The sequence below is a fragment of the Balaenoptera physalus genome, assembly GCF_965194825.1.
Source record: "Balaenoptera physalus genome assembly, chromosome: 5".
Lineage (NCBI taxonomy): Eukaryota > Metazoa > Chordata > Mammalia > Artiodactyla > Balaenopteridae > Balaenoptera > Balaenoptera physalus.
This window is the reverse complement of record NC_138884.1, coordinates 91,608,389-92,185,104: the sequence shown is the minus strand read 5'-3', so window position 1 is coordinate 92,185,104 and position 576,716 is coordinate 91,608,389. Positions and strand designations below refer to the sequence as shown.

At 35.3% G+C, this 576,716-nt stretch overlaps 3 long non-coding RNA genes across 3 annotated transcripts; 2 read left to right on the top strand and 1 right to left on the bottom strand.

Moving 5' to 3' along the window:
• Nucleotides 1-94,252: 94,252 nt before the first annotated feature.
• LOC309662160 lies at nt 94,253-115,681 on the top strand. The gene is made up of 2 exons (XR_014264550.1): nt 94,253-94,602; nt 94,765-115,681. It is a non-coding gene; the product is annotated as an uncharacterized lncRNA (long non-coding RNA).
• Nucleotides 115,682-119,533: 3,852 nt separating this feature from the next.
• LOC309662153 lies at nt 119,534-422,576 on the bottom strand. The gene is made up of 2 exons (XR_014264543.1): nt 421,613-422,576; nt 119,534-125,918 (listed from the first exon to the last, which is right to left on the bottom strand). It is a non-coding gene; the product is annotated as an uncharacterized lncRNA (long non-coding RNA).
• On the top strand, nt 165,446-263,161 carry LOC309662145. Its single transcript, XR_014264535.1, has 2 exons — nt 165,446-176,365; nt 263,075-263,161. It is a non-coding gene; the product is annotated as an uncharacterized lncRNA (long non-coding RNA).
• Nucleotides 422,577-576,716: the final 154,140 nt, after the last annotated feature.

The following is a 576,716-nucleotide window of genomic DNA, read 5'->3' as shown; positions in this document are numbered from 1 at the left end:
CAAAGTGACATGTCAGATTAAGTCAATGAGCTCTACAATTTAGCCCAGAATCACTTTCACCTGAAGTAATAAGATACTTTAGGAAAGGGAATTGGTTGTTAAACTGTTTAAATGATCACATCAGGGAGCTTCCCTGGTGGTGCAGTGGTTAAGAATCTGCCTGCCAATGCAGGGCACACGGGTTTGAGCCCTGGTCTGGGAAGATCCCACATGCCGCAGAGCGGCTAGGCCCGTGAGCCACGACTACTGAGCCTCCGCGTCTGGAGCCTGTGCTCCGCAATGGGAGAGGCCACGACAGTGAGAGGCCCGCGCACCGCGATGAAGAGTGGCCCCTGCTCGCCGGAACTGGAGAAAGCCCTCGCACAGAAATGAAGACCCAACACACCCAAAAATAAAAAAAAATTAAAAAAAAAAAAAATTATCACATCAGTGTGGTACATTACTATGTGGTCGGATATATCCCAAATGTGTATTCCCAGTAAGTTCACATTCCCCATTTTGCAGGGTTAGGAGTCATTATCCTATGCTCCTCTTGTTGTTGGGATTGTCCTTCTTATTAGGAGAGGACTCTATGTGGAATACCTTTCTATACCAATTTCTTTGAGAGAAGGGGCCTAAAACAGTAACATGAATGCATGTCCAGGCCTTTATGATTATATTGTTAGTTAAGAATATGTAATAAAAAGAAGTTCCTGTATTCCTTATATACAAGGTATTTCTTGTGTAACTTGCACCCTGTTAGCTAGTAAAGCGTTTCTAACAAAGAGAAATATTTTCTTGTATTCATATCCCCTGCAGCCTGTTTAGACTCCAATTGACTAGGAGCATGCAGTTCAACTCAGAAAAGAAAAAGGAGTGGGGAAAAATTCTAAATGTGATGCTGATGGAGACAAGGTCCATTACCCCATAGGCATTTATTTTGACTATAATTATATTTAAGATGCCACAATCACAATGCTGTTACACTAAGCCTGGAAGTTGCAGCGATTCCAATGGTGTGTCAATGACAGCAGTAATCAGAATGAAAGGAGTCACTTCTTTCTTCTCAGCCACAGTGAAATGACTTGTGCTGTTCACAGTCTTCATTGCGAAGGTAAGTGATTGAATTGTGAAACATGGACATTTTCCTGACTTCATTTTACCAGCGATGAATTCTATTTCCTGCATGTTGAAGTAACTTCTGTTCATATACTGCTTTTGATATATGAAATGAGAGTAATGGACACACTTTATAAAAATGAATGTACATTCCCACTTGGCTTCAGAATTCCGTTCCTCCTACCTGCTGCAATTGATTAAAATATCAGCATTCATCAGGGAATTCTAAGCACTGTATATTTCTCTGGCTCCCATGGTGTGTTAAAGATCTTTCTCCCCATAATTTAATTCTGTTTCCTAACTATTTGCATATAGCTGGTGCATCATGGAGGCTGAAAAATTGGAAATCTGCAGCCAGAAAATAATACAACAACAAACATTTACATTCCTTACGTTAAATATTTATAAAAATTTAAAGACTGCTAGGAGCTTCTTCCATTTTTAATTATAATCATGAAAGTGAAAACTGTTCAGTTTTCCTCTGAAGAGACACTTTATTATACACTGAGATAGTGTTTTTTTTAATAATGCTAGTCAATTGTTATTATTTCTTAATACCACTCCTATTACTCTGTGCAATTTTATAGCTCAACTATAATGTTCATTGTGAAATAATTCACATTATAATAACAATGAAGTTTTGCAAAATGGTCCATATAAACCTGGTAAATAATAAAACAGCAAGTTGACTATGTTCTAATGGACTTTTAAATATGAGTTAATAGTGTTCTTTTCCAAGAATTTTTTCTTTATGGTTGAAATTCCTGAGCCCTGTGAAATAGAAGAATGCTCTCTTTTCTCCCACATTCTAGTGCACTACGCTTACACACAGTCATTCTTACAGTAGCCATGTTCACACATGTAGCCACCCTCCCATCCACCCACTTCTTAAAAGTTGGGGCAAACTTCATGTCTTAAAATGAAGCTGACGTTGCACAATAACAATAACCCATTCATTTTAAGCTGTATGCTCATGGCCATTTTATAAGAGCAATAGGATAAACTTGGCTTTGACTATAAATAAAACATAAGTAAATCTGACATATGAAATGAGTTGTGCACATCTAATCTTGTTGCATAGCAATCAGGCAAACCTGGTAAAAAAACTTAAAAATTATCATAACTGAAATTGCATTTACAAATAAAACTATTTATATATATTGTTTCCTACAATATTATAATTAGTAATGAAATATGCAAAATTAAATTTAAATACCACGAAACCTTGAGCCAATTCATTGTCGTGGCTGTTTTCTAGGTCTCTTCTTTCCAGACCCCTAATGCACCTTCCCCCCAAATTGTTGATCCAGTGTCTGCTTTCTGTCTTCACTTATCCCACTTCTTCTAACTTACTAAAATCTAGTGTATGTGAGTTCTGGGGGGCTAAATCCAATAGGAATTCTGTACCCCAAGCCTGCCCAGTACTGATGAGGCAATCTTGCGAGTACAGCAACAGGGTGTGGTATATCTGGTAAACCTTGCATGAGCATTTAAGGAAGGCAGGCCACCAGGCCATTTTGTACCAGCAGGGGATGATAATGTTGGAGTTCAGAGGCCTTATACTTTATTAAGCAAGGTAGGAGGACGAGCTGTGGTTTCTGGAAAGATTTAAAAACTCAGATAAGTCCCATAAAATGGCAAAAGAACAGGAGTATATTTTAAAGGCTGGTATATGAAAAAGCAGACAAAAAAGTGAGTAAGACGAAGGAGAAAATTTCGGTTCAAAGTTCTCAGGAAAATGTGATAAAATGGGCTTGATGCAAAGGTGGCAAAGGTGGGATTTAAATACACTGGAGGAAGGGTAGTCTTTTCATGGACATATCTCTTTGCTAGATACTTTATAAAGTATACCAAAGTTTCCAGCTTTTATGTGTCAATGGTTAATGACTACACATATTTGTAAAATATCTAGAGGTAACCATGTAACGAACAGTACTCTTAGTAGTGAGGACTGAAAAGCAAACACCTTTGATCCCTTAAGAAAATTGAAATCATTTTTTTAAAGAAACATACGTGAATTAAAAGACTCAAATTTCCATTAGGGATACATTTCCTCTAGGGAATCCCTAAGCTACTTACTAAAACAAATGGGGACTTTAGAGCACAGAAATGCTACACATGTGCTTTAGAAATTCAGATTCCTATCCAATAACAATTTGCTTCTCTGAGAAAAAAGTCAGATGAATTAACCAGTCCTACTTATCTGGTGTTGCTTCTGCTGCTGCTTTCAACTGAATATAGTTCATAACTGCTTCAAAAGAAACCGAGGGAAATTGAATGTCCTTTCTTTTTCAACATATGGACCCTACTCTTGAGTACTGGAATTGCATTTCATATCTGGTTTGGAACTCAGTTCTTGAGAGCTGAACATAATCATCCTTAATCCTTTTGGCTGCTTACCTATTACTTTGAAGAGTAGGCAGAAATGTGCCTCTATTGAGTTTGCTCTCCAATCTCTGCTTCTTTAAAGAGTGCAGCTGAATAATCTATATTTCAAAGAAAGATGACCTTTACTTGATTTAATGGAATCTCTCTTTCAATATCTGAAATGAGAAAGTGATTAAAACTTTGGTTGATAGGCAAGATGTATTTTAGGAATAGATAAGCATAAAGGTCAGACACTGTCAGAAAGGATTTTGACTTTTTTAAATATTTAAGTACTTCATATGAATCATGGTTTATGCATTAATAGTATATTTTTAAGTTTGATTAAAAGTCCTGCATTTTTTTATAATTCAAAATTGGTTTCTGACATAAAGATATTGGGCATGGCAGGTATATTTTTGTTGAGATTTTCATGGATACTGGATCTGTTCTCATAAGATCATATGAAAAGATAATGGTCATTTAACACACAGCTTTGGAGATTTTTAAATTCTGTTTGACATACTCTGCAATTATAATTAATTTGAATTTCAATAGCCATGTTTTAGTGCCATCTACAATTTAAGGAATTTCTCTCAACAAATTAATAGGAAAAGAAATATCACATTTATTGAGGTCTTACGAGGTACTAGGTATCTAGGTGCTTTACAAGGATCAATTAATTTAATACGCACCTACACCTTTTGACCCATAGTAGAGGTTTGTTGACAAAATGAATGAGGAACTTTATGAAGCAGGTTGTGTTTTTATTAGCCCCATTTTATAGATGGGAACTCTGTGACACAGAGAAGTTAAACTGTTTGCCCAAGATCATGAGACGAGTAAGTGATGGAGATGGGTTTCGATACAGGTCTTGAGCTACAGCCTAAATTCCTAAACATGATGCCCTGCCATGTGTTCTTACTATTAATAATAGCATATAACTTATATTTGTTTAGCATCTTATGTTGTACAAAACACTTTTGCTCACCTTTCCTTTATTCCTAATTACACTGCAGAATATGTATATTTCCTTCTTTTAAAGATTTCCAACCACACTAGTTATCAGTATCTACACTTTATAGGTAAGTTCTTGGGTGATTACCTAAATGGCTATAGCATAAGATGGAATATATATAAAGTGACAGAATAAATGTGTAAAGACAAATCCTAGGAGATTTGAAAGAGAGGTTACAGTCTATTCCTGGATCAAGAAATATTTTATTGAGGAAGAGGAATTGTGACGACCATTCAAGCAAGATTTTGACTGCTGAAATATCTCACACAGAGAGAATGCCAACAGTAAGACAAGAAGGCAGGTAATTTACAGTAAAGTTGTAAAACTCTTCCTGGAAGTCAACTTGCACTTACGTTCAAAATACCGCCTAGGTTTTCCCTACATAAGAAACACTGTGAACTGCCCTGACATATTTCCAAGGTTGTTGATGGTGCCCAAAATCTGTGATATCATTGGCTTCCTTTATCAAGCCTTTACACTGCCCCTCATAAAATGCAGGATATTAAGATAATTCATAGTTAACCAGAAAAGGAGACCTGGTCTAATCCTTGGTCTAATGTGTTTTAGTGGTTTGATGTTGGGTAAACTAATTAGCTCCTTTTAATCCATTTTCTCATTTTAAAAATGGAGATAAAAGTTGTTAATATTACCTTCTTAAGAGAGTTTTCTGAGACTCAAATAAGAATCTCGTAAATTATAATGGATGTGCATTATAAATTATAAAATATATCTATTTCATATAAAATATTACCACAGTACAAAACATTTCCTCTATTTGACTTTTTTCCTACTCTTTTAAGTGTGTTTTTGTTACTAGAAATAAAATAAGAGCTTATTTCTATGTTACATTTTTGATAATATATAATATATGAAGATGATATAAGCTAGTAATCAAGAACAAGACTCTTAGAAATGAGAGTAAGAAAGGCAACAAATATATTAGATATTTAGGGGAACATTTGAAATTATAGAAAGGTAAATAATTAAAAACAAACAGAATCCCTCCTCCCCCCCAAAAAAACCTAACAGTATCTGCTGGAAAGTGAACTCAAATTCAAATCAATCACTCTTTCAGGCAGCACAGTTCAGAAGTGTTATGTGCTCCAACTCCTGGCCAAGCCTCCCCATCCCATCACCAGGAGGGATCCCTCTTTCATCTCCCCATAACCCACAGTGCTCCAAGTTTCCCCATCACTCACTGCCTAGACACCCTCAAGGCTGACTCAGTGATGTCCTGGTCAAATCAGTCACCATGAGAAGCCTTGGATTGCAAGTTTTTTCCTCAGTTCCTAGATTTTAATCCCTTAGATGGCTATGTACAAATTCTTTTTTGGTGTGTTTCTCTACCCCTCAATAACTCCTAAAGCTTTTCCACCGTATCATCTGGAACACACAGTTATCAGCCAAGTCCCTTGATGCTTAACCATTTACCTAAAATGGTTACCGTTTTCCTCTGCCTTCTTGCTCTAATTTGGCTCTCCCTTTAGGACTTAGCTTCCTATGCAGTCCTCAAACTGTTCACTGGCTGTTTCTTTTCCCATGATTCTCCTAACAGTAAGCTTGATGGTAGGGTAGGTGTTTTCTTGCATCTCATTCCCACTTTCACACCATTTAGCCCCTTCCCTCCCTAAAAATAACCAGTATTGAATCAAGGCGTCAAGAGTATATCACCTTGAAACTGCTTGCTTCAGTCATTTGCCAACGTCAAGGTCAGTCCCAATCATTCCTCGAAGAGTTTAGCTAGTTTGCTGTCATGCTCTCTCATTTACTCTTACCATATTCTTGGCAATGCCAGTGCTCTCATGGATCATTCTTCCAGCACCCTGGTTTCTCAGTTCCTTCTCTTCCCTTGTCTCGTCCCCTATCCTGCCTCTCACTTTGTGAGCCAAACTCTAGAACATCTATCATTACCAATAACTGAAGCCCCTCCACAATCTCAAGTTCAAGTACCCAATTACAACTCCACTGCTTTCATCCAGATAACTCCAAAAAGTACCCAGACACCAACAATTTTTGACTCCCTCTGAGAATTATATTTTAATAATTATTATTCCTCTTCATGGTCTCTCACCCACCGTACACCCTCACATTACTTTTTATCAAAATTAAATTCCTTGCTCTAGCAATGTAAACAACTCCTTATTTTATAACCTCATTAATTTTACTTCTTTTTCATTCCTCAGATACTTGTGTAAAACAATACCCAACCTTGCTAAATATCTGCTGGTTTGGCATCTGTACATGTAACCATGCTAACTAGTCTCACTTTGAATTATTGCCACTTTCTCAATTGAGCCCTTAATGCTGCCTGAAACCTACACTACATTTCCCTTATCCATCCACTTACCCATGTTCCTAGACAATTACTGTCTCCCATTTTCTCTGCTGAAATCTTCAAAATTCTGTCTTTTCTTCTTACACACAGACTATGAACTTGTTTCTGACTTTAACAAGAAAATAAAAGCAGTCATAAGAAAAATAATATCCATAAGCAAGCTATAATCACCCTTTCTATTTGTTTCCATGATTCATTTTATTAATATGGATTTACTTTTTGCTTTCGTCTAAGGCCAACTCATCAACTGATGCATTATATCTCATATTCTCTCACTTAAATCCAGGCCATTGTTCCAGCAATACCAGCTCTCCCTCTATTGAATCTTTCCTATTTGTATACAATCATACTAATATTATCCTACGGTAAAAGTTTAATAAACAAATCCCTCTTTTGAGTTCATATCAAATGTTACCACTCAAAGGTCGATGTTTTCATTTACAGCAGTAATTCTCCAAAAAACAGCAGAGGTCTTCACTTCCTCTGCTGCCTGAAACTCATTCCAATAAGTTTTGTCTCTAGCACACCACAAACTCTGGTCACGATCAACAACAACCATGACCTTGATAAATCATATTGTCAATCTCAGCTCTCATCTCACTTGACATAGCCATACAATTAACACAGATGATCTGGACACCCCTTTGTCATACTATTTCACTTAGCTTCCAGAAAAGAAACATCCCCCCTTTTCTTCCTACCTCTTAATTGCTTCTAATTCTTCCCAGTATCTTTGCAGATTCTGAATAATCTCTCTGACTTTTTAACATTGGAGGACTCAGAGCTCTCAGTTCTGGACTTCTTCTGAGGTGGCTAACTTCTTGCCTTGGGGAACTGAGAAACTTTGTCATAGGAGCATAAATATTAATGTAACCTCATCTTTGTTGTCACATGCAATTATTTTTATCTATAAAGATGATAAAGTGTTGTATGTTATACGTGTGTGGGAGTCAGAGAGGGGATAGTTGAAAAAATTAATTTCTGCTGTTGCAATAGCTCAACATAAATCCTGGGGAGGAAAAAACTAAATTTTTCCCAGGTCAAGTCTTCTTAAAATAGCCAACATGTAGTAAAAAGAGCATGGGGGAAAATCTGGCATACCAAGATTTGATTCCTGTGTTTGCCAATTATTAGTATGACTTTCCGATTTTATTTTGAGATTTCTCATCAATAAAACTTGGCTAGGAAACAATACTCTATATTTTTACAAGTGATAAAACCAGAATTTGGCTTCTACCTCTTGTCCTAAGAATTATTTTTTTTTCTTCTGATATTCAAAGACAGTCATTCCACTTGGACTCCTGACCTCACCTTTCTTTGTCATCTTTAGACCTTACACCAACATTTAGTTACTCTCTCTTCTCTCTGACTTCCTAAAATGCTTCATTTCATTACTTGACAGGCTTGCTCAAGTCTCTAGAATCCTAAAATAAAGTCATACTGGGCATTCTAGCAGACTGTATATACTAGTGGCTCGATTTCAATAAGCTCTAAAATAATTTATATATTTTCCATTAAACATAGATCTCTATTAATTTCCATGCCAATGTTCAGCATCGTTATTCAGCCAGTTACCTAGCATAGAAATTTAGAATTGCCTCCTTGACTTAACATCTTCCATATCCACCACTTCTAATTAATTACCAAGTCTTATTTATTGTATCTCCTAATTTTTTCTTAAATCTATACCCTTCCTTTTCATCTTTATTGTCACTACCATAATTCAATACTTCATCATCCATTTCTTAGAATATGGTAATGTTCCTTCTAGTTTGATTGGCATACCTCCCTTATTATACCCCATCAGTTCAAGTTCACATAGATACCTCAAGCTGACAATCTCAGCTCCCTGCTTAAAGCAAGTCATTCCTCATTTTGTTGCATTTCTTAAACTTTTTCAACAATATACTCCTAATGGGCAAAGAAGAGTGGCTTGCCATGTACTTTAAAATTTGTGTGCTCTATTTCATGATATCTCTGTTTGTTATAATATAATACAAAAAATATTTTTTCACATCTTATAATGTGTTTAAGGAAATCTTTCTTTTTTGCAATACATTCTACTTTTCTGCTTGTGTATTTGGATCCTCTACTAGATTAAAAGCTACTTGATGGAAAGAAATTTTTCTGATTCTCTTTGTTTCATCAGTGTGGTGCATATTGTCCAATTCATAGAGAGAATTCAATACATATTAGTCAAATGAATGAGAAAAAGGTAAAAGGATAATGTTGACCATTATCTCAAGTTAGAAGTCACATATTCAGATACTCAGATTGAATCCATATTTATTTCTGCTCTGTCTATTTCTGCCTAATAGGAGGGTGGCAATCACTGTGAAATGAATCTCTTCTATTCTGCTTCTTTATTATCTATATTCTTGATTTCTTTGCTTGTGTTCTACACTATTGCTCCTTCTCTTTCAGGTTTTCTCTTTTATCATAACATGTATGCTCTCTTCCTTTCTATGCTACTTTTAGAAATGGCAATTAAAATGATTTGCTGGGGCAAGCGTATCTAGTAGTCCCCTGATATATGTTTCAACTACTACTTTAATAATTGAATTCCTAACTTTTGGCTGGGCACATGGCCACTGGAAATACAGATGTAGTCCCCAGCTTTCATTAAAAGCTATTTGTGGTAAAATAACTAACTTTTTGGCAGAAATGCTCTGTGGGAATTCCAGGAAGTGGCCCTAAATAGAAGAACCACCATACAGCCATGGGCTCTCTTCAAATTCCATTTACATAAGACAACAATTAAGTTATATCTTGTATTAGTGGACTGTTCTCCTGCAGTTTCTATCTGTTGTAGCTGAACACAATCCTAACTAATGCATCTAAAGGAAATTTATTATATTAACAGATGCCACTAGAATTCCTCTCAGAACAGGGACTGCAGTGCTTGGGTTTTGAAAGCAAGTGCCCCTAAAGTCTTGGATTTGGGAAGAACTAATCATAAGAAGAAAGAAAAGGATAGAGGAGAGAGAGAGAGAAAAGAACATGGAAGAGAAGAAACATAGTGGAAACATAATGTGGAAACAACCACAGTGTGGTGGTCTATCCTAATATCACAAAACTCTTGATGTGATTAGAATGGAAGGAGGTTTGATTGGGACAGAGCTGAGGCAGTTTGCCTGTAAGCAGGGCAAAGAAGCTTAAGGAAAACAGAAAGTATTGGGAACTTTCTGAAATCAAGGTGATATTTTGGGGATTTTATAAGCCATGAAATTGAGGTTCAGTCAGATATAGCTATACGTGATAGAAGTATTTGGAGCTCATAATCAGTAGTGAACACTCATATTTAATTTTCATGATATAAAAAATACAGAGGCATTTAAAGTCACAAAACAAAACAAAACAAAGACAGTATCAAAATTATTAGTTGGGAAATTCTGAATAGGCCTTAGGGCCACCTGAATCTGAAAGTATCAAGCCTATAGAAAAGTCCTCCCATATAAGAAAGGAGTATTAGGTAGCTGCACAAAAAGAAAGATCTCTATTCACTGGTATGGAATTAATTCCAGGATGTATTTGTAAGCTAAAAAAAAAAACAAGGTGCAAAAGATTATATACGTACGTATGTATGTAAATGTATATGTACATTTCAAATCTTTTGGGTAAAAAAGGGGCAATAAGAAACTATACACATATCTACTTCTTTTTGCAAAGGAAACACAGGTTATGCAATTTAACTGGCATCCTTCTTAAGTGATGCTATATCACTTAATGTGGATGCCTGGGCATCAAAATGAATGCCTATGAGGTTCCTTTGCAAATTATTGTTGATGTTAATTTTGTTCTTCATCAAATGACCCACTCCTGCTGATTAAGCCTTTATTAATGATTCTTGATTGAATTAAATTTTATATGTCTGCTGTAAAAGATTATTATATAACTTTATTATTTCTTCTCTATTTATTGATGTTCTACTGAATTTCCTTATTATTTATTTATTATTACTTCATTTTGCAAATGTGTATGCCTATATGCAAGTATTTATTTTAATGTGAACTTATAGATTCTTACTTTATTCAATGAGATAAAATCAATACATGTCTTTTATATTTTGATGCTCAAATTGTGCCTATTTGGCTAGCTGGAACACCTTTCATCTGGATGCTCTATCCTTTTGATACACCCCCATCAATAATTATTTTTAATCATTTTCATATTACCTGGCACAGCAAGTTATTTCTGGGTCATTCTGTAGCTTTTCCATCCCAGACCTGGAATCAGTCATTTCTCTTGGTTTCTGATAAATTTCTTCCTAACAAGTTACTCTAAAACTTAGTGGCTTAAAGCAATACTCAACATGTCTTCTCTCTCACACTTTCTATGGGTCAGAAATTCAGGAGTGCTTGTCTATGTGTTTCTGGCTTGGGTTTCTTGTGAGGTTTCTTAGGTGTCCACTAGGCCTGCAGTAATCTGATAGGTGAAGGGTGACACTTCTCTAAGTGTACCTTTTTGTATAATTTTGGCTATCTGAATCAACTTTTAATATTGTACATAGTCTTAAAATTTAAATTAAATTAACAAGATGGAAAAGAAGTAGTAAATGCAAAAAAAGGAACAAATGAATCCAACTGGATTTCAAATAAATAAAATAACCACATTGAAAATGGAGATTTTTAAAAGGAAAGAACGGGTTCTATTAACTTTTTTTTTTAGCTTTATTCTTTTTTAAATTGGGGTATAGTTGCTTTACTATGTTGTGTTAGTTTCTACTGTACAACAAATTGAATCAGCTATATGTATACATATATCCCCTCCCTCTTGGACCTCCCTCCCACCCCCCCACCCCCACCCAGCCATCTAGGTCACCACAGAGCACCGGGCTGAGCTCCCTGAGCTATACAGCAGGTTCCCACTAGCTATTTGTTTTACACATGGCAGTGCACATACATCAGTCCCAATCTCCCAATTCATCCCACCCCTCCCCACCCCTCACGTCCATTCCTGATGTCTGCATCTCTATTCCTGCCCTGCATATGGGTTCATCTGTACCATTTTTCTAGATTCCACATAACTGCGTTAATATATGATATTTGTTTTCCTCTTTCTGACTTACTTCACTCTGTATGACAGACTCTAGGTCCACCCACATCTCTACAAATGACCCAACTTTCTTCCTTTTTATGGCTGAGTAATATTCCATTGTATATATGTACCACATCTTAATTTTTAAATAAATTACCTTGACTAACATTCTTAGTCTAAAGAATATTTCAACAACTTTAAAAATCCTTGAACTTTTCTCAGTAAGCATGTAAATATAAACTCTAAAACAATTTTACGTTTATTGAAGGACTTTTAAGTGAGTAAATTTATATTGAAATTCATTATTTCATCATTTCAAATATTTGTATATACACACATACTCACAAACACGCACACATACACCCTATATGTTCTGGCTCTGTTCACTGAAAAGCCCAGGAGCAATGATGTATCAATACAAATGAGTACATCTAATGTCATTGATTCTTGATTCCTGTTGTAATCAGCTTCTAAGATTTAACCCAATGACACTTACCTCCTCCTACCGTTACCCTACATGGTTCACTCTCACAGTGAATCAGGGCTTGAATGACCAAGAGATACCAGATGTGATAGTGTGTGACTTCCAAGGCTAGGTCATAAAAGATATTAATACTTTTATCTCATTTGTTTGCATCTATCACTCTGGGGGAAGCCAGCCACATTATTATGAGAATACTCCAGCCAGCCTAGGGAGACGCCCACACTGGAGAGCACGCTAAGGTCTCTGTCAAACAACCAGTACCAACATGCCAACCACATGAGCGGTCCATGTGGCTCCTTCAGCCCCCAGTCAAAACTTCAGGCCACTGCAGGCCCAGTGGACAGCCAACTGAGAAAACTCATAAGAAGCCCTAGCCAGAAACACCCAGCCTGAATCCCTTACCCACAGAAGCTGTGCAAGATAAGAAATGTTTAATATTGTTTTAAGCCATTGAATGTTGAGGAGACTAGTTAGGCAACAATTGAGCCCTAATAACGGTTTCTAAATACCATTACTTACTAAAAGAAATGGCAAACCCTTGGTAAAATGACTGATTCTAGGTCTGAGACAGGGAAGTTTGATGATGAGACTGAAACATCTTACTTTGCCAGAAAATAAGGAAGTGCCTAAAGATGATGACGGGATTGTGGAAAAAAGCTAGAGGAGTCAGCTGGCATTGTTCCAAATAAGCCCAACGGGTGCAATTTACCATCCAAGGGCAGAAATTTACTAACGGTCTTACTGAATAAGGTGAGAGTCTGTGAGCCTACAATGAAAATAATCACATGCATGTCTGTATCTCTGTGTGCATAAATATATAACTAAAGAATAAATAACTTGTGAAGAAGGGACATTCTTCATTTCAGTATAGTATCAACTAATAAATAGAGAACAGATTGTATAGTTAAATAATTACCTTTACAGCTAACACTGTACAAATTGACTCTGGAAAGAATCAGCAATACATGCTTAATCAGTAGGAGGAGGGCATTTGATGGGGAACAAGGTATTTACATATTCTTATAGGATAGGACCTCTTCTCAAATTAGTTATTAGTTACAAAAGTAAAAGTAGTAATTATGAAGTGGATAAAATAGACAATATTTTATCCAAGTGAGCGAAATTAACATCACCAATAAATTGCCAAGGAACATCCTAGGCCTCCATCGTGATGTCCTGAGAAGGACACAGAATTACGTTAAGAATTGTGCCAGCCAAAAATGCATAACCTGAATCTAATCATGAGGAAACAGCAGACAAATCCAAACTGAGAGATAGTCTATAAAATAACTGGCTTGCATTCTTCAAGGAATCTCAATGTCAAGAAAGTCAAAGAAAGGCTGAAGAACTGTCTCAGATGAAAGAAAACTAAAGAGACAAGGAAACTTTATTCATTACACGACCTGGATGAGACCCTGCACTGAAAACAATCCTGCACGGGACATTATTGGCACGATTGAATAAATTGGAGTGGGGATTGTAGGTTAGAATAAAGTATTGTATTACTGTTAAATTTCACAAATGTATTAATTTTAAGGAGGTTGTTTAAGATAATAGCCATATTCTTAGTTAATGCAAATTGAAACGTTAAAAGGATTAAAGGTAATGATTCCTGAAACCTACTCTTATACGTTAAAAAATGCATACAACAAACACAGACACAGACACACACCCACACAGATACGGAATAACTGAGAGAGACAGAGACAGAAACAGAGAGACAGAGACAGAGAAATCGCAGAGGAAATGAGCTAATAATTGGTAAAATTGCACAAGGGAGATTTTACTCTTGTAACCTATCCAAAGCTTGAAATTATAATTCTTAGGGAAATTTTCATTCCTTTAACATTTTATTTCAAATTAGTGCCTTTTTTGAGAGCAGAGAAAATGGTGAAAATTTAAGATTTGAAGGGTAATTCAATTTTTGGTGGTCAGAAGGAAGCAAGAGGAGTCGACTTCTGTATAAGGACAACAAATGACAATTTCTATTAAGCAAAGACAAAATCATGGGCATGCTTGGGGCAGGAAGAAGGAGAGGACAAGCTATAATAAAGAAATTCAAAGTACAAAGTACAAAGCTATAATAAAGAAATTCGGAGTACAAAGAATTAGAAGAGGGATTCAGGATTTATCTAGGCAATGATAAGCTAGTTATAACTTTGTCCTTGTTTGTATCAATTTTGATTTTCTGCTACACTTGGAAATTTTTGTAGTGCTATGAATTCTGCCTCATCATATATGGAAAAGTAATATTGTATTTTTCTAATTGGATCTAATTATGTAAGTTTCAATTTCAATTTTTAAATCCAATTCAGAATTTCTCAGTACATTGAAGTTTCTCCCTTTTCCCCTGTTCTTTTTTCCCCTAGATGTGATCTAAATAAACAGGAGTGAGGTGTGGGGTGACCTAAATAAGGGTGAGGGTATGAGAGGAATGACATAGGCAAAATTAAGAAGGTAAGTCAGATTTTCTTTCTTTATAAATCTTTGGTTTAGAGCAGCATCTTTTCTCATCTCTTCAGGCTTTATTCCCACATCCTCCACTGCTGATTTGCCACTGTCTTCCTCACTCTGCCAAACATTCATGACATTGACATTTCGTTATGAACACAAGCCAGTTATTCTGTAGGCTACTAGGCCACTGAAGTGACTCTTTCTCTTCATCAGATACAAGGCCTCTCCAGTTCCACTGGCCCACTCTTAGCTTTAATTTTTTTAAAGATATGGGACATTTTATAATAATTTGTTGTACCCCACAGAGTCATCAGAGGTTGGGGAAATGGGTATATCCGACACTTTTTGAACAAACATTTTTCCTCTATTGTAACTCTTCTTTGTTGATGCCCTAGGGGAAAGTGGAAGCCTTTATCTATGACACCATTGTCCACTTTATTCCCTCTTTTATGTGATCTTTGCAGGGATCTGCCTAGATTATTTCTTTTTCTTGGAAAACAGGCTCTTATATAATCAACATATACCTCTCACACCCCCAGCACCAAGACACGCACACATGCTCACATGTGCAAAGTTTTTTTTTTTAAAGCATAAATTATGCTCTGAATCCACCAAACTCTTAACCTGTGGATTAAACAAACAAATCAGTTTCATTCTAAAAATCTTACCTCTTGAAAATCTCAAATCACCTGACTTATTAGATATTTGTTGCTGCTTAAGATACTCAGTGACTTCTTTTGTGTGTGTGTGCTTTCTTTACTAGAGAAAATAAAACCTTTTAGGCATGGCAGCCATTGATCCAGTGAAGAATAGGAAAGAAAGTATTAGAAATAGCAACAGCAGAATGACTTTAATGTTACCAGAGTTTTATCCCATTTTTCAATTTATAATGTAGTTAATGTTTAATCCATCAATGTATTTATACACCACTACTTTGTGCCAGGCAATATATAAGGCACATTTGGATGACTAAACCATAGTTTCTGTCCTCTTGGTATCCATGATAAATACAAAGGGAAAGTATGTTCATAGGAGTTCAAAGGATGGACCTTATACTCGTCTCAGTTGGGGTGCAGCTTAGGAGTGACTTCTAGAGGAATTCTGATACTCTGGACTTGAGACAAGACTGTGCCAGAGCAGCCACTGCCCCCTAAGCAGGGCTTGTGCATTCTGGAAGTTTCTTATAATCTGTAAGATATATGGCTTCAGAGTTTGTTTCATCAACCTACCTCTGAGCACTACTGAACAGCAGTGATAGAAACACAGACACTAGAAATACAATCCTTTACTATAACTGGTCTGGCAACATTGAAACAATAGTCATCATAGCACAACTCTACTAAGCTGCACATGTGCAGAAAATAGGAGACAGCAGGACACCCAACTGCTGCTGTAAAGTGAGCTGAAATGGGGGTAATCACAAGCAGAGAGGGCAGCAGAAACATGCTAAGGATTCATAGAAGCACAGCCTCAAGCAATGTAGCATAACTGAAATATGAGAAGGAGCATGCTGCTGAAGGAATGAAAGAAGAAACTTGCTCTTAAAAACCGATCTCTGATGAAACAAGACAGTGTCATGCACCTATATGCAGCTCTGTTAATTTTTGGTTTTAAATAACAAAGATTAGTATGCAGGTCAAACACTGTTAGAAAGTGTGCGTTTATCTAGTGTATTTGAGTTGTATTATAGTAATTTTTACTTATTATTTTCCTAGTTAAATTAACAATTTTTTGCATGATAGATCAAGAACAATTCTATTAATTTCTTAAAAGACGTAGACAGTTAATTTGGAGGGGCAGATGGCATATTTTTTCCTCTCTGTCTCTTGATCTTGAAGTATTATATATTCATATCGCAAAAATCAGGAAAAGAAACTAAAAAGGGAAAGAATGGAGGTGAGAGATTACTTTTGCTTATACACTGTCTCAGCATAACACAAAGGAATAAACCTGCTTTATGAAGGTAGCTTATGGAAATAATTCTCATTATTTCAAGCATGTATACTTATTCATTCAATGCATTCAAGTATTTACCCAGTATTGTATGCATACACCATGATACTCACACCTGGAGACAAGGGATGCAGACAGAGACTATTGGCATGCATGATAGGAGCTTTTACTTTTCCTTCCAGATTTTAGCTATAGGTAGGTAAAGGGAGTAAACTTATTTCCATGCAGGGAGTGTTACTCACTCCATATAACAAGAAGTACTTAGCTCTCACAGACTGAAATTCTGGCAAACATCCATTGAACCTTAGAACAACTTCCAGAATTACAATGACTTTAGATACAGAATCAACAGTACATCATTATGATGAAAGTATCTTTTTTCCCTCTTGCCTGTAGAAAATTTTGTGGCAAAGGTGGGCTAAAAGGTTGGAAATTAAAGAAAATGTAAGGGAATTAAATGGCTAGTAAATAATTAGAAGGGATAATTTAATTTAAAAGGATTATGAAAGCACACAGAGGTTTTTCAAGGTCAATTTTTTAGATAGTTCAATTTCAGTGTATTTTTTGAGCTGATTCGATTGAGGTCATTTAAAATTTTGCAAGATGGCTTTCCTTATTCTCGAAGGCATTAATGAGGTACAGTTTAATTGAACTACCTGGAAAGCGAGTGAATTTGATTATAAAGGTACATAGACAATTACTCAGTTTATGCTAGTTGAATGCCATTCACTTCAGTGATGATTTTATGCACATTCCACTTTCCTTATTAGCTGTGCAGTTACTGCCTCAGTGGAAACATTTACCAATTTCTATCGAAGACTGGAATTACTGAAGAAGAGAAGGCAAAAATGAAGGGGTGGTTTCCTCCTATCTGACTGTAACACTAGGAGCTTTATTTACAGCAGCTTTGAATTAGCTGCAAAGCATACACTTCCACATTCTTTTTAATAAAAGGGATTATTTTCATTTCCTAATAAAAGTTCCCTCCATCTCAGTACAGGGCAAACTTCTCAGATTCTGCAAAGATCAAAGGTTGAGACTATAAATCCTTTTTTTCAAAGTCAATTTCCATAGCCTGTGAGTTTTATTATTCAGCCTACAGTGGACAGGTTTCAGTGTTTAATGGATCTAAAAGGAATAGAATTTCTAAAACCCTAAAATGCTAATGGGGGAAAAATCACTATTTAGACTGTATTGAGTTATAATTTCCTTGCATGCCTTTCTTATTAATTACTTATTTATTTATGCATGAAAAACTAATGCTGTTTCTGATTTCATTCTACAAACTCATATCAAAAACTCTGTTTTGGAATGTAATACTTAGAATAAAAACCATCATTCAGCTAAGCAGTTATTCTTGGGTTTCATGTTTATGTCACTTGAATGAGATTGCCATCCCTGGGAGGAAAAGATAATAAGTCAGAACCTGTCAGCCTTATTAAAGTTGGCTAGTCTCTTTGCCCCATTGCTGAATGCTTCCTGGTTGAAATCAACCCCGTGAGAATAAGGATTATTCTTAAGGTGATTGAAGTAATACTCTTTTGTGCTAGCAAACTGCTACCCTATGCTGGTTTATTCCTTTAGTGAAAACCAAATTCAAAATTACAATTTTGTAGAAACTATTTGAGTATAAGAAGATTATGTTTATAATTTTAATTGCTATGTCTCTATCAGTAAGCAAGGAATAAATCTTTTAACATTTTGAAAGTGCAAAAATTTATTTGTGCTGTGAAAATTCCATTTAATTATTCTTCTTAGAGTAGTAGATATACTAACAAGAGAGTGAATTATTATCATCTTTTCTCATTAGCACAACTTGCACGTATATACTTTGACCTTCAAAATTCCCCCCAAAATTAAACCATAACCAAGATGTTCAATTTTATCAATAAAGTCATGGTGAATGTTGGGTCCCATCAGATTCCTCATTGTTTTTGATATTCACATGATCTATTAATATTTATTACATATTCAAATGAAATCATCTTGTTCTCAAAAATATGTGGTAAATAGCTTTTCACTTCTATCAGACCTTAATAAATAATATCATTTCCTTTATCTCAAGGAGTTCATTTTCAGCCATATAATCATTTATTTTGAGCCCTTCATAACTTTTCCCACACTCTTTCTAAGTCAGTCGTCTTACATGTAACCAATAAGGGAACACAGTTCTCATAATTCTAAACAAAATGAGAGGCTTTCTCAGAAAGCTCACCCCATCTTCCTTTCGGTATGCACTCCTGGCAAGACGTTAATCTTTAATTTAAATGTGTTTAATCTACTTCCTCTTATTATCCTAGGCCAGATCTTCATTATCCATCACCTTAGACTATGGAAATGATTCCCTGAAGTGCCACCTGTCCCTCACCTACATTGCTCACAACTGTGCCTTCTCATACCATTTTCTCCATGATTAACTGCCAAAATCAGAGTAGGATTTTAGCCAGGCACTCAGGGTTGACCTCAGCCTGTGCCAAGTCTCCTTTTCTGATCTTACCATTCTATTCTCTTCTGCAGAGCCTAATGCTAAAGAACAACTCATACAACATGCCACTTTGCAATAAACTTAAGCCTTCTCCAAAGGCACTTTTCTCTACCTGGAAATTGCTATAATTCATTTCAAACTACAAGAATTATTACATTTCCACCAAGCCTTGCTCAAAAATGACCCATATGCTAATATTTTCCCTGAACATAAGTTCTCTCTCACTTTTGAACTGCAATATTTTGTTTGCACATGATACATGAAATTCAGTCCATTCCATTTTTATATTTTTAAATATATGTTATAGTTCTCTTTATCAATTAAAAACTTTCTGGGCTTCCCTGGTGGCGCAGTGGTTGAGAGTCTGCCTGCTAATGCAGGGGACACGGGTTTGAGCCCTGGTCTGGGAAGATCCCGCGTGCCGCGGAGCGGCTGGGCCCGTGAGCCACAGTTACTGAGCCTGCGCGTCTGGAGCCTGTGCTCCGCAACAAGAGAGGCCACGATAGTGAGAGGCCCGCGCACCGCGATGAAGGGTGGCCCCCGCTTGCCGCAACTAGAGGAAGCCCTCGCACAGAAACGAAGACCCAACACAGCCAAAATAAATAAATAAATAAATAAATAATAATTAAAGGTGCTAATAATTTAAAAAACAAAACAAAACAAAAAAAACTCTCTGAAGATAGAGGCAATGTTAATCTATATTTTAGTAGTTTTCAATTTACACTTTATGAATAGTACTTTTGAAACAGTATTTTTGAAATAATTATTAGCCTTCATTAATTTATTCAAGTATTACTGAAGTACCTGTTGATATAAAAACAATAATGTAAAACTTATTCATAGGTAATACTTTTGAACGATTCTGTCAAGAAATATTTTTAGTGTTTTATGTTTATCAACTTAGGCTTATTCTCAAAAAAAAACAAAATTGGGACGGTTATAACTACCTTATTTTACAAATAATGACTCTGAGTGTTAACTAAATGACTTTTTAAGGGGCACAGACATAATTAGGAGAGCAGATGTTTGATCTCTTATCTCTTTGAAGCCATAAGTAATGCTCTTAACTATTATCCAGGAAATAGTTTAACATTATACATTGTCTTTAAAAAGTATTTAATAGAAAGGATATATTAAATAACAGTTTAAAAACTGATAAACAGTTGCTCAACTAAATCCTCAGAAGTCCCAGAGGGTGAAAAATCAATGTAAATTGATACGATCAAAAGTTTTCATGCAGCATATGGGTATTTGGATGGGCTTGGAAAAATGGGATGGACAGGAATGTGATATGTGTCATGATGATGAAGGTACTTCCAGTTTCAACCACTAAATAAATAGAGACACAGATAACTAAAGATTAGGTGTGTTCATGAACAATGACATATTTCACTGGAGATGATTTTTGATTATTACAGCATGAATATGGAAAAGTTACTTAATACAAAGTAATACATATTTCACCTACATCCATTGTAATTATGATACAAAAATATTTGTTTCAAATACCTCCACTTTTAAGTTTTGGTTTTGAGCATAAGAAGCTTTGATAAAGGTTATTCTAAAGTCAACTGGATAAGTCCTGTATTAGTCTGCTTGGGCTTCCTTATACCGCAGGGCGGTATAAACAACATAAATGTATTTTCTCACAATTCTGGGTGCTCGAAGCCCAAGATCAAGGTTCCAGCAAGGATGGCTTTGGTATGACCTCTCTTCTTGGGCTTGTCGATGGTGGTCTTCTCACTCTATCCTTGCATGACCTTTTCTCTGTTTGTGAGTTTGGAGAGAGAGGTTTCTCTTCCTCTTCTTATAAGAATACAAATCCTATCAGATTAGTCGCCTCACCGTTATGATCACATTTTGGCCTTAATTACTTTCTTGTTGGACTTATCTCCAAATACAGTCACACTGGGCTTTAAGGCTTCAACATATGAATTTGAGGGGGAGGGTACACAATTCAGTCCAAAACAATTTCAGTCTTCAGATACTTACTCTGTAGAGAGATTACAGAGAATAACCATCTCTGATGACATATATATATATTTTCCCAGGAAGTATGATTAGAAAAATTACATACTAAAAGACTAATAGGTATTCTATAATATGAGTCTACAGTTGTTCAATAATGATTCATAAGTCTCAAGGAAAATATTAAGAATATGAAAGTCCCAAATTCAACAGTGATTGCTGTTTAGTGTCAAAATATTTAAAAAATCATTCCATCTCTTTTGTATTCAGAAATAAGAGTTTAAGCCTGGCATATATCAATAAATGTCAACAAGATAATATGTATATTTGAAAAGTCTATATTTGCACAAGAGTTTTTAGATTTTTCCTTTTTTTCCTTTTGTAAATTTCAGAATTATACTAGACAGTCTGATTGCTCTTGGTGCTTGTGTAATTAAGACTCACAGACACCTAAAAACTTCAAAAAAAAAAACCATCAAATAATCTCTTGACAATATGGAAACATCTGTCACCTTGTCATTTGGGGCACAATACTGCCAACTTATTTTTTCTTTTCCTCTCCATATAGTGTCAGTTATTACTAAATTTAAAATAAAATTCAGATAAAAATTAATATCTTGTATTAATCTTTCTCTAATTCCATCCATTTAACCATTTAAAAAAGTAACTAATTTAACCCAGAATAAAATTTATTTTGCTTATCCATGTATTGCAACATTAATGTATACTAACTCAAATGTTCCTTTCTTTTTCAAGAAACATAGCTTAATGATATTTCCAATGTGAATGGAATTAAGGAATCAAGTGTTCAAATTAAGCTGCTTAGTTTTGTCTCTGAGTCCAATGTCTGATTTAATCTTATTTTACTCTATTGAAGCAAAAGATAAAAAACGTATAACACTGTGAAGTCCTTAATTTGATGCTGATTTGTAGTGACATTTTATCAATACATTTTTTTTCCTTTTTTTCCTATTAATCCATTACTTCTAGTTGTGTTCTTTGTTTCACATTTAATTATAGTCATCATTTTTAGGAATGTTTCTATACAAACAAAAAATAAAATAAGAGTAAAAATATACAAATTTAAATCTTACCAACTTTGCATTTGACATAAATTCGGCTGATTCTAAAGGATATTTCACTTTAGCTTAACAAATTCTCTCTCTATAAAAATACATAATAGTAGTATACACACAATAAAAAATGTATACTGGGTGAGCCAAAAAGTGCCTTTTTTTTTAAGTAAAAATAAAAGACACATTTTTCATCTTCACCAAGAACTTTATTGAACAGCATATTCACCCTTTTGTTCCACTACCTTCTGCCATTTTTCAGGCAACTTCATAATTCCATCTTCCCAAAACTTTTTATCTTTTTGAGCAAAGAACAGTTCCAGGTGCCTTTTATAGTCTTCCAGGAAATTGAAATGTTTTCCATTAAAAGAATTTTGTAAAGACCAAAGTAAATGGGAATCCGAAAGTGCAATGTCTGGTGAATACAGTCGATGAATCAGAACTTCCCAGCCAAGCTGTAACAGTTTTTGCTTGGTCATCAAAGAAACATGCGGTCTTGCGTTATCCTGATGGAAGATTATGCGTTTTCTGTTGACTAATTCTGAACGCTTTTCATCGAGTGCTGCTTTCAGTTGGTCTAACTGGGAGCAGTACTTGTTGGAATTAATCATTTGGTTTTCCAGAAGGAGCTCATAAGGGAGGACTCCCTTCCAATTCCACCATATACACAACATCACCTTGTTTGGATGAAGACCGGCCTTTCGTGTGGTTGGTGGTGGTTCATTTCGCTTGCCCCACATTCTCTTCTGTTCCACATTGTTGTACAGTATCCAATTTTCATCGCCGTCACAATTTGAGAGGGTATGGAGAAAAGGGAACCCTCTTGCACTGTTGGTGGGAATGTAAATTGATACAGCCACTATGGAGAACACTATGGAGGTTCCTTAGAAAACTAAAATTAGAACTACCATACGACCCAGCAATCCAACTACTGGGCATATACCCTGAGAAAACCATAATTCAAAAAGTGTCATGTACCACAATGTTCATTGCAGCTCTATTTACAATAGCCAGGACATGGAAGCAACCTAAGTGTCCATCAACAGATGAATGGATAAAGAAGATGTGGCACATATATACAATGGAATATTACTCAGCCATAAAAAGAAACGAAATTATTTGTAGTGAGGTGGATGGACCTAGAGACTGTCATACAGAGTGAAGTAAGTCAGAAAGAGAAAAACCAATACCATATGCTAACACATATATGTGGAATCTAAAAGAAAAAAAAAATGGTTCTGAAGAACCTAGGGGCAGGACAGGAATAAAGACGCAGACATAGAGAATGGTCTTGAGGACACGGGGAGGGCGAAGGGTAAGCTGGGACAAAGTGAGAGAGTGGCATGGACATATATACACTACCAAATGTAAAATAGATAGCTAGTGGGAAGCAGCTGCATAGCACAGGGAGATCAGCTCAGTACTTTGTGTCCACCTAGAGGGGTGGGATAGGGAATGTGGGAGGGAGACACAAGAGGGAGGAGATATGGGGATATATGTATATGTATGGCTGATTCACTTTGTTATACAGCAGAAACTAACACACCATTGTAAAGCAATTATACTCCAATACAGATGTTAAAAAAAAACTTTAAAAAAAAAGAACATTTTTGTCATGTTTAAGTAGAGAATTACATGCAGAAATATGGTCAAGAAGGTTTATTCTGCTTAACTTATGTGGAACTGAAACATCAAAGCGATTCACATAACCAAGCTGGTGCAAATGATTTTCACCACTTGGTTTGGATATTTTGACTATGTCGGCTGTCTCCCATGTGGTATAACGTTGATTGTTCTCAATTATTGTTTTTATTTGATTGCCATCAACTTCAACTGTTCTACCTGACTGTGGAGCATTGTCCAGCAAGAAATCTCCAGCATGAAACTTTGCAAACCACTTTTGACATGTTCGATCAGTCACAGCACCTTCTCCATACACTACATAAATCTTTTGGTGCATTTCAGTTGTGTTTTTACCTTTCTTGAAATAATAAAGCATAATATGCTGAAAATGTTGCTTTTTTTCTCCATCTTCAATATTAAAATGGCTACACAAAAATTCAGCAATTTTGATAAGTCTTTTTTTAAATGCATGCTAATATGACAGCTGTCACATACAATCTAACAAAATTGTTTCAAATGAAGTGAAAGACAACTAAGTGCTACTAGAGCCATGTTATGGGAAAAAACGAGGGAACATTTTGGCCCACCCATAAAACAAACTACTTTTAAGCATATTCAAATTCTAGCTTGCTCTCTCTTCCTTTCCCACACAATTTATACAGTAAATAGATAGTATTTCATTTTTTTGTATGTGTATGTGTAAAATATATATATACACATTCTCATATAGGTATGTAGATCATCTTCATATATAAATATAATACATAAGTATGACATGGTAAGTAGAAATTATTCTATTTGTTCATTAACTTTAAAAGCCTAAGTTCAAAAAAAAGTATTAATCATATAAGAAGAGATAGATCAATTGAGCTTTATTTAATTAATGACTAATTCATTAAAAAAATTCCATTAAGGAAGTGAAATATGAAAGTCATAATGAGTGAAATTTGCCACAGATAAAGCCTACAAAGGATATGAATCTAAATTACAAAAATAATCTTCAAAACATTAAAAAGGTTGATAAGCAAGGTTTAATACAACTAAGTTTTGAATAGGCACTGCTCTGATGAGCTATCCATGTCTAAAATATATAAAGTGTGCTCAGCATTATTTATCATCAAATAAATGTAAATTTAAACCATAGTTAGGTGGTATTAAACACTCAACAGAATGGCTAAAATTAAAATACTGATATTACCAAGTTTTGGCAAAGATGTTGAGCAACTAGATCTTTTATATTATTTGTGTCAGTGCAAATTAATACAATTATTTTGGGAATTATTTGGCATTATTAAATAAAATTAATCATACATGTATGATAAAGCCTGGCAATTTCACTCCTGATATATGCCCAAGAGAAATGAGCGCCTAGAAGTTCCAAAAACATGGACAAAAAAATTCATAATTGCCTCAAATTAAGAGCAACTTAAATGACATCAATGGATAAAATGAAATAAACTAGTTTGTTCATACAATGAGTAATAAAAATTAAGAACATGCAACAAAATGGATGGATGATGTAGGGAGAATGAAGTCAAGACACAAGAGAGTAGAACCTGCTCTTTAAAATGTTATTTATATTAAATTTTAAAATAGACAAAAATATTTTATGCAGATGGAGATCAAGATAGGTGTTACCATTGGGGAGGAATGTTAACTGGGAAGGAGCGTGAGGATGCATTCTGGAGTGCTGGAAATATTCTATAGCTTGATCTTGGCAGAATTTTCATGCTGTATGCTCACCTCATCTTGACTTACATTGAGTTAAACACTTAAGATATCTATATGTGGCTTCATATAAGATAAACCTTAATTTTAAGAATATCGAAGAATAAGTCCTAAAACCTAAAATCTTAGTTAGACTATGGGGCACATTAAATGTTGAATATTGAGATGAAAACATACACACACGCAAATTTTTTTCTTACCCTTTTCTCCATTTATAATTAGTTTTCATCATTTTTTAGCCATATGGTCATGAACATTTAACTCAACCTTTCTACATTTGTTTTCTTATTTATTAAAAAAGGATTATAATATTTTTTCCTGTCTCCTACTCAGAGTTGTGAGAATTAAATAAAATAATGGTAGAATATTAATATTTGTTGAGCTTCAAATACACACCAGATACTGTGCTATCTATCTAATAGATAGAAAGATAGATAGATATAGATATATTTGATATGATATCTATGTATAGGATGACATTTATTAAAATATTGTCAACATTTTTTCCCTCCTACTTTATTACAGGAATTTGCTCAGTATCTCCCCCTCAACATTCTCCCTCAAGAGGCAACTGTCCACCTTTAGAGGAATCTTTTGTGCTTTTCTGACCCAGGAGAGGGGGTAAAGAGGAGATTAGATGGGAATACCATTGGGGAAAAGGAATAGGAACATTGAGGAGGGTTTACAAAAGATTTTGAAAAGAGACCTTCAAAGAATGAGTGCATTTTTCAGGAAAGAAAAGGAAGAATTCAAGTAGTCTTTGCTGTGACGTTTGCATGTCATTAATATTGTTTGAGAAATGCAAAGAAAGGACCCGATTATGTGGAAATTTTCATAATGGGAGCTGGATTGTCTGCCTTTGTTCATAATACTTGTTTAATATTAAAACTATCAGATAATATTATACTCATAACAAGATTGCAAAGAGTTTATTAATATTTCTGTTTTTTTGATAAGGCAATTGAGCCTCTGAATATTTTAATAATAATTCTAAAGTTATTTGGCCACTAAAAGGCATTTCAACCCAAGCTTATATTAATATATTTTAAATACCATTTTCATTGACTACATAATGGCTTTTGTTTAAATGATTTCACAAATTGTAAACTGTATATGACACTATTTTCCTCAAAAAAAAAACAATTTTAAGAACAAAATCAAATAGGATTTCTTTAACAAGTTAAAATTGTTTAAAGTTACACTCTATGATTCCTTTAACATTTAAAATAGTAGATGTGATGTTGCTATTGGAAATAAACTGTGTGGGGAGTGACCCTTTCATCACACTCTTCTTGCCTGATAGGGAAGCTGAGGATTGTTGCAGCAATTGAGAAGCCTCTGCCATTGAGGTAGAAAAAGGAAAAATAACTTTAATTATTTTTTAAATAACTTTAATTCTTAAAAAGTTAATACACATTGTGTACAACATTTTAGTTAGGAATAGTTTTAGCTATTTAGTTAGGAATAGTGAGTAGCAGAAAATCCAAAATGAAAAGAGCTTAAAGAAGATAGAATGATACGAAAATAAACTATTGTCTTGATAATGCTGTGAAACAAACTATCCAGAAACTAAGTGGCTTAAAATAAGCACCATTTAATCTCCAGCACACATCCATAAATCAGTGGAGGTCAGCCTCTCTTCTGTAGGCTTTGCTCCTTATGGAAGATGGGGTCCAGTTCGGCCCTACACCCCTTTCATTCTCCTTGGAACAGTGAATAAGATAGTCATGGTGATGACAAATGCATGATACCAAGTCCACCTAACCAAGCACATTTCCACCTTCTGCTTGAATTAGGTCCAACCATACTGCATTGGTCAGAACATAGTCTCATGACTACTCTTAGAAAGAAGGCTGAACAATGCAGTCTGGGTAAGGTACTCTAGCTAGTCAGGTACCTGGTTAAATATTGCTGGTCCTTTTAGTGAGAAAGAATAGTACAAATGGGTATTAGGAACAATAATCAGTCAATACCACAATGGCTGATACAGGTCATTATCATAGAATCTCCAACAAACACAAATCAACAACTGTAAATAATGGTAAAATCATGTCATGTCAGAAAAACAGAAAATAATCTACTGATGTTGAGATACAAATTATATATTTGTGTATATTTTTTCCTTAAAGGATGAAGAATATTTTGATATTTATAGTGAAGACTGGGGAAATGCAAGTCCTTGCTGTCTGTGGTTGTTATAAGAAAACTCACAGGAGGATTATATCTTAAAGAGGTTAGTGGTTAGTGGGGTATGGTTTTACCCTTCTAGAAAGTGTGTGTGTGTGTGTGTGTGTGTGTGTGTTTATCCAGGCTGTAATATTTTCCTGACTTCTCTGTACATCTTAGATATCTTCCTTTTCAGCTAATTTTAAAAGTATGTGAACCTGCTCTTAATAGGCAACAAAGATTATTTCCTCAGTAGTTCTGAGAGTTCAAGTTGTCTTCATTGTGCAGCCCCAGATTGTACCATCCACTCAGTTCTGTTTCTGGAGTTGCTAGTCACATATCATAAAAAGTGAATGGAACTCTTTGGACTTGCACAACACTGTGATCCTAAAATTACAAAAGCAATTTCTTATTAAAAACAGTATTGTAGGGGCTTCCCTGGTGGCGCAGTGGTTGAGAATCTGCCTGCCAATGCAGGGGACATGGGTTCGAGCCCTGGTCTGGGAAGATCCCATGTGCCGCGGAGCAGCTGGGCCCGTGAGCCACAATTACTGAGCCTGCGCGTCTGGAGCCTGTGCTCCGCAACAAGAGAGGCCGCGATAGTGAGAGGCCCACGCACCGCGATGAAGAGTGGCCCCCGCTTGCCACAACTAGAGAAAGCCCTCGCACAGAAACGAAGACCCAACACAGCCATAAATAAATAAATAAATACTTAAAAAAAAAAAAAGTACAGCTTCTATATATTAAAATAAAAAACAAAACACTATTGTAGAAATGATGCTTATTCAAGATTGTAAGATGAATCTGTAGTCAATCCATTCTAAATTTTAGTCTTGGGTTATGCCAGACTATCAAGTCAATATTGTTTTTCCTCAAAATATAATTTTTAAAAACTTTTGGTTATAATATCAATATGTTTTGAGGAAAATTGATTCTCTATAAAGTGTATGATAGAGGTATCTGATTATCCCTTTATGAGATCCATCTTTTCATCAACTGGTAGTAAATAAGCAGGACTCAACAACTTCTTCCATTCCCAGAAAAGATCTCTCTCTCGTTCTCTCTCTCTCACACACACACACACACACACACACACAAACCATATCACCATATAGTGCAAAATTTCTTTAGGAGTTCCTTGCCTTTGACCTCCCCTCCTCATGAGGTGAGAATGTTTGCTTTTATATGTTTTTCTCTACCTCTTTATTCTGTATTCTCTTCTGAAGGAATCAGGAGAGGGCCTGGTGGGCACTGCACTTGTTATTCAACTCTTCCTAATACAAATCTGTGATGTTCAAAAAGGAAAAGGTATGAAGATTTGCATTTTGGAGAAGGTGGAGGTGTATTACAGATGTTAAATTATGGGTTTGTTTTCACTACCACACTTGTATTCACCTTGCAGTGCTGCTGAAGCTTTGTTCGCTATATTGGAGACAGTCCCATTTGATGAGAATCTTCTCCAAAACATTTTCTCCAGTCTCATTACTGGAATACATCCTTTGAACCACTGGTTAGTTTTAATCCAATTACATATTAATCTTGTAAATTCCTATGTTTTGTCTTTTCATGGAATTCTAGAAAATACAGAGGCAAAAATATAGTCCATCTTTAAGAAAACATTTCATTTCTTCTGGCAGGATAACATTAGAAGCCAAAAATGCATCTTATAAAGCATTTCAAATACTTTTTTTCTTATGTGTTTCCTTCCTCCCTCCCTCCCTCTGTCCCTCCTCCCTCCCTCCCTTCCTTCCTTCCTTCCTTCTTTCCAACGGTATGTTCTGAAACTTACTGGTATTTTCTTAGGGAAAAAATAAAATGATTAATGGTAATAACTAATACGTTAAACACATAGCTAAATGCTTTATTGGATGGCCTTATTTAATTACCCCTAAACCTAGTGAGGAATGTTTTACATTTTTTTCCACTTTGCCAATGAAGAAATGAGACTCTGAGATGTTAGGTAACCTTCTGGAAGTTTGAATTTGCATAAACTGGAGCTTATGCTGCTATCCTGAACCACATACATCTAAGTTCAAGTTCTTAACCATTATACTCTCTTGTCTGTCAGCACTTTGATTAGCAAAGTTTGTGTATTTAAAAAGAAACTCCAAATTATTTGTATATTATTTTGTGAAGAAAAGAGATGAAAAAATACTACAATAGTACAATAGGAGTGCTGATAGTGAACATGATCCTTTTCCCCCTTGAAAGGGGAAAAAAAGATATCACTCTCTTTCATCACACACATTCTATACTGTTGAATCAATACATGTGGTGATGCCTCGACTACATGTATTACATAAAGTTCATGATATATATAAAACATTTTATCCTGGAATAAGGTTCTTCATTACTGAGGACAGGACACAGTTATCATGGAAGACTTATAAAAAGGTGATTTTTCCAGTCTTTTATTAATAACCTTTAGGCATATTCTAGAACTTAGTTCAGAAGAAAGATGATAAGTTGTACGTAAAGGGGACTACTTCATACCTCTCAGGAAAACATGTCAATCCACATGCACACTCAAACTTTGCATATTATCTGCCAAACAAACAAACAAATAGTAGTTACCACAGCCATGTAACTCCTACACATTTTCAGAAAGCATTATATCAGTCCTAAATATTATATTCAAAAGATAAGTACAGCTGAGAAAAGAATGTTTATAGTTGGAAGAAAGGAACTACTAGAATGCTTCCCAAATAAGAAGTCCAGAGCTGGCTGAGAATGAAGTTCTCACCAGTATGTAGTGCTATGAGAAGAATAAAGACAACAACTTGGGTTCTTATGACAGACATTTCTAAATACGCACCCAATGCCCATTTCCCCTCCCTCCTTGCTAAAGAAAAATTTTCATTTTGTTTTAGTCAGAAATGTGGCCTATTAACTTTTACATTTCCATAATCATTTGCAAATCAATTTGATGGTGTGACCCAGTTCCTATAAGGCATTAGCAAAAATGGATGGACTGGGACTGGGGCTTCTAAGATTCATAAACAGAATATATCCTACATCTTTCTCTTTTATTCATATTTAGAATGTGGAGGGCAATGCCTGGTGGTGGACCAAACTATACATAATGAGAACTAAATTTTAGGAGAGAAGGAATCTAAAAGGATCTCGGTTTTTCGAAGAGTTCTTTGATCAACTGAACCCTACCTCAACTAGATCCTCTAATATCATGTTTATGAGTAAAAATAAACTTCTAATTAACATCCACATTAGATTTCTTTACATGCTTCCAAAGGCACTCTTAATACAGTTCTTCATTAAGTCAAATGTAGCCCATGTGAAGTACTGCTTTAATTTCCTTTTTGAATTTTCTTTTTTTATACAGTAGGTTCTTATTAGTCATCAATTTTATACACATCAGTGTATACATGTCAATCAATCCCAATCTCCCAATTCATCACACCACCCCCCTCCAACCCCCGCTGCTTTCCCCCCTTGGTGTCCGTAAGTTTGTTCTCTACATCTGTGTCTCTATTTCTGCCCTGCAAACCAGTTCATCTGTAACATTTTTCTAGGTTCCACATATATGTGTTAATATATGATATTTGTTTTTCTCTTTCTGACTTACTTCACTCTGTATGACAGTCTCTAGATTCATCCACGTCTGTATAAAAGACCCAATTTCGTTCCTTTTTATGGCTGAGTAATATTCCATTGCATACATTTACCACATGTTCATTATCCATTCGTCTGTCGATGGGCATTTAAGTTATTCCATGACCTGGCTATCGTAAATAGCGCAGCAACGAATACTGGGGTGAGTGTGTCTTTTTGAATTACGGTTTTCTCTGGGTATATGCCCAGTAGTGGGATTGCTGGGTCATATAGTAATTCTATTTTTAGTTTTTTAAGGAACCTCCATACTGTTCTCCATAGTGGCTGTATCAGTTTACATTTTCACCAACAGTGTAGGATTCCCTTTTCTCCACACGCTGTCCAGCATTTGTTGTTTGTAGATTTTCTGATGATGCCCATTCTAACTGGTGTGAGGTGATACTTCACTGTAGTTTTGATTTGCATCTCTCTAATAATTAGTGATGTGGAACAGCATTTCATGTGCTTCTTGGCCATCTGTATGTCCTCTTTGGAGAAATGTCTATTCAGGTCTTCTGCCCATTTTTGGACTGGGTTGTCTGTTTTTTTAATATTGAGCTGCATATGCTGTTTATATATTTTGGAGATTAATCCTTTATCCGTTGATTCGTTTGCAAATATTTTCTCCCATTCTGAGGGTTGTCTTTTTGTCTTGTTGGTAGTTTCCTTTGCTTTGCAAAAGTTTTTAAGTTTTATTAGGTCCCATTTGTTTATTTTTGTTTTTATTTCCATTACTCTAGGAGGTGGATCAAAAAAGATCTTGCTGTGATTTATGTCAAAGAGTGTTCTTCCTATGTTTTCCTCTAAGAGTTTTATAGTGTCCAGTCTTACATTTAGGTCTCTAATCAATTTTGAGTTTATTTTTGTGTATGATGTTAGGGTGTGTTCTAGTTTCATTCTTTTACATGTAGCTGTCCAGTTTTCACAGCACGACTTATTGAAGAGACTGTCTTTTCTCCATTGTATATCCTTGCCTCCTTTGTCATAGATTAGTTGATCATAGCTGTGTGGGTTTATCTCTGGGTTTCTATCCTGTTCCATTGATCTATATTTCTGTTTTTGTGACAGTACCATATTGTCGTGATTACTGTAGCTTTGTAATATAGTCTGAAGTCAGGGAGTCTAATTCCTCCAGCTCGGTTTTTTTCCCTCAAGACTGCTTTGGCTATTCGGGGTCTTTTGTGTCTCTATACAAATTTTAAGATTTTTTGTTCTAGTTCTGTAAAAAATGCCATTGGTAATTTAATAGGGATTGCGTTGAATCTGTAGATTGCTTTGGGTAGTATAGTCATTTTCACAATATTGATTCTTCCAATCCAAGAACATGGAATATCTCTCCATCTGTTGGTATCATCTTTAATTTCTTTCAACAGTATCTTATAGTTTTCTGCATACAGGTCTTTTTTCTCCCTAGGTAGGTTTATTCCTAGGTATTTTATTCCTTGTGTTGCAATGGTAAATGGGAGTGTTTCCTTAATTTCTCTTTCAGATTTTTCATCATTAGTGTATAGGAATGCAATATTTCTGTGCATTAATTTTGTATCCTGCAACTTTTCCAAATTCATTAATTAGCTCTAGTACTTTCCTGGTCGTGTCTTTAGGATTCTCTATGTATGCTATCATGTCATCTGCAAACAGTGACAGTTTTACTTCTTCTTTTCCAATTTGGATTCTTTTATTTCTTTTTATTCTCTGATTGCTGTGGCTAAGACTTCCAAAACTATGTTGAATAATAGTGGCAGGAGTGGACATCCTTGTCTTGTTCCTGATATTACAGGAAATGCTTTCAGTTTTTCATCATTAAGAATAATGTTTGCTGTGGGTTTGTCATATATGGCCTCTATTATGTTGAGGTAGGTTCCTTCTATGCCCACCTTCTGGAAAGTTTTTATCATAAATGGGTGTTGAATTTTGTCAAAAGCTTTTTCTGCATCTATTGAGATGATCATATGGCTTTTCTTCTTCAATTTGTTAATATGGTGTATCACATTGATTGATTTGCATATATTGAAGAATCCTTGCATCCCTGGGATAAATCCCACTTGATCATGGTGTATGATCCTTTTAATGTGTTGTTGGATTCTGTTTGCTAGTATTTTGTTGAGGATTTTTGCATCTATATTCATCAGTGATATTGGTCTCTAATTTTCTTTTTTTCTAGTATCTTTGTCTGGTTTTGGTATCAGGGTGATGGTGGCCTCATAGAATGAGTTTGGGAGTGTTCCTTCCTCTGCAAATTTTTAGAAGAGTTTGAGAAGGAGGGGTGTTAGCTCTTCTCTAAGTGTTTGATAGAATTCACCTGTGAAGCCATCTGGTCCTAGACTTTTGTTTGTTGGAAGATTTTTAATCACAGTTTCAATTTCATTACTTGTGATTGGTATGTTCATATTTTCCATTTCTTCCTGGTTCAGTTTTGGAAGCTTATACCTTTCTAAGAATTTGTCCATTTCTTCCAGGTTGTCCATTTTATTAGCATAGAGTTGTTTGTAGTAATCTCTTATAATCCTTTGTATTTCTGCAGTGTCAGTTGTGATTTCTCCTTTTTCATTTGTAATTTTATTGATTTGAGTCCTCTCCCTCTTTTTCTTGATGAGTCGGGCTAATGGCTTATCAATTTTGTTTATCTTCTCAAAGAACCAGCTTTTAGTTTTATTGATCTTTGTTCTTGTTTTGTTTGTTTCTATATCATTTATTTCTGCTCTGATCTTTATGATTTCTTTCCTTCTGCTAACTTTGGGTTTTGTTTGTTCTTCTTTCTCTAGTTACGTTACTTGTAAGGTTAGATTGTTTACTTGAGATTTTTCTTGTTTCTTGAGGTAGGCTTGTACAGCTATAAACTTTCCTCTTAGAACTGCTTTTGCTGCATCCCATAGGTTTTGGATCATCGTGTTTTCATTGTCATTTGTCTCTAGGTATCTTTTGATTTCCTCTTTGATTTCTTCAGTGATCTCTTGGTTATTTAGTAACATATTGTTTAGCCTCCATGTGTTGGTGCTTTTTACGTTTCCTTCCCTGTAACTGATTTCTAATCTCATAGCGTTGTGGTCAGAAAAGATGCTTGATATGATTTCAATTTTCTTAAATTTACTGAGGCTTGATTTGTGACCCAAGATGTGATCTGTCCTGGAGAATCTTCCGTGCACACTTGAGAAGAAAGTGTAATCTGCGGTTTTTGGATGGAATGTCCGGTAAATATCAGTTAAATCTATCTGGTCTATTGTTTCATTTAAAGCTTGTTTCCTTATTAATTTTCTGTTTGGATGATCTGTCCATTGGTGTAAGTGAGGTGTTAAAGTCCCCCACTATTATTGTGTTACTGTCGATTTCCTCTTTTAGAGCTTTTAGCAGTTGCCTTATGCTCCTATGTTGGGTGCATATATATTTATAATTGTTATATCTTCTCCTTGGATTGATCCCTTGTTCATTATGTGGTGTCCTTCCTTGTCTCTTGTAACATTCTTTATTTTATTGTAACATTCTTTATTTTAAAGTCTATACTATCTGATATGAGTATTGCTACTCCAGCTTTCTTTTGATTTTCATTTGCATGGAATATCTTTTTCCATTCCCTCACTTTCAGTCTGAATGTGTCCCTAGGTCTGAAGTGGGTCTCTTGTAGACAGCATATAGATGGGTTGTTTTTGTATCCATTCAGCAAGCCTGTGTCTTTTGGTTAGAGCATTTAATCCATTCACGTTTAAGGTAATTATCGATATGTATGTTTCTATGACCATTTTCTTAATTGTTTTGTTTTTGTTTTTGTAGGTCCTTTTCTTGTCTTGTGATTCCCACTTAGAGCAGTTCCTTTAGCATTTGTTGTAGAGCTGGTTTGGTGGTGCTGAATTCTCTTAGCTTTTGCTTGTCTGTAAAGCTTTTGATTTCTCCATCAAATCTGAATGAGATCCTTGTTGGGTAGAGTAATCTTGGTTGTAGGTTCTTCCCTTTCATCACTTTAAGTACATCATGCTGCTCCCTTCTGGCTTGTAGAGTTTCTGCTGAGAAATCAGCTGTTAACCTTATGGGAGTTCCCTTGTATGTTATTTGTCATTTTTCCCTTGCTGCTTTCAATAATTTTTCTTTGTCTTTAAGTTTTGCCAATTTGATTACTATGTTGCTCGGCATGTTTCTCCTTGGGTTTTTCCTGTATGGGACTCTCTGCGCTTCCTGGACTTGGGTGGCTATTTCCTTTCCCATGTTAGGGAAGTTTTCGACTATAATCTCTTCAAATATTTTCTCGGGCCCTTTCTGTCTCTTCTTCTGGGACCCCTATAATGTGAATGTTGTTGCGTTTAATGTTTTCACAGAGGTCTCTTAGGCTGTCTTCTTTTCTTTTCATTCTTTTTTCTTTAGTCTGTTCCGCAGCAGTGAATTCCACCATTCTGTCTTCTAGGTCCCTTATCCATTCTTCTGCCTCAGTTATTCTGCTCTTGATTCCTTCTAGTGTAGTTTTCATTTCAGTTATTGTATTGGTCATCTCTGTTTGTTTGTTCTTTCATTCTTATAGATCTTTGTTAAACATTTCTTGCATCTTCTCGATCTTTGCCTCCAGTCTTTTTCCGAGGTCCTGGATCATCTTCACTTTCGTTATTCTGAATTCTTTTTCTGGAAGGTTGCCTTTCTCCACTTCATTTAGTTGTTTTTCTGGGTTTTTATCTTGTTCCTTCATCTGGTACATAGCTCTCTGCCTTTTCATCTTGTCTATCTTTCTGTAAATGTGTTTTTTGTTCCACAGGCTGCAGGATTGTAGTTTTTCTTGCTTCTGCTGTCTGCCCTCTGGTGGATGAGGCTATCTAAGAGACTTGCGCACATTTCCTGATGGGAGTGACTGGTGGTGGGTAGAGCTGGCTGTTGCTTTGGTGGGCAGAGCTCTGTAAAACATTAATCCACTTGTCTGCTGATGGGTGGGGCTGGGTTCCCTCCCTGTTGGTTTTTGGCCTGAGGCCACCCAACACTGGAGCCTACCCTGGCTCTTTGGTGGGGCTAATTGGTGACTATGGTAGGGCTCACACCAAGGAGTACTTCCCTGAACTTCTGCTGCCAGTGTCCCTGTCCTCACGGTGACACACAGCCACCCCCAGCCTCTGCAGGAGACCCTCCAACACTAGCAGGTAGGTCTCGTTCAGTCTCCTATGGGGTCACTGCTTCTTCCCCTGGGCCCCAATGATCACACTACTTTGTGTGTGCCCTCCAAGAGTGGAGTCTCTGTTTCCCCCGGTCCTGTCGAAGTCCTGCAATCAAATCCCACTAGCCTTCAAAGTCTGATTCTCTAGGAATTCCTCCTCCCGTTGCCAAACCCACAGATTGGGAAGCCTGATGTGGGGCTCAGAACCTTCACTCCAGTGGGTGGACTTCTGTGGTATAAGTGTTCTCCAGTTTGTGAGTCACCCACCCAGCAGTTATGGGATTTGATTTTATTGTGATTGTGCCCCTCCTACCGTCTCATTGTGGCTTCTCCTTTGTCTTTGGATGTGGGGTATCATTTTTGGTGAGTTCCAGTGTCTTCCTGTTGATGATTGTTGAGAAGTTAATTGTTTTTCTGGTGTTCTTGTAAGTGGGAGTCACTGCTTTCATTTTGAAAGTCCAACTTCTTTTTGTTGCAGACAATATTTATTTTTAAGAAACAGAGTAAGAATAGATGATAGTTTTTTGATCATTTATTTGTCCTTTGCTGCTCTAAAATAGAAACTGTTATATTGAAAAGACAGTTATTCTAAAATTTTTAATATATTTCATTAAAATAGACAATTCTGGAACTACTAGGCTTAGTTTCCAGGTTTTCCACTTCTCAACTCAATCATCTTTGGCAAATCAACTGACTCCAATTCCCATGTGTAAAAGGCATATAATATTTACTCAGCTCACAGAATTACTTGAGGATCAAGTGAGGTAAAGCATTTTATAATTCAGAAAGCACTATGGAACTTTTAATGGTTATTACTAATAAAATATATGTCAAGGCAATCGCATTTCATTCTAAATCTGTTCCTGAATGAAATAAATGCCAGCAAAATGAAATTTCAGTGTATCTCATAACTACACTCTAATTATGTTTCCTAATTTATGATTCTATATTAGAAATTGTCAGCACGAATGTAACTAGCTCAATGTTTCCCTTTGCATTTTCAGAACGGTCATCATCGTGATGAATATAAAAAGGACATCTATGCACATAAATTCCATAATGTACAGGCAAGTGACTTATGCCAAAATATATTAGAAACAATGCAGTTTCTTCTTGTAATAACACTCCTAGATAGAAGTCCTATGTGGGGTAATCTGTGTTTGCATATCTCAGAAGACTCTTAACACATCTGGCCACCTAGTTTGCAAATTCTCATGTGAAAAATGCTCATTATTAGAAACTTTTTCATGACTAACTAATATGAAGAAATTTCACATAATTCATTAAAGATTTGGGAAAATAATGGTACCTACCTCCTAGGACAGTGGTTCTTAAATTTTAATGTAGCAAAGCCTTACCTGAGGATCTCCTTAAACATTGCCAAACTCCACCTGTGGACAGAAAATTACCACAGGTGATTCACAGGTGATTCAATTCAAGGGGCTCATACCTGATACTTTATGAATATATAATCCAATTACAGTCACAAGTTATTTAAAGACTATAAATAAAAATACAGCAACTGATTAACATTTATACATTCACTACCCTTCAAATTAGTCACCTTGGCAACCTATATACTTAACTAACTATGTGACCATCATTCTAAACATCCAAGAATTTCTTCTTCAGAAGCTCCCTTACAATTTTGGTAAAAGAATTGTCCTTTTGCATATATTTCATTTTTTGCAGTGGTCTAAATTATTTAGTGAAGGTATGTATAATTATTTGAGAGATGCTAAGTAAAACCCTTTTTACATGAGCAGAGGATTATTTGTGTGAAATAAGAGAAAAAACTTTAAGTATCCAAATAGATTTTATATCATCTTCCAACAAACTTTGATTATTGATTCACATGATATCTTGTTTCATTTTTTTTATATTACAGAGCTGTACTTATAATCAAATACACACTGTTAAAAGATTCAGCACAAAGAAGTAGATACCAACCAAACAAAAAGTGAAAATGCTAAGCAACCACCCAACTGCTTAAATCAGCAGATCTTTCTGGATTCTTTGGTGGTTAAGTTTAGACTCTGTAGTTGGACTTATTAGTTCAAATCCCTGCTCTGCCATTTATTAGCCTTGTGACCTTGAGCACAAGGTCACTTTTTTGCCTCATTTTTCTTAGAGGATTAATGTGAATATTAAATGCGTTAATTATAGTTTGAACTTACTGAATTAGTTGTCATTACTACTGCTATAGTCATTATTATTTTTTTAATTGGTCTGAATTTCTTTAAAAATTTTTAAGACTCCATAGACTACCTCCTTAATTGCCTCTGTTTGCAACTGTTGAAAGAATCAGTGGGAAAGTATTCTCAAAGTAAAACATGAAGACATTGTCATATTCTAAACACTCAATTTATAAGGTCCCATAATGCAGTCACCTTGGAAAATGACGGCAGGTTGCTATTGCTTTTCTCTCCAGTTTCACTAAAAAAAAAGTTGAAATGCAACTGTTCTGCTTATTAGTATTTGCTTAATTAATCAGTTTTTGGTGTTGCTGATGTACAGACATAACCTGAGCAGCTGAAATCACATCAGAATCACATTTGGTGCAGCTGTGAAATAGAGAGAAGCTATTCAAGGCCCCAAGTTCGTGTGCTCATGAAAGAGTGTTTGGACATACTGTCTTACTTCCTAAAGTAATTGTCTCACATGATATGTAATCTTCTGTGAGTATTCCCTCTTTTGAAAAACGATGAACCTATAATTAATCATGAACTTGAAGACTGATATATGCTTTTCCTTCCCTTGCCAAAAATAATAATAATAATTAATAATAATAATAATAATAATAATATCTGTTCAGGAATATAAGATAAAATATTCTCAGAAAAACTGAAAAGTTAAACTTGGAATTGACTATATCAAGACACCACGATAAAAATGAGTCAGAGTCTTAATTCAAAGAGTGTATTTATTTAACTCATTTGTTTAAGAATATATTCTAAATTCACCTTTTTTTTTCTAGTCCCATGCTGTTTAGTTCATAGTTTTATTAAATGCATATTCAAATTGTTATTTGATAATGTAATTTGTGTCACAGAAGGTTTATTATTGAATTCTCATTTATATTAACAACAGATTCCAACTCTAAAGTTTTAATTATCATTCAATATCAGGCAAAAATCTCTCTTTTCCATTATCCTTTTTATTAGCATAATAAATTGTTCTGATGGTGCTGAACAATCAGCAAAACAAAAAGGCAATGTGTTCTCAATACACGAACTAGGATATATTTCTTCTGTGAAATATATAGCCAGAATTAATTATTTATTGAAATATTATTGTACTTCAAGGTTATTATCATGCTGCTTCTACAGTACCACTGTGCAAATCTGGATATCACAATCTGTCAGATTTAGAATACTGGATTGAATGTCTATTGATGACAAAACATTTATTAGAAATTCATTTCAGAACTATTACCTGGTAACAAATGGATTTAAAAAAAACTGATCTCTTTATTAAAACACAAGTATTGAGAGAAAAAAGTAGTCAAATTTAAGCCTAGTAAAGATCCAAAATATATACACATATTACATATTAATAACCATAATTACAAATCTTTTACATTTTACTAGTCACTCTATTATTAATATTAATATTTCTACTAGCTTTATGCAATATACAAAGTCGTAGTAAATCTGAAACAGTAGTGACAGCTTCTTTTCGATTAATAACTTTCTTTAGCTCAGCATCAACACTGTGAATACATTTGAATGTACAATAATATGTCCTGCCTTAGAATGTGTGATAGATCTAACATCTTCCTACATATTCTTCCTACAGTATGTGATTGACACTTCTCCTGGAGGGGTGGGGTTTAGGTACCTTCACTTGAATCTGGATGGAGCTGTGAACACTGTGGATATAACACTGTGTGACTTCTGAGGTTAAGTCATGAAAGTTGATAAAGCTTCTGCTTGGTCATCTTGAGGTGCTCACTCATGGAACCCAGCCATGCTGTTAGGAAGCCCAGCCACATGGAAGGACTATGGTCTAGGTTTTTAGGATGACTGTCCCAGCTCAGTTCCCAGACTGCAGTGAGCATCAGTCAACCTGTAGACGTGAGAGCAAAGAAGCCTTCAAGCAGACCCAGTCTCATCTACTGTTGACTGCAACTGGATGAATGACTTTGAGCAAGGATCACATAACCAATCCTCAGAACTTAGAAAGATGTTAATAAAATGATTAAGCCACCAAGTTTTAGGACGATTTACTGCACAACAATAGATAATTACAATAAGATATAATGGCTTTTATTCCTAAATGTAGTCATTGCAGCTTGACATCTAATTGTGCTTGGTTTAACCTCCTTAAACATATGACTTTTCTTATTTAAAATTTAGGGAAAATATGATCTACCATTTATAATGTTACTTATAGAGCAGTCCCAGATACAACCTCTCAAAATTCCACAATAAAATACAATATTTCAAAAGAAATTTGAAAACAGAACATCAGAGATACTAAATATATATAGGTCCTCCTAATGTCATAATCTAATACGAAATTCTCCTCACTGTAACACCAGTGGAGATCATTTGAAATATCAATCAATATCTGGTGTGAACTATGCTAAAAAGGCAAAATAAACCAACCAAACTGGAAAAAGTAAAGAGATGTTTATGACCTCTTCTACTAGTTTATCCTGCCTCAGAAAATGTTTTACTTTGTACTTTTAGCTTGCATTCAAATAAACCCAATGTGTCAATATCATGGTACGTCTATGTACTTGTATGGTCAGGACACCCTAGATGGCTCTCTGTACATCCCCTCCTTTACCAGTCCCTGCTTCACCTACTCTCTACTCACATGACTGACCTTCTCTCTTAATCATAGAGCCTAATCAGTAAATACCTATGCACTTGTCCCCGCTAGTGATTGTTCTAATCTTTAGATCAGAATATCTCCACCTTGATAGCTTATCAAAGGGGTGGTGAGGGGCCTGCTCCTCTGCTGGATTCCCTGGTAACCAAGGAGCCAACCTGACATCAATTTCCCCTAAAACTGGTAATTATCCTATCCCTGCCCCCCCCACCCCCGCCTGGAGCGAAGACTATTTCCATGTCCTGCTCGCTGTCTGCCATACACCACAGGGTGTTACTCCAGGACCTTGCTTCAGACATGTAAGCTCCCCCTATTCATTAAACCATTGATGTCTCTTGCTGACTCCGGGCTCTTTCTTTGATCTTGAGGCTGGGCAAGCACAGGGTTTGCAGGCCTGCAGGGTGCAACCCAACAGTAGTTTATTCCTGTGAAGTTTAGGGAAAAAATATTTCAAAAAAGCAAGTGACTGACATGTAGAATGATCCTAAAAGATGGCTTAAGAAAAGGAGAAGGAAATACTTGTTGAGTTGGTAAAAAGAAGGTAGTAACAGACTCTCAGAAGAGATGTTTTAGTTGATTGGTGGGAATAGAAGGCAGATTAAGGAAAGTGAAGGCTGGATAGGACTGGAGAATAATTAAAACAATTTATAAAAAATTGCTTTTCTTACTTTTTTTTGAGAAGTAGTTTAGAGTAATGAATATTATCTGAAAGTAATGTGGCTAAAAATTGCTTTTTTAATGAAGGCAAAAATGATTAAATTCATTTGTATGTATATACATACATAGGTAAGGACAAGTTGAGGCTGTGAGAATTATCGAGTTGAGTGGGAGCAATTAATGATGGTAAATAAAGCAGAACTGAAGCAGAGTCCTTGAGAAAGAAAAAGCTCTGGCATCCAAACCACAAAATAAAGTATTGGCCTTTCAGAACAGAGGCTCTTCTTTCATTGTAGCAGGAGGGACAATGGATAATTTAGTTATTGATTCAAGTTTCTGTGCAGATTCATGGACAGGAAGATGAGGTATTTCCTATCTACTTTTTTTTCCCCCCCTCAGTGAAGACTAATATAAGGCCATTGCCTTAGAGTTAGAAAAAGAGTGTTAGAGTTTTAAGGAAGAGAGAAGACAGTCATCACCTTGAAGAGTGGAAAGTAATTTTACTGGGCAAACAGTAAGATATTTGGGTAGTGTTGAAAGATTAGTTGAGGTCTATGTTTTAAAGTAAATTTAAACTTAAATTTAAAATGAAACTAATCAGCCCAGTTTTGTGATGTTTGCTATAATGTCCAATTGCTTGGGTTTATGCACAGAGAAGGTGAGTAGGTAAAATGGTTAGTGCCACAGGTTTTCAGATTTGCCAGATCAAAATAGGACAATGAGTAGCTCATGGGGAATGAGAGTGGCTTGCAAAGACTGGCTGCCATAACGGGCCATGAATATAGACTGACAGGAAGATAGAGCAAAACATGGTAGAGTCAGTTAAATGGGGTCTTAATGAGGTAGCAATACAAAATTACACTTTTGTTATGATATATAAGATTAAGAGAAGCCTTGTATCTAAAATTTCATTTGCTTTTTCATACATCCACTTCATAAGTCTTCATACTTTAGATTTTTTTACAACGTACATATATGATTATTTCAGGAAAAAAATTGTTTAAAATGATTCCAGTAATACTAATCAATAAAATATAGAATATTCATACAAGAGAATATGATGCAGCAATTAAAATTATGACATGATATCTACTAAATAAATTATACTTATATTATTATATAAAATTTCCACGTATAAAATTGTAAAAGGTATGTCCCAATGTAAAGATAACTAAGCAATATACAAAATACTCATTTAAGTATTTTTATATGTATTACTTTATAAAAGTACATGAGGTAATATAATTATGATTCCCATTGCACTGCTTAGGAAATTGAGCCTCTGAGAGGCTATGCCATACGCCCAAAGTCACATAGCTATAAGTGGTAGAGTGGAGATTAGAATGGAAGCTTTCTGGATTGAGGATTGTGGTCCATTATCACTATATAATATGTAAGCAAAGGGAGAAGTTTGGAAGGATTCACTGTTAAAAATGATAACAACAATGCTTGCTTCTTTCTGTTCAATGACATTTTAAAAATTTGTAGCTATTTATCCACATTTTCTAATTTTTTACACTATAAAAGCATTATATTATTGCACATAAAAAAGAATATAATTTTTAAGAGAATTGGGAATTTTATAAGACCCAAATTAGTGCTTTTTTGAAAGCAAATAGGAGGCATGCGGACACAAAATGTTTTGAAGGGTACAGCATGGTTCAAGGGTTCAGACTGAGAAAGCGAATAACCTCTATCTTGTACTGATAACTACAGGACTTTCTTTCTGCCTTCAAAGGACTGAGGTTCATGTGTAGCATCTTCTGTCAATATTTAAAATTACACAGCACAAAATAAAAATCTAACATATGAATTGATCGAATACATGCTACCCAATTCCTTGAAAGATTAATCCTAGTAAATACATTCAGACACAAAAGAATTTGTCCTTTATTTAATATGTATTTGTAATTATAAATAAATTATAATATACCTGTAACCATCTAGATTATAGATTCAAAAAATTAAGTGATATTTTAAACATACTTATTGAAATAAAATCTCATACTTGAACCATTATCAAAGGACCCACAGGGATAACAGTCCCTGAATATGGATAACTTCCTTACTCATTTATGATATAATTTTAGTCAAATAGATATTCAAATAATTTACTTAAAAATTAGGAATAATTTGGCAGAGTAGAAAAAAATCACAAGGCTTCACTCAGATATCTGGGTTATAACTAGTTGACCATATAGTTTATTATGTAATACAGGACAATATTGAGAGTAAAAGCGGTGCTATAAAAATTATTCCAGGATAACATCATAAACCCAAACTCTCCTGAGTAATCTGGGATGTATTCAATCTAATTATAATCCTCATTTCCCTTTAGCCTCATAATTTTGCACATTTACTTGTCTTCTTGGCCTCAATCTTTACATCTGAAAAATGAGCAGAGTAGAGCAGCTAAATATCCTAAGTGTTTAATATCCATTTAGTATTCACTCAATGAATGATTTTTACATACATATTATACGTGTGGCACGGTTATATAAATGTTGGGATAAGACTGCAATAATAATACACAAAACATCTCTCAAGGGGACTACACTTTGTGAAAGAAGGTAAGCTACGCACACAATTGGCCCCATACATGGTAAAGGGTGGAGAGTGCCATAAGTGGGACAACCAGAGTGACTTCCAAGTTACTTCTTTTTTATTGACCATTCTAGAATTTGGATCGTATTTTTTCTCTTATCAATAGCTGCTATCAAAATCAAGGGTGATTTCAACAACCTGATCTTACAGGTCCATGATCTCTACTACTTCAGCAACATTTACTCAATGATCACATTTCAAACCTTGTTAGCACCTGAATCTTAACCTCTAAAACCTTAAATTCCAAAATGCCAATAATCTGGTCAACAATAATCTCACAGCATTGTGTAAGAGTGATTGAAGCAAAGAGAGGTTAAAATAGTGGAATTCCCTTTTCAAATTAATGTAAAATCTGATAAAAAATGTAAATAATCATCATGAGAGAAAGTGGATTCTAGACCATGTGAATCAAAAAATTTACCAATCATATCAACTATATAGTGAAGATGATGAGCTTGGTTACCTGAATATCAACATCGCTCTTAAAAGAAATGTCAGATGGAAACTCAGGTTTGGAAAATAAAATCATGGTATCAATTACTAAAAAAGAGAGACACCTGATGTTCTAATCATTAAAGAATAAATCAATGGATAATAAAACAAGAAATTCATATATTTCATTTTAAAAAATAATATTGACTGAGTACTTGGTTACTTCTAATGGTAGCAGTAAAGTTTTTACTTAAACTAGATCTTAGTAACTGTTAATAGAAAAATACCAATTTTCCTGTCCTGGCACGATTCCTCATTTATTTTTCCAAAATTACTTATTATAGTTGTTGATTTACATGGAATTGTCACTGCTGATACTGTTTGTCTAAACTAGTAGCTGAGTGGTAGCAGCAGGGAAGCTGAGAGGAATATAAAGCATGGCTTCATTTAAACCAGTTGGACTAGGTGTATGCATCTATGGATACAAAGTAGACAAGAAAGAAATATTTTTCATGAGTTAAGTAACAGTATTTTAGTCTTAAGGAGAGCTGTTTCAATGTACACATGGTAAAATACGTCTTTGAGATGGGAAATAGCCATTCTCTAGCTTCTGCACTGAATGAAGCAATATCAGCGCACCCTGAGAACTGGAAGCTGTGTATACATCTGTAGTCACCACCCTTGGCATGGCGTACCAATGGCAGGCAAAGACAGTAAGGAGGTTTTGCCAAATGACTTCATGTAGCCTTACCTATAACAAGTGGGTAGTGGAGCAAAGAAGGAAGAAGGGGAAATGTTCCACAAGAAAACTGTAAATGAGAGTATGTATAAGACAGTACTATGGGGACACTTAGCTATAACTGATAGGTATTTTGAAGAGAGCTAATTTCTAGAAATAAAATAGGTGGGGCCTTTTGCCATAATTTCTCAATTTTTCAAAAGAGAAATGTTCTAATTGAAGACTTTATCCTGATGAAGTTTTAAATATATGGGTCATATAAAAATAGCAATGTATTTTTAAGAAATAATCTTTACTAACTTCCAGTTTATTAAATTAAAATGAAGAAGTGGTGTAATACTGTCTACCTAAAGAATAAATCAAAGCCAAACCAAAATAAGAATATTGTTTGCACTACAGAAAGTCTTTTAACCATCCAACCTTATGATTTCCTCAATCACTGTGTTTTTGTGAGTCTGTGATTAGTGTGATTAGTGTGTATTTGTAAGTAATTTTACAGTTCTATCTGTGGAGTCTAGAACCCATTCACAGGCAATTTCTAAAATAAAGATTTTTATTCTTGACAGCCTAAGTCATACTGCCTTGACTTTGAAACCTTAATAGTAACTTTATAACCCAGGTGAGAAAATAAGATACATCAACTGAATGTTTCCACTCCAGTTTACCACTTACAATCTCATATCTTCCCTAACATTTCTGCAATCATACAGTTTCAAAGCCTGTGGTAGAAATAAATATAGGTTTTATTTACATTTTAGTTTTTGATCATCAATCCTCTTCCAGCATTTTAAAATGTCCTACACTTATGTCTCTTTAGGGGAAAATGATTATTTCTAATCATAGCATTACAAATGTGGAAACAGATATAAAGAGATAAGAATTGCTCAAGGTCATTGGCAGAGGTATGATTAAGTGACAGCAAGCAACCGCAGAATATAGAACATTATACAGATGTTCAAATTGTAAAGAATATGAATAGTTGCAAAATTTAAACAAAAAGTGACTTCAAAAATCATTGTATGCTAATGAGAAAACAAAGGAAGCACATTGTAAAGTTACATAAATATAAATAAGCAGGGGGTTTCTATGTATCCTCTGATTTTTATTATGATACTTCTCCTAAAGCTGAGTTAGTAATAAAACATCATGGTCTGAAGCAGGCTGACTCTTCTCAGACAGTGTGAGGATCTTAAGCTGTATTCCTACAGGTTTGGAATCAAATAAATAAGACAAAAAGAAAAGTAAAAGAACCAACATATGAAAATGGTAAATTTATATTATCAAGTAAATTATGGTCTTGGTAATATGAAGAAATGTAGGTCAATGTCTGTTACTGATACACACACATGTATACACACACAATTGCAAGTGCATGTAACAAATATTTGAACTGTGAGGCCTGGTAATGTTAGTGATATTTTCCATGGCTCTTTTCTATGTCAAGGAAAAAAGAAGTGAGCTTATTCTTTACCAAACCTGTGCTGAACAAGTCATATATGTTGTTTCAATTGGGTCTAAGAAAAATCCTAGAAAATAATTCTTATTCTCCATTCAAAGAGAAGGAAACAGTCAAAAGTAGAGTATTACTGAAATCACAGCATTTACAGGAGATGTATCTAAAATTGAACTCTGTATTTGTCATATTCGTTCCACCTACTCACCCCTGCAAAGAGACCTCTGAAATGTAACTGTGTATTATGAATGAAGGATGGGGTTTGGGAATGAAGTGGGGAGAGAGAGAGTGGGGGGGGAGGGAGAGAGGAGAGATTGAATTTGAGATCTTTATGGAACAAACTGGAACTTCCAATAATAACATGCCCTACACATATATTCTCCAGTAGCCAGAAAGAGTTAGCATGCTCCCGCCCCCGCCCCCCCTGCCACCCCCCGCCCCCCCAGTTTGAATCACCACCAGGAAAATTATTTGGCACTGGGGCAATCATTTTAGAAAACCCGCATCCCCAATACAACTGTTAATAGTCCCATTGGGGTGGGGGGGAAAAGAAAGAAAAGTTTCAGAATGAGGACTGCTTTCAGCTTGTGCCAAATTCTAACCCATAATCCACTTCAAACAGAGTAGTGTTATTTCCTTTTCATTTCATTTCTCCTCCAATACTGCTTTGAATATTGGATTTCCTTGTGATAACGCTTCGAAGTTAATGATCAAAGTGCACTTCATGAACCAAAATGATTTTAACTCAGCTTTTCAGAGTTACTCTTCCTAAAATATTCCCCTGGAGAGTCAAGTTTTCCGGAATCAAGATATTTCTATTCAAGGTCTAAACCACTTTTGAGGGTAATAGGTAAGTAAACACTGTTATATTTTGGTTGACTGAATCTGCATGAATTATTTTTCATTAAATGGCAAAATCTAATTCCAGTGGGAAAAATTCTTGTTAGTTGTTTTCATAAAGATGTGTCCCAGGGCAGCATTTAGTTTTTCACTGACCATGGGTCTCCAAAAGCTTTTAAAATCATTGCTTGCTTATTATTCATTGAAAATGAAAAAAAAAAAAAGTAAAAAATGACCTTTTCTGATAAGCATTTGTTAAATATATTTTTCCTTCTAGCTAAAAACTTCTTCCTAGTATGAATATTTACTTGTATTCTGTAAATGAAAAAGACACGAAAAGCCAGTAGACTCACATGGATGGAACATTTACCAATTACCGGTCGACAATTTCAAATCCTCTCTCTCTAGAAAAAGCTGGCCATCCTGGACTCCCTGTTCAGTTTTCCTAACACTGGAGAGAAAAAGTTTTGTCTGAAAAAAATACAGTGCTCTGTGAGACCAAATACTCTGCCCACCACAGATAACTTCAGACTCACACACATATAATCAGTATTTTTAAAAATTGTTGCAAGAGAGAAGGAATGAACCATTGTTCATGAAAACTAAGCATGATTCTTATTCATGGCTAAAGATCTAGGGAAAGGATACAAAGCAAACTGATTACTCCACTTCTGTAATCTCAAGGAAATTCTTTTGTGCACACATGCACACACACTCACATACTCACAGTAGAGAATCAGGTGAAATATTGTTTTAGTGATATTTTAAGTTCAGTCTTTTCTCTTGACCAAAGCTTAGATTTTGTAGTGTTACATCATTTTTATAAACTGCTTTTATTTTTACTATGGTCTAGAAGTTTCCTGTTGCAGAATGGATCAATCTTACTCCAGCTTACAAAATTACTGCAAAATGGACTTGATTCCTTCAACCTTTCTACGTAAAATGTCACTAAAGCTTGCATGACCAGGGCAGAATGTTCTTTTGCTGCAGTACATATTACCTGCATACCTTATTGTGTTTCCTAATTGAGAAGAATTGTCAGTGGCTGACCTGAGCCCTTCTACTAATAAAAACTAAAGTCAGGGATTCAAGTGATCTTAGCTTTCTTGTAAATGTCCTTCAAATATTAAAGTGGAAAAATCTCCTGGAGTTTCAATAGTGTTGCAGTCAAGTGTTTATTTCTACATTCTAGAGTCAACCACAGAGACTAAAAGATAAATTACACACTTCATAAAATAAATAGCACATTCAGATACCATGTTAGTAATATTATCATATTCAACAAATACTCTTAATTGCAAAGACATTTTAACTAAATGTCAAAATATAAAATTTCAAAATGAACTTATCATTCACTCTATGAGAAAATTTTTCTAATTTATTTCTTATTTTTTTGATAAGTTTAGTTGAATTCCCCTTTCAAGGAATCTACCTTATTTTTGAGTGAAAAGCACAGCATTTATGGGCTGCATATACAGAGCAAATATAAGGGTATTTTCCCTGTTTCTTTATCTGAATTTCAAATTCCTTAATGAATGGAACCCATGTATCTATTTTAGAGTAACTAACTCCAGACATTGAACAAAAAGTCATGTTACCTCCCAGTAAAATATTAGCAGGACTTAGTGGAAGTCCTTGATTGAAAGGAATTCACTGTTCAGGCCTGGATCTTACATTAACACAGTGTTATCAGACTTTTTGACACAATTTTTTGAACCGCAGTTTTCGGATCAGTAAAATGAGGTGCAGCTTAGGGACTAATAACAATTCATTGGTAGGCTTTATATTGATTTGCAAATGAATACCATGTGTTTGTAAGAAGCAGAACCTGCATTATTACTTTGTGAGAAATGACATTACTACTAGAAATAATGACAGCTGTCAATTATTCAGAAATTTCCAAATACTGAGTGTTGAGTGTTAAGCAAATTACACAGACTATTTTCCATATACAAGCAACTTTGTAAAATTGATAAAATTCTCATTTTTTAAAATGTGTATCAGAAAAGCTAAGGATCTTACACAATTAGTAAACAGAAATATTAAACCGAAACTCTGTTTTGTGTACTCCAAAACACATGTGTTTTCCTGTACATTCTAATAATAAAAACAGAATCCTTCAATCTATTGAAATAATCTATTTTTGTGGGGGAAAAAGTGAAATTTATGTCAGGGAAACTGAGTTCAGCTATTAGACATTGAACAACAATTGAAATATCAGAAGAATAAGTCAAATATTAATGTGATTGGTTACCTATAAGGAATGAATGGGGAGGGAAGGGGGTGGGGAAATAGCACATCTCTAAATTTACCTTTTTTATACAATCTTGATTTTGAAAACCTGCTATTGTTTCACATAATCAAAAAGAAAAGAATTAAAATCAAAAAGTTTGGGAGAAAATCCTAAAGTTGAATAAAAGCAGAAACAAATTAACCAAAGTGTGCTTTGGTTAATACACCAAAATACAAATTATAAATGAATAATATAACCACACTGAAGAATGGGTGGGAATAAAGAAGTAGCCCATGTACATTTTGAACACAGTATTTGGAATATATGACCTTAGCTAAAGACAAACAAACAAAAATATTGAACTCTAGTTAGTAGATTTCTTTTTCACAAAGACATAGATTACCAATTCTGAAACTAATTTTTCTATAAATTTTAAGACTAATCAAATACATAGATGTATTGTGGATAATGAGAGCCAGCTTTGTCAAAGAAGGAATGTACAACGTGGAAAAGGAAAAGGATGGAATAAACCATGTGGTGCTGAGTTGGAACTGGGTTTATTCGAGGTTTTAAAGTATGTAAATACTTAGATATAAGAGTAGAAATAGATGTGTGTGTGTGTGTGTGTGTGTGCATGCGAATGCACACGTGTGTGTGGTATGTGTGTCTGGTATATGTTTCCTAGCTCTATCAGCTAAGAAGACTAAGAAGCAAGAGAAACCCAGAAGCAATGAGCAAATAGTACCCAGATCTAGGTTTCTAAATACCATTCTCCACAAAAAGGAAACTATGAAGAAATGCCTGAATCCAGAGATATGACTGAAAAATAACAAGATAATCCTGGGATATCCTGATGTGTCAGAAAACAAGGAAGTATTAAAATAAAATAAATTATGGGGACAGGTTAAAGAAACAGGAGTCAGCTTGAAGGGGTTTAAACTAGTGAAATCTGGAACAATTTGAAGCTCAAAATAAATAATGACAGTAAAGGATTATAATCTATTCAGTAAAATGATTCAAGGATTCACACTGATATAAAAAGTAAGTGAATGATTGCTAGATGGTGATGATAGATAAGCAGATAGATAGATAAAAGATAGATAAAGAAAGGAAAGCTCCTTTTTATGAAAGAAAACCAACTAATAAATGTAGACAGAGTGATAGAATTGGAAAATAAATCCCAATTTGTCAACCATGGTAATAAAAACTGATTCATGCACAAGCCGTCATAGATCATAGATACTAAAACTTGTGGGAGAAAGTTTGAGGAATATTAAGATGTTTAAATAAGTTCAGGGAGCTGAGGCTCGGCTTCGGTCGGATCGCAGGGAGAGGACTGAGGCTGGCAGCGTGAACACAGCCTGAAGGGATTAGCGCACAACAGCTGGCTGGGAGGGAGTCCGGGAAAAAGTCTGCAGCTGCCGAAGAGGCAAGAGACTTTTTCTTCCCTCTTTGTTTCCTGGTGCGCGAGGAGAGGGGATTCAGAGCGCCGCCTAAACAAACTCCAGAGACGGGCGCGAGCCGCGGCGAACAGCGCGGACCCCACAGCAACAGGGGCGCAGAGGGAAAAACGGAGAGATTCCCGCACAGAGGATCGGCGCCCGCCGAGCAGCACTCTCCAGCCCGAGAGGCTTGTCTGCTCCCCCGCCGGGGCGGGCGGGGCTGGGAGCTGAGGCTCGGCTTCGGTCGGATCGCAGGGAGAGGACTGAGGCTGGCAGCGTGAACACAGCCTGAAGGGATTAGCGCACAACAGCTGGCTGGGAGGGAGACCGGGAAAAAGTCTGCAGCTGCCGAAGAGGCAAGAGACTTTTTCTTGCCTCTTTGTTTCGCGGCGCGCAAGGAGAGGGGATTCAGAGCGCCGCCTAAACGAACTCCAGAGAAGGGCGCGAGCCGCGGCGATCACCGCAGACCCCACAGCAACAGGGGCGCAGAGGGAAAAAACGGAGAGACTCCCGCACAGAGGCTCGGCGCCGAGCAGCACTCACCAGCCCGAGAGGCTTGTCTGCTCGGCGGGCAGGGCTGGGAGCTGAGGCTCGGGCTTCGGTTGGATCGCAGGGAGAGGACTGGGGCTGGCGGCGTGAACACAGCCTGAAGGGGTTAGCGCACCACAGCTGGCTGGGAGGGAGACCGGGAAAAGGTCTGCAGCTGCCGAAGAGGCAAGAGACTTTTTCTTGCCTCTTTGTTTCGCTGAGCGCAAGGAGAGGGGATTCAGAGTGCCGCCTAAACGAACTCCAGAGAAAGGCGCGAGCCGCGGCGATCAGCACGGACCCCAGAGACGGGCGTGAGACGCTGGGGCTGCTGCTGCCGCCTCCAAAAAGCCTGTGTGTGAGCACAGGTCACTCTCCACATCGCCCCTCCCGGGAGCCTGTGCAGCCCGCCACTGCCAGGGTCCCGTGATCCGGGGACAAGTTCCCCGGGAGAACCCACTGCCCGCCTCAGGCTGGTGCAACGTCACGCCGGCCTCGGCCGCCGCAGGCTCACCCCGCCTCCTCTGTACACCTCCCTCCCCGCGGCCTGAGTGAGCCAGAGCCCCCGAAGCAGCTGCTCCTTTAACCCTGTCCTGTCTGGGCGGGGAATAGACGCCCTCAGGCGACCTGCACGCAGAGGCGGGTCCAAATCCAAAGCTGAACCCCAGGAGCTGTGCGAACAGGGAAAATAAGGGGAAATCTCTCCCAGCAGCCTTAGAAGCAGCGGATTAAAACTCCACAAACAACTTGATGTGCCTGCATCTGTTGAATACCTGAATAGACAACGAATCATCCCAAATTCAGGAGGTGGACTTTGGGAGCAGGATATATTAATTTTTCCCCTTTTCCTGTTATTTGTGAGTGTATATGTATATGCTTCTGGGTGCGATTTTGTCTGTATAGCTTTGCTTTACAATAGCTTTATTTTACTTCACTATATTATAGCCTCTTTCTTTCTTTCTTTCTTTCTATTTTTTCTCCCTTTTACTCTGAGCCGTGTGGACGAAAGGCTCTTGGTGCTCCAGCCAGGCATCAGGGCCGTGCCTCTGAGGTGGGAGAGCCAACTTCAGGACACTGGTCCACAAGAGACCTCCCAGCTCCACGTAATACCAAACAGCAAAAATCTCTCAGAGATCTCCATCTCAACATCAAGACCCAGCTTCACTCAACGACCAGCAAGCTACAGTGCTGGACACCCTATGCCAAACAACTAGCAAGACAGGAACACAGCCCCATCCATTAGCAGAGAGGCTGCCTAAAATCATAATAAGGCCACAGACACCCCAAAATACACCACCAGACGTGGACGTGCCCACCAGAAAGACAAGATCCAACCTCATCCACCAGAGCTCAGGCACTAGTTCCCTCCACCAGGAAGCCTACACAACCCACTGAACCAACCTTAGCCACTGGGGACAGATACCAAAAACAACAGGAACTACGAACCTGCAGCCTGTGAAAAGGAGACCCCAAACACAGTAAGATAAGCAAAATGAGACGACAGAAAAACACACAGCAGATGAAGGAGCAGGGTCAGAACATACCAGACTTAACAAATGAAGAGGAAATAGGTAGTCTACCTGAAAAAGAATTCAGAATAATGATAGTAAGGATGATCCAAAATCTTGGAAACAGAATAGACAAAATGCAAGAAACATTTAACAAGGACGTAGAAGAACTAAAGAGGAACCAAGCAACGATGAAAAACACAATAAATGAAATTAAAAATACTCTAGATGGGATCAATAGCAGAATAACTGAGGCAGAAGAAAGGATAAGTGACCTGGAAGATAAAATGGTGGAAATAACTACTGCAGAGCAGGATAAAGAAAAAAGAATGAAAAGAACTGAGGACAGTCTCAGAGACCTCTGGGACAACATTAAACGCGCCAACATTCGAATTATAGGGGTCCCAGAAGAAGAAGAGAAAAAGAAAGGGACTGAGAAGATATTTGAAGAGATTATAGTTGAAAACTTCCCTAATATGGGAAAGGAAATAGTTAATCAAGTCCTGGAAGCACAGAGAGTCCCATACAGGATAAACCCAAGGAGAAACACACCAAGACACATATTAATCAAACTGTCAAAAATTAAATATAAGGAAAACATATTAAAGGCAGCAAGGGAAAAAAAACAAATAACACACAAGGGAATCCCCATAAGGTTAACATCTGATCTTTCAGCAGAAACTCTGCAAGCCAGAAGGGAGTGGCAGGATATACTTAAAGTGATGAAGGAGAAAAACCTACAACCAAGATTACACTACCCAGCAAGGATCTCATTCAGATTCGATGGAGAAATTAAAACCTTTACAAACAAGCAAAAGCTGAGAGAGTTCAGCACCACCAAACCAGCTTTACAACAAATGCTAAAGGAACTTTTCTAGGCAAGAAACACAAGAGAAGGAAAACACCTACAATAACAAACCCAAAACATTTAAGAAAATGGGAATAGGAACATACATATCGATAATTACCTTGAATGTAAATGGATTAAATGCTCCCACCAAAAGACACAGGCTGGCTGAATGGATACAAAAACAAGACCCATATATATGCTGTCTACAAGAGACCCACTTCAGACCTAGAGACACATATAGACTGAAAGTGAGGGGATGGAAAAAGATATTCCATGCAAATGGAAATCAAAAGAAAGCTGGAGTAGCAATTCTCATATCAGACAAAATAGACTTGAAAATAAAGACTATTACAAGAGACAAATAAGGACACTACATAATGATCAAGAGATCAATCCAAGAAGAAGATATAACAATTGTGAATATTTATGCACCCAACATAGGAGCACCTCAATACATAAGGCAAATACTAACAGCCATAAAAGGGGAAATCGACAGCAACACAATCATAGTAGGGGACTTTAACACCCCACTCTCACCAATGGACAGATCATCCAAAATGAAAATAAATAAGGAAACACAAGCTTTAAATGATACATTAAACAAGATGGACTTAATTGATATTTATAGGACATTCCATCCAAAAACAACAGAATACACATTTTTCTCAAGTGCTCATGGAACATTCTCCAGGATAGATCATATCTTGGGTCACAAATCAAGCCTTGGTAAATTTAAGAAAATTGAAATCGTATCAAGTATCTTTTCCGACCACAACGCTATGAGACTAGATATCAATTACAGGAAAAGAACTGTAAAAAATACAAACACATGGAGGCTACACAATACATTACTTAATAACGAAGTGATCACTGAAGAAATCAAAGGGGAAATCAAAAAATACCTAGAAACAAATGACAATGGAGATACGACGACCCAAAACCTATGGGACGCAGCAAAAGGAGTGCTAAGAGGGAAGTTTATAGCAATACAAGCCTACCTCAAGAAACAGGAAACATCTCGAATAAACAACCTAACCTTGCACCTAAAGCAATTAGAGAAAGAAGAACAAAAAAACCCCAAAGCCAGCAGAAGGAAAGAAATTATAAAGATCAGGTCAGAAATAAATGAAAAAGAAATGAAGGAAACAATAGCAAAAATCAATGAAACTAAAAGCTGGTTCTTTGAGAAGATAAACAAAATTGATAAACCATTGGCCAGACTCATCAAGAGAAAAAGGGAGAAGACTCAGATCAATAGAATTAGAAATGAAAAAGGAGAAGTAACCACTGACACTGCAGAAATACAAAAGATCATGAGAGATTACTACAAGCAACTCTATGCCAATAAAATGGACAACCTGGAAGAAATGGACAGATTCTTAGAAATGCACAAACTGCCGAGACTGAACCAGGAAGAAATAGAAAATATGAACAGACCAATCACAAGCACTGAAATTGAAACTGTGATTAAAAACCTTCCAACAAACAAAAGCCCAGGACCAGATGGCTTCACAGGTGAATTCTATCAAACATTTAGAGAAGAGCTAACACCTATCCTTCTCAAACTCTTCCAAAATATTGCAGAGGGAGGAACACTCCCAAACTCATTCTACGAGGCCACCATCACCCTGATACCAAAACCAGACAAAGATGTCACAAAGAAAGAAAACTACAGGCCAATATCACTGCTGAACATAGATGCAAAAATCCTCAACAAAATACTAGCAAACAGAATCCAACAGCACATTAAAAGGATCATACACCATGATCAAGTGGGGTTTATCCCAGGAATGCAAGGATTCTTCAATATACGCAAATCAATCAATGTGATACATCATATTAACAAACTGAAGGAGAAAAACCATATGATCATCTCAATAGATGCAGAGAAAGCTTTCGACAAAATTCAACACCCATTTATCATAAAAGCCCTGCAGAAAGTAGGCATAGAGGGAACTTTCCTCAACATAATAAAGGCCATATATGACAAACCCACAGCCAACATTGTCCTCAATGGTGAAAAACTGAAACCATTTCCACTAAGATCAGGAACAAGACAAGGTTGCCCACTCTCACCACTATTATTCAACATAGTTTTGGAAGTGTTAGCCACAGCAATCAGAGAAGACAAAGAAATAAAAGGAATCCAAATCGGAAAAGAAGAAGTAAAGCTGTCACTATTTGCAGATGACATGATTCTATACATAGAGAATCCTAAAGATGCTACCAGAAAACTCCTAGAGCTAATCAATGAATTTGGTAAAGTAGCAGGATACAAAATTAATGCACAGAAATCTCTTGCATTTCTATACACTAATGATGAAAAATCTGAAAGTGAAATTAAGAAAACACTCCCATTTACCATTGCAACAAAAAGAATAAAATATCTAGGAATAAACCTACCTAAGGAGACAAAAGACCTGTATGCAGAAAATTATAAGACACTGATGAAAGAAATTAAAGATGATACAAATAGATGGAGAGATATACCATGTTCCTGGATTGGAAGAATCAACATTGTGAAAATGACTCTACTACCCAAAGCAATCTACAGATTCAATGCAATCCCTATCAAACTACCACTGGCATTTTTCACAGAACTAGAACAAAAAATTTCACAATTTGTATGGAAACACAAAAGACCCCGAATAGCCAAAGCAATCTTGAGAACGAAAAATGGAGCTGGGGGAATCAGGCTCCCTGACTTCAGACTATATTACAAAGCTTCAGTAATCAAGACAGTGTGGTACTGGCACAAAAACAGAAATATAGATCAATGGAACAGGATAGAAAGCCCAGAGATAAACCCACACACATATGGGCACCTTATTTTTGATAAAGGAGGCAAGCATATACAGTGGAGAAAAGACAGCCTCTTCAATAAGTGGTGCTGGGAAAATTGGACAGGTACATGTAAAAGTATGAAAATAGAACACTCCCTGACACCATGCACAAAAATAAACTCAAAATGGATTAAAGACCTAAGTGTAAGGGCAGACACTATCAAACTCTTAGAGGAAAACATAGGCAGAACACTCTATGACATACATCACAGCAAGATTCTTTTTGACCCAGCTCCCAGAGAAATGGAAATAAGAACACAAATAAACAAATGGGACCTAATGAAACTTAAAAGCTTTTGCACAGCAAAGGAAACCATAAACAAGACCAAAAGACAACCATCAGAATGGGAGAAAATATTTGCAAATGAAGCAACTGACAAAGGATTAATCTCCAAGATTTACAAGCAGCTCATGCAGCTCAATAACAAAAAAACAAACAACCCAATCCAAAAATGGGCAGAAGACCTAAATAGACATTTCTCCAAAGAAGATATACAGATGGCCTACAGACACATGAAAGAATGCTCAACATCATTAATCATTAGAGAAATGCAAATCAAAACTACAATGAGATATCATCTCACACCGGTCAGAATGGCCATCATCAAAAAATCTAGAAACAATAAATGCTGGAGAGGGTGTGGAGGAAAGGGAACACTCTTGCACTGTTGGTGGGAATGTAAATTGATACAGCCACTATGGAGAACAGTATGGAGGTTCCTTAAAAAACTACAAATAGAACTACCATACGACCCAGCAATCCCACTACTGGGCATATACCCTGAGAAAACCATAGGTCAAAAAGAGTCATGTACCAAAATGTTCATTGCAGCTCTATTTACAATAGCCAGGACATGGAAGCAATCTAAATGTCCATCGACAGATGAATGGATAAAGAAGATGTGGCACATATATACAATGGAATATTACTCAGCCATAAAAAGAAATGAAATGGAGGTATTTGTAATGAGGTGGATGGAGTTAGAGTCTGTCATACAGAGTGAAGTAAGTCAGAAAGAGAAAAACAAATACAGTATGCTAACACATATATACGGAATCTAAGGGAAAAATAAATAAATAAATAAAAAGGCCATGAAGAACCTAGTGGCAAGACGGGAATAAAGACACAGACCTACTAGAGAATGGACTTGAAGATATGGGGAGGGGGTGGGGTGAGATGTGACAGGGTAAGAGAGTGTCATGGACATATATACACTACCAAATGTAAAATAGATAACTAGTGGGAAGCAGCCGCATAGCACAGGGAGCTCAGCTCGGTGCTTTGTGACCACCTAGAGGGATGGGATGGGGAGGGTGGGAGGGAGGGAGATGCAAGAGGGAAGAGAAATGGGAACATATTGTATATGTATTACTGATTCACTTTGTTATAAAGCAGAAGCTAACACACCATTGTAAGGCAATTATACTTCAATAAAGATGTTAAAAAAAAAAAAAAAAAAAAAAAAGTTCAAAATATCTCTCCAAAGGATATTTATTAATTAAAAAGGATAAAATAGTAACTTTACAGTAAAGCAACCTGGCAAGTAGCAATTTAACCAAGTATTAAAGTTAATATCTCCAATATTTTAACACATTAATATTTCATGCCTTTTGATATGAGGCACCAAGAAAGATACATCACTTCTGTTGTATTCCTGTCTCTAAAGTGCATAACCTGAATCTAGTCATGAGGAAAACCCTATCATCAGATAAAACAAAATTGAAAGACATTCTGCAAAATAACTAGCCTAAACTCCTTGAAAATGTCACTGTCCAAAATACAAAGAAAGATTCAGGAACTGTGTCAGATTAAAGGAAACTAAAGACATGTGAATGTGATTCATAATCCTAGTTTACTTTTTCTATAAAGGATACTATCTGAACAATTGGCAAAATCTGAATATGGACTTTGGCTTAAATAACAACACAGTATCAATATTAAATTTCCTGATTTTGATGATTATGCTGTAATTATATAATAGAATGTCTGTGTTTTTAGGAAATAAACACTGAAGTGTGTTGGGGTAAAGAGTAATCATATCTACAACTTACTGCCCAGTGATTCAGGAAAGTAATTGTATACACACACAGAGACATAAATGGATACATTCAAAGAAAGCATACAAAAGATAATGCATATGTAAGCAATATCTGAACACTTGGGAAAACTGTATGAAGAACACAGGAATTTTTTCAGCACCATTCTTGCAAGTTTTCTGTAAGTCTGAACTTACATTAGTACATAATATTTTTTTGAAATTAGCAACAACGGGCTTCAAATTTCTTATCTTGAAAATCTGTGATGATCTCAAAGAATCCTTGCAAATGTAACATTCTCTAATTCAATAAAACACTTAATCAAGATAAGTCTTCATGGTAGCATACTTCACATCAAGCATGATTCTTAAAGCTGAATTTCAAAATTAACTTTACACCAAACCAGCTGTAATCTAGCAGCATCTTTGGATTTAGGAAACTCATTTTTCATCATAATTATATACATGCTGGGCCTTAATGTCATTAGACAAAACATGTTTATGTGCTGCCTTGTTAAGTGTTTAATATTGCTTTAAAATTAATGAAATTCACCACAACTCACTCTCTTTTATTTTCCCAATTCTTACAGTATTGCAAAAGCTCATGTAATGATTGTTATTAGTAAAAAAAATTAAATGTAGGTGATACAATATGTATTTTTTTTTTTAAAGTTTTATCTGCCCATAGCAAGACTATTTTCACTCTCAACTTATCTTCAGAGCTTTTAGGTGTGTTTGTGAACAAGGCGACTTTTTTATTTCCTTTTTTGGGTGCTTTCAGATTTGCTTCATGAATTCAGGGTTTTGAAATAGAAGACAAATTTCATTATTTTCTCAGCACTGCTGCTCAAGGTGAGTTGACTTTGTGTGAAACTACAGTTGTTGAAATTAACTGGTAATTTTAAAAGAAAAAATATCTAGGCATCTTTTATCCTTGGAGGAGGAAATTAGATAAATGAAAACATCAACTACAGAATAACTCAAGTAAGTAGATTTTACAGATCTTATTGGCTTTATTCAGTGATTCCTGAGTCAGGCAGCATCCAATATAGCAGAAAGAAAGGAGCTCCAAGGGGCTGTACAAAGCGAAAGATTTTGCAGGCATTAGGGAGCAGGAACAGGGAAGTTATACTAGACAAAACAGCTGCTTGGTTATTACAAGGCCACTTTCCTTTAGGGTATGGCAGTTGTCTATAATGTGGCAGCGCTAGTTAGGTAATCTGCCTGATAGAGACCCTGCCATCCCCTAATGGAAGGTAACCTTGCAATAACCAGTATAACTTCCTTGTTCTTGCTCACTTTTGCCTGTAAGTCTTTCATTTTGCACAGCTCCACAGAGCTCCTTTCTATCTCCTAGATTGGATGCTGCCTGATTCAAACCAATTTTTACTCAAATAAACTCAAAATTTTTAATATGCCTCAGTTTATCTTTTAATACCATAGAAATAGAATCAATAGAATACATATATTCAGAGAGAGACAGAGACAGAGAAGAGACAGAAAGACAGAGAATGAATGAGACAGAGAGACAGAGAATGGATGAATGAAAGATTCATTTTAAGGAATTGGCTCCTGTGATTATGGAAGCTGGCAACTCCAGTATTTGTAGTGCAGGCTGGCAGGTTGGAAACTCAGGAATTATTCCAATTACAGAATTCCTTCTTCCTCAAGAAACACCAGTCTTTGCTCTAAAGGCCACAACTGACTGTATGAGGCCCACCCACAGTATCATAGGTAATCTATTTAAACTGGCTGTAAATGTAAATCTTATCTGTAAAATACCTTCACAGCAACACCTAGACCAGTGTTTGATCAAACAACTGGACACCACAACCTTGCCAAGTTAACAAATAAAATTTACCATCGCATTGGTAGTTGGGCAATATTCTTAATGAAGTCCTGCCAAGGATATTTTATGAACCCACTGACAAAGATTCTTTCCTTGACCAAATTCTAGCAAGGATCCTCTGAGACCCTTTTTGACTAGGTTCAACCTTGACCTATAAAGATTTGGACAAAAAACTAACATAGTTTCTAACAACTCAACGCTATATTCTTAAGATGATCCTAACCTCCCTTTAAGTGCTTGGCTGAGAAAACTCAAGACTGCCCCCCAAATTTGCTGCTTTTTCTAGTCATTACAGAGGATACGACCCTGTATCTCAGTCTCTATGGGAGGGTAGGAACCTAACTTGACAAGCTCCAGTTAGCAAATCCACATGAATGTCACAAAGACCAACCCCCTTTCCCACTTTTTGTAGTTTTCCACTTCCCTAACTCTATTGAACCCCAGTTCATCCCACTCCCTATTCCCTCGTTCTCCCTTTAAAACTCCCAGTCACCTCTGTACAAATCAGAGTTGAGTTCAGTTCATCTTAGATTTATTTTGCTATTGCAAAAGCATATTATTGACTAAAAATTGTCCTTACCACTTTAGCTAGTGTCTGGCTTTGTGTATCTTTGACTGCATTCTCCTTTCCAAAAAACAAAGAAACATTAAACATTAAACATTAAACATTAAACATTAAACATTAAACATTAATGGATTAGAGACCTAAATATAAGACTGGACACTATAAAACTCTTAGAGGAAAACATAGGAAGAACACTCTTTGACATAAATCACAGCAAGATCTTTTTTGATCCACCTCCTAGAGTAATGGAAATAAAAACAAAAATAAACAAGTGGGACCTAATGAAACTTCAAAGCTTTTGCACAGCAAAGGAAACCATAAACAAGACGAAAAGACAACCCTCAGAATGGGAGAAAATATTTGCAAATGAATCAATGGACAAAGGATTAATCTCCAAAATATATAAACAGCTCATTCAGCTCAATATCAAAGAAACAAACACCCCAATCCAAAAATGGGCAGAAGACCTAAATAGACATTTCTCCAAAGAAGACATACAGACGGCCACGAAGCACATGAAAAGATGCTCAACATCACTAATTATTAGAGAAATGCAAATCAAAACTACAATGAGGTATCACCTCACTCCTGTTAGAATGGGCATCATCAGAAAATCTACAAACAACAAATGCTGGAGAGGGTGTGGAGAAAAGGGAACCCTCTTGCACTGTTGGTGGGAATGTAAATTGATACAGCCACTATGGAGAACAATATGGAGGTTCCTTAAAAAACTAAAAATAGAATTACCATATGACCCAGCAATCCCACTACTGGGCATATACCCAGAGAAAACCGTAATTCAAAAAGACACATGCACCCGAATGTTCATTGCAGCACTATTTACAATAGCCAGGTCATGGAAGCAACCTAAATGCCCATCAACAGATGAATGGATAAAGAAGTTGTGGTACATATATACAATGGAATATTACTCAGCCATAAGAAGGAACGAAATTGAGTCATTTGTTGAGACGTGGATGGATCTAGAGACTGTCATACAGAGTGAAGTAAGTCAGAAAGAGAAAAACAAATATCATATATTAATGCATGTATGTGGAACCTAGAAAAATGGTACAGATGAGCCAGTTTGCAGGGCAGAAGTTGAGACACAGATGTAGAGAATGGACATATGGACACCAAGGGGGGAAAACTGCGGTGGGGTGGGGATGGTGGTGTGCTGAATTGGGCGATCGGGATTGACATGTATACACTGATGTGTATAAAATTGATGCCTAATAAGAACCTGCAGTATAAAAAAACAAACAAAACAACTAATACTAAACTTTCATTGGGTTATTTGTATGGAAATATGTTAATATAAATGTTTCAGACATTACATGAAATTTCTAAAAATCTTATATTTGTATTTGTATGGAAATATGTTAATATAAATGTTTCAGACATTACATGAAATTTCTAAAAATCTTATATTTGTATTTGTATGGAAATATGTATGGAAATATGTTAATATAAATGTTTCAGACATTACATGAAATTTCTAAAAATCTTATATGTTCTGGTATAATGTTATAAGTAATAATCCTAGTTATTACTTTAAAATGTATATCTCAGAAATAAAAGAAATAAAAAAAAAGAAAGAAAGAAAACAACAGCAGGAACATATCAATTAATTAAATATAATAGAATTATATTATAAAATTAATTAACACTAATAATTAATTGATTATTTGATTAATATAATATGGAGACCACTGATGTTATGATGAAACCAGAGAAATTAAACTTTACAGGACAGTATTAATTAAGTGAGGAGACCATTAGCCTGAGGTGGCTCTAATGCCTTAGTGGCTTATGTAAGCAAACCAAAATCCAAATCTGTAAATGCAAAGCTATGAAATCAAAACCTAAGGAAAACTAATCACAAACAGCCAATTAGACTTTAAACTACATCCAATCAATAATGTTCTTGTTACTGAACTCAGGTTCAGCTGCTCACCACTCAAAAGCCAATAATTCAAGAGACAAGTGTCAGTAGAAAGGAAAGTTGCTTTAATTAGAAAAACCGGCAATCTGGGGAGAAGGTGGACTAAAATCCTGAGAGCAACTCCAAAGATTCTGCTCAGCCATGACAGTTTTTAAAGGGGAAAAGGGGGGAAGGGAATCATCGAGGCAAGAGGCCGGATTCTGTATCATTCTCCATTGCATGTAGAATGGCTGACTCTTTCTTCAGATGTTATCTTGCCTGCATGATCTGCCTACAGGATTGCTAATGGGGCTGTTGGGGGTAGAGAGCTAGTCATTTTTTAACTGCTTAATTCTTCATTCTTATTTCTTTTTATATAGGAAAAGAATCAACCGGTTAGGCAAGGCATGGTGTGTGTTCAGGAGAGCATAAGTCAGGAGTTAGGTTAAATTGCCTAGTGATCTCATGCCTATAATTAGGTTCTTTTAAGGTGAGAGGGGCCCAGAAATGGGCAAACAGGAAAGGGGCGAAAGAGTTACTTTCAGTTTCCATTTCTATGGGATTAGGGGCGAAGATCCATCTTCTGTAAATTCTTCATGCTGACAAATGGTGCTGTATTCTCAGAGTGGAAAATGTCAACCTGGGTCTGTAGCATCTCTTTGCTGACAATTCTATTTGCCCACTTACATATACAGGCAGAGCAAGCTACAATTATTTTGATTCCCACAAAGATATAGATTATTATGAGCAATAATGTTAATCTCATTCTCTTGCCAGATCTTAGAATTGTGCTAGCCATAGATTCAGTACTGCTCAAGATGGAGAAGCTTATGTCATGGCTACAGTCTGGTCATCTCACAGTTTTTTTTTTCCATTTGGTGGAAGTTACAGTATCCTTAAAACAACTCAGGAATGCATCAGACACTGAGTCTGTGACTCTGTCCTAATCATTAACTGCTCAGTTTTATACTGGGGCCCTGCAGGGTTCTGCTCCGTTCCATTCTTTCTTTGCTTTCACACTTTTTCTATATAAGTCTTTCCCCTGGCTCCTGTCTGTGGAGCACTCCCAACCACTTCTTGTTTGGCACTGTCCAATTCCTATCAATTCTTGGTCAAATAAACTCTTAAAATTTTAATATGTCTCAGTTTGGTTTTTAACAACAGAAAACTAAAAGTGACAAGGTTGCTAAGTGATTCCTGAAAAGAAAAAAACAGAGAAGGAAAAGGAATATTTTAGAAAAAAAATATATGTAATTCTCAACAGAAAAATGAGAAATGGCTAAGAACTTACTTCCCAGAAGTCACCATCTGTCACCTTGATCATATGGTTGAAATAAACAATATCCTCTTGCAAATATACCAAGTCCTTCACAATTAAACCAAAGATGCCTTCTTTCTCCAAAGCTTATCCTTCTACTCATAAACAGTTCTACCTGGACTTTATTTATTTCAGTGAATAATACTATACATCCACTTTATTTATTTCAGTGAATAATACTATACATCCACTTTTAATTCTTTTTATAGAGTACCTACCATCTTGTTTTTCTTCTCTATTCTAGTCTTATATATCTCGAGGCATAGGAAACAATGCACATCCTCTAAAACAATAAGGTGCAGTTTCTTCTAATAGGAATCACTGCTTAACCTAATTCAATCAATAATCATACGTACAATATAGAATTCTACTTTTCATTTACATCTGCTCCTAGACCCAAAACACAGAGCACCAACTGCCTCTATCTGTTATTACTTTGGATGCCAGTTTAGACCAAATATCCTTTAGAGCCCTGTTTATTGAAAAAAACTTTTGAAATCTTTTATCTTTACCTTTACCCTGATTATGGGGTAGAAATGTAGCATAATTGCTATTGTGTCTCATGCAACAATAGCCATATCAAAGCAAGTTTTATGGAAAAATTTAGATTGAGAAACCAGGATTTTAGTTTGTAAACCAAACACTGGTAATTATATCTCTTAGCTTTTACAAGGCCCACATTTCCATCTCTGTGACAGAAAAGGCTTAAACTATCAAATCCATAGAGTTTTCAATAACTTGAAAATTCTGTGCTTTTCAAACTCTCTCAAACAAAAGATTCAGGCTTGAAATATTTTAATGGTTCTAAAAATTAGAAAAAAGTTATTAAAATGTAAAAAAAAAGAGTTCATCTGAAATGACTACCTTTTCTTGTTCATTATCTAGCTGATGACTTTAGGCACTTTAGAATGTTGCCAACCAGACTCTAAGGCAACTCTAATAAGATTAAAAACAATAATAATCACCATGTCAACAACAACCAAAAATAGCAATAGTGAACATAAAGAGAATTTCTAAACTCCCAGGGGAGCTGAAAGAGGTATCAGGATATTAGAAACAAACAAACAAACAAAAATATTGTATGAAACAAACAAAAGTATGGGGAGGAAACAACCAAATATGCAATAAAGAAAACTAGGATATGAAGAATAATATTGTTTCAAACTGGACAGTGCTTTGTTTGTTTGTTTTATAGGTTTAGAAGTTTGACCAGAAGAAAATAATGAAAATACCTAATTTGTCTTTTAGGCACTTAAATAAAACAAGCAGATTTATTTCATGTCTTTGTTAGAACTCATATGTGTTACCAGAGGGATCAAAAAAAAAATAGCTTTTATTTCCTGCTTTTCTATATTCTCTCAGCAATCTAATATACTGTAGTAATTTTCTGATAAAAAGATGTCGTATTTAAATCAACTTATAAACAACTGTCAACACGGATTCAGATGTGAAAGATTAGGTTCAGCATTCATGACCATGGTTTTAGATAAGATTTTTGGAACACAGACATAGTTTGGGGGCAAATCAGACCCTAGGATCATGTTTAGTAGGGCTCCTGGATCTTTTCTTCAATCTTCAAATTGGAGAAGCATTACAGTCAACTGGTAGAACACTTTCTAATTCATTTGATTGAGCTGAACAGATAACTGGAAAAAGCAAGATCCATTCCTTCCCACTTTATAGCATTATATTTATTTAAAGAGTAAATTTATTTTCCTCATGACTTTGAACAAACTCAACCTATTAAATCTGAGCAATGTAATAAAAAGTTCTCCATATTATCAAGTATATTTTAAAAAAGAAACTGTGATCATTTGCTGAATCTTAATTGCAAAAATATAATCCTTACATATGAACCAAGTATGAAGAATGATGTTTAGTTTTAGCATCTTTGATGATCATTAGATGTGAACTTTTACAGTCTTGAGTGGCCAAACCTCTAAAAGTTTCTGAGAGTTAATGGTCATTATCAGAAAGCTAATTTTGATAAGTTCACATTCCTAAAATATTTTAATTCAGATTGTAGATAGGGGAGCTAGGTTCTCAGTTTATAAGTGAATGTAATGAAGTATGTACATTACCTTCTGTTCAAGAAAGCTGCATTTGGATAATCTGTGTCTTCTATAGTAATCATAATAATTCCATAAACTTAAAAAAATAATTTAGGTTCTTCTGCTTTTAGGTCGTTAAGTAGTGAAAAAATTATAGGTGTTAAAATTGTAATTTGCTTACAAGCAGGGAACTCTAAGAGAGTTATGTTTTCCCTCGGTTCCCAAGCAAATGGTTTCCAGTCTCTTCTATGCATATGGATATTCCCATTCTGCTAGTGCCAAGCACCCTGATTTCCTAGCACACTTTACTTAATTCCATGGGCCAAATCAAGCAGTAGGTCATAAAACACAGATAGACTTTTTGCTAGAGATGGGGCCAAGGCATAATTCTCAAACATTTTTCTCCTCCTTAATGTGAAGAAGTGTGTAAAACTGTAAAGATTAGTAAACTAAGCCTCTCAGAAATGACACTGATGAAATGCTGATAAATAGGATGATCGACATCTTCATGTTGTGATACTGGTGATGAATTCAGAGCTGAATAAAGTAGACAAAATCTCAGACATTACAAAACTTACATAGTTACTAGATGCAAGAATTTTATAAAAAAGGAGAACAAAGCACTTTTCTTGTTCTTGAGAAGCTTAAATGATTAAAATAGGAGCTAAGAACTTGCTGATACAAAGCCTTTGGAGAAAATAACTAAGCAATAGGTCATTAAGAAATAAGACATGTAATTATAAAGAGTATAGTTACAAACAGCATCAGTACATGGAAAAACAGATCAGTTTGAGTTCAAGGAGTTGGGTAAGATATTCTAGAAAAGTAGAAACTGAGAAACAGTACAATACATGTTTGTACTGATTTTAAACAAAAACAACAAAATGAATAGGCATGTATTTATCAGCATAAGGAAGAATCTAAGCAAAATAATGTACAGGGAAACCAATTTGGCACAAATAAGGGTCGAATAAAGTGTCTCATTAGACTATAACTATTTTACACGTTTAATTAAATGTATGAATATGGGAGAGGGACTAGGACCAGATAATTAGTTTCTTCAGAGTTAAAAGCACATTTAATAAATAGCAGCTAATAAATAACAATTAATGTGCTATTCATTTCTATAGAAGTAATTTTTGTCTTGATTTTTTCATGATGGCTCATCCTATTTGAGAAATACAATAGTATTTCTTACAGTAAAGTGATTTGCTAAATTTATTTACATCTATAAATTGAGTTTTTCCATATTCTGGTATGTTGTTTGGGACTGTCAACATAAAAATGGACCAACTCTCTTATCCTTCAAAATGCTCACAGCTGAGGTTAGGGGGAGTGAGGACAGTGCGGTGGTACAATGAAAGAAGCATATAAATGTGGAAGCTAATTTTGTGAGTTAATAAATTATCTTTGAAAAAAATTTCATAGAAATAAATTTTCCATTTGAAAAAAAAAAATCAGATGATAAATCTCAATTTCTGACTCAGAAAATGTGATTATCATGGAAAGAAGCTAGAATCAGGCTCCAAGCACTGTTTTGTGAATTATAGGAGTGGCTACAATTAGTATGCGTGCCATATGTTAATCTCCAGATGGTCAAGAGCTTTGGAACACATTGTCTATATGTACTATATATATAAACCTGTTTAACTTTGTCTAATATTCTTCTATCATTGCAACATAAGTTGAAAATATTTAAAAGAAACAAGGGTCTTGTCTCTTTAAGATGCCATGGAATGACCATGAGTAAATTAAGATCACTGAAGGCAGGAAAATAAATTGCTATCATTAATGAAGGTCAGAATGACTCGAGGAAAAAATAAGAAGTCCAGAAGATAAAAAGTCAGAAGGAAGGTTTAAGACAAACTAATCATTGTTTCAATTTTGTACCCTAGTCAGAACCTTGATTAATAAAGAACAAACAGATTTTGATGCTCATAGTTATTCTAAATAGCAAACGAGAAAAGCATAGGAATAATACCAGTCTCTGTTAAATGAAGGGAAAATATAGAAATAGTATATGATAAAGTTGGAATTCAATAAATGGTAGCTTAAAATTAACTACATGACTTGGTGGCACAACAGGTATTTATTAAAGATATGCATGTAAAACACAAAATTTATTTTACATATTTTTTGATCGTTGAATGATTTGATGAATGAGTTTAGTACTCGGGGTGAATATTATATTGCCAATTACAAATGAGAAAAATACTAGTAATACTGAAATAATATGAGGTGTAGAAATAATACATGCAAAGCACCATCCAGAGTATCTGTGCTTTCATAAACAGTAGGAAATAAATTAACAAATTAAGTGTTATTGATTCCTAAACAGATATTTTTGTAGGAATATCTTACTATGCAATATAAAGCAATTATTAATAATATAATATCCATTTATGAAACAGTTCCTCTATGGTATATATTGCAATAGTCTGTGTCAGTTTCCTATTGGCACTAAAAAATATAATCACAGACTCACTTTCTTACAATTCTAGAGGTCAGAATTCCAAAAGGAGTTTTACCAGGATGAAATCAAGGTATTGGTAGGGTCGTGTTCTTTCTGGAGGCTCTTGAGAAGAATCTGTTTCTTTGTTTTTTTCCGGCTTTTGGGTACCATCTGTATTCTTTGGTTCATAGCCCCTTCCTTTATCTTCAAAATACAGCCAGCCTTTCTTTTTTTGTCATATCTTCTTTTTCTCTTCTTTGACCTGCTTAGCTCCCTTTTATAATGACTCTTGTGATTACATGGGTGTACCTGCATAGTCCAAAATAATCTCCCCAACTCAAGGTTCTTAATCCCATTTGCAAATTCTCTGTGCCACGTTAAGTAATATATTTGCAGATTCGAGGGACTAGGATGTGGACGTAAGTGGGAAAGCATTACTCTTTCTACCACACCATTTTTAAAAATACATATTCTAATTATATACTCAAAACAACACTGTGAAGTAGCAGTTACTCTTCCTATTTTACACACGGACACAAATCTAACAAATGACAGGCTTCATCTCTCTTCTGTCTGTCTACAATTCTATCTTGCCACTTAGAAATCCTGCTTCAGTCTTTCTGATTGGGAGGTCATTCCTTTGTAAGGAATATAATGAAAGATACCACAGTTCAACCTTCCCATTGGTTTTAAGGGTAATAATATTAGGACGATGAAAACTAATGGACAGTCCAATCTCTGAACGACCACAATTTAACAGATGCTCCTTGAAGCACATGGAAGCAGCCACCATAAACACAGGGACTTCTAGAAGGTGACAGTTGCTGTCTTTGCTAGTAACTTCCTAGTAAGTGCTCCTGGTGGCATCTTTTTAATCCTCCTATTTCTCTCATGTTCCACCCAGACAATTCTGTGGCAAAAGACAACCCTCAGAATGGGAGAAAATATTTGCAAATGAAGCAGTTGACAAAGGATTAATCTCCAAAATGTACAAGCAACTCAAGCAACTCAATATCAAAAAAACAAACAACCCAATCTAAAAATAGGTGGAAAACCTTAATAGACATTTCTCCAAAGAAGACATACAGATGGCCAACAAACACATGAAAAGCTGTTCAACATCACTAATTATTAGAGAAATGCAAATCAAAACTACAATGAGGTATCACCTCACACCAGTTAGAATGGGCATCATCAGAAAATCTACAAACAATAAAGGCTGGAGAGGGTGCGGAGAAAAGGAAACCCTCTTACACTGTTGGTGGGAATGTAAATTGATACAGCCTCTATGGAGAGCAGTATGGAGGTTCTTTAAAAAACTAAAAATAGAACTACCATGTGACCCAGCAGTCCCACTCCTGGGCATATAGCCTGAGAAAACCATAACTCAAAAAGAGTCATGTACCACAATGTTCACTGCAGCTCTATTTACAATAGCCAGGACATGAAAGCAACCTAAATGTCCATCAACAGAGGAATGGATAAAGAAGATGTGGTACATATATACAATGGAATATTACTCAGCCATAAAAAGGAACAAAATTGGATCATTTGTACAGACATGGATGGACCTAGAGACTGTCAAAGAGAGTGAAGTAAGTCAGAAAGAGAAAAACAAATATCGTATATTAATGTATATATGTGGAATCTGAAAAAATTGGTATAGACAATCTTATTTACAAAGCAGAAATAGAGACACAGACGTAGAGCACAAATGTATGGATACCAAGGGGGAAGGGGGGCTTGGGATGAATTGGGAGGTTGGGATTGACATATAAACACTATTGATACTATGTATAAAATAGAGAACAAATGAGAACCTACTATATAGCACAGGGAACACTACTCAGTGCTCTGTGGTGACCTAAATGGGTAGGAAATCCAAAAAAGAGGGGATATATATACGTATAGCTGATTCACTTTGCTGTACAGTAGAAACACAACATAGTAAAGCAACTATACTCCAATAAAAATTAAAAAACACAAACATTTTAAAGATACTGTTTCAGTAACTCCTCTGAGTGTTGTTCAAAGAACAATTCCTGCTGAGCCCTCTGGTGGTGGCCAGACACAGCCATTTCCAAAAACTTGTTCAATGCTACCTAGATTATATACCACCTGATAGCACATCTCAAGTGAGTCCTTGGTGCCATCTGACTAACATTAAGTGGAATATAACCATTAAAAGACTTTGAAGGCTTGGGGTAAACCTTACAATTATTCCCCCATGACATCTCCCTGCCACAACAGTGCATGAACAAGACCCAGGTTAGACTGTTCCAATATTCCCTAAAATCAGTATTCTTATTAAACTCTTAGAGTAGCCTGAGTTGTGTGTGTCTATGTGTGTGTAAGTATATACATAATTTATTACAAATACACACATATAAATGCATACACATACATGTATATTTGGCACACATAAATATATTGGTATACAACTCAGTATAGTCCATGTATGTTATATGTATATGCACAAGTATACATTCAGGGATAGATTCTCACTTGATACCATTAACCTCAATTGAAGTCAATCTAGCTTGACATCCCTGGAATTTATCTCAGTTTAGGTAGTGCTCTCCCCAGGAACATTTGCCTGAGCCCTTCCCTCAAGGCTACAGGAGTGCCTTGTACATAGCTCTCCCACTGCATTTGCTTAAAATTGTCTGCTTTAGTCGGTCTGCCTGACTTAAATTACACTATAAGCAACTTGAGGAGACAGACCATACATTATTCATTTGCATAATTCCTGAGAGATGATAGAAGTTCAAAAATAATTGGCTGATTTAAACAGGGATTCAGTCATACAGTAATTACCCAAGGCAAAGACAGACTGTGATGTGCACTGGAGAACTCAGTAAGGCATTCAGGCTTACCCCATGGCTTCACACCTTTACTGGTGACAGACCCATCATGTAAGTGTTCAGATTTCTGCATTTTCACTCACTGGTATCCACCTCTAGCCTTTGTTTTCCATTATTATTTTGAATTACCTTTATATGACTTATGGCAGTCTAGGGCTGTTCATGTTTGGAGCTAGAAATCGAAGAAGCTATTAGAAAAAAATCAGAGGAATAATAGGAAGCAGTCCAGAAAATATGTTAAGCAGACAATTTTTTTCTAGCCCCTGTAGAAAGATTTTAAAAAGGAATAGAAAGACAAAAACAACAGACAAAAAAGCAAAATGAATGCAAACAGCTATGGAAGCAAGCAAGCAAACCAAGCAAACCAACCAACCTGATTCTGCATTCTTCCAGTTTGGAGAAATTGCAACATAAGGACCATGCTGGCCAAATTAGGCCTCACACAGATTCCATTATGTAAGTTCAGTAAATGCTTGGTTCAACCCACTTGAGGCACTAGAATCTTGGCCACAGTGTTAGTTCGGTTGATTAGTCAGGTAGCTTTCTTTAATAACACCTCAAGGGGTTGTGGCTTTTGGCAAGAATAGAGCTAATTTCAGCTTAATTGCCACATAAAGTTTTCCCTAAAGCACAGAAGCCACTGACCTTATGTTGCTTCCTATGACACACTTATCAACATCCTTCCTGAGTGTAATGACATATCCTGGATTTGCTGTTTAACAGCTTGAGCCTACAGTAGATGATCTTGTCATCACTGTCATTTTACCTTTTCTGCAAAGAGGAAAAATGTCAGGAGTTTATACCTCAGACCTCCGAACACCCATTTTGTTCTGTCTGAAACAACTTCCAGTAGCTGTCCTTTGTCCTTCACAGAATGGAGATTCTTAGCACCGAGCAATGCAAACACTAACTCTTCTTCTCCAAAGTCCTCTCATCCGTGTGTAGTCTCTCCTCCCTCCAAAGTAAAAAGAATTCCATGTGTATGCTTTCTTAATTATAGCGTTCATTTTTCCCTCTCCACCACCTCCTTAAGGATAAAAACTATGTTTTACACACATCTGTGCTTGCTATAGCATGATTAAACTTCTATATTCTATTGATTCTTTATTTATACATCATGACTGTGGTTCCCTCATTTATTCTACGAATTCCTTGGTGTAAAAAGTCTTCGTAGTACAGTATATGATACTTGCGTGCTCCTACAATGTTTGGCAAGTTCTATGGGACCATACTTTATTTTTGGTATTAATTTCAAAGTTTCAAAGAACCTGGGAAGAAAGGTTAAAATTTTTCCAAAAAAATTTTTCCTTTCTACTAGAGAAAAGCATATAAAATTTCCAAAGATCTAGCCTTCCTTTCTCCAAACTCTAACAAAACCCAGAATGGACTGGACACCTCTGGTTGTGACTGGTTTTCCAGAACAGGGTTTTATCTGAAGGATCTTTCTGATCAGGCATGGCTAAGGTAGCCAAGTGGTCTGTCAGAGTGAAAGCATTCTTTTCTGTTCAAAGGTAATTCCTTTACAAGATGTGCCATAAATGTATTACTCATGATTCCTGAGTTCAGATATGTTGGGTTTTTTATCCTAAAACAACTCATTAGGATAGGAGAGAACTGAAATCAACAGAAGAGAACTATATTTTAAAGAAATGTTGGGTGGGGTTTCAAGCACTGAAGAGTTTACAATACCTTCCCATCCCTCATATACAAATTTAAATAAAAACAAAATATCAAGACTGGAACAAGTGCAAAAAGTGTAACAATGTTCTACCTCCTTGCTTCCTTATTGTTACTATGTCAAGACTTTCAAAATATGAATTAGGAAATTATTTAAAATAACTACTCTTTCTTATTGGAGTAGTGCCCTTTGCGTCTACCAAATGGGCTCTCTGGCATTACTAAAATGGATGTGAAAAAATGATAAAAGACATCCTTTTTCTCACAGTCTTATAAAGTCTGCCTCTGAATTAAATTCGAACTTGTGTTTGGCCATCCTCTAAATATAAAATATAAATCTAATTTCATCTCTCATTTTACGCAGTTCTCTGCTTTAAGATTGCCCCACAAGCCTTCTTAGCTTACACCTCTTACTCCCTTCTATCATTTGTAGCACTGACTTCTAGGACTTGGAATAATTTTAGAAAAATATACTGCGTGTCATACACTGTATCATGGAGATTTTATATACGATGGAATTCTTAGAACAAATGAGGAAACCATAGCCTTGATATGTCTAAGTGTTGACTTTCATTCAAGATCTGTATGGCATATTGTGACTCAGATTTTCATAACTGAAAAAAAAATAGCCCATTATAATGGTTAAATAAGATAATGGCTTGTAGTGCAGTCCGTGGTATATAATAGCCAGATTTTGAACTCAAGCTCATCTGTCATATCATGCTGCACATAACATTCAATCTGCTTCAGAAATAGGCCTTTCAGGTTTTAGTCATGATCCCAGTCAAGAAAGTGGCAGCAAAATTCTAAATAGCCCCCATTCCCAACCATACATTCCTATAAAAGACATATTTCTCCCACTGCTAAGATAGCTTTCTCATATAGCTTGCATTTCCTGGGTTGGGGAGGGAACAAAAGGTAGGGGGGTCAGAATAAATATAATTATCCAAAAGTTGGGGAGTTGTGCTTTACCTGGAGAGAGTACATTTGAGGATTATATTCCATGAATAATACATTTAAGGCTTATACACAGCACTCCATAAAGATTTGCTCTAGTAATATTTAAACAGCATGAAGTTATGTAGGCAAGATGATAATAAGAACATGCATATATGAGAATTGTGTGTAGGTAAGCCACCCAATACCAATTACAGAAATTAATTCTATTACTTACTAAGCCACTAACTTCTTCTTGAATTATGAAGCTTTTGGGTGTTTGAATGTATGACACATTTATATGAAATGTTGTTTCTGTGAGATTCCCAATTTCATTCCACAAATACCCTCTAAAAGCTATTATATTACATTATTTATTAAGCAATTGAACTCAATCATTTTATGCCACATCATCTTACATTCTAAGGACATGTTATATTGTCTTAAGCATCTTATATTTGATCCATTTTGTATGCACAGCTTATTACATTTATAGATTGACATTTGCATGTACGATCAATTACAAACCACCAGCATAGAGTGCAGTATAATACCTTAGTTTAATTCAATTTCATTTTCAATTGGTTCCATCTTTAAATATTAATTTAGGTAAATGTGATTGCACCATAGTGTAATTACTTCAAGCAAGGACAGATTTAATCTATTTTTAAAACTATAGAAGTAAGATTTATGTGTCTACTCTCCAACTGTAAAAATGTATTGAAAATTGTCATACATATGACACTTTATTTTTTGTGTACCTCCAAGTAGCTTCATCAAAAAACAGATTATGATGGTTTTAAATAAAGTTTCATAGAAGCATGTGGTCACTTTCCAATGAAAAAAAGCACAATCAAGCCTCTCTCTGAGATTATTTATGGCAGAGGTTGAAAGCTGCCTGCCTGCAAAAGTGCTCTGGAGCTGGTCTCTGGATAGATTTGGTTTATCCCTCCACACACACACAAAAAGCCAACATTTTAATATTAGACAATTTTGCATAAAAGTCAAAATCAGAGATCCTGTACCACTTGGCCCACACTTCTGCATGGTAACAACTGACTGGTTAAGTGGCAGGTATGTGTAACCCCTTTAAATGGACGAGGCAGAGTTATTGCTGTGTGCTACAGCCCCACTGCATTTCTAATACTATGTGTGCATAATAAATACATAATATAGTTACACCCTGACAGATACGGGAGGCATTTGTGTTTTCTATTCTTCATTTATGGTATTTACATCGTGGAAAAACAGAAATGCAGGATATTTGGCGGGGGTGAAGGTGGGTATCAGCATCGGTGCTAGTTGGAATGCTGTCTTGGAAACACCCATAATGGAGAAACTCTTCCAGAAACTTGTGCCCCTCACTCTAATTTCTATGTTTACAAAATGAAAATCCCTATTTGTTCTTCAACATGTTTCACTATTTCTAATTCCTGCCCCAAGCCTCCTCCTACTGCTCCTCCTTCTTCTTTCTTCAGCTCAGGTTAACCTGGAACACTGTATTTAAAAACAATATCATTCAGCAGATACTAGGAAATACAGCTAAGGAATTTTTTTTTTCCAGAAGTTGTTTATTTTCCACCTATAGAAAACTGTAATAATAAGTGAATAGAAACCAAGAGATACTTTACATTAGGAAACTGTTTGATCTTCCTGAATTATTTTGCTATGTTTTTCCCCAATTTATTATATGTTAAAGTGATTTGGGAGAATGTTGCTCATGTTGGGTTTTCTGTGAAATAGCTTTAAGACTCCGAGTAAGTCACACTGCCTCTCTGGGCTTCGATATCATTTTCTGTTAAAGGGGTGTCTAATACAGTGATTAAGAGCATGGACTGAGGAGTCTGAATGCTGGCTGTGCCATTAGTTTCAAAACCTGGTGCAATGCACCCAGTCTCTTGATATCTGCACCTACCCAATGGAGAGGATAACAAAAGCGTTTTGCTCATAAGGTTATTCTGCAAACTAAATGAACTAATAATGTAAAGCACTCAGAACTGTGGTTGGCATATATTAAGTAAGATACAAGAGTTAGTTGAAAATAAATAAAACTTGATAAATTGTTTGTATCTAAATAAGCCACCAGCTTTAAAATTCTACTTTCATATTCTGTGACTTGATAATATCAATAGATTAATTAAAAGACCTCTTTAAATGTGTGATATTAAAGAGATTACCCCTATTATTTATGTTGATTTTAGTTTTATAAAAATATCTTGGCCAAATCTTTTTAAAATGAGTCTATATACAATTCTTAATAGTAAAAAGATAAAAGAAGGAGAGAAGCTTACATATGGAAATTCACTGTTCAATGTCACCTCAGTTCCTTAGATTGGAGTGAAGTTTCAGTTTTACTTCAGAAAAATAAACAACTTGGTATATGATTTCCTACACCTCATACATAGGGTAAGAAGTTAGAAATATTATGACACACTTACACTGAGAATGTATGTTGGTAATCAAAAAGCGAAATTTCACATGGGGTAACTGTCTTGACTTTCTTCCAACCTAATTCTATTAACAAATTTTCTTTATCTGTACTTAAAAATGTTATTAATTTTGTTGTGTTCTATGTGGGGATCCCAACTTTAAAGAGTCTTATTTCTTTAAAACTATTCTTATGCTCTTTATACATAATATAGTTTTAATATACTTAAATATTAAAATTATTCTTTCTAGAAATTTTTAATTTGCTGCTTAATTCCAGGGTAATGAAATGTCCAAAAATGTTGAAATGCCTTACTAAAACTAGTGACCTAATTCCATATGGAAATGCAATTTTAAACTGTATAGTTTTCTGATAGAATATTTTAATTTTTTCCTGTTTCCAATGAAAATCTATTTTAAACTACACTTCATAAGTCATTGAGAATTACTACCAAATGGGACTTAATTCAAAAAGAAAAAAATTATGTAGATATATACAATGATGGAGCAGGAAGGAAATATAGAGTACATCTGGTTCATTGTCCTTATTTAAAGGAGAAGAAATTTAAAACCAGACAGGTTGTCAAAAGTTTATTCAATAAGGCAGAATCACAGCCAAAACTGGATACAAGATATCCTACTTGCTGACAATTTATCATGAGCAGTGTTTAATGTGGGCTGGAATGTTAATTTCCCAGTCCAGAAACTTAAATGATGTTAGACACTAAGTTTATCAATATGTTTTATCACTGTTTCTTTAAAACGCTGAAACTTATTAACACTGATGACTTCTTACTAAAAGAAGACCAATACAATGATTTTATCACGTTTAAGAATTGTATTGATCAGTAGATTCAAACTGTTGGCTGCAGATATTTTTTAGCCCTACATATTTTATATTCAGATATCTAAAGAAATAACTCTCAAATAAGTTTAGAATTGTGAGCAGAATTTACTCTTTCATAATAGTCCCAAAATAATGTACTCTCTCATTCAATACAGAAATCATTCTTATATATCCTATCTCAAGATGTTCTGAAGTGACTACACACACACACACACACACAGAGGCACACGCACTTATAAGCAAACCCACTGTTTAAATCATATCTATTTGTCCTACAGAAATTAAGTGCAACATGAAGGAGACCCAGGCATTTAGATATTTTCACCATTAATAATTGTTGATCTGTAATAATACAAAATTGTAAAATGTAGAAAGCTGTAAAGACTTTTAAGTGAATCTATACTTGAACCACCTGCTCATGGCCACTATAAATATTCTGATATGTTTTTTTCCCCAGACTCATTACTATCCTTGTGTGTTTCTAGGTGTGTCTCTGTGTGTTGTGTGCTAAGCAAGGAAAATTTAGAAAAATTTGAATTCATAATAATTGACTTCCTTAGTTCAAAGATGGTGTATGTACTTTAAGACTTGAACTCAGTTTATGGAGACCAAATACATGTCTTTACAACTTAAAATGTTGATTTATAATTATTTATGTCTCAATTTCGGTTACATTTTTGTAATGCTCTACTTTAAAAATAGTGGAATTTATTTCTATGACTTTTCCTCTAACTAGAGCTGTCCAAATTCTATGAGTTTTGAGGCAGAAAACTTTTGTTTTTAATTTTTAAGTCCTTCTCATTGTAATCATTTACCAGTTAGACACTGGGAGACTGATTCCCATTCCTTAATTCAATAAATATTTTTGTGTTGATAGTATGTGAGAATCATTCTCTTAGATGGCAAGGTAAAAAGCAGTGAAAAAACACCACCAAAGCAATAATACAGCCCTGCCCTAACAGAACTTACATTCTGATAGGTAGATATGATAAAAATTAGACAAATTAAGGTACAATATGACGGCAGGAAGCGATAGAACTATGAACAAAAATAAAGCAAAATAAAGGAATAAGAACTAATAGGAAGCATTGTTGAGATGGAGTAGTTTCAGAAAGCTTCTCTAGTGAGGTAAACATTTGAGCAAAAACCCAAATGAAGTGAGGGAATTAGAACTCCCGGAATCTGACAGGCGCGTGAAATGAATATTGTCAGCAACCACCTGAGCAAGAAAGCCGATCCTCTCTAAGTCAAGCATCCAGAAGAAAACCCAGCCAGGGGCGGTCCTTGATTGCCTCTTCGTCAGATCCTAATCAAAGGACCAAAGTAAGGCATGCTCAGACTCCTGATTCATGGAGAGTATGAACTAAGAAATGTGTGTCCTTTTACCCCACTACATTTGTGGTAATGCGTTACACAGCAATTGAAAACTAACACACATTTTAATACCTGGAAGTGGGTTGTACTGTAACAAATACCTCAGAATGTGAGAGTGGATTAAAACTGGGCAATGGGCAGAGGCTGGAAGAATTTTGAGGATCGTTAAAAAGAAACTCTTAATTTCTTTGAACAAACTGTTACTAAAAGTATAGACTTTAAGGACGCTGCTGCTGAGGGCTCAAAAACGAAGTGAGGAATGTGTCATTGGAAACTGGAGGAAGGAGTATCCTTGTTATACCGTGGCAGAAAGCTTAGCAAAATTGCCTCCTGCAGTTACATGGAGAGCAAAACTTGTAAGGGATGAACTTGTTTATTTAGCTAAGGAGATTTCCAAGCAAAATGTTGAAAGTACCACCTGTTTTTTGTTTTGTTTTGTTTCTTTGCTCTATTTAGTAAAACATGAAGGAGAGAGATAAATTGAAGGAATACTTAAAAAAAAAAAAAAGGAAAAGGAAACATATCTTGATGGGTTTGACATACTCAAACTTTCCAAATAGCAAAGAATGCTAAAATTGAGAAATACCTTCTAAAAGCATGGCATAGGGAAAAGCTGGGGGTGCAAATATACAACCTTTTGCTATACTCTCAGAAAGATCAAAAGATCAGAGTATTCAGTTACACAAAGTGTCCTTAAAGAATTAATAATGTGCCTGGCAGATCCTCTCAATCTTCTCAGTCAGCCTAGGAAGACTGACAGCCTTGTCCTTCTGAACAGGAGGTAGAGAGGGATTATTTCAAAAATATCTGTGAATGTGACTTTTGTCTAATGGGCTGAACCCCACTGTAATCCACAGGAGATCCATACAGTTCTTGAGAAAATCATATCAGCACAAATATTGCCAGCTTGGACTGAAAGAGACAGAAAAAGTATCAAAGGAAAAGTTGAAACCCCAAAAGTCTACTGGAAGTGTCTTAGCTTGTTCAGGCCACTATAATAAAATACCATGACCTGGGTGGCTTATAAATGACAAACATTTATTTTTAATAGTTCTAGAGGCTGGGAAGTCCAAGATCAAAGTGCCAGCTCATTAGGTATGTAATAAGAGCACACTTCCTGGTTCATGGATGGCCATCTTTTTGCTGTGTCCTCACATGGCAGGATAGGCAACAAAGTTCTCTGGGATCTCTTTTATAAAGGCACAAATCCCATTCATGAGGCTCCACCCTCATGACCTAAGCAATACACAAAGGTCCCATTTCCTAATACAATCACATTGGGGGTTAGGATTTCAACATATCAATACTGGAGTACACAGATATCTAGTCCACAGTAGGCAGGAAGCAGACAGATAAACTATGCACTACAAACACATGCTACTTTTGATGAAAAGTGAAGATGACACAGAGATGGAACCAAGAAAACAGAGAATACAGTAAAGAGCCACAAATAATTATTCTTTAGTCTTGAAATCTAATCAAGAAATTCTTAACATTTTCCAGATCGGAACTACTATTAAACAAGCACTTACTTTTACCTCCTATTTCCCTCTTCTTAAACATAAGGTTTATAGCTCAGGATATAGGATATTCTGCCTACCCTATCATCATATGGTATGGAGGCAGGTAACTTGTCTTTTGTTTCATAGGTCCACAAATGAAAGGAATTTTGTCCCAGGAGCAGTATTTAAGAGATTATATTCAGGAATCTCATCTACTCCAGGACCTGATCTGGATGACAAGATTTTGTACTTTGTTTTCTTTCTTTTTTTTTTATAAACATCTTTATTGGAGTTTAATTGCTTTACAATGTTGTGTTAGTTTCTGCTGTATAACAAAGTGAATCAGCTATATGTATACATATATTCCCATCCTCCCTCTTGTGTCTCCCTCCCACCCTCCCTATCCCACACCTCTAGGTGGTCACAAAGCACCGAGATAATCTCCCTCTTCTATGCAGCTGCTTCCTACTAGCTATCTACTTTACACTTGGTAGTGTGTATATATGTCAATGCCACCCTCTCACTTCGTCGCAGCTTACCCTTCCCCCCTCCCCGTGTCCTCAAGTGCATTCTCTACATCTGTGTCTTTACTCCTGTCCTGCCCCTAGGTTTGTCAGAACCATTTTTACTTTCCTTTAGATTCCATATATATGTGTTAGCATATGGTATTTGTTTTTCTCTTTCTGACTTACTTCACTCTGTATGACAGACTCTAGGTCCATCCACCTCACTACAAATAACTCAATTTCATTTCCTTTTATGGTTGAGTAATATTCCATTATATATATATGCCACATCTTCTTTATCCATTCATCTGTCGATGGACACTTAGGTTGCTTCCATGGCCTGGCTACTGTAAATAGAGCTGCAATGAACATTGTGGTACATGACTCTTTTTGAATTATGGTTTTCTCAGGGTATATGCCCGGTAGTGGGACTGCTGGGTCATATGGTAGTTCTATTTTTCATTTTTTAAGGAACCTCCATACTATTCTCCATAGTGGCTGTATCAATTTACATTCCCACTATCAGTGCAAGAGGGTTCACTTTTCTCAACACCCTCTCCAGAATTTATTGCTTGTAGAATTTTTGATGATGGCCATTCTGACTGGTGTGAGGTGATACCTCATTGTAGTTTTGATTTGCATTTCTCTAATGATTAGTGACGTTGAATATCCTTTCATGTATTTGTTGGCAATCTGGATATCTTCTTTGGAGAAATGTCTATTTAGGTCTTCTGCCCATTTTTGGATTGAGTTGTTTCTTTTTTTGATACTGAACTGCATGAGATGCTTGTAAATTTTTGAGATTAATCCTTTGTCAGTTGCCTCATTTGCAAATATTTTCTCCCATTCTGAGGGTTGTCTTTTCATCTTGCTTATGGTTTCCTTTGCTGCGCAAAAGCTTTTAAGTTTCATTAGGTCTCATTTGTTTATTTTTGTTTTTATTTCCATTTCTCTAGGAGGTGGGTCGAAAAGAATCTTGCTGTGATTTATGTCATAGAGTGTTCTGCCTATATTTTCGTCTAAGAGTTTTATAGTGTCTGGCCTTACATTAAGGTCTTTAATCCATTTTGAGTTTATTTTTGTGTATGGTGTTAGGAAGTGCTCTAATTTCATTCTTTTACATGTTGCTGTCCAGTTTTCCCAGCACCACTTATTGAAGAGACTGTCTTTTCTCCATTGTATAGTCTTGCCTCCTTTATCAAAGATAAGGTGACCATATGTGTGTGGGTTTACCTCTGGGCTTTCTATCCTGTTCCACAGATCGATATCTCTGTTTTTGTGCCAGTACCATAATGTCTTTATTACTGTAGCTTTGTAGTATAGTCTGAAGTCAGGGAGCCTGATTCCTCCAGCTCCATTTTCCTTTCTCAAGATAGGTTTGCTATTCAGGGTGTTCTGTGTTTCCATACAAATTGTGAAATTTTTTGTTCTAGTTCTGTGAAAAAGGCCATTGGTGGTTAGATAGGGATTGCATTGAATCTGTAGATTGCTTTGAGTAGTATAGTCATTTTCACAATGTTGATTCTTCCAATCCAAGAACATGGTATATCTATCCATCTGTTTGTATTGTCTTTAATTTCTTTCATCACTGTCCTATAGTTTTCTGCATACAGGTCTTTTGTCTCCTTAGGTAGGTTTATTCCTAGGTATTTTACTCTTTTTGTTGCAATGGTAAATGGGAGTGTTTCTTTAATTTCTCTTTCAGATTTTTCATCATTAGTGTATAGGAATGCAAGAGATTTCTGTGCACTAATTTAGTATCCTGCTATTTTACAAAATTCATTGGTTAGCTCTAGTAGTCTTCTGGTGGCATCTTTAGGATTCTCTATGTATAGCATAATGTCATCTGCAAACAGTGACACCTTTACTTCCTTTCCGATTTGATTCCTTTTCTTTCTTTTTCTTCTCTGATTGCTGTGGCTAAAACTTTCAAAACTATGTTGAATAATAGCAGTGAGAGTGGGCAACCTTGTCTTGTTCCTGATCTTAGAGGAAATGGTTTCAGTTTTTCACCATTGAGAATGATGTTGGCTGTGGGTTTGTCATATATGGCCTTTACTATGTTGAGGTAGGTTCCCTCAATGGCTACTTTCCAGAGAGGTTTTATTATAAATCGGTGTTGAATTTTGTCAAAAGCTTTTCCTGCATCTATTGAGATGATCATGTGTTTTCTAGCCTTCAATTTGTTAATACTGTGTATCACATTGATTGATTTGCATATATTGAAGAATCCTTGCATTCCTGGGATAAACCCCACTTGATTATGGTGTATGATGCTTTTAATGTGCTGCTGGATTCTGTTTGCTAGTATTTATTTATTTTTTTTGCTAGTATTTTGTTGAGGATTTTTCATCTATGTTCATCAGTGATATTGGCCTGTTGTTTTCTTTTTTTGTGACATCTCTGTCTGGTTTTAGTACCAGGGTGAAGGTGGCTTTGTAGAATGAGTTTGGGAGTGTTCCTCCCTCTGCTATACTTTGGAAGAGTTTGAGAAGGATAGGTGTTAGCTCTTCTCTAAATGCTTGATAAAATTCACCTGTGAAGCCATTTGGTCCTGGGCTTTTGTTTGTTGGAAGATTTTTAATCACAGTTTCAATTTCAGTGCTTGTGATTGGTCTGTTTATATTTTCTATTTCTTCCTGGTTCAGTCTTGGAAGGTTGTGCTTCAGTAAGAATTTGTCCAATTCTTCCAGGTTTTCCATTTTATTGGCATATAATTGCTTGTAGTAATCTCTCATGATCCTTTGTATTTCTGCAGTGTCAGTTGCTACTTCTTCTTCTTCATTTCTAATTCTGTTGATTTGAGTCTTCTTTTTTTTCTTGATTAGTCTGGATAAGGGTTTATCAATTTTGTTTATCTTCTCAAAGAACCAGCTTTTAGTTTTATTCACCTTTGCTATTGTTTCCTTCATTTCTTTTTCATTTATTTCTGATCTGATCTTTATGATTTCTTTCTGTCTGCTAACTTTGGGTTGTTTTTGTTCTTCTTTTTCTAATTACTTTAGGTATTAGTTTAGGTTGTTTATTTGAGATTTTTCTTGTTTCTTGAGGTAGGATTGTATTGCTATAAACTTCCCTCTTAGAACTGCTTTTGCTGCATCCCATAGGTTTTGGGTGATAGTGTTTTCATTGTCATTTGTTTCTAAGTATTTTTTCATTTCCTCTTTGATTTCTTCAGTGATCTCTTGCTTATTTAGTATTATATTGTTTAGCCTCCATGTGTTTGTGTTTTTTACATTTTTTTCCCTGTAATTTATATCTCGTCTCATAGCATTGTGGTCAGTAAAGATACTTGGTACGATTTCAATTATCTTAAATTTACCAAGGCTTGATTTGTGACCCAAGATATTATCTATCCTGGAGAATGTTCCATGAGCAGTTGAGAAGAAAGTGTATTCTGTTGTTTTTAGATGGAATGTCCTATAAATATCAATTAAGTCCATCTTGTCTAATGCGTCATTTAAAGCTTGTGTTTCCTTATTTATTTTCATTTTGGATGATCTGTCCATTGGTGAAAGTGGGGTGTTAACATCCCCTACTATTATTGTGTTACTGTCGACTTCCCCTTTTACGGCTGTTAGGCTTTGCCTTATGTATTTAGGTGCTCCTATATTGGGTGCATAAATATCTACAATTGTTATATCTTCTTGTTGGATTGATCCCTTTATCATTATGTAGTGTCCTTATTTGTCTCTTGCAACAGTATTTATTTTAAAGTCTATTTTGTCTGATATGAGAATTGCTACTCCAGCTTTCTTTTGATTTCCATTTGCATGGAATATCTTTTTCCATCCCCTCACTTTCAGTCTATGTGTCCCTAGGTCTGAAGTGGGTCTCTTGTAGACAGCATATGCATGGGTCTTGTTTTTGTATCCATTCAGCCAGTGTATATCTTTTGGTTGGAGCATTTAATCCATTTACATTTAAGGTTATTATCAATATGTATGTTCCTATTACCATTTTCTTAATTGTTTTGGGGTTCTTTTTGTAGGTCTTTTCCTTCTCTTGTGTTTCCTGCCTAGAGAAGTTCCTTTAGCATTTGTTGTAAAGCTGGTTTGGTGGTGCTGAATTCTCTTAGCTTTTGATTGTCTGTAATAGTTTTAATTTCTCCTTTGAATCTGAATGAGATCCTTGCTGGGTAGAGTAATCTTGGTTGTAGGTTTTTTCCTTTCATCACTCTAAATATGTCCTGCCACTCCCTTCTGGCTTCTAGAGTTTCTGCCTAAATATCAGCTGTTAACCTTATGGGGATTCTCTTGTATGTTATTTGTTGCTTTTCCCTGTTGCTTTTAATATTGTTTCTTTGTATTTAATTTTTGATAGTTTGAATAATATGTGTCTTGGCGTGTTTCTCTTTGGATTTATCCTGTATGGACTCTCTGCGCTTCTTGGACTTGACTATTTACTTTCCCATGTTAGGGAAGTTTTTGACTATAATCTCTTGACATATTTTCTGAGACCCTTTCTTTTTCTCTTCTTCTTCTGGGACACCTATAATTTGATACTGGTGCATTTAATGTTGTCCCAGAAGTCTGTGAGACTGTCCTCAATTCTTTTCATTCTTTTTTCTTTATTCTGCTCTTCAGTAGTTATTTCCAGTATTTTATCTTCCAGGTTACTTATCCGTTCTTCTGCCTCAGTTATTCTGGTATTGGTTCCTTCTAGGGTATTTTAAATTTCATTTATTGTGTTGTTCATTATTGTTTGTTTGCTCTTTAGTTCTTCTAGGTCTTCGTTAAATGTTTCTTGTACTTTATCCGTTCTATTTCGAAGATTTTGGATCATCTTTACTATCATTACTCTGAATTCTTTTTCAGGTAGACTGCCTATTTCCTCTTCATTTGTTTGGTCTGGTGGGTTTTTACCTTGCTCCTTCATCTGCTGCATATTTCTCTGTCTCCTCATTTTGTTTAACTTACTTTGTTTGGGGCCTCCTTTTTGCAGGCTGGTTCCTAGTTCCTGTTGTTTTTGGCATCTTTCCCCAGTTGGTGAGGTTAGTTCAATGGGTTGTGCAGGCTTCCTGGTGGAGGGAACTGGTGTCTGTGTTCTGATGGGTGGGGCTGGATCTTGTCTTTCTGGTGGTCAGGGCTGCGTCCAGCAGTGTGTTTTGGGGGTGTCTGTGAGCTTATTATGATTTTAGGCAGCCTCTGTGCTAATGGGTGGGGTTATGTTCCTTTCATCCTAGTTGTTTGGCATGGGGCGTCCAGCACTGGAGCCTCTGGCCATTGGATGGGGCTGGGTCTTAGCACTGAGATGGAGATCTCTGGGAGAGCTCTTGCTGATTGATATTACGTGGAGCCGGGAGGTCTCTGGTGGTCCAATGTCCTGAACTCAGCTGTCCCACCTCGGACACTCAGGCCTGACACCAGGCCAGAACACCAAGACCCTGTCAGCCACATGGCCAGGTACATGGGGATTTTCTTGCTTTTGGGGAAGTCTGAGGTCGTCTGCCAGCATTCAGTATGTGTTCTATAGGAGGTGTTCCACATGTAGATGTATTTTTGATGTATTTTGGGGGAGGTAGGTGATCTCTACGTCTCACACCTCTGCCATCTTGAAGGTCTCCCTTTTTTTTTCTTTTCCTCTGTGCTTTGTCTAGTTTCACTGGTTCACAGGGTGCTTCATGCAGAGGCCTAGCACCTGGCACTTCAGATCAGAGTGCCTAGTGAGACATGGCTGTGCTGACACCTCAGCTCAGCCTGCCGGGCCATATGCAGAAGTGCTGCCCATGACGCTGTAACTGAAGATCAAATTTTGTACTTTGATATGATGCATAATGGGATGAGATTTGGGGGAAACTTGGGAGAGGGTGAATCTCTTTTGCATTTGGGAGGGATATGATTAAATATACTTCAATGAAACATAGCTCTGAGTCTTGCACCTTGTACATTCAGCTTTTTTCTCCTACCTCCTGAAGTAGATAGAAGACCACTGGGCTAGATTATTTGCAACTCCTCTCATCTCTAAAGTTTACAGTTTATTTTTCAGAGAGACACGGGTATTCAAATTTAAAAAAAAACAAAACCTTTATCAAAGAACATGGCTCATGTTCTGATCAGAATTACTGGGTTTGTTTCCTAACTATAAAATCAACATTGTTAAAGTATTTAACTCATAACACTCCAGTGTTGTTAGTGTGGTTTAAACATTTAAAGCCAAAATTCATGTAGAGTGCTTAACTCAAAGAAGGGCTAGTATAGAGTAAATAAGTGCTATATTTTAGACAGTATAATCATCATTATTATTAAGTGATAATTTCTATGCATTGCTTACTCTGGAAGTGGAAGAGAAGTATCTTAGTGTGAAAAATAAACATAAGATATGATGAATATAGGGATTTCCCTGGTGGCGCAGTGGTTAAGAATCCACCTGCCAATGCAGAGGACACGGGTTCGAGCCCTGGTCCAGGAATATCCCACATGCCATGGAGCAACTAAGTCTGTGTGACACAATTACTGAGCCTGTGCTCTAGAGCCCGCGAGCCACAACTACTGAGCCCATGCGCCTAGAGCCCGTGCTCCGCAACGAGAAGCCACTGAAGTAAGAAGCCCACTCACCACAACAAAGAGTAGCCCCCGCTCGCTGCAACTAGAGAAAGCCTGCACACAGCAATGAAGACCCAACGCAGCCAAAAATAAATAATAAATAAATTTATTTAAAAAAAAGATATGATGAACATCAAGCCATGCTAATTCAGATATCACCAACTATAATTTCTGTAATGATTCATATCATTAAAAAGTCTCTTTCCTTAAGTGACTCACCTTACCCCTGAAGAATCTGAGGCTTTATTAAGTAAAATGAAGATAGTGGTCAAGAAGTAAACTTATTTGTGGATGTGTTCACACTTTTATATTCCTTTGTTTATGAGAGTATTTTTCCAACCTGCATGGCACTATACCAAATCCTCTTCCTCCCTTGAGACCTTTCCTGGCCATTGCAGAAACAACTGTTCCCAATTATCCCTGAACTTACTGCACTTCTCTCCTCTCTCAAGGCATTTATCACTTGCTATAATGTAACAGAGTCATCAGTGCAGATTTCTTCTCCCCTAATGCCCATGAACTCACTGACAAAAGGTTTTATTTTGATTCACCTTAGGCACACAGATATTTATCAACTCGTCCTACTGTAACCAAAGGTGGGGTCTGGCTGCTCATCGCTCAAAAGCCAATAAAGAGGCAAAGTTGGTGGATAGGAAAGTTTGCTTTACTCTGGATGCTGGCAACTGAGGGAGGGGGGCGGTGGACGCCTGTCCAAAGGCTGACTGCTCCCCCCCAACCCCCCGCCACAACTAGTGAGCAAGAGCTTTTATAGACTGAGGGAGGGGCCTACATGCAGAAACAGCACAGTCAGCTCGGACCGTAATCTTTTTTTTTTTTTTAATCAGTCATCAATTTTATACACATCACTGTATACATGTCAATCCCAATCGCCCAATTCAGCACACCACCATCCCCACCCCACCACAGTTTTCCCCCCTTGGTGTCCATATGTTTTTTCTCTACATCTGTGTCTCAACTTCTGCCCTGCAACCTGGTTCATCTGTACCGTTTTTCTAGGTTTCACATAAAAGCGTTAATATACGATATTTGTTTTTCTCTTTCTGACTTACTTCACTCTGTATGAAAGTCTCTAGATCCATCCATGTCTCAACAAATGACTCAATTTCGTTCCTTTTTATGGCTGAGTAATATTCCTTTGTATATATGTACCACATCTTCTTTATCCATTCGTCTGTTGATGGGCATTTAGGTTGTTTCTATGACCTGGCTATTGTAAATAGTGCTGCAGTGAACATTGGGGTGCATGTGTCTTTTTGAATTATGGTTTTCTCTGGGTATATGCCCAGTAGTGGGATTGCTGGGTCATATGGTAATTCTATTTTTAGTTTTTTAGGGAACCTCCATACTGTTCTCCATAGTGGCTGTATCAATTTACATTCCCACCAAGAGTGCAAGAGGGTTCCCTTTTCTCCACACCCTCTCTAGCATTTGTTGTTTGTAGATTTTCTGATGATGCCCATTCTAACTGGTGTGAGGTGATACCTCATTGTAGTTTTGATTTGCATTTCTCTAATAATTAGTGATGTTGAGCATCTTTTCATGTGCTTCATGGCCGTCTGTATGTCTTCTTTGGAGAAATGTCTATTTAGGTCTTCTGCCCATTTTTGGATTGGGTTGTTTGTTTCTTTAATATTGAGCTGAATGAGCTGTTTATATATTTTGGAGATTAATCCTTTGTCCGTTGATTCATTTGCAAATATTTTCTCCCATTCTGAGGATTCTCTTTTCATCTTGTTTATGGTTTCCTTTGCTGTGCAAAAGCTTTGAAGTTTCATTAGGTCCCATTTGTTTAATTTTGTTTTTATTTCCATTACTCTAGGAGGTGGATCAAAAAAGATCTTGCTGTGATTTATGTCAAAGAGTGTTCTTCCTATGTTTTCCTCTAAGAGTTTTATAGTGTCCAGTCTTACATTTAGGTCTCTAATCCATTTTGAGTTTATTTTTGTGTATGGTGTTAGGGAGTATTCTAATTTCATTCTTTTACATGTAGCTGTCCAGTTTTCGCAGCACCACTTATTGAAGAGACTGTCTTTTCTCCATTGTATATCTTTGCCTCCTTTGTCATAGATTAGTTGACCACAGGTGCGTGGGTTTATCGCTGGGCTTTCTATCTTGTTCCATTGATCTATGTTTCTGTTTTTGTGCCAGTACCATATTGTCTTGATTACTGTAGCTTTGTAGTATAGTCTGAAGTCAGGGAGTCTGATTCCTTCAGTTCCGTTTTTTTCCCTCAAGACTGCTTTGGCTATTCAGGGTCTTTTGGGTCTCCATACAAATTTTAAGATGATTTGTTCTAGTTCCGTAAAAAATGCCATTGGTAGTTTGATAGGGATTGCATTGAATCTGTAGATTGTTTAGGGTAGTATAGTCATTTTCACAATATTGATTCTTCCAATCCAAGAACATGGTATATCTCTCCATTTGTTGGTATCATCTTTAATTTCTTTCATCAGTGTCTAATAGTTTTCTGCATACAGGTCTTTTGTCTCCTTAGGTAGGTTTATTCCTAGGTATTTTATTCTTTTTGTTGCAATGGTAAATGGGAGTGTTTCCATAATTTCTCTTTCAGATTTTTCATCATTAGTGCATAGGAATGCAAGAGATTTCTGTGCATTAATTTTGTATCCTGCTGCTTTACCAAGTTCATTGATTAGCTCTAGTAGTTTTCTGGTGGCAGTTTTAGGATTCTCTATGTATAGTATCATGTCATCTGCAAACAGTGAGTTTTACTTCTTCTTTTCCAATTTGTATTCCTTTTATTTCTTTTTCTTCTCTGATTGCCGTGGCTAGGACTTCCAAAACTATGTTGAATAATAGTGCTATTGAATAGTGCCGTGGCTAGGACTTCCAAAACTATGTTGAATAATAATAGAAACTATGTTGAATAATCCTTGTCTCGTTCCTGATCTTAGAGGAAATGCTTTCAGTTTTTCACCATTGAGAATGATGTTTGCTGTGGGTTTGTCATATATGGCCTTTATTATGTTGAGGTAGGTTCCCTCTATGCCCACTTTCTGGAGAGTTTTTATCAGAAATGGGTGTTGAATTTTGTCAAAAGCTTTTTCTGCATCTATTGAGATGATCATATGGTTCTTATTCTTCAATTTGTTAATATGGTGTATCACATTGATTGATTTGCATATATTGAAGAATCCTTGCATCCCTGGGATAAATCTCACTTGATCGTGGTGTATGATCCTTTTAATGTGTTGTTGGATTCTGTTTGCTAGTATTTTGTTGAGGATTTTTGCATCTATATTCATCAGTGATATTGGTCTCTAATTTTCTTTTTTTCTAGTATCTTTGTCTGGTTTTGGTATCAGGGTGATGGTGGCCTCATAGAATGAGTTTGGGAGTGTTCCTTCCTCTGCAAATTTTTAGAAGAGTTTGAGAAGGAGGGGTGTTAGCTCTTCTCTAAGTGTTTGATAGAATTCACCTGTGAAGCCATCTGGTCTTGGACATTTGTTTGTTGGAAGATATTTAATCACAGTTTCAATTTCATTACTTGTGATTGGTCTGTTCATATTTTCTGTTTCTTCCTGGTTCAGTCTTAGAAGGTTATACCTTTCTAAGAATTTGTCCATTTCTTCCAGGGTGTCCATTTTATTGGCATAGAGTTGCTTGTAGTAGTCTCTTAGGATGCTTTGTATTTCTGCGGTGTCTGTTGTAAGTTCTCCTTTTTCATTTCTGATTTTATTGATTTGAGTCCTCTCCCTCTTTTTCTTGATGAGTCTGGCTAATGGCTTATCAATTTTGTTTATCTTCTCAAAGAACCACTTTTTAGTTTTATTGATCTTTGCTATTGTGTTCTTTGTTTCTATTTCATTTATTTCCACTCTGATCTTTATGATTTCTTTCCTTCTGCTAACTTTGGGTTTTGTTTGTTCTTCTTTCTCTAGTTTCTTTAGGTGTAAGGTTAGATTGTTTACATGAGATTTTTCTTGTTTCTTTAGGTAGGCTTGTATAGCTATAAACTTCCTTCTTAGAACTGCTTTTGCTACGTCCCATAGGTTTTGGATCATTGTGTTTTCTTTGTCATTTGTCTCTAGGTATTTTTTGATTTCCTCTTTGATTTCTTCAGTGATCTCTTGGTTATTTAGTAACGTATTGTTTAGCCTCCATGTGTTTGTGTTTTTTACGTTTTTTTCCCTGTAACTGATATCTAATCTCATAGCGTTGTGGTCAGAAAAGATGCTTGATATGATTTCAATTTTCTTAAATTTACTGAGGCTTGATTTGTGACCTAAGATGTGATCTATCCTGGAGAATGTTCTGTGCGCACTTGAGAAGAACGTGTAATCTGCCGTTTTTGGATGGAATGTCCTATAAATATCAATTAAATCTACCTGGTCTATTGTGTCATTTAAAGCTTCTGTTTCCTTATTTATTTTCCTTTTGGATGATCTGTCCATTGGTGTAAGTGAGGTGTTAAAGTCTCCCACTATGATCGTGTTACTGTCGATTTCCTCTTTTATAGCTGTTAGCATTTGCCTTATGTATTGAGGTGCTCCTATGTTGGGTGCATATATATTTATAATTGTTATATCTTCTTCTTGGATTGATCCATTGATCATTATGTAGTGTCCTTCCTTGTCTCTTGTAACATTCTTTATTTTAAAGTCTATATTATCTGGTATGAGTATAGCTACTCCAGCTTTCTTTTGATTTCCATTTGCATGGAGTATCTTTGTCCATCCCCTCACTTTCAGTCTGTATGTGTCCCTAGGTCTAAAGTGGGTCTCTTGTAGACAGCATATATATGGGTCTTGTTTTTGTATCCATTCAGCAAGCCTGTGTCTTTTGGTTGGAGCATTTAATCCATTCAATTTTAAGGTAACTATCGATATGTATGTTCCTATGACCATTTTCTTAATTGTTTTGTTTTTGTTTTTGTAGGTCCTTTTCTTCTCTTGTGTTTCCCACTTAGAGAAGTTCCTTTAGCATTTGTTGTAGAGCTGGTTTGGTGGTGCTGAATTCTCTTAGCTTTTGCTTGTCCTTAAAGCTTTTGATTTCTCCATCAAATCTCAATGAGATCCTTGCCGGGTAGAGTAATCTTGGTTGTAGGTTCTTCCCTTTCATCACTTTAAGTATATCATGCCACTCCCTTCTGGCTTGTAGAGTTTCTGCTGAGAAATCAGCTGTTAACCTTATGGGAGTTCCCTTGTATGTTATTTGTTGTTTTTCCCTTGCTGCTTTCAATAATTTTTCTTTGTGTTTAATTTTTGCCACTTTGATTACTATGTGTCTCGGCGTGTTTCTCCTTGGGTTTATCCTGTATGGGACTGTCTGTGCTTCCTGGACTTGGGTGGCTATTTCCTTTCCCATGTTAGGGAAGTTTTCGACTATAATGTCTTCAAATATTTTCTCTGGTCCTTTCTCTCTCTCTTCTCCTTCTGGGACCCCTACAATGCGAATGTTGTTGCGTTTAATGTTGTCCCAGAGGTCTCTTAGGCTGTCTTCATTTCTTTTCATTCTTTTTTCTTTATTCTGTTCTGCAGCAGTGAATTCCACCATTCTGTCTTTCAGGTCACTTATCCGTTCTTCTGCCTCAGTTATTCTGCTATTGATTCCTTCTAGTGTAGTTTTCATTTCACTTATTGTATTGGTCATCTCTGTTTGTTTGTTCTTTAATTCTTCTAGGTCTTTGTTAATCATTTCTTGCATCTTCTCAATCTTTGCCTCCATTCTTATTCCGAGGTCCTGGATCATCTTCACTATCATTATTCTGAATTCTTTTTCTCGAAGGTTGCCTATCTCCACTTCATTTAGTTGTTTTTCTGGGTTTTTTTTTGTTCCTTCATCTGGTATATAGCCCTCTGCCTTTTCATCTTGTCTATCTTTCTGTAAATGTGGTTTTTGTTCCACACCTGCAGGATTGTAGTTTTTCTTGCTTCTGCTGTCTGCCCTCTGGTGGTTGAGGCTATCTAAGAGACTTGATGGGAGGCTCTGGTGGTGGGTAGAGCTGACTGTTGTTGTGTCAGAGCTCAGTAAAACTTTAATCCACTTGACTGTTGATGGGTTGGGCTGGGTTCCCTCCTTGTTGGTTGTTTGGCCTGAGGCAACCCAACACTGGAGCCTATCTGGGCTCTTTGGTGGGGCTAATGACAGACTCTGGGAGGGGTCACACCAAGGAGTACTTCCCAGGACTTCTGCTGCCAGTGTCCTTGTCCCCACAGTGAAACAGAGCCACCCCCCGCCTCTGCAGGAGACCTTCCAACACTAGCAGGTAGGTCTTGTTCAGTCTCCCCCAGGGTCACTGCTCCTTCCCCTGGGTCCCAATGCGCACACTATTTTGTGTGCGCTCTCCAAGAGTGGGGTCTCTGTTTCCCCCAGTCCTGTCGAAGTCCTGCAATCAATTCCCATTAGGCTTCAAAGTCTGATTCTCTAGGAATTCCTCCTCCCGTTGCCGGACCCCCAGGTTGGGAAGCCTGACGTGGGGCTCAGAACCTTCACTCCAGTGGGTGGACTTCTGTGGTATAAGTGTTCACCAGTCTGTGAGTCACCCATCCAGCAGTTATGGGATTTGATTTTACTTTGACTGCGCCCCTCATACCGTCTCATTGTGGCTTTTTCTTTGTCTTTGGATGTCCGGTATCTTTTCTGGTGAGTTCCAGTGTCTTCCTGTTGATGATTGTCCAGCAGCTAGTTGTGATTCTGGTGTTCTCGCAAGAGGGAGTGAGAGCACATCCTCCTACTCCGCCATCTTGGTTCCTCTCTCCTCTGATGGTAATCTTTAAATTGGTCATCGGTGGTCTGCCCAGCATCATCTTGATTGTTTTAAGTACAGTTAATCTTCAGTTCCAGGGTTGGTTTGTTCCCATTTCCTTGGGCCAATTCTCAGAATTGTGGCAGCTTATGTCATGGCTACAGTCTGGTCATCATGCAGTTAACTTCTTCCACCCGGTGGGGGTTTCAGTATCTATAAGACAGCTCACAGGATATGGCTCAGAATATTATCTATAACCCTGAGAAGGAAATAAAGGTCCTTGACTATGCTTATTGAATATATTATTTGGTCTCTTTTGATGGTTTTCCTTTGTTTCTGCATTTTCTCACTTCTCTGATTAAACTTATTCTTCGGCTAAAGTCTTTCCACAGACAAAAGGCAAGCTGAGGACGTGGGGGGCAAGGATCATAGGGTCCTGCTCTATTTCACTACTTACTGTCATGACTCAACTTTAGGGATTTTCTCTGTGTTGTTTTAATGCAAATAATAATTTTTTAATAGACATAAGATGTAACTTCTTTACTCTTTATACTCCCCAAATCACACAATATAGTAGCTATGAAAGGTATGATTTAACCTTTGCAATTACCTTGCATCCTTGGTGAAACTGTATTATAATGTGTTATCTTTTAGAATAAGAAAACTGAACCAAACCATCTGTTTTCCTGCCCGTTGAACGCTTTAGACCCTTGGTAAGTGAGGCCTTTCTGAATTTCACATAGAAGATACGTCTCCTGATATAGAAAGTAATTCCTTTGCATTATTCACAAGAGAATTATAAAGATTTATGGAAAATACAAGTGACTTCCTTTTAATTCTTACCAGGATTTCCAGATGACTCTGTTGTAGAGGACTTTTTTTTTTCCAAAAAAAAACAAAGAAAGGAAAAAAGAAAAAAAAAGTCTGCTTAAAATAACAAAGTAAAGTTACAGGATTGGACATGAAAGAGAAACCCAACACTCTCTGAATTTAATTTGAAAGTGAAAATAAGGGTCTGAAATAAAAAGATGGGGGTACAGAGAGGGAAAAGGGCAGTTGTCATGCATATAATCAAGCTACATCAAGGTTAAATCCCAATTGGGAAGAATACTTGAAAATCAATAAATCTCTCTAAGGGTAGATGACAAAAGAATTCTTAGGGAGGTGTATAACATACTAGACTCCACACTGCTTTTCACTAGCTCTTTTTTTTTTTAATACATAATAGTCTTTGATTTGGTTAGATGAATGGGACTTAGGAATCTTTTAGCTGGTGAAGAATTTTGCAGTGTTTCAGTGAAGAGGAATATGAGTAAGAGGAATTTAGAGGAACTCATTATTTATCAGTGTATTAGTATTAGTCTTCTGTCTTTACTTTCCCCTTCTGTCATCAGCCAGAAGACATTCTCTGCTTTTAAAGGACTTATGCAACTATCTTAGTCCTGCCTAGATAGTTTCCCTATCTTCAGGTCAATTCAATATAATATAACATTATCACAGTAGTGAAATCTCATCATATTTACCAGTTCCAGTTACATCCCAAGGGTAGGAGATTATTCAAGGCTAAGGTCACTGAGGATCATTTTTAGAATTCTGTTCAACAAAATAGGGAAAAGAGTTCAACTTTAGCCCAGATTTATAAGCTTTCATTCAATGCAAAAAGGAGGCCACCAGTTATTTTTAGTATATATTGACTGTTACATTTAATAGAGAACATAATAAGAATAATAAGACTTTACACAGCATTTTTCCACAAACACTTTCACATTTGCCCCTACAGAATACCTAGACAACTCTTATTATACCTATTTTCCAGAGGTAGAAATGGAGCACAGAGATTTTAAGTAAACTATTCTCAAGTTCCACTAGTGGAAAATTCTGTATTCAAAGAAAAGTCTGCTTCCAAACACATTATGTTTTACTTTACACAGAATTATTTATTATAGATAATTTGCTGTTACCAGAATCATCAAACATGATTGCTTTCACTATTGACAGAAGAGAGTGAGTGTCTTCTACAGTGTGGTTTGTACTATAACAACATGAGTTACAAATAATGTGAATATTAAAGTAAGGATAGAGTCCAAGATGAGGTGAGTCATGTTTCTCTGCATCTCTGAGGCAATGATAGTGTTGAATATTAGAGATGAGAATCCAGGAAGAGGACTCCTAATTCAGGGCTCTGCATCATCAGGTGACTTGCCTCTCTTTAGGAGGCTCTCCAACTGCTTGAGTTGTGGAAATCAGGCTTTCCCCCCATGCTAAATGTCTGAAAGCCTATTCTGACCTACTTAGGTTTCTAAATAGCCTTCCCTGGTGCTATATAGCAGGAGTTACATTGAGGAGAGGAAAACACCACTCCTTACACTCTCTTAACCTGTCGACTGCCAGATCTGTTTCATTTTCCAAGAATTGTGCCAGTGTCTTTTCTTCTGTTTAAGTTAGTTGACTTTTAAAATGTAGCTTCATTACCAGAGAGCCTAGTAGATGAGGTATCATTATACGCAAATCCATAGGGACACTGAAATTATTTAAGACAATATAACCCCTTCTTCAGGATGTCATTTTTAACAGAAATTTTACCTCTGGCATTTTTCTGCCAAGTTAAAGAAATATACAACTTTAGTAACTAGTTGGTCTTAATACATTGCTTGCAAAACTTGTACAGGGAATCTCAATGATGGTCTCTGGGAGAATTCGGCTTGAATAGGATTTAGACTTAGTTCATGCAATGTTGACTTTTGAGTGTTGGTCCTCTGAGAAAGACAGAATACTTTATAAACTATGTACTTTAGCATCGATGGCCTGGAAATTTCTCACAGAGGATATCTTTCTTTCATATTCTGAGTGTGATTACACAGCACCCTTTTCTAAGAGTTCAAGCGTCAAAGCAAAGAGTTCTACAGGAATTACTCATTAAAGTATTTTCAAATGAAAAACTAACCACATCTAATAACAGTATAGGCCAATTAAAAAAATAAATAAAAGTAAAATATATGTATACTTATATGATAGAGAGAAAGAAAGGTAAGTAGATAACAGATGACAGATAACAGATTTGTTAACTTTTTGGTATTTCAGCTTACTGAAATTCTTAAATTTGGCATGATAAAATGATTTAAAGATATTTTCCTTCAATTTTGACATTTGGATAAGAAAAGTAAAAGTAGATACTTAGAGCGATGAACTGATTTAGTAAAGTATTTCTTCCAACTGTGACTCAGAGTACACATGCTTTGCTTATATAAGTACCATATTTGAACCCAAGTTTCTAGACTTATCTTCTCAAATAAAACTGAATATGCTGATAAAAGAAGTTGCCACCTGTTTATAATACATTGAATTTAAAAACAATAAGGATTATAATTTGTATATTAGAACAAATAGGTACACAGAATTTTTATTACTCAAGGAATACTTAGAGGATTTCTGACCTTTATGTTTTCCAAAGAAGCATCAGATGGGTATGTATTTATTGGAAAATAATGGGTTAAAAGTTGTCATAAGAGTGCTTGCTTTTTTCACTTCCATTTATATCTATATAACATTTTAGGTATATCATTCTGCATTATTACTGACTTATTCTATTATTAGCAAGAAGATGTATGTCCAGGTTTATTAGAAAATGGTAGTAATATCTCAGCAGATATTACTCTAAAGTTTGCAATTGTGATCATTCCAGTTTAGTTTCTAAACCAGTTAAAGTGCTGGTATATTAAGCCAAGTTTCCTTAAAGTAAAAAAAAAAAAAAAAAAAAAATTAAAGTTATGGTAATAATATTGGATTTTATTTAAAATGAAGATATTTTTACTGACTTTAGTATACATGAAAATATTATTTCTGGAACTCTATTAAAGACATTATTATTTACTTTTGTAGATGTACATACGCAATTTTTTTCAGAGCTTATTACAGTCAACTATATTAAGTTTCCTCCAGCTTTGATACTGAATCCTAATTACTTTACTAGATACCTGTCAAATAATATACCACACTCAATTTTTTGTTTGTTTTAATTTTGGTTATGTGAATGAGACCAATGGCAGGAGTTTGATACTCATTTGGCCTTTTAGAAATACAAGAGAAATGTCCTCCCTGGAAAATTGTTGCTTGGAAAACTGAGGTTGAATGACTTCTATTATTTTTTAAAACATATTCAATAGTATATAATTTTCTGTCTTTTAAAACGTGTTATCCATACCTTCTAACAACAACAAAAATTTTTTCATCTTAAACCATGAAAGATCTGTGTTAAAGAAGTTATAACTTCTTTAATAATGAAAAGCCAGTAGATCAGCAGATAGTGTTTCTGGTTACAGATTTACTCCTAGGTAGATATGTGATTTTACACAAGTTATTTAAACTTTCTAGAAATCAATTCCTCACTTAGAAAATTATATAAACTAAATAGGATCTCAAAGGGTCTTGATATCTCTAGGATAAGCAAGGCTACGCTGGTACAATAGGGAAAAAATCAAAATCTCATTGTCACTTTTCCTTTTTATGCTCACACTAATTCTTCTGAAGATCCAGGAAACTCTCTAAGGCCACTGTCCTTCATGCAGCTACTTGGTGACTAGGAGTAAGGCTGCTGTTGCTATATAATCTGGAACATGCAGCTTTCTTGGATGATGCAAGAAAATGCAGGAGGGCTGTTCATAAGCAAGTATATGCTTTGGAATTGACAAAGACTCTCTACTTGACCAAACTCTAGACAGACTCCTCTGAGCCCCTTTTCAACTAGGCTCTGTCCTTAGGCCTTGTCTTCAAGAGCCCAGTTGTAGCAAGAATCTTGCTATGTCAGTTAAGCAAGAATCTCCCACCCTCAATATCTGATTATCCTTGCTATATGATCATATTCCTCATCCCCCACTACTATAGACTGAATATTTGTGTCCCCTTAAAATTCCTGTGTTGAAACCTAATCCCAAATGGGATAGTATTAGGAGGTGGAACCTTTGGGAGGTGACTAGGTCATGAGGGTGAAGCCCTCAGGAATGGGGTCAGTGCCATTACAAAGGAGATTTCAGAGAGATCTCTGCTCCTCTCAGTGAGAGGGGGTCTTCTATGAACCAGAAAGCAGAACCTACCAGATGCTGAATCTGCTGGCTCCAAGATTTAGGAGTTAACAAGCCTTCTGAACTGTGAGAAATAAATGTCTGTTGTTTATAAGCTACTCAATCTATGATATTTTGTTATAGTAGACCAAACAGACTAATTCCCCTAGGAAATATCTGATCACCTTGGTCTGCCTTCAGCAAAACTTCTTTCAGGTCAATTTGGCAAGAATTTCTCTATTTTCTTAGTAATTTTCTACCCACTAAACCACCATCACCACCACCGACCCTGCTCCATAACTATAAATCCCCACTTTTTCTTGTTGAATTTGAAATTGAGCCTAGTTATATATTGAGGTCGTTTTTCCTCTGTTGTAATAGTGCTCAAATAAAATCTGTTTTTACCACTTCAACAATTGTCCAGCTCTGGGCTTCTTTAAAAGATGAAAGTGATATGTGACTCTTTCCCACACATTCCTTTGGTCACAGCTAGTCACACAGCCATACTTATTCAAAGAGATGTGGAAGGAAGATGAGAAGCACTGGAAATCTTTGTGAGAACTGATTATGTCTATTGTACTTCTTTGTGCTGTAACTTCCTAAAATTCCATTATGCCTTGAAATTTCCCAGGGAAAAGGTATTGGATAATGACAATTTTACCAATAATAAAAGCATTTTAAACATATATAAATACCTTTTCTCAACGTATATTCACAAAAACATCCATGTTATAGTTATGTCTGAAAGACATCATTCTTATATTACAAATGAACAAACTGAGGCACAGAGTAATGAAATACAGTGATTAAATAATATCTAAAATACACTCCTCTGCTTGGATGCAGAACAAAGTCTAGAATCTCATCTCCTGTATTCTAATCCAAAATTCTTTTCCACTGGACTATGTCAAATGTAAATGTAACTAACTAGAAAATACTACCAGATATCACTGTCAAGAAAAACCAGCTTGAAAGAACATTCTAGTATTTGACTGAAAACAAGTAGTTTCATTTATTTTTATTAAGAATATGAATTTCTCAAAGCAGGAGTTATGTTCTTTATTCTCTATTTTCTTCCTTCATGAGGTTCAAGACAGGGCAAGAAAATGTTAGCTTCATCCACCTTACCCCACTCACATCCCCCTGACAAAATCTGTTTTTCCTGGATACTACTCAAAATGTCACAAAGGAACCTGGGAGCCAATTTGTGACAATGTGCTAAGCACCCCTAGTTAATGGTACCTTATAAAATATTAGAACATTAAGGCCCTTAGGGAACATCTTGACTAAAATTCTCATTTGTAGATAAGATACCTGAGTCTCAAGAAAATCAGTCTGTTTTTCCATTGCTACTAAGCTATATTATTTGCTGTATTAAGTATAATTGAAGAAGGTATATGTGACCTATTTGGGGCATTTATTTTAGAATACTTCCAATAATAAAATTCATATAGTTTGCTTTTAAAAAGTAACCTCTTTGCCATGAATCTTCCCCACCCCTACGTATGTTCCATATTTCCCCCAGTTATCAGAGAAGAATAAATACTATCACATAACTCCCCTGCTGGAAGGCCTAGGTAAGCTTCCCTTGCTTATGAGAGAAAGCACACATTCTGCAGTATTTAATTTTGCAGTCTGGTTTCCACATTCCACATTTCAACATTCTCCATATTCACTGACAGTCCTGCAGCCCATACCACAATCAGAGTGATGTCATTCTTCTCTGCACATATGATGGTATTTCATAACTCCACACATTTGCTATTGTCTACCTTTATCCAATTTCCCTTTCTTCCAGTCCTTCCGAGTCCTATCATTTTCCACCCTTCATTTCAAATGATGTCCCTTCAGGAAAGACTCTCTCATCTCCCTAGGAGTGGTCTGTATGCTCCTACAAAATATTGTTCATATCACTATCAAAGTATTTACCAAACTCACATGAAGTTTTCTCTGTTTCAGCTTCCCTGGTGGCGCAGTGGTTGAGAATCTGCCTGCCAGTGCAGGGGACATGGGTTCGAGCCCTGGTCTGGGAAGATACCACATGCCGCGGAGCAGCTGGGCCCGTGAGCCACAGTTACTGAGCCTGCGCGTCTGGAGCCTGTGCTCCGCAACAAGAGAGGCGGTGATAGCGAGAGGCCCACGCACCGCGATGAAGAGTGGCCCCCGCTTGCCACAACTAGAGAAAGCCCTCGCACAGAAACGAAGACCCAACACAGTCATAAATAAATAAATAAAAATTAAAAAAAAAAATTTAAAATCCCTGCCCTTAAAAAAAAAAAAAAATTTTTTTTTTTTCTGTTTCACCCAATAGATCTTCTGAAAGCAGGCACCGCATTTCATGCATTTTCTTTTTTCAGGGATACCAGAGTATCTGACCTAATAGTTGCCTAATGAATTTTGTAGAAGAGTGAAAATATTAATGAATAAAAATTAATTGCACTCACACAACACTTTACAAATCACAAGTACTTTTCCTATTGTGTTATAGCAACCCTTCACCACAGAGTATCCATCTATTTATAATTCTTATACACAGGGTTCACCAGATGTGGGAGAGGGATTCTTTTGAAAGTCCCATAAATGAAGAAAACCACCAGTAACTGGACAATGGGTAATATTGAACAAACTCTCTTGACACATCTGTGCCTCCTAGTAACTCATCCAGTTGTGTACTTCCCTACTTCCAAATGGCATGACCACAGCTACACAGCAGTAATTTAAACAAGCAGCTAGTCACATTTTCTCAAACTGTAGAAAGTGAAGATTTCAAAGCTACACACCAATTTCGCTTTATAAGGTGTTTCACTAATTATGTTCACTGACCTTACTTCCACTGTGTTAGTTTATATTGCTCTCTGCTTGAGAAGTTTAATGAGTGTGTGAATTCCACTGGGTATTCTGATTACAATATCCCTGCATATGTGCACCATTTTATGAGAAAACAGATTACCATGAGTCTAAAAAAAAGGTGTTTTTTGGGTCTTCCATCTGAATTTTACACTTTTCTTCAATTATGTGTTTCTCAACCCAAATTATAATATTTGTGACAAATAAGCTGGTATGTCAAGAATAAATTTATGTGTTCTATTTCAGCTCAGCAAGAAGTGGAAAGAATATGAGATTTTGAGTGAAATGACTAGTTCCACCTCCACTACTTACATTTTGCTTGACATTGGGAAAGTCTCTAACCACACTTAGCCTCAAGTTCTTCTGCTAAATGTGGATACTAATTAGATACAGATTCTGTCAGAATCGAGAGGGGATAGATGTAAATGTGCCTTTTAAAATTCAAGGATGTATATGAGTTTCACAGTACAACATTATATATGCATATTGTCATAAGTTTTTGCTAAATCCTATTCAGGTATTGACCTGCTGCCTCTTAATGCAATCAAGGAATATAATTAAGCAGATCTGACATCTAGTTCTGGCTCTTTAGTCAGGAGCATTAATGGGTGACATTGGGCAGCTCACAGTAACCCTAACCAAATCTGGCTCCTACCTTTAGTATTAACAGATTCTGAGAACCACCCCTTCTTTGGAGTTACTGGATATGAGTACATCACCACCTGTCAAGATAATTCTTTCTCTTTTGTGTCTTTTTTTCCTTCTGTGACTCAAATGCCAATGCAATTTTTGCCTGTATCTGGAACCTACTCTTTGTCATTCATTCTGAAGATTCTGTCAATAACCTTATTATATGGCAGTCAATGAGAAAAAATTGCAAATAAAGTGCTGACCCAATTATAAACTGGAAGTCAAGAAATCTGCAATCTAATATGAGGATTAGCAATTACATGCTGGACACTCCCAAATTTATATCATTTATCAGAAATCCTCTGTTGGCATTCAAGAGCCAAAATATTCAATTGCCTATACAACATTACAATTGTAAAATACATATACAGACTTCAGGGTTTTAGTCCAGCATGTAAGAAGCTTAGAAATCACCATTCTATCCCAACAAAAAGTAAAGAGCTGAACAAACTGAAAAAATCAACAATTCTTTTTAGATCTGTCAGAGAAGTAAGGTCACAAGGTAAACCACTGCACAAAAAAATTAGAGAGACAGACAAGCAGTTACAGAGAATCACAAATTTCAAGAGCGGAAACCCATGAGCAGAAACCTCCCCAGGAACCAGTGCTGATGTAGAAAAACTTGAACTATAATTGGCAAATTGCAGAGTTGTGTGGACAACTCTAAGTATTAAAAACTCCAGGGGAACATTGTCAAGGGGACACCTATGTTTTTGTGAGTTTTACTCCAGGAGATTTATCAGGTCCTCATGGTGAATAACGGAGAAAAATTCCCTCATGCTTATGACAGGGGTAGGGGAAAATGTAACCATTTTTTAAATACTCCAGAATATTCTGCTCTAAAAAAGGCCTGTCTTCAGGAGGAACAATTTTATCAGTATTAAACTTGCTGGGGTTTTAATCAGAGCCTAACCTACCTGGTGGAAGAAAAATACCTAACTCCATAAAGGAATTTTGTGAAAAACCATACACACAATTTTTTTTTTTTTAGTTTGTCTTTCAGTACCTGGTTTATGTTACTTATCATAATGTTCTCCAGCTTTATTTATGTTGTCACAAATGGCAAGATTTTCTTTTTCTTTATGGATGAACTACATATGTTCTTTATTCATTCATCTATTGAGAGACACTTAGGTTGTATCCATATCTTAGCTATTGTGAATATTGTTGAATGTGATGAAGCTATCTCTTCAAGATATGGATTTCATTTCCTCTGGATATATAACCAGAAAAGGGATTGCTAGATTGTATGATAGTTCTATTTTCAATTTTTTGAGGAACCTCCATATTATTTTCCATAGTGGCTGTACCAGTTTACATTCTCACCAACAGGGTTCTTTTTTCTCCACATCCTTCCCATCACTTATCTCTTGCCTTTTTTTTTTTTTTTTTTTTTTGCCTCGCCCTGTGGCTTGCAGGATCTTAGTTCCCCCACCAGGGATCAAACCTGGCTCCCCTGCAATGGAAGCGCAGACTCCTAACCACAGGACCACCAGGGAATTCACTTGTCTTTTTTTTTTTTAATTTTTAATTTATTTATTTTTGGCTGCGTTGGGTCTCCGTCACTGCATGCAGGTTTTCTCTAGTTGCGGTGAGCAGGGGTTATTCTTGGTTGTGGTGCGGGGGCTTCTCATTGTGGTGGCTTCTTTGTTGCGGAGCACGGGCTATAGGCACCTGGGCTTCAGTAGTTGTGGCTCGTGGGCTCTACAGCGCAGGCTCAGTAGTTGTGGCATGCACACAATATTAATAACCCAGATGAAAATGGAGGATTCCTTGAAAGACACAATCTGCCAAAACTCACACAAGAAAAAGCAGACAATCTGAATAGGACTGTATCTATTAAAGACGTTGAATCAATAATTCGAACCTTCCAAATCAGAAAACACCAAGCCCAGATAGGTGACTTCTATCAGATAGGTGAATGTTACCAAATATTTAAATAAAATAGTATTTTCTACAATCTCTTCCAAAATACAGAAACAGAGGGAATATTTCCTAACTTATTCTATGAGGCCAAGATTACCGTAATACCAGACAAACACTTTACAAGAAATGAAAACTGCAAACCAATATCTTTCATGAACATAGATACAAACATCCTCAACAAAATAGCACACTGAATCCAACAGCATATAAAAATAATTATAAACCACAACCAAGTGAGATTTGCACTTGTAAATACAAGGCTGTTTGAAAATTTGAAAATCAAATAATGCAATCCATCACATCAACAGACCAAAAAAGAAAAATCTATAGTCATAACAATAGATGCAGAAAAAGTGTTTCACAAAATCCAATACCAATACATGGTAAAAACTCTCAGTAAATTAGGAATAGAGGGAAACTTCCTCAACTTGATAAGGAATATCTACAAAAACCCTATGGTTAATACTGTATTTAATGATGAGAGTATCAAAGCTCCCCCAGTAAGATCACAAAAAAGGCAAGGATATTCCCTCTCCTTATTGCTTTTCAACATCACACTGAAAGTCCTAGTAATGCAGTTAGAAAACAAAAGGAAATAAAAGTTATACAGATTAGAAAAAAAATAAAATTGTCTTTGTTTGCAGATGACATGATGGTCTATGTAGAAAATCTAAAAGAACTGATTTTAAAAAGCTCCTGAAACTAATAAGCAATTATAGCAAGGTTAAAAGACACAAAGTTAAAATATAAAGTCTATTATTTTCCTATATAGTAGCAATAAACAAGTGGAATTTGAAGTTAAAAACATAATACCATTCATATTAGAATGCCCAAATATGAAATACTTTGGTGTAACTTTAATATGTACAAGATCTACATGAGGAACACTATAATACTCTGATCAAAGATATCAAAAACTAAGTAAATGAAGACATATCTCATGTTCATGGATAGAAAAACTCAATAATGCCAAGATGTCAGTTCTTTCTAACTTGATCTATAGAGTCAACGTAATCCCAATCAAAACTGCAGTAAGTTATTTTGAGGATATCAGCAAAATGATTCTAAAGTTTATATGGAGAGGCAAAAGACCCAGAATAGCCACTCAGTATTGAAGGAGAAGAATAGAGTCAGAGAACTGACATACTGTACTTCAAGATCTACTATAAAGCTACAGTAATTAAGACAGTATAGTTTTAGAAAAAAAAAAAAATTCAGTGGAACAGAATAGAGATCCCAGAAATAGACCCACAAAAGTATAGTCAACTGATCTTTCAGTTGCCTATAAGCAAAGGCAATATAGTGAAGCAGAGATAGTCTTTCCAGTAAATAGTGATGGAACAATTGGACACCCACACATAAAAAAATGAATCTAGAACAGAACTTACACCCTTCACAAAAATTAACACAAATGGATCATAGACATAAATGTAAACTACAAAACTGTAAAACACCTCGATAACAGAGGAGAAAACCTAGATAACATTGAGTATACAATGACTTTTAAGATACATTACAAGCATGAGCCATGAAGGAAATAATTGATAAGCTGAACTGCATTAAATTTTAAAACTTCTGCTTTGTGAAAGACAATTTCAGTAGAATAAGATACAAATCACAGACTAGGTAAAAATGTTTGTGGAAGACTCAGCAGATAAAGAACTGTTATTCAAAATATACAAGGAGCTCTTAAAACTCAGCAATAAGAACACAAATAACCCAATTAAATGATGGACTAAAGCCCTTAACAGAGCACTCATCAAAGAAGATTTACAAATGGCAAATAATTATATGAAAAGATGCTCCACATCAGTATGTCATTAAGGTTAATACAAATTGAATCAACATTGAGATATCACTACACATCTATTAGAATGTCCACACTCCAAAGTACTGACAACACCAAATGCTGGGGAGGATGTGGGATAACAGGAACTCTTATTCATTGCTAGTTAAAATACAAAATGGTACAGCCACTTTGGAAGACAGTTTGACAGTTTCTTAGAAAACTATATGTATTCTTACCATACAATCCAGCAATTCTCTTCCTTGATATTTACCCAAAGGAATTGCAAACTTATGTCCACACAAAAACCTACACATGAATGTTTATAACAGCTTTATTCATAATTGCCCAAATTTGGAAGCAACCAAGTTGTCCTTTGGTAGATGAATGGATAAATTGTTGTACATCTAGAAGTGGGACATTATTCAGCACTAAAAATTATGAGCTATCAAGCCATGAAAAGACATGGAGGAAACTTAACTGTATATTACTAAGATAAATAATCCAATCTGAAAATGTTACATACATACTGTATGATTCCAACTATATGACATTCCAAAGGCAAAACTATGGAAAGAGTAAAAAAAAAATCTCTGATTGTGTTAGGGGAGAGGGTGGCAAAGTACAGAGAATTTTTAGGACAGTGAAACTATTCTGTGTGATACTGCTATAGTGGATACAAGCCATTATACATTTGTCAAAATTCATAGAATGTACAATACCATGAGTGAACCCTTATGTAAACTATGGAATTTGTGTGATAAGGAGATGTCAGTGTAGATTCACTGACTGTAAGAAATGTACCACTGTGGTGCAAAACATCAATAGTGGGTATGCATGTGTGGCAACTGGGTGTATATGGCAACTCTTCTGTACTTTTCACTCAATTTTGCTATGAACCTAAAATTGCTCTTAAAAAATAAAGTTTATTTATTAAAAACAAACATAATACACACACATCTCAGAGTCCTCTTTTCCAAAACAAAACCTATTTTTCTCAAAACATTGATGTTGACTTTTTCAACACTCAATAACTACTTTTATTGAGCCTGGAGTTGGGTAATTGATCAAGTGGTTGAACCTGGTACACAATCTGATAGCACTTATAGTTCTCAGGCTGCAAGAAAAAAAAGTTGTTACTGATACAAATACTTAAAGGCTTCTACATATCTTTCTGAATTTATTTTTTTACCACTATAATCCTAATTCTCCCATGCAGTCACACTGGCCTCTGCTTTTCCTCAAAAAATCCCAATAGTGCTCCTGCTTCAGGACATGAGGTTTTGATGCACTTGTTTATAATATTCTTCTCTTAGGAAGACTGTCATCACCCTAGAGAGGTCCTTCTGGATCTCAACCCTGTGACCCAGGAATTTTCTCTTTTTCCCCTGCTCCATTTTAATTCATGGCCTTTGTATCTGACGTTGAATTACTTATTCTATATTTATTGTTTATTATTTATCTAATTCATTAGAATATAAGCTCCACAAGGGCAAGGGTTTGTCTCTTTGTTTACAGCTGTATTTCCTGTGCCTAGAACAATGCCTGACATTAACTTTTTAAAATATATTTTAAAATTTTATTGAAGTATAGTTGATTTACAATGTTGATTTAATTTCTGCTATATGGCAAAGTGACTCATATATACATATATATATTCTTTTTCATATTCTTTTCCATTATGGTTTATCACAGGATATTGAATATAGTTCCCTGTGTTATACAGTAAGACCTTGTTGTTTATCCATCCTATATATAATAGTTTGCATCTGCTAATCCCAAACTTCCAATCCTTCCTTACCCAGCCTCCCCTTGGCCACTGCAAGTCTGTTCTCTATATTTGTTAGTCTGTTTTTGTACTGACATTAACTTTTTATGATATATTTGTTAAATGCATTAATAGTTCAAAAATAATGTAGATGCATATGCTCTAAATTGTGGAATGTGGAACTATGGAAGATAAGCATGGATGGGAAGGGTGGTTTAGTATAGAAATCTTCTGTAAGTAGGGATAATTCCAAGGTGTGAAAAATGAGTAGAGTTTCAGAAGATATAGCAATGGGAATTGAGTGCTCTTAGACAAAAGAGTCATTCTGAAATCAAGGAAGTGAGAAACAGTTTGATGGAGAGGAAGTTAATAGAAAAGTGGTGGAGATAATGCAGGAAGTAGCAAAAGCCAGATCACAAAGGACTCTGGATGCTAACCTAAAGCTACAGAGAAAAACTGAAGATTTTTAAATAGGTAAGTGACATTATCAGATTTATATATTTGAAAAAATGATTCCTGTAGCTAGAAAGAGGAGCGATTGGAGAAGAGCCAGACTAGAGTCAGAAAGAATGCAATGTAGCAGTACACAATACAAGTGAGAGAGCCTGGACTAAGGCAGTGGCATTGGGGGTGAAAAGATCCAAAATAATTGCTGAGATAGTAAGATGATATAATCCGTTAAGACTTCATCACATAATGAATGTGATGGAACTGGGAAAAGAATCAAGGATGACTCTGGGTTTATGGCTTGCAAGAAACTTAATGACAATGCTACTCACTGAGATAGGCAGTATGGTAGAATGAAAGATTTTTAAAAATAAAATAATTCAGAAAACCTACATGTCCTCCAAATTTTGGAGGACAAAGGGAATTGTACTTGGTTTGTATCTGATAATTTTCAAAGAAGAAAAGCTGTTCCTCCTCTGATGATAGTGGAAATGTGGGCATTTGCCATGGAGCCAGTTATGGACTCTTTGACAGCAGTCTTTCAGTTATATTGAAAAGTTACCTGCCTAAGAATACATCTTGCCAGGAGTAAGGAAAACTCATTAGAAAAAGTTGAAGGTAAAATAGGCATAGGTCATCATGTGTAAAATAGGCATAGGTCAGTGATGGTTTGGAGAAAGCATTGCTCATGCCAGGGAATTGAAAGCAGAGGTTCCTAGTAGTAAGTAGTAAGGGTAAGAGAACCTCTGAGGAATCCCATAAAAATTATTTTCCATGGGACAAAGAAAGAACACTATAATTCCAGATTAGTAGTGCTCCAGTGCAAACATACAACTCCCAAGTTGAGAGTAAAATACAATCCTATTTATTTATGAGTTGATTTAGCCTCCCATGGTCACTTTAAAATTTATTCATGAGGGTCATCTCCATGCCACTGGATGAAAACTTTGGAAACTTTCCCGAACTCTTAGGTAATAGACAATTCAATTCCCTCTTTGATGCAAACAGGGTCTCCATTCTGAAATTAGGTTATTATTAGATTATTGAAGATGGTAATCAATAATTAGTGAATTAATTAGTTATAAGAATTCTCCCAGTAATCACACACTCATCCCATACCCTGAAATTAGTAGCTCTTGGCATTTGAGGAAGGAGTATAGTCTTCTGCTCTCTCCCCCTGGTCATGTCTTCTCTTGTAGTAGGTGGGAAAGGATAAGGTGTAGACTGCATGACTGGTAGTGGCTAAACCAGCTTCTTTCTCAGGGTTGTTCAGAAAGTCCCAGCTCTGGATATGTCTTACTCTTACTGAGGGCAGATGCATTTCTCTTTTGGGTGTTTTTTCAGCCCCCAATAATTCAGCATCCACTACCAATTTCTTGATGCTGGAGTCTCTCCACTTCTCTCACCGACTTTTGTACAGGACAGTAGACAATCCCATTCCAGTTTTCTCTCATGTAGGCTCACCTCTGATCTATAGAAAATACTTACACATTTCTTGACTCAACAAATTCTGGGAGAACTTGCCCATCTCAATTAGCTTACATTTTGCTTTCATGTGTTCCCAGTGGCTGTCAGTCCCCAGTCCACAGTGACCCCGAGTTTAGGAAAACAAATCAAGTTCTCTGAAACAAGTTAAAGAGGTGACTTAGAGAAGAGAACTTTAAACTTTGGGAAACTTGACTAAAAATATAATAATAAACATTGGTATCTGCTGAATCAGCATCTCAAATAATGGGTGCAGCGTCTAAAATTTTGAATACACTTCCCTAAGATTATTGTAACTCACATCAGAGTTTGAGTGAGATTAGCTTATCCATAGCTTTTTCCTTTTTAAAAAATTTCATTTATCCTTTCGTCATCAGTTTTAAGACACATAACAACAATGATTATTATATATTTTAGTGAAAGTCGGAAATGCATTTTGCTATAAATTTTCCCTAAAATTATGTATTCTTCTCCCTGTGTTGTTTTGCCTTACAAGAGTTAATACATGTATTCAGATGTAAAAATGGTGATTTTGTTAAAGAGGAAAAGCCATGATTCCTGGAGAATACAATGCCATAGCTATCATCTACTGCCTTCAATAAATTGCCCCTCAAATCTCTTGATTTTAATAACTGCAATCCTGTGGAAAATCACCCTTGTGAGCATGCACAGTGCTCCCCGAACAGATGGACATGAGTGAAGATATCCAAGACACCACTGATAATCATGGAATGTATTTGTGGATTTCAGTAAATAATCTAAAAGAATCCAGATGGAATATTATCCTGCTGGAAATGATACATAATTAGGAACATGGTCACTATTAAAATACTTCCCAATGCATATTATGCCATATATTATACAATATATGTGGGCATAAAAATTAAAAGGAGGAAATGTAAAGATTACATTAAGATTTACACTAAAATATTACTTAAACTTCTCACTACAAAAAAAATGATGTAAACAATGTGGTCCCTTTGGACATCCTGTCTCCTTTTACGGAGCAGTTTCTGTAGCTGGTCACATAGGCAAATAATTAAACCAAGGAAACAGCAGCATGGCTACCATAAAATTACTTGCTCCCGGTGTGTAGGGGACTGGTTTGTTGCAACTTGCTACAATGTTCGCTGTTTTTTCAAAAAGTGCTAGGCCTTTGGACATGGGTTCCTCATTTGTGACGCAAGCTCACTGCATGAATAGTGTCCATCTGGGCCCAGTGGGACTTATAGGCAAGGGAAAACAATACAAATATGCTGATAACTGTGTTGCCTGCTATGCTGTGAGTAACAAATTCCTTTTGTCTCTGATCCAGAGGTCTTGTATTGTCTCTCAGAAAATTTTTAGCTTAGAAGTAGGGTAAAAACCTCAGACACCTTATAGTTCTTGATATAGTCCTTAAGCAGTTTGAATAAAAGGCTATTTTCAGATTGAAATTAAAAGTTTTGAGTTCACTTCTCAGATAAATCCATGAAAACACAAAACTGTTACATAAAGTTTAAGCAATGTGTTGGCTTCCTAACACTGCTATGACTAATTACCACAAACTTATAGGGGCTAAAAGAAAAGAAATTACAGTTCAGTAAGTCAGATGTCCAAAATTAGTCTTTCTAGGCTAAGGTCAAGACACTGGCAATTTGGAGACTCTTGAAGAGAGTTCATTTCTTTGCCCTTTCTAGTTTCTGGTGGCAATCCTGATCCCTGGGCCATGGCCCTTTCTTCAGCACTGAATCACTCTAAGCACTGTTTCTGTAGCTGTATTTCCTGCTTCTCACTCTGACCCTGTGCTTTTCCCTTATAAGGACCCATTGGACCTACCCTGGATAATCCAGGATAACCTTCCCATCTCAACATCCATATCTTAATCACATTTGCCAAGTCCCTCTGCCATGTATGACAACATCTTCACGGGTTCTGGAGATTAGGACTTAGACATAGATACCTTTGAGGGGCCATTATTTAATCTACCACAAGGGATTCAAGTATGCTAAGAAGTCCAACAATGGCCCAAAGTTGATCACATGGAGAAAATTTCAAGGAAAATCTTTAGGAGATTCACAGACATTTCCAGGGGGCCTGAGGATCCACGAATAAGAAATAAAGGTTTTTTTTTTTTTTTTTTGAAATAAAGGTTTATACACAGGGACTCTTAGAGCATAATTAGGATTCAACGGCATCATATATAATGCAGCATCATGAAGGCAACTGTGATATTCTACCTAGAGCAGTACAGATGGGATAGACTTGTGACCAAAAGTAAAGGATTTGAATTCTATCCACATTGTTACTTGTGTGTCCCTGATAATACTATGTAACCACCTTTTGTAATCTAATTGGTTTATCGATTTAAAGGAATCAACACCTCTATCTGGTTGAATTTTTATGAGAATTAACTGGGTAAAACATTATTAGTTATACTGTTATACAAATATATAATTTGCATCATGACATTTCAATATTATAGTTTATGAAAATTTATTTCTATTACACATTACATTGTTGTAGAAAGAAACAATTTGTAAATTACTAGTCAATATCTAAAAAAATTATAACATATTTTTTAATTTACAAATTATTAAGGTATCTCTTTGGCTCATATTTGTAGTGTGGTAACAATTGTTTTTTAAAAAACTTCTGTATTGAGTTTTAATAAAATCATTTTCCAGGATATTCAGAATATATTTAGAAGACAGTAAAATAAAGTAGTATATATAAATACTATTTGCAGACTCCCCCATGCTATAGACTGAATATTTATGTCCCCCCTCCATATTTCAGATGTTGAAATCCCAACTCACAGTGTGACGGTATTAGGAGATGGAGTCTTTGGGTAGTGATTAGGTCATGAGAGCAGAGCCCTCATGATGGCAATTAGCGCCCTTATAAAAGAGACCCCAGAGAGCTCTCTTGCCCCTTCCATCATGTGAGGACATAACAGAAAGATAGCTATCTATGAACCAGAAAGTAGGTTTCACGAGTCGCTGAATCTGCCAATGCCTTGATGTTAGACTTCCCAGCTCTGGAACTGTGAGAAATAAATTTCTATTGTTTGTAAGCCACCCAGTCTATGGTATTTTGTTATAGCAGCCTGAATGAACTACTAAAACACCATATTTTTGAATAAAAACATACATACTTTTGTCCCCAATGAGCACTAATGAGAGAATAATCACATATGCATAGAAATTTGTAAGAAACTTTGAATTTACATATTACTTTAGAAAATTCAGGAATGCCTTCCTCTTTAGTCTCATAATTTACAGTTTTCTAATGTCTATCTGGATAATTCTAATACATGGGAACTCACCACTAAAGGAAATACATTTTTTAAAATTTTAGGTAGATCTAATCCAACAATGCCAGGCTGATATGATACTATTAATCATAATTGTTATTATTCTCTTTAAATACATATCACACATGAAGATTTAATGAAAAATGTTACATACATTATGCTTTTTTAAATTCAGAACAATCCTCCCTAATATTTTTAAAGCTAAAGAACCTTCAACTCATATAAGTTGCCATTTTCTCTATATCACCAAACCTAGATAAAATAGAAAAAAATTTTTTTAAACTTTTCAGAAAAAATGTAAAGAGAAATGTATGGAGAAAGCTTCCTGAGGAGGCAGCTGCATTTGAACTAGGTCCTCAGAGATATAAAGGATTCGATCAGTAGAAAACTGATAGATTTTTGGCAAAGGAACTGAAATATATCATAATGTATCCTACAGTTTCTAAGAAAAAAAGTGAAGGATATATGTGAAGGAAAGATTTTTTAAATAGAAAGTAATTTGAAAAGAGATTTGGTTACACAATTAATTGGGGAAAAGGTATTCTAGTTACATGCAGTCACTGAATCTCCAGTCTTTAATGGGATATGCAAAATAAGTATATATTATGTTGTCTTCCTAAAAGACATACAAAAAACAAAAGTGCCAGAGAGCTTTCAATGTATCATCCACTTAAAGACACTAACAAGGATAACTAACTCATTGAATGAGCTGGACAAAATGGAGTATGAGCAAAAAATTATTTTCATTTCCACCACCACAATTTACACTTATTCTATTGAATGCAAGAAATAATCTGAATGAATACATTAAGATATTATAAAATAATTGTCCTCAGAAATCAGATATTGGCATAGTTATCAAACAAAGTGGTGAATTGGCAAAAGTGGCCTAATGTTTAAATGGAGAATAAATTGAATGAGATGAAGGTGAGATATTAAAAAAATCTTTCTCTGGATGAGACTCACAGTGATAGGAAACCAGATCAAGGTGGCAGAATTGGATGTAAATAATCATCCAAGAGATATTGTGGAAGAAGAATGGATTGTCCTGAATGACTAAGTGAATAGAGGAAATGAAGAAAATAATTCAGTGTGAGATCCTGCTCCTAAGGATGTTGCTGAAGAAGAAAGTTATAGTATTACTGACATATATGTGGGAATTAAGAAGCATATTGACTTAGTAATAAAAAATCAAACATTGGTATTTGGATTTTGAGACAGCACTCAGACATTCAAGTGTAAATTTGTTTTTCTAAATTCAGAAATATAGAAGTAGAGGATGAATTAAGATACAAAAATCAACATGTGGAGTTATTACTGAAGAAGTGACAGCTGCATTGTGAGCCTAGATTAATTGGGGGGAATTATGTATAGTACATTTTCAAAAGCAGAGGAATCAACATTGAGCTCTGACTTAGAGACTGGATATGCCATCATTTATTGAGTGTGTAGTGTATGCCACCTAAAGAGAGGAACTGGGCTTTAGAGAGGATAAGGAAGTTGCCTAAGATCACACAACCAGTAAATGTTATCAAATGGAAGATCCAGGATTCATCCTCACTCTATTTCGAAATCTCCTTTTCCCCACCAATTATAACAAAGGTAACATAAATGGAATAGACTGAAAAAGAAAGGTAAATCCAGGTTTTAACACAGATGAATGTTTTAAGAGTGGATTATTAAACACATAGGTTGACATGTGGAGAAAAGTTGAAGATGATGAAAATACATTGCAATAAAATGACCAAGCTGCTCAAAATGTCCTTGAATGGCCATGCTTGTAAAACCGTGCCACTCTGTTTTCTGGCCATTGTTAAATAACACTTACATTACCCATGAATTTTCTAATGATTAAAGTTCTTAGGTTTTATAAAGTCTTCCCCAGCAGTGTTTCTAGCAAATTTGTCTTGAAAGATTTCCATAGCCCTGCATACTCAAGGTCTCATGTAACTGACAAGATAATGACAGCGGCAATTTTAAACTGTTAAAAGACTGCTGTATTTGATCTTTTCCAGTGCTGATTTCAGCAAAAGAGGGGGAAATGTTCATTATGTCAAGAAGAATGACAAACACACACATCAAACACAAAATATGATGCCCGTTTCTGAGACTTTTCCATCCAAATCTTCTCCTACCAAATGACAGGAATATGTCAAAGTTATAGTCAGGGAAAACGAAGTAAATGTTGGTTGATCTCAAGCTATAAAAGTAATTACTGTTAACAAGCTTTGCAATTTACAAATCCCCATTTATATATAACAGTACATGATTTTATATTAGCCAGAAAAGATGACAGGAAAGGGGTAATATTCACTGACATAAACATGATCTTTGCTTATATGAGGCAGGTTTTATTCTTTGATTTCCAATTTGATTCAATGCTCAACCTAATGAAAATGCTACAGCAAATAAAATGTATTTCCACTGCACAATCATTTGTGATTTTGTTTAGCTGTGAATAACTTAAGGTTTTCATAAATGAGGTTATTTAGTTGCCCAATATTAAACTGCTTGCTATATTGTAAACAGAAGAGAAAAGGTTAATTTAGAGCAGCATTAAGAAAAAAAAAGTTCTGCAAGGGAAAATGCAAGGTTTAATCAAAATAGACCATTGGGAACAAATGGCAAGGAGCAAAATACACTAATTGAAAGCCAGGCAGGACATTTTCCATTTCTTTCTTTTTTAGTGCACTGATTAAAAAAAATAGTTAATGAGCACCCATCACCAGATCTACTCCACGCTGGGAGTTTACCCTTGTAATTTTGTCATTTTTCAGAGAAGCAGGGCGTTTAATGAAAGCACCATTAAGTTATAAATGCACAATGATGTATATTGTCGATAAACTGGAGACTACTCAAAACATTCCTTTGTAAATGCTGCATGTTTCCAGCATTTATTTACCATTTCATGTTTACCAAGGGCTTTATTCTGGTTCAAAATCTGTTTTTCAAAATCATGTGGAAATATTTCTGTTTGGAAATATTCTTGTTCGAACGCTATTAGAATACACAATGGTGACACTTCTCCTTGGTTTATTTTTCTTAACAGTTTATATCATTTACATTATTTAACCACAATTACTTTTAATTACATAGGAAAGTACTGCAATTTTGCAGCCTGCTAGACCTCCCTGACTCAACAATTATTTATCTATTGTCTACTATGTGAAGTACAAATGTACCTGCTGGGTCCTTATCTTTTCAAGAACTTTTATAATCTATTGAAGGAACCAGATTTCTCATCATGTGTGTTACAGTAGAATAAGGCAGTTGAATCTTGGGCAGTTCCTTAGGCCCATGTTGATGTAGGATTTCTTGAGGCATGCCCTCTGGCATTCACTGCCACATTCAAAATATCCCCAACTTAACCATCCAGGGAATAAATAACTGCATGCAGATGACTCACAATAATAAAAGGCAGCATTAGTTGAGTATGTATTCTGCATCAGGCATCGTGTTAAGTGTGTTTATTAAGCATTCACCCTTTGGAGGCTCATCATAACTCCTTGAGACAGCTGTTATAATTACTTCCCATTTTAGATGAGAAAACTGAGTTTGAGAGAGTCTAAATTGCCCAACGTTATATAACTAGATGAGTTGGAGCTGGTATTCACATTCATATAGCCTGAATACAGACTCTTTACTTTTATCTAGTAAGATATACTTCCTTTCTGTCACACTGGGGACTTGGAATGCCTCACCTAGTGACTATTTAGACAAGCACTATTTTAGTTTAGCTATCTTTCTACTACCCTAATTACAGTAAAGAGGACAAGCAGAGCCAGGATTATTTCATTAGATGATGGAAAAAAATAATTCCCACCTACTTCTGTCTATTGGGATTTGTCTCATGACTTAGCTCATGAGGCACCTGAACCAACAAAAATAAATAAACAAATAAATAAATAAGTAAAATAAAATAAAATAATCTAAGCAGAGCTGTTTAAGCTTTGCCCAGCTCCTGTATATAGTCAGAAGGGCAGCTGTTCCTGTGATGGCCACATTCTCTGGGGATGCCTTGGCTGTGACTACCCAGATGATTATGATTGCAGATTTTAGTTTGGCAAAGAGAAAGCATATTCTGATCAGAGCAAGTGAAGGAGAGAGGGTCATGCATTCAGAGTATTGGGGAATTATACAATTTCAGAGTTGGAAATGCTCTTAAAGTTCACGATGCCTTCATATCAGTAGTGTCTGACCCAATTCAAAATGATCATTATGCATCCCATCACAGCTGAAAGAGGAGAAAGTCTTTGTTAAGTGATCTGGTCAGAATAATCTAATTATTTTAACTGTAATATCTGGTTGCCTTTTGTGGCCTAATTATTATATATTACAAAGGAGGGGAGTAAAGTTACTATATATTGCATAGAAAGGGACAGAAAAATATTCTGGTTCAAAAATCTATTTTTCAAAATCATGTGGAAATATTTTTGTTCGAAGGCTATTAGAATACACAATGATGACACTTCTCATTGGTTTATTTTTCTTAACAGTTTATATCATTTACATTATTTAACCACAATTACTTTCAATTATATAGGAAAGTGCTGTCTTCAATCTCAGGGCATTTGACTAGGACACCCACAGGATGACTCTTTCTAGAAGATGAACTTTTATTTTCTGACTCCCAAGACATTATGTTATTAATAATCTGATTTTAACTTAGATGGGCCTGTTACATCACGGCTCTCTCACCTCACAATAATTATGGCTTCAACAATATCCTACTTGCATTACTGAAGAACTGAGTGACACAAGATCACACTGCGCAACAGTTTCCCCTATGACCTGGTCTAAAATACGCACACTTTTGAGGGCTTTCATAATGGCAGATTGTCCTCCTAGACCCAGTCCTACATTTTTTTCCCCACTGGTCATCCATCATTTAGGTTTCAATGTGCTTTTCAGTTGTTCTTTTTCAAAGCTGACAGTAGGGCATTTCTTATTATTCTCCCTTACTCTAAAAAGCTTGTTTCTAATATCCTTCTGGACATAAAAGGAGGACTGAGCCTTAGGAAAAATCCAATAAAACATGTTATACCAAGGTGCAATCCCCACAAAAATTATGACAGCAATAACTTTCTTATTTTGAAATGTATTTGTAATTTTTTGGAATAATCTTCTTGTCTTAAGGAAAATCCTTAATCTTATCAGCTAAGAGGTTTTAATAGCTGGCTTTTAAGTCCCTGGTATTATCCAGAAAATAATCTATTTAGAAATAAAAGTGACATTAGGAAAGTGGTTGAAGAGGCTTTGCCTGAACTTTCTGTAGTGCATCAGTCTCTGTACACTTAAAGAAATGAACTGTCTTTAAATAGTCTAATGGCTTTTGGAGGCACTCTAATAAAACACCATTTCCTTTCAGTTATTTGATGCACTAAATGTATTTCTGCTCCAGTAGTTTCATGTTAAGTGTTCCTTTCTCCTAAATTGTTTTTGTACTTGCATATATATCTCTATAGCTACAGATATATAGTGCATTTTGCACAATTAAAGAAAAAGTATTTTAAATCTAGAAAGCTCAAATGTAAGAAGTGTAGTTCCCAGCAACCCTTTAATATGTCTTCTCAAACTGTTTTTTCTAATTTAGGGCTTCCATTTATTTCAAATGGTGTTTGTTTTTATTACTTGAATCTATGTTCATAGGGATTAATCTCAAATGTCCATTCATATACCTGTTATTAACAGTTAAAATTTAATGACTACTTTATTAGTGGCTGATATTGTTCTAAGTGTTTACATGTATTAATTTATTTAATACTCTCAAGAACCCTTTAGAATAGGTGCTATTATTATTCTCATTTGATAGATGAGAAAAGGAAAGAGAAGCTAAATAATGTGTACATAGTTGCACTGGTAAAGGAAGAAACTGCACCCCAGAGGATGCAGAGGTGACAGAGTCAGGCATTAAACGTGGGTCTCAAGTCAGACCTTATAGCATTAGCCTCTACTCTATTCTGTCTTAGTTGGAGATCAGAGAATCTTAGTAACTCACCTAAGCCCAACTAAGTACTGTCTGATACAATGAGAATTTCAATCCAAGTTTTCCAACTCCAATTCTAACACTGTGTTTATTTTACTTGTGAAACTTGTCATAGTAAACTTATCATATTGTGCCATTAAGAAACTAAGCACTCCCTGATGTTTATAGAACTGGGCATTTAAAAATACTTTTATCAAGAAGGATATCAAGAAACCTTTTCTAACATTTCCCCCATCACCACCACTGTTGATGTCCTCAATTGGAGAAACTCATTGGGAAACATTTTGTTAATCTAGAACCTTTGCAGAAGGATAAATATGTCTGGATTGGGGCAGGGAAAGTTCTTTTTCTCTTTAGCTGGTGTGTTCTGGATTGGTCTCTCCTTGCTCATAGATAATGTGGGCATGTGAGGCAAATGGCAGATATCCTAGGCTTCATATTTAGTTAAAAGCTGAAGATGAATGTGAGAGCTAGTGAAGGTATTTCTTATTTATTTCAAAAAGTAAAGCATGGTTCTTAGCATTCAGAGCAAAATTCAACATCAGAGGTCTATGCTATCACAGTTGAGATACTTGCTATAAGATACTCTTTTACATATTTACATGTCTAGTGTAAATTAGGTACTGTATCAAGCACTAGGGTTAAAAAAAGAGAGAGAGAAATAGCACATGGATTTTATCCTGCATTCACTGGTAAGGTATCAAAGGGGAAAATGCTACAAGTTTAGAGTAAGGTTGTGCTGCCTCCTGGCAGAGAACAAGAAGAAACTCCTAACACTGACAGTTAGTCCTCTCTACAGGCCATACTAAGGTGGTCTTTGGCTGGTTCCTTCTCTTCAACTTCCTGTTGCAGGATTTAGTCCTTGGATGATTCATGACTTTAAACCTCCGAATTTTTTCTCTAGCATAAAACTTTTCTCCTCTGTATTCCAGACACACACCTCCGTTCTAAAACTTAATACAGACAAATCTTCATTCCTGACTGCACTCCCTGTTCCCCAAATTTGCTCCACTCACAGTCTTCTCCATTCATATGATAGAATCTCCATTTTTTCCAATTTCTCAGTTAAAAACAAACAAACAGAAAAATCCGTAACTCATCCATGAATTCTCTCAAAATCCACTTTTAATGGGTCTGGAAATTCTGTTCATTCAACTTTTAAAATAAACCCAGAATCTGAAAGCTTCCCATCTTGTTCACCTCAAATACGGGTCCTGATCCCAGCTGCCCTCTTTTATGGCCTGGATGACTCACTATCTTTCTAATCAGCTGTGCTGCTTCCACACCTGCCCCCACTCACACTCTGCTCTCAACACAGAAGCTACAGCTATCTTATTCAATCCTAAGTTAGACAAGGTCCACTGCTCTCCTCAAATCTTTCCACTGGCTTCCCATTTCTTCCTGAGTAGAAGCTAAGTTTTCTAAAAAGGCCTGCAAAGTCCAATATGATCTAAGCAACATTACCCTTTTATCTTCACCTGCTACTACTTCTCTACTCATTCATTTTGGCCAGACTGGCCTTCTTGCTACTTTCAGAGCATGTCAGGGAAGCTTTTACCTGATGAATTTTCTGCCTAAAATGTTCTTTTCCAGATAACAGCATGGCTTATTCCTTAGTTCCTTAGGTTTTTACTCAAAGTCATCTTTCAATTGAGCCTACCTTAACTACCTGACATTAAGTTGTGATCACTCCCTTCCTCTCCCTAGTGGCTCTTCATACTTTTGCACTCCCTTATTTCTCTCTACTGTACTTATTACACTCTAACATGTTACATGTTTATTACTGTCTTAAGCATGATACTTAATTTAATCCATACAATAACTCGACTAGGTAGAAGCATAATATCCACCTAAAAAATGGGAACATTGTGACACAAAAAGATTAAGCATCCTATCCAATTTGCATTGCTAGGAAGTGGCTGATCTGGAATTTAAAACAGTCTGACTTGAGATCCAATTCTCTTAATTACCATGCTGTGCCACTTCTAGGAGGCCACATGAAGATTACTACACTATAATCAGTGGTATACAGAAAGTCACCATGGGGACGCATAGGAAAGACACCTAAGGAAGGAAAGGTTCAGCCTGAAGTTTTGGAATTGGCAAAGATGTTTTCCAAAGGATGAAGGGTTCACTCTTTTTTTTAAAAAATAGATCTTCATTGGAGTATAATTGCCTCACAATATTGTGTTATTTTCTGTTGTACAACAAACCGAATCAGCCATATGCATACACATGTCCCCATATCCCCTCTCTCTTGAGCCTCCCTTCCATCCTCCCTATCCCATCCCTCTAGGTCATCACAAAGCACCGAGCTGATCTCCCTGTGCTATGCTGCTGCTTCCCGCAAGCAAACTATTTTACATTCTGTAGTGTCTAGATGTCGATGCTACTCTCACTTTGCACCAGCTTCGCCCTCCCACCCCATGTCATCAAGTCCATTCTCTATGTCTACCTCTTTTATTTTTTCCTTTTTTAAAAAACATCTTTATTAGAGTATAATTGCTTAACATTGTTGTGTTAGTTTCTGCTGTATAAAAAAGTGAATCAGCTATACGTATACATATATCTCCATATATCCTCCCTCTTGTTTTCCCTCCGACCCTCCCTATCCCACGCCCTCTAGGTGGTCACAAAGCACCGAGCTGATCTCCCTGTGCTATGCGGCTGCTTCCCACTAGTTATCTAATTTACATTTGGTAGTGTATATATGTCCATGCCACTCTCTCACTTTGTCTCAGCTTACCCTTCCCCCTCCCCGTGTCCTCAAGTGCAAGAACTTGTCCTGACCCTAGGTTCTTCAGAACAATTTTTTTTTTTTACATTCCATACATATGTGACAGCATACAGTATTTGTTTTTCCCTTTCTGACTTACATCACTCTGTATGACAGATTCTAGGTCCATCCACCTCACTACAAATAATTTAATTTCGTTTCTTTTTATGGCTGAGTAATATTCCATTGGATATATGTGCCACATCTTCTTTAAACATTCATCTATCAATGGACACGTAGGTTGCTTCCATGTGCTGGCTATTCTAAATAGAGCTGCAATGAACATTGTGGTACATGACTCTTTTGAATTATGGTTTTCTCAGGGTATATGCCCAGTAGTGGGACTGCTGGGTAATATGGTAGTTCTATTTTTAGTTCTTTATGGAACCTCCATACTGTTCTCCATAGTGGCTGTATCAATTTACATTCCCACCAACAGTGCAAGAGAGTTCCCTTTTCTCCACACCCTCTCCAGCATTTATTGTTTGTAGATTTTTTGATGATGGCCATTCTGACCGGTCTGAAGTGATATCTCATTGTAGTTTTGATTTGCATTTCTCTAATGATTAGTGATGTTGAGCATCCTTTTATGTGTTTGTTGGCAATCTGTATATTTTCTTTGGAGAAATGTCTATTTAGGTTTTCTGCCCAATTTTGCATTGGGTTTTTTTTTTTTTTATATTGAGCTGCATGAGCTGCTTGTATATTTTGGAGATTAATCCTTTGTCAGTTGCTATATTTGCAAATATTTTCTCTCATTCTGAGGATTGTCTTTTCCTCTTGCTTATGTTTTCATTTGCTGTGCACAAGCTTTTAAGTTTCATTAGGTCCCATTTGTTTATTTTTGTTTTTATTTCCATTTCTCTAGGAGGTGTGTCAAAAAGGATCTTGCTGTGATTTATGTCATAGAGTGTTCTGCCTATGTTTTCCTCTAAGAGATTTACAGTGTCTGGCCTTATATTTAGGTCTTTAATCCATTTTTTGAGTTTAGTATTGTGGATGGTGTTAGGGAGTGTTCTAATTTCATTCTTTTACATGCAGCTGTCCAGTTTTCCCAACACCACTTATTGAAGAAGCTGCCTTTTCTCCATTGTATATTCTTGCCTCCTTTATCAAAAATAAGGTGACCATAAGTGTGTGGGTTTATCTCTGGGATTTCTATCCTGTTCCATTGGTCTATATTTCTGTTTTTGTGCCAGTACCATACTGTCTTGATTACTGTAGCTTTGTAGTATAGTCTGAAGTCTGGGAGCCTGATTCCTCCAGCTCCTTTTTTTCTTTCTCAACATTGCTTTGGCTATTCAGGGTCTTTTGTGTTTCCAGAAAAATTGCGAAACTTTCTGTTCTAGTTCTGTGAAAAAGGTCATTGGTAGTTTGATAGGGATTGCACTGAATCTGTAGATTGCTTTGTATAGTATAGTCATTTTCAAAATATTGATTCTTCCAATCCAAGTACATGGTATATCTCTCCATCTGTTTGTATCATCTTTAATTTCTTTCATCAGTGTACTGTAGTTTTCTGCATACAGGTCTTTTGTCTCCTTAGGTAGGTTTATTCCTAGGTATTTTATTCTATTTGTTGCAGTGGTAAATGGGAGTGTTTCCTTAATTTTTCTTTCAGATTTTTCATCATTAGTGAATAGGAATGCAAGAGATTTCTGTGCATTAATTTTGTATCCTGCTACTTTACCAAATTCATTGATTAGCTCTAGTAGTTTTCTGGTAGCATCTTTAGGATTCCCTATGTATAGTATGTCATCTGCAAAGAGTGACACTTTTACTTCTTCTTTTCTGATTTGGACTCTTTTATTTCTTTTTTTTTCTCTGATTGCTGTGCCTAGGACTTCCAAAACTATGTTGAATAATAGTGGTGAGAGTGGGCAACCTTGTCTAGTTGCTGATCTTAGTGGAAATGGTTTCAGTTTTTCACCATTGAGAACGATGTTGGCTGTGGGTTTGTCATATATGGCCTTTATTATGTTGAGGTTCAGTTCCCTCTATGCCTACTTTCTGGAGAGTTTTTATCATAAATGTGTGTTGGATTTTGTCAAAAGCTTTCTCTGCATCGATTGAGATGATCATATGGTTTTTCTCCTTCAATTTGTTAATATGGTGTATCACATTGATTGATCTGTGTATACTGAAGAATCCTTGCATTCCTGGGATAAACCCCACTTGATCATGGTGTATGATCCTTTTAATGTGCTGCTGGATTCTGTTTGCTAGTATTTTGTTGAGGATTTTTACATCTACGTTCACCACTGATATTGGCCTGTAGTTTTCCTTTTTTGTGACATCTTTGTCTGGTTTTAGTATCAGGATGATGGTGGCCTCATAGAATGAGTTTGGGAGTGTTCCTCCCTCTGCTATATTTTGGAAGAGTTTGAGAAGGATAGGTGTTAGCTCTTCTCTAAATGTTTGATAGAATTCACCTGTGAAGCCATCTGGTCCTGGGCTTTTGTTTTTGGTACGATTTTTAATCACAATTTCAGTGCTTGTGATTGGTCCGTTTATATTTTCTATTTCATCCAGGTTCAGGCTCGGAAGTTTGCACTTTTCTAAGAATTTGTCCATTTCTTCTAGGTTGTCCATTTTATTGGCATATAGTTGCTTGTACTAATCTCTCATGATCCTTTGTATTTCTGCAGTGTCAGTTGTTACTTTTCCTTTTTCATTTCTAATTCTGTTGATTTGAATGTTCTCCCTCTTTTTCTTGATGAGTCTGGCTAATGGTTTATCAATTTTATTTATCTTCTCAAAGAACCAGCTTTTACTTTTATTCATCTTTGTTATCATTTCCTTCATTTCCTTTTCATTTATTTCTGATCTGATCTTTATGATTTCTTTCCTTTTGATAACTTTGTTTTTCTTTTTGCTCGTCTGTCTCTAATTGCTTTAGGTGAAGGTTAGGTTGTTTAGTTGAGATTTTCCTTGTTTCTTGAGGTAGGATTGTATTGCTATAAACTTCCATCTTAGAACTGCTTTTGCTGCATCTCATAGGTATCGGGACATCGTGTTTTCATTGTCATTTGTTTCTACGTACTTTTTGATTTCCTCTTTGATTTCTTCAGTGATCTCTTGGTTGTTTAATACTGTATTGTTTAGCCTCCATGTGTTTGAATTTTTTACAGTTTTTTTCCCCTGTAATTGATATCTAGTCTCAGAGTGTTGTGTTTGGGAAAGATACTTGATACAATTCTGAATTTTCTTAAATCTACCAAGGCTTGATTTGTGACCCAAGATATGATCTATACTGGAGAATGTTCCATGAGCACTTGAGAAGAAAGTGTATTCTGTTCTTTTGGGGTGGAATGTCCTAAAAATATCATTTAAGTCCATCTTGTTTAATATATCATTTTAAGCTTGTGTTTCCTTATTTATTTTCATTTTGGATGATCTGTCCATTGGTGAAAGTGGGGTGCTGAAGTCCCCTTCTATGATTGTGTTACTGTCGATTTCCCCTTTTATGGCTGTAAGCATTTGCCTTATGTATTGAGGTGCTCCTATGTTGGGTGCATAAATATTTACAATTGTTATATCTTCTTCTTGGATTGATCCCTTGATCATTATGTGGTGTTCTTCTTTGTCTCTTGTAATAGTCTTTATTTTAAAGTCTATTTTTTCTGATATGAGAATTGCTACTCCAGCTTTCTTTTGATTTCCATTTGCGTGGAATATCTTTTTCCATCCCCTCACTTTCAGTCTCTATGTGTCTCTAGGTTTGAAGTGGGTCTCCTGTAGACGGCATATACTCCGCTCTTGTTTTTGTATCCATTCAGCCAGTCTATGTCTTTTGGTTGGAGCATTTAATCCATTTACATTTTAGGTACTTATCAATACGTATGTTCCTATTACCATTTTCTTAATTGTTTTGGGTTTGTTACTGTAGGTCTTTTCCTTCTCTTGTGTTTCCTGCCTAGAGAAGTTCCTTTAGCATTTGTTGTAAAGCTGGTTTGGTGGTGCTGAATTCTCGTAGCTTTTGCTTGTCCATAAAGGTTTCAGTTTCTCCATCGCCTCTGAATGAGATCCTTGCTGGGTACAGTAATCTTGGTTGTAGGTTTTTCCCTTTCATCACTTTAAATATGTCCTTCCACTCTCTTCTGGCTTGCAGAGTTTCTGCTGAAAGATCAGCTGTTAACCTTATGTGGAGTCCCTCGAATATTATTTGCTGCTTTTCTCTGCTGCTTTTAATATTTTTTTTTTGTATTTGATTTTTGATAGTTTGATTAATGTGTGTCTTGGCATGTTTCTCCTTGCATTTATCCTGTGTGGGAATCTATGAGCTTCCTGGTTGTGATTGACTATTTCCTTTCCCATATTAGGCAAGTTTTCAACTATAATCTCTTCAAATATTTTCTAAGTCCCTTCCTCTTTCTCTTCTTCTGGGACCCCTATAATTCGAATGTTGGTGCGTGTACTGTTGTCCCAGATGTCTCTGAGACTGTCCTCAATTCTTTTCATTCTTTTTTCTTTATTCTGCTCTGTGGTAATTTTTTCCACTATTTTATCTTCCAGGTCACTTATCCATTCTTCTGCCTCAGTTATTCTTCTATTGATTCCTTCTAGAGAATTTTAAATTTCATTTATTGTGTTGTTCATCATTGTTTGTTTGCTCTTTAGTTCTTCTAGGACCTTGTTAAACATTTCTTGCATTTTGTCCAATCTATTTCCAAGATATTGGATCATCTTTACTATCATTACTCTGAATTCTTTTTCAGGTAGACTATTTCCTCTTCGTTTGTTTGGTCTGGTGGGTTTTTACCTTGCTCCTTCATGTGCTGCGTATTTCTTTGCCTTTTCATTTTGCTTAACTTACCATGTTTGGGTCTCCTTTTCACAGGCTGCAGGTTCGTAGTCCTGTTGATTTTGGTGTCTGCCCCCAGTGGCTAAGGTTTGTTCAGTGGTTGTGTAGGCTTCCTAGTGCAGGGGTCTGGTGCCTGTGTTCTAGTAGATGAGGCTGGATCTTGTCTTTCTGGTGGGCAGGACCACGTCTGGTGGTGTATTTTTGGGTGTGTGTTAACTTATTATGATTTTAGTCAGCCTCTTTGCTGATGGGTGGGGTTGTATTCCTGTCTTGCTAGTTGTTTGCCATGGGGTGTCCAGCACCAGAAATTGCTGGTCATTGAGTGGAGCTGTGTCTTAGCATTGAGATAGAGATCTCTGGGAGAGCTCTTGCTGATTGATGTTACGAGGGGCCAGGAGGTCTCTGGTGGTCCAATGTCCTGAACTCAGCTCTCCCACCTCAGAGGCTCAGGCCTGACAACCAGCTGGAGCACCAAAACCCTGTCAGCCACATGGCATGTGGCAGGTGAAGTAATGGTCCCCCACAGACACTGACATCCAAATCCCTGGAACTGCCTTGCTGGTGCACAGAGTTGGGGACCCAGAGCCGCCAGAGGTGCAGGGCATTGGCCTGAGGTGCACAGGGAGGCCTGGTGTCCTTGGTGTCAGAGCCGGGCCATCTGCACTGCCCATTGTACCCAGCACGCCAGGGACTCCGCCTGAACTTGACAGGTGTCTCGAAGGGTTCACTTTTTTTTTTTTTTTTTTTTTTGGGAATCGAAGGGTTCACTCTTGAAAGGTGCATTGGTGTTAGGCAAAAAAAGAAAAAAAAAACTGAAAAATAACAACAAAAAAAAAACATAGCAGCACAGGAAGAAGGGACAAAATAAAGGCATACAGAATGCTTGGCATGTTGGGAGGACTACATCAAGTTACAGTATTACTTGAAAATAAAATGCTAAGTCATAAAGAGCCATGTAAGCCATACATATGGCAGATAATATGAATACATGGAAGAATATGAAGTGGGTTGCTATTGTAAGTTGAATTTCCCAGAACAGGCTCTAAGAAAGGTAGCCATGTGAAAGAGTAGAAGAGGAACCAAGTGGGAAAGTAAGGAAAGGAGAACAATAGAGGGTGGAATATCCAGTTAGGGAGTGTGAATTTGGCCCATTCTCACAGGGAAATCATATACAATTGGGTTTCAAGTAAATGATACAAGATAAAAGAGCTATATTAATATACCTCCTGGAATGTTTCAGGAAAGCTTTATTAAACTAAAGGTACACTCATAAATACACATGAACTGTGTAATGTTAATGTGTTTGGCTATTCCTTAAGCAGGGGGAGAAATGTCTGTGTGTGAGGAAATTTTACCTTCTTATAACCACACCTTCCTAAGTTCCCTTCTAGGCAAGTTGTCTATATGTGGTTAACATGTAATGAACACAATGATGATGAGTAAGCTTAAGTAACAAGTCAAGATAAATCTGTGGAGGTCCTTAAGAGAGAGATTTGTCTTTAGTACCTAAGAATTAGAAAGACCTAATTTGGTAGTAGAAAAACTATTTCTGAAACATTTAAGAGTTTGTAAATGATTCTTTATCAGTAGAATGTAGTAATCTCTGCCCTGCCAACTCACTGTATTATTATTGTGAAGATCAGAGGATAGAAAGGCTATTAAGAAACTTAAAGTTGTACAACAAGCGATATACATAAATGAGTTTATGATTTCTGATTTATACCATCCAGAAATGATGATATTGAACCTAGTCTATACCATCTAGAAATCCTATTGCAGACCCTTTAACAGTGTCTTTGTATATTTGTACAGTATATTTGTGTGTATGTTTGTGTATGTATGGATACAAATTTTCTTCCCTTATGCATAGTGGTAAGCAGAATAATGGTCCCCTAAAGACTTTCATATCCTAATCCCCAGAGACTACGTAATGTTACAGGGCAAGCAGGAATTAAGGTTACAGATGGAATTAAAATTGTTAGTCAGCAGACCTTGAAATGGTGAGAATATGCTGAATTATTTGTGTGGTTTAAATGTAATCACAAGGGTCCTATATATTAGGAAGAGGGATACAGAAGAGGACTTATCAGAGGAAAGCAATGTGAGAAAGACTCAAATGGCCACTGCTGGTTTTGAAGATGTAACAGAGCCATGAGCCAAGGAATAGTAGGCTGACTCCATAAACTGGAAAAGCAAGGAAATGAGTTTTCTCCCAGCACCTCCAGAAGGAACGCAACCCTGCCAACACCTTAATTTTGGTCCACTGAGGCCTATTTTTGGATATCTTACCTTTAAATATTTCAGATAATAAATGTGTATTGTTTTAAGAAAGCAAATATGTGCTATGTGTTATAGCAGCAACAGAAAACTAAAAACCATATAGATAACAGAATTCTACACGTAGATTTTACACGGATGAATGCAACCTTAGAATTTTGGAAAATAAATTGTGATGACGTGTTACTATGTAAGGAGACATTAAATGTTTTTATAATCATTTCTCAGGCTTAATAATTGTAGAGGAATATAACATCTTCAGAGGCAATGGAAACATTGAATGAGTGAGCCAATATGTGTGAAATTTACCAAGCTCTTAAATATAAGTTTTAGGGTTGTTGCTGTTATTATTATTATTATTATCATCATCATCATTTGGATAGAGAAGGAATACTTGTCTGGTAAAGGAACCTTATCTTTTATTGGGTAGAAAGCATCCACTTCCCTTTGCCATTAATTAAGGTCCTAGAGAGGAAATATATATATATAGTAGCTGTGAGGGAAACAGAACTATACACTTATTCTGAATTATTGTAATGAATACAAAAGTCCAGTTACTCGTGAGAAAAGAGAATTCATTGCATATTGTGACAATAAAGAAACGGTCAATGCTCAAAGACCAAATCTATTTTTTTGGCTGTTTACAAGTCAATGAAGTATACGATTGTGATGAGTTTTGACATTAGTAACATAATGCTCAAAGAAAATTAACAATGTACAATGATTTTGTCATAAATGGGGAGGTAGAAAAAGGAGGGGGAAGAGAATCAAGAGGGAGAGAGACTGAAAGAGACAATGGGTTCTGGCACCATCTGTCAGTGTGCTAATAGTTGCTTCTATAGCAGCAGCAGGTTTAAGTCAAGAAAATTAAGCATTTGGATGATTCACCATTGCATCAGCTGTTGTCAATTGCATTTTATTTTGGCTCATTATCTTTATTAGGTAAAAGCATTGAATATCATGTTGCTTATTCAAAGCAATTATTGAGTGAGGGGGAAAAAACAAAATCTGCACATAATATTTTAGAGACCAATAAATGACAAAGGCAAAGAGGAAAGATACTTAAAAAGTAACTTTAATTTTGGTATATTTTGGAATTAAGATTTTGAAAATAATAGACTTTGAATATGAGAGTTGACACATAGAACTGGGATTGTTATACCAACTGACTGCCCTTTTATTCATGTATCTAACATGAATTATGTTTAAAAAGTGATCAAACAAAATTTTTATAGCATGTCACCAGCTTACTTGTCCTCAATATTCTCCATTCTTTCATAATATGACCTTTACACTCTAAGATGGATCAGTAAATGCTTCAAGCTGGGCTGTTTCTGTGTCTATCTAAAGCTTCCATCTTCAAGATAATCATGATTTCAAATCCAGAATTCCTTTAAGAGCTTATATAAAAATCACTGCCTCTGTGAAATTTCATTGACATGAAAGATGAGTAGGTATTGAATAACGTTAGTAATAGATGTTAAATAATGGAAACAGAGATGGATACTTACTCTGAGATTGAATCTGAAATTAAGAATAGAGCCGTCAAGATAATATCCAATGGATGGATGATACAGTGTGAGTGTTTTAAAGTTAGCAATAAAACCAAAAAATTAGGGGAAAAATATACAATCTTTACCAACTTCAACTGCCTTACATATAAAACTGCTTATAGCGCATTTAAAAATATCAGTGTTTATATAAATTAGAAAAGATATTTTCAATTATCTAATTTCAGCCACATACCCCAACTTTATACTCCCATTTTAAACATTTGCCCAATACAAGCTACTCCTGTGCTTTTTTTTGCACTGATCCCTGGACCTAGCTGTATGTTAATACCTTTGATGAGAATTGGCAGCTCTTAACTGTAAGCCTCTTATCACAGCGGTATATGGTAGACACTTAAAACTTACTAATCGAGAGAATGAGAGAATGAATGATAGGTTGAAACAGTGAAAGTCAAGTATTTTTCTATTTGTATATTATTACATTTCCTTAACTAACAAGGGAGCAGAATCAGGTAGACTGGACTTTAAAAATATCAGGAATACAGGCTAAATTATAAGCAATCTTAGCAATCCAGGGACATAAAGGAATGTACATCATTTAGACCTAAGGATACACATAATACAATCAAAATATACAAAAAATATAGCTTCTGTGGCCATTTGCTGCAATCCTGAAAAGATGAGCAAATGATGCATTACCAGAGGGTGCACACCTTTATGGCCAAAAAAATGTATGAATGTTTCAATTTTTGTCCCTGTACTCTTGATACGAATTTATTTACACTAGAGAACCAGGCATCTTCCCAAACTTCTCAGACATAATGAATTGCATTTTGTAAAAGGAAAATACATAATATAATATTATACACATTTAAACAGACATAGCAGTTCAGTCTGCAGAGACATCCTGGAATAGGATACCTGGTGTAGTTTAAGAAGGTGAGCTAGTAAGCATTTTTAGGCCAGTTCTAAATGAAGAAATTCCAGAAGACAAAACAGAACAAAATGAAGTAGTTAATGTGTGTATATACATGTACACATATACATATATACACATATATACATATATGTACATGTACATATATATTTTATATATTTACACACACATATACACACGCACAAGAAAGATGAATGGCAGATAAGTCCTATGTGTAATGACTGTATCCATTCCTTGTAGGATTCATAACAATTAGCCTCTCAGGGAGCACAATACATATACTTAAAAGATATGACTGCTCACTTACTGTTGTATTCTCATGTAGTTTTTTTATTCTTCTACTATTAAATTTTAGTGACACTGCCATGGTATTTCTTTTAAAAACGTCACAATTGTATTTCCTATAAGCAACTAGTGTGCTATCCTGAGGCCAAAATGTGAATCCTCTGTGAAAACACAGCTAAGCAATTATATAGTTCTCCAAAATAGGGAAAACTAACTCTTTGGCCAAATGGGAAGAGATACAACAAAATACATTATTATAACAACTATAGTTTTGTAGTTTATGCACTTTTTTCCCCCAGACAATAGCATCTCTTGGACTCCAACGTATGAGTAAAATTCCAGACATTCCAATTTCACATATATCCCTGAATGAGGTTGTCCAATCTACTATGACATGCAATCCTTCATTCTTTCCTCTGGCTTGGGTGTGCCCCAAATCTTACTACGGAGTCCACGAAAGTAATATGATTTTGTTTCAGCATTATTTTTTGTCTGAGGTGGACTGAATTCCACATTATTATTTAATTAGGATCTATCTACTATATTATAATTCCACTTAATACATTTTCTCATGTCTTCCTTGTAGCAAATCTGCCAGCTAGCTGTTATTTCTATTGTAAAGATGAATAAAATTGGGCTTTGAAACATTAACTAACTGGTTAAGTTCTCACAATAGGATTCAAAACTAAGTCAGGATTCTTACAAAATCAAGTTAGACAAGTAGGCCCTGGACCTCTCTCCTCCTCTTTGCAGCTTTGGAGTGCTTTCTTTGGAGGATGTTCCTCTCTGGGACCTGTATATGCCAGAGACAGCAATGCCATCTATGAACGGATACTGTCCTTTTTCTTTCATTTCTTTCACTGTCCTACTCCTCCCATTGTCCCCTTCATACCTACATGGAATTGACCAGATAGGTACCCAAGGAGCTCCAAGACTCACACCAGTGGAGTCCTGGTCCTTTCAGCATGACTTGGAAAGCAGATTCTCTCACTATCTAGCATGTTATTTCTTTCACAATATCTTTGAATTTGAACTATCAGAATGGTAGTGATACTTTGATTTGGGGTTACTTTCTTTCATTTTAGACATAGGACAAGAGCAGGCCTCGGAGCTAGAGTCCATCAGTAACCTTGGACATAAGGCTCTTGTTCCTTGCCTATCTATATTCTGACCTTGGTGCTACCTCCAGTCTACAGTGTTTGTAATACAAAGGGTCCCAACAGCATCTTTAATCCTGTGGGCCCCCACCACTGGCACCTAAGACAGTCACCATATCATCTTTGCAGGCTCTATGCCATATATCAGGCAATTCTCTGGATGAGTCATGCCTATCACTTTTTATGCTTTTTTTTATTTTTTTATTTTTTTAATGCTATTCTTGTCTGCTTACATTCTTTTTAGTTATGTATGTATGTATGTATGTATGGCTGTGTTGGGTCTTCGTTTCTGTGCGAGGGCTTTCTCCAGTTCTGGCAAGCGGGGGTCACTCTTCATCGCGGTGCGCGGGCCTCCCACCATCGCTGGCCCCTCCCTGCCGAGCACAGGCTCCAGACGCGCAGGCTCAGCAATCGTGGCCCACGGGCCCAGCTGCTCCGCGGCATGTGGGATCCTCCCAGACCAGGGCTCGAACCCGCGTCCCCTGCGCCGGCAGGCAGACTCTCAACCACTGCGCCACCAGGGAAGCCCACTTTTTATGCTTTTTAAGACCTTTTCCTTTTAATGTCAATGGACACATAATTGATGGTTCTCCCTTGACTCTGATCCACATGGAGATTTCTTATTCTATGAAGTTGGTCTTAAGAACTGCCAGATGATCAAGCAAACAACCCAATCAAAACGTGGGAAGAAGACCTAAATAGACACTTTTCCAAAGAAGACATACAGATGGCCAAGAGGCACATGAAAAGATGCTCAACATCACTAATTATTAGAGAAATGTGAATCAAAACTACAATGAGATATCACCTCACACCAGTCAGAATGGTCATCATCAAAAAACCTACAAACGCTAAAATCTGGAGAGGGTGTGGAGAAAAGGGGACACTCCTACACTGTTGGTGGGAACATACTTTGGTACAGCCACTATGGAGAACAGTACGGAAGTTCCTTAAAAAACTAAAAATAGAACTACCATACGACCCAGCAATCCCACTACTGGGCATGCATCTGGAGAAAAACATGCTTTGAAAGGATACATGCACCCCAATGTTCACTGCAGCACTGTTTACAACAGCCAAGACATGGAAGCAACCTAAATGTCCATCAACAGAGGAATGGATAAAGAAGATGTGGTACATATATACAATGGAATATTACTCAGCCATTAAAAAGAATGAAATAATGACATTTCCAGCAACATGGATGGACCTGGAGATTATTGTACTAAGTGAAATAAGTCAGACAGAAAAAAGACAAATATCATATGATACAGCCTATATGCGGAATGTAAAAAAAAAAAATGATACGAATGAACTTATTTACAAAACAGAAACAGACTCACAGAATGAACTTAGAAAATGAATTTATGGTTACTGGGGGGGAAGGGAAGGATAGACTAGGAGTTTGGGCTTGACATATACACACTGCTATATTTAAAATAGATAACCAACAAGGACTTATTGTAAAAAAAAATAAAAATAAAAATGAAATTTAAAAAAAATTGCCAGATGAGAGAAGGATGTTCCTTGAACAAACAGTGTTGTGTGGAAGGCAGGGGTGTGGTCAGCATTGAAAGAGATCTCATGAATTTCTAATATAGCTTTTATTCAAATTGTTTATATAGGCCAGGGCCCCACAGACAATATTTTCCCAAGGTCTTACATGCCCTACTGGTTGCCTCGTCCCAGCATATTGCCTTACATAACCTTCTATGTCTTGCTATTCAGACACCTGCTCCTTCCCTGAACTACTTCTAATGTAGTTACTGTTCTATATACCAACCAATGCCACTGAAATGGCAAAATTGTCACGTGTCATTTATAGTATATGAATTATTATATGACTATTATATGAATCAAAAAACAGACTTTTTAATCACCAATATTTTAAAGAAGTTTTAATGACTCATCTTCTCTTTAATATTCTTCTCACACCTCCCTAGGACTTGGTTTCAAGTCTATAAGCTGGGTCAGGAAAAAAAAAAAAACCTAAGCAGCGTATATATTGTTTTGTGGTTGCCTAAAAAATATCATTGAGTCATGAAGCCTCAAGACGTCAAGTCATGCTTCTCTCCACCTGAGTTCTGAATCAATGAAAGGATAACTTAGGAGAAGACAGATGGAGAAAGATATATCCTCTCTGTTACTGGTAAACACTAGGTTAAAAGTTACTAATTCTTACCTCAGAATCAGCAAGGATTATTGATCCAGTCTCAATCATAGCTGGACATTGGGTGGTCTCTCGACAGACACTGGCAGAATGCCTGATAAAATCTAAAGCATGAAGTGTGCACTTCCTGAAGGGCACCTCTCTGAAGCAGAATAATTGCAAGGCTGAGCCACACATGCTCAGCATCCTAATGTAACTCACCTGTCAGGAACTTCACATGTCTTCCCTTGAGGAACGCCAGTGAGAGTCAGTAGGGGCCAGAAGTGTGACTACTTGATGTCTCTCTGAATGGCTTCAGAATTTCCATCCAGACACTATTAAAATACCTTGATAGCAGCATTAGTAACTAAACTAGGGTGTACCTAAAGGTGAAAAAAGTATATAAAGCTTTCTTTTACCACAGCAAAAGGCTAAAATAACCAACACTGTTTTTGAGAGTCCACTTTGTGTCATACCTTCATCTGCGAAGAGTAATGTCTCAAACAACCACATCACTGGAGTTGTAAAGTGAAATAATATATGCTAAAGGACTTCCTAAAAATAATGTGAGAAGACTATTACTATGATAACAGAAGCTATCAGTCAGAAAGACTGGATGAAAAAGAAAAGGGAAGTATTATTTACTTCAATTCTCATATTCTAAATGAAGATGCTGCCATAATATAAGCACTAAAATGAATCAATAAATCAAAGAAAACAAAAAAACAGCTTAAATTGTAGATATCAGTTGCCATTTGAAAAATCCCCTTGTTTGCTGATTTGGCTAGCATAATCTACATCAAAGCTAGTGTTTACATTCCATGGAGCCACAGGAATAAGGAATAAGTAATCAATGAACTATGGGAGGCATTATAACAGAAAATTTAGAAATGTATTGGTGGCCAGTACCATAAAATTGAATTCCCCAAATAGCCTTAAAATATAGCTATAAAATTTGTCTGCTGTGATCACATCTGCAAAGAGGCAAGAAAGGAATTAGTCAAAATTAAGCCTTTTTCTGCACTTCCATGCACCTTCTGTCAACAGCATGCTAGTGGAAAGAGTCATCAACACGGCAACTGTGGTTCAACAAGGAATAATTACCTAGAAAATACATTAAATGGTTTTGTTTCCCTTAAAATGTTTTTCCTTTCAAGAAAGCTATTTTTTCACCCTGGATTGAGAATTTTAGTGATTGTCTTTGAAAGCTTTACAATCCTAATTGTAACATTGGAATAAATCACTGTAAATCTGGGTACAATCTGCTGATTCTTTTCTAATAATCCTAAGTCTCATATTCAAATAGTTGCATTATAGGATAGTAAGTTTAAATGAATATACAGCATAATGCTGTCATCAAATGCCAATGCAACATGATTAAGCATGATTTATTGATAATGAGGTTGTCTCTCAATTTTTACCAATTCTACTTACATAGAATGAAAAAAACATAAGACAACTTTTTGGAGACAGGAGAAGGAATACAACAGCTGAGAATTCCTACATGGGAAAATTGAAAAATACATCATCAATTAAAGGAATTTGCCATGTATATTAGCATAATATCACTTTAATGATGAAGAATTTACTTAGCTAAAATCTCTAACAGAAGGTGTATGCAGACAGATTGTGACAATGACCCTTGTTTTTTTTAAAAGAAGCCATCCCCAGGAAGGAAGAGTAATGCAGTTCCACTGTGATGTAGGCTGTTTATATTCCTTATGCCTGGTCATTTAATTGATATTAAAACTATCTTGAACTCTATTCATTAGGCAATTATTTTTACAATGAAATCCTTAAACTTACCTCTCTGCATCTCTTGCCACTGCCTTGCAGCCATCACTGTACCACAACTTTTTGCTAAGCATAATACATGGCCATTTTTGTTTGTTTCTTTTTAACCCAGTTGAAATATTAAGAACATTTTATGGAAAATGTTAAATTTTCCCTTGTTTTTCATTACTTTAGTCTTTAGCATACATATAATCTACTTTCTTTCCTGTCAAAAAAATTGCACTGGATAGGTTAAAAATATAAGAAAAACTTTATTTGCAACGATTGCAATAAGGGAGGCTATCATAATAGGGGAGAGAGAGGGAACTCAAAACTCAACTCTGTTGAAACAAAAGATGGGAGAGTTCTTAAAGGCTAAGGTGAGTTAGCATTTAAAATACTGGAGGACACTGGGTGGTGGGAGGTTGGTCAATGGGCCATCTGTGTTTGCTAACTGGTGCTTATGGAAGTTACACATCCATCCTCCCACAGAGACTGGAAGATAGAGGTATTATCTTTCTTGATTATTACATTCCAAAGGAACATCTCATATATCTTTGAGAAAGGTATTCTTGGGTTGTAAAACTGGCAATAGTGTGGCAGAAGATTTAATCCCAAAGGGACAGAGAAAGAATTTATAATGGCAAGTTTTCTACAGTAAATGTTCTAAGGAAAGGGAGATCAGGGGCTTCTATGGTCAAGAAAAATCTAAGGTTTAGTTAAATTGAGGGAGTAAGATTTGAAGTTACTGTAGCCATCTTGAACTGTGAAACAAGAACCAATCTAAGGAGAAACGAGTATGAGAGAGAGAAAGTGCATCCTAGAACTATTCTTTAAATATTTATGCAGCAATGTCTAAAGACATTCTTATCTGGACTCTTTATTAATGTTAAGCAATAAACTCCATTTTGCTTTTGGATTTGGATTTTCTGTCACTTAACACCAAAAGACACCTAAATAATGTCCACTATTCACAGATTCAATCTCATGTGTGGTGTTGCAATACTGTGCTATGTCTCTATCAAACTGCAACCCCACTACTTCTAAGAATTAAAAAAAAAAGAACTTGAAAACACTCATCTGATTTCCTGTTTCCCAATCACAAATGAAATCAACAATGATATGTAAAATCTAGAACAGCTTATATTAGATCAAAAGATACGAAGAGAAGCATCTCTTTTCTTTTCTCTTTTTATACATTGATATAACCTTAAAATAAATATGTATCCTGAATGCAGTGGAGATAGTGTTTTACATGTTTATGCAAAGCTGTGTCAATTGCCCTCTCTGGATTCAAGATCATGCTCAGAAGCTTACCAATGGATAAGAAAGAAGCCCATTAAAAAGCATTGCCGAAAAAAAAAAAAAAAAAAAAAGCATTGCCAAAGGATAAGATCAGCTATCACTAAAAACAAACAAACAAACAAAAAACACCATTGGTTACATTCAAATCAAGTAGGATTTTTTAAGTTAAAGATTTACTTCCATAAATGGAACCACTATAAGCATTTATTAACCTTTGTCCAAAGTTTGCTTCTAGGTTTGGGTTGAGGTGGGCATTGTATTTCTAAGCTACAGTGTAAGACACTTAATACAGAATCTGATACATTTGGTGAACAAAATAACATCTTATACATGTGTTATTAAATGAATTTTGTGATCAGGGGAACATAAGAAAATTTTACTGATTATATAATAAATGCAAAATAAAATGTTGTAATAAATAGCACAATGGGTACCGAGTGGAAAATTTTTTTGTGTTATAGATGAATAACAGAGGCTTAGGGAATGTTTTTTTAGATTGGGTAACAGTTAAAGCTAAATTGGGGAAATGGAAATCACAATAGGCAGAGGCCTCCCTGGGAGAAATATGAACAGCAGTACAATCAAATCAAATTGTTCTTAAAAGAGTAATGTAAGAAAGGAAATCTTTTAGTTGTTATTTTGATCCTCTCCAGTAGGATCAAATTGATGAACAGCTACTATTATTTTTATTATTATATGAACAATTAGTTATTCAGTTATGCAATTATTACATGAAAAAGTATAGTTATTCAGTTACACAATTACAGTTATTCACCCCTTCATTCCTGTCATATGCCATATTCTAGACATGAGGGGCAAAATAATGAGCAGAATAAACTGAAGTGTCTGCCATCATATAATTATATGCTAGTGGAGGGATGCAGAAAATAAACAAATGAATGTTTATGTTGCAGAGTGATAAGTAATATGAAGAAAAATAACACAAGCTAAGAGAATAAAGGATGGAACAGGATGATACTTTATTTGGATTAGATGATCAGCAGATGTTTCAAAGAAGCTAAACTTTCAGAGAAATCCAAATGTATAAGGGAGTGGGATATGTGGATATCTAAGGCAAGAACTCCAGACTGAGACAGTAGCAAGCAGCACTAGAAGTGTGAGAGATGTTTGCATAACCACAAAAAGGCCAACGTGGCCATCACAGACTGAGCAAAGGATAGAGGGATAGGAAGTTAAGTTGGAGTGGGACTCAGGAGCGGGGCCATGTGATGCCCTGTTCTCTTCTGTATCATTCACCCACTAGTCCTCTAGTCATCCAGGCCCTACACTGTAGATGAGCTGGTGATTATTATCATTAGGTGAGAAGCTGTGCAATGTCTTTGGGTACAAACTCTGTTGGGTGATTGATAGGTAGTATGAAGGCAATGCTGGTGAGGGACACTGTTTTTCTGGTGGTTACCCAGTATTACTCTGTTCAGAGTAGTCCTTGATTTTCTCATCCTTCATACCCCTTCATTCCTCACAGCCCCTCTAGCAGCAAGATGGTTATACCTTCAAAACACAACCCAGCTGTTTGTATTTTCCCCATCTTTACTATTCATTCAAGTCACCTTCACCTCTCTATCCCTAGGTGTCCCTTCCCAACTGGTTTCCATATAGCAGGCATAGGAAACTTTAAGAAATGTAAAGGAGTATATGATTTTTCTCTGCTTAAAATCTTCCAAAGTTTTCTCATGTATCATAGGATAAAATCCAAAATTCTTCCCTTGCCTATAAGATACTATGTGATCTGCCAGTTGTTTACCTCACCAACTTTATCTGGAGCCTGTTTGGCCCTCATCAACTAATTCCTGTTAGGTTGTCTTCCCTATGGTTCTCCAACATATTGAGTTGTTTCTTCCTTGTAACCTTTAATTTTACCATACTATTCTTTGCCTACAATGCTCTTCCGAAAACAGCCTGGAAAGCTGTTTGCACAGCTGATTATGTCGTTTTATTTAGTCCAAAGCTCCCGTAAATGGCTTTACTTTACGATCCAATTTAAACCAGCTTCCACACATACATCCAAACACCTACTCATAAATTCAAGACCTTATTAATAAAGATGGTGAAAATCTATGATGAAAATTAGGAGACATGAGAAAATTCATTTCCTACAACCTTAAAGACCTTGAGTCTTCCAGCATTGCAGACATTATCAGCCTTTCGTTCCTGCTTTGCTTTCATCTTAATATTATCCTCACTTTAAGGCTGACAAATTCTCCCATTTTTTCTTTCAAGAATGACATCATATGCAAGGGAAATTACAGCTTGACTTTCTCAAATCTTAAGGAAATGACCTGAATAGATAGATACCCAACACACAGCAGGTATCTAATGATAAATTCTGATTCCGCATTCCTGTCAAATTAGCTATGCGCCTCTTTATCTTGTCACACTCCAATTTCACACGAAGCAACAAAAAATGGACTGATGCTATGAAATAGGTGACTTCAGGTCATATTACGAATAAACACCTCTTAATTTCACCTTCTGCACATAGTTTAAGAAAGGTGGTCATTTGCAAAGTACATATTTTCTATAGAAGTTGACATTTGATTTTGGCATTATACTAATGCATCTTTCTATAGGTTTGATGCAGGAATTAGAATTTGTCTTTTGCTGTCCACCTCAGGTGACATTTAGGGCTGTAAGTGTGAAAATGAATGTACTAGAGTTAGGAAATTAGAGTCACAGGAACCAGAATTCTGGTAACAAACTTTTAAGAGGTGTGCTTAGTGATTTACAAATACTATTGCAAATGGAGAATCTTAGGGAATCTATGCCTCCTAACTTTCTCAGTCCCCACACATGGTATTGGTGGTATTGTTAATCACAAGGGTTGTTTGTCCTCTGGATGTACGGGTAGCTCTGTGATATAGGGCTGGCCACTGTGGCACACAAACCATTTTATCCCTGCTGGTGATTCATGTATACTGTGAACAAATGACTCAGGCAAAGTTAGCTAATTTATAACACACACATATACACACACACTCTGATGTGTGCATGTGTATGTATGTGTGTATACATTTACACTTATATTTATAAGTGCATGCACACATATTTGCACATACATGCATGCATGTGCACACACATTTACATTCTAGAAGAGAGAGGGAAATTGCCAAATTAGCAAACAAAAATAACCATGCATCTCTGGAGGTGTTGGTCCCATTTTAGCACCAGGTGGAATAAGCCTGCTAGGCAACAAAGTCAATTCAGAAGCAAGCAGTGCTGGGAGATAGATAGCAGTGCTGGTGAGATCATGAACATCCAACACCATTAACATTTTTCAGCCTTGGGCTCCTCCTGTCTGGAAGGCAAACTACCTACCCTCTTTGAATGTCTCAGTCATGAGTCAATGATGTAACTGAGGCTTAGAGAGTTAGAGACACTTGTCCAAGGTCAGACATCTTGTAAATGGTAATTCTCAAGTCCGTGTGTCTCAGAACTGAGTTAGACTGCCTCTTTGTAGCACATGAAAAGCATGTTTGTACTATTGGGGAGAGATAATTACATATACCTCCACTTATCCAAAATATTTATAGTTAAGCAGAACTGATACTAACATCTAAAAGCCTTCCAGAATAAATTATCCTCAAATGGGTACATTAATGATTCAAATATAAAACCTCCTATAAAAGAAAGAAGACTTCTGTAAACTATTTAAAAGGTAAAAACATCCTTCTTAATATAGAGAGTATTAAACTTTAAAACTCTCATTAAATATTTAAAAGTCATAAAGTTAAAAGAATTTCTTAACTCTTTTAGCAAATTGAAGAAGTATTTCAGAGATAATTGGAGGAATCAAATAAAATGAGAAATTATAAAGGGTTAAATAATTCATAAATAGAACAGGATTTTAGAAAAAAAGGCACATTTTAATAATGTATACATTTTAATGAATTGTTTCCTTTTAAAGCATATGAAATTCATTCTAACAAAAATATAAAAATTATACCATTTGTCATGAGAAAAATTCTTGTGAAATTAGAAATGTATGCACACAAAGAAATCACTTAATTTCATGATTTATGAAATTAAATTGTGTTGAAATAAGATAGTTTAATAAAATAAATCAGCTATACCTATGCTTTGCACAGGCATCAAACTATATGTCACAAATGAGGGGAAGGATCATGCAGTCACCATGAGAGATTAACCATATTGTTTTTTAAAACTAATACCACTGTGTAACAGTTGTTAATTTTGAAGAAAGAGATAGCTGTTTGTTAATGTAGTAGAATATCTCATTTCCCAACATAGATCTTTTTATCCCAGGAGTCAAGATAAGAATATAAATTTCTTACAGAATCCCATAGTAAATAATATTTAAATTTAAAAATTCACTCCTGTCCAATTAATGATGTTGGGAAAACTGGATAACCACATGGGAAAGAAAGAACGTGAACTTCTGTCTTGTATCACAGACAAAAATCAATTCAAAATGAATTAAAGACTTGAAGACAAGACCTGAAGTTACAACACTTCCAGAAGAACACATGGGGGTAAATTTCTAGACATTTTTTGCAGTGATTTTTTTTAGGTTTGATACTAAAAACAAAGAAGACAAAAGCAAAAATAAGTAAGCGAGACTATTTCAAATCAAAAAGCTTTTGTACAGTAAAGGAAACCATCAACAAAATAAAAAGGAAACATATGGACTGGCAGAAAATATTTGCAAACCACATACCTAATAAGAGGTATATACTTGTATATACTGTATATTCAATATACAACTCATACAACTCCAAAGCTAAAAAACAAACAAAAAAACAAACAAGAACAAAGACAGATTAAAAAAAAAAAAAAAAAACCCACAAATTACCTGATTAAAAAATGGGCAAAGGACCTGAATACACATTTTTCAAAAAAAAAAACATACAAATGGCCAACAGGTACATAAAAATATGCTCAACATCACTAATCATCAGGGAAATGCAAATCAAAACCACAATGAGATATTATTTTATACCTGTTAGAATGTCTATTATGAAAAAAATAAGAGACAACAAATGTTGGCAAGGACATGGAGAAAAGGGAACCATGTTTACTGTTGGTGAGAATGTAAAGTGGCACAGCCACAAGGAAAACAGTACAGACATTCCATATTTTAATTTCATATTACTGTTTAATACTAAATTAAACACAGAGCTGCCACATGATCCTGTAATCTCAGTTCTGGGTAAATATCCATGAGAAATTAAATCATTATCTTGAAAAGACATCTAAACTCCCATCTTCATTGCAGCATTATTCACAATAGCCAAGGTGATACAACCTAAGTGTCCACCAAGAGATGCATGGAAAAAGAAAATGTGGTATATATTTACCATGGAATAGTATTCAGCCATGAAAGGAAGGAATTCCTGCCATTTGCAACAACATGGGTGGACCTTGAGGGTATTATGCTAAGTGAAATAAGTCAGAGAGAGAAAGACAAATACTGCTATCACTGCTACGAAGAATCTAAAAAAAAAAAAAAGAAGAAACAGAGTAGAGTGATAGATGCCAGGGACTGTGGGGTGGGGGAAATAGGGAGAAATATAGAGAGGTTGGTAAAAGGGTATAAACTTTCATTTATAGGATGAATAAAGCCTGAGAATCTAATGTACAACATAGAGCTGGTAGTTGCTAATAGAGTGCTGTATAATTGAAATTTGTTAAGAGTGCTCTTACCGAAAAAAAAAAAAAAAAAGTGAGGTGATGGATGTGTTAATGAACTGGATGGTGGGAATCCTTTCACAATATATACTTATATCAAAAAAATTCCCTTGTATACTCTAAATATATTACAATTTAATTGTCAATTATACCTTAATAAAGGTGGAAAAATAAATAAATAAAAAGTCACTCTCTGCTAGTTACTGCCTCTTTTAAACAAAAGCATAGATACCAAGAAAAACTCAAGAAAATTTCATTTATATGAAAAAAAGTGCTAAAGTTACATGTAATAGGAAGTATAGCAGTAGTAGCATGTCAGCACAGCCACACTTCAAATAAAGGCTACATTAAGAAAGTTACTTTACCTCTCCACTTCATATAAACACTTTCCGTACCACTTCACAGAAAGGCTACCTTAGGCAACTTACTTTACCTCGCTGTGTGTCAGTCTGCTCATTTATCAAATAGAAATAGCAATAGTGCTTACCATAAAAGGGTGCTGTGAAGATAAAATGATAGAGGACCTTCAAGATGGTGGAGGAGTAAGACGTGGAGATCACATTCCTCCCCACAAATACATCAAAAATATATCTACATGTGGAACAACTCTTACAGAACACCTACTGAACGCTGGCAGAAGACTTCATACTCCCCCAAAGGCAAGAAAATCCCCTACGTACCTGGCCGTGTGGCTGACAGGGTCTTGGGGCTCCAGCGGGTGTCAGGCCTGAGCCTCTGAGGTGGGAGAGCCGAGTTCAGGACATTGGAAAACAACAGACCTCCCAGCCCAGTGTAGTATCAATCGGCTAGAGCTCTCCCAGAGATCTCCATCTTAATGCTAAGGCCCAGATCCACTCAACGACCAGCAAGCTCCAGTGATGGACACCCCATGTCAAACAATAGCAAGACAGGAACACAATCCCACCCATTAGCAAAGAGGCTGCCTAAAATCATAATAAGTTCACAGACACGCCAAAACATACCACCGGATACAGCCCCTGCCCACCAGAAAGACAAGATCCAGCCTCATCCACCAGAACAAAAGCACCTGTTCCCTCCACCAGGAAACCTACACAACCCACTGAACCAACCTAACCCACTGGGGGCAGACACCAAAAACACTGGGAACTACGAACCTGCAGCCTGTGAAAAGGAGACCCCAAACAAAGTTAAGCAAAATGAGAAGACAGAGAAATATGCAGCAGATGAAGGACCAAGGTAAAAACCTACCAGACCAAGCAAATGAAGAGGAAATAGGGAGTCTACCTGAAAAAGAATTCAGAATAATGATAGTAAAGATGATCCAAAATCCGGGAAATAAAATGAAGACAATACAAGAATCATTTAACAAGCACCTAGAAAAACTACAGAGCAAACAATGACGAACAACACAATAAATGAAATTAAGAATTCTCTAGAAGGAATCAATAGCAGAATAACTGAGGCAGAAGAATGGATAAGTGACCTGGAAGATAAAATAGTAGAAATAACTACTGCATTGCAGAATAAAGAAAAAAAAATGAAAAGAATTGAGGACAGTCTCAGAGACCTCTGGGACAACACTAAACACAACAACATTCAAATTATAGGGGTCCGAGAAGAAGAAGAGAAATAGAAAGGGACTTAGAAAATATTTGAGGGGATTATAGTTGAAAACTTGCCTATTATGGGAAAGGAAATAGTCAGTCATGACCAGGAAGCACAGAGAGTCCCATACAGGATAAATCCAAAGAGAAACATGCCAAGACAAACATTAATCAAACTATAAAAAATTAAATACAAAGAAAAAATATTAAAAGCAGCAGGGAAAAGCAACAAATAACATACAAGGAAAGGGAATCCCCATAAGGCTAACAGCTGATCTTTCAGCAGAAACTCTGCAAGCCAGAAGGTAGTGGAAGGCCATATTTAAAGTGATGAAAGGGAAAAACCTACAACCAAGATTACTGTACCCAGCAAGGATCTCATTCAGAGGCAATGGAGAAACTGAAACCTTTACGGACAAGCAAAAGCTACGAGAATTCAGAACCACCAAACCAGCTTTACAACAAATGCTAAAGGAACTTCTCTAGGCAGGAAACACAAGAGAAGGAAAAGACCTACAGTAACAAACCCCAAACAATTAAGAAAATGGTAAAAGGAACATACGTATTGATAAGTACCTAAATTGTAAATGGATTAAATGTTCCAACCGAAAGACATAGACTGGCAGAATGGATACAAAAACAAGAGCGGTGTATATGCTGTCTACAGGAGACCCACTTCAAACCTAGAGACACAAACAGAATGAAAGTGAGGGGATGGAAAAAGATATTCCATGCAAATGGAAATCAAAAGAAAGCTGGAGTAGCGATTCTCATATCAGACAAAATAAGACTTTAAAATAAAGACTTTTACAAGAGACAAAGAAGGACACCACATAATGATCAAGGGATCAATCCAAGAAGATATAACAATTGTAAATATTTATGCACCCAACATAGGAGCACCTCAATACATAAGGCAAATGCTTACAGCTATAAAAGGGGAAATCGACAGTAACACAATCATAGAAGGGGACTTCAGCACCCCACTTTCACCAATGGACAGATCATCCAAAATGAAAATAAATAAGGAAACACAAGCTTAAAATGATATATTAAACAAGATGGACTTAAATGATATTTTTAGGACATTCCACCCCAAAAGAACAGAATACACTTTCTTCTCAAGTGCTCATGGAACATTCTCCAGTATAGATCATATCTTGGGTCACAAATCAAGCCTTGGTAGATTTAAGAAAATTCAGAATTGTATCAAGTATCTTTTCCAAACACAACACTCTGAGACTAGATATCAATTACAGGGGAAAAAAACTGTAAAAAATTCAAACACATGGAGGCTAAACAATACAGTATTAAACAACCAAGAGATCACTGAAGAAATCAAAGAGGAAATCAAAAAGTACCTAGAAACAAATGACAATGAAAACACGATGTCCCGAAACCTATGAGATGCAGCAAAAGCAGTTCTAAGATGGAAGTTTATAGCAATACAATCCTACCTCAAGAAACAAGAAAAATCTCAACTAAACAACCTAACCTTCACCTAAAGCAATTAGAGACAGACGAGCAAAAAGAAAAACAAAGTTATCAAAAGGAAAGAAATCATAAAGATCAGATCAGAAATAAATGAAAAGGAAATGAAGGAAATGATAACAAAGATGAATAAAAGTAAAAGCTGGTTCTTTGAGAAGATAAATAAAATTGATAAACCATTAGCCAGACTCATCAAGAAAAAGAGGGAGAACATTCAAATAAACAGAATTAGAAATGAAAAAGGAAAAGTAACAACTGACACTGCAGAAATACAAAGGATCATGAGAGATTAGTACAAGCAACTATATGCCAATAAAATGGACAACCTAGAAGAAATGGACAAATTCTTAGAAAAGTGCAAACTTCCGAGCCTGAACCTGGATGAAATAGAAAATATAAACAGACCAATCACAAGCACTGAAATTGAGACTGTGATTAAAAATCTTCCAATAAACAAAAGCCCAGGAGCAGACGGATTCACAGGTGAATTCTATCAAATATTTAGAGAACAGCTAACACCTATCCTTCTCAAACTCTTCCAAAATATAGCAGAGGGAGGAACACTCTCAAACTCATTCTACGAGGCCACCATCACCCTGATACTAAAACCAGACAAAGATGTCACAAAAAAAGAAAACTACAAGCCAATATCACTGATGAACATAGATGCAAAAATCCTCAACAGAACACTAGCAAACAGAATCCAACAGCACATTTAAAGGATCATCATGATCAAGTGGAGTTTATCCCAGGAATGCAAGGGTTCTTCAATATATGCAAATCAATCAATGTGATACACCATATTAACAAACTGAAGGTGAAAAACCATATGATCATCTCAATAGATGCAGAAAAAGCTTTTGACAAAATTCAACACCCATTTATGATAAAAACTCTCCAGAAAGTAGGCATAGAGGGAACTTACCTCAACATAAAAAAGGCCATATATGACAAACCCACAGCCAACATCGTTCTCAATGGTGAAAAACTGAAACCATTTCCTCTAAGATCAGGAACAAGACACGGTTGCCTACTCTCACCATTATTATTCAACATAGTTTTGGAAATTTTAGCCACAGCAATCAGAGAAGGAAAAGAAATAAAAGAATCCAAATCAGAAAAGAAGAAGTAAAGCTGTCACTGTTTGCAGATGACAGGATACTATACATAGGGAATCCTAAAAATGTTACCAGAAAACTAGTAGAGCTAATCAATGAACTTGGTAAAGTAGCAGGATACAAAATTAATGCAGAGAAATCTCTTGCATTCCTATTCACTAATGATGAAAAATCTGAAAGAAAAATTAAGGAAACACTCCCATTTACCACTGCAACAAATAGAATAAAATACCTAGGAATAAACCTACCTAAGGAGACAAAAGACCTGTATGCAGAAAACTACAGGACATGGATGAAGGAAATTAAAGATGATACAAACAGATGGAGAGATATACCATGTTCTTGGATTGGAAGAAACAAAATTGTGAAAATGACTATACTATACAATCTACAGATTCAATGCAATCCCTATCAAACTACCAATGGCATTTTTCACAGAACTAGAACAAGAAATATCACAATTAGTATGGAAAAAAAAAAGAAAGACCTCGAATAGCCAAAGCAATCTTGAGAAAGAAAAACGGAGCTGGAGGAATCAGACTCTTGGACTTCAGACTATACTACAAAGCTACAGTAATCAAAAAAGTATGGTGCTGGCACAAAAAAAAGAAATCTATGAAAGAGGATAGGAGGCCTGGAGATAAACCCACACACATATGGTTGCCTTATGTTTGATAAAGGAGGCAAGAATATACAATGGAGAAAAGAGGGTCTCTTCAATAAGTGGTGCTGGGAAAACTGGACAGCTACATGTAAAAGAATGAAATTAGAACATGTCCTAACACTATACACAAAAATAAACTCAAAATGGATTAAAGACCTAAATGTAAGGCCAGACACTATACAACTCTTAGAGGAAAATATAGGCAGAACACTCTATGACATAAACCACAGCAAAATACTTTTTTGACCCACCTCCTAGAGAAATGGAAATAAAAACAAAAATAAACAAATGGGACCTAATGAAACGTAAAAGCTTTTGCCCAGCAAAGGAAAACATAATCAAGATGAAAAGACAACCCTTAGAATCGGAGAAAATATTTGCAAATGAAGCAACTGACAAAGGATTAATCTCCAAAATATACAGGCAGCTCATGCAGCTGAATATCAAAAAAGCAAACAACCCAATCCAAAATAGGCAGAAGACCTAAATAGATATATCTCCAAAGAAGACAAACAGATGGCCAACAAACATACGAAAGGATGCTCAACATCACTAATCATTAGAGAAGTGCAAATCAAAACTACAATGAGGTATCATCTCACACCGGTCAGAATGGCCATCATCAAAAAATCTACAAACAATAAATGCTGGAGAGGGTGTGGAGAAAAGGGAACCCTCTTGCTCTGCTGGTGGGAATGTAAATTGATACAGCCACTATATAGAACAGTATGGATGTTCCTTAAAAAACTAAAAATAGAACTATCATACGACCCAGCAATCCCACTACTGGGCATATACCCCGAGGAAACCATAATTCATAAAGAGTCATGTAGCACAATGTTCACTGCAACTCTATTTACAATAGCCAGGACATGGAAGCCACCTAAGTGTCCATCGACAGATGAATGGATAAAGAAGATGTGGCACATATATACAATGGAATATTACTCAGCCATAAAAAGAAACGAAATTGAGTTATTTGTAGTGAGATGGATGGACCTAGAGTCTGTCATACAGAGTGAAGTAAGTCAGAGAAAAACAAATATCGTATGCTAACACATATATATGGAATATATATATATATAAAGGTTCTGAGGAACCTAGGGGTAGGACAGGAATAAAGACACAGATGTAGAGAATGGACTTGAGGACACAGGGAGGGGGAAGGGTACACCGGGACAAAGTGAAAGAGTGGCATTGCCATATATACGCTACCAAATGTAAAACAGATAGCTAGTGGGAAGCAGCCACATTTATAGGGAGATCAGCTCGGTGCTTTGTGACCACCTAGAGTGGTGGGACAGAGAGGGTGGGAGGGAGACGCAAGAGGGAGGGGATATGGGGATATATGTATACGTATAGCTGATTCACTTTGTTATACAGCAGAAACTAATACAACATTGTAAAGCAATTATACTCCAATAAAGATGTTAAAAAAAAAACACACGTGAAAAAAAAAAACAGATAAAATGATAAAATTATTCGAAATCTTTTAGCACAGGACCTAGAACGCTGTTCTTGTTCAGTAAATATTCACTATTATTCTCAAAACTATTTAATCAAGTGAATATGAACATGAAGTAGAGAGTGAAGAAAATGAATAATTACAAACTATAAACTTTTTTAAACACTCAGAAGTATATATTTTTCCACTCTAGAAAATAATACTCAGTGATTTTTTTTCTTCTTCAGACAATAAAATTCCACTTTTTTGAGGCTCTTTGCCTGACAATCCTGACATGTATGATTCTAGAGTTTACAGTGTAGTATTTTTAAACTTCCCATCTCCAAATTGTTTCAGTAATTTATATGATAGACAAAGTACTGAGCTAATCATTGTGGTATATTTTATTTTCCTAAAATACTTGCTGTTCTTCTCTGGCATCAGGCTTGGACACATGACTTTTTTTGGTCCATGGAATGTGTTTCTTGCAAGCAGAACCTTTAGAGCCAGCACATTGTTCGCCTAGTTCTCTTATTCCTCTGTCATGAGAACAATGTTCACGCCAGAGGCTGCTTCCTCATCTGGGCTCCAAGAGTGCAGACGACATGGAGCAAAACTGAAGCTGACCCATGCTGGATATTTAGAAGTTGTTGTAAGCCATCATAATTTTTCGATGAGCTGCACTGTAGTGTAATCTATCTAGCACTTACTGAAATCATTATTATGACTATTAAATTTTCCCTTTTTCCTAAATACCATGCTTTATTATCTGTTCGTGATCCTGCATCCACCTTGTAAGTAGTAGTAGAGAAATGGCAGAGGAAATGCTCTGTGTAGTAAGAGAAAAACCAGGACTGAGAGCATACCAAAACCAAAGGAAGGTCACATGATCAAAGGGTCATATGCCCCCAGGTCACTTAAGATGAGCCCAGTTCAATTCATCATCTGTCAAGCACCTACACTGTGGCAGGGATTTGGTGAAGCAGTGGGGAGTCAAAATAATGAGTCCTCATCCTCAAGGTTCTTCCAGCTTAAGGAGGAAGGCAAACTTGCAAAGCAGTGTAAAGGATCTTCTACCAAGGGCAGAGTTCAGGGTCAGTGACAGCACAGTAAAAACAGTGGTCAACTCTATATAGAAGGCATACAAAGTAGATAATATTGGAACAAATCACACTGATAAGTGGAAATAAGATACTTAAATAAGGTGGGACGCTGAAAACAAAATCACTGCATTTGGCAATTACAATATCCACAGAACCACAGTGAGATTAATTTCAGGGTGGCTCTGGGGACAACGGTCAGATTTCAAGCACAAGGAGAAATAAATGGGAAAAGAAGGAAGTGAAAAAAATTAGGGCAGCTATTTTTTCTTTTTTTGTGATATTTGACAGTGAAAGAAAGGAAAGACATGATGCTGACTAAAGCGGAAGATGCTGACAGATTTGGGAAGATGAAACGATATGTTTAAAAGTTTGAAAATGAGGAGGAAAGGTACATAATAGATGGATCATGGTTCCAGAGGTTACACCAAATAATGGCATCAAGAGTTCACATCTTGAACAGGAGAAGAGGTAGCTTATATTTTGAGGCTATAGGGAAGCAAGTATGAATATTTGAGGACACAAGTAATGGAGAGTGTGAGTTCTAGAGATTTTATGTTTGATGAGAAACTGCTTTTTCAGGAAAATTAGATGTACTGTCATCTCCTGTGTGTAAAGGTAGCAGAGGTTAAGTAGACCATAAGTTTCCTGTGGCTGACCAAAGTAATTCAGGTAATTAACCACATCAAGTACAGTGTTTTTCAAACTTTAATATGTACTAGAATCCCTTAGGTATCTTTTAAAATGCAAAGTCTGTTTCAGTGGATTGGAGTGAGACTGGAGATTCTGCATTTCTAGCGAATTCTCACTTGATGTTGATGATGCTGTTAAGTGTGGACCATAATCTGAGTAACAAGGATCTAGCCTAGGTAAGAAATTAATTAGTAATTAATCAGGAATTAATCCTAAATCTTTATGAAAGAGTCACCTGGATGCTTTCAAATCACAGCAAGATAAAATCAGCAGCAAAAACTCAAAGAAAAAGTGTTCCTGAGTCAAGGTCATAGAGTAACAGTTTGGCAGCGATCTTAAGGAGAGAGATTTCTGATACAGCCTCCTGTCTCCTCAGACATAGAAGTAGAAATCTGAACATCTGGGCTAGCATAGCAAGCTGTGATATTTTCCTTTCTCTCTAATTTTAATTGTTAAAAACAAATACATTATCAGTAGATGATAACTAGTATCATAAATGTGCTAAGAGAGAAAAAGCAGTTAACTCTGCCCCATTAACCCTAGGCATAAAGTTGATTGGGCCAGTATAATGATAACTTAAAATACCTGGGGAGATATTGGAGGAATTCGTCACAAACAGAAGTAGATTTACCACATAGCCAGTGAAGCTTAAGCTTCAAGGACACTCAACTGCACAGACCTTTCTAGGATTCAGGTCATAGCAATGTGTACCACATCATGATATGTTATTGTAAATTTCTCAATATGATATTTTAATCAAATTGATTAAGATCATTGCTTTTTTTTCACCATGACTTCTATTTCACTCCCCTTTGTATCATGTGGCATTGGAGTGGCAAAAACAATTTTGGGGATCCAGCTTAAAAAGAAGTTGACTTTACGTTTAGTTGGTTTAATGGTATAATAGTTATGTGATTCACAGTCAATTCCATTTATAATCAATCATGTTATTGCTAGCCTTATATCTCAGTCTACTCAGGCTGCTATAACAAAATACCATAAACTGAGTGGTTTATAAATAATAAACTTCTATTTCTCATAGAAGGCTGGGAAGTCCAAGATCATGATACCAGCAGGTTCAGTGTCTGGTGAGGAACTGCTTTCTCTTTCACTGATGGTGCTTTTTTGCTGTGTCCTCACATGACGGAAGGAACTAGGGATCTCTTTTATAAAGGCACTAGTCCCATTTACAAGGGCTCCACTCTTATGACCTAAGCAACTTCCAAAAGCCTCACCTCTTAATACTATAACATTGGGTGTTAGGTTTCAATGTATGAATTTTGGGAGGACTCAAATATTCAATCTATAGCACATTGCCACTACCCCTCCCCCTTGGCTGATTTACCCAGCATCATAATAAAAAGGAGCAGAAGTTGACTTTTATTGCAGTAAGAATTTGAGTTTTGGCACTTCCAAATTATACAACTTATAAAGAAAAAAAAATTACAGATTTCCCAATTTGACAGTAAATAAATTTGTTAGGCTTCAAAAACTCTTCTTTTAGTAATTTTAAAATGTTATTTTAAACATTTATGCCAGAGAGGGAAAAACTGATTATCTTTATTTATGTAGAAAAATCTTTGAAAATTGTCATTTGAAGTAAAGATAGATTATGTACCTTCAAAATGCAGAAAAGAACATTATAGCAGTATATAATTTTGTATTTAGTAGTAGAGAGTATAGAATTAATGTAAATTTTTTTTTCTGATTTGAGCACACTTAGGCTATGTGTTAACTTTGTAAAATTTATAATTTATTTTGTTTCATTTTCTCATCTGAAATACAAATGAATTTTGACCTAATTTTGTATTTATTCTTCTTCTTTTTTTTTTCTTATTAAAAGACTCTCACATTGTAAAATGTACAAGGCCTACAATATACTGGATATAATCCCTTCACTTTTCAGAATGTTTCCTCATCTGTAAAATGAGGATAATAACAACTATCTCTCTGGGTTAGAGCAAGAATTAATTGAGATGATACATTACATGGGCTCAGTAAAGGCTCAAAGACATAGCAAAGGATCAGTAAATATTAGTTGTTGTCATTATATGTATATGTAATTATTATTTTTATTTCCATTATTAACAGATATTTCTTTCCTCCATCCAGCTCAACTTCCCCTCAGGAGGACGTCTAACATCAAAAAACAAATTGTGATGGTCTCCTGCTTAAATACTTACAGGGATCTCTATTATCCACAAGGCTCTTTAAAGCTCAAATTCAATTTGCCTCTCTAACTGCATGTCTTGAAATCTCAACTACTTGCAGCCCTCAGATAAATGAACTTTTACCTGTTGGAGATCCAAGCCATGGACTTTTACTTTTCCCTGACTTTGTACATGGGTTTTCCTCTTCCTGAAAAGTTTTCCTTACTTTTGCAACAATGTAAAGTTCTATTCATCCTTTAATGATAATCTGAAATGCCACTTTTTATAGATGATAGTACAATGGATAGGAATTTGCACTTACTTTGCATCAATCATATTCCCCAAGTGAGAATACTGCTACATGTAGAAGATGACTCATACAATACTGTATGGGCTAGCAGTTCCATTCCTGCACCAAGAAACTCTCAAAGTTTCCATAGGAGGACATGCTCATAATAGTATTGTTTGTGCAGAAGAGTCTTGAAGGCCATACAGATGAAAGAAATAAATAAAATGTGCTAGAAGCACACAAAGAAATAATCTGAATAGTCAAGTTATATAATATAGTCAAGTTATAAATTATATACCCCTACAATGTTTTTTCCTACATAATTAGCTTTATTTCAAATATATAATTTATCTTTACATCAAATGACAATTTTTAAAGATTTTTATACATAAATAAAAGTAACATATATGTTCATCTTTATTGTTGAGTGAATAAGTAAGACATAAACACAATCTATAACAAAGTCTTGTAAATTGAAACACATACAAAACAGACTGCTTTTCAAAGACATGAATATTATATACATTTAAGTCAGTGCCTATGATAAGGAGAAGAGTAAAAATGATATATGTAATTTCTAATGCACAAAACCTTATTACTATAAGACTATTTTTTCTCCATCTTTATTTCTCTCTCTCTCCTTCAATAACTTTTGTCTGGGTAGTATAGTTTAATTAGAGACATCAGGGTCTGAAAAGATGAGCTTCACAATAATCATGTCACAGTCATCTGGGAATACGTGTCAGAAAATCAGATACCCAGGCTGGTTTTAAGGAGTACTGAATTAGAATCTTTCCTAATAGTATATAGAAATATATCTTTTGAACAAACAACCAGTTGTTGCTTAGGAAAATACCTTTTGAAAATCACCAACTTAAAATATGGTGCAGATGAAATCAGTCACAGACAGGCAGTGGACACAATTCTCCCTGAGATGCAGTCAGCCATTTATGACATTGATTAAACCTTGCATAGAGTAATTACTCAATAAATTTTTGTTCAAAGAATGAATGAATGAATGGCATCATTTCATAGAGGATAGGTTACAGTAATAAAGGCTGCCAGAAAAAATATATTAAAAATAAAACATATAACTAGATAACACTTAATCTGTACAAAGCTCTAAGTTCATTTATCAATGTAAAATATATTTACATTAAATAAATGTATATACATAATATATACATATACATATATATGTTATATGAGAAACTTTTTTAGTTTATAACAGAGTAAACCAACAGTGTGCATGACTCCAGAATACTAACTGTTAGTATAATGGAATACATTTCGTCTGCTGTTTATATGCCCGAAATTTGCATTCGTTTTTTTTTTTTTTTTTTTTTTTAATCCAACTTTTCTTAATATGACTAGTAGTCAATCTGGCGTAGATTTGAGCCAGACTTTGGAACCATAATCTGCCTGTGATTATATAGGCCAAATTCACTGGGGAATTTACACCAGTTCAGGAAATTAGAAAATGTTCTTTCATTTGAATAGCTGTGTTCAAGCCCAGGACATGCTGGGATTTGCCATTTTGGCTGCCATCACAATTACCCCTATCAGTGTCTATGCACAGATGCTGAATGTGGGTAAGTATTACTGGCAGGTTATGCTGGCGGCTCATACAAATGAATAATCATTGGCTCATGATTACCTCAACTCCCCAGATCACTGGAATGGCCCAGCTGGGCTGAGCAGGAAATCTAGCTAACAAGATAGATTGTTTTTTCCCATTGCAGTAATTCATAATATATAGGTTCCCACACAGCTGTCTTTTTAAAAGTTTATCTTAAACTTTTAAATGTATTTAAATGTTTTCATTCTTATCTTACTAATGAAAAATAATGTCATTATGCTGATAGTGTGTGAGTAAGAAGGACATTCAGTTAGGGATTTAAGATCTGAAACTCATATTTCAATGGAACATTACTTTTTCCTATGATATGTTATACAATTGCTAATGAACAGCATTAGTCCAGCTGCTTACTGTGAAATTGCCACTCTTATAACATGCCTGCAATAAAATAAGGAACACAAAGACTGTTATTAAAGCTGAACAGAAATTCTATTTTTGAATGACCCAATCTATATAATAGCAGCTAAGTAACAAAGTAAACATTATAAGTGAGCTTTTCAGTCTATATTTACATTTTGCTACCTTTCCTCCACCCCACTTTACAAAGTGTCTGAGGATACACCTTCCTCTTTATATTTAAATTGTCTATCTACAGTTTACTGCGCCATTAGCATTAAAAGGATATGCGCACCATATTTAGCATTTCACTATGAAGAACCAGACAGGAAGGTATGGGAAAAAGGAGCACTTTAATGTGTTCCCATCAGAAAGGATGATGGTACAATGTTCCGAGATGCTGTGAAAGTGAGGAATTTTTAAAAATGAGAAACATGTAACCATTGCAAAGATGAAAAAGCAAGTCCCCTCTGCTCTCTTCAAAACCTGACTGCTAATCTGATGCCCTTGGTACATGGAAAGATATTAAATGTTTTAAGATTGAGCCGGTTTAAGAGTATAATGCAGGAAATTTCCTAAGGCCTTTTATTTTGGACTTCCAAGTATAATTTAAAGGGAATCTATCATTTCTAATTAGGAAGTCATTAAGAGTTTTCCTTGAAGTTGCTTTCTTTCTACCAGAGCAGTACCATACTTCTTTCATGACTAATGTTGTTACTATATTACTATCTATAAATTCAGGTTTTTATTTTTCTTTTTTCAATACACAGTTGTTTACCTTGGCCTCCTAGATGTAGCGGTACGTTGGTTTTTTCTTCTACCTTCCCAGTCTCTATTTAGCATTCTTCTTCAGCCACACCTTAAATTTCAGAATTTCTTCTATCTGCAACTCTTCTCTCTTATCACTTCATACCCTTGGCCCAGGTAATCTCACATATTAATATTACAATCTATCAACATACCAATGACTTTTTGATCAATATCTCCAGGCTATTTCTCTCACCTGAGCTCCAGTCCTAAATAACCAAATGATAATCCAAATTGAAATTCAAATAAAACTCTAACATTCACCCTCATTATTCTCTCCTCACACTTATTTCTTCTCTTGTGTCTTCTATGTCACTTGATAGCATCACTATGCACCCAGACCAATCAGGAAAACTTGGACACATCATTGATTCCTTCCACTCTCTCATCCCATACATCAAATCAACCAAGTCAAGATAAATCTTCAATAATTCTGTCTACATTTTATAGTGCTGCTTCCCATTAGCCTAGTAAAACCCCAGCAACTTTTTTTTTTTTTAATACGTTAAAGCAGTGTAATAACTAAGGTGTCTGCCTTGGTTCTGGCAACTTCCAATTCATTCCTCACTGTGTATCCCAAGTTGTCCTCTTAATTTGATCTTACTGTTCCACTGTAGCAGCTCAATGCCTTGATATCTCCCAATTCTCTTAGAATAAAACCCAAATGTCTTTGTATGTCTTGCAAGTCCCTGTCTGATCTGCCTTCTAATTTATTGCTATTCCTGTGCTTACATTCCACACCCCAGACATAATGATCTACTTTTAATTTCCCTGAGAATCATTCATTCCTTTGGCTTGGCCTTTGTTATGCTGCTTACATTTAACTAGAACACTTGGTTTCTTTCTCTCACTCTTTACCTCTATAAATCTTTGGGTGGGGAGAGACCTCTCCCAAGCCACTAGCACCCTACAGACTAAAATAGGTATCTCTTCTATCCTTTTAAATCTCATAGCATTCTGGATTTCTACTATTACATTTATCATAATTTGTTGAAGATTATTGTGTTTTTTGGTCTTCTCACCCATTGTATTTTAATTTCAGTGAGGGAAAAGTGTGTCTGAATACTTACACTGGTATTTCCAGCATCTATGATAGGACTAGACCTGTAATATATGCTTAATGAATGTTTAATTAATATATATACAAATATATTTGTCTTTTTCCCTTGAAATTTTTTAATCTAGTAGCTACTTTCTTATGCCCTGAAGTCTAGGAACACTATCTTCAAAAATGAAAGAACTAGCCTATATTTCCTTATAGAAGTTACTTCCTCTGGTTATCCTATGCTGTCTGTAACAATCTGATAAAAATATATAAGTTGCTTGAAAACATATAGTATCCCTCCATCTTTATAAAAGGAGAAAGGAGGGCAAAAAAGCTCACACAGATTAGAGGAAAGAAGGAATTTGAGGAGAACTAGATATTTTGATGATATAAAAGCAAACACCTGCAAAGCATAGGGTGCAAATAAGAAAGCTGACATATCAATATTTAGTTTCATTCAGGTATTAAAAAAATTTAGTCTAATTATCTTTGAAAATTCCAAGAGTCTTACAGATAAACAACGGTATTTACATTCAATTTGGCATAATTTTTAATCAATCAGAACATTATCTTATTTAATATTTAGAATAATTATATAAAACAATGTTATTAGCACTATTATATGAATAATGAAATTGAAATGTAAGGTAAAAATCTTGATACAAACCATGAAGGCAGTATACTTGAGGTAAGATTAATACCCAGATCCACAGTTCTTAACCTCATTCTAAATTACAACAAGCTACATCAGCAAAAGGTTAATTAGAATGTACTGTGTTTCCAGCTCGCTCTATGCACTGTATTAGACAATTATCCAATTCTCTCCATTGATCATTCATACATCAAAGTCCAAATTTTTATGGTATAACTATGCATAATATATCCAGAAAATATTCCATTTAATTCAGAGTACTAGACTGTTTTGAAGTTGCTAGGATAATCAACTTGTATCAAGATGTCTTTGTCATACAGGTATGGATGACAAAGCCAGAGCAGTCATGGAGCAGGCTGAACTTTTGGAATTCTTCAGGAACCAAAGATGTCCATTTACTTACAAGGAGGTATTACCACAATGAATACTGCCCCTCTCCGACCCATTTTCAATGCTATAATCTGAAGCATTTTTCTAAAACTCAAATAGGATTGTGCACGCTGCAGTTTAGAAAATGTAAATAATCTTTCATAGCTATGACAGTTATTGTATGTTGCTTATCTTACAACAAATTTCCTTTCCGTGTATGTCAATAATTTCAACTCAGGGTGATTTTGCCCTGTGGGGAACATCTGGCAATATATGGAGACATTTTTAGTTTTCACAACTGGGGAAGAAGGTGCAACTATCATCCAGTGGGTATAAGCCAGGAATGTTGCTAAACATCCTCAATGCATAGGACAGTTCCTCATCAAAGAATTCTCTGGCCCCAAATGCCAACAATGCCAAGGTTGTGAAACTCAGCTTTATGCTAGCAATACGTTGATTCATTTATATCAGGAATGTGCCTGGTCAAAAGATAAAATCCAAATTAATTAAAATTAGCATACAAAGTCTTTCATAATTTAATCCCTGCTGATATCTTAATGTTATTTCTTGTCACACTACCTCCTTGTTCTGAATTATTTACCACTTAAAAAAAACATGTATGTGTCAGTCAAGGTAGGATAAGCTGTGACACATTAAGAAACACCACTAAAATATCAGTAGCATAAGATTCAAGACAGGAGGAGGCTTCACCACCTTAAGGAGCTTCCATCCCAAACTGAGTCTTTAGGTTTCACTGCATCATGGTGAGAGCATGGAACAATGCACACTGGCCCTTAATTGCCTCTGTCCACTGGTAAAACCGTGTCACCTTCCCTTCACATTGGTCACATTCACTTGGCCAAACAAATCACATGGCTTTGTCTAAGTTCAAAAGGACCTTTTCCTGTCAGAAAAGGAAAGCTTGACCTCTTAGTGAGCACAAGTAGTGTTTACTCCTGTACTTTTTCTCCTTATTTCTAGGGTTAACTCATTCTTAACATTTAATTTATGCAATACTTCTTAGATAAAGCGTTCTTGATGTGTTTTCTTCCAAGACTTTGTTAGGTGCCTCTCCTTGGCCCTCTTATCACATCCTGTACATAGATTTTACAGCATTTAACCCTTGTTATTATGAAAGTCTGTTCACTAGCTTGCCTCTTCTAGATTTTTGGCTCTTGACGGTAGAGAAAGTATCTTATTTATCATCGTATTCACAAAATCTACCACACAAGGGATGAAAAACATAAATGTAGGGAATTCCCTGGTGGTCCAGTGGTTAGGGATCTGTGCTCTCACTGCAGAGGGCCCGGGTTCGATCCCTGGTCAGGGAACTAAGATCCCACAAACCCTGTGGCCAAAAAAATAAAACAAATAAATAAAAAAGAATTACATGTTTCTTTATACAAACAAACAAAACAACCAATTAGACAAATTATACAAGAGAAGATATAGGATCATTTTTCTATCAAACAAGAGCCTCTTGCCTCTCCAAGTAACCACTAATTCATTGACTTAAAGCTCTGTTCATATTTCTCCCTGATCCCAATATGAGGAAATGTGCCTCAGATCACAGCAACTGAAGAGTTCATAGTGTCATAAAATATAACAGGAGAGCATGGTAAAATTTTGTTGGGTAAATTATATCAATTTTAGGGTACCTAGGGCAATAGTTTTCCTTTTTTTAAAAAATGCCATTACTAAGTAAAGATAAAGAGACATTGTTGAGGATAGTCAAATTCTTGTTCAATCTGGATTGCCTTCAAGCAATTCAAGAGCCTTCATTTTTAACTGCAAACACCTTTCAGCATACCCTGAAGAAAAAAAATGATCAGGAAAACTATGGTAAACCCCTAATGGGTCCCAAAGAAACCTCAAATTGTTTGAGGAAGACTGAATTTTCTCCCTGTTGCAGATCCAGGTTTTTTCATACTCACTGTGAAAAATATTTACTTCATCACTGTTGCAGAAGTAGACTGAGTTTATGCATAAAATGAGACTCTCCACTGAATAAACATAGCTGTATGATTCAATTCTGGGGAAAGGTCACTGGACTAAGACACAGGAGACTAAAGTTCTTTCCCCAATCTTGTCAGGTTTAGTCAGGTCACTCTAATTAAGTAAGTAACTAAGACTTTTCTTAACCTTTCTTTTTTTTGGCTATAGAAGTGGATTTAGTAACAGCTGGCTTATTTACTTCAGTTGGAGCAAAAAATGAAGCTATTTGAATTAGTATATATTATAAAATATAAAAGAAAAAATGGATATAAAGGTTCGTTATTACTGTTGCTATAGCATTGTAGTTAGAATAGGTTTTGAATCCTACCAATGCAAGTTATTTAGTCTTCAAATCTCTTTACTCATTGAAAAACAGGCATAAAATATAGCAGTTTATAGGTTTGTTAGAAAAATTAAGTATTTGTAACTTAGGGAATAATATATGTTCAATAAATTGTAGATCTTTAAAATATACAATTCCCTGAAAATATAACACAATAATACATTTCAAAAAATAAATTATAAATGTTATACATATGTGTGTGGTTAAGTAAGTAAATTAAAGCACAGTATTTTCCATGAACTAAGAAAAGCAGATGACAGCTTTATATGTGGAAACTCACAGTATCTTCTCTAGAAAAGGGAGAGTGGCCTTCTTTAGCTCTGAAATAATATTATTCTACCATTTTAAAAATCCAAGATAAATGTAGACTTAATTTGAAAGAAATACAGGAACTATAAATTGCATAATAACTATGCAATATTTTAGCAGAAGGTCAGAAGGAACTATTAGGAAAAGAAAGAAATGGAAGGAAATAAAACAGTAGCAACAAAGAAAAACAGCACTGATGAAATGAGAGTCTGAAAATTCCAAGCCCTGATTCTTACTCTAAAGATCAGAAATTGGTTGCAATGTATGTTTCATGGCCACTGTGGGAAGCAGTATCATATGGTGCTTTATGAGTGGGGACGATGGAACCCAGCTCTAGCACCAAACAACACTATGCCTAATACTTAATAGCGACTCAATAAATATTAGCTAATATTGCTATTGATATCTTTGAGAGTCTTATGATTTTAAAAATGCTGATTAACCTACAAAAAAAAGAAAAAGATCTCTGCTGTTTACTCTCAAGCCCTAGATTTCCATCCTCAGGAATGGCAGAGTGAGACAACAGAGATAAAAAGCTGAGTGGATCTGTTCGTTTTCCAAGCCTGATGGAACTTGCACGGCAGGCAGAGTTTGGTGTAGGATTTCAAAATCTTTTCATCAAATACAGTGGTTGTTCAAAAGTATCCCAGATCCCCTATGATTGTAACTATTCAGTAAATATTAAACAATCAATAAACTGTTAACTTCCTCTCTTCTTTCTCCCCCGCCGTGGACAAAATGCAGGGGTTTGTTGAAGCTGGCTCTCAGAAATCCACTGACTTGAGCCCTCTCCTCATTTTGTAAGGCTTTACCTACTGTGATGTGTCAAAAAGCTGAACATTCTACAGAAAGGAATGTATGAATTCAGTCTTCTCTTACTACAGTCCAAATATCAACTGCTGTTATTTACCCTGGGATTTCTCTGGATTAGCATGTTTTGTCCTTTGCTTTCCATACACAAAGATATCAAGCTGTAGTTTACCATCTCATATGATTCTTAATAACTTAAATGTACTTTGGGGGAAATCAAAAGTAGGAAAAATAGGATCAGATTATTTGTTAATTTGTATCACTTAAAAACATAAAAGGGAAAACTGATGTTTGCCCTCCTATTGTTCCATATTAATTTCAAAGTAAAATTTGGTGAATTATATTTTATAATACATTTTATATTTTATTCATCATCTTTCTGAAAGGTAAAACCAGATCAAGGTTGGCAAACATTTTTTCTATAGGACCAGATAGTAAAAATTATAAGCTTTATAGGCCACATATAAACTTTGTTGCATATTTATTATTCTTTGTTTCATTTTGGTTTGTTTTGTTTGCTTTGCAAACACTTTAAAAGTATAAGAAACATTCTTACCAAGCAGACCATACAAAAAACAGGCTGATGCTGAATGTGGCCCTTAGGCCATATACTGCTCTTAAATTAGACATTACGTGGACTTTAAAATAAGCATGCTGAGGGTGAAGATGCAGAGGAAGCAAGTGGGATATGTGAAAAAGATAACTTTTCTTACTGTCCCTTTGCTACTGAAAAAAATCAGTGAAAAAAAATGTACTCTGAGGACTTACATTTTTCTGCCACTGAAAATACATACGAAACCATACTTGAATTTATATACATATTGAGGTGTGCAGACTCTAAGATGGCTCCCAATGATCTCTGCTTCCTGCCACTCAAATTCATGGGTAGTCCCCTCTCCAGGAATGTGGACTGGACTTACTGACTCACCTCCAAACAAAACAATATCACAGAAGAGATGGTAGGTATGTCAATTCTGAAATTAGGTTATAAAAAGACTGGCTTCCATTATGGGTATCCTTTCTTATTTTTTCTCTCAGATCACTTGACCTAGGAGAAACTAGCTACCATATTGTGAACAGTCATGAAGAGAGGCTCATGTGGCTAGGAACTGTGTCTCCAGCTGACAGTTATCAAGAACTTGAGGCTCAATAATAAAGTCCAGGTGTGTGTGTGTGTGTGTGTGTGTGTGTGCGTGCGTGCGTGCATGTGTGTGTGTGTGTACGTACCCCTCTGCCGGATTCTGGAAGAGTTAAATAAATATGTCCTTACCTCTCATGGGATTCTGTGCAGTTTGGTAGCCAATCTACGTGGGCCAAAGACTGTCCTAAACTGTACAACTCTAGTAGAAGGCAAATGCAACACAGAGCAATTTATAACCTATACTTGCTACAATTTCAAAGTCTCAGAGAATTTAATATTTGGGGAATACCAAAAGTAGGGTTTTTTTTTTGATTGTTTGTTTTTGGTCACTCCACTTGTGGGATCCTACTTCCCCAACCTGGGACTGAACCCAGGCCATCTGCAGTGACAGCGAGGAATCCTAACCACTGGACCGCCAGGGAATTCCCCCAAAAGTAGTTTAAAGATGCACACACACACACACACACAAAGAACTTGAGGCTCGCCAAAACACAAGAGAGTCAGCTTGACATGGGAAACTTTCCCAGTCAAGCCTTGAGATGACTGCAGCCCTATGACTGTTAATTTTATGTGTCAACTTGGCTGGAACATGGTACGTGGCTATTTGGTCAAACATTACTCTGGATGTTTCTGGGAAGGTGGGTTTTATTTGGATGACAGTAACACTTAAATTTTGTGGACTCTGATTAAAGCAGATTACTCCTGATAATGTGAGAGAGCCTCATCAGAGAGGGGTTCACTGGAATGGGGGAGCCATATGGGGACAAAGAACAGAGCTTTTGTTGTGAAGCTTAGTCTAAAATGTTTCCCTTTTGACTACTATATATTTAGACAATTTTTTAGCATTTGAACATATCTAGTATGTATATGTACGTGTGTGTGTGTGCGTGTGTGTATGTTTGCCATCAATCACTACAGATTTATAAAGAAAGGCAGGAGAGGCAGGAGACTTTCTGGAGCTGTTCTCACCAGCCAAGTACTGGATATAGGTTTAGTACACCTAAAGGAAAGGAAATAAAGTGATTTCCCACATAATTCCCTTATCACCTTCAGCAACTATAGGAAAAGATACAATGGTTCACCTGGCTCCATGTGAACAATCATGTGAATCTTCTTGGGAACTGGAATTAAATCTGCCTCAAGAGAATGAGAGGTCAGAGCAATCTCTGCTTAACCTAGAGACTAAAGTGGAATTCCTCTAACCCTGAAAGAAAACTTAAAATAGCTAAAATTGACCCTAATATCTGACAACAATTTATATGAAACTGTATACCTCAAAGTATAAAGGGAAATTGACTGGAACATGGACCAAGCTTCCCAGGGGTTCAGGGACTACATCTGCAAAATCTTCAATAAGATAATGGGGTAGGAGCTTGAGGCACCAAAATGAGTTGGTTACAGACTACAGTCCATGTGGGATGAAAAGAGGCAAACACAAAATTATTAGAGGACTAACCACAAAAAAGTAGAACAAAGCAAAACAAAAGCTCCTCTTCAAGATGAAGCTTTATATCAAAATTCGAAACCCCATGAGGAAAAACAAAGTTTAGAAGAAATTATGTAAGCGTGAAGTGATTACTTTGCTCCAAATGAAAAGGAAAATAAAATAGAGCATTCTAAAATGGCATTACAAGGGTATAGAGGAAAGAGAAAAAAAGAATAATATTTACAAAGGAGAACAGGAAATTAGAAAGTAGAGGCAGAAATTATATTAGTATAGATGGATATGAAAATTAATTAGAAGACTTCCAAATGAAAAATTTAGTCTCTAGCATATAAAATTCAATAGCTGTTATAAACTATGGATGGGAGAATTGGTGAATTAAGATATAGTTCTCAGAGATGTACCTAAATACAACAGAGAGCCAAAAGTAATGTATGCATAAACAAGCAATATATTGAGGGAAAATCCTCATGTCTGATGGCTTTTTTTCTTTCCCCATAAAAGTTTACTTCTCCATAGAAAAGTCCCATAGATGGTTACTTGTAACCTCTCTTTTCTCGTTTTGTCATTCACCCCTAGGGGTTGTGTAGAGATTATATAATTGATACATTTGGGAAGAATAACTGGGCATTCTTTGCTGAGCTCTGCCCCGCTTTCCCTCAGGGATCAGATGTTCCAGGAAGTCAGAAGTCTCCTCTGTTTCTTTAAAGGTTAGCTCACTTCCTACCATATAAACAAACCTGTCCCAAGGTCAGCACTTGCAGGTCCAGATGTGAAAGTGTGCTTAACTCTGTTGTTAAGTATTTGCAGATCCACTTGATTAATATCCCTAGTCATGTCCTCCAGCCCAGCCTCAATTAATAATAGAGGAGTTCTTTGGTTTCCATATGCCATTCTTCTGTTTTATGTCTCAAATATTTTAGAACCTAAGCAGGGAAAATGGGTGTGATTTAAGAGAAACCTGCCAGAAATCCCAATACTTGCATGGATATTATGCATATGTGTGTTTAGGTTGTGTTTCTTTCACCTCTGTTTCTCCACTTTATATTTCACTCCATTAGTTAAGTCAGTGCCAAGGACTGGACCTGTTGTACTTTTGGTGGTCTGGAATAGCATATGTTAGAACATTTCTGGCAGTTATGTCCATTTTTCCTGAGCACCCTGAGGATAGACTTGCCAGTAGTTTGATTGTTCTTCTGTTTGACAAGTAAGGCCACAGGGGACATGACAAGGCCTTGGGTACTGTAGGATCATCACTACTTGGATCGTATAAACCCAGCCACCTTCTATTAGGAAGGATTTAGTGGGGTCCTTTATTTCTCAGTGTTTGACAAATGGGACTTTCTATGTATGCTACCTGGAGTTTTTACAGTCTCTGAGCCTTACTCTCTTGATGTATTAAAACAAATGCAGAGTAAGTAATGGGTATTCAAGTAAGAGAAAATAATTCACTGAACTTTGAACACAGCAGGGATTCCCCAAAGATAGCACCCCTTATTGTGTGCTGTGAGATTTTGTATTCATGTATCAAGCCTAAGAGTAGCAGAATGGGTGAATCTGGCCCATGCTGCCAGCCAGACAATGTTCTGTATACCTAAAATATCTTCACAAATAGGAACCTTCTTATATAAACAGATCCATATGAGATGAACATATATCATGATCATAGATATATCAACTTTTGATATGTATCCCATCTACATGATGCCCTCTACGCTATCCAAGGGATCTATCAGCATCTCTTACTTATCTGGGCCAGCCTGCTTACCTTCCTTAAGCAAATCTCCTACCCACATCCTAACTCTATTTACCTATGGCTTAAAAATCACTGCCCTCAGTTAGGCATCAGATCTCTTAAAGTTGTAACACTAAACCTCAAGCTTAGCTTTCTCCTCAGTTTGTACTGGACGGTTGGTTCTGATATGCAGCTGTCACTCTAATCATATCTTTGGGCCCATAGGTTTGGCAGGAAGAGAACATAGCTATCTATGTTCAACTGAAGAAAGCTGTTGAGCTTGATCTGAAATGTGTGCTGTAATAAGGCAAAGCCTTAATGTATAAACTGATAACTGTGAGGGTCATGAGAATGAAGAGAAAATCACCTACAGACTTGCCATAAACCATTTTGGTTTTCATTCACTGTCTCTTTGATGAGTATAATTGATGGAACTCAACAACCTCAGGGGCTAGACTTTATCATATGCTTTCCTTTTTGTCTCCTCAGAAATGAACAGTAGGAAATGTTATTATAAACAGGGAAAAAGCACAGGTGATGGTAACTTAAAGCAAAAGAGTAAGTATAAAAGAGCTCTGGAATTTGAGTCAAACTAGATTCAAGATACATAACTCTCAACAAAAGAATGCATCTCCCTAGTCTAAGGCAAAGTTAAGGAAAATAAGTATACCACAATCCATTTACTATGCTCTGCCTTATCTTTTTGTTTTCTATGATTAATTTATGAACTCAGGACTCACTTTTTTGAGCAAAGGGTAGAAGCTAACTAAGCATATTTTATTAATTCATTCAGGTGTTCTCTGTGAATTTCTCTGTCCAAATTTTCCAGTTATAAGGACATGAGACTTATTGGATTTAGGGACCACTTTAACCTACTATGGCCTCATCTCAACTTGATTCTGTCTGCAAAGACATTATTTCTATATAATGTCACATTTACAGGTTCTGGGTAGATACAAATTTTTGCAGGACATTATTCAACCCAGCATAAGTGGTGAACAAAAACATTTTTAGCTATTAGAAGCGTTAAGTCATTATGACTTACTTGTGTACCTCCTGCACAGATATGAGCCTGAGGGATGGACATTTTTCCAACTTTAGCACAATGTCTTTGAACCAATATGTAACTACCACAGTGTGATTTTGAGAATCCATCATCAAAATTAGCACAAGCGGGAGGATGCCCTTTTACAAGGCTTCATAGGTAATACTGCTAAAGGAAGAAAAGCAAAGGGAAGGTAAACTGCCTGATGTCCCATGGTGACTGAGACTACTTGTGTAAGAATTACTCTTTAGAAGTTTACAGAAAGAGTTGAGAAGATTCTGGGATAGAGTGAAGTGTGGGGAGGGGGCTATATATTCATCAATAGAAAGTGAGCAGAGTGAGTGATGATAGAGAAATATGTGTTACAATAGATGAAAAGTACATTCCCAAAGATGGAGGAGACACATTCCTCCAAAGTCCTCTTTTTACAACTAAACAAAAAATAAAACAAAACCCTGGACACAATACAACAAATAAGAACACTTTGAAAAGCAGAAATAAGAAAGCACACTGTGCACTGCTTAGAGTTTTCCATACTTGAGGAACTACATGACAAGTGAATTCCCTGAATTTTGTTATTCTCTTATATATCCTGGACAGAGAACTCTAGAAGCCTCTAACCCAGAACTGTCAGCTGGCACAGAGAAAAAAAGCTTCAAGAAAAGTCTGTTGCCCCTAGCCAAAAGTCCTAGAAAAGGGTGGCCTCACAGCAGAAAACCTTTTTGGCAAGACCTGCCCTACTCCTGACAAACACGAATGGAAAAATCACGACACCCCACTTCACGATTTTAGCAGGGCTGAGTAGAGAGCTGATTTTCTACTTTTCCTACCCACCCTGCATGGAAGCAAGCAACAGCTTTCTGATCTTTCATTCCCTGTTCAGTAGAAGCAGTGGTGCTCCTCTTTCTCTGTCAAGGTGGTGTCTGTCCCCCACTGGGCAAGGAGCTGAACCCTACATGCTGAGCTTCTACCCCACCCTGCTTCCCTCCTTCCTGGTATTGGCTCATTGGGAGCTGAGCTTATAACCTGACTCAAGGGCAACAGGGCAGTGTGTGTTGGTGCCCCACCTTCACCAGGAAATAGCTACCTGAACTTCCATCCCAAGGCAGTCTGAGTCAGCTCTCATCACTTTTGCTGGGTGGTATAGGTAGGGTCCAGTGGGAAGCCAAACTTACACACACCCAACTCTGGTCTGATACACCTCAAAAGGGAGAATGGCTGATAAAAGAGAAAATTAAATAGGATTCAGAGCCTCATAATATGCATTGCTGAATATGCTTAATAGTAAAGATGTCAGAGTACAGAACCAGTGAACTTGAAGACTTATTCAGATTTGCTCAATATGAACAGCAGAGAGAAAATAGACCCTGCCCCCTCCCCCAAAAAAAGAAACCAACGAAAATTTACAGTGTCTAGAACCTGGGAGACAAAAAATGAAATAAGTTTGTATCAATGGACTCCCACAATGGAAGAAGAGAGAGAGAGAGTGGGACTAAAAGAGTATTTAAAGAAATAATGACTGAAAACTTTCCAAACTTGTGGAAGGACAAAACCTACAGATTCAAGAAGCCAAGCTAACCCCCACAAAAGATAAACTCGAATAAATTCATGCTCAAACACATCATAATTAAACTTTAAAAATTAAAGACAAAGGACATGTCTTGAAAGAAACCAGAGAGAGATGTTGCATTAATTGTAATGGAACACCAATTAGAATGAGGGCAAATTTCTCATCTTCCAGAAGGAAGTAGCAAAATGTTTCTGAAGTAGTAAAAGAAAAGAAAGTTCAACTGTGAATTCTGTAGAAATATTCCTGAATTCTTAAAAATATTTTTCAAGAATGGAGAGGAAATAAAGTAATTCTCAAAGGAAAACTGAGAGAATTTATTGCTAGCAAATCTACTCCTAACGAATGGCTAAAGAAAATTCTCTAAACAGAAAGAAAATGATAATAGAAGAGAACTTGAAACTTCAGAAAGGAAGGGAAAATATTGGAATGGATAAAAATAAGAATATATATAATAAATTAAAAGAGAAATGACCTTACAAATGCCATGTTCTTATTGCTAATGCAAAATATATAATTTTCACTTTAATATTAGTATCTGTATATTATATATGTGTGTACTATTTGTTGCAAATTATAATACATATAGGAAAATAAAAACAATCCAAACAATCCAAATTTCATGTAAAAATTAAACACGATTAACCCCATTTATCTGGATATGTTTTCTAATTTTCCAAACATTTAGAACAAAATCCCAAATAAGAACTGAATGCAAAGACTTCTGAACATTACAAAAAGCTTTTCATATTCTTTGCTTTATATTGAAGTCCTTATCCACACGTAAAAGTTTTAATAGACTCATATTTAAATTACCTCTCCAAACTCCATCATTCTGATTTTCAATATCCTGGCAAATTATAAAGAGTAAATTAATGGGGACTGGAGGATGGAACAGAAGTGGAGATTTCTAGAAGTAAGCATTCCATTCTAGACAGAAATAGGAGAAAAAAATTAAAAATAAAAGCAGTGTTATTAAACCATATTTATAAACAATTAAAGAAAACAGAAAACTCATATTTTAAAAAGACTTCCATTAATAATAGCTTATACACAGTATGTTTAGTTAATTCTAGGACTGTTTCATAAAAGGGCAGATAAGGGGGGGTCTGTCTTTGACAAAATGTTTAAAGAATTATAGGCCCTTCATGTTAGCCCAATACCATGGACTATCTAACAAACAGAACAAGAAAACCAGCAACATCAAAAGTGCACACAAGCATAAAATTGGAATTTATAAGCACATAGGATTTACAAGCACACAATAAAAGCCACTATGACCGGGCTTCCCTGGTGGCGCAGTGGTTGAGAATCTGCCTGCCAATTCAGGGGATACCGGTTCGAGCCCTGGTCTGGGAAGATCCCACATGCCGCGGAGCGACTAGGCCCGTGAGCCACAATTGCTGAGCCTGCGCGTCTGCAGCCTGTGCTCCACAACAAGAGAGGCCGCGATACTGAGAGGCCCGCGCACCACGACGAAGAGTGGTCCCCACTTGCCGCAACTAGAGAAAGTCCTTGCATAGAAACGAAGACCCAACACAGCCAAAAATAAAATAAATAAATAAATAAAAATTAGAAAAAAAAAAAAAGAGCAACAGGTTTAAGAGGTATCAGTTTTTCTCTAAAAAAAAAAAAAAAAAACCACTATGACCTTATGAATAGAAATTGTTTAGACCAATTTCATTTCCTTCTGTGACAGTTAAAGTAATGTTGACCAAGCCAAAAATAATATATGCCACTTACCTGTGCGTCAAGAGGTTTTTGTATATCTGTATGTGTATGTTTCATAAAAACACATGATCCCTCATTGTTTATTCCCAGTCTTTTAATATCAAATATATAAAAGGACCATATGAAGAAGTTGAAGTTTATTTTCCACTGATTGTAAAAATACATGTTATCAAAAAAACCCCTTCTATTTCAGCAACACTTTGAAAAAATTACATTTTATTTGATACTACCACATCTATAGCTTTCAAAATTATGTTTCTTATTCTTCAAAAACTTCAATATATTAGGCGGAAATATTTATGTAAGTACAAATCACTAATATATATATACTGTGATGCAAATATGACAGAAGTAAAGGGGAGGGTGGAGAGATCAATTCTACATGGAAAAGAGACAGCATAGGTGATGCTTGAGCTGAGTTTTGAAAGATGATCATATGAAAAAGGAAGGCTGGGAATTCTATGTAGAAGAAAAAAACATACAATGCAAAGTGAACTGAGATATGGAAAAGAATAGCACTTTTTAAAATTTCCATGTAAAAGTGTCTTTATATGGGGTTGAAATTAGAAGAGAAGTCTGGTCTGGAGGCAAATGTTTGCAGTACCTACACATTGGTGGTAATAGAAACCTTGAGTGGGTATAAAATCCCCAGGAGACAGCAGCATTTCTTTCCAAAAAAGAAAATCTGAGGCAAGTGCAACATTTTAAGACCAAGCAGAGAAAGACAAGAAGCTTGCATAAGAGATTATTTCTAACAGGTATACAGATATGATTTTGTAGTCTGATGATACAAAATATCATCAGAGCAGAATGGAAGCCTAATATTGAGTTAAGTAATAGTTTACAAAATCTTAGACATTTATACTAAGCTTAAACTATTATACAGCTGCTAGATAAGCATTATCAAGCATGACAATAATTAGTCATCTATTTGGGACCAGCCTTTAGTTAATGTGTTTGGTGGTGGAGGTGATTTTTTTTTTTTTTTTTTTTGCTTTTGAGGAGTGCAGTCATGTAAGAATAACAAAAATATAAAAGCATCACACCTACTTTAGTAGGAGAGTTGGAGAAGCCATTTGAAAGTTCATGTTTTCTGAACTGGGCATATAACATATAGCTTGAACAAGAGAAATAAATGACTGATTTTAGTTCAGTTCAGGATCAACATTTATGACATAAAAAAACAAATCAAAACTTGTATGTACCATGCTTTATCCTAAACTAATTCACATTCTTACCACAAAAAATAGTAATGATAAAAGAAATGTCAGGTATTTGCCTATGAAGGATATATGTAAGTTCTTATCGTGAGACTACAAAATATCATATTTAAATTTTATCAAGCCTAATAGTCTTAAAAATGCTATTTGAAATATATTAGGATTTCATGTAAACTCCCCTTGGGTATATTTAACAGAAGCTGCTAAATCTGGGATATGAGAATTTTAAAACTATTTTTCACACTTTATTTGGTATCTTATTTTTTGCTCTGCTAGACTGCTAACAAATAGCTATGATACTCATTTCAAGAGAAACTTTAGAAACGAGTTATTTTTTGATTTACCTCTTTGAATATAGCCCAGAGATTAGAAGATACATTTCTCTGGTCAAAACAATCCCTTTGGGTAGGATTTGATTGGAGGGATAGTGAAAGATCTTTCCACTGATTAAGCAGAGTGCATAAAATCCTTACCAAGGGAGTCTCTTGCCTGGACATGATCTTCAGAAAATGGAGATAAAATGCACAAATACGGGAAAAACACTAATGTATTAATTCTGGAGCAAACATTATAGTTTGTATAAACACACACACACACACACACACACACACACACACACACACAGCCCTGCAGAATATGAAAAATGTAGTCACACAATGAGGCTTTCTGGAGAGAGCAGGGAAGGCTCTTAAGCAGTTCCTTAAATGTCTTGAGAGAGCCAGGATCAGTGACTGGCTTTGGCTTTTACTAAGGTCAAGGGTAGGGTTGGGGTGAGATTTCCTGTGTGCATGTATAGATCAGGGCAGGCACAGTCCTGCCAGTCCAAAGGGTGGAGCACCTAGGCTTTCACATTGGCTTGCCTAGATGTGAGGCAACAGTGGAAAAAGGCTAAGTAGAGGTTGAAAGCCGTCAGCAAACACTGACCATGGAATCAGCCTCTATCACATCACCACAAAAGTATGTGCTCACCTCTTCTCCTCCATGTCTTAAATTCCACAGGGGTTGGCCTTTATGGTGGGGAAGCCTGTCATGGCCCAGCATTACTTACAAATGGCATTACTTATCTAATGAGTTAATTTTTTTATTGATGCATAACTAACAAAAACATAGGTCTTAAAACAATACATATTATCTCATAGTTTCTGGGAATCAGAAGCCTGAGCCTTATTTAACTGGGTCCTGTGCTCAGAGTCTCAAAAAGAAGCAATATAAGTGTAGCAAGGCTGCACTCCTTTCTGGAATTTGGGATCCCCTCATAAATTCATGTAGTTATTGGCAAAATTCAATCTCTTGTGGTTGTAGGACTGAGGTGCCCGTTTTTTTTGCTGGCTGTCATCTGGCTCTTATCTCCTGGAGGCTGTCGACACTTTGATGCCATGAGCCCCTCTCACAGGCCCTCTCACAACATGGCAACTTAACTTCTTCAAGGCCACCAAGAGAATTTCTGCTTATAGTCTGCTAAGACAAAGTCTTATATAAGGAAACATAATCATGATTGTGACCACCCCATCACTTTTGCCATATAACATAATCTTATCAACAGACAGACATCCCATCACTTTTGCCATATAACATAATCTTATCAACAGAGAGACATCCTATCACCTTTGCCATATTCTGTTGACTACAAGCAAGTCAAGGTTGCATTCACACTCAAGTTGCCCCTTGAACAACACAGGTTTGCACTGTGTGAGTCCACTTATACTCGGATTTTTTCCCAATAAATATATACTGCAGTACTACATGATCTGTGGTTGGTTGAACTCACAGATGTGGAACCGTGGATACACAGGGCCAACTGTAAAGTTATAAGTGGATTTTCAACTGCTCAGGAGTCTGTGTCCCTAACCCTCATGTTGTTCAAGTTGACACATAGAATTAACCATTATAACTATTACAGAAGTTCCTCTACCTTTCATATTTCCAGTTAGGGCTGACACACTTGTGTATCTTATCCAGGGCAGCAGCAGGGGAACAGCACCGCTCTACCAAGCCATCTGCATAAATCACAGTTGATAGTTCTTTCCAGCTCTTTCATTTCATACTGATTTAGATGATGATGTGTTCATAGAATTGGGCAATCTCTAAACCAGCTGTTGGAAAGGCTGCTAAACCTCTTCTCTCCTGCTGCCAATGAAGACACAAAAGGCTCTACAGTCTGAAAATATGGACAGGTGGATATCAGAGAAACTGTGTGAAATATGGACATCTCAAGGCTTACTGGCAAAACAAAACACTTCCTCATAAGGGTGGGTCTTTATCATTGTGACACCAACGCTACTGCACATTTAAGGTTATTTCACCAGGTGATTACTTCCAGGAAATATCGATGAGCTGCCATATTCCTTTTCTCAAAGGACTATTTAAAATATAACACAGGACTCTCACCATAAAACTGTATTGTGGTAATACATCAAAAAACACATATATTGGGGCTTCCCTGGTGGCGCAGTGGTTGAGAGTCTGCCTGCCAATGCAGGGGACACGGGTTCAGGCCCTGGTCTGGGAAGATCCCACATGCCGCGGAGAGACTGGGCCCGTGAGCCACAATTACTGAGCCTGCGCGTCTGGAGCCTGTGCTCCACAACAAGAGAGGCCGCGATAGTGAGAGGCCCGCACACCGTGATGAAGAGTGGCCCCCACTTGCCGCAACTGGAGAAAGCCCTCGCACAGAAACGAAGACCCAACACAGCCATAAATAAATAAATAAAAATTTAAAAAAAAAAAAACACATATATTATGAATTGTGATATGTGGCACTAAGTGTGTAGCTCCTGATGAATACTAGGTACTCTGAGTCTTTAAATACTTTGTTGCTTGACCTAAAACCACTTGCGGCAATTGAATCTCTGAATTTTATGAATTCAGAGATTTCATTTATGAAGTCATTATGAAATCTCTGAATTTCCTTCCCTGAACTTTCAGTTTTTAAAAATTTCCTAGAACTGCAATAAATTTAGACTCCATCTTGCTACATGTGTAGATACATAATACTACACATACATACATACACAATACATAATTACTAGCCTATATGTCATTCATTTCTTAAGAACAGCCTTATATTAGTATTTGAAACTTGAGGATAAAAAAATATTTTTTAAATTATTGCAAAGAATCAACCACTTATTTTCCTTGCAACTAAAGGGGAAAAAAAGAGGAAAAGAAAGCAAAAACCATGATTCTTGGCTTCAGGAACGACCATGTAAGCTTTTTAAACTCTGTTGCCTACCAATTGCAGTCAATATATATGAATAATATGAACAATATATTACTTTTCCTTGGTTACAAAGACTAAAACAGGACCCATAAGCTAAAGCATATTAAAAACCTTAAGCGACTGCAGAGTTATTTTCACAGTTGCCTTACAGTTATTCTGAATATGAATTGATATTATGCACACCAAGCCCTAAAACTGAATAAAACTCAATTATGTTGTTCCCTTCCCAGATATGATTTGGATTCAGAGGACGTATCATAGTGGCAATGCTGGACCCAGCTCTGGCATACTGCATGCTTGGGCTGTTATTCAGGACTGGCTGATTGACTGCAAAGAAAAGAGGATTGATTGGGGAAGATAACCTGTATTAAAGGGAGTGGAAAAACCATGAGAATTTAGATTTGTATATCTAATTCAGTCTTCAGGGACTTTGAGTCTTTGGGAAGTAAATCGATTTGGGATGAAGGGTGCTATATGTAACATTTTGGAAGACACATTTCATTCAGAAATACTTTCATTGGAACTTGAGAATTAATGTAAGAGAGACTATTCCAGAAGTTGGGGAAATAAATTCTCTACAGTCAAAAACACTATTACTTTTAGGGACATCCAAAGAAAATGGCGACACCAATACCATCAGTGTGATTGCAGCCTTGGAAAATTTTTGGCTGATTTCAACAGTGGGATTTTACTGTATCAGAAGGTAATGAATTCAATGAAATGTTCACATGTGGTAAAATTCAAGGGACCAGTAGCATTCATGCAGCCTGGTAGCCTGCATGATGGCAGGAAAATAACATAGACTGTGGCAGTATTTCTCAGTAAGTGTAAAAGACAAAGGTCATTACAGGAGTGGTGGGCTATATCTGAAAATTGGGGAGGCAAACTCTCCCATGTCTCCTGTCAGAGGATAGGTATCAGGTGTTGGTACAGTGGAGGTGCTGTCAAAAGTCTTCACAAGCAATAAAGGTATATGCATTCAACAACAAAGCAGTCCAGGACAGGAGAGAAGGAAAGGAGCTCATACTAGTATTAGCTAGGGGTACCAGAATGAAAACATTACCTCCTTTGAATGATTAAATATATTTTTTTTAATATTTATTTTTTGCATCTCACTATTTTTTTAAATTATTTACTGGAGTATAATTGCTTTAGAGTGGTGTGTTAGTTTCTGCTGTATAACAAAGTGAATCAGCTATACATATACATATATCCCCATATATCCTCCCTCTTGTTTTCCCTCCCACCCTCCCTATCCAACCCTTCTAGGTGGTCAGAAAGCACCAAGCTGATCTCCCTGTGCTTTGTGGCTGCTTCCCACTAGCTATTTTACATTTGGTAGTGTATATATGTCCATGCCACTCTCTCACTTCGTCCCAGCTTACCCTTCCCCCTCCCCGTGTCCTCAAGTCCATTCTCTACGTCTGCATCTTTATTCCTGTCCTGCCTCTAGGTTCTTCAGAACCATTTTTTTTTTTTTTTTTTTTTTTAGATTCCATATATATGTGTTAGCATATGGTATTTGTTTTTCTCTTTCTGACTTACTTCACTCTCTATGACAGACTCTAGGTCCATCCACCTCACTACAAAATAACTCAATTTCATTTCTTTTTATGGCTGAGTAATATTCCATTGTATGTATGTGCCACATCTTCTTTATCCATTCCTCTGTTGATGGACAATTACGTTGCTTCCATGTCCCAGCTATTGCAGATAGAGTTGCAATGAACATTGTGGTACATGACTCTTTTTGAATTATGGTTTTCTCAGGGTATATGCCCAGTAGTGGGATGGCTGGGTCGTATGGTAGTTCTATTTTTAGTTTTTTAAGAAACCTCCATACTGTTCTACATAGTGGCTGCATTAATTTACATTCCCACCAACAGTGCAAGAGGGTTTCCTTTTCTCCACACCCTCTCCAGCATTTATTGTTTGTAGATTTTTCGATGATGGTCATTCTGACTGGTGTGAGGTGATACCTCATTGTAGTTTGATTTGCATTTCTCTCATGATTAGTGATGTTGAGCATCCTTTCACGTGTTTGTTCACAACCTGTATATATTCTTTGGAGAAATATCTGTTTAGGTCTTCTGCCCATTTTTGCATTGGGTTGTTTTTTTTTTTGATATTGAGCTGCATGAGCTGCTTGTAAATTTTGGAGACTAATCCTTTGTCAGTTGCTTCATTAGCAAATATTTTCTCCCATTCTGAGGGTTGTCTTTTGGTCTTGTTTATGTTTTGCTCTGCTGTGCAAAAGCTTTTAAGTGTCATGAGGTTCCATTTGTTTATTTTTGGTTTTATTTCCATTTCTCTAGGAGGTGGGTCAAAAAGGATCTTGCTGTGATTTATGTCATAGAGTGTTCGCCCTATGTTTTCCTCTAAGAGTTTTATAGTGTCTGGCCTTACATTTAGGTCTTTAATCCATTTGGAGTTTATTTTTGTGTATGGTGTTAGGGAGGGTTCTAATTTCATTCTCTTACATGTAGCTGTCCAGTTTTCCCAGCACCACTTATTGAAGAGGCTGTCTTTTCTCCACTGTATATTTTTGCCTCCTTTATCAAAAATAAGGTGACCACATGTGTGTGGGTTTAGCTCTGGGCTTTCTATCCTGTTTCATTGATCTATATTTCTGTTTTTGTGCCAGCACCATACTGTCTTGATTACTGTAGCTTTGTAGTATAGTCTGAAGTCCAGGAGCCTGATTGCTCCAGCTCCGTTTTTCTTTCTCAAGATTGCTTTGGCTATTTGGGGTCTTTTGTGTTTCCATACAAATTGTGAAATATTTTGTTCTAGTTCTGTGAAAAATGCCATTGGTAGCTTGATAGGGATTGCATTAAATCTGTAGATCGCTTTGGGTAGTATAGTCATTTTCACAATGTTGATTCTTCCAATCCAAGAACATGGTATATCTCTCCATCTATTTGTATCATCTTTAATTTCTTTCATCAGTGTACTGCAGTTTTCTGCATACAGGTCTTTTGTCTCCTTAGGTAGCTTTATTCCTAGGTATTTTATTCTTTTTGTTGCAGTGGTAAATGGGAGTGTTTCCTTAATTTCTCTTTCAGATATTTCATCATTAGTGTATAGGAATGCAAGAGATTTCTGTGCATTAATTTTGATCCTGCTGCTTTACCAAGTTCATTGATTAGCTCTAGTAGTTTTCTGGTAGCATCTTCATGATTCTCTATGTATAGTAGCATGTCATCTGCAAACAGTGACAGCTTTACTTCTACTTTTCCGATTTGGATTCCTTTTATTTCTTTTTTTCTCTGATTGCTGTGGCTAAAACTTTCAAAACTATGTTGAATAATAGTGGTGAGAGTGGACAACCTTGTCTTGTTCCTGATCTTAGAGGAAATGATTTCAGATTTTCACCATTGAGAACGACGTTGGCTGTGGGTTTCTCATATATGGCCTTTATTGGCCATGTTGGGGTAAGTTCCCTCTATGACTAGTTTCTGGAGAGTGTTTACATAAATGGGTGTTGAATTTTGTCAAAAGCTTTTCCTGCATCTATTGAGATGATCATATGGTTTTTCTCCTTCAACTTGTTAATGTGGTGTATCACACTGGCTGATTTGTGTATATTGAAGAATCCTTGCATTCCTGGGATAAACCCCACTTGATCATGGTGTATGATGCTTTTAATGTGCTGTTGGATTCTGCTTGCTAGTATGTTGTTGTGGATTTTTGCATCTATGTTCACCAGTGATATTGGCCTGTAGTTTTCTTTCTTTGTGATATCTTTGTCTGGTTTTTGTATCAGGGGGATGGTGGCCTTGTAGAATAAGTTTGGGAGCATTCCTCCCTCTGCTACATTTTGGAAGAGTGTGAGAAGGATAGGTGTTAGTTATTCTCTAAATGTTTGATAGAATTCACCTGTGAAGCCATCTGGGCCTAGGCTTTTGTTTGTTGGAAGATTTTTGATCACAGACTCAATTTCAGTGCTTGTGATTGGTCCGTTTACATTTTCTATTTCTTCCTGGTTCAGTCTCAGAAGGTTGTGCTTTTCTAAGAATTTGCCCATTTCTTCCAGGTTGTCCATTTTATTGGCATATAGTTGCTTGTAGTAATCTCTCAGGATCTGTTATATTTCTGCAGTGGCAGTTGTTACTTCTCCTTTTTCATTTCTAATTCTGTTGATTTGAGTCTTCTCCCTTTTTTTCTTGATGAGTCTGGCTAATGGTTTATCAATTTTGTTTGTCTTCTCAAAGACCCAGCTTTTAGTTTTATTGATCTCTGCTATTGTTTCCTTCACTTCGTTTTCACTTATTTCTGCTCTGGCCTTTATGATTTCTTTCCTTCTGCTAACTTTGGGGTATTTTTGTTCTTCTTTCTCTGATTGCTTTAGGTGTAAGGTTAGGGTGTTTATTTGAGATGTTTCTAGTTTCTTGAGGTAGGATTTTATTGCTATAAACTTCCCTCTTAGAACTACTTTTGCTGCATCCCATAGGTTTTGGGTTATTGTGTTTTCACTGTCATGTGTTTCTCGGTATTTTATGATTTCCTCTTTGATTTCTTTAGTGACCTCTTGGTCATTTAGTAGTGTATTGTTTAGCCTCCACGTGTTTGTATTTTTTACAGATTTTTTTCCTGTAATTGATACCTAGTCTCATAGTGTTGTGGTTGGAAAAGATACTTGATACGATTTCAATTTTCTTAAATTTACCAAGGCTTGATTTGTGACCCAAGATATGATCTATCCTGGAGAATGTTGCATGAGCGCTTGAGAAGAAAGTGTATTCTGTTGTTTTTGGATGGAATGTCCTGTAAATATCAATTAATTCCATCTTGTTTAATGTATCATTTAAAGCTTGTGTTTCCTTATTTATTTTCATTTTGGATGATGTGTGATTGGTGAAAGTGGGGTGTTAAAGTCCCCTACTATGATTGTGTTACTGTCGATTTCCAATTCTATGGCTGTTAACATTATCCTTATGTATTGACATGCTCCTAGGTTGAGTGCATAAATATTTACAATTGTTATATCTTCTTCTTCGATTGATCCCTTGATCATTAGGTAGTGCCCTTCTTTGTAACCTGTAATAGCCTTTATTTTCAAGTCCATTTTGCCTGAGAATTGCTACTCCAGCTTTCTTTTGGTTTCCATTTGCATGGACTAATTTTTTCCATCCTCTCACTTTCAGTCTGTATGTTTTCCTAGGTCTGAAGTGGGTCTCTTGCAGACAGCATATATACGGATCTTGTTTTTGGAACCATTTAGCCAGTCTATGTCTTTTGATTGGAGCATTTAATCCATTTACATTTAAGGTAGTTTTCGATATGTGTGTTCCTATTACCATTTTCTTAACTGTTTTGGGTTTGTCATTGTAGGTCTTTTCCTTCTCTTGTGTTTCCTGCCTAGAGAAGTTCCTTTAGCATTTGTTGTAAAGCTGCTTTGGTGGTGCTGAATTCTCTTAGCTTTTGCCTGTCTGTAAAGGTTTTAATTTCTCTGTTGAATCTGCATCAGATCCTTGCTGGGTAGAGTAATCTTGGTTTCCCTTTCATCACTTTAAATATGCCCTGCCACTCCCTTCTGGCTTGCAGAGTTTCTGCTGAAAGATCAGCTGTTAACCTTACGGGGATTCCCTTGTATATTACTTGATTTTCCCTTGCTGCTTTTAATATTTTTTCTTTGTATTTAATTTTTGATAGTTTGATTAATATGTGTCTTGGTGTGCTTCTCCTTGGTTTTATCCTGTGTGGGACTCTCTGCATTTCCTGGACATGATTGATTATTTCCTTTCCCGTATTAGGGAAGTTTTGAACTATAATCTTGTCAGATATTTTCTCAGTCCCTTTCTCTTTCTCTTCTTCTTTTGGGACCCCTATAATTCGAATGTGGTGTGTTTCGTGTTGTCCCAGATGTCTCTGAAACTGTCCTCAATTCTTTTCATTCTTTTTTCTTTATTCTGCTCTGTGGTAGTTATTTCCACTATTTTATCTTCCAGGTCACTTATCCGTTCTTCTGCCTCAGTTATTCTGCTATTGATCCCTTCTAGAGAATTTTTAATTTCATTTATTGTGTTGTTCATCATTGTTTGTTTGCTCATTAGTTCTTCTAGGTCCTTGTTAACTGTTTCTTGTATTTTCTCTATTCTATTTCCAAGATTTTGGATCATCTTTACTATCATTATTTTGAATTCTTTTTCAGGTAGACTGCCTATTTCCTCTTCATTTGTTTGGTCTGGTGGGTTTTTACCTTGCTGCTTTATCTGCTGTGTGTTTCTCTGTCTTCTTATTTTGCTTAACTTACTGTGTCTGGGGTCTCCTTTTCTCAGGCTGCATGTTCGTAATTCCTGTTTTTGGTGTCTGCCCCCAGTGGCTAAGGTTGGTTCAGTAGGTGTAGGCTTCCTGGTGGAGCAGCTGGTGCCTGTGTTCTGGTGGATGAGGCTGGATCTTGTCCTTCTGGTGGGAAGGACTGCGTCCAGTGGCGTGTTTTGGGGTGTCTGTGACCTTATTATGATTTTAGGCAGCCTCTCTGCTAATGGGTGGGATTGTGTTCCTGTCTTGCTAGTTGTTTGGCATAGTGTGTCCAGCACTGTAGCTGGACATTGAGTGGAGCTGGGTCTTAGCATTGAGATGGAGATCTCTGGGAGAGCTTTTGCCATTTGATATAGGGTGGAGCTGAGAGGTCTCTAGTGGACCAGTGTCTTGAACTCAGCTCTCCCACCTCAGAGGCACAGGCCTGACATCCGGCCGGAGCACCAAGACCCTGTCAGCCAAAAGGCCTAAAAGAAAAGGGAGAAAAAACAAAAGAAAGAAAGAGAATATAAAAATTAAAAAATAAAATAAAATGAACTTAGTAAAATTTAAAAAAAATTATTAAAAAATTAGAAAGTAATAAATAAGAAAAACATACTTAAAGAAAAATAAATAAATAAATAACGAACAGACAGAACCCTAGGACAAATGGTAAAAGCAAAGCTATACAGACAAAATCACACAAAGAAGCATACACATACACAATCACAAAAAGAAAAAAGGAAAAAAAGATACTTATCTATCTTTAGAGAGGAAAAGGAAGAGAGCAACCAAGTCAATAAACAAATCTACCGGTGATAATAAACTCTAATTACTAAACTAAGATAAACATAAAACCAGAAACAAATTAGATGCAGAAAGCAAACCCCAAGTCTACAGTTGCTCCCAAAGTCCACTGCCTCAATTTTGTGATGCTTCGTTGTCTATTCAGATATTCCAGAGGTGCAGGGTACATCAAGTTGATTGTGTAGATTTAATCTGCTGCTCCTGAGGCTGCTGAGAGAAATTTCCCTCTCTCTTCTTTGTTCGCACAGCTCCTAGGGTTCAGCTTTGGATTTGGCCCCGTCCCTGCATGTAGGTCACCTGAGGGTGTCTTTTCTTCTCTCAGACAGGGTTAAAGGAGCAGCTGATTAGGGGGCTCTGGCTCACTCAGGCTGGGCGGAGGGAGGGGTACGAAATGAGGGGAAAGCCTGTGGTGGCAGAAGCCGGAGTGACGTTGTAACAGCCTGAGGTGCACTGTGCGTTCCCCCAGGGAAGTTGTCCCTGGATCACGGGACCCTGGTAGTGGTGGGCTGCACAGGCTCCTGGGAGGAGAGCTGTGGATAGTGACCTGTGCTTGCACACAGGCTTCTTGATGGCTGCAGCAGCAGCCTTAGCGTCTCATGTCCATCTCTCAGGTCCACGCTGATAGCCGCGGCTCCACCTGTCTCTTGAGCTTGTTTAGGCGGTGCTCTGAATCCTCTCTCCTCGCGCACCGCAGAACAAAGAGGCAAGAAAAAGTCACTTGCCTCTTCAGCAGTTCGAGACTTTTTCCTGGACTCCCTCCCGGCTGGCTGTGGTGCACTAGTCCCCTTCAGGCAGTGTTCACGCAGCCAACCCCAGTCCTCGCCCTGGGATCTGACCTCCGAAGCCCGAGCCTCAGCTCCCAGCCCCCATCCTTCCTGGCGGGTGAGCACACAAGCCTCTCCAGCTGGTGAGTGCTGGTCGGCACCGATCCTCTGTGCGGGAATCTCTCTGCTTTGCCTTTTGCACCCCTGTTGCTGAGCTTTCCTCCGTGGCTCCGAAGCTTCCCACCCGCCACCCCATGTCTCTGCCAATGAAGGGGCTTCCTAGCATGTGGAAACTTTTCCTCCTTCACAGCTCCCTCCCAGAGGTGCAGGTCCCGCCGCTATTCTTTTGTCTCTGTTTTTTTCTTTTTCCTTTTGCCCCACCCAGGTACGTGGGGGAGTTTCTTGCCTTTTGGGAGGTCTGAGGTCTTCTGTCAGCGTTCAGTAGGTGTTCTGTAGGAGTTGTTCCACATGTAGTTTTATTTCTGATGTATTTGTGGGGAGGAAGGTGCTCTCCACATCTTACTCCTCTGCCATCTTGAAGGTCCTCCTGATTAAAATTTAATAAGCAGTAATACTTATTGGGATGGGGGGAATGAATGGGAAATAAGAACCAGAAAAAAGACAGCTTAGTACTGTTAACATTATTCCATTTTTTAAATCCCACGATTATGTGGTGTGCAAAGTATGGATTCGATTTTTTTAAGGAAATAAATATATTAACGTGAGATCTAAATTACAGCAATTGGCCATTTGCATACACCAGGTTCATTTAATAATTCTGTGTCCCTGCATAGTCTTTGTTAGGCACAGGTGTAGATCCGTGATATTTTCTGTGCATCTTTCATTGACAGCATAACATCACAGACAAGTCTGAACTGACAGCATAACATCACAGACAAGCACTGAAGAAATTGGTCAGGTAACTGAGATAGGAATGTTACTGGATTTGGGATTAAGAAAAAGCAGTGGGGAGGCCTGCTGCTTACTAGCATATCAGATGCTAGTGTAATCTAAGCTTAGTTATGAAAATTTGAGTCTTGGTTTCCTTATCTTTAAAATAGGCATTGTATTATATGTCAGCTGTAGACACCCATTGTTACTGCTTGTTCTGGGTACTCTTACTCCATTTCTTGTTACAAAAGCCCCTTTCCTCTAGGAAAAACATGTAATTCTACTGGATGTGACCCTCATGGGCTCATAACCCAGGCCTGCCCAGCAACGTTACCCAATCTTCTTGGCACAGTGATTAGTTCATAAATAGTCGTGTCATACTAACTGTCCAAGTTAAGTCCCATGGGGGCTTTTCTGCCTAAGCCTTAGGAAGATTCTGTTTCCACAAGGCCATTACAAAGTCAGGATGAAAGTCATTGCCCACCATCACACCCACCATTAGAAGAGAGTCTGTTTAAGGGATTGAAAGAAAAGGATCCCTGAAAGTACTACTTGGGCCTTGAATCCAGCAATGCCTAAAACCAAAATATCCAGTATTTTTCAGTTACTTGAACCAACACATTTACTTTTGTGCCTAAGCTAACTTGAGTTGTAATGCTATATTGATAGTACTATGTAATACAACCTCACATCCAGTTATACTGACAAATGCACATTTAGTTTCTCATAAATAGAAACACTGAGAATATAGTAGTTTCCTCCTACTGGTTAGAGCTTTGAAAGTAGTGTTTTTAAAATGTTCAGAAGAATAAAATATACAGTATAACCTTTTTATCCATACGAACCATCTTTATTTTTTTCAATGCATGTTATGCCAAGGGTGAGTATGTTAGTTTTACGTGAAGAAAAGCAGTTTGTATGGAGGAGTGATAGGCCTGGCACTTCCTGTGTCACATATTGCACTATTTTCTGCTGAAAAATTATTGAGTGAATAAGGCATATTCACAACCACAAAGAGAGCTCATCGGGCTGTGAAGCATGTTTCTTCAGTAGTTTTGCTGTAGTGAGAACAATTTTCAGAGTCCTAGCATGTGTGAGATGACCGAGTGACTACATCAGAGAGGCTGTGAAGAGGAGTGTAAAAAGGAGAAACAAGAACTAAATATATCAGCCCCACACTTGTCTTTTTTTTTTTTTTTTTCTTTCTTTGACGGTGGGGAGGGGTGGGGTGGGTGTGGATGTGGATGAGGACACAATGAACTTTTTAAGTGCTATGTTTCTTGAAATACATCAAAGAATCTAAGAGAAAGCAGAAAACTCCAAATAGACTTCGAGAGAGTCTTTTTTTTTTTTTTTTCTATTAAAAATATCGGAATCTATAAAGGAAATAAAAGAATTGCATTAGACCTAAATGATCTCAGAAAAGTGTCAGAAGAACTGACAGGTAAATGAATAGTCTATCATTATTTTATTATTCTCTTCTTAAAAAACAAAGGCAGGGAAAGGGCTGATTTAAGCCCATTCCAGAAGTGCCACAAAATTATAATCTCCTCCGATTGTTTATCTTGTTTAGAGAGTATCTTTTATGTAATCAATTCTGTAAGTGCAAATCAATAACACAACAGATGATTTCAAATGACATTCACTGACGATGTGCTGCGTGCTACGCACTGGGTTAGGTTCTGCATGCATGGGAGATAAATTATAGCACAGCCCCTGGTTTCAGGGAGCCCAAAGACAAGTAAATCTAGATAATGTAGGACAAGAAAATAATTATTCAAGCAACATTCTCTTTTCCAGATGTGCCTGTTCAGTATTATTTATTGAGATTACACCATGGAGGGCCAGACTACTCAATTGGAAGTTTAGTAAATATTTAGTCTTCCAAATGTATTATTTTAATCAGGTAGTGGATCTGGAAAGTAATTTCATAGATATATTTTGAAATTTTTACTTCATCTTTCTCTTTGTGCTAGGGAAGCTGCTGGCAAAATATTGCCATGTACACCAAGAAAAGAAAGCATGGTCAAAAATCTGTCCCTGATCTCTAACTCAACTCTACCCAAAAGGCAGGGCTGCATGAGTGCAAGCAGAAAGAGATTTAAAAACTTGATTACTGACTTGCTTTCTTCATACCTGATGCTCTGAAGGTGCTAGTGTTAAGAAGGGACCACAGTATCTAGTTCAGGTACTTGATGTAGAGTCATCCCTGACCTGTATTAACACCAACACCAGGAAGCTCAGCTGCATATAGCATTTTAATACAAAATGACCTGAGAAAATTATCCGTAGATTCTGGTTCTTTCTTTCTACCTACAGAATTCACCAGGATTAGAGGTCTATTTTTCCTACATGTTAATGACTATAATGTGTGCAGGTGGTGTGAGATTTTTCTCTTACCCCAAAGAAAATCAGAATTATATGACCAATATCTTATCCTTTACTTCCTTTCAATACCTACTTCTTTATCAACCACATGTTGTAGTTATTTTCCCTTTATTTTATTTTCTGTGCACAGGATACAAGTTGAGGGCAGATGCTGTGTCCCTTGCTTGACACAGCAAATATCATTAACAATCAACAAGTGTTTTTTCTATGAATGAAAGAATCTGGGGGCTCACCTTTCCTAAAATGTCATGTATTAGATGTACAGGAAAATGAAACAATATTTTTACTCTTTTACTCTTACACTGGTGAGATATATGTATCAAGTTAGACTTGTTTGGTTACTAGAAAATTTCAAACCATACAAGTTCCTCTATATGCAATTTTTGTAAAGATTTTAAACTTTGGTTTATGTATATTTATATCCATGCTAAAATTATAAAAAACATCTTACATTTGCTTCAGTGATTATATAGTCAATCTAACAGTATTAACACTTGTAGAATCTTATCTCATGTACAATCTTATTCAATGAGTTATATAGTTATATATGTATCAATATATACTTGAGTGTTTGTGTGAAGGTAAAAGATGTATTAAGTTGCCTGCCATTTCCCCCACCCATTCACAGAGAATAAACTCTAGGGATATATCAGAGGTGAGTACCTAACTGAAGCAGACCAATCAGATTCTCTCACCTGTAAATTGAAAAAGAGATATAATGATGGCAGCAAGTCTTCATTTTGCAGTTGAAATGGGAAAGTCATAGACCTGGTATTGCATTTTTTTCCCCACTCAGATGGAAGACAGGACATCTGGCTATAGAGAACATAAACGCCTACTTCAATAAACCCAGAGGAAATATCTGCCTTATTTCAGAAAGGCTTTCTGGTTCTTGTCCCTGGACCCCCATGAAGCCTGGCTTCTTCCCTGACCTTGGCTTTCCTGGACACCCTTTATCCTGCCAACAAACAAGATGTTTTTCTTAAATCAATTTGAATTGTATTCAGTCGTTGCACCACCTTGGTAACAATCTTCCAAATGCAATTCAATAATTTAAGAAATATTGATTGAGAACTTATTCTGTATTCTATACTGTGGAATGGTCTAGGTATGTAGAAAGAAAATTTGCCCTCAAATAATTCATTTTGTAGTGGAGAAAGTGGGTATACAAATAGGTAAATTTAGTATATGTGTGGTGTGATTAAGAATGATATAAAATCTTCTATAGGCAAATAGAGATGTGCCCAATGGACTGAGCTGCAGAGGGAAAGTAGAGGTGGAGTTTCAAGAAGAGTATAGATGCTACATGAGTTAAGTGTAGACAAGCAGCCAGACTTAATAAGGCAAAGGATGAAAGGATATTACAGGCAGAGGGAATAACGAGAGGAGGGACACAGATGTGTGAAGTCCTACTTTTACTTATTCATTTAACAACAGTTGTGTAGCACACACTGTAAACCAGCCACTGTTTCAAATGCTTTGGAAAAAGCAGTAAAAAAACCCCCACAAAAACCCATAAATTCTTCCTTCATGATGTTTATACTTTTGGTGAAATATATGTGTGTATATATATAAATATATATTAACATAATACGTAATAAAATATACTATAATAAAACATATATAACAAAATAAATAAAATATGTAGTTTTCAAACTTTAGCATGCATCAGAATCACCTGAAAGGCTTGTTAAAACGCAGACTGTTGGCCTCTATTCACCACATTTCTGACTCAGTAGGCATGAACTGAAGGCTGAGAATTCTCATTTCTAACAAATTCTCAGGTGAGGATAATGCTGCTAGTCTGGCCATCATACTTTGAGAACCACTGATAAAATATAGTAGAAAGTGATAAGTGCTATGGAGACAAATAAGTCAGGAGTCTTGAAGAGGGTTGTAATGTTAAATTGCATAGCCAGGCAAAGTTTCTCTGAGAAGACCTGAAGAAGTCAGGAATCCAGCTATGTGGATATCTGGGGAAAGATCACTCCAGGTTACTTACTTAGAGTGAGATGTCATTGTTGAGTTTTAAGCAGAGATGTTGCATGATCTGACATGACCTCTTCTTTGAAACAGGATTATTTTAGCTGCCCCACTGAGAATAAATGGAAATGAAAGGAAGCAGAGAAATGAAACTAGTCAGGAGTCTATTGCAATAACAGCATTAGCAAGAATGATGGAGATCTGGACCAGAGTGATAGCTGTGGCACTAATGAAAACATGGCTGGAGCAGAGATAGAAAGCCAAACTTTGAAGGTAGAAGCTTCAGGTGAAATAAAGGATTTAATTTGGGATGTGGAAAAAAGAGAATAGTCAAAAATGATTACCAGAATTTTGTTCTCAACACATGGAAAGATGGATTTATCATTAAATCCATTTGTGGAAGGACTGTGGGAGAAGGAAGATTAGGGAGGAAGGTCAGGAGCTCAGTTTTTGACATGTTCATTTTGAACTAGCTACTAGTAACTCAGGTAAGGATGTAGAGTAGGAAGTTGTATTTAAGGATCTGGAGTTCAGGGCAGAAGGCTGAGCTCGATATAAACTTGAGTGCTATGAGCATATGTGTTTGTGCACAAAGGGAGTGCAGAGAGAAAAAGAATGTGATCTAAGGGCTAAGCCTCAGGGTGATGTGAGAGTACAGAGGTAAGGGGGGAACAAAGAAAGAAGAGGAGCAACAGCCAGTGATGTAAGCATAGTGGATGCTGCCCTGGAAGCCAAAGGAAGAAAGTGTTTCAAAATAGAGAAACTGAGCAGTAAAAATAGGCAAAAATATGCAGAGTTTAAAGAAAAGTTAAAAACAAAAAGGATTACAATTGGCAGAATTTGGTTTGGAGTTGACATGGGGAAAAGAGGAAGAAAATGTTTCTGTTTTATCTTTTTCTGACACAACTGGTCCCAGGTATTACCTCCTGAAGAGAAAACAGTCCTTGCTTTAAAGATGAAACCAAGGAGTTGCAGCGTATTTCCCATAGAAACCATCTGTCTGTTCTGATGAGGCTGAAACTCTGTCTCTATGAATGTAATTTATTTAATGCCCAGAAAGAATATAATGCTTTGAATACAGGTGTTAAACACAACTAAAGGAAGTAGCTTATTTTCTGAAATACACAGAATAATTATGAGCATTTTTTAACATCTAAAAAGCATCCTAAAATGTTCCATCAACAATTAGTGAGAACAATGATTCCATAATATCTAAAAGGTCCCATCAGTGATTCTTGAGAGCAACAATGTAGTTAGCTTTGTAAAAAATGAAAATAATGATGCACTATGAAGCAGACCTCAAAATTATCTGTCTTTAATAGAAAGTCATCATGCATTTTCACATAATGCAAGAGCAAGTGCTGACTGACATTTCCAACTGGGAGAAGTTAAATCGTATCCTATCATCTGGCAAATAGCAAGTGATTCTTGGTGATGAAAATAATTATGACATATTATCTATAATGTGTGCATCTTTGAGAGGAAGGTGACTTACTTGGGATCTACAAAGGGAGAACATTTGGGGATGCAAATAGTTCTCTTCAAGATGACTTCATGCTGGAATATTAAGTTTCCATTTGTGGTAAATGGAAAAGCAGATGGCTAAAGAAAAATATTTTGTCAAGTTTGTAACATAAACTACCTAGTTGTAGGAAAAACGTTTTTCTCATCATTGGAAGGAGTAGAAAGTGAGAAATAAACATAAATAGTCTGACTTTTCCAGGATGGAGTTTCCCTTTGGGTTTTGAGCACCCAGTAATTTAAATATTTCTCCACAGTTAACCAATTAGTCAATCATGCATGTAGTTAACAGACATTTATTGAGCTTCTACTACGTTCAGGCACCATTTTTGTTGCTGTGGAGATATAGAAAGCAATGAGACATAAATTCCAACTCCCAGGCTCTAATTGTATGATAGTAAAATTAAGGCATGCACTTAAATTTGTTCAACAACAAATATTTATTAATCGCTTACTCTGTTTACTGGAAATACCAGTATAAATAATACATGGGGATACAAAAATGAATTAGGCACATCTAAAAATTCGTAAAAGGTAGTTAATATTAATACTTAATAGTAGTTTCTGCTGTTGAATGGAATGGTGGGGCAATATAAAAGGTATTACTTTATTTTTATCATTACCATTAATAATGGCAATGACTGTTATTTGCTCTGTGCTTTCTATGTGTCAGTCCTTATATGCATTATCTCATTTAACTGTCAAAACAACTCTTAGTGAATGTACTCGTAATAAATCCAATTTATAAATGTGGCAACTGAGGCTTAGAGAAGCTACTTACTTTGCCAAAGATCATATTCAGAGGCAGAACCACATTTTAACCCAGTCTACTTGACTCAAAGTTTTATCTTCTACTGCACACATGCACAAAATAAACATGTGGAGCAGAGGAAGAAGAGTTTAAGTATGATGCAAACAGAAGGTTTTGTGGAAAAGGTTGGACTTCTGTTAGGTAGCTTTGAATTGTGGATACTATTTCAATAGAAAGTCTCAGAACACGCAAGGCATTAGTCCATAGAATTTGACTAGAATGTCAAATTTCTCAACGAGGTATTTATGAAATTATATTTAAAGCTTATTTGGGAAAGCCTCAAAAACCAGGCAGAGGAAACAGTTTCAATTTTATTCTGTAGGCAATGAGGAATTTCTAGTGGATTAACCTGGCAGCAGTCTGTCACATAGACTAGAGATGTTGGGAGACTGAGTGAGAGAGAAGTTAAAGGTCTACTGGCATGTTATAGATCAGTGCATGTCAGACTTTAATGTACAGATAAATTCCTCGGGGATCCTGTTAAAATTCATATCCTGATGCAGTGAATCACACTAGAGCCCTAGAGTCTCCAGTTATATCAAGCATCCAGATGATCCCTTTGCTCATGGTCCAGAATATACTAGAACAGTGGTTTTCGACCTAAGGCATTTTGCTCCTCCGAGAATATTTGGCAATATCTGGAAACATTTTAAGTTGTCACAACTAGGGCAAGTAGGAGAGGGATGGAATTGCTACTGGTATCCTGTGGGTAGAAGCCAGGGATGCTGCTAGAGGATGTTGCTAAACTTTCTATAATTCACAGGACAGTTCCCACAACAAAGAATTATCTGACCAAAATATCAGTACTGCTGAGATTGAGAAACTTTGCCCTAAAATTATAACATTTGCAGAAAATCAATAGTATATCATCCTTAAAAAATGTTGGAAATCTTTACAAAATTAAGACTCCCATGTTCTTTCACATGGGTTGAGGGCGTGTTGTAGAGCTGGAGGAGGGATAAAAATTTGTCAACCCAGATGTATGTGCAATTACTGAAGAAAATCTAATGCCTCTAACTGAATGCTCTCAGACTAATATTAAGAATTAAGTTGTGTACATTTCTCCCAAACACAATGTATCCCCTTTTTTCTTCTGATTGTTCTTTTTCCATATTTTTCAAATCATTACCACTTCTTTTTTAAATGAGGCTGAAAAGACGTCGATTATCTTAAAAACCTATCCCTTCACCAATAAATAGGTAAACATTTGCACTTAATATTTCTGCTTATTTCCTATCTCAGTGCAAAAGGTTTCCACCAGTTATTCTAGTCTACCATCTCCACATTTCCTCAAACTCACTTCATCAAATTAGAAATTCGGTTATTTTTCTATTCCTTTTTCTTCCCTCCTTCTTTCTAGCTAACATAACTTGATTTTGTGGCAAAGCCAGGACAATAATCATGATTGTACAAAGCCAATCTTAACAACGTCATTTCCCACTCTTTTTAACCCTCATAAATGGTGTCCACATGACCAATTCTGATTAATATCACTTAATTTGAAGCTGGAGAAGTCTCAGAAAGTTATTGAGCTTCCTGAATAAGAGGGCAAGAGTTCAGACGCAGCTGTCTCCTTCTTGCCTTCAATGTCAACATGATGGCTAAAGATTCAGCAGCCATCTTCCTGTCATGTGGGAAGGACTTTCAAGAATTCTTGTTACATATGAAAAATAAATCCCTATTTGTTTAGTCCACAATAGACATGTACTCTATTTTTTGCATCAAAAAACAATTTTAACTGATGTACCTTTCCTTTCCACCTCCTCAGAGTACAAGGCTTATCAGTTTTCACCTAACTTTACACAATTTTGAAGCATTCCCTTTCTAATCTCCCTTTCCCAAACCTGTAAACATGATCCACTTTCTTCTACCCAGCAAAACAACATATAGCAAACCAAAACACACACACATATATCCATATAATATATATACTTACTTTTTTCTCTGAGTATTACTTAAAGTTTAAAGCAGAATTTTGCATTTGCTGCAGTTTGACAATGAATGGAAAGATAGGTGCTTAACTGCCTCTTTATGTCTCTTTCTTTTTTCCTTTTGAACTGAATATAGGCTTATCCAAATTTCTGTGCCTTTATCCTGCAGTTTAAAACTCTACATAGTAACAGACTAAGAATTTTAGGAGAAAATAACAGAAAATATGTCTTTCTTTTTTTATTATTAAAAAGTTATTTTTAAAAAATACCTGCAACCTCCATATTTTCAAATGCCATATATGGAGTAAACTACATATCTCCTTTTAAGAATGTTTATAAAAATTGTGGTACAGTGAATAAAAAAGGTTTGAAACTCTTCTTATTTGAATTCCATTGTCAAATCTACTTTCTAAAATCTATCTTGTTGACATTCTTTCAGCACATTTTAAAATTACACAACAATGCTTAGGTGATTGGTAAGGCATTTTCAGAATGCCACTGGTAAATCTGAAACATTTTCTCAGATCCAAAATAGAATAACAAGCATAGCTCCCCCCTGTTGAGAAGCTTACTAATTCAAGAATTATGCAAACTCTCACAGATGCTGATGTTCCCACAGGGAACTGAGCTAGTGCTGCTACCTTTTTACTTGTGGCACCTCACATAATTAAGAAAATTACAGTTATGCTCCTTTCTCCAAGACAGGGAACAAAAATGATCCTTGGACTCTTTCCAAGGATAAACGGGCAATAAATCTCTCCAAGCTTTTTTTTTTTCTTCTAGTTAAGAAGAACATGAAAAAAACATACAGGCATTACATTTTTCAGTAGTGGTGAACAGACTAGCGGGAAAAGTTTAATTTAATTTATGCCTGGTGCCCCTTATGCTCTCTCATTTAGAAAGTTGTGATAATGATTATATTAACATATTCTGTCTAAGGTGAACTTTAAGATATATATCAGTGTACTCAAAGAACGTAGGAGGTTGGAATAAAGGTGAAAAGAAATTCCTAGAAGGTGTAATGTATTATGTCTATTCCTAGTATCTTTCATCTCTAAAAATGGGAAAAGCAGAGTTCAGGTACTAAGGCTACCGTTACACTTCAACATAGCCCAGACACAGTGTGCCCCCTCCATCTATTTCCTATTTGGTTCATGATTTCTTCAGTTTCTTGTGCTGCTCCCTTTCCGTGCTGATCTTCATTCTGTTGTATCGGAGCAATCATATTAATTGCAGAGTATTCTTGGTATCCATGCCTGGCACTTACTCAATGCTCTTATTTCAAGTGCTAAGTCTTAGTCTATGATATTAGCATAGACCTGGTTATTTATGCCCTTAAACTCACATTTTGCTTCTAACACACTGAGCAGAACATGTAATACATGTTCACTTCTAATGGCATTCCTTTGTCTGGGCTTTTCTTTCCTTTACTCACCAGAGAACTCTGAGTTGTGTTATAAAGGCAGTGGGTGAATAGAATTGATGAGTGTAACTGATGAGTATTTCTCTTCCTGTCTTTTAGAGAAAGAGGACAGTTTCCATATTGAAAAGATACAGATTTCCATGAAACTCCTTGTTCATCGCAATTACAATCTTAACCTCCAGCATTTTGACTGATTGTACCACATCTTTCTTTATTTCATCATATAAATCCTGCCATGCATTTAGCTATTAACACACATGGACAGTACACAGTAGCACTCAAGGAAAAGTCATAATTTTCCTAACTCAAATTTTTATTTGTATTCTCATTCAGAAGATGGGAGAATACTTTCCTTTATAAGTATTAGTATTACTTGTATTTTCTTTACAAAGCTATTCAATTAAATAATAAATCATGTAAAACCATACAAAAACATAAAACACAACTGAAACACTCAGAATCAGTTAATATACAGGAAAAAAAAAATCCTACCTCAACTACATGCCAACATGGAAATAAAGCCTGATGGGACTGCTTGTGAGCAGCTCATGAAGAACTATGCCATGAATACGCAAGCAATTACTGTTTAGACTAGCACTTCAACTAACTTTATAGAAAGCTGTACTTATTGCTAACCAGGTTGAATCTGCTAGAGTACATGCTAAAATTCGTGCCCAGGGGAGAGAGACAAAACTAGAGCTATTCATTCACTAAGAAGTGAAAATCTAGAAAAAGAAGTCAAACACTGCATTGGCAAACTAAAAGTGAGGAATGTAATGGGGCATACACAATAAGTATTCAGAGTCATGTTTAAAGCAGGATGGAGTGTTTGGATTAATAATAGTAGACATTTGAATTAATAAGAATAGTGGAAAGGTGGGAACTTCTTTGAATAGTGCCTCCCTCTGTGAAATGGGAAAGGGCACATTTACCTTAGAGGGATATAAATTTATGTTAGAAAATGATCTTACAGGCAATTGACAACACTGCCATGTAAAAAAGGGTTTTAAAAAATGGGACCTCACATTTTCTAAACGTAGCATCGCTTATTATCTTTTACATAATGGTACTGCATAAACTATGTAAAACCTGTAGCACATTTCTCACGCTCATGGGGCTGTCACCCTTCTAGTACCTGTGCCAGACTTTTTGCCTTATCAGGCTTCAAGAGAAGTAGCTAATTTGTTTGTAAAATAATTGAAATTGTTTAACTTTCCATCTTCATTTTGAATAATGATTCAATTTCAATTTATATCACTGTAGTTGCTCTACATGCTTTTATAGGAAAATATTCAATAAATTATGTTCCCAAGCTTCTTAATTATAATAGTGTGTAAACAATGTGATAAATGTGATATTTATGTATATTTAAAAGCAGCAAATTAACTTGTATTAAAGGACTTCACTTACTAAAGTTAGCAAAAAATTTGACCTACGCTGAATGCTTTCTCTCCCTCACTTCAGCTGTAACAGAATCTTGGAACTAACATGATGAAGAAAACAGGGAAAGAGCCCAGGGTTTTGGTTATTGTAAGTATTGATCTTCTTACAAGGTTCATTCCATGTGGCTCACTAAAATTTGGGAGTCAAACTCAGTAATAATGACTTGAAAATTTTTTCTAGAGTCAAAGGCTATATAAGAGATAATCACTTAAGAGATTTTTTTCATCTCTCAGAGTACTACATTCAAGCATAGTTCATGTTTCTACCACTCAACCATGTTTCTACTGACCTCTTTTCTAGTCTCTGGAGATCCACCAGTTCCTGGGGTCAAGACCTCCAGTCTTCAACTAATTTTCCATTCTTCTTCTACTCTTGCCTTATCTCTCTAAGCACCTGAAACACTTTTAAATAAAAACCTTACATAGAATTTTTGTTCAGAGTGGGCCTATTCCACACTGTTAGTTAGATTAACATAAAGTCTGTTCCTTTAACTCTGGAATTAAGGAGTCTGTATCTTAAGAAAAAAACACCTGACAACTTACAGTAACAGTGAGAATAGGCAAGAAATTGTCTTTTCATCCACTTGCAACTGATGAATGCACTTATGTAAAGAAAAAAAAAGCCAAACCAGAACAAAGCACATAATAATTCTCTACAATAAAATGCTAATAAAGCATATTGTTACATGTAAAAAGGTGTGTCCTGACACACATAATCAACTAATCTATTTCTTATACACATTCTGAATTATACAATTGAACAAGCTCTCCTTTTTCACATAATTTTACTTTGTTATTTTGCTCTATTTCACAGAATTTTTTACAAAGAGAACAGACCACATAATCAGATAAACATGAATTAAAATATTAGCTGTCCCTCTCATAACTAAAGGGCATTGGCAATTTATTTCTTTGATCCTTTGTTTCTGCATCCACAAAATATAGATAATATCCAGTTTATAGGACTGTTGTAAAGATTTTCAAATGGGTATAAACCTTGACAGTTAGAAATGCTCAAAATACTTATCACTCTCCTCACCCCCTAACAACCCATGAGGTATATTAATTTCATTCTTAATTTTGTGTGTATGTGTGTATGTTTAAAAAAATTATTCATATAACTCTCTCAAATCTTCTTTCAGTTTTCAAGTCTAGGTAAAGTTTTAACTGTTCAAGAAAAACAAAATGAGACATAATACAATTTTTAAAAAAGTAAAAATCATGGCTCTATCTCTGTTTTAGGAAGTATTAAACACTAGTTTCTAGCACTAATAGTAATTTGAGAGATAGTAATAATAAAAATTAAGAGTAAGGTGCAGTAATTTATTAAGTAAATGAAAATGCCAATTCTTCTTACAATATTAACAATATAAATGAGCAACTGAAATCAACATGATGGCAACAGAGGACTGCTATCCTAACTTTCCTGATCATTTTACTGCCAACAGTGACTGTTGGAAGCAAGGTTATATGCCAAAATATTCTTTCAAAAGAAGATAATATTTTGAAAGATAATAAGAAGAAAATAGATAATTAAATAAGTTTAATTAAAATAAGTTTCAAAATGATAGGAAAGATAATACCTATGACACAATTAGAAATGACAGAATTTACACTGTTACACAATTCTCTTTAAATTAAAATAATCTAATCAAAGGCCTCAGCTTCTGGTAATGATGCTTAAAAAAATGACTTCATCCATTCACTTAAAAATCTCTTGTGTAGTCAATGACCATCTTCCAGCATGAAGCAGGATAAGATTTCTAATTTACAGAACATAATTTATTGGAAAGCTTGTTTGGGTTTAAGTGCATTGTTTGTGTCCCAAGATTTATTTTTCTCTAAGTAAGTGTGATAGTAGTGATGGTTCCACAACAATGTGAATGTGTTTGATACACATTCAGTGCACATTCAGTTTGATGCACTGAATTGTACAGTTAAAAACAGTCAAAATGATAACTTTTACACTATGTATATTTTACCAAAATAAAAAATTCAAAAGATAGGAAGATACATTTTATTGATGGGACAGATTAATTTCTAACACTTTAAAAAATAATGATTAACTTTTTTTTTGAAAAAGAAATCATTCCTTAATTGTGAGTCTTCTTTTTTATCCTTTTATCATTAAATTTTTTCTTTAGATTTCTTGTACTTTCCCATGTTCCTTTAAAATGTGGACACCCATAATTAATGTCATAGCAGAAAACAACAGAAGAAAAATTTAGCCTATAAAGTACAAAATACAATTGCCATAAAACAAACCTCAAACTTTAAAAAAAATTGAAATCATACAAATTATGTTCTCTAACCATAATGGAAACAAAATTATAAATGTTAGAAATCCATAATAATAAGACAAAATGAAACTCTCCAAACACAGGGAATTAGACAACACTTTTCTAAGTAATCTTTGAGTGGAAAATGAAGGATCAATGGAAATAATAAACTACGTTGGATTGAATGGAAATGAAGATATATCAAAATATGTGAGACACAACTAAAGTAGGGGCTGAGAGGGAAATTTGTACCGTTAATTACTAATATTAGAAAATAGGAAGGTTATCAAAATGGAAAATCTAAATACTTACCTCAAGAAAATAGAAAAATAAGGGTAAAACCAATTCAAAGCAAGCAAAAGGAAGGAAATAATAAAGAGCAGAAACCAATACGATTGAAAAGCAGTATATAAAATCAGTGAAAAAAATCCAGGACTTTAAAAAATTAATAAAATTGACACACCTCTAGCAAAGATGAAAAAGGTATATAAAAAGGGACAAAAATCATCATTATTTGCAATTAAACAGGAGTCATCACTGCAGATCTTGTAGCCATTACAGGTATATATAGCAATATTGTAAAAAACTGTACACTCATAAATTCAACAACTTAGAAGAAATCAATCAGTTCCTCAAAGACTACAAACTACGAAAACTAAACTAATTAACACCAAGTTTACAAAATATCATTCAGAAAACAAAAGAAGAGGAAACACTTCTTAACTCATTTTATAAGGCTTGCATTATTCTGATACCAAAACCAAAAAAAAGTATTAATAAAGAAAACTACAGAACAATATCTCTCACAAACTTACATATACAACTCCTCCAGAAATATCAGCAAAGAGAATCTAGCCATGTATAAAAAGACCAAGTGGGATTATTTTTTTTAGGTATGCAAGGCTGGCTCAACATTTAAAAATCAATCAATGTAATCCACCATATCAACAGACTGACAAAGCAAAACCATATGACCATAATAATTGATGCAGAAAAAGTATTCAATAAAATCTAACATAAAATCTCAGCAAACTAGGAATAGAAGGCAATGTTCTAAACTTGATTAAAAAACTACACAAAACTTGTTGCTAACATACTATTTAATGATCCAAGAATGATTATGTTCCCCATTAAGACTGGTAACATGGAAAAGATGTCTATCTTATTTAAGAGAGTACCGGAAGTTCTAGACACTTGGTGCAAGAGAAATAAGGCAAGAGAAATAAATAAAAAAGCAAACAGACTGGAAAGGTAGAAATAAAACTGTCCCTATTTTGCAGATGGCATGATCATCTACATCAAAAATCCCAAATAAAACAAAACAGAACTCCTAGAACAAAAAGGTAAGTTTAGCAATGCTTTAGGATACAAGATCAACACACACAGCTGGATCACTCATATATTGTTAGCATGAATGTAAAATGATACAACCAATCTGAAAATATGTATTTTCTTATAAAACTAAACATGCAACAACCCTATTCCCCAGCAATTGCACACTTAAGCCTGTATCTCAGATAAATTAAAATTATCTATTATATCTGCACAAAAACTTGCACATAAATGTTCATACACCTATATGTGTAATAACCAAAAGACTGGAAATAGCTCAGGTATACTTAAACTAATGAATGGTTAAACACTCTGTAGTACATCCACACCAGGGACTACTAGTCAACAATAAAAGGAAAACACTACTGATAGTCCCAACAATTTGAATGAATCTCCAGGGAATTATGCCAAGTAAAAAAAAGGCAATCGTAAAAGGTTACATACTATATAATTACATTTATATCACATTCTTAAAATAAGAAAATTATAGAAATGGAGAACAGATTAGTGATTGCCTGGGTTAAGGGAGAAGGAGAGAGAGAGGAAAGTGAGTATGACTATACAAGGGCACAGAGGACCTTTGTGGTTGATGGAAATGTTCAGTACCTTGAATGCATGGATGTCAATGTCAATATCCTGGTTGTGATATTGCACTATAGTTTTGCAACTGGTTACCATTGGGATAACTGAATATGTGGTACATGGGATCTCTCTGTACTATTTCCTACAAATGCATATGAATCTATATCTCAAAATTAAAAGTTTAATTAGAAAATAAATTAAACTTTGTTCCCAGATCTCTAATTTAAAAAATAGTAATATTTTCAGTCAAGTAAAACAAAATTTCAATTAGCTTAGATCCAAGTAACCAGTACCGTCTCTCCTCTTCATGCTCCTGAGCAAACAATGTATTGTCCATCTGAAACAAATAGACTGACATATATTTCTCCAGCAAACATGGGTTTATTTTGGATATATTCAAATAATGGAGAACTATACAGCAATGAGAATAAACAACAATTGTCATGGGGAGTGGCAGAGTTCTAGTGATCAACCTTGATGCTAGTTACTAGAGTATATTCACTTTGTGAAAATTCATTCAAAGGTATGCATTTCTTTATGTGTGTTATATGACAATAAGAAATGTACTTAAAATTTTTAAAGTCCCAAATTCTTCTCTATGGTTAGTATGTATGCAGCTCATATTCTTTTAGTTTTTCTACAAATTTCTATACATGAAAAAATAAAGGGACTGATAATGGTAGACTGGCAAAAATCCAAGTCACTAAGGACAATAACCACAGAAACATTAATGAAACAGCTTTCAGGAAATATCAGAACAGAATTGAAACAAAATATTAGCAGTTTAATGATACTTTTTAAAATGCCTCACTTAATAGAATTTTATTACACCATTAAATAGAACATCGGCATGTCAATGCAGATCTATCCACTTTTATCCGCTGAGACTTTCAGCTAGGTGTGTGTACTTAATCAGTTTTTCCTTATTCCATCTTGCTTCCTTTAAACTTTCTGTTAGAGTATTGCTTTGCTCTTTTCCCCTTTCCTTGTTGAAAAAATATATTCATATCAAATTGTACTCTTACTAAAATTGATCTTGTAAAGAAATCCATACTACTTGTTTCATCTGTAAATAGAACAGGTATAGCCTAAGTTCTTTATCCGGGTCATGGTCAAAGATTTTAGGCAATATTTGCCTCAGGATACATTTCCGGCGGTGACTGTGATTGGAGAGTGCAGCTGTGGACTACAAGGCAGTCCTTTTGGCTATGAATTTCCACATGGCATTCACACAAGACTTCCTTAGTTTTCAGAGGCAGCAACTATTTGCCCAAACTAGTGTAGTCTTGGGTTCTCTCTTATAGGTTCACTTCATCCTTGTTGTCTGTGATAAAAAACCTCCTGCTTTCAGAAGACCTCAGGCAAGGTGGGTCCGACAGCCACTGTTGTTTTCCTAACACTGCTCAACTCCTCTCCTTCTTTTGAAGCTGTAACTCATTGTGTCCGGGGAGTACAGTATTTTCGTCTGTCTTCTCTTTTTGGCTCTCTCCTATTTGCCCTAGCTACATAGCTGGTGGAATGTCACATTAGGGGTCCTAAAGAGTGTTAGTATTATTTTGAGCCATTTCCGTCCTTCAGAGGCTCTGGCTTAACTGAGATGCACTGGGATACGCTATAGGAGTAGAGGGGTCCTAGGAAAAGAATACTGTACGTTGCAGCTGCCTTCTTCATTGTGCATTAGACATTTGGAAGATTTAACTTCTGCTGCAAAAGAGGCTTCTAGGAGAGAAACCATCATTCTGTGGGAATTTAACTCACTCAACCATCATCTCCAATGCGTGTGGCACAAGAAACTCTGAAGTGGCCTAGTGTCAGAGACCAACTAGACCACTCATACTTAAACACCAATGGATGAGAAGTCGTTTTAGCTTTCTCAGCTACAGCCAAATCTATGTGCGATGAGACTGTCTAGTTCCAAGGAGAATATTGTATTTGACCCATATTGAGCACTCACGATGCACACAGCACTATTTCTAAAACTTCATATGCATTGTCTCAACTAACTCTGTGATAAAACTTTGAATTATAAAATCTTGATACATCCATTCTAGAGATATGAAAACCGAGGTAAAAAGTTTCGTTACATGCCTCAAAACATTCAAGTCATACAACATGAAGCCTTTGAAACTGGGATTCCTGTGCTGGCTCCAGAGTCAGAGTGCTTGGGTTGGAGGTGCCTCTGGATGATGAAGGACAAATGAAGCATATCAATGCTTTGAGTCCTGTGCTCCTGAAATGGGGATGTGAAATCCTCATGAGATGCTAGGAAAAATCTCCCTCTCTGTGTTATTTTCCTAGGGCTGCCACAACAAAGTATCACAAACTAGATGAGGTTCAATAACTTGCCCAAGAGCCCAGCATTAGTATGTGAAGCCTGGATTAAAACCCAGGTGGTCTGAATCCAAAGCCTTGTGTATGAGTTTCCTGCAACTGCTATAACAAATTACCACAAACTGGACAAAAACAACAGAAATGTATTGTCTCACAGTTTTGAAAGCTGGAAGTTTGAAAGCTGGAAGTTTGAAATCAAGATGTCAGCAGAGCCATGACACCTGAAACCTGTAGGGGCCTCCTTGCTTGCCTCTTCCTAGCTTCTGCTGGTTTTCTACCAATCTTCGACAACCATTGCTTGCAGCTGTGTAACTCCAATCTATATCTTTGTCATCACATGGCATTCTCTTTGTGAGCAACTGTTCTCACATGGCTGTCTTCTTTGTAAGGACACTGGTCACAGTGAATTAGGGGTCCACCTTTCTCCAGTATGACCTCATCTCAACTAATTTCATCAGCAAAAAACCTATGTCTAAATTGGATCACATTCTGAGGTATTGGGGGTGAGGACATATCTTTTGAGGACAGAGGATAGACAGTTCAACATCAAAATCCTCTCCTTTATGCTCTCTTTAGCCCTGAATCTTAAAATCTTTTAGATATATCGCTCTCTACCTTATTACCACATATCTGTTCACATATATTATCTGCCTATTAGAGCACGGGATGTTAGCAGGGTTACTAGCTACCACATCTTACATTTTGTTACCCTTGGCCTATTTTTTCAGTAGTCTATCATAGGAACTTGTGCAATTAATACATTTTTGAATGAGTGGATGAATAACTTTGATGCATGCCTGTATTAGGTATATATTGCTGAAAAACAAATTACTCCCCAATTTAGCAACTTAACATACATTTATTGTTTCAGTTTCTCTGGATAAGGAACCCAAATGAGCTTAAAGTAGGTTGTATCATTCTTTCAATATAATTTTATTTTCACTTACTATGGAAACTATAAATATGAGCCTCCACAAATCGATTAGGATTTAAAGAGAGATAAAATAGTGATTTTTATGGTGGCAGTGTAAAGAGCACACCACAGTTTCAATTTTACATAGATTTCATTTAGTCAGCAATTCGTATCAAAAAAGCACTACAAAAGGCATTGTGGGGATGCCAAATAAGTAAAACATTGTTCTTCTAGGATTTAAGATTCTCACAGCAAGAAAGCAGCATCTGAAAAGTAGAGAAAAAACTAAAAGAACAAATAAATGTCATACTGATTGTACCAAGACCACGTACTAACTTTTCTAGTTCAGTTAGTTCTATAGGCTTTCTATTCAAGAAAATAGTTTTTAATTATAGAAGACAAAATATTTAAATTCCTGAACAACAAAGACTCTTGAATAGCTTTGACTACTAGGCCAGTCTAAATATTTGTGTCATTTCACTTGTTATTTCCGATTAGTATTACATAATAGATGCTTTATAATATTAAAGAAAGCTGATATCCCTTATTTATACAGAGTATCTCATATATCATTCTCTGTATCTGCATATAATATTTATATTCTTACTGAAAGATGCTTAAATAAACACCTTTGTATAGATGAAGAGAAGGAAAACTTTATATTCCTGACACTTTTACTCTTCCCTAACCTTAACCCTTTCCATTCAGGCTTACTTTTCTAATTTGGGGAGTAGAATTATGCAAACAAGTTCTAGATTTCCCAGCGTATGGTCATTCCATATATTATTTGAGCTCTGAGACATTACACTTAGGAGGAGACAGGACAGATGAAATCACTTCCTTCATAGATCATACAGCCTACTGAATAATTAGGTAAACAACAACAAAACAACAATAATAAACAAAAAAACAATGGGAAAGAAGGGCAATGAATGAGCAAAATAATGGCAACATGTGATGGGCCCAGTAAAGAAAACCAAGTGGTGCCACAGAGGTAATGGAGGAGGAACTGGAGTAGAGGTGGATAATACTTCAGATACAGCAATCACTGAGGAGGAGATCATTTAATCTGAAATATTAAGATTGAGAAAAGGACAGTCATGTCAAAAAGAGGGGGGAACAGATGTCCAGGAAGAAGGAGGGGCGTGTATGAAGACCTCAAATATCTTTAAACTTTGAGCCTAAAGACCTAGAGTTTGTATGTTGAGGAACTCAGTGATGTCAATAGAATGTGTTTATGCAGAATAGGATAAATGACTTTACCTCTTGGACAGGAATTCCAGCTAAACATTACTAGATACCACCCAGTGAGATTCTCCTCAGTAGCTCCTAGTGTTATGTTTAGGGGAGGAAACATGTTATATCTCTTTACAGAAGTCAAGTAGTAGATGGCATAAACAAGACATTCCAGAAAGCTCTTAACTTTTTCAGAGGCCATTCTTTTGGTCCAATGATCATGAAAGTTATTCGTTTGACAGTGTTGTTAGGTAATAGTTAATGTTTATTGAGCAGCTCTTCTGTGCCAGATCCCAGTCTAAGCATGTTATAAGAATTGCTCAATTTAATTCTAAGATTTATACTATGAAGTAGATACTACTGTCATCCCTAGTTTATAAATGAGAAAATTGAGGTTTAAATAGGTCAAAAAAATTGTCCAGTGTCACATAATGTCATTATAAGCTGTAGTGATAAGGTTGAAATCTTATACTGTTTGCAATTATTATATGCACTGTTAAGTAATATGCTTTGCAAAATAGAATGTGGATACACACAGAGGCCAATATGACAAGATTCCTGATATGCAGATGCTCATATCTATTTGACTTGTACAAAGAGTTGAACTAAAAGATAAATGTCACCTGGAAATACGATGAGATTATACATAAAGATAACAGAACTGAGAAAAAAGTCACTAACTGCATAAGGCCTGTGGACACATAGAAAGGAATCTATAACATTTGAGTTTGGGTAGTCCTACATTCTCTTTGACTGATCCTGACTTTATGTTTTTTGTTTAACTAATGTCATTTGATTATTATAAGATAAATTTATAGAAAAAAAAATCTCTATTATAAATTTGCCAAATGCTCTCACATTAAAAAAACAAAAATGAACAAAATAATACTAAATAGATTGTTCAAGATCTATACAAAACATATAGCGCATGAAACAGTGATGTATGGAAAATTTGACTTTATTTATCCCTTTAAAAGTAAGAAAAAAATAAAAGCCAGGGCTAAAAAATTTGTTGGCTAATATTCTAATAATAGATCCTTGTTAGTTATCTATTTTATATATAGCAGTGAGTGTATGTTAATCCTAATCTCCTAATTTATCACTGAAACTAATACGACACTGTAAATCAACTATACTCCAATCAAAATTTTAAAAATATATTCTAATAATAGAATAATTCATAGTCAATTGTAAATTCTTAGTGATCCCTAGAGAAAATTAAGTTTAATAGACATTTTGGAAATCATTTGTTACCAGCTATTGGTTATATGATTACTTAAATAATAAACACACAGAAAGAATACACCAAAATTTCATACGTATATATCTACACACACACATATATACAGATACACACACATATGTATATGTAATATCGATAATTTTACCTGAGATTTTCAATGAAAAACATTAAAAATTGGAGATTCTGTAAATGAAAATGCACTCAGAATCGTAACATTAATAAACGTGTAAATAATTTATTAACTTAAAAAATTACAAAAATGCCCCCAAAGTGAAATAATTTTCACTAGGTTACATTAGAAAGAAACATCAAAAAGATAGTTTAACTACAAAAGTGGACACTGGAACCATGAAGAAATTCAAGCATTTTAGAGATTCTGAAACAGAGGTTTTTTTGTTGTTGTTGATTTTGACTTTTTGCTCTGTGGAAAAAAATGAAGACCAACCAAATGAGAAAAGCAAAGGCTACTTATACAGAGCTTGCTTTAGCACGGAAGTCAGACACTGTCATTTGTGTTTTGGCACTCCAAGGCAGGCAGAGGAGTGGAGAAGATTTAAAGTGGGAAAAAAGGAAGCCTTCAGGTATGCTCTGATCAGAGACTTGGTAGGCAGAAGCTGTAGGTACACTAACTTAGAAATGGGGCATCCTATGTGATTGATTACGAGGCACACATTTGACTTTCCCTGGTTTGTCCTAAATTGAAAGCAGGGACAAAAATTAAAGAAGCTGTCTGTTATAAATCAAGTCCTGGCCATTTTGGACTAATTGCTATGGAAGTTATTATTTTAGTTCCCTGGATTGTCACTAGAGATAGCAGTCTGATTTCCTACAAGTCTACCTTACAGCCGGCTGATTTCCTGTGTTGTTTACTGGATATAAGAAGGTTAACTTCCAAGGCAGGTTTCTGTAGGTTGTGGGTCAGTGTTCTATTTTTATATATGGCTCTACCATTTTCTGTTTGTATAATTAGTTTCTCAGCTCCTTAGTTGGTTTTCTTTCTCTCCAATTAAGTTCTCTCCAATTAAAAATGAGGAAAGTATAAAAGGTTGCAAATGTTGCAACTTAAAGGTAGCTTTCTGGTGTGTGCGCCTGTGTGTGTGTATGGGTGTGTAGCTGTATCTATAACGAATCCTGGTAATGTTGACAAGTTTTCTCTTTTCAGTCTAGAAAATACAAACTTTTTACAAATAAACACAGGGAGCTTTTTGCCAATAGAAGAGCATCTTTTGCATTTTTCTGAGTTTGCAGATTGTAAGAGTACAAAAGGGGAGGCTGCCAAAAGAAGGAAGTATAATTGGATTTAACATGCCCACTGAATTGGAAGATACTCTATTCCCAAAGGCTCTCTGAAAAGTTGTGAAATTCTAGGCCTTATGAGTCTTGATTGCTATAATTAACATATGTGAAGTCTTTCAAGTGTCTTCAGAAGCAAGTATACTTACTGAAAACTACATTCAAGCAGCTTTTAAATAGAGGGAAGTCTGCTCCAGAGATTACAACTCTCCATAAATGCCTGGCTATTATCAAGGTCACAAGTTGATATATAACAGTTAACCTGGACCTAATTTTTTATGAAATGTAGGAACTTAACTGCGGAAGGAAGGGAACTACATATTCTTTTAAAGTTATTTCATTTCTAATCTCAGGACAACAGGAAATCTACATAAATATGTGTATGATGCAAAAACTATACTTAATAAAAATATGAAAGACAATGCATCATTCAAAAAGGATTTGCTACCACCTCTCCAGTAAATTCAGAATTTGGTCTTTAGAGTCTTTCACCAATATGTGGACCAGATCTGGGTGTAATTTACCTTATAAGAGCAAGCAAGATACACTGAGGAGAACATTGTATTGATTTAGGAGCCAAAAGGCCTGGATTCTAGTGGTCATTCTCACATCATCTAGGTAAACTGTTTCTCTATCCGTGAATAAAGTGATGATATTTGAGAGTTTTAATTATTCCTAATGATTTCTGGATATTTATATTCTTAAAGAAATTTTAATCTTAAAGATTTTTAACCTTAAAATCTTAAAGAGTCTTTCTACTACCCAAATCATGATTCTGTAGTCTCATTTCTACCCCCTTTTTCTATTTAGCCATGTTGATAAGAATTGAACTAGGGAAAGACAAACAATAATACAAAATATAAGTTCTCTTCCCAAGAAAGTTATACTCTAGTTATGAATATTTTATTACTCTACAGTCATCCCTCAGTATCCACTGGAAATTGGTTCCAGAAGGCCCACCCCCTTGTATACCAAAATCCACACATGCTCAAGTCTCATATAAAATGGCCTAGTACAATGAATACAGTTGGCCCTCTGTATCCATGTCAGCAGATTCAAGCAATCATGTATGGAAATTTAGATTTGCTGTTGGCTGAATCCACTGATCCAAAAACCCATGAATACAGAGGTTTGACTGTATATTTATTGAAAAAAATCCACATATAAATGGACCTGTGCAGTTCAAACCGATGTTGTTCAAACCCATGTATATATATGAGTGTATACACAAACATTAACTTGTATTATAACATTTAAAAGTAATATCATATGCAATGCAAAATTATATATCAAGCTCTACAAAAATATGTTCATAGATGAAAACCCAAAGATTTGTATTTTACCTTTAAAAAATATAATAAAGGAAAGATAGATTAAGAGTGTTTCTTTTTTAGTAGATATATGAAATTTGAAGCCATTTGGAAGGAGTGAATTTCCTCTTTTCTTTTTTTTTTTGGCTATGTCACGTGGCATGTGGGATCTTAGTTCCCCAACCAGGGATAGAACTTGTGCCCCATGCAGTGGAAGCGCGGAGTCTTAACCACTGGACCACCAGGGAAGTCCCTGAAGGGAGTGAATTTCAATGATTAAAATATTTATCAAAGTTTAAGTACTGCAATTAATAGATATTCCTTTTCATTGCTAAGTAGCATTTCATGTATTCCATTGTATGCATGTACTACAGTTTGTGTATCCATTCACTGGTTGAAGGACATCAGCTTTGTTTCTAGTATCTGGCTACTAAGGATAAAGCTGCTATACAATCTCATCAACTATTGCTTATATATCTCTTAAAAAAGTCATTGAACTAAAGTTTACAATGTATATTTTAAATTAGAATCTAACTTCAAATGGGATTATATCACTTTCTATGTAGTTAAGAACCTTACCACAGTATTTCCCAATTCCACAACCTATCTTATTGTGCTGTTTTAACTTTTACACATGTTAACATACAGCATATTGCTAATATTTTTGTCTTGGACAATTATCTTTTAGAGCTTTAAATTTTTTAAAAGAGCACAGAATTAAACTGTCCTTCCCTTATAACCTTTCCAATGCTATTTATTTCTTTGCATGGTCTAATGTTTATTATATTCTTTCTAGCTAAAGAACTTACTTTAACTCTTAATTTCCTTAGTTTTTGTTTGAAAAAGTCTCATTTCTGAGAGATACTTTTGCTTACTAGATTACTCTGGGGTGACAGGTTTGGTTTTTGTCTCCCTTTTTGGCACTTTAAAGATGTTATTCTGTTGGCTTGTCTTGCTTGTTGTTCTTTTGTCCCTCTCTCAGCAATATTTTGTCCCTCTCTCAGCAATATTTAAACAATATTGTTTAAAACTTCTTCGATTGGTGATAGGTAGAACATTTATTCTTATTAAGCCTTATTCTTGGGCATATGTCGTGTCCCTGCATTACGAGAGTGTGGCTTTTCAGACCTGCTGCTTTTCTGCCACTATGGTTGTGAGTTCAGCATGTAATCCTGCCCCTCCCCCAGAAGCAAGGTTTTCTCTGCTAGTTCCCTCTCCTAGCTGCAATCAGTTTTCAACTAAGAGCAGCAGTGATGGTTGCTCTCCAAACCCCCTACACACAGTAAGATTTTTTTTTTTTTTTTTAATAAATAGGAGAAGATGGATCTGGATGAAGTTTTTTGCCCCTCTTATCTAGCCACTGCTGTTCACCTCCGTGAGATCTGCACTGCAAAAGAAATTTCTCAGGGCTTTTTTTCAAACTTATCTATGAATGTTTGGTGGGGTTTGTGGAGAAAGACCCTGAGAGAAGGTGTAGATAACCCCAATATCTGTAGTCCTCAGAGTTTCAGACTATTTCATCTGCCAATACTTGGCATTCATCAAATTGTCACTTCTTCTAGTTGCACTCTCTTTGTTGGTGTCCAGCTGTGTTTATCTCAAGTGAGAGTATGCTTGTGTCTTCTCTCTCCCTGTAGCAAATGACTGTTGTGGCAGTTGCTGGCTCTGCAACCTCAACTCTCTCCTGGGTTCAGTCAAAGTCATAAATTTGACAGTAGTTGTTTAGAGCCTGAGACTAATGCTCCAGCTCTCTACCTCCTGGACAGGAAGTTAGGTACCATGGGCTTTTGAAGATAAAATGAGGTCACTGTCATCATAATCATGATCATCTATACTTACAAGCTGAGTGCAGTTCTAAATACTTTATATGCAATATCTCATTTATTGTCACAGTAATACTATAAAATAGGTAATTTATTTCTATTTTCCAGATAAAGTAAGGAATGCATATAGAGAATCCATCACTTGACCAAATTGCTATAAGAAGACCTTGAAATTTAAGTATTAAAGTAGTGACCCCACTGTTCACACCATTAAGCATTAAAACTCTGGTTTCTATCATATGAGGGAGCATGTGAAAGCATCTAAGAGAGTTTTCTGGTATACTCAGTAAGTGCTCAGCAAACATTTTGATCCTTTCTCTGTTCTTCTTTGTTTCAGGTCCTTGTTGACATTTATTGTCATCTCAAGAAGGCCAACGTTGACCAGAAGGAATTCTTTTTTTGCAAGCCTTTCCAATAAGTGTGTGTTTTTTTATTTTTCTGTTTTTTATTTACCCTGTCACATTGTGACACATTTTATTCATCAGCTTGAGCATTTTAGTTCACAAATAGAATCTAAGTCATTTTTGATTTAGTTTTCTCTTTCTTAGGGGGAAATAAGCTTTCCAAGCTGTGTTTATTTTTAGAGGTTAATAATCAGATTGGGTGGTTAATGGGGATGCTTGCTTCTTGCGGTTACTGTGCACAGAGCTGCAACTTCCGGCCATTCGGTAAGGCATGCAATGTAAGGGTATGCTATGTCCCCTTTAGAGGCTAAGAAATGAGTATACAGAAATAGAGAAATAAATATTCTGAAGGTATTTATAGGAGATGTACTATGCAATTTTGACCTAAGATATTTCCTAGAACAGCTCAATCTTACACTGATGATTTATAAAGGCTTAGATTGGCCTCTTGAAACCACAAATCTGTGCACTGATATTTTTAATTTTCTTTTGTTCTGTCCTAGGCTAACCCTGTCATTGTCAAACAACAACTGGTCACTGGGAGAGAAATGGAGGTTGGTGCATTCAATTTACCCTGAAACTATTTTAGGAGGCCCCCTCTTGATCTAATCAGAATTCCAGACATTTTCCATTAGAACAAGTTTTGTCTTTGTATCTTATCATAGGACAGAACTCTTAAAAATTCTTATTAGACCACAGTTCAATTTTAACCTTTTGAGACACAATGGACTTTGATTAATTAATAAACTAATGGACTCCAATCATTTCTTTATTCATTTTAACAATCAATCATGAACTTCCAACTTTGACTTGAGTGGCTTTTCTCATAAATATGCCAGTCTTGGGGTTACTCCTTTTATTTCAGAACAGTCTTTTGTTTTATGCATTTTTCTTCTTAATGCCTCATTTTTTTCTTTAAACCTTAGGACAATTTATATGAAATTTTATTCTCAAAAATAAGTTTTCTTACTTTAAAGTCATTCACCCAAATCTAAACAGTCATTTCATTTACATTCTGCATTTATTTTATGTAGAATACAAGGATTGCTTAATATTTTTAAGAACACTTACGTGGAAGGGAGAATTCTGAGTTAATCCCAAATTACACTCAACTTGGGATAATCTCTTCTTGTGTGGATGGAACCTATGACTATCAAGAGATATCACTCCTGCAATTATGTTACCGTCTTTGGCAAAAGTGATTTTTCAGATGTAATTAATGTCTCAGAATGACTGACTTTAAGATAGGGAGATAATATAGGTGAGCCTGACCTAAGCCCCTGAGCCCTTTAACCTAGGTCTAGAGGTCAGAGATGGAGGAAGTCAGAGATTCAAAGCACAGAAAGGATTCGATGTGACTTTGCTGGCTTGAAGACTGGGGATGTCACATGGCAGGGAATGCAGGCAGCCTCTAAGAGTTAAGAGTAGCCCCTGGCTGAAGACTGACAAGGAAATGAGGACCACACAGTCCTCTAAATGCAAGGAACTGAATTCTGCTAACGAGAATATGCTTGGATTCTGAATTTTCACCCAGAGCCTCCAGACAAGAGCTCAGCTTGATTTCAGCCTGATGAAACCATGAGCAGAGAACCCAGTAATGTCATGTAGGACTTCTGACCTACAAAACTGTGAATTCATAAATGGATGGTGTTTTAAGCTGTTAAAATTTTTGGTAATTTATTACACAGCAATAGAAAGTTAATATACCTTGATTCTTCTTGTATTATGCTGAATATTCCTTTGTCTCATTCTCTTCCTACAACTAATTATACCTAAGTCCTTGTTACCTGGAAATTTAATTATTTAAAAGAAAAATGTATCCATTAAAGTATATAGAAGTCAAACAGCTATTACACAGGTCATAAATTTACCTCATAGAAGAAGGATCTATTCAGATCTAGAAACATATATTCATTGCCTATTTTAATAAACCTGTTTATCTCATACTTTCTAGTCTGTAAGAATCAAAAGTTGATTATAAAGAAGGATACAGTGAAAAATAAGAGCAAAAGTTTTACAGGGATGAAAAAACAGAATTTTGCAAAACAAACAAGAGAGCCATAAAACAGCATAGTCTGAGGTCACTAACTCTTAACTGTGCTAATTTTAAGAAATACAAGGAGTGTCTGCCAAGCAATGGGTGAGTTTACTTTAACTCCCCAGAGGGGTGGATTAGATTAAACCTTGAGATGAAAAAATTCTTGCTTGTTAAAAGGGATTATAAGAAGACCCTATCTAGCAAGGACTCTGGAGTTAGACAAGAAATAAATCTTTGTTGCTTTTAGCCTTTGGAATTTTGGAATTGTTCACTACCAGAGTATAATTTAGTCTGTCCTGACTGACTAAATGTGCTCCTTCTCTAGTCTTTTTCATTTTAGTTTAGTGAAACTTCATTCTTCTAGTTTTTCACAGGTAAAATACTAAAATCATCCTAGACCCTTCTCTTTCTCTCTTTTATCATCAGCTATTTATCGCTGAGTCCATAACTAATCTTGTCATTTCTATCTCCAAATATATTCACTTCTCCCCATTTATGCTTCACCTTGAGCTAAGCACCATGAGTCTAAATATCCCCTGCCTAGATTATCACATTAGCTTTCAAACTGCTTTTCATAAAGACTGACTCATTAGTCTTCCTTAGAAAGTGTATATTTGGTTAGATGGTCCACCATAAAGTTCAGTATGTGATCACTGCATAAATAAAATTTGTATTCTCAGCATGCAAGATTCTTTAACATGAGATATATTTCTAGAATTAAGAGAGCCTACCTATGATTGAGAAAGCACCTCAATTCTAGTGGTTTCAAAATAGAAGAAAGAAACTTATGCTAGCTCACCAGGTAAACTCAGCAGCCATATAATCAATTTTATTAAAATAAGTCCCTTTAAAAAAAGGAATAATAAATGTGAAAGGAGATAGCCCAAAAGAATCATGTTCTAATGTTGAATTAGAATTAGAAATGTTAGTATTAATTTACAATTCATAAATGTGTATATTTCCTAAGGGCTAAGAGCTGAGAAAAGGCCAAAAAATCAATGACACCTCCAAAAGAAGAAGCACATTTAGTACCTTGACTCATTTTAAGATATTATCTCCCACCATAAGGAACCCGGATCCTTAGAGAAATGGCTAATTCCAGTACCAGGGCAGGGAAAAACACAGTGAACCCGAAATGTATTATTATACCAGAGAGGAAGCAGAACTCAAAAACTGGAGAGTATGTGCTAAAAGGATACAGAAACCAACTTGAATGGGCTCCCATTGGGCAAATTAGGAGCAATATGAGCAATAAAATCAATAATGGCAGCAACTAAGTATAACACATATGTCGACTGTATGTCAAGTATACAATGTGTCCTATAAAATATTTATAGATACCATCCCTGAATTTATACTGAATCACACCCAGATAATTCAAATGAAAAGACTTCAATAAATGAACTATTTAGGCAGTATGAGCAAGTCTGAATGAACCAAAAAGAGATGCTGAGGTCCCAGGAATCCACAGCAGTAGAAAGAACTGAATGGGACAGGGGAGAGACTGGTGTAATTAGAACCTGGTGAAAGCTGGACCTGTGGAGTAAGAACTACTGAGGGTTGCTAGAGTTGAGGAGGTATCTGAAACAGTGAGGGAGTGGCGATCTCTCTATTCTGCCCACTTATATCTCACTGGAACCTCCTGTTAGCCCCACTGGCAAGAGCGTCCAGCTGATGCAACCATAGGAGTCAGCACCACTTGTCTGAGCAGGGCAGATACAGGATCTGGTAGAGCAAATATACGACAACATTTGCATCACATCATCCCTTTCCAAAAAATCCCAGCTGCCCGGAAATTACAGTTCAGTCTATTTCCAGGATTTGATTTGATTTTCTTTCCTAAGTCACCTTAATTCTATTTATTGTCAGTCCAATTAGTTCTATCCCTGGAATATGACAAAAATTTCTCTTTGATTGGCATGCAAAGTCCTTCCATTTGTTCAAATATATCTTACGGTAGCTATTTTATTTTAAGGAATTTCCTAAGAGTCTACTCTTCAATCTACTGTTACAATAATATCCAACAGATCTCAGATTCCTCTTGACCTAATGATACTTTTCCCCTTCTTTCTACATGACACAAAAAGAGAAAGAGAGAGAAAATCAGTTGCTAATGCTGAAGGCATTAAAACTTCAAAATTAGCTCAATCAAAAGCATGCAATTTCTACTTTACTCTTAAAGAAGCATGAAATATTCTTCTGCATCATCATTTTTCCCTCTCTGCTGTGTCATTTTCATCAGCATAAAAACATATTTTAAAATCACTCATCTTAAAAAAGAAGAAAGGAGAGGAAAACCCCTCATTGACCCTATTCCTTCTCTAGGTATTTCCTCTTTTATATCAAAAACTCTTAAAATCACTGTCACAGTATTGTTTCTTGCAAATCTCTCTTAGCCTGTTGTAATCAGGCATTTTTTTTATTACCACTTTACAGAAAAATTCTTTTTTAAAGTCATCAATAACTTCCACACTACTAAGTCCAGTGATTGAGTCCAATTTCAGTATTATCAGTATTAAGCATAAATGATCACTCACTCATTCCTAATTTATTTTATTCCCTTGGCTTTTGGGACAACAATTTATCTTGGTTTCCATCTTACCTTGCTCAATGGGTATACTTTTTCAGTTTCCTTCACACTCATCTTTGTGTGTTCCATGGTTTAGGCCTTACACTCTTTTCTCTGTACATGTCATTCCCAAGATTATGGCTTTAAATACTTAATTAAATGAGTAATCCAGATCATTCTCCTGAACTCTATACCCATACAGGCAACTCTTAATTTGGAATTACTAGTTGGATATCTAATCAGAACTACAAATTTGGCACCTTTAAATTTAAATGTCTTCTGAAGAATCTTAAGTGCTACTTGCTAAATATGTCCAGTTTACACCTTTTGGGCACATGGTAAAAATGTATCTCTAGCCCCTTTTTTAATTTAAATGTACATGTCACCTGCTTTGGCAAATGAAGTATTGAGTGTAAGTTATGAGCTTTATTTCTGGAAAAAAGATTTACTATTTAAGTGCATAATTCAATGGGTTTACTGACCTGTGCCACAGTGATTGTTAAATCACATATCAACATGGAGCCTTAGTCAGCATGGGGCCTTCAGGGGCTGTGACAAACAGAAACTTTGTTGTCAATTTTCTTTGGACATGTGTCATAGCTATAAATGAATTTTCATTGTTTTTAGTGCCTGAGATTTTGGAGTTGTTTGTTATCACAACATAACTTAGCCTATCCTGACTTGTACACCTTCCTAAATGTGCTCTTTCTCTAGTCTTCTTCATTTTAGTTTGAGGTAACTTTATCTTCCAGGTAGGCCTAAAATCTTGAAATTACCCTAGACTCTTCTTTCTTACTCACATTCCACATCCAATCCATCACCAAACACTGTTGTTTCTATCTTCAAAATGTATCCACTCCTCACCATTTACTGCTCCACCCAAATTTAAGCAACTATAGCCCTCATTGTCCTTCCTCTGGGTATTTATAATTACCTCCAATCTGTTCTTCATGTCCCTCTCTGAGTCTTTATGTTCTCAACTGTGTAGCCAGAAGGAGTCTTTTAAATACAGGTCCTATAATGTCACTCATTGATCAAAACCCTCCAATGAGTTCCTATTTCAATCAGAGGAAAGCCAAACTGCTGTAAAAACTACAAGTTCTGATCCCTCCTCTTTCACTGACCTTATCCCTAGCACACTAGCCTTCTGGTCCCTCTACCATGCACCAAGTGTGCTCTCACTTCAAATATTTTTGTTTTACTTTTTTTTCCCCTTTTTTTCCTTTTCTGGCCATGCAGCATGTGGGATCTTAGTTCCCCGGTCAGGGATCGAACCCATGCCCCCTGCACTGGAAGCGCAGAATCTTAACCACTGGACCACCAGGGAAGTCCCTTGCCTCAAATATTTTAATTTGCCAGTCTCTCTACTTGGTATATTTCCCCTGACCCTTCCTTTATTTGGGACTCATCAATGAATCTTTCAACATGTATAAACAGCAACTTCTCCCACCTTAAAAACTCGTTATAGTCTTTTTTCTGCTTAATTTTCTTCCATGGCATTTATACAACCTGGTATCGTATTTATTTACTCTTTTTTTTATTGTCTGCCTTACTAGAATGTAAGCACTTTCAGAATAGCGCGATGGCTGGCATGATAAATATTTGGTGAATGAAAGATAAATAATTCTTTGAGATTGTTAACTGCAGGAAGGAAAATAAGTTTAATCTCAAAGGTCATCTATTGTCTGTTGGTTGTGGTTATTTGAGCCTTCATACAATGGATACATAGGCCATATCCTGGCTCAGTGGGAAAGTACATCATGATCATTTAGAGATGTCTTCTATGATTTCAGAGGGGTCGATATTTGCTTCTAGAACTTCCTATAAAAAATAAACTTAATTCTGACATTAAAATTTGACCCTTGTTTATAAACAGAGATTTGAAGGGCTTTATCACTCAGGCAGGTGGTAGAAAGGAATGTTAATCGCTGGCTTGATATCTTTATGAGATTCCAAAATCATAGGGGTGACCCTAAGTCCCCTTTCTTCACATACTCAGCCTCTCTCTCTTTCCATGCCTTTCTTTCCTTTTTCTCAGCTGTCCCATCTTTTTTACTCCCCTGCTTATATTTTTGTCTTTCCTATGAAGCTATTTGGTTGCATTCTCAGATACTAGTTAGTCCCACTGACAATAATGTCAACTAATGATATTTTTCCTTCTGTTCTCTTTAATTTGTGAATGATCTAATTACCACTCTTCTTCAGCAAATTAATTTCTGAACAACAAAGTTTTCTTAAATTAATACTGTATGCCAATATTCTTTTATCCTAAAATAAGGCATCAAAGTCATCTAATGAAATTTCAAGATTACATTCTTGTGTGTGTCCTAAGACAGTGCTGTACACACAAAGAAAAAAATACCTGTTAAATAAATGAGTTAAATAAATATGTGGCTGCCTACTCTACTCCAGCATTTTTCTTCAGGGTTGCAACAAATACAAAGCTAAATCTATGTCAGGAACTTAGGTGTTATGACATTGCTATATTGAGGCCTGTACATATCCAATTACAGCACACTGCCTCTTCATTTGAGCCTTCCCTCAGCATCAGATAGAGTATGATCTCAAATTGGAAAGCCAAGTGGCATATTTTTTCAATTACACAAAGCATATTTCCTGCATTAACACCAAAGGGAGATATCAAATAAGGGTTATCAAAAGGGGCATACTTTTTCAAACTATAGAAGTTATATGCTGGTTTCATAACAATTTCTGATTTTCTATAAAGAATAATTTTGGAAGTACAGGAAAACGGTTTCACTCTGTGTATCCAATAGGGGAGAACAAAAGCAAAACAAATCCCTACAAATGTAAAATACTCTCACCATTTATTATCAACATTCCCATCATCAATTATTAAATTTCAACTAGGTTTAGTCTACATTGATTCCTTCCTTCTTAAAACTCATTCAAATCCTCCCAGGTGTCAGGTGTGTAGAAATGCAAAGGATACAAATATTAGTAAAACAGGATCTTAGCCCTTAAGAAATCTATAGTCTGTCAGGAGAGAAAAACTTATAAACTGACACTCCTAACAAAATATTATGAAGTTCCAGAACTCGAGAGTAACCAATTTTAGGAAAACACAGACTTTATTAAACTGACTGATTAAATTTCATTCTACTCAGGACTCCAATTTCAATATTTAATTCAATCCCAATACTGTACATATGACATTGTCTTTGTATATTTTTTAAGCCAAAGGTATAAATTTCCTCTATCTTTTTTTTGCATAGGTAAAGTGTAGTATATTTTCAGAATAATTTGAGGGAAAAAAACCTCATTTTTTGTCTTCTATGACATAGCTGTAGCTAATAAATTAAGCTTCCTTGCTCTTGGAATTCCAGTTTCTAGAGTTTAGCAAAGTTCCCCTTCATCCGAGAAATGGTTTTGTAATTTAGAGACGTAAAAATATTTATGAAGGAGCATTAATTTAACCAACTGCCTACAAGATTCTGCACATTAATTTTGAACTCAAGCAATGTGTAATCTACACATGGAAGCATATCAAAAAGATAGGAAGTGAAAAAATCCCAAACTTTGAATTCAAGGAAAAGAGACATTTTTGTCCTTTAGAGAAAATGAGCTAAATATACATAAGAGAGAAAGTGTAATATAAACATATCTCATACCCATTTTACTGAAGATAGGAAGAATTTTCCAAAGCAGGTACAAGTTGAATTGGGCATAGCCTTTCTGTCGTAACTTAGAATAGGACTAGCACTGAACTGAGCTCAATTTATCAGAATTTTGTAGTAGCTCCCTTGTACTGAGAAAGTTGGTTAAGATCTGAAAATATCACTTCTCTTGCTTTACTGTAGGAAAAATTCATCTATGACAGAATTGTTTTCAATTCAAATGAAATAATGTACGTGAAACAATTATGTATTTGATTATATTTTTAATCCCATATCTTACCAAATATAAGGGGCAGAAATGACTTTTTCTTTCTTTCAAAATCAAAATAATATAAAATTTATATCCTGCTTTTTCATTTTGCAATAAATGTTCTATAAGATTTTTCTGGCTACATAGTATTTCATATTATGGTTGTATCATACTTTGTTTATTCCAATATTGCTAATACTCATATTGTTTCCCATTTTCCATTTTACGTGTAATGTTCTCTGAACACTCTTGTCCATAAACCTCTGTACATTTTAAGTTTTATTTTCCTTCCAAAAATTAATGGAAGAATTACTAAATAATGAGATTATTTTTATGGTTTTTGATATAGATTGACAAATGAACCCTCATATACTTAACTCCAAAATTCATGCTTTTTCCACAACATAAACATGTCTATACTTTTACCGCACTCTAACTTACTTGAGGGACTTTTTTTTTTTTTTTTTTTTTAACATCTTTATTGAAGTATAATTGCCTTACAATGGTGTGTTAGCTTCTGCTTTATAACAAAGTGAATCAGTTATACATATACAATATGTTCCCATTTCTCTTCCCACTTGAGGGACTTTGAGTAATGTTCTTCAAAACATTACAGATAAAACAGAAATGGATTTATATATAACTGTCTCCTGAAGTAATCATTTACAAGTCAAGCACATAATCTGAAAGTGTTTTTTTAGTGAATGTAATCATCAACTAGAAATGTTATAACAGTAACCAAGTATGTATACCTTTTAGAGTCAACCTTGAAATGGGAAAGAACTTAGATTATTTAGAAGAATAGGTAGAAAACATGTCCTCTAAGCTAGCTTTCTAAAGTTCACTTACTTTAGGTAGGCTTTTTTAGGACTAGGATACCAAATAGCTTCTGGTTACATTATGTGGTAAGTGCCTGAGGGATGACGTTTTATATTTCTAAACTATTTTACATTTCTATGCCTAGAATGATTTCCGGTTTATAATAGGCACTTAAGAAATATTTGCTAATGTAAGATAAATAAGGAAAGATATGTACACTTTGGAAAGCAGACAAAACAATGGTATTACTGTGAGAATTTGAAGGTCTCAAGTGAGTAAATGGCCTGATAGAACATCAGGTCACTACTACGTCTGGTCTGAATGTTTTTATCCCTCTTAAAATCATCTGTTGACATCTTAACCCCCAAAATGGTGATATTCAGAGGTGGGGCCTCTGGGAAGTAATTAGGTAATGAGATTGGAGCCCTCAAGAATGAGATTAGTGTTCTTCTAAGAAAAGATGAGAAAAAGCTCACTTTCTGTCTCATGAGTCTCATATTCTGGTGGAGGGAGAAATAAAATAAAAATATAAATAATATAGATAGATGATAGATAGGTAATGTTTTCATCAGGAATCTCCAGAGAAACATAACTGGTAAGATTTTATATATATATATATATATATATATATATATATATATATATATATACACACACACACACATATGGAGAGAGAGAGAGAGATCATTCATCTTTGGAAACTCTCTCAGCTGTGCTCAGATTTCAAGCCCTTCTGAAGGGAGGCTCCTGATATTACATTCACAACTTATAAAGACAGTGCTGATCTAAATTTGACTATAGCTTCAACAAATCCTAAACCCAGCTCAACTACACATGAGATTGATTTAGGTTCCACTTCAGAGGGCCAACAGAGGAAAGGGTGTGTCTTTGTTGATGATAAATATTACCTACTTCAATGTCTATTATTCTTTAATATCCAATACCTGGCATGCAATCAAGAATCGTGAAACAGGTAAAGAAGAAAAATGTAACTCCCAAATCACAAGGGACCTATGATTAGGAAATCAACAATAAAATATCTGTGATAGTGATTATTTATAACTTGAAAACAACAAATATTTATTATCTCACAGTTTGTATGGATCAGGACTACACCTGTGACTTAGCCTCAAGCTGTCTCACAAAGCTGCAAAGTGTCAGCTGAGGCTATGGTCTTACCTGAAGGCTCCACTGGGGGAGGATCTGCTTGCAAGCTCCTATATGGTTGCAGGCAGGATTCAGTTCTTTGATGGCTATTGGACTGAAGGCGTCAGGTCCTCAAGGACTGTGGATGAGAGGCCCCCTTCAGTTCTTTGCCATGTGGACCTCTCCATAGGGCAGTTCACATATGGCAGCTGGGTGAGAGAGAGAGAGAGAGAGAGAATGAATGAGAGAGATAGAGAACTCAAAACAGAAGCCACATTTTTTTACTGTAACATAACCTTGAAAGTGTCACATCTTGGCATGATCTGTTCATTAGGAATGAGTCGCTAGGCTCAGCCAACACTCAAGGAGAGGTGATTACACAATAGGGTAAACGTTTGGAGGTGGAGATATTTGGGAAACATAATAGATCTGTATTATTTGTGGAATCATATAAGAATGAGCATATTAATTTTCACTAAACTTTTCTCTTCAGTTCTTGGGAAGAACTTAAAAACTCATCAATACTCAAAATGGCACAGAGAAGTAAAAATAGAAGTCTCTAAGTCCATGCACAATGCCATGTCTATGATCCTGGGAACTCTTTGCAGTCACTCATTTAAAGCCAACTGTGTTTTATATTCAGCAATTGTATGTTTTGTTTTATTTTCCAAATTCAAAGTCCTTTGGAGAGAAGAGACTAGAATTTAGTGGGCAGTATAATATTTGAAAGGGAGAAAAACAGAAAAATTTTGTAAAAGCATATCCAAGCAGGCTGTTTGGGAACACTTAGTGTAAAAACCATTTATTGAAATGTATATTTCAATTGTTACTATGGAGTCTATTAAATTTTCATCTGGAATTGTTAAAGTATATTTTATATAAAATGATCATTAATGAGGTAAGGTTTTATCTGGGAAAAAAAAAAAACTTTTTACTAAAGCTATTTCCAGACAATCCTCAATTAATTACTACTGCACACTCTTTCTAAAGCAAGGCCAATACTTTTTCATCAACATATCTTCATTTGACAATAGGTTTGGTCATCTAAACAGGTTTCATTAGGGTTTTTTTTTTTTTTTACTACCACTTGTCCAACATGAAGAGACCTCAAAATAGCTCATCAACCCATATTACTTCATCACTACCTAATCAAATTAAATAGCTGATTATAACAGCAATTACTAATAGTTTATCTCTGTTACTATCTGTAAACAGCTGCAAGCATTAACAGAAGGAAGAATAACCACCTAACATGCAAATACAGTAAATGGCAATATGTATCTGTTTTTCAGCTGGTAAAGCAATTATATATTTATAAGTAATTCTTCTTTTAGCAGGAGGCCAAAATCTGAGATTTGGGCATTTTACTTCAGGCTGAATATAATGACATAATGATAAAACTGAAGGAAAATAATTTAAAGTGATATATACATTTTTGTGAATTTGAACTGATGAAATCAATTCCTAGAAGTCTTTAATAAATCTGATTCAAAAGCTTCTATTTCAGGAATGTTCTAATTTATATGTACTAGAAAATATCTGGGCAAAGAGCAGTAAATTAGACACTTTAAATTATTCTTTTCTTACCTCATAATTTAAGGGAAAAATGTTATTTTTTCCAGCTTTATTGAGAAATAATTGACAAATAAAATTGTATGTATTTAAAATGTTCTGCATGATTTAACATATGTATGCATTGTGAAATGATTACCACAATCAAGTTAATTAACACATCCAACACCTCATATAGTTAACTTTGGGTGTGTGATAAGAACTCAAGATCTATTCTCAGCAAATTTCAAGTAGTTAATACAGTGTTAACCATGCTGTACATTAGATCCTCAGAAATTATTCATCCAAAAACAAATTTAGTAAAGTTGCAGGATACAATACAAAAGTCCATTGTATAACACTAACAACAAACTTTCTGAAAAGAGAAATTAGAATTAATACTAACAATAAACTTTCTGAAAAGAGAAACTAAGAAAATAATCTCACTTACGATAGCATTAAAAACAATAAGATACTTAGGAATAAATTTAACCAAGGAGATGAAAAACCAGTACACTGAAAACTATAAGATGTTGATGAAACAAATTGAAGAAAACACAAAAGGAAAGGTCTCCCGTATTCTTGGATTGCAAAAATTAATACTGTTAAAATGTCCATACTATCCAATGCAATCTACAGACTCAATGCAATCTACAGACTCAATGCAATCCCCGTCAAAATTCAAAAGTATTTGTCACAGAATTTTAAAATACCCTAAAATTTGTATGTAAGATGCTATTTTGTGATACAGTCCAGCTGCCCAATTCATTCTTGTTGATTACTGAAGTAACAGGAAAGCCCAACCTCAAATGAAGAAACCAGTTATGATATAAGCAAACTGAATTTTATTTACTTAATCAAATAAGGAAGGTAACAACAAAGACAATTCTAAAATGGTGTCAATTTAGTGACAGTAAGTGCACAGGATTTATTGCTATAGTTTAGTATCAGAAGTTCTTAGTATGGAATACCAGAAGCATAGAAAGTTTTTGTATTGGTTGGTATCCTAAGGATTGATGGAAAATCTTCAATGGTGAAATCTAATTTTCCTGAGACAATGAGTACATAGATAGTGGCTGCAACTCACACAAGGACTAAGAGCAGCACAATGACTGGATTTGGTTGAACGTTTCAAAGTTCTGATACAAAATTGGTGAACCCAGGCCAAGCAAACATTTTACAGATTCCATACTTTCTGCCTTGGAAAGCCAGCTTAGAGATGGATTTTTCTACTAGTTCATTAAGAGTTAACTGAGCATAACGCAAAAAGTGATGGCAAAGATACCATCCCGGCTAACAGTGTCAAAGCTATTAGACTGTCTAATGCAACACGGCCAAAAAACCCCCCACAAAAACCCAAACAACCACACACTTTTTTTTCCTCCTTCCTAACATGGCGGCCACCCAGGGTGGGGTGAGTGTGGGATTTCCCAGGAAAGCAAACGGCACAGCTGGAACCCGCAGGCGACGCTGTTACCTCAAGTTTTGCCAGGGGACTCAGCGCGGGTCCAGCTATGATGGACTGGTAAGCCCTGAGCGTCTGGAGCAGCTTAGAAAACTGCTGAATCAGGCCTGAAGGACCGCTGCCGCGACCGCTATTGCCAGAGGACGCGTGATCTCGCCAGAGGAAGCGTGATCTCGCCAGAGGAAGCGTAATCTCGCGAGCCCTCGGGGAACCGGCAAGGGAATCCTGGAAACAGGAAGTCACGGCTGCCGTGGCTTCCCGCCTCGTGGCGTCTCAGAGTTCTCCGTGAAGAGTGTGGCTCACGTCACCTATCAAGCAAACCCCAAACCTCCTCAGTGCAGCACCGTTCCCTTCACCTTCCTTGCTCAGAGTCACAGTGAAGCGGCGCCTGGCTCCAGAGGCCTGGCCAGGTCGGGGAATGGAGCTCTGGCCCAAAGGCTGTGCAGGGGTGCGATGTCTTGAACCTTAAGGCATGTGAACATTTATGATTTCAGTTTCTTGATTTGAATAATTTGAATAATTATTGAATTTGAATAATTTGAATAATTCTGTTTGTAACAGTTACCATGTCAAGTAATTTAAAGAGTTAAAGGAGTTAATCATTGATTACTCTAATTCGCCACAGTAATATTTTTGTATGGTTGGTTCTAAGACACAATCTAACAATATAAAATTGGAGAGGGGGGTGTCAAGGGTCTTGCTTGTCTGAAAAACTTTAATAATTACTCCTTAGGCACAAGTCAGGTTTGTGTGTGGTAAGCAAGTGAAGTCATAATAGTCTAAACCGATACAACCTAAATTTAGATGTCATTTAATGTGACAGGAGTGTTCATTCCACTGGTTTATTCCTTGGGGAGGGAAAATTCCCTGAGTAGGGGTGGAGAATATCTAAGAAAAGGAGAGCTCCTACATTTGTTCCCAACATTGCTGTGTCTTCAGCCCCTGTGAACAGCTCTGAAATTGTTTTCTGCAGATACATTTTGCTATTTCTTGTCCAATTTTAATGTGACTGAATGTTGGCATTAATAATGTGAGACTCTTTCATTTACCAGAAGTGTCTGGGGGAAGGTAAATGATTTTCTGAAGTGTTTAGAGAAATGGAGATTAGATTTTTATCCAGGGAAACCAGGTAGTAGATATTACAAATAACAGTCACAAGACATAAAGCTGTAGCTGTAATGTGTGATAATGTCTCGGTATACATTTTGGGAAGAATATAGAGAATATTACAATATTTAAAGGACCTCTTCAAAAAATTTAAGGAATGAGAATTAAGTTATCAGCAATCTAATACCATAAAAGCAGCAAAATGGCAGAAATAGACTAAAAGTTAACGTGCTAGAAGAAAGAATATGCTAATCTATGGCTTTTGGCATATAGATAGTCTTGCTGCAAAAATTTAGGGTGGAAGCTGTGTAATTTGGGCTGTCATCAGCTTCATACAAAGGTCTTGATTTAGCAGTATTCTGACAGTATTCTGATACCAAAGTATTCTTTAAGTAGCCTCAGTTTGAGGTGTGTAGTTGGGATGCTTTTCTAATCTTTTTTAAAGATTTGTGTCTCTGTAATTTGGAAACATGGATTTTAGGAGCCACCTCTTCAAATTTTACTTCTGAGCTGTTTGCTCACAGTAACTTACAAGATTCTTTCCATTGAGATTCAATGGCTGGCATTCTATAATTTCTCTTCCAGAAGTCCAAGCCTTCAGGTCTTAGGTCATCAAAGGTCTTTTGGAAAAATGTTGAAAATGGACTGCTTATACCTTTTTAATGTCAAGACTGAGTATATATGCTTCATGATTCCCTTGGCAGTATGCATTTGCAACCCAGCAGGTTCTAAGACCAGAAATGGTATTCCTAAGTGCTAGGTTGGCCAATACTAACTGATACAGCAAAAAATGGTAGAATTATTTCCTTGGTTTACTATTGACTTTTCCTATAATATGAAAAGTTATAATCTTTTTCTGTGTAATTTGTCTAAATAGCAAAGATTGGACATCTTTATGTCCTTAATACTTATGGCCTTAATTATTTACAAAAACAAAGATTCCTTACTTATGAAGGAACTAATGTCTTTAAAACCATGTTTTCTTCTATGCTTATTTTTAAATGTTTTATAGACATTAACGTTAAATAGATATCCAAGTATTTTTTCTCAGGCATTCACAATTTATATTAATCAAATATTCAAATATCCTCTTACAACTTGTTCATTCCTGCTTCCCCAAATTGGATTCTAATCATTTCAATTCCATTAAAATTGGAGTATGTCTTTTGCACCTAATACTATCTTTGAGATATTTTAGAGGACCTCTAGAAATTTAGAAAGATTTATTCTTTAGCCTTAAAAAAGAAAGGTGCTATAAACAAGTGGGTTTATTTGTTGTGTTTCTGATGATGTGTTGCATGGAAAGAGTTGAGAACTCAGAAGAAATGCTCAGCCTTCTCTAGGTTAAATTTATAGAGGTAATATATAATTAGAATAAATATTTCAAAAATTATATGGTTTTGTGAAGTTTTTGGTGGTTTGTCAATTCCCTCACTTTTTATAATATGTACTAAATTCATTAAAAGTACTGAAATAGTATTTCACTGAGCTTGTCTATATTTATCAGATTCCTGGTGATGTTTGGTCTGATGATTTTAGGCAACAATACTATAATGTTATCAGTCAAGCATGTGGTAGGGGAGGAAGAGTTTTCCTCAGCCCTCTTTGGGTCCCTGGCTGGTCTGGAAAGTAAACTGACAAAGACAAATTAACAGGAAATAACATGCATATTTTATCAAATTTTTACATGTACATGGGAGACTTCACAAGAGAATGAAGACCCAAACAAATGACCAGGGTAGGAAGCTTTTATACCTTTTAGACAACAAAACTATAAACTTGTAACGAATTTGTTAAGACAGAAGGGTTTGTACTAAGGGTGGTAAATGGTGAAGAAGTAACTAGGAAGATAAAGGTTAGATTAACAAGGTTTATATAGATTTTTTGGCCTCCAATTCCCTTTTTCAGTGGTAAGAATGTCTTCCTTCCTCCTGGTACAGAGAGAGGGTACCTTTCACATAGGAGATTCATCTCCTGCTTTCAGGAAAGAAGGTGGGGAGGGGGGATCAGAGTGACCTTCCTGCTTCTTTGGTTTTCTCATATTCCTTCAGCTTAAGATATTCAACATGCCAAGATGCCATATTTTGGGGTAGAATGCCCTGAACCCCATCAATATGTTAATAAGTGTTAACTAGGCAGCAGCTTTACTTACAATTTGAAACAACATCTTCTAGGCAAGTGGTTCTCAACTCATCGGATTTACCTAAAGAGTTGAATACAACAAAGATGTCTTAATCTTGTTACTTGATATTCTTGATATATTTTTAAGTGTATGATTTTTATATTCATGGTATAGTACATATTTTTGGCTCATTATTATTATATGTATTATTCCAATATTTTATCTAAAAATTATGTTTGTTCAATTTAAAAATCAGATGTAGCATTCACTGTCTTATTTGGAAATAGGATTAACAATTATGCTTATGTGTGTTTTGTGTAGAACTTGTTTCTTAGATTGACCTTACTTTCTTGTTGGCATTACACAGAAACAACCAAATCTTTTTGTTAGTGATCTTGCATTGTTCTTGTTATGATCTTGAAGGGTACCAGAATATGCCACCCCCAGATATGCTACTTTGACATATGAATTATTTTTAGCTAAAGGCCGTTGAAAACCAGCTGACAGTGGAAAAGATCTAAAAACAGGACACAAGTTTTCCTTTTGTGAGGGAAGTTTACATTTGTAAAAGATGTCTCCAGATACCCTACCAGGAATAAGAGGATTCAATAACTCTTACCAATGGAGAAGGCATTGACTTAAGACCAACACAACTAAACAAGGTTTTTGTTTACCATACTTTTCCTGATCATCTCCCCATACCTTGCCTTCTCTTGCCCAGAGGTCCAAAACCCCTTTTCCTTTGCTTTTGCTTAAAATTCTACATAAACCCAAGTTCTAACCATATGTTTGAGTTATTCATCTCTGGGTACCCCCATATGTAAGCACGATTCACATGCTAATACACTTATGTTTGCTTTTCTCTTGTTAATGTGTCTTTGATTAGTCCAATATACAGGGCCCCACCAGAAATCTAGGAGGGCAGTAGGAAAAAGAATTTTTTTTTCTCCCCTGTAATCTCTTGTCAGAACTTTGAAATTTGGAGATTATTAATAAATTAACCACAGTTATTTTAAATCTCTGTCATCTGCAGGTAGTTTATTCTGATTTCTGCCTGAAGGCTCTTTCATCAGCCACCTGCCAAAGGAGTAGTGCACAAAGGAGACTGTCTCAGAGCCCCATGGAAAAGGCTATACCAGGTACTTCAAAATATTTATACTTCAAAGATTAGACTCTTGGTTTTAGACTTATGATGGCATTTTGATACCAGTTGGCTGAGTCAGAGTTCCTCAGATTCCTCCTATATACCTTTCCAGGTGCCTTCATTGAGACTGTTAACCCAAGATAGCAGATTAAGAATGAATTATATAGAGTGGGGATATAGCATACTGTGAGATGACTATATTTAACACTGCTGTAACTATAATTCTAAGTTGCTATGAAAGTAAATCCTAAGAGTTTTCATCACAAGGAAAAACAGTTTTTTGCTACTCTGAGGTGATGGATTTTAACTAAAAATAAATAAATAAAAATGAAAAGAAGAAAACAAATAATGAGTTATGTAAGACTGAATGAACTGACAAGGGAAATGTTGTTTATTTGAAATAACATTGATGTTGTTTTAATGTTCTATTTTCTGTGTAAGGAAGCCCTTTCTTCTTAATATAACTGTTGCTCGTAAGGGTAGCAAAATATGCCGCTCCAAAGTATTCCACTTGGGTATATTAATTATTTGGGGCTATAGGTACTTGCAAAACAGCAAATGCAGGGAGAGGCTTTCTCTGAACTCCCTTATCTGCCTGAAGACACATCCTCCAAAAGGAACTCACTTGTCATAAATCCCCTCCCCTGGAGTTTCATCAACCAGGGAAGATTGACTCTTATCACAGGAAAGGAGACTACAAGTGACACCACACCCAGAGAAACTTTGTCATAAGCTACTGTTAAAAGAAAAACTGAGGCATATTAAAAATTTTTAGAGGTTCTTTGAGCAAAAATCTGCTTGAATAGGGCAGCACCAACCTAAAATGGTTAGGAATATTCCACAGACAGGAACTAGGGGAAAGGCTTTTATAGACCAGATACAGAAGCAAGTCAAGAAAATTATTTGATTAGCTAGAGCTTAGGTGATTGCCTTATTTGGGAAAGCCTAGTTGGCTATTTGTGATGGGTTGTTCTTAGATTTTGATTTCTTAACCTTGTGGCATTTACAGGAATATACTCTGGCTTAGGTTTCTGTTCACTTATGTAGGCTGCCAAGGCATTAGAATGCCCTCAGTCTAATGGTCTTCTTGGTCAGTTACTGTAATACTATCATATCTCCCATCTTTTCTTCTAAGGGCCCATTCATCTTTCCTAGAAGTCATTTACTCTCCTCTAAGTGGCCTACATGCCCTCTTTTCCTTTCCCTAGTAAGATGGTATTTAAGTCTGAATTGTAAGCCACCCCAAGGAGTTACTCATTTTTCCTTGGGTAGCTCCTGTGTATACATGAGAGATGCATGTTAATAAACTTCTGTTTGTGTTTAGCTTGTTAATCTGTTTTTATATTACAGGGGTCTCAGCTAAGAATTTAGAAGGGTGGAGGGAAAATTATTTTCTTCCCTTACACCCATAAAAGTTTGGTAGACTCTGCTTTTATAAAATGGATCATTTAAAAATAGTATCTGGCTCGGTGCTTTGCGACCATCTAGAGGGGTGGGATAGGGAGGATAGGAGGGAGATGCAAGAGGGAGGGGATATGGGGGTATATGTATACATGTAGCTGATTCACTTTGTTATACAGCAGAAACTAACACAACATTGAAAAGCAGTTATACTCCAATAAAGATGTTAAAAAAAATGAAATTAAAAAAATAATAATATCTGATTGCCCTCTCCCTCCCCACCCCCATTCTCTCCCAAGAATTTAGAACGTTGTATTGAGTTTTCTTCCTTTATGTGGCTATTATATTATTTGCATACGTCCATTAAGAATCTATCCTTTTGTTTACTAAGGTATAATTGTTTACCATGGTGTTACTGGGAATATTAGTTATGTAACCAGCCCTTACCTGGAATGTGATATTTGAGAATGATGCACGTTTAATCAGATCTGACCAGCCACTTTACAGGAGCTAAGTTTGCTTTTATGGAATTAAAACTTGCAAAGTCCAACCAGGAAAATTGACCTGGTACCTAATTTATAGGCTCTGTGGTAAGGAAGATCATCTCTGGCAAGGCAGGTACCTTAGAATATTTTGAGGACCTTAGGAAGAGGAAATTATCCAAAATTATAAGTAATGCAGGTCAAATCTCATGGAGAGAGTTTTTCAGGGTTGGGTCTTTGAGTTCAAGAAAGCAAATAATAAGACTCATATAAATCTAATCTGAGATTCCTTTTGATAACATTCAGCAAAGAAAATTTAAGAAGCTCTAAGTGATAGATTAAGACTCTTGCTGCACTTATGTAAATAATCAGGCTGCATTTAATAAGAACAGTTTTATTTTTTGGTCTGTAATAATCTTTCTTTGAGATTATTTTTTTAATTAAGTGGGAGGATCTATAGGAACAGTCTGCTTCAATGGAAAGCCACGCATTATCTAGAACACTCCATTCCTGCTTATTGGATTCCAGTCTTTCATTGACTGTGAGCTGTTTTACAATGCTTATATTGTAGGTAAATTATAGAAATGCAAATTCTTGTTTATAGACATGCAAATAAATACTATCTGGTAGAGGTTCAGTTGATTTCCTGTGAAGCCAGTCTTGCTTCTGTTTGAACACTAATTTCAATATTCTTGATCTATAAACTTGCTGTATTTAGATTCTTTTTTGTACTGGATGTAACATCTTACCAGTTTCCTTATTAATGATTAAAAAAAAATCTTTAACATCTGTTCATTTTGTATCTGAATTAGTGTTATGATTTTGCTTTTTTTTAATGTTTAACATATTGTAAATATTTCTTCTCCTTTCCTACCACTTCAGTTTGAAAATGTATCTTCTTTCATTCCCCTGTCAGTTTCCACAATTATTTTGGAAGTTTCTTCAACTTCCCTTGCTCATCCACTCTCCTTTGTCTGTGAGGGGAGGGATGAGAGGTATCATGGGGATAGAAAGTGATCAACAGCAAAGTAAAAGGCACTATTCATCTTTTCTATTTTGCTTCACCTCTGATTCTTTTTAGTTTGCTTCCTTTTAAAGATTTTTTCCAGATTTACCATCTTATTATTGGATTTTAGCTTTTAAATAATAAAAGCAAAAAAAAGTGTCTGTTTTACCTTCTAGATTCTGCAGTTTCATCATTTTTTTTCATGAAAGTGAGAAACAAAAGAGGAGGGGATGTATAATACAAGTTAAGCACATTGTTCTTACTTTAAAAAAAAATTCAAAAGTGATAAGTACATTCTGTATGCAAAGCCCAGGCTTAATTCCAGCAGTAATCCTGCAAACCAGGAATGTTATTATTTTCATTTTAAATGTAATACAGATGATGTTTAAAAGGCTAAGGAACATTCCCAAGTTTGCACAACTACTAAGTAGATAGAAAAATGGAATTGAGGTGTTAATGGGAGGGCCAGATGAAAATCATTTGTTAGTTTTGATCTCGGGTGGCTTCAGCCTGCAGCCGCTTGAAGCAGGATTTCTGAATCCCTGGCCAGAGATTGAAGTCAGGCCACAGCAGTGAGAGTGCTGAATCCTAGCCACTAGACCACCAGGGACAGTGGCCAGTGACACGGCCCTGGCCTGTCAGCTTTGTAGAAATGAATTTCCACAAAGAGACGGAAAGTAGTGAAACAAGTAAAGTGTTTACTAGGAGGAACAAGAGTGAGTGTGAATAGACTCGCACAGGCAGACTCAGAGAGAGAGTTGTGCCTTTATGGTAGTTTGAATCACTTACATGGGGCATTTCGTCCGGGTTTCCTCTGGCCAGTCATCTTGCTTTGCCTGGCTCTGAGTCCATATTTGGTTTATCTCAGGATCCTTCCCTGTGTGCGTGTGTGCATCTCTTAGCCAAGATGGATTCTAACAAAGATATCTATGGGTCGGTTGACATAGACTACTGTGGGGTGGTGCCCCCTCCCTTTTTGACCCTCAAGGAGCTTTTCTGCACCTGTGTAGTCAGGAAGCTCTCCTTGACCTCCAGAATGAAACTGTGGTCTCCCTTTCTTTTTTCTGGGCAGAGCTCAGTTCCTCCTCATTCGTGCTATTGTTGTTATCTTAAAGTGTCCACCAGAGGCAAAGTCCAGCTATTAACCCTGTTCCTGTTGTTATTTCTATCTGGAAGTGTAAAAAGGAGGCTGGCTGTAAATGTGTAACCTGGAGCCCATCTATCTCCTGCCTCAGTTTAGACTATTAATTTCCTTCTATTTTGACATCTCTCCCCTTCCTTATATCGTAATATTTTCAGAGAAAGGATATGGTGAAATGTTTTACAATATGTCTAAATGACTGATAAATCCTGAAGTCTTTCTAAATGGTATTTTTGTATACAAAGCATTATGGCTAAGTAGAGTAAGAGATATAAAACATTCCATATGGTTCTTAAGCTTAACTTACTTTTTTCCAAGAATGCTACAATGCACAATCAGTCAAAAGATGGCTCCCCAAATATCAACAACAAAACCCATTGATAAAACAAAGCTGAATTACCATGGGAAGGCAGAGTGCTACCTGGCAAAACTTTGGCAGTGTCTTAGGGGGGAGATAATACAATAGTTTAGGATTTGTGGAAACAACAAGGCAAAGATTTTGAGGTGAAAGATTCAAATAATCTTAGGGTACAAAGTGTTTGTTGATATTTTCCATTGAAGAATTGATGGGTCTTGCAGGTAATGCCTGTAATGAAAAATCAAATAATTTTTCTGGACAGCAGAGCCCTAGAAAAAATGAAGTCATGTTACTGAGGACAGAGGAGTAGCAGAGTCCTGTTAATGCGGAAAGAAAGGTGTAGTTTCAGTTCTGTGTCTAGACTGAATGTGGAGATAGATGGTTTTGGTTCTGAAAACTAACATTCAAATGCAAACAAAAAAATCAAGTTATTTTGAAACGTTTTTTTTTTTTGTTATACTGTTGCCTTTTAATCTCTGTGTAAGATTATCATAAGCAGATTATGTCACCTGTCATAGATTACAGTGACTGGGAATGTAACAGAGAATGAAAACAGGGATGAGAAATCACTTCCTTAGTGTAATGAAAAGCTAGTCAGAGTATTAGAATAACAATTGAGATAAGCATGGAGTAGTTGACAACAAAACAAAAAAAACAGAAATTCTCAGCACCAAGGGTCTCCTGAAAACACTTGTATTTTATCCAAATAGACCTCTTGAAAATGTAGTCATTGACACATTTTGTACCATTATTGTCTATGCAGCTGCCATTGCCACTGCCACTGCCACATTTCTACCTCTTCAGTTTTCTCTAGAACTCTCATAAAATAAATATGTTCATAAATGTTACCATATTAAAACAAACAAAAAATAAGATTCTAAAGAATAGGGAAAACTCATATCTTTGTTCAAAGTGTTAAATGTTAAGGAGGTTATTTATTAGATCTGTGTGTGTGTGTGTGTGTCTATGTAATGTTGAAGTTTACCTAAGCATCCTATGTTTGAGGAAGGCAGTTTTATTGTTTCCCAATATCTCCCCTTTGTCTTTCAAGGAAAGAGCTAACAGCAGAAGGACTACCCTGCTCTGACATATTCTAAGATAAAAACTCTTCTCCATTATTCCTCATGACTTCCAGAATAATTACCAATGATTCCCTTGTTTACTTTCCTCTAAAGGATCCAAGGCCCTCTTCCTTTTCTTTGAGATGTTCTTCATTAATGAATGTTCTCTATATTGCAATAAATTATTATTGAAAAAATAATTGGTGTAACTGTCGGTATTACATATGCATGTGTATATATATGTATATATAGATAAATATATTTATAAATAATTGTACCATATTAGATCATAAAAAGTGATAAATAGGTAAACTTCCTCTTTGATATTCACAGTGTCCTTTTGCCCTCTGCTGCCACTCCATCATTCACAAACACCATGTGAAGCAAAATTAAAGGACACATTAAGAAAAGAATGAAGGTTCTATTTTATTCAGACTTTGTACTCATTTTATTCACATATGGAGCAGCTGTAGAATGTATGGGTTTTGGCATTTGAGACCTTAAATTTTAGTTCCTCAACTCTTTATTATAACTGAGAAAATTGCTAAATCTTACTCTACTCATCTGTAAAATGACAATAAAATAGATCTTGCAGAAATATTTTTTAAATTATGTGAAATGTGTATAAAGTTCCTAGTGTAAAGTAGGTGTTAGTATTCTTCCTTCCTCACTACTGTGTTTTGTTCTATCACTTTATTAAGAAATGTATCTAGTAAGTTCATTTATATTAAGATGTAAATAAATGTTGAAACCTAAAGTCTTTCCCCTGTTTAGGTATTTGATTTTAGACATTACCAGAGCTATAATCCAGGGAAAACATAAACATGGATGATCTGAAGCAGATAATTTTCAGTGGAGATTATGAAGATGCTCCTGAATTTAAATCATCAAGCAGGCATCTTCTCTGCCTCTGTGTAGGATCAATCTAGAATGAATTTGAGTATGCAGATACAGTTATCCATACTTACTATATAATTCTATCTTTATTCTAGCTTTGTTAATTTGGTTTTTGGACTTAGTGTGACAAATATATGACTTGTGTTTGTTTAGGATGATATTATATAAACATCACTTATATGCGGGCACAAACATGGGAAAAAAGCAACCAGACATTAGAACTTTAGAAGTCCTATACCCAAAAATCCAATTCTTACCTTCAGATTTAACTACTTGATTTCCCTAGGATTGTTGTTAAAGAACCAGGGCTTTTGATAATTATTCTCATAATTGTAGTTTTTTATGTATACCTGACCTGCTTTGTTTTCATAATAAATTAACAGGCATTTAAGATTAACCTATCTTATGCTATGTAAAATACTCAGATTGCTTGACAAATAATGTTTGAATCTCTGTGGAGGAGTTGAAAATGTTGAGGAATTGAGGAAAAACTACATGAAAACACTAGAACATTTAGTGCTATATTAGGATGACCATACTAACTTTGTTTCAGAAATTCAAGGGAAAAAAAAGCAGTGTAAATTAATGTAATTGCATTATTGGCTTTCAAGGCTAGAATGTTTGATACTATGTTTAATTCACAATAGGCAATTAATTGTCTGTTTTCATGAATGAATGAATGGTTGCTCACACACAGGTGTGCGCACACACACACTAAAACATTCATGATGGGTTGTTAATTTGACTTTGACAAATATGTCAGTTAGGTTAATGCAAAGAAAGCAGAAACTAATTATATGTAGAAGGGGAATAATAAGCAAAACCACAAAAACCACAATTTCAATGGACTGTAGGATTAAATAAAAAGCATCCATGACAAAGCCATTGAGAGACACAATGAATGGCTGAAATAAAGCATCATTTAAAATTATGCATATATATAATGTTTTTTAAAATTCCATATTTCTATAAAAATCATTATAAATACTACTGATACTCTTCCATCTACCTTCCCTGCTCAAAATCTTTTTCTCATTTCTTATTGGTTACCACTTTCAAATTGTGACATAATTTATAGGTAATCACCTCCATGTTTATAATTAAAAGCTAATCCTGCTATTTTTTAGTATTTTATAATTAGATATTCTAATCAAATGATATCAGATGACTTCTCCAAGTAAATAATACTTTGAATACTTACAGTCCTACCTCCTTTTCTCTTTTTCCTTCTCTCACACACACACACTCATAGTCATGCCCTTCTTCCAACTACCCAATGTAATTATATTTAAAATTTTAGATGGTTCAATACTTACTGTTTATGTTATGAGAATTATGTAAATATTTGTTTTCTCTGAAGTTGATAATTGTCTCATATTGCTATTTATTTAATTTCTATAAATCTATCAATATCTTATTCCAAACTTTTGCTAGGAGTTAAAATCTTCTCTTCTGGATATATCTAACAGACCAAGTAGACCATCAGTGTTCTACTCTTCTTAAAGACTTCAAGCTCTCTCTTCTGTTTCCTGCTTATCTCTGAAAAGGCAGCTTCAGACCTGGTGAACCATCATTTTCCTGGAATCTATTTTCCCTTTTGTCATGGGGATTCTCATGGTTTCTCTCCTTTTCCTAGGTTTTAATATTTAGACTTCTTGGCTTTACTAACTTGTTTTGATAGAAAATATATTTCAGTAGTTTCTTGAAGAACATCACATAGAAAAATTAATATTTTGCATGTGTGAAAGTGATTCATTTATCCTCATTTTGGTTTTGTATAGAATTCTTGATTGGACTTCATTTTTCTCAGGTTTTCGGTCATTTTTATATTTTCTTCTAGGTTTCATTGTTGCCATTTGATAAGTCCAGTGCCATTCTGTCTTTAGTATGACTTTTTTCTTAAATCCCTGGATGCTTTTAGCTCAGATTTTTCTTGAATTTTTTGAAATCTCTAAATAAAGTGATTTTCCATTGTGGTAAGCACACTGTCCATCAGTTCTTGAAAATTTCTGTCTGTTTAATATACTTGCTGCCTATTTTGTTTGGGGGCTGGCTATGCTCAGAGGCTGAGATTGCCTTTGCCAATAGTTTATTTAACACAGACAGGTTTGCTGTGGGATTTATAATAATTTCACAAGCTAGTAGCATATAGGGTAATATCCTTAATAACATAGTAAAGAAATAAAACATTGCAAACAAATGATAAATTACTTAGGGGAGGGGGTGGGAAGAAGTTCCAGGTAAGGGGCAATGACAAAAATAAAGTCCAAATTAAGTTGAGCTGTACCCTTTATACAAGTTTAGTTTCTCCAGCACAAAAATAAGGGTTCCTTGTTGCTAGAGCATGTTGCTAGGAAAGGAAGGCAACAGGGATCAGAGGGCAGGCTAGACTGCTCCAGGGATTATCATTCCAGGGACCTGTTTGTGCCATTGCCTATGAGGAGTGCCTCACCCAGGTAGGAACATTGCCTATGAGGAGTGCCTCACCCAGGTAGGAACAGTCTTCCTGAGACTGTTGCACAGTTTAACACCACTGCCAACTAAGAGTAGCCTGGCCATGGCAGGAGCAAGTGTCTCAAGATCTTCAGAGAGCTAGATCAGTCAAGGGTAGCTTAGCCCTGAAGGAAACTCTTGGATACCCCTCACAAACTCTCAGTATTTGTGGTGTAAATGTCCCCTCACCATAGTTGCTTCTATATCTGTTTTTATTAGTAAGACCCCAGAGGAGCCCCTCAGCACCTGAGCTGCTAAGTGCTTATCAGTGACAACAGATGAGATGATGACATCCTGACCCAGTTTACTTCATTATGTCAAAAAAACTTACGAAAAGAAGGTTTTTTTATTTTTGTCTTTCTCATAAACAGGTGGATTAAGACAACTTAAGTCATAACAAGTGGATTGAAATGATATGAAACCAGTATACAGCACTGTCACTTTCAGTGTCACCAGTTTTTAGAATTCCTGTTGTTTACATGTTGCAATGCCTAGACTGAGCCTACAGTTTGACTGTTATTTCTTAGTCATTTCATCTCTCTCATTTTTAATGTTTAATGGTATCTCAACCATATCTTTTCAATTCTTCTGTCAATTTATTTATTTATTTGTAAAGATTTTTTTTTTTTTTTGGTTGTATGAATGGTCATTTTTATAGTCTTTTGCTCTTATTTCATGATCTTCCTCTGTCTCATGTACTTTACTCCTTTTGTTTGAGGTTTTTATCATTCACTCTTTACTCTCTTTCAAGTCCCTGTTTTCTCTTTATTTATATTGCTCTTCATCTTATATGTTAGTGGCTTTTCCTGGTGACGCTTGGCTATTCAGGAATCGTATTAAATTTTGTCTTTACTACTCTACAGGTGTTTTCTCCATAAATAAATCTTTTAATCCCATGTCTAGGGTCATAAACCTGGCTGCTATCTTTATGTAAGTCATTGGTTTCTAGAATTGTGAGACAATACATTTCTGTTGTTTAACAACAATTTTGTGGTTGTTTGCGACAACAACTACAAAAAACTAATACCTGCCTCATGTATCTAGACTTTAGGTTTGTCCCTCTTCAAAATTATGGTTCAATTGATTTAGAAAAAAATGGATTTAACTTTACAATGGTAAAACAAAACCATATTTCTGTATGACAAGACAACATACCATAACCTTTCTAAATGAAAAGGTTTAATACAATGAAAATCAAAATCCAATCAAGAATTTACAAAGGATTTTATATTTATTTGAGAGTAAAACTGAGAAGACTAGCTCAAAACATCTGGAATAAGATTAGACCATAAATTTGCTGTAAGGATGGGGATTATGTCTTACCAAAATATCTTCCACATAATATTCTATAAATACTTCTGAGTGAATAAAAAATGTGAAATGGAATAGGCAGCATTCTAAGATGACCTCCAAGATTTCTAACCCCTGATATGTACATTCTGTATAATATCTTCCCCTTGAGTGTAGGTGGGAGTTGTGAATATGATATGATTTCACTCCTATAATTATTGATTGTAATTTTCTATTATAAGGTAACGTTTACTGGTTCTACAGATTAGGAGCTGATATCTTATGGTGTCTATTATTCAGCCTACTATGGGAAATCTCCACATATTTAAACATAATTCATTGATACTGAGGGCACTACTTAGAAAAAATGTATACTACCATCAAGCAAACTGAGCTTAATATTTCTTTTTGTGTGCCCTTAAAAGAGGTATTGGGTCCTTCCTGAAGAGAGAGTTTTGAAGTCAGAGCTTCTTCTGCTGATCTTGAAAAAAACGAAATGGCGCATTGTGTATGGGCTGTGTGGTTTGGACTTGAGGGCACCCTCTAGGACCTGAGAGCCACCTGACCTACAGTAATCAAAAAAATGGGAACTGAATCTCATAACCATGAGGAACTGGATACTTACCAACAATATATATGAGCTGTGAAATGGATTCCTCCCTAGTCCAGCCACCAGATGAGAATGTAGCTGGCCAAAGCCTTGATTTCAGTGGTGTGAAACCCTCAGCAGGGCACCCAGTTAGGCCATGCCCAAGCATATGTCCCACAGAACTGTGAGATAATAAATTAAGCTTCTATGTTTGTGGTAATTTGGGACATGGAATAGAAAACTAATATAAGAAGGGACTTGCCCAAATTGGTATTAAACATACCATAAATGTTCAATAATTAAATAGTTTTTTTTTCTTGCACAAGATTCAATTGGTAGATCAATGGCTCTGATTAGATATCCCAGAAATAGACACAATTTATATATCCAAATTTTATTTGTAAGCAATGTACATTATTAGCTACATCAGAAAGAACATTTATTCCATAAATAACATTGGAACATCTAATTATTTTTAATATGTAAAGAAGTAGCCAATTACATGGCATATTCTAAAATATATTACAGATTGATTAATAATTTACATGAAAGGGATGAATAAAGTAGTGGAAAATCAAGTTGAATATTTTTTCTGATCTGAGAAAAGGGAAACATTTCCCATGCATAATAGCAAATGGAGAACTCCCAAGGAAAATACATGCAATGGTGATACTATATCTGTTTTGGAAGAAAGTAGAGTACAATAAATAAATCCATTTGACAAACTGCCATCTTTAAATTACTTTAATTCAAAGTTCATAAAATTAGAGATAAAGGCAAATCTATGAAAATATATTTAAAGATATGTATTAAAAACAATAAAAATTATGCAGCCTCATTAAAACATGGAAACAATAGAAGGAGCATGTGAAGAACACAGAGGAACCATAGATTATGAGAGAACAAAAGAGCTGGGAGTGGCCCTACTTAATAGTGACCTGGTACTGGAAAGCACCAGATCTATTTAATAGTTATTTTTCTGGGCAAAAAAAATATTAAATGACGTAAAATTGGAGGAATGATGCTTACCTCTACTTGATAACCTATGTGCACAGGCCTGTTACAGAAACTACTCAGGAAGACAATACGAAGCTTATTTAAGTTTCCTCCTCTCTTGTGCCTAAAGGAGAGACGAAAATAAACTAAAATAGACAATTTTCTCTCATCAGATAAGTTTTCCATCAAATTCCTGGAATCCTTTAGGTTATTTCAGAACATGCTAACAATCTATTTCTATTTATTTAACTTTTGCTTTGTTAGCTTTGTTATGAAGTTCTATTTTAACACTAATTCACACAGAACTTAACTTGATAGATTGTTCACAGTGTCTACACTTTAATCCCATGCTCTGGGGATAAAACTCCAGTGGTAGATATGTCAGAGATACTGATTATAATTTTAATTTTTATTTTTAATGCACACATGATATCCTTTCTTGTAAATTTCTTGATCTTTACCTGCCCTTGGTCATTTTCTAAGGAGCCCTGGATCCTTTTAGTCATAAACGCTTTTAAAGATCCCAATCTGGTCACTAGGGTTACTCATTGTTACTGGGTTGTTTTTACTTTTAGGACTTGGTAGTGGGCGAAGCCTGAAAATACTTTTTTTTTTTGAAAGAAAGAAAAATGAATCCTGAGTTCACACTATTTCAAATATAAGATTGTAGGATTTTTTTCCTGTATTTTATGTTTTATTTCTCTACTATTACTGTTGTCTCAGCCACACTTATTCTGACAGTAACAGTATAGGAATGTACTTTTATTAAATCTAAGAAACTCAAATTTATTTTCCATAGAAATAAAACTCTGTCATTTTATGTAAATAATGTACACATTTTCTTTACAAATAATTAAATTATGTAATCTTATATTGATTCCATTTATAATAGTTTGCATGCTGTTATAATGCATATAGTAAATATGATATTAAATATAATAAGATGAACATACACAGAACTGACACAGATTTATGAACAAACATAACTGACTCTGTAAGCATTGGACTTTATTTATAGGAAGTACAGGGACATATTGAAAATTACCCAAATAGCTTTGTGAAAAATTAAAGCAAAGCCTCAATTAAATAGAGTTGGGAGACTAGAAGGAGGATGCCCTGCAGCAATGACAGCCAGACAGGAAGGGAGAAGGAGAAAGACTCTTCTTCCTGGAAAGGACCCAGCCAGTGAAAAGCCATGGACTCTGCTTACTATAGCCCTCCCAACTGACTTTTCCTCTCTGTAAAAGCTTTCTCCTTCCCTTGCTATGTGGGGACTTGCATGTGGCCCTCCACGATTACAGACCCCTAATTGCAGTTCTCTTCTGATCCCGAATAAACTCATCTTTGCTGAAGAAATATCTGGCAGTCTATTTGTTTCAGATCAACAGCTTCAAGCATTCAGCAAGGGAATGGGAAATGTCATTTAGTAAGGGGATGTGAGTAAGTGAAGTTTTTGAAGACAACTTCCACTATGTTTAACTAGGGAGAATTTCTATCTTCACCTGTATCTGAATAATTCCATATTTATTTAAGCCTTCTTTTTAATTCTTATTAGAGTTTAGTAATAATCCTCATACAAGTTTTGTACATTTTGGGTTAAGTTTTTTTTAAGTTTTTGAAGTTTATTTGTAAATGTAAATAGTATCTATGTTTCTATTACGCTTTGTTATTTAGGCAAAGTATGTTTTTATTAAAGTTGATGCATCTGTTTTGAGATTCTTTCTCTTTTCCAATCCATATTTTATACTTTTGTCAAATCAGTCCTTCAAAAATATACTTCAGTCATTCCGTTTATAAAACTATTGAAGATATGATGGAATAAAATGATCTGAACTCCTGGAAAACATCTCTCCTGATAGTTAATTTCCCTTATTTTTAACCTATGAATTGATATTAAATAGTCTATAAATTAAGTGCTCTAATTTCCATAGATAGAGAAGTTCATCAAAGCAAAGCTTTAATTTCTAATTAATTTCTAATTCTTCTAAAATATTTATCATAATAAAGCCTTGTGGCTCATAGTCTTGGTATAGTAATGATGGAGGAGCTGGTAAATTTTAGGTGTACAATTTAGTGGTGAACCGATCCATCAGGTTGAAAATGAACAAGTGATCTCATAGTGGCCAAATCCACTTGATTTATACAGTGTAGTGTGGATAATTATATAAAAATTTTAGTGTAGCTTTCTTAGAATAATGATTTATAAATTTCTAATTTTTCATTGCTATTGTTATAGGTCTTTTTTTTTTTTCATTTTTGTCTATTATATCTTTGGTCAGATAACTCCTTTCACCCTTTAATTACAATCACATTGAGAAGGAGATAAATTAATAAATAAGTGACTAGAAAGATCTTAACTATTTTGTTTATTTGAAATTAGGTTAAACTCCAGAATATTAGTAATACAAAACAGTTTCATTCCCAGATATTTGCCTCTTCCTAGCTAAACGCTTACCAGATAACGTAGCAATCTGAAAGATTAGGAAGTAAAGAGGCTTCATATTTTTTGTCACCCTTGAATTAGTTTTTCCTGTCTCAGATTACATTTCATATAATAAAAATCCTCCTTCCCTGCATTATGGTACCAATAACGTTATGGTACCAATAAGAAGACCAGTTGGTCTCCTTCCTGGCATTATGGTACCAATATTGTCCAAATGTACCCAAAAGAATGATTATTTTCTTTTTCTCCTTTTTTTCTCTGTGAAATGTTACGTTATTTCTTGAGGATAAGCTCTCATGGCCATTGGCGATCAATATAAAAGTAGTAAAATTCTATCAAATGTCAGTGTTCAATTAACAATGAAGTTTCAGCAAACTCTATTTGCGTCCACATTCTACTTTATATACAGGCTAAAAATTGTGATTCATTTTTTAACACCACATATACAATTGAAAACCAGTAAAAGGTAAGAACAGAAGGCAGAAATGATCAGTTTGAAAGTAAAAATAAATATTTTTACCTATAGGAAGCCATCCTATTTCTTGCTTGAGGGAATTGAATACACTGTAACATAATGTAATCTTTAAAAGCATAATGGCACAGAGACAACTGTGAATACAGTGTGCAAATTCTGACATTGACAAATTGTCCAAGAGTCGATGGAATATAAATAGGGCTGACAAACTTTTCAATTCCATTGATGTTTAGGTACTTTAAAAATCAAACTGCTCAAATCATTTTAATGCTAGTACTTGTGCAAGACTTTTAAAGCCTGTTTAAAAAAAAAAGTCTGAAAACACAATATTGCATTGTGTTATTCTATAAAGTTACCAAGATAGAGTCTAATATAAATCCACCTTTATAAAAATCACTGTTCTAAAAAAACAGAAATGTTGATTTAGTAAGGAAAATAACAGCTACATTTCCTCTTGCACTGAGAAAAAAGTAGCCATCAATCAAGAACTTCCTCACATTTCTGCAACAACATCTACAAATTTATTTGTAAAGATTGCTATCTTTTTATTCCATCTGTTCCTCTCTGTCACTTCCAGAGAACTGTACCCTCTCTGCTCGATCTGTTTGCCTTCTCTAGCACCTTGCATTATCTAATTAATCATCATGTTGTTCCCTTCCTTTTCTATTGGCTCCTTTTCATGAAAAATTAAACTTTTTATTACTCTTTTCTCCTCAAAAAAAAAATTTTGTTTTTCTCACTCCACATTTTTTTCTGAATTTTGTCCATTCCATTATAACATACATGTTTTTTCCCACACTCCACTTCCAACATCACAGGAAGTGTCAGGATTTTCTTTATTTGCAAAATGTGCTTTTAGAATATGGAAATGTCTGAAGATTCTACTAAAGGCTCTGAGTATTCACACGAATATGAAGTGCCTAGAAAATAAAAATATATGCATTTAAAATTATTAATAGTTATATATCACATTTTAATAGAATATAATATATAATTTTTAAATCCCCCCAAATAGAAAAATGGGTGTGTGTATAGCAATAAAAGTAATCGTACCTGCCACATAAAAATATATTTTTAGTGAGAGAGGTAATTTCAGGTTTGGATAAACAGAAAAGATATATATTTCTGGAAGGGAAAGCTAAAAGTTATGAAGATATCAATTCTCCATAATTAAATTTACAGCTGTAATACACACAAAATCAATATTCCACCAAATCTGTTTTTGAACTTGTCAAAAACTTTCAAAATTTATCTTTAAGAAGAAAATAACTGAATATATAAAAGGAAGTTCAGGAATGTAATTGGAGGAAAAGAACCCTACCTCATATTATTAATTTTAAATTATATTTTAGATTTAAAAGAATACAAGCAATGTGATAATCAGACAAGAATAAATTAATAGATCAAAATTGCATAACAAAAATGCTTTATTCAATGAAAAATTGAGGCTTTATTAAATAAATACACATGCTGAAAAAGTGATGGATCAGTTAATTCCTAAAGATTCAATTACGTTTTTTGGGAGTGAGGGATTAACACTCAAATATGTATACCCACAGGAAAGTTCTCAATAACTTTTCCTAGATGTCTATCTTGATGACTATAAGACACCTTAGAATCAACTTATCAAAGTTCACCATCTCCACAAAGGAGCTTTTTCTCTAGTGTTCCCTATCAGAGGTAATGTCACCATAATCCTTCAAGATGCTGAAACCAAAATACATTTTAATGATTGACCAGTATATTTTTTGATATAGATATATTTTACTGTGAAAGTTTTTCTTCATACATCTACTAATGAAAATTCTGCATATATAATACAATTCAAAGGATAAGATGATCAAAATATTTTGTTGATTGACTGTAGAAGTGATCCTTTCTGATTATGCTTAAAGATGGCTGGCACTCCCTGTCAGCTGTACACTTCTAATAGAGTCAAAACTGTCCACAGTAACTCATAAAGATGCTTAGATGTTTTCTAGGGCAGTATCACCAGATAATATTAGAGTTCATGGTATCATACTACTTTATTCCATATTAAAGGATTTTATCCAATAAATCTACTTGCATTCAACCTATTTTATGAGGTCTTGCTTCAAAAAAATTAGTCCATACAAAAACAGATACTAACATCATTTATGAACAGATTTGTGTATGTATATCTTATTTCTTTCAGTAAGATTAAAATATAAGATATTTTAGTATTACCACTGAATCTCTCACATAGGTCACAGACTCAGATTTAGAAATTCTTTGTTTTGAAACTAAAAAAATACTAAGAATATTGAATGCCTATTATATGTTAGACTGACATATTTCATGTCATTTAAATTTCTCAATAACTGTGAAGTAAAAGTTTTTTCCTATCTATATAAAATAAAGTAATTTAGTCAATGGAATTAGGCTAAAATTTGAATTAGACTTTAAAGATTGTTTCCACTTTATAAAATAGTTAAGGAAACTAGAAGAGATTACTTTGCTATGCCATTTGTAATGATACTAAAAATATAACTGAGATTAGCTATCTGTCATTCTTCAAATATATATGTTGAAATATGAGAAGGAAGTTGCCACCAAAACTTTAATCCAAGAAATAAGAATATGTAGTGCATGTAAAGAATATAAGTTAGATGATAGCATCTTTGGCAAATGTTGATTTCTGAAAATGACAGTTCAATGTTTTAAATAAAGTCATGCTACAAGTTTCAGCAGTCAGTATCCTAGGTGATGAATTTCTATGAATATAATTAAACAGTATTGTGAATTAATTATGAATGCAATTAAACAGTATTATGGAGTTGTCACCATTTTGGAGTAGTAGAATTTGGTAAGTTTAATTTTGATTAGAGATATACCTTGATAAAATGAAAATAATGTTAAGATTTTATTATTGGATATTAATTCAGCTACCTTACCACTACTAAAATTTTAGGAAGAGAGATAGTTCATAAGTTTTATCAGTAATGTTTTCTGAGGTTGTTTTACAGATAAAACTAATTGGAAAGAGAAGAAATATAGAATTAAATAATAAAGAGCAAAGAAGAGTTGGGAGTACAGAAGGGAACTTAAGTACTTACGTTGTCTTAGGCAGTACTGGTGTATTTATATCTATTGTTTCATTTGATACAAAGAACAATGTAGATTGGTACTTATAAACATAAACTTACTTAGATTGGTACTTATAAACATAAACTAAAAATAATATCCAAATCATAAACTGCATTGGATTTTACTTTTCTGTGGATCTTTCCATCTTCTTTCTCTAGATAAAACCAGGTTCTGTATAGTTATCCCTGCAGCCTTTGTAAGTGGAGGCCATTCTTTCTCCCATACCTTCTGTATCTCTAGTACATGCTGATGGGTAGGAATCTTCCTGGTTCCCTACTGCCCTTTCCATCAAATGTCTCATTTTCCTTCTTTTAAAATTTCCACATTTTCGAAGTGTGTGTAGTCAGATTTCATATACTTTATCTTCCCCTTATTGTCATCTAAGAATCTCCCAGTTGTGCTCCTTCATGGGTCACTGTCTTCTTCTCTACTCTTTCTCTTATCATTCTTGTCAGATTCAAGACATAGTAGATGATCTCTCCAACACTAAACTCACATACTTGACCATGGCACTTTTAAAGATAATTTCTTCCTCTCCACTCCATCCACTTATACATAGAGTTATAGTCTATATTCTGTCATCACCATACATGCACTACCTCCCAATTTATATGTAATGCTTCCTTTTTCTGATTTTAAACTCCTATAAATCAAGCTCACTTAATACCATACTCTGCTGAACTAATTAACACAATATACATCTCCCTTTATTTTGGTCTTTTTTTAATTTTCAGTATATGATTCCTTCAAATATTTTGTCAGGTTTATCTCTAAGTGTTTAATAATTCTGATACTGTGTTAAGTGGTATTTTATGTTAATTTCTCTTTCCATTTGTTTGTAGATAGTATATAGAAATGTGCTTGATTTTGGTATTGATCTTACATTCTACTGCTTTGTTAATTTTTAGTAGTAGTAGCTTTTTTATAGATTCTGTCAAGTTTTCTATATGGACAATCATGTTGTCTTCAAATAAAGATATATGTACTTCTTTATATGCAATTTTGTAGAACTTTATTTCATTTTCTTGCCTTATTTCCCTAGCTAAAACATTGAGTACAATGTTGGATAGAAGTAGGGAGAATAGACAGATTTGTCTCATTGCTAATCTAAGGGGTTAAACACTCATTCTTTAAAAATTTAACAATTAACAAAATTAACAAAAAGTAATTTAACAAAACTGCTAGTTCTCTGAGAGACTTTTTTTTAAAAATTAGAAGTGGATATTGGATTCTATCAAATGCTTTTTCTAAGCTTTTGACAAAATTCAACACCCATTTACAATAAAAACTCTCCAGAAAGTGGGTATGGAGGCAACCTACCTCAACATAATAAAGGCCATATACGACAAACCCACAGCAAACATCATTCTCAGTGATGAAAAAAAGATCAGGAACAAGACAAGGATGTCCACTCTTACCACTATTATTCAACATAGTTTTGGAAGTCCTAGCCATGGCAATCAGAGAAGGAAAAGAAATAAAAGGAATCCAAATTGGAAAAGAAGAGGTAAAACTGTCACTGTTTGCAGATGACATGATACTATACATAGAAAATCATAAAGATGCCACCAGAAAACTAATAGAGGTAATCAATGAATTTGGTAAAGTTGTAGGATACGAAATTAATGCACAGAAATCTCTTGCATTCATATACACTAACAATGAATAAAATTAATGCACAGAAATCTCTTGCATTCATATACACTAACAAGAAAGAGAAATTAAGGAAACAATCCCATTTACCATAGCAACAAAAAGAATAAAATACCTAGGAATAAACCTACCTAAGGAGACAAAAGACCTGTACTCAGAAAACTATAGGATACTGATGAAAGAAATCAAAGACAACACAAACAGATGGAGAGAAATACCATGTTCTTGGATTGGAAGAATCAATATTGTGAAAATGACTATACTGCCCAAAGCAATCTATAGATTCAGTGCAATCCCTAACAAATTACCAATGACATTTTTCACAGAATTAGAACAAAAAAATTTACAATTTGTATGGAAACACAAAAGACCCCGAATAACCAAAGCAATCTTGAAACACAAAAATGGAGCTGAAGGTATCAGGCTCCCTGACTTCAGACTATACTACAAAGCTACAGTAATCAAGACAGTATGGTACTGGCATAAAAACAGACATATAGATCAATGGAACAGGATAGAAAGCCCAGAAATAAGCCCACACACCTATGGTCACCTAATCTTTGACAAAGGAGGCAAGAATATACAATGGAGAAAAGACAGTCTCTTCAATAAGTGGTGCTGGGAAAACTGGACAGCTGCATGTAAAAGAATGAAATTAGAACACTGCCTAACACCATCCACAAAAATAAACTCAAAATGGATTCGAGACCTAAATGTAAGACCGGACACTATAAAACTCTTAGAGGAACACAGAGGAAGAACACTCTTTGACATAAATCACAGCAAGATCTTTTTTGACCCACCTCCTAGAGTAATGAAAATAAAACCAAAAATATATGGGGCCTAATGAAACTTAAAAGCTTTTGCACAGCAAAGAAAACCACAAACGAGATGACAAGACCACCCTCAGAATGGGAGAAAATATTTGCAAACGAAGCAACTGACAAAGGATTAATCTCCAAAATATACAAACAACGCATGCAGCTCAATATCAAAAAAACCAAACAACCCAATCCAAAAATGGGCAGAAGACCTAAATAGACATTTCTCCAAAGAAAACAAACAAATGGCCAACAATCACATGAAAAGATGCTCAACATTACTAATTATTAGAGAGATGCAAATCAAAACTACAATGAGGTATCACCTCACACCAGTCAGAATGGCCATCGTTAAAAATATCTACAAACAGTAAATGCTGGAGAGGATGTGGGGGAAAGGGAACCCTCTTGCAGTGTTGGTGGGAATGTAAATTGGTACAGCCACTATGGAGAACAGTATGGAGGTTCCTTAAAAAACTAAAACTAGAACTACCATATGACCCAGCAATCCCAGTTCTGGGCATATACCTGGACAAAACCATAGTTCAAAAAATACATGCACCCCAGTGTTCATTGCAGCACTATTTACAATAGCCAGGACGTGGAAGCAACCTAAATGTCCAACAACAGAGGAGTGGATAAAGACGATGCGGTGCATATATACAATGGAATATTACTGAGCCCTAAAAAGGAATGAAATAGTGCCATTTGCAGAGACGTGGATAGACCTAAAGACTGTCATAAAGAGTGAAGTAAGTCAGAAAGAGAAAAATATCGCATGATATTGCTTATATGTGGAATCTAGAAGAATGGTACAGATGAACTTACTTGCAAAGCATATATAGAGACATCGATGTAGAGAATAAACTTATGGATACCAAGGTGGGAAGGGGGTGTGGGATGAATTGGGAGTTTGGGATTGACATATATACACTACTATGTATAAAATAGATAACTAATGAGAACCTACTGTACCGCACAGGGAAGCCTACTCAGTGCTCTTTGGTGACCTAAATGGGAAGGAAATCTAAAAAAGAGTGGATATATATGTATGTATAACTGATTCACTTTGCTGTAAGGCAGAAACTAACACAACATTGTAAAGCAATTATACTCTAGTAAAAATTAATTAAAAGCGTTTTCTGCGTCTACTGGGATTTCATACATTTTGCCTGTTTATTTTGTTAATATAATAAATTATACAGTTATATTTGAATGTTAAAGCAGCTTGGAAAGTATTTGGCCACTGCTTCTTCAAGTAATTTTTCTTTCTCCATCTCTTTCTCCTATCCTTTGAGGACTCATACAGGTTACACTGTTTAAAATTGCCACACAGTTCACTGATTCTCTATTTTTTGCAGTTATCTTTTCTCTGTGATTTTATTTTGGATAGTTTCTACGGTTACATCTTCAAGTTCTGCCATGTCTAATCTGCTATTAATCCTATCTAGTGGGTATTTTTAAATTCTCTTTCTGTTTCTCTAATCTCATACACTGTGGTTTTCATCTCTAGAAGATTAATTTGGTTCCTTTTTTGTCTTATATATTACAACTTAACTTTTTAAATACATGAAAAAACAGTTCTCAGTGTTCTGTTTATTTGTTTTTATGTCCCTGTATACTAATTCTAACATCTCTGTCAGTTCTAGGTTAATTTTGATTGACTTACCTTTTCATTACGGGCTCTGTTTCCTTGCACCTTTGCATGCTTGGTACTTTTGTAATTGGGTATCAGACATTGTAAATTTTACTTTGTTGAGTGATGAATAATTTATATTCCTATAGACAGTTTTGAACTTTGTTTTAGAATACTAAGTTACTTGGAAATAGTTTGAATCTTCAAAGTCTTCATTTTAAGATTTGTTATGTGGGACCAAAGAGGTTTTCAGTCTAGTCTTACCCCACTACTGATGTAAGGCCTTCATTAGTAGTCTACCCACTGCCTCATGAATAATGAGGTTTTCCAGTCCAGCTGGTGGGAAAAGCCACAATTTTCACTTTTGCGTGCACTGAGGTACTGTTACCTCTATTCCCTTTGATGCTTCTTTCCTCTGTCTTGGGTAGTTCCCTCACATGTATTCATTGGTCATTATTCACCTGAATACTTGAGAGAAACTCACTAAAGATCTCCAGAGTTTACTGGTTGTACAGCTCTTTTCTCTTCAGTACTCTTTCCTGCAAACTCCTGGTCTTCTCAGACTCTTGGGTTTGTATCCTCAAGTTATAGAGTTCTCTGGGCTCCACCAAGATTTCCCTTTCTGGAGCCATGGCCTGAAATCTCTTTCAGAGAAGAAAGTTGTAGCAATCATAAGGCTTACCTAATTTGTTTCTCATCTCACAAGGATCACTATTCTTTATTGTCTATTATCTACTGTTTTGCCAACCTGTTTTTGTTGTTTGCCTGTGTTTTGGTTGTTTCAGACAGAAGAGTCAATCCAGTCCTTGTTAGTGCATCTTGGCCAGAAGTGAAGATCCTCAGGTTGACTTGTTTGATTTTTATACCACAAAATACACCATACTTTCTAAATTTATACCTACACTTTTACTTTTTTACATTGCAGTAGAAAAAATATTTTTGCTTCTACATGAAATAAACTCTTCCACTTATATCCTAAATCTAATTCTTTTCAACCCATCTCCTGAAACTACCCTTTCTCTTTTATATTATCAATTTTCTCTTCTACTGAAATGGTAAGCAAACCTTTTTTTTTTTTTGTAAAGAGTCAGATATTAAATATTTTGGGCTTTACAGTCCATATAGTCACTGTTGCGACTATTTAACTCTGCTAAGCAACCATATGTAGTATGTAAGTGAATGGGCATGACTGTGCTCCAATACATTTTATTGACAAAATACAAATGGTGGTGTTAATTTGGTCTGTGGGTCATAGTTTTACAGCCCCTACTCTTCTGGATCATTCCCCTGCTATAATCATCTTCAGCATAAACACAATAGCAGCATCCATCCATTCTGCTTGTCTTCTTTTTATCTTCTAGTTTTCCTATAATGCATTCTAATTGATCTTTGACTTTCAAAATTGCTAAAGATAGCTTTAATCAAAATCACCCACAATATACAATTATCTTCATCTTACATTATCTTCATCTTACACTTACAATTATCTTACATCTTACACTAGTCTGTGTACCACAGACTAGTTCTTGAACCATTTTTTATGTTCTTGGTTTCAACCACATCATTTGATTTTCTTATTATCTAGTTAGCTTTTTGTTACCAACTTTATTTCATGACCCCTTCCGTTCTCATAAAACTATAAATGATGATACACTCCCAAGGTCATTTTTCTTCTATATTATCTCTCCCTTTTCAGACTTCATCTAATTTTATAACTTTTAAAATTATCTATTTTATAATTCCTCCTAAATTTAAAGCTCTTATAGCACATCTTAGAGCTCAAGACTCTTCTAGTCAATCTATTTGACATCCCCATATTTGTGTTTAATAGACATTTCTTAGCTGAACTTATCATAACCAAAACATAATTCTTAATATATCCTCCTAAATCTATTTATCTTAAATACTTTCCCACATCTCTAAATGGTACATGTTAACACAAATGCTCAAATCTACCCAATGAATCATTACAGATTATATTTTCTTTCACATCTAACAGCCAATCCATTTATAAATCCTGTTGACTCTGCCCTCAATATACTTTCTGTATCTGACCATCATTTACACCCTTTCCTGCCAAAACTCTTGTCTAAGCAACTAACATATCTCTTGTGGAGTGCAACACCTCCATTCTCTCTGACCTTCCCTCTGCCTATTGCCACAGCAGCCAGGCAATGTTTTATGTTTTATCTTTATAAAACATAAATCATATTATGTGACTCCCATATTCTAAACACACCAATATCTTTTAATCACACTGAAATAAACATCTCGTCTCCTTCCCAAGGCCTAAGAGATTATATGATCTGTTTCCTAGCAATCTCTTTGACCTCATTTATTACCACTATCTACTTGATCACTCTTGTCCACATATTTGGCCTTCTTACTAGTTTTTAAACATGCCAAGCACACTCTACCTTCAGGAAGCTTATACTTCCTGGTTTCAGTGCCTGTCACTTCCACCAGGGCAAGGCTTAACTTCATTCAGGCGGAATTGGCACCCTTCTTGAGAAAGGAAAAATAATTTAAAAATTTCCCATAAACTTATCTTGCTCTTATGAATAAGAATTTTTAAATTCCCAATTCACTTCAAAACTCAACTAACTTTACAGAATATGCCTCATTTTTCCTGGCCTTGCTCCTCTGAGAGGCTGCAGTTTCTTCCACAGATATTCTCTATGCTAGTACTATGCTCTAATTTCTTCATAAAATACTTCAGAAATATCTTTTGTTTGCATTTGATTTTATGCTTATTATCATATCTACTGCTGATGCTCCTGCACCCCTAGAATATAAGCTCCTTAAAAGCAAGAATTTAATGTCTTGTTTATTTTTGTATCACAAGAGTGTGCAAATTGCTTGGAATATATTAGACATTCAGTAAATATTTGTTGTATAATCAATGCAAATCAAACTTTTAATCATCAATATCAGCATTTTAATGAGGTATTAAAAATAAAATCATGCATAATATCCTCAACAGGCAAAGGTTAAAATCATATATAACATAAATATATAAAGGAACCGGTAAGATGAAGGTATGTTTTTTTTTAAAGATATGGATAAATAGTCAAGACAATAAATGTTTTTTAAATATGCATTTGAAAGAAAATCTAGGGAAAGTGAGGTACAAAAAGCGATGGCCTCATTTTAAAAAGGATTTTCATATGTCCTAGCTAATAAGCACTAAATGTGCCGTGTATATGAATGAAGAGGCAGATTTTAATAGGATAAGTAAAGTTAATGAGGTAAAGAAAAACACAAAGGACACATTATGGCACTTGAAAAATAGAGTACTAAGGAAAAGCATGCCAAATGAGTTGAATCAGGAGAACACACTATAAAAAATAAAGCAACGAACATCCAAACAAAAAATCATTTGAAAATAGTTTACACACATTCTTCCAAAATTGATGCATGTTAGTATTTGTACTAACATGACAATGTCTATGAGATTTTTTAATGTTCATGTTTTTTCTTCTCCTAAAATATGGTTCCTATTATAGAAATTGATATTAATCTAAATTTACTTCTTCCCGTATGTCAGTGAATGAAGAAAAATAACAATTGTCACACAATCATCAAAAAATATTCTGTAACCAAAAAAGTTCTCTAACCAAAGGAATAAATGATAGATATGGTATATCTCCAGTACAACTTCGTTGATAATTCATTTTCCACACACCTCTGGGTGCTACTATATCTTTTAATAGCTTCTCTAGTACATTCTTTGTAGTGTGTTTTGGACTAAAACACTGACATAGAGGAATAATGCTGAGGGGAAAAATAGGACAGCTCAGTCCTTAGTGAATGATTCAAAGAATAATTGAATCATTTTTCTTTCTAGGGAAACGAGTTTTGTTTGTACTGCTCCACGTTTTTATTATCATAAATAAGGCTTACGTTTTCTGTGAGAGAACTTGTCTTATTCTGACAAATACCCACTGAAAGTATATAGGAAAGCATAGGAGATATAATAATTTTATAGAGGAAAAAAATACAGTGAAACTGATATATGTTCCTTTAGCAGATATCTGATCCCTGAGAGTATCATTCAAACCATTTGGTCCTGCAGAAAACCCATAGTCTTCATAAATCTTTCCTGTATAAGGAACTATTCAACTTCTTTTACCATGCTTAACAGAGTCGTTAAATTACTTCTCATCATTTCTTAGTCCTTAGAGATGAGAATTATGTGGAGTTAGTGGATTTTCTACAAGTGCTTTTATTGTTTTCTAAGTCAGGCCAGGATAATGTTTGTTTCTACTCTCTAGTTCAATGCCCCTGGTTTTCCTTCTTTGTCCTTTTCTTGGGTTTCACATTGTCCTCCTTTCAGATATTGGCATTTGACTCTTTATAATCTCATATGCTGAATGACTGCCAAATACTTTAAAGTATCAGGAACTATTAAAGTTTTATAAGCCAGTTTTGGATTTGGAAAAATGACAGTGTTATGCTGCAAAAGGGAAATAAATATAGAGAAGAGAGGTAGAGAAAAACTGGCAGGATTGAAAGATAGAATTTGATGTGGGGACAGTGAGGAATAGAACACTCAGTGATATTAGGGAAAAAAGGAGACAACAAATAAAAAATAATGAAAAACTGTGCAAGAAGGGGGCAGGACCAGGAAAAATAAGGCATTTGAAAAATAAAGTAATTTGAGTTTAGAAATGAATTGGAAATTTTAAAAAATTCCAAGTAAGTAGTCTAAGGTGCTAAAAAGTTTATGAGAAATTCAGAAGTTATTTCCCCTTTCACAAGAAGGATGCAAACTCTGATCTTTGGTTTATTTGAGTGAATAAACAATGGCAAGAAGAAAACAATGGCAAGAAAACAGTTGTCAGTTTTCTGGAGAACGTTGAATACATCAGGTTCAAGAATTTTCAGAGAACTTTTCTGTCAAACAATAAAATGTTATGAATTTTTACAGAAGCTAAAAACAACTAGAAATGAGGGGGTATGATTACTCAGTTGTCAGATAATAGCACTGAGAGATAGTGTGTGATATACGTACAAGATATTTTATATAAAGCTAGGAGCATCCGGAATGAGAAAAGAATGGTCTAAATGTGCAATGGGAGAAAGGCATCCATGTGCCCGTCGCTAGGGTCTGTGGTATGAGAACTGTGTGAAGAAAAATAACCATCACTATGTGGGAAGCAGAGTTTGTGGAGGGAAGCCAGATTTTTATTAGAGCATGAATGTGAAGGGTAGGTTCAGAAAAGAAGATCAGGATATAGGAGGTTATTCTGATAAGGTATATTTCAAGAGTGTCATGAAAGATTTTGATGAATTAGAAAGTGATGGAATGGGAATTACAGGGACATGCATATAAGAGTGAGAGACATAGCAGTTAATCTGGGAAACTGAGGGTTCTTGTGTCAACCAATATAAAGAGGAATAAAGGACATAATAAGATTAGTTGTAGTGAGTTCAAGACTGGTAGGGTGGTGAGGTTGTGTTAAATGGCAGGAGTGGCAGGCTTTTGATTCTTGCCCTTCATCCTTGATGATGAGATTACAAGGTCTGGGAGGCATAGTCTTAGGCATAGTTTGCTGTACCACTTTGACTTTTGGGAGAATTGAGACTTATGGGAACCAGTGTGTTATAGTGTGAGGCCCCCTCTTCACCATTGGTGATGGGAAGATGGCCTAAAGGAAGTGTGACCTTTAGTCCCAGAGCCCAAGCTCACATTTGACCTCTGAGGCTGCGGCTGAGACTCTTTCAAACTAAATATTTTCTAAATATGGAAATGGGAATTGGTTTTTAAACTTGTGAAGATTTTATGGATTCTTCATAAGTGTAATAATGTAGCTGTCCTGGTAGAGATCAAAGATAGCCATTGATGTGGGGTAACAGTGGTTCAAAATTTAAACTGCCCACTTATCCTCCTCCTGTGGATGAAATACATGTATTCAGGAAAGTCAATTCAGTACCCCTCTTTTTTTTTTTTTCTTTTACTATTGCAAAGGTAAAGTAAGGGAGCATATAATCACTAATCCTGGGATTAGGATTTCATTACTTGCCAAAGTCTCCAATACCATGAGGATACAAAGCCAGTAGGCAGTAAGAACTTTGCATAAGGAGCCTAAGATTCTCCTAGAAAGAGAGGAACCTCATACCCTAGGTACTTCCTGAGTTTCAAGTCAAGGAGACAGGGTGGCCTGGAGATTGTCCTATCCTAGATCTCATGGCTGGGAAGAGAAAATAAAATAACATGACTTGGGGGGGATAAAAATCTGGGTTGATGTCATGGTTTCAAGTAAATAAGGCATGAAGATTCTTGGTAAGGGCTGACACCATCAGTTTACTACTTATAGGTGGAAGGTCTTTGGGACCCAGACATCATTTTACGGTGTGATGTGCTGTGCTCTGTCAGAACTGTAACTTAAGAGCCTGAGTGTGTTACACCACTCAGGTGTGGCAGTACATAGAATTGGACCTGGCATGGTCACTGAGTGGACGAGCACCCCTGGAATTGTATAAGACCATAACAGATGCAAAGTCCACAGAAGAGGGTTCATATCCCTCTTGTTGGGAAACATTTCTCCTCCAGATGACAGACCTTCCCTGCTCCCAGACACTTTAGTGTAAATGAGTCTAAATTTCCTGGATAATTAAAGAATGGTTTTTAGAAGAGAAGAATGTTAACAAGGTATTTTGTGGACTCCTGTGACTAAAAATATATGATTGGAAGGGATGTAACTATGTTCTATGCTGACTTCATGAGGCAGTACATATTTGAGTAAAGTTCTTAAAAATTCATCAATTTATTACTAAAATTTATGCTTAATCACTTGTGTGTTTTATTCTTCTACTTAAAGTGTCCATTGCTGATTCAACTTTGGGCTCTTACTGTCTAACACGGTGACAAACACCTACAAGGCCATTAATTAAAATTTGTTGAATGGGTTCAAAGGCTACAGCTCTCTTTTTTTTAAAGAAGGTTCAACTTTTTATTTATTTATTTATTTTTGGCTGTGTTGGGTCTTTGTTTCTGTGTGAGGGCTTTCTCCAGTTGCGGCGAGCTGGGGCCACTCTTCATTGCTGTGCGCAGGCCTCTCACTGTCGCGGCCTCTCCCGTTGCGGAGCACAGGCTCCAGACGCGCAGGCTCAGTAATTGTGGCTCACAAGCTTAGTTGTTTCGCGGCATGTGGGATCTTCCCAGACCAGGGCTCGAACCCGTGTCCCCTGCATTGGCAGGCAGATTCTTAACCACGGTGCCACCAGGGAAGCCCCTACAGCTCTCTTGATTCTCACTTACATTCAGCCAGTGGTGTCCAGAATATAGCACTCTTACAGAGAACTAGCTCTTAGGTATTTAAAGAAGCAACCACATGCTAAGTTAGAATTAGCCTTTTCAAGAAATTAAGTCATAATTGAATTCATAAATTAATAAATAGATATTTAAGTTTATAGAAACATAAATAAACATTTTTGTTTTGTTATAACTTGGCACTCTAATTTGAAAACAATTAATAGATAGGAAGATTTATGCCCAGCAGGTGGCCAATATATATTTTATTAGAAATTTCATGAATATCTTGCTTCTGAAGTTCTTCCAGTATTATTTTAATTGCTAAATGGATAATTTAAGCTTATGATAAAGTAATGGGATTTATGACTATCTAAAGTAAATAAAGTAACTCAACACGCCACAGTAAGAAAACAAACAACTCAATTAAATAATGAGCAAAAGACATAAACAGACACCTCACCAAAGATGGCAAATAAGAATATGAAAAGATACTCCCCATCATATGTCATTAGGAGACTGCAGATTAAAACAGCGAGATATCATTACACATCTATTAGAGTGACTAAAATTCAAAACACTAGCAACACTAAATTCTGACAAGGATGTGGAGCAACAAGAACGCTGATTCATTGCTGGTGTCCACAGAAAACATGCATACAAATGTTTATTGAGGCTTTATTCATAATTGCCAAAAGTTGGAAGCAAAAGATGTCCTTCAATAGGTGACTGCTCAAACAAACCATGGTATATACATAAAAAGGACTATTTTTCAGCAAAAAAAAAAAAAAAGAAATGAACTATCAAGCAACAAAAAAGAACCTTAAATTCATATTGCTAATTGAAAGAAGCCAATCTGAAAAGGCTATGTACTCTACGATTCCAACTATATGATATTTTAGAAAATGAAAAACTATGGAAACAGTAAAAAGATTAGTGGTTCCCAGGGACTGAGAAACGGGAGGAGGGGGAAAAGATAGGTGAATCACAGGGTATCTTTAGGGCAGTGAAACTATTCTATATGACACTAATGAGAGATACATGCCATTATACATTTGTAAAAACCCACTGAACTACACAAAGAGTTGAACTCTAAACTATGGACTTAGGTAGTAATAACTCATTAATTGTTGCAAATGTGCCATGCTAATGTAAGATGTTAACAATAGGAGAAACTGTATATGGGAATTCTTATAGAATTAAAAAAAAAAAAAGCTGAATGAAGTCACTTTCTGCCCTTTAGAAATTAGTGTTAGTTGCAGTGAGTGGAGAATTACTGTTTTTATCACAGCACACATGTCAGAGGCCCATGTTGGTTTCATTGAGCTCCCGTATAAGCTCTAAAACTGATGAGTTGAAAAAGACAAAAAAAAATGGACCCACCATATGACCCAGCAATCCCACTACTGGGCATATACCCTGAGAAAACCGTAATTCAAAAAGAGTCATGTACCACAATGTTCATTGCAGCTCTGTTTACAATAGCCAGGATATGGAAGCAACCTAAGTGTCCATTGACACATGAATGGATAAAGAGATGTAGCCCATATATACAATGGAATATTAGCCATAAAAATAAACAAAATTGAGTTATTTGTAGTGAGGTGGATGGACCTAGAGTCTGTCATACAGAGTGAAGTAAGTCAGAAAGAGAAAAACAAATACCATATGCTAATACATATATATGGAATCTAAAAAAAAAAAAAAAAAGGTTCTGAAGAACCTAGAGGCAAGACAGGAATAAAGACACAGACGTAGAGAATGGACTGGAGGACACGGGGAGGGGGAAGGGTAAGCTGAGATGAAGAGAGCGAGTGGCATAGACTTATATATACTACCAAATGTAAAATAAATAGCTAGTGGGAAGCAGCCGCATAGCACAGGGAGATCAGCTCAGTGCTTTGTGACCACCTAGAGGGGTGGGATAGGGAGGGTGAGAGGGAGGGAGACACAAGAGGGAGGAGATATGGGGATATATGTATATGTATAGCTGATTCACTTTGTTATAGAGCAGAAACGAACACACCATTGTAAAGCAATTATACTCCAATAAAGATGTTATAAAAAAAGTATGCAAAATAAATGCAACTTTATTTTTTAATTCTGAAAAATAAAATGACGGAGGGTAAACATGGTCTGGATAATAGTCAACATTCCACTGACATACAGACACTTTGGAAAGCATATTTTTCTGTCCAGTGGTTTTCTGTACCCCCTAGAGTCCAAGAATGATTCTCTCCCCTAGTGTGATTAAAACAGTTTACTATAGAGCTGGCTGTTGAGTGCTTTTCCTGAACTAAAAGGTAGAACTGAAATAATTACTTAAAAGGGGAAGCCATACCTGAATAGTTCTGTAATTGTGAAACAGAAAATGACTCAAATACCCAGGTGATATTAGTACTTTAGTTCAGGCTAGTTTTGTACATTTAGTATTGTGTGTGGGGGTGCATGTGTATGTGCTAGAGACCAAGGAGTTACGCCCAAATCTAGGAGACCTTCCAGGAATAATATTGATAATGGAACTGAACAGAATTTTAGAAATATAGTCTTATAAATGGAAGTAATTGAGGAAAAAAGAAGGAGATACAGAGATAATATGTAATAAGTGTAATATATAAATAATATGTAATACATAGTATATCAATGTGTAGGATATATATTCTATATATTACAGATAACAATATAAATATAAAATATTATAAATTATGGTATATAATAATATATTCTATTTTATATCAGTATATAAATGTGTGTATATAATATGGCATATATGATATGCTTCATGTCCATGATCTCTTTCTATCACTGCAGGGATATTTGCTAGGAGAAAGTCTAGAATAATTGCTATTGTCCCCAACCATCTTCCAGTCACTGCTGCAAACAGTTAATGTGCAAATATCATACATAATTTGCAATTATTAGGCTTTCTTTTTAACGTTCTACAATTTGATACTTTATTGAGGGGTTCTGTCTTCCTGTCTTAATAGTTACAATTTTCACTATTCATTTGGTTTCTTGGAATCCATTCCCTATGACCATAGAAGGACATCTTGTAGAGAGCTCAACAATTCTGAGTCATTGATTTGAATATCACTAAATTTCCCAGACTTTTTGAATGAACTGTAAACCAGCTTTCTCCATATTTCATTTTTGCAATTAGCTACCTCAAATGCTCTTTCAGGTAGGTGAGATCTATATTGTAAATTCATGAAGCCATAAGTAAATTTTAATGGAACGTTTTATTGACCTTCGTTGCCAGGATATAAAAATTGCTAATCGTTATTTTTTTCTGTTGTTACAAAAATTCCTCTCAACTTCTACTCTTACTGTGAACTTTTAATAGAGTAAACTATAAATGCTTTGAGTATGATGGTCACACATTCTTAGCTTTACATACTGTTCTCTCTGGGTCTGATACTCTTTTATACATTGTCGACTTACAAGATAATTCTGTTAAATTATTAAAATTTTAATACAGTGAATTTTAAACAGTGAGGAAAAGTATAGATGTGGTTATATAAATTCATATATGTAATTATACATGCAAAGAGAACAATCTATTTACCTAGTCAGAATCCTGCTGTGAAAAACCATTAATGTTTAACAAATATTTTTACTGTCTAAAGCCTAACTGCTGGAGAAATGCTATTAATCATATAAACACTATTTATGGTAAAACATTACTCATCTTGTTTGATGAAAGTGTAGAGTTTTTGACAGTCTCCAGAGTGTCATCTGATTACGATCCTCACTCAAATCCAGCAAATATCGACATCCATGTTTCAAGAACATGCAGCTCCTACTTACTGACACATTCTTTATAACTTTAACAGAAACATAAGAGAGGAGACAGTGTCTTAGGTGTCTGTGACAAAAACAATCATTTTAGAGATAGATCAGCAACATTTTCTGTAAAACAATGAATTTTTGTCTAAGTTAAGAAAGAAGTCATTTGGGCTTCTCTTTCCTTATATATTGTACCCCTACAGAAAAACAAAAGCAAAAAATGTTCCCTGGGGCTTCCCTGGTGGCACAGTGGTTGAGAGTCCGCCTGCCAGTGCAGGGGACACGGGTTCGAGCCCTGGTCTGGGAAGATCCCACATGCCGCGAAACAGCTAATCCTGTGAGCCACAATTACTGACCCTGCGCGTCTGGAGCCTGTGCTCCGCAACAAGAGAGGCCGCGATAGTGAGAGGCCCGCGCGCCGCGATGAAGAGTGGCCCCCGCTTGCCGCAACTAGAGAAAGCCCTCGCACAGAAACGAAGACCCAACACAGCCATAAATAAATAAATAAAAAATTAAAATAGCTTTACCTTAAAAAAAAAAAAAAAAAAAAAGTTCCCTGAATTCATTAGAGCAGAAATCATGGAGAAATTCGAAGAAGCACATGAATTCCTTTCTAAATGTTACCCAAAGAAATAATAATGTTAATTTAAGGGAAAAATTAGAGATTTTAGCAATAGTTTATATTCAATACAACCTATAATTTTTCTTTTGTTGACAAACCAGAGTAAAAAGCATATTTTTTTTCTAAAATACTCCAATGTGGAGATAGGATTTTTTTTTCAGCTTTACTGAGGTATAATTGATAAATAAAATTGTAAGATATCTGAAGTATACATTGTAATGATTTGATATATGTTGTATATATTGTGAAAGGTTTTTTTCCCATCTAGTTAGTTAACATATCCATCACCTCACATATTTATCTTTTTTGTGTATGTGTGAGAACATATAAGTTGTACTCTCTTAGCAAATTTCAGTTATATAGTACAGTGTTATCAACTATAGTCACTGTGTTGTACATTAGATCCTCAGACCTTATTCATCTTAAAGCATAAAATTTGTACAAGTCACATTTAATATGCATGCTTTATCCAGCACTGAAGCAGAGAGTTACTAGGCCTAGAATAATTTCTGTAGGTCAATCTTTAAAATTCACCTATTCTAGATTGCCCTGATTTGCTTTAATTTGGCACATACTTTGTAACAACCAGTGTATCCATGACAATGTTTTATGTACTCTGTGTTTGAATATAAAAAACTGAAGGCAGGAACTTCCCTCGTTGCGCAGTGGTTAAGAATCCACCTCCCGATGCAGGGGACACAGGTTTGAGCGCTGGTCCGGGAAGCTCCCATGTGCCACGGAGCAACTAAGCCCGTGCGCCACAACTACTGAGCCTGCGCGCCTAGAGCCTGTGCTCTGCAACAAGAGAAGCCACTGCAATGAGAAGCCCACTCACCACAACAAAGAGTAGCCCCCGCTCGCTGCAACTAGAGAAAGCCCGTGTGCAGCAACGAAGACCCAACACAGCCAAAAATAAAATAAGTAAATAAATAATTAAAAAAAAAAGTTGCTGCTTTAAAAAAAAAAAAAGAAAAATCTGAAGGCATTAAACCCCACTACTGGATGGAGACACAGATAACTGATTACTTATGCTGTAAACCATTGGTTGGCAAACAGTTTTTTGAGAAGTACAGATAAAAAGTGTTTAGGGTTTGTGAGCCATATTTTCTTTGCCACAACTATCCAACTCCACTGTTGTAGTGTAAAAACAATAAAAAGGGAATATGTGTGGCTGTGTCCCAATAAAACTTTATTAATGGACACTGAAATTTGAATTTCATATAATTTTTATGATTCATAAATATCAATCTCCTTTTGATTCATTTTCAACTATTTACTATTCTCAGCTTGCGAGTATATACACAGGTGATGCCTTGGATTTGATCCTCAGATTGTACTTTGCTGACAATATAGATATATAGTATAAGTTACAGAGATATGAAAAGTTATATAATTTAATATACACTTGAGATGATAATGTAAAATACAGATAATTTTCACCATTGTTTGAGTTAGTCAGAGATGGATTCTTGGAGAAAGTGCACTTTAAGTCTAATTAGGAATAGAGGACAAGGAATCGGAAGGCAAGAGAGAGAGAAACAAGTTCTTAAGTGAAGTTTCAAAAGCAGAAATGAATGAAGTGTGTCTTGGTTATTTGGAACTTATCACTGATTTGGATTTTGACATTGCTTACTAATGATCTTCAGTTGTTATTCTACAAATTTCTATTTTTTAAGCTTATGCTGCGTGATAAAAATGCTCATTTTAATGATTTAATATTAAATACAAATACAGTGCTTCCAATAGCTGATATAAGTATACTGTCTATACTCAATATTCCAAAAATATCTAACTTCAATATTTATATTAAATATGGACATTTCATTTCATTTATAGAAATTGTTGGAGAATGTTATGTGCTTTTTAACCATGATTTGATTGCATCAATCTTTTATTTGTTTTTGCCTCTAAAATTTAAGAAAAAAAACATTTAAATCAAACATGCGAGTAAACTTTATGAAAGTAGTATCTCTTCTAAGGTAGAATTTTCTGGGACAAATAATCTCCACTTGGCACTGGCTTCAAAGATACTGCATTTCTATTATAACTTCTAAGGTGAGGCCACAAGTTAGCAGGAAGAACTCCCTCCTTGAGTTATCATACATACCGCATAAAAGCTGTGTGTTTAATCGTCCAAACCAAGCAATATTATTGAAAGAAAAACACAACAGTTGTGTGGCAAAGATACAATTAATTAACCAATTAAGAGAAGTCTTTTCAAAAATTGATCATACCATCATGGGAGCAAATCAAATCATGAATCTCCTCAAGATATTAGCATTTAAATTTGCATATTACAGATAGTCATGATGAAAGATTTTAATTCTCAAACAGGTCAAATTTCTTGGTGGAGGATATGGAAAATATTTTTTTAGAACCTAATAGCAACACTGACTTCAGTATTATAAAAATGGTTTGGTAGTATCATACTGAACAATGTTCCCAGGCCGATATATATTGAAAGCAGAAAGAAAGCAAACTATTCATATTTTGAACGATATCACTAAAGAGTGATAATGGATGAAATCCCTGCTCTCAAAAAACATTTCATTTAAGTCAAAGCTGTGCACAAGCCATTAAATTGTCACGCCAGTTTCAAGCCATACAGCCTGATCCAAGAGTCTGCACTCTTCACTGCTATGTAAAATATTCATTACTCAGGGGTAAGTTATACCAAGTTGTTCATCTATTGTAGATTTTCCTACTGAAATATTCACATAGCAGACATTCTGGGTATTTGGCACAAACAGTACTGAATCTGATTAATTTCTGCTTCATTTACATTTTGAATTTTATTTACATTGAGGTAGAAATATTTTGAAGTCGAAATAATATGGCAAGAATGTAAAAGTTGAAGAAATGGTCTTAGCAAAAAGAGCAAATAATAATGTGTTGAGAAAAGAAAAAGGATAATCTTGTCATAACATTTTTCAATCATTCAAATACTTTGCTAGGGGGTAGGAAACATTCAGAATTCCATGATGGCTTAGTTGTCTTGGTAGTGTCAGAAAGCTCTCTCTCTATAGTACTGGGGTTCTAAGTCATAGAATGCTAAAATAGCCTCTATTGGTGCCAAAGTGCTTATGAAACTATTACTAACTGGTGGCCATGCAGGTTTACTGGTTTATAAAAAGAAGCCCAGCTTGAGGCAAAGAATAAAGACATTTTTAAATTTTGTTTTTTAATACTAATGTAGGTATCAATGTACCAGCCTGAATTTTTCTTATTTACCTTCTTATACCAATATATTGCTTTCTCAAGAAAATTATAAATACTCTAAAACACTAATTTCATTTTGGTTGCACACTCCACATGTAGTAAGTATTTATTCATTCAAGCATGCATTAATGATTCATTCCCTCAACAATATGTGCTTCAGTGCTGTCTATGAATGTATCTAACTGATATATCTGAATGAATTTAAATTACAGAAGAATGACCCCATATAATTATGACCAACAATCCCAAACCGTTCTGGGATTATTTTTCAAGTCTGCTAGATTTCTGGGTAGGACTTCAGAGAGGTGCCTACATTTTATATGAGTCCTGTATTCTTCCATATTCAATGCTGCATACTGTCTTTTTTTAAATTTTATTTTTATTGAGATATAATTGATATATAACATTATATAAGTTTAAGATACACAATGTGTTGATTTGATACATGTATATATGGAAGTATGATTAACATTGTAGCATTAGCTAACACCTCTATCATGTCACATAATTATCATTTCCTTTTTTGTGTGTTGGGAACAATTAAGATCTAATCTCTTAGCAACTTTGAAGTTTATAATACGTATTGTTATTGTAATCACTGTGCTGTGCATTAGATCTACAGGGCTTATTTATCTGCAAATTTGTACCTTTAAGCAACATCTCCCCAATCCCCCGCCCCCCCCCCCCCCCCCCCGCCAACTCCCCCCCACCCCGCCCCAAGCCTCTGGTAACCACCATTCTACTGTCTGTTTTTATGAGTTTGGGTTTTTTATATTCCACAAATAAGTGATATCATACAGTGTTTGTCTTTCTGTTTCTTGCTTAAATCACTTCATAATGTCTGTCTTCAGTCTTTACTTCTCCCAGTATATTAGGTACTATATAAAAAATGAATATAATTATTACATTATATATTATGTTATATAATTGTATATTTTTATAAAAATACATTATATAATTATATATATAATATGAAAATTAGTTCATTCTGAAGTACTAGATTGTTCATCTTCTGTTCCACTTAGATACATTTTAGAAAGTTTTTTTACAGCCACACCTTTTCTGAAAATGCTCTAAATATGGAGTTTTCATGAATACTCTGAAGAGACCTCTCTGATGTGTCTAATTGAGTGCCAAGTGGGCATGAACTGGGTCTAATCGATCTTTATAGCATTTAGTGCATTGTTGATGCTCAAAGCATCTTTAAATGATGATAACAGTAACAGTGTTCGCTGGCCTCCTGATAGAATGTTCCCTACCTTGATATTTTCTCTCTGCTGGGTGCATTACAAGACCCAGTCTCACAGTCCAAATTGCTTGGATCGTGGTTCTTTGTTTCCATACTTTGACATTGTTCTTCCACTATATTTATTGGAATTTTGGCAATTCTTTCACTCAGGAGATGTGGGAATTGGCTTGTCTCTATGTCATTCTTTTTTTTTTTTTTTTGTCATTCTTAACCTATGAAAAAATACCTCACGACAAACCCATCAGGAAGTTCTTAATTTCTATTATTTTGACCAGGAAATTCATAATTTGAAGTAAAAAGGTAAGTTTTCCTTTTCTCAAAGGAGATAAAAAGTCACCAGATGAAACCTTGAGGTTTTATTCAGCTCTAGTGTCTTGAAATGTTATTCAATTTCTGTGCCCAGCATTATAAATCACAGAGACATTTATCTTTGCATTCCAATAGATCAGCAGAAAGCTGAAGGGAAGCTTTTATAGGATTGCAAATTCCCAATAGTTTCACCATAATAAACCTTTGTCCACCAAAAATCTCTGTTGCTTTCTTCCACAATTTAAAATGGTTGTATTATCTAATTTATGCAGTGGCTCTTGAACTGTGGCAGTGGCACTAATTATTTTATTTTATTACTTAATAATAATAATATAATATCTGATATTCCTAGAAAGCTCGTTTTTATTTTAAAATTAAAATATTTTCTTTTTCATTTTATATATTATAAATATATAAGTATATCTTTTGGAAGACATAAAAAATAATATGTAAGTATATATGTATCACAAATAATACATGTACACCCCTCCCACCAAAGTTCTAGTAATAAAAGTCTTCTAATACTTCCATATTTATGTCATACAACTCAGTCTTCTAATCATATTAGAACAAAAACTTACTCCATGAACTCAACTTGTAGATCTATAACGAGGACTGTATGTGGATTAAGAAAAATGAGGCCTTATCTTATTCTGTGTAGATGGTTGAATAATGTTTTTCATACTACTCAAAGCATTGTTAGAGTTACTGGTGTTTAGTTTGTTCCCAGGATTCACAAACACAAATATTGTCATCAGTCTCCTGACATCTTTTTAGGTAATGGGAAAAATTAATATGCAGAGAATACATTTAGTGAAGTGAAACTATTATTTCTGGCAAGTACTTAAGCTCCAAGCCCTATTGTAATCCTCGGTGATAAAAATGAAGAAAGTGGAAAACTAAGTTAGATTAGTTGTAATAAGCATAACTAATATTTATTGAGTGTTACATTACAGACACAGACCTTGGGCATTTTACATCTCATTTAACTTTTATAGCAACTACAGAAAGCGTTACTGTCACCATTTTACAGATAAAGAAACTAAGCATAGAGAGATTTGTTGACTTGGGTAAGGTCATTTTGGTAACAGGAAATAAATGCAAGATTCTAATTCAGGTATTCAGACTCAATCGTCCGTGCAGAGAATGCATAGAAATGGTTTAAGTGATTTCCAATACCTAAAAAAGCTTAGCAGTTTCCTTTGATTTTTTTCTGCAACAAGTCTATACCAGTATTGGAATCCTCTGTATCTTACTGCTCTGATGTCAGGATAAGTCCCAGGTAACTCAGGGTAACAGCAAGCCAAAAGGCATTTACCCGAAAAAAAGATAGTTCGTTCTCATTCTGCTATTACTGTTTCACCAAGTCTTGGTGTCCAAATAGTATCTTTGCATATGACACATCCTTTTCTGTGTTCTTTTTATGTGAATATAGAGGTAGAAAAGGAAAATGCTAGATAATGGGCTGGAACAGAAAAAGATGGGGTCTTAAGCTGTTCCAAATGACCAATAACTATTACAAATTTCATGCACTGACTAATTGAGTGAATAAATATTTATTGAATTTCAACTAAGATTTGAAGTCTGGAGTAGATACTATATAAGTAAGAAATATATGGGTGAAGTAATTGAGCAAAAATATAAGCAGTTATCTTACACAGTGGTACCAAGTACATCAATTTTATCACACATTCCTTTTTTGAGATATGGTAAAAAAAAAATAATAATAAGTAAACAAATTTAAATTCTGGTTTCCCAAAGCATCAGAAACATTTGTAAATTCTTTCTCTTATTATTCTTATTATTGTCATATTATTATTTAAACTTTGTATTTGATCATGGGGAGTAGATATGATCCATTTATTCTAATTTTCAATAAAACATCTTACAGAATTTTTCTCACTTCAATTCAGAGACTGTTTCCATTGATCCAGTGTTAACAACTAAATCAGGGCAATCTGGTATATATATTTGGTTACAGAGCTTTTTGGCTCTCTCCACAGGCATACTGCACTGCAGTCTTCCTGAAATATTCCATTTGAATAACTAAGAAGAAAAAGTAAGTGGGGTCTGGGAAGAATCCAGTTCAACATAGGTTACCGGGTTTTTCTTCTTATGAGAGCAACCCACCGTTCATAAGCCTGATTGCAAAGGAGAGAATTAGAAGTGTCAAAGGAACATCATAGAATATATACAGATGAGTCAATCTTGACTCCAATGAAAATCATAATCTAATTTGGGCAATAGGAAGCCACAAATAAAAAAGACAAACTTTTTTTTCATTTTTGGAGGAATCAAGTTTACACTGTATTGATTTCATTCAGTCTCTGCCCTTATGCTATCGTGCTTCTTATGCCACAAGGCTGCCTGAGTAATAGGGCTGAAGGAGAATTTTCGGATATGCGATATTATTTTAATATTTTGCCTGCAAAAATAAAGTCACAAACCACAATTCAGGGAATGACTGTTATAATACCTATATCTCCTAGATCCATTCTGTCTCTCAAAACAAACTTGTGAGGGCTTATCTATATTTGGAGTTGAATAAGAAGATTTGAGAGACAGTTGGAAGTAACAGATAAAAAGTGCTAGACTTAAGAAACCTCAATGCTTGGAATGCTTAGCTCTCTTCCACACTTGAGAAGAAAATCAGCTCCTTATTTCTGTGATAGAGTCTTAGGAAAAGTATAGTTTCTTTCATAATTTTCATTTGTGAAACATAATAAAATATTAGAACATTTAATGGAGGTGAAGACCCCTAAATTTAATTTGAGGTCTGAAAGAGAGAAACCATTAACAGCAGTATAGCATTCAGAGACTCAGCAGGAAACATGAAAATGGATTAAGGGGTTAATGAAATTACATAGTCAGAAGTTCCTATGGAAAGATTAGATGATTTGCTCTAAGGTCAGTGTCCGTAGCAAGGGATCAGTGACTACTCTAGAGATGCGAAAATGGAGAAATGAGAGAATGAGGGTGAATACCACATGATTGAACTCACAGGGAAGGAATTTAGTGAAACAGTTTCAGTAGTCATCATGCAACATTTTGTATGTGAAACCTAATCCAACAAAATTTCTTCGGAGACATCATCTTCAAAGGATTAACAATATATGGCAATTTTGCTTTCAGGAATCATCTCAAAATACTCCTTATGGAATAAATTACAGAATACACAAATAAATAGAAAGATAGCTCATGTTCATGGATTGAAAGAATTAATATAGTTAAAATGCCCACACTACTCAAAGCCATCTTGGAATTATGATAAGGATTCAACACAATACCTTTCATAATTCCAACTACTTTTTTTAAGAAATAGAAAAAACAATCCTAAAATTTATATAGAACCACAGAAGATCCTGAATAGCCAAAGTAATCTTGAGAAAGAGGAGCAAAGCTGGAAGCATCACACTTCCTGGTTTCAAATTATCCTACAAAGCTGTAGTAATCAAAACAGTATGGTACTGACATAAAAATGTACACACAGACCAATGGAACAGAATTGAGAGCCCAGAAATAAACCCCACACATATGGTCAACTAATAGTCTGCAAGGGAGACAAGAATACTCAATGGGGAAATGATAGTCTCTTCAATAAATGCTGTTGGGAAAACTGAATATCCACATGCAAAAGAATGAATTTGTACCCTTATCTAAACCACTCAAAAGTTAACTTGAATTGGATTAAAAACTTAAACCTGAAACCATAAAGCTACTAGAAGAAAACATAGGGAAAAAGCTCTTGGCAATAATCTTTCAGATATGACATTAAAAGTACAAACAATAAAAGTGAAAATTAGTATATGGGAGTACTTCAAACTAAAAAGCTTCTGCATAGCAAGAGAAAGAATCAGCAAAATGAAAGGCAATGTACAGAATGGAAGAAAATAATTGTAAATCATATATCTGATAAAGGGTTAATATCCAAAATATATAAAGAACCTATACAATTCAATAGAGAAAATATCCAATTTAAAAATGGGCAAAAGACCTGAATAGGCATTTTTTTAAGAAGACGTACAAATAGCCAAAAGGTACATGACTAAGTACTCAACATCACTAATCATCAGGCAAATGCAAATCAAAACCACAAGGAGATATCACCTAACATTGTAGAATGGTTATTACCAAAAAGACAAGAGATAAATGCTGGTAAGGATATATAAAAAAGGGAATCTTTGTTCACTTTTAGTAGGAATGTAAATTGGTGCAGGCATTATGGAAAACAGTATGGAAGTTCCTTAAAAAATTAAAAGTAGAACTACTATGTGATCTAGCAATCCACTTCTGGGTATATATCCAAATAAATCAAATCACTGTTTTGAAGAGCTGACTGCCCACCCCTGTTCACTGCAGCATTACTGACAATAGCCAATACATGGAAACAACCTAAGTGTCACAGTTGGATGAATGGATAAAGAAACTCACACACACACACACACACACACACACACACACACACACAGGAACATTATTCAGCCATTATAAAAGAAGGAAATCCTGCTATTTGCAACAACATAGATGGATTTTGAGTGCATTATGCTAAATGAAATAAATCAGACAGAGAAAGACAGACTCTGTATGATCTCACTTATATGTATAATCTAGACCATCAGACAAACAAAAAGTAAACTCATAGAAACAGAGTAGATTACTGGTTGGCCAGGGTGGAGAATGAGTGAATGCAGTCAGTGTGTACAGATTCCAGTGTTCTGGGCACGTAATGAACAACATGGTAACCATAGTTGCAGTACAGTATTGTATACTTGAAAGTTGTTAAGAGAGTAGATCTTAAAAGTTCTAACCATAAAACTAAAGGTAACTGTGTGAGTTGATGAATCTGTTATTAACTAACTTTACTGTAGTAATCATTTCCTAATATCAAATCATGATATTGTACACCTTAAACTTACACAGTCTTATATGTTAGTAATATCTCAATAAAGCTCAAAAAATAAGCAACAAAAAAAGCACTTCATGTTATCAGAAGTGCATATACAGTTTCCATGTAATTATTTACATGAAAATTCATGTCATGACACTAGTTTCCTATACTAGAAAAATACTGACAATAAATAAATGAATTGTTATTGGTGGTTTGGTGTAAATGATTCAAAGCTGTGAGGAAAACTTGAAAGCTCTTTCTAATGATAGTGGCCTTCCATGAAAAGTATTCTATTTAAGTTCTATAAAATGTAATGCCAGAAAAATGACAAAAAAGAGCTATTTAGCTATTCCTAAATGTCATGACAGGGAATAACTCTGAGTTTTCAGATTATCACCTTTTAAGGTTTTCACAGAGTATGTAGGCTGTACATTTAACAACTCACAGGAACATAAAAGGTAAAGAGACAGGTTTCTCCCTGTGTGAGGGAGTTAATCATCTCCCATTTTAGTTTGGTATGTACCATCTAGAAGATGAATCTCCACACAAGATCTAATGAAAATATTCAGGGGCCATTCTTTATGTATTCATTTGTCTACCTATGTATCACTTTTTGTTATTGTGAAAAGCCAGTTTTAAACCACAAAAGCAAAAAAAGAAAACATTACAAAATTTTTGTGTCATCTGTAGATCCTCTACCTAGTGTTTATTGCCGAGTGTATTTTGGTGAAGAACTTGGACTTGAGAGGCTAGCCAGCTCTAGGCCTTATTCTTTCTTCACTGATGTCTTAAAGTGTAACTTTGGAAAGATAGTACCTCTGTACCACTCAGATTACTTACATGTAAAACATATGGAATACTAAGAATAATTATATATAATATCTGTCTCACAAGTTTGTCATAGTAAGTAAAATAACATATCCAAAAAGCATTGTACAGATGCTAGCATATAGTAGGAACTCAAAAACATAAGCTCTTATTCTATTGGGTTGGCCAAAAATTTCATTGGGGTTTTTCCGTAACATCTTATGGAAATTTATTGCAATAACTTCATTATAATAACTTCTATTTCATTCAACATAAAATGATATCAGTAAAAAAGGTGAGTACCATAAATCTTATGTCACTGTATATTCATTTTAAAGGTCTATAGAATTCTGTGGCTGAATAATCATTTAACCATACTTCTATAGAGGAATAACTCAATTGTTTCTTTTTGTTATTATTACAAGTAAAACATCACTGTTTAAATAAAACTGCATAGCAAAACATTTATATACTGTCAAGAGTATTTGCCTAATGTAGAAATTCAGAAATCATATGACAGTTAAAAATATAAACAAAATATTGCCAAATACTTCCAAATTTCCTTGCATAAAGTTTGTAACTACTTATGCTTTCACTAATGGCCCTTGAATATGCCTGATTCCCTGGTACTTCATATAAGAAAGTTGTGCTTCTCCTTCCATTGCATTCTCTTAGCCAGAAAGACATTTAATCTTCTCATACATCTGCACTTCAGCAGTGATGAAGGTGGTGTCCAGCAGCTTGGCCATTGAAAGTATATACATTTTCCTTTTTTATCAGTTATTTGTCAGAGATGGCAGTAAGTACAGACCTATCAATAATTACTTTAGATGTCAATGGACTAAATGCTCCAGTGAAAAGACATCAGGAGGCCTGACTGGATTTAAAAAAAAAACAAGAACCTGCTCTATGCTACCTAAAAGAGACTCACTTCAGGGCAAAAGGCACATACAGATTGAAAGGGAATGGAAAAAGCTATTTCATGCAAATGGAAACAAAAGTAGGGGTAGCAACACTCAAATCAGACAAAATAAACTTTAAAACAAAAGCTATAGAAGAAAACAAAGAAGGACATTTTATACTCATAAAGGGGTCAATACAAGAGGAGGATATTACAGTCATTAACATATATGCATCCAATGCATGAACACCTAAATATATAAAGCAAATACTAACAGATATAAAGAGAGAAACTAACAATAATACATTAATAGTAGGAGACTTTGACACCCCAATGACATCAATAGACAAGATCATACAGACAGAATATTAATAAGGCAACAGAGGTCCCAAATGACACAATAGACCATTTGACCTTAATTTGTATCTACAGGACACTACATTCAAAAAAAGCAGAATACACATTTTTAAGTGTGCATGGAACATTCTTCAGGATAGATCACATACTAGGTCATGAAACAAGCCTCAACAAATTTAAGAGGGTAGAAATTATATTAAGTATCTTTTCTAACCACAGTGATATGAAACTAGAAATCAACTACAGAAAGAAAAAAGAGAAAAGAACAAACAAGTGGAGAATAAAAAAAAAAATGCTCCTAAAAAAAACACCAGTGGGTCAATAATGAAATCAAAGAGGAATTCAGAAAATAGCTTGAGACAAACAAAAATGAAAACACAACTTTCCAAAATCTATGGGATGCAGCAAAAGCAATTATAAAAGGGAAGTTCATAGTGATACAGGCATTCCTCAAGAAACAAGAAAAATCTCAAACAACATAGCCTACCACCTAAAAAATTAGAAAAAGAAGAACATACAAAGCACAAAGTCAGCAGAAGGAAGGACCTAATAAAGATCAGAGAGGAAATAAATAGTATAGAGATAAAAATAGAAAAGATCAATGAAGCCAAAAGCATTTTTTGAAAAGATAACAAAAGACGATAAATTTTTAGGCAGGTTTACCAAGAAGAGAGGACCCAAATAAAATAAGAAATGAAAAAGGAGAATAACAACCAATACCACACCACAGAAATACAAAAAAAAATCAGAAGAGAATACTAAGAACAGTTATATGCCAATATATTGGACAACCTGTAAGAAATGTACAGTTTTCTAGAAACATGCAGCCTGCCAAGACTGAGTCAAGAAAAAACAGACAAAAAAAAAAAAAAAAAGAAAAAACAGACAAATTGAACAGACCAAACACTAGAAGTAAAAGGGAATCTGTAATTAAAAACAAACAAACAAAAAACTAAAAATGAACAAAACTCCTAGCTAACAAAAGTCCAGGACTGGATGGCTTCACAGGCTAAGTCTACCAGACATGTAAAGAAGAATTTATACCTATCCTTCTCAAGCTATTCCAAAAAATTCAAGAGGAGGGAACACTCCCAGGTTCATTCTACAAGGCCATCATTACCCTGATTCCAAAACCAGACAAAGATACTATAAAAAAAGAAAATTATAGGCCAGTGTATTTTATGAATATAGATGTAAAATCCTCAACTACATATTAGCAAATTCAATCCAACAATACATAAAAAGGATCATACATCATGATTAGGTTGAATTTACTCCAGGGTCACAAGGATTCTTCAACATACACAAATCGATCAATGTGATACACCACATTAACAAAGGGAAGAGAAAACCACATGATCATCTCAATAGAGGCAGAAAAAGCATTTGACAAAATTCAACATCCATTCATGATAAAAACTCTCATCAAAGTAGGTATAGAGAGAACATATCTCAACATAATAAAGCCCATTTATCCCAAACCCACAACCAACATAATACGCAGTGGTGGAAAGCTGAAAGCCTTCCTGCTAAATTCAGGAGCAAGACAAGGATGCCCACTCTTGCTGCTTCTATTTAACATAGTATTGGAAGTCATAGCTACAGCAGTCAAACAAGAAAAATAAAAGTTATCCAAATTGGAAGGAAAGAGGTAAAACTCACTATTTGCAGATGACATGATACTCTATATAGAAGACCCTAGAGTCTCCACCTAAAAACTCTTAGAACTAATAAATGAATTCAGTGAGGTTTTAGGATACAAGATTAATATACAGAAATCTGTTGTGTTTCTATACACTAATAATAACAGAAAGAGAAAGTAAAAAAAAAATCTTGTTTAAAATCGCATCAAAAAATAAAATACCTAGGAATAAACTTAACCTAGGAGGTGAAAGATCTATACTCTGAAACTATAAAACACTGGTTAAGGAAATTGAAGGTGATTCAAAAAATGGAAAGATATCCTGTGCTCTTAAATTGGAAGGATTAATATTATTAAACTTGACATACTACCCAAAGCAATCTACAGATTTAATATAATCCTTATCAAAAGACCCATGACATTTTTCACAGAACTGGAACAAATAATCCTAAAATTTATAGGGAACCACAAAAGACCCTGAATTGTCAAAGCAATCATGAGAAAGAAAGAACAAAGCTGGAGGTATAACCCTCTCAGACTTCAGACTATACTACAAAGCTACAGTAATCAAAACAGCATGGTGTTGACACAAAAACAGACACAGATCAATGGAACGGAATAGAAAGCACAGAAATAAACCCATGAACCTATGGTCAATTAATCTATAAAGGAGGCAAGAATATACAATGGAGAAGAGACAGTCTCTTCAATGAGTGGTGCAGGGAAAACTGGACAGCCATATGTAAAACAATGAGATTAGAACATTTCCTCACACTATACACAAAAACTCAAAATGGTTTAAAGAACTAATTATGAGACATGAAACCATAAAACTCATAAAAGACAACATAGGCAGAACACTTTGACATAAATCATAGCAATATTTTCTTAGATCAGTCTCCTAAGGCCAAAGAAATAAAAGCAAAAATAAACAGATGAGACCTCAGTAAGCTTAAAAGCTTTTGCACAGCAAAGGAAACTATCAACAAAATGAAAAGACAACCTATGCATGGGATGGGAGAAAATATTTGTAAATCATGTGACTGACAAGGTGTTAATATCCAAAATATGCAAACAGCTCAGACAATATCAAAAAAACAAGCGGACCAATCAAAAAGTGGGCACACATTTTTCCAAAATCATTTTGAACAGGCATTTTTCCAAAGAATACATACAGATGGCTAACAGGCACATAAAAAGATGCTCAGCATCACTAATTATTATAGAAATATAAATCAAAACCACAATGAGGTATCACCTCACACCTGTCAGAATGGCTATCATCAAAAAGTCTACAAAGAAATATTGGCAAGGATGTGGAAAAAAGGGAACCCTCCTACACTGTTGGGTGGAATGTAAATTTCTGCAGTCACCATGGAAAACAGTATGAAGGCTCCTTAAAAACTAAAAATAGTACTACCATATGATCTAGCAACTCCATTCCTAGATATATATCCAGATAAAACAAAATTCAAAAAGATACATGCACCTCAATATTCATAGAAGCACTATTTACAATAGCTAAGACATGGAAGCAACCCAAGTGCCCATCAACAAATGATTGGTTTAAGAGGATGTGGTATATCTATATGCAGTGGAATATTACTGTCATAAAAAAAGATGAAATACTGCCTGCCACTTGCAGCAACGTGGATGGACCAAGAGAGTATTATGCCTAGTGAAATGTCAAACAAAGTCCAATATTATATATCGCTTATATGTGGAATCTTAATAATAATATAAATGAATGTATGTACAAAACAGAAACAGACTCACAGATGGAAAAAACAAACTTGTGGTAACCGAAGAGTAGAGGGAAGAGGGGAGGGACAAATTAGGGGTATGGGATTAACAGATGCAAACTACTATATATAAAATAGATAAGCCACAAGGGTATACCATAGAACACAGGGAATTATACCCATTATCTTGTAATAACCTGTAATGGAATATAATCTGCAAAAATACTGAATCACTATGCTGTACACTTGAAACTAACACAATATTGTAAAACAACTCTACTTCAATTAAAAAAAAAAGCGTGGTTCAATGGCTTAAACTAAGGTCAGGAAAAACACAGCAAGGACAAAGAATAAAATACAAGTTAATATTCCAGTAAAATATTATACCAATTATAAACCAGTTAGGTTGGAGAGCTACTGGAACTCTGCCATTATTGATTTTAATGTTATTTGTTGTCCTAGTTTGAAAAGGTTAATAAACTCGTTCCACTCCACTGTATTCTTATTGCTTTTTGTCTACACTTTTCTGTTAATCATTGAGAGAAATGCATTTACATGTTCAAACGTGATTGGGATTGGTATATTTGACCTTTTTTCTATGAATTTTTAATTTTTGTATTCTGTAAGATATTAACTACATAGAAATTTAGAGGTATATATCCTCAATAAATTGATTCTTCTATTATTTCAAAAATGTTTCTCTTTATCTCTTTAACCTTCTGCATTTCTTCACTTTGAAATCTACTCTGTCTGATAATAATATAACTACATTGCTTTTCTTATTAGTAGTAGTAGTATTTGCAAGGTGTATCTTTTCCCCCACCTATTTACTTTAACTTTCTCTCATATCTAAATTAAATTTCATTTAAACAGTATATAGTAGGATCTCTGATATATTCATGTAAGCTAACCATCTTCATCTTTTAATTTTTATGTTTAATTTATTTAGATCAGTTGATATTATGAATATCGTTGGCTATTTGATTTTAGTTCTTCCCACAGATTCTTTGATATTTTGTTTTTCTTGGTTTGCATTCTTTTGCATTATTAAAGTATAATTGTGTTTTATTTTGTTACTTCCACTAACTTTTTAGCCATATTTGTCTTATTATTTTAGTGGATACTTTATGTTACAATATGCACCCTTAACATATCACATCCCACTTTGTCACACTGTTCGTAAACGGCATAAAAATTTTGCAGTAATTATATTTATATACCTTCACTCTCTGTGCTATTGTGGTTATATATATTTACTGTACATATTTTAAAACTCTATTATATATTGTAATTATATGTGTTTTAAGCAGTCAATAGTCTTTAAATAAAGTTAAATGTGATATTGTACATTTGTTCACAGTTTTCTCACAATTTTTTTTTTAACTCTGTGGTGTTACCTTTCCTTCTTGCATGCACATACAGTATTATTTTTATTCAGTAAGCATTTTCTTTAGTATTTATTGGGCTATGAATTTCCTGTAGTGTATTATTTTAGTTCTTGTTTATCTGAAAATGTTTTCATATTGTCTTCATATTCGATGATATTTTCATTGGGTATTGAATTCAAGGTTGACTTTTTTTTGATTGTCTGTTTTTAGCCCCCCCTGCAATTTAATTATATTATTCTATTACTTTCTGGTTTCTGTTGTTTCTGGAGAAATATTCATTTTTATTATTGTGATTTCCCTGAAATGCTATTTTTCTATATCTGATATTAAATATTTCTCTTTATCTTGAGTCTGACTATAATATGCCTAGAAGGGGTGTGTGTGTGTGTGTGTGCATGTGTGTCTTTATGTTTCTTTTTTTATTAAGCATTCTTGATGTTTATATGATTTTTGGGTCTGTGCTTAGAAAACTTATGTCAGTTGTATGCAGTTTTTATCCATTATCTTCTCACATATTTCTTTTACCCCTTTTCACACTCCTCTCCTTCTTTCATTCCAATTATTCAATTTCATAATTTGATATTGTTTTGCATGTCTGTAATGCTTTACTCCTTTGTTTCTTTTTTCCTCTGTGCTTTAGTTTGTATTCTTTCCACTGGCCTGCCATCACATATAGTTTTCAGTTTGTTGTTAAACACAAAAAATTAAAGGTTTTTATTTTTCTTTTCAGAAATTAAATTCTAGAATTTCAGACACTTGAATTCTAGAAGTTTGTTTTTATATTTTTATTACTGTGTTGAAATCCTCCATCTTTTGCCATACTTTTCTCTAAATTCTTTAACATGTTTAACATAATTATTTTAAAGTCTGTGTCTGCTAATTGTAACATTTATCAGATACTTGTGTATCTGCTTCTAGTGGCTACTTTTATTCTCTTGATTATGGATCGTATTTGCCTGCTTCTTCATATGTCTAATAAATTATGGTGATTGATGAACATCCTGAAAGACACTTTGAGTAATACTAGATTATGTTACCTAGATTATGTTATTTTTTTTAATAAAATATTGTCTTGTTATGGAATGAAATTAAAGAAATTCGTTCCTGTAAAGTCTTGATTTTGGCTTCATTCAGGTGGATCAGTCTTGGTTTTGCCATTATTCCTACAGTAATCCTTAATTCTAGCCATGGTTCCAGAACCACAGAAAGCAATACCTTCACTAAGAGCCTCGTCTCTGGCTATGATTGAGTATCTCAGCATTGTGTGATCTATGAAATTTCTATTCAGCTGAGAAGCCCCAAGCAGCTGTTCTCTGCTGTATTTTCTGGATTCTTGCTCTACTTTTCCCAAGCTTAGGGTATGCCAATATGTGAGGAAAACCTCTGTGAAACATAAAAACTCAAGCTTTCCTAGAATTTGAATAATTTTTTAAAGCTGTTTTGTTGGAGGGATAGATTTAAGCTTATAGTCAATATTATTTACATTTCACATAAAATTAAATTCCATTTGTAAAAGACATTAAAAGAGAAATATAATGTTTGCAATAATATAAAATAATATGAACTTCAGGTAATAGAATGTTTTTGAGAGCATATTAGAGGTAAAAAGGTATAAAAAATTGATGAAGAATAATGGAGTATATATTAATGATGTTCTAAATGAAAAATCCAAAGCTCTGGTTTTAATATTGGAAGAAATACAGTCTTTGATTTTGACTTCAGAATAAATGTATTTAACATTACGTAAACTTGATCCAAAAATTCTCTGTATAATAATGACTAACTCTTAGCTAAGATTTTTTATCTCATGGCAATATGTGTAATAAAAACTGGGTCATTGGTGTTGAAGAGTTCTTGAAGTTGCTTTGTGACAAGACAAGGGAAAAATGTTGAATGAAATAAAACGTCAGATAGGAAGCTTAGGTTTGTATTTCACTCTCAGAAAGGCATATATCAACACCTTCTCTAGTTTAAAATATACAAAATGAAATTGTACCGATTTTTTGTTGTTGTTCCTGTAAGAATGACAATGCTAAGAAGAGTGAAAAAAGAATGAGATAGAAATGTTTCTTGAGGCACACAGTATACTGAGATTTTTCTTTTGTATTTTTGAATTCTCTTGTATTCTTTATGCAGCAAGACTGTGTTCTACTAAAATCTTTGTGAAGTAAGAATTAAAAAGCACTACATACAAATATTATGAAATATATTTGTTTTGATTCATTTTGTGCCATTTTCCACCTTTTTTTTTTTTTTTTTTTTTTTGGTATTCTGGCTAGGTTTAAAAAAATGTCTTATTAAGTTGGGAAGAATCTCTACTTTCCAAAGTGAATTAACTTCAAGGAGTTTGTACATGGTTGTGTCCAAAACTTACAATGTGATATAAAACTAAAACGTTTTAATTTCAATATCTTATAATTTAGTATAATTTGTGATGCCCCAAAGCATTGCCTAAACCTTAATAGAGAATAAGTCTTTATGACTTTTTTCAGTTGAATGCTTCTAAGCAGGCGAAAATGAGGAATCATTATATGCACTGGTGGAAGCATGCTTTTAAGCTGCAGTTTTGTTTAATTTCTGTCACCTTACTCATGACAGCTTTAACAAATAAAGAAACTGAGGATGAATTCATAGGGATAATTAAGCAGTGTTGATCTTAGGACAGTTGTCTTTTCAGTGAAACACTGATTGCATTGTTCATAACAAAACTATCTCTGCATGACAGAGCTAATTAGTGACCATCTGAACTTACTTAGCCAAACGAAAAAAGCAATTAAAAACACCTCATCACTGGATCTACCATTGAACAGCTGGTTATGTTGATAAGCAAGCCAGCAAGTTAAAGCTGCTTTAGAACACAATGGAACATAATCTGCTTTCTCAGTAGTAATTAGAGAGCAATAAGAGAATATGAGATTACTGTTGAGAAACTGTAATTGTGATGCAAACAACTTTTAAAATACGTTTTCCTCCTGAATTGACATAAGAATAATAGGTGAAAATTTTTATATTTTTTGAAATATTTTATATTCCTATGGGATTTACAGATCATATTATGGGCCATCAATTAACCATCTCTCTAAGACAGGATAAATTTTTATGACATCGCAGTTTGATTTAACAGAGCTTACTTATTCAATAAACAAATATATATTGAGCACTTACTGTGTGCCAGGGTTATAGTAAGCAATAGAAATAGTAATCAAAACTACAGACAAAATTTTTGCTCTTATGGAGTTTTCTCTTTGTTAGGATAGACCAGGGATTGGCAGAAATTTCTGTAGAAATATTTTTTTTTCTGTGGAGATATTTTATTTCTGTAGAAATATTTTAGACTTTGCAGGCAATGTGGTCTATGTCACAATTACTCATCTCTGCAATTAGAATGCAAAAGCAGCCAGAGGGGATACATACATGAATGTAATTCCTGTTCCAATAAAATTTTATTTACAAAAACAGATGGAGGGCCAGAATGGGTCTGTGCACCATAGTTTTCCCACCCCTAACATAGGCAATAAACCAGATAAATAAGTACTAATAAACTATAAATGGTAGAACATAAGTGGTATGGAAAATAATAAAGCAGAGGAAGGAGATAGAGAGTTAGGACTAGGAGAGATTATATTAAATCCAGTGGTCAGGATTTATGAAATTCTGTCCATGAGAGTGGAAATTGAGTAAAGAGCTGAAAAAAGAAAGGAAGTAAATTATGTGTGTATCTGGGTTGAAGGAAGAGCCTTGCAAAATCCCTGAGGTTAGAAAGTGGAAGTTGAGTAAAGAGCTGAAAAAAGAAAGGAAGTAAATTATGTGTGTATCTGGGTGGAAGGAAGAGCCTTGCAAAATCCCTGAGGTTAGAGCATGGAGGGTCTGACAGAAACAATGGAAAGATAAGTGAGTCAGTGAGATGTGCAGGGCTGGATTTGGTCAGAGAGATAGGAAGCCACATCACATGTGGCCATGTGCTCCATAGAGAAGGTCTGGCTTTGAGACACATGGAAAGCATTGTGGAGCAGGACAGTGATAATGTGATCTGTTCTAGATTTTAATAGGCTCACTATAGCTACCATGTCAAGAAATGATCTGGGATTGGCTTTTACAGAGGCAGAATGGTCAGTAAGATCTCTTTAAACTTGTTAAAGAAATTGTCTTTTAATTAAGCAATTCTTTTGGGTAAAATATTCATCACCCAATGAAATGAATTTAACAGAGTGTGTACGATACTTCTGTATGTCAGGAACTCTGCTAATTCCTGTTGTTTCAGTCAAACAGGACACTACTTTTCTCTCTGTATCTGTTTTTGGCAACTAAGTATTTGATCCTCTGTCTTTCTTTGTAAAAGTAGGTTCTTTTTTTTTCTGGGTTTGTTATAACAAAAATAACAATTGTGATGACTTGTCACTTTAACATTAGATTTACTATTCTTCGATAAAGAGATACTAAAACAGCAGAAATGCATTAGCAGAATATATCTCATTCTTCTGGGACTTCACCATCATCTCTTTGCTAAGAACTGTACATCTATTGACAGTATGGTATGTGTCAATCACAGAGGAGTAAATAAAGGAGTCCAGAAGTTGGTGTTCTGTTGGTGAGGTGACAAAGACTTAAAGTGACTGACTCTTGGCAACTTCAGCTATTTCTTCATTTGGGTGGGTTTTATGGTTTCAGCTGAACTGCAAGACCCGCATTCAAAAAGGATCAGCCTTTGTGGGCAGCATAAGCATGAGATAAAAGCTCTTTCAGTTGCTAGTAAGCCAAGATAGGTTAGTGAGATCAGCTTTTGGCTGAACTTCAGACAAATAGTCTACATCATTGATTGGCATCATAAGCTAATAAAGGAACCATGGTTGTATGTTGCCAAGGAACAGAGCAACATTTAGGGGAGAAACACATGCCTATACTTTAATCTAGTCCCCAAGACATTTTCCCAGTATCTCTTTGGACTAAAAACTAGGGCCATTTCCCTTACAAATTGAGGGTGATTATGTCAACCAGGGAATTTAGATGAAAATGCTGAGGTTTTGTAGGGATTTGTCGCTGTGGATTGCTTTAGTCTCCACCCACTTATTGTCTAATAATAATATTTCTCTTTTACTGTGTATCCTATGATATTACACTGGTATTTAGTTTTTCCTATAGTATTTGAGTTTTATTATAAATGCTGTTATTGTCATTGTTTTCCAATTAAATGTATGTTTTTTTAACTATAAAAGTTTATTGTCTTAACCTTTAAAACACTAAAATTATGAAGTATAACAATGGATAATATATTTTAAAATAGGTAACAAACACATAAGACTTGAAATAGAATTTATTGTGTAAATTATAAATAGCAAATACTAGAACTTGATTATTCAATCTTGATGTAATTAAAACTTCTGAAGGAGTTTTAGCTGATTTATATATACATTTACATTTGGCTCTGTGTTTTTTAACCTAACAGTTCCTGAATGTCTTATGTATTTTAATCATTCTTTATAAGACTCTTGAATGTTATACATCATTACTTCAACATTTTAGAGTGTTAAAATTAAATCTTAGGAATGAGAAAGATTTAAGTGTCAAAATGTCAGACAGCCAAACATATTATTTAGAAGACTATTCTTGATTCTGTAATGAAACTTTTCTTTTTTCTGAAATACTTTGGTGAATGCAATCATTTGGACTTTTTTATTTCTATTTAAATGTTTTTAACTTTTTAGGTTTACAAATATTAAATGCCATTACACTAGTTTATTCCTTTCACTATTTGGCATTTATATCACAATTTCTCCTTAATAAATACCCATGTGTGTGTGTGTATCCAGTGTATAACCATGCGTAGTAACTCTGTCCTATATTCTTCCAGTGAATGCAGCAAATTTTTATTTTGCCTCCACTGTCCCAACCTTTGCCTACTCAATTTCCCTACTCTTTTCCTATGTTACCCTGTCTTTCTGCCTACATAACTGTATGCATTTGTGCATGTCTGCACTCATGAGGTACTCTAAGAATTCAAGACAGGCATATGGGAATTAAAGCAAACCAACCATCCATAAAACAATAATAGAACAAGTAGTGAGTTACCTAAGATTTTACATTAAACTTGTGAAGAAAAGTGTTGTAGATTTCTGATTTCTGGCCCAGTATGCTTGGAAATCATCACTCCCATTACACAAAAACAACAACAACAGAAAGCTAAACAAACTTAAAAACAAAAAATCTTTGATCTTTCAGGGAATTGAGGTCATAGTGCAAACTGCTGGCACCCCAAATTGGAAAGATAGGTAAATACAGAGAATCACAACTTACCAGCTTACCCAAGTAGAATCCCACAAGCAGAAACATTGGTGGGAACCTGCATCAGAGTAGGAAAACCTAAATGATTATTGACATATTGCTGGGGATATAGTGCAGGCAAGTTGGAGAGTTCAAAACTCTGGAGTGGCCCAGTCCTCACAAACTGTAAACTTTTGTGGGTGTTACCTCCTGGAGCTCAACTAGATTCTGATAGTGAAAATGGGAGAAGAATCTCTTTGTGCTTCTGGCAAAGGGAGGGAAATAGTAGATATTTAGAGACACTCCAGAGTGTTCTGTTCTTTCTGATAAACCCTGCCCTCATGATAAACTATTTCACAAATGGTTAACCAACTGAGGATTTTACCATAGTGTAATTGACTTGGGGGAGGGGAAATATCCAGCTCCAGCCCCCTCTAGCTTTTTTGTCTCACCTACGTTGGAGAAAGAAAACACAACAAAAACAAAAACTGAAAAGCAATTTCTAAAAAAAAAAAAAAAAAAACTGAAGAGCATTGTGACATTTACAGTTGAGAGGCACAGGCTAACTAAAATATTGAGACCTAATCATAGGACTATAGAACTACACCCCCCCATGCACACACCTTACCACCACATCAATAGCGCTCTTGTATAAATAAAAACAGGGAATACAGCCGAAAGAACTGCCTATTTCATACCTTATTTGAGTCTCTAGGGAAACCCAAAGACAACAATGGAGAAAAAAACAAGGACACCAGAGGAAGTTTTAGCCTCTGATACCTTCAGCTATAGCAAACAATAAACACAACTTCTCTTCAGAAACCATGCAAACATGAAAAGAGTGGAGTGAAATATTCAAAGTGTTGAAAGGAAAACAAACAAACTCATCAACCTAGAACTTTGTATTTAGTAAAATTATCCTTTAAAAGTGAAAGGGAGTAAAAACTTCAAAGAGAAACAAAAATTGAAGGAATTTGTCACCAGTAGACCTGCCTTGTGAGAAACATTAAAATAAATTCTTCAGAAAGAATGAAAACAATATAGGTTAGAAACTCATGTACATAAAGAAGAGAAGAAATTAGAGGAGTAAATGAAGATAAAATACTTTCTTTTTCCTTATTCTTAATTGATTTGCACAGATAGCATTTTGCTCAAAATAACAAAAGCAATAATTATTAGGTGATTGTAGCTTAAGGATAGGTGAAATGAATGACCACAATGTTATAGGAAACAGGAGAGAAGAATTGGGTCTACTCTGTTATAAGGTACTCGCACTGCTCATGAAGTGGTAGAGTCTTATTTGAAAGAGGACTTGAATTTTGTTGAAAATGTATACCACACGGCAACCACCAAAAAAAGTAATTTAAAAAATTTATAAGCTAAGAGAGGAGGAAAAAAATAAAATCATATAAAAATGCTCAATTAAAACCAGAGAAGGCAGAAAAAGAGTGGAAGACGGATAGATAGACACATAGACAGATAAATAAATATTTTAAAATATACTAAGAACAAGGACAATGAATAGAAAACAGTAACAAATATGGTGGATATTAATACAACTATATCAATGACCACTTTCAGTCATCTAAATACACCAATTAAAAGACAGAAACTGTCAAAGTGGGATTTCAAAACAAAACAGAACAAAACAAGACCTAGTTATATGACACTCTGAAAAGAGCAAAACTATGGAGACAATAAGATCAGTGGTTGACAGTGGTTTGGGGAGAGGGTGGGGATGATGAGGTGGGGAAATGGGGTTTTTACAGCAAACTATTCTGTATGATACTGTAATGGTGGATACATGTCATTATACATTTAACAAAACCCATCTCATGTGCAATACAAAGAGCAAACCCTAATGTAAACTATGGACTTTCATTAATAATAATGTATTAATATTGTCTCATCAACTGTAATAAATGTAACACACCAATGCAAGCTATTAATAATAGGGGAAACTGAGAGAGGAAAAGATTAAAAGTATATGGGAACTGTCTGTATTTTCCACACATTTTTCTGTAAACGCAAAACTGCTAAAAATGTAATAGTTTTAGAAAGTTTTACTTAGCCTTTTTTTTTTTTTTTTTGTAGTTGAACAATTTGTAAGGAATGTAAAACTTTTTTTCCTTCTAGTCCCCCACTCTCATCATTCCTTATAGTCAACTGAGTGTTTGTGTTCCAAGTTCTGAGCTTTCTTGAATCAAGGGATTGGTTACAATTTTGTTGGGAGGGCACCTCTCAGTCCACTGAGGGGAAGTGTCATGTAAGCTGCCTCTGGGATAGAGGAAGAAGAATTCAGATCTTTTAACTGAAGAGATGGAATTCTTCCAACACAGGAAATAACAGGTTCACTGAGAGAAGAAAGGTGTCTTCAAACGTTAGAAAAACACCTGTAATTGCAAGAATTAGAGTATACTTAAAAAGCCACGGCATTTTCCTTTTTCTAGACCTTTCTTACTTTTTTGAGCCTACCATACTCATCAGTATGGAAAGTTGATGAGAATGTATCAAAGAGCACAGTTTGGAGGCATTTTTGAAACAAACTTAAATAGCCATGTCTTGCTTGTTAATCTTTAAACACCTGATACAATTTGTTATGTTTTACTTTAAGTTGTAATATAGTATTCTTAGGAAATCATTATAGAACTTTCTTTTTCTTTCTTTCTGATATCATTCTGCATTAATAGAAAGAATAATCAGAAATTATTTGCCTCATGTGCCAAATGAAACCTCCTACAGAAAGAGGGCTTGAGTTTTCTTCCATTCTCTTTTGCTTCAGACACTTCATATTGACTTGCAATCGTGTATAAACAAATAGTTAATGGCACCCTGGCCTTTGGTTGGTTTCCTGTTCTGACTTAGGTGTCTAATGAATGTCTTCTAAATTGCTAATATTTTTCATACTTTCCTATTCTTAACAGTGAAATATTTGTCTTGAAAAATAATTGCCAGTAGATCGATCACTCTCAACAAGTGCTTTTTTTTAAAATAAAAATCACATTGATTAATAATTAGCTTATGATATCTGAATATAAACCAAAGATCATTGATGCGGTTCCAATTCTAATCCTCCAAGCAGGTTTTCTGATTAACACCTACCTACGCTGATGTCTCCCCTTTCTGCTCTCCATAGCAATTACAGTCGGCCTAATGCCTTGGCATTTGCTTAATTTCTATTTTGTACTTTATATTACCATCAATCATATATTTTTTTTTAAACTTTGGGTTTATTTATTTATTTATTTATTTATTTATTTATTTATTTATTTATGGCTGTGTTGGGTCTTCGTTTCTGTGTGAGGGCTTTCTCTAGTTGCGGCAAGTGGGGACCACTCTTCATCACGGTGCGCGGGCCTCTCACTATCGCGGCCTCTCTTGTTGCGGAACACAGGCTCCAGATGCGCAGGCTCAGTAATTGTGGCTCACGGGCCTCTTTGCTCCGTGGCATGTGGGATCTTCCCAGACCAGGGCTCGAACCCATGTCCCCTGCATTGGCAGGCAGATTCTCAACCACTGCGCCACCAGGGAAGCCCAATCATATTTTTTTAATTTTAAAATAATTTTATGTCCCCAAGCAGATTGTTACTATTTAAATGAAAGTGCTACTTATCTCCTATGACATGTAAGGATGTTGATGAAGCCCCTTGATGTTATAAGAAAACCATGAAATTTAGGTTCTGTTTTACTGAACTGCAACTACCAGCTTCTCCATGTTTTAACTGTTTCTTTAGGAAAGTCACTTAACTATTCTTTGCCTCAGTATTCATATCTGTCAAATGACAACATAGATACCAAATTCACTGTGTCTTGTTAGAACTAAATGAGATGAAACATGTGACGTGATTAGCTCACAGTGTGGACTCTAAAATTGTTACTTTTCTTTAGCATAAATTTAGTATTTACTATTTTAATAAATGCTGTATTTAAACTGGTGTGATGAGTTTTAGTATTATCAGTAGTGAACTTATATGCAAAGATGTGGTTTATATTGTACAGCTTTATTTGTTTGTTTTGCTTTCTTAGACCAAGGAAATGAAATTAAGTAGTAGTTTGTTATCTAGTTTAAAATTTTTACCTAGAGCAGAAATTTCTATAACCTCTTGAAACACCTCTAACTAAAAGCCTCTAAGTGACTACTTTAATGACTAGGAGGTCTTGACTTTTCAAAACATCTCATCCCACTGTTCCATGATTCTAATTCTTAGAATGTTCTTTCTCATATTGAACTAAAGGAAGACTTTTTCTCCCTTTATCTTCAAGCACAAGCATATTATTCTGCTTTATTAAGCCACATAAAATAAATCTATGTCCAATTCCAAATGATAGACTTTTGTGAAACTGCAAGAGAAATGTATCAAACATCTGTGATGAAGATGTGCAAGTATTTAAGAATATATCTAATTCTGCTGTTGTGGAACCATATTTCTTCAGCTTGAATACTAGAAAATTTGAGAGTCTGTGAAATGAATTACCAAAAGTAAACATATATTGAATACATTATGAAAAAATACTTTCTTACATCAGAGATAAATATCTATAGCATCACCATATTCTTCTAGCTAATAGCACTATCACAAATTAAAATTAGGTTAGTTTGGGCTGACTTATTCTTAGAATATACAAATTGGATTTCAATAATTTTCCATTCATTGTTGTTTCTTTATTATATTTCAAAGACCTTTGACAACAGTTCTAAGATTACATTGTAAATTTGTTGCAGTGTAGTAGGTAGAGAATTCCATTTAAACAAGCTAATTACCTATCGTGAGCTATCATTCACCTTCTTAAATATTCCTTTTTTTTTTCTATTTTTCCAGTTCAGATTCTGTTTTTCAGTTCCAGTTCAAGGACTGCTGTTTGTCACATAAGAGTTGAGTCATTTTGCTGGTGATATTGGAGGGAAGATGGAAATATTTAATTTGATATAGATAAAATTCTAATTTAGCTAACAATTCCTTTCTCCTCTTACTAGAAAAAACAACAGAAGTTTTGGAGACAGGAATTTGGGTGGCTCTAAAAGAGGAGTAAAAGTGGAAACTCTTATTTGCCAAATCAACAGAACTAAAGGATGAAAAACTATTCACAGGCAAAAAGTACATGAAAATTATAACATAAAATTTTTCAAAAATTGTATGCAGCAAAAATAACTAGTTTTAATATCCTCTGGCTTTAGAATTTTTGTTTTATGCAGACTGATACTTCTGTGGATTTATAATTTATGTTACTTTTATTCTTTCAGTTTAATACTGGATTTTAGGGTCTGGAGTGACAAGGATATTGACTCATACTTAATATATTTTAACAGGGTCAAGTAGAATGGGTATGCTTTTTAAAATGCCTTTATTTTGTAGTTTTTTGTTTTGAAGTAGGGGTTTAGTTAGTATGTACTAGTCGATTACTAAAACTTTTGCTTATTTTGTTAACTATATTTTTTTACTCCAGATGTACATTCAAAAATTTAATTTTCATAATATATCTGTTTACATGCTCTGCTTCAAATAAGACACACCTACTGCTTCATAGGGAATATGAGGTAAAATTAAAATAATTATAAAATGAATTTCTCTCTCTCTATGCCATCTCTCATTTACCAATATACCTGTCTGACTTCACTTTAAGTCATATTAGTCAGACTCTTGATATCTGATAAAACATAGGTTTTACGTTGCTGGTGCTCAATACAAGGTTATTACATTGAAATCATACTTAATGTAGTATATTCAGTAAGTACTTCAGCTGTTGAAAACTTTGATTATTTTATAATGCTCTTTGTGAATGAAATGAAAAGTAGGCAACTTTGTTCAAGAGTATTTATTGAATATTTACTCTGTTTGGGACTGCAGTAGGCATTATTTAGGATATTTAACTCATCAAGATTAATTTGTGCCTTCTGTCCTCAAAGATTTTACTATGTCCAGGAAAATTATGTTGGCCAAAGGTTTCTTGTCGGGTTCCTCCACTGACAATCAGCCATTGTGCATAAGAGCACTCACTGACTTCTTTGAATGATTCCTCCTTTCTTTCTTTGCCCAAGCCTATTAACCCCTAATCCTACGCATTGTATACAGTGCATCATTAATGTCATTCTCTCATGGAAGCCCTCCTATCCTCTGATAACTAGATTAAAGTCTCTTGTATATTTTCATAGCACTTCCTGCTCATTGTGATTTCCATAATTAGTTTTTTTGTTTGTTTGTTTGTTTAGTGTTTGTCTTGCCTACTAGAGTGTATGTTACCAGATGGCAAGACCCATTTTCATTTACCATCATATCCCCAGTGTCTAGTGAATGTCTGACTCAATGATAATTGCTTAAATAAATGAAGAATCCACACAGCTAAAACGGTTTTTGTGAACTGTTTATTTTGAAAAAAATTGAAAGTTAAAGAAAAGTTATACTGTATCCTTTTCTAGATTCAACCTGTTATTAACATTTGCCACATTTGCTTTTCTCTCTCCCTCGCCACTCCTTTTCCTATGTAATTACACATGTATCTCCAATAAACAAGGACACCCTTCTACCAAGCCACAATATGATGATTTCCCTGAGTAACTTAATACTGATAAAATAGTATTATCTTTCTTAGATTCATATTCAGATTTACCCCAGTTGTTCTTATAATCCTTGGTCCAATCAAGTATCATAGATGCTTTAAGCTTTCAAGCTGTATTTATTATAATTATTATTACTTAATATAATTTTACTTGGTTTTTGAAACAATACAGCTTCTTTCAAAAACATGGTTTGCTTAAAACTTTTGAACTATTTCAGGTTCTCTGGTTACATAAATTACCAAATGAATGAGTCGCCTGAGGGCAAAATTTACATATGTCTTTATCCTACATGAGTAGGAGTATTTTAAATCTAGGCTGTTAAAAGGCCATTACTAATGGTATAGCACATCAATATTAAAATATGATTTCAACAAATAAGACTCTCAATGCTGAACATTTACATAGTTCTGAAGGCAGATTAGAAAAATTTTCAGTCTTTAATTTTCTCCTTGAATTACCTTCTTCATGACTCTAAGTTTACTCACAGGGCCTTAAGGAAAATGAAAAAACCTGTCAGAAAAACATACAATATTTAAAAAAGTATTTTTTTTTTTATGTTTTATTTTCAATACCATGGAGCTTTCTGAGAGAAGTCAATGTAGAGGAGAGATATAACAGGGACTGTCCAAAGAACTTATGCTTTTTTTAACTCAGCACCATCTTTTAAAAAGCTACGGGAATAAACATTGTTGCATTGAAGAAGTGTCTGTAAGAAGTGTGAATAGATGTTTCAATCTGGGACCATTTCACATTCACTGTGAACAGTTGGATATTATTGAACAGGCTTTGCCCTTTACTAGTAAATCCTGCAGCTAATCTTATTAAGAACCAGTGGAAATGGAAGTTATATAGAAATCAGAAGTCAGGTCCACAGTAGAAGGTTCAAAAAGGTTTTCTTTTTGTTAAATGCTTTTTCTGTGTTTGTTTATGGATGTTATCTCATTGAATTAGTTAAATTTTGAACATTTTCAAATGTAATCAGATGCAGTCCCCCCTTATGAACACATACAAAGAAGTAAGTAGTTTTTGTCAAACACAGACCAGTTTGCCTTGAACATGCCTTAGATAATAGTAAGGCACTTTGGAGATTCTTTGAAGAACATAGACCATTTCTTTAAAATGACTTCCCTTTACCTCTTAAATAACTCATAGAGGAGGAATGAGAGCTGACTCTGTAGATTCTCAATAAGCTTCAAAGTCCCCTAAAATACAATATCTGAAGGACATGACCATTGTGGTTTTCTCATCTAGTGAGTTATGCCAAATTACTAATACTGTAGTTGGAAGATAGCAGATTGTAGACTATTGTTTTGTTTGGAGGCAAATTATGCTCAGAGACAGATTGCCTTTGCCAATATTTTATTTAACACAGACAGGTTTGCTGTATATGATTTATAATAATTTCACAAGCCCATAGTATAAGGGTAATGTCTCTTAATAAGCCAATAAGGGAATAGCATACTCTCAACAAATAGTAGATTAATCATACTATTATTTCAGGCAAGGGGAGATGACAGAAATAAAGCTCAAATTTAGTTAGAAGTGTACCTTTTCTACAAGTTTTGGTGTCTCGGAGAGATGGCTTTGCCAACTGGGAGATGACTTTCAGCTGTCAGTGCAAAAATAAAAGTTCCTTGTTGCTACAACATATTGCTGGGGAATGATGGTGCTGGTGTTGGCAGACAAGCTAGGATGCTCCGAGGGTCATGACTCCAGAGACTCCAGTGCACGGCTTGTGCCACTGCCTACGAGGAGTGCCTCACGCAGGCAGGAATGGATAGATGTGCCTTCTCATCCTAAGGCTGCTGCACAGTTTAACACCACTGCCAACCAAGAGTAGCGTGGCCATGGCAGGAGCAAGTGTCTCGAGATTTCTGGAGAGCTAGATCAGCAAAGGGTAGCTTTGCCCTGACTCTCAGATACTCCACACAGACTCTCAGTATTTATAGTCTTAAGTGTCCCCTTGCCATGGTTGCTTCTCCATATGTTCATATTGCTAAGGCTCCAGGGGGTCCCTCAGCAGCTGAGCTACAAGTGCTTATCAAGGACAAGAAATATGATGACATCATGACACAGCTTACTTCATTTTATATCAAAACAACTTTACTTCTAAAAACAACTTTTTATTTTTGTCACAAATGTGGAATAAAACTTTACTTGTAATAAACAAGCGGATTTGAAATAATATCAAAACAAAACACAACAACTGTATTCTGATTGTGACTCTGCCACTGGTCATCCTTGTGACTTGGACCCATAAGTCATTTAACTTTTACAAGCCTTGGTTATATATTAAGGATAGGTTAGGATGATTCAGTAAAATCTAAAGGATTATATTACATTATATTATATAAGATTATATCAAATCCCTCTTTTGCTCATGACCCTTCAAAGTTTCCCCTTTTCACTCAGAATAAAATAAAATATTCTTAAAACAGCTCTCAGGGCCCCTTGTGATATGTCCCTATTTACTTGTCAAAACTTATCTCTGTCTACTGCCCTCCCACCACCCCGCCTCCCCAGCTACTGCCACATATGTGTTTAGCCTCCTACACTTCTCCAAAGCTTTTCCTTAAATACTACATTCTCACTGAGGGCTACCTATACAAGCATCCTTCTTTAAACTTACAGTTGCTGCCATCTGCTCTATATTTTTCCCCATAGCATTCATTGTGTCTGTGATATATGACCAAGAGTAAAGTAAGACAAAAGTGATGACTTGAGTAGATAATTAACTTGATCACTTCTACAATCTTATTTTGTAATGCATCACACATAGTAGAAATAGTTGGAAAATCAGTGATTTGATCATCATCGAAAGTATAACAATTTGAGAAATAAATATTGATAAAAAGGTAAATTGGCAAATTGAATAGCGTATAGAAAAATTACATAATTATCAATAAATTCAATTTAATTAGGGTTTCACATTAGAACAGTAGTTGGGGTATGTAATGTTCTTACAAAATGCACATGCATATCCCTAAAAAGCTACTTAGATTACCTTTGAGCAAACATTTCTCAGTAAATTAGATGTGGTGCCTTGAAATACAAAGTCTCAGCATTTAGATGAACTGCTCTCCTTAACCTAAAGTAGTTATTCATATCTGAAGGTTCTAATAATTCCCTTGGCAAACTTATTTAGGGAATAAATGAACTTACAGATACATTATTTGAATGACAGCTATAAAAATAAATTTTTTGCAATTTTGAATATTATACAAAATTTTATAATTTTGATTTTGTTCACTATTGGTTGCTGTTATGAATTAGCATTGTACATAAAGCTTTATGTAAAGTCTTGGGAATTCCCTGGTGGCCCAGTGGTTAGGACTCCGCACTTTCACTGCCGAGGGCCCAGGTTTGATCCCTGGTCGGGGAACTAAGATCCCACAAGCTGCACGGTGCGGCCAAAAAAAAAAAAAAAAAAAAGCTTTATGTAAATTCTCATAATTTCCACTGGTTAGGTTACCAAAAGAGGACGACTAGATTAAAGGGTACACATAGAATTAAAGTTTCAGCTCCCTTAACACTGTACAATTACAGCTCCATTAGCAGCACATGGCAATGCGTATTTCCCCATAATTAGTATTTTATGTGGCAAATTATATGTTTTTTTTTTTTTTTTTTATAATATGTTACCTGAGTGATGAACTTTAAGCTAGTTTCATGCAAAACTGGGTCAATTCAATGAAGAAAGCTGGTTGAGGAAAGCTGTGTTTCCACCCCTTTCTCAACCCTCTTTTCCTATCATCAGTCCTCTCCTGCCCCTGCACATATATGTATGCATGCACACACGTGCGAGTGCACACACACACACACACACACACACTCATGTATGAAAGAAATATGTTCCATTCTACTACAGATTTCACTTGAAGTTGATTGTATTGGAAACAGGTGAACCTAGGTCTGACAAAATTGCAAAACTCCCTGATAATTTGCCTAGGAAGAGTGACATGTATTCTTTTGTTTTTGTTTTCTATTTCTGTTTAAAATATGACCACAAAAGATTTCTGTTATACCTTTTCATACTTGTGAAGTGTTGTATAATTTATCTTATTGTTAATTCTTTATCACATTTGAAGTCTAGCTTTTAACTCTAGCTTTATATTTGAAAAATGAAACTCACAGAGTTGAAATGCCCTCAGTGACACCAAAAACAACAAAAATAGCAAAAATGGCCAAACTCAGAATTCCTCAGAGATTTAAATATATGTATGTATACCTTGTATCATTCGTTTTATGATATGCATGAATTTTTAGATGGTGGTTAAAATCCTCACAGGTCTAAAAGATATCCTCCGACATGCTTGTGAAGAGGCAAAATAATAGAACAAAAGCAATGCTGAATTAAAACTAGAAAAGAAACTTGGATATCTGTCAGTCTTCCCTTTTTTATTTTGAAGAGGAAGAAAAAGATACTAGGAAGTTAATTATACTGATCTATACAACCCAGAGATAAATTGGTCCTTAAATCTAATTCTCCTGATTTGAGTCCAAATACCCTTATTGTATACCACAGACAATGTATTAGTTTATAGAAAAAATAAGTGTGTGTATTATTAAATTCTAAACCCATATAAATCTCTACAGAGGAGCCACAGATTAATCTATGTAGCGTTTTAAAGGATTTGTTTCAAAAAAACAAAAATTAAACAATAGTCTCAAAAGCTCTCTTCATTTGAGTGTTTTCAAGGACCTCCATTTGGCTTGAGAATGTAACAATATTCTCATGTTTTTTAAATCATATCACACATTTAAATTTTGCTGCCATAAAGATAGCATTTCATTGCCTAGAGAATTATATCAATTACCAAGTTTCAATTGATCATATGCTAATACATTTTAATGCTCTAAGGAAAGCTACTTGGTCCTAAATATTTTCAGCTGAGTTTTCTGTCTTGGCTTTTCTCCTCTGATGCCTAATGAGTAGGACATTTGTTATTAGGAAATAAGGTATCTAGGAAAGACTTGTAAGAATGGAAGTGTCATGTTCAGAATTATTCTTCACCTTCTGCTTGTATCAGTTTCTGTTTTTATTCTGAGCATCCTGTGGTGACTTTCTTTTTCTCATTTCTCTGCCTGATGACAAATAGGCAAGAGCCAAATGGGAATAAGAATAATGAATACTGTGTATAAATCCTGCTGCAACCCAAAATCAAATGGGTCTCTTTGAAAGAGTCATTTTCCAAAGACTTGTGTCTCATCTAGATGTAAGTTACAGTCACACTCAAGCTGACTATTATATAAGAAATAGGCTAATAGTTTTATTATTTTTTTAAATTTTATATTGGATTATAGTTGATTTACAATGTTGTGTTAGTTTCAGGTATACAGCAAAGTGATTTAGTTATACATATACATATATGTATTCTTTTTCAGATTCTGTTCCCATATAGGTTATTACAAAGTATTGAGTAGAATTCCCCATGCTATACAGTAGGTCTTTGTTGATTATTTATTTTATATATAGTAGTGTATATATGTTAATCCCAACTTCCTAATTGATTCCTCCCCCTCACCTTTCCTCTTTGGTAACGATAAGTTTGTTTTCTAAGTCTGTGAGTCTGTTTCTGTTTTGTAAATAAGTTCACTTGTATCATTTTTTTTTTAGTTTTCCCATATAAGTGATATCATATGATATTTGTCTTTCTCTGTCTGACTTGCTTCACTTAGCATGATAATCTGTAGGTCCATCCATGTTGTTGCAAATGGCATTATTTTATTCTTTTTTATGGCTGAGTAATATTCCATTGTATATATGTACCATGTCTTCTATATCCATTCTTCTGTCTTTGGACATTTAGGTTGCTTCCATGTCTTGGCTATTGTAAATAGTGCTGCAATGAACATTGAGGCGCATGTAACTTTTCGAAGTATGGGTTTTTCCTGATATATACCCAGGAGTGGGATTGCTGGATCATATGGTAGATCTATTTTTAGTTTTTTAAGGAACCTCCATACTGTTGTCCATAGTGGCTGTACCAATTTACATTCCCACCAATAGTGTAGGAGGGTTCCCTTTCCTCCACACCCTCTCCATAATTGTTTACAGACTTTCTGACAATGGCCATTCTGACTGGTGTGAGGTGATACCTCATTGTAGTTTTGATTTGCATTTCTCTAATAATTAGCAATGTTGAGCATCTTTTCATGTCCTTTTTGGCCATCTCTATGTCTTCTTTGAAGAAATGTCTCTTTAGATCTTCTGCCCATTTTTTGATTGGGTTATTTGTTTTTTTGATATTGAGCTGCATGAGGTGTTTGTATATTTTGAAGATTAATCCCTTGTTGGTTGTATGGTTTGCAAATATTTTCTCCCATTCTGTGGGTTGTCTTTTCATTTTGTTCATGGTTTCCTTTGCTGTGCAAAAGCTTTTAAGTTTCATTAGGTCCCATTTGTTTATTTTTGTTTTTATTTTCATTACTCTAGGAGGTAGATCCAAAAAGCTATTGCTGCAATTTATGTCAGTGAGTGTTTTGGCTATGTTTTCATCTAGGAGTTTTGTAATATCCGCTTTTACATTTAGGTCTTTAATCTATTTTGAGTTTATTTTTGTGTATGGTGTAAGAGAATGTTCCACTTTCATTAATATTTTAATCTACTGTTATCTCTTTGAGAATAAGTCCTTTGACCCAGTTGACCATTTGCATTCATCTTTCTGGAGGTGTGGCAAACTAGGTTTATTACAGAATGAATTTAAAAAATAACTTTCAGTTTTTGACATATATAAAAAATGCGACAAGACTGTAGATGTGAGAATTATGCAATGTTGGAAGAATTTTTTTTCCCAAATTAACTTGGCTTTCTTATCTCTTCTAAACTGGAAGACTCTTGCCCACAGAGATGATAGCCTTTATACCCATGACATTGAGGTTATGCTACTATATAGAATAGAAGGTTTTAACATGAAAAAAAAAATTTTTTTAAGCACTTACCTTTTCCTTCCCTTGAGAAATGGTGCAAAGAAAGATATAAACAATCAGAAATAATTATCTATTTTCTCTTTTAAAACTTTTGTTTGGTAAGCAGGATATATAGTGCATATTAGAAATAAGAGGAAGGGCAGAAGAGAACATGACATCTGTTCAGGTGGTAGAGCAATAAACTCTTGATTCATCCTTGAATGAAGCTGAAATTCAGCAAAAATGACTTGCTAAAATTCTTTGGACCTGGGGTTAATTTCTCCAAGTTACCTCCAGTTTTCATGAGCCATGGATGCTCAACTGCCAGGCAGTTACCTTGCATGGAGTCCTTTTGTCAGACAATATCATCTTGCAAAGGTGGGAGAAAACTGCTCAACAGGAATAGATGGAGCGGTGAGAAGATACTCCCCAGCCTGAGTCAGTGGAAACCAAAATGGAACAAAACCAGCCAGAGGAAGTCATTGAGCTCTCTCTGAGCCATGAGTCATGTCTACTGCAGAGCTCAGCCATGCCTATGGCAGGTTAGATTGCAAGTGCATGAACGGAATCAAGGTCAGTTAAGTCATAGATCATGATATAAGACTCCTCTGCTGTTTTCTTCCAATTAAGAAGAAAAGGAAAGAAGAGGCAAGCTGCCCTTTTTAAATCCACACAGCATTTAGCAAGAATTAGGGCACTGTTTATCTGAACTTAGGTTATATATCCTTTCCACTGTGCTTCAGGTCTGACTCTGTTCAGACTAGATTATCTGTAAATGATTTACTTTAAATTTCTATAAAATATTTTATTCAAATTTGTTAGGGATGAAAAGAATTGTTAGACATAATTCTTGTCCTTACCAATTTAAAATTACTTAGGAAAAAGTGCTCTGTAGTTTGGATTTTGTGAGATAGGTAGTGTGGAACTACTGAAAAGTTCCAAACATGGGAATGACATATTTAAAGTTTTTCTTTAGGAAGAAAAATCTAACAAGGGCAACAGGGAGAAAGTAAAAGCCTGTACAAATTACTGGAGTCCTGTGACTCAGTTAAAATTGCATAGCAATGCAAGCCTTAGGTAAAGATCTTTGGGTGCTTAGCATTACCAGGTAAAGATCTTTGGGTGCTTAGCATTACAAAAGTTGCTGCAGAAGAGGAACTTGCTCTAACCCCAGTTCTTGTAGGAGTGCCTGCAGTTTGGGCAAAAGAGTGAAAATATGGTAGATATGGCACCTAGTAGTTCCCCTATTTATTATTTCACTTCATTCACTCATTCATTTATGAATTTACTCTCACAATCCTTTTTGAGTACCCATAATGTACTGGGGATATTGTGCATGGTAAGTATCCATAATTAATAAGACATGATGTCCTGTACCAGAGGCACAAAAGTCACATAATGTTCCTTTAGTGGGATAAAGAAAAGGGAAAAGCATGTATAGAAGCAAGAGGCAGAGAAAAAACGTGATTCACTGTGCCTCTAGGAGGGAAAGAAAAGCAAGAACTTTATCCCCTAGGAATTCATGATTAAACTGAGTCTTAAAAAAGAGTAAAAAATAGCAAATACAAGAGGGATAAAAAGAACTCCTGGGGGAAAGAGATCAGGTGGGTAGAAAACCAAGGGGTTAGGAGAGGGCATTACAGGTGAAGGGAACCATGAGGGCAAAGGTTTGTATCTCAGGTGGGAGAGGATAATGGGTTTGCCTAGGACAGTTGTTGAGGGAATGTAAAATAAAGCCTGTACAGGGAAGTACTGATAATGCATGATGACTAACTTCTCCCTAACAAATCCAAACACAATGAAGTAAAAGTTTCAGTATGTCTAAATGAAGGCCTTCAACCTACACTTGAAGTATAAAGACTAGATGATTAAAGAGGTATCAGGCGTGGAGATTTAAATGTGGGAGTCAATCATGTAAGGAAGAAACAGAAGGAAGAAACATTTTCTTTGTTTAGAATTAAGTATTTTTAAATTATTTCATTCCTCCCACTGTCAAAAGAACTGGAATAAAATTATGTGAAACTCCCAACTAGACTTGGCAATGAGATAGATGAGCTGTAACTCATTTTACATTGTTATATTTTATTTTACTTTTTTAACTCAGAAAAAAAAATATGGAGATTATTACTATTTTATTTTCTAATTCCACCTCTAGGTCTGTTTAAATTATATTACTATCTTTTAGATTATAAATTTATCCCTTTTAAAATTGATACTACAGCCCAGAGTTTCCACAGATGGCAAAGTAGGAAGACTCTGAACTCACCTCCTCCCATGGGCACAACAAAATTACAACTACTTACAGAACAACTATCTATGAGAGTGACCTGAAGCCTCGTAGGAAAGATTTTCCAGAGCTAAAGATATAAACAAAGTGCTACAACAGGACAAGTAGGATGGGCAGAGATGCAGTATAATCAGGACCCATACCCCTGGGTTAGTGACCCACAGACAGGAGGAATATTACAAGCATAGAGATCCTCCCAAAGGAGCAAGGGGTCCAGGCCCCATATTGGGCTCCCTAGCTTGGTGGGGGGTGCCATTCATCAAGAAGGCAAGCCCCCAGAATGTCTGGCTTTGAAAACTGTTGGGGCTTACGGTCAAGACAGCTGGAGGGCTATAGGAAACAGAGACTGCTCTTAAGGGCATGCACAAAATTTCACATGATATGAATCCCACTGCAGAGGCATTAGTTTGAAAGGATTCTGGGTCAGACCAACTTATTGATCTTGGAGAGCCTTCTGTAATGGCAGGAGACAACTAGGACTCCCACTGGGGACAGAAATGCTGGTGGCAACCATTTTGGGGAGCTTGTTTTACTGCAGTGACCCTGTCACTGCCAAGTGCCATTTTGGAATTCTCCCTCTAATCTATTAGTGCTGGCCTCATCCACCACTGGACCCAGAGCAACCACACAACACACTGTCTTGCAGCCAGCTGGGTAGGGGCTAGCCCTAAGTGTGCCCACACTACTCAGCCCCACCACAACAGAAGGGTGCACACAGCCTAAATAGGGGCACCTCTGGAACATATAGGGGAACATGCTGCTGGGCCCTATAGAATGTCCCTTTCATGAGCCACTTATGTAAAATCAGGAAACATAATCCACTAACCTAATATATAGAAATAAACAAAAAGAGTTAGGCAAAATGAGGAGACAGAGGGATGTATTCCAAATGAAGGAACAAGATAAAACCTCAGAAAAAGAACTAAATCAGGTGGAGATAAGCAATCTACCTAATGAAGAGTTCAAGATAATGATCATAAAGATGCTCACCAAACATGGGAGAATAGATGAACACAGTCAGAATTTCAAGAAAGAGTTAGAAAATATACAGAAGAATCAAAAAGAGCTGAAGAATACAATAACTGATGTTAAATATACACTAAAAGGAATCGATAATAGATTAGATGATATAGAGGAACAGATCAGTGATCTGGAAGATGGAGTAGTAGAAATCACCCAAGCTAAACAGAAAAATAAATAAATAAAAAGTGAGGATAATTTAAGAGACTTCTGAGACAACATCAAGCCTATTACCATTTGCTTTATAATGGTCCCAGGAGGAGATGAGAGAGAGAGAAAGGGGTAGATAAGTTATTTGAATAATAATTGAAAAGTTCCTTAACCTGGGGAAGAAAACAGACATCCAGGTCCAGGAACACAAAGAGTCCCAAAGAAGATGAACACAAAGAGGTTTATACCAAGACATATTATAATTAAAATTGCAAAAGTTGAAGAGAATTTTTAAAGCACCAAGAGAAAAGTAACAAGTTCTGTATAAGGGAACTCCCATAAGACCATTAGCTGACTTTTCAGCAGAAATTTTGCAGGTCAGAAGGGAGTGGCATGATATATTCAAAGTGGTGAAAGGAAAAGATCTATAACTAAGAATATTCTACCCGGCAAGGTTATCATTCACATCTGAAGCAGAGATGAAAGAGTTTTACAGACCAGTAAACTCTAAAAGAGTTCTGCACCACAAAACCGGCCCTACAAGAAAATTTAAAAGGCCTTTGGAAAAAAAAAAAAGAAAAGGCTATGACTAGAAATGAGAGAATTATAAAAGGAAATATCTCATTGTTAAAGGCAAACATACAGTTAAGGTAGTCAATCAACGACTTATAAAGCTAAGATGTGGGGAGAATAAAAATTTAGCATTGTTAGAATATGTTCAGAATTGACAGATCATTAACTTAAAATAACCATATATATTTTATATATATATATATATATATATATATATATATATATGGTTAAGAGAACAATAAATATGTATGTGTATATGTGTATATATATGAACCTCATGGTAATCACAAAGCAAAAACCTATAAAGGACAGAAAAAAAAAGGAATGCAAAACACTGAAAATAATTCTTAACACTAAAAATAGTCATCAAATCACAATGGAAGAGAGCAAAAGAAGAAGAAAATAATAAAAAGGAACTGTAAAAATAACACCCTAAGTAATTAGCAAAATGACAATCAGTACATACCTATCAAGAGTTCCTTTAAATATAAATGAAATAAATGCCCCAATCAAAAGACATATAGATGCTGAATGGAGAAAAAGACAAGACCTATATATATGCTGCCTACAAGAGACTCACTTCAGAATTAAGACACAGACAGGCTGAAAGTACGACGGTGGAAAAAGGTATTCCATGCAAATGAAAATGAAAGCTTGGGTAGCAATATGTATATCATAGACAAAAAAGACTTTAAAACAAAGACTAACAAGAGACAAAAAAAAAAAAAAAGACATTACATAATGATAAAGGGATCAATACAATAAGATATAACACTTCTAAATATATATGTGCCCAACAGAGAAGCACCTAAATATAAAAAGCAAATAATAACAAACATAAAGGGAGAAAATGACAGTAACACAATAATAGTAGGGGCTTTAACAACCCACTTACATCAATGGACAGATCACCTGGAGAGAAAATCAATAAGGAAACACTGGTCTTAAATGACACATCAGATAACATGGACTTATTAGATTTATACAAAACATTCCATCCAAAAGCAACAGAATACACATTCTTTGCAAGGGCACAAGGAACATTCTCCAGGATAGATCGCATGCTAGGCCACAAAACAAGTCTCAGTAAATTTAAGAAAATTGAAATCATATCAAGCGTCTTTTCTGACCACAATGGTATGAGACTAGAAATCAATTACAAGAAAAAAACTGCAAAAACCCGCAAACATGTAGAGGCTAAACAGCATGCTACTAAACAACCAATGAGTCACTGAAGAAATCAAAGAGGAAATAAAAAAAAAATCCTGGAGACAAATGAAAATGGAAACACACTGGTACAAAATTTATGGGAAACAGCAAGTTCAGTTCTAAGAGGGAAGTTTACAGTGATACAGGTCTACCTCAGGAAACAAGAAACATCTCAAATAAACAATCTGATCTTACACCTAAAGGAAATAGAAAAAGAAGAATAAGGAAAACCACCACAAGTCAGAAGAAGAAAAGAAATAATAATGATCAAAGAGGAAATAGAGATAGCCTCATCCACCAGAGGGCAGACAGCAGAAGCAAGAAGAACTACAATCCTGCAGCCTGTGGAACAAAAACCACATTCACAGAAAGATAGACAATATGAAAAGGCAGAGGGCTATGTACCAGAGGAAGGAACAAGATAAAACCCCAGAAAAACAACTAAATGAAGTGGAGATAGGCAACCTTCCAGAAAAAGAATTCAGACTAATGATAGTGAAGATGATCCAGGACCTCGGGAAAAACAATGGCGGCAAAGATCGAGAAGATGCAAGAAATGTTTAACAAAGACCTAGAAGAATTAAAGAACAAACAAACAGAGATGACCAATACAACAACTGAAATGAAAACCACACTACAAGGAATCAATAGCAGAATAACTGAGGCAAAAGAACAGATAAGTGACCTGGAAGACAGAATGGTGGAATTCACTGCTGCGGAACAGACTAAAGAAAAAAGAATGAAAAGAAATGAAGACAGCCTAAGAGACCTCTGGGACAACATTAAATGCAACAACATTCACATTATAGGGGTCCCAGAAGGAGAAGAGAGAGAGAAAGGACCCAAGAAAATATTTGAAGAGATTATAGTCAAAAACTTCCCTAACGTGGGAAAGGAAATAGCCACCGAAGTCCAGGAAGCACAGAGTCCCATACAGGAAAAACCCAAGGAGAAACATGCTGAGACACATAGTAATCAAATTGGCAAAAATTAAAGACAAAAAAAAATTGAAAGCAGCAAGGGAAAAATGAAAATAACATACAAGGGAACTCCCATAAGGTTAACAGCTGATTTCTCAGCAGAAACTCTACAAGCCAGAAGGGAGTGGCATGATATACTTAAAGTGATGAAAGGGAAGAACTTACAACCAAGAGTACTCTACCTGGCAAGGATCTCATTCAGATTCGATGGAGAAATCAAAAGCTTTACAGACAAGGAAAAGCTAAGAGAATTCAGCACCACCAAACCGGCTCTACAACAAATACTAAAGGAACTGCTCTAAGTGGGAATCACAAGACAAGAAAAGGATCTACAAAAACAAACCCAAAACAATTAACAAATGGTCATAGGAACATACATATCGATAATTACCTTAAACGTGAATGGATTAAATGCTCCAGCCAAAAGACACAGGCTTGCTCGAAGGATACAAAAACAAGATCCATATATATGCTGTCTAAAAGAGACCCACTTCAGACCTGGGGACACATACAGACTGAAAGTGAGGAGATGGAAAAAGATATTCCATGCAAATGGAAATCAAAAGAAAGCTGGAGTAGCTATACTCATATCAGATAAAATAGACTTTAAAATAAAGAATGTTATAAGAGACAAGGAAGAACACTGCATAGTGATCAAGGGATCAATCCAAGAGGAAGATAAAACAATTATAAATATGTATGCACCCAACATAGGAGCACCTCAATATGTAAGGCAACTGCTAACAGCTATAAAAGAGGAAATCGACAGTAACACAATAGCAGTGGGGGACTTTAACACCTCACTTACACCAATGGACAGATCTTTGAAAATGAAAATAAATAAGGAAACAGAAGCTTTAAATGACACAGTAGATCAGATAGATTTAATTGATATTTATAGGACATTCCATCCAAAAACAGCAGATTACACTTTCTTCTCAAGTGCGCACGGAACATTCTCCAGGATAGATCACATCTTGGGTCACAGATCATGCCTCAGTAAATTTAAGAAAATTGAAATCATATCAAGCATCTTTTCTGACCACAACACTATGAGATTAGAAATGAATTACAGGGAAAAAACCGTAAAACACACAAACACATGGAGGCTAAACAATACGTTACTAAACAACCAAGGATCACTGAAGAAATCAAAGAGGAAATCAAAAAATACCTAGAGACAAATGACAATGAAAACACGATGATCCAAAACCTATGGGATGCAGCAAAAGCAGTTCTAAGAGGGAAGTTTATAGCTATACAAGCCTACCTCAAGAAACAAGAAAAATCTCAAATAAACAATCTAACCTTACACCTAAAGGAACTAGAGAAAGAAGAACAAATGAAACCCAAAGTTAGCAGAAGGAAAGAAATCATAAAGATCAGAGCAGAAATAAATGAAATAGGAACAAAGAAAACAATAGGAAAGATCAATAAAACTAAAAGCTGGTTCTTTGAGAAGACAAACAATATTGATAAACCATTAGCCAGACTCATCAAGAAAAAGAGGGAGTGGACTGAAATCAATAAAATTACAAATGAAAAAGGAGAAGTTACAACAGACACCGCAGAAATACAAAGCATCCTAAGAGACTACTACAAGCAACTCTATGCCAACAAAATGGACAACCTGGAAGAAATGGACAAATTCTTAGAAATGTATAACCTTCCAAGACTGAAGCAGGAAGAAACAGAAAATATGAACAGACCAATCACAAGTAATGAAATTGAAACTGTGATTAAAAATCTTCCAACAAACAAAAGTCCAGGACCAGATGGCTTCACAGGTGAATTCTATCAAACATTTAGAGAAGAGCTAACACCCTTCCTTCTCAAACTCTTCCAAAAAATTGCAGAGGAAGGAACACTCCCAAACTCATTCTATGAGGCCACCATCACCCTGATACCAAAACCAGACAAAGATACTAGAAAAAAAGAAAATTAGAGACCAATATCACTGATGAATATAGATGCAAAAATCCTCGACACAATACTAGCAAACAAAATCCAACAACACATTAAAAGGATTATACACCATGGTCAAGTGGGATTTACCCAGGGATGCAAGGATTATTCAATATACACAAATCAATCAATGTGATACACCAAATTAACAAATTGAAGAATAAAAACCATATGATCATCTCAATAGATGCAGAAAAAGCATTTGACAAAATTCAACACCCATTTATGATAAAAACTCTTCAGAAAGTGGGCATAGAAGGAACCTACCTCAACATAATAAAGGCCATATATGAAAAACCCACAGCAAACATCATTCTCAATGGTGAAAAAGTGAAAGCGTTTCCTCTAAGATGAGGAATGAGACAAGGATGTTCACTCTCACCACTATTATTCAACATAGTTTTGGAAGTCCTAGCCACGGCAATCAGAGAAGAAAAAGAAATAAAAGGAAAAAAAAAAAAAGGAAATAAATTGCAGACTAAAAAAAAGAAAAGCTCGAAGAAACTTGTTCTTTGAAAATGTGTTTTTTTCAAAGAGTTTGTTCTTTGAAAAGATAAACAGAATTGATAAACCTGTAGCCAGACACATCAAGAAAAAAGGAGTGAGAGTCCAAAATATAAAATCAGAAAAGAAAGAGAAGTTCCAACTGACATACAAAAATTCAGAGGATTATAAGTGGTAACTATAAATAGTTAAACACAAATAAAATGGACAACCTAGAGGAAATGGACAGATTCCTAGAAATGTACAATCTCCCATGACTGAACCAAGAAAAAGTAGAAAATATGAATAGCCCAATTATAGTAATGAAATTGAACCAGTAATGAAATAACTCCACACAAAGAAAAGTCCAGACCAGATGGCTTCACATGTGAATTGTACCAAACATTTAGAGAAGAGTTATTACCTATCTTTCTCAAACTATTCCAAAAAATTGCAGAAGTTACCCATCTGAACTCATTCTACAAGGCCAGTATCATACTCATACCAAAACAAAAGACATCACAAAAAGGAAAATTACAGGCTAATCTCACTGATGAGCAATAGATGCAAAAGATCTCAACAAAGTATTAGCAAACCAAATTCAACAATTTATTAAAAGGATTGTACACCATGATCTAGTGGAATGTATCCCAGAGATGCAAGGGTGTTTCTGTATCTGCAGATCAAGCAGTGTGTCCACCACATTAACAAATTGAAGAATAAAAATCATATGATCATCTCAGTAGATGCAGAAAAAGCTTTTGAGCAAATTCAACATTAATTTATGATAAAAACTATCAACAAAGTAGTCTAAAGAAGACATATATCAACATAATAAAAGACCATATATGACAGATTCATAGCTAATATTATACCTAATGATGAAAAGCTGAACGTATTTTTCTAAAATCAGGAACCAGACAAGTATGCCCACTCTTGCCACTTTTATTCAGCATAGTATTGGAAGTCCTAGCCAGTAATCAGAGAAGATAAAGAAATGAAAAGAATCCAAATTGGAAAGGAAGAAGTAAAACTGTCACAGTCTACAGGTGACATGATATAATATATATATAGAAAATCCTAAAGACACCTCAATAAAACTATTAGAACTATCAAATTCAGTAAAATTTCAGGATATAAAATTAATATACAGAAATCTGTTATGTTTCTATACACTAATTACAAACTCTGAGAAAAAGAATTTTTAAAAAAAAAATCCCACTTACAGTTGTGCCAAAAAGAATAAAGTACCTAGGAATAAATCTAACCAAGGAAATAGAAGACTTGTACTCTGAAAACTGCAGACATTAATGAAAGAAATTGAAGGTGGCATAAACAAATGGAAAGATATACTGTCCTCATGGATTGGGAGAATTAATATTATTAAATAACCATACTGCCAAGGCAGTCCTCAAATTCAGTGCAATCCCTGTCAAAATACCAATAGCATTTTTCACAGAACTAGAACAAATAATCCTAAAATTTGTATGGAACCACAAAAGACCCTGAATAGCCAAAGCAATCTTGAAAAAAGAAGAACAAAGCTGGAGTTACCATGCTCCCTGACTTCAAACAATACTTCAAAGCTACAGTCATCAAAATAGTATGGTACTGGCACAAAAACAAACATGTAGATTAAAGGAACAGAATAGAGAACCCAGAAATAAACCCACCCTTATATGGACAATTCATCTATGACAGAGGAGTCAAGCATATACAATGGCAAAAAGATAGCTTCTTCAGTAAATGGTGTGGGAAAACTGGACAGCTAGATGCAAGAGAATCAAACTGTACTACTTTCTTATACCGTATACAAACATAAACTCAAAATGAATTAAAGACTTAAATATAAGGCCTGAAATCATAAAACTCCAAGAAGAAAACATAGGCAGTACACTCTTTGACATTGATCTTAGCAATATTTTTTTTGGATTTGTCTCCTCAGGCAGATAGAACAAAAGCAGAAATAAACAAATGGGACTACATCAAACTAAAAGGCTTTTGCACAGTGAAGGAAACCAATAAAATGAGAAAGCAGCTTACTGAATGGGAGAAGATATATCATTTGTAAATGATATATCCAATAAGGGGTTAATATCCAAAATATACAATATCCAGGCAGAGGACCTGGATAGACATTTTTCCAAAGACATACAGATGTGTATGTATACACATCTTTATACACACACACATATACACAAAATGGAATGTTACTCAGCCATAAAAAATGATATCTTGCCATTTTCAACAACATGGATGAATCTAATGTGTATCATGCTTAGTGAAATACATCAGAAAGAGAAAGAAAAATACTGTATGTTCTCACTTATATGTGGAATCTAAGAAAACAAACAAACAAAACAAAAACAGACTCAGATATACAGAGAACAAGTGGGCGGTTGCAAGAGGGGAGGAGGATGAAGGGTGGGCAAACTAGGTATAAGGGGATTGAGAGGTACAAACCTCCATTTATAAAATAAGCCACAGAATGGTAATATACAGCCTAAAGTATCTGGCCAGTAATATTGTAATAACTTTGTATGGAGACAGATGTTTACTAGACTTATCATGGTGTTCGTATAGTAACATATGCAAATGTCAAATTACAATGTAGGACACCTGAAACTAATGTAATATACGTCAACTATATTTCAATAAAAAATAAAATAGTTGATTTCATATTTGATCACAAAGAAAATTTTGATGCATCTTAGTATTGCTTCACTTTTTGCAATGATCATGGATTACTCTAATAATGCAAAAAGCACTAAAATAAAGGAAAAAAATTAAAAATCTGTACTTCAGAGTATCCCATAATATGAAGTAGCCAAGATGAGATTTTTCTTAGATGTTTTTGGCTTAAACTTATATTTTAAAATTCATTATTTTCCTTGGCAGTAATCCTTTTCACATTGAATGAAATTATACTTTCATAACATAAGGAGTAGAATACTAAAGGAGATCCCTTATAGGTGTTTATACTGGAAGAAACCTAGGTAGTTCGTAGTTTAAATTCCTCATATTATGATGATAAAATTGTCCAGAGCACATTCTATGGGTTAGAGCTGTTCAAAGGCAGAATTGGAATTCTTTAGGAGGCGATGAGTTACTCTGTAGGGAGGAACAAAATGGATTTAAAACACATGGTGACATTTAACAGTGTAGATCTCTAGGTGAAATTATTTGCTCAACATTACTCAAGTGACTTGAACCCAGGTCTTTTAACTACCTGAATTCTGTCTTTTATCTCTTAAATCTTTTATATTCATCAAAGTTATCTCATGCAATTTTTCATTAAGCAATGCTTAGCAAGCTAAAGTGAATACCAGCCCCCAAATAAACAAAATAATCATCTTTCTTATCCAGGGGTTATATGAAGTTTGAAATCAGGCATAATCTTTAACTTAAGCATCCCATTTGTCTTTTTGCTAAAACCTGTTCTGGGTCTAGGAATCAAAGTGCTTTAATCAAAATAGTCAGTTCAAATCTAGATTATATTCTTATACCAGGATACTGAGTGACTACAGTTATTCTTTCAGAACTTCATACCTTGAAGCAGAAATTTTTGAAACTGACCTGTTCAGAGATGTCCTTGGGCTGACTTATACCTCCTGAGGTTAATGTAATGGGAATGGATCTGCCTCGGGACTGCTAAAAGTGTCACCTCCAGCTGTTTTTTCTTGTTTTGTTTTGTTTTATTGGTCAACTGATAGCTTGAGAGCAGAATAAATTGTGGAGCAGATGCTTAGAATCTTTTACTTACTCTAGTATAATGAGCAGTGCAGGATTGAAACATGCTAGGTCATTTGATAATAGTAGGAGTGGTCTTGAAATATAATTTTCAAAATTTATTTTCACCTTTTTTGTATTCATTCAGCCAACATATATTTATGTTCCAGAACCTAGGAATACCGTGGTGAAGCATGTCATGCTAATAGGGGTAAACATCCAAAAACATAGAAACAAAAATTAATGGTAGGTGATCTGATGCATGTAAAATAGCGTGATGTGAAAGAGGATGCCTGTGGTCTGCTTTAGCGGGATCATCAGTGAAGGATTTCTTGATATTTGAGTTGAGACCAGAATAATGAGAAGAAAGCAGCCATACAAAGACCTGGGTGAGAAGTGTTGGGGGTTTCCAAGTAATAGATATATAAAGGGCAAAGTCTATAACAAGAAAATGTGCTTGGTCATTTTCAGAGATAAAAAGAAGGCCAGTTGAGCTCTACCTTAGAGGATCAAAGAGTACTTAATGGAGGACCTTCTAAAACATGATAGATAATTTCAATTTTATTCATATTGTAGCAGAACCACTGGATTTTTTTTTTAATTTAAGCAGTGAAATATGATTTATATGGTTTAGTGAAAGTTGAATTGTGTGAGAGCGAGAATGGAGTCAAAGAGTTCAGTACAGAGGCTTCTGCAGTAAGTAGTTCAGGGGAGAGCTGATGGTTCTCCCATTGTAGCATTTAAGAGAGAAAGGGATCTGCCAAATAGCCAAAGCAATCTTGAGAAAGAAAAATGGAGCTGGAGGAATCAGGCTCCCAGACTTCAGACTATACTACGAAGCTACAGTAATCAAGACAATATGGTACTGGCACATAAACAGAAATATAAATCAATAGAACAGGATAGAAAGCCCGGAGATAAACCCACGCACATATGGTCACCTTATTTTTGATAAAGGAGGCAAGAATATACAATGGAGAAAAGACAGCCTCTTCAATAAGTCGTGCTGGGAAAATTGGACGGCTACATGTAAAAGAATGAAATTAGAACACTCCCCAACACCATACACAAAAATAAACTCAAAATGGGTTAAAGACCTAAATGTCAGGCCAGACACTATAAAACTCTTCGAGGAAAACATAGGCAGAACACTCTATGACATAAATCACAGCATGATCCTTTTTGACCCACCTCCTAGAGAAATGGAAATAAAAACAAAAATAAACAAATGGGACCTAATGAAACTTAAAAGCTTTTGCATAGCAAAGGAAACTATAAACAAGACCAAAAGACAACCATCAGAATGGGAGAAAATATTTGCAAATGAAGCAACTGACAAAGGATTAATCTCCAAAATTTACAAGCAGCTCATGCAGCTCAATAACAAAAAAAACAAACAACCCAATCTAAAAATGGGCAGAAGACCTAAAAAGACATTTCTCCAAAGAAGATATACAGATTGCCAAAAAACACATGAAAGGATGCTCAACATCACTAATCATTAGAGAAATGCAAATCAATACTACAGTGAGGTGTCACCTCACACCAGTCAGAATGGCCATCATCAAAAAATCTACAAACAATAAATGCTGGACAGGGTGTGGAGAAAAGGGAACCCTCTTGCACTGTTGGTGGGAATGTAAATTGATACAGCCACTATGGAGAACAGTTTGGAGGTTCCTTAAAAAACTAAAAATAGAACTACCATATGACCTAGCAATCCCACTACTGGGCATATACTCTGAGAAAAACATATTTCAAAAAGAGTCATGTACCACAATGTTCATTGCAGCTCTATTTACAATAGCCAGGACATGGAAGCAACCTAAGTGTCCATCAGCAGATGAATGGATAAAGACTATGTAGCCCGTATATACAAGGGAATATATTACTCAGCCATAAAAAGAAACGAAACTGAGTTATTTGTTGTGAGGTGGATGGACCTAGAGTCTGTCATACAGAGTGAAGTAAGTCAGAAAGAGAAAAACAAATACTGTATGCTAACACATATATATGGAATCTAAAGGAAAAAAATTGTTCTGAAGAACGTAGGGGCAGGACAGGAATAAAGGCACAGACGTAGAGAATGGACTTCAGGACATGGGGAGGGGGAAGGGTAAGCTGGCACGAAGTGAGAGAGTGGCATGGACATATATACACTACCAAATGTAAAAAAGATAGCTAGTGGGAAGCAGCCACATAGCAGAGGGAGATCAGCTCGGTGCTTTGTGACCACCTAGAGAGGTGGGATAGGGAGGGTGGGAGGGAGATGCAAGAGGGAGGAGATACGGGGATATATGTATATGTATAACTGATTAACTTTGTTATAAAGCAAAAACTAACACACCATTGTAAAGCAATTATACTCCAATAAAGATGTTAAAAAAAAAAAGAGTTAAGGATCTGATTCACAATATATTTTAGACACTGAGCTAACAGGACTTACATGTTGAATAAGGGAGTGTAAAGAATAAAGCAGAGCGATTCCTAGATTCTTGATCTAGATAATCAGGTGGTGCCAATCTGAGGGTAAAGTATGGGTGAGGGAGGGAAAGAATCAAGAAATGAAAGGTTAAGATGCTTGTTCCACATCTCTGTAGTATAAATTGACTCTTGGCTATACTAGTGTGGAACTCGGCACAGTACAAGCAAGCAAAGGACACTCTAATATTTACATATTTGGTAGTGAGGTGAGGGACAGTAAAGAAACACATGAAATAGAGATTGAATAAGAAGAAATTGGGCTATTGCAACATCTTAGAAAACTAGAGAAAACAGCATTCACAGAAAGAGGGAGTGGTCAGTTATTGATAGGCAGTTGATAATTTAAGTAAGAAGAGGACAAAAATTGCTCATTGTTTTGGCAAAATATAGTCATTGGTGACTCATTGACCTTAATCAGTAGCTGAACTACACTGTTTTGGACTATATTCACTTTAACCTTTTTTATTATTATCAGTGATGTAGTAGTAGTAATGTAATCAGTAGAATTATGTTAAAAATTCTCCCTGAAGTGACATAAATATTCTGAGAACAAGATGGTCAAAAAAGATAGATGTTTTCATGTGCTGACATCCACAATCACAGATACCAGCATATTTTCTCTCTAATAAGACTTCACTTTATTGTGGAAAGCCAGAAATCCCATAAGTACAACTAGTTGAGTAGCTCCTTCATCAGCACCAGACATAATATTCGATTTGATACATGTGACTAAGCGTTGGAAAGTTGAGACTTAAGATAGCAACTGGGTCCTCTGAATTCAATTTACAATCTAAAGAAGGGAGACTCTGTGGTTGTTAGGCATTTGATTTTTTCCCCTTGTATTCATGTTCTCTTATTTATTATATCTGATGTTAACTGTAAAGTGCAAAAGAATGAACTTACTTTCTTATTACTAGGGTAAGATAGCATAAATGTAGGAGAGTAGACTCAACTCATTCTGAACATCAATCAATACACCACCTGATGTAGAATAAACCCTATTGAACAAATATAGTTGTTTCTAACCTGAAAATACATGGTGCCTATCTAATCCTACATTAAATTATAACTAAAGAGATTCACCTTTCTTGGTAGATGCTGACCAGATAGTCTTACAGTTAATTACAACTTGTAAGGGATCCTGGAGACCTCTCTACAAATGCAGCATAAGTAGATAAATTGGTATTTTGTTTAAAATGTTTAATTTAGTTGATTTGCTTTTCAGTTGCTGAATTTTGCTTTCTACTCCAGGCTTTCAGTTTCCTTAAGGATGCCACCATGAATTTAGTATATAACTCCTGCTGCTAAAAAGTAAATTTGAGGAACAGATGGAGTTTGTAATACACTTGGGCTTTGCTCATGAGTGAGGATTCAGGCTGACAGAGAAAACAAAAGATGGCTGACCAGGAATTCCTGCTGTAATTTTGACTCTTGATATGATCCTTAGTAAATCACCTAACCTCACTAGGAGTCACTGTCTGAAGTGGTGAAATCAATAGGGAAAGGTATTGGTTTTCTCTCTCTCAGAGGCAGGGTGTGAAATAATAACTGAAGTTTTTGAATAGAAGTAGGAAGAGGCTGTTTCATTACAAGTAAAGAAAGCAAATTTCTGTGAGTTTGGAATATTAATCTACCCTGTAGAAATCAAAGCTTTCATTTTCTTCTCAGAACATGTATAGCTCAATCCTACTGCAATTAATATAAAAGGCACAAGTTTCCTATGAAAGCATTTTAAAAAAATCAGTTTTAGTTTGAATGTTAGAAATAAAAGAAACTTCAGGTTCAGTGGTTTTCTAACATTTTTTGCCATACAATGTCCTTTGTCCTTTCTAAAATAAAATTTCTGCCTTAAATTAATATTTAATTTAGATAAAATAAGATTTGCTTCATTTGCTTTGGGAACATGAGCAAGAACCCCCATGACTTGACCTCCCTTTTGGTCTCTACTTGTAGCCCCAGATACATTTTTGGGTACAAATATGAATGTACTCAATTGGAGATTTGAGAAAGAAAGCAGTTTCTGAATTAAAACATTGATATATATGTAAACTATTTATCATTATTGTATCCTTCTATCCTGAATTCATCTTAAACAGAATTAGCCTAATTTGCAAAGAAGATAACATTTGCTTGTTGGTCACCCATTCTCTGCTTTGTATTCCTTATCTCTTTTTTTTTTAATTCTAAAATATTCAGTGGTTTCTTTATGTTTCTTAATCTTTCTCCTCACCATTATTGGTTTTTTTTTTTTACTTTCATAGGTAATCTCCCATGATCTGCACATGTAATTCTTCCTACTCTATCAGGCTTACCCAATTTTTGATCCATTTCCTCACAGTCTTTCAAGTGGTAAATTCATTCATTTTTCCAGTAATGATCTACTGGCTATCTACAGAGAATGGGACACAGACTCTAATAAAAACATAAATAAAATGCAGTTTCTTCTCTCAAGGAAAGTGTAGTTTAGGGAAGCAAACAAAAAAGTCAGTAAGAAGCTTTAATAAAAGTTTTGTTTGAGGTATTTTGTTACTTTAAACTCAGATCACAAAGCAAACCAGATAAATTTATTGTTTATTGGTGACCATAATATGATTCAGTGGGATATGAATGTGGATGCATTTTTGAAGTATCAAGGCCTTTACAGGGTAAAGTGGTAATAAAGTAATTATCATATGCAAAGTTTTAGTGTACAGGCCTATTACGGCAAGTTGTCAAAAACTGCAATATAAACAAATAAGTACAATTAAGAGGACTCATTTCTATTATTTCCCTCTTCCTTTCTCCTTAAAAAAAAAAAAAAAGCATCCCATAAATGGCATCACTCTTTACAGAGTGGAAAATACACATTTCTTGATATCTGCTTTAGGCCCAGCCATAGTAGTTAAGTAGAATTCCTGGAAGGATAATAGAAGCATTATTTTTTCTCAATTTTGCTCAACACAAAAAGTGAGTAAGTAACTTGGACATTTCAATCATTATGCTTATGAGAGAGAGAGAGAAACAGAGGGAGAGAGGAAGAAAAGAAGAGAGGAGGCACATATTTGGTATCCTACAAATTTTATTTCATTGTTGCCTGATTACTGTGTTTTTAGATGTGACTGTGTTTTGAATAGCAACCCTTATACTAAGTGGCCACTGTACAAGTTAAGGAAAGAAAAATGGATCTGCTTATTGAAAAGGCAAGCAATAAAAACTCCTCAACGGTACAAAACCTAACAAATCTTGAAAGTAACAACTACCATTACAAAACAAAAGATTATTTCCAGTAAATCTCAATGTGAGGATTTTTGATCACACATAATCTTTTCCATAACAGCCAAATACACCAATCTTGACAATATTTATAATCTACTGAGAAATATAGCAATAAAAATATGGGCATGGTGAAATAAAAAAGAATATTGAGTGTCTAAGTGCAAATATGTTTTTGTACTTAATGAGTTTTGAAATTTAGTTATAAGGAATGTATTACATTTTTTTATTTAATGTTAAAATTAAAGGAATACTAGTCTTTTTATGGAAGAAATTAATACATAAACTGCTATCTTTAAGCTTTATATTTCTAAACCTTTATACTTTATACTGCTACATATTTATTCTTACTTTGGTGTACTCTGGGCTTTCATTCTGAAGATTAATGTTTATGGCTTTATAGTTTGTTGCATTTTATAAATTGGTTCATATTCTAAATCATGGTAAAGATGCCTGGTTTCTGAGCCTTGAAGGCTTGTTCCAGTTTATAGAACAAAGCTGTTTTCATGCCTGTAGAACACTGTATTATTTTGCATTTTTATACAATGTTTAGAATTTTACCCAAAACTTTCAGAGGTTGATTTCAAAGTGTTTCACCACATGGTTATTCCTCATATAACATAACTAGCCAAATGCATGTTTGGATTTGGGTTTCTAAAGTCACAGAACTACTACTCAATATACTACAAATAATATATACATTGTGTTGATTACTACAGCAAGAAAAATATAAAAAGAGCGACAAAAGTTTTTTCATATATGAAAATAACCTAATGTTTGTGTGTGTGTTCACTAAACTTTATTGAAAATTTAAATTTATTTAATTTTGAAATCATTCTGTGTAAATAATAATCATTCTTTGTAAATAATCATTCTGTGAAATCATTCTGTTCTGCTTGTTTCACTTAACATTACTGAATTTCCTCATTGTATTATTTCAGAATCTATGTATAATCATTTTATTGATGAGAAAAATCTCAATACATGGAGAAAAATAATGAAAATATTTCCTGTCCTTGATCATTTAACATGCCTCTGATTTTTTTTTATTGTTTTACAAATTATTTTAAAAGAATGTCTTTTATGCATGAATACTTTTTATACTAATTGGAAGTATTGGGTTGGCCAAAAAGATCGTTCGGGTTTTTCCATCAAATCTTAACGGAAAAATCCAAATGAACTTTTTGGCCAATCCAGTATTTTCAGAATTTATATATGTCTTAGTCTTGGTTCTCTAGGAATAAAGGAAATCTGCTGCATAACTTAGATGCTAATGTTTTAACTTAAGGTGTAATCACCCCCAGGCAGCAAATGAGAGAAATTGGAAGTGATGCTGAGAAAAAGTGATGGTAAATACAAGGTGATATATTACTTCATATGAAAATACAGCTAAATCTTGGTTATATGGTACATTCTGAATAGGACATATGGAACCACTCACTAGACCTTGAAATAGTTCATGAGAGGAGAAAGAGAGAAGAATTTTTCTTTCTTTCTCCTGTCTCTTAATAACTAATGTTTGTTTTATGAACTATTAACTTCCCTGCATTTCCAGGATATATCAGATACTCCTTCTGAGAGAAGCCCAGGAATCCAGGTCTCATGCTCTCTGGTGTACTATTTTATTTGAATCCAGAAGTGGTTCAAGCCAGCTCATTCTGGGACTTGTTGTGTAGGAACTGGGCATTCGCTACGCTGTAACTTTCACCATGGTAGGCATCACAGGAGCCATGCAAGGGACCTAGCACTCATATGAAATACAGTTAAGGTAACCAAATGTGTTGTGAGATAAGGTGGTAACCAGGGATGGCAAACAGCCTGTGAGGGAAATGATGCTTAGCAAATAAATCTGATGAGAAACATACATTGGTCCTGCGGCACCAATACATCTGATAAAAGGTATGAAAATTTATTTAACTCAATACAAACTGGCATATTACTTTTAAAAATGTATACTCTTCTATATATGTATATGTAATAAATCAGTGTATTCAGTATTTTTATTAAACCAACCCATTTCTTTCTAAATCAACCAAAAACTTTCCTAAATAGCATTGTTTCATTGAATTTGCATTTTTATTACTAGAGAGGTTTAACATTTTTCATGTTTATTCATCTGGACTTTTAACTGCTCCATATGTATATAAATATTTCCCCAAATAATTTAAGCATGCTTTTCTCATCAGTCTAAAAAATATAAAATTAAAACCAAAGAAAAAAATTCAAACGCACACAAATTTGTTTAAATCAACTTTCTTCTCTGTTTGAACCAAGTTTCACTAAAGAGTTTTATATAAATATCGAATACAATAACAACAAGCATGATTAAATATTACATACTTAGGGCTATACTTTGAAAAATATACAATGACAATATGAAAAAATTCAATACTATCAAGGCACTCAAAAATGCACAACTGGAAAGTTCAACCATATTCTTGGATCGAAGGACTCAACATAATAAAGATGGCAACTGTTTTCTAATTTAATATATAAATTTTTATTAAAAATAAATTGCAAAGAGCCAGAAACTGCCCTGTTGCATAGTAAACAACCACCATATCTCAGCGGCTTCCAACAATAATCATTTATTTTATACTCATGGATCTGTAGATTTGTTGTGGTTTGGTTGCTCTTAGCTGGTCTTAGCTGTCAAGGCTGAATTAAGACATTGAATAGATCCAGGTGTCTTTATCCAAGTCCTAGGCTGAAGGAGCCAAGGCTACCTAAGGTATAGCTTCACACAGTAGACATTAGAAACTCAAGAAGGGTCTCGTAAGACTTTGAGTCAGAACTTGCTCTCTCTCACTTCTATGTACATTCCATCAACTAAATCAAGTTATACAGCCAAGCTCAATGATGGGAGAATTCTACCCCACTCACAGTAAATAATGGCAAAGGCAGAGAGGGAAAGAAGAACTCTGAGCAAATAATATGTTCTGCCACACATAACTTCTTTACCCTTTGTGTTCCACTTACCTTTTCAGTTTTCTTTTAATCACCTCCTATATTTTCCTTTATCTCTAAAGCTTGCAAAGCTAATTCTTGCCCCCAAAGCGTTATATATATTTGCTGCTCTTTACCAACTCCATGTTTTCTACCACCTGGTCATTTTTCAAGTTTCTACTTATTATCACTTTCTTAGTACCACCTTTACTAATTGGCAATATTCTTATATGATCTTGTTGTCTTATTTCATAGTTCATATCATGATGGCATTTAAATAATTTAGTAATTATTTGTTTAATGTTATCATTATTGCTACACCAACAGTTTTGTGATAGCAGAATGGATTCTCCTTGTCTATATCCCTCGAGCTCAGCCCAGAATCTGTCCTAAAGTGAGTTCTCAATATATGTATATTGAAATAATACATGAAGTAATTTATATTCTTTCTTTTGGAGATTATCTTTTTAGATGCATTTCTCCAACTGTTATTGGGTATTCTTACTGTTCTTATCAGTCATTATATAGTCTTTACACATATATTATCCCTTACTTCATTATATAAATATTTGTTATTCCATCCACTGAAATTTTTCTTTCATTTTTGTTGATTCGTGTTGCCTTGTTTTTGATAATTAAGAAACTTTTATACAGGACAAATTTTGAAAATATAGGATACCTGAAATTGTAAATACAAAGAAAATAAAAGAAAACAAAAAATAAAGATTCTGTAACAGCAAGTATTTACTAGAGTATAACCAGGTATTAGAGAAAACTCTATATAGTAATTCAAAATACAAAGAATAGAAAAGAAATAATTAAAACTAAAGATATTCATTACCTGGAAGTTAATTCCAGATGGATATAGATTGAAGAATATTAAATTTGTTACATGTGGAGAAGGATGATGCTACTGGGTTATAATGCAAGTCAAAAACAAATCTAATAATCAAACAGAATTAGAGGAAACTCTCGCAGGTAGAAAACTTTTGATTGTGCAACTTCTGCCATTCTTTATGGCTAGTTAACTCTTTAAGGGTTTTCTTTTTCCTTTCTCTGTTGATGCAAGTATTTGTTTTAGAGAATGTACATTGTTCCTCATCTTTCTCAGTTAAGAACCCAAACTTCCGCCATGTAGAGCAATGTAGGCTTGATGCTGGGGAGTCTGCCCAGGAATGTTAAGTATAGGCCTTGGATATGATGAGCATCAAAGGCTGTATTCCTACCAATTTTATTACATTTCAGTTTGTTCTTTGATGGTGATGGGTTGGGAATCAAGATTGGGAAGAGCAGGAGATAACAATGGAGTTCGTATAATCTTTAGGAAAATATCTCTCTTTGAATAAAATTTGGATTGGAATTCTACTAATTTCCAAAGAGAAGACTATATTATATGGTTAATAAATTCTCCCAATGACTAGAGCAAGTCTCATCAGCTTTTTTTTACAGAGATACTCCAGGATAGAAAGGAAACATGCATACTTGGGGAATGAACACAAGTTGCCTTCCCCAAGCATTGCTCATAATGCAAGGTGTGTATAATGCAAACAAAAGGTATCTCCATGAGCCTGACACAACTATGAATTTTGATGACATTATAATTTTTATCTATTTGTAATCTAAAAAGAATCACACTTTTTTTTTTCCTTTTTAACTCTAGTATTGCATAAGAGCTCCTAAAGTTAAAAATCTGGTTATTTTACTTCTCCCTTTAAAATATTTCATTGGTTTCTTGTCCCCTTCAAAAAAAAAAAAACAGTAGTACAATATACAAAGTTTCTCATGATCTAGAGAACCTCCATACCTGCCTGACTTATTATGTCTTGCTATGCCGTTGGTCATAAATATTTACAGTTTCTATGTTCTCTCACAAAAATGAACTAAAGTAGTTGTAAGTTCCTTTATGAATACACATTCCCTGGCCCCCACATCTCCATCAGAAGAAATGTAGGGGTGTTCCTATTGAAAAATACACAGTGCCAAAGTCTCACCAGTTTGACAAGCAGCAGAACTACCAGTGGTGTGCTGGTAAACCAGGTCTCAGAGAAGGGCAAGAAAGCTCTCATTTGTAGCTTTTGCTAATTTCAATATTATTTACACTATACTCTCACCTAATTGATTTCCACTAAATTAGTCTTTAAGTCTCTTGTCCCTCTAGGGCTTTCATATCTCTTAATGTGACCCCTTCTTCCAAACTTGCCAGCTCCTTAAACCTTTTCACTTAGCTTTCAGAAAAATAACAGCCATCATCAGCAAAATTTACTGTAGCTTCAGCCTCGCCTATGAATGATCATTTCACCTTTATCTCTAATCAAAACCTGATGAGAAAACTGCTTCTCCGGCAGCCCTCTACATTGCTTCTTGTTTTTCCTTCCTCTGGGTCAAGTGGGATGATAAAGGTCCTTCTTTCTCTTCATTGACATTTCAAAATTTTTACTACTTCCTTTTAAAACACCATAGCATTTTCAGAACATGACCACTCCGTTTCACTTTACCTCAGCCAATTGTTCCCAGAGTCTGTTTGATAAAAATTTCTGTAATGAGTGATTTGTTCTATCTCTTCACTGTTTTGTGTTGTGGCTATTAGCTACATATGGCTGTTGAGCACTTGAAATGTGGATAGTGTTACTGAGATATTAGCTTTTAGTTTTATTTATAGGCATACCTCATTTTATTGTGCTTTGCAGCTATCACATTTTTAAAACTCACAGCCATATATACATTTTATATAATTGCAGGTTTGCGGCAATTCTGCATTGTCAGATGAAGGTTAGTATTTTTAGCAATGAAATATTTTTAATTAAGTTATGTACATTTTTGCACATAAATCTGTTCACTAAATAGACTATAGTATATTATGAACGTAACTTTTATATGCACTGGGAAACCAAAAATTTCGTTTTACTCAGTTTATTGTGATATTCACTTCTTTGCAGTGGTCTGGAACCAAACCTGTAATATCTCTGAGGTACAAACTTAATTCTTCATTTAAATACCCACATGAAGCTAGTGCCTACCACATTAAGCGGCACAGATTTACCTAGAACATATCATTTGCAATTTGTATAATTTTCAATAATTGTCCTTCTTCTATAATATCAGTTTCATGTAACCCATTCTCTGACAATACCCTCATTCTTCCCAGTTTACTGTCTTTTCTGTCACAGTGTCAACATCTCGAAACACCAATTTGTTGATCCAAAGATTTTTGCCTTCTTTCATATACCTCATGTTCTCTCTACTTTCCTGTCTCAGTTTAGACTCTGTGGTCTGTTACTGAGACTGCTCCATTGCATGCATCCTAGTATCCTTTGCCCCAATCTTGCTTCATCATACTTGCCTGATAATATTAGTTAAATTCAACTTTCCATTATTCTCTAGATATTCCAACATAGCTGAGTAAATTGTCAAAATACACAAGAACATGCCAACTGATCTCACTTTTAATCCATGAAAATTGGTCTCAAGAGTTCCCTTCTGCAATGCAGCCATTCTCTCTAATATTTTCTCTCTGCTCTTTTCCTGGATGACTATCTCATCACTTCTTTTCCTCCCTCTAATTTCTAGTACGTATTCCCTCACCCTTACTTTCAACTCATGACTTTGTCTTTCATTTCACTGAGTTGATAGAAACAAGCAGAAGAGAACTTGCATGTCTATCTACCTACTTGTCTTCCTACATATATGTTGCCTTCCTCCTGTTGCTACACTTGAGTTCTCTCAAACTCTTCATTTTCCCCACCTATCATCTCCCCTACTCTAAAAAAATTAACAAAAATAAAACAAAATAAAAACATATACACACTACTATATGTAAAATAGTTAATCAACAAGGATCTACTGTCTAGCACAGGGGACTCTACTAAATACTCTGTAATAACCTATATGGGAAAAGAATCTGAAAAACAATAGACTCTACAAGCCAGAAGGCAGTCGCATGGTATATTTAAAGTGATGAAAGGAAAGAACCTACAACCAAGGTTACTCTACCTGGCAAGGATCTCATTCAGATTAAACGGAGAAATCAAAAGCTTTACAGACAAGCAAGAGCTAAGAGAATTCAGTACCACCAAACCAGCTCTACAACAAATGCTAAAGGAACTTCTCTAAGTGGGAAGCACAAGAGAAGAAAAAGACCTACAAAAAAAAATTGCATAACGATTAAGAAAATGGTAATAGGAACATACATATCGATAATTACCTTAAATGTGAATGGATTAATGCTCCAACCAAAAGACACAGGCTTGCTGAATGGATACAAAAACAAGACCCATATATATGCTGTCTACAAAAGACCCACTTCAGACCTAGGGACACATACAGACTGAAAGTGAGGAGATGGAAAAAGATATTCCATGCAAATGGAAATCAAAAGAAAGCTGGAGTAGCAATACTCATATAGATAAAATAGACTTTAAAATAAAGAATGTAACACTAGACAAGGAAGGACACAACATAATGATCAAAGGATCAATCCAACAAGAAGATATAACAATTATAAATATATATGCATCCAGCATAGGATCACCTCAATACAGTAGGCAACTGCTAACAGCTATAAAAGACAAAATCAACAGTAACACAATAATAGTGGGGGACTTTAACACCTCACTTACACCAATGGACAGATCATCCAAACAGAAAATAAGGAAACACAAGCTTTAAATCACACAATAGACCAGATAGATTTAATTGATATTTATAGGACATTCCATCCAAAAACAGCAGATTACACTTTCTTCCTCAAGTGTGCACGGAACATTCTCCAGGATAGATCACATCTTGGATCACAGATCAAGCCTCAGTAAATTTAAGAAAACTGAAATCATATCAAGCATCTTTTCTGACCACAACGCTATGAGATTAGAAATGAATTACAGGGAAAAAAAACGTAAAAAACACAAACACATGGAGGCTAAACAATACGTTACTGAATAACAAAGAGATCACTGAAGAAATCAAAAGGTAATCAAAGAATACCTAGAGATAAATTACAACGAAAACATGATGATCCAAAACCTATGGGATGCAGGAAAAGCAGTTCTAAGAGGGAAGTTTATAGCTATACAAGCCTACCTCAAGAAACAAGAAAAATCTCAAATAAACAATCTAACCTTACACCTAAAGGAACTAGAGAAAGAAGAACAAATGAAACCCAAAGTTAGTAGAGGGAAAGAAATCATAAATATCAGAGCAGAAATACATGAAATAGGAACAAAGAAAACAATAGCAAAGATCAATAAAACTAAAAGCTGGTTCTTTGTGAATATAAAGAAAATTGATAAACCATTAGCCAGATGCGTCAAGAAAAAGAGGGAGAGGACTCAAATCAATAAAATTAGAAATGAAAAAGAAGTTACAACAGACACCGCAGAAATACAAAGCATCCTAAGAGACTACTACAAGCAACTCTATGCCAATAAAATGGACAACCTGGAAGAAATGGACAAATTCTTACAAAGGTAGAATCTTCCAAGACTGAACCAGGAAGAAGTGGAAAATATGAACAGACCAATCACAAGGAATGAAATTGAAACTGTGATTAAATATCTTCCAACAAACAAAACTCCAGGAGCAGATGGCTTCACCGGTGAATTCTATCAAACATTTAGAGGAGAGCTAACACCCATCCTTCTCAAACTCTTCCAAAAAATTGCAGAGGAAGGAACACTCCCAAACTCATTCTATTAGGCCACCATCACCCTGATACCAAAACCTGACAAAGATACTACAAAAAAAGAAAATGACAGACCAATAACACTGACGAATATACATGCAAAAACCCTCAACAAAATACTAGCAAACAGAATCCAACAACACATTAAAAGGATCATACACCATGATCAAGTGGGATTTATCCCAGGGATGCAAGGATTCTTCAGTATACGCAAATCAATCAATGTGATACACCATATTAACAAATTGAAGAATAAAAACCATATGATCATCTCAATAGATGCAGAAAAAGCATTTGACAAAATTCAGCACCCATTTATGATAAAAACTCTGCAGAAAGCTGGCAAAGAGGGAACCTACCTCAACATAATAAAGGCCATATATGACAAACCCACAGCAAACATCATTCTCAATGGTGAAGAACTGAAAGCATTTCCTTTAAGATCAGGAACAAGACAAGGATGTCCACTGTCGCCACTATTATTCAACATAGTTTTGGAAGTCCTAGCCACGGCAATCAGGGAAGAAAAAGAAATAAAAGGAATACAAATTGGAAAAGAAGAAGTAAAACTGTCACTGTTTGCAGATGGCATCATACTATACATAGAGAATCCTAAAGATGACACTGGAAAACTACTAGAGCTAATCAATGAATTTGGTAAAGTTGCAGAATACAAAATTAATGCATAGAAATCTCTTGCATTCCTCTACACTAATGATGAAAAACCTTAAATAGAAATTAAGGAAACACTCCCATTTACCATTGCAACAAAAAGAATAAAATACCTAAGAATAAACCTACCTAGGGAGACAAAAGACCTCTATGCAGAAAACTATAAGAAACTGATGAAAGAAGTTAAAGATGTTACAAACAGATGGAGAGATATATTATGTTCTTGGATTGGAAGAATCAATATTGTGAAAATGACTATACTACCCAAAGCAATCTACAGATTCAATGCAATCCCTATCAAATTACCAATGGCATTTTTTACAGAACTAGAACAAAAAAATCTTAAAAGTTGTATGGAGACACATAAGACCCCGAATAGCCAAAGCAGTCTTGAGGGAGAAACATGGAACTGGAGGAATCAGACTCCTTGACTTCAGACTATACTACAAAGCTACAGTAATCAAGACAATTTGGTACTAGTACAGAAACAGAAATATAGATCAATGGAACAGGATAGAAAGCCCAGAGATAAACCCATGCACCTATGGTCAACTAATCTATGACAAAGGAGGCAAGGATATACAATGGAGAAAAGATAGTCTTTTCAATAAGTGGTGCTGGGAAAACTGGACAGATACATGTAAAAGAATGAAATTACAACACTCCCTAACACCATACACAAAAATAAACTCAGAATAGATTAGAGACCTAAATGTAAGACTGGACACTATAAAACTCTCAGAGGAAAACATAGGAAGAACACTCTTTGACATAAATCACAGCAAGATCTGTTTTGATCCACCTCCTAGAGTAATGGAAATAAAAACAAAAATAAACAAATGGGACCTAATGAAACTTAAAGGCTTTTGCAAAGCAAAGGAAACTACAAACAAGACAAAAAGACAACCCTCAGAATGGGAGAAAATATTTGCAAATGAATCAATGGACAAAGGATTAATCTCCAATATATATAAATAGCTCATGCAGCTCAATATTAAAAAAAAAAAAAACCCAATCCAAAAATGGGCAGAAGACCTAAATAAACATTTCTCCAAAGAAGACATACAGATGGCCAAGAAGCACATGAAAAGCTGCTCAACATCACTAATTATTAGAGAAATGCAAATTAAAACTACAATGAGGTATCACCTCACACCAGTTAGAATGGGCATCATCAGAAAATCTACAAACAACAAATGCTGGAGAGGGTGTGGAGAAAAGGGAACCCTCTTGCAGTGTTGGTGGGAATGTAAATTGATACAGCCACTATGGATGGAGAACAGTATGGAGGTTCCTTTAAAAGCTAAAAATAGAATTACCATATGACCCAGCAATCCCACTACTGGGCATATACCCAGAGAAAACCATAATTCAAAAAGACACATGCACCCCAATGTTCATTGCAGTACTATTTACAATTGCCAGGTCATGGAAGTAACATAAATGCCAATTGACAGATGAATGGATAAAGAAGATGTGGTACATATATACAATGGAATATTACTCAGCCATAGAAAGGAAGGAAATTGGGTCATTTGTAGAGACGTGGATGGATCTAGAGACTGTTATACAGAATGAAGTGAGTCAGAAAGAGAAAAACAAATATCGTATATTAAAGCATATATGTGGAACGTAGAAAAATGGTGCCAATGAACCGCTTTTCAGGACAGAAATAGAGACACAGATGTAGAGCACAAACGTATGGACACCAAGGGGGTAAGTGTTGGATGAGGGTTGGTGGTTTGTTGAATTGGGAGATTGGGATTGACATATATACACTAATATGTATAAAATGGATAACTGATAAGAACCTGCTGTATAAAAAAATAAATTCTAAAATACAAAAAAAAAAAAGAATAGATATATGCATATGTATAACTAAAGCACTTTGCTGTACACCTGAAACTAACACAACATTGCAAATCAACTGTACTCCAATATAAAATAAAAATTAAAAAACCAAAGGAAAACCTGATCACAGTCTTTCCCATATCCCCAAATCACTTTTGTTGTCTTTGATTATTTTTCTACATCAAATATTTAATCCAATCATAAACCGTTTTGGCTCTACCTCAAGATATATCCAGCAAAATGCAGAATCTGGACACTTATTACTATTATCCCTGCTAATGCCCTTGATTACACCTCCATTACCTGGATTATTGCAACAGCCTCCAGTTTAGATACTCAGCCCCCCCACAGTCCAACATAAAGTCTATTCTCACAAAACTACTGCAATAATAAAATATTTTTCATAATATTCTGGTGAAATATTATAGGCAGATATATATGGATAAATAGATAGCTTGTTATATATTAAGATGATTTCTTTGCTTAATGCATACCCCTGTTCCCTCATTGGCTTCCCTTCTCACTCAGAGAAAAAAAAAAATGTAGTCCTTTCCATCCCTAGGGCCCTACATATTCTGCCCCTTGTGACAATACACGCCCCCCACAGCCTTCTGAATTAACTGCTGTTAATCCGTCTGCTTCAGCAATAGGGCTTTGTTGCTCTTTTTCTAAAATATCAGGCTGGCTTTCCCCTTGGGGTTTTCACATTGACTTTTCCTTTGCCTGAGGTGCAGTTATATGACTTAACTCCCTTTCTTTCTTTGTATTGCTTTGCACATTCCTCCTTATCATTTAAGGCTCTTTCTCATCACACAGTACAAGTATCAATGTCCACTTTACCGAATTTCCCTTTCTATCCCTCTTATCTTGCTTCACACATCTCAATAGAATTTATCACCTTATGTCTATTCTTGTATTCTCTTGCTTACTTTTTTTTTTTTAGCTCTGTTAGACTGAGACATTTATCTTCTTATTCACTGATGTGAAACTAGAAACTAGACTATGGCTTGGAATCTTGTAGATGCTAAATAAATATTTATTGAATGAGCGAATGAATAATGAATGAATGAATAAAAGCTAAGTGTTCTCTGGCAATCACATCTTTATTGGGTACCAACCGTGAGCTCTGAAAGGAGCTTCTGATGTATTCCTTAATCATACTCATCACAATTTATTAGTTTTCCTAATAAAGATAAAATATTCTTCCAAATATCATTCCAAATCCTAACCCCCAGTACCTTAAAATATGACCTTACTTGGAAACACAGTCATTGTTAGGTGTAATTAGTTAAGATGAAATCATACTGCAGTAAGGTGAGCACATAGTCCAATGACTGGTGTCCTAATAAAAAGGTGAAATTTGAACAGACACATGCTCGCAGGCATAATGCCATGTGAATATGAAGGCATAAATTGGAGTGATGAAGGAGATGCTAAAGAATGCCAAAGATTTCCAGCAGAGCAGTAGAAGCTAAGAGAGAGGTATGTGACAGGTGTCTCCCTCATAATTCCTCATAGAAGGAACCAACTCTGCAAACACCTTGATTGTAGACTTCTAACCTCTAGACTGTGAGACAATGTATTATATTGTTTAAGCCATCTAGTTTGTAGTACATTGTTCCACCATCCCAAGCAAAGTAACAGTTTTCTTCTTCCTTACAAATTAGAAATTCCTCTTTTGTGTCACTGAACTTTGTATAAATCTTTCCTCTAACTCCAACCAATTCCCCAAATCAGACACAGTCAATGGAATAAACAAAGGAACAAGGAAGTGAATGATACCACATGAAAAAAAATCATAGCTAAGCACTGTGGCTTGAGTTTGTAAGACAAGTATAATAAATTGTTGGAGATGTTGTTTCAAAGAAATATCTTAAAAGGAACAAAATGAGGTGGTGATGGTTCTAGTGAATATCTACATAGACATTTAAATTTCTGTGGGCTCTTTCAGTCCAACAAATTTTCATCTTTATTTAGATTTTATGTACATTAACTCTTTTCTTTTTTATAGTTGCTTCTGTATGACCCTGTTGCATGAAAATCTTGTTTTAATATAATTATTCCTGAGTCATTACCTCCAATTCCCGATATCCAAGTTCTTATATAAACTTCTGTGACAAATGTCTGACACTTGTGTCTGTTCACATTGATTAAATCTTATTGTTCCTCTTCAGTGTATATAAATTTTCATTTGCCATGAGCCTTGAAATGTGGGATAATGCCTTCTGGATATTTTTCTTTATACTTCTAATTTTAGGAAGAACTAAAGATTTATTCTGATTTCCCTCCACCTTCAAGAAGGAGGTGGAAGCGTTTTTAAAGGGATCAAGAGCAAAATGCTATTCAAGAATAAAATAACACCACATACTAGACTGAGGAGCTTCTAAGGAGAGGTGAAAAGGCATTAAGTGGAACTGTTTTGTGCTGGATTTTTCTTAGGCCACATTTGGATAACTTTTTAGACTGTTGCTCTTTGTAGGAACCTGAGCAAAATTATTTTCAGGGGAATCATCTCAGTCATCAGAGAGTAGTAAAAAAGAATTAGGTTGCACTAAGGTAAATCATCAAACAGCTGATTGCTTGGGACTGTCTCCAGACTAGGGCAAGGGAATGCTCATGCCTCGCAAATCCCATTTTATCTAGTAAGACACTGGGTAGGAATTTGAAGTCAGATCCCTTGCTGATCATAACGAGTATGTTTGCCCTGAAATCTAGCAGACATGTAGTTGAAATCCTTAGCAATAGTAGGAAACTGATAGAATGTAAGGGATGTGGGGATCATGGTCATTTTCGTTTATTTTCCATCAAAGGGACATTGCTAACAGATGGTATCTGGATTTAAAACTTTAGTATGGGTTCATTGCATTCCTCTACTGCCTCTGATAGATCCTACTTCATTCATTTTATAATTTTGGACTCATGAAGTATGTGGCAAACAATAGTGATATTGATTTCTTCCATTTTTATCACGAGTTTCTAAATTAGGAAGTACATTTATGGCCATAACAGGAACATAAAATAGGTAGATTAGATGTTATTAAGTAATCATCTTTTTTTGAATTTATATTTTAAGGTCATAAAAATGAGTACAAATACGTTCTAAGAAATTCCTTCTTCATAGTTATTATAACAACACTTGAGGATTATATTTCTTATAGAAATCTATTTCCTAAGTTAACTGAGAGGTGATGATGAAAAGGTATATTAAATAAGAGAAAATTATTAGATTTTCCTCTTGTATGTATAGTGACTGTCGCAAGAATAGCATAGGCATTACTGATTTCCCTCATTTTTTATTTTCATTCTACGTCAACACACAATTAAAATTTTTTTTCTCTAAACTAATACTTAAATATATGGACTTAAGATAGTTCTGAACTGTAGCTAGAGAATAAATACAACTGTCTTGCACAGTTTTGGCACATAATAAGTGCTAAAAAATGTTTGTTGGATATAGGGGGATAGTTGAAAGTACTAATAAATTAATGAATGAATTGCTGTTAATTTCATATTGTTTCGTTTTTTGTATATGCATTCTATTTCCTTAACTAGACTCAGAATTTTGATTTATATCTGAAAATCTAAAATAAAATTTATATAAATTTTATAAATTTTAATTTTATAAACTTTAATTTTTATAAACTAAAAATTTATATAAATTTTATAAATTTTAATTTTTATAAACTACAATAAGTACAATGCAAATAAAGATTGCTTTAGAGATGAGCAAGAATAGCAAAGCACTAACTGTACTGTTGGAACTTTTAGTTTATTTGCCGTTACTGAAAAGATAATGTCGGTGGTAGGTGCAGAGACAATATAGAGTGGTTTAAAAGGTAGTTTTGAATTAGATTATCAGGGTTTGAATGTTAGTCTCAACACTTTACTTTGGTGATACTGGGAAAGTTTTCTAGACCTTCTGTGTCTCTATCTTATTTTATTGGTAAAATGGAAATGATAATAATATACCTATATCTATAAACTCTGGCAAGGATTAAATGAATTATTTGTAATTCTGCCTGACCTATATTAAGCCCTAAATACATGATTGTCAAATAAATTCTGGGTAATATTAATGCAGGCTACTTTATATTTGTTATCATAATCTGAGCCTAGAAAGTACAATAGTTGGGAGTCTGTTGAGTAATTAATAAACCCCCTGTACAGCAGATAGATTGCCATGTGATCAATGCAACCTATGCTTTTGACCAATTAAGCTGTTAGCTCAGTGGTTGCCTTTTTTTGAGATCCACAGATGCCTTGTGTTCTTATTCTTCCAACAAGTAATTTTGAGCACTTGTGTCCTAGATAAAGCCCTACCATCATGGATTTTAAAACTATAGTGTAGGGAGAGAAATATAAAAATAAATAAATAAATATACAGTAACAAGATTTTATATGTGATGTAGAAGCATGATAATGAATATTAACAGACAATATACTATCTCCATGGAAATCCACTCCCCAAATTCTAAGCTTATATTTCAAATGTTTATATGTGTATGTGTGTGCATGTTTATGTATGTATCAGTTAGCTATTTGTAATAATTTCCTTTTTTCTATTTCTATAGTAAGTATAAGCCTAAGGAAATGATCAAGAATGACATGTCTTTGTTAATATCAAAAAATATTAAAGAAAATTGCTAACTGGAGTATTTAAGAATATAACACTGATTTCAAACAAGTTCAAATACTGGCCTAAGTCCCCACTACTACACTATTATAATAGAGCTAGGAAAGATGGTGTGTAAGCATGAGAAAGTGTGTTATTTTCAAGTATGGACAAAAACAAGCACATTTTTCTCATGATTCCTTGAAGTTCCTCGGCAATCTTACACCTTCAGTGTCTTCCAGCAGCAACCCCTTGTGCAACTCCTCATCTCACTCTCTTTGGTGCTAAGGCTCAAGGTTTTCACTTACAACGGAAATGGGTCGGGAACCATGTGCTTATTGCCAGAGGAGGAGGGAGTAGGTGGATGAGATGATGACACTCTGACACATAACCAAGTTGCTCATGCAGTTAGAACTTAAGATAGCTTCATTTGCTTGAATATTTTTAGGTAGTAATTGATTTCTTGGCACCCATAGTGCCAAGACAAGGTAAAGGAGAAAGGAGCAAAGAAACAAGATAAAGATACAAAGGGAATTAATTTTTGCTTTTTCTGATGAATAAATGAAAACTGATGTCAATTTCAATTGTTCCAATGAGAAAAACAAGCTATAGTAGAAACTTTTAATTTGGTCTTCTGCCTTTTTGCACTTAGAGATTTATATGTTAATGATTTTTCAAAATTCAAATATTTATAATTTGGGAAGCTCTTCTAAGAAGTGTGGCTATACAAACAGAAATAAGAGACGTGTGGTTTACAAACTGGAATTGTAATTTACTGTTTCTATTTGAATCTACCGTTTTTCAGGATGTTTCCCTAGCAATACCTGAAGATTCTTCTGTGTAGAAACAAGAGACCTGAAGTGATCTCAAAGTGAGTGAGTATGAAAAAAGTTGTATCACATAATGTGACTCTGTGATTAACAGTTATTAATCACTTGGTTATTAGTTAATTACTTCATGGTTAGTATACATACTTGCCTTGTTCTTAATACAAATTATGTTCTGTTCATTGTGATTCAGTTACTCTTGTCTTCTAGTTTTATGTTTCTGGTTTTTATTTTGTATTAATATTGGGTACTTTCAGGCTAAATAAGCAGTTTCTCAGTTCGAAACCATTAGGATAAACTTGCAGCCTTCTCAGTCTCTGTTTTCAGTTACCCAAAGGCTAGGCCATATACATTTTCTTTCTTGGCAGAGTTCGACAAGTATATTTATATAAAGTCTAGGTTATCTTATTAACTGCACAAATATGTGCAGTGGTAATATTTTCTGAGGTGCCACCCTCTTGTGGAAATCTCTTGGATATAAATCCTTACATTCGAATTAGGAAAAGTTTTTTAGAACATGGTGTCTTTTAGGTTGAATGCTGCCAGAAGACTCTCCTTTAATTATTTTCTCTCCAGAAGGGGATACATCAGTCTTGTCTTTACTCTGTTATAAGCAATACTGGCTTACCTGACCTTTTCTGTCTACCAGGATTGTGGTGGTTCTATTGGCAATTGTGATAAATTGTCATTCGCCTATGTATCTCCTTGCTCAATAAAAATTAATATTAATAGGAAGGGTATCTGAGATTGCGAGCTAGAGATAAATTAACAGTCTAAGGCCAGAAAACTGAGCATTGAATTGACATAAAAAGAAAACCTTGTGAATGAAAATAAAGGCTTCATTAATAATCAATTGACCTAGTTGTTACTTGGAAACTTCAAATGCGTTTTCTTCTAAAACATTAGAATAAGAAAGTTGTCACCATATGACATGTATTATTTTTCCATTTCAACTAAGTCTTTTTTAAATAGTATTTCTCATTCATTGAATGTTACTATAGACCAGGTTCTGTTCTGTGTGATACATATACATATGTGTGTTACCTTATGTTGCCTTCAGTTCATCCTATGAATTTGGTACTATTATTATCTCTACTTTATGGATAAGGATTCTGAGCAGCACCCCAAGATCTCCCTTTCAGCCAGAAAGACGTGAAGATAAATTTCAGAACCATGTGTCAGTATCCATATGCCATACTGCAGACCAGAATTCAGCATAGAAAGTCCTTATATATTAAAGGACTTCTACCTATAAAGCATTTTAATAATTCTTCATGTACAACATGACTAATAAAAACTGATGGTTTTTCTTGACAACAATTCCTAAGAAAGATGAGAGCACAACTCCCTGGTTAGCTAATCACAAAACTGTTTATAAAACCATAGCAACAGAATAATAGATTAGATGAACACTTTATAATTGGGGGAGAGAAGCGGGGGTGGGATTTGCACATTTAAAATGTAATTTAGGGAATCAGTATTTATGGTGTTACAAGAAGAGTAATATTTAAATGTTAAATATTTTAAGACTTCTAATTTATATTTAATTCAGAAGGAGAAATGACTATCAAGGTTAATTACACTAGCAAAGCAGTAGCTCTTTATTTCATTATTAAACTAGTAATAATGCTACACTTGACTTTTTTTATTCTCTCAACAAATGTTTACTGAGTTCCTACTATATGTCAGTCACTATTCAAAATTCTGTTGTTTCAGCTGTGAACAGGACAGAAAATACTCCTGTACCTATGGATTTTTATTTTATCTGAGGAGCAGGCAGAAAACTGACAATCAAAAAAAATAATGGAGGGTATTTTCAATGGGGCTGCTTAGAGTAATAGCCACCTTTTATAGGGTTCTTATTATGTGACAGACATTTTCCTATATTATTTACATGCATAACTCCATTTGATTTTCACAACCACATTGTCAGGTAGGAAATGTTATCATTTATATAATTCAGGTTAGGAAACTTAGGCACATATACGTTAAATAGTTGGTAAGGTTCAAGATAGGCAAGTAGTTTCTTCCTTTTCTTTTTTTAATTAATAGACTTCATTTTTTTAGCTTAAGATTTATAGAAAATTGAGCAAATAATACAGAGAGTTTCCATATACCTCCCCCCTCATTCACTCGCAATTTTCCCTGTTATTAACATCTTGTATTAGTATGGTATATTTGTTACAATTGATGAACCAGTATTGATGTATCATTATTAACGAATTAATATATTATTAACTAAAGACCATAGTTTGCATTAGGGCTCACTCTTTGTGTTGTACAGTTTTATGAGTTTTGACAATTGTGTATATAGCATTACAATATTACGGAATAATTTTACTGCCCTAAATATCGCCTACGCTCCACCTCTTTATCCTTCTCCCCTTCTCTCTGGCAACCACTGATCTTTTTACTGTCTCTATAGTTTTGCCTTTTTCAGGATGTCACATAACTGGATTTTTACAGTATCTTGTTCAGGCTGCTATAACAAAAATATCATAAACTGGGTGGCTTAAACAACAAACATTTATTTGTTACAGTTTTGGAGGCTGAGAAATCCAAGATCAAGGTGCTGACATATTCGGTGTCTGTTGAGAGCTCACTTGCTGTTTCCATGGACATCTTTTCTCTGTGTCCTCACATTGCAGAGGGAAGCAAGGATCTTTCTTTTATAGGGGATCTAATCCCATTCAAGAGGGCTCCATATCCATGACATAATCACCTCCCATTGAAAATTAGGTTTCAGCATATGAATTTTGGGAGGACACATGCAGTCTATAGCATATAGTGTGTAGACTTGACAGACTGGCTTCTTAAACACAACATGCATTTAAGGTTCCTCTCTGTCTTTTCATGGCTTGATAGCTTATTTCTTTTTATTGTTGAATAATAATTAATTGTATGGATGTAACACAGCTTATCTATTCATCTTTTGAAGCATATCTTGGCTGCTTCCAGTTTTTTGTCAGTTTTGAATAGGCTGCTATAAGCATTTGTGTGCAAGTTTTTTTCAGTTCATTTGGGAAACTACCAAAGAGTGCAATTGCTTGATCGTGTATAAGAAGACTTGTATAGTTAATTAAGAAACTGCCAAATTATTTTCCAAAGTGGCTGTACCATTTTGTACTCCCACCAGTAGTAAAATGAGAATTCCTGTTACTCCACATCCTTGTGGGTATTTGGTGCTTTCAGTTTTGTTTTGTTTTAATTTTTTGTCTTCCTGAGAGATATGTAGTGGTATCTCATCATTTTAATTTGTGATTCCATAATGACATATAATGATGGACATTTTTTCATATACGTATTTGCCATTTGTAGATCCTCTTGGTGTGGTGTCCAGATCTTTTGCCCACTTTTTAATTGGATTGTTTGTTTTCCAGCTTGTTTCTTGTGGCCAGAATTTTAACCATTATGTCATATTGCCCTGTAGAGTGCTGTGCAGACAATGGCACGGGGTAAGGGAATAGAAGGAATTTGGAAGATGAAGAGTCAGCTTTATATTTTGCATAAGGATGTCAGGGAAGGCCTTTCTGAGAAGGAACCATTTGAGTTGAGATCTGAATAATGAGAAAACGCTGACAAGAAAATATTGGGTAATCAAGGGGGTTTTCATTAACCACTCTGGGTTACAGTTTTCTAAATTGTGAAATAAAGATATCTTGGTTAAGATATACTCTTTGTTTTCTTATATCAATTAGATGGAGAGAATCAAGTAATTATCTTTCAATGGAGCACCTAGTATGTTGGCTATTCATACATCTTTTTCTATGCCAGCATCTGGACTTTAGATACCTGGCATTATTGTAGATATATTGTTAGTGGAATATATAAAACTTATTTATACATTGTATCTTCTTATTTTCAAATGAGTATTTTTCTGATTAAATTTCAATAGAAAACTAAATGCTATTTTAAATACATATATATAAAGACCTTTTGCCAATTAATGCTTAGTTTGCACAATAATCACATAATGTGTATTATTTAGCATTTTAGTTGCAAACCACCAAAACTGACCCAGGCCAATGTAAGCAGATAAGATATGTAAATATTAAGTGATGAACATTAGATAGATCATAGACATTTCAGAAGGGCCAAAAAATCTGTTATGTAGTCTGGAATATTCCCTCCAAATCCTACCACCTCACTAGCTCAGTGAAGATAATACTGCCACCACTCTGGTGACACTGTGCATTGAAAGCTGGAAGTAGAATCCTTGTCACTGCTGCCCCTGGAAATTGGCTGTCATAGCGGCACTTGCTCCTTTTCTTTTTCCTTTTTTTTTTTTTTTTTTTCTGCACATCTTTTGCTTTGCCTTCTAAGCTTTAAACTGGGGAGGCAGGTATTTCTGATTGGTGTAGCCTAGGTCATTTGACCACATTCTGGCTGAGGGAAGCTCAGTAAGTGAGTCAATTATTGGTATTTTAAGCTTCATTAACATGATATAAATGCCGATAAGGCAGAATACTCTCCAGACTTTGAAAGGAGTTAGGTGTGAGTGGCCTGAAAGAATAACAGCTTTATTTGGTATACTGTATTTCAGAATACATTTTTTTTCAGAAAAATATGTTCTTTTACAGTATTCTCTAATACTGTTGTGTTATCTTAGAATTTTTAGTATAATAGGTAGAAAAAATGTGCACAGTTTTTTCCTATCATGTGTATGCCCCTTTGAAATGCAGCATTCTAGTTCTCCCATTAAGAGGTGATTTCTCCAAAGCAAGTAACAGACTTGTTACTTGCTTTGGACAACAGGTACTTAGAAATGTTGTAAGCAGAGGTTTGAACAATGCCTGTGTTTTCTCTTTGATACTCTTGGGAACCCTGTAGCCAGCATAATGTGAACAAGCTCAGAGAGCCAGCTTTTTAATAAGTGACACACACCCCAGTCTTCCCATTGTCTTCCAAATGATGGCAAATGCATTACTGAGACTTGATAAGGTCATAGGAAGCAGCTGAAGACATCCAAATTACCCAACCATAGAAATGAGGAATAGATAGAGTATTTGTTGTTTTAATCTACTAAATTTTAGTGTGGTTTGTTCTTATCAAATGCTATTACATTTAGTGTTTACTCTATTACCTGTATCACAGAGTTGTTTTTTCCATCTTTAAATTGACGCTCACCTGGCACACTTAAAGTAAGTAGCTAAAAATTAATTATTATTTGTAAATGTACATGGATATGGTTTATAGTGTAGCTTCAGGGAAGACCATGTATTTATTTTTTCAGTATGAGATATCACTTAAGTTTTTCTATTTACTTTTTTCTCTGAAATTTTTTAACAGCATGGCATCTTGGCATACTTAACACTTTTCCACATAGATAATGACATGAAAAACTTCTATTTTGGTCTACTACTCACATATCAATTGCTTTCAAAAGTCAAAGTCCATTATGCCAAAAAGAAAATAAGTGACAATTTTAGATCAGAAAAAAAGTTGATTATTCCTAACTAGAGAAATGGAACAATGACATGGACTCTAAATGTTTGACAGATAAATGATTCAAAGCTTTCATAGCACTCAGTGACTATAGAGATTACAGTGGATACAGCTCTGTGGGCAGTTATCATACAGTTTCACCAAGGAATACTGGTCAACTCATAGTCTGTCAGTAAAAAATACTTTAAACTCTAATGAACATGATATTTTTGATAGTTTTCACTGAATATCCCAGTGAATCAGTTTCTAAACTGAATTTATATGTGATATGTGAATGACTTGTTCAATTCTATTGTCATGGAAGGCTAAAGCATTTTCCCAAAGGATTTTCCTCCAAATTATACATATTGACTGAAGACTACTGTTCATTATGTCAAATTTCCAATTATTTCATGTGTATGAAAAAGTCATTTCCTTAAAGTGAAAAAAATATAAAAATGTTTTCTAAATTTGCTGTGTTGCAATTACAGAAACTAATTTTAGGTAAACAAAGATTTTTGTGACTTCGCTTCTATCATGTTATTCATCTCATATCCTCATATTTGATGGTGTTCATAATCTTTTGATCAAGTCATCTTGCATAATTGAATTTTAAATGGTTATGGATATTTGTTTATTGTTTAAAGGCTATTAACACATAACTATCAATATATGCATAACAGAAAGTTTTATAGAACATCAATTCAAGTCAATAAAAATTTTTAAGGGTAGTATGTGTTGACTGATGTATACTTGTGCAGTTCCACAAAAAGTCTGTATATTAAACCAATGAAATCAAGAAAAGTAGGAATTGTAAATTATTACCAGATATAAATATTACAAAAATATGATTTGAAATATTTCACTAGCTGGCATTTGTTTCAACTTCTCTATACAATAACACCATAATAGAAAATGAATCTAACATGAGATAGAAAAAGCTAAGTTAGATTTGTCCAAGAAATGGAATAGTGAAAAAGTATTCATGGCCAGAATCTCAAAGAGCAAGATGACAACAAATAACCAGTATATTTGCAAATCATGATAAATTATAGCTAAAATATTAATTAATTAATTATTTTATTCATTTAGAATAGTACCATTTTACCACATTAAGTCTTTAAATATAACCTTATAAAATTTCAATGTTTAATATAAATTCATCTGGTTGGAGTTTTAATCTTGTCTTGAGTTCAACTTCCAATTTCAGTTCTACCATTCTGCAGCCTTAGATGACTTATTAAATGGACATTAATAGAATAGCCCTTTTGCACATGAAGGTATAAATGATACCCTCCTATAGGCTTTCTGATTTAATTTTCCCTTTAAAATTTGATCTTTGTTTAATTATATTTTACATTTTTTAAATTGAGAAGTGTAGTTGTTGACACTACTTCATACAATTATATGTATTATAATGACCCACAAAACACAAAGTTTAAATTCTGAAATTTGCACACTATGACTTATCTCATGTGCAAAGTGGATCAGTGGCCAATAATCCCATTAGGGATTTTTATTCCTATTTGTACAGATGACAAAACTGATATCCAGAATTATCATGGTACTTATCAAGTAGAGGACCTGAAGTTGCAATCCATGTCTTTTGATCAAGTACATTTCTAGTTCTAATAAGATATTACAGCCTCCTGCAGAATAGGATTTATCTATATGTTACCTTAAATTTTCTCATGACAATTGAAAATTCAATTTAAAAATTGAAAATGGGTCATTACATCAATAAATGGAGAAGCCATATGAGTTATACTTTTATGATTTTTTAGTCAATCATATGTCAGCAATTTGATGCTTAAAATGTCCCCCAAAGAAATTGAGTGTTTTTAATCATAACATAGCTCCTAGGAAAGGAAGGTAGGACTAAAATAACATTAAAACAAAAAACAAAGCAGGACAAAAAACTTCTTGGGTCTAATTAACACACAATACAGTTAAAGATGATTGCCTATTAAACCAGACAGGAGTCTCGTAAGAAATTAAAATAAATATAATAAATTTATTTAGAGTGGTACAAGATCTTAGTTTTAAAACCTTGAAAACGTTAAATCAATATTCAGATAATTACCACATTCTTTATATTTAATGACTACTATGCACTGCAGATACATAAGAATACACACAATATATTAACCTGAAAGAGCTCTTAGAAATAAATGAACATGGAGAAAAGTGTAAATATTTTACTGTTTATATACAACAATTTTCAATGACTTCTTGTAGCTAACCAGTAGATATCTTCCTTATTATCTAAGGTGCCTCAGATCTTAGTCCCAAAATTGTGCTTTTTGCTTTTTATGCCAGCAAAATTCTAGGATGTTTATGTCTTCCTGGGGTCTTATTGATGACCATCATTAGAACTGTAATGTATAAATATGCTCAATTTGCATACTAACAGGAAATTATCTTTTAACCAAACCCTAAGGAACTGCAAGCCACCGTTGACTAAACATTAAAATGGACTGGAGTATAGCCTAACCTAAAAGGTATTCAAAACTGTGATGTCAAGATATAGCAAAATTCTATGGTCTTTCCTGGGATTTATCAAAAACTTAAATTATTGCTCTATTATGAAAGTTCTTAACTCGAAATAATGAATTCACCAATATATCCCATTTCTCAAAAACTTGTATGTATGCATTATGCTATATAAAACAAGTATAATAGACCATGTTTCTCTTGAGAATTTTCATATGAAAGTTAACTTATTTTAATATCCAGAATTTTTAATGTTACCATCAAAAGGAGAATTATTTAGAATTGAGGGCTCTTTTCTTATTCAAATTATTACACAGTATCCTACAACAGCAATGTGATTAACTTTACAGGTAAGCACAGGATGGGTCTGGTATTGATAGGTACTTATAACCATCTGCCTAAGACCCAAGAATAATGAGAATTTACTACTCAGACTCCCAAAAGTAATTTCTAAGATTCATATCAAGTACATGATTGTTATAAAGTAATTTCTCCAACACTTTGCATTTTAGAAATAATCTAGATAAATTCAGTCCACTAAAATTCCACTTGAGCCTGTTTAATTTCCTATGACTTGGTCTCATTAGCAAAAGGATTTTGTTTGGGTTTGGGGGTTATGCTTGAATAAGGCTCAAGTTAATCATTTAGGTACTTAAATGTTCTTAACTCAAGGATTTCCCCTGACAGTCATTTCAAGAATAGCTTTATAGTATTCTTCAATTTATCTATTACACAAGAAATGAATGCAGGGAAATTCTATTCGGCTCAGATTTTTCTGTCTTGTCACCAAAATGCATTCCTTGAGGCCATTTTCATTTATAAAAAGCCTATATACTGCCTGGATTGAAGCACCTATATTTCTCAGCTGAAGGTCAAAGGATGTTAATCATAGCTTCATAATTGTTCTAAACTTTCGTTAAGAAACACCATATTAAACTGATGGAAAGCCCTACTTAATCTGGCTTTGCTAAAATTTCTGAGGTAGGTTATCAAGATGAAAGAGCTGGGAAGCTAGAAATATGCCTGAGGGAGAATGTGCCCTGTTGTTATCTATCTTTCTGCCTCTAAAACCAAGGTAGCACTGACAGATCTTTGGAAAAGAGAAAGTTCAGACTTACTATTAGATTTTATTTTTAAACAGTATAGTTTGATGGTTTCAATTATTGAAAATAAATGAAAGCACAACCTGTTCCAAGAGGATTTCAGGTAGGATGTTCCATTTCTACAAATAGTTTTAAACTTTCTACCTGATATTTGAAATGTCTAATGCCATTCAGACTTGTGTTGACTGCACTTTCTGGCATTAATCCCTCAAAAATATATTTGTGAGATATAACAGAGTACATATTATACTCTGCTATATGATATTTATCTATATTATAAAACACACTTTGCATTATTAATATGTAACTAGACACACCAACCTAATCCATGTTGAGTTATCACAATTATGTTCAAGCTGCTCAGAATATTATGAAACAAAAGGAAGAAAGCACTAAAGTTTCAAGTACCTTATATCTGACATTAGTGTATATATATATGTATGTATAAATTAATATTCAATTCAAGTTAAAAAAACTCTTCATTGTTATACTATAAAAGCCACTAAACTAAGCCCTAAGAGGCTATAAAAATATATTAAAACACAGTTCCCAAGTTGATTACTTTTTGAACACAAATATACATGTAGTATAAAAGTAGGGAGAGTATGATGCATTATTTTGGTGATATTACGTTTTATGGAGCTGCAGAGAAATGTGTAGTGAATTTTGGCTGGGGTCAAAAACTTTTAGGCAATTCTTCTTTTAAGGAGGTAATATTTGAGTCAAATCTTTAAAAAATGAGTAAAGAAAATCTTACTGATGTATTTGCAGCAACACATCATTTTCATTAAAAGAACAGCATGGGTATAGGAAGATATTTCATAGCAGGCATATGTAGTTAGATATATGTGGACATCCTTTGCAGATCAACAGGGCAGTGGTAATTCTCAATACATAGGAAATGGAGAGTACAACCAAGAGTAAGGCATAATGGAGCTGACATTTCAATAACAAGAACAGTGATTCATTCAGTAATTCAAGTGTAAGTTTTTCGTCATAAGGGTTATTAGGAGATATTGAAATATTTTATGCTGGGGAATGACATGATCCCATTTTAGTTCCCAAATAATCACTGAGTCTGCAGTTTATAGAGAGTATGGGAGGGAGTTGAAAGTGAAGACTGGAAGAAAGATCCACCTGTGTGCTGTTGCTGTGTTCAGTTGAAAAATAAAGGTAACTTGATCTAAGGTAGTGGCAAATGACAAATATGGACTGTTGAGAATAAGGAGATTAGAAAGATAGGACCTGGAAATTGATTACATATGTGATCACAAATCTAGGAAGGTTATCATTCTACATTATCATGCTCTATTATTTGTTACTATTTCTATTATTTGTTACTATTTCTCCCCTTTCAAACTTCACCACATCACTAATCTTATATTTCTAAAGTATAAATCTCATTATATAAAAAAAACCCTAATAAACTCAGAATTAAAGAAGAACAAAAGGAAGACGGTAAGATTGGATTCTTGGTACTTTGATCATGGAAATAGATTTTTAAAACTCTGTTCCTATTCTGTTGAAATCATGAACCCACATTGACATTAGTGAGAGTCCTATAAATGAAGGTGGAAAGTAAGATTATTAATTACTTTAATTCTAAATATCTTTTCTCCAGTTTATGTGAATATCCACATCAGAAATTATATTACAGATTTGCTTTAGGTTATAATGTGGTGTAATTCAACATCAATATATTCATCAACCTGTCCTTACCAGTTAACAGTGTGAAAGCCATTCAGCATCTGAAACTAATACTTTTTTTTAATCCCATGGAAATTGCCTGTGAAATTCATAGGAATATATTCTTTGTCACAAAGTTGAATGTGTAAGGATAAGTTTTGATATGGTGTCAATGTATCAAAATAACACATTTCGTGCTGTGTGATAAAATTTTCACCACTGTCAACCTCAGATAAAAATAATATTTTAACAGGTCTACAAGAAAGCAAAACATGCTTCATTATCTCTTTGAATATATCATGAGATCAAAGGAAGCCTGTTTTTTCCAGAGAAAAATCTGTTTCATTACTGAGAAAAACTTGTTTAGGTTTAAAAAGGTCAACATTTCTGAAATAAATGTTATATTTTTACTTAAAAAATAAGAATTTCCAAAATTTTTCAGCATTATACCCTACATTCTAAAAGTTGCAATTAAATTGTGTTTGTAGATACTCATTTTGAATTAATATTTTGAATGAAAAAACTGCACTTTTTTTAAAACACAGGAAAGAAAAACAAAATCTTATGATACAAAATTAATTTTAGTGTCTTGGGTGGTATAATGTGTTGAAGCAATTAGAGTATGATACATCTCCATCTGCATCTAAGACCTCCCCCTCACTAACTGTGTGATCTTAGACAAACTATTTTACTTTTCTAGACCCTTGTATTAGTCTGCTGGGCTGCTGTAACTACTAAATATCACGGACCGGGTGGCTTAAACACCAGAAATTTATTTTCTCACAATTCTGGAGGTTGGATGTCCAAGATAAAGATTCTGGCAGGGTTTTACTTTTGATATCTCTCTCCTTGGCTTGTAGATGACCACCTTTTCTTTGTGTCCTCACATGGTCTTTCCTCTGTGTATGCACATCCCTGTTGTCTCTCTTTGTGTCCTCTCCTCTTCTTATAAGGACACCAGTCAGATTGGAAAGGGCCCAATCTAAAATGAGGAAACGGCCTCATTTTAACTTAATTACCTCTTTAAAGGTTCCATCTCCAAGTACAGTCATATTTTGGAGTACTGGAAGTTAGGACTTCAACATATGAATTTTGAGGGAAGGACAATTCAATTCATAACAACCGTAGCTTCTTCAGAATTAAATGAAGCAGAAACATCATTGTAAAAATCACATAAATATAAGCACTGAACAGAAGTTCATTTAATCAGTCCAACTTGACAACAAGTAAAATTAAATCAGACTTTAACATAACTATAACATTTTTGTTTTTTCATTGGTAATGTTCAGAAAAATATTACTTAATTCCAAATATGTCCATAATAATTCATAACAGCATAATATTATACTGAAACAAATTTTCAACATCAAATAAAAACCAAAATAACAAGACCAAAATTCAAGATCTTATCAGAACATATCTCCACTTGTCTTTCAGTTGATCTACACTTGGTCAGTTCCTCACCTCATCTGTAAACTGTTCCCTGCAATCCCCATTTTGTTAGCAATGTGTATATGACTTTGGAGAAGGATTACAACTATTTTAGTGTCTGGAAAAAATGAAATTTTAGTAGCAGACAGGTTTCATTTAAATAACTGACATGTTATAAAGCAGATAGAGAAACATACATCCTTGGTATGTTGAAGATAATCTATCAGAAACTAGTTGCCAGTATAATCTTTTTTATTTTTAAACATCTTTATTGAGTATAATTGCTTTACAATGTTGTGTTAGTTTCTGGTGTATGACAGAGTGATTCAGCTGTACGTATACTTATATCCCCATAACCCCTCCCTCTTGTGTCTCCCTCCCACCATCCCTATCCCACCCCTCTAGGTGGTCACAAAGCACTGAGCTGATCTCCCTGTGCTATGCAGCTGCTTCCCACTAGCTATCTGTTTTACATTTGGTAGTGTATATATGTCCATGCCACTCTCTCACTTTGTCCCAGCTTACCCTTCCCCCTCCCTGTGTCCTCAAGTCCATTCTCTACGTCTGCATCTTTATTCCTGTCCTGCCCCGAGGTTCTTCAGAATCTTTTTTTTTTTTTTTTAGATTCCATATGTAGGTGTTAGCATACGGTATTTGTTTTATTTTTATGACTGACTTCACTCTGTATAACAGACTCTAGATCCATCCACCTCACTACAAATAACTCAATTTCATTTCTTTTTATGGCTGAGTAATATTCCATTGTATATATGTGCCACATCTTCTTTATCCATTCATCTGTCGATGGACACTTAGGTTGCTTCCATGTCCTGGCTATTGTAAATAGTGCTGCAATGAACATTGTGGTACATGACTATTTTTGAGTTAAGGTTTTTTCAGGGTATATGCCCAGTAGTGGGATTGCTGGGTCATATGGTAGTTCTATTTTTAGTTTTTTAAGAAACCTCCATACTGTTCTCCATAGTGGCTGTATCAATTTATATTCCCACCAATAGTGCAAGAGGGTTCCCTTTTCTCCACACCCTCTCCAGCATTTATTGTTTGTAGATTTTTTGATGATGGCTATTCTGACCGGTGTGAGGTGATAACCTCATTGTAGTTTTGATTTGCATTTCTCTAATGATTAGTGATGTTGAGCATCTTTTCATGTGCCTCTTGGCCATCTGTATGTCTTCTTTGGAGAAATGTCTATTTAGGTCTTCCACCCATTTTTTAATTGGGTTGTTTGTTTTTCTGATATTGAGCTGCATGAGCTGCTTTTATATTTTGGAGATTAATCCTTTGTCAGTTGCTTTGTTTGCAAATATTTTCTCCCATTCTGAGGGTTGTCTTTTCCTCTTACTTCTGGTTTCCTTTGCTGTGCAAAAGCTTTCAAGTTTCATTCGGTCCCATTTGTTTATTTCTGTTTTTATTTCCATTTCTGTATGAGGTGACTCAAAAAGGATCTTGCTGTGATTTATGTCAGACTGTTCTGCCTATATTTTCCTCTAAGAGCTTTATAGTGTCTGGCCTGACATTTAGGTCTTTAATCCATTTTGAGTTTATTTTTGTGTATGGTGTTAGGGCATGTTCTAATTTCATTCTTTTACATGTAGCTGTCCAGTTTTCCCAGCACTGCTTATTGAAGAGGCTGTCTTTTCTCCATTGTATATTCTTGCCTCCTTTATCAAAGATAAGGTGACCATATGTGTGTGGGTTTATCTCTGGGCTTTCTGTCCTGTTCCATTGATCTACATTACTGTTTTTGTGCTAGTACCATACTGTCTTGATTACTGTAGCTTTGTAGTATACTCTGAAGTCAGGGAGCCTGAGTCCTCCAGCTCCGTTTTTCTTGCTCATGATTGCTTTGGCTATTCGGGGTGTTTTCTGTTTCCATACAAATTGTGAATTTTTTTGTTCTAGTTCTGTGAAGAATGCCATTAATAGTTTGATATGAATTGCACTGTATTTATCAATTGCTTTGGGTAGTATAGTTGTTTTCACCATGTTGATTCTTCTAATCCAAGAACAATGGTATATCTCTCCATCTGTTTGTATTACCTTTAAGTTTTTCATCAGTGTCTTATAGTTTTCTGCATACAGGTTTTTGTCTCCTTAGGTAGGTTTATTCCTAGGTATTTTATTCTTTTTGTTGCAATGGTAAATGGGAGTGTTTTATTAATTTCTCTTTCAGATTTGTCATTCTTAGTGTATAGGAATGCAAGAGAGTTATGTGCATTAATTTTGTATCCTGCTACTTTACCAAATTCATTGATTAGCTCTAGTAGTTTTCTGGTAGCATCTTTAGGATTCTTTATGTACAGTATCATGTCATCTGCAGACAGTGACAGTTTTACTTCTTCTTTTCCAATTTGAACCCTTTTATTTCTTTTTCGTCTCTGATTGCATCCAAAACTATGTTGAATAATAGTGGTGAGAGTGGGCAACCTTGTCTTGTTCCTGATCTTAGAGGAGATGGTTTCAGTTTTTCACCACTGAGAACGATGTTGGCTCTGGGTTTGTCATATATGGCCTTTATTATGTTGGGGTAAGTTCCCTCTGTGCCCGCTTTCTGGAGGGTTTTTATTATAAATGGCTGTTGAATTTTGTTGAAAGCTTTTTCTGCCTCTATTGAGATGATCATATGGTTTTTCTCATTCAGTTTGTTAATATGGTTTATCACATTGATTGATTTGCATATACTGAAGAATCCTTGCATTCCCGGGATAAACCCCACTTGATCATGGTGTATGATACTTTTCATGTGCTGCTGGATTCTGTTTTCTAGTATTTTGTTGAGGATTTTTGCATCTATGTTTATCAGTGATATTGGCCTGTAGTTTTCTTTTTTTGTGACATCTTTGTCTGGTTTTGGTATGAGGGTGATGGTGGCCTCATAGAATGAGTTTGGGAGTGTTCCTCCCTTGCTATATTTTGGAAGCGTTTGGGAAGGATAGGTGTTAGCTGTTCTCTAAATGTTTGATAGAATTCGCTTATGAAGCCATCTGGTCCTGGGCTTTTGTTTGTTGGAAGATTTTTAATCACAGTTTCAGTTTCACTGCTTGTGATTGGTCTGTTTATATTTTCTATTTCCTCCTGGTTCAGTCTCGGAAGGTTGTGCTTTTCTAAGAATTTGTCCATTTCTTCCAGGTTGACCATTTTATTGGCATTTAGTTGCTTATAGTAATCTCTCATGATCCTTTGTATTTCTGCAGTGTCAGTTGTTACTTCTCCTTTTTCATTTCTAATTCTATTGATTTGAGCCTTCTCCCTTTTTTTCTTGATGAGTCTGGCTAATGGTTTATCAATTTTGTTTGTCTTCTCAAAGAACCAGCTTTTAGTTCATTTCCTTCATTTCTTTTTCACTTATTTCTGATCTGATCTTTATGATTTCTTTCTTTCTGCTAACTTTGGGGATTTTTTTGTTGTCTTTCTCTAATTGCTTTAGGTGTAAGGTTAGGTTGTTTATTTGAGATGTTTCTTGTTTCTTGAGGTAGAATTGTATTGCTATGCACTTCCCTCTTAGACCTGCTTTTGCTGCATCCCATAGGTTTTCGGTTGTCATGTTTTCATTGTTATTTGTTTCTAGGTATTTTTTGATTTCCTCTTTGATTTCTTCAGTGATGTCTTGGTTATTTAGTGGTGTATTGTTTAGCCTCCATGTGTTTGTGTTTTTTACATTTTTTTCCCCTGTAATTGATATCTAGTCTCGTAGCATTGTGGTCAGAAAAGACACTTGTATGCTATTTGTTGCTTTTGTTTTGTTGCTCTCATATTTTTTCTTTGTATTTAATTTTTGATTGTTTGATTAATATGTGTCTTGGTGTGTTTCTCCTTGGCTTTATCCTGTATGGGACTCTCTGCGCTTCCTGGACTTGATTGACTACTTCCTTTCCCATATTAGGGAGGTTTTCAACTATAATCTCCTCAAATATTTTCTGAGTCCCTTTTTTTTTGTCTTCTTCTTCTGAAACCCCTATAATTCGAATGTTGCTGTGTTTAGCATTGTCCCAGAGGTCCCTGAGACTGTCGTCAATTCTTTTCGTTCTTTTTTCTTTATTCTGCTCTGTGTTAGTTATTTCCACTATTTTATTTTCCAGGTCACTTATCTGCTCTTCTGCCTGAGTTATTCTGCTATTGATTCCTTCTAGAGGATATTTAATTTCATTTATTGTGTTGTTCATCTTTGTTTGTTGCTGTTTAGTTCTTCTGGGACCTTATTAAATGTTTCTTGTATTTTCTCCATTCTATTTCCAAGATTTTGGAACATCTTTACTATCATTACTCTGAATTCTTTTCTAGGTAGACTGCCTATTTCCTCTTCATTTCTTTGGTCTGGTGGGTTTTTACCTTGCTCCTTCATCTGCTGTGTATTTCTCTGTCTTCTCATTTTGCTTAACTTAATGTGTGTGGGGTCTCTCTTTCACAGGCTGCAGGTTCATAGTTCCCATTGTTATTGGTTTCTGCCCCCAGTCGGTATGATTGGTTCAGTGTGTTGTGTAGGCTTCCTGGTGGAGGTGTCTGGTGCCTGTGTTCTGGTGGATGAGGCTTGATCTTGTCTTTTTGGTGGGCAGGACTGTGTCTGGTGGTGTGTTTTGGGGTGTCTGTGAACGAATTATAATTTCAGTCAGGCTCTCTGCTAGTAGGTGAGGTTGTGTTCCTGTCTTGCTTGTTTTTTGGCCTGGGATGTCCCGCACTGTAACTTGCTGATCGTTGAGTGGAGCTGGGTCTTAGCATTGAGACAGAGATCTCTGGGAAGACTCTCACAGATTGATATTATGTGGGGCCAGGATGTGTCTGGTGGTCCAATGTCCCGAACTCAGCTCTCCCACCAGTGTCCTGAACTCATCTCTGCTACCTCAGAGCCTCAGGCCTGACAAGTGGCTGGAGCACCAAGACACAGTCAGCCACATGGCTCAGAGGAAAAGGAGAAAAAAAAAAAAAAGAAAGAAAGCAAAAAATAAATAAATAAAGTTATTAAAATAAAAATTAAAAAAATGTATTAAAGAAATGTAAAAACTATTAAAAAAAGAAAACAAAAAGAGAGCAACCAAACCAATAAACAAATCCATCAATGATCAAGCGCTAAAAAATAAACTAAGATAAACATAAAAATCAGAAACTGGTCAGTCACATACAGCAAATCCCAAGTCTACAGTTGCTCCCTAAGTCCACCGCCTGAATTTTGGGATGATTCCTTGTCTATTCAAGTATTACACAGATGCAGGGTACATCAGGTTGACTGTGGAGATTTAATCCACTGCTTCTGAGGCTGCCTGGAGAGATTTCCCTTTCTCTTCTTTGTTCGCACAGCTCCTGGGGTTCAGCTATGGATTTGGACCTACCTCTGCATGTAGGTCACCCTCTGGCTTCTGTTCTTTGCCCAGACAGGAGGGAGTTAAAGAAGCGGCTGATTAGGTGGCTCTGGCTCACTCAGGCTGGGGGGAGGGAGGGTTACGGAATGCGTGATGAGCCTGTGGTGGCAGAGGCCAGCGTGACGTTGCAACAGCTTGAGGCTCACTGTGTGTTCTCCCAGGGAAGTTTTCCCTGGATTATGGGACCCTGGCAGTGGTGGGCTGCACAGCCTCTTGGGAGGGGAGGTGGGATAGTGACCTGTGTTTGCACACAGGCTTCTTGGTGGCTGCAGCAGCAGCCTTAACGTTTCATGCCCATCTCTGGTGTCAACGCTGATAGCCACAGCTCGCGCCCAGCTCTGGAGCTCATTTAGGCAGTGCTCTGAATCTCCTCTCCTCTCACACCCTGAAACAATGGTCTCTTGATTCTTAGGCAGTTCCAGACTTTTTCCCAGACTCCGTCTTGTTTAGCTGTGGTGCACTAGCCCCCTTCAGGCTGTGTTCACGCTGCCAACCCCAGTCCTCTCCCTGTGATTTGACCTCCAAATCCTGAGCCTCAGCTCCCAGCCCCACCTGCCCTGGCGGGTGAGCATACAGGCCTCTCGGGCTGGTGAGTGCTTGTCGGCACAGAACCTCTATGCGGGAATCTCTCCGCTTTGCCCTCTGCACCCCTGTTGCTGCACTCTCCTCCGTGGCTCCAAAGCTTCCCCCCACTCTTACCCCCTGTCTCCGCCAGTAAAGGGGCTTCCTAGTGTGTGGAAACTTTTCCTCCTTCACAGCTCCCCCCCCCTGAGATGCAGGTCCCGTCCCTATTCTTTTGTCTCTGTTTTTTCTTTTTTCTTTTATCCTACCCAGGTATGTTGGGACTTCCTTGCCTTTTGGGAAATCTGAGGTCTTCTGTCAGCTTTCAGTAGGTGTTCTGTAGGAGTTGTTCCACATGTAGATGTATTTTTGATATATTTGTGTGGAGGAAGCTGATCTCCACGTCTTGCTCCTCTGCCATCTTGAAGGTCCTCCCTCTGCCAGTATAAGGTTACATGGTGATTTAATAGAAGTGCTTATGCCCAATATTACTAGTACTCTTTTAAACTATTCAGGACAGATTGGTCAACGCATGAACAATAACAGTAACAAAGGAGGTACACCTGTATAAAAATGTTGGAAATATTCTTATTTGAAGATGATATGATTTTTTTTTTAAAAAAAGGGGTATGTAAAGGAGATATACACTATACTTTTTAAAAAATTGAATAAATTAAGTATTATTTCTACAGACAATAAAATGTAAAATATCTTACAGGTAATATGTAGGCTATCCTTCATGTTACCTACATGATATTTCTGATAGACTATAGATAAGTAGGTAGATAAATAGAATAGAGATACAGAGTATACAGTTGATCCTTGAACAATATGAGTTTGAATTTTGAGAATTCACTTACAGGCAGACTCTTTTCAATAAATACATACAGTACTACACAGTCTGCAGTTGGTTGAATCCAGGGATGTGGAAACTCTGATATGGAATGCTGACTATGGGATGTGAACATCTGCTGATTTTACTGAATTGGGCCCTCTTTCTTTTTTTCTTGAGGAGTCTGGCTAAAGGTTTATCAGTTTTATGTTTTCAAAGAACCAGCTCTGAGTTTCACTGATCTTTTCTAATTTTTTATCTCTATTTCATTTATTTCTGCTCTGATATTTATGATTTCTTTTCTTCTACTAACTTTGGGTTTTGTTTGTTCTTTTTTTCTAGTTCCGTTAGGTATAAGTTTAGGTTGCTTATTTGAGGTTTTTTTCTTGTTTCCTGAAGTAGGCTTATATCACTGTAAACTTCCCTGTTAAAACTGCTTTTGCTGCATCCCATAGATTTTTGTATGGTTGTGTATTTGTTTTCTTTGTCTCAAAGCATTTTTTTTAAATTTATTTATTTATTTTTGGCTGTGTTGGGTCTTCGTTTCTGTGCGAGGGCTTTCTCTAGTTGCAGCGAGCGGGGGCCGCTCTTCATCGCGGTGCACGGGCCTGTCACTATCGTGGCCTCTCTTGTTGCGGAGCACCGGCTCCAGATGCGCAGGCTCAGTAGCTGTGGCTCACGGGCCCAGTTGCTCTGCGGCATGTGGGATCTTCCCAGACCAGGGCTCGAACCCGTGTGCCCTGCATTGGCAGGCAGATTCTCAACCACTGCACCACCAGGGAAGCCGTAGGCATTTTTTAATTTCTTCTTTGATTTCTTCAGTGACTACATTGGTTGTTTAGCAGCATGTTGTATAGCCTCCATATGTTTGTGGTTTTTGCAGTTTTTTTCTTGTAGTTGATTTCTAGTCCATAGTGTTGTGGTCAGAAAAGTTGCTTGATATGATTTCAGTTTTCTTAAATTTATTCTGACTTGTTTTGTGGCCTAGCATGTGATCTATCCTGGAGAATGTTCCATGTGTACTTGAAAATAATGTGTTTTCTTTTGCTTTAGGATGGAATGTTCTATATATCTCTGTTAAGTTTATTTGGTCAAATGTGGTGTTTAAGGCCAGTGTTTACTTAAACTGGTGTTTAAGACCAGTTGATTTTCTGTCTGGATGATCTAAGAACCCAACTTTTAAAATGTGAAAAAGACACTGAAGTTTCATGTATTGGAAATGCAGATGTTGAATAAGTGTATGAAATAATTTAAATCACAAATACCTTCCCTTTGAGAATTTATATTATCCTGGCTGAGATGGACAAGAAACCATAAATAAATAAGTTTGTGTCAACACCAATTAATACATATATAACACATCAGATAGTAAGAATTGATAATGAGAAAATTAAGGCACAGTAAGGATAGACATATTCACTGAAATCATTGATAATATTTATTAAGCATTTATGTAAAAGCATCCATCTAAGCTTTTTACAAAAGTATTGCATTAAACACACCCAGTGCTTATGATGAAATTTCAGTATCCTAAAATTTTTCTAAAACACATAGAAACTAAGGGATAAAGAGGTTAAGTTGCTTGCCCAAGGCACACTAGTGCCAGGATTTTGAAGCCCATGCTTTTAACACATAAGTTACTCTCTCAATAAATATTTTGTACCAACTATTATGAGCAAGTGAATAAGTGTTTGAATGTTTTCTATTTGGACAAATTCATCAAATTATATTCAAAATTACTAAATTGTGTTTAAATTTCTTTTATTTATAAACGTAAGAAAATAATATTCCTATGACCTAATCTTAACTTATTTTTCAAAGTACGTGAACTCACATTTCATCTGTAAGAATGAACATCTGGCAAATAAGATATTTACTTTATTTAATTGTCCTTCTTAAACTGTTTTGATGAAGATTTTATATCCTAATTGCAAAATTATCACAGAAACTATCAAGTTAAGAATTTTTTCATTGAATATTATATTTATAATTCATAGTTGAATAGAGCAGAATTACCTAGACTATTCAGTTCCTTCAGTGTTTTATTGATTTATTCAATAGTTTATTCTGTCTTTCACAACAAAAAAATACTGTGGGATTTAAGCTTATAGTGAGAAAAATAGTTAAATGCTATTTTAGATTATTTTGCCCTCCAAATCAGAAAGTTCCACATTAATCAAAGGGAATAGAAAGAAAAAGAAAAGAGCAGGAATACAAACACTGTTACTTAGAAAGATGAGAAGCAGTATTTTTTTCCTTTCCTGATCATTTAGCTTTTTCTCACATGGCTTTTGCTTCACTAGATCCAGAAACAGCCATATGTGAAAACAATATTCTAGAAAAACTTGGATTGCATCACTTTGTGTTGGCTTTTTAAATAGATAAATTATACATTTCATTGAATGAGTAAATACATTGTAAAATTAATAGAATTATTTCATCTGTAAATAAAAATTGAACAAATAAATACAAATTGTTTATCTATATCACGTTTTTTTTTTTCTTAAATATTTTGGGTGAGATAAACTCAGCATGTTAGATAAATTTTTTCCACAAAGTGCTAAATGTGTGTATGTGAATATGAGTGTATATTCGCACTCACATTGGCATAAGAAGTTTTATTTTGTCACATCATAATTATATTTATAATTAAAATGTCTAACTGTCCCACTTTTTGTTAAAAACTGTCCATGCATTAGATATACCTGGAATAAAAAATTATTTCTGATCTGATGTATGGCCAGACTTAAAGAAGCTGTTGACAATACAGAAAAGTAATGTGATAGTTTTATGTACTTAGGGGTTGTGAGACTGAATTTATGAAAGAGATTAAAGGTACCTATTTTCAGTTGTTTTTCTTTGTTAACAAATAAATGCTATTCCAGTATGTTGGGTTTTTTTTCTGCTAAATATTCAGTATATTAAAATGGAACCTAATGGCAATTTCTGACCTTTGTATCTTATTAAAATAACTGTATTAAAAATAATGGATTCAGGTTTTCAATAAATGCCTTTATTTTCTAGTTTTTCTTATAAGAAATACAAGTTATTATTGAATTATAAATGCAGATGACAGATTGGCAGGACTTTTTTTCCTTTTCTAATTTCAAGCACTCTCATTTATTGTCACAGATACCTTTCTTATCCTACCAATGACCCAGTTGTTGTGGGGGATTCATGAATATGTATTTGAGTGTAATGAGGGTCAAGTTGAAGCAAGATAGTGAACCAGAACTCCTTTTTCCTCACTCCTCTCTGTAGGAGTCGATCATTTGTTAATGTGGCACTTTTCATAATATATGGAGAGCAAGGGTGCCTTCTGCCTCCCACTCACCTTCCCCTGGAGGTGCAAAGGCAGGGTGCTGCCTTGACAGAATCATTTCTGTCTGAAAATGCTTTGCATTGCATCTGTACAAACAAGAACATATAGAATTATAGTTTGCATGCTAAACACATTTTTCATATTCATAATGTGATGTTTTGGATTACTCAGGTCCTGTCTGGTATTTAGCTGTGAGATCACAATCACAATTCTTAGGGAACTTTGTATAAACAAATTTTTTGTTTTTTTGTTTTTGTGAGTTGGCCTTTGGAACATAATTGCTGCCCTTAATGGAGTACGTGCCACCAGGAAAGGAGCTGAGTCTGCCCGGGTTCGTTTCTTAGGATTTGGTTCAACTATTCCCAAAAGGTCCATTCAGGTGTTTCAGTCTAAACCAGTCCTTCTATATAGGAGATAACATATCAAGGACTTTTGCCATGAGCTTCAAAATCTAGTCTACAGTAGCACATAGACACCCAACTGGTCTGGTATATCAATGAATAAATTAAGCTGCTACTCTTTCAAAAGTAACTAAAAGAAATTCAGTTTTAGTGTGGAAGCAGGACAGCTACTGAAACAAATTTTCTGACCTAATACTCATCTGTTTTAATGGAGAATATTAATATTCACATGGGGTAAATGGAATGAATTGTCACTTATTCAATTTAATTTTAAAAATATGATTAGCTTCCATTATGACTCTAAAATGGTGATTTTAATAGATAATGTTGTCTTTTTAACTTGAAATTTTGTAACCTTATGAAAGATTCAAAATTTTTATTTCTTATATTTTATAATTCCATCTCAATTTACAGATAGTTTCTTTAATACTGGAAAGTTCTACTGAAAATTACCATCTAAATACAAATGAAAACTGTGAATTACATATCATTAAAAGTACAGATAATTTGGAAGGGCTTAAAATAACATAATCAGCCCTCAGTCGCAGGTTCCACATCTTCGGAGTCAACCCTATCTTAGATCTGGGATTGGTTGAATCCATGGATGCAGAACCTGAGAATACAGAGGACCAACTCTATATGTTTAGGGTTTTTTTAACCTTTACAACTTGCTTAATTTTAAGAAGGATGGTTTTCCATGAGACTTTTAAGAAACAAAATACATATATGGTATAGCTAAAAGGGCAGTAACTCTAGTATAAACAGGCTGTTTGTGGAAATACAATTATTGTTTTTAAATTTTGCACTCATTCATTTCATAATAGTTTAAAATTCTACCTTTTTATTGCCATAGTTATAGACTTTAATGGAATACTTTATTTAACAATGTTAACTCTGATAGGACAGTGTTCCCCTGCCATTACTTGTCCAAACATGTTTGTTGCCTGCAGTTTTCATTTAAACTCTTCCTTCTTTCATGTGTAATTTTGTTGTAAACTTTCAGTACCTGAGAAATGTATTATCTTATGAGAAAAGGAAGTATTTGGGGGCAGGAGAAGGTCAACAATATTTCCTTAAAATGTGCCTTGCAATAGAAAGATAAAATCCAGTTATTTTAAGTGGAGGAAGTATCAATGCTCTTTTAGTTCATTGAGTCAGACCCAATTTTATTAGTGTTTTGTCTCAGAAAGAATATGTATTCAACCTGTAAGCAGATGTCAACTACATATTTGCATTTATATAGGTATTTTTAAATTGAGACCTTCTATCATAAGTATCTAAATTTTACATCAAAAAGCTCATGTTCTTATGAAGTTATAAGAGCAATTCTTAGGAATAAAGGTTCCATATATTTAAGCAAATATCTGTCTGACATTACATTATACTTTCCTAAGATGATAATTAGAAAGAAATCCACTGTGTTTTGTCTGTGTAAGTGAGACCCAACACCTTCTGAAGGAAACTCTGATAAACCAAGTTGTTTGGCACACTGAAGTGTCCTTTGTTATGTAGGTGTGGATGCTTTCTAGGATATTTGGACTAGAACACAGTTAAGGCTAACAATAAATAAGGGGGACATGGACCAAAAAATCAGACTAGTATTTTGAGTCTACATTCCATTTCTTGTACCAAATTGTCATTTAAAACTTAAAAACTCCTACAACTTACTGTATGTTGCTGTCCAACACCTAGAACTTTTAATTTTTAACAATGAAAATATTTGCAATTTAGGGCCAAATTAGAATTATCTCCATGATACTAGTCCTTAATTTAACGTAAAATGATCATTTGTCTTGGTGTTTGAGAACACTTTTTATTATTCTCATATTCATTATCTGTGGTTTTTTAATCATAGCAATTTTCTATGTTTGTCATCTCTACAACTAAATTATAAACTCTTTGGGGATAGCAATTATTGCTTATTTTTATTGGTCCTAAATTAATAAAAATACTGCTGTTTGTATTAAATACAAGCATTACACTAATATTTTGTGAATGAATGAATGAATAACACTTATAAGCAGAAGATTTAAATGTTATACATGGAATGTTTAGTCAACAAATGAAAGTACAGTCATCTTAATCAGTCCTGACTAGGTATAAAGAGTGAAACAATAATGAATAAATATAGGACAAAAAAAAATGGAAGCAATACAGAACAAGAATGAAGGGAGATGATTATAGCAATCAGGCAGTTGGGCTGAAGCAGGTCGAGGCTGCAGCAGCAGCAGCAGCAGCAGCAGTGGTCAAAAGTGGTAACAGGCACAGTGAAAAGCAACAGGAGAGGCAAGAGTGGCAGGCAGCAGCAGGGAGGAAAATACCATATATAGTGGTAAGAAAGAGTACCATTTTGGGTGACACTCTCATCCAAGGAAAATTAATGTAAATAGAAATACATTCAGCACATCCCAGTAATCAGGGCCTCAAGGCCCTTATCATACAGATGAAAAGACAGCAAAACATTTTTTTAAATGAGGATAGCCACTAAAGAATAAATTGAGCCATACAGGAATTCATGGCTTCTGAATGCAAGAATTTTGATCATTTGAAAGATCACATTCCCTGTATTTTAAAATCAGGCTGAAAATAGTGGATTCCTGAGACAGCATAATATTAATACTCTGTCTCCCTTCCTCCCTCCCTCCCTTCCTTCCTTCCTTCTTCACTTCCTTTCTCTTTCTTTTTTTCTTCTTTCTTCTTTAAATCTTCTTTTTTTCTTTCCTACTTTTTAAACCAGTGACTCAAAGGGGAAACTACACAATTCCTAACTTACTTTAAACAAAAGCATTTTTTCCCCTTTCCTTCCTTTTTTTCCTCTCTCCCTCCCCCAACTGCATGTCTTATTAGAAGATATTCCATGGATATTCAAATTGTATACTTTAGAGATGAATTTGGAAGAGTATTGGCAGTTGTGACTATTAGTAAACGTTTTATAAACCTTCCTTTCCTGAGGCATATATCTATGTGGCATTAAAACTGAAGAATGTATTCTCAAGGGCAAACAGCAAGTAATTAATTTAATTTTTCTTAATCGGAAAATTAAATTAAATGTAACTGTTCATCCCAAGGGTAAGAAGGTTGAAGCAGCCTAATGTAGTCATCAAAATATTGGCGTACCCCATATATTAGCACTTTTATATAAAGATACTTATTTTTCTTCCCTGGTCCTTACAATTTACAATTTGTAAACCACATTCTAAATTATTTTTCAATATTCTTATTCTGTGTAGTAGGCAAAATAATGCCCCCCGCCCCCCAATCCTTTCCTCATCCCTGGTAACTGTGACTGTATTTACCTTACATGGCAGGGAGAAATAAGGTTTTAGACAAAATTAGATTATTAAAATAAGCAGATTATACAGGTGAATCCAATGTAATCAAAAGGTTTTCAAAAGGGGAAGAGAGTAGCAGAAGAGGTCAAAGTGCTACAGAGTGAGAAGGAATTGACAGACTACTGGCTTTGAAGATAGAAGAGGGTGATAAGTCTAGGAATACAGGGAGCCTCTGGAATGGAAAAAGCAAGGAAATAGATTCTCCTTTAGAGGCTCCAAAAGGAATACAGCCTGGCCAATAACTTGATTTTAGCCAGTGTGACCCATTTTGTACATCTGACCTCTAAAATTACAAGATAATTAATTGCCTTAAGTCACTACAAATTGTTATAGCAATTTGTTACAAAAACCATAGGAACTACTACATTCAGTATAATGATTATGAACCCCAAACATTGTTGAGTCAATATTTTGATTTTTTGACAAATGAATTCTGGAAGGACACAAGCAGTTACTCTATAGCACTAATCTACTTATTTGGGACAGAAAAGAAGTGCAAGAATTTATGTCTCTCAAAAATAGTCCAAGATAGGCGGAGGAACCAAGATGGCGGAGTAGAAGGACGTGCTCTCACTCCCTCTTGTGAGAACACCAGAATCACAACTAGCTGCTGGACAGTCATCGACAGGAAGACACTGGAACTCACCAAAAAAGATACCCGACATCCAAAGACAAAGGAGAAGCCACAGTGAGACAGTAGGAGGGCCGCAATCACAGTAAAATCAAAGCCCATAACTGGTAGGTGGGTGACTCACAGACTGGAGAACACTTATACCACAGAAGTCCACCCACTGGAGTGAAGGTTCTGAGCCCCACGTCAGGCTTCCCAACCTGGGGGTCGGGCAACGGGAGGAGGAATTCCTAGAGAATCAGACTTTGAAGACTAGTGGGAATTGATTGCAGGACTTCGACAGGACTGGGGGAAACAGAGACTCCACTCATGGAGTGCACACACAAAGTAGTGTGCACATCGGGACCCAGGGGAAGGAGCAGTGACCCCAGGGGAGAGTGAACCAGACCTACTGCTAGTGTTGGAGCATCTCCTGCAGAGGCAGGGGGTGGCTGTGGCTCACTGTGGGGACAAGTACACTGGCAGCAGAAGTTCTGGGAAGTACTCCTTGGTGTGAGCCCTCCCAGAGTCTGCAATTAGCCCAAGCAAAAAGCCCAGGTAGGCTCCAGTGTTGGGTTGCCTCAGGCCAAAAAACCAACAGGGAGGGAACCCAGACCCACCCATCAGCAGTCAAGTGGATTAAAGTTTTACTGAGCTCTGCCTACCAGAGCAACAGTCAGCTCTACCCACCACCAGTCCTTCCCATGAGGCCTCTTAGATAACCTCATCCACCAGAGGGCACACAGCAGAAGCAAGAAGAACTACAATCCTGCAGCCTGTGGAACAAAAACCACATTCACAGAAAGATAGACAAGATGAAAAGGCAGAGGGCTATGTACCAAATGAAGGAACAAGATAAAACCCCAGAAAAACAACTAAATGAAGTGGAGATAGACAACCTTCCAGAAAAAGAATTCAGAGTAATGATAGTGAAGATGATCCAGGACCCCGGAAAAACAATGGAGGCAAAGATCGAGAAGATGCAAGAAATGTTTAACAAAGACCTAGAATAATTAAAGAGGAAACAAACAGAGATGAACAATACAATAACGGAAATGAAAAATACACTAGAAGGAAGCAATAGCAGAATAACTGAGGGAGAAGAATGGATAAGTGACCTGGAAGACAGAATGGTGGAATTCACTGCTGCAGAACAGAATAAAGAAAAAAGAATGAAAAGAAATGAAGACAGCCTAAGAGACCTCTGGGACAACATTAAACGCAACAACATTCGCATTATAGTGGTCCCAGAAAGAGAAGAGAGAGAGAAAGGACCCAAGAAAATATTTGAAGAGATTATAGTTGAAAACTTCCCTAACATGGTAAAAGAAATAGCCACCCAAGTCCAGGAAGTGTAGTGAGTCCCCTACAGGATAAACCCAAGGAGAAAAATGCTGAGACACATAGTAATCAAATTGGCAAAAATTAAAGACAAAGAAAATTTATTGAAAACAGCAAGGGAAAAATGACAAATAACATACAAGGGAACTCCCATAAGGTTAACAGCTGATTTCTCAGCAGAAACTCTACAAGCCAGAAGGGAGTGGCATGATATACTTAAAGTGATGAAAGGGAAGAACCTACAACCAAGAGTACTCTACCCAACAAGGATCTCATTCAGATTCGATGGAGAAATCAAAAGCTTTACAGACAAGCAAAAACTAAGAGAATTCAGCACCACCAAACCAGCTCTACAACAATTGCTAAAGGAACTTCTCTAAGTGGGAAACACAAGAGAAGAAAAGGACCTACAAAAACAAACCCAAAACAATTAAGAAAATGGTCACAGGAACATACATATCGATAATTACCTTAAATGTGAATGGATTAAATGCTCCAACCAAAAGGCACAGGCTTGCTGAATGGATACAAAAGCAAGACCCATATATATGCTGTCTACAAGAGACCCACTTCAGACCTAGGGACACATTCAGACTGAAAGTGAGGGGATGGGAAAAGATATTCCATGCAAATGGAAATCGAAAGAAAGCTGGAGTAGCTATACTCACATTAGATAAAACAGACTTTAAAATAAAGAATGCTACAAGAGACAAGGAAGGACACTACATAATGATCAAGGGATCAATCCAAGAAGAAGATATAACAATTATAAATATATATGCACCCAACATAGGAACACCTCAATACATAAGGCAACTGCTAACAGCTATAAAAGAGGAAATCGACAGTAACACAAAAACAGTGGGGGACTTTAACACCTCACTTACACCAATGGACAGACCATCCAAAATGAAAATAAATAAGGAAACAGAAGCTTTAAATGACACAATAGACCAGATAGATTTAATTGATATTTATAGGACATTCCATCCAAAAACAGCAGGTTACACGTTCTTCTCAAGTGCGCACGGAACATTCTCCAGGATAGATCACATCTTGGGTCACAAATCAAGCCTCAGTAAATTTAAGAAAATTGAAATCATATCAAGCATCTTTTCTGACCACAACGCTATGAGATTAGAAATGAATTACAGGGAAAAAAACGTAAAAAACACAAACACATGGAGGCTAAACAATACGTTACTGAATAACCAAGAGATCACTGAAGAAATCGAAGAGGAAATCAAAAAATACCTAGAGACAAATGACAATGAAAACACGATGATCCAAAACCTATGGGATGCAGCAAAAGCAGTTCAAGGAGGGAAGTTTATAGCTGTACAAGCCTACCTCAAGAAACAAGAAAAATCTCAAGTAAACAATCTAACCTTACAAGTAACGTAACTAGAGAAAGAAGAACAAACGAAACCCAAAGTTAGCAGGAGGAAAGAAATCATAAAGATCAGAGCAGAAATAAATGAAACAGGAACAAAGAAAACAATAGCAAAGATCAATAAAACTAAAAGCTCGTTCTTTGAGAAGATAAACAAAATTGATAAACCGTTAGTCAGACTCATCAACAAAAAGACGGAGAGGACTCAAATCAATAAAATTAGAAACGAAAAAGGAGAAGTTACAACAGACACTGCAGAAATACAAAGCATCACAAGAGACTACTACAAGCAACTCTATGCCAATAAAATGGACAACCTGGAAGAAATGGACAAATTCTTAGAAAGGTATAACCTTCCAAGACTGAAGCAGGAAGAAACAGAAAATATGAACAGACCAATCACAAGTAATGAAATTGAAACTGTGATTAAAAATCTTCCAAAAAACAAAAGTCCAGGACCAAATGGCTTCATGGGTGAATGCTATCAAACATTTAGAGAAGAGCTAACACCCATCCTTCTCAAACTCTTCCAAAAAATTACAGAGGAAGGAACACTCCCAAACTCATTCTATGAGGCCACCATCACCCTGATACCAAAACCAGACAAAATACTACAAAAAAAGAAAATTACAGACAAGTATCACTGATGAATATAGATGCAAAAGTCCTCAAAAAAATACTAGCAAACACAATCATACACGATGATCAAGTGGGATTTATCCCAGGGATGCAAGGATTCTTCAATATATGCAAATCAATCAATGTGATACACCATATTAACAAATTGAAGAATAAAAACCATATGATCATCTCAATAGGTGCAGAAAAAGCTTATGACAAAATTCAACACCCATTTATGATTAAAACTCTCCAGAAGGTGGGCATAGAGGGAACTTACGTCAACATAATAAAGGCCATATATGACAAACCCACAGCAAACATCATTCTCAATGGTGAAAAACTGAAAGCATTTCCTCTAAGATCAGGAACGAGACAAGGATGTCCACTCTCCCCAATATTATTCAACATAGTTTTGGAAATCCTAGCCATGGCAGTCAGAGAAGAAAGAGAAATAAAAGGAATACAAATTGGAAAAGAAGAGGTAAAAGTGTCACTGTTTGCAGATGACATGATACTATACATAGAGAATCCTAAAAATGCCACCAGAAAACTACTAGAATTAATGAATTTGGTAAAGTGGCAGGATACAAAATTAATGAACAGAATTCTCTTGCATTCCTATACACTAATGATGAAAAATCTGAAAGAGAAATTATGGAAATACTCCCATTTACCATTGTGATAAAAAGAATAAAATACCTAGGAATAAACCTAACCTAGGGAGACAAAAGACCTGTATGCAGAAAACTGTAAGACACTGATGAAAGAAATTAAAGATGATACCAACAAATGGAGAGATATACCACGTTCTTGGATTGGAAGAATCAATATTGTGAAAATGACTATACTACCTAAAGCAATCTACAAATTCAATGCACTCCCTATCAAATTACCAATGGCATTTTTTACGGAACTAGGACAAATCATCTTAAAATTTGTATGGAGACACAAAAGACCACGAATAGCCAAAGCAGTCTTGAAGGAAAAAAACAGAGCTGGAGGAATCAGACCTCCCTGACTTCAGACTATACTATAAAGCTACAGTAATCAATACAATATGGTACTGGCACAAAAACAGAAACATAGATCAATTGAACAAGATAGAAAGCTCAGAGATAAACCCACGCACCTATGGTCAACTAACGTATGACAAAGGAGGCAAAGATATACAATGGAGAAAAGACAGTCTCTTCAATAAGTGGTGCTGGGAAAACTGGACAGCTACATGTAAAAGAATGAAATTACAACACACCCGAACACCATACACAAGAATAAACTCAAAATGGATTCGAGACCTAAATGTAAGGCCAGAAACTATAAAACTCTTAGAGGAAAACATAGGAAGAACACTCTTTGACATAAATCACAGCAGGGTCTTTTTTGATCCCCCTCCTAGAGTAATGGAAATAAAACCAAAATAAACTAATGGGACCTAATGAAACTTCAAAGCTTTTGCACAGCAAAGGAAACCATAAACAAGACGAAAAGACAACCCTCAGAATGGGAGAAAATATTTGCAAACGAATCCTTGGAGAAAGGAGTAATCTCCAAAATATATAAACAGCTCATGCAACTCAATATTAAAGAAACAAACAACCCAATCCAAAAATGGGCAGAAGACCTAAATAGACATTTCTCCAAGGAAGACATACAGATGGCCAAGAAGCACATGAAAAGCTGCTCAACATCACTAATTATTAGAGAAATGCAAATGAAAACTACAATGAGGTATCACCTCACACCAGTTAGAATGGGCATCATCAGAAAATCTACAAACAACAAATGCTGAAGACGGTGTGGAGGAAAGGGAACCCTCTTACACTGTTTGTGGGAATGTAAATTGATACAGCCACTATGGAGAACAGTATGGAGGTTCCTTAAAAAACTAAAAATAGAATTACCATATGATCCAGCAATCCCACTACTGGGCATATACCCAGAGAAAACCATAATTCAAAAAGACACATGCACCCCAATGTTAATTGCAGTAGTATTTACAATAGCCAGGTCATGGAAGCAACCTAAATGCCCATCGACAGATGAATAGATAAAGAAGATGTGGTACATATATACAATGGACTATTACTCAGCCATAAAAAGGAACGAAATTGAGTCATTTGTTGAGACGTGGTTGGATCTAAAGACTGTCATATAGAGTGAAGTAAGTCAGAAAGAGAAAAACATATATCGTATATTGACGCATGTGCGTGGAACCTAGAAAAATGGTACAGATCAACCGGTTTGCAGGGCAGAAGTTGAGACACAGATGTAGAGAACAAACGTATGGACACCAAGGGGGGAAAACCGCGGTGGGGTGGGGATGGTGGTGTGCTGAATTTGGCGTTTGGTATTGACATGTATACACTGATGTGTATAAAATTGATGACTAATAAGTACCTGCAGTATAAAAAAACAAACAAAGAAACAAAAAACCACTAATACTAAACTTTCTTTGGTTATTTGTATGGAAATATGTTAATATAAATGTTTCAGACATTACATGAAATTTCTAAAAATCTTATATGTTCTGGTGTAATGTTATAAGTCATAATTCTAGTTATTTAAAATGTATATCTTAGAAGTAACTATATTTCCTTGTCAATTGCATTATTATGAACTTTCAAAATTTTTTAAATTTTTTCATATTGAAAGTATAGTCGATTTACAATATTGTGTTAATTTCTGCTGTACAGCAATTGTTTTGATTTTTGAGGTACTCAATCAGGCCTATAAAAAAAAATGTCTGAAGGGTATCAAGTTGAAATAATTATTTGCTCTGATTATTATCATTGAATTTAACTGATATGAAAAGCATTGGTATTTTAATTATATTTAGGGTTTTCATGATTGGTTGCCATGTAAACTCAAAGTTAAGATTCAAAGTCTCGGGTTGCTAGTTGATTTCAGTATGAGTTATTCAATCATGCTAGCAAGAAAGCATCATCTTTCAATTTGAGGTAGAAAAAGGTTAAAAAAAATTTACCTTTCCCTGACGTATGTCCCCAATTTACTAAGGAAGTCTTCTTTAAGGAAACAAATGTATGTCAGATGATTATATAATAAAGAATCAAAAATAGTTATTTCAAAATATAATCAAGCTTTACTATTAGTTCATTAGATCTCCTTTAATGAAAAGCAACATAACCTTTGTTTATAGTGCTAGAGAAAAAGTTTCTATCTATATATTATCAATCATCTCTTATTTTCCTTTGCATTATATCAGAACTTCATCTTTGATATAATATGATTATAAAAACATGATATTTTCTTGGATTGTATTTGTAAAATTATACTTTCTTCATTATTTTTTCACTTTTCCCCCTCATTTCTCTCTTAATCAATTGCAATAATCTCTGAAATGTTCTTCATGCCTCCAGTTTCTCTATGCCTGTATATGTGAGATTCCCCTGCCTGAAATGCTCTTTCAGTCCATTTTTGGAAAGTGAAATGATTTACATTTATTAAAACACTGCTCAAAGTACTTCTCTCTGTGAAGTCTTCACTACTTTCCTAGCTCACTGAGGTTGCCACTTTCAATGCAGATTTTAAAATACTTTGACAGTACTTTTTTACCTGGCATTACCATTGTTGCTTTATATGTAATCCCCCTGCCATAGAAGGTGAATTATTTAAAAGCAAGAACACAGCACAGCACCTAGGACACTCTATCAATGTTTATTGAACAAGTTAAGTACCTGATTAAATTCTAGGCAGGCATATGTCTTTTAATCTAAGAACCTGCATTTGTTCTGGCGAGGTGTAAAGTATTGGCAGTATGATGGATACCTGTCACTCAATGTCCTTAACCACTCCAAACCGGTTAACAGATACAACTGGAAAATCCTTGGTAAGAAATTAATGTATCTGTTAAAGAATCTCATTCTGAGCAACTGGTTTTTACTTTCGTGTGCTGGGTACCCACTTAATATGGTACACTAGAAGAAGCATAGGGACCATTTCACTCTGAGTGGGGTAATTCATTTTTCATAGAAGGGTTTAAATGCCTTTATTTGTATGTTTATGATCCATTTTGTTTTTCAGCTTAGTGATCACTAATTCTATTTATACTTATTTATAATTTAAAGGTATTTTCTTTGTTTCTTGGGTGCTGAATAACCCAGATTAATCATAATACTTAAGGTGAAATAAAGCCTGGTCTCCCGAGTCAGACAGCTTGACTTAAAGCTTGTCCTAACACTATGTTGGTAACTCTGAGCAAGTTAGTAAATTCTTGGTGACTCCGTTTCCTGAGAATGGATGGTATACTTTTCATACTAACTTGGTTGTAAATGCCTGGAGGAGTCAAAAGAAAAAATGCATATGCTAGATGGAGCCATGTTGAAGAAATAACTGCTCTTAATAGTAACATTTCTTCTATTCATGTGTTCACTCGTTTAAATACATTATATGCCTAGAATGGTCAAAGTACTGACTAGGAGCTGTTTCAATTTGTGAAGATTTTAACAATAAAATAATAGGATTATATATTTTTTTCAAAAGCTCTTCACATTTCTGATCATAGTTGATTCACAGGAACAATCCTGGTTACCTTTAACTCAGAAATAGTGATAATACTTATCTTTTGACTGAACACTTATTGTATTGGAGATTCTGTGTTAAGAGCTTTATATGTCTTTTTTCATTTAACTTTTACACTTTAAAAATTTATTTCAATTCTCATTTAAAATTTGTACTAACTGGTACTTAATGATATTAAACAACCTACTTTCTAAGTGGTGGAAGCAAGCATGATTCCCCTAGACCTTCCGTATTCTTAATAATGTCTTCTTGACCAGCCACATCCCTTTCATTCTCTGTCTTCTATTCCATATTTCTGGACAAACAGTTTACAGTTTTCTTCTTTTGGATAACTTCTCCTTAAGTTTGACTGAGTACCTCTTAATTCTAGAACAATTGCACATTTTGTTCAATATGTTTCTCAGTCTTATAAAGTACTAATTTTTGTAATGTTGCAGATTAAAGAAATCAGTCATAAAAATGCTAGGTTATGTTCCTGAAGTTACACTATTAACAACTGAGAGAGTTCGATTTCAAATCCCATCTTTTGTATATTCCACTGTCCTAAAAAGTTTTAATGGGACTGGAAACTAACCTATCATATTTCATTTGAAGCTACTTTGAACTTCATCTACCTCCTCACAGAAGAAATGACCCAAATGTCTACCTGATTATAACATCATTTTTGTTAGAAAGGACAGGAGACACATTTGTTATGACTATTTGCTGTGACTCTCTAAAGAAATAGGTTTAAACTCAAAAGCAGATGAATTTTTTCCTACTTGCTTCTTCTATCAAATACATATATTTACATGTATATGTAATATGTACATGTATATGTAAATATTATAAATATGTAAATATATAAATATAGCCTTTATATTTCAAATCTATATATGATCTATAAAAATCTACATATTTGATTATCTAATACATATGTTTGCCATGTTGCCTCATCTTTGTAACTATACAATTAGCAAGTACATATACATATATATTCAATTAGGAAAAATATATATATTCAAATATTTTGTAAAACCAATGGAAAATTGGTTAGAAAGAAAACTAATTCTTTCATTGTTCTCATGGTATATCTAAGATTTCAGTTGTATATTTTTCCTTCTTTGTTTACATTCACACTTCTCATTTGAAATATAGCGCACCAAAAATAACGTGAGTCCTTTTGCCTTCAAAAGTTAAATTATTTTCTTTCCTCTTTCCCTCCTAGCCTGCCTCCCTCCATTCCTCCCTTCTTCCATTTTTTCCTCTCTTTATTTCTCTCTTATTTTGAAAATGTGGGCCAACCATTTTCTCATTACTTTTTAAAGTTATTTACCAGCTACTCCATGAAAAGAAAGGCATAACAAAAATATAAAGCAGGTTAGCTATCAGAATTATGAGCTGTTAAATAAGATCCTATGCCAAACGTATACAAAGAAAAGAGCCTAGAGACCCAGATCAGAATGGAGTGAATATGGGCAATAAAGAAAGTGTTTTAGTGCCTTACATTTTTACTTTGTTCCTGCTTTTATGCTATAACTTGAAGACTTTCCAAATGAAAATACAGTAGAAGTCTGGGAGATTGAAACATCCAGTTCACTTTTATTTTATTTCACTAGCTTAAAGGGAAAATATACTGTACTGTTCTTTCCGTTGATGTGTGTAGGCTATTTTGGCATCTTTCAAGTCCCAGTAGGAAATCCTTTTTCTTTTGTTGTTTGTCGCTAAAATCAGCTCCTGTTTGAAGCTGCCAGCTCTTATACTTCTCTTCAGCTGCTACAGTCCACCACTTGCCCAATTATCTATTACTTGTATGCAGGAACAATCTTGATCTCATGCAACCTTGAATCATCCTATAAGCTATTGTCAGGACTTCATGGACATCCCTGTTCATTAAATAAGGATGGCACTATTGTGATCAGTCACAATAGAAGGTGAAGCCACAGTTTTTTAAAGAATTTCCTGAAACTGACACAGTCCATTAGAATGTTCATCTGTGATATTAATAGCATTAATTCTTTACTTCAAAAAGTACAACCTATGATCCTTTAAGCATTTGAATCCTGACGATTTGGCTTAGGAAATAATGTCAAAAAATGAGAAAAAAATCCCTCGGGGGATTAAAAATGAAAACAAATACCTTTGTTACATTTTTACCATAGGCTCTTTTCTGAACATTTTTTTAATTTACCAAGTTTGAAATAGCACCAAATTTGTAAGTATTTGCTAAGTCTTTTTTTTTTCCTGCTCCATCCTTAAATATGTGAATCCTCTCAGCATGCATTTTGTTTCCAAGTTGTTTAGATATGCCTCCACCCCGACATAATAACACCCAGAAACCCTATTTTATTATGAAAACTTAGCCACCTAATACAGACTAGCCTATTGAAAAATATTTCTTTTCCCATAAATGTTGTGGTGTTAAATAAACTTATTTTATAAATATTAAAACAGGGAGTTCCCTGGTGGCCTAGTGGCTAGGATTCAGCCTTGGCCTGGGTTCGACCCCTGGTTGGGGAACTGAGAGCCCGCAAGACGTGTGGCACGGCCAAAAAAAAAAAAAAATCAAAACAATAGTATGTCAGAATTATCTGTACATATTCATTGTTAGGAACAATGGTTTCCTAAATGGATTTTTAAAAAATAGATGCATCTTTATATATAAATGTAAGCAGACAAAAAAAAGTATAAAATAAGAAAGCTTCATGTTAAGATCTTGGAAAATGTATTTCAAAGCAAGTTTGCCTATGATATGAGGGACATAGCTTGTCAAGGCCAATTCTTATCAATACATGGGGAGGAGACGAGTAAAGCATGGTCACGTGGATAGGGAAGACTTTTCTATCAAGGTTCAATCATAATTTTATTATAGTAATTAAGGTCTGGTGTTTAATAGGTCATAGAATCAATTGACTTGAAGGCAGCTTCAGAGGTCTGTTGGTCCCTGCTGACATTTTCCTGAGGGTCAGATTTAAGAGTATTATAAAGAAGGACAAAATGATGCTTTTGTCAGATTATATTCACAATAAAACTGTAAGGCCTATCTTTTCTAAATCAACTTTAATGTTACAAAGAAGGCTATAATTTCTTTTTGTCTCTCTCTCTTTCACTTCCTTCCATATTAGCAATATCCCAACACTGGATTTATTAAAATAATGATATGTAAGACTTGAATGACATTTTAAAAAATAAAAATTTTTATTGTTGTTTGTCTACATGTTAAGTGTCCTGTTCGCAGTACATTTAATTTTACAATTAAATATTTCAGTTTTATCTATGTGCTTGATCGTAAGGAATATGTAAAGAATAGAGGTTCTCCAATATTTTATTGCATTGCTACTAACTAAGGAAACACATTACCTCTCCCACCCATATCATTTTTGAAACTATTAGTTGTGTAATAAATATATTTATTCTGAATACATGACATTACAGGCTTGACATGTACCTGCTTTTAATATGTTTCTTTACTGTAAATTAATAATATATAAATTAGAAATTTTTATTTATAACATTTATATAACTTTATTGAGTTGATTGATTGATTTATACTGGTGACCTTTCAGAGTGATCAAATACTTGAGGTTGAATTTATAGAAAGCATAAAACCTACATAGTACATTTATAAGTCAACCTTAAGTAATCTCACATTGTAAATAAATCAAGATGATGTGAATGATGTTTCAAGGCAGTTCAATCCCCACCAACACTCTTTGTCGCAGTATCATTTACAATCCTTATAGTACCTAAGTATACACATACTGTCCTATTTCCTCATTCTTTATAAGGAAAGTATTAATACACATATTAAAGAATCAACATAAATCAATGAAGTGATTCTGAAGTGCTATACTTTAATTTGTATAATATATATATTTAATATTTATTAAGTGCTTAAATGATTAAAAATTGCCCACAGGCATAGTAATATTCAGAGTTATAAGAGAAGGAAATATAGGCAAATTTCATAAAACAGATGATCTTCTCTGCTCTAAATTTAATTTTTAAATTATGTAAAACATAGCCTATTTAATAAATATGTGTGAACCTACAAGTTTGTGTCATTCATCTTTAAAACAATATATTTTGTTTGTGGACATTGTAAGTAGCTTATCTATAAAGGGAATTAGTAAATTATAAAATATGATCAGAACAAAATTTAATATTTCATCCATTCCAAATTTACATTATATACTTTAGAAAAAAGTATTTTTCTCAGTGTTTTTTTCAAGTTTAAAAAAGAAATCAGCCCAGAAATAGTAAACAATACTCATCTTGGAACACCTGAGTTCTTCAGTAAGATTGAAAGCACCATGGAGCTGATGAGGGGATGTTTGAAGTGCCAGTCAAGGAACTGTTCCCAAATCCTCCCACATGGTTGAAATCCTGCTGTCAGGAACATATTGGAAAGTTGTTCATTCACTTGAAGTGACAGATACAGATTGTGACAAGCCTCATATTGGGACTCCAGCCCGAGGGGGCAACACAGAGTGAAATGAGGAATGCAGAATTAATGGAGAAAAATGTCACTTGCCAATCTCCCTACTCACTTATTTCACTTTGGACTACAGTTCACAGTATTATTTGGAAAAAGAAAACAGGCATATGTGAGATTTTATCTTACATTTTATATTTAAATGTTTAAGACATAGTGTGTATATTTAATAATTAGAGGATCAAGTAAGATTTTTTTCAGATCACTTGTAGTTTTTTTGAGTTAGCGAAAATAAAATTTACTCATTATGAAATTAAACTGGGAAAACTTGAAAGGAGAAATTGTATCTTAAATTTGAAAACTTATTTGACTGTCTGAATATATCGCTGCTTTGGCAGTGATAAATTAATCTCGGTATCCATAAATTTCATTTTTCAATAAGACAATACACACTTAACTCTAGGGCTCTTTACTTCTTTCGAAGCACCTAAGCATGCATCTCCCCGCAGGATTTGCAGTTGAAGAACCACTAAGTCGACTTTAAGGTATTTAGAACCTTATTTACAAAGTATCATCTGTATTCCTAGTGTACTGTTCTCCCACTCTGGTATAAGAACATACTAAGGCTTTAAAACATCATTTTTGTAGAGATGAAATTTAGGTGAAAATAATAATCATGAACATAGCTAAGTGACACTTTTACAATAAAGTCTCAATAATTAAAACTCAGCTTTACCTCATACCAGTTAAAGGAGTTCAAACTTCTAGCCATTCTATTAAAAGGTTATTAGTATTAGCCCTGTGTGTGTAAATGGGAAAAGCACTTATAATCTAGCGATTACACACACACACACATACACTCTCATAAACTGTTACCAAGAAACTAGAAATACTGATACGTCTCATGTTGTATTCTACAAACAGAGAATGTATCTTCTTTTACATACCCAAGGAAAAGTTGTCAAATGATAATAATAATTAAAAAATAGTGATCATATAACAGAACACAGAGAAAGTTTCACTGAATTTCTGAAATCATAAGCTGTACTATAATTCAATACATTATATATAGAAATTAACAGTGCAAATTAAATTAGCAATCCTCAGTCATGTGACATTTTTTTTTTAAGTCTTAAAATGTATTGGTTCAAGAAAGAAATTAAATAAAATAAATCAGAATTTGAAACATATATGAAATCTGACTATGGAGATGTTCCTCAGTGAAAGAAATCTACAACTTGAAATATTCTTATTCAAAAACAAGAAATTTAATTAATTAGTATTTATCTCTGAATTAAAAATATGCTTTAAAGATTAGTAAAACGGGGAGCAAGTAATAAAAATAAAAATTAAAAGTTAAAAGCAAGTTGTTTAATTATAAGAGTAAAATTAATCATGTTTAAAATGATGTCAAGAAAACAGTCATATATTTTAGAAATTAAAAAGGGAAAGGAGAAAAAGAACAGACATGGGAAACATTTTAAAACATTGTATATATACTTTGAGAACTATACTAATTTGAAAATGTGAAGAAACATATCATTCTCTTGTAAAAATTAAATATTTTCACCAATTTTGAATCACAAAGCATGAAGAAATATTCAGGTTTATAGCAGTTTTCAAGAAATAGATCATTTTCCTTGTTCTGAAAGTTTTGGATATTTTGAAAAGGCAGTTATTGAAAAAATATTCTATTTTGCAGGTGACATGAAAATTGTTTATAACAATAATAGCATTTAGTGAATTGTTATATGTTAGATATTAAAAATTAGAAACTGACTTTTATGCAATTATAATTTAGAAAATATTTATAATAGAAGTAAAAATCCATCTTAGATCACAGTGTAAAACAACAAAAATATAAGATGCTGAGATAATTATAATAAAAATATAATACCTATATGAAGAAAATAACAAACTGACTCAATGTATTTTTGCCAAAAAATGGAGAAATTCTGGAAATATTAATGCAAAACAAATATCCTTCAGCTAAAATTTTTAGACTATATAAACCAATTCCAAATATTTTTTGAATATGTGAGAATGACTGAAAATTTGGATAAAAAACAAACCTTAAAAAAGAAATTTTTCCTATCCAGATATTAATGAGTATATGCATTCTCATTTTTTAAAAATATTTCTATTTCACAAGTGAAAAGTTAGATTAATGGCACATAAATAAAATAGGATGTAATGATTAAACTTAATGTGCAAAACGTAAGTTTGTGCATAAAGACACTCATTAAATAACAGCTAGAGTACTGATTAGTTACCTTTTTAAAAAATCCAAATCAGATCTTCATTCTATACAAAAATATTTTAAAATTCAAAATGTTAATAATGATTTTTTTCTTTATCATAATTTTTATACATTTGTCCTACAGCAAGCATGTCTGATAATAAAATTATATAAAGGTAATATTTCCCTTTTTTAGTTACCTTATTAAAACAAGTTTTTAATTGACTCTTCATAAATATGTACCTCATAAATTTATTACTTCCCTGTGGATTATTCAGTCACATCAGCATAATACAGTCTCAAATAAAAATTAAATATCAACAAACTCTTTGTTGTGTTGACAGTTATACAACAGCTACAAAACATGAGAATCTATAATAATTTTCCTTGGATTATGGCATGTTTTGACTTTATATTCACTGATATTCTGTTAATGAGACATGTGACAAATGCTGCTTTCTCTGCTCCTTTTCATACAGCTTCTGTCGTTAATTAAAATATTAACAATGATACTTTTGACTTGGAGGAATAAGTATGTGAATTTCCTCAAGTTATTATGCAAGAATATTTTTTTCTTCTTTCCTTCCTCCCTTCTTCCTTTCCTCCCTCCCTCCATTTTTTCCTTCCTTCCTTCTTTCTTGCCAATAGATAGCATGAAAGCCAAAGAGGGCATAAAGAAAGCAAAATAATTCTGATCCTAGTATTCTACAAAAAGTATGAGTATACTTATTTATTTATACTTTGGTTTGTGTTCTTCACTCCCCACCATAAGCCTCCTATTCTCATTTATAAATACATACATACATATATAAATACATAAAAAGAGAAATATCTTGTTTAGTATCATAGAGTAGACTGTAAACTCCTGGTAATTTTTCTTAAAATCTGTTACTGTAGATTAGTATGTTAGAGATAGGCATTTATTTCTCTAAGGCCTTGGATAATTTTATGTATCATCTTATATATATATGGTTATGGAAACCACTAAAGCTGATTAACAGGGGTTAAAGTAAAGTTATTGTTGAAAATCAGAAGGAGAAAATGTGATGAAAGGAAAAGGGGTGGAAATTTGACCTTTGCACCCAGTCCCCTCTGGAAGACAATAGTAGTCTGAAAGTTATTTTAAATGAATATTTTATAAAAGAAGTTTTGTCAGCTAGGGATTAACCAAATGTGAGATATTCAGAATGGTCTTTAATGTAATAACTTATATATTTAGCCTTCTAAATAAGACCAGATATAATCTGATAGAGCAAAGTGAAATGGTAGAATAAATCAATATTCAGATGAAGGCTTCTTATATAAATTGTTTAGACTGAATTGCTGATGGATTAATTTTACTTTAAGTCAAGATTGAGTGATGGACACAAAATTGATCAGTTCTACAGGCATAAATTTTAACTGGACTAGTGGAGTGAGCCACAATAAAAAATAAAAATGTCCTTCTATACATACCCCACATACATAAACACATATAAATATCCATGTGTACAGATAAGGGAAGAATCTGTTACCTTACTTTAACAAGACATAAAATTATGAATCATACACTTCTAAAATTTTCTTTGAACTATTTTTTTAAAATGTTCAACTGATAAAAGCAATAGTATTCTTATAATGCATGTCTATTCTTCCAAGAAAACTAGTGTGTTAAAAAGATTAACAGCAAATTGACTGACCCAAGGTGCAAAGTTGCAATTTGGAAAGAGAAAATTAAGAAAGGAGGGCTAGGGGAATTTTTTCCGTTATAAACATGTGGTAAATTTTCCCAGATTAGGAAAAAGAAATAGATGAATCGAGAAAATGAACAAGTTTGAAAAAGCCATCTTGTCAGTAAATACAGCTTCGTTAAGAAACATATGAAAAATTAACTTAAGGAGCAGCAATTACTGATAGGCACAAAACACCTTGCTGTTTCCAGGCTTTGTTCATTTACCAGTGTGCTGTCTATATTTTCCATCTGTTGAAATCTTACTATTTTTTAAGTAAAATATTTTATGAATGGTCTTTTACATCAGTTAAAATAGTCTTTAGTGGACTTACATAAATTAAATTTTCCTGCTTTATGTAACCTATTTATTATGATTAAAATATTAACGAAGTTCCTATTCATGGAATATTATTAGTTACTTCTGAGAAAGAAAAATCAAAAAACAAAAAAGAGCAACCCCTGGCTTTGAGAAGCTGGCCTGGCACTCATAGCTAAGCCATGTTACTGTCCCATTAGACATAAGCAATCACACACAATACCAACTTCAGATGAGCTTACTCTGAGACCATAATAAAATGATACAAAGCAAGGCCGTTTCTTAATTTTTTTCTAAGCATAACAAAAATAAATTGACTATGCCACCAACAAAATACCAAACACGCCTTCTCTTGTCAAAATAAATGATTATTACTTCTTTACCAATTATAGCTTTATCCTCCTGCCAGTTTCCCACCCTAGAAATAAGATTTAAGATACTCAATCACAGTTTTTTCTTATTCTCTAACATCATCTGACCTACAGCAAACTTCTACTTCTTTATACCCCTCCCCCAAATCACTCAGTGAGAAGTCAAATCTTGTATTAGGTTTTTATGCTAACATCCTTTTATAAAGACACATCATGGTTCCTTATGGTACATATTTGTGTGTGTTTGGTGGTACTTGGCTATAAAACACTGACACTTAAGTTGAAGTTACATATTCTGTAATTAAAAGTTTTCTGAAGTATTAGGTGAAAAACAGTAAACTTTAAGTTAGTATTAATCAGCATCGATGCTTGCAATTGTGCATGAATTCATTTTTTTTTCATTCACTGAACATCTTTTTAAAATTGAGCCCTTACCATGTTCTAGGATTTTAAGGAACTGTTGTTTATATAATGGTGAACAAACAGATGTGTTCCCATCCTCTCATGGTTAATTCTAGTAGTGGAGATACAGGAAACTTGGTCACTTACTTCTCTGGCCATAGCATAGATAGTGTTGGATACAAGTAAGTGCAAGACCTCCCCAGTCTCAATATTAAGAATAGTTTCAAGCCCTTAGAAACTATTAGTCTGTATTATTCCATTTAGTCTCCTGACTTTTACAAGTTTCACATCCCAGCAGGACCTCAGGATTTACATCCATCAGTGCTACCCATTTTTCAATCCATCATTAGCTTCATTGCTTCAATTCTGCCTTTACACAGCTTAAATTCTGTTATCTATAATTTTCATCTTGCATTCCATTCCCCTCTTTAATTATATTGTACTCATTTGCAGGGCTGGGGGAATGAATAAAACAGATAAAATAGTTCTCCTGCTCTCTTTGGCAGTAGCTAAGTGTAGCTGGAGAAAAAAAGAAACAAACATGGATACAGTTTCCAGTTAAATAATTGACCAATAACATTAAGTAGGCTCTTAATGATTCTGTTCCTCCGACAATATTCCATGGTTTATCACACTCTCTCTTTTCTAGAATATTCATTTGTATCTTCTAATCTCCCCTCAAATCTACAACACTATTTCCCTCATCCTTACTCTCAGTTGATGTCTTTGCTTCCTAATTCACTGATGGAATAGAATAAATAAGAAGACAAAATTCCAAAAGTTATCAGGACTGCATCTGGACCCTACCTAGATCTGTGCCCATTTACTCTGAGTTGCCTATTACTATGGATGGACTGCCTGGATTCCTACTGAAGGTCAACCACTCGACTAGCTCATTAGATGTCATCCTGCTTGCCCCTAAAGTGATTACTATGGCACTTCCCCATTTCATATCCTGCTTTATAGCGAGGTCTTCCCTCCCTATTAATAGCTCAGTTCCTTCAGCATTAAAACACTCTCTCATATACCCAACCTTAAAAACAAAAGCAAACAAACAAAACATTTCTGGACCCCACTCCTTGTTCCAGCTCTTAATTTCTCTACTGTAGGACTCTTTGACTCTTCTACACTAGATGTCTCCAATTCTGCAAACCTCCATTCTATTTTGAACATAACCTAGTTAGGTTTTCTCCATGACAGCTCTGTTATATCTTCTCTTTTCAAGGTTGTGATTATCCAGGGGATATTGCTTCATAGTAAACTTTCTTTACTGGGCATTCAGGGCATCAGATTAACCTCTTTTCTTCTAATCTCAATGACTGTTAATTTTCCCATGACTGAACTCTAAGTGCTGGAATGCCCTATGTCTTAGTACTGAGAACTTTTTCCTATTTTCATTCATATGGTTCAACTCTCATGGCTTTAAATTATTTATATACCCCTAATTACATATAATTTTTATCTCTAGGCCATATCTTTCTCCAGAATTATAGATTAACTCATCCCATTATTTGTAATATCTTGATTATATAATAGTTGTTTCAAACCTGGTATGTTGTAAGTGAATTGGTGACATTATCTCAAAAAATTGCATAGCCATGTAACCAGCAAATGGGCTAGCCTAGTATAAAAACAAATCTACAAAAAAAAAAAAAAAAGAAACAAATCTACAAAAGTTGACAAAGACAAAAATATTAGTATCAGTATGGCCATGGAAGCAGTTGTAGCACAAGGGATCCTATGTTATCTTCTTTCACTGCCTACCCAATTTCACTCATTTTTTGAGATTGTGACTGCTAATCATCCTGGCTCATCAGTAACAGCTTAGACTCCAAATGGAGCACAAGTGAGTAGGTCTGTATGGTTCAAGGAGTAAACTGTAACAGACCCTATTCATGTTCCACACTATATCCCATAAGCTTATCGGTGTTCATCTGTACTTGTAAAATAAGTAAGTTTTTAGCATGTCACCTTTCCCTTTCAAGAACCTGTGTGTCTCTTATTTTCTGTCAGAGAGCATTTTACAGCACAATATTGACTTCACAGCTGCCTTCAGATAAAATCCTTAAATATGGAGGACTTTCCTCCACCAATAAAAGATGGAAGTCATTAGGTTATACTCTAGCCTCCTCACTATTTAATGGAATGAATCTGAGATATGTCTCACAGAGTTTCTAAGAGTTCTAAATAGATTGAGTCTTGATTGATTGATTGTTGATATACATTTTTTTGTCTTTCTTCTTTTCTGTTTTACTTTGCCCATATTTCCCCTTTTATTTTCTGGTGTCTTCATCCAAATACACTGCCTGCATCCAAGTTCATGTTTCAGGTCCTGCTATGGAGGAAAACCTAAACTATGATAGGAGTCAATAAAAGACTGTTTGGAAAAAAAAAAAAAAAGTGATAATTATCCAGTTATGTGAAGGACAGCAAGGAGTCTGCAACTTGAGGAATGGGGAGTAAGATATTCTAGATAAAGTAAATAGTATATGGCAAATTAGAGAGCTGTAAAAAATAGTGTCCCAGGAATGGATGGAAGACAAGTGTGGCTTTATTGTAGTGATTGAGGGGGAGAGTGACAGGTGATTTTAGAGAATTAGCCAGAGGCCATAGTAACTGTTTTGGATTTTGAATTAAGTTAAATGGGAAATCATTATAGAATTATAAGCACAGGAGATAGATAAGAAAATATGATTCTGCCTGCTTTGCTGCAATAGACCAGGACAGGTTAGAATAGTGGGACATCGAAGGGTAGAAACTAGGGCATTAAAGAGTAGAAGATATAGAAAGCTATTTTAAGCTTAATTAGTAGTACTTACTCTTGGAATAAATGTAGATGTTGAAGAAGAAAGTAGTGTTCTAAAAGAGTAGAAGAAAAACAGACATTTCTCAATATAAAGATAACATTTATTGGTCTGTCTCTGGGGAAGGAAATTTAACAATACATTTAACATTAAAATACAGGTAGACTTTGACCCAGTAATTCTACTCAATAATTTTACATATAAGTTTCATACTTATAAATTTGTAAATTCATATATTTTTACTTTAAATATAGACTTTTAAAATACCATATGATATAATATGTATTGTATATATTTGTATATACTTATACAAATGCAAATATTATTTACACTTATATAAAGACATTGCTTACTAATTTATGCAATGATGCATGTACAAGGATAACCACTGAGATTTTGAAGAGCATAAGAAGAGAAACAAACACTATGTTCAAACTCCTACAGATTATGGGACATTTATAAAATGATATATTATTCAATCATTACAAAGGAAAAGGAAACTGATATATACTGATACATAAGAAATACAAAATTTATTACCTAAAAAAAGCAAAGGGTAGAAAGTTTATGTAGTTTGCTGCCATTAATATGATACCCTATATTGCCTTCACACTTAAAGTGCAAACTTGAATTTGTTTCTTAATTAAACAAATACTGACTGAATTTCTCTTTTTATTTTTAAACTTTTTTATTTTTATTTTTTTAACATCTTTATTGGAGTATAATTGCTTTACAATGGTGTGTTAGTTTCTGCTTTATAACAAAGTGTATCAGCTATACATATACATATATGCCCATATCTCCTCCCTCTTGCGTCTCCCTCCCACCCTCTCTAGCCCACCCCTCTAGATGGTCACAAAGCACCGAGCTGATCTCCCTGTGCTATGCAGCTGCTTCCCACTAGCTATCTGTTTTACATTTGGTAGTATATATAAGTATATGCCACTCTCTCACTTCATCCCAGCTTACCCTTCCCCCTCCCCCTGTCCTCAAGTCCATTCCCTACGTCTGCGTCTTTATTCCAGTCCTGCCCCTAGGTTCTTCATAACCATTTTTTTTTTTTAGATTCCATATACATGTGTTAGCATACGGTGTGTATTTTTCTCTTTCTGACTTACTTTACTCTGTATGACAGTCTCTAAGACCATCCACCTCACTACAAATACTCAATTTCATTTCTTTATATGGCTGAGTAATAATCCATTGTATATATGTGCCACATCTTCTTTATCCATTCATCTGTTGATGGACACTTAGGTTGCTTCCATGTCCTGGCTATTGTAAATAGAGCTGTAATGAACATTGTGGTACATGACTCTTTTTGAATTATGGTTTTCTCAGGCTATATGCCCAGTAGTTGGATTGCTGGGTCGTATGGTAGTTCTATTTTTAGTTTTCTAAGGAACCTCCATACTGTTCTCCATAGTGGCTGTATCAATTTACATTCCCACCAAGAGTGCAAGAGTGTTCCCTTTTCTCCACACCCTCTCCAGCATTTATTGTTTATACAATTTTTGATGATGGCCATTCTGACTAGTGTGAGGTGATACCTCATTGTAGTTTTGATTTGCATTTCTCTAATGATTAGTGATGTTGAGCATCCTTTCATGTGTTTGTTGGCAATTTGTATATCTTCTTTGGAGAAATGTCTATTTAGGTCTTCTGTCCATTTTTATATTAGGCTGTTTGGTTTTTGATATTTAGCTGCATAAGCTGCTTGTAAATTTTGGAGATGAAACCTTTGTCACTTGCTTCATTTGCAAATATTTTCTCCCATTCTGAGGGTTGTCATTTCATCTTGTTTATGGTTTCCTTTGCTGTGCAAAAGCTTTTAAGTTTTATTAGGTCCCATTTGTTTATTTTTGTTTTTATTTCCATTTCTCTAGGAGGTGGGTCCAAAAGGATCTTGCTGTGATTTATGTCATACAGTGTTCTGCCTATGTTTTCCTCTAAGAGCTTGATAGTGTCTGGCCTGACATTTAGGTCTCTAATCCATTTTGAGTTTATTTTTGTGTATGATGTTAGGGAGTGTTCTAATTTCATTCTTTTACATGTAGCTGTCCAGTTTTCCCAGCACCATTAATTGAAGAGACTGTCTTTTCTCCATTGTATATCCTTGCCTCCTTTGTCATAGATTGGTTGACCATAGGTGTGTGGGTTTATCTCTGGGCTTTCTATCCGGTTCCACTGATCTATATTTCTGTTTTGGTGCTAGGACCATACTGTCTTGATTACTGTAGCTTTGTAGTATAGTCTGAAGTCAGGGAGCCTGAGTCCTCCAGCTCTGTTTTTCTTTCTCAATATTGCTTTGGCTATTCGGGGTCTTTTGTGTTTCCATACAAATTGTGAGATTTTATGTTCTAGTTCTGTGAAAAATGCCCTTGGTAGTTTGATAGGGATTGCATTGAATCTGTAGATTGCTTTGGGTAGTATAGTTTTTTTCACAATGTTGATTCTTCCAATCCAAGAACATAGTATGTCTCTCCATCCGTTTGTATCATCTTTAATTTCTTTCATCATTGTCTTATAGTTTTCTGTATAGAGGTCTTTTATCTCCTTAGGTAGGCGTATTCCTAGGTATTTTATTCTTTTTGTTGCAATGGTAAATGGGAGTGTTTCCTTAAATTCTCTTTCAGATTTCTTGTCGTTAGTGTATAGGAATGCAATAGAGTTCTGTGCATTAATTTTGTATCCTGCCACTTTACCAAAATCATTGATTAGCTCTAGTAGTTTTCTGGTAGCATCTTTAGGATTCTCTATGTACAGTATCATGTCATTTGCAAACAGTGACAGTTTTACTTCTTCTTTTCCGATTTCGATTCCTTTTATTTCTTTTTCATCTCTGATTGCATCCAAAACTATGTTGAATGACAGTGGTGAGACTGGGAGACCTTGTCTTGTACCTGATCTTAGAGGAAATGGTTTCAGTTTTTCACCGCTGAGAACGATGTTGGCTGTGGGTTTGTCATATATGGCCTTTATTATGTTGGGGTAAGTTCCCTCTATGCCCACTTTCTTGAGGGTTTTTATCATAAGTGGGTGTTGAATTTTGTCAAAGCTTTTTCTGCATCTATTGAGATGATCGTATGGTTTTTATTCTTCAATTTGTTAATATGGTGTATCACATTGATTGATTTGTGTATATTGAAGAATCCTTGCATTCCTGGGATAAACCCCACTTGGTCATGATATATGATTCTTTTAATGTGCTGCTGAATTCTGTTAGCTAGTATTTTGTTGAGGGTTTTTGCATCTATGTTCATCAGTGATATTAGCCTGTAGTTTTCTTTTTTTTTGAAATCTGGTTTCTTTGTCTGGTTTTGGTATCAGGGTGATGGTGGCCTCGTAGAATGAGTTTCGGAGTGTTCCTCCCTCTGCTATATTTTGGAAGCGTTTGGGAAGGATAGGTGTTAGCTGTTCTCTAAATGTTTGATAGAATTTGCCTGTGAAGCCAGCTGGTCCTGGGCTTTTGTTTGCTGGAGGATGTTTAATCACAGTTTCAATTTCAGTGCTTGTGATTGGTCTGTTTATATTTTCTATTTCTTCCTGGTTCAGTCTCAGAAGGTTGTGCTTTTCTAAGGATTTGTCCATTTCTTCCAGGTTGTCCTTTTTATTTGCATATAGTTGCTTGTATTAATCTCTCATGATCCTTTGTATTTCTGCAGTGTCAGTTGTTACTTCTCCTTTTTCATTTCTAATTCTATTGATTTGAGTCTTCTCCCTTTTTTTCTTGATGAGTCTGGCTAGTGGTTTATCAATTTTGTTTATCTTCTCAATGAACCAGCTTTTAGTTTTGATTTTTTCTGATATGATCTTTATAATTTCTTTCCTTCTGCTAACTTCGGGGATTTTTTGTTCTTCTTTCTCTAATTGCTTTAGGTATAAGGTTAGGTGTTTATTTGAGTTGTTTCTTGTTTCTTGAGGTAGGGTTGTTTTGCTATACACTTCCCTCTTAGACCTGCTTTTGCTGCATCCCATAGGTTTTGGGTCATCGTGTATTCATTGTCATTTGTTTCTAGGTATTTTTTGATTTCCTCTTTGATTTCTTCAGTGATCTCTTGGTTATTTAGTAGTGTATTGTTTAGCCTCCATGTGTTTGTATTTTTAACAGGTTTTTTCCTCTAACTGATATCTGGTCTTATAGCTTTCTGGTCGGAAAAGATACTTGATACGATTTCAATTGTCTTAAATTTACCAAGGCTTGATTTGTGACCCAAGACATGATCTATCATGGAGAATATTCCATGAGCACTTGAGAAGAAAATGTATTCTGTTGTTTTTGGATGGAATATCCTATAAATATCAATTAACTCCATCTTGTTTAAATTGTCATTTAAAGCTTGTGTTTCCTTATTTATTTTCATTTTGGTTGATCTGTCCATTGGTGACAGTGGGGTGTTAAAATCCCATGCTATGATTTGTTACTGTCAGTTTCCCCTTTTATGGCTGTTCGTATTTGCCTTATATATTTAGGTGCTTCTGTGTTGAGTGCATAAATATTTACAGTTGTGATATCTTCTTCTTGGATTGATCCCTTGATCATTATGTAGGTAGTGTCCTTCTTTGTCTCTTGTAATAGTCTTTATTTTCAAGTCTATTTTGTGTGATATGAGAATTGCCACTCCTTTTGGTTTGCTTTCTTTTGATTTCCTTTTGCATGGAATATATTTTTCCATCCCCTCACTTTCAGTCTGTATGTGTCCCTAGGTCTGAAGTGGGTCTCTTGTAGACAGCATATATACAGGTCTTGTTTTTGTATCCATTCATCCAGTCTGTGTCTTTTGGTGGGAGCATTTAATCCATTTACATTTAAGGTAGTTATCTATATGTATGTTCCTATTACCATTTTCTTAATTGTTTTGGGTTTGTTATTGTAAGTCTTTTCCTTCTCTTGTGTTTGCTGCCTAGAGAAGTTCTTTTAGCATTTGTTGTAGAGCTGGTTTGGTGGTGCTGAATTCTCTTAGCTTTTGCTTGTCTGTGAAGGTTTTAATTTCTCTGTCAAATCTGAATGAGATCCTTGCTGGGTAGAGTAGTCTTGGTTGTGGGTTTTTCCCTTTCATCACTTTAAATATGTCTTACTACTCCCTTCTGGTTTGTAGAGTTTCTGCTGAAAGATCAGCTGTTAACCTTATGGGGATTCCCTTGTATGTTGTTTGTTGTTTTTCCCTTGCTGCTTTTAATATTTTTTCTTTGTATTTAATTTTTGATAGTGTGATTAGTATATTTCTTGGCATGTTTCTCCTTGTATTTATCCTGTATGGAACTCCCTGGGCTTCCTGGACTTGACTATTTCCTTTCCCATATTAGGGAAGTTTTCAACTATAGTCTCTTCAAATATTTTCTCAGTCCCTTTTGTTTAATCTTCTTGTTCTGGGACCCCTATAATTCGAAGCTTGGTGTGTTTAATGTTGTCCCAGAGGTCTCTGTGACTGTCCTCAATTCTTTTCACTCTTTTTTCTTTATTGTGCTCTGCAGTAGTTATTTCCACTATTTTATTTTCCAGGTCGCTTATCCGTTCTTCTGCCTCAGTTATTCTGCTATTGATTCCTTGTAGAGAATTTTCAATTTCATTTATTGTGTTGTTCATCATTGTTTGTTTGCTGTTTAGTTCTTCTAAATCTTTGTTAAACGTTTCTTGTATTTTCTCCATTGTATTTCCAAGATTTTATATCATCTTTACTATCATTATTCTGAATTCTTTTTCAGGTAGATTGCCTATTTCCTCTTCATTTTTTTGGTATGGTGGGTTTTTACCTTGCTGCTTTATCTGCTGTGTGTTTCTCTGTGTTCTTATTTTGTTTAACTTACTGTGTTTGGGATCTCCTTTTCGCAGGCTGCAGGTTTGTAGTTCCTGTTGTTTTTGGTGTCTGCCCCCAGTGGCTAAAGTTGGTTCAGTGGGTTGTGTAGGCTTCCCGGTGGAGGGGACTAGTGCCTGATTTCTGGTGAATGAGGCAGGATCTTGTCTTTCTGGTGGGCAGGACCGCATCCAGTGGTGTGTTTTGGGGTGTCTGTGACCTTTGTATGATTTTAGGCAGCCTCTCTGCTAGTGGGTGGGGTTGTGTTCCTGTCTTGCTAATTGTTTGGCATAGTGTGTCCAGCACTGGAGCTTGCTGGTTGTTGAGTGGAGCTAGGTCTTAGCGTTGAGATGGAGATCTCTGGGAAAGCTTTCACCGTTTGATATTACGTGGAGCTGGGAGGTCCCTGGTGGACCAATGCCCTGAATTCAGCTCTCTCACCTCAGAGGCACAGGCCTGTCACCCGGCTGGTACACTAAGACCCTGTCAGCCACACGGCTCAGAAGAAAACGGAGAAAAAAAGAAAAAAAGAAAGAAAAAAGAAATAAAAAGAAATGAAGTTATTAAAATAGAAAAATTAAAAATTAAAAAGTAATTAAAAAAGAAAAAAGACAGCAACCCAACCAAAAAACAAATCCACCAGTAAATACAAGCACTAAAAACTATATTAAAAACAAAACAAAAAAAGGAAAAACGGACAGACAGAACCCTAGGACAAATGGTAAAAGCAAAGCTATGCAGACAAAATCACACAAAGAAGCATACACATATACACTCAGAAAAAGAGAAAAAGGAAAAAAAAATATGTATATTTAAAATAAAAAAAGGAAGAGAGCAACCAAATCAATAAACAAATCTACCAATGATAATAATCTCTAAATACTAAACTAAGATAAACATAAAACCAGAAACCAGTGAGTCACATACTGCAAACCCCAAGTCTACAGTTGCTCCCAAAGTCCACCACCTCAATTTTGGGATGATTCATTGCCTATTCACATATTCCAGAGATGCGCAGGGTACATCAGGTTGATTGTGGAGATTTAATCTGCTGCTCTTGAGGCTGCTGGGAGAAATTTCCCTTTCTCTTCTTTGTTCACATAGCTCCTGGGGTTCAGCTTTGGATTGGCCCCGCCTCTGCATGTAGGTTGCCTGAGGGCGTCTGTTCCCACCCAGACAGGATGGGGTTAAAGGAGAAGCTTATTAGGGGGCTCTGGCTCACTCAGGTTGGTGGGAGGGAGGGGTACGGAATGTGGGGTGAGCCTGTGGCGGTAGAGGCTGGCGCAACATTGCAACAGCCTGAGGTGTGCCGTGCATTCTCCCAGGGAAATTGTCCCTGGATCACGGGATCCTGGCAGTGGCGGGCTGCACAGGCTCCCGGGGTGGGGTTTGGAGAGTGACCTGTGCTTGCACACAGGCTTCTTGGTGGTTGCAGCAGCAGCCTTAGCGTTTCATGCCCATCTCTGGTGTCCATGCTGATAGCCGCGGCTCATGCTCGTCTCTGGAGCTCATTTAGGCGGTGCTCTGAATGCCCTCTCCTTGCGCAGCCCGAAACAATGGTCTCTTGCCTCTTAGACAGTTCCAGACTTTTTCCCCGGACTCCCTCCTGGCTTGCTGTGGCGCACTAGCCCCCTTCAGGCTGTGTTCATACAGCCAACCCCAGTCCTCTCTCTGGGATCTGACCTCCGAAGCTGAAGCATCAGCTCCCAGCCCCCACCCATCCCAGCGGGTGAGCTTACAAGCCTCTCAGGCTGGTGAGTGCTGGTTGGCACCTATCTTCTGTGCAGGTATCTCTCCGCTTTGCCCTCTGCACCCCTGTTGCTGTGCTCTCCTTCGTGGCTCTGAAGCTTCCACCCCCCCACCCCCCACCCCCGTCTCCACCAGTGAAGGGGCTCCTAGTGTGTGGAAGCCTTTCTTCCTTCACAGCTCCCTCCCACTGGTGCAGGTCCCGTCCCTATTCTTTTGTCTCTGTTTTTTCTTTTTTCTTTTGCCCTGCCCAGGTATGTGGGGAGTTTGTTGCCTTTTGGGAAGTCTGAGGTCTTCTGCCAGCGTTCAGTAGGTGTTCTGTAGGAGTTGTTCCACATGTAGATGTATTTCTAATGTATTTTTTGGGAGGAAGGTGATCTCCACGTCTTACTCCTCTGCCATCTTGAAGGTCTGAGCTTCTCTTTTTATAAGAATTCTAGAATCAAGGAATAGAGCAATGAAAAGGGTACCAGATTATAGTTTATAATTTTATAAATATTAACTTTATAGGTGTTAAAAGCATTGAGTCTGGTTCCAGTTCTCTTTTAACTTTAAAATGAATTTTAAGATTGTCAAGTCTTCAGAATTGTGACTCCCATCGTTATGGTTGTTACCTATGGGATTTTGTTAATTCCTCTGCCTTCACTGTCTTAGGTTTCCTTTAATTTGCATTTCCTATCAACCACAATAGTCAGCTCTTTTTGATATCCATAGGCAGTATTCACATGACACTTCTGGGCACGTTTTAATTTTGTTGTCAAAAAGTTATTTACATTCCTCTTCTTAGAAGCAATATCAAACTGCTATTTATTAGTGGATAGGAAAAAATATTTAAGAATAAATGAATTGCTGTTTTTGACAACAATTAAAAAAAAAAACTACTTCCAATGAGAATTTAGGGAAACAGACATGTTTTCTACATTGTAGCTTGGTGTGCGAATTACTAAAGTATTTTGGAACATAAACTAGAAATTTCTACAGAAGTTGAAAAATACACAAAACCTTTCAAATAATCTCTCCTGTGGCGATAATTTCTATAGAAATAAAAGCATTGGGAAACAAGAATATATGGACAATTATTTTGATTGCAGCATGGATTGTGGTAGCATGAAACTGTGAACAACTTAAATATCAATATAGGAATGGTTAATGTCTATTCATACTTCAGTATATGTTCATCAATTAAAAAGAGTGAGTCAGATCCACATCTTTTGGCCTTAAGAGAATGTGAAATTTTAAGTGATGGTAGTGTGGGGGATATGTACAAGTGATTACATTGTTGTGGGAATAAACACTAGTAATATAGTATTTCAGTGATTCAAAGTCATTTTTTTTTTTTAGCATCATAGGCATGCATCTTATAATGTGACAAGAAAACAAGTAAATTTAATTTTTAAACTTTTTTTTTTTAGTGTTAAACTTAAGAAAAACTTTTACAATCAATATCTTCTTAAATCCAGTGACATATGGCAATAATAACTAATATTTATTGAACACTTACATGCATAATTCCACATATATAATTTCACACGTACAACATTCTTGCAAAGGCAAATATAGTGTCAACTTAAAGAAAAACACACAACATAAGAGTCGTGAGTTTAAGTTTTATTCAGGGTCTTACTGAGTACCGGTAAGACAGCCCAGAAGATAGCTCTAAGGAACTGTTCCAAAGCGGTAAGAGAGGAGCCAGTTTATATATGATTTTTTTGGCTGGAAAATACGTGTAGTCAAGCACACATTTTGGTAAAAAGATTACTGTTAATCACAAAGAACAGATATTTCAAGTTAATAATTTTAGTGCTTTTCTATGTATGGGAAGATACAAGAATCTGGGGTCATTAAAATTCTTTCTGAGATAGGCATCTAACAACTATCTAGGGGTCCATTTATCTAAAGCATAGAGTGCCTCATCCTGCTTTGTTTTGTTTTCTTTTGTTTTCATCTTGAATTCCTCTCAGGGCACTATTGGTGGACATGGGTGGCTGTGGTGGGTTGTGGTTTAGCCCTTGCATAACTGGGTGATGAGCAACATTCTTTGTTCTTTGTTCACAATAGAGACAAAAACAGATTAGTGATTGCCAGAGATTTTGGGTGGGGAAGTGTTGGCTACTAACGTACTTGAGGGATATTTGGGGGGTGACAAAACTGTTTTATATCTTGATTGTGGTGGTGCTTACCACCCATGTGCATTTTTCAAGACTTGTAAAACACTACATTGAAAGGAGTGACATTTATTGTCTGTAAATATACCTTAATTTAAAAACGCAAAAATCTTAAGTGTTAGGTAGAAGGTCAAATGACATATCTGCCCTTTCAAGAATGACTATAATATTCATTTAAAAAGAAGTTTATGATGTGGGGGAGGAAAAATAACTTTTCTACTGTTCTATGTTCTTTACTGAGACACCTCTGTAATAAAAAGATAGATTAACAGGAGAGAAACAAACAAAAGCTTAATAAATAACATGCATACCTCCTGTATCCATGGGAGATACCCAAGAAAACTGAGTAACTTTTGGAAAGGGCCCAAGCCACCACTTTAAATAGCATCTCCATCTAAAGACAAAGGATGTTGGGGGCAGGCAAGGCCAGTTATGGGAGGTTATCAAGGAAAGCACAGTAAACAAGGCTAAGGTTGTTATACAGATTTGTCTTGGCCTTTTCTTTCTGGTACAGAGAGGGAACAACCTTACAGATGGAGATTTCTTTTATCATTATAAATGTCTCTCACAAAAGGGTAACTTCTCAGTTTTCAGAGGTTCTCCTGTGTCTGATATTTATTAAAAATAATCAACCTAAAATAATCAATATGCCAAAGAGGCATATTTTCAGTGGTATATTTTGTTCCCCTTCAAAAATGTGTTTGCATATGATTTGAAGTTTCTATAAACATAAAAAGTATGTATAGATCTATGTATAGCTCTTAATATTGATTACCTTTAGGCAACAGAGGGTGAAGAATGAAGGTGGTTTAGAGGGAACTGATAAACTTGTGTGCATATTTGTGAGAGAAAGAGAGAGAGAGGGGTGGGGAGACGTGTTTATTCACTCTTTTCATTGAATGCTTATTAAACATTTATAATATTTGATGATACAGTTAATCCCCCAGCATAACTGTCATCTCAGTGATGACTGGGATTTTAGTCTGTTCTCTTCACTGTGATCTCTAGCTCATAGAATGGTGCCTGGCACATAGTATATGCTTAATTAATCTTTCTTAAATAGAATGATTCATTAATTAATATAAAATGTTAAGACTCCAGTTCATGCATGATATGATATACTCATTTGTAGAGATTTTACCTCTAACAGGTAATGTTTATGTCTGGTATTTCCTGGGTGGATAGAATTGAAAACATTATACAGGCTGATTATGAGTATTATTGGTTAGGAAGAGAAATGTATTGTCTAACAGATGTGACTTTTAGCCCTGGCTTACCACTTCCTAGATAAGTGCCTCTAGGATTATTGTCTAAGTACTTTCAGTCTCATTTTTCTTGCACGTAGGTTTATCTTTTAAGACTAAATATTTGACAACTATAAACATAATTTAATAATTTACCTTATTTTCATTATTAAAGTTTAGGTAAGTTTTAGTACCTCATATTTTAATTACATGGCAAAATGTGGATAGTGTGTATATTTTAGAGATGATTTGTATATAATTCGCCATGAAAGCTGAGGAAAATATATAAATTTTAAGATTATATCCAGTTTTATTATTCTCTGATTTTTTTCTTCCTACTTGCTTTTCTTTCTCTTCCTCCTTTTCTTCCTTTGTTCTTTTCTTTCTTTCTCTTCTTTTTCATTCAGCTGTGTTCCAAGTACAATGCAGTTACCGGACATATCTTATTGAACACATTAAACAAAGTCCCCACCCTTATGGACTTTAAGCTCAAACAGATTTATTCAGTTATCCATTCAACAGGTATTGAACTGAATGCCTACTTTGTGCTAGACATAATGCCAAGTGTTATTAGTCTGCTTGCTATAAAATAGAATGATTGGCAGCACCTCTGCCCTCTCCAGGTTTATACTTCTGTGTGACAAGGAATAGAGCACATTGAGTAAACAATGAAACATACCCATGTATATTTCCAAACCATGATGAACATTAAGAAGGGAAAATACAGGGAGCTATGAGATATTAAATACCAAGCCATAATTTAGTTTCAAGGGAATTTAGATTGCCTTAGTATGTATGTATGACTACTTTCATTTCTTAACAATGAGATAAAAATTATATTTTATATGCTTCTTCAGTGCAAAGAAAGGGTCCATTTAATTTTCATCCTAAAACTGTCTAGCGTAGCATAACTATGGGCACATTAGAGCGGTTAACAAATGACCTGAAGATGGTAAGGATATTACATATCAACAAGATCCATCATGCCTTTCATATTGTGTCTATAATATCATTTAAATTTCCCAACAGGGTCAGATTTATTATGAGACAGATACAGTATTACATTTTTTATCATCATGGTGTTTTGTGAGGCTAAAAAATGTACACATACATTTTTGGAAAGTGACAGAAACAAACAATCAAAAATCATCTTGAGAATTAAAATCATACCATGTTCTAGATCACTAGATGACATTCTCTTACCTAGGTCACTAAAAATAGCTGCAGTTAAGTACTTTTTTCTATTTCAATTAATTAAATCTTGTTTTTATCTGTCTATTGTTAAAGAAAACCAGAACCAGGCAGTAGTTAGGCAGTAAAAACAAATTTTATTCAAGAACTATGACAATAGGAAAAAAGAGACTTCAGTATAGAACTGAGCTCAGTTCTGAATACAATACAATAAGAACAAGTGGGGATTTATCCCAAGGAAAATGTTTGAAGAGAGGGGTCCGTGGATAGAAAATTATAAAGTGGAGGCATTAAGGGTAGGGGAAATTCTTGCTAAACTGACCTAACAGGATTCTAGCTGAAGACATGCAAGGGTGGTCAGAGATCACCTGGAGAATGAGAAATCTGACAGATATTCTGGGTGATCAGATATCAAGGGTGGAGAATTCTCTCTAAACTGATTTAGCAGGATTCTTGCTAAAACTGGGCCATGCAGGCTGAGTTAGGAAAACTGAATTTTCCTGAGTAGGGACAAACCCAGTTCTTTCCTCCTTTGTCTTTCTTTTCTGTGTCTCTTTATTACTCTCACTCTCCTACCACGCTCACTCAGAACAATTCATTTCTGACACTTCTGGTCATGAAACATGTGGAGTGTTTTCCCCACAAGCAATTCTCTGCAACACTAGCTGCGTGTCCTACAATTCAACTCAATTCTGACACTATCTGGAGACAGTGTCAGATCTCACAGATTAAGGGCACAGTTCCACAAGATGACTCCCACTCCACTTCAGATGCCAACTGCAAGTAATAGGTCCCCAGGTTACCTACAACTTCTACAAATTGGGGTCTCCCACAACCCCCTCCTTGGGTTTGATTAATTTGCTAGAGCAGCTCAAAGAACTCAAGGCAACACTTACTTATGTTTACCAGTTTATTAAAGGATACAGATGAACGGCCAGATGAAGAGATACATAGGCTAATATGTGAGAGGGTCCTGAGCACAGGAGCTTCTGTCCCTGTGGAATTGGGGTGAATCACCCTCCCTGTGTTGATATGTTCAACAACCTGGAAGCTCTCTGAATCCCATACTATTGGGATTTTTATGGTGGCTTCATCATATAGGCATGATCGATCATAAACTCCATTTTCAGACTTTCTCCCTTCTTAAGAGAATGGGAAGTGAGACAGAAAATTCCAAGATTCTAATCATGGTTTGTGTTTTCCAGTGACTAGCCCTCATACAGGACCCACTGAGGAGCACATCAAAAGTTGCCTCATTAGAACAAAAGACACTCCTATCACCCAGAAAATTACAAGGGATTCAGGAGCTCTGTGCCAGACACCAGGGGCAGAGACCAATGTATATATATTATTATCTCGTGGGGGCCTAGCAAGGACAGACACTGAAGCCAAAGGTTGAAGGGTTCTTAAGAGGAGCCTGACTAAAGTTTAGTCAAGGAGAGTATCTTAGTCACTATATATCATTCCTGGGTTTGATGGCAATGCTTACTGATGTGCTTCCTAGAATAGGGATGGGAAACATCACAAATTACACATTTACACAAAGAAAAGTTGCACATGGTCACATTATCCTTTTATTTTAACTTAGTATTAAGTTTTCAGAATAGGGGCTAAAGAGATGCAATATTGTCTGTAGATCTCCTTACCATTTCTTAAGAAAGACATTGTCAGTGGGAGAGGTGTTATAGAAAGAACACAGATTGGCAAAGTTTTCAGAAACTAGGGAATGTTTGGAAGAATTAAAATGTTAATTCTACAAAACAAGACATTTTCACTAGTTCATAGTAGAAGCTTATTAACTATTTCCAGATTTAGTGTGTGAGGAAAAATGAATTACTAATATTCTACGTGAACCCAAAATGACTTCCTTATAGGAGATGAAGAAACGGAGTCAGGAATATAAAGTGCCTTTATTTAATCACCACAATCATCCTATAAAATAGGTGATGGTGTCCCCATTTGTACAAGAGAAATAGATTTCAGTCAAAGCAGTAAGAGTTTTCTGACAACTTTCTTTTCTTATACCTTAAATGTTGTTATTAATCTGGTTACCATGGCCTATATATATAAATATTAGCTACTTTGGTTTCTTTAAGAAAAAAATTGGGTCAAACTCCTGCAGATTTGTTTTATTCTATATTATATACATTGTCTTAACTAAGCCTTTAAAATATTTAAATGTGATATTTTCTCCTGTAAGTACAACTTAAACAAGGTCCTTGATATTAAATAATAGTCTTATTTCATTGTACATGCAGCAGATTTTCTCTGAGTATTCTCTTCTACTGATTACTTGACTTTAAATTTCTAATTTTTCAGCAGATCTCAAAAAGAATCCAGAGGGAAAGATAAAATAATATCATTATCAGTGACGTTATTGCAGATAGGGGGTATAGTTTCAAATGATCTATGCTTCTCTTAAAACTAAATTCCAACTTATGAAAAAGGAGATCATTTCCTTTATTCTAATAATATAGTGTATTTCCAGGAGAATCTATAGTCCCACAGTATAAATTTAGTATCATATGGTACCAATTTCAGATGGTATTGATTTACGATAGAAAAAAAAATGTTTGTGTGTATGTTTTGTTTGTTTAGCTGAGAGGGATTATTTCCAAACTGTTAGTTTAAATATCTTTTTTATAATTCAAAGGAAAAACTTATAATCTCACAAATGTGAATAATTTATCAAAGATTGTGTTTAGTAGCCTCATTGCATATTAAAACAACAGAAATGTATATTCTATAAATTGTCCTGATACCTCAGAAGTACAATTTATAGAATGAAAGGGAGAATAAGACACTACTGTCTTGGAAAAGAGCTTCATGGTACAGCCATCTTGAAGTCTTCTTACGGGGTTAATATAATGAGCTTTGTGTGGAAACTTTTTTATTGCATCTCAAAGGGTTTGTAAATAATAGAAATCTGAAGAGCTAATAAGAAATGACAAATGTATTATATTATATAAAGAAACACTAAAGAACAGTTTTTTTTCCCAATTATATACCAGCACTGAAAGGAAAAAGGAGCTATTGTCACAAGTTTTCTTTCAAATACAATAATATAAAACACTCCGTTTTAGCTAGTTAATTGCTGTCATGTCCTAGTGTAAAGAGAAATTGTTTAACATAAAGCAATGTGGACTTTCCACAAAATAACAACAGAAATCCTTGCTGAAATACCAGGCCACCTCTTATTAACTCACTCTTACAAGTGTGATTCTTAAAGACAAAGAAGTAATTTCACAAGCATCAATCCCAAGAGGTCATGTTTTGAAGGTTCAAATTATAGGAGATGATTGTTAAAATAATCAAAGGTGAAGGAAATTAGTTTATTTTTATGAAAGGAAATCTTCAAAGATAGATACATGCTGTTTTTGCTTATAGGAAATAAAAGCAAACTCTTTCACCCACATTCTATAGCAGTCAAGCAATTAAACCTATAGGTGCATGAAAATTTCCTCCTCCCTAGACCAGTCTCTGCTCTCCATGTGCCAATTTTCTGTCACAAAGATGATTCAGGAAAGCTGAGTGTAAAACACAATTTGAAATACAAATCTTTTTTATTTACCCATGATGATCATAAAAGACATATCACAGGATAGAGGAAAAAGATGGTTGAGATAGCAACTCCTCAAATATATGCTTGACCACAAACATCTTTAGGATATTAAGAGGAAAACAAAAAGTTAAACTGTCAAAACTAACTTGGGAAAGCTGGTTTAACTAAGCTAAGAAAAGTTTTTTTAGGACCTCTCGGATTTGTTGATATACAAGATTACAAAATTCCAGAAGTATAGTGGACAGTATTTTCTAACCTTTTGATATTTTGATTTAAGCAGATGATAAAAATGTAAAAACAGGCAAACAAATAAAATATTTCTTATATTTACCCAAATAATACTCTATTTTTATCATTATTTGATCCATCCTTAAAATTCTTCAAAACATATTCAAGTGGAATATCTAGCCACATCATCCTGGAATGTTCATTTACTCCCTCATTAATTCCACATACAATACATATCTGTAGATCATGTATCATATTGGAGTCCAGGGCAGATTTATTCACCAGGATTATAGCAGTGCGTGAGAAACATGTGCTCTTTGACTTTAGGAAGCAAACATTCTAGTGGGGAGAAACAGATATTAAACAAGGAAATGGTATATAAATGAGATAATCTCAGATTATGAAAGAAGTGCAAAGATGATTGCTAGGTGGAAAGTGAAGGTGGATGGGGAGAGGGGTTCTGCTGCATGCATTGTTTGAGAAAGACCTCTCTGAGGAGCCAAGAATGAGAAATATTTTGGTCTGAGAGCTCAGCGTGCATATTTGTGAGATTGGAAGTTTGCATTCACTGACATGTGCAAGTATCATGTTTTTGCAGTGCCCAACATCGAGTCCATTATTTAAGCATTAGGCAGAATTTGGCTACTATTAGAAACAAGGTAAACTGTGTGTGTGTGTGTGTTTCACTCGGTCAGGGGAATACAGACTGCTAGTTGTTTGTACTCTGAGTCCATTCAAACTACCTCTGTTAAGATGTCTAAGTTTCCTTTTTGTGGAATCCACCTTTTCTTTTTTAATCAGTTAAGTGCCTATTCGTTTAAAACTCACACATATGTAAAATACTGATGAACATGTCAGTTATATTCCTGTGGCCTTAAAGTCAGTCAGTAGGGTTGATTTGGTCCACCCCATTTAATTCATGTAAGAACAGGTTTTTCCTAAAATATGGACTCCTGCCTACCTGCATGGAAATACATTGTAGACCTTTATGAAAAATGCGAGTCATGTGTTGTAATTCCAGAACTAATTTATCAGACTTTCTGAGTATGGAACATGAAGAACTGGCTTGTTAAGAGGCTCCCCTAGTGGTATTTATTTATGCTAAATTTGAGAACCTTTGTCCTAAATGCCATGTGTCTGCCGTTCTATTTACTGCCACAGGTGAATGGTGATTTTAATTAATGATAAATGGGTCATTTGATTACCCTTTCCGCTAAACATGATTAACTGAAAGTAAAATCTAAAGCACTCATGTCCTCATTATGATTTTACTTTTCGTTTTTATTTATTTATAAACTTTATTAAAATCATAATGCCAATTGAATACTGATACTGCTATGGTCTGAATGTTTGTGTCCCTCTAAAAGTCATAGGTTGAAATGTTAACACCCAAAGATGATCGTATTAGGAGGTGCTTAAATCATGAGGGTGGAGCCCTTAAGAATGGGATTAGTGCCTTATAAAAAAGATCACACAGAGATCCTCTGCCCTGACAACAAAAAGTGCTGACTGTGAACCAGAAAGAGGGATTCTCACCAGAACCCAACCATGCTGGTGATTTGATCTTGGACTGGCCAGCCTCCAGAACTGTGAGAAATGAATTTCTTTTGTTTATAAGCTACTCAACCTGTGGCATATTGTTACAGCAATCTGAGTAGACTAAGAAAGATACACTTCCAAAGACATTCAACATTAAAAAATAGGACAATATATACAAAAAGTAACCTTTAAAGTACTGTTAATTTTCTAGTAAAATTCTGCTCTCCTTTCACACTGAAGAGAGCTTCAAGACATTGCTCCATATATCAGTTCCCCCTTTCCTACATTTGAAAGTTGGAGAGAGAAAAAGTATCCCACATAAGATATAGGTACATAGTACATGAGTCTTCTTGAGAATTTTATGCCAATATTTAATTAATTTAGGCCAATGCTACTCAATGTGTGGTACACACTGGTGCTTGTCTGTGAACAGTTTCTGGTCCACCAGGAGATAAGAAACTTGTGCTAGAAATATAAATCATCCAGTACTTTCTTCATCAAGAAAGTCATGTTACCCCCACCTCCACACCTCCCCCCTAAAAAAAGTTGGTGAAACTAACCAGTGTAGTATGTTTACTGCCAGAGTTGATTTACAGACTGGCTCAAGCCTCCCATCTCCTTAGAGACCAGTAATAACTAGCCAGTCAAGGACAAGCCTCTTTGAGTAACACTGATGGGAACTAACACATATGGGCAGTGCTCATTGAAATTCTTTGTCTTTGACACATTTGTGTTTATTTACACTGAATTGAAACATTCAATTGTGGAAAATTTTTATTTCACTTTCAATGGAAGATTTCTGGAAATTTCCAGGAAATATTTATTTTCTATTAAATGGGTTAAGCTCAAAATAAAATTATTTTCTGCAGATAGTTAATTTGAGTCTATAATCCTTCATTGTTAAATAGCCCATATAAATGCATAAAAGGAATTTAAAAGGAAATAATGAGTTTTTATTAAATATAACGTCACTTAATTGTTGACTTATAATTGAGAAAACATGAGGTTTAGCTTGTTTTATTTCCAGTGATGCTTATTACTTTCTGTTCATACATTCATAAATGTTTTGTGTTCTTTTAATAATTGAACAAGGAGAATGGTATTTACCTGGTTGCTGTGGTGAAAAAAAAAACTCATAGCACTAACCTCATGATTTAACTTGAGACATTAATCAACATTGATGAAAAAAATAAATTTGATGACATCTTCAGAATAGTTTACAAATTGACTTTTATTAATTATTGATTTCTTGAAATTGTTAGCATATAGCGTGCTATTTAAGAACCTGTTAACCACTGCAAAATTTAGGTTTAAATTCTAATTCTGCTATCTACTTGCTATTTGATCTTAAGCAAATAATATCTCAGATTGCACATTCTTTAAAATTCTTTGAAAATAAGAGTAAAGGCACTAACTGATAGTGTCCTTGGGTGGATCAAGGCATATAACAAAATTACTAACTCAGGGTTTGGCACATAGTAGGTGCTTGATACGTTGTTGGTGTATATATATATATATATATATATATATATATATATATATATACACACATAGTCTCGTCAATTTGTATCTCTACACACAGACAATAATGCATTCTTCCAGGAATGATACTAGTCACTGAAGGTATGGCTGAAAGGACATAGTATCGGTCCTCAAGAAGTCTGAGAGGGGTACAGTTTATAACTGAAATCCTGTAAAATAATGCCAATGCTAATTTTTTTTTTTTAAGTAATTTTATTTATTTTTTGGCGGCGTTGGGTCTTCATTGCTGCACGTAGGCTTTCTCTCTAGTTGTGGCGAGCAGGAGCTACTCTTCATTGTGGTGCACAGACTTCTCATTGTTGCAGAGCATGGGCTCTAGGCACACAGACTTCAGTATTTGTGGCATGAGGGCTCAGTAGTTGTGGCATACAGGCTTAGTTGCTCCATGGCACGTGGGATCTTCCCAGACCAAGGCTTGAACCTGTGTCCCTTGCATTGGCAGGCGGATTCTTAACCACTGTGCCACCAGGGAAGTCCGCAACTGCTAATCTTAGTACTGTTACAAGGAGTGGAACGATTTCATTTGCTAAAGTAAAAATTCTCATAACTGGCAAGATAAGTTTATTATTGTCCTTAAAACATGTCAGTACCATCTAAAGTAGTTACTGTTGTGGAAAACAATAAACATGACTATAAAAAGGAAAATAAAGGAAGAAAGAAAATTCAGGTTTGAAGAACCAAACAGAAAATCAAGCACCCTTGAGGCAATGTGTGGCAATATGTGGCCCAGTTCCTTGGCAATTTACCCCTTTTTAGGTCTAATTAATTGTTTTTATGCCAGCAATTCTGAATGTCTTTGGGAGCTAGTTGTATGGATATTTTAAGCTATAACTGTTGTCTTTAAGTGTTCCCAGTACTGATAACAAAGACTACTCCCTGTCCCAAAAATAAGTCAATACTAATCAGCAAAAGTAAAACAATATAGAAACACTCTTAAGTATTTTGTGTATTTTGGCATTCATTTCATGTTCTAGATCATTTTGTTCACCTTTAACTTGGTTGAACATTTTTGCCAGACTTAGATTCAAAAAAAAGAGAGACCAAGATATTACAAAGAAAATACCTATGTAGCGCTGACAGGTTTTCTTTATCTCTACCTCCTTGTGAATATAATATATTGTGTTTCTTGTTGCTATTGCTGATTAGTAGTTAAAGAAATTTGAACACTCAGGAGCCCAGTGATGAAAATGAATGTGGCTGCACATTAGTTTAGGCAGAGGTTTGAGGATGTAATTCATTTATGAACTAGTGAATTAATTCACGAGAATATGGATGTGGTTATGGATTAAGGTTCTTTGCTCTCTAATCTTTGCTTAGAAAATGTATAGTTTAGAGGTTTTAGCCAGCCGGTAATGAAGACCATTAAATGGAAGCCAGATTGGCTTCTTTCTTTACTCACACAATCACCTCGAAGCCAAATGTGAGGACTACATTCTACCTGTCAAAATCAATATGCTTTTGAGGACAAATATATTTCATAGAAAAATTTTAAGCTTATTCCAGACAATCTTCCTGTTTACTTTTTTTTTTTCCTGTTTACTTTTAAGGCCAAGCATTTTCTTTATTAAGTAAGCAATAATGTAACTATGAATCTGTGATTACGGAATAAAATCCTGAAGAATATTAATGAAAATGTGATGCAAAAGTCTCAAGTTTTAGAAACTAATAACTACATATATACAGACACCCCAGAATATAGTCATTCATTTGAGACTGCTGCTGCTGAAGCCCTTCTTTCAAAGATGTTGAAAAGATAAACTTAATTTCTTTTACCAAAGATATTAATTAGGGTCAGAAATGCTCAAAATCCCAAAGACGTTTAAACCTTGAAGAGTTGTCTTTAAAGTCTTGCATATTTTTAAGAGAAAGAGAGTAAAGCAGTTAAGGGGAGGCTGAGATCATTTGATGAGATAAAATGTGTTTCTTGCACAGTTTAGATTATCAGCTGGTTTGAGTTTCAGTTTCCATTCCCAGTCTGATATCCATAATCATTGCTGGGGAATGTTTCATTGGCCAGGAACACCCACAGACAGTAAGTAGAAGATAGAGAAGTGCCATTCCTTGTGTCCTTAAAAGCCTTAACTGGGTTCTCTCCATCCTGAAGTCTAGCATGAAGAGGGTGGCCTTGTAATTGACATCGTTAAATATGAAAAACCCTGAAAGTAATAAAATAAATAAATCCAAGCAATCAATCATAGGGATTCAAATTTAAAGTTCTAATCTTGTAGCTTCTTAAGACCACTATAACAATGCCCAAGAATTAACAGGTAAAGTAATCTCTCTTCTTACTTTCACAGAACTTAAGCTGTACTTTTTTAGTGACCCCTTTACTGGTTTTGTTGGCATGAATTATTTATTTATGAATGTGTTCCATGTATTCAGTGAGTCAGAGAGTTCCTGGAGGACTGGCATCAGTTCTACATCCCTCTCACAGTCCTTTGCACCGGGAAATTATTAAATAAACATTTTATGATTAATGAATAAAGAATGGAGCAGTACATTAACAAACTAAGGGCAGCTGAGCTACAAAATTACTCTCATTAAGCTGGTGTTAGAACCTGATTTAGGAAAAACACAATAGATTTGTTTTAGTGGAGAGAAGGTTGGCAAGTGGAAGCTTGGGGGCATTTCAGCTGTAGAGGTTTGTGCTGGTGAAAGGCAGAATGAGGGCTCCCATTGCCTGGGGAGGCTGTTGAGGAAGTGATCATTGGAAAGAAGAGTAGGGGAAAGGGAAAACAATGAAACTACTTCACTTATTTTACTATTTTTCTTAGACTTGGCTCTGAAAATGGATTTCAAAAATGGAAGAAACACCCTGATTGGTATATTTATAGTTATAATAATAATAAAAATAATGATATTTATTATCCATTAAACAGTGAGCACATTTGCCTAAGAACATACTTAAGATAGTTTTCTTTTTGCTTGCATTAGAATGCATAGGGATATGTGATCATTTTCATTATCTTATGAGTTTCTTCTCCTTTAATATGGTGCATGTGAAACCTCATATGATAAGGAGACAGCAGAGCTTAGTGGTAAAGAGAGTGGAGTCTAAATTTAGAATACCTGAGGTTCATCATTATTAGCTGAATGACAGGACCAATGCACAGCATATGACTTCACAATTGAGGTAATATATGTAGAACAGTAAGGATTAGACTTGGAGCCAGACAGTTGAACCAGCTTCCCCAAAGGCACTTGGATGAGAGGAAGAAGGGTGGATGCTCACCCCAAATGTTAAGAGAGAGTAAAGAAAAGACAAATGTTGGATAGGCAACCAAGAGTGTACAATACATTCTGCCTCTGACTTCTCAGCAGGGTAGGACACTAATCATAACAGGAATTAACCCCTCACTTAACCAGCAGAATCACTTACCTTCTGGCTTTCCACCCTAGCTTACCACATGATAAAGCAAAATGTTACAAGTAGAAGTGATAGAATATTAGGAGAGAGAAAAACTGTGACCAGCAGGTATTAAGGCTAGTATTTAAATGCAATTATTACAACGTTTATTAAGCAATGATTAAATAGACATCAAAATGTGAGAAATCAAATGGAAGTTAATAAAGTAACACCCAAGTTCAGATTAAAACTAGAAATGAGGATTCATTTGCAAAGCAGCAGGATATACAAGTTGAAAGCACAGGCTTAGGAAACAGACTGCACGGGATTCATATACTGCATCTTCCTTTGATTAGTTATATCACTTCTCTGTACCTACACTTTTTCTTCTGTAAAACAAGGATAATATTAACATACACTACATGTGGTGGTTGTGAAGAGTAAATGGGATAATCCAGGTTGAAGTGTCTGACCCCAAATAAATGACCAATTAAATATTTTTTTGTAGTGCCACATAAAATCATTTCTTCTTGACCTGGCCTTGGAAATGCATCTACTTAGAAATGCATATTTGTGTCTCTTCTCCATAGTATCAGAGGTATAAAATGATAGATCCAATTATAACAACTAAGAAACTTATGTTGTAATGAACAGTGCCATTTATATTCCAGCTGTGAAACTTCATGAATGCAAATGAAGTCAATGTGACATTATTTGACTAGAACAGATATTTAATTTTTATATAAATCTGTGGCTCTCAGATAATATTTGGGTGTTTAGATACATAAAATCATGTTCTACCACATTACAGTATTAAGCAAACCCTGTTGTACTTGTTAATTAAAGCCTTGAAAATGTTAACACCAGACAGTTTGTGTCAGAAAACAATGAACATAGCTAATTAAAATTTAAGAGCAATATTTGCATGATGGTTTTCATAGGAAACATGTTTATATTTAACTTATGAAGAGGATTGATCATTCAACTAGAATGCTGTGGTGTGGCCTGAACAGTTGTTTACAGTTGACGTGTTCTGAGTGGTTGGTGTCTTTATGGACTCTGTTTATGTGTTCTGAATTCAATCAAGATGTTCAAAATTCCCAATTAATTTTATAACAAAAATATATCTGACACAAGTGTTAATGTAAGAATGTGACCAATTTTCCTTTTTTATTTTAATTTCTAGTAGTAATTTCTTCCCTAAATGATCTACTCATTGAGGATATTTAGACATTCACATGGGATATGTCTTCTACTAGAGAGTGATATGATAATATTGAATGGTGCCAAAAGTCTATTTTGTTTTCACATTTAAATTTTATTTGACAGTTTTGGGGAAGTTTAACCTCTTTGATTTAGATTAAAAGCTGAAAATTCTTATTTTATTCTAGATTTCATCAGTTTTAAAGTGATGTAACATAGTAAAAACTACAAAAGTATTTTGAAAAACAAAACTGCTTAAAATCATATTGAATATTGTGTAAATTTTAACCCCTTGGCAAGTGGAACCAAATCATCTCTGTTACCTACTTATTGTCAATGTGCAAAGAAAAAAAAATTCTTTAATTTTTGTTTTATACTTATGTTTGAATATAATGGAATTTATACTTGTCAAACATTTAATGCTAGCATACTAGCATAAGAAGACTTCTCTTATATATTTTTTTTCTCATATATTTTTGAGGCAAATTCATTGTCAAATTTTTTGCATATTATTTTACTATGAAAATTATATGTAAATGTGAAATAAGAAAATAATAAGATATTATCCTCATTCATCAATAATAATACAAGTAAAATTCTAATGATAAGAATAAAATCGATAATAGTTTGGGACACAATGTGTGCCAGACCTCATCTTAAGCATGTAACATGGATTAATATTAAATATTTAATTAAAATTAAATATTTAATGCACACATAGCCTTAAGATACAAGTAATCTATCTGCTTCTCATTTATAGTGGAGGACACTAGTGCTAAAAAAAGACACATTACAGAAGTGGAGTTCCATAAAACTCCCCTAGACAACCGTTGCTTAACATTATTTAAATTAGAGAAGGCATTTCATTGTAATACCAATATTACTTTCTGTTTTGATATCAACTTTTCCATAATGTAGTGCAAAATAAAATATTTATGTAAAAAGAAGACAAACAGGTTCAACTTATGTCAGCTTAGTTTTATATTATCGATGGTTTGTTGATGTCATAATTTTCTGCATTGAAGGAACAATAGATTCATCCATACTGCCACTGATATGTTTTTAATGATAAAATTGAATCAGAAATACTTTGAAATCATCTTGCTGATTAAGTTACATGCTATTCTGAGAATAGATAAGTCAGAAGACAAATGAAACTAATTTAACAGTATGAGATATTTGTTACCAAGGGGAAATATAGAAGATAAACATATATTTTTTAACCTGGAGTGCTACAATTAAGACAATATTTACATTCAAGTAAAAAAATAAATTCTCTATCATTTGTTAACTTTGCCAATAACCTAGTATTTTTCCATGAGCTATCCATGTTAAGTGATCATTTTGCTTATAAAGATTTTGAATCTCTTTTTGAGGGTATAAACCTCCCAGGCCTTCTCTGAATCTTCTGCTCTAAAACTTGCAGTCAGCCCACCCTAGCATTTTGCTTCTTATAATCTTTTATAGTGGCCTGTGTGAACATATTGTACCACCAAGGGCCTTCAAATCATCATTCAAAGATAACTGGGGACTGCTGTCAGTATTCCTTATCACGGAAAACTTGTTGGAATAGCACTTTGCTGTAGGGAAGGAGCATCCTATATAGAAATGTTTAAATTAATTCTTAATCTAATAGAGGACCATACTAATGGGCATAAATGTTCATCTGAAACACCCAGGAATTTCTCTTATCTGAATTAACACCACCCCCCCTTAACAAAATACTTTTAAAAGAACAAGTATCCCCAAAGCTATTATGAATTTATTGTGAATATATTTTCTCACTATTTCTATAATCTGAGTGTTTTCCTTAAAGCCCCCAATAAATGAAGAACCTGATAGATGTAATACCTTCAGAAAGCCTCTTTTTATTGTATAAGTATGAATTATTTGTGGAAATCATGCATGGAAAACAATAAATGATCAACGACCATCTTGGCAGTAAAGGTCAGAAATGCAACTCAACCTGACTTAAGAAAAAATTTCTATCATTTCAAATAGTAAAATTATGGGAAAGGCAGGGGAAAAACTAGGCCTCAGCACAAAAATAGCAGCAGTATTTAGATATCTTAATAACATGTTCCCTTCCAGCTTTTTCTACACAATTGGAAATAAGGCCACTTATAGTAACTAGGCATATATCTGCCATCAAAGAGTAGCATGTTAAGAATCCTAGTGGAGGGTGCCTATTGGCCTAGTGTGGATCAGAGGCCCATCCTGGAAGTAATCAACGGTCTGGCTAGTCAATGGATTGGGGTATGTATTTAACTCATCTTCAGTAAATCCTAGCCATTAAATCACTGAATCCAGACAGCCTGAGCAAGGAAGATGACAAATTCCAATTAGATCATAGTAGCAGATGAGAGCTATGCACATTTTATAGAAGAAACAGATTGCAGGTGAGGAGGAACAATATAGATATGCCCTTTATTGCCTAGCATTGAAATTAGGTACTTATAGGCAACGTCTTTTCCATTAGACTGTGAATTCTGGTTCATGGCTTAATAATGATATCTTTGAAACATCAACATCTCCTAGAGGACCTGGCACATCTGTGTGCTCAGTAAATAGAACTATGTTTAGTAGAGTATTAAGATTATATAAGCTGTTTGTTTCTGTAGTGATGGCTTGAATTCTATTGCATATTGGGCACAGTAGTTATACTGTGTTATTTATTCCTTTGCTCTGGATAATGCAAATTATTTGATTTATGTTACATTTCAGTATTTCCTTTGTTATCAATTATCCTAATGCAACTTAGCCTTCCTTATTTTTCAGGATATTTACACCTCAGTTTAATTTAGTGAAAGTCCAATCCTTTTCTTGTCTCGAGGATTTCTTTTTTCTAAGTTTTTTAATAATATTAAAATAACAACAATCATCCTTCATACTATCTCCTTTTCTCAGCCTGTAACTATTCAATAGACTTTGTAAGCAGGAATACCTTCCAAAAGAGGTTTTGGCTCCAAAAATATTTTCAGGCACATTAAAAAGTGATTCTTAGCAGTGGGGAAACATTACCAACACATATGTGTTGTTAACATTTACTAATAAATAAATGTTTGCTAGAGCAGGTTACATTATGAACTGATTAAAAACTTTCACCAAGGAGTAGTTAGATTTTTGCCTTGTTAGTTTCTTTTTCTAATCCCTGAAGAAAGGATTCACATTATGTTTCTAAATAGCTTTGTAATGACAGCATTCTTCTCTTCTAAGTCCTGAATAGCTTTAAAGGCTACAGATATTATTTTGCATTTACATCCTTGTCCTTTAATTGCTTTTATCAAGTGATACATAGAACAAGTCTGAATTATATTTTGCAGACCTTTTATGTTTTCTCTTTGCTCTTGCCTTTATTTTATATCACTGACTTTTTTTTTTAATTGGGGTATAGTTACTTTGCAATGTTGTGTTAGTTTCTGTTGTACAACGAAGTGATTCAGCTATATGTATACATATATCCCCTCCCTCTTGGACCTCCCTCCCACGCCCCCATCCCACCCATCTAGGTCACCACAGAGCACCAAGCTGAGCTCCCTGCGCTATGCAGCAGGTTCCCATCAGCTATCCATTTTACACGTGGCAGTGCACATACATCAATCCCAATCTCCAAATTCATCCCCCTCCCCATGTTCACATGTCTGCTGTCTACGTCTGTGTCTCTATTCCTGCCCTGCAAATATGTTCATCTGTAACATTTTTCTAGATTCCATGTATATGCATTAATATATGATATTTGTTTTTCTCTTTCTGACTTACTTCACTCTGTATGACAGTCTCTAGGTCCATCCACATCTCTACAAATGACCCAATTTTGTTCCTTTTTATGGCTGACTAATATTCCATTGTATATATGTGCCACATCTTCTTTATCCATTCATCTGCCTGTGGAGACTTAGGTTGCTTCCATGTCCTGGCTATTGTAAATAGTGCTGCAATGAACATTGTGGTACATGACTCTTTTTGAATTATGGTTTTCTCAGGGTATATGCCCAGTAGTGGGATTGCTGGGTCATATGGTAGTTCTATTTTTGGTTTTTTAAGGAATCTCCATACTGTTCTCCATAATGGCTGTATCAACTTACATTCCCACCAACAGTGCAAGAGTGTTCCCTTTTCTCCACACCCTCTCCAGCATTTATTATTTGTAGATTTTTTGATGATGGCCATTCTGGTGTGAGGTGATATCTCATTGTAGTTTTGATCTGCATTTCTCGAATAATTAGTGATGTTGAGCATTTCTTCATGTGTTTGTTGGCCATCTGTATGCCTTCTTTGGAGAAATGTCTATATAGGTCTTCTGCCCATATTTTCATTGTGTTGTTTTTTTTTTCGATATTGAGCTGCGTGAGTTGTTTGTATATTTTGGAGATTAATCCTTTGTCTGTTGCTTCGTTTGCAAATATGTTCTCCCTTTCGTCTCATTTATGGTTTTCTTTGCTCTGCAAAAGCTTTTAAGTTTAATTAGGTCCCATTTACTTTTGTTTTTATTTTCATTACTCTAGGAGGTGGGTCAAAAAAGATCTTGCTGTGATTTATGTCAAAGAGTGTTCTTCCTGTTTTCCTCTAAGAGTTTTATAGTGTCCGGTCTTACATTTATGTCTTTAATCCATTTTGAGTTTATTTTTGTGTATGGTGTTAGGGAGTGTTTTAATTTCATTCTTTTACATGTAGCTGTCCTGTTTTCCCAGCACCACTTATTGAAGAGACTGTCTTTTCTCCATTGTATACTCTTGCCTCCTTTGTCATAGATTAGGTGACCGTAGGTGTATGGGTTAATCTCTGGGCTTTCTGTCTTGTTCCATTGATCTGTATTTCTGGTTTTGCACCAGTACAATACTGTCTTGATTACTGTAGCTTTGTAGTATAGTCTGAAGTCCAGGAGCCTGATTCCTCCAGCTCCGTTTTTCTTTCTTAAGACTGCTTTGGCTATTTGCGGTCTTTTGTGTTTCCATACAAATTGTAAATTTTTTTGTTCTAATTCTGTGAAAAATGCCATTGGTAATTTGATAGGGATTGCATTGAATCTGTAGTTTGCTTTGGGTAGTATAGTCATTTTGGCAATATTGATTCTTCCAATCCAAGAACATGGTATATCTCTCCATCTGTTTGTGTCATCTTTGGTTTCTTTCATCAGTGTCTTATAGTTTTCTGAATACAGTTCTTTTACCTCCTTAGGTAGGTTTATTACTAAGTATTTTATTAATTGACTTTTCATATATAATTCATTAGTAAAATTATTCATCAAGAAATGTCATCAGATATTTTCATTAGATATTATGTTAGACTGTGGGTAACTTGCCTGTAGATATTTATTAGCCTTCACCTCACTTTACAGATGTGGAAAAAAAGGAAACCAATGTATGAATTACCTTATTCAAGGTCACGCAGTGAGTAAAACATCAAAGCAGAACCTAGAATTTGTCAATTTCACTAAATATAGCATGATATAAAACTATCATAATTATAAGGACCCATTTCATTAGAAGACACTGCTCTAGGCTCTAAGGAAGTAGAGATGAATACTATCTCAGACATACAGGTCAATTTGCCTGAAAAACAGATAGAATCTAGGATATGGAAAGATCACCAGGAAGTCCTTACACACATCCTGTGTTATTGATGTAAATTCTGTGAATTTCCTTTCACTCTAACAATTTTTCTCTTAAACATTAAAAAAAAATGTTCTATTTTCGGTATGCTGATTTATACTGAGGAAAAGAAAAAACTTTACAATACTTGTGCCAACTTAAAAAATGCACAACGTGAGAGTTGTGAGTTAAGTTTTATTTGAGGCAAAATGAGGATTATAGCCCGGGAGACAGCATTTCAGATAGCTCTGAGAAACTGCTCCAAAGAGGTAGGGGGGGAGGTCAGTATATATGTGATTTTGGTGAAGGGGGAGTACGTACAATCAAGCACATATTTTTTCCAGAAAGTTTCTGCTAGTTTCATGATGGTTACTGCTAGTCATGAGGTGCTTACATCACCATGAAGGATGTTAGTGCTTTTCTAGATATGAGGAGATACAAGAATTGGACTCATAAAATCATCTCCTGAAAATATCTAACTCTCTGAAGACCTGTTCTGCCAGTTTTTTCCAGAGCACAGAATACCTCTCTTCTGCTCTCCAGCCTGAACTCCTTTCAGGGGATGTTGAAAGCCGGGAATTGCAACAGCTCATGATTTAATGCTTTTAGAGGTAGATGGCAAGTGCCAATTTGTAGTTGACACCTGGAATATTTATTTGAGGTCTTCTCATTGACTGCTTTGAAATTTTAAATGAAGTGTATTTAACCAGGTCATTTTAATTTTTACATCAGTTTGAATTCATTTGTCTGTCTTAATGTACATTTTTTTCCTGCATACAAAAAATAAGAGGAAAGCCTAAGGTTAGAAGCCACAAAATAAATTATTTAATTTTTTATCCAACTTTTTATTCATTTATACATTTATTTATTTATCAATATTTTGGAAAATGCTCCTTGAGAACAATGGCAAAAAAATGCCTTTTTATTTAAGGCTGGGAGTTCTGGTGGCAGTTCTGGTCTAGTCACAGCTTGTGAAGCAAAATTTCTGGACAGGACTAGCCTTCTGCATGCTATTATAGAGAGCAAAATTATCCTTCCCCTGGCACAATTTGCAAGAGGCAGCTCTTAGAAAGTAAACTCTCTCTTCATGCTATTGAAATGAAGCACACTGATCTCATGCAAAGAACAGTGCAGCTGGTACCATGTGAGGAAGACAGTCAGATCCTTTCTGATGGAAAAATGAAGTCAGACCAAGCTTGCCTCCTTTCTTTTACAAAATGTAATTATGTAAACCACAAAGCTCCATTATAGACAATGTTTATAATTAGTACTATTTTCCCTTTAATTTTAAATAAAACATGCTAGTTGTGTCATGCCAACATATTTTCTACAGATGCTATAAACAATGAACAATCAGAAATCCATTTGAGTTGTTTTTGTAGTTATTATTTCAAATTGTGAAAACTCATAATAAAAATCATTGTAATGAACAAACACCATTATATGTTGATAAACATCATACTCTTTCAATTTCAGACAAAACCAATGAATATTAATCAGATCTTTGGCTCTAAAATGATGACATCAAATGGGATTTCCTATTAGGATTCCCTCATAGTTCAGTTCTTAAAAGGCCATTGAAATGATTTATTGTATTCATATCTCAAAAGTTTTCAGAATGACATTAACATATTTATCATACACAAAAGGAAATAAAATATTAGCTTGGTAGCGAAATGGGTTGATTTCAAGACCTTGCTTGCCCTCAAGCAAACAAGTTTATCTTATGTGATCTCATTACATGAAATTCTAAGTTTTCTTTTACTTTTGAATTTACATAAGCTATGAATTATGGGAAGTGATGATATAATTTGTTAGGAAAAGATGTAAATTATAGAGTAAGTAGTTATGTGTAGATTAACTTTTCAGATTCTACATAATAGCAAACATTGGTTTGATTTTAGATAGCAGTGAGTCTCTGTTATCTAGACTTGGCTTTATTATTTATTGTGTAATCATGAACTAGCAATTCACTATTTTTACTCCTTGGTTTTCTCATGGATGAAATGATAGGCAGTCAACAGTCTGAACAATAGCTTCGTGCTACACAATTCCATCATCTGTGCATTAGTATAGACATAAGTAACCCGACAAAGTTTGGCCATGGCTGTGTCTACATTAGAATCTCAACTCCTCAACACCAAACTTATCTAATTAATGTTATTTGTTGTGCATAATAACAGGATTTACATAAAGAGTTATGAGAGATGACTGTATAATTATAATAGAGATGTGGTTGCAATGTTAGACAAGTTTGAGGATTTAAAAAATGACTAATATAAACTCTTTAACTCATCTAAATCCTTCTTTATATAAACTACTATAATTATTCAAATATTGGTTTTTTTGGTTGTATTCAGCCAGTCAAAACACTACCAAGTCAAAAGGGTCCTATTTAAAAGTTGACCAGAATTTTACATGTACTCAATGTCTAAGAATGTATCTATGTGTATAGATACAGTCAGTTTTATATAATCCATGGATTGCCAGTCTATAAGTCAACCCCTTATATTCTCTTTTTTCTTTCAGTCCTTGTCTGCCTTTTGGCTGTTTCACTGCTTCTTAGCACTTTTACTAGCAAGTGAGCAGTGACATATAGAAGAGGTGAAAATTAAATCAATATTGCTTCTTATGTTAGCAGAACTGCTAAGAAACGGCTTGAAAGTACTGTCCAAAATGAAGTCTTTAAACATCTGCGAATTACCACTATATCAAATTATCCATATCTCCCTTTACTGTAGAGAATCAAGAGCTAACTCATTTATGATAGAACTTCAATATGTTTACTTGGACAGAAGAAGTATAACACCATGCAGGCGGTTTTCAGCTGCCACTTCATCAAATATTATTATATGAATAATAATGTCTATATATCAAACAGTTACTATGTAGTATAGTTTCCTATGTGCTTTACATTGACCAATTTAATTCATCTTAACTTTTCCATAATATGTTTTGACATCCTGCATTTCCTCTAACTCCATGTTCTTTCTTAATCTTTTGTTTAATAAAAATGACTGTGCAACACAATGGGTTAAATCAGAGGAGGCTGCTCCCTGCTGAGGATAACTGTCTACTGTCCTGCAAGCAAATGGTGACACACCAGCTAGGAAGCTATAAGAGGTCATCCAGAGGAGAGCGACATCATGCTTTCTTCTCTTCAGTATTTCCCTTATTCTGCCCACCTCATGACTTGCTTTTATTTCACCAAAATACTCATATACAAATTTATTCTTAGAAATCCAACCAACATCTTTTGTTAGAAAAGCCTAGAAAAGGCTAACTCCTTGTTTGGAATCAGGACGAGAGCCTTATTCTGCCCTAAAGCCAGGATAGCTACATAATTTGCAAGGCCCAGAGTACAAGAAAAATGCTAAGAAAGTCAATATTTTTTTTCATGGCCTACTGCCACAGTGCACTGTGGATGGATGATCCCCAAGGATCTCAATCAGACATGACAGTCCCTGACCCAGGCTCCCAGCAGGGGCAAAGGGCGATAATAGAATACAGGACTCTCCTTGCTCCAGTGCAGTGATGCGGCCCAGTTGCAGCCCTGGGCAGGACAGCTACAGATGCAAAGCAGGTGTGGGGAGAAGGAGTCTGAGTGGGGCATAGGGTGTCAGAATGTCAGAAACTGATGGAAAAGTACCCGCCCTGGGGAGGTTAAGGACAGTAGGAAGCAGAGTTATATGAGCCAAGGCTCTAAGCACCCAGTGCAAGCTCCATTGTCCCATCAAACTTCACTTACAGAACATAAATTGGAAGATAAAATTATTAAGACTTTCAACATGATGAAAACAGAATATTAAATCCCAAGGCCATTCTGAATGTGGGGACCTATGTTAGTACACATAATAAATCTGCCTAAGACAACACTAAGATGAAGAAAGTTTAAATAATTAATCAAAGACCATATATTTGATAAGAGTCAGAGTCTATGTTTTTGGCTTTAAAACCTGTATCTTTCTACTCTGTTACCCTGATTATCAGACATAAAACTTAATGTGGTACTTATTATACCAGTATTCTCCATTATCATAAGATTTCTGTTTAATGTAAATGCTTTCTTCCAGAAGGGGCATGACTAGAAACTGTTTATTTCCATTAGTATAGAATATCAGTGATAACTCTTTTGATTTAATCAACACCTTGCATTAGGTTAGGAGAAACAAAGGAACTTCTTACAGAGACAAAGGATGCATATCTCAGAAAATAAATGGGTTTCAAAAATGGATTGAAGCTGGGCATAGGGAACCAATGAATTTTCTCTCTTACTCTATTCTTTTCTGCATGTCTGCTTTTTGAGTATTTCTATATGAGTCTTTCTATTGCTTCTTTTCTAAAGTTACAGATGGAATTTGTTCAATACACACTTCCTGAGTTTTGATATCACTGGTCCTGTCACCCAAGAGAGAATGACATACTATTTTTATTCTCGATTCTAAATCCTCAAGAAAGGGATTGATTGACATATTCTAGGTCATAATTACCCCCACACCTATGCTTTAAGATCAGCTATTCAGGAATATTAATATATTAAGGAAAGGACTTCATGGAGCTGCCCAGTAACTATATGTGTGAAGAGAACAGTTCCTAGAAATGAGAGGCTGACAGGCAAGCCACAGGTTCCACTCTGGATGAGGCAAGGCTCCATGGCATAAGATCTTATTAAATTTATTATGAAATTTTGTGGTGGCATCACTCATTCCTCAAATACAAATATATATTTGAAACATCACAATAAATTTGCTCTATTTCTCAACTTTATACAAGAATCTGGATGACGTTAACTAAGCTTCACATCAGACCCTATTTATACAAAGAGCAAAATTTCTGTCATTTTTCATTTGTGGTGCATTTGTGACCTGACAGGCCTCCCATCCCTCTTGATGATATACTTTATTGAAAGAGTAAAAATGCTGGAAGGTGAAATACAATGCAGACCATCCCATAGCTGTCAATGCCATTTTAGTTCCTGCTGGGATTTCCAGTTTGTCAGAAATTGCCAGAAGTCAAGAGAACTGTTTAAACTATGTGTATAGCCTACATACCAACTGGGGCCACCGGGTACACAAGAAACCTCTAAGAGCAGTGTCAAATGTTTCATATGAAACAATACCTACTGCCAGAATGTTACTGCTGTCTAAGGACAGCTACCTTAAAGGAATTATGCTCCTGAGGTCTATATGAAAAACACAGCCTCTGTGAACCTGAATTTCATCTGCTTATATAAAATTTCAGATTACACACTTCTCTAGTATATGTTCTCAGGCTTTGCAATAAAAGCTGGGTGCTTTGTGATGGAATTTTGAAGCATAGTACTGATCTTTTTGACAGAAATGATGTGTCTTCAAAGTTCTATATCATGCTTTTATATTTTGTAGCTTCAGTGAGTACATTCTACATCATGTCACCTTCTCCATTTATAAATTTTCCTGAAAGTCAAAACTTCCATTACTTTTGTGCAATATTTGCATGCATGGTCTTGATTTGGGAGAATACTTTGTTTCTTTATAAAAAGATTTAGAGCACCATTAGTCCTTATTTATTTACTCATAATCCTTGGTTAAGTTATCACATACCTTTGGAAACAAGACAAAGTCCATCAGGCCAGTAGAATGAACTGAGGCCACAAAAAATTATTAACATTACCAAATCATGCTGAGAAAATATCCAGAATCTCAGATCCAGTAGAAGGAATTTCCATGATACCACACTCTTATCTCCACTTTATAACAGCTAAGCAGTATTTTTTCAATGTAAAATTTTTGAAGTCTGCATTGGTTAAACAAATTTTAATAAATTTTAAAGGTAAGCCACTTGTAAAGATATAGTGATTGAAAGATAAACAATAAAATCAACCCATGACTTGTTTTTTGGATAATCTTGGGTTCAAATTCCAGTTCTTAAACTTCCTAATTCTCTGCTGTTGAATAAGTTACTGGTCTCTATATTTTTTCATCAGTCAAGTGGGGGAAGGCTGATTACATCTGCCCTGTGTAAAGATCAAATAAGAGATTATCTGAGTACTGCTGTTCAGCTTCTCCACACTCTTATGCACACAGATTGTATGCAGATACCTTCTTTTCTCACTTGTTGAAGTCCATCTTGTACCAGTTGTGAAATACTTTGAATATATATAAATGCCTATAGCCACAACCTTGGATACATCAGATACTCAACACAGTCTAAACATGGTGCCTAAACATAGCACTAATTATTTTGTTGATTAGAAAGAATCTTTGAGGTAAATCCCTCATCAAGAAAGAATGACATGCATCAAGACACAGGGTATTAATAAGTAATTCTTGCATTAATTTATATATTACTAGTGATTTGTCACAGAGTGTTATTCACTGAATATATTTATTCTGTCAGGCATCATTTCAGACACATGCCTGGGCATTGGTTGTGATGATTACCTGTGAAACATTCACAAAATTTTCATTGTGAAAATTACAAACAGTCATTGTGAGGTGAAACCACTCGAACTACTAATCTCTATATTTGTCTGAGTCCCATTATGTACTAACTTAAAACAAAATGAAGGAAAAGTATAATTGTTTTGCCTTCCATTAGTTGGAAAGATGGTAGAAAAACAGTAGTTTAAAACTACTGACTCTGAAATTGATTAGTTCTTAATCATGGATAAATAATAAATTATTTAAAACCTGTTGAGCCCTTATTACACATCAAGCCCTGTTAAGTATTGTATTATGTACTGCACATGTAATTTTTTATTTAATTTTCAAACAATCTATGACATAGATAAATTTAACTATCTCAATTCACATATAAGAAAACTGTTTTGAAAATATACCATACTTGGCCAGGATTCTATGGTTATAAGCGAGGAAATGAGATTTGAATCTAGGTGTCCGTAACATGAAAAAACACACTATTTTCTGCTTTGTGTTACTATCTCCGTGTGTTATACATATAGTATTGCTTTTTAATATTAAACTTAATTTAAAAATAGTAAGTAAATTGAGGATATATTTTATTTGTTGTTAAAAAAAGGCAAATTATTGCCTCGTATCAATTTCTCAAATTCTGAAAAATGCTTTGTAGACATTCCAGTAAAAATGTAAATTTATGCTATTTTCTCCTCTCCCTCTGAGACTACAATGAGTGCAGAAATATATAAGCTGAAAACAATAAATAAGGAGAAAACTGACACCATCAGAAGACAGGAGATATTATCAGATTTCTTTTAGTGGGAAAGTAAATGAAAAGTTTTTGGTAATGGACGTAGGAAATTTCATCTCTATTAAAATCAACTCAGCTACCTTTCTAGTTGTGAGGCCAAAATCCTTGTTATCTTCTGGTCTTCTCTTTATCTCACACCATACGTCCAATATCTCATCAAATCCTAACTTTAAATATATCCCAAATTCCAGTGTTTCTTCTCACTTCCCTCACTAGGAAGCCACCATCAAACAAGCCACTATCTTCTCTTGGTGAGGTGATTGCAGTCACCTCCAAGCTGATCTCCCAGATTCTACCACCCTTGCTCCCTGGAGTCGGCCTATTCACAACACAGCAATCTGTATAATCCTGTTAAATGTTTGGCACATCATGGCATTTCTCAGTTCAAACCCTCCAGTGACTTCTTTCTCTCAAAGTAAAAGGCAGTATACCTTGCAGTGTCCTGGGACACACTTCAGGTAGGAAATATTCAAACCTCAAGGTCAAAGAGAAAATCTGAACACCTCTCAGCAATGGAAAACAACTAACAAACAAACAAAGCAATGATGATAAATCAGGTTTGCATCTATTTCCTGTTAACAATTGATATTATAAAATATGAATATAAGCACTAAAAGAATAAGAAATTGGAAATGTTTAAAAAGGGGAAAAATTGGGAAAGAAAACGAGAATCCACATTTAAAGCATACTACTTTGGCTATTAATTAACTGTAATTTTTGGCAAAACATTTACATTCTATGGATTTTAGTTTCATTGAGTTTTGTGTTTTTTTTTTTAAAGATATTCGCCATGTATTTCTTCTTTAGGTCTTCTTTTTAAATTTATTTTTATTTTTATTTTTGGCTGTGTTGTGTCTTCATTTCTGTGCGAGGGCTTTCTCTAGTTGCGGCAAGCGGGGGCCACTCTTCATCGTGGTGCGCAGGTCTCTCACTATCACGGCCTCTCTTGTTGCAGAGCACAGGCTCCAGACGCGCAGGCTCAGTAGTTGTGGCTCACAAGCCTAGTTGCTCCACGGCATGTGGGATCTTCCCAGACCAGGGCTCGAACCCGTGTCCCCTGCATTGGCAGGCAGATTCTCAACCACTGCGCCACCAGGGAAGCCTTTTCATTGAGTTTTGATGGTTCTATCCTTTCTATGATTCTGTTTTTGTTTTTGTTTTTTTTCCTATATGACTGCTTTGTTCATTATGTAGAAAATTATTTCTGGTTTGATAGTTCTTACATTATCCATTGAAAATAAGTCATAAAATTAAAATATTATTACAGAATTAAAGTCCCAAATTTCCAGATTTTCTTCAGAGAAGCATTATATGTACTGGTTACCATTGTTACTTCTTAACTTTCTTATCAACTCTGAGTTTTTTCTTCTCATTTTGGCCTAATCCTTGGAGTATCTATTCATCTCTTCTTCCCCCAGAATATAATCCAGCTGCTAATAAATGCTTTCTGGACATTTCTGATCTAAATAGTCCATCAGTATTTTCTGCCTTAATGTGTTTAAAACTAGACTTACTCTCTTTCTACCCCAAGCTAGGGTCTTCTCCTGTTGTTGCACCTTCTTTCAAAAACATCACTATTTTCTGAGTATTCAAAACCTCTATGGTTACTTTTTTGACTTTTTGTTTTCCTTCTTTCCCAGCAGAGTTATTTCTTTATCTGGTGTGTACTTACTGTGGGCTTAGCATTCCACTGGTGTAAAAGATATGGAAACTAGATATGCTCACTAGAAATTCTCTAGTTTTTGTAGATCAATATGCAAATAATTACAATACAACAAATTGAGTATTGAATAAACAATAAATCAATTTGCAATAAAGCAGTATGTGATTATAAAAGAAGTAAGGATTGTCTTTGTCCCTATGAGAATATCATATATATTATCTCATTTAATCTCCCAGGTCACCATCAAAGTAGACTTTTTGCAATATAGTTCTTAGGTCAAGTAGATCTGCCATTAAAACTTTAGGGATTCACTTTGCCAAGAAAATCAAATAAAATTATGTACTGAATATTCAAGACACCTATGGTCTGGATCTTTTTTCCAAGCCTCATTTCACACTATTTCCCCAGTAAAAATCATACATGTGATTTATTAAAATATTTGCCTTTCTCTAATCCTCATACTTTTTTTATCCATGCATTTTCTCACTGTGTTTTATTAACTATCAGTAGCTTTATCTTTCAAGGAGCTACTAAAACCAACCAATTCCTGAAGTGTTCCCTGCTTATAATAATAAGAAATCATCTGTTCCTTTTCTTAACTTGTATAATGGTGTATATGCATCATTCCTAATGTGCTTATCACATCACTCTTTGGCATATTTTATTACATATCCCTTCTGCCCTACAAAATAATATGCCTCTTGTGAGTAGGTGTCATTCCCTACTTCTTCTTAAATACATATTTGTACTTAGAGACTTATGATCAAAATCCCGTTTATAAGCTTAAGACACAACACTAATCGTGATTTCATTATTCTTCCTCACATTGTGGATAAAAAGTGGAAAAACAAACTGTGATTTTTAAGTATTGCTCTCAATTAAATGAAATCACAAGCTGGGTGCAGCCTTCTGAAAGAAAAGATAAATTTCACCTTATTGCAACAACTGAAACATATAATGCTTATAAAGGGAAATGTTTTAACAAATATTGTATTCCTCTGCTGTTTCTTTCACTTATTGAAAAGAGAGAAACCTGCTCCTTGACTCTGTTTTACTCAATGAGACAGTGGGATTACAGTCGGGCCTCACCATGGCCAATCATTTCTGCCATGAAAAGTGGGCAATACGCTTTCCCCCAGATCAATGCCCAATATGTAGACAAAACCTTCAGGTTCATTCCTGCCAGATAGTTCTGCTGTGGAAAGAACTGAATATGTTTCCCAAGGGGAGGTTGGAGCCACATAAGTAAGGGGTAAACCTGAATGTAATTTAAATATTATTTGAGGTAGCTTAAAAGGGGGCAGTAGAATAATACCTTGATACTACTAAGTCTTTCATTGTCATTTTTTTCTAATTTAATAGAATCAAAATTAAGCCTGTATCAGTGATGGAACTCACATCTGATTTTTTTCAATTACCCAATCCAAGCACCAGCATAGCACTTTATATGTCAAGGACACATAGTAATTGCTGATGACAATTAATTTGATAGTTAAAAATAAAATTTTAATTGGTTTTTATTTCCATATTCATTTCTTCTGCTTATCATATTTAGATTGATAAAAATTATTGTGTTTATACAAAAGACCATGCTGATTTCTATCATTCTTCTTTAATTCATTGTAATGATTTTTTAAATCAACAACAACAGAATATTTTAGTCACAGAATTTTTAAAAAGATGTGGGACATGTATGCACTGAAGTTAAGAGCTCTTAAGAAAGAAAAAGGAAATCTAGAATTGATTTTGTTGTTTTGTTCAAAGTCTAACAGAGTATATGACCCTGACGCATACGCGCCCTTTCTCTCTTTGTCCCTCTCTTTGTAATATATATGTCTATGTGTGTCTGTAGGTGTATATGTGTGTGTGTATTAGATGGAAACATAGAGAGTGACCCTGAGAAAAGCAAGAAAAAAAGACACAGGAACCCAGAAGAAATAGCACAAAATATACGTTAGAAATGAAAAGAAGTTTTGGTGGACCCTGAAGAAAAGTCTAAGTTACATAAAAGCTGCTTTGGTCACACCTTGAATGCATACTTGGGTTGTAGTCTTCAGAGGCTCTCATCACTTGTTTGGTCTGCTTTTGAAATGCTAATAATATCTTTAGAGTCCTCAGTCCATTTGGAACCTGAAGGACATTAAAGCATTCATTTTCAAACTTCACAGTTGGTTTTTAGATAAAAGTTTATTCTCTATGGAATCAAGGAGTTTTTGTACAAGTTGGCAATGGGACAGATATTTTTTAATCTTCTTTGGCCACGTATATGTTAGTCGATTTGCCACCTGTGCCAGTCCCTTTGAAATGAAAATTTGCCTGATTGTCTCATTTTATTAAAGATTAGGGCAGTCTCATTCCTTTTTTTTGTTTTTTTTTTTGAATTTTTGAATTTTATTTAATTTATTTATATAGCAGGTTCTTATTAGTTATCTATTTTATACATATTAGTGTATATATGTCAATCCCAATCTCGGTCTCATTCTATAATTCTTGAAAGCTACATTGAAACTAGTATTAATTTCATTATTATGAGCTATTTTTCCAAATCAAGTACAAATATTTTCATCTCTTGTCGATAATGGACAACATGATCTAAGGATAACTATGTAAATTAAAACCCTGCAAGATTAAGTCTGTTTTACTATAAAATAGACCATAACCATTGCTTGTAGTTCTTTTTTTTTTTTTTTTTTTTAACATCTTTATTGAAGTATAATTGCCTTACAATGGTGTGTTAGCTTCTGCTTTATAACAAAGTGAATCAGTTATACATATACAATATGTTCCCATTTCTCTTCCCTCTTGCATCTCCCTCCCTCTCACCCTCCCCATCCCATCCCTCTAGGTGGTCACAAAGCACCGAGCTGATCTCCCTGTGCTATGCGGCTGCTTCCCACTAGTTATCTATTTTACATTTGGTAGTGTATATATGTCCATGACACTCTCTTACCCTGTCACATCTCACCCCACCCCCTCCCCATATCCTCAAGTCCATTCTCTAGGAGGTCTGTGTCTTTATTCCCGTCTTGCCACTAGATTCTTCATGGCCTTTTTTTTTTTTTTTTTTCCCTTAGATTCCGTATATATGTGTTAGCATACTGTATTTGTTTTTCTCTTTCTGACTTACTTCACTCTGTATGACAGACTCTAACTCCACCCACCTCATTACAAATACCTCCATTTCATTTCTTTTTATGGCTGAGTAATATTCCATTGTATATATGTGCCACATCTTCTTTATCCATTTATCTGTCGATGGACATTTAGGTTGCTTCCATGTCCTGGCTATTGTAAATAGAGCTGCAATGAACATTTTGGTACATGACTCTTTTTGACCTATGGTTTTCTCAGGGTATATGCCCAGTAGTGGGATTGCTGGGTCGTATGGTAGTTCTATTTGTAGTTTTTTAAGGAACCTCCATACTGTTCTCCATAGTGGCTGTATCAATTTACATTCCCACCAACAGTGCAAGAGTGTTCCCTTTCCTCCACACCCTCTCCAGCATTTATTGTTTCAAGATTTTTTGATGATGGCCATTCTGACCGGTGTGAGATGATACCTCATTGTAGTTTTGATTTGCATTTCTCTAATGATTAATGATGTTGAGCATTCTTTCATGTGTCTGTAGGCCATCTATATGTCTTCTTTGGAGAAATGTCTATTTACGTCTTCGGCCCATTTTTGGATTGGGTTGTTCGTTTTTTTGTTATTGAGCTGCATGAGCTGCTTGTAAATCTTGGAGATTAATCCTTTGTCAGTTGCTTCATTTGCAAATATTTTCTCCCATTCTGATGGTTGTCTTTTGGTCTTGTTTATGGTTTCCTTTGCTGTGCAAAAGCTTTTAAGTTTCATTAGGTCCCATTTGTTTATTTGTGTTCTTATTTCCATTTCTCTGGGAGCTGGGTCAAAAAGAATCTTGCTGTGATGTATGTCATAGAGTGTTCTGCCTATGTTTTCCTCTAAGAGTTTGATAGTGTCTGCCCTTACACTTAGGTCTTTAATCCATTTTGAGTTTATTTTTGTGCATGGTGTCAGGGAGTGTTCTAATTTCATACTTTTACATGTACCTGTCCAATTTTCCCAGCACCACTTATTGAAGAGGCTGTCTTTTCTCCACTGTATATGCTTGCCTCCTTTATCAAAAATAAGGTGCCCATATGTGTGTGGGTTTATCTCTGGGCTTTCTATCCTGTTCCATTGATCTATATTTCTGTTTTTGTGCCAGTACCAAACTGTCTTGATTACTGAAGCTTTGTAATATAGTCTGAAGTCAGGGAGCCTGATTCCCCCAGCTCCATTTTTCGTTCTCAAGATTGCTTTGGCTATTCGGGGTCTTTTGTGTTTCCATACAAATTGTGAAATTTTTTGTTCTAGTTCTGTGAAAAATGCCAGTGGTAGTTTGATAGGGATTGCATTGAATCTGTAGATTGCTTTGGGTAGTAGAGTCATTTTCACAATGTTGATTCTTCCAATCCAGGAACATGGTATATCTCTCCATCTATTTGTATCATCTTTAATTTCTTTCATCAGTGTCTTATAATTTTCTGCATACAGGTCTTTTGTCTCCTTAGGTAGGTTTATTCCTAGATATTTTATTCTTTTTGTTGCAATGGTAAATGGGAGTGTTTTCTTAATTTCACGTTCAGATTTTTCGTCATTAGTGTATAGAAATGCAAGAGATTTCTGTGCATTCATTTTGTATCCTGCTACTTTACCAAATTCATTGATTAGCTCTAGGAGTTTTCTGGTAGCATCTTTAGGATTCTCTATGTATAGTATCATGTCATCTGCAAATAGTGACAGCTTTACTTCTTCTTTTCCGATTTGGATTCCTTTTATTTCTTTGTCTTCTCTGATTGCTGTGGCTAACACTTCCAAAACTATGTTGAATAATAGTGGTGAGAGTGGGCAACCTTGTCTTGTTCCTGATCTTAGAGGAAATGGTTTTAGTTTTTCACCATTGAGGACAATGTTGGCTGTGGGTTTGTCATATATGGCCTTTATTATGTTGAGGAAAGTTCCCTCTATGCCTACTTTCTGCAGGGCTTTTATCATAAATGGGTGTTGAATTTTGTCGAAAGCTTTCTCTGCATCTATTGAGATGATCATATGGTTTTTCTCCTTCAATTTGTTAATATGGTGTATCACATTGATTGATTTGCGTATATTGAAGAATCCTTGCATTCCTGGGATAAACCCCACTTGATCATGGTGTATGATCCTTTTAATGTGCTGTTGGATTCTGTTTGCTAGTATTTTGTTGAGGATTTTTGCATCTATGTTCATCAGTGATATTGGCCTGTAGTTTTCTTTCTTTGTGACATCTTTGTCTGGTTTTGGTATCAGGGTGATGGTGGCCTTGTAGAATGAGTTTGGGAGTGTTCCTCCCTCTGCAATATTTTGGAAGAGTTTGAGAAGGATAGGTGTTAGCTCTTCTCTAAATGTTTGATAGAATTCACCTGTGAAGCCATCTGGTCCTGGGCTTTTGTTTGTTGGAAGGTTTTTAATCACAGTTTCAATTTCAGTGCTTGTGATTGGTCTGTTCATATTTTCTATTTCTTCCTGCTTCAGTCTCGGCAGTTTGTGCATTTCTAAGAATCTGTCCATTTCTTCCAGGTTGTCCATTTTATTGGCATAGAGTTGCTTGTAGTAATCTCTCATGATCTTTTGTATTTCTGCAGTGTCAGTGGTTACTTCTCCTTTTTCATTTCTAATTCTATTGATCTGAGTCTTCTCCCTTTTTCTCTTGATGAGTCTGGCTAATGGTTTATCAATTTTGTTTATCTTCTCAAAGAACCAGCTTTTAGTTTCATTGATTTTTGCTATTGTTTCCTTCATTTCTTTTTCATTTATTTCTGACCTGATCTTTATAATTTCTTTCCTTCTGCTGGCTTTGGGGTTTTTTTGTTCTTCTTTCTCTAATTGCTTTAGGTGCAAGGTTAGGTTGTTTATTCGAGATGTTTCCTGTTTCTTGAGGTAGGCTTGTATTGCTATAAACTTCCCTCTTAGCACTGCTTTTGCTGCGTCCCATAGGTTTTGGGTCGTCGTATCTCCATTGTCATTTGTTTCTAGGTATTTTTTGATTTCCCCTTTGATTTCTTCAGTGATCACTTCGTTATTAAGTAATGTATTGTGTAGCCTCCATGTGTTTGTATTTTTTACAGATCTTTTCCTGTAATTGATATCTAGTCTCATAGCGTTGTGGTCGGAAAAGATACTTGATACGATTTCAATTTTCTTAAATTTACCAAGGCTTGATTTGTGACCCAAGATATGATCTATCCTGGAGAATGTTCCATGAGCACTTGAGAAAAATGTGTATTCTGTTGTTTTTGGGTGGAATGTCCTATAAATATCAATTAAGTCCATCTTGTTTAATGTATCATTTAAAGCTTGTGTTTCCTTATTTATTTTCATTTTGGATGATCTGTCCATTGGTGACAGTGGGGTGTTAAAGTCCCCTACTATGATTGTGTTGCTGTCGATTTCCCCTTTTATGGCTGTTAGTATTTGCCTTATGTATTGAGGTGCTCCTATGTTGGGTGCATAAATATTTACAATTGTTATACCTTCCTCTTGGATCGATCCCTTGATCATTATATAGTGTCCTTCTTTGTCTCTTGTAATAGTCTTTATTTTAAAGTCTATTTTGTCTGATATGAGAATTGCTACTCCAGCTTTCTTTTGATTTCCATTTGCATGGAATATCTTTTTCCATCCCCTCACTTTCAGTCTATATGTGTCTCTAGGTCTGAAGTGAGTCTCTTATAGACAGCATATATATGGGTCTTGTTTTTGTATCCATTCAGCCAGCCTGTGTCTTTTGGTGGGAGCATTTAATCCATTTACATTCAAGGTAATTATCGATATGTATGTTCCTATTCCCATTTTCTTAAATGTTTTGGGTTTGTTATTGTAGGTGTTTTCCTTCTCTTGTGTTTCTTGCCTAGGGAAGTTCCTTTAGCATTTGTTGTAAAGCTGGTTTGGTGGTGCTGAACTCTCTCAGCTTTTGCTTGTCTGTAAAGGTTTTAATTTCTCCATCGAATCTGAATGAGATCCTTGCTGGGTAGTGTAATCTTGGTTGTAGGTTTTTCTCCTTCATCACTTTAAGTATATCCTGCCACTCCCTTCTGGCTTGCAGAGTTTCTGCTGAAAGATCAGATGTTAACCTTATGGGGATTCCCTTGTGTGTTATTTGTTTTTTTTCCCTTGCTGCCTTTAATATGTTTTCCTTATATTTAATTTTTGACAGTTTGATTAATATGTGTCTTGGTGTGTTTCTCCTTGGGTTTATCCTGTATGGGACTCTCTGTGCTTCCAGGACTTGATTAACTATTTCCTTTCCCATATTAGGGAAGTTTTCAACTATAATCTCTTCAAATATCTTCTCAGTCCCTTTCTTTTTCTCTTCTTCTTCTGGGACCCCTATAATTCGAATGTTGGTGCGTTTAATGTTGTCCCAGAGGTCTCTGAGACTGTCCTCAGTTCTTTTCATTCTTTTTTCTTTATCCTGCTCTGTAGTAGTTATTTCCACCATTTTATCTTCCAGGTCACTTATCCTTTCTTCTGCCTCAGTTATTCTGCTATTGATCCCATCTAGAGTATTTTTAATTTCATTTATTGTGGTTTTCATCATTGCTTGGTTCCTCTTTAGTTCTTCTACGTCCTTGTTAAATGTTTCTTGCATTTTGTCTATTCTATTTCCAAGATTTTGGATCATCCTTACTATCATTATTCTGAATTCTTTTTCAGGTAGACTACCTATTTCCTCTTCATTTGTTAAGTCTGGTATGTTCTGACCCTGCTCCTTCATCTGCTGTGTGTTTTTCTGTCGTCTCATTTTGCTTATCTTACTGTGTTTGGGTTCTCCTTTTCACTGGCTGCAGGTTCGTAGTTCCTGTTGTTTTTGGTATCTGTCCCCAGTGGCTAAGGTTGGTTCAGTGGGTTGTGTAGGCTTCCTGGTGGAGGGAACTAGTGCCTGAGCTCTGGTGGATGAGGTTGGATCTTGTCTTTCTGGTGGGCACGTCCACGTCTGGTGGTGTATTTTGGGGTGTCTGTGGCCTTATTATGATTTTAGGCAGCCTCTCTGCTAATGGATGGGGCTGTGTTCCTGTCTTGCTAGTTGTTTGGCATAGGGTGTCCAGCACTGTAGCTTGCTGGTCGTTGAGTGAAGCTGGGTCTTGATGTTGAGATGGAGATCTCTGAGAGATTTTTGCCGTTTGGTATTACGTGGCGCTGGGAGGTCTCTTGTGGACCAGTGTCCTGAAGTTGGCTCTCCCACCTCAGAGGCACGGCCCTGATGCCTGGCTGGAGCACCAAGAGCCTTTCGTCCACACGGCTCAGAGTAAAAGGGAGAAAAAATAGAAAGAAAGAAAGAAAGAAAGAGGCTATAACATAGTGAAGTAAAATAAAGCTATTGTAAAGCAAAGCTATACAGACAAAATCCCACCCAGAAGCATATACATATACACTCACAAATAAAAGGAAAAGGGGAAAAATTAATATATCCTGCTCCCAAAGTCCACCTCCTGAATTTGGGATGATTCGTTGTCTATTCAGGTATTCAACAGATGCAGGCACATCAAGTTGTTTGTGGAGTTTTAATCCGCTGCTTCTAAGGCTGCTGGGAGAGATTTCCCCTTATCTTCCCTGTTCGCACAGCTCCTGGGGTTCAGCTTTGGATTTGGTCCCGCCTCTGAGTGTAGGTCGCCTGAGGGCGTCTATTCCCCGTCCAGACAGGACGGGGTTAAAGGAGCAGCTGCTTCAGGGGCTCTGGCTCACTCACGCCACGGGGAGGGAGGTGTACAGAGGAGGCGGGGTGAGCCTGCGGCAGCCGAGGCCGGCGTGACGTTGCACCAGCCTGAGGCGGGCAGTGCGTTCTCCCGGGGAACTTGTCCCCGGATCACGGGACCCTGGCAGTGGCGGGCTGCACAGGCTCCCGGGAGGGGCGATGTGGAGAGTGACCTGTGCTCACACACAGGCTTTTTGGAGGCGGCAGCAGCAGCCCCAGCGTCTCACGCCCGTCTCTGGGGTCCGTGCTGATCGCCGCGGCTCGCGCCTTTCTCTGGAGTTCGTTTAGGCGGCACTCTGAATCCCCTCTCCTTGCGCTCAGCGAAACAAAGAGGCAAGAAAAAGTCTCTTGCCTCTTCGGCAGCTGCAGACCTTTTCCCGGTCTCCCTCCCAGCCAGCTGTGGTGCGCTAACCCCTTCAGGCTGTGTTCACGCTGCCAGCCCAAGTCCTCTCCCTGCGATCCAACCGAAGCCGAGCCTCAGCTCCCAGCCCCGCCCGCCCCGGCGGGGGAGCAGACAAGCCTCTCGGGTTGCTGAGTGCTGCTCGGCGCCGATCCTCTGTGCGGGAATCTCTCCGTTTTTCCCTCTGCGCCCCTGTTGCTGTGGGATCCGCGCTGGTAGCTGCGGCTCGCGCCCGTCTCTGGAGTTCGTTTAGGCGGCGCTCTGAATCCCCTCTCCTCGCGCACCAGGAAACAAAGAGGGAAGAAAAAGTCTCTTGCCTCTTCGGCAGCTGCAGACTTTTTCCTGGGCTCCCTCCCGGCTAGCTGTGGTGCACTAACCCCTTCAGGCTGTTTTCACGCCGCCAACCCCAGTCCTCTCCCTGCAATCCGACCGAAGCCCGAGTCTCAGCTCCCAGCCCCGCCCGCCCCGGCGGGTGAGCAGACAAGCCTCTTGGGCTGGAGAGTGCTGGTCGGCACCGCTCCTCCGTGCGGGAACCTCTCCGCTTTGCCCTCCGCACCCCTGTGGCTGCGCTCTCCTCCGTGGCTCCAAAGCTTCCCCCCTCTGCCACCCGCAGTCTCTGCCTGCGAAGGGGCTTCCTAGTGCGTGGAAATCTTTCCTCCTTCACGGCTCCCTTCCACTGGTGCAGGTGCCGTCCCTATTCTTTTGTCTCTGTTATTTCTTTTTTCTTTTGCCCTACCCAAGTACGGGGGGAGTTTCTTGCCTTTTTGGAGGTCGGACGTTTTCTGCCAGCGTTCAGTGGGTGTTCTGTAGGAGCAGTTCCACGTGTAGATGTATTTCTACTGTATCTGTGGGAAGGAAGGTGATCTCCGCGTCTTACTCTTCTGCCATCTTCCCGAGGACCCCCTGCTTGTAGTTCTTTAAGAGCCTTATTTAATCTTCTAGACTCTAAATAAAATGTCCACAACAATCTTGGAGAGGTATGTGTGCTTTTGTACATACTCACACAATATGGGGCTTTATTTTCTGAGATACACTGCACTATATTTACCTCAGTCTAAGAGAAATTTATTTCTTTCCTGTAGTGCATTCATTCATTCATTCATTGAAATAGCACATACTTATTTGAAGTAAACTAAATAAAAGGGAGAGGACATGATACTAATATCGCAAAATCTAGCAAGGAAGAAATTTGAGGAAAAGTAAGTAATCATAAGATAATGTAATGTTTCCTGCATACTGTTGTGCCATGGTCTTCCTGGAGAACAGAGAGAAAAAAATTAATGACTTTGACGGTATGAATCTGGGAAGATATCACAGAAAATTTAGTAGTCAAAATAGACTATGAAAGATAGGAAGGATTTCACCTGTAAGAGATATGAGAAAAAAAGTTGCCAGAAAAATTATTTCAGTAAGTAAAGGACCTATATTTTCCATTGGAAAATTACCTTTCTCCGTTTTGTATTTTGTCTAGCAATTCATAAAAGTGTGGTAATCCCTCAGCACTAGAAAGTATAGGAATATGACCCAGGCCAGGTCAACCTAAATCTATTTCCCTGCAACTTGAATACTAATCATATCAACTCAAGGTATCCTGAAAATAATTCTCTGATAAGAACTTACATTAGCTTGTGGTAATTGGATTCCCAGAAAACCTCTGGTTTTTATTGTTTATGAAGCCAGATTCTATTTAACTATGGTTCAGTGAGATACTCAACATTTTTCTTTCTCACTCAGATATAAAAAAGAAATAAATGAAAATATTTTTAAAAAGTAAAGAAAAAACTAACATCAGAGGTAAATATTTCCTTCAGAAAATGAATCAGCAGGCTGGATAGAGCTGAGGAAATGATCAGTGAATTTGAAGATAGGTAAATAGAAATTATTGAAACTGAAAAAGAGAAAAAAATATTGATAATGTATATATGTGAATAAATATCAAATGATATAAACATGTATGTAATTTAAAGTCTGAGAAAACAGGGTAGAAGAAATATTTAGAGAGAGAAACGCCAGTGATTTTCAAAAATTAATCAAATTCAATAGACAACATAACCAAGAATCTCAGCAAACACAAACAGGATAAAAAAAAAAAACCAGGTAAACAGAAACCAACCAATCAAAAAATTAAAATGTCTAGACACATCATATTCATACAGCTGAAAAGAGAAACTTTTTAAGACATCCAAATAGGGAGACAGGGAATTGTATACTAAAGAACAAAAATCAGAACTATAGCATATTTCTTATCAGAAACTATACAGGATGGAAGATAATGGAACCACATCTTTCTGTTTTGAGAGAAAAAAATATTTAATCCCAGAATTCTTTACCTGGTGAAAATATTTTTCCGTAAATGAAAGTAAAATGAAGATGTTACTCAGAGAATCAAACCTGATAGAATCTATTGCCAACAGATATGCACTACAAGAAATGTTAAAGTTCTTCAGAAAGAACAGTATGATACCAGATGAAAATTTATATCTACATAAATAAAGAACATAAGAATTAGTAAAAATAAGGTTAAATATAAAAGTCATGTTTTTCTGTTGTCTAATGCAAAAAAAACTAATGATGTGCTAAGTCTGTTTGTTATGTGTACAAAAGTAAAATGAATGACATTGATAACAAAGAATGGATAGAACAACATGAAAATGTATATTATAAGGTTTTCCACTATATGTTAAATGGCTATATGAAGGTAGACTGTGATAGATAAAAATGGAGAAGAACAAATGCAACTGTAAAAAACAACTAATATGTGAACAATGAACAAGAGGAATTTAAAATTAAAAACATAAAACCATTAACATTAGCACTCAAAAATTGCTTAGATATAAATCAAACAAAACGTGTGTAAGATATATATGAATTATAAAACTCTGATGAAAGACATAAAAGAAGAAGTAAATAAATGGAGAGATATTCCATATTCATGGAAGACTCATTATTGTCAAGTTGTCATTTCTTCCTAAGTCAATCTATAATTTGAATTCAATCCAAATAAAAATCCCTGAAAATTATGTTCTAGATATCCACAAACTGATTCTCAGTTTATATGGAGAGGCAAAAGGCCCAGAATAGCTAATGTAATATTGAAAGAGAAGACCAAAGTAGGAGGACTGACTCTACCCAACTTTATGAAAGCTATAGTATAAAGCTGCAGTAATCAAGACAGCGTCGTATTCATGGAATAATAGGCAAATATAATAAAGTGTCAGAAGTGTCAGAAAAATAACATTTTTTTCTTTTCTCTCACCTCCATCTGGCTAGACCTTTCAGCAGTTCTACAGATATGAGTTTTCTCTTATCTCCAAATAACACACAAATATTTTTTTAAGAGCTGAATGTGTTATGTACATGATTGTGGACAGTGGTTATCTTTTGATGTGGGATGTGAAAAGCCAAAAGTTTCTAGGACTAAGGATGGTTAGAAGAGAGATGCTTGTGACTCCCAATCAGGGGGTGGACCTGCTGATTCATATTCTCAGCAAAGGACCATATGGGCATATACCTACTTGTTTTCAGGGGAAGAAACAGTCTTTGGCAGGAGTCGGTGACCAGTATAGGTCAAAAATAACAAGATTAAAGAGTACAGAAATCTAAAGTTCCTGGATGTTAAGAAAACCAGAGGAGTGATTGGGGAGAAAGCCAAAATGGAGAATTTTTTTCATGAAAAATTTTCTCATGGCAGTTGTAACACAGACTCAGATTTAGTTTGTTTTTAGAAAAATGGAATGATGTGATACAAATATAATGATGAGCATTATTTGTCATTACAGGAAGTAGAATACAGTAGCTCTATGTTTTCAAATGATCCCTCCTCACTAAAAAGGAGAGAAAGAATTGCAGCATGATTTAAAATCTGAAATTCCTCTCGTTCTCCATCTCTCTTCTCCCACTTACATAACTGTTCTGAATAACTTCAGTTATCCCAACACACACACACACACACACACACACACACACACACAAACACACACACACACACACTTTATTGACAGTGATGCCAAGAAACAAATGCTCAAATTAGATATATTCAAAAGCTTGTGTAAAGAAATGGGATGGAGAGATTTCCATTTATGTTTTTAAAAATGTAATACATGGAGTAATAAAGTGTTTTCACATGGCCCTGATGCTGTAAAGGTGTGATTATGCTGTTTAATTTGTATCATCGCAACATATAATTTTTGACATCTGGCTGACGAGCTTTTTGTAATTATAACTCTATTCAGACAAAATTTATAGATCTATATCTATTTATAGGTTAAGATAATAAAAATAAAAGATAAATTATTGGTTATAGTAGTAATATCAGATGTTTCCCTTGATTACAAAGCTATGGCGTGGGCTTCCCTGGTGGTGCAGTGGTTGAGAATCTGCCTGCCAGTGCAAGGGACACAGGTTCGATCCCTGGTTGGGGAAGATACCGCATGCTGCGGAGCAGCTAAACCTGTGCACCACAACTACTGAGCCTGCCCTCTGGAGCCCATGAGCCACAACTGCTGAGCCCACATGCCACAACTACTGAAGCCCGCATGCCTAGAGCCTGTGCTTCGCAACAAGAGAAGCCACCGCAATGAGAAGCCCGCACACCGCAACGAAGAGTAGCCCCCACTCGCCGCAACCAGAGGAAAAGCCCGCACACAGCAACGAAGACCCAACGCAGCCAGAAACAATAAATAAATAAAATAAAATAATAAATAAATTAAAAACAAAAAATCCCAAAGCTATGGCAAACATATTCCAGCATGGCCATAAGGAACCGAGAGTCAGTAAATTAAGATTATAATCTTCATTAAGAATTTATCATCTTAGTACATCTATCAAAGTTGTGGTTAGTCAGATATATTATCAGTTGCTGCTAATCTATGAAATTTATCCAAAAGGTAAAATAATGCTGACTTGCTCTAGCTATTTGCCAGTCTTAATTGACCTTTCCAGTCATTTCAATATTACTTCATTTTGAATACTGTTATATAACTGAGTCAAAGATGGTCCCTGTGTATTGCCCCTATATTATTTACTTCTTTACTGCAGGCTGAGATCTATCAGTAAAAAGACTTGCTGGTGTCAAATTCAAATTTTTACATGTCAAAGAAGAGGTTGCTTAAAATATTGTCAATTTTTGTCTTTATCATACCATTATTGCATTATGGGCATTTCTTTTACATTTTATTACATTATATTGTAATTTATTTCTTCATATTTGTTTTCTGTACTAGATCATGGCCTATGGAGGAGCCATGTCTGAGTGATTTGATTTTCTAATACCTTGTATAATTCATATTGCATAGTAGACTCTAAATAATGAATATGTGAACATGAAACATCATTATATTTAATGATACGTATGTCTATATAAATATGTATGTATTATAGGTATGTGTGTGTGTTGCATATACTAAGGATAAGAGCCCAGACATTACAATTTTCTTTACATAGTATCAGTCCTAACATATGTGGGCTTGTCATTGAAATGCTGACATGTCACACTCATGTGAGTCATTTATCTTTTCTAAGATAAATCTCCTTCATTATAAACTTTTAAAACTAGGTTTTGGTTAAGTATAGTGTGGAAGCTAAATCTGTGTATCTGTATAGAAGGAAAACCAAATGACATATTTCATACATAATTGAAAATATTAAGATAACAATGGATTTTTATGCTATTTTTAAATTTTTTAAATATAAGACTTCAGATTGTACTCAAAGTTCATGTATGTCAAAAATAACAGATTATATACAATCTAAGCTAATTGATGGTTTCAGTGTGTCTTCTACACTAAAAAATGGTATGAGACTTTTGAAAAACTTCTGTAGCATGTGAAGGGGGATAATGTTGGGCATAAGTTGGAGTAGCTTAGTCTTTTCCTAGTGCACTGTTCACTATATGCTACACAGTTGGCTTCAAATCAGTTCTGAATTACATATGATGAACAGGTAGCATCATAATATGTATTATTACAGTAGTACTGATTGACACCTAGATATCAGAAAATTGGCTAGAGTTTGGCTGATCAAGTAGACATAAAGCTTAAAAGCTGAGAATTGACTAACAATTGCATTCACATAGAATGTGGGAGCTATTAGAAACATCTCATTATTTAGGGAACATAGTGCTGGATTGCACTAAACTCATTTAGTTAAGTATTATGTGGAAAGAGATGTAAGCATAAATCTTGTATATCTTAAAAATCTTTGTTTTCACTTCATTGACCTTCCTCCAGTAGCCATCCTGGCACTGACAATGAGAAACAATGATAAGAGAAACTCAGGAACCTTAGCACTGACATCTTTGAGCTGGTGTATCTGCTCAGCATTCCAACTTCGAAATTTCTTGTCATATGATAGAAAAATAAAGCACTCTGTGTATATTTTAGCCACTATTACATGGGTTTATTATAACATGTGAAATTAAAATTAACAGAGATAGTGTATGTATGAGTGTGTGAGTTATATGTGATATGTTACATGTATTTAGTAGATGTGTTTATAGATGACTGTAAGAGTATGAAAAATGCCAAAGGATGTATTTTCAATTGGTGATACAAATTGTGTTGGGGTGGTGCAGGCATGATATCAATTGGAAAGAACTTCATAGATGAAGTGACGTATGATGCACGTCTTTAAGAAGGTTATAGCCAAGTAGTAGTAGAAGAGAAGGATAAGTAAATGTTAGCAAGCACATTGAGCAGTGGATCAGATGGCAAGGATGTCAGATCAATTTTCTAGTGGTTAAAAGAAATAAAAAATCAACGGAACAGGACATCAGGTTGCTACCATGTATATACTGAAACAGAACTGAAAAGTTATGTAAAGATAAAGTTTACTTGTTTCAAAAGCTTCCTTCAAATATTTTCATGGTGTTCAACATTTCTATATAAAACCCAAAGGAGAATTTCATGCTCCTGTGGCTTTACAAGCCCATTTCCCACCTCCTCATCCCCAGGATAAATCCCTGAAACATGCCATTGGAATTTAAACTAAGTCTAAATGAGACAATACTTTGTTTAATGAAATGTTATTCTAACTTGAAAGGAAGAGATAAAAAAATAAGGGAAGAGAGAAGGAAGGAAGATAAGGAAGAAAGGAAGGAAAGAAGGAAGATAGAATAAAGGAAGGAAGGATGTTGTAATTTGGCTGAAAACACTTAACAGTACTTTGAAGAGTGAATGCTCAATTTTGCCTTAGTAAATTCAGCTACTCCACAACTCCCATTCCAGTGCAGTCCTACCAATTTAAAGTTATAAAGGCCAAGAATACTGTTAAATGCATTGACTTTGCTCTTTACTTACAATTCTCTGAATAGCCTCTAAAATTGACTAGTAAATAGGGATAAAGTTGCCTCCTACAGGAAAGTGCACAGAGAAAATGGAAAACCAACAGAAAACTGAAAATGACTTTGATAACATCTCAGTCACTCTGCAGGGTTACTTAGCCTCAGAACATTTGCTAATTCATATAGATTATCTTTGAAATATTCCAACCATTGAAATAAAATGAAAATAGTTACTAACTTTATTTACATGGCATGACTTGAGTTTCTTTTAGCATGCCAAATAATGGCAGAAAAAACTCTATCTGATAGCAAAAACTCTTATCAGAATCTTAATCTCTGCATTCAGCTCTGGGTGGATTTGCATATTTGTATACAAAGTCATTTATGAGCAAAATTTCAAATATGTGAGATGCTAATTCTATGAATTCTGTTAGGTCACTAGGTTGGACACTAGTAATGCATATAGGTGCGTTGAGTTGAGAAGTAATGCAGAGTCTACACATTGTACTGCATGGGCATTTTCTACCTTCGTTTTTGAAGAGGAAAAAAACACTTAAGTTGTGTTTGGAAATGATATCATTCAGTGCACGTCACACAGTTTGTTCTACTTATGTATGTATCACATTTGTTCTTTGGTGAGTTACTACTGTTTTGATGAGTATTGCATAATTGTGTAACTGTCATGTTAAATCTAAAAAATATCTTTAAAACCAGTGGGCTTCCTTGTTTATCATAACTGCCCAACAGGGTGAGCAGTTTGGACTGTTTTCAGTGACTAATGCCTTTAGCACACTGTGAAATGCTATGCATCCCGTGTCCTCTCCACTACTCCCCAGACTGAAGAGTTCCTGAAGAGGTTTATTAAATATTAGGTAGCTGAGTCTTTGGATGGTGCACCATTCTTCTTGCACATCTTAGACAGCATTTTATTTTTCATTTGGAAACTCATTTTAATGTTGATGGTAAGAAAAGAATCATTCAATTCTTCAGAATTTAATTGTTGGCCATCTTGATCTAAGATATTTAGTGAACACATAGATAATAATAGTTCAACTATACAAGGTACCTATGTGACATATCTCATAGATATGCAGGGAGTTAATGTTATATAATAGAAAGAACAGTGAGCTATGACTCAGGAAGCCCTGTTGCTAATTAAAACCTGTTTTTAAACTAGCAGAGCCTTTCTATATCTGCAAATGGGTACTGTAATGCTGGCTATAATTCACAGATTTACTATAAAGAATATTTTAAATAATATATGCAAAGATTTTGGAAATTTTAAAGGGGCTTTTATAAATTCCACCAATCATCTTTATTAATGTTTTCATTGCAATTCATACTTTTTAAATTTCCAGACAATAGCTTGAGGCCATTCTTTCTCTCTGATAGCCTTCCGTGTGTTTTAGTATTATTAAAAATCTTAAATATTAATAGACAATTGATTAATGTGTTTTATGCTAAGTATTGAGATTTAAGGATATCTAAATCAGCATAGTAAGCCTGTGGAAATCTTTTGTGACTGTAGACTTTTCTTGTTACTGTTGTTAGCAAAAACCAAACTGTATCTGCAGTGTGGTCCATGGACTAAAATGTTGTTGTAAATTACCATTATTTTTATGAATCTAAGACAATCACATGCAACCATATGCATAAATTGTACAGAGAAATTGAAATTCTGTTATTGACTCAAGGCAACAAACCTGAGTTACTTCCCTCTTGAGGGAGAAAAAAATTGAGTTACTTAATTCAAGTCATATAGTTATTGATCACATGGTATGTAATGCACTCTGCTGTATAATTGTAAGCTTCTAAGTCCTATGAGGACCACTGTGCTAAAGGGTTTGTATGAAAGTACCTCCTGTTTCAGATTTATTCTTATCATCTTTTCTCTTTTTTTAATTTCACAATGTAGCTTTATTTCAGTATTCTAATTTTAAAAAAATTGCTAATCTCAGGTCAAGAACTTTGAAAGGGTCTGAGATTTTGACTATTTCTAACTAATAAGTTAGCTGCAGACGCTGGCAAAATATGCAAAACTTCTGGGTAGGGAGATGAAAACTTTATTGCACACAGTACCGCAGGTTGCATGAATATCATCATTGCCTTGGTTCCGTGGTTCCCCCTTGCTCTACAGGTCCCATGAATATAAAAAAGAGGTACCCAGTTGATACTGCTCATGCAGTAGTTTTCCTTCATAACTGATAAACTCCAAGTTCAGGGGATCTGAATCCTTTCTAATGGGCTGCTTCCCTGCCCTTTGGCCCAAAGGGGGACACTATTTCTATCTTCCAAGGCTGTTTGCTATACATATACCCTTGAAAAGATAGAAAAAGGGCAAGAAGTATCTCTGCTCACAGATATGCAAACATATGAGAGACCATGAAGAGTGTCTCACAAGATATTATAACATTTATTATGAAACAATAAGCATAATACTATCTGAATTTGAGCTATGTTTCTGTTTGGATGTGCTAATATATGTACTGCTATAATAAGCAACACATGAATTATCATTTAAATTACTGTGTCCAAAGTGTGTTTGCAGGGGGCTTCCATCTTGACACATGCTTCAATATCACCTACATGGGAAGATTGGACAGGATAACTCATTTACTGGCTCTTAATGCTTCTGCTTGGAAGTGGCATATATTACTATTTATTTGTATGTCATGTCACAGTCACACTTAACTTCCTAGGAGGTAGGAGGCACAGTCTTATCATGTGTCTGAAAGATGACCAGCACTAATGACAAGTGCATGGAAAGAAGAATTCTTATATTTGTAATCAGATCTGGTGATGACCACCAAAAACTTCCAATTTTATGCTTTAGATGATATTGTTGCTTTCATACATAGTCAACAGAAGAGGAGAAATAAAAAACAATTCCTGTTTGGGAACAGAGAATCTCTTCTTTGAGAATGAGAAAATTCTGACTTCCTTGCAGTTAGGAAGTCAGAATTTCTTTGCCGTTTGTGCCACAGGACCAAAACTGCCTGCCATAGTAATATGTAAATATTGTAAAATATCAGCTTTTCAGAATAAATACATAGTAAATATGGCTCTATTATCATTCCGCTGTGATAATATATTGCCACTTGCTTTCACTTTACCATTCTACTCACTCTACTACCTAAACTTCTCTCTCTCCACCTTGAAGAAGTCTTTGGAAATAGTATTTAAAACTGTAATACCATTCTGAGTTCCAGACCTTGGCTTAAATCAATTTTCAAGAGCATTAGATAGCAGAAATTTTGTTTTTGTTTTCATATTACAATATAATGAAATTTTTGAACTACTTTTTCTTAAAAATATACAGAGATAAAATACCATAAAAATGAAGAGTTGAAAAATACAGGGATCATTACTAATCTGATGAAAAGCTATTCCTCAGGCCCAACATTTTATGGAGTTGAAAAGATTTCAAAATTGCTAAATAGCTACAGCAAAGACAGCAGAAGTTAGAACTATCTGTGACATGATGAAATGTCCTTGAGGTGTTAAGTATACAAATAGAGAAAATACATCTTTGTATGTTAAATTGTAGAATTTTGCATATTAAAACTATGTCATTATTATTTTGTTTAAATTTTAGGAAAATTCTTGCTTACATACAAAATAAAATCATTACACAAATTGCAGTATATTTTGCAGCAAGAAATTGTTTTTTATAAAATTGACTTGAATTATTAATAATAAAGATACAATATTTATATATTTTAAACAAGGAAGCAATAATGGGAAATGCATTGTTAAGTTCTCATTGAGTATACCAGGGATTATAACCTTCAGAGAAAGTAGGGATAGCTATAAGCACTTTGAAATCATTAAAGGATAGCTCAACTTCTATGAAACTAAAACTAATGCTATTACTCTAAAGCAAGCATTGGTAGTCATTGTCTGTCCTGGTCCTCTTCTTACCTATCCTTTCTTCTCACTCATCCTTTCTTCTTTGTCTCATACCATTCTCAGTTCCATGCTTTTTTCCTCCCTCCCTCCCTTCCTTCCTTCCTTCCTTCTTTCCTTTTTGGATGCTTTCTTCCTCATATGCTATGGCAGCATTGCTATCGTATTAGTTTCTATTGCTGCTGTAAGAAACCACCATAAGCTTAGTGTCTTAAAACAACAAAAAGTTATTCTCATATAGCTCTGGAGGTCAGAAGTGAAATGAATTTCATGGGGCTAAAATCAAAGTATTGATAGGACTGCATTATTTCTAGAGGGTCTAGATGAGGATCTGTTTCCCTGCTTTTTCCTACTTCTAGAGGTTACGCACATTCCTTGACTTGTGGCCACCAGCCAACAATTGTATTATTCCAATCTCTGCTTCTAGTCATCACATCTCCATCTTTAATTCTAATTCTCCTGCCTCTTTATTTACTTGTGCGGAGCCCTGTGATCTCATTGGTCCTGCCTGAGTAATACAGAATAATCTTCTCATCTTGCTATCCTTAACTTAATCATATTTGCAAAGTCCCTTTTGCCATATCCATAGGTTCTGGGAATTAAGACATGAATATCTTTGGTTGGCCATTATTCTGCCTACCATATACAAGAAAATGTCTGTATTGGTCCTGATTCTCTAGAAAAATGGAACCAACCGTGTGTGTGTGTGTGTGTGTGTGTGTGTGTGTGTTTGTGTGTGTGTGTGTGCAGAAAGTGCTAGTATAGAAGGGGATGATAGTGGTGATAATCCTGCATGCAGTAGCCTATAGGACTTACTTTGAGTATACATATGGTACTTGGGGATACGCAGAAATAATCATTGAGGAAAGGCACTATGATGGTTAATTTGATGTGTCAGTTTGACTAAACCACAATTCTCAGATATTTGGGCAATCATTACTCTAGATGCTTTTTGTGAAGGTGTTTTTGGTTGAGATTAACATTTAAATTGGTAGAATCTGAGTAAAGCAGATTACCTTCCATAATGTGAGTGGGTCTCATTGAATCAGTTGAAGGCCTTAATAGAACAAAGACTGACCTCTCTGAAAAAGAAAAGAATCTGTCAGCTGACTGTTTTGGGGCTTGAACTGCAACTATTTCTTGGGTCTCCAACCTGCTGAACTATCCTGCAGATTTTGGGTTCACCAAGCCTCCACAATCACATGAGCTAATTCATTAAAATAATCTCTCCCCTCCCCTTTCCACCCACAGAAGAGTGTCTGTGGTTCACATGGATAAACCATTGCTTTGGAATAATACTATCTCCTGTTAGACCCTATTACTATTGATGGACCACTGACTGTCAGGTGGTCCCAAGTCATAGTGTACTGAGTACTTTCAACACTTTAATCTATACTGTGTTATCTACACAAGAGGAAACAAACCTTTATTCTGCCACTTACAGACATGTTTCAAAGTAGTTGATGTCACAATATCTTATAAAGTGTTAACTGAAAAACAGTCATTCTATTTTTTTACTTGTGTCTCTCTTCCCTTAATAGGACTCAGACAGAAGTCCATGGGTGGTTAGGCTCAAAGACAGATATGAGTGATGAACATCATGCTGTACTCAGAATTGCTTCTCTTGGCTGATAATGAAAGTTTTTTTACTAAGCCAAGCTTGACTGCCTGATTCTTCCTTTATGATGAGCTCTCTCCCAGGATGCTTCTCAGGGGATTATTACAATAGAGTTCTGGAGCAGGCTGCCAGACACAGAGACATGACTGAATCTCATATATGGACAGAGTGTTGACTAAAGCCATGACGTCTCCACTCCTCCCAGCCCCTCCCAAGCTTCGGAAAACTGGTTTTGCCCTCTAAAAAAACTTTTTAAGTTTTGTAAGTTTAACTGTTTTAAAAATCTTTTTATAGAAATAAAAGAGTAATTCTAGTGCTACTTCTTGATAATAGAAGAGAGTAATTGTAGATGCAGAGATGTGAAGTACATATATTTTTAAAATTGGAAAAGAAAAGTAAGTGGGCATTGGACTTCCTTGTCATCTAAAGCAGTAAGTCAGCAAGAAGAATGAGGGTTTGTTAATTCAACAATTTTATGATTGTTTAGGAATCTCTTTTAATTTCATAGTGTTTATTATGTGGCTGTCATTTCTGATTCTCCATCATACTTAATATTAAGCTCCTAAGAAGGAAATAAAAAAGAGAAAGAGGGATGGAGACAATTGTTTACCTGCAGCCAATTTTGAGGAAAGAAAAAACTTAAAGAAGTAAAGTGAGTTGTGGAAAATCTGAGAAAGAAAAAGTCGAATTTTATGGTCTAAGGAAGGAGAGTACATAAATGTTTTTGGTGGAGAAGTGATGACTTTAATATCAAGGGACCTATGTGAGGTTGCCTGACATTTGTGTCGGTGAAGGTACATGTATGAAAAGCACTGTATGCCTTCAATAATTATTTGTCAGTTGAAAGTATTTGAAAATTACTGTATATAAGTAATTGGTAGTACAATAATGAAATTTTTAAAAATATATTTCTAGGCATTTCTACACCTAAACTGTTTTCTAGTTTTATATTTTAAAAACCCTGCAGAATAGAAAATAACTGTCTAAAAAACCTTTTCTAGTATGTAAGTCCATGCCTTTCACTTAATGATTCACATTATTGATAAATTGCCTCATTGATAAACTGGTCCATTTTATTAATCTTGAATCAGGCAAATAAGAAGATGTAATTGCTGCAAGTCACTTTCATTTGCCATAGTTTTCTCAAAGGCTTATCTTCATATGTCCTCAGAAATACCTAATTAGCTTTTATTTAATATGAGCACATGCAGAATATAAATGGAATAAATTACAATTCATTGAAACTCAAATATTTCCAATTATTCATTTGATAAAATATTGAGAGTTTAAAAAAAATTTTTATATAAGTACTTAGAAAGTATGAATCTAAGCCCCACTATTTGTAAATTGTGTTACCAACATTAACCAGCTAGTTCACTGCTAACCTAATTTATGTGGCAAGCTAGAACATTATTTAGGTGACTAAAGAAAGCTTACTATATCTAGGATTAACAAAGAAGGAAGAATTTACTTGCTGAATTGCCTGATTTTTATGTAATGACAGAAAACTTTATGTGGGTGCAATATCATAACGAACAAATAGAATGAAAGTATACAACTGCACATAACTGCCTGTATCAGAGTGGCAGACTTGTAAAGCAATTTATCTGCCATTATTTCAAGAATAAGACAACCTGGGTTCACGGTGTGCCTTGCCATCTCCTCAATAACTGTGAACGAAAGTACTTCATTTCTCAAAGACTCATTCCTAATTGTAAAGTGTGGATAATAATAGCATTCTCTCAATAGTGTTTGTATTAGTTTGCTCAGGTTATCATCACAGCATACTATAGACTAGGTCACTTAAACACAGAAATTTATTTTCTCACAGTAATAATCACTTGTGTATTTTACTTCAAAACTGCCAAAATAATAAATTGTGCTTATTCCTAAAAAGAAAGCAAATTTTTGCATCATACTCAGACTAATAAAATAATGGTATTTACATAAAAGTTAACATGATACATTTAAGAAAATTCTGAAACTATACTTCAGATATGGTCAATAACATTTTCCTCAATTTTAGAGGCTGGAAGTCCACAATCAAGGTGAAGTCCAATCTGGTTTCTGGTAAAAACTCTCTTCCTTCATTGTAGATGGCCACCTTCTCACTGTGTTCTCACATGGCCTTTCATCTGTGCACAGGCACTCCTGGTGTCTCCTCCTCTTCTTATAAGGACATAAGCCTATTTAATTAGCGTCCCACCCTAATGATTTGATTTAACCTTAATTACCTTCTTAAAGGTCCTGTCTTCAAATATAGTCACATGGTGGTTAAAGCTTAAATTAGTGAATTTTAGGGGGATGCAATTTATACCATAACAGTGTTGCAATGAAATGAAATCATGTAATGAAAGTGCTTACCACACAGTAAAAACTCAAAAGTGTTAACTGTCATACTTTAATGTCATCACCTAGGAGTAAATCTTGAATCTCTCTGATCTGGAAGCTTTACCTAGTAGATTATCTAGGTGGCTGAAGAAGCCACTGCACCTCTCACCTTATTCCCAAGAAGATGAACAAAATCTCACTCCTTTCCCAGAGAATGTGTTTTGGTCCCTTCTCTCCAGTTCTCATACTCAGAATTTTCAAATCATTCCCCCCCATTCCCCAAACCTCAAGATTTTGCAGAAATGAAGAGTAATTTTGCAAAAATGAAATAAAACTAAACCAAAAGGAAAAAATACAAAGGTTTGGGTATGCTGACTGTGATATACACATACCACAGATACAAACCCACTAATTATGGCTAATGTCTACAGATTAAGTATGCATTTCCAAAAAGAGTCCAATTTTTTTTGCATTATTGAAAAATCTCAGCATTTCATATCTATTTTTACATAGTTTTATAAACTGTTTGTCCCTTCACACACACATACCCCCTATTTGACTCCTGGACTGTTTTTATTGTTCATTAAGAATACCAGTTAGATTGCAGTTCTTGATTTTAAATCATTTTATGCAAATGTTGCCTACACATGTAAGTTTATAAATAAACAACATGTGTTTCAATTTCATTAATATTTTACACCTAGAATTGCAGTTATAGCAAGTTTACTGAAATGAGTTTCTGGCTAGAATTTAAATGAAAGAACAAAGAAAGCCATCTAGCACGTTGACTTTAGAAGGCTTCAGGAAGGATTACATTTTTAGACTAGATATGGCTAACAAGTTCTGTATCTGGAACAACATCTTATAATCACTTGTGTATTTTACTTCAAAACTGCCAAAATAATGAATTATGCTTATTCCTAAAAAGAAAGCAAATTGTGCATCATACTCATACTAATAAAATAATGGTATTTGCATAAAAATTAACATGATACATTTGAGAAAATTCTGAAACTATACTTCAGATATGGTCAATAACATTTTCCTCAATTTTAGAAACAATGCATTTAAGTCTTGTAAATTAAATCTGATATAAATCCTCAAATAACAATTTCATTTTAGAAGTGTAACATATGGATCATTTTACCTTGCACTTACATAGTTTTCAAAATTCCAATGTGTTTATGCCTCAGCTTTATCATAGTAAAGAATGATTGAGCATCTACATAAAGATAAAACTATGAAAAAAGACTCTGTTCTCTAGGAGTATACAGTTAAATATTTCTTCACCTACCATTCAGGTCCCCAGTGGATTGGTTGATGCCCACCCACATTGGTGAGGGTGAATCTCTTTACTCAGCCTGCTGAGATAAATGTTAATCTCTTCCAGAAACACCCTCACAAACATACCCCAGAAATAATATTTTACCAGCTATCTGGGAATCTGTTAGGCCAGTCAAGTTGATATATAAAATTAACTATCATACTCAGCTAATTTAAGATTTTAGAACTTGAGTGAAACTTACACAACATTCATTAGACAAGCAAATTATAATAATGAATATATGTGATTGTGCTCTTCCTATGAGCTAGGTAGTGCTTTAAATGCTTTATCTATTTTCTTAACATGCTGGGAGACGGGTGATGTTCTTGTTCAAGGAAACCTAGCTACTAGGTATGGAGCTTGGATCTGCAGTGAGACAGTGGGTCTCCACAGCTGGAGGTCTTAATCATGGTGTTTTACTGACAACTGTGCTATAGTTATGTGCATGCTATAGGCAAAGGACTCCTCTAGGCACTGCAGTAAATGCAAAATGAATAAGCTGTAGTCCCGTTTCTTAATGTACAACTTGTAAGCACTTAATTATAATACCATGCAAAAGGATTGAACACTGATCAAGGCTCAAAGTGCTATGGAGACGTAGAAGAAAATTTCTGATTGAAGGATAGGAAATGTTTTCATAAGGAAGTTGCTATGTTAGCTAGGTCTTGAAAAATGGGATTTCGTAGTTGACTTGATATTTCTTCCAATTTATCATTCCTTTCTGTATAATAGAATTGTGTATCCTTGTCCTTTAATATATGATGGCAGTCTTTCTCTCTAGATTATATGGAGTGTATCAGCCTACCCCAATGATATTGGGCCTGGTTATGTTTTGCTTTGACCAGTGGAATGCTAGTGAACATTATATGAACTGGTATGATTATTTTTGTCTTCTTGGACTTCTGTCATCTCCATGAGAAAAACATGCCCAGTTAGTTACTAGCCCCCAAATGAGAAAAGTAGAGCAGTCCTGAAACCAATCTGCAGCCTGGTACCAAATCCAACTGAACCACAAATACATGTTTTTTGCAGTAAGCTACTGAGATTTTGAAGTTGATGTTATGCAACAAAAATTAATTAACATATATTTTAAGAGATAAAGTGGTAAGAGAAACATAGAGACTTTGGTTGGAGAGGATAATATAATTAAGATACAGAGTTCCCCAAAAGACTGAGAGAATAAATCATGGAACGTGTAAAGGTTGGTAAAGTTGCACTGTTCCATCAAGTATGATCTCTATCAGGGTAGCCGTTTTGTATACTTTGTCAGTCTGTATCTCTAGTATCTAGAATAGTGCCTATAATAAAAAGGAATTTAATAATATTTGTTGGTGAAATGGTTGACCTGAATGCAATTAAGGATTTTTTTCCAACTGCAATCTAAAGGCTCTCAAATATTTTTCAGTAGAGGAATTTCATAAACTGTATTATGTTAGTGGAGTTATTTTTTTGTGGGGGTGGGGGGGGGTAAAAAGGAAGTGTTTAGTGCCCTATAATACTTCTGTTTTCATGTGGAAGGATTAACACCTCTGGACTAACTCACTCTTCAACAGGGAAGATGGATTCGAGTAGCAAGAATTGGAGGTAAATGAAGACTCTTCTTTGGCATACTCCCTGTAATTTTGATAAAGCAGGCTTCCTGGTCACCATGTATCTATTTCATTGTCTAAAGTAGAAGCAAGTATGATAAATAAGCAGAACCAATCAGAATTCTTTGGGGGAACTTATTAAACCTATTTGAGTGAGACTCTTACTCTTTGGGATCCTTGTTATTCATTTGATGTGTTCCTAGTGCTGCTATTAATATCTGTACTAACACCTGGGGAAAGTCTACCTAAGAATTGTCAATGAGGAGGAAAGCATAAATGGGAAATGCAAAGGAAGAATCTTGGTAATAGCTTTAGGTGTCTGAATTTAGACTTGCTTGAAGGAAAATCCAGTGCTTGGAATTTTTTGTTACATTGATTTATGAAATTAAAAAATCAAAAAGTTTTTATACTTGGAGTTGGATTTCAACTGGTTTGCATTTGATTCTGTATAACTTAAAGTTGGAAGAGTTGTGATTAATGTACAGCAGGAGATGAATAGTGCAATTGAAAAAGAGAATGAGAGAGGTAATAGTATGGAGCTAGAAGAGTCATGGTGATTTATTGGATGTAGGGAGAAGAAAAACATGGAAGAATTAAAGATGATTCTGAAGTTTCAATTCTGGAGGGGGGCATGGTGGCACTATCAAACTAAAATAGCAAACAAAAAATGGGAGTAGCTTTATGGTGTTTTCTGTTGTCTGTGACAGATTTGAAGAATCATTTGGGTGGTTATACATGATGACTAGAAGGTAGTCAACTTTGTGATTATAGTTCAAATGAAAGGTTTACTGTGGCAATATTTATTTAGAAGTAATCAGCAGAGTTATAGGGGGAGTCATGAAAGATTATCACTTAAGAAGAGCTGACCCGGGGGGAGACCTTCAAGATGGCGGAGGGGTAAGACGTGGAGATCATCTTCCTCCTCGCAGATACGTCAGAAATACATCTGCATGTGGAACAACTCCTACAGAGCACCTACTGAATGCTGGCAGAAGATCTCAGACTTCCCAAAAGGAAAGAAACTCCCCAAGTACCTGAGTAGGGCAAAAGAAAAAAGAAAAAGCAGAGACAAAAGAATTGGGACAGGACCTGCACCTCAGGAAGGGAGCTGTGAAGGAGGAAAAGTTACCACACACTAAGAAGCCCCTTCACTGGCGGAGACAGGGTATAGGTGGGTGGGGAAGCTTCGGAGCCACGGAGGAGAGTGCAGCAACAGGGTTGCAGTGGGCAAAGCGGAGAGATTCCTGCACAGAGGATCGGTTCTGACCAGCACTCACCAGCCTGAGAGGCTTGTCTTCTCACCCACCATGGCGGGTGGGGGCTGGGAGCTGAGGTTCCTGCTTTGGAGGTCAGATCCCAGGAAAAGGACTGGGGTTGGCTGTGTGACACAGCCTGAAGGGGGCTAGTGCACCACAGCTAGCTGGGAGGGAGTCTGGGAAAAAATACGGAACTGCATAAGAGACAAGAAACCATTGTTTCAGGGTGCGTGAGGAGAGGGGATTCAGAGCACCGCCTAAACGAGCTCCAGAGACGGGCATGAGCTGCAGCTATCAGCACGGACAACAGAGATGGGCATGAAACGCTAAGGCTGCTGCTGCTGCAGCCATCAAGAACCCTGTGTGCAAGCACAGGTCACTATCCACACCTCCCCTCCCGGGAGCCTATGCAGTCCGCCACTGCCAGGGTCGCATGATCCAGGGACAACTTCCCTGGGAGAACACACAGCGCGCCTCAAGCTGTTGCAATGTCATGCCAGCCTCTGCCGCCGCAGGCTCGCCCAGCATTCTGTACCCCTCCCTCCCCTCGGCCTGAGTGAGCCGGAGCCCCCTAATCAGCTGCTATATTAACCCCGTCCTGTCTGAGTGAAGAACAGATGCCCTCAGGTGACCTACACACAGAGGTGGGGCCAAATCCAAAGCTGAACCCCAGGAGCTGTGCGAACAAAGAAGAGAAAGGGAAATTTCTCCCAGGCAGCCTCAGGAGCAGTGGATTAAATCTCCACAATCAACTTGATGTACCCTGCATCTCTGGAATACATGAATAGGCAACAAATCATCCCAAAGTTGAGGCGGTGGACTTTGTGAGCAACTGTAGACTTGGGGTTTGCTTTCTGCATCTAACGTGTTTCTGGTTTTATGTTTATCTTAGTTTAGTATTTAGAGCTTATTATCATTGGTAGATTTGTTTATTGATTTGGTTGCTCTCTTCCTTTATATATATATATATATTTTTTTTTTTCCTTTTGCTCTTTGTGAGTGTGTATGTGTATGCTTCTTTGTGTGATTTTGTCTGTATAGCTTTGCTTTTACCATTTGTCCTAGGGTTCTGTCTGTCCAGTTTTTGTTTGTTTAATATAGTTTTAGCGCTTGTTACGACTGGTAGATTTGCTTTTTGGTTTGGTTGCTCTCTGCTTTCTTCTTTTTTTAAATACTTTTTAATTTATTTTATTTTATCTTAATAAGTTTGTTTTATTTTTTATTTTATTAACTTTATTTTATTTATTTATTTTCTTTCTTTCTATTTTTTTTTTCTCCCTTTACTTCTGAGCCGTGTGGCTGACAGGATCTTGGTGCTCGTACCAGGTGTCAGGCCTGTGCCTCTGAGGCGGGAGGGCTGAGTTCAGGACATTGGTCCACCAGAGACCTCCCGGCTCCATGCAATATCAAACGGCAAAAGCTCTCCCAGAGATCTCCATCTCAATGCTAAGACCCAGCTCCACTCAAGACCAGCAAGCTACAGTGCATGACACCCTATGCCAAACAACTAGCAAGACAGGAACACAACCCCACCCATTAGCAGAGAGGCTGCCTAAAATCATAATAAGGTCACAGACACCTGAAAACACACCACCGGACACAGTCCTGCCCACCAGAAAGACAAAATCCAGCCTCATCCACCAGAACACAGGCACCAGTCCCCTTCACCAGGAAGCCTACACAATCGACTGAAGCAACCTTAGCCATTGGGGGCGACACCAAAAACAATGGGAACTATGAACCTGCAGCCTGTGAAAAGGAGACCCCAAACACAGTAAGTTAAGCAAAATGAGAAGACAGAGAAACACACAGCAGATGAAGGAGTAAGGCAAAAACCCACCACACCAAACAAATGTAGAGGAAAAAGGCAGTCTACCTGAAAAAGAATTCAGAGTAATGATAGTAAAGATGATCCAAAATCTTGGAAATAGAATGGAGAAAATACAAGAGAGTTTTAACAAGGAACGAGAAGAACTAAAGAGCAAACACACAATGATGAACAACAAAATAAATGGAATTAAAAACTCTCTACAAGGAATCAATAGCAGAATAACTGAGGCAGAAGAATGGATAAGTGACCTGGAAGATAAAAGAGTGGAAATAACTACCACAGAGCAGAATAAAGAAAAAAGAATGAAAAGAATTGAGGACAGTCTCAGAGACCTCTGGGAAAATATTAAACACACCAACATTCGAATTATAGGGGTCCCAGAAGAAGAAGAGAAAAAGAAGGGGACTGAGAAAATATTTGAAGAGATTATAGTTGAAAACTTCCCTAATATGGGAAAGGAAAAAGTCAATCAAGTCCAGGAAGTGCAGAGAGTCCCATACAGGATAAATCCAAGGAGAAATACTGCAAGACACATATTAATCGAACAATCAAAAATTAAATAAAAGGAAAAAACATTAAAAGCAGCAAGGGAAAAACAAGTAACATACAAGGGAATCCCCATAAGGTTAACAGCTGATATTTCAGCAGAAACTCTGCAAGCCAGAAGGGAGTGGCAGGACATATTTAAGGTGATGAAAGGGAACAACCTACAACAAAGATTACTCTAACCAGCAAGGATCGCATTCAGATTCGACGGAGAAATTAAAACCTTTACAGACAAGCAAAGCTAAGAGAATTCAGCACCACCAAACCAGCTTTACCACTAATGCTAAAGGAACTTCTCTACGCAGGAATCACAGAGAAGGAAAAGACCTACAATAACAAATCCAAAACAATTAAGAAATGGTAATAGGAACATACATATAGATAACTACCTTAAATGTAAATGGATTAAATGCTCCAACCAAAAGACATAGACTGGCTGAATGGTCACAAAAACAATACCGATATATATTCTGTCTACAAGAGACCCATTTCAGACCTAGGGACACATACAGACTGAAAATGAGGGGATGGAAAAAGATACTCCATTCAAATGGAAATCAAAAGAAAGCTGGAGTAGCAATTCTCATATCAGACAAAATAGACTTGAAAATAAAGACTATTACAAGAGACAGAGAAGGACACTACATAATGATCAAGGGATGAATCCAGGAAGAAGATATCACAATTGTAAATATTTATGCACCCAACATAGGAGCACCTCAATACATAAGGCAAATGCTAACAGCCGTAAAAGGGGAAATTGAAAGTAACACAATCATAGTAGGGGACTTTAACACCCCATTTTCACCAATGGACAGATCACCCAAAATGAAAATAAATAAGGAAACACAAGCTTTAAATGATTAATTAAACAAGATGGACTTAATTGATATTTATAGGACATTCCATCCAAAAAAAGGAGAATACATTTACTTCTCAAGTGCTCATGGAACATTCTCCAGGATAGATCACATCTTGGGTCACAGATCAAACCTTGGTAAATTTAAGAAAATTGAAATCATATCAAGTATCTTTTCCAACCACAACGCTATGAGACTAGATATCAATTACAGGAAAAGATCTGTAAAAAATACAAACACATGGTGGTTAAACAATACGCTACTAAATAACCAAGACATCACTGAAGAAATCAAAGAGGAAATCAAAAAATACCTAGAAACAAATGACAATGAAAACACAACAACCCAAAACCTATGGGATGAAGCAAAAGCAGTTCTAAGAGGGAAGTGTATAGCAATACAATACTACCTCAAGAAACAAGAAACATCTCAAATAAACAACCTAACATTACCCCTAAAGCAATTAGAGAAGCAAGAACAAAAAAACCCCAAAGTTAGCAGAAGGAAAGAAATCATAAAGATCAGATCAGAAATAAATGAAAAAGAAATGAAGGAAACAATAGCAAAGACCAATAAAAGTAAAAACTGGTTCTTTGAGAAAATAAACAAAATTAACAAACCATTAGCCAGACTCACCAAGCAAAAAAGGGAGAAGATTCAAATCGATAGAATTAGAAATGAAAAAGGAGAAGTTACAACTGACACTGCAGAAATACAAAGAATCATGAGAGATTACTACAAGCAACTGTATGTCAATAAAATGGACAACCTGGAAGAAATGGGCAAATTCTTGGAAAAACACAACCTTCCGAGACTAAACCAGGAAGAAATAGGAAATATAAACAGACCAAACACAAGCACTGAAATTGAAACCGTGATTAAAAATCTTCCAACAAACGAAAGCCCAGGACCAGATGGCGTCACAGGCGAATTCTATCAAACATTTAGAGAAGAGCTAACACCTATCTTTCTCAAACTCTTCCAAAATATAGCAGAGGGGGGACCATTCCCTAACTCATTCTATGAGGCCACCATCACCCCAATATCAAAACCAGACAAATGTGTCACAAAGAGAAAACTACAGGCCAATATCACTGGTGAACATAGATGCCAAAATCCTCAACAAAATACTAGCAAACAGAATCCAGCAGTACATTAGAAGTATCATACACCATGATCAGGTGGGGTTTATCCCAGGAATGCAGGGATTCTTCAATATACGCAAATCAATCAATGTGATACACCATATTAACAAATTGAAGGATAGAAACCATATGATCATCTCAATAGATGCAAAAAATGCTTTTGACAAAATTCAACACACATTTATGATAAAAACCCTCCAGAAAGTAGGCATAGAAGTAGCTTCCCTCAAAATAATAAAGGACACATATGACAAACCCACAGCCAACATCATTCTCAATGGTGAAAAACTGAAACCATTTCCACTAAGATCAGGAAGAAGACAAGGTTGTCCACTCTCACCACTGTTATTCAACATAGTTTTGCAAGTGTTAGCCACAGCAATCAGAGAAGAAAAAGAAATAAAAGGAATCCAAATTGGAAAAGAAGAAATAAAGATGTCACTGTTTGCAGATGACATGATACTGTACATAGAGAAGCCAAAGGATGCTACCAGAAACTACTAGAGCTAATCAATGAATTTGGTAAAGTCATATTATACAAAGTGATTGCATAGAAACTCTTGCATTCCTATACACTAATGATGAAAAATCTGAAAGAGAAATTAAGGAAACACTCCCATTTACCATTGCAACAAAAACAATAAAATACCTAGGAATAAACCTACCGAAGGAGACAAAAGACCTGTATGCAGATAACTGTAGGACACCAATGAAAGAAATTAAAGATGATACAAATAGATGGGGAGATATACCATGTTCTTGGATTGGTAGAATCAACATTTTGAAAATGACTATACTACCCAAAGCAATCTATAGATTCAGTGAAATCCCTATCAAACTACTAATGGCACTTTTCACAGAACTAGAACAAAAAATTTCACAATTTTTATGGAAACACAGAAGACCCCGAACAGCCAAAGCAATCTTTAGAAAGAAAAATGGAACTGGAGGAACCAGGCTCCTGGACTTCAGACTATACTACAAAGCTACAGTAATCAAGACAGTATGGTACTGGCACAAAAACAGAAATATAGATCAATGGAACAGGATAGAAAGCTCAGAGATAAACCCACACACATATGGTCACCTTATTTTTGATACAGGAGGCAAGAATATACAGTGGATAAAAGATAGCCTCTTCAATAAGTGTTGCTGGGAAAACTGGACAGCTACATGTAAAAGAATGAAATTAGAACACTCCCTAATACCATACACAAAAATAAACTCAAAATGGATTAAAGACCTGAATGTAAGGCCAGACAGTATAAAACTCTTAGTGGGAAACATAAAACATAGGCAGAACGCTCTATGATATAAATCACAGGGAGATCCTTTTTGACCCACTTCCTAGAGAAATGGAAATAAAAACAAAAATAAACAAATGGGACCTAATGAAACTTAAAAGCTTTTGCATAGCAAAGGAAACCTCAAACAAGACAAAAAGACAACCCTCAGAATGGGAGAAAATATTTGCAAACGAAGCAACTAACAAAGGATTAATCTCCAAAATGTACAAGCAGCTCATGCAGCTCTCAATACTAAAAAGCAAACAACCCATTCCAAAAATGGGCAGAAGACCTAAATAGACATTTTCCCAAGAACATGTACAGTTTTCCAACAAACACATGAAAAGATGCTCAACATCACTAATCATTAGAGAAATGCAAAGCAAAACTACAATGGGACACCACCTGACACCAGTCAGAATGGCCATCATCAGAAAATCTACAAACAATAAATGCCGGAGAGGGTGTGGAGAAAAGGGAACCCTCTTGCACTGTTTGTGGGAATGTAAATTGATACAGACACTATGGAGAACAGTATGGAATTTCCTTAAAAAGTTAAAAATAGAACTACTATACGACCCAGCAATCCCACTACTGGGCATATACCCTGAGAAAACCATAATTCAAAAAAAGTCATGTAGCACAATGTTCATTGAAGCTCTATCTACAATAGCCAGGACATGGAAGCCACCTAAGTGTCCATCAACAGATGAATGGATAAAGAAGATGTGGCACATATATAGAATGGAATATTACTCAGCCATATAAAGAAAAGAAATTTAGTTATTTGTAGTGAGGTGGATGGACCTAGAGTCTGTCATACAGAGTGAAGTAAGTGAGAAAGAGAAAAACAAACACTGTATGCTAACACATATATATGGAATCTAAAAAAATTTTTTTAAAAATAGTTCTGAAGAACCTAGGAGCAGGACAGGAATAAAGACGCAGACGTAGAGAATGGACTTGAGGACACGGTGATGGGAAAGTGTAAGCTGGGACAAAGTGGTATAGACACATGTATACTACCAAATGTAAAATCGATAGCTAGTGGGAAGCGGCCACATAGCACAGGGAGATCAGCTCAGTTCGTGTGTCCACCTAGAGGGGTGGGATAGGGAAGGTGGGAGGGAGACGCAAAAGGGAGGAGATATGGGGATTTATGTATGTGTATGGCTTATTCATTTTGTTATAAAGCAGAAACTAACACACCATTGTAGAGCAATTATACTCCAATAAAGATGTTAAAAAAAACTATATATATATATATATATATATATATATATATATATATATATATATATATATATGTACTATATATATATTAAGGGGTAAGACTTGAGATCTGTAGAGTGAGTTAGCAAGCTGAAAATCCAGGAGAGCTGATTGTGTTATCTTATGTCCCTGAGTGAAATCTTGTCTATGTCCTTATTTTCTATTATTGTTTCCCTTTTATATTTGTAGATTTTATTGTTGCTAATAAGAGAAAGTGTCAACAGGTAGGAGAATATGCTCAATAAATCTGACGACATGAATTAGCCCTGAAGGCCAGTAAGTAGAATGTCTTAAAACATTGGTGAGCCTTGGACAAATTTGCCTTGGGTCACTACTCAAGACCTCATATGGACTCTTTTCTCTTTGTCTCCCTGAGAATCAGTTTGTTTATTCCATCTACTAGGAAGTGCAGCAAGTAAGGTTTACTGATGGTGACAGCTGGCATTTGGTCAGTATATAGACACCCAGGATGTAAAAGCAGCATATTTATTTCCAACTATCTCAGCTCTCATAGGTTGTCCCAGTTCAATCCTCATTCCCACCCAGGGAAATTCATGCTTCATCCATGTACTCTCACCATAGACCTAAACAGCATTTGTATCTTTTGAAATTGTACACTTTTACTGAACACACCTACCTGGACCAAGAGTCAGAGAAGCTGAAGGAAGATCCTAGGGAAGGTGAAATATTTTAAGGGTCAGCAGCTGTGTCACACTAATAAGATGAGCAAGTAATTAAGTAGCAGTATGTGATCTACAAAATGGCTGTTGCTTCACTTCTGTCTTTCAAATACAATCTACCCTCCATATCCATGGATTCTAGGGTTCCACATCCAAGAAGTCAACCAACAACAGATTGAAAATTTTGGAAAAAAAAAATTCCAGAATTTCCAAACATCAAAACTTGAATTTACAGCACTGGCAATTATTTACATAGTATTTCCTTTGTATTTACAACTATTTACATAGTATTTACATTGTATTATGTATTATAAGTAATCTAGAGATATTTTAAAATATATGAGGCTATACATAGGTTATAGGCAAACACTACACCACTTTATATAGGGTATTTGAGTATCTGAGGATTTTGGTATCCTTGGGGGTCCTGCAATCAGTCCCCCACAGATACTGAGGGATGACTGTATCATGCACAAGAATCTCTCTTATGACCCATCTTAATGGGAAATTAGTAGGAAAGGGATTTCTGGGAAAGGCAGTTTGGCCTAGCTAAATGGACATATTATAAAGACACCCAAGTATGTTTTATTGTTATTTAGTATGTTAAAATATCTGTATTGATTAATTGTGTTTGTTTCCTACTTATTTAAAAACTTCTAACATTCTATAAATATATAGATTTGGTAAATTTCTAGGAATTATTCCCTTAAATTAATATGAAAATATTCAGAGAATAAATTTGTTATTAAATATAAAAATTTGCCAATTGTTACAATATTTCATGGTATAATTATAGGGGGTTTGGGACACTTTATTGATTACGGTTCAACTATTTTAATCTACATACAAGGATTATTTTGGCTTTCTGTTGCTTTTCTTCAAACATTGTCAATATTTTTTGCAATTGATATTTCCTGGAAATACAATAAATCCAATTATTTAAAAAAAAAGAAGAGCTGACCCCAAGAGAAGAGTCTATGACTGAACTGGTGAAATATTTGTACTTAGGGATGGGTAGAGAAAGAAAAAGCCCTGATGGAGACAGAGTGAGAACTTAGGTTAGATACAAAAAGAAATAGATGAAAGGAACTTAGCATTTATTTAGAACTGAACGTAATGTTTTCAAGCATTTTCCATGTATTTCATTTCCCCCTCAAAACCCTGTGAGAAAGACATTCTGAGTGAACTAACACTTGGCAAGGTTTAAGAAAATTGGCCAAGATCCCGAAGCCAGGAAGGGCAGAGCTGGGATTCAAACACAAGTCTGATTCCAAAACCCATGATCTTTCTGCCACCTCTTGCTGTTCCCTTACCAAAGGAGTGTGCTGTTATCAGAGCCAATGAAAAATAAACTACCAGAAAGGGTTCACGGCCAAATGCTGGGGAAAGCATTAATACAATAAGGACTAATTTGAGATCAACCAGTTCTCCTATTATTTTGCAGATGGAGAAAGGGAAGTTAAATGATTTTCCCATAATTGCACAGTTGGCTAGCATTAGAACCAGAAAGAGTTCTCAGATTTCCTTATAGCTACTGTGGTACAACTGTCTAGCACCACGTTCTGCCCCTAGTATATGCTGAGAATCACAATACATTCAATAAGGACTACAGCCTTAGTAGTGTGTCATAGACTACTGAGCATATCTGCAGCATCTCCACGCCTAGTTGATCTTGCCTTATATCTTAAAAACGTTTTTTTTTTAATTCAATTAAGAATATTGCATACAATGAAGAGTTGAGAATATGCAGTACAAGAAAAGCATGAATTTCACTGGTGAGTTCAGGTAAAATCTAACTGGCCTTGATACTCCAGTTTCTGCTCGCCTGACCAATAGTAAGACTTGTTAGCTAATCATAAGCGAAATAGGTTTTTCTAAAGTATTATATCCTGTTAATGCTCAACTTGACCATAGATACACCACACATGTAATCACCCTTTCAATGTTAATAGCTCTGAAGGAAATAAAAAGAAGTAATTGAATAGAGAGAGAGGTATAGTTGTGGTAGAGAGAGGTGGGCAGGGGTATCTTTATAGTGAGGTGACAGAAGACCACTCTGAGTTCTGTATGCTTAGAAGGAGCCATCCATGAGAAGAGATCCAGACAGATGGCACAGCAGGGGAAAAAACACAAGGTGTAATGCTATTATATTTGAGGAATAGGACATTTGGCAGTAAAGATGATACTTTTCTGTTTTTTGGGAGAGGTTGTTTGGGCTTTTGGTTCACTAGCTTCTTTCTTCAGAAAGCGAGCTTGTGTCAGTCTTACAGTCCAGATTAAATGCATCCATATCCTTTTTTCACCTTTATAAAGAAGATGGAAATTATTGCTTATCTTGTTACCAGGTACATTTTCCAAGCAAAGGATTTTTAAGTCCATTATTACCTATGGTCCTGTGACTTTTCAGTCCATGGCTTACATAACCAGTATTCACAGGTTAGGAAAATCATAGCTGTAAGGATAATTAAGGCATAACATAAAACTTAATTGGTTTTCTTTATTGGCAGATTAGTGAGAAAATAAATAAATATTTAAAAAATATTCCCTTCTAATTGTCAAGACAATATGCCTAAATCAGTGGATTCCAAATTTATTGTATGTCGGGTCCCTTACACCAAATACTTGCCATGTCTCCAGAACAAGCAATTGATTTTATAGGTCAGAGGTGGATCTGAGTATACTTTTAAAAGCTTTGTAGGTGATTCTGATACTTATCAATGGTTGGTGATTGCTAGTTTATGGAACAAAAAATATCATTGTCACCCTCCCTTAATGTCCACTGTATCAGTAATCTTTTGTATAGAATATTGTGTAACAAACTGCCCCAGGTCAAAATGGCTTAAAGCAATAAGCCCTAATTTAACTCATGAGTCTGAGAGTGGGTGAGTAAGGCTGGTTTTTATGGGGTGGTTCTTCTGATACCATCTGGGCTTATTCACATATCAGGCCATCAGCTGACTATTTTCTGAGGCAATGGAAGTGACTGGGCCATGTTTCTTTCATTCTTTCATTCTCTAGTAGGCTTGCCTGGGCAAGTCAGGAAGGCAGAGAAGCAAGAGAATAAATAGAAACATGAAAATACTTTTTCAAACCTCCATTTGCATTGTTTGCCTACATATCTTTGGCCAAATAAAGTCACATGGCCAAGCCAGAATGTGTGGTCACTGTGAGATTATAAGACATTGAGGGGATGAGAAGAGAATTGGGACATTAAATACCATTAATATATCACATCCTCTATATCCACAACTCTACCAATGCCAGAGCATATTCATTTTTAGGCTTTCCCTGCTACCTTACCTCCTACCCTGACTTGAACCCTATAGCTAGACAGACACAGTGAGTTATGCTAGTTAGGCGGTAAATGAGATATCATCTCATTTCTCAGCAGAGCAGATTTAGTCTACAAGGTTTGATCTTGTTTAGAGAGATGCTAGTACTTGGATCATTGTGAATGACAAAAAATATTCCTCAATAACTGCTCCTCACTTCTTATCCTTCTGGATTCTCAGTCTTGACTCCTCATGCCTTCCTTCAACACCCCTATTCATTTGATATCTGAATTGGCAATCTCCTCCTCTGCTTGTTCAGAAATAATCTGCTACTCCCTCCCTATTGACATAATTCAGATTTCAGGTTCTAATCATAAACAGTTGCTGCAACATCTTAATATTTAAGGTATACAAATATTCATTGATTTATAAATTGTGTGACTGCTGAGCACACAAATCTCCTTTCTATCTGTGGAGAGCCTCACATTGGATGAGTACTGGAGTGATACTGACAGAGGCAGAGCAAATATATTAACCCTAGTCAGACTTTCATCATTGAGTGAAGATTGCTGATACACTGGAAGAGTTTAGGTTTCATTTGGGGTGGTGATGCCAGTGACTGCAGGGGTTTTTACCAGGGGTATTGGCTTTCGCTGCTATTGGTAGGAATATTGGAATCCGGCAGAGGTTTAAAAATGCATATTCTGTTGCTACTTTTCTTGATTTTCATGCCAAGCCTCTTGGGTTCTTGAACCTTTCTGAGCTCAGTTCTGTTATTTTCTAGTCATTTCTGTGATCAGCTAGAAGCTGAGAATGTAGAATAAAACACTGATTGTTTCTTCTGAGAATTTAGGGAACCTCCAAAGTTTTGAAACCTTTGCCTCACAGGTTGATTTTTTTTTTACTTTATTAAGCTTATCACATTTCCCATAATTCCTAAAATAGAAATTCTAGAGCCTCAAGATAATCATGTCTACTGCAATCAGAATATCCTGGGTAAAAAGTGACAGCCATATAGAATTTTTTTTTTAAGATAGTAACTTATATGTTAAAAGTTATGAGACCAGTATGCTGAACTGTTATAAATTATTGGCTCCTGAGAAGGATAATGCAGTGTCTTTCTACAATGACATGTTGATATATTTGTGGGAAGAAAGTGGGAGCAAGGTGATTGCACTGTGAATTTTTGTTTTCCAGACTTTGAGGAGCATAGCTGATACACAGAATTCACCTTAATTTTTTAATAGGAAAACTATTTTCACACTCTTAGAATGTTATGCAAGTCATTATCCCTAATGACTTAACCAGCTGCTGTGCTCAACTATATTTCTCTGTGTGAAAACTTGATGATTAATGTGACTAATGTAATGGTACAAGTACCACTTACCTACTTTTAAGCTAAACAACTAAATTCTCTATTCAAATACATTGGGATTACAATATTTCCACATTAGCTTGCACAGTTCAGTGTTTCTATCCAGAGGATTTCTTTAGAGATCTCTGATTAACTGCATTATCCTCACAAAGCTTAAGCAATTTTTTTTATTAGCTGTTTTTCTTTAACAGCACCCAGGAGTGTTGGAAATAATTTTTAAGGTTAAAAATGAGTGTGTTTACACACCTTTTCATTAGAGACCTAATTAGCTAGGTAATTTAAATAGCAGAAGTTGAGAGTTTTATAAAATACAAGAAGAGTGGCTACTTTATAATCATCTCCACAACAAAAACACTCTTGAAATAGTGCTTGATTTTATGAATAAACTGTTTCAAGATATGAGTTTAAAAAGAATTGTGATACATTTTCCCTAAGATTAGGTAAAACTAACTTCAGAGGAAGGTGAAAAATAAGAGCCTATTACCTTTTAGGACATTATTTATTCTGTAATTCAACTGCTTGATTTATTTTCACTTGGTACTTCTGAAAGGGTTTCTTTAACTCTATTCATCTTATTCATAATATGTCTGAACTTACTGAAACTAATCTCTTCTTGACAGTGCAAGGGAAGACACCAGGTAAAGCTTTCAGGGTCATAAAGGCTCAGCATCTGGCCCAAGTCAGCCTCTATTCATGTCCTTACCATTACCAACCTATAAACAGTGGTTGATACTATGGCTATTCATATTTTGAAGATACAGTAATTGTCCTGAATTGGACAGTTTTCAGGTGGTCTTTCATGTTTCAGTGAGAAATTCCAAGCAGATAATTAATGCTCACATTTTGGGCCCTTAATACCATTCCTTCAATAAATACAGTCAGTCTGAGGCTGAATCTTCGAATACACTGGAAACTAGGACTTCCCATATGAAGATATAATACTTCAGTCCTCATTTTGTATATATCTACCACATTTTCTTTATCCATTCATCTATCAGTGGACGCTTTGGTTGTTTACATATCTTGGCTATTGCAAATAATGATGCAATGAACATAGAAGTGTATATATCTTTTTCAATTAGTGTTGTTGTTTTTGTCAGAAAAATATGCAGATATGGAATTACTGGATCGCATGGTAGTTCTATTTTTTATTTTTTGAGGAGCCTCCATAGTGTTTTCTAGAGCAGCTGCATATATTCATTCCCACCAATAGTGTACAGGGGTTCCCTTTTCTCCACATCCTCACCAACTTATTTGTTGTCATTTTGATAGTAGCAATACTGATAGGTATTACTTAGCCATGAAAAAGAATAAAATCTTGCCATTTGTGCTAACACGGATGGGCCTAGAGGGTGTTATACTAAGTGAAATAAGCCAGAAAATCAGACAGAAAAAGACAAATACCATATGATTTCACTTGCATATGGAATCTAAACTACAAAACAAATGAACAAACATAACAAAACAGAATGGACTCATAGATACTGAGAACAAACAGGTGGTTGCCAGAGGGGAGGAGGGGTGAGGGGGATGAGTGAAATAGTTGAGGGAGATTAAGAGGTACAGATTTTCAGTTACAAAATAAATGAGCCACAGGGATGAAATGTACAGCATGCAGAATATAGTCAATTATATTGTAATATCTTTGTATGGTGACAGATCATAACTAGACTTATCATAGTGATCATTTTGTAATATATAGAAATATTGAATCACTATCTTGTGCATTTAGAACTAACATTGTATTGTAGGTCAATTATACTTCAGTTAAAAAATATGTAAACGCTGAGAGGAAATGCATCAAAATGCTAATGGTGGTTATTTCTGGGGTTTGAGGATTATGGGTGATATTTTTGATATTTTTGACTTTATGCTTTTATGTATTTCTAGTTGTTTGCAATGAACATGTATTGTTTGTAAAATTAGAAAGAAAACAATAAATGTCATAAAAAAAAGTTTCTCAAATTATAATATTCCATGAAAGTTTGGATTTAGGGGCTCCAAAAGAGCTCTCTTTACCCAAAAAGATAGAAACAATTGAAAGGTACATATAGGAGTCAGGCAGATGGGATCAAAATATCATCTCTAATCTTGATAAAAATAAAAGGAGATTATGACTTGGGGTAGCCAAATGGGCATATTTATTTGCCTCTAATTGAACTTTTCCCCCAAACCTTCCCCACGAAGGCAGAGCCTGTCACGCCAAACTTTCCACGATTTGGAGAGATAGAAACAAATTGTGTCTTCTCTGCTGGCTGCCAGGTCATAAAGTGTAGGTACAGAAGTTGCTGAACCACAACCACCAATTCCTTCCCTCCCTGGGGAGGAATGCTGAGGTAATAAAAGCCTGGGTTGTTACCCAAATGGAAGTTTCTCCACATGGAGACATGAAGCAGGAGGGATAACCAATACCATTGACAACTGCTGAGGATTTGGTATGCAATGGCATATGGAATCTCTTTTCTTATGCAGCCTTTCAATATTGTTTTATATTAATAAAAATAAGCCTAAGAGAAAGATAATATTACCTTTTGCTAGATATAAAAATGGTAGAATAGATATTAGGTAAACAATTTAAACTGTCATTGGCTTTCTAGCACCATTTTGCTACATTATTTTATACAGCAGGTATAGATGGCCAGGTTTAAAGGCAAGAGAGTTCAGCTACCTCAATGCTTTTTTAATCTTTGGCCTCTTGAGAAGATAGGCTGGAAAGTTATTCTTGTAACTTATATTATAGACATGACTTTCTATGGTGTCGACTGAGGCCATCATCTCATTTTACATAAAACACCAAACAGCTATTGGAAGTTAATGAACTTTCTTTATTAGCATATCAGGAACATTTAAACCAGTGATCTAGAGAAAAAGAACTCTTCATATCTGATCATAAATTTTGGAGCTCCCCATCACCTTGATTAATACTGTCTTCAAGATTTGGAAGAATGATATTCAAACGTGTATATTAGTGGGGTTTTTTTGTGTGTGTGTGTGACATGTTATTATTATTATTTTTGGAAGGAAGGCATATAATATTATTAATTATTCTTATTAACTTAAGCTCCTTTTGGTTTTATATAGTACACAATGATTTAAAAAATTATATTGTTCCACATACTACACATTGCTTAAAATATAAATGTGGTAGGATAAATATAACTATATATTTAAATTATAAAAAAGTATTTTTATAAATGTATATATTAAAATGTACCTTTTTAAAGGAAGGTACATTTTTAAAGTAAGCATATAAATTTAGTTATCACCCAGATAACAATTTAATACATTATTAACATCCAGAAATCTCTTGAGCTCCATTCCAATTATTCACCCCCCAAAATAAACATTATTTTGAGTTCTGTCTCCATAGATTACTTTGCCTGTTTTTGAATGTTATTTAAACAGAATCAGAGACTATATAATACTTTGTGTCTGCTTTCTTTTGCTCAGCAATTTATCTATAAAACTTACCCATGCTCTTTTGTATACTAGTAGCTCTTTTTTGATATTGTTGCATTGTGTTAATATTCCACACACAGTACATTTATTTCTTCTACTTTTGATGGACGTACACTTCAGTTGTTTTCAGGTTTTTTACTATTGTTATGTACTTTCTATCAGCTTCTTGTCCATGTGGTGAATATTGTACTAATTTCCACTGCATATGTACCTAAGAGTTTTGGATGATTATATGTGTACGTTTCTGCTGGTTATATCCTTAAGAGTCATACTGTTGGGTCACTGGGATCTTCAGTTTAACTCTAGTAACTTATATCCAGAGGACCTTAAAGTGATATTCCCACACATAGTGTACGAAAGTTATAACTACTATACCCTTTTGACAGTGCTTGTCAGTCTTTTTTTCATTTTAGTCATCAGGTGGGCTCAGTGAGTCATCCTGCAGCGCACTGATGTTTTAGCTTACTTTTACCTTGGTGAAAAAAGAAGTAAATATCACCTTTCATTTATTGCCTATTCAACTTATTGGTCAAACGTCATGAATTGCCTTTTAAAATATTTGTATATGAATCATTTGTTTGATATATGTATTGAAACTATCATCCTACATTGTAGCTTCCTTTTTATTCTCTAAATGGTGACTTTTTATTCGCTTAAGGAAGTACAAGGTAGCAGGCCTTTTTTTGTAAATAGTTCTTTATCTATCAAATTTACTTAGATTTGTCTAACCAAAGTCATGAAGATATTCTTCCCTCTGGAAGTTTTATTGTTATGAACCATCAGGAATATAATTTTGTGCATATACAGTATGGGGTAAAGTATAGGTTTATTTAAATAACAAATAAATATAAAACTATTCATTAGAATACAATCTATATCAATATTTCAGTGATCTTTTTTTAAACATATTAAGTATAATTGCTTTACATTGTTGTGTTAGTTACTGCTGTATAACAAAGTGAATCAGCTATACGTATACATATATCCCCATGTCCCCTCCCTCTTGCATCTCCCTCCCACCCTCCCTATCCCCCCCACCACGGGTCACAAAGGACCGAGCTGATCTCACTGTGCTATGCGGTGGCTTCCCACTAGCTATCTGTTTTACATTTGGTAGTGTATACATGCACATGCCACTCTCTCACTTCGTCTCAGCTTACCATTCACCCTCCCCATGTCCTCAAGTGCATTCTCTATGTCTGTGTCTTTATTCCTGTCCTGCCCCTACGTTCTTCAGAACTTTTTTTTTTTTTTTAGATTCCATATACATGTGTTAGCATACAGTATTTGTTTTATTCTTTCTCACTTACTTCACTCTGTATGACAGACTCTAGGTCCATCCACCTCCCTACCAATAACTCAATTTCGTTTCTTTTTATAGCTGAGTAATATTTCGTTGTATATATGTGCCACAACTTCTTTATCCATTAATCTGTCGATGGACACTTAGGTGGCTTCCGTGTCCTGGCTATTGTAAATAGTGCTGCAATGAACATTGTGGTAAATGACCCTTTTTGAGTTATGGCTTTCTCAGGGTATATGCCCAGCAGTGGGATTGCTGGGTCATACGGTAGTTCTATTTTTAGTTTTTTAAGGAACCTCCATACTGTTCTCCATAGTGGCTGTATCAATTTACCTTCCCACCAACAGTGCAAGAGGGTTCCCTTTTCTCCACACCCTCTCCTGCATTTATTGTTTGTAGATTTTTTGACGATGGCCATTCTGACTAGTGTGAGGTGATACCTCATTGTAGTTTCGGTTTGCATTTCTCTAATGATTAGTGATGTTCAGCATCCTTTCATGAGTTTGTTGCAATCTCTATATCTTCTTTGGAGAAATGTGTATTTAGGTCTTCTGACCATTTTTATATTGGGTTGTTTGTTTTTTGATAATGAGCTGCATGAGCTGCTTGTAAATTTTGGAGATTAATCCTTTGTCACTTGCTTCGTTTGCAAATATTTTCTCCCATTCTGAGGGTTGTCTTTTCATCTTGTTTATGGTTTCCTTTGCTGTGCAAAAGCTTTTAAGTTTCATCAGGTCCCATTTGTTTATTTTTGTTTTTATTTCCATTTCTCTAGGAGGTGGGTCAAAAAGGATCTTGCTGTGATTTATGTCATAGAGTGTTCTGCCTATGTTTTCCTCTAAGAGCTTTATAGTGTCTGGCCTGAAATTTAGGTCTTTAATCCATTTTGAGTTTATTTTTGTGTATGATGTTAGGAAGTGTTCTAATTTCATTCTTTTACATGTAGCTGTCCAGTTTTCCCAGCACCACTTATTGAAGAGGCTGTCTTTTCTCCATTGTATATTCTTGCCTCCTTTATCAAAGATAAGATGACGATATGTGTGTGGGTTTATGTGTGGGCTTTGTATCCTGTTCCATTGATCTATATTTCTGTTTTTGTGCCATTACCATACTGTCTTGATTACTGTAGCTTTGTAGTATAGTCTCAAGTCAGAGAGCCTGATTCCTCCAGCTCCATTTTTCTTTCTCAAGATGCTTTGGCTATTTGGGGTCTTTTGTGTCTCCAAACAAATTGTGAAATTTCTTGTTCTATTTCTGTGAAAAATGCCATTGGTAGTTTCATAGAGATTGCATTGAATTTGTAGATTGCCTTGGGTAGTATAGTCATTTTCACAATATTGATTCTTCTGCTCCAAGAACATGGTATATCTCTCCATCTGTTTGTGTCATATTTGATTTCTTTCATCAGTGTCTTACAGTTTTCTGCATACAGGTCTTTTGTCTCCTTAGGTAGGTTTATTCCTAGGTATATTCTTCTTTTTGTTGCAATGGTAAACAGGAGTGTTTTCTTAATTTCACTTTCAGATTTTTCGTCATTAGTGTATAGAAATGCAAGAGATTTCTGTGCATTAATTTTGTATCGTGCTGCTTTACCAAATTCATTGATTAGCTCTAGTAGTTTTCCAGTAGCATCTTTAGGATTCTCTTTAGTATCATGTCATCTGCAAACAGTGACAGTTTTACTTCTTCTTTTCCGATTTGGATTCCTTTTATTTCTTTTCCTTCTCTGATTGCAGTGGCTAAAGCTTCCAAAACTACGTTCAATAATAGTGGTGAGAGTGGACATCCTTGTCTTGTTCCTGGTCTTAGTGGAAATGGTTTCAGTTTTTCACCATTGAGAATGATGTTGGCTGTGGGTTTGTCATATATGGACTTTATTATGTTGAGGTAAGTTCCCTCTATGCCTACTTTCTGGAGAGTTTTTATCATAAATGGGTTTTGAATTATGTCAAAAGCTTTTTCTGCATCTATTGAGATTATCATATGGTTTTTATCCTTCTGTTTGTTAATATGGTGTATCATATTGATTGATTTGCATATATTAAAGAACGCTTGCATTCCTGGGATAAAACCCACTTGATCATGGTGTGTAATCCTTTTAATGTGTTGCTGGATTCTGTTTGCTAGTATGTTGTTGAGGATTTTTGCATCTATGTTCATCAGTGATATTAGCCTGTAGTTTTCTTTTATGTAACATCTTTTTCTGGTTTTGGTATCAGGGTAGTGATGGCCTTGGAGAATGAGTTTGGGAGTGTTCCTCCCTCTGCTATATTTTGGAAGAGTTTGAGAAGGAAAGGTGTTAGTTAGCTCTTCTCTAAATGTTTGATAGAATTCGTCTGTGAGCCATCTGGTCCTGGGCTTTTGTTTGTTGGAAGATTTTTAATCACAGTTTCAATTTCAGTGCTTGTGATTGCTCTGTTTATATTTTCTATTTCTTCCTGGCTCAGTCTCAGAAGCTTGTGTTTTTCTAAGAATCTGTCCATTTCTTCAAGGTTGTCCATTTTTGGCATATAGTTGCTTGTAGTATTCTCTCATGATCCTTTGTATTTCTGCAGTCTCACTTGTTACTTCTCCTTTTTCATTTCTAATTCTTTTCATCTGAGTCTTCTGCCTTTTTTTATTCATGAGTCTGGCTAATGGTTTATCAATTTTGTTTATCTTCTCAAAGAACCAGCTTTTAGTTTTATTGATCTTTGCTATCGTTTCCTTCATTTCTTTTTCATTTATTTCTGATCTGATTTTTATGATTTCTTTCCTTCTGCTAACTTTGGGTTTTTTCTGTTCTTCTTTTTCTGATTACTTTAGGTGTAAAGTTAGGTGGTTTATTTGAGATTTTTCTTGTTTCTTGAAGTAGGATTGTATCGCTATTAACTTCCCTCTTAGAACTGCTTTTGCTGCATCCCGTAGGTTTTGGGCCGTCGTGTTTTCATTGTCATTTGTTTCTAAGTATTTTGTGGTTTCCTCTATGTTTTCTTCAGGGATCTCATGGTTATTTAGTAGCGTCTTGTTTGGCCTCCATGTGTTTTTATTTTCTACAATTTTTTTTTCCTGTAATTGATATCTAGTCTCATAGCATTGCTGTCAGAAAAGATACTTGTTACAATTTCAATTTTCTTAAATTTACTAAGGCTTGATTTGTGACCCAAGGTATGAATTATCCTGGAGAATATTCCATGAGCACTTGAGCCCTTGAGAAGAAAGTGTATTCTGTTGTTTTTGGATGGAATGTCCTATAGATATCAATTAAGTCCATCATGTTTTATTTATCATTTAAAGCTTGTGTTTCCTTATTTATTTTCATTTTGGATATCTGTCCATTGGTGAAAGTGGGGTGTTAAAGTCCCCTACTATGATTGTGTTACTGTCAATCTCCCGTTTTATAGCCGCTAGCATTTGCCTTATATATTGAGGTGCTCCTATGTTGGGTGATAAATATTTACAATTGTTATATCTCCTTCTTGTATTGATCCCTTGATAATTATGCAGTGTCCTTTTTTGTCTCTTGTAATACTCTTTATTTTAAAGTTTATTTTTTCTTATATAAGAATTGCTACTCCAGCTTTCTTTTGATTTCCATTTGTGTGGAATATCTTTTTCCATCCCCTCACTTTTAGTCTGTATGTGTCCCTAGGTCTGAAGTGGGTCTCTTGTTGACAGCATATATATGGGTCTAGTTTTTGTATCCATTCAGCCAGTCTATGTCTTTTGGTTGGAGCATTTAATCCATTTACATTTAAGGTAATTATCTATATGTATGTTCCTATTACCATTTCTTAATTGTTTTGGGTTTGTTATTGTAGGTCTTTTCCTTCTCTTGTGATTCCTGCGTAGAGAAGTTCCTTTAGCATTTGTTGTAAAGCTGGTTTAGTCGTGCTGATTTCTCTTCATTTTTGCTTGTCTGTAAAAGTTTTAATTTCTCCGTTGAATCTGAATGACATCCTTGCTGGTTATAGTAATCTTGGTTGTAGGTTTTTCCCTTTCATCACTTTAAATATGTCCTGCCACTCCCTTCTAAGTTGCAGAGGTTCTGCTGAGAGATCAGATGTTAACCTTATGGGGATTCCCTTGTATGTTATTTGTTGCTTTTCCCATGCTGCTTTTAATATTTTTTCTTTGTATTTAATTTTTGATATTTTGATTAATAATACTTTGGTGTGTTTCTCCTTGGATTTATCCTGTATGGGACTCTCTGCGCTTCGTAGACTTGATCATTTCCTTTCCCATATTAAGGAAGTTTTCAACTATAATCTCTTCAAATATTTTCTCAGTCTCTTTCTTTTTCTTTACTTCTTCTGTGACCCCTATAATTTGGTGCATTTAATGTTGTCCCAGAGTTCTCTGAGACTGTCCTCATTTCTTTTCATTCTTTTTTCTTTATTCTGCTCTGTGGTAATTATTTCTACTATTTTATCTTCTAGGTAACTTATCCATTCTTCTGTGTCAGTTATTCTGCTATTAATTCCTTCTAGAGAATTTTTAATTTCATTTATTGTGTTGTTCTTCATTGTATATTTGCTCTTTAGTTCTTCTAGGTCCTTGTTAAATGTTTCTTTTATTCTCTCCAATCTCTTTCCAAGATTTTGGATCCTCTTTACTCTCATTACTGTGAATTCTTTTTCAGATAGACTGCCTATTACCTCTTCATATTTTGGTCGGTGGGTTTTTACCTTGCTCCTTCATCTGCTGTGTATTTCTCTGTCTTCCCATTTTGCTTTACTTACTGTGTTTTGGGTCTCCTCTTCGCAGCCTGCAGGTTCATAGTTCCCATTGTTTTTGTTGTCTGCCCGCAATGGTTAAAGTTTGTTCAGTGAGTTGTGTAGGCTTCCTGGTGGAGGGGACTGGTGCCTGTGTTCTGGTGGATGAGGCTGGAGCTTGTCTTTCTGGTGGGCAGGACCGTGTCTGGTGGTTTGTTTTGGGGTGTCTGTGAACTTAGTATGATTTTAGGCAGCCTCTCTGCTAATGGGGTTGTGTTTCTGTCTTGCCAGTTGTTTGGCATAGGGTGTCCAGCACTGGAGCTTGCTGGTCATTGAGTGGGGTCTTAGCATTGAGATGGAAATCTCTGGGAGAGCTCTTGTTGATTGATATTATGTGGAGCCAGGAGGTCTCTGGTGGACCAGTATCCTGAACTCAGCTCTCCCACCTCAGAGGGTCAGGCCTGACAGCCGGCTGGAGCACCAAGATCCTGTCAGCCACATGGCTCAGAAGAAAAGGGAGAAAAAAAAGAAAGAAAGAAAAAATAAAATAAAGTTATTAAAATAAAAAATTTTAAAAATATTGTTAAAATACAAAAAGTAAAAAGAAAGAAGAGAGCAACCAAACCGATAAACAAATCCACCAATGATAACAGGCGCTAAAAATTAAGCTAAGATAACCCTATAAATCAGAAACTAGTCAGTCGTGTACCACAAACCCCAAGTCTACATTTGCTTCCAAAGTCCACCGCCTCAGTTTTGGGATGATTCATTGTCTATTCAGTTATTCCACAGATGCAGGGTACACCAAGTTGATTGTAGAGATTTAATCCGCTGCTTGTGAGGCTGCATGGAGAAATTTCCCTTTCTCTTCTTTGTTCACACAGCTCCTGGGGTTCAGCTTTGGATTTGGCTCTGCCTCTGTAGGTCACCCTCTGGCGTCTGTTCTTCACCCAGGCAGGAGGGGGTTAAAGGAGAGGCTGATTAGGGGGCTCTGGCTCACTCAGGCTGGGGGGAGGGAGGGGTACGAAATGCAGGGCAAGCCTGCAGAGGAGAGACCAGCATGACATTACAATAGCCTGAGACGTGCTGTGTGTTCTCCCGGGGAAGTTGTCCCTGGATCACAGGACCCTGGCAGTGGCGGGCTGCACAGGCTCCCAGGAGGGGAGCTGTGGATAGTGACCAGTGCTTGCACACAGAATTCTTGCTGTCTCCAGCAGCAGCCTTAGCGTTTCATGCCTGTCTCTGATGCCCGCGCTGATAGCCACACCTCACACCTGTCTCTGAAACTCGTTTAGGCAGTGCTCTGAATCCCCTCTCCTTGTGCACCCTGATACAATGGTCTCTTGAGTCTCAGGCAGTTCCAGACTTTTTCCCGTACTTCCCCCTGGCTAGCTATGGTGTACTAGCCCCCTTCAGGCTGTGTTCACACAGCCAACCCCAGTCCTCTCCGTGGGATCTGACCACTCTTGACCAAGCCTTAGCTCCCAGCCCCCACCCACCCCTGAGGCAGGTGTGCATACAAGCCTCTCAGGCTGTTAGTGCTGGTCAGCACCATTCCTTTGTGTGGGAATCTCTCCACTTTGCCCTCTGCACCCCTGTTGCTGCGCTCTCCTCCGTGGCTCTGCAGCTCCCCCCCTCCCCACCCACCCCCCATCTCTGCCAGTGAAGGGGCTTCCTAGTGTGTGGAAACTTTTCCTCCTTCACAGCTCCCTCCCAGAGATGCAGGTCCTGTCCCTATTCTTTTGTCTCTGTTGTTTCTTTTTTCTTTTGCCCTACCCAAGTATGTGAGGACTTCCTTGCCTTCTGGGAAGTCTGAGGTCTTCTGCTAGCATTCAGTAGGTGCTTTGTAGGAGTTGTTCCAAATGTAGATGTATTTTTGATGTATTTGTGGGGAGGAAGGTGATCTCCACGTCTTACTCCTCTGCCATCTTGAAGGTCCTCCAGTGACACTTTTTAATGTTTTTTTTAAATTTTTAAAAATCTTTATTATTTATTTATTTATTTTTGGCTGTGTTGCGTCTTCATTGCTGTGTGTGGGCTTTCTCTAGTTGTGGCTAGTGGGTGCTACCCTTCATTGCAGTGCACAGGCTTCTCATTGTGGTGGCTTCTGTTATTGCGAAGCACAGGCTCTAGGTGTGTGGGCTCCAGTAGTTGCAGCATGTGGGCTCAGTAGTTGTGGCACCCATGCCCTAGGGTACGTGAGCTTCAATAGTTTTGGCCCAAGGGCTCAGTAGTTATGGCTTATGGGCTCTAGAGCTCAGGCTCAGTAGTTGTGGTGCACAGGCTTTGTTGCTCCACGGCCTGTGGGATCTTCCTGGACCAGGGATCAAACCCATGTCCCCTGCTTTGGCAGGCGGATTCTTAACCACTGCGCCACCATGGAAGTCCATCCTTTTTTACTAATCAAGTGACGTCATATGTGTGTTAGTTTTTTTGAATATCTAATCTCTTTCATTCATATATGTCTGTCTTTGTATCAGTTCCATTCTGGTTTAATTACTATAACTTTATAATAATTCTTGAAGTATGGCCCTGTAAGCCCTCCAGATCTGTTTTTCTTATTTAAAATTATCTTTGTGGTCATTGATTTTCAAGCATACTTTAAAATCAGCTTCTCAATTACACACACACATGCACACACACACACACACACACACACACACACACACACACCCTGTTGGCTTTGGCCAAATTTACATTGAATCTACAAATCAATAAACAAAAAATGCTATTTTTACCATATTGAACAGAGTTTAACCATTTTCTTACTATATATCCCTTCATGTTTTCAGTAATTTCTTTCTTTTGTGTTAGTACAGCTACACCGATTCTTTTCTGTTACTGTTCACATGCTTCTTTTTTCTTTATTTCAGTCTTTTTGAGTGCTTATATTTTAGGTCTTTATTGTTCTCAGGCATGAAGATGTGTTTTGAGTAAGACTGACAAATTTATAGAAGAATAAATATTAAAAATCAGTGTTGCAGTGATTTTCACTTCTAACTACAAAGGACTAGTTGTTATGAGACTAATATATTTGACAAAGGTGTTTAAAAACCTAGAAAAATGTAAAAACAGAATTGTAGGAAGACATTGGAAAACACTGAGTGGATCCATGAGCTTTTCCAGGACATGAGGCACCACTGTCAATTTTTGCATGTATGTGTGAAATGGGGATGTTATGATCCTGATCATGTTATGATTCAAGTTATTTATCTTAGATTCTCTAAATTTTCATTTTTGGTTATTCATCTTTATTCTTTCCTACCCTTTTTGTCTCTGATCTTTAAATCTTCTACCTTACATCTAATATTATCTCTTTGTTTAATAGATCCTATTTTATTTAGAAGCACTTCATTAATAATTCCAGAAAACCTGAAATAATATGGCTTTTTCTCTTCCACAATTCTGTCATGCAGCAAATCAGTAAGTACTTCAATTTTAACACTTGAATTATTTATTTGTTAAAATTTTATCTTTTTCATATCTTTAAAACTACTTACACTAAGAAGGAACTAATTTCTCCCTGAACACTTTCAGTAGGCTATATTGTCTGCTTATTTATATGGTCATTTATGAATATGTATTAAATTTCTACTTGTGGAGGAATAAGTATAAAATATGCCAGTATGCCATAAACAACTAAAAAACTGGACAAAACATGTGAAATATCTGTTTTCAGGCACTGGACAATTGAAATTTAAAAACCGTTATTTTTAAGGATTCTTATGGAAAGACAAACAGAATATGAATTCCGTATTCACTTGATAAACTCTCCAAATCAAGGCCCTGGGGATTTCAGACGAAACACATAGCAACCCACTTTCTAGACAGGAATCTGAAATTGGAAGTCTGGAATGATTGGGCAGCTGGAATTTGTGAAGAAAATATCAAATAGAAAGAATTACACTTAAAAGTATATCCAGATATCAGCATAGAATATTTGAGCAAATACTATTCTATGCATGCACAGGATGAGATTTTGCAAGGCCTACCAGAGAGCAGATGCTGGCAGGCTGTGAGCTGAATGATGATCTTGAGGGTTGCCTAATTCTGAGAAATGTTGGTGATCCAACTAGTCAGAGTGGAGATACCTTACTGAACTCATCAGAAAATCAGCTGGGACCTCAGGAGCATCATAATTTATGAGTAGGATAACTCTAACCTTAGATTAAGGTCTACTGTAAACTCCCCATAAAAAATTCTAAAAACAAAACTAGACAATATCAAGCTGATCAGCCATCAAATTAACTTGTTTGCCAGATGAAAACTGACAGTCTTTCAAAAAAAAAAAAAAAAAAAAGGCACGAAAACTCAGTGATTTAGCATAGCTATCAGTACACAGTAAAGAATCAATAGATATGTGAAGGAGGAAAAATGACATAATTTAAAGCCAAAATTAATGGAAACAGACCCAATATTGACACCAATGACGTCAGATCAGAACTTTCGCAAGGCTATTGTGAACATCAAAAATGTTGTGGTAGGTACAATTTACAGGTAGATTTGTACCCACTGGTTTATAACCCTACATAATCCAATCCCCTTGAGTTGGTGATATCTGTAAATATGATGAATGTTACTCCCATGTCTAGGTTATGCTATATGGCAGAGCGAAGGAATTCTGCAGATGCAGTTAGGATCCTTCAACAGTTTGACTTTGAATTAATCATAATGGAGAGCATCCTGTGTGGGCCTAATATAATGAAATGAATCTTTTAAAAGATGGCTAAAGTCTTCCAGAGAGTGAATGTCCTTCTGGGCTTGAATAAGAAAACATCTATGCCGTAAACTGCCTATAAGAATAATGCATGTTAGGGAACTGTAGACATTTCAAGTACTGATTGTGTCCTCCAGTTGAAATTTAGTAAGAATCCAGGGCATCTCAACCATATATCTCAGGGAAGTGAATTTTGCAAACAACCTGAATGAGCTTGAAAGAAATTACTAACCGCAGGCAAGTCTCCAGATGATAATACAGCCTAGCTAACTCCTTGACTACAACCTCCTCCCTGAGGAGGGAGGATCCGGCTAGCAGTGCCCAAACACCTGATGCATGGAAACTGTGCGTTTTGTGTGTGTTGCTTTGTTGTTGTTGTTTTTAATAGATTTTATTTTTTAGAGCAGTTTTAGATTCACAGCAAAATTGAAAGGAAGGTACAGAGATTTTCTATAAATGCTCTACCCCCACACATGCATAACCTCTCTCATTACCATTATCCCCTACCATAGGGTCTCTCTACATTTGTTATAATTGATGAACATTATACATACACACTGATACATCATTATCTCCCAAAGTCCATAGTTTACATTACAGTTCACTTTTGGTGTTGTAAATTCTATGAGTTTGGACAAATATATAATGACATGTATCCATCATTACAGTATCATACAGAGAATTTTCATTGCCTTAAAAATCCTCTGTGGCTTCCCCTACTTATCCCGCTCCCCCACACCCTAGCTACCACTGATCTCTTTACTGTCTTCATAGCTTGGTTTTTGTGTGTGTGCTATTTTAAGCTGTTAAATTTGCAATAATTTGTTACATTGTGATAGAAAATTAGTAATACAGATTTAAATGCAAAGGTGGACATAGTGAGCAAATATTTGGAGAATCTCAGGGGGAAAAAAACATTGCAACTATAAAGAAGAATAGAATGTAGTCTAGAAATAAAAACATGATATCTGAAATTTAAAAATTCACTGGAAGGCTATATCAGCAAAAAATAAGGGTAGTATATTTGAAAACAGAAAATAGACCCTTTAAAATGTAGCAGAGAGAGAAAAAAAAAATTTAAAGATTCACTATCCTGATGGAATATCAATCAATCTAATGTAAATGTAATTGGACTCAGAAAAAGTTAAGAGATTGGAGGAGAAAAAAATTTGATTATGCAATGGCAAAAAATTTATCATAAATGTTTACAATGAACAAATGTAAATAATTGTTCTCAGAAACTCAGCAAACTGCAAGCAGGACACATACACACACATCCATACACTTACAAATCATAGGTCTCCATACCTTAGTTGTATTGTTGAAAACTAACCAAATAAAAACTAACCAATGAAAACTAATGTAGTAAAAATGTTTAAACCAGCCATTACAAAGAGGAACACTTGAAAACGTATGTTCACACAAAAACCTGCACATGAATGTTTATAATACCTTTGTTCATAATTGCCAAAACTTGGAAGCAACCAAGATGTTCCTTGGTAGCTGAATGGATAAACTGTAGTACACTCAGACAATGGAAGATTATTCAGTGCTAAAAAAAGAAATGAGTTATCACACCATAAAAAGACATGGAAGAAGTTTAAATGTCAATCTGAAAAATCTATATACCGTATAATTTCAACTATATGACATTCTGGAAGAGTCAAAACTATGGAGACTGTAAAAAGATCAGTGGTTGCCAGGGTTTGGGGTAAGGGATGAACAGGCAGAGCACAGAGGATTTTTAGAGCAGCTGAACTACACCATATGATACTATAATGATGGATACACGCCATTATGCATTTGTCCAGATGCACAGAATGAACAGCAAGAGTGAACTGTAATATGAACTTTGTCTCTGGGAATGCAGGTAAGGGTCACTCTTGGGTCTACTGCCATTTTCTATCTCTTATATTTCATTTTGTATTTGAGCAAAGGGAGAAGGAAGAAATTGATGAGCTAAAGTTATAATATCAGGTACCAATATAAGAAGTTTCTTTTCTTTATTTCTAATGTTTGCATATTTCAGTATCACCTCTAAGGACTACTCTTTCCTCACTAGAGATTTCTCAAATGTTCCCAGGTACTTCAGTTCAACAGCTCCTTTAAGAAGTTAATTTTTATTTGAGAAAAAAATATATTTTAATATTTATTTATTTTCTAGAAAGAAATTTGATCTTTTGCCAAGTCTTTATTATTCAAAGTAATAGGGAAATGTCTCAGGAAGAATTACCTTAAAATAATAGTAATGGAATTATGAAATTAAACTATTAAATAGTAAAGTGGAAAGTGAAAGAAACAGGCAACGTAGTTTTTCTGTTTAAATAAGTATTACTGAATAAAATATTCTAAATAAAATCATAAAAATGTCTCACCTTTCCAACTCTCATATTTCCTATTTTTATGACTTAAGATGGTTACTAGGGCCTCCCAAATATCATCCACCACCCTAAAATCAAAATATGATCTCAGAGAGACTGAAGGTCAAAGATTCTGAACAAGGACACAAATTAACCAATAAGTCCATATTTGAATAATAATTTAGTATTAATTCAAACTAAGTGTGTACTTCCATAAGAAGGAATGTGACTAAATTGTAGTGAATGCCAAGTACATGTCAAGTTCTTTAGAAAACCCCTGTGAATTAAGATCGTTACCTCAGTTTCATAGGTGAGGAAGCTGGCTGGGGTAATGTAACTTTTGCAGTCACATTTTTAAAAAGCCATGTAGCCAAAATTTGAAACAAAAATTGTCCCAAAATCTCTACCCTTTCCTTTATAAACTGCTGCTTCTTACAAGAAAAAAAAACATTGTCATCATTCATTCTCTAAACTATTGGTTCTTAGTTTGGTTTGGGGCATGGGATCCTACTGGTTAAACTTACAAATCCTCATCACAGAAAAAAAAATGTGTCAAAATAATCCTACAGACTGTTGGATACAATTTCAGTGGGTTCCCAAAGTCTTCTGAACCCCACACTCTAGGGAAAATAACATCAAAATATGTCTTGTAAGTTCTCAAATATACTGATCATATTTTTTACTGTAAACACAGGGATGTACCAAGTCATGAAAAGGCATGAAGGAACCATAAATGCTTATAACTATGTGAAAGAAGACATTCTGAAAAGGCTACATACTGTATTTTTCCACCTACATGGCAAAAGATAAAGCTATGGAGACAGTAGAAAGATCAGTGTTTATCAGAGTGTAGTGGGGAGAGAGAGATGAATAGGTGAAGCACAGATTTTAAGGCAGTTAAACTACTCTGTATGATAGTATAATGGTGGATATATGTCATTATACATTTGTCTAAACCCATAAAATGCACACCACCAAAAGTGAACCCTAATGTATACTATGGACTTTGAGTGATAATGATGTGACAATATAGGGTCATTAATTGTAACAAATGCACCACTCTGGTGGGGGATGTTGTTAATGAGGGAGTCTGTGCATGTGTGAAGGCAAAGGGTATATGGGAGCTCTTTATACTTTCCACTCCATTTTGCTGTGAACTTAAAACTTTATTCCAAAAAAATAAAGTCTGTTGAAAAATGGCATACAGTTTGATGCTTTAGTGGTTCATGGTCTGACAAAAGAACAAACTGCTTACAATTTGATGTGCCTTGGGAAAAAAGTGCTTTTTTTTTTGAAAGCTCAAAAATATTATTCCATTCCTGACTTGTCAAATTATTTTACACATTATTTAAATTACAACATAAACTTTAAAACCATTAATTCTGCATAAAACCCCCAAATGTAACACCAGTTTATCAAACCCATCGATATGTATATAAGGTGTTAGAATTATGGATGGTTATAAAGAGTCATCCAGAAAAAAAGCAATTTTAAAGTTTGTATTCAACTTCTTATAGGTTAATCCATGGTTAAACTTATGAAGGGGCTAATTCCAACAAAATTGGATTCAGATCTGTTTCAACTAAGGAATATTCAGAGCTATGAGTGTCTATTGAGGTTAAATTAGTCAGTATAACTGCATATAAAATATGGAAGTTAGCACCCTTAAGCAAAGAAACTCAATATCATTAACCTGATGATTATCATATTTTATCTATGTGTTAATTATATATTAACCTGGTGATTAAGAAAGGGCTGAACATGAAGGTGACTTTTAACCAAAATGTTCTATAAAAAAAAATAAAGAAATATAAAGTTCCGAACCAAGATACATTTTTTTTTCACCAAAGAAGTTTACAAGGGGGATAGTCAGAAGGGGAGTAGCTGATAATAGTGACTCTGTTTATGTACAGCTTTTAATCTTCAGTAGAATTTTAGACAAAGTATTTTATTAGATCCTTAATTATCTTGAACAATATTTAAAGGTGATATGTTTACTTTATCTATGATAAAGTCAAGGGTCTGAGATATTAAATACTCTAGTCTCAAAGCTAGTATGGTTTAGAAGACATTCCATCCTTTACCTAGGTCTGTGTCTGTTCCCCTTCAGCATGCTACAGTATACAGAAGATACAAAATTTAGCATGTTAACCTAAATACACTTCATAAAGCTTAAGTATACATTGGTTTTGGGCTGAACTGTGTCCTCCCAAAATTCATTTTTTGAAGTCCTGAACCCCAGTATCTTAGACTGTAACCATATTTAGAGATCAGGTCTTTAAAGAGGTGATTAAGTTAAAATGAGTAAGTTAAAATGACTAAATTAAAATTGGAGTGGGACTTTAATCCAGTATGATTGGTGTCCTTACGGAAGAGGGAGAGACACCAAAGATGAGCACATGTGCACCAAGGAAAGGCCATGTGAGGACACAGAGAGAAGGGTGTAGTCTGCAAGCCAAACAGTCCTCAGGACAAACTAACCCTGCCAGCCCCTTCATCTTGGACTTAACAGCCTTCAGAATTGTGAGAAAATAAATTTTTGTTGTTTAAGCCACTCAGTGGTATTTTGTTACTGCAGCCATAGCAGACTAGTACATATTGTAAAATACCTATATCCTCAAGTACAACAGTAATCAGTATAGAAGATGACCCCTGTCAGGGTTACCTAAATTGATTATTTCTCTGATTTCCAATTGTTCTTTTCTTCACTTTGAACTTCTAATTACTGTATTAAAAGAACCAAGGGTTCTGTCTTGTTTTGTTTTTTAATATATACTCCCTGGTGACTCTTTAAATCATAGCAATGACTGTCTACTAAAACACACAGAACTGTATAACTCTCCTAATTGTTTCCTAAAAACCCTTCCAGTTTTAAAATTTATGATTTTTAGGTTTTTGGGAGAAAATATCTATAATTATAGAAATAATTTTTATTCTGCTAACCTATTTTGAAGGATCATTATAAGGATTGGTAAAAGGACTGAATAGACCTGGAAACAAAATTTTGTTATCATTGAGTGTTCAAAACTTGACCTAAAAGATCACTGCATTGTTCTATTTTCTAGTTAAATAGATTTCATTATACTATGTGTGGAGGTTAGAAAGAATAAACATAGTATGAACTAACACAATAAATATAGCTTTTGTTTTGTGAAGTCTCTTGACAGACTGTGTTAAGCACAAATAATAACTTTTTTCTACATGAAAATAAATTTTGGTGAATAGCTCAAAGCAACAAACTGGTCTTTTAAAATTTGTGAATTAGGCACAAATCAATCAACTGCTCAAACAGTAGATTTTCAGACACAGTTCCGAGTGTTTGCATATACCATATTAACTATGTTCCTCTTGCTGGTGGTTTTGATATACAATTAATCATTAGCTAACATTTAGGCACCTACTATGTACAGAGCATTAAACTAAAAGACCTATCTCATGTAAGTATATAGATTGACAAACAATTGGTGTTTCATTAACTGAAAGGAACAAGTTCATATAAATTCTTGTTCTAGCTAATTGCATTCACTGAGTAATTAATTATGAACTCAAAATTAAGGATCTACCTCCTCATTTCTGAAAACTGGCTCCAGTAACTGAAGTGGTCTACGGACAGATTTTCTACAAGCTATAAAGACAGTTACTACACAGTTATTTATCCATCTCTGTATCTATTTTGAACTTTGGAAGCCTACAAATTGAAAATGTACAGCAGAACTTTTAACCTGATAAGATATAGATAGGCATTAAATAGAGGACCAATATACTAAGTGAAGTTCTTAACTCCTTCCTAATTGAAGACAGGGGTGGCACTGCCAGGGTTGTCTAGATAGATCAATTTAACCACCTCTTGCCTGACTGGCTCTCAGAAGATAAAGTCTTACCTTCAGACAGGAGAATGTGAGGGGTTGTTTCAGAGCGGAAGTGTATCACTAACAGAAGCAATGCTGCCTCCACAGGGATGGGGGTGATTAGTTCATCTAAAGGAGGGACTACGTTGTCAAGATTGATAAATTAGGAAGAGTGAGACCTGATAAAATGAGGGAACAGGAGGTACTGACCTAAAAGCAACTGAAGGAAAAAAAAATATCTGGTGTGAATTTGCTATTTGTATACAATGCCCTGGAGACATTAGAAGGTGTGTAGATATAGGAAGTTTTAGATTCACACAGTTTTGTAGCTGGAAAATGTCATCAAAATACTATAGCTGTTCTTTCATTTTATATACGAGAACACCAAGGCTTAAAGCAACAGAGGCTGCCATGGAGCCCAAACCCAGATACCTTGCCTCCTTTTTCTGAGTTGCTGAGACAATGACAGTCTCATGCGTAAGTTTTAAAGTAATATATAAATATTAGGTGTTAGTAATAACTTGTTTGGGGTACTTGTTATTTCTTATAGTCATGCCCTTCATCAATAACATAGAGTCTTTATGTAACTTGAACCTCAATTAGCCACTGCATGATGCCACTTTTTGCCTTTCCTGGTATAGTTTCTCATTTTTCCATGTGATATAAATTGCTTCATACTTTGGTGAAATGAAACTAAAAAACTGGGATTCAGATAAACATTAAATTTATAGTATGAAAATATATCAGGGATAATTAGATAATTTGTGTTCCTATCTAAAGCAAAATAGTAACTTCGTTTCTATGTAGGTGACAGAACTAGTATTGCATTGGAACTGGGGTAAAAGGAAAATATCAGAAAACAGTATATATATATATTGCCTGTCTCTTGGGGAGAATGAGATTTTAAGTAGAAGAACATTTAGTTATGCTTACCTAAGAACTTCTTTGAGAAATTTTCTGTGCAGTTTCTACAACAGCATAACATGCCCTGGAGATTTAATAAGCAGGTAAATTGTCTCAATATTCATATTATGAATTTAGTAAAGATTTGCTAAGGACTTTGTGTGTCAGACACTGATAAACAATTAAAAGTGCAAAGGTGAATGCTTATAAGGGAGGGATACAGATAAAGTAATAATTACAATTTAATATGATGAGCCCTAAAATCAAATATATAATAGTAATTCAGTCTCTAGGATTTGTAGAGATGTTTTTTTCTAAATGTAGCAGTTGAGCTGGAGATTTTTTTTTTTAAATAAATAGGAGTTTATAATGCATTCAGTATGGAGAAAAAGGCTTTAAAGGGGCACAGCTATTTGAGAAAGAATAGCTTTTTTAGGTAACCAAGAAAAGGCTTTTGGTGTAGAGCTTAACTTTCATGGAAGACACTAAAGTCTGAAGATAGAAAGGCATCCAAGAGCAATTGTCATGAACACCAAAAGTTTTCTGTGAGGTAACTTTGAAGGATTTTAAACAGGCTATTGATTGGAGATACCCAAACGTCATATCCTAAAGTAACTTTTCAAGCTATATAATTCCACTTCTCACCTTTGTTTTGTGCTTTTTCAGTGTACACTGTATCTTGGTTTATCTGTTCTTTCCCTGGAGGGGGCTGTGGCTCTGGAAATGGTGATAGCTTCTCCTTTTCCTTCTCCTCCTCGTCCTCCTCTTTCTTTTCTCCTCATCCTCCTCCTTCTTTAACAATTTCATAACATACTTTCAAAATAACTGGCACTTTAGGTCCCAAAAATCTTTGAAGCTAATTAAACCAAAAAACTGTCCTGAATTAATTTCATATCTTGTTATGAATTTCAATCATTGCTCTGCCTACTCTGTGAGTAAAATGTAAAATATGTGACAGACAGGTCATTTGGGGAATAATTTTGACTGAGACATGAAAAATGTAATCTTTATGTTCTCTAAAATTTTATGAGTACCATTATTAATTTGGAGGACAATAGTTATAATAAAAATATCCAAATTTTATATGTATAATATGAACTAAACAGTATTAGTTTACTATTGCTGTGTAACAAATTACTACAAACTTAGTGGCTTAAAACATACCTGTGTTTTAACTGACAGTTTTGTAGGTCAAAAGGCCAGGCATATGTGATTGGATTCTCATAATCTTAAAAGGAGGAGATGCAGGTATTGGCCAGGTTGTGTGCCTTTCTGGAGCTTGAAGTCCTCTTTCATGCTCACATCTTTGTTGGTAGAGTGAAGCTCATTGTGGCTATAGAACTGAGGCTGCTGTTCACTTCTTGGCTTGTTCACTTGAGAACAGGGCCCATCCTCAGTTCCTAAAGGCAACTAAATCTCCTTGCCACCTGGTCCCCTCCATAGACCCTCTTACACTTTGAATATCTCTGAATTATTAAAAGGCCCTCATGATCTTACGGCCCCACCTCATCTACTTAGGTCCACCCAGATATTTTCCTTCTTTATTAACTCAACTGATTAGATTGAGTTGAATCCTAGGGACATGAATCCAGGTACATGAATATCATTTACCTTGATTATTTCAGAAAAATCTCTTTGCCATGTAATTTAACATAATGAGGAAATGATATCATCATTTCAACAGGTCCCACACACTCAAGGACAGGGAATCATACAAGATGGGTAGGGACCATCTTAGAATTCTGTCGATATAAAAATTGTCTTAAGTGATTTACATGCATTAATTTATTGATGTATCAGTGTAACTTGGTTATTCCCTGGTGGTCTAGTGGTTAGGATTCAATGCTCTCAACATAAATTGGTTGTCCCAGATTTATATATGAGTAGAGCTAGTCTTTGAGAAGATATGAAACTTGGCCTAAGTCATAGTCTGGATGCAATTGATCTAGATAGATTTGAAATCCAAAGCCCTGATTTTTAATATTATGAAATATTGTCCTGTTAACAGTTACTTAGAAATAAAGTAACTTTTTATTTAGGAAAAGGTAAATTATAACTTTTCAATGAAAACTATAGTTATATGTTGAATCTATTTCATTTCTGTTTTTACATTGTTATGGTGATATATTTGGAAAATCCACATCAATATAAAGCTGGACTACAATAATTTTAAACATATTGTTAATATCTTCAATGTGTGTGTGCATGTATGTGTGTGTCTGTGTGTGTGTGTGCGCACGAGCACACTTGCTGAGTGAGATGCGCTGGTTAAGTTACACTGGTGTTATGGGATTACTTTCTTTGTCAGTTTTATAATAGATAATTTTTGTTTCTAGTTTCTTTTGAGTTCCTCTTCTATGGAGTAAAGTAATACAAATGGATTAAAACTAAACTCTCCTTCATAGAGATAATTGATCCACATATGTTGTAGGTAGAATTCTAAGATATTCCCCAATATTTCTTACTTCAGGTATACATGCCTTGTATAATCCCTGGAACTAAGAGTATGGTGGATTGTACTTCCATTATTATGTTATATTATATGACATAGTTGACCTTAAGATGGGACGCTTATGATGGTTAATTTTTTTGTGTCAGCTGGAGTGGGCCAAGGGATCCCCAGATTAAGTATTATTTCTGGTTGTGCTTGTGAGGGTGTTTCTCCTTGAAATTAGCATTTGAATCAGTGGATTCACTAGATTGCCCTCTTCAGTGTGGGTGAGCAGCATCCAATCCCAAGTAGAATAAAAAGGCTGAGGAAGGAAGAATTCACCCCTATTTTGCTTTTTCTGCACCATCAGCTCCCCTGGTTCTCAGGACTTTTGATGCCAGCTAGAATTATACCACCAGCTCTGGCTCTCCAGCTTACTGATAGCAGGTCATAGGACTTTTCAGCCTCCATAATCTTATGAGCCAATTCCTTATTATCTACCTGTCTATCTATCAGCCTATTTATCTATCCTATTGGTTATATTTTGTTGGAGAACCCTAACTAATACAGCGTTTTAACTGGTAAACCTGACCTAATCACACAGGCCTTTTAGAAGCAGAAAGATCTGGTCACAGAAGGGAAAGTTAGAGAGATGTGAAGGGTGAGAGGGAGTTCTCTGCTGCTGATGTAGAGGAGGCCACATGGCAAGGACCCAAGAAAGCCTGTAGGAGTGAGGTGTGCCCTGTCAGCAGCTAGCAAAACCACAGGACCTCCTATCACCACAAGGAAATGAATTCCACCAGCTATTTGAAGGAGCTTAGAAGTGAATCTTTTTCTGGATTAGCTTCCAGATGAGGAAGTCAGCTGACATCTTGATTTCAGCCTGGTGAGACCCTGAGGAGAGGATCTAGATTAAGTGTGTTAAACTCTTGACCACAGAAATTGTGAGATAATAAATTTGTATTACTTTAAACTGCTAAATTTGTGGTAGTTTGCTACTCATCAATGAAACACATGAAAGAAGATTCTTAATATTATGGATTTTTCAAACATTTGGATGAATTTCAAAACTTTCATTGGATTCTTGAAGAAAAGCATATAGATGTGCTCAGACATGGACACTGTTTTCTTCATAACCAAACTAGATGGTCTTGTCAGGATGCTTCAAGGGGATATATCCTTAAAACCCATCTGTTGGGCTTCCCTGGTGGCGCAGTGGTTGAGGATCTGCCTGCCAATGCAGGGGACACGGGTTCGAGCCCTGGTCTGGGAAGATCCCACATGCCACGGAGCAACTAGGCCTGTGAGCCACAACTACTGAGCCTGCGCGTCTGGAGCCTGTGCTCTGCAACAAGAGAGGCCACGATAGTGAGAGGCCCACACACCATGATGAAGAGTGGCCCCCACTTGCCGCAACTGGAGAAAGCCCTCGCACAGAAACGAAGACCCAACACAGCCAAAAATAAAATAAATAAAGAATTATTCTGCCTAAAAAACAAACAAACAAAAAACCCCCATCTGTTCAGTAGCTGTGAGGTGAGATTTGCAACTGACACATTTGATTGCCCTCATGTAGACTACCAAGGTTTGAAAAGGAGAATTTCTATACTTGGCTAATTACTTGGAATCAGAAATTAGGTTTGGTTTATTGGAGCCCGCAAATCATAATGGAGATTGAATTCTCTTCAAGCTCTTCAACTAAAATAATAATATAATGAAATGATACCAATAGTAAAATAGAGGAAAAGAGAATAGTTAAGAAGGGCAGTAGAAAATGACATCTCTACATCATGAGTAGGAGTCATGTTGATGTTAGGTGGGGAACAACTGGAGCCAAAATGAGACATACAACCTGGAATTAACCTGACATCTGTATTTATGCCTCACATATATGGAGTTAATTATATTTACAAAGATTTAAGACACCCTTAATGTTATTTTTTCTATATAATGGATATTAAATATTGCTTAACACACGGCTTTTGCCAAGAAGAATTGCTTTCTAAATCTAGAATTGTTTTTCCAGAGGAAAAGCTATTCCAAAGAGATATTTTTCCTCTCCTAAACAGAAGACACTTTAAATAATAGTATTTTCCCTGATACACACATGGTGAATATTTCCCCCTCCTATAAAATAGTTATTATGAAGTATTGGCATTTCCCCTTAAATGCACATGCTGATAAGCACAGGTGTGTAGAAGCCATATGGTCGCACTTTCTAATTCATCTATTTCATTAAGGATACATTTAATTTTTCTACAGACCTTGAATAAAGTTACTTTTTTCATGCTTACATTATTCTCTGCTTCATCAATGTTTCAAAAACAATGCCAAGACTATTTTCTGTTTCGTAGTAAACAGGTAATGAAACTTAAATCTATAAGCACTTTAGTCCTAACATACGCCATTTGGAATGAGGGAGAAATATGGCATGAATTAGCGTCCTCCGTTTAGATGAAAGGACTCATTCACTAAGGAAGAAATTCATATGCTGAAACATCACAATCTACTGGGAGAACTCTAATAAAAATACTGATCACTTACATTTTCATAGCATTGTAATGCTCAGGAAGCAGGGGCATGGAGTCAGAAAGTAGGTTTTAAGAAAATCATTTATTAGTAGTGAGAAATACTGATTAAACCATTTCCTACTTTCTGGCAACTATTGGCACTTAGAAAGAACACACTAATAGAAATTCAAAGGACCAAAGAAACACAAAGATTGGAGCATAATATTCTCTGGCATACGCAGCCTTCTTAGCTAATATGGTCTTTGTTGTTTTCTTTTCCTTCCTGGTTTTTAGCATGTTGTGACATCTTGATTACGATTCAATAAATATCCCTTATATGGCCTTAATCTTTTCAAAGTCCACTTTCAATATCTATCTCATGAGTGAATGGGCAGTCAAAACTAGATGTGCGTTATAACAATTGCTACATTTCTAGCTTCTGATCATATTGGATGGCTAGGAAAAGATTAGATGTCATTTTCTTGCATTGCCTGACAGTTTTTCTCGTACCTCTCACTGTTTGTTCAGAGGAGATAGAAGTCTCTATTTCATACTAAATGTGTAGTAACTTGAGGGAGAATAATAGAAAATAGATAGAAGATGGCTTGAGAGAGAGAAACTGGGAGACATAAATCCACATACATATCAAATAAATTCTGGACCCTTAAAAATTAAAAAAATAGCAAAGAAAGGGGTCAGTGTTAGAGCACAGGGGATAATGCTAATTACACTTTGCATACTATTGCTTTGGATACTACTTGAAATTTGAGTAAAATCTGAAATTTGAAATATGATGGATAGTCATTTTGGGGACTGAATACAAATTGTTGTTGTATTTGTAAGGAGACGGGCAATTCTCAAATTTGGGTTTGTCAACATGAACTGAAATAACTTCATTTATGGCCCCCCAGAGCTGATCATGATTTGCAAAAAAATAAGACTCACTACTTCCCCTTGTGCTTTCAGTCTTGGTAGTGTTTACACCGGTGAAATAACACAAATAAAATTGTATTTTCATTTTCTAATCTCTACTTTGAAAATCCCCTTAGAATTGACTTTCAGAACTTTAAGGGTGAGCATTTTATGTGGTTAACACACTGTAAGTTCAAGTCAAAATACGGGTTGGGTTATAGAGTAGCAGTACTATTTTGTCCCATTTGACATTTATTTCATTAACTGCCATGGTAGACAATGAAGCGTGAATCATGGCAAATGGCAAACCACCCCAAACTGCACCACGTGAAACATCACAGTAAAAATACCATCTTATTTTGCCTTGAGCTGCAGTTGTTCACACACTAGATTCCAGCTTTAGCTACCTGTCAGTTATGGTGAAGATGTTGATATTTTGGGTGGGTACAATTTTTGTTAGGGATGTGAGAAGATATAATCTTACATTTCAGCAAGTAGCTCCTGCCCTGAGTTTATTTTCTCTTCAGTCTTATATGGCTTAGCATTTGGTAGATGATGGAGCTGTTGTTCCCTTGCTGCTGATCCAGAAGCTTGAAAAGCGTGTTCATCTTCAGGGGGAGTTATGCTCTATCTCCTTAAGGGAGTAGTATCTACAGAAAAAAATTGGGCTTCTTTTACATGGGATATTTATTCAATAATTTATATCAAGATGGATATTTATTTTATACTTTGAATTATATCTGAACACTTTATTTTTTGCTCAAATTGTTCTAGATTTGGTCATTGAGAGCTCTTCCAGTTGTCTCCTTTGACATGCCCGCATTAATAAAAGTGATTGTTTTTCTTACTGGAGCACTGCCTAACTTTCTGGCACTACAAGTTACTCCAAGTTCCTCTTGTATCTTCCCTGCCCACATCCTGGAATCAGTCATTTCTCCAAGGAGGCCTGGTTTCTGTTATTTGAGAATCATGTTAGAAACCAAGATTTGGGTGTTGGGTATGATCGTTGCTCCCAGGATGTCATTGCTTCTAGGCTCTCTGAGGAGACAGAACTTGGAAAATATATATGTGTATACTAACTACATTTAATGTTGTGAAGCAGATGTCACTACGTATGTCTCAGACTTCATGAGAATTGTGTCTTCTAGAGTTGGACAGTTCACTGATTGCATTGTCATATCCAGCAGCCCTGATAAAGTTAATACCAGCATGACATATACCAATACAATCAACTTGTATGAAAATAGAAGGAATGTCCCATCTACTACTAATACAGGCTTTTTATAAGCCACGTTTTTCGCCACATATGGGCTAATAAAAATTGGATATTTGAATCTAACAGACAATCATCCAAAGACTCTTTTTCAGTCTCTTTTAGGAAGACTATACATATAGTCTTCCTAAAACTTCAATTTACTTCCATTGTGATTAATGTGACCCTAATGTTAATGAGTATATGAAACTATCATGATTAGTAAGGTAATTAAAAAGCAAGTATATGGAACATTTTTCATAATGTTCTCTTTGGGGAGTGGTTAAAAATCTATACCGTTAAACATGAAATTAAGTAATATTTTAAAATACAATATCCCCTAGAGCAAATCTTAAAAATTATTTCTAGTATATTTTACATTATTCATAATGTCTTTGCACAGTGGCACCTGAATATAACTGATGAGTACAAAAGTGATTTAAGTAAATGAAGGATTCTGCTTTGGGTAAAGATAGATTAGCAGGAACCAACTGAAACATTCCTCCTCCCCCCCTCAAATTCAAATAAATATATAAAATAGTAGTTTATAAGACATAGGGTGTAATCCTCAGAGATGATGCAAAAGTCAAAATCAAATTTAATTAAAAAAAAAATCATCTCTATGACTTCCCCAGCTGGCTGGCTTGAGAGAGTTTTTATGATGTAGTGCATGGAGAAGGAAATCAATGAAAGCCTGGCAGATTCCCAAATTGAGGAGATGGAGCTGAGAGTCGGGGCAATCAAGGTGACTCAAGTCTTTGGAGCAGAATACTATGGAGGAGAGACCTCACACAGAGAGAACTGAAGAGATTTGCAGAGAATCCACCATGAGTATACAATTGAGGATGAATCCATGCATACACATGGGAAATACTGCCACAGTTTCTGTCACTAAGTTTTTTCCAAGGGAGGAGAATAAGTGTACAATGGAAAAGTAAACTGTTTTCAGAGAAAACTCTGGTTGCATTTAAGACAACAGGAGCCTGAGGGAGAGGGAGAGAGAGTATTGATCAAGTTGGCCTTAGTATTACCTTCATCTTAACTAAACTTTAGATAGGCTTCTTCCTTACTATACACTCCTGACCTCGTTTTTCTTAGAGTATTTATTTTAGAAAACTTGCAATTGTAAATTATTTCTCTCTCCCTTTGAGATGTAAATCCTTATAAAAACCTCATTCCAGTTGTACAGCCCAGTGATGTCTTTCTTAAGAACCTGAAAGCTCTTCTTTTGAAATGTAATCATTAAGGAAGATAGTACCCCTATTTCTCAGTCTCTGTGGGAGGGTAGAAGTCCAACTTCCATAGATGCAAATTAGCAAATATAGGTGATCTAATCACAGAAGAACATTTACAAACTCAAGAATAACATAACAGGCTCAGCACATCTCCAGTCCTTAAAAACCCTCTCCCACCTTTTGTTTCAGTGGGATTGAGTTCGGATTGAGTTCTGACTTTTTGCCCCTATTGTAATAGCCTTAAATAAAGTCTTCTTTACCTATTTAATTTTTTGCATTGCAAACTTTGCTTTGACAATGTGTTTCCTGAGTATTGCAGGATGCACAGAGATTTTTGTTTTCAACCACATAATGGGCTTCTATAATTGCACAGTGGAATGTTTGGGAAAGTTGGGAAGCAGAATGAATTGACTAGAGGAAAGGAAGTATAAAGCTTAGAATATAGTGAAGGATGGATAACTCTAATGCTTACATTTTGTGATGTGAATCAAAATAACAGCAACATGGGTCCTGATAGAACTGTTTTGCCCCAAGCTTTACAATAGAACAATTCCCAGCATGCTGTGGTAAATGTGAAGATAAACTCCTTCCCAGTAGAAATCTGTTGCAGCTTCCTTGGTTATGTTATTTTAGAAAATTACTCCATCTTCTTTTTCTACTGACCACAAGGAAAAAATTATTTCTCCTTGCCCAACGACCAAATTCATCCTATATTTATGAAGATTTAAAGTCATAATTTTGGGTTTATTTGTTTTTATAATCATGCTTCTCATTCCAGTTTTGTCCATTATCTAATTCTGTATGTCTAGTTTCCTTGTCTGTAATTTGAGCATAACATGCCATGAGGTAGTTGCCAGGACTAAATGAATTATTACATGTAAAATGCATAGAACAATGTCTAATTTAGTAAGTGTTTGTAATTATCTGTTATTATTAGCATTATTAATGACAGTCAAGGAAAATCAACAGATGTGGGAGAGAACTTCTTTACAGTAGGTTTTTTTCTTGGCAATTTGGAAAACAGTAGGATATGGAATTTTGCACCTGCCCCAACTTCATTCCTTACTTCTAATCTTCACATAATGTTTCTAAATCATCACTCTTCTATAAAATTTTACTCACCCACTTAATGCTTAATCAAGAAGTAGCCCATTTCATTTATAATTCGAATAAAAATATTTACTTCTTGTGCATTACACAGAAATTGTGCTTTTTTTTCCCTTTCTCAGTAAGGTACATTGAAACTAGATGAATAGAGTTTACAATTCTGAAAGCATGAAACGCTCAGAATGGCTGTTTATATTCAACTAACAAAAAGCTGGTAAATAAATCTTGATGAGTAACGATACTGAAAGATAAACTATATTTACAAAAATGAGGCTTCATTTTTTTGTTTTTTTCTTAATTTACAGTAAGTTGTATGTTTGTTGAAAGTTTATGTAGTCTTTACACCTCATCTCTGATTCATATAGCATTTTACATTAAATCAGAAACAGACAGGATTTTTTTTCAATATGTTGTTATTCTATGTAATAGAAAACCTAGCAAAAGTAATCCAACCAAAAATATAGCTTTAATTTTGATTCACTATAAACTCATATTATTTCTAGAAATCTCTATGATCAAGAAGAAAGGATGTTATTTGAATTATTAAAGTTAAGTTTCTCTGGGTCTATGATTCATTTTTGTATGTCAAAAAATAATCAATTGTTTAAACAGAACAACCTGGTATCTCCCATTGTGTCAGTGAATATATTTATTATTGAGATCATAAGAAAACTGTTTTTATAAATCCAGCATCATATTATGAGCTATATAAACTTACTAGTCTCTGGGGTAAGGTTGCAAAAACAAAAAAGGAGTAAAATGATATTTCGAAAAACCTTATCGGTTTTTGCCTTGCTGCATCATTTAAAGTGGCTTGCATTTACATGCTCAGGACATCCCAAGATAACTGCAGTTCTCTCAGCTACAATTAAGTTCTCACTTTGGGCTCTGACATCTTTCTTTTATGCCTTTTATATTTAACTTTTCAAAAAAAATTTTAAAGGAAGAATCAGTACAGACTATCAATTACCTTATTCCTGATCAACTAAAGGAATCAGCAGGTAGTGATCTTTTCAATCCAACAAAAAAGATATATGATTTGTGTGTGTGTGTGTGTGTGTGTGTGTGTGTTGACATGCCATTATACCTCTATTTAGGTCATGTAACATGGATCATTTCATTTGAAATATTCTGTAAAAGTATTTTAAGTAACAATTATAATAAAATAAAGCTTTAGAAATGTGTCTAAATACACATATTGCCCCTTACAATTGAAGTTTCACATTATTCAAGCTGCAAATTAATATGTTTATTCTCATATTGAAGGCCATAAAATGTTCCTAAGCATGGGGATAAAGTAACATTTTCTGCTTTTAAATGTTTTTGTTTTCTTTGTTTTTTTAATGTTGTTGTTTGTTTAGTAAATTTTTTTTTATAATGTTCTTCTTACACAATTCTCAACAGCCTCAGTTGGGAAACTTTATTTTTTGTTTTCAGTTGTTTATTAATCCTTGCCATTGGCAGTTTTCTTAGTCTTAATCTTACTTGTCCAAAGCACAGTCTCATTTCTGAGCCTATCATCATGAGTGTTTATTTTAACTAGATCATTCAGCACTCACTGTACTGATGTCAAAAATAGTAGGCCATTTATATGGACCTTCAGTCAGACACCATGAAATATTGATTTTTACATTGGTTTCATTATTCTGGAAATTTTTGACGTTCAGCCTAGAATCCCAATAGTGTTACCAATTAGTTACATTAAAGTTTTATGTCATTTGAAGAAAAGCAGATTTATAATTTTTGAAAACATAGTCAACACTTATCTACTTAATCTCTTAATTTTCTTAATGAGGAAAAAAAATAGAGACAAGGGGATAAACAAAATAGGTTTTTTTTTTTTTTTTTTTAAGGCTGTAAACCATCTTCTCCGACTCTTAAGGACAAATTGACAGGACCCTTTGCTTCTTTTTTTTTTTTTTATAAATTTATTTATGTATTTATTTTTGGCTGCGTTGGGTCTTCGTTGCTGCACGCAGGCTTTCTCTAGTTGCGGCGAGTGGAGGCTACTCTTCGTTAGGGTGCCCCGGCTTCTCACTGAGATGGCCTCTCTTGTTGCGGAGCACGGGCTCTAGAGCGCAGGCTCAGTAGTTGTGGCGCACGGGCTTAGTTGCTCTGCCGCATGTGGGATCTTCCCGGACCAGGGCTCTAACCCATGACCCCTGCATTTGCAGGTGGATTCTTAACCACTGCGCCACCAGGGAAGCCCAAAGTAGTTTTTTGAAATGTGAATATATTTCATACTCCAGGAATCAGACTAAAAGAAATATATTTATATAATTCTTGGAATCTGCGCAAATATTCATATCTCAGTGTGTCATTTCCACTATATTATCAATACTATGTTCCACTGAATATGCTTTTTCCTCTCACTTGGATCATCACAGAATTCTTGATTGCATGAGCTTTGTTTCAGGTGACTCTCTTGTCTTTGTGATCCTCAGAAATTCAAATGCTTCAGATTAACTACCTTGGGGTTGAACTGAATCCTATTTTATTGGCTGTCTTCAGGCCAAGGCAACACCCCTACCAAAAGCCTCCACTTAATCCTCAGGTTATTATATCCTCCATTGGTCTCCCAGAAGGAGGATGCCAAGACACCTTGGTCACCATCTGTTTGGGGAAGAGCTCAGCTTGCTATTCTTCTGGGAGGATTTGGCATTCTGAGGAAATTTTCATCTAAACCTGCCTCCTCCCTGTCCTCTTTGTGGCATCCACTTCTGCTTAGAAGCAGGGGATGCACAGCTTAATTTTACTCAGTTGCACCTAATTAATTTTCTCATCTGTTAAGTTGCTTTTGTCATCTCAGCTTGGTTTTGATTGCACTCTGCTAAGGATAAGGATTCAAAGCCTGAATGTAAGCATGGGTACTCCTGTGACCTTTACCACAGCAGCTCCTTTCCCATGCTCTTGGTGCCAAAACTTCTAAACTTACTTTGATATTTCTCCTTCTAATATAATGGCATTTCTTTCTGCTGACTCCTTTTCACTTAATACCCTTACTTCAACATATGCTTTTCTGCCTTAAGCATTTTCCCACATATTGCTAAAGGGAATGTTGCAGGTACTGCTCTAGCATTGTTCCTGCTGTGTATCCCAGATTAGAAACCACAGAAACTATGGATACCAGCAAGATACCAAAAATTATCCAAATACATACACATATACGCATATCTATGTATATAAATAAATGTTTTTCTGCTAGATTTATAATGCTAAGAGGTAAACTCTCAACCTCTTTCATTTATGTCACAGGCAGAAACATAATCTAGAAGAAAAGAACTATTTGGTTATTTAACATTCTAAGTATTCACTTAATTTCTAATACCTGGGAATTAAGGATGGTCCTGGAAATGAAGAAATATTTAGCTCTTTATATTTTCATACATCCATACAAATATCCAACAATTCCATTAGGTCAGGCATATTTAACACATCTGTTTCAAGACAAAATATCTAAAGGAAACCAGTAGAAATACTATATTGTTACTTAAGAAACTCTTAAGTAGCTTAATACTAATTTTAACCAAAAATGATTTATGCTACTATTACAAAAATTAGTACCTGAGACCAACTTTCTTATACATAAGATAAAGTATTTATCACACAGAATTCTTGCAGTAATACACTAGCTTGGCATCGTTCTCTTCTTTAGCTTTCTCAGGGAAGATTAATAGAAACTAGAATTTTTCTTAACTCTGCTGTCATCTTTTCCATGTCTTCGTCTTTGACTTTTATCTATTTTTCTGTTATAGAATCCCTATATTGCTGACAACTTTAGAGAGATGTCCCTATTTTTTATGAAGGCAGTTTCTTGTAAAAGTGATAGTCTATTTCCCAGCTGCCCTTTTGCATCCTCCTCAGTCAAGAATAGTTGTCCTGGGAAGTGGGATTCCAACAAGCTACTAGAGATTCTGACATTTAGGTTTGTATATTACCTTCCTAGTGAAAATGAACTCTACCTTCCTGGCATACCTGTTTTCAAGTTCCAACTTCCTCAGTATTCACATTGGCTGAATCCTGCAGAGGGATCTCCTTACCTGAATTTTTTAAAAATTTGTTTTATCAAGTCTAGTTGATTTACACTGTTGTGTTAATTTCTGCTGTACAGCAAAGTGATTCAGTTTATATATATATATATATATATATATATATATATATATATATATATATATATACACATATACACACACACACACACACACACACACACACATTCTTTTTCATATTCTTTTCTATTATGGTTTATCTGAAGGTATTGAATGAAGTTCCCTGTGCTATACAATAGGACCTTGTTGTTTATTCACTCTATATACAATAGTTTGCATCTGATAATTCCAAACTCCCAGTCCATCCCTCCCCCACCCTCCCTCCCCCTTGGCAACCAAAAATCTGTTCTCTATGTCTGTGAGTCTGTTTCATAGATAAATTCATCTGGGTCATATTTTTGATTCCTCATATAGGTGCTATCATATGGTGTCTGTCTTTCTCTGTCTGACTTACTTCACTTAGTATGATAATCTCTAGGTCCACCCATGTTGCTGCAAATGGCATTATTTCATTCTTTTTTATGACTGAGTAATATTCCATTGTATATATGTATATATATACCACATCTTCTTTATCCATTCATCTGTCAATGGACATTTAGGTTATTTCCATGTCTTGACTCTGGATGTTTGATTTCTCATTTTCTTCTCAGCCATTGCTAGAGCCAAACATTTGACAAGAATGTTTCTCCCCTGAACAATAAATGTTTCTAAGATTAATTTTTTCTCCTCTAGAATAACTCTATTTCATCATTTGGATTAATGACCCTCAGGGACCATTTGGGGCATTAAAAGCACACCTCCTCCATTTTTTTTTTAATGTGGCACTATTAAAGAATCAAACATGTATTGTCCTAAAATGTTAGAAACTGATGAGCTTTTCCAGAAATTCCTTCCCAGCTGTCATGCTTAACACTATTTTTCAGTGTAGCTGAATCTCCTTTTTGTCAGAGTCCCCACAGAAACTTGCTCACACTTCCTGCTGCTTTCTGGGCCAAATTCTTGACTCCCTATCTATAATCCCATTCTGCAGAGAGCATACCCCTCTGACATGAGTGTAATGAGAGAAAGAAAGGTAAATACCAGCTGCCTATGTTGTTCTGAACCACAATACAGAGTACCAGGTGAAGAGGATGCACTTTTTTTCCTCTTTTGGGTCCTTGAATTCTAGGCTTTCTTTCCATGCATTGAAGTCTATTACATTAGCCAAAGCAACATGTGCATTCACAATTATATGTTTATTACTTAGCACTGACCTAGAACAAAAAGATGAGCTGTGTTCCTGGCAGGGTGGTGGGGGGGGGGGTAGGGTGGGTTTGGGGAGGTAGGAGGTCTCTCTCTTTCTTTAATATATATTAGTTATGTTTTTCCTACATGACCTTTAACAGAAAATCATCCCACATCTCCATGAATACTCTCCAGGGAACAACTAACCAGCCTAGTATGGGTCTTATTTGCTGTTTACTTCATTTAGCTGTGTTTTTATCACCATGATATTACTAGCATAAAGTGGTGGTTCTGTTGCCAAGGTAACTGAGATGTTTAACTCCACTTGTTATAATCTCTACTGAGTTCTTGGCTGTCCTCACTTTTTTTTTTTTTTTTTTTGAGCAAAGAATGAGATCCATTTCTTATTTCTCCATACTTTCTTTGCTGATTATCTCTTCACCAAGGTGTTGTTCTCACTCCCATTCAAGTCTAAATGAACTATAGTTTCTCATGCACATACTAATTTATTTACTTTAATTATAATTGCTTACCTTAATGCCTTTTGTCTCCTCCAATAGCATAGATATTTCCTCCAATCATTATTTCTCACTCGTAAAAAGCCACCCATTATTTATATTTAAGGAATTAACAAAAGAAGGTGAGAAAAAATGTGGAATGAAAAAGGGTGGTCAGAGTTTTGGAAGGCAAATCAAAAAGGCAATGGATCTCAAAAGGCAAAGGACAGGATCAAGAAGGAGGGATGATCAAGCTTAGCAAATAATAGAGACCAGTGATATGCTTGTAGAGAGGAGGGAATTTTAGTAGAACAATTTGAATGTTTAAATCCAATATGCTATATTTTCCAAAAGTTTACTTCATATTGAATATTTCCCCACACATACTCCGTAAATGGTTATTTTATAACTGACAGTGACTGTAGCGGTATATGCTTCACTTCAAAACCAAACCAAACCAAACATATGTTTTGGGTGCAGTGTTAAACCTTTACTTCTCCTGATGACATTTGATTACTAAAATATCAACTAATTAAAAATAAAGAAAACAAGAAATAGGAAAGGAAGTAGAAATGGTCAGAAAGCATTGCCACTAGGGAATGTAGATGGGACTGAAAACATCTGAGGTGATAATCAAATTTTGCAGATCCATTTAGTTTTGACCATTATTTTCAGTGAGAACAGTATTTATTTTTAAGCAGTCAAATAACAAAAAATTTCAAATGGCCTGTGAGTTTTCTGACTGAGATAGATACCTTCCAAAATGCCACTTTCTCCCATACCTTTTTCCCAATGATCCACTCCTGGTTTTCTCATCCTTCCGTAGCCCCCTTTCACTTTAAATCTGGGCTGGCCTATGGAACCAAGAGAGTGCAGTGCAGATGACCATGCGGCATCTCTGAAGCTGCATCATGGAACTCTGTGGCTTCTGCCTGGAATATTTGGAATCTTCGGTGTTAGAACATAACGTCTTGGAATCCAGTCACCATGTCTTAGGTAGCTCAGGCCACATGTAGCAATTGTATGGGCATCTGTAATTGATAAATCCACTGAGCAGCCAGATAGACAGCATCAACTACCAGCCAACTGAGTGAGCCTCCTTGGGCTTCCAACACTGTCAAGGCCTCAGATAACAGCAGTGCCATCTTACAACTGATTGCAATTGCTTGAAAAACCCCAAACAAAACTGACTCAAATAAGTTTAGCAATTCACCAGTCATGAAAGGTAAAAATGGATTGCAGTTTTAAGCCACTAAGTTTTGAGTGTTTTGTTATGCAGCAATAGATCAGCAAAATAGATCTTAAGAAGATGCTTCACTGCAAACTGTCACTTCTCTCTAGCCTCCAAATTCCACACCCTGTTCCAAAAAAAAGTATTTAAGAAAACCTCAGAAAGCTGAAAGACACAATTGCACTTGCATGAAAGAGACATTACAGGATGAAACCACCAATTACTTTAATTCTGATATAAATTGTCATTTCACTGAAGTTAACTTTAGTCAAAGTTGTGTTGGCTTACATGAAGACACATCTAGATGTATAAGAAATCAACTCAACTATGTTGAAATTACAAATGGTTACTTTTAAATGTTATAGTATTTCTAAAGTTCCCATTGCTTGTCCTAAAATAATAAAGGTTGTATCTTTTTGTCTTGATGTTGGCTGTCAAATAGATAATATCTGAGTAAATTTCCTTTCGGAGTTTTATGGGAACAGAGTTTTGAGTAGTTTTGTTTCTTAGTATATGTTTTAAAAATTTATTATGTTGGTTTTATTTTGTTCTTTTAGTTTGCATCATCATAAAAGTGACGTATCTTCATGGAAGAAAGTACAGATATCCAAAATTAGGTAACAAAAACTCTACAGAATTTGACTTTTTATGAGAAAACACAAATTTTGAGTGCATATGCATTATTATGTATTTTTGTAGAACATTTGATTCTGCTGATATTTTGTTATATCTGTGCTTTTTATACATATTAATAACTATGAACATATTTTTCTGACATTAACTATACTATTATATCATAATTTTAGTGGCTTCATGATTTTTTATTTTATAGATATATGAGGATATATTTAGCAGCTCCTATCTAGGTATTTTTATAATCATGAAAAAGGGTGAAAGTGATCAACTTTTGTATTTTAAAACTAATTCCATATGTAAAATTAAATAATTAGCTAGAATACTTATACTTTAGTAATAATTATTATATGGCTAGCCAGCCCCCATCCTCATTAAAAGAAAATACCAGAATATATACCTGTTCATTTGGATATAAATGCATTTATTCTCTTTTGTCTATTCTAAGAACATTCACTCTATTAATGAGTGTAGGACTTACAAAGGCATATTCTGTCGCACTTATTCAATCAAAACAAGAAAGAAATGTATTTATTCAATTGAAATAAATGACGGAGAAGAGGAAGATAAGTGAATTGGTGTATTACAAAGTCTTTTAGAATAAGAAATTAACATTGAATTGCATATGTATTTTACTTTTAGTATGCTAGAGAAATACTGAATTGAAATTTATATCTCAAAAGGTCTGTAGGAATAGGAATTGAATCATTTACTAAATTATTAAATTGTGCTCTAAGAGTCATTAGCTTAAAAGTTTATTATTGGATTAATCTATGCTGTCACAGGATTCTTTCCATATTTAATATTCTTTTCGGACTCTTCTACATTTTCTGAAGGTTATAAAGGGCTTAAGAATGACATCATGAGAGGACGGTTTTTCTTTTCTTCAGGTTAGTTTATACACAGGACTGAATTACAGGCAAAGCAGGAAGGATATTTCAGAATTTCACATGTCTACATTACAGTGATTTTTTTCCCTATAGTTCCTCTGTGAAATGAAGCCTTGGAACATAAGCTCTGTGTGCCTGCTTTTAGATAGGAGGGTGTTCATTTTATTCTTTAACTTGTTTAATTTATTTATTTAACTATATTCCCTGGTTCTTTGGTTTGTAGAGAAGAGTTTAGCTTTACTGGATAGAAAACAGGCCAGATTTCTAGTCACTCTGTTGATATCTTTGCATACAAAGAATGTTGACTACTGGTTATCAGAATTTTCTTCTTGAATCAGGAAAAGCTGTATAGCTCTTCTTCAATATCCCATGGATACTCACTTTCAAAATACCTAAAGCTGAACTCATTACTTTTTTTTTTGAATGTGCCCTTCTCCTTTATTTCTCATCCTGGTGAATGATACTAGTCAATTAAAGACCTGGGATCTTCCTAGATACATATACGTTATTTCACTGGCTTTTACACTGGTTTTCCCGTTTCCTGTCTGGTCACATCCTAATCCATTCTACTATTATTGCAAAATAGCTCTAAAATTCAAATCCATTCATAATATTCCCTTGTTTAAAAGTACTTAATGGTGCCCCAATATTCAGAAGTTACAGTTCAAAGTCTTTATTTTAACATATAAGAAGGGCCTTCATCGTATGATTTTTGCTTAAAATTTCTCTCTACTACTCTTCATATACACTTGTGCTAGTTTAAATTATGTTTAGCTGCTATTAACACAAACTCAAAAATAGATTTTTAAAGCAAATATCATTTTACTTCTCATAAGAAAAAACAAGCCCAACTACCTGTATCCCAGGCAGCAGGATAGAGAAAGGGTCAAAATAGGTTGTGCCCCCGTCCTTAAGGATTCTTCCAGAGGACATAACACTGATCTTGCATATCTTTGGCCAAAACTTAATTATGTAGCCCTACTTATGTTTAAAGAAGGACTAGATATTCATGTGATTAAGAGTCAGAGAGCATTGATAGAGGAATAAAGGTAAGTAATATTTGATAGGCAGCTAGAAATTTTTCTTCAGCCTGTCTAACCAAGATGTATGGAATGATTTGCTTTCTGAACATGTGATGTTTCTTGGAGACTCATGGTGCTCTGTCTAGAAGGCCTTATTCCTTCTTCATTCAGCTAAATTCTGTTCATTCCTCAGAGTCAATTGGGGTCTCCAGGAAATTTTCTGTGACACTCTCAGTCTTATTTACTAGGTTAGTACTCTATTTATACCTATATTATTATCACTTCTCACTCTAAATAGTTTATAGAACTATTTAATTTTTAGTATACAAATATGAATTTTTTGTTATCATTGCTTGTTTTACCAAATTTTATATTTTTATACATTTAAGCCCAAAGTCAAGTCCTTACTGGAATTATATAAATATAAGGATATATGAGATACCAGAAAAGTTGATGAGAAGGGAATTTTTCACCCTTATTTGAATCTGAGAGAAGACAATAAACAGATTTGGGAAGTGTTGTTTTACATATATGATCTTTTTAGTCTTGCCAGTTTTTATAAGATGACCTCTAAGAAAAAAGATGCCTTTTAACCATGTTTCATTTTTTTTCTATATAAAATAAAATCTAAACTCTTTTGTGTTTCATTTTGTTTTTTTGGCCCAAAAATTGTGATGTAAAAAGATTAAAATCCTCTACTGCCTTTTTCTAAGTTAAAATGTATGGAAAACTTAAAAACCTCAAAGAATATGTGTTTATAGACATTGAACATTTTACATAGATGCTTTATTTAGATTCTCAAGCCCAACTAAAAAGAAATACTTGATTATGTGTAACTTCATAGTATATCTTCCTGGAGAGAAAGCTATTAGGCTGACCAATGGTCATCCACAAAATGGGGGATGTGTGCTGACCCTAAGAAAAAGACTCATTGGGTTAGACACACAGCAATAGATGTATAGTAAAAAGCAGAGTGCTTCTAAAAGATAAATGGGAGTTGGATAGAAGTAATTTTAGTAGTATGGAATAGGAATGTGACCCTGTCCCGAATCTGTTACATTTAGATGGCAACAAAACAAAGTTTGTACTAAATACTCAAGTAAGAAAGAAAGACAACACGAGCAAAGGAAATATTAAAGTTTTCTTACAAAATAAAAATGCCATTACCATAAAAAATACATTTCTACATGGCACTCAGTCTTAAGAAGATCGTTAATGACTGTATTTGAGAATTACTTGTTTCATGTGTAATACTGGAGTAATGTTCAAATATTTAAACACATGAAGAATGAATCACACTTAAATCCTTGGTAAAATCTCCTGTACCTACATATCCTCCAGCAAGTGCATTTTTATCATGGGAGGTGTGAGTTTCCTTAAATGTAAAGTTTTCCCTTTTAGTGGTTACCACCTTTCTTTTTCATTCTTACTGATGATCTTAATAGTCTCTGAGATGTGTGTAAGAACTTTTTTCCTGTGCATTTTAATTTCTTTTCATTTTGACTAGTTAAAACTAAAATTAGGAATTATTGATGTTAAATGATATCATAAAAAAGTGAAAAATAGACTTTAGACATCTCTATTGATGGCCAGGACAAAAGAAATAAGATGAAAATACCTGATTCAATGTAAGAAAAATAATTGTAAATATGAAGGGTAAATATTATATACATCAAAACTTTTCTAAACTTCAGCAATTAAGATTTGGTAAAAAGTAAACCATAATAGGCCAATTTTAAGGTTAACTTAAAACTGAATTTTAGTGGGTGGAAAAATAATGTGTAAACAAGTACCAAAATAAAGTATTTCGAGGAGAATGGTCCCATAACTTTAGATATTAAGCCACTTTTATAGTATTTTATGTTTCCTTTTATATAAGCCATACTTGGAGAACATGTTAATAATAATCATTCTAATTAATTTTTGAAGATTCCCTAAGATCATGGGGTGTATTGTGAGCTGAGAATTTTGCAGACTCAGGGCTGTGAATTAGACTGTCTGTGCTCACCCAGGGTCTACCACTTAATATGTGTGTGACTTTAAGCAAATTTTTCAACTCTCAATATTTTAACTAGAACAACTCTAACTAGTTAAAGTTACTATATGTAACTGAATATATATATTTTCTAAGTTTTTCCATAATTTAGATGCCCCTTAGTTTAATTTCTAGAATAGTAGTTTGTCTCAGCTATATGTTCTCTCTTTCTCCTTCCCCCCAAAATCATTGATTATAATGCAGTTTTGAGCAAACCCAATATTTGCAAATTTTATCAGAATTTATTCCAACTTTATTTAATGATTTCAGTGGTAAATTGCATAAATGATTGATATCAGTGCTTCCAATCTGACAACTATTTCTACCAACATATTAAACAGTTTATAGTTACTGTATAGGAAGGTATCATAATAGAGCTCTAAGATTTCAAAAATAATAGGACAAACTAAGATGACTTCTGAAATTCAAATGAATACAAATCAATGCATCTTAGATAAGACATTTACCGAAGAGCCCACTGTTTTCCTTCCACACTCCCACACCTCTGTGAATGGCTCCTTTAGTGAAACATCATCAAGTTATCTTAATTTGGTTATATCATTTATTATATGCTGTGATCCTCACTGATTCAATAATTAGCACCAGAAGTGGCCCCATGCAACAAATTATGAAAATGGAAGTATGACTTGTTTTTCTCATATATTTAAGCAGTCTTAGGATAATCTCATTGTTGGGGAAATGTGACACATGTAGTCCCTGGCATGCAGTTTCATCATAATTATTCAAATCATTTCTGGTGTTATATAGAGTGAAATGCAGGAGGAGGGCAAGGTGGTAAGAATTCAAATGACTGTGACAATTAGGTGCCATAGTAACAAGGATAAATACAAAATTGGATAGGCACTTGGCTTCTTCTGACATTCCCAGAGAGCAAATATAGGAGAAAAGAAAACTGAAAAGTTATGAAGGTACAAATTGCAATCTGTGTCAAGAGCCAGAAGGCCTCCATGGCTTTGTAGGAGTTTCTATTCACCTGTAGTCACCAGGCAGTTACAGCTAAGGACCAAGCCAGTATCTAATTGTAAGGGTAGGAAAGTTTCAGTTTCGATTAAAGGCTAAATTCTACTGAATCTCTTATGCTAAGGTAGGGATTGGCTATCTATGATTCTCAGGCTACCACCTCTTTTTGTAAATAAAGTGTTATTAGAACAGTCATAACATTGGTTTACATGATATCAATGGCAGAGTTTGACAGAGTTGAGTTTTTCCTACAGAGACTCTATGATCCACAGTACATAAACTATTTATTATCTTGCCCTTTGAAGAAAATGTGAACTCCTGTACCACAGAAATGACCCTGAGACATGGGATGGAGTCTTTGAGCAAATGCTGAGTCTGAGAAAGACTAACTTCCAAAATCTATGGACTACCATTACCTGTGAAGGCAATACCACTCCCATTTTTCAGGAAACCATCCCTTTTCTGTATAAGAAACTTAGGTTAGGGAAACAGTTGCCTTATGAGCACCTCTACCACCTGTCATGTAACAACAAGACTTAGGTAATCCTGAAAGAGGAGTACAGGGAGATAACAACAACAAGCTTTGACAACAAGCTTTTACACTAAAACCAAACCAAAACAAACAAACAAACAAAAAAACCTAAAAGAACATTTCAATTTGTATTAGTAAGACCCTGAAGAGCATGAGAGGAAATGGGAGTTAGATAAAAGTAATAAAATATAGCATTCAGTTTGGACAAATTCACTGGCATGGGTATACTTATCCATGTTTGGGGATTTCATGTGTTGGTTTGATCTACTGAGAGTGCTGTTAATAGTCTAGTAGGTTAACTAATTAAAGACAGGACTCAGTGGCGACCTATAATCAATAAAGTCAGACTCTTGGAGTTTCTCTTATACTCTAGAGAAGGGAGTTTCAAGGCTCAGGAAATGAAAATGTTAGAATTAATCTATTTTGAGCAACCTAATCAGCCTCTTGATAACCATGACTCCTAAGAGGGCCCAGAGCATACACCCTTCTCCAAGGTATTCAAAAATTATTGACCTGGAACAATCGCCTTTTTTGAAGAATTCCATGGTGTCTATTATCTAGAATGGTGTAGGAATTAAAGAAATTAATGCCACCATAAAGGAAGATGATGATTCCTAGGACAGTTTCATTTTAACTGCTGACAACCTGTGAAACTGAGGCACAGGAAAGTAAAGTAACTTGCCCACATTTACCCAGCTGGTTTATAAACAGAGGTAGGAGCCTAATTTTGGCAGTTTGAATCCAGACTTCTTGTTTGTAGCAAATACACAATATTGCCCTTCAGACAGTGAGGAAGTTAGCCAATGGAAATGGAAAGGGAGTGTTTCTGTCAGAAGAAACAGCATTATTTCCTGTAAAAGTGTCAGATTTTCTGGTGGGAGAGAGAGGATGTGTTGTCATGGTAAGAGAGAATGAAATATAAAAGAGATAATTAGGAATTTCAGAGTTAACATACTATTTGACCAAAAAAAAAAAAAAAAGATAAACTTGTAAATCAATTTTTTTGAAAGAGAGAGAACAATTTTCTGGTTTCACTGGCATATCAAGAATTCAGTTTGATTACTTGGGCATTTGCAGCAGAAAATTGTTGAAAGTGTTGTTTCTTTGAGTCATATACATTTTCATGAAATGCCAGTTACATCATGCATATGGAAAATTGGGGGTGCTGATGACTATTAGGAAATAAGAAATGAGATATTTTAGTATAAGAAATAATTGGGTATCTCAACTATAAAAATAAGCTACCAAGTTTAGGGGACTGAACTATAGCTGTGGAATTGCATGTAGAGTGCAAAATTTGTTTATCTGTTTATAACTTAGGTAATGAGTTTTGCTACCCAAGGGTGGGAAGAAATTCTGTAAAGGAATTAAAAATTCTGAGACCTTCCTTTATGATTTTCAGGAATAATGATCCAAGAGCAATCCAAGAGAGGCCTGTGGCCTCCATTTTCCTTGGAGTGAGGTTAGATGAACTGAGGAAAAAAGCAGAAGTGACATGACTTTGTCTCAATCATAGAGAGCAGAATTACAGTAAGGATTTTGGATTACCATGACTGGGCATTGCTACAGGGCCTGAGCACACATTAATCTTTGAGTGAAAACGGGAATTAACACTATATTTAGTCTGTAATACACTACATAATACCTACAAAAGGAAATTGCATGTTAATATTTGAAAGTAACTGGAAAAGCTATGGATCAGCCCAAGCATTAGTCAAAGCAAAGAAGGATGTTTTAACTGTTCTGGTTCAAAAGGACAATGGTGATTAAAAAAAAGAAAAAAAGTTGCTCTTGATTTACACCTTTTGGAGTCCAGTGCCTCAATAAACTGAAAAGGACTTTACCAGATGGAAAGCTTCAGCTGCATGGTTACCTGCAGTCCTTATAGGAAATTCCGGAGTTATCACATTTTATGCTTAGAACGAGTAGTTTTCTGAAGAAAGTAAGGCTAATCATGGTTAATTTACTCTCTCGATGGGTGACAGAGCTTATCAAACATACAGCAACAATTTCATGCCAGATTTCCCTGACTCAGCAAGTCATTACTCTATATTCTACTACTGTCCGATTGACATATAATCATCTGTATCAATCCTTGAACTCAACTGACCACTTGGTTATTTTAAATGTCAGTGGAAGCATTTGAAATAAGAGCCTAATGAATGGCACATTGATACTTAGGTATGAGTTTAGTCATCCCAAATAAGTGGAAAAAGGCAATATAGCATAAAACCTTGCTCTTAGATTTGTTTAACCTTATTTATTTTTATTTTTAAAAAATTTTTAACATTTTTATTGGAGTATAATTGCTTTACAATGGTGTGTTAGTTTCTGCTTTATAACAAAGCGAATCAGTTATACATATACATATATCCCCATATCTCTTGCCTCTTGCATCTCCCTCCCTCCCACTCTCCCTATCCCACCCCTCTAGGTGGTCACAAAGCACCGAGCTGATCTCCCTGTGGTATGCGGCTGCTTCCGACTAGCTATCCATTTTACATTTGGTAGTGTATATATGTCCATGCCGCTCTCTCACTTTGTCCCAGCTTACACTTCCCCTCCCCATGTCCTCAAGGCCATTCTCTAGTAGGTCTGCATCTTTATTCCCGTCCTGCCCCTAGGTTCTTCATAACCAATTTTTTTTTCTTTTTAGATTCCATATATATGTGTTAGCATACAGTATTTGTTTTTCTCTTTCTAACTTACTTCACTTTGTATGACAGACTCTAGGTCCAGCCACCTCACTACAAATAACTCAATTTCTTTTTATGGCTGAGTAATATTCCATTGTATATATGTGTCACATTTTCTTTATCCATTCATCTGTCGACGGACACTTAGGTTGCTTCCAGGCCCTGGCTACTGTAAATGGAGCTGCAGTGAACATTGTGATACATAACTCATTTTGAATTATGGTTTTCTCAGGGTATATGCTCAGTAGTGGGATTGCTGGGTCATATGGTAGTTGGATTTTTAGTTTTTTAAGGAACCTCCATACTGTTCTCCATAGTGGCTGTATCAATTTACATTCCCACCAACAGTGCAAGAGGGTTCCCATTTCCCCACACCCTCTCCAGCATTTATTGTTTGCAGATTTTTTGATGATGGCCATTCTGACTGGTGTGAGGTAATACCTCATTGTAGATTTGATTTGCATTTCTCTAATGATTACTGATGTTGAGCATCCTTTCATGTGTTTGTTGGCAATCTGTATATCTTTGGAGAAATCTCTATTTAGGTCTTCCGCCCATTTTTGGATTGGGTTGTTTGTTTTTTTGATATTGAGCTTCATGAGCTGCTTGTAAATTTTGGAGATTAATCCTTTGTCAGTTGCTTCATTTGCAAATATTTTCTCCCATTCTGAGGGTTGTCTTTTTGTCTTGTTTATAGTCTCCTTAGCTGTACAAAAGCTTTTAAGTTTCATTAGGTCCCATTTGTTTATTTTTGTTTTTATTTCCATTACTCTAAGAAGTGGGTCAAAAAAGATCTTGCTGTGGTTTATGTCAAAGAATGTTTTTTCTATGTTTTCCTCTAAGAGTTTTATAGTGTTTGGTCTTACATTAAGGTCTTTAATCCATCTTGAGTTTATTTTTGTGTATGGTGTTAGGGAGTGTTCTAATTTCATTCTTTTACATGTAGCTATCCAGTTTTCCCAGCACCACTTATTGAAGAAGCCATCTTTTCTCCATTGTATGTTCTTGCTTCCTTTATCAAAGATAAGGGGACCATATGTGCATGGGTTTATCTCTGGGCTTTCTATCCTGTTTCATTGATGTATATTTCTGTTTTTGTGCCAGTACCATACTGTCTTGATTACTGTAGCTTTGTGGTATAGTCTGAAGTCCAGGAGCCTGATTCCTCCAGCTCTGTTTTTCTTTCTCAGTTTGCTTTGGCTATTCAGGGTCTTTTGTGTTTCCATATGAATTCCAAAATTTTTTTGTTCTAGTTCTGTGAAAAATTCCATTGGTAGTTTGTTAGGGATTGCATTGAATCTGTAGATTGCTTTGGGTAGTATAGTCATTTTCACAATGTTGATTCTTCGAATCCAAGAACATGGTATATCTCTCCATCTGTTGGTATCATCTTTAATTTCTTTCATCAGTGTCATATAATTTTCTGCATACAGGTCTTTTGTCTCATTAGGTAGGTTTATTCCTAGGTATTTTATTCTTTTTGTTGCAGTGGTAAATGGGAGTACTTCCTTAATTTCTCTTTCAGATTTTTCATCATTAGTGTATAAGAATGCAACAGATTTCTGCGCATTAATTTTGTATCCTGCTACTTTACCAAATTCATTGATTAGCTCTAGTAGTTTTCTGGTAGCATCTTTAGGATTCTCTATGTATAGTATCATGTCATCTGCAAACACTGACAGCTTTACTTCTTATTTGCCGATTTGGATTCCTTTTGTTTCTTTTTCTTCTCTGATTGCTGTGGCTAAAACTTCCCAAACAATGTTGAATAATAGTGGTGAGAGTGGGCAACCTTGTCTTCTTCCTTATCTTAGTGGAAATGGTTTCAGTTTTTCACCATTGAGGACAATCTTGGCTGTGGGTTTGTCATATATGGCCTTTATTACGTTGAGATAAGTTCCCTCTATGCCTACTTTCTGGAGGGTTTTTATCATAAATGGATGTTGAATATTGTCAAAAGCTTTTTGTGCATCTACTGAGATGATCATATGGTTTTTATTCTTCAGTTTCTTAATATGGTGTATCACATTGATTGATTTGTGCATATTGAAGAATCCTTGCATTCCTGGGATAAACCCACTTGATCGTGGTGTATGATCCTTTTAATGTGCTGTTGGATTCTGTTTGCTAGTGTTTTGTTGAGGATTTTTGCATCTATGTTCATCAGTGATATTGGCGTGTAATTTTCTTCCTTTGTGACCTCTTTTTCTGGTTTTGGTGTCAGGGTGATGGTGACCTTGTAGAATGAGTTTGGGAGTGTTCCTCCCTCTGTTATATTTTGGAAGAGTTTGAGAAGGATGGGTGTTAGCTCGTCTCTAAATGTTTGATAGAATTCACCGGTGAAGCCATCTGGTCCTGAGCTTTTGTTTGGTGGAAGATTTTTAATCACAGTTTCAATTTCAGTGCTTGTGATTGGTCTGTTCATATTTTCTATTTCTTCCTGGTTCAGTCTTGGATGGTGTGCTCCTCTAAGAATTTGTCCATTTCTTCCAGATTGTCCATTTTATTGGCATAGAGTTGCTTGTAGTAATCGCTCATGATCCTATGTATTTCTGCAGTGTCAGTTGTTTCTTCTCCTTTTTCATTTCTAAATCTATTGATTTGAGTACTTTCCTTCTTTTTCTTGATGAATTGAGCTAATGGTTTATCAATTTTATTTATCTTCTCAAAGAACCAGCTTTTACTTTTGTTGATCTTTGCTGTGTTTCCTTCATTTCTTTTTCATTTATTTCTGATCTGATCTTTATGATTTCATTCCTTCTGCTAATTTTGGGGGTTTTTGTTCTTCCTTCTCTAATTGCTTTAGGTGTAATGTTAGGTTGTTTATTTCAGATGTTTCTTGTTTCTTGATGTAGGATTGTATTGCTATAAACTTCCCTCTTAGAACTGCTTTTGCTGCATCCCATAGGTTTTGGGTCATCATGTTTTCATTGTCATTTGTTTTTAGGTATTTTTTAATTTCCTCTTTGATTTCTTCAGTGAACTCTTCATTGTTAAGTAGTGTATTGTTTAGCCTCCGTGTGTTTGTATTTTTTACAGATTTTTTTCTGTAATTGATATCTAGTCTCATAGCGTTGTGGTCAGAAAAGATACTTGATAAAATTTCAAATTTCTTAAATTTACCAAGGCTTGATTTGTGACCCAGATATGATCTATCCTGGAGAATGTTCCATGAGCATTTGAGAAGAAAGTGTATTCTGTTGTTTTTGGATGGAATGTGCTATAAATATCAATTAAGTCCATCTTGTTTAATGTATCATTTAAAGCTTCTGTTTCCTTATTTATTTTCATTCTGGATGATCTGTCCATTGGTGAAAGTAGGGTGTTAAAATCCCCTACTATGATTGTGTTACTGTTGATTTCCCCTTTTATGGCTGTTAGCATTTGCCTTATGTGTTGAGGTGCTCCTATGTTGGGTACATAAATATTCACAATTGTTATATCTTCTTCTTGGATTGATCTCTTGATCATTATGTAGTGTCCTTATTTGTCTCTTGTAATAGTCTTTATTTTCAAGTCTATTTTGTCTGATATGAGAATTGCTACTCCAGCTTTTGTTTGATTTCCATTTGCGTGGAATATCTTTTTCCTTCCCTTCACTTTCAGTCTGTATGTGTCCCTAGGTCTGAAGTGGGTCTCTCGTAGACAGCATATGTATGTGTCTTGTTTTTGTATGCATTCAGCCAGTCTGTGTCTTTTGGTTGGAGCAATTAATCCATTTATATTTAAGGTAGTTATCGATCTGTATGTTCCTATTACCATTTTCTTAAATGTTTTGGGTATGTTATTGTAGGTGTTTTCCTTCTCTTGTGTTTCTTGCCTAGAGAAGTTCCTTTAGCATTTGTTGTAAAGCTGGTTTGGTGGTGCTGAATTCTCTTAGCTTTTGCTTGTCTGTAAGGTTTCAATTTCTCCGACAAATCTGAATGAGATCCTTGCTGGCTAGAGTAATCTTGTTTGTAGGTTTTTCTCTTACATTACTTTAAATATGTCCTGCCACTCCATTCTGGCTTGCAGAGTTTCTGCTGAAAGATCAGCTGTTAACCTTATGGGGATTCCCTTGTATATTAGTTGTTGTTTTTCCCTTGCTGCTTTTAATACTTTTTGTTTGTATTTAATTTTTGATTGTTTGATTAATATATGTCTTGGCATGTTTCTCCTTGGATTTATCCTGTTTGGGACTCTCTGCACTTCTTGGACTTGATTGACTATTTCCTTTCCCATATTAGGGAAGTTTTCAACTATAATCTCTTCAAATATTTTCTCAGTACCTTTCTTTTTCTCTTCTTCTTCTGGGACCCCTGTAATTTGAATGTTGGTGAGTTTAATGTTGTCCCTCAGGTCTCTAGGCTCTCCTCAATTCTTTTCATTATTTTTTCTTTGTTCTGCTCTCTGGTAGTTATTTCCACTATTTTGTCTTCCAGGTCATTTATCCGTTCTTCTGCCTCTGTTATTCTGCTATTGATTCCTTCTAGAGAATTTTTAATTTCATTTATTGTGTTGTTCATCATTGTTTGTTTGCTCTTTATTTCTTCTATGTCCTTGTTAAACGTTTCCTGTATTTTCTCCATTCTATTTCCAAGACTTTGTATCATCTGCACTATCATTACTCTGAATTCTTTTTCAGGTAGACTGCCTATTTCCTCTTCATTTGCTTTTTCTGGTGGGTTTTTGCCTTGCTCCTTCATCTGCTGTGTGTTTCTCTGTCTTCTCATTTTGCTTAACTTACTGTGTTTGGGGTCTCCTTTACACTGGCTGCAGATTCTTACTTACTATAATTTTTCATGTCTGCCAACAGTGGCTAAAGTTGGTTCAGTGGGTTGTGTAGGCTTCCTGTTGGAGGGGACTAGTGCCTGTGTTCTGATGGATGAGGCTGGATCTTATCTTCCTAGTAGGCAGGTCCACGTCCGGTGGTGTGTTTGGGGGTGTTTGTGATGTTATTATGGTTTTCGGCAGACTTTGTGCTAGTGGGTGGGGTTTTGTTCCTGTCTTGCTAGTTGTTTGATATAGGGTGTCCAGCACTGTAGCTTGCTGGTCATTGAGTGGAGCTGGGTCTTTGTGTTGAGATGGAGATCTGTGGGAGATTTTTGCCATTTGATATTACGTGGAGCTGGGACGTCTCTGGTGGACCAATGTCCTGAACTCGGCTCTCCCACCGCAGAGACACAGGCCTGATAGCCAGCCGGAGCACCAAGATCCTGTCAAACACATGGCTCAGAATAAATGGGAGAAAAAAAGAGAGAAGGAAGGAAAGTAAATAAATAAAGTTATTAAAATAAAAATTTTTTTTAAATTTTTAAATAAAAAAATTAAAAAATAATAATAAATAAAGAAACAAAGAAGAAACAGGAGAGCAACCAAAGCAAAAAACAAATCTACCAATGGTAAAGAGTGCTAAAACTATATTAAAACAAACAAACAAACAAATGAACAAACGGACAGACAGAACCCTAGGACAAATGGTAAAAGCAAAGCTATACAGACAAAGTTACACACAGAAGCATTCACATACACCCTCACAAAAAGAGGAAAAGGAAAAAAATATATATCATTGCTCCCGAAGTCTACTGCGTCAATTTGGGATGATTCGTTTTCTATTCAGGTATTCCATAAATGCAGGGTACATCAAGTTAATTTTGGAGATTTCATCCGCTGCTCCTGAGGCTGCTGGGAGAGATTTCCCTTTCTCTTCTTTATTTTCACAGCTCCTGGGGTTCAGCTTTGGATTTTGCCCTGCCTCTGCGTGTAGGTCGCCTAATGGTGTCTGTTCCTGCCCAGACAGGACGGGGTTAAAGGAGCAGCTGATTAGGGCCTCTGGCTCACTCAGGCCGACGGGAGGGAGGGGCATGGAATGTGGGGCGAACCTGCAGCGGCAGAGGCCGGCGTGACGTTGCACCAGTCTGAGGCATACCATGTGTTCTCCTGGGAAAGTTGTCCCTGGATTACGGGACCCTGGCAGTGGCGGGCTGCTCAGGCTCCCGGGAGGGGGGGTGTGGTTAGTAACCTGTGCTTGCACACAGGCTTCTTGGTGCCTGCAGCAGCAGCCTTAGCATTTCATGCCCATCTCTGGGGACTGTGCTGATAGCTGCGGCTCACGCCCATCTCTGGAGCTCGTTTAGATGGTGCTCTGAATCCCCTGTCCTCGTGCACCATGAAACAGAGGCAAGAAAAAGTCTCTTGCCTCTTCGGCAGTTCCAGAGTTTCTCCCGGACTCCCTCCTGGCTAGCTGTGATGCACTAGCCTCCTTCAGGCTGTGTTCACACAGCCAACCCCAGTCCTCTCCCTGGGATCCGACCTCCAAAGCCCGAGCCTCAGCTCCCAGCCCCCACCCATCCTGGTGGGTGAGCAGACAAGCCTCTCAGGCTGGTGAGTGCTGGTTGGCAGCGATCCTCTGTGCGGGAATCTCTCTGTTTTGCCCTCCGCACCCCTGTTGCTGCGCTCTCCTCCGTGGCTCTGAAGCTTCCCCCCTGTGACACCCACAATCTCTGCCCGTGAAGGAGCTTCCTAGTGTGTGGAAACCTTTCCTCCTTCACAGGTCCGTCCCACTGGTGCAGGTCCCGTCCCTATTCTTTTGTCCTGTTTTTTCTTTTTTCTTTTGCCCTACTCAGGTAGGTGGGGAGTTTCTTGCCTTTTGGGAGGTCTGAGGTCTTCTGCCAGCGTTCAGTAGGTATTCTGTAGGAGTTGTTCCACATGTAGATGTATTTCTGATGTATTTGTGGGGGGGAAGGTGATCTCCATGCCTTACTCTTCCGCCGTCTTGAAGGTCTCCATGTTTCACCTTTATAAACAGATACTGGGCAGCATGTATCTGACCACATTACCTAGACTATATTTGATTCTGTACATTTAAAATCATATGCCACTTATAGGCACATTTCTAGGCAGCACCAATTGTATCAGACATGAGAGCCTCAGGGAAAAAACACGTTGGTATTTAAAAAAAAGTGTATTTAAAGTAAAGAGATGATGTTGAGTTACTATGCCTATGTATATGAACACCATAAGAATGGTTTGTATATAACAACTGTTGTCATATTTTTAGCATGTGAATCACAAAATAACCTCTTGTAAAATGTGTGAATAAAGAGATTCATTTTGAAGTCTGTAGCAATTTATGTCAATTAAGTCATATATGCTGTATTGTATATTAACTATTTTACTCTCAGCTACTTTGTTGCAATTTTATGTTTTGATTAACTTACAGTACACAGTATGCACACTTTTCTTGCCATTATAACTGGTTACATCATGCTAAGTCATTATTCAGAATAATGTATTATTCATTGTATTTGGTTACCTATGTTGAAGTGCTTTTACTCTCACCGTGCGTCTTAGCTGACAGCAACGGTTATTTAAAGGGGAGCCATTTTCATTGCTCTGAGTAGGTTGAATGAAGAGCAATGCAATATAATATTGTTTTGAATTTTCACATAAAGTTTATGAAAAACTGTGGTGAGTAAATGGGTTCAGTAAACTGAAATGGGGAGAAAATGAACAAAATATCAGGGTGATTTTTTGTTTGTTTTTTGGGTAAGAAGTGGATTTATTTATTTATTTAATTCATTTATTTCTCTTTGGGCTGCGTTGGGTCTTTATTGCTGCAAGCGGACTTTTTCTAGTTGTGGCGAGTGGGGGCTACTCTTCGTTGTGATGCACGGGTTTCTCATTGTGGTGGCTTCTCTTGTTGTGGAGCGTGGGCTCTAGCTGTGTGGGCTTCAGCAGTTGTAGCATGTGGGTTCAGTAGTTGTGGCACGTCAGCCCTAGAGCATGCAGGCTTCAGTAGTTGTGGCATGTGGGCTCAGTAGTTGCAGTGAGCGGGCTTTAGGGCGTGCAGGCTTCAGTAGTTGTGGCGTGTAGACAGGCTCAGTTCAGTAGTTGTGGCACACAGGCTTAATTGCTCCATGGCATGTGGGATCTTCCTGGACTAGGGATTGAACCCATGTCCCCTGCATTGGCAGGCAAATTCTTAACCTCTGCACCACCAGGGAAGTCCCAAAATGGATTTATTTAGAGAGAAACATGCTCCACAGACAGAGTGTGAGCCATCTCAGAAGGTGAGAAAGACCAGGGTGAGTGTTAATCTGTTTTCATCTACACTCAGAAGTCTAAGTCCAATACTGGGCATATTCATTTATGGAAAATGTGGCAGAGATTGAGAGAGAATCTGAGAAGAGTAACAAAGTGATAAATACTTTAAGTGCCCTGAAAGATTTCCTCTTTCAGGAATACTTAGTATAAGAAGGAAAGCAGAACGTAGGACTTAATTTTGGGATTCAGAATTGTACAGAGAATGTTGAAAAATAAGCATTGTTCATTTACTGATTTATTCTGCCATGTGATTGTCAACAGAGACCCATGGAAATTCAGGAATCATACATTTTAAACCAATCAAAGAAACAATTGCTTTATGCTTAGTCATTCTGTTTTCCTGGAAATAAACCTTCCACACAATCACTGAGATAAGTTTTTACAGGAAACACTTAGATTTTTCTCTCCTTGAAAAGTTTTAGAGTGGGGTGGAGAAAAAGATAATTTCACCATATTATCTGAATTAAAACTAGGATAAAACCTTTCCTTGAAAAAAATAGTATGTGGGGAAGAAAGGAGAATAGGGTAAAAGTAGACATAACTCACCAAGGATTTGGGTTTTCTCTTTAAAAATTTTGCATGGGTCTTCAGAATCTCAGGACCAATGTCAGCCTATCCACACATCTGTATGAATTACAATAATGAATCTCTTCTGAAATAAAGTACCTCCTTATAAGCCGAATAAGTAGAGCAGAGACTGAATGTATGTCCCCACTAACCCTTGGCAGACAACCTGAAAAACAGCAGATTATTCCACCTCCAGGACCACACATTTTCCTCCTGACCCAAGCATTTTATTCATTTGTTAACAGTTATATTTAGGTATAATTTCTCTTTTAATTTAGACTGAAATACCATAAACAAAGGAACTAACTATGTCTTGGGTTGTAGTAGAAAGGCAAAAGAAGATGTTTAATTACATAGTAATTTATTGTTGTTGATTAAAAAATATCTTCTATCAATACAAATAAGCAAACCTTTTGTAAACCATGAAATCAGAACAAATGTCATTCATAGGCATCAAATCACACTATCCTTTGCCCACGTAACATAATTTTTTCTACATATTTGCTAATTAATTCCAGTGTCCAATGGGGTGTCCTGTTCAATAAGTATTCTTGATGGAAACAAAAAAACACTTCATTTAATGAAATAAGAAAGTATAAATATCTCTAAATTGGTTTTTGAATATTGGCATACGCCAGTTTCACTATTAAGTTCTTTAACAAATCCATATTTGACAAGTGTGCATATTCTAATGCAGTATTCAAGAAACAAACAGTTTTTTAAATCAGTTTGACTTGGTTTAAATAGGCAGTGGTATGTAGCTCACTTTGAAAGATGCAGTTAAAAGTACAATAAAACATTTAATCAATTTCAATGAATTCAATTTTCCAAACTCTCTTTCAACAAACTGATTAAAATTCATTTCTCAGTCCTGACCATGTATCAGGCATTAGGTTTGGCTTTTGATGTTAAGGATTAAAAAAGTGAATAAAAGTTAATCTCTGACCTTAAAGAACTCACAATTGGCTCATGACAACATAATTTTTACCGAAACGAGTTTGTGAGAGGAGTAAGAATGATCTTCGCTCTGCTTCCCTACAACAGATTAATTAGTTACTCAGAGTGCCAAAGCCAGCTTCAGAGGTACAAGAAGCTAAATTAGAGATTTGTTTATACAGTTCTCCAGATTTCTAAATCCTTACTACTATAATACATGTGTTCATTTTATTCCCCATGATCCACAATAGTAGCTTTAAAAAGCAGATATGAATATTTTGTTTATGAGAAAACATTTTTTTCAAAAAGAATCAAATAAGCAACAAGAACAAAACCTAAAAACCTTTCTAACACTATTGTTAAACATGAAAATGAAAAATATCTGGTTGAAACAACTTCTTTCATTAACTGAAAAAAATACTTAATAACTTCAAGCAGATTATTTTTTTTCCTTGAGCTTCATACCATCAAATCAGATTAAATAGTATTTACAGAACTTCATGGTTCAAAAATCATGGTGCTTTACATTATATAATTTTCTTTTTGGAAATAAAGTGATGAAAAGGCCAGTAAAATACTTTCATAAATTAAAAAAAATTTCGTCTCCTTTAAAAATGGAAGGGCACATCCATCATATGGATGATGATGAAGGAATGATGAAGGACTGAAACAGGAACTCTTTACTCTCTGTCTTTGGTCCCCTGTGATGTGCCTGTGAACAGCAGTGTTAAAGGCCTTGGGGATATTTCAGAGGGTAAACCTCAGAGAAATCTTAAACCTGATATGTATTCACATCCCCAAATCACCACAGCAGTCATCCAAACCAAAGTCATCTTCAAAATTCTTAGATTTCAGTGTCACTTTCAGGTTTTTGCCCCTAGACTTTGGGTGGGATTTTTGGAATCTCACCCTGGGGCTATAATCTGGTTTTTGGACTAAAACTTATAACTCTAGAGTGATACCTTATCCTGATGCTGAATTGTCCTTGAATGTAAGTTTGTAGAATCTGTATTTGTTATGTGATTCTACTTCTCTTTTCATATTATCTTTGTAATCCAGGGCGAAACCCATATCAATGCTTTTCTATCTATCTATATTTGTTTATAGTGTCAGTGAATAAAACTTTAGGTATTATAATTTCTACAGTAATGAATTTTATCAGGGCTTTTGACTGTCAAAGAATTAATAGCTTATCATGGAGTGTCTGATCTTGCCCAGTATACTTTGTCATTCTACATAGAAAACTCCTCCTATTTCTACAATCACCCTTAATTCATGGAAGTTTCCAGGAGTAGGGAGAATATCATTTTGTAAAAGACTAAAAGATACAATAAAATACAAGTAAGAATAAATTTACTATCTGACCTCCTAAAGAAACAGGGAAAATCTAATCATCAAATCACTTTTTGGATGATTCTTGGATGATTATAACCTAATTATAAATTCTAGTCTCGTTTGTGGGATTCTCAAAAATGAGAACTCTATGAAATCACATTTAGTATTGACCTAAGGAAAAAATGGACCTTTCTACTGTGCAAAAGTAGAAATGCCAGGAGAAATACTGTTTCTAAAATTATAATGAAACTTACTCTACATCCTTTGGAAACCTGTTGTGTAACTTGGCAAATTCTAATTACCAATTTCATTTTCTTCTGTAATTTCAGGCCTCTCTTCTTAACTTTGCTCCATGTAAAGTTATTCTTGATCGTATGATACTTAATTTCCCCCAAATGTGTTCCAGAAATCGAAAAATGAATGTAACCTATCCTAACTTAGTATGATCAGATTTTCTACGTTCTCTTATAAATGCTTTGTTAATGTACCTGATAACTTCTGATGACCTATTGGAATCTACAACTATTTTACCATAATTTTTAATTGAAAGTACAGTCAATGTTTGAAAATTATTTTTTTCTAGTTGTGTTAGAGGAAGAGTTATCACACATCCATGATCTTGAACGTGATTTTTACTTCTAGAGATCACAAAATAACTTGGTCATTTCTGTTGCCACATTGCGTTGCAAACTTGTATATAATTTGCCTTCTTTTATCACCCTGGGTCCCTTTTGGTACTGAATACAAGTTTTATCTGCCCCTTGAATGTGCTAGATTTTTTTTCCCCAGGAGCTTTATGTGTTTTGCATTTTTACAAGCTGACTCTGAGTTCGTACAAACTTTTCTGCATTTCTACCCTGTTTTGGTGCAGTTGTATTACATTATTTTTGCTCTCTTCTCTTTGTTAACTTGTCCAGATTTAGAATCACCTGAAAAATTATGTTTATATCCTGATCGAGCCATTCTCGCTGAGTTCTAACAATAGATTTAATATTTTTGATTTGTAAAATATAGAATAAGAATTGAAATTAGTGTCTAGAATAATGCAACGACAAGTATAACTTTACACCTTTAAAATAAGAACTTAATTTTAAAGTCATGGCTATGTAATTATTGTGTACTCCCTTAAACATTTTTACAATGTTTTTGAACATTTTATATTATGTAGTGAAACGGGAAGTTGTAAATTGTAGTTTGTAACCCTTTCTTACTAAATGAGAGAATTCTATTCTTGAATTTGTGAGAATGATCATTGTCAAGTTAGACAAAATACTCTGTTAAATGTAATAGGTTACACCATACAGATAGTTTTTTATAATTGTTATTACTATAAGTTCATACAGATGATATCTTTGATACCAATTTAAATCTATAGTAAGATGTTCCTATTTTGAAGCAGTTTTTAAGGCCCCATCGCATTTTGAGGCAGTTTTTAAAGCCCTGTCGCTGTTTTACAGCAAGATTCCTTTGTGGCTTCATTAGGGTAATCTATATTTAGAAATATTGTTCACATGTATATTATTTAGCCATACTTTTGGCATTGCTTTGCTAAAGTCAGTGTTGGTGGATGAAGGAAATAATTTGAAGGAAGCCTTTATCCAGTTTCTGTGGAAAAATTAGAATGTTCAAAATCACATAATTGTTCATTTTCTCAGGAAAAATTAAGTCAAGACCATAATATAACTATAATTAAAATGTTTTGATTCATTCTTGCAAATCATTTCCCAGAACTACTGGGTCTTCCGAAGTGTGTTTGTCCAAATGGATTTCCTAATGTCATCCCTTTCGAAACTTTTCCCATCTTCTCTATGTACTCGATTTCATTAGACTCCTCAAACCAAGTGTCTGCCTTCCATAAATAGATTTAGACTTCCCCCACAGTTTCCCATTAAAACAAAACCAGAACAGAAAGGAGTGTACAGGAAAGATATTACATTTCTCATTAGGCCTGCTGCTTTACTCTCATTAGCCTCCCCTTGATTTCCTTTTAGGAGCTATGCTCATGGAGCAGTGTTTTTCCATGGCTGTCTTTGCTGGCCTGACTCATCCATCTACAGTTCTTGTAGGTGAATGAAGTAGTAGATGTTAATTCCTTTAGATAATCTCCTTACTCTGAACTCTGATTTCTTCAAATTCTTTAATAAAAAAATACCGAGAAAACAGAATTTTATCTTAACTCCTTTTTTTTTCATATTTCCATGCTTATCATAGAAGGTCTACATTTAAAAAGAATTTTCACAAGAACATAGAGGTACATAAAACTCAACATCGAAACAAAGGTATTTTAAAACTTTTAATTATGTCCTAGGTTCTACGACCTTTCATGGAATCTACAGATTTAATTATCTTTTCTCTGTTCTCAGTTTTCTTGGAACATTTCTTGAATTGTATTTGTTCCTGACAGATTTATAAAACTACCTTATTCCCTTTTGACTCTGCATATTCACCAATGAGATTTCCAGTATTTTTTCCCCATTTCTAAGCTTTATTATGCAAGACAGGCATATTTATATGTTAATTTATAAAGGGTGAATTTTTCTTTCTAAATGCACATTTTGAGGGACATCTTAGAGTTCCTTTCTAAGATATTGTTTCCTGACAGTAGTGTCAACAGTGTGATTTTAGGAAAGGAATACTTAGAAACTATGTTATTCTATAAACACTTTCTTTGGAATTTTCTACAGCCTTTGCACTGTGGTCACTAATATCTAAGAGTGGGCTTAAAGAGCGATACATTCTTTATCCGATAGTATTTCTATCAAGGATAGAAAATAATTAGGTTTCCATAACCTTATTCTTTCTTAGAGACATAAAATTGTCTATTCAGGGAATCACCCATTTTCTTTTGCCTAAGTGCTTTGAGTCCAAGGTCAAGAGTATACTGAATTAATTTAATAAACCTTTACTGAGTGCTTCCTTCATGTCAAGCAAAGCACTTCTTGGTACTATTGATGCAAGCCAGTCAACATTTTCTTTGGAAGATTGTTTTGTTTTGTTTTGTTTTCTAGACAAAAACACTGAAACCCCATTGCTCTATATGATCCTTTCCTATGTTTTAAAGAAAAAAATTAACAGAGCTGATTGTGCAAAAAGATGGCAGGAGAGATAGCAGTCTGCTCATAAGAGACTCACTCGTTCATTTTAACAGTGACTTTTGGGATGATAATAGTGCAATCTTTTATTGTTCCTGGAGCATGGAGTAAGTATTGTTCCTGGAGCATGTCAAACTGTGAGAAAAGTCAAGTCGAAGAAGATGATACTAGACCTAGGTATTTGTGAAGAGGGAAGAACTTGTGGATGTCTTCTAAACACATAGGGCCAGCCGCAAATTTATGGAGTGTGTATCTTTCGTTTCAAGCAGGCATTTTGATCATAATGTTAAATAGGACAGTTTTTCCAAGCTTAGGGCCCTTATTTTATATTTAGTTGAAGAAGTTTAAGAAAATGTCTGAAAGACTCCATAGCTCAATATATCAAAAACTGATCTCATTACTACATTCCTTATAACACAAACAGACACACATATTCAAAACTAAACTGACTTTCAAATTGAAAAATACGTCATTTAAACTCAGTTATTTCTGGCATTGGTTAATACCTTCAGCTCAGTATCGCAATTTAGAATCTATGAAGTAATGCTTCCTTGTTACTGAAACCTGTCTCTACCAAACTTTTCAGGCAATTAATACACCTCAGAAATAATTCTGAAATCTGACTTCTCCTTTCTATTCTCATTGGAATGGAAATGAGTTTAGTTTAGGACTTTATTTTTTACCCTACACTCAGGCATCCTTCTCAGTCTCCCTTTACTCTAGCCCATATTCCATGTTGTCTCTGCAATTAATCTTCATAAAACTATGTCTGCTGATAGCTCCATTACCTTGGAAATTATATTTGTTTACTAAGGCTGCCATAACAAAATACCACACACTAGGTAGATGAAACAACAGAAATTCATGTTCAGAAATGTATAGCTCCAGAGGCTAGAAGTCCAAGATCAAGTTGTCAGCAGGTTTGTTTTTTTTCTAAGGCTCTCTCCTTGGTTTGAAGATGACTGCCTTCTAGGTGTGTCCTCACTTGGTTGTCTCTTAGTCTACGTGTTGTCTATGTCCTAACCTCCTCTTCTTATAAGGACACCAGTCATATTGGATTAGAGCCCACCTGTATGACCTTGCTTCACCTTAATTACCTCTTTAAAGACTTTATTTCCAAATACAGTCACATTCTGAGATACCAGGAGTTATGACTTCAACATGAATTTTGGGAAGATACAATTCAGCCCATAACAATGGCAGATTCTTTTCCCATGTACATGAGATCTCCTTAATCTTGTCCTAATGCATCTCTTTATTCTTGGTCTTTGACCATCCACTCCATTCCATTTACCTGCATCTGTTCAAAGTGAAATTCTTTCTGCCTGAAGTGCCCTTATCACTTCTTCACCCGAAAAACATCGATTCTTTCTTCAAATGCTTTCTCAAATGTTACCTCCCAAGTGATAACATAATCCCTTTTAGTAATGCATTTGTTTACATAGAGAATAAAGTGTGGAGTCAAAGGTCATTAAAGTGTTTCAAAGCTGGTGTCACTTCTATATTCATTTTATATCCCTTTTCTCCACTCTTCTATTGTACCACTTTTGTTTTATGCTATTTTGTTATAAGTACCCTTCTAAATTGAATTTAATAGCAAGATGGGATATAAAGATATTACTAATTATTAAGTACCTACACAGGCATTATGCTTATTGCTGAGAATGCAGTGATGAATAGACCAATCCCTACTCTCAAGGAGTTTATTCTTGCAATAAAACAATCTTACACATCTTTATTATAGAATGTGCCACACTGCAATTTAATTTAGCTATACACATTTACGTCTCTTTGGCTAGACAGTTATCACGAATATTAGGAACCTTTATTATCCATCTGTTCATCCCCAGGACCTAGCATAATGCCTGGAATAATAAATATTTGTTTAAAAAAGCAAAGAAGACATGGTAAAAAATAAGATAAGATCTCTTCTTCCTCAGAAAATACCAGCCAAGTAATTGACGCATCTAAGTGACTGAATTCTGTGGATCAGAATAAGAGCATTTCATTAATTTAGCGTCTTTTAAAAGTATAGAATCTCAGTTCCTCTGATCAGCAGCTATTTTATGTCTAATAGCAAGCTCTACTTTTTAAAGTATTGAAATCTTTCCTCCATCTCTGTCAAGTTTAAAGAAAAGAAAGCTTTCAAATGTAGGCCATTCTACCATAGATCATCTCATGCGAAAGGTCACTCTACCCCTTGTATACAGTAAGTAATTGGATCAAGCGTTTCAGTGAATGGTCACTACTTAATCACTGTCATTTGGCCTCACAATATGTCAGTTTATCTTGCTTATTTGACAAGAGATAGTATGATTATCCAAGAGCATGCCTTCTGCCATATTTCAGTAATGTTATAGCCAACAGGGGTGCTGAATTAGTTTCCTGGTAATGTTCTTACATGTTGTCAGTCCTCTGGGTTCTAATTTAGTTTCTTCTTCTCTTCTTACTCTGTATACTCTCCCTGAGTGCTCTCATTTACTCTCCTGACTACAGTTATATGCTATACACAGATTATCCCCCAAAATAAATCTCCAACTAAGACCACTTCAGATTCTAACTTAGAGAGTCAACTTTTTATTCTACATTTCTCACTGGATGTCCAATAGGTAATATCAATGTCTTTAACATCAAGGTCATCTTTTTTGACTATAGTAATCTGCTCATCTTCCTTGTCACTTATTTCAACAAATGTTACCATTGTGTTCTCAAACTTAAACCTTGAGAGTCACTGTTTTCCCCTGTTCTACCTCTCATATAGCACATATTCTATTCTATTAATTATACAACCTCATATCCCTTGAATCTGGCAATTTTACTTTATTTCTGCTCCTGCTACCTGAGTCTAAACACATCTGCAACAAATTAAACAGCAAAGTAGTTTAGTAGTTCTAAACTAATTTTAAACTGTCCAGCCAAGAACACACTACCAAATTATGTTTTTCAGTTAAAGAGCATAAATGCAAACTCAAAATTCATATTGTCAATTTTAAGTCTTTATCTCCGTGGAAATAAGAATAATGTTAAATTAATATTTATTAAACTATGTGAGGATGATTTTAAGGAAATAAAATGCCTTATCTTTCATATATAATTACTAAAAATACACATATATATTTTTCTCTCTATATATACATATATAGAGAGAGCTGTGTGCACATATAGATGGCTTTATAATTTAAACATGTTTAGTAATGATATATGTACAAACATACATTTTCAAACAAACATGTTAGTCCATACACTAATTTTCATGAAATAAACATATTATTGTACAAGTATATCAGCTGAAATACTTCAGGTTGTCATCAATTAAAACACCAAACTCAGTCCATATATTAAAACACATTTTTTAAAAGCGTGCCTTAAAGAGAAATTCACAGTGTTAATTACAACTTATTTAAATAGGAAAAAATGAAATAATGTATTACAAGTTTCTGATAACATTTCACAAAGACCCAAAACATACAAGTTTTGTGAACTGGTTTGGTCCACCTTAACAAATTTCTTTGCCTACACTTAACATTCTGCAGTACACCTTTGAACATGACTTTCACAGCGATATGATTTTGTTCTTCAATGAACATTATACATTGTTTAATTTAAAAGATAAAGGGAAGGCATCATTCTAAAAAAAAGACAGAATGAAGGGATTTCAATGAAAATGTCAAGTTGCCTATGTCTAGGATATGAAGAACTTGTAGTTTTGGATTTTCTTTTCTTTTCACAGATCCATTAATTAAAGATAATGTTTAATCTGTTACCAGAGTCACATCTGACTTTTTGAACATTTCCATCAGTGGCACCTACAAGTCATACTTAACTCTAAATAGAAAGATAGGATCATTGATTACAGGTCTTGGAAAGAAACCAATCCGCAAACCCAGAGGTGATTTCACAAACACAGCTGTAACAAGCTGGACATATGCCAGAGTTAGATAACAGTAGAATCATTGAGGAAAAGCTGTGAATTGAGGTGGGTGAGCTTATCAGGAAGCATTAGTGTTTACCCTCCTGCTTTAGGAAATTTTCATAACTTCCAGGTAAGAGACAAAATTTTCATCCATCTGTATTTTTCGTCAGATGGCAATAACAAATCAGATGTTTCCAAAATTCAGATGTCTGTTGCAAACATAGAAAACTTAGGATATTTAGCCAACATTTCGCTTTCAGAGTTTTAGAGAAAATATTCATGCAATGTTGTGTCCCCGACAGAGAGCTGCCATTTTTAAAATATACACTGTTGTTTTTCCTGCCATGTTATAATAGAAACACCAGTATTCGAAACAACTACACACATTGTGACATAAAGGAGAAATTAATATTTGAATAAGCATTAAAGTCTCCAACTCAAAATGTTATTGCTGTAATATATTAACTTGTTTTTATCATTCATATTAATACCATGCACATCTATATCAGTCTGTGCTCTCCCTTGTAGAGCAGGTGCTTTGCCACAGCACCATCTTCTGTGAAATAACTACCTCATTTTTTAGAGAGTGGATACCCTAAATGTGTGGTTAACCACCTTAATCTCCCTGGCTCATTTAATCTTCTCTCTTCTCTTCTCTCTCTGTCCCTCTCTCTCTCAACAGAAGTTCACTTCAGTGAAATAACTTGCACCAGACCACCCAATTATTAAGTGGGAAAGTAAAGCTCAAAAGCCAGAGACTTCAAATTATTGAGTGGGCATTGTAGTTTTCTCCCTAAGCATGCAATTCATCTCACTCCCCTTATGTACCTGTCACATAGTTTGAGTGGAACTGATACATACAAACTCCAGGATGAGCTCTGATAGCTTAGTGTCACAAGGCAAAGAGTCTGGAAAAGTTGACAAAGGTCTACATATTCCCTGCCACAGAGACTAGGCTTCCTTCTTTTCAGTGTGTGTTTGCGGGTGGTGGGGGGGCACTTTCTAAAACATTTTAACCAGAGGAAGTCCATTTTTAGGCTCTTACTTCAGTGACAAGAGTCTGGTAGTGCCATGTGTGATGGATATGAGGGTGATCAGACTAACAGTTGGAGTACTAGGACATAGTGAAATGCAGTCCACAGATGATCCTAGTTTAATAAAACTAATAAATGAAAGAAATAGATTCAAGAAATATTTAGGAGAAAAAACAATAGACATTGGTGATGGGTAGCATAGACATTGATAATCCATAATATTGAATATTGATAATCAATAGTAATCTTGCAGTTATTGATATTTATGACCTCACATCTTCCAACTCATTTATTCTCTTTCTTTGGACTAAAACAAATCCTCATAGACTCTGCAGGATGTTTCTGAATGGCATTCATAATGTTACTAGCATAGAGAAGAATATCAAAGTTCAAAATAAATTGATATGTGTTTCTTGGTTCACTCTTTAGAAATGTTTGATTTATTGATGGTCTCCATGCCTTAATTCAGGGAAGAGATGGAACTTCCTGCGTCAATCAGAATCAGGTGTATTTTCATAGTGCCTATTACTGTTATTATTAAATGAATCGGGGCCTGCTGCTCGCCGCTTACAAAATCAATACTCACAAATGTTGGAAGCAAAGGAAAGGTTCCTTTAATCAGATTGTGGCAATCTGGGGAGATGGTGGACTCAGCATCCCCCCAAAACCACTTCCAAAGATTCGTCTCAACCATGGAACTCTTAAAGGGAAGGAGGGAAGTAATCTCAGTTAATCATTGAGGTAGGGGGCCAGAGTCATCGCCATCCCCCCACTGTGTGCAGGCTTCTTGACTTCTTGTGATCTTCCTCTAGATGTTATCTTTTTCACACAGTTTGGTCACAAAGTTTGCGAGACTACTGAAGGGGAAGCTAGGGAAGAGATCTGGTCATCTGTTTGTTACTTAATGTTCATTTCTACTTCTTTGATCTACAGAAAGAACTGACAAGTTAGGCAAAGTATTGTGTGATTAAAAGATTTTAAAGGTGTGCTTGGGCCAGAGATGAGTAAAGAATGGCGTGCCAGTTTAAGGTTAAGACAAAAGGGTGCCTCCTGCAGAGAGCTCTTTCCTACCAAAAACTGCTTACAAATCTCCACTTGACAGAACATCATTCCAGTTCTATAGGATTAGGGGCAAAAGTCCATCTTCTGTAACTTCTTCATGCTGACATAGGGCACTGTATTCTCAGAGTGGAAGATGTCAACATGGGTCTGTAGCATCTCTTTGCTGACAACTTTAGTTGTGTGCTTACATATACAAGCAAGCTACAATTATTTTGATGCCCACAAAGATATAGATTATTATGAGCAATAATGTTAATCCCATTCTCTTGAGGCCAATTCTTGGAATTGTGCTAGCCATAGATTCAGTATTGCTAAAGTTGGAGCAGCTTATGTCATGGTTACAGTCTGGTCATCATGCAGTTAGCTTTTTTCCCCTCTGGTGGCAGTTACAGTATCTGTAAAACAACTCAGGAATGTGCATCAGACACTGAGTCTGTGACTCTATTGTCCTAATCATTAACTGCTCAGTTTTGTACTTGGGCGGGAGGGGCCCTTCAGGGTTCTGCTTGGTTCCATTATGTTTGACAGGTAAAGAGATGATGTTTTCAGAATAAGGGAAAAGAAATACAGGGTCACTGAATGCTAGGATGACCTTTGAAGCCCAGGTAAACAATATCATATAACTTAATTTTTGTATCTGATGAAGTAGAGAGATCCACTGGGGTTTTTTGTATTATATTCTAGTTTATAGTTTTTCTCATAGAAGTCATTGGTTATCAGCACCCTTTTTTTCTTCCAGGGCAGTCAACATTTCCTTCTACCCATTCACTCCTATTTTTCCCTAACATCTAGGCTGCTTGATCCCACTGTATATCAGTTTATCCTTTAAGAACCAATCAGTAACTTAGTCTTAGAAATAACTGTGACCTTTATCCTTTAAAAAATCCTAATGAACTCAGACTGTCATCATAGCTACATCAGTTGTAATGTTCTTGCCTATAATTACCTGTTCACTTAATAATAGTGTTAGAAAATTTATCCGTGACTTGGAAAAAGGCAAAAGATGTTACTGGGTATTTTGTCAGTGTAGTCCTAGACTTGACTTTCTCTTGTCTATGCTATTTTACAACTCTGTGGGGCATATAACTTGTAGATGTTTGGCTAGTATGGATACAAAGAATTTTGGTTCAGTAAAACAGACAACCCCAGAGATTAATATTTTCTTGCCCTGTTGGAGAGTAACCAGTGTTGGATAGTAACTTGCTTAGAGAGGATACCCTAGCTTCTCAAGTGGTTTTGAATTGGTTTAAACTCTTTCTAAGACCCTTCACTAACTAAATAGTTGAATAAAATCTTATAACTTGTGTTCACATTATAGCTGCAAGACAGTCATCATTGTACCTTTTAAGATTTACATTTTAACAGTATTACTAATTAAACTATAAACTCTATGAAAGTAAATACTGTAAAATAGTTGTCTCCTCACATATCTCCAGTAGGTAGCACATAGATGCATAGTAATCAGGTGATATATGTATCTTTAATTAGTAAGTGAATAAATGCATTAAGTATAATATAAAATTAGAGACCTATAATTATCAGTGTGTTACAGACTGTGCCAAATACTGCGTTCAGTTCTGGGCAGAACAGCACTCACTTTATGATACAGTGAAGCTGCCAGAATTCATAATAATATCAAGAACTCAAGCTGCTTAATCACAATATGAAAGCATATAGCAAGAACATAACTGATGATGTGTTGATGTATGTATGAATATAAAGAGGTACAAAAAGTCCTATCTGTATTATTCAAACATTGAGAATCATCTATAGAAGAGTGAATGTTATGTCACTCACTAAAGGAAATATTCTGTTCTATTAAAACGCTTTGGTGATATAAATATTGTAAGTGTATGTATGTTATGTTACATAACTTTATGTGACATAGTGACACTTAGCTGTAACAAACTATTTAATAATATTGACTAGTAAAGTCAGTGCAAGTTTAATAATTAACCTATGCAGAAAACAGAAATTTAGAGGTACTCATCTATGTTGGAAATTCACAGAAGAGGAAATACATATGCCCAGTAAACATATGAAGTTAGACATTCAACCTTATTTGTGAGTAGGAAAAATGCCATTTAAGATGAATCTAAGGTTCAAATTTATACCCATTTGATTGGCAATACATACATACATACATAAAATAAAAATAAAATCTGATAATGATAAGTGTTGGAAAGGATGAGTATTCACAAGATATCTTGGAGAAAAATTGGGACAATTGCTTTGGAAAACTGTTTGACATTATCTGCTAAAGTTGATCATATACCTTATGATTCAGTGCTCCAACTACTAGGAATATATAAAAAGGAAAGCTCTTGCACATGTTTGATCGGAGACATGTAAAAGGTGTTTCCAGGCAGCGCTAGTTACAATATAAAAAACCTAGAGAACACTGAGTGTACCTCCACAGAAGAGTGGATGCGTACACTATGATATATTCACACATGGCATGGTATACAACAAACAAAATAAGTGATCTACAGCAGCATGCAACAATACAGAGAAATCTTAACAGTAAAAGAATAAATTAAAAAGTAAGTTTCCAAAAGGTCATTTTTTTTATGAACCACTTACTCTAAATCTTATGTATTTTTCAAAATATAGAAAATATATATAGTTCTCAAAAAATCATATAGATGCAGTAGATCTATAAAAAAGGAAAGCAAGACAATGGAATGGAGAGAGTGTACATTAAGGCAGGTTTTTATAGGAGTCCTGATTTTGTTTGGTGTTGTTGGTTCATAGGTGATGCCACTACTAAGAGATAAATAAAAATTAAACAGGAAAAAAAGTAATAGCTTAGCTTCACTTATTAAGGATTTTCAAATTGTTTGTAATGATAAAGAGTCAGAAGTTGAGATCTGGAATCTCTTAATTACCTTATACACATCTATGGAGAAACTAATGTATATTTCACCATGTAATGTGTATCAAATGTAAACCAGAGGTCATGTTCATAAATTATTTTGTCACTTTCATAAAGTTCTGAGTTAAAAAACACTGTTTTCCCTACGTCTATACCATATTATTTTACATAGAAACTTAAATTTACAAACTACTAAATTAAAATTACAATGCTTAGGATTGGAAAACCAAGTATACAGCATTTCTCACACACACACACAAAATAATAAAAACTGCTTATTTCTGATAGGGTGTGTGGATTATGGATATGTACTAGGCTTATGATTACACAATCTACAGATTATATTTTTTAATTGTTAATAAATATGTCCATATAATATCTAACATCTAATTCTCTTGACTGGGACAACTGAACTAGATTAATTTCAGATTGCCATACCAAAATCAGGTCAAAACCAACTGATTTATTCATTTGTCAACCAAGTCCTCTGGTAAGAAAAACAGCCAAATTCATATTTCTTTTGAATGTGTTATTTTGGAATTAAGAAATCATAGTCCATATTGACTTCACATATGGAATTTTAAATCACAAAATAAGAAGATCCATTAAAAGTCATGGAGATATTAAAGTAAATATTCAATACTTTTGTCTGAGAGTGCCACGGAATCTATTTTTAGTATTGTTTACAAAAGTTACAACACCCACCCTCCCACCTTCCCCCGTCTTCATCTACCACTGAAAATATTTGTGCAGTGTTCATTATGAGCAAAGGCTCTACAGATGCTGCCTGAAAAAGAAACAGAAATGAGACACAATCCCAGTTCTCAAGGTACTCACCAGTGGAGAAGTTAAAGCAACAAAACAAGGAAGCGGAAGCATGTGTTGGGGGCTCTATTTGAAGAACAAGCAAATTACTATGAGAGTATTTTGGAAAGAAGAATACAAATATAGATTGTTTCACTAATTTTTATGCCTTCATCTACTAAGACATCTCTTTTGAAGCCTTGATAATATAGTGAACTCCATAAAAAGGTTGGAAGCTGTCAAAGCCCAGTGCATTCATGGAGGCAAAACTTGTTTTTATACAATGGAATGTCCTTACCTGTGCATTCTTGTCTTGCCCTTTGGTCTGAGAGCATAATTGTACAGGGAAATGTGGAGTATTTATAAGAAGAGTTGACACCCTATCACTTGAAGATACATATATCTTGTCTTATGCAAAATATACCAGAGTAACTTTTGAGTCAGATAAGCAACCTGTTAAAAGGCCAATGTTTCTTGTTAATTAGAAGCAGATTAAGAGTCCCCTGGGTTTTTCTGTCATGGCATATTTTCCAGCAAAGGATTTTGGAGTGAATTTCCTCACATATAGTTAGAAAAAAATACATCATTCTAGTTTCGTCCTTCTTTCTTTTTGTGGAAACAAGAAACAGGGTCATAGTAACAGGATCCTGGAATAATTAACAAATTAATCATTGTGCTTCGTTGCTATATTTCTATAGTCAAATTTGGGGGACGGCCGTCGTGTTTTCATCAGAGCCACATAATGCATGAGTTGGGACTGAGTTCCATTGGATGAGCAACCAGCATATAACAACCCTGGAAAAGGTTGCAGCTTTCTCAAAAAAGCCTCAGGTACTTTTTATGCAAAACCCAGGGCTTTTGTAAGATTTGTTTTCTCAGGTTAGTCTGTCTCAAAACCCATGTTTCTGGAGTCTGTTACAAGAATTATGGTGTGTCAAAGAATCAGAATTAAGTTTGTTTTTGTCAGGTAACTTAGAACACATAATGTATTATGTCAACTAATAGATTATTATTTCAGTGTAACAGTGTACACTTTCATAAAATTATGGGAGGGTTTTAAAAACTTTTACATACATAATCATTGCAGTTCTCCAAAAAATGACTTTTTCGGAATTGGCTAATGATGAACAGATTGGAAACAATTTGCTAGGTGAATCTCATTTTATAATTAATATTGATATGTTGGGTATATATACTGGGAGATATATAATGGGGAAATAGTTGACTCTACCTCTATCTGTAATAACGATTAGATTTAGTAATGCAAAAATTGTAAATTACCTATTTAAAGGTAAATTTAATAATACTTTGAATAAACTAAAATCAATTAAAATACATAAAATTTTACTATTTTCTTAGTAATAGTAGAACAAAGTTACCTAAATTTTGTCAACCTTAAATAGTATTACCTACTTGAAAGATGTAGTGTTTACTTCTTCAATGATAAGATCACTTAACACTGTTAAATTTATGAGCATAATCCAGTCTATGTTTTCAAATGTCTCCTCTCAAACACCACTATCGACTGAAAAAAATGCACAACCTAAAAGTTCAGAATTATTTATTTGGTGGACTTTCTGAAGACTTCAAACCCAGAAGACAGCCCTCAGAATAGTTCTGAAGGACTGCTCCAAAGAAGTAAGGGAGGAGCTAGGATATACAGGGGTGTTTGCAACAAAGACCAGGTAGCTGAAACATCAGAAAATTACTGTTAATTAAAGAAAACCAGATATCTCAAGTTAATGAATTTAGTACTTTTCTATGTATGAGAAGATGCAAGATTATGGGCTCATTTAAGTCATTCTTCGGATAGCATCGTAGCTATCTAGGGCCAGTATCGTGTTCTTTCCCATCCTGAGTCCCCTAAGGGTGCGTCATTGAGGGTGGCTGCAGTGGCTGAGGGCTTGGCAGTGGGCAGCCCATTTGTCTCCATCTTGAGTTCCCTCAGGGCTCACCATGGGAGGTGGCTCTAGTAGCTTGATGGCTGCAAATTTTATTTACTGATATTGCAGGCAACATTTTTTATTCACACCACAGACATATAGACACACACACACGCATTATAATTCCTTGAATTGTTTGGTCTTTCTTTATACACCTTAACTTTTATAAATAGCTTATAACTAGCTACAACACTTTGTGAGCACAAATATAAAATTAGAATCCCTGGGTTTGAATATTGACTTTGTAATTTACCAGGTTTGTGACTTTGATTGAATCCTTTAACATCCCTGGGCTTCATGCATGTCATCTACAAAATAAGATATAAAAAGACATACTTTCCATATATGTATAATCGAATAATATTAGTAGGCCATGTTAAAGGGCAGTATATATTGTAACATACTGTGTGTATTTTTTATCTGTAAAATATCTATTCTCTATTTTGTGCAAACTATAGTGTTATACTTTGAAGTAAACAGAAAAGAAATTTAGAGCACTGTAAGATACAATAAATCTTTATCAAGGAATTGTAATCTATTTCAGAGAGAAGAAATGACTATATCAAATGTTCAAATAGTAATACAAATGAAAGCAAACAGCCTAAGACTGTGCTCCTTTACAGTGATAAATGCAACAAAATGTCATAATTCAAAGGACTGAGGACTCAGTGTCCCATGGAGCTATCTGGGAGTATATAACAGAGGTGTAGATTCTGAACTGGACCACTTAAAGGACCAGTATGATGGGAGCAGAAGCACTTTAGTGGATGATAATAGCCAATGAATTAGATGAGTTAACAATTTAGAGTCTTGAATAGTAATGGAAGCTGGGCCCATTCAGAAGGGAACGGGTTTCATTATAAGCTTCTGAACAGGAAAAATGTCATAATCCAATTAGGCCCATCTAGGCAAATAAGTTTGGCATGGGAATGCCAGGTGGATTTATAGAGCGAGTCAGTGACTTTGGAAACCTAGCCCAAATTTCATTATTCAAAAATGCATCTTTTTTGGGGGGCCTGCATTCCATGAAATAAATTTAAATCTGCAAAAAAGTTGACAAAATCTGAAAGTCATTCTGCCAAAAGCAACTATTTGTCTATGGGGCAATCAAATGCCTTTGCATTTATATACCTCAATGAGTTATGATTAATAAATTCATAATGTATTGAATATTTGTCACCTTTTTCTTTAATTCCACTTAATTCTTGTAAGCTAGACTTTCCTGTTCCAATGCTAGCACTCTATAAATTATTATGTTTTAGAAACTGGAGCAGAGACTTTATAGTCACTATTCTGGTGAATTAGAGGTTATTCTAGGTTTGAGAGGCAAGGCTATGCTCTCCTCAATTATTCAGCATGAGAAAAGGAGTTAAATAACTGAGTTAAGGGGTATTTAATAGAACTCTCAGAAAGTCCTAACTCTGCCTACACTTAGGAAGAGTAGAAAGAGAAAAAGAGGGAGGAGAGAAAGAAAAAAAATTGAAGAAAGAACCACTAGCTATGATCATTCAGTCATTCCAGTTTAGTGGAGAGTTCAAAATACATCATATGAACATTGGACTATAAATTATCTAGTCAAATGCAAAAGCTTTCTTTACTTTGTCCTATTATGTAAACTCTGATAAGAATGAAGCTATCTTTAGTACGTTTAGACTACAATGTTAGTATTTTTAACATGAAAATAAAGCTGGTTATATTCTTTTAATTTTGTCAAATGTTAACTATAGTTGTCAACTATCCATTATCTTTTGGATTCTCAGAGTTGATCATCATTGTATATAATCCTACAAAAGAATGGTTAAAAATTTTATATCTCACTGTGTAATGTAGAATATGTGGTATATTTTCTTTAACACTATATTCTTAACACTATCTGGTGTGGGCTCATATTTAATTAGTTCGGATTCTCTGAACACACTTAACCAAGGCTAAAAGAAAAAGACTCAGAATCTCATGGTCAATCATTAAAAGTTTTGAGATGAAAACATTCTGATAATATTCCACAAAATGGAATAGCTGCACACAATATAATATTGAGTTTAAAATCCTCTAGAAGATCGTACTTCAGTTACTGCACTAGAGACAAACACAAAATTGAATCTTTCTTTATTTTAGTTCTATGATATTTCATGGAGAAAATTAGTATTTTCCCTTTACTTCCCTGGTTGAGGTTAGAAAAGAAGGGACTAAGAAAGTTGAACAAAACCATTATGTACCAATTAATGACCAAGTAGAAGTAGGTTAAATTCTTAGTCTAGCAAGATAAAATTGTGGAGGGTCATACTTACTAAGTAATCTTCATCACTGAGGGGGTGCTTGCAATTATTTTTATTATTTGACTTACTCATTGGAGGCTTGAATGGATTGTTTAGAACTCTGTTTTGTTTCTTTCTTTTGATGATTTTTTAATGAGTGAATTGACTGACTTTTTTTTCAAATAGGTTGTGAAAATCTGCAATATGTCATATTATTTATTAATGAAAATTTGATACTGGTTAAAATGAAAAGAATATATGTGGACCTCCATTTATATATACTCTTGCCCAGGGTTCACAAATGATAGTGATGAGGCTGGATACACTATAGTCATTCTCTCTTCTCTAAAGCTGACTCTTTTAGTGAGGTGTGTTTTGTTAGGGTCTGAGATCCTGCCTTACGAAGTACAACTGCCACCTCACTCTGCAGCACTCTAGTGGAGGCTGAGGGTGGAAACGTCAGGATTTAACCTGTCTTCTTTTCATACCCTGCCCCTCCACACTAGGGATGAAAGAAGAGCCTATGTGCTACCCTTAGAAGCTGGCAACCCTGGTCTAGAAAAGATGTGTGTGGGTAGCTTTCTCCATAGAGGACCTTCATGGTTCCATGGGCCACTTGAAAGGATGGTGAGTGAAGCTAGGAAGAGGCTGTGAACACTCGGGCCTTCATTCCAAAAACTGTCAGTATGAGGAGCCTTGTGGGATGTAGGAAATGGTAGCATACTTTATTTTTCCCATCATTGGGAATGAGCTTCCAGTCAGCAATGATGGAATCATCCTTCCTGGCAAATAACTTCCCGTTTCTATCCCGTATCTATCTGACTGGGTAGAGCTTCCAGTCAGCAATGAGTTCACCTTCAGGATCCTTAAATGCTGGCTATGTGGAGTTGGAGAAGGCAATATGATAGACATTGGTCAGCTTCTCCTGGTACAGGTTGGGATGTGAGTCTGAGGATATCTAGTTGTATTAGTCAGTGTTCTCCAGAGAAACAGAGCAGTAATATTTATATAAATATATAAGGTAACTTATGAGACTGACGAGTCTCATCATCTGACAACTGCAAACTGGAGACCCAGAAAAGCCAGTGGTATATTTCTAGTTCGAGTCTGAAGGCCTAAGAAGCAGAGGATCCAATACTGTAAATCTTAGACCAAGGGCCAGAGAAGATGAAACGAGACGTCCCAGCTCAACAGTGAGGCAGAAAAAAAATTGGCAAATTTCTCTTTTCTCCATCTTTATTTTTATTCAGGCCCTCAAAGGATTGAATAATGCTGGGCCACACTGGGGAGGCCAATCTACCTACTGAGACCACCAATTCATATACCAATGTCATCCCAAAACACTGCTCAGACATACCCGGTGATAGTGTTTAGTCTGGGAACTCTATGGCCAGTCAAACTTCCACATAAAATTAACCACCTCAATAGTCCACACTGAGTTTAAACTTTTCAGTAGTCTATACATAATCTAATAATGTCACTAAGAGAAAGTGTATGTCCTCAATTTCAGACTAAGCAAAAAAGACACTTAGTAGATCAAAATGCTGCCTCTTCCTGAGAATAAGTATGTGTCCCCCACAAGAGTGGTGATGTTTTGTGATGTACCAACCACAGGCTGGGATAGAGTATTTCCTCATTTGGCCTTTGGTGAACCTTCAAATATTTAAGGGCACTCATTTCTCTAGTAACCTGTTCCTTTGAGAATCATAAAAACGTTGAGAAATATCAAGCTTCCTTTTCAGATTTTTTTCATTAAATATAAGATCTCATTTTTTTTAGCCCTCTCAATGAATTTGGGCTATTATCTAATGCCTAATACACTGGAAAGCCAATTTTTCCAAAATACTGACAATGTGTAAGATATTCAGTCAACTAGACAGTCAATTAGATATTTTGTACTCATTTATTATATCTTAGCAGTTGAACATGTAGGCTGTGTATTCAGGCAACCTGGGTTCAAATCATAACGCAACTACTTAGCCAGTTATCATTTTTTTCTTAAAATTTGAATGACCGCTAATCTACATCTTTATTTACTTATATTTGAATATTATTATTTTTGTTATTACATTTATGTACACAAAGAGTTAAGAGCTTTTAAAGATAAGTACATTTTCAAAATTAGTCTTATGAAAATATTTGCTACATTTTATTCTTGTAATAAAATGCTGTATAACCTTGGGCAAGGAAATTATCCTCAGTGGCACTCTTTCTGCCTTTTTTTTTTTTAAAGAATTTGTGGATGTTTTATTTTATTCTATTTTTATTTTATTTTATTATTTTATTTTATTTTATTATTTTACTTTATTTTACTATTTTATTTTATTTTATATTTTATTTTTCTGGCCACGCCACGTGGCATGTACAATCTTAGTTCCCTGACCAGGGGTCAAACTCTCTCCCCCTGCATTGAAAGCATAAAGTATTAACCACTAACCGCCAGGGAAGTCCCTCTTTTTCTTTTTTCCAAAAAACTTTTTAATTGAAGTGTAGCAAACTTACATTGTAGTATATTAATCTACAGTGTATAGCTTGATGAATTGTATATACCATGTAATCACATCGATTATTGTTGCATTTTATTTCTGGAGAAATAAACAAACATTTAAACTTCTATTGACTGTTAGAGTTTCAATATGTGAGGCATACAAGGAGAGTTTCACTACAAATCATATCTAGAATAATTTACTATAGTTGAATGTGAATATTCAGATATTAACAAAAATCTTCATGATAAATCTTGTTTGTATGGCTGACATTGTTACACTGATTATATATGATATTAGCCTATATGATCTTGAGATCAAGTATACTATAATCTCTGACCAAATATTTCTCCTTGTATTTGTCTGTGTTATTCTGCTCAGATGTGTGATCTGCAGAGTCTTAAGTGTTACTATAAAGCCATTATCATATCAAATCTCAATAGCTCATATTACAAAAAAAAATAAAAAAGTGAAAGATTGGCTGTAGTCCACTTCCCCAGACAGCCATCTATTGTACGGAACCTGGACAATGGAAGATATGCATTGCATAAAATAATGTCCTACAGGCTGACATCAGCCCTTGGCCAAAAGAGGAGACTGAGAAAATAAAAATTTAGCTTGATGCTAAACCTTTGTCTTACCTTTCATTTGACTGGAATAAAAGATGGATAAAGCTAGCTGCAGATTTAACAGGAAACAATATTTCTCCCATGGACATGCTACAGCCATGACGTGCCTTAACAACTACCTCCTTTTGAAATTGACTGCTGTTTTCTTACTCACTGAGAAACTTTGCTGTTTGAAATTATCTTACCTTCACTTATTCATTCTCTGATGCTCCTGTTTTCTTCATGTAGTTCTGAGTTTCTGATCCATATCATTTTCTTTCTTTCTGAAGAACTTCTTTTAATGTTTCTTAGAAAGTAGATCTGCTGTCAAAAAATTTACTCAAGTTTTGTTTTTGTGAGACAGTCTTTATTCCTCCTTCATTTCTGAAAGATGATTATGCAGAGTACAGAATTGCAGGTTTGGTATTTTTTCCTTTCAACACTTTAAATGTTTTACTTCACTCTATTCTTGCTTATGTGGTTTCTGAGGAAAAGTTGGATGTAATTCTCATCTTTGCTCATCTGTGGGTAAAGTGCTTTTCCTCTGTCTTTTTTCAAAACTTTTTCTCTAGAATTGATTTCCTGATGTTTGAAAATGATATGCCTTGGTGTTGGGTGTAGTGTATTTGTTTTTTGTCTTTTGCTTTTTGCCATTTATCCTTCTTGGTGTCCTCTGAGGTTCCTTAATCTGTGTTTTGGGATCTGACATTAATTTGGGAAAACTCTCAATTGTGTTATTGTCTCAAATAATGCTTCTGTTCCTTTGTCTCTTTCTTCACCTCCTGGTATTCCATTATGTGTACACCATATACCTTCTGTAACTGTACCCAAAGTTCTTAGAACTGTTTTCTGTTCTATTTTGGTTTTTAAAGAAATTCTTTTCAGTCTTCTTTCTTTGTTCCTTTCAGTTTTGGAATTTTATGTTGTCATATTCTCAAGCTCAGAGATTCATTCTTCAGTAGTGTCCAGTCTAGTAGTGAGCCCATCAAAGGTATTCTTCATTTCCATGTCCCTACTTATATTATTAATCTGTTCTTGCATGTTGTCTACTTTTTCCATTAAAATCCTTAGCATATTAACCATAGTTCTTTTTTTAATTCCTAGTTTGATAATTCCAACATTCCTACCATATCTGAGTCCAGTTCTGATGCTTGCTCTTTCTCCTCAAACTGTGTTTTTTTCTTTTTAGTATGTGCTATAATTTTTTTTGTTGAAAGCCATACATGATGTACAGAGTAAAAAGAACTGGGTAAATGAAATGGTGGTAAATATGTCTTCAGTTATGTGTTGGTAAGATGTGGGGAAGGGAAAGAATTCTATATTCCTATGGTTAGGTCTTAGTCTTTTGACGAACCTGTGCTCCTGGACTATGAACTTCACTAGTGCTTCTTAGTTTGTCTCCCCTACTCCCACCCTTAGGTGAGACAGGATGGCGGATGGCCGGAGGGGGCTGGAGTTGTGTATCTCCCTTCCCACACGTGGAAGACTAGAGTGGGCTAAAGTTGGGTATCTCCTTTCCCTCAGTTAGATTAGGCTCTGATGGAACCCTAGCAGGTTAGCTGCTGGTAAAATAGTTTCTCCTGAGGGCGGGCCTTGCTGAGAAAAACAGAATGCCCTGTCATATTACAACATAGCTCCTTTTTCCCTCCCTTTGCCAGAAACACAAAGGAGAACTTAGAACTCCAAAAGGTAAAACTCAAAAATGTAGGGGTTCCCCGAATGACTGGATCCCCCTGGAGTTTTTATCAGACTTGTCCACTCTGATGCTGCAGCAATTCATCAATTGTAATTCAAGTTTCCCTTCCCAGGGACACTGGTTCATGTTGAAGTTTCTGGTTGTGGGTTTCTGCTCTGTTAAGTTGATATTCTTACAATTGATGCTAGATATTTGCCTGTCTGTCTGTCTAATTGTTAGGGGCAGCAGTTCGCCCTATGACCTCACTTCTCTGATGGATTTAAGAAGAGTTGTTGATTCTTCAGTTTGTTTAGCTGGCTTTATAGACCAAATAATGCAGAGCATGGGAAAGAGGCTGCCTAATTGTAGACTCTAGAGAGGCCAGTAGCAAATCCGTGGTATTGCAAAGGATAAGAGTTCAGAACAGGCAGACTAGACCAAAGAAAGATAAGGACACAGAGACCAGGATTGGTGTGAGAGCAAGGAGCATCCGCAAGTAATTAAATAATCCCTCTAGTAAGTTTATGTGATATAACTGATAATTAAAAATTGAAAATTGACAAGATTGTTTTCACATGTAACAAATTATTGACAGCGGTGGTTGGTTGTTTTTGTTGTCCTTTTTTTTTGGGAGGGTGTTTTATTTGGGTTTATGAGGCTTAAAAGTATTTGGGGATTTGGGCTATACTGTATCTAGGTTTAGAGTTCCATATATAACCAGAAAGCAAATTTTGAGCTATAACAAAAATAACATGAAGCCATTTTAACAAGATATATCAGGATGCTAAAGTTTTATTTTCGTAAGTTTGTGAATATTGAGAGCAAAAAAATCACATTTTATATTTCTTTATATCCCCTTCTAACCCCAGTATAGGACTTTTTACATGGTAGTTACTCAAAAGAATTTTAAAAGAATTTTTTTTTTATTGAAGTGTAGTTGATTTTCAATGTTTTGTTAGTTTCAGGTATACAACATAGTGATTCACTATTTTTATAGATTATAGTCCATAAAGTTACTGTAAAATATAAAATATTGGTTATATTTCCTGTGCTGTACATTATATCCTTGTATCTTATTTATTTTATGCCTAGCAGTTTGTACTTCTTAATCTCCTTCCCCTATCTTGCCCCTCCCTCAAAAGAACTTTTAAAATGTATTTTTATCAATTGGATAAACAGCAAAGTATGGCTTGAGACAGTAACATGGATAATGAGAAGAAGGTAAAGTCTACATATTAAAAACATATGTGATATTAATAACATTCATAAAATTTATTTGGAGAGGAAAAAAAGAAAATCAACATGGGCAGAAAATGAACCTCTTTTTTAATATTTTAATTTAAAAATAATTTAATATACAGTGTTTAGAGCATGTATATATAATTTAGAAATTGATATAACCAAAGTTATATACCCATTATGGTACATAATGGACAAGATAAAAATTAGATAATGTACATTTTTGCAAGATGCATACTTCAAAAGTTGCTTATTTTGTTCAATATTACCTTCTGTAGTTTCATCCATATTGACACGAATTTTAATTCTTTCATTTACACTGTTCCATAATATATTCTTATGTCCATTATACATGTTGTAAATATCTTTACCCAGTTTTCTTTGCAAGTTTCCTTTTTATGTTTTTAAATTTTCATCATTTAATGTCTTTTTATAAACAGAAGTTCTTAATTTTAATTTAGTCAAAATATTTGTCTTTTTATTTAAGTTTTGACATTTTCATGTCTCATTTAAGAAATTCATCCATATTCTAAGGAAATAAAAATAATCATTTATTTTGTTTTCTGAAAGTTTTATAATTTTGTCCTTCACCTTGGGCCTTGTACTTCAAATGGGATAAAATTTTCTTCATAGTGTGAGATACATTTCAATTGCTCTTATCTATAATGTCATGCAGACATTTCCAGACAATTTATTTATAAGTTCACTCTTTCCCCCAAATCTATTATGTCTGCTCTGCAATAATTTAGGAGTCCACATATGCATGTTTTTTTTTCTTGATTTTATATTACAAAGTATTTTTTAATATTTAAATTTCAATGTTGATATCTTGCTGTCTTCATAACTATATTATTAGATAACTGTAATTTCTCTCACTTTGTTTTCCTGCTTCAGGAATGTTTCAGCTATATTTTGCCCTTTCCTCTTTCACATAAATTTTTCAACCAGCTTGTCAACTTCTTTTTCAAAAAAAGCAGGTGATCTCTATTATTTAAGGAAATAATAATGCCAATTCCACACAAACTCTTTCAGAATATAGAAGAGGAAATATTTTACAACCCATTTTTAGAAACCAACATTATGTACTCATATCTCATTATGATATCCAGTAGAGAGCATAAAGAGAAAAGTACTAACCAATATCTCTCCTTGAAGATATAAAAATTTTTAACAAAATATTAGAAAATCAAACCCAGCTATATAAAAAAAAAAACGCTAGTGCCCCATGAACAAGTGGGGGTTATTATGGGTGTGCAAAATTGGTTCAACATTCTTAAATAATCCAGTATAATTCACTATAAGATAATTCATATGATTATTACAATAAATCCAAGTAAATAGATTTAGATAAAACATTTGACAAAATTGAATATCAATCTCTGACTTTAAAAAACAATTAAAATATTTCAGAAAAATAACAGTAAAAGAGAACTTTCTCCACCAGATAAAGGGTATCTATGAAAACCCTACAGATCACATAATAAAGAAGGTGAAAGACTGCATACTTTTCCACTAAGAATAGGAAAAATGCAAATATATCTACTTTTAGAATTATTTTTCAACACAGTATTAGAATTACCAGCCAAGAATCAGGCTAGAAAAAACATAGATGGCATACAGACTGGAAATAAAATAAAACTAATAAAACTGTATTAGTAGACAACATGGTTTTCATTGTAAAATAACAAACAAGGAATCTACAAAGAAGCTACTAGATCTAATAAAGTGAGATAACACAGTTTCACGAACTGCATTTTTATATACAAGAAATGAACACTTGGAAATTTAAATATAATTAAAAGTACCAAACTTTCAGTTGTAGTAATGATGAAAAGATAGGATTGGATTTACCCTCTTGCCTTAAATACTCAAAGTATATATGAAATACTGTTTTTTAGGCATTGTACAATAGGCAGGCACATGACAGTCATCCCTGAGAGAATGAATCAAATGAGCAGAGCCTAACAATTGCCTGAGCTTACTGCCTGAAGAGAGTTTCCAGGTCATTGTTTGAGGGTGTGGAGTGGAAGATCTAACATGAGTTGATGAGACAGAATTCATAGAGGCCAAAGTGACTAGTATTTTCAAGGCAGATCAACAAAAATGAGAGAGCTGCATAAAGTAAAACACTTCTGGAAATCTAGAGGTTACCCCTTGGATCTTCAACTGCGCATTGATCAGTACAAGATTATGAAGAAAGTCTCTGAGGCTGGGTAAAGAACCACTGAAAAGGAGAAGATAAATCAATGTCTGGAGCTCATACAGGGCTGGGATAGTTCATATTTCAGCAACTGGAACAGAAAAACCTTTTAATACCCTGAGCATTGAATGAAGTACTCAAAATAAGATTTCCTTATTGATACACAAAATTAGCCCTAGGCTAAGGGCTGCTCTGATCCCACCTAAAAAAGTTTAAAAGCAAGTCTTGAAAGGACCAAACTTTTCCAAATATATATTAATAGGAATACAAAAACATCCAGTATAATACGAAGTAAATTTTGATAATTTATAACAGTATAAAACAATATAAACTTAAAAATTCCTAGTATTCCACTCAAAAGTGTCAGGCAGGGGGCTTCCCTGGTGGCGCAGTGGTTGAGAATCTGCCTGCCAATGCAGGGGACACGGATTCGAGCCCTGGTCTGGGAAGATCCCACATGCCACGGAGCAACTAGGCCCGTGAGCCACAATTACTGAGCCTGCGCATCTGGAGCCTGTGCTCCGCAACAAGAGAGGCCGTGATAATGAGAGCCCCACACACCGCGATGAAGAGTGGCCCCCACTTGCCGCAACTAGAGAAAGCCCTCACACAGAAACGAAGACCCAACACAGCCATAAATAAATAAATTAATTAATTAAAAAAAAAAGTGTCAGGCAGCCTCATACACCAGAGGGCAGACAGCAGAAGCAAGAAGAACTACAGTCCTGCAGCCTGTGGAACAAAAACCACATTCACAGAAAGATAGACAAGATGAAAAGGCAGAGGGCTATATACCAGATGCAGGAACAAGATAAAACCCCAGAAAAACAACTAAATGAAGTGGACATAGGCAACCTCCCAGAAAAATAATTCAGAGTAATGATAGTGAAGATGATCCAGGACCTCGGAAAAAGAATGGAGGCAAAGATCGAGAAGATGCAAGAAATGTTTAACAAAGACCTAGAAGAATTAAAGAGCAAACAAACAGAGATGAGCAATGCAATAACCGAAATGAAAACTACACTAGAAGGAATCAGTAGCAGAATAACTGAGGCAGAAGAACGGATAAGTGACCTGGAAGACAGAATGGTGGAATTCACTGCTGCAGAACAGAATAAAGAAAAAAGAATGAAAAGAAATGAAGACAGCCTAAGAGACCTCTGGGACAACATTAAACGCAACAACATTCGCATTATAGGGGTCCCAGAAGGAGAAGAAAAAGAGAAAGGACCAGAGAAAATATTTGAAGAGATTATAGTCGAAAACTTCCCTAACATGGGAAAGGAAATAGCCACCCAAGTCCAGGAAGCACAGAGAGTCCCATACAGGATAAACCCAAGGAGAAACATGCCAAGACACATAGTAATCAAATTGGCAAAAATTAAAGACAAAGAAAAATTATTAAAAGCAGCAAGGGAAAAATGACAAATAACATACTAGGGAACTCCCATAAGGTTAAGAGCTTATTTCTCAGCAGAAACTCTACAAGCCAGAAGGGAGTGGCATGATATACTTAAAGTGATGAAAGGGAAGAACCTACAACCAGGATTACTCTACCCGGCAAGGATCTCATTCAGATTCGATGGAGAAATCAGAAGCTTTATAGACAAGCAAAAGCTAAGAGAATTCAGCACCACCAAACCAGCTCTACAACAAATGCTAAAGGAACTTTCTCTAAGTGGGAAACACAAGAGAAGATAAGGACCTACAAAAACAAACCCAAAACAATTAAGAAAATGGTAATAGGAACATACATACTGATAATTAACCTAAACGTCAGTGGATTAAATGCTCCAACCAAAAGACACAGGCTTGCTGAATGGACACAAAAACAAGACCCATCTATATGCTGTCTACAAGAGAACCACTTCAGACCTAGGGGCACATTCACACTGAAAGTGAGGGGATGGAAAAAGATATTCCATGCAAATGGAAGTCAAAAGAAAGCTGGAGTAGCTGTACTCATATCAGATAAAATAGACTTTAAAATAAAGAATGTTACAAGAGACAAGGAAGGACACTACATAATGATCAGGGGATCAATCCAAGAAGAAGATATAACAATTACACATATATATGCACCCAACATAGGAACACCTCAATATATAAGGCAACTGCTAACAGGTATAAAAGAGGAAAGTGACAGTAACACAATAATAGTGGGGGACTTTAACACCTCACTTACACCAATGGACAGATCATCCAAAATGAAAATAAATAAGGAAACAGAAGCTTTAAATTACACAACAGACCAGATGGATTTAAATGATATTTATAGGACATTCCATTCAAAAACAGCAGATTACACATACTTCTCAAGTGCACACAGAATATTCTCCAGGATAGATCACATCTTGGGTCACAAATCAAGCCTCAGTAAATTTAAGAAAATTGAAATCATATCAAGCATCTTTTCTGACCACAATGCTATGAGATTAGAAATCAATTACAGGGGAAAAAAAACGTAAAAAACACAGACACATGGAGGCTACACAATGCGTTACCAAATAACCAAGAGGTCATTGAAGAAATCAAAGAGGAAATCAAAAACACGTAGAGACAAATGACAATGAAAACACGACAACCCAAAACCTATGGGATGCAGCAAAAGCTGTTCTAAGAGGGAATTTTATAGCTATACAAGCCTACCTCAAGAAATAAGAAAAATCTCAAATAAACAATCTAACCTTACACCTAAAGGAACTAGAGAAAGAAGAACAAACAAAACCCAAAGTTAGCAGAAGGACAGAAATCATAAAGATCAGAGGAGAAATAAATGACATAGAAGCAAAGAAAAGAATAACAAAGATCAATAACACTAAAAGCTGGTTCTTTGAGAAGATAAACAAAATTGATAAACCATTAGCCAGATACATCAAGAAAAAGAGGGAGAAGACTCAAATCAATAAAATTAGAAATGAAAAAGGATAAGTTACAGCAGACACCACAGAAATACAAAGCATCCTAAGAGACTACTACAGCAACTCTATGCCAATAAAATGGACAACCTGGAAGAAATGGACAAATTCATAGAAAGGTATAACCTTCCAGTACTGAACCAGGAAGGAGAAACCAGAAAATATGAACAGACCAGTCACAAGCACTGAAATTGAAACTGTGATTAAAAATCTTCCAACAAACAAAAGTCCAGGACCAGATGGCTTCACAGGTGAATTCTGTCAAACATTTAGAGAAGAGCTAACACCCATCCTTCTCAAACTCCTCCAAAAAATTGCAGAAGAAGGAACACTCCCAAACTCACTCTATGAGGCCATCATCACCCTGATATCAAAACCAGACAAAGTACTACAAAAAAGAATATTACAGACCAATATCACTGATGAATATAGATGCAAAAAACCTCAAGAAAATACTAGCAAACAGAATCCAACAACACATTAAAAGGATCATACACCATGACCAAGTGGGATTTATCCCAGTGATGCAAGGATTATTCAATATACACAAATCAATCAATATGATACACCATATTAACAAATTGAAGAATAAAAACCATATGATCATCTCAATAGATGCAGAAAAAGCTTTTGACAAAATTCAACACCCATTTATGATAAAAACTCTCCAGAAAGTGGGCATAGAGGGAACCTACCTCAACATAATAAAGGTCATATACGACAAACCCACAGCAAACATCATTCTCAATGGTGAAAAACTGAAAGCATATCCTCTAAGATCAGGAACAAGACAAGGATGTCCACTCTCGCCACTATTATTCAACATAGTTTTGGAAGTCCTAGCCACAGCAATCAGAGAAGAAAAAGAAATAAAAGGAATACAAACTGGAAAAGAAGAAGTAAAACTATCACTGTTTGCAGATGACATGATACTATACATAGAGAATCCTAAAGATGCCACCAGAAAACCACTAGAGCTAATCAATGAATTTGGTAAAGTTGCAGGATACAAAATTAATGCACAGAAATCTCTTGCATTCCTATACACTAATGATGAAAAATCTGAAGGAGAAATTAAGGAAATACTCCCATTTACCATTGCAACAAATGAATAAAATACCTAGGAATAAACCTACCTTGGGAGACAAAAGCCCTGTATGCAGAAAACTAAAAGACACTGATGAAAGAAATTAAAGATGATACCAACAGATGGAGAGATATACCGTGTTCTTGAATTGGAAGAATCAATATTGTCAAAATGACTATACTGCCCAAAGCAATCTACAGATTCAATGCAATCCCTATCAAATTACCAATGGCATTTTTTATGGAACTAGAACAAAAAATCTTAAAATTTGTATGCAGGCACAACAGACCCCAAATAGCCAAAGCAGTCTTGAGGGAAAAAAACGGAGCTGGAGGAATTAGTCTCCCTGACTTCAGACTATACTATAAAGCTACAGGAATCAAGACAATATGGTACTGGCACAAAAACAGAAACATAATTCAATGGATCAAGATAGGAAACCTAGAGATAAACCCACACACCTATGGTCAACTAATCTATGACCAAGGAGTCAAGGATATACAGTGGAGAAAAGACAGTCTCGTCAATAAGTGGTGCTGGGAGAACTGGACAGCTACATGTAAAAGAATGAAATTAGAACACTCCTTAACACCATACACCAAAATAAACTCAAAATTGATTAGAGACCTAAATGTAAGACCAGACAGTATAAAACTCTTAGAGGAAAACATAGGAAGAACACTCTTTGACATAAATCACAGCAAGATCTTTTTTGATCCACCTCCTAGAGTAATGGAAATAAAAACAAAAATAAACAAATGGGACCTGATGAAACTTCAAAGCTTTTGCACAGCAAAGGAAACCATAACCAAGATGAAAAAACAACCCTCAGAATGGGAGAAAATATTTGCAATCTAATCCACAAAGGATTAATCTCCAAAATATATAAACAGCTCATGCATCTCAATATTAAAAAAACAAAGAACCCAATCCAAAAATGGGCAGAAGACCTAAATAGACATTTCTCCAAAGAAGACATACAGATGGCCAAGAAGCACATGAAAAGCTGCTCTACATCACTAATTATTAGAGAAATGCAAATCAAAACTACAATGAGGTATCACCTCACACCAGTTAGAATGGTCATCATCAGAAAATCTATAAACAACAAATGCTGGAGAGGGTTTGGAGAAAAGGGAACCCTCTTGCACTGTTGGTGGGAATGTAAATTGATACAGCCACTATGGAGAACAGTATGGAGGTTCCTTAAAAAACTAAAAATAGAATTACCATATGACCCAGCAATCCCACTACTGGGCATATACCTTGAGAAAACTATAATTCAAAAAGACACATGCACCCCAATGTTCATTGCAGCACTATTTACAATAGCCAGGTCATGGAAGCAACCTAAATGCCCATCGACAGGCAAATGGATAAAGAAGATGTGGTGCATATATGCAATGGAATATTACTCAGCCATAAAAAGAAACGGAATTGGGTCATTTGTAGAGACGTGGATGGATCTAGAGACTGTCATACAGAGTGATGTAAGTCAGAAAGAGAAAAATATCATATATTAACACATATGTAGAACCTAGATAAATGGTACAGATGAACTGGTTTGCAGGGCACAAAGTGAGACACAGATGTAGAGAACAAACTTATGGACACCAAGCGGGGAAAGCGGCAGGGGTGTGGGGGGGGGGCGGTGTGATGAATTGGGAGATTGGGATTGACATGTATACACTGATGTGTATAAAACTGATGACTTATAAGGACCTGCTGTATAAAAAAATAAAGAAAAGAAAAAGAAATTAAATTTTTAAAAAAATGTCAGGCATGCCAGGAAAATCTGCTCTATAATAAAGAGTAACATAAATCATAAAAAGTGACCCAGAAATGAAACAGATGTTGGAACCAACAGACAAGAACCTTAAACAGTTTTAAAAATATATTTGTTATATATTCAAGAATATAGAAAATATCATGACCATATTATGGAGAGGCATCAAAGGTATATAAAAATTAAACTTATGGAAATGAAAAATATAGTTTGTGAGATAAAAATGCACTGGATGGCATTATCAGCAGGTTAGATAACCAACAAAGGGTAAATTAGGTCTCTTGAAACAGAGAGAACACAGACCAAAAAAAAAAAAATATTGAGCAGTGTACAGTGAGTTAGGCCAAGGCTTTTTATATAGAACTCAACTCATAAAATGAAAAAAGTAGATAAATTAGACTCCATGAAAAATAAAAACGGATTTGAAACATATTCTAAAGGAAATGGAAAGACATGCCATAGACAAGGAGAAAATATTTGCAAATATATTTGAAAAAAGAATTGTGACCACAATATACAAAAAACTCTCAAAATTCAGTAAGAAAACAAACCCAATTTAATGCCCATTTTTGTAAATGAGCAAACTATTTAAACAAAAAATTCAACAAAGAAGAGAGAAGAATGGCAAATGAGAACACGGAAAGATATCCAAAGTTGTCAGACATTGGGAAAATTCGAATTAAAACCAAAATGAGATACCACTATGTAACTATTAGAACTGCTCAGAAATTTTTGAAAAACAAAATTTTAAACCCATTACTGGAAGGATGCAGAGCAATTGAAACTCTTATATATTGCTGGTAGAAATATAAAATGAAACAAGTACTTCATAAAATGTTTCTTTAATAGAGTATTATAAAGTTTTGTTCTATTTTTCTTAAAATTTATGTATTACTACATTTATTTATACAAGATTTATTTAAATATACTCCCATGTAAATCAGAATCTTTGCTAATTTTTTATCATCTCAGATCTTTTATCTGAGCTAATCTTTTTTTATTTATACATTGTTAATGTATTTTGAAATTTGTTTTATATTAGTCTTTTTTAATCTGCTGTTTATTTTGCTTTAGTTATAGAATAATATTTTCAGAATTAGAATTTTAGATCAAAAATATTTTCTTAGTACAGTAAAGACATTATTCTAAGGTTTTCTGGATGTCATTGTTGGTGTTACATAGTTAATTTTCAGTCTGAGTGCATATTTGGAAGTAGTGTATTGCTGTTTTTGCTGGTTTTCCTACTCTAGTTTCAGATATTTCCTTCTGGAATTCTGCAGTTTCATTCTAATGTGTTAAAGTTTGAGTTTTACAGGGGATAGATTAGGATTCCTAAATTAAAGGATTAGTTTCTTTATATAATTAAAAAAATTCCTTAGCCACTTTATCATTAAATATTCTATTTTTCTCCATTCTATGATCTCCTTCAGAAAACCCAGCTATATCTACTTAAGACCTTGTCATGCTATCCTGCAAGTTCTGAAGCTCTGTTTCATTTGTACTTTGTTTCTCTGAGATGCATTATCTTAGTTTTTTTCCTATGTAGCTTCCACACCTTACTTGTCTTCTTAACTTTAATTTGATTTTTTGACCCATTCACTGAATTTCACATTTTACGTATTAGTTTTGATTCTACAAGTTTTATAGGGGCAGTTATATACTATTTACGTTTTCATATTTTTTTTTTCTTGTTTAAATATTCTTGTTTTTCAAGCTTAATTTTAAAAATTTAAATGGATTAAGCATAGCTATCTTATATTCCAAACATGATACATTTGAAAAAAAAATGTGTAATTGAATTCCTCTGCTTATTAATTCTGCTGTTTTATCCCTGAGGCATTAATTCTTTATGTACATTCTTTTAAAAGGTAAAAAGCTAATATTCCTTGAAGTTTTATCTTTGGGTAATATTTAAAGCCTAAAGAGAGTAATTGACATTATGTCTTCCTGTCATTTGGGGGCAACATAAACTTAGGTCCGCTTAGTTTGTTTGAGGCTCTTTGGACAATACAGGTGGTGTAATTTTGGGCTACAAACCCAAATGTGTTCCAATTCTGGTTGCAAAATCTCAGCCTTTTTAAAAAAATTTATTTGGAAGTGTTATTCTGGATATATAGTCGCCATATATTTCTTTAAAACTTGTTTATCAACCTTAATATATTTTATCAGTTAAAGCACACTTCAGCAAAGTATATTGTATTTTGTCTCAAGTTCTCAGTCTCATTTTGTTATGTAGACATAAAAACTAATTGCTGAAATTTGTAGGAAGTAATTCTGTAAATTCTGTTAATTTTTAAATTAACAGAAAAAGAATATGTCTTTTTCTCCTTAAACTCATTCTGTTAATAATCAACATAAAATCCTGTTCTGCCAGAATACAAATGGAAATTTAAGACCAAAGGTTATAGATAATTAATTGAATATGCTTGAGATGAGCAAAAATCACTGCTATCAATAGTTTTCTGAGAGATTTTATATATCCCAGTGCTCTTGAAATGACTATATCAACTGAAAAATATAAATTAGCATATCATTCTATCGGCATTAACTTTTTAATAGGGCAAAGGACTGAATTATTTACATAAAACAGAAAAGCATCTACAAATAGTTCCTCAGAACTATTTTAATTTACACATATATTAAACATTTTGTTTTAATATACAAATATATTAAAAGTATTGTATATATTGACAATTTGAACTATATTTCTTTCAAATTTTAATTATTCTACAATGAACAAGTATATATTTTTAAATAACAAATACAAAATATATGCAATTAAATGTTCAATATACTTGTTTACATTGTTTTGGCAGAAGCATGCTTGTTTGATTCAAACACAAGACATGCAGAATGTTTAGAATCCAGTTTGAGGAAAAAAGATCTTTATATTCTGAGAACACTAACAGTTCTGGGACAACTTTCTGACAGTTTATTGTTAGAGAATACAAAAATTAAAATTTTTACTAAAGTACTTTTGATTTTAAAAACTTGGCAATTTATCCAACTTTTAAGGTAAATAGAATTCACTAAATAGGTTGAACTAATTAATCATGTTCCTTATTTGAGAGTCTGTAGAAATTTTTCTTGCATTTGTGTCTGGATCCTAGAATAAATTTAATGTGCTTGAATGAGTCTACTGATTTATTACATTTTGTCATGTGTTTTTTTCAGAGAAATTTGTATCAATATTTCAATAAAATTTGTACATTTCCTATTTGAAACCAGAAGTCTAGATGTTTATTTCTAATTAGAATCAGAAAATGACATGAACAAATTGGCGTAAGAGGAATATTAGCTTCAAAATATTTTTAGAAGAAATGTTATAGATATTTATGAAAGGGAAGCAGAAGAAAGAATGTATCTGAACTACTAAATTCTAAATGAATATTGCAAGATATTCCAAGGGCAGTTTAAGTACTTAATTGATTTTCCCAATTCAGCCTTAAAAGGACCCTTGGGGCTAGTTTGTACTAGTAGTCTTGCTTTATGGACCTACAAGAATAAGTGTATAAAGTATCACATATTCCAAAGAATTCTGGCCATATAATGAGACTATCAGATAAAGAAATGAGTATAGTATTTCATGCCTTAAAGACATGATGTTAAAAAAAAGTATCGAGAGTAAAAATTAATTTTAAACCATTTTAATTATTTTAATATACACAATTTTTGAGACTCAAAAAGTGAAACTTATGTGTTTTAGGTCAAGTTCCTGGGGGAGCAGTTTCTAAGACAGAGATTATTTTACAGGAAGTAATTTGGGGAACTCTCTCAGGATGTAGACCTATTGGAAAAGGGAAGGAAACAGGACTGGACAGAAAGTGAAATTGGGCTGCACTGTAGTCTCAACAAAGGCCTCAGCTGAGCCTCCACAGAATTCTGGAGCTGGGATGGCCCTTCACAGTGTTGCCTTTTGAGGCCGTGGAACCAGGCCTTTATATCCTTGTGTCAGGTAGTCGTAGGATTCGACTGCCTTCATTCAGAAAGGGGGCATGACCTAGGCGAGGCATCTCTTCTCAGCTGAGGACAGTCGGAGGAGGCTGACCCTTGAGCTATGTGAGGCAGCAACAGGGGAGATGTCATTCCATTTTGAGAGGGCTTAAGGAGTCCTCAGAACATCCTCCACATTATCTGACACTATGTATTACGGTGTCTCACTGTGCTAAGTTCCAAATAGGTATATTTCATGTTATCCTTGAGACATCTCTAAGCCCATCTCTGAGGCTCAGAAAATGAATAAACTTGCCCAAGCTACTGGCAAATAGGTAGGATAGCTAGAATGTTGAAGTTTCTCTTAAGAGCCAACACTTAACTACTTTGCAACTGTGCTTTTATTGGTAAGTTCAGAAGACAATTTTCTCATCAGGTTCTAATTTATATTATTCCTATCCATAGGAATATAGATATAGGGAGACCTATTTCATGGATTGCAAGGTCTTGGATAACAGAAAGCAAAAGGACATTCATTATATATATACCACGTACCAGGAGGCAGTACATCTTAAAATATGTTGTCTGATGACTATAGTAATGGTGAGGTTCCTCAGGCAAAAAGAAGTGGAGAATGCATTCCTCCTTTCCCCCATTTCATTCTTTCTTTCCATAATGTGAGCTTACAGTTTCTCATTGCTGCCCAACAAGTGGGTCCCTCTGCTATGGCTGATTAATGGCATTATGAGGATATGCCGCACATTTGAAGCTGTACTTTAATGTATTATCTAGGATTTTTCTTTTTCTTTTTATTCTCTCTCTCTCTCTCTCTCTCTCTATATATATATATATATATCTGCCTATAATACCTAAAATTCTTCCATAATTGCATATTCTTTGGTATTTTTTTGTTTTCATTCTCATTCTCTCTGTGTATAATTTTTCTTCACCAGTGTTCTAAGACCTGTTAATGGGAAACATGTCTTTTATTGATATTATATCCTCAGTGTGGGCCAAAATTTAAACAATGACAGCAGCTTTTTTTTTTTTGATAGATATTTGTAAAATCCTAAGTCCAAACCAGGGAGCACTGTGTGATATAACAGGATATGCATGATTAAGGGGCCCTGGCAGCTTGATTTAAATCCCAGGCCTGACTTTGAACAACTCTTTTAAGTTCATTTAATTTCCTTTACGGTAAACCAGCAGTAATATTATTTCTTTTCTGACCTCACACTTTTGCTCCAAAGCAAGGGCTGATATAGGTTAAAGTGTAAACTACTGTAAATTACTTAAATATAACAAAGTAGAATTATTATTACGATTATTAATTTGGTTAAAATATTTTATATAATTTATTTTTTTGTCCAAGCTGTTTCTAAAAACTGACCAGGTCACATCTGCCCAAATTATCTGGAGTCAGGCTGTTGCTACCCTCTCTATATGAACTTGTGCTCTCCTGGTCCACTCAGTCTCTGCTACACACACAGCACTGGTTTATATACCTAACCATTTCACATGTTGTTCTGGCCTGTTCTCTATGGGCATTTGGGTTTACAACTTCTGCATTATATTCATTAACTCTACCTAGTTATAGCTTCGATTCCAGAAAGTAATATTCTTACCCAATATTATGCATGATCCCTACAAAATTTTATTCACAAAACAATGATTTAAAATTTTGCTTATGGTTTTTGCACTGAATTGATATGCTCATTTTAAAAATGTCTTCAGCATTAATTAAATTCCAAATGTTTCTAATGGATATTTTTCAATATTTTGTTGTTATTCTCAAACTTTTTATAAAGACTTTTGTAGGAAATATTTCTGATTTAGTTCAGAAAAAAATAATTAGCATATTATTTAAACTGCTTCCTTTTAATAATGGGAGTTGTGTAATTTCTAAACTCTCATTCTTGCTTTTGGTACAAACAAACTCAACTCTGTTGTTAAATATTTATGCTATAAAATGTCTATGCTTAGGAGAGATTTTGACAAAATTATTCTCATGATTTTTCCCTGTTACATGACACAGCATGTATCAGGGAGAAATCAAATGTACTAAATTCATGTGTCTGCATTTAGTCTGTTCACATATCTTTCAAGTTTTTATTATTTTAAATTATCCAATTCCGAAGAAGGGAGAGAGGGGGAAAGAGAGCAAGGAGAGACGGAGGAAGGGAGGAAGGAAGGAGAAAAGAGGAAAGGCAAAAAGAAATGCATCATTTATTGACATTTTAATCTGAAGTACATGCTCTTTTGGTAATATAATGAACATTCTTTGGGAAAAAAATAACATTAACTTCTTCACTGTGGGTGATTAACTGATTTTACAGATTTGAAAAGAATAAAATAATTAATAATCCTGGAAGGAAATTCGTAGATTATTTGCTCCAACCTCCATATGTCACCCAGAAAGTTTTAATAACTTGTCCAAGACCACTAGCTGACTAATGTTCAAGTGAGAAATAAGCCAGTAAATTCTACATCCTTAGATTCCCAGACTAGATTTCTTTCTGCTATTCAGTCTGATAGTCTTTAAATTTACACAGCGCTTAACATCTCAGTTCTCATTTATACCCAGAACGATCATAATGTAGAGAGGTTTTATTGGTAATCACATTATCATACTTACTTCCTCAAGTGAAAAGGAAAATTCAAATCAGTAAATTTTTACTTTACCACTTTCACAGAGAAGTGAGAAAGAACTTTGCTATGAACTTTGGAATAATTTTATTTGCTTGAAATTCATGTTTCTGTATGTGAAGATACTAAATTTATTCTGAAGTTAGTTACATCTTTTCTAGTGAGGGAATGTATGTTAATTATCTGTGACATATAAATTAGTGATTAGTGATCATTAGCAGTAACTTTAGAATATGTAATACATAATGATGCTGTTGAAGTTATATTGATGACTATGTTGGTAAAACAGAATTCATCCGTAGCATTTAACTGACTTTAAAGTACATACCATATACAAAGCACCGAATATTTTGGCACAGAGCCAAAGGGAATATATGATTTTTTGACTTCTGTAACTAATTCTTGTGTAGAAACATATATAAGCAATCATGTTCTCTTTGAGGCCAAAGCCCAACCTGCTAATATAGAAAAAATAGCAAATAATTTACAGAATTTTTTTGACTATTTTTCTGTTTCTCATTACTGTTGGTCTATATCTACAACTGCTTGGGCTCATAAACTCCCCTAAATGGCTTGCTCCTAGGTAAAATGTAATCTTTCTGTACACTACGTATTAAATATATTTGGACTTGTGCAATCTTATGTGAATATTCAGCCTATTCATGTCTCTAGTTACTTAATAATATTTATTAAACAAGGAAAAAGACAGGCAATACAGATAACTATAGAAAACATATCTCTGACTTAAAGATATCACACATTCTAGGAGAGAAAACAGACAAGTAAACAGATAATTGCAATGTGAATATGATAATACAAGAAAGTATAAGCAAACTACTGTAATATACAGAAGAGAGAGTAGTTAATTCTGCTCAAAGTAATGGAGGGAAATTTGCCAAAAACCAGACTGGTTCAAATCAGGGCACAGAACCCATCAGTGACTTAAAAGGAGAAGTTTTGATATAAAGAAGTATTAAGTTTTGATAGTAGAGTAACTAGATGTAAAGGTAACTCTAAAGGGCAGTCCAGGGATGAGGGAGGATACCCTGAAAAGTACAAATGTGGAAGGTGGGAGCCCTTCCAAAAGATGGGTTCACTCCTTACTGGTAAGGGTGTTTTTGCAGCCCACGGGATGGTCATGAAGCTCACCGGATTGCCCAGGCTAGAGGTATGTCCACAGTCACCAGGCAAACAGGAAGCAATCCTTTGAAGTATAGGTGAGCTGCTGCCAGTTGGGTGGTTATCAACAGGAAGTTGGCATGTCTCTGAAGTTGATGGCCTGAAACTTGTTATGTCCACATTGGAAAGGCCTCAGGAGACAGATTTCCAGGGGAGTAGCCACATAGAGTCAAGACACCATTGTCGACATGAGGTCTAGGGTGACAATTTTCTTGTTGAGAGGATCACAGAAAGGTGGTCATCAATCTGAGCCAGTTTTTTGAGTTTGCCAAGGGACCATGGCTGGACCAGAGCACCACTGACCATCTTCACATCCATACTGCTGACCAACTGTGCAGCAGCAGGAACCTGCAACAGAAGCCTCCTTCTTCCTGCAATGTCCCTCCAGTACCTTCTACTATGAAAGTGACATGTGCACACTTTAAAGGAGAAATTCTGAAAGGAATTCCAGCCTTTACTCCAGAGCAGATATTGAAGGGTGAAGTTGAAGTTGAGATACAATAAATTGATAAAGGAAAAAGAGGAGCAGGAAATAAATTAACCAAAACATATCTGACACAAGGAAGACCCTGTTTAAGTGATAAATCTACACTTTCTGCTCCAAGTCCAAATGAAACACACAAATCTCTTTTAACATATATAACAAACCTATGTAATGAAAATTCATGGCCCTATTTTACTTTTGATAATAAAATAATGCCTAGATATATCAAAGACTTTTTCCTGTACCTGAAGATATTAAGATGAGGAAAGAGTCTGGACCCTTGTCTCCCTGGCTCAAAACTATTAATATTTGGTCTTAAGAAAAGTGATACCATACATCTTTAGGCTAATATATTCAGATTTATTATGGTGTCTTTAGATTAAAGAGTCATCTTCTCTGATTATTGAGAGGTTAAGAATCTATCACTTTAAAATTTCAATGTCATTTAATTAAAAATAAGGAAGGGAGAAATATCATAAGCAACATTACTAACTTAATTATTACTCTAAGTTTGAACATTTAAGTTCAGCAAAGTTACTATTGGTCATTAAAGTTTTATATATTTATATATATAAGTTTTATATATTTGTAAATTATATTTATATATATGTTTATATATATATTTTTCTACACCCACATATGTATATGTATATACATAAAGTCTTATATACAAATATGTCATATATATTTTATATTTATATATAAGTTTATATTTATATATAAGTTTATATTTATATATAAGTATAATATGTAAACTTTTATATATAATTATATGTTATGGATTTATATATTTATATATTATATAAACATAATATTCATATATATAAAACTTTATTGTATATATGTAAATATATATGTATATATAACTTTAATGTCACTTATGTGGTTGGTATGTTACTTCCATGACTGGAAATGCAGAAACGACACTTTATTTTGAGGTTGCCTAGGGAATGAAAAGGCGTACAATTAGAAAAGCCTTCTTGACAACTACATGCACACTGGTCAATGTTCAGAAACTTTTTAAGTACGATCAATATAATCTATTTTTGAAGGTTCAAAGGTTAATCAAAGTATTCAAAGTATTGAATAAAAAAAATTGCAAAAAAAGAAATAGGCATTATAGTCGAAAATATTTTAGGCAGATGTGAGGATAGCAAATGTATATTTGAAATAATACAGTATTCAAACTTTTGACTTCAAGAAAGATGACAACAGTGATGTTTTGACAAGCAAGACTGTAATGGATGCAGCTTTGCTATGTGTAAGAGATCTAGGAAATTCACTTCTCTTATCTGATACTCAGTTTTCTCCCCTGTAAAATGTTGAATCCTATATTTGCTCTCACATAATTGTGAAGATTAAATGAGATTAAATATGCAAATATATCTAGAACTGTGGATATACGTAATATTTCTACCATAAATCTTAATCTTGGAGAAGTCAATGACTAAAAGCTTAAAAAGACTTTTCCAACTTCGATTCCTTAGAAATTAGGCCTTACTCATTCTTGAAATAAATATTTATCAAGTACCTAATATGTACTAGGACATGTTTTATGCATATGGAGCAAAACAGAAACAAAACAAGGCCTTGACTTCATGGAGCTCATATTCTGGATATCTTCAGTAAACAAAGTTGTTTTTTTTTTAATTCCTTATCTGAGGCCCCGATTATTTGCATAATACTTTGCTCATTACTGATGTCATACAGGTGGGAAACTGGATAAGATCACATTCTAAAAATATTAGCTTATAATCTACTTGTGAGATAAAATGTATATCTTATTATAAATTATTTGAGTTTTAAACTTGAACAAAAATTCTATCTTCACTAGTTTCTATGTAACATTGAAAACTGTATTAACATCTCCAAAACTGTTTTTAAAGTGTAAATTGTCACTAAAATACTTGACTTATGACTTACAGAACTTTAGTGAAGATAATATGTGATATTACCTAGAATACTGCCTCGCAAATATTGTATGTTAAATACAGATGGCTGCTTTCATATAAATTTCTATCTCCATAAAATGTCAGAAGTGAGATTTTGTATATAAATAAATGTGAGATGACTTGAGTATTCACTCTGAGAGCTGACTCATTCACAGTATATTTTTAAATATTTATCGAATTTTAAGATTTCTATAGGATCAAAAGAAAGATGGATGCAAAGATGATTGTCTCATCCAGAATTTATATACATTAATCCTTAAAAATCTGTAAATTTTCAAATGCCATGAAGAATAAATTAGGCAGCTTTTCATTATCCATCTGATTACATTTAATCATCTTACAAGAATTCTAAAAATGTGTATGTGTACTTATTACTATGTTCAAATATCTGAAAAATGCAAGATAGAAATATGGCTCAAATTTTTTAAATTTAGAAAATGAATTATGATAATGAAAATTAAACTTAAAATATATAGCTTTTTGATGTTGTCCTTGGGTTTATAATCTTTAGTCTGTCATGGCAGAAGTTCTTTGGTCTTCCCAAAATAATACTATTAAGACTGAGCCTTTAATATAATAAAAGGTAATGTGAATCAAAACAGATGCATCCTTAACATGGCTAATATAAGAAAATCTATAATATAACACATGACAAAAAGATATTGACCAAACCATACATCAGTTAAAATGATATTCCTTGATAAATTATGTTGATTAAACAGAATGGTATAAAAGCAACATTAGATCAGCCCTCAGCAGTCAGGGAATGTACAAACTAATTGGGAAAAGAAATGTAGGTAGTTTCCTCTTTCCAGACATAATGTGCTTAGGTTAAGTATGTAGAAATCAAGTAATAGGCTTAGAGATTATTAAGGGCAACTACTGAAAAAGAATATTTTAAACTGTAATTACCCCTCACTCTTAGAGCATAAGAGTACATGAATTTTAGCTTTAATTCCAGTTCTGGTGACAGCACCTCTTCAATTCCAACTCAGGAGAGCTACCTACATCCTGGTTAGGGCATTTTTCTGTGCCAGTATATTGGGGTTCTCTAAATTGCATATTCAAAACACAGCAAGATAGGTGTGGGTAGCAGAGTCAGCATCAGCACTAATCAAACCAATGATTAACGTCTTAGGGTTTTCTCATTTGCATATAGCCAATCACAGACAGGATATGAAAAACAACAGCCCTAGGGCAACCAACCACAGAAAAGTTCCCCATTACAGCAAATAAGAATCCTGAGCTTCCATGCTTTGTGTCCACATAGAGGGATGGGATAGGGAGTGTGGGAGGGAGACAAAAGAGGGAGGAGATATGGGGATTTATGTTTATGTATAGCTGATTCACTTTGTTATACAGCAGAAACTAACACACCATTGTAAAGCAATTATACTCCAATAAAGATGTTTAAAAAATTAATTAATTAATTTTAAAAAAAAAGAATCCTGAGCTTTCATGCTCAGTGGCACTTGCTTCCACAACAGAGTGCATGCTCTCCCCTTTCCTAACACTTCATGGTTTGAGAAAACATCTATTCCAATCAGGTGACCAAAGCAACAAGTGATTAAGATATTGTGGTCTTGAAATTGTATCACAAAGAAGCGTGTATGAGTGCCATACTTATTAAGAAGGGTTTATCTAGTATAACATGGTTCACTAAGTGCCTTAAACCTACTAAGAATGAAAATACCTTTAAAATATAATATTTAATATTATGTATCTGACACTTCATATATGTTCCTTAATATGTGTTGACCTGAATAAATAATCTGGCAGATATTTGTCCAGCAAAGATAGAAACGGGATCAGCAAAGAACTGTAATTCAGTGTCTGCAACCATGGTGAGTCACATGCAAGTTCCCAAAGGGCAAGAGAAGGAGAACGCTTTTATAGAAAGGAAAAGGAGGTTGGGAGAGCTAGAGTAAACAGAGTCTATGGCTTTTCACTGGCTGAGTCCTTGCCGGGGGAAAAAAGAGTCTTTCTTCTTCCTATTGAGCTCTGTTATCATTGCAAGCGGTGAAGGTCTCCCAACTTTAACTGAGGTTTCTCTTCATTAATTTTTTACATATGCTACATATCCTTTCCAATTAAACACAAGAATCTGAAACTTTAGTGATTTCTATCTTTGTGTAGATTGTAGACACGGTTTCAGAATATTTTAATAGGCTCTAAGATAACACACACTTTAATGTGTAATTGTATATATTGAAATATTTTAAAGTGACAGAGTGTATAACTACAAATAGCTACAAAAAGTAAATATATTTTAAGTGTTGATAATATTAATTAACAAAAAATTTTTAAAAGTCTACCTTATTTATTACAGGTAAAATATGGTAGCAATAGTAGCTCAAATATTAATTGTTTTGCTACTCTCTCTGGAAATATCTGTATAGAAACAAAATAATGAACAGGAAAACTCAGCAGAGTTTGAAAATATCAAACAGCAGTGATCACCTTGTAGTGAAATTAAACTGCTGAAAACTCTCCTTGAACAGTGTGAAATCTGTATGAGGAGAGACTGGTGTTTTTAGTTTTAAAAAATTGAATTCATGGCCATGTCTGGTTAATGTATGATAATAATTCATAATAATTCATAATATAGTTAGATGTATTCCTCTTCAAAAATTTAGTAAAAATTTGAAAGTCTACAAATGCTCCTGAGTGCATTAGCTTTTACTGCCAGACAATACATCATAAAAAAAAAAAATTCAACTGAATGACTTTTCAGGGCAGACAACGAAAAGCTTTTATAAACACATTAATGACAGAAATAGTGTTTTTCAGTATACTCAGTATGTACTGAAGCATAATGAAGTTAGGTCTCCAAACCAAGATATATTTCCCCTCAGGGAAAAACAGTCATTTAAACAGCCATTGATTTGTTACCTAGTGCCTTGACACTTTATGATGAGCCCTCTCAAAGCATGCTGATCTTACATATCTGATAATGAATAATGAATATAGGAAAAGAAAAAAAATATTGTCTCCCAGGCAATATTTGCCTTATCAAGCACTGAAATGTTTTGTGCTCACAGATCAAAACATCACTGCATTATAAATGTTAAAATATTCATAAATTTGTTTTAATCATGTTTACTTAGGAATAAACAGTGTTCATGAGACGTGTTATAGACTACATTATTCCCCCCAGCTCCAAATTGTAGCATTTGCTATTCTCTTAGTACAAAATATTTTGAAAATCTCATAGAAATTTTGACGTTTTAGAATAATCAACATCTATATATTTAAGAGAGCTATTTTAGCTATTAAGAAATTATTTTCTTAATTCTTTTTTTTTTTTTTTCTTAATTCTTGCAGGGGAATATAAAATATGAAACAACATACGCTAAGTTAAAATGAGCTATTTATTTGATAGAAACTAATGTTCACGTCACTTAATCAACAAAGTATCCTTGATATTTACTCCTGAACCCAATGGGAGCAAATATACAATATTCAGAAATCATATAATAACTTGTGAATATAAAATATAAATGGTAACAAATCAAAAATAGAGGGTAAATTAAATGTCCAAACAAGGTAAGAAAAAAATGAAAATTGAAAATTTAATTACTCATAAAATATAATATGCCAACATTATGGTTTTTTCTTACAAATGGTTAATCCTTTGCAAAAGACTGGGAAAAATTCTTGAAAGCTCATTCAGACTCTTAAAGGATCATTTTACTAGTGAGAAATGTGGAGGTAAGCTTGTAATTTTTTATTACAATTTCCATTAATTTATTTTACAAAAATTTGAAATTTTCTTACAAATTAATTTTGGAATTAAAAAAACCCACCTATAGGTTTTGAGGGTGAAAACAAGGTGTGAGAAACAAGATATTTAACCTATGTATTGGATGATTCCTGGAAAGAAGTTCTTGGTACTTAGACATCATGCCTTACTCTAGGGAAGACTGTATGTTTGATTATAACCAAGTCAATAAATGAAAGAATTAGAATAAATGTTTTTCTAAATATAATATAAATCTATGCTTCTATGGTTGCTAAAGTAATTCTATGGCATTTGGGACATCTGTTAACTTTTTCCTTGGGCCTGTTGTTTTGACTGTGTCTGGGTCACTTTCAAATAATTCTGAATAAATAAGCTTTATTCTATACACTAGGGAAATCAGCATTTGAAGCATCCTAATCAGGATACAATTCAGGAATGGCTAGATAGTTTCTGAAAGACCTATTCAGGTGTCTTAGTTCAGGATAGATAGGCAAAAGTTTAAATATCATGATCTACATCTGTGTCTAGGAATTTACTACATGGCATAATGGCAGGAATGTTAGAAACTATTTTCCACTGGTAAGACTATATTGTTATAAGATTTACTAGAAAGATGATCCAGGTCCCAGTTTACAAACAGGGTATGAGTTCAGTGAGACCAGTAATAGCCTTCTGTGTGATGTTCTAGGTTCTGAGTTTCTTTTGTTCAGGGCCCTGGAACTTCAGCCTAATGAAAATTGCTTGTCACCATGCTATGGGCAGAAAGCAGGGACTTCCTTAAGTTTATATCAAAAGATGAAGCAACTGTTTTTGTTTTTGTTTTTAATTAATGTTTGTTATTTTAACAGAATATTTTAAAAAAATTAAAATTCTAAAAAATCTTATTTTCAACATAGTATGTCAACTCCTAGCAAGATATGCAAAAGGAGCAATATAGCCTCTACCTATTTCTTATTCTGAGGGCTCTTGGCTTTCCTCAGAATAACCTGACAATTCCAAGCCTTGTTTAAAGCAGTTTTCAACAGGCCCCAAAGCAGCACCAATGTAAGAGTTTTATATGTAATAAAGCTCATGTGACTTCAGAAAGGTAACACATGAACTGAATACGTGTGCTCATGGAGCAGTGAGAATGCTTTCTGTGTCCAGATTTGAAATATAGTGTCAGATTATTGAATGGGGGCTGTGCTAGATTAGAGGATATGAATTAATGCTTAATAGAATTTAGGGGTTCTTAGGAGTTAAGGGGAAGCCAGAAAGTTTAGTGGGTGAGGCTGTAAACCTATCACCCTCATTTCAACAAAACAGCTTTGCCACCTCAACATGCATTTAGCTTCTTAAAAATTAGATTTTAGGTAGTCATGAGCACATACCCAGAGTGAAATGGGGAGATACTGATCAAGGTTATTTTTCTAGGTTTCTGTGTACTGTTTATTCTGTGGTATCTTACAGCAAGTGTGATTCCAGAATTTGAAAAAATATATATTTTTATATGGCTTTTCAATTAAAGCCAACCACTAGTGCACAAAGAAATAGTACTTATCCAATGATATGGGAAAATTTGTCTCTGTTGTTTATTAAGAAATTATGTGTTGAGGTAAAGAACAGACTTTCATAAGTGATTTTTATGATAATTTTGATTATTCAAAATTCACTTTTTTTTAGCTGATTTGGAACCTAAAGTCCACATATGATTAGTCTCTATTGCATATTCTACACACTGAAGTCCTGTATTCACTATTTTTTCAAAGAATTTTGCAGTTAAAACAACTTCAAAAGCCATTGGGCCAGGTCAATTTGAAGCCATATACAATCCTAATATTAGTTGATATTACATTTCCTTTTTCAAATTAAAAAAACCTCTAGACTTAAGTAAGGAGAAACTATACTGCAAAGGATGATTGCAAGAGTCAGACAAGGGATTATTGTAATAGGGGAAATGCACTGCCCAACTGACCATGAGATGTAGAAGATTCTTAATGGTTAGGCAGAAAAGAAAAGGCCTTTTTTTTTTTTTTCTTTTTTTTAAATAAGGAGGAGTTACCAAGTCTAGAAAGAACTAGATTTGAGGAAGTGAGATGAGCAATGGTGGCATGATGGGGTAGTAGACCAGAGAATGATTTACCTTGAAGTCAGCCTGTTCTTGTGGAAGTGGTAGGTAATTAAGGAGAGGTTGTATGCTGGTTCAGACTGAGAGTGAGTCAAAATTCAGGGCTCTGAGAGAGGAAAGGAATTTGACCAAAGTTTGGTTAACAGGGATTTTGTTTTGATTGATCAATAAGGACAACACAGTTCAGCTATTCATTTATGAAGCAAAGAAAGGGTATTTATAGGTCTGAGTCTGGCTTTGTCATAGGTAAACAAGGGGGCACCCTTGAGCCTTATCTAAGTCATAAGAGGAAGAGTGTTTATTTTCAGTAAGCCATTTCCAAACATAAAAGGGTAAGGGGATTTCATTAACCTTCCCTGTTTTCCAGAGTCACAGGACTTGGATAAACTCCAACTTCGTCAGTCCCTCCTTTTTTTCAAGCCTAATGATATGTACTAATTGCTTAACAACTCAGAGGGGTCACAGATCTCTCAAGTGGGGCAAAGTAGAGTCTAAGAAATAGTTTCCTGAAGATTCCTGTTGACATTGTTTCTGAAAAATCAGTTGAGCCATCTACTAAGAAGTGGTGACAAATGCCAGTTATTTTGTTCATCTTAATAGAGGGATGCCTAAAATGCAAATAGAAATATTAACAAAAGTTTTTATTAAAGTTCAAGAGGTTAGTGGCTTAAAATATTTTTATTATGCAGCACTGCTTGTTGAGTTCTTAAAGCTAAGAGGTTGAAGCTCTTAGTGATATTTTCCACAGCCATGGAATATAAGGGCATGCATGACCTGAGAATTTAACAGACTGCCTCAGTGACCCAGGCAGCAGCTATTCCAGGGAAAAATCCAGCCCACACATGGTCAGCTGCAGTGATGAGTCCTTTCAGGTATATGTCAAGTCATTGGGCCTTATGTCACAATCTTCAGATCTGGGGGAAAAGTTGAGCAACAGGCAACATAAAGTTCCAATGAGGATTTAGGCTGTCAGATTTTAGTTCTCAGTGTCATTAAGTTAGGAGGAAGGAGAAAAGTTGGATATGTTTGTTTGGAGAGTTGTTGCCAGATATTAAAAGGAATTGGAAGATTTGAAATTTTGGTAAAGATTGACACTGTCCAAGATAACAGAATTCAATCCAATTAATAAGTAGGTAACAATATTTTTTTTTCATAGCTATCAGTTACCTGAAAATTACATAGAGGGGAAAAATAGCTCAAAAACAATAAATAGGACCAGACTCTGATAATCCACTAGGATGTACTGTAGTTTTTCCAATGACACACAAAATTTCTCTTTCTAGTCACCTCCAATTTTGATCAAAGATAATACCAAAGAAAGATTATTTTTGATCACAAAATAAGGCTGATTTCATTAGATTTGGCCTGATTATTTACATAAGTACTACAAGAATGGTAATTTAATATACAGGCTTTTATAAATTTTTTTTGTGGGACGTTTTCATAAAGAATCTCAGATTGGGTTTTTAAGTCTCCTGAGGCTAGGAAGTCAAGCCAAGAACTTACCAGGAAATTTTTCCTGTAGTACCTACTGATTTTGATAAATTCCTTTCTTCTTAATGAACTCAAAATATCCTACAAGCCCTCAACCTGCCAGGGAGTTAATTTCCTTAATCATCTATAAGACTGTGAAGTCTGTAAACCAGGCATCAGGCCAGTTTTCCAAGGGAATTTGTAAGCACTTACTCCATGACGTCAACCTTATTAGTTCTTTTAAAGTGTCTAGTCATATCTGAATCAAGTATCATTCTTAAATATGACATTCCACTCAAAGCCTTTGTTACATAACCAATGTTTCCAATTATGTTCAGTTAACAAGGAGTCCAGATCCTTGTTGAACCCATACAAATAATTATATTGCCATGTAAATAAGAATATAAGAAATTCCAAATTCTGGAGGGATCAGGCAGGGAGAAAAGCACAAATGTTTTATTCTCATTTACAAAAAGCATAGCATATCAAATTCTTATAAGCTATAAATAGCTTAAGAGAAAAGAAAAGTTTCTTTTTTCTGGAAAATTGAGCATCAGCAATATTCCAAAAGAAACCCATAATCATCCCTCATCAGTTCTTTTAGTCCTGTGCAGTTAATTCTTGTTTCAACCATCTTGGGTTGGCAGTCTAATGAATCCATCAGCTTCTCAATCAGAATTCTAGAAATCCTCACTCCATCCGGTGGTAGGATCTCAAAGTTGTTTAAGCAGTGTCATCAGAAACCTGTGCCCAAAATTACCTGGCATAGTCCTTACCATGGGTGTCTGACAAAGCCCTTTTTTGTTAAAGATGAAGCACTCCGGCCTATGGTTGATGACAAGCACAATCGTGGAGATATCACAGTAAAACTCTCTGCAGATTACTAAAGTTTTAAAATGACTGATGGAAGTTTATTACAAAAATAAGGCAATTAACAAGGAAATTTGTTGTTTCTATGGTGTACAACATTTTTTAAAAAACTGAAATTATGATTGATAACACTATACTGTTGACTAATATCAGGCAAAGCAGCATCAGGACTCTGATAAATAAAAACATCATGAACAGCAAGGACATTGCCATATCTCTAGGAACGTCATACAGTTTCTGAAATGTTTATATTTAACAATATTTTACACATACAAATTTAACCTAAAGAAGGTTAAACATCTCTTCTGATATGATGACACTTCCCATGTATCTCATAACATATCAAATAAACCTAATCATTTTTAGCACCTCTTTTTACAAAGTAGAAGAACAGATCCTCTGTGATTTTCCAGGGGCCCTCTAGGAAATCTCAAAGACAGTATTAGGTGCAAAAAATATTTAAGATTTGATTTTGGGAATGCAAAATGACAAAACTTGTTAAATTGGATTACCAAAGTGACAGTAAAAGACTTTAAAAGTAAATAAAGAGGTAACATAATGGTAAAAAATCAAAAAACAAAAAACATTAGCTTCTTTTTCAAAGTGCAAAGACTTTGTTCTTCTAAATAATCAAGGACATGATAAAGTCAACATAGAGCACTGGAAACTATTTTGATAAGACACAGAATCTTTACCTTCCAGGCAAATAACTCAGAAGGTAAAGAAAATCTTTTTACAAACTCTTATTAAGAGGAGACCAATAATCTAAGAAAATTTTAACAGAGAGAAAACAAAAATCAATTTTTTATGAGTATAATATTTCATATTTAATCTCATTTTAAAATCTTGAGAATAAACCCATGAAAACTTAGCTAACATTTACCATGACAAATAAAATTCCCTTTTTGCAAACCCTGTATAACTTCCATATTCATTTGGCTATTTTTCTACACTTAACATCTTTCTCATTCTGGAATAAATAGTTAATATACTTTAGGAAAAAAAGTATGCTTTTTTTTCTTTAATAAAAACATATCCTACATGCTGTGTATACTTAATTTAGCATAAGTCTGTTTTAAATTACTGAAAAATCTTGAAAACTATCTGCAAGCTAACATACTCCACAACCTAACTGTTGGAATAAAAATTTTCAGAGTAAGTTAAATTTCATTACTTTCTGGGGATTTTAAGTTTATGTAAGTGCTATTTAATAGAGCTCATTGATAGGGTTTATATGATATAATTTGGTAATACTCTCTGAAGGTAGGAATATACTACATGTGCACATATACAGACATACAGACAAAAATAGAGAGCTTGAGTTTCAGTTTAAAAATCTTAGCTATGTTTCAGTCATAAACAAGAGAAAATACAAAATTTACTTGTTTATATGGAAGAGCTGACTCTTTCTTTCCTCACCTTTACATTTTTACAAGGAATGTTTTTCTGGAAGATGACACAAGTTGATTTTATCTGCTCCTGACCAGTAACTGCTGAGAAAAACCATTAAGAGTTCATTTGCCATGATGATTCTCTTATGGAGAATATAGACAAAGAACTGAGGAGAAACCAAGGGGCCATCTGGGTGTCTCCAAAGCCCATCTGAGTGGGTAAAACATCTAGCTTGTTTCCAACCACCTGTTTCGGCCTCTGATGGTTGAATAGGAGAAGAGGACTTAAATGACATTAGGGAATTGAGAGGCTGGAGTGGGAAGGGAAAGGTCTGGTAAGGGTGGATAGAGGGGTGGAATAGGTTGAGGTGTTAAAAGGGTCAGATAAAAGGATTCAAGGTAGTTTTAGGAAAGATGGAAGATAGAAGAGAGGGAGGGAGAAGGGAGGGGTGATGGGAAGAGAGAGGCTTAGATGAGCCAGTGTGGGGATATCCCAAGTTTCCCTAAGATGCTATTTGAGTTCTAAATTGCCTTTGGTAAAAGTTTACCATTACTGGGTGATACTAGATTGAATTAGTGCCATAATAGCAAAGCATACAGTCAGTGGAAGCAGAGGAGGAAAGGAGCCAAATAGAGTGAGAGTTACCCATGGGATTTACACCAAAGAGAGAAATGAAAAAAAAAAAAAATCTGTTAAGAACCTAGGGGAGAATTCTACTTGATTAATTTCCTCACACAATCCCTGGGGCAGAGAGCCAAGGGAACCCCGTAGGAAATCTCTGAGGTCAAAGGAAAGGAGGAAATACCTTGCACAGTCCTCAGGTATGGGGAACCTAGGAAAAGCAGAAGAGGCTTCAGAGAAGGGTAAAAACATAATCTCTTTGCCTGAAAAAATTAAAATAACTCCTTACCATGCTACAACAGACAGTATGTCTGGCACACTGGTTTGAGAATTGAACTCAATGAAGGATCTGAGAATCACCTAGCAGCAGAGGAGTTAAAGGACCCACAAGGTACCATAACCTATGAGGGGATGGTGGGAGTCCATAGGTGAGGCCTGATCTCAGTCCAAGCACCAGAAAATGTCAAATAAAGGACAAATTCAGGACCTAGATAAGGAGAGACTTATCTCTCCTTAGGAAAGGCTTATTGCAAAACAGGGGAAAGGAACTCTAGGAATAGGAGGAGAGAGTTTATTGCAATAGGGAGAATGTTCTGACCAAGAGATTTGCCAGCATTGCAAAGATAGATAGAAAGGGGCTTTTGCTTTACAAAGAAGAGTATTAAAGACTACAAAACTGGGTTTGGGAATGTGGTATGAGGAAGGATGGTGTGATTGGATGGTGGTCAGTGACTGTTTTACACTGAAAGCCAGCCTACTCTCAAGAGGGTCTTATGGAAGGGTTGCTATATGTTTAGGCTGAGAGGGGGTCATAATTCAGGGATATGGAGGATGGTAGAGAATCTTAACCAAAGTTCAGTTGACAAGCATTTAGTTCTGACTAATCAGTGGAACCAAAGCAGTTCAGCTAATCATTTATAAGGCAATGAATGGGAAGTTTCATATCTCTGTCTGGTCTTGTTATAGGTAAGCAAAGGAGACATTTGTGAATTTTATCTAAGTCATATGGAGAAGAGTGCTTCTTTTTATAGTAAGCCATGGCTGGGAACATGAAAAGGTGACAGAGTTTCATTAATCCTGGTGTTTTCTAGGATCACAAGGCTCAGTAAATTTCAACATAGTCACCCTCAATCCTGTTGCCACAGATGCCATTGCTCTTAAGTCATCTACATTACTTTCCTTCCCTCTGTCAAGGTGAGGGCCTTATATGTCCATTAGAACAAGAAGCAGGATAAATTGAACACTAGGCTATTAAAGAATGCCCCGCTTTTACTAAGGAAAACCAAGTATCTTAAGTATCTTATTTAAGTGTCTTAAGGAAACTCCCTGTCTTTAAATCTGTCTCCATTATGACTGGCCAAAGTTAAGTTCAAACAGGATCATTTCTCCTTTATATATCCTGATTTGTGGCATATGGATCATGGACTTAACAGCATTTGGGGAAAGGTGGTGTGGCATATCTTAGAGATGGAATAAATAGTGTGGATACAGAATAGAGAACCTAAACAAATGGGTGGAACATTTAAATTTGCTATGGAGGTACTATAAGTCCTGAAGACAAAGTCAGGTCACATTCTAGAATATCAGTTAACAATCAAAAGAAAAGATAAGGTGAGAAGGTAAGAGGGACTCAGGTCCAATTTTATAAGAGAGCATGGACAGAAATAAAATCAATACAATTTAATGTAATAGGGCATTATTAAGTGCATAATATTTGCAAGAAAATTCTCAGGTCACATAAGGCCAAGAATAAAATATAGGTATTTAAACTGCGGGGTGGATCCATGTGTAGAAATAGGGTTTAAAGACATAAGCAAACCTGTGAATTAAGGTTAAATTTGGATACAAAGAAGTAGGTAGGAATCAAGTAACTGACATGAGGACTGTGAATAGAGGTTAAAGGTTTGGAATACAGGGCACATCTCTACACAGGCAGTCAAAGAATGGCCATGGCCAAGCCAATTATTGCTTGTTTTGTTTTTGAGTTTTAATAATTATATTTTAAATAAGACTTTCTAGTTAACCTTGATTACAGAAAAAGATAGCACAATGTAGGGGAATATATTTAGAGTTATCAAACTTCATCTTTGTGTATTATTTAAATATTTGATTTAAAATTTTTTTCAGGTACTTATTCCTTATATTCTCAAGTAATTTAAAGTTACATGATTTAATATACAATATCAAGCAAGATTCTTTTAATGTAATGTGTTAACCAAAAAGGTAGTGGTTTGATTTGTTTTACTCTTCTTAATAAGAAGAGTGTGACCCTATTTTTTTTCCCCATGAGAATAAGATCTGTCACCAGTTTGAACAATTTTAAAGTTCTGTGCTCCATAGTAATACTGTAAAGTTTAGTTTAAGGACAATCCATGATCACATTCCCCAAATGCCATGCCTACTTCTCTCTCTCCCCTCCCTCTCTCTTTCTTTCTTTCTCTCTCTTCCCCTACTCTCTTTCCTCTCTCTCTCAAATCCTAGCAAGAAAATTTAGGAGATAAACTTGACATAAATTTACTAAGCATCTTCTTTTTGTCATGCATTGTTAACTTCTGCTGAATACAGATAAGATTCTAGAAAAAGGACCTGGTCTACAGTAGCTTGCAGTTTATTGTGTAGCATTGTGTCTCTTTTACTTGATTTTCTCAAAGTATCTAGAAAATCAAGAACCTTTTCCAGAACCTTTCCCAGAACCATAAAAAAAAAAAAAATCTGCAAGAAAACTACTTATTTTATACTTTTATTATTACAATGTATTTTTTTAAAAATAATGCTTCTGGACCAGGCTTTGTAAAAATGTTTTACAGAAATGTGACTTGATACATAACTTTTAAAAGGCGATTTGATGGCCAGAACAAGAGTTAGGAAGAAAGCAGCAACAGCCTAATACATCCTGATCTGTTTCTTGCCTGGGGAAAAACATGTCCTGTTTCCTATTCCCACATTTTCTGGCAGCTTAAATAAGTAGTCACCGTACTGTTTGTCTACCACCTACTGGAGAACAGGAGGAATCAAAGGAAGAGATGGGATAATATGATTCCAGAGCACACCCAGCAGACTGTGGATCTGCTGCTGTCATATACACAAGGCTCTACTCTACTGGAGACATGGGGCCTTAAGCAGAAGGTTACTTAAACCCCAAAAACATATGTGAAACTGTTGGGAAAAAAAAAATCCAATAAGCCAAAGGCTGAATTAACCTGCCCGGTGGAGTGTAGAACGTGGCTGCTCTTGGCAGAAGCAGTGAATTCTGGGCTTTATGTCAGTGTTATAAATTTATTCCCTTTTAATATCTCTATCAAAACCTTGCCCCAGTTAAATTGTAAATCAATTGACCAAGGTAACTGACTTATCCTGAGTTGGATGTTTGTGTATGGTAATTTTGCCTCGAGAAAAGGAAACAGCCTGCTTGTGGTTTCTTAACCATTTGGCAGTCAGGAGAAAAACATCAGGTCTGGCCAATAATGCAGCTGCAAGAGTAAATGTGAGGCAGGAAAAAAGGATGAGGAACTTTACCCTCCCAGTGGGAAAGAGATGTTGCTGGATTGGCAGGACTTTCTCTGAGGAGTAATAGAATTTGTTCTGATAACAAGCAGGTCATAATAATTACTCCCACGTTTCTATAGCTTTTCAGTTGCCATTACCCACCTGTGGCAGCTTATGTGGAAAAGTTGGCTTAAAAATTAAGGGTACTGATTATTATAACTAGATAAATAAAGGGATAACAATTTTACTCAATTAAAGGCCTTGGCAAAGTGGTCCAAAATAAATCACAAAGGGAATCAACACACAAAGCCATCTTATACAAATGTCAGAATTTACATTCACAAAGATGGAATGTGGTCATTTTGGCCAAAGCAGAACTCTTCAGAGGTAAAGTAAGAACCAGTGCCCATAAAAGTAAATACAACAAGAAGTGATGACAATTCTAAATGGCAAGCAAAAAGATCTGAAATTTTGTGCTCTTAATTTGCATCTTCTTAATAAGTCTGCTATCATTTTAGTTAGAAAAGGCAATATAGTTAGAAGGCAAAGTCTTGGACCTTTTTGTTCACTGACATGTTGCTAGCATCTGGCGTTATTCCTAGATTCAGTGGGGCTCATAAAACATTTGTAAATGAATTGATGACATTATATAATAGAGGAGTAAATGAATGGATGGCTAAACATTAACGATAAATAACAGAGCTCTTAAAAGTTCCCTTGAAAATCCTAAAATATGAGTAGGGGATACTATCAAATTAAGCCTGCAAGTTACAAGGTGTTCTTTTTCTAATGATTCAATTTTAATATAAAAAGACCACATAAAAATATAGTCACAACACAAAACATATACTGCATGGCTCTTTTATCATAATTGCAGAAAATGCCTCATGAAAGTGAGAAATTTTGTTTTACCTCTGTACACCTGTCTGACTCTTCTCCCCCTTCTATCTTAGTTCTCTTCATTTCCACTTGCTCACATTCTAGTATAGTCTATTTATTCTTCCTCTTTCTTTCATCTTTTTTGTGTTCTCTCCTCCCTTCCCATTCATATTCCATCTTTCTCCACTTTATTCAGAACTACATCAAAAGTTCTCCCTGGGCAAGTAGACATACCATTTCACTCACTCTACCTACCTCTAAATGACTATGACCTCTAAACATTTGTTCTGCTGCCTCCTTGGCCTGCATCTCTTCCTGCCTCTCTTCTTTTCTCTCCCTGGTCAGTTATTCATGCTCAAGGGCATGACAAAACTTTATTTTCTCTAAACAACTTTCACCAGTCCCATCAGAGAGAGTCGATTATTCCCTCCTTTGAGCCTTTGCCATATAGTGAAAATCTCTATTCTAGCACCTATCACATATTAGTATTTATTCCTTTGCTTCTTCTCAGCTTGTTATTTCCTAAGAGTAATGGTTATAACATATTCACCTTATATCCACAGTTCTGGGCAGATAGTAAATGCTCAGTATTTGAATAAATGAATGAAACATTAGGGAACTGAGAGTTGAGATTTGGTGAACATATATGCTTTATATTAATATTTACTTACTCAAAAATCTAAAAGAGTCACTCTGTTTTTATAAGATTAAACAAATTAAAATTTGAATACATTATTTAAATCCTAAATAAAAAATACAAAAAGTATTTGCAAAATTCAAATGAGACAAATGAAACTTAAATCCAAAGATGACATCTTTTCATTTTTTATGAACACAACTTGTTCATGGACATCTGTATATATATATGTATATACACTTAAATACACACACACATATATATGTAACTGATATCTACATATGAAAGACTTTATAGAAACTGAAATAATGCTTTCACAATATTAACTATGAATATCTGTCTGTAATGTGATCAATTAACTGAATCCTGACTAGAATTTATTTCACTACATAACATTATCGTCTTTTTCTATTCATTTCATGCTTTCTTGTATTTTCTGGACCCATTTCATTCAGTGCCAGTGCATCTGATTGGACTGTAAAGCATGAAATGTGTAGCATCAAAACACAGCTGGAACCAATGCCGTTCTTTAGCCAGCTGGCATGAGCCATTGCTGTAGAAAGCAGCTGACTTCTGTTTTGATAGAGTAAGCATTCCAACGTGTGCTGCTTGTAATTCACTCATCACCCAACAAACAAATTAGTCTAGAAAAGAAATATATCAGCCACTGAGAGGAATGGGATTGATTGATAAAGGGGCTATCACATATTCCTGCTGTGGTACATAGTGTGCTTCTGATGCTTTTAGCAAAGCAGTTTACACCACTTGTAGTACTTTCATCAGCAAGGCAAGATGTTGGTATGAAAAAAACACTTGAAATTTTTTAGGACTCAAGGAAGAAAGTAGAGGAAAAACTTGGGCAATAGACTTTATCTATGTAATAATGCATATCTATCTATCTATCTATCTATCTATCTATCTACCTTTTTCCACATAATGAGGGACAGGGTTTCATTCAACCTTTGCTTAAATTTCACCAGGAACACAAACTCACCATTCTACCAGGTAGCCAATTCTCTAATTACCCGCATCCAGTGACTTAGAAAGTTAACCGCATTTTTATAATCTCCACTTGTTAGTCATGACTGCGATACAGAGCAGTGCAAAATGAGTCTACTACCATCTTCCATGTGAAAACTCTCCAGGTTTTTGAAGAGAGCTAATCTTTTCATCCAACCCTTTTGGTCACTAGCCTAAATAAACCCCCTTCCTCACAGTATGCAGTTTTCTAATATCGTACTACAATGATCCTTTCCTGTATACCCACAAAGTTTGTCACTGTCCCTTTCATTTAAATTATTGTGCCAGATTTAGAAATAAAGAGATCCTAGAACTGTGGCTTATGTTGGATTTATTCACTAAATATTGAGAATAACATATGATTAATAAGCTTGAAAGTGCCCTTTTTCATGTTATATTATTTGTTTATTTCTGTTTAATAAAGTATTACAGTCTTAGATGCTTAAAATAGTGCACATTTAGTTTCTCACTGTTTCTGTGAGTCAGGAATCTAGGCTCAGCTTAGCTGGGCCCTCTGCTAGGATGTCACAAGGTTGCCATAAGGGTCATCCAAACTGTGTTCTCATCTGGAGGCTCAACAGGGAGAAATTCATTTCCAAGCTCACTCACTCAGGTTGTTGGCAGAATTCATTTCCATGAGGCTGTAGAACTCCCCTGGCCTCTTGCAGGCTGATGGATGGAGGCTTCCCTCAGGTCCCAGAGGCCACCCTCAGCAACTTGCCTGTGAGCTTCCTAACAGGGATGCTTACTTCCTCAAAGCCAGCAAGGGAGAAATCTCTAGAGCAAGTCTGCTGGCAAGATGAAGTCTTTTATATGGTAACATAATTGTGGGAGTAACATGTCATCACCTTTGCCATTTTCTATTGGTTAGAAACAAGCCACAGATCCCACCCATATTCAAAGAGGTTAAGGTTAAAAACAAACATGTGATCACCAGCAGGTAGGGATTATAGGGGCCCCCCTTAAGTCTTTCACCAAACACATAATGAATCAAAACAGTATCAAGTGATATAACATCTGACTATAGGATAGTGGTTTATTTTTAATGTTTCATAGAACTTCTTAGAAAACAAAACTGCCATGAGCCTTCTCTGTTTCTTTGGGAGTGAGCACTGAGTCCTAGTACATGTGATGGATTGAACTTATTACCTCAGTTTTTCAAAACTCTCTGTATCCAGCCTTTTTCCATGCAATGTTGCAGTCCCTGTTCACTGTGAACAGTGCTTTACTCTCCTAACTACTTGAATCTAAGTTCAAAAATGTTACCTGTTATGTTAGTTTTATAGGGCTGTACAAAACTAACAGCGCAAAATGAGTTAGTGTGGCAACTAACACATTTTGAGTTAGTGTCATTGTGGTAATATAGCCACAAACTTGGTGGCTTAGAACAACAAAAATGTATTATCTCAAGTTCTGCATGGCAAAGGTCCAAAATCACTATATCAGCAGGGTCACACGGCCTCCAGAGGCTCTAAGGAAGAATCATTCCTTGACTCTTCCACAGCTGGTAGTGGTTGCAGACATTTCATGATTTGTTGCTGCCTAATTCTAATATCTGCCTTTGTCTTCACATGGCTTTCTCTTCTGTGTCTAGGTCTGCCTCTCTTCTCTCTCTTATAAGTACCCTTGTCACTGGATTTAGGGTCTAGCACAATAATCCAGGATGATCTCATCTTGACTTCCTTAACAATTACATCTGCAAGATGCTTTTATCAAATAAGCTCATGGTCACAGGTTCTGGGATGTGGACATATTTTTTAGGGACACTATTCAATCTACTACACCTGCTTTGACCGATGAGAAGCTCAGTGGGTGTGATGTGACAGAGCACTTGTGAGATCTGGCTTCCTCTCTTGCACTTCTGCCATCTCCATGAAAAGAACATACTTGAGCTAGCCACCAGGTCATAGGAGGAGTTAAACATGGTGCTCCAGGTATGGTACCCCAGCCAAATCCAGACTAGAACTAAATCCCCAGCATTTGTAGACGCAAGAGAGAGTCCAGTTAAACTCAGTAGAATCCAACCAGGCCCAATCAAGATCATTTAACCTACACAAATATGCAAGAAATAAGTATTTACTATTGTATGCCACTGTAATTCTGTGGTTGCTTGTTAGGCAACAACTGTGTAACTACATATGTATGTATGTATTTCCC